Genomic DNA, 576,716 nt, shown 5'->3' on the forward strand with positions numbered 1-576,716 from the left:
ATCTTTTTGTTTTTATTTGTGCAGCAATTAGCCCAGTTGGGCATTGGCTGACAGCTACTACTGTAACAATACAGCAACTAGTCATTGTGTTTGTCTTACTTATTATGGCTGTTATTACAGGGACTGGTATTAAAGTAGGATTTAATTAAACAATGTACAATGACATCTGAAGCACCTCCATCATTTCCTGTTTTCTAAAATATCTCCTTCTCTATAAACCTCCGCCACTTTAGTTTTCAAAGAAGACACAGTTGTGAGCATACAGAAAAGCACAATAGTGCGCAGTGGAAGATACGCTATATGCAGAACAAATAACTTTAAACCCATGGAATTGAATGCTTATTATTCACATACTTTTTATGTTCTGTGCTCACCATTTGGCAACATTTATCATTAATGACCACACAAAGACATCTCAAAGCCTTTGTAATTTCCTTTGTAATTAAATTAAGGATGATGGAAAATTCAGAACCAGTATATATATTTATACTGTACATTCACATCACATAAATGTTCAGTATATAATGACAACTCCTGTTTGGAGATTTTGTATTTTGTTTTTGTTGTTGTTTGTGTTTTTTTTTCTCCCACTCCCCCCCCTTTTTTTCCTGCTTTCACCTCTTGGTTCTACCAATTCACTCTGTGCTTCAGCAGCCAGCAGTTATATTTGAATAAAATTGCCTTTCAAATGTATTACTTAAAATGTAGAAATTGAGCCTGGAAAGCTGAATAAAATATAATTTCCTGAAGGTATTCCAATATTTGCATTATGAATTGCTGACAAGGGCAAAATAAAGTAATATGTGGCATTTGTAGGTCAAGTATCATTTCAAAAAGAATCCAGTATGCTTTATTAATGTTCTTACTTCTCTTTTGTTTCCTTTCTCTTTTGTTCCTGTGTTTGTATGGGTGATATACATCATGTGTAAATACTGAGTGTGTAAAGTGTCTCTGTTTTTCTAAATGAGTAATTTTAATGCCTGGCAAAATATAATCCCTTTTGGTTTGGAATACAGCAGCCCTTCAACAAAGCAAAGTTACACAACAATTCTGAATGTTAAAAAATACAGGGAATAGGGCTTTTGATGAAGACATCCACAGTGACTTTTTTTGTAACCTGATTAAGATTTTTACATCTTAGTTTGTCATGCCAAGAAGCTTTATGTTCAAATTAATCAAAGTATCTAAATCACAGTGGCTGACATGGACTGTTTAATCTGTGACAGGAGGTTTTCTGCATCAAAATAGTATTATAATAATAGCACAGAGAAAATAATATGAGTGGCCCACCTGTACTGTTAAAAACTATAATCCCTTCAAAATGAAAAATCACCAAATCACAGAATTGTAGGGGTTGGAAGGGACCATGAGAGATCATTGGGTCCAATGCCCCTGCCAAAACAGGTTCCCTAGAGCAGGCTGCCCAGGTAGGCGTCCAGACGAGCCTTGAATATCTCCAGAGAAGGAGACTCCACAACCTGCCTGGGCAGCCTGTTCCAGTGCTCCATCACCCTCACTGTGAAGAAGTTCTTCCTCATGTTGGTGCGGAACTTCCTGTGCTCTATCTTGTGGCCATTGCCCCTTGTCCTGTCCCCACAAACCACTGAAAAGAGGTTGGCCAAATCCCTCTGTCTCCCACACCTCAGGTATTTATACACATTGATGAGTTCCCCTCTCAGTCTTCTCTTCTCAAGGCTGAACAGACCCAAGTCTCTCAGCCTTTCTTCATAGGGAAGATGCTCCAGACCCTGTATCATCTTTGTGGCCCTCCACTGGACTCTAACGGTCTTTGAAACAAAACCAATCTTTGTCATTTGCAAGATAGAATGTCTTAGGATAGAGAAATTGAATCACTTTTCATTGTTAGTTTCTCAAAGGTTTTCCTTCAGAAAGAAATCTTGCAGTTTTGAGAGCAGTATAAAGAACAGTTCCAAATGTTCCAATAATATATAAAATCCATTTATTTCCATTGTATTACTTCCCATGTATAGTGCTAGCAATGGATACGAGGGCTATAACAACATGTTATAAGCACCCACAAAAAGTGGGTAGAGAAATGCACAGTATCTGCTCTAAGAGACCAAGTTGTTCCAGTGAGGGATCCTGGTACGTACAGGCTGTGGGGGCACCAAGTTCCCCTCTTGGTTTTGGATTCAGGTTTTTCCTTAGTGAAGGGAAGGTCTTTTTGTCAACTAGAGAAAGGTAGTGGATTAAACAAACAAACAAAAAAAAGTGCATACAAAAACTGTAAAGGATGATAATCACAAAACTAAATTTCCTTTTTCTCCCTATCAGGCTGTTTATAGGATTCTCAAGGTAAGAAATGAATTTCCATTAGCTTTAGGTAGACCTACTCTGTGGAACAAACAGATGTATGTATTGCCTTCTGCCCTGGAAGGCAATGCCATTCTTGAGGAAAATGGCACCAAAAGTATAGAATTTGGTCTGTTTTGCTTATTGTAAGGATAGCTGCAAAGTGTTTTGATTAACGTATATATAGAATTTCAGAGGCAAAAATCTGGAGTATATGTGGGTTCCTAATCAGAGAGACAAGAGTAACAGTCAGAGAAATCCAGAACAGAAATGGAACACCCTTTTAATAATGAGAAGGGAAATGAAATGCACTAGGAAAAATAATAATAATAGTAAAAAGCTAAAGAGATGGTGGGCTTTTATCTTTTCATGGCTTTGAATTAAGTCTTAAAGACAGTTTCTGCAGCACGGGTTCAATGGTTGACATTATTTTCCTCAGAACACTGTACCTAGTATATAACAGCCTATTTAGTAAGTTTTAATGACATAGCTGTGTTATCACCTAAGGCAAAGGTGCTTTAGGTTGAATCCTAGAAAAAAGTAGTTAGTGGTATTGTGATCCACATCAGGAGTTTTCAGGACTCCTTACATTGAGAGCTTTTAGGATAAGCATAGGTGCTCACAGCATTTGTCATCCTTTCTGGAGATGAGATACTCCAAAAGTTCTTGAGAGCCTTTCTACTGTTGCTGGTGAGTTGCCAGCTCAACTCCTACATCATGGTTTTTATGTGTATTTCATTATAGCATGATGATAAGGTGAAGCATTTATTTTTCATTAAACGGACTTTGGCTTGGACTGGCCTATGCTACTTTTGCTTGCCTGGTTGTTTATGGACATTGCTCACCTTGTGCTCACTCTTTCCCTCACAGGTTTATTCCTGAGGCTTGGTCCTCCTGTAGTGTCACCTGTGGAGTGGGCAGCCAGGTGCGGCTTGTGAAATGTCAAGTGCTCCTGTCTTTCTCTCAGTCTGTCGCTGACTTGCCCATTGATGAATGTGAAGGTCCAAAACCTGTGTCTCAGAGAGCCTGTTACAGTGGCCCTTGCAGTGGAGAGGCAACTGAATATACCCCAGAGGAAACTGACCTGCTCTATGGCAGCTTGCAGGAATTTGATGAGCTCTATGACTGGGAATATGAGGGCTTTACAGAGTGCTCAGAGTCCTGTGGAGGAGGTAAGTGCAAAATGTTTCTGTGTTGCACGTGCTTTCCCTCTTTAAGTGCATGCTTTTCAGTGAGAACACCCATGGACTTGTTCCTTTGATACATCTATTTGAAAAGGCTTGGATGAAAACTGTAAAATGCCCAAGTGCATGACATGTTTTACACAGGACTTTGAGGCTCCATGGTCTGGCTGTCACCAAGAATGATCAATGTTTCATGTATTACTGTTTCCACGTATCTGCAGATCATTCAGAGTGCACTCACACAAAAATTGCTGAAGTGATCCTGTGATACAGGCAAGAATCATATGTCATTTTTAGTTTTTATCTCTTGACTTGTGCTGTGCAAATATAGACGTGGAAACAAATGGTCCTCCCATAGCAGATGCATTTGATTATTGATATTCTAAGGGCTCAGCTGGTTCTGTAACTCCTACCACTAAGTGCCACTAGTTCTGATCTCACTGCTAAGAAAGCATATGGTAAAAAAGTACTAATGGTGTAATTGCCTGAAGCTAGCAGACTTGATGCTTGGAGCTTCTCAGTGTTAATCAAGGTCACAGGATCCACATGTTAGGGAATACTAATGTGCAGTTCTCTGATATTCATTTTTCCCATCATTTTGTCTAGCTAGTTCTGAAAAATAAGCTCTCTCCATTATTTTTAAATTAAATCTTGATTTTGTTAGGTGCTCTCTTTTTACATGAGAAGTTTCAGGCTACATATACATAAATACAGAATGAATACTCTAGCACTGGAAACCACTCAATAACTCATGAATGCTTAAGAGTTTGATCTGCACAGATTTACCAGTAATATGTTGCAAACTTAAAAACAACAGTAATAATTAATGGAAAATAATGCAAGAGGTTTCTAAGCTTACTGTTATCTTGCTGATGGTAGTCAGTGTTTAGAGCAGTTCACAAAGAGTTGTCATATCATTGCCTCTATTGCCTTGATTCCTACATAAAAAATCTGACACTAATGTATGCTAAGTGGTGATGAACACTGACTTTACAGGAGTATCTGTCACATATTGAGTCTACTAGTGAGCACTAATGATTTGTCACATTTGCGCTGTGAATACTGAAACCTGAATATCTTCTAGAAAAGTCCTGTTGAAATGAAGTCATTTCTCTAAATACAGTGATTATGTGCATATTTTTCCAACATAGACTGAAATGACAGAGACATTTTGCTTTATAATTGTCAGCAAAAACCTTTAGGCAAGATTTCTTTTTGTCTGATGTCAGCTCCAAATTTTGCAGATTAGCAGATGCTAAGTCAGATACTTTTGCAGCCATAGGTGCAAGACAGGTCAAACTAATTTTATTGGTTTTGAAATCTCAAGAGAAGAAATTGGATAGATGCAGAAGTAACCTTTCACCTCCTAGAAGTAGCAACCAGAAGGAATTAGTTAGTCATTTAGTCTGCTGTTAGTGGCTGCATTTCCCAGAGCTGTCGTCAAATATCGTGTAACAATTATTCTATTCTGGTAGATATAAACATAGAAAATCTCATTTGATGGTATTTTGAAAGTTAACTTAAACTGCTTAGATTCATGTCCCACCCTTATACCGTTTTGTATTGCAATTTCCCACTCAGAACTGATTTCTTTTTTTCAGAGAAAGCAATTTTAAAGAGAACAGCTTTTGTTCTGGTAATATTGTCCATAATAGTGCTTAGAATTCACTTACGTGACAAGCAAATTTCTTGAAGTTCATACACTTTTTTTTAATGGTCTCCATACTGTGGAGCTTCTGACAGACAGTAGCTCTTTATATCCTCTAAAGGTACAGTGATCCCTCTGTTGATTTAAAGTTTGTAACCAATCGCCTCATTGACCTATCAAAAACAGAGGATAGATGTTATCAATATGCTGAAATGAATTCCATGCGAGATTCAAGGAGAAGCTGAAAAAAGTGATTTTGAGCACATTTGTTTGCTGCTAGAGCAAGTTAGATTTTTTTTTTAGTCATTGGCACATACTATTGTAGCCAGCAATCTCTGTCATTACCAGATCTAGGAACAACGGACTAGCTAAGTTCAGGAGGAGCCTTTTTCTTCAATACCCAGGCCATCAGACAGGATTAATAGTCGTACTGGAATCTTTATAAGGTAAAAATTTGCAAGAATTTCTGAATGGTAATCACAATGAGCAGAGTAGAATGCTGGTAGAATAGACTAAAATTGTTGGAAATACAATCAGAGATAATTTAGGTGACAGGAGGAAGCATGGGTAATAGAATCGTAGAATCAGAGTTGTAAGGGATCCACAAGGGTCAAGTTCAACTCCTGATGTGGTCCTAATGAGCACACTGTGGGGTTTGGGGACAGTTGTATAGTAAAAGCTGAAGAGCAGTAGTTTCAGAGCTTGACTCCATGAGCTTGATAAAGCCTTCCAACTCTGGATATTCTGTGATTCTATGATTCTATGAAATCATCTGGGTTGGGATGGAGAAATGGAGGAGAGGCTGAATTCAAGACCTCACAGTCAATCAGAGTTGGATAGTCAGCTCCGAACCGGGCAATGCAAAAGCGCTGAGGTAATTGATAATCGTTGGTCAACAGCTCATTAGTGACACACTTCAGAGAGGAGAAATTGAAACTGTGGAAATAATCTAGTTTACAAAATTCTGATCTGAAAAGCACATAACAGATGTGCTTAGCCTTATCCCTATCAAACAATGAAATTGTCAGTATGCAGAACTCAGTGGTTTCCTTCCACACAGTTAAGAGAAGTACTTTCCAACATCTCCCTTCCTCAGGGCTAGTGGTCCTTTTCCCCTGTGTTCATCGGTTTGGCCTTGGTATTTAGGCCTGCTCAAGTGATCAATGCAAAGTAGAGACCAGTAATTTCAACACAATGCCATTTCCCACCAGTTAGAGAACTGCTTCTGTTTTGCAGACAGGAGCAGTCTGTCCCGGGGGGAGTCCATGTGCCTCGTTTTGCAACATACTCAACAGAAAAACAATTGGGTTGGAAACATACTGAACAAGACAGGGCAGAGAACGTATTGTTTATGTATAAATGTGTTTTGGGAGATTACTTGAATAGAAAAATGGTTTGAAAGTATGTGGCCATCTTCTGAAGAATGAAACCCATAGCAATGTTGGCTGACTTAAGAGTCTTCAGTAATTTTGTTGTCGAAAAAATGTCCAAAGGTCCCAAAATGTCAAGTTTCTTTCTTCTTTTCAGCACCTGAGTACAGCAGGGATAATGCTTGGGGATAGGGTCACAGGCATGTCCTGAATAGGCTTGCACAAGCACATAGAAACCTATAAATTGTTCAGCATGCCACTTTGCTGTGGACCTCTCTTCAGCCTGTACTGAGAATGAGAGGAATGAATCTACGAATGATTTCAGGAGTGCAGAACCTATGATGAACTACAGTTCTTTGGTCCTGTAGAGCAATATGATGTCATTGTTTGCCTAATAACGTGTGTTCTGGCGTTAGAAATAGCAAAAAGCATTGATGATTCTGTTACACTGCTCTTGGAGCTGTTTGAACTTCCCACTTTTTTTCTTCCCCCCTCCCCGCACTGGTATCTTCAAAAGATTGTAAGATATTTTGAAAAACTAATTGCTGATTTTGAAAAGATGATGCAATTGTGAGTTCAGCTAACCTTTTCCCAACTCAGGAAGTTGGGATGAATGTAAAGAGCATACTTCTATCTTGCTTGAACCACTGTGGATTAGATTTTTAGGGAATTTAGGCAAATAACTATCCACACAACCCCCGGGGAAGAAGTAAATCCAGCAGACTTCTTTCACTAAGTAGTCTTTCCTATAACATGTAGCGCTGCAATGGTTGATTTTCTATCTTTCTAACCATGTGATCCAAAAAATTTTGATATGCCTATTTTACAGGAAAACTGAGACAGAGTAACTGGCGTGCATAAGAGTACATGACAAATTTGGTATCAACAAGCATTTTCCAAGTTGTAGCCTAATCATCCAATCTTCCAACTTCTCTCTTAGTCCTCACAGCTACTCCTCTTCTGTACCAGTTCTCAGACACACCTGGCAGTTTTGCATCTCCAGTGCAGGTGTTAGTTTGGACATAGAAAAATAGCTGAGACCTGACCTTGTTTTGCTTTACTTTTGTACTTAGAGCAATCTTAGTTTCTTAAAATATATCATGCCAACATCAAGGCTATCTTTACACCCTAACCTGCCTGGCTGACAAATAAACAGCATGACTGCACTTACTATGAATGGAGGCATCACTGGAGAGCACTGTACATTTTTCTGCCCAGGCAAGGTAAGTAGTGAACGAACCTACAGACTTCCCAATGCTGTTGAGACACATAGTGGGAATGAGAGCAAGGACAAGCCCAGCATCCCATGCAGAGTTTTGATTAGACCATCTCCCTGTCGGCTGGGAAACCAGACACATAAGGTGCACTAGGCAATGTGTGACTGTTACAGGAAAATTACAAGAGTTACAATTGAAGGCTTGTTCCCAACAGAGGAGAGAAAAGGAATTGCGGGGCTGTCTCTGCCCTTGGATGTCCCTCTGGGTACTGGGAGCTGGCAGTGACCATGCATTTTTGTGTGCAGGTGTCCAGGAGGCTGTGGTGACCTGCCTGAACAAGCAAACCAGGGAGACTGCAGATGAAACATTGTGCATAATGAGCCGCCGTCCTCCACAGCTGCTGAAAGCCTGTAGCCTGGATCCCTGTCCCCCAAGGTATGCATCTTGTATCTTATCACCAGGAGTATATGTTTTCAGGACATAGGAGAGGTGTGATCGTCAGTGAAGATGGCAAACTAATCAGAAAGCTCTTCATGAAGCTGAGGCAAGCAGGATCCATCTGGCTAGGATGCTTAGATGCTAGGTCTGGAAATTTTAATCTGGAAAAATTACTGAAAAACTGGAGCTTGCAAGCACAACATGTAGATAAGAGCCTGAGATGCTCCCTAGGTTGTAGAACCAAAGGCTGGTTTGTCTGGGCTCATCAGATGTGTTTCAAACCCCTTGGGATTCCCTGTAGTGAATGTGAAGTGAGAAAAAGTGATGAAAGTGAGAAAAATTGCATAATACAGTGCCTCAGAGAAGACAGTCCCCAGTGGCCCCCAAGGCTGCACAGTGCTGTTAGTGCAGGTGAGGATAGCCAGGTCAGGGGTCTTTGATCCTGTTTGGACCTCAGTAAGTGGATTTGAGGATTCCATGAGAAAAGTAAAACAGCTACACAAGTGTGAAGTGACTGTAGCCTGGTATGTTGCCCAGAGCCATTTAAACAATGCTAGCAGTATGAAAAAAAAAAAAAATGTAATTTTAAATAAGCCATGACCCCAGACCAAATAGCCTTTCAGTCTGGAAGTGTGCCCTGCCTCACACATGCTCTTTCTCAGATTACAGGGGTTTGCAGCCTCTTCAGGCCACAGTCGTCTTAACTGGGAAATGCAAAGCAGTGGTGAAACCAAAGGGCAGATTTCAGACTGCTTGCATATTCAGGTCCTGCAGCCAGATATTTTATGGATTAGCTTAACTTTACCCAGAGTCATGTAAAGTTTAGAGAGACTTCTAAAACTTCCACTTTCACAGAAGGCTTGCAGAACCTGTTCCTCCCTGATCCCAGATTGCTTCCACAATCCTGACACTAAAAATAGCAATTCTTGGTCTGTGGAGGTTCACATATGTACCTTCTACAACAGAAAATATCTGTCATGAGGTTCTCCTGGTTTATTTAAATAGACCTAGGCCTGTCAAGTCTTGAAGATTTACTGTATACATATTGTCTTTATTCCCAGCTGTACACAGGTGCATTTACTCTCATGTGGTAGTGCAGCAGATCTGAAAGAGACTTATTTATACCGTTGGACTGTTTAAAACATGCAATGTTGTCCAGGTGGTAGATTTTCCTCAGAGTGTGTATTGGTAGGTGTATGTATGCTTTATATGACAGCAGGCTATTCAGAGGTATATCTTTGTGTGTATTAGTATTGTGTGTATTATTATTTGTGTGTATTATTATTTTGTTACACAGAGAAAGTTGATGTTAAAAATCAAATATGGCCAGCATCCAAGAATGATAAAGACAAAAATAATTGTTTGATTGGATGATAAGGATTTTGAGTCTGACAAGCAGAGCCAAACAGGCTGACACATTTCACCAAAGCATTGCAAGACTTACTTATGCGAATATTACAACCCCAACTTTGTACAAGTGTCTATATTGCCGGTGCTAGAACAGAAATATGTTACTAATTTTTGAAAATAACTTTGTGGATGGAAGTCTCTCTGTAATTGACAGGCAACAGCATCACAGGAGCTGAGAGTGCATGGTGGGAGATTGACAGTCCGTCATTTCTGACACAGAAAATATTAGATGGTTTAAAAAAATTACATAGGGCAGTATTTATATGATTGCTGTTACAAAAGTTGTCTGAGAATTTTGATGAATGCTTGCTGAATTAGTCTGTGTGTTAATCCATACCACTGTGGTAATCTTGCTGCCAGCATGGAGCTGTTTTAAAGCTGCCCTGGGTATGTAGTTTACCCCCCAAACTACGAGGTGATCAATGTAGATGAGGATCAGGACATGGAGCAGTAGTTGGGGGGGAGGGGAACGAGTGAAATGGGCATAGATTAAGAACCTTTCATCCACTCCTAGGGTTGCAATTGAGAAAAGGGGAAATAGCTCCCTTCCCATTATACACAAATCCTGTCCTCTAGCCCCTTCAGTCTGGAGGAAATTGCCTGTCTACAGAGATTTAAGTGGCACAGGAGGAAGAACAGCATGTGTTCTGCAAAATGGTTCCTCTGGTAAGAGCAAGGAAGCTTAAAACTCAAGACTGCAGACAGCAAGCAGTCTGACTAATGGAAAAGGAGGCAAGAAGGGAAGTTGATGTGTCTCCCATATAGCTCCAGGCAGGCTGTGATAGGGTAGCCCTCATTTCCTGCAAGCTTATGAGGTGATACATATACTAGTGGCACTATATTAAATGCAAAGGTATATTAAAGTCATTAAAGTGATAGCATTGGGTATATAAAGATTATTGCTTTGTAAATATTAATTAAAACAATCTTAGGATTTTGAAATAGATTAATTGATAAGGAAAAAGATTTTAGGATTTTCTATGTTTTATGATTATTAAGAAGATGGTACAGGATTCTAATTCAAGAAATCTTGATCCAGGAATCAGATAGGTTAGAGTGAAATTCTGTTGTTATAAATGTTGAGGAAGGTTTTGCTTCTGACTGACAAGTCCAAAACTTGTGATGTAATACACTGTAGCTGTGAACTTAGATCCCTGTTACAGAAGTTCTCAAAATGTGATCTGTGAACCACTGATACTTCCCAGAGCTTTTGCTGACGGCTTATAGAAAAAGCTGCCTGGTCTCATAGTGTTGGCTTTTCTCTCTATTTTCCAGCTGCTAAAGTACATTAACAGAAGCTAAAAATATAAAAAACACTTTCCTAAAATGGCCTTGATGTGTAAGTGGCTGTTAAAGCATGTAGTTGTGGTGGGTAGAAGAGGCAGTATGTTGAAAAGGCAGCTGAGATGGTGACAAATGTCTCAGAAGACAAGGCAATGTTGTCCACACCATGAAAAAAAAAAGCTGAGAAATCTTGCCCAAGAGAATAAAAATTCCTTCCTGATATATTTAGAGAAATTACTCCAGTGACATTTCTTGAACCAGAACATCAGAACGTGCTTAGAATCTAATGTCTATGTCTAGAATTTAATACTGTTCAAGACCTTGTTTAGTTTAAGAGTGAGAACAGTTAAAAATTAGAACTTCCAATCTTAATGTTGCTTCTGCTGAAGGCACTTTTCATTACATGCAGCATTCTCCATAGCCTCTCAAAGTGTTAGTTGTGTATGCCTTTCAGTTGTGCATGCCTTTCCTGGTCAACAATTTCTTTAGTTAGTTTAATGCAGGTTAAAAAAAAAAAAAAAAAAAAGCATTGAACAGAATCTTGTCAGACTTTCTGAAGGGTCAGAATGCTCACACCTCGGGACAAATACCATAGGAGTAATCCATGAAGAGTAATTTCTTTCTCATTATGTTACATCATTCTTTTTGGACACTTAAGATAAATGATGCTAAGCAGATCTTCACTGTTGCTGTTCTTTTTGCTCCCTAATGAGAATAAAGGTGGGTAAACTAAAAGATTTCAGTATGTGCTTAATGCTTCACTTTGAAACTAGTCTGTGGTATCAATGTCTTTTTTAATTCCTAATTATTCTGGTCTCTCCTGGAACAAAATATGGTAAAAACTAGAACATACTGGCAATATTTCAGATTTATGAAAACACTGAAATGTGATGGTGCTGGTATAGTACCTGAGAGAGCTTTATAATTTCCACTGAAATTCTAGCTTAGTATCTTAGCACATTCCTATTCCAAGTCCATTGAAGAGAGGCAGAAAAACTAAACCACGGAAATCTGTCTTCAAATATTCACAGCTATATAGAGTCAGCAAAATCTCATGCTTTAAATTTTTATAGAAGTTTTTCAAAACCACAATGGGTTGCACACAAAAACTGGAAGATTTAATCCATATTCAAGCTCCAAAGCAGCTGAGTTTCCTGTGGTTTCAGACTTTGTTGAGAGGTTTTTGCTTATGACTTCAAGAACAATGGCAGAAAAAGAGCCCAGTCCCTTTTCTCCTGGAATATAGTATTACAAAATGTCCCATTGGACATTGAACTGAAAAATAGTGAAGAACTTTGGAATTGGTTCCTAAGTTGGAAGCTAATACCTGATTTTCAGCACAATACATACAGAGTAAAATTTCATATTAATTAATTGGAATAGACTTGTTTGCTTTTTCTAGAGTAAAATTTCATATTAATTAATTGGAATAGACTTGTTTGTTTTTTCTATAAAAAGGATATAGTCTGTTTTAATATACTGGGAGACCCAGCATGGTTTCTCCCAGAAAGAGAGGAATGAAGACTATGACTATTTCAATTCAGTCATAGAATCATAGAAACTTAGAATGGTTTGGGTTGGAAGGGACCTTAAAGACCATACAGTTCCAACCCCCCTGTCATGGGCAGGGACATTTTCCACTAGACCAGGTTGCTCAAAGCCCCATCCAACCTGGCCTTGAACAATTCCAGGGATGGGGCATCCACAGCTTCTCTAGGCAACCAGTTCCAGTGTCTCACCACTCATATAGTGAAGTCACTTAATTTGTGTCAAATAAGCTATATCGATTCCAGAATTATATAGCAGTACTTGAGCAGAGCAGTCTTCCCAGAATTAAATACAGAATAGATGTTCAATGTCTAGAAGTTTCTTCTCTCAGCTCTAAAATGAAAGGGCAGATCACTCAGTTTCACTAATTGCTATGTTTCCATTCTAAATTACTCCAAAAAGAGCCAGAGGGGAAAAATAAATAAAATAAAATAAAATAAAAATTAAAAATGTAATGTTGGTTTTACTGTTTTCAACAGCAAAATGACTCAAGTCCAAAGAGTCTCTTTTCCTCAGCATCCACTATCCAAAATACAGAGGCAGTTATCATTTAATCAGATATAATTGCTCTTGTTTATAACAGCAGCAGCATGAGCAGCTCTTGGTAAGGCAAAAAGATCTACCAAACGGGGGAATGAAAATGCTGTAACTGTGTTATTAATTATAACTGCTCAATAGCTTGGTCAATGCGTGTTGAAAGGATTTAGTAAACATGTATGGAGGATTGAGGAGAGAAGCAAAGCAATGAAAGCCAGATGGCTGAAAATGGAGGAAATTCCAGGCAATTTCTACAGCTTTGTTCTTGCATATTTTCAAATCTGAACTTTTATTCCTTTGCAACAAAGAACAGCTGAATGCTATAGAACCGATAAACAGTGAAGAAAAAGCAGACGGTTCTAGGAATAGCACAAGATTTCACCCCAGCACTCTCCCTCAACTTCTTCAAGTCTTTGTATTTAGCAAGAGAAGACTGGTAAACATCTGAGTGGTTCTGCTACCTGCCTGATGGATCAAAATAACTTAGGTTGTGCTCTAGCTCATTGCATGTTATCTTCTTTATCTTTTATTCTTTTTTTCCCTTGCATCTGCTTTTCTTGCGTGCTTAAGTAATAAATTACTAGTATTTCCCATCTGCAGTATTTCCCATCTGCTTTGTTCTATTTTGTTTCTCAGATGAAGTCAAACTATAAAGGAGAAAAAAATCAACATATTTTCTGGGCATTCAGGGATGGGAAGCATCAGGTTGCTGGTAGGTCAGATGTAGTGCAATCTGTGCTCCCATCTACAACCTGAAATGAATTCAATACGTGTAGAAGGGCTGGAGTATTCTCTAATCCATTAAAGGTGACTTCTGTACGGGAGTGTCATGGGTGGAAATGATATGCACTTCACTTGTGAGAGAGAAGCAGCAATGCATTTTGCTGATATAATATAGTGATCTAACAAAGCTTAATCATAAATAAAACAGCAACTCAACACGATTCAGGATGTCGATATACACTTGGATATCTACTGCATTGAGGACAGGGTCAGACAAACTGTCAGGAGATCCTTCCCTTGAGTCACAAGATTTGGAATGGACACCCTTGTGTTCTAAACTCCTTCTCAGAGAGCAGCCCAGGTGCACCTGGATCCAAACATAGTCCCAAACTTGGTGAACAGTTTATGTCTAAAGGTTGAGGAGATCCTCCCATTGAGTCATGAGGTACAGAGTGCACCCCCATCCTTTCTCAACTCCTTGAACTGAAGAAGTAAGGAGTCTAGGTGCATCTAAGGCTTTTGACACCATTTCCCACAGCATTCTCCTCAAGAAACTGGCTGCTCATGGCTTGGACTGGCATATGATTCATTGGGTTAAAAATTGGCTGGGTAGCTGGGCCCAAAGAGTTGTGGTGAATGGATTTAAATCCAGTAGGAGGCTGCTTACTAGTGGTGTCCCCCAGGGCTCAGTACCGGGGCCAGTTTTCTTTAATATCTTTATCGATGTTCTGGATGAGGGGATCGAGTGCACCCTCAGTAAGTTTGCAGACGACACCAAGTTAGGTGTGTGTGTCGATCTGCTCGAGGGTAGGAAGGCTCTGCAGGAGGATCTGGATAGGCTGGACCGATGGGCTGAGGCCAGCTGTATGAAGTTCAACAAGGCCAAGTGCCGGGTCCTGCACCTGGGGCACAACAACCCCAAGCAGAGCTACAGGCTGGGAGATGAGTGGTTAGAAAGCTGCCTGGCAGAGAAGGACCTGGGAGTATTGGTTGATAGTCAGATGAATGTGAGCCAGCAGTGTGCTCAGGTGGCCAAGAAGCCCAACAAAATCCTCGCTTGTATCAGAAATAACATGGCCAGCAGGGCTAGGGAAGTGATTGTCCCCCTTTACTCGGCTCTGGTGAGGCCACACCTCGAGTACCGTGTTCAGTTCTGGGCCCCTTGCTACAGGAAGGACATGGAGGTGCTGGAGCATGTCCAGAGAAGGGCAACAAAGCTGGTGAGGGGTCTGGAGAACAAGTCGTATGAGGAACGGCTGAGGGAGCTGGGGTTGTTTAACCTGGAGAAGAGGAGGCTCAGGGGCGACCTTACAGCACTCTGCAGGTAACTTAAAGGAGTCTGTAGCGAGGTGGGGGTTGGTCTCCCACGTATCTGGTGATAGGACGAGGGGGAATGGGCTAAAGTTGCGACAGGGGAGGTTTAGGTTGGATATTAGGAAGAACTTCTTTACTGAAAGGGTTGTTAGACATTGGAATGGGCTGCCCAGGAAAGTGGTTGAGTCACCATCTCTGGAGATCTTTAAAAGACGTTTAGATGTAGAGCTTAGTGATATGGTTTAGTGGAGGACTTGTTAGTGTTAGGTCAGAGGTTGGACTAGGTGATCTTGGAGGCCTCTTCCTACCTAAATGATTCTGTGATTCTGAATCCTCTCCTTGTCCCAGACTTGTTCAATGTTTTTTTCAGTCTTTAACAGACTCCAGCCTTTTTTTCCAGTGGAGTATGTTTAAGTCTATTCTGAACCAAAGTGCATTGAGAATGTCTTTCACAGCCTCTTAAGAAGTAGTCCAGAAAGCCTCCTAGGATCTGCAGTCCACAACTTGAACCATTGGCAAAGTAGGTTGAAGGATCAGATATTATAAGTAATGGTACGCCAGACTGGACAGATTCACCCCTATTTGAAGATGTAAGATCAAGAAACAGCCTAAACAAGAGTCAGTGGGAGAATCAAAATCACACTTTTTGTTTAGGTTTTCTTTACTAAAGACAGTGCTGTACAAAGACATCTAAACAGGCTGCCGTCCTGAGGTATCACTCTGTTATGCTATATTTGCATTACCTGTACACCTACTACAGCTACACTACTGCAATACTTCCCCAGATTTAAAAGGTATTAATGTGACCTAAAAGCATTTCTTTTTCTCTCCCTCCTGTTTTTAATCTCTCACTTGATACTCTTTTCAGTTGTTAAGGGATTGTCCAAGACGTGCCTGACAGCCTACTCTTCCCTGTTCTTGCTGGATGTGTTGACAATGGTGAAGTAACTGCATATTCCTTGGTATCTCTTTCTCAACAGCAGTTGCAATGGAGTCACCAAGCGGATCCATAGGGAGTGCTCCTTTTCAGTACCTCTTCAGCACATTTAAACATGAAGATTGGGGCAGCTTTCATGTTGCTATGGGGCAGCTTTCAGGTTGCTAGGATCAGTGGTTAGCTCTGGAGTCTCCATCTCAGTCACCGTCTTTAAATCCAGTTTAAAGTTTCAGGCCATTTTTCCTCAGCTATTTAATTTTCTAATAATATAAGAGTCCATTCATTAGACAGGATTTCATTCATAGACGTTTTCCTCCATTTTAGCTCATAAAACATTACAGTGCAACTGTAAATACATTTTTAGTAACATACCATATTTTCTTCTTACTTCAGACAATTATAGACCACACTTCTTATTTAGTGTCCTACATAGCTATGTAGATGATTTTCTTCTACACAAAGCTTGGGGTTATGGGTTTGCCAAGCTGGTACATCCTTAAGTTGAAACAGAATTTGATGATGGCCTACCACAGGCTTTTCATAGCCTGGTTTGTGATAACCATGAGCTTAAAGCTGTGGTAGGGACTGAGTTCTACTGTGGACTGTTTTTCCTCCTTTTTTTTTTCCTGACACTTAGTTTTCTGATTGTAGTCACCTTAATACAGTCCACTTCTCTGCACCTTTCTCTTCTCTAATGTGTGTATAAACTAAAACTTAATATTTGCTACCACTTGATTTTTTTCAATATTTTGAACAAATATGCTCTTACTTCTGCATTTCAGATATAATTTCTAATTCTTAGCTTGTTCTGTATGTATTCTTAGTTTTCTTGAGAGTATTAATTCACTGCCTCAATGGCAGGATTTCACTCTAGAGAGAAAGTTTTCCCAAGAATAATGATAAAGAGCATGCCTTTGTTCTTGAGCCAAATTCAGTGATAGGTCAAAAGTTTTGTGGCAAGATTAATTTCTTCACAGTAGCATTATCCTGTGAGATTAGCTACAGGGGCTTATAAATGGATTGTTTTACTATGCATCATCACTTTCTTTTAAAAAAGGGGGAAAAGAAAACAACCATTATATCTTCCATTTACAGTACTGTTGAAGTAACTTATTGTATCAGTTTAAAAGGAATGCCCAATACTTTTTAACTCATAAATATTGAATGATGAGAAGATGAGGTGTATAAAAGTTTATATATAAGTTTATGTATATAAGTTTAAAATGTGGCCTTAACAGCTGAAAATGTACTGTACAATTCTGTACAATACTTACACATCAGTAAAGATTCATACTTGAAATAAATTGAGGAGGTGTTTTCATTTACAGTTTGATTTGGAGTGAATTAACTACCTATAGAAGGAGTGAGACGGATTAAACAAAGTGTGCTGAATCTGCCAAGTAGGTCTGTCATATCTGCAGTAGCAGAGTAAGCTGTTCTATTTCTGACCATTAAAATTTCCATCTTCAATTAAGTGATCCATTCCTGATAACTTCCTAGTCTGTCTGCTAACGTTGTGAAGCATCCAAAATCTCACTGACAGAGGAGTTTGTGGTGTGCAATTACTTATTAGAAATGTAGCTAAGCTGACTTATTTCACAATGTCACCAGCTGTTTGTAGAGCTTACTCATTCACAGCCCTGGGAACAATTTGAAGCACTTATAGAGAGGTGAATGGCAATGTATTTAATTACTACCCAGCTTATCCACAGATTTGTATTGTTTTAACTATATTGGACAGAGGATTCGTTTTTGTTTTTAATTTAATGAGAATCATAGAATCATGGAATCATTTAGGTTGGAAAAGACATCTAAGATCATTAAGTCCAACCATTAACCTAGCACTGCCAAGTCTACCACAAGACCATGTCCTTAAGCTCTACATCTACAAATCTTCTGAAGACCTCCAGGGATGGTGACTCAACTACTTCACTGGGCAGCCTGTTCCAACGCCGCACAACCCTTTCAGAGAAGAAATTTTTCCTAATACCCAACTTAAACCTCCCCTGGTGCAACTTGAGGCTATTTCCTCTTGTTCTATCACTTGTTGCATAAGAGAATGTACAGACCCCCACCCCACTACAACCTGCTACAACCATTTATAGTAGTCACACTGTCACAGCTCCTGATCTAAACGAAGTTGTTCTTATATGTCAGACAAGTTTATTCCTCTTCCAATGAGGAAGCGGACTGTACTGTCTAAAGCTAAGATTTCCTCCAAGATCTAAGAAACAGTTTCTCATTCAGAGAAAGTTAGGGGAGAAGTGTATTAAACTGCCATTCTATAGACCCTGCATTGTGCCCACAGATCAGTATTGATACAGGTATTTGAGTCGAGATACAAAGTGTTTTATTAGAAATTTGATTTTATACATAGTAACCTCTCTGACACCATCATTTTAAATATAACTATAACCTTTCCTTTCATGTATTTTTGGGTTAGACTCAAATCTTGGTAGATTCTCCCATGAATCTAAAAACTTAACTATGTCTGTTTCATTTCGTTGTCAAATGAGTTTAGAACATTCTCACTCTGCATGAGAAGCTCCATTTTTTATTGCAGAAAAATGAGTAAGTTACTAAATAGATTATCAGTACAAGCATCAGGGTCTCAAAGGGGAAGTTAAAGAAACAATATTGGGTCTGGATGTGCCCTTGGAACAAGATTCTTGCATTGCCTAACTGTTGCAAAAACTGGGTGTTGCAAAAAGAACCGCAAAGAAAAAGAACACTCAAACATAAGCAGGCATTGGGAGTTTCTCAAGTTCAGCCACAGTACCATAAGTATATACATACATTCTCCTCCTGCTGAGAGAGAGAGAGAGAGAGAGAGAGAGAGATGCATGCCTGATTTTGAAAGACAGCCTGTTTGTACCTTTTGTACTGGCGGAATAGTTCAAGAACAGTTCATCCTAACAAAAATATTATCCCTGTAATACTGCCAGCCAGGTCAGCAAGAAGCTCATGTTATCTGCTGTTTCTGTGGCAGTACTGCTTACAAAACTTGGACTTGTTGAGAATTACTTAAGCCCACTCACTGTTGTCTGAACACTGCCTCATTCATGAATCTGCTTTCTTTGTCCATTCAGTCTAGTGACATCTCCTTCTCTTCTTTCCTGGACTGATCATTTCAGGAAAGGAATCTTTGGACTTGAGGAAAGTCCTATTGCTCAGTGGAACAAAACCATATGCTCATGAATTGATCTTACAGATAGGCAAGTCAGGTTTCTTGTATATTCTTTCCAAGCCATTTACATGTATTTCCAACAATCTCATTTTTAAAATGCTTCATTTTAGATATATTACAGATTACAAATGATCAGTTCATTGCCCATCCTTCTCACCTGCTGAGCTTTTTCTTTCTTTGTCTTCTGGTATCTGCAAGCTTGTTGATTTCTTCTTTAAGAACAGCTGTTTTTTAACATTTTCCATATGGCATAAACTTAGGCCTATGAAAAGGTGTTGGCTTACAAGACAGAGTCAAGCATGGAGTGCACCAGTGTGAACAGAGACAGGGAGCCTTGGACATAAAGCAGCTCTGGTCTGGGTAGCAGGGTTTGAACTTAAACTCTCCCTCTACTTCTTCAGAGAAGAAGTGTGTGAGAGTACTTCGTAAACTGGTAGGCACAATATATTTGACAAATCAGTGGTTCTTGTGTTTTTGCATTACTTTGGTGTAGGTTTAGGGCAAGGGATATTATCCTGCTCCACTGTAGTTTCCAAAATACGTGTTCCACCCTGCAGTCCTCATTCATGGCCTGCCATCTGCCATTACAACAAGTGCAATTTGTGCACTTTCTGTCTTATTCCTCAAACCTTCCTGTATTACCTCTTAACTAGATTTCCACCTTTACACTACATACTCTGCTTCACAACTGTTTACTATCTTCATTTTTGAAAGGGGTTACAGAAGACTTAGTTTCAATGTATTACACATGAAGCACTGAACAACATCCTTGTAAGAAGTTGATGCTTTGAGCATTAGCCCAAGTCTAAACTTGAGCCAAAAAACAACTCATTTGTTTATCATGCCTAGTCTGGTCTGTGCACCTATATCAAACACAGCCATTGCTACCATTTATCTCAGTGTCTCAATTATCACACAACGTAAAATTCTTCTGTGAGATACATTTCTGTATTCAGTATGCCTGCTAATCACTCAAAACAGTTCTCTGCCAAACAGATTCCCTTACCTGAAGTTGCCATTCATGTTGCCCCATATGCATTCTGCATCTGCTGTAGTCCCTTGAAAGACCCACTGGACAACCTCCAAATGTTGGCATAAAAACACAAACCCTCTTTTCTGACCTGATCTAATGGTTGATGAAATCTGCCTTCAGTTCAAGGAGCAGCAAGAGTTATTTACTGTAAGGAACCATATATTGCTTGAAGTATGTCAGAAAGTTACTCCAGCAACCAAAACTGCCATTTGTAGAGTTGTTGCATATTCCATTTACCCTCTGTTCTTCTTTGACCTCTGAGTTCCTCCTGTATTTTCCTCCATTTGGCTCTGTTATAAAAAAATTGGCTCTCTGCCACTTTCAGCTATAATGAGCTGCAATATTCACTGATACCAAGAAGCCTAGAGAGTGAATGCAGGCCACTTCTGTCATCTCCCAGAACACTCTCATTGAGCCTTTGATCTGCATGCATGTGTTGGCTGCATAGGCTTCTCTTTTAATGGATTACCTTCACTTGCAAGGAAGATGTTTTTTGAAGAAAAGATCCTTACTCTTCCTTGTGCGCAGCAACCCCATGAATCTTACCCTGCCTGTTGCACAGAGCAGTTCTGCTCCCTTGTCACATTAGAAATACTGAAAGTCAGGCTGTAAAATTTTGTCGGACTAGCACTGGACAACAACTAAGTATGTCTTATTTCTCTGTTGCTACTCTTAATTAAAAATAACTTTTCCTTTTAAGTTTTATTTCTTAGTGAAGTGTCAACTTTTTCAAATATTAGTTACGTCTCACTTTTCCTCTGGGATATATGCATACTTTTTGTGTATTTCTAATGTTATCTCTAATCTCTAACACAGACTGAGTCATGGAAGTAGGGAGATTACTTCCTAGAGACACGACTCAATGTTTTACCATCCATTCTTAGCTCTCACACTTCACTTCAAAGGAGTCTGATTTTACAGTGAATAATTTAACAGCTGAATGGAAAATTAGTTGTATTTAAATCATTACTTTTTATTCCCCTTTCTTTGAAACTAGTTCGGTTATAAAGCCAGGAACTGACCTTGGAGTCCTCATCTTAGTCCTGTAGCCTCACAGGAAACAATGCTTCCCATCCAGGATTAACACTAATTCTCTCTGCTGTCCAAAGTTGAAAATCACATTCTGAATGGTATTTAAGACCTGACACTGAAGATACTTACTCAACCCAAGAAAAATCTGCTAAAGAATTCTCATGAAAGCTTTTCTTACTAATAAAATAGGAAGATGTGCCACAAACACAGCTCCAGATCAGTAACAGAAAAGAAAGGGAGAAGTATGTGCTCCCATTAGACTTCTTCTCACTATGCAGCATCCAATGCAGGATGCACAGGCTGAGGACAGGAGGCAGCCAATATTAATGTAGTATGTGATTTAGTCCATTGCATGTGCATATGCACAGCTGCCACCCCTCCCTTGTGCACTGAGTAATGTTTCTATGCAGGCAGGTGTCAGATGTTAAGTAAGACGCTTCCAGGCAAACTTCTCTCCACACTGACGAATGTTTATTTTAGGGAAAAAAAAAAAAAAAAAAAGCTCTTTTGTATCACTTTCATATGGTTTAACCACATAAAAATGACAACAATTTCATTTTTTTAGAACTAGTTTGTGAGGTCTTTCTGTAGAAGGGTATTTACTTCTCCTGTGCAGTATTCAATTTTCTTGGCAGTGCTTAAAGGGATTCTGTCAGGACAAACATTGTGTATCTCTAGAAAATGTCCTTCACTTATGACACCTAACAGCTTAGAATGCTTTGTTTTTACCATATATACCATGCATACAGGGGCTGATCCAAAGCCATTCTCTCCATAGGGATGCTTTGGTTCAAGATTATATATATATTTTTAAGTTCTGCCTACATCGTTTACTTTTTCCAGGCTGACTATGGGGGTGCAAGAGTGTTTTGTTCTGAAAGGTAATGGCTCCACAGGGGCAGCTGCTCTGATTCTAGCAGCCTCTCCTGCCATGAGTAGCTGGTTAATAACTGGTGTCATTTTCTGGTCTAGCTAGCTAGCAGAATTATAATGTGGAGTCCAGTTTCTGTAGAAAAGAGAAGGAAGTTTCAAAACTGAGGCAACAGTACATTATTGTCCCTGTTGTTATTTGCAACACACTAATGCCTAGGGGCTCCGGTCTAGCTGGGAGTCCCATTGTGCTAGGCAGTAGATAAAGACAGAGAAAGAGATCATCCTTGCTGCAAAACTACAGACTAAGCAGACGGCATGGATGAAACCCAAGAGAAAAGAAAGTATTGTTACGCCTTTGCAAATCTGAAGTTGGGAAATGTGGGAGAAGAGCATGAAGCCCAGCACTTGAGTGTTCCCATTGTACTTAAAGGGGCTATTCACAAACTCACAGGCTAGCCTGTGTCTCAGCAGTGCTGGTTTCAGTCACCTCTGGAGTCCAGTGAAGAGCCAGGAGAAGGGTTCTGTTCATGCAGTCCCTCGGTTCTTCACCCGAACTGCTTAGCCACAATATAGCATTGCTACTTTTTGTCTTGTCACAAGAAAGAGGGAAAGTTCATTTATAAATAAAATTAGTTGGATAGAACTATTTAGAAGCTCACGTTCATGTTAAGTGTTAGGGGCTTTTTTGTTTTCCCTTTAAACAGCTTGACATTGGGTTCAAGTGTCCAGGCTATGTTCTATTGAATATGTGAGACCTCACAAAACTTGAAACTCCTTGAAGTATAACGTGTTAAAGTTGAATTTATCATTTGCAGGCAAGATTTCTGTTAAGTATGTCGAAAGAATTTTCTTTATAAGAAAATGGCATTATTAGCTATTTTTTAAAAGCACCTCTAATATTTTTAAACTAATGGCAAAGAGTAATTGTGTTGTGATATAAATAGAGATTTTCAGATCATTGGCCCCTTTTTCGGCAATTTGGAGCTTTGCAATTTTTCTCTTTCTTTAATTTAAAGGATCTGCAAATGCTCACGTTTTAAAAGATACTGAGCATGATGAATTGTGGAAAGTGCATGTTTACCTGAAATTAAGCACATGCATAAGCACTGCCCAGAGAAGCCTGACTCACTCAATAAGTATGTTCCAGAAAATTAGTTACTCCTTGACCTATAAAAATTACAATAGTTATTGATAAAATCACTATTTAATAACATATTACAGATTATAATTATAATTCATAATATGAACTGTTATATTTCCTAGCTGGGTGTTATCTTTTCCTAAAATATGACCATTATTAATTCACTTTTGTTATTTTATAGTTACTGGAGTTGCAAGAAATTTAGTGCTCAGGTTGGTCTGGCTTTTCACGGTCTTCTGTTGAGTTTTAGACCACACGCATAACATTGTGTATAAAAATTAATAAATAAAGGAAAACCACTGCTTTGAGCAATCAAATCAGGTTCACTAGTTCATTCAGACAAATGTATGTGTCCAAATCACCAATTCTAAAAAAAAAAATTAAAATAAATAAAAATAAATAAAAATTAAAAAATACTGAGGCATCGCAACAGCCTGCAAGAAGCAGAAGATTGTTCATCTGGAAAGTGCCAAGTTTCTATGATCAGTTTAGTGTTTTGAATTTGTGATGATACCTGAAATAATATGAGTTTTAAGACCATCCTCTGCTCACTACACTTTCCTTTTACCTGTTGAATTCTGTTGTTTGTTTTTTTTAATGAAATACAACAATTGAAATATTTTAAAGACTAGGTTGTGCTTAAATACATAACTGCTATTTAGGCATTTAGGAGATGGAAACAGAAAAGTGATGAAATCATAGACCCAGAGCTAGGACAAGCCAGGGGCTTGGGGGAACAGATACGCTGAAGTTCTGCTGTGAAAAAGGCTAAAAAGCTACTGCTTCTCTGTTGCTACATATTCATATAGGTTTGGGCACTAGTGGTGGAGAAAGAAGGAGGGATCAAAAGAATATTCCAGAACAAACCCATGCAATCCCTTCAATGGGCTTTGGTAAGCAATACAGGAAGTACCAAACCAATGACTTCAGCTGGACTATAAACTAGCAAGAATGCAAATTTTTCCTAAAGTCTACACCATAACAACAACCACAGTCAGCGTACAAAGATGCCAAACCCAATTGTGTGAGCTTTCCTTAGCTTGATCCTGTAACTACTTTATTTACCTTTTTAAGTGTAAGATTATCCTACTTGAATTTTAATTCTGGCATTATCAGTTGCATGAAGGATATCATGCCATTCTTCTCCTTTAAATTTATTTTTTTATTATTTTTTTGCAAGTCATACTAATTGGAAAAGTCAGTTCGGTGTGGCCAAATCATCAAAAATATAAAAAAATAAACAAATAAAAAGACAGAGGCATGTGCACATAAAGACCATATGAAATAAGAAACGGATTATTTGAGCTCACATTTCATAACACTCTACATTAAGGATAAAACTGTATTACTGCAGCAAGACAGTATTAAAAAAATAAAAAATAAAAAAAATTACTATCTCCAACAGAAGAAAGATAGGTTATAAACTACTTGTAGTAGTACTCTCCTACCTATTTTACAAAGTGGTGCAATCACCTCTAGCTATTATAAAATAATCCTACAGTCCTGTGATTCTATTCAATAAGGTTATCACTGATCTCTCTTTATTTGTGTAGGACTGTGAAATTCTGCCAATCATCTATATCATCTCTGATTTTGGTTACTTGCATATCCCTACTCTACTTTGCATATCCCTACTCTATTCTACATTCTTTGCTTTGTGTCTATGAAAGCCCAAAAAGTCAATGAAAACACAAGGGTAAGAGAGAATTTGACCTCATATTTCCTGAGCACCTCTGAGAACTCTCCTGTTTAGAGCAGCTGGAAGAATTTGTGAATAAAATTATATTATGGGTAGGGCAACAGATGCAACCTGCAACAGTAAATTCAAACATTAGGAAAAAAAAATCCTTTCTCTTTATTGAAATGCAACATTTCTTTCTGGAAGAAGAAATAGTCACCCTCTTCTGCAGAAGCCAAGATCTCCAAAGAGTTTATGTGGCCTGCTGGCCACTGAGATGTGAACTGCCAACAGAAACATTGTGCTCTTATACCAATAACAAACAATGAGTTGCTGGAGGCAACAGCTATTACCATCACTTGAATAAAAGCAACTTTGGCAACTAACCATGTATGAAAATAGATTCTGAAATAAGAAAATGCCTTCTTTTCACCACCTACTCAAACATCTCAGTTTAGATCGTGCCAAAAACTGAAGGGTAGCTGATATCCACATTAATTCTGACTGACAATTTTATGGGAAAATCTGGGAAGACCTATCCCCCAAGATCATTCATATGGAGAACATACTCCAGATTAGTTTAGCTGGCTGCCAGATGTCACTGCTAAATAGCTCCCGGTATCAGACTTAAGTGGCCTTCAGTGTATTACAGACTGGAAAGTGGCCATAGCAACTTCTTCCTCACTATGCAGGGTGTATTAATTTTTAGAAAGGGTTAAACACATTTTCCTGGTTGTTAATGGCAAAATGCAGAATAGAGCTGTGGCATTTAGAGAAGAGGAGGTGGATTTCACTACCAAGGCTGTTGTCTAAAAGCAAACTAGAGTGTCATTAATATTGCATACAGTGATGCTCAGGGCAAATCCTGTCCTACTATAAAATCAGACAAAGTAATCAGCAGATGGGGCACAGAAGGGGAGCAGAGTGGCGTTTTTGGCCTTTGCATTATCATCTACTGAGGAAAATATATTTCTTACCTACAATCTTTTAAATTTGTTTATGGATATTATTGAGAGAGAGGGAACAAATACACAGCACAACTTTATAAAATAAAAAGAGAAGTTAGAATAGTTCTGTGAGAGTAGGATGATTTTTTTTCCATAAAATGTTTACTAACGTGGTGCATTTTAAACATGCTGAGCTGTTTCCATTGACTGCTAATCCTAAACTATCAGAGTTTTTCCCCATAGCTCCTTCATAAATTCTGCTTCTTGTTGCTGACATGTTTCATAACTTTCCTTCATTGTCTGCCTCGGTCCTGTTGGAGCCAGAGGGTGTCTTTCATCATAATCACTCCTTTTAGTTTCTGCCTGGCTTTGCTTTCTCGAAGGGCAGGTTGTCTGAGCTTTCCTTGTCCTGAATGTTTAATTTACTCCCCTGACAATCAGTTTCAGTAACATCATGCAGGCAAGAAAGCTATTCTTCAGGATTAGAAAAAGTGTCAGCATCTGGCTTTTGTACTTTCATTTTGGATGTAGGAGTATGCTCATGTCAATCTAGTGTTTTGTCTGAAGTGGATGGGAAGACTATTCTCTTATATTCTCACTCTGAATACAAGACTTCTTTGTATATGTGTTTCTGTATATCACTGAATTGCCTTCTAGTAGAGTACAAGAGTGAGACTTGACATTTTAAGCAATTTTCTGTGTATTGCTGACAGAATTAGAGGGTGTTTTCAGTACGACAAACACCAGAAATCTGGTTTTCATGTGATAGACACTGAAATTGAGCCATGAAAAATCCTGTTGATTCAGAATTTACACAGCTAGCACAGAGAAAGGTTGGGTCAGTAGTAGTTGTTTACCCAGACAGTAAAGAGGGTCTTTCTGCTCTCCTGTTACATCTTTCAAGGCCATAGCACTCCCTACTCAACAACAAGGAAAAGCCTGCCAGGAACCCCAGGAACTCCCCTGGGTCTTCTGGAAGAAATTCCTACTCAGGAATTCATCGATGTATTCCTCTGATGAATATTGTTACTAGCTTTTTTTCTTTTGGTTAAAGACAGAAAAGAACCAGCTAATGAAGTCCATTCAGTCTTGAAATACATTATCTAGGCTCCTGCCCATCAAAAACTTTTAATGTAGAACACAAAACTTGTTCTTATGATATTGCAGGAGTCCAAGACACCTGAAGCCCAAGAGCTCCTAACAAGAACCAAAAATGCAGATGAACAGTTAATACTCTTCTTAACCTCATCCTGCAGCTAGAAGAAGGGTCACTTTGGTCAGAAAAGAAATCCCTTTCATTTACTGCTTCTTCACTCCGTCATTTTGAAAAGAGAAGGATTAAGGTTACTTCATATTGTGCTTAAGGTTTTCTCTCCTGACCCCTTCACAGATGGGAGATTGGGAAATGGAGCATCTGCAGTCTTACCTGTGGGGTTGGATTGCAGACACGAGATGTCTTCTGTTCTCACCTGTTATCAAGAGAAACTAATGAGACCGTGATCTTGGCAGATGAATTGTGCCATAAACCTAAGCCATCCCTCGTGCAAGCCTGTAATCGCTTTGACTGCCCACCCTCCTGGTATCCTACAGAATGGCAAGAGGTAAGAATGTATGAGTTAATCTCATTTTATGATTATTAATATAGTCATTACGTGCATGATCAGTGGATTGTTTTGAGTTAGCTTATTAACAGGATTCATTAATCCTTCTAATGAGCTATTAAAAAATGAAAAAGTGTGGCTTTTTGCTCCTTAGTGAAAATGAATCAGGATTTTCATAGGCAAATAATGGCTTTTGCTATTTCTAATGCAAGATTACTGAAAACTTTTGACGGCTGACCATAGGTTCCAAACAAAAAGATCTGTAATGTGATTGTCAGCTGGAGTCAGTGGATTCTAGTTAGCTGTGAATTTCTAGGTTTCTAGGAATACAAAGCTACAACAATCAGGGAGGAGAGGATCTCTGGAGCATGATGGGTATTCCTTCTATTCTCAAATAAGAATTTAGTTTAGGGCAAGAAACACTCCTCATCCTTCAAAGTCACAAATAAGTGTGAGGTACTTCACGAAATGCATGCCTTTTTAGACTAATATTGAAAATTTCAGTCTGCCCAATGGATCAGTACAAGGCTTTCTGTCTTTGGTAGGCTACCTGAAATAAGTTTATGTGCTGCCATCTGGTTGCTAATGAAAATATACAATTCAAAAGACTTAAAGGTGTTTATGTTGGATATGATACTGCAGAAGGAAGAAATTATACTGTTGGGCTGTTGAGAGGAATGGGAAAATTCACTGTACAGTGGAGGTGCAAGCAAAATGTCTATTTAAACCTTCAGTTCTGCTGGGTGTAAGGATTCATTCCATGTTATCAAAAAGCCATGAGCAGTTGGCACTGTGCTTACATATAACTCCCAGTCTCCCTCTATAAAATCTGCCTTTGACTTAACAGCCAAGGAGATGTTAATGTACTTACCTAATGAAGCTGTTAAATCTGTGAAGCCATACTTCATGGGAGACCTCTGGATTTGGGCAGCCTTCCCAGTAACCAAAATTTATGCCAGCCTGATGTTCTGTCAAAACTAGATAACTAGCCTATGGCATTAGTCCTTTGTTTAAAACAATTGAGTTATATTTCATGCTTTAACATTAATTTGTCTACTGATATTCACATACACATATTTGCTTAGTTGTACTTTTCAATATTGCTAGGCTGTATCCACACATGAATGCTATATTGGTAAATAGCTTTTTACTAACACATAATATAATAAAGTTAGCATATGCTATAAGATGTGCCTGTGGTAGTTAAAAAGCCTATAATTGGCCATAGTCCTTACAGAAAGTAATTTTCTGCAACTTTATTTGAACAGTCAGAAGAGACATTCATCATATGATACTCAATGTCTTCCTCAACAGTGTAATCACACACATTTTTGCCTGTCTAAAGTAATGTTTTAGGCATTTTTTATATCTGCACAGAGGCTCTCAATCTTGTTGAAAGATGAAACATCTTGGGGAGGATGGCGCTCAATTAAGTGTAAAGGCTTTAACAAGCATATCGATCAGGAATTAAATAAGACTGTCCAGGTTGCACCTCATGTGTTAACTGCTGCCTTCTCTGGACTAGGTGGAGACAGAGGATGTGTGCTGCATTTCACTGCTGTGGATTAACTAAGGTCCTCTACACTTTGCAGGAAGGACAGCTGTATATTCAGCTCCTCATTATGTGGCCACTGAATAGTTCTTGTGACTCCCTTTTACCAGGAGAAAATGACATAAACAATGCACTTCTCTACATGTAGTCATCTGCCTCTGTTGAGAACAGTATAGTGCAAGAAAAAATAAACTAATCCACTAAAATTGATTTCCATCCTCTCATTTTTTAAAGATGTCTGTCTTCCTTCTTTGCACCACCAACCTGTGTACATAAGAGGTCCACCCTGTAGCAAAGCCAGGCCTGGCAGTTCTGTCTCACACAGGTTTCCTGTGGATGACCTCCATGTGAAAACCTGCATCAACAGGCCAGTGCATTGCGCTTTGTCGTTATTACCACTGGTTGACTCCTGGGATGTGCAAGGGAAGAGACCATCTGGATGGGATGTTGCTAGCTGAGACTTCATCTGGAGGCGAGCTCCAGCCAGGAGCTGCTGGAGCAGGGCTGCCAAGTCAGGGGGTAGCCAGCATGGCTGCACATTGTTTCAGGGGGGGGTACCCAGCAGCCCAAATCCTGCAGGAGGCTTCTGGGAAGACAAACCTACAGACCTTACAGAGGTCTCCACATCACCCTGAGACCCTGAGAGGTGTTCCCACCTGTGGAGAGACAGAGGGCCATGCAGGAAGGTGCCTGTAAAGCATCGCAGGCAGTGGAGGGCAACATCTGCATCCCACGTGGCACCATTTGAAGCCATTTCTTTGGTCTCATCTATGAAGTTCATCATGCTTTTCCAAGCACTCTCTCAAAATAATTTTAAGCAAAGAAACAAACAAACAAAATTGTAATGCACAGCATTTTCTTTTCTAAGGCTCTTTATGCTTGTTAAGGGAGGATTCTCTGAATTAAATGCCTTTAAAAGACCCAGTGTTCCTGGCAGATAAACACGGGATAATTATCAGTGTTGTAACACTCCAAGCAATTTTTTTAAATAACTCTTTGCAGATTCAAGGCTATTTATTTTTAAACAGTTCTATTCCTTAGCTAAATCCATTAGGATGTTCATCTTGTTTTCAGTAGTGTGTTTCTGGAGGAAGATGGATATAAGCTTTCATTTTTACAAGCCACTATAAATATCAACTCTGCAGACCTCAAATAGGAGACATCCATTAATAAATCTTCGTCCTTCTTTGTTTTATTACAGAGTAAGTTATACTTACTTCTTTCCACAAGTGGAAACTTCTTTCCACAAGTTTGAGAAAGGACCAGCCTCCCTGACTCCCAAACAATGAAATTGGTGTTTTTGCCTGAATCCTGTGCAGTATATGCATGTGCGTGGATGTTCATAAGCATGTGCTGAGGCAGAGAGATGGTTGGCTTTCCCTCTCTGCTTTCAGTGGGGACCATCAATCCTTTGTATTAATTATTGTTTGCAGATTTTTGTATGAGCAGAAGAGATCAAAGTGATGACTGCAGTAGAAGAAGCCAAGGCCACAGTACCACCAGCAGTTTAGGACGGCATTTGCCAGCACTTCTACCAGAGGAGTCAATAGCTGCTGTGGAGCTGCTGTGGAGCTCTTTCTTGCCCTTATTTGTAGCACCCATTCCCTTGAATCTCCAGAGGTGCTGTGCAGTCACACAATCATCCTGGTTAAAGCTAGCCTGAAGTGTAATTAGGTTTAGCCTAGATTCATTTTGCACTCTGGCTCACTGTGCAAGTGCTCAAATACTTATGCCAGTATATGTGAAAAGCAGAAAAAAAAAAAAAAAAGAAAAAAAAAAAAACAATGACAATAACAACAACAAAACAAAACAAAACAAAAAAACAGGAATGAGTAAATGGCAGAATTGGGTGTATGGATTGTCTTTAGTATCAGTCTTGCCCTATGTTTCCTTAAGCTAATTGCTGAGCGAGGCATAATTAGGTAGCAATGTGGGGAGATGCATCTCTTTAAGTCAGTACTCTCACAAAGCCCTAGATCCCCTCTAAAGGGGTGCTGGGGGATATAGGAACTGGCTCTGCTCAGGAGCTGTGGGAGGCAGGAATGTCAGGAGACACAGTGCAAACACTTTGCATGCATGGGTGGGTGAGGTGAAACCATGGCACATCTCTCCTGCCTGTGACACAAGCACAATTCTGTGTTGTAACAGAGTTGTGAGACCTTTCTGAACACAGAGACAGCAAGCATATTATTCAGATGGGATGTGTCTAAATAAGATGTGTCTAAATGTGTCTAAAAATAATTCCTCTCAGAATTATTGCTTCATATTGTCTGTAAATCCAAGTGAACTTTGCTGCCATTGGTCTACCCCCTTCCTTCGAATAATGTGGGAGCTGGAAGGTTCCACTGGAGAAAAGTCAACAGAGATCCCAGACCAGTGAAATGGTTCCAGGGGTGAAGGACAGGTGCAGGCACAGCTCCGGTGCAGTAATACAGTATACTAGAAAAGTGTTCCTGCGGACAAGGAGGAATCTTGTTACTGTGTTTGGCTTTCTCTGGCATTTGTCGATAGCATTTGACACTGAGTAGCGAGTTATTTTTCATAAAACAAAGCTGTGTGAGTGACTGAAGGGCAAGAAGCAAGAAAAGATCTGTTTTGTCTTACTCTTTTATCTGGTCATGATGAGAGACTTCCTGGGATTTGTTTGACTGACAGCGGGAACATGCTTTTGTTGTGTTTATACAGTGCCTAACTCATTTTGGCTCTGGTATATGACTGCAGTCCTTAGGCAATCTTGAAATAATACTTTTAATCATATTTTTCTTGATTTACTCTCTCCTCAGGAATGAATTGTTCTCAAATGAAAGGCTGATAAATGTTTTCTTTTGCTGAAAACTAAAGTATTGTTTTACTTGCATAATTTTTTGGAAGCTTTTGAGCTTCATAACATTCTAATTGGGACAAAAACTATTTTTACTCATTAGAGAGCAAACCAAACAGAACATAAATACATCTTTCTTTACAGTGTTCAAGTCTGCACTTCCATTCTATCTTTCAAGAAAAATGTATATCCTAAAAAATGAGGCTCACATTAAAGTTTATGCATATCTCTCTCTAAGAGAGAAGGGCCTTTCATGTCTCCAAGATTTTATAAATAATTTTCTTTTTAACTGCCTTAGTATACGTTTTAATATTTCGTCATGTGGTTTACTAGTTCTCAGACATAATTCCTTGTTGCAAACTATAAGCAATTCCTGGTAATTTCAGCATAGCACAACCTCACCCTTCTTCTTTACTAGGCGAAGAGAGAAATGGAATTGAACTGTCTAGACTAAGCAGAAGAATTGGTAGCCACCTATCAGCCACCACAAAAAGATCTCAGAAATAGGGCAGAGACACCAAGCTTCCCAAAAAAATAAATTAAAAAAAAAATTAAAAACAATGCAGGAGACTGCATCTGCTTGTTCAAAATTTCCTGCCCTGCATGGGTAGAAAATAGATACAGAGGGGAATATTTACATTAAAGAGAGAGGGGAGGTGGGCTGTCTGGATATTAATCAGCCAGTTTTAGTTTGACTCAAATAAACCTTCCTCCTTACCTTTCGGAAAGGGCACACACTGCTGTCATGACAGCCATAAATACTGAAGGTTATTTAATGGGTTATTATACTAACCTTATAAACCAATTGTTGAGGCCAACAGCAGATTGCAGCTGTTATACAGCTTTCACATGAGTTAAAAATCAGTGGAATGCCATACTGCAAGAAGTCTTGAAGGACAGGAATTCAAGACTGAACAGTTAAGTTTTGAAATGCAGTAGGAGTAGACCTCATGCAGCTCAGAAAAGAGAAATATGAAAATTACAAAAGGAAGAAAAGGCAAAGCAATCGACTGGAGAAATTCTTATTTACCACACTCAAATTTCCACCATTTTTCTCACTAATACAAACTCTTTTTTAATAAGCTGAATTTGGATAAATATTTACATCATAGCTACTGTTATCTAATATGCATAATACTATCCTGTAAATGAAGATCTTGAATCAGTTTCTGCTGGTGAAGGCTTTTCCATACTGTCTGACACTGCCAGTAGCAGAAAGCTCAGGCAGACACTTAAAGCCTAAATCCTCCAAATCATGTGCAAGTGCCTCATTTTCCAGTTGTGGGGTATAGGAAAGGACAGCTTTTCAACCTCCGTACTGTAATTCTAAGTTGTTGCTTCCTTGTCTTTTGTATAAATTTCTGAAAACAAAATGTTTCAGAAGTGCTGAAGCAAGTTTGGTGGCTTTTTTTTTATTATCATCATCAAAATATGTTGCTTCTACTTCCCAAAATATTTTTGACATTTTTTAAAGTCTGCTGTGACATCTCTTTTTTTTTTTTTTTTTTTTTTTTTGTTATATTTTCTTCTTGGCTGAAACTAGACATTGATTTCTACCCAAATTCACAAGTAATTTTTGCCATCATTTGCCATGGTGGAAGTGTGATGCAAGTTGACTGACTCTCATCTCCCACAGTGTTCACAGACATGTGGAGGTGGTGTCCAGAAGCGAGATATGCTTTGCAAGCAGCACCTGGCAGATGGAAGCTTGTTAGAGCTGACAGAAACTTTCTGCTCCATGCCAAAGCCAGTTACCCTACAAGCCTGCAAAAATGAGGACTGTCCCAATGAGTGGCTTCTCTCTGACTGGTCACAGGTATGCTCTTTGTATGCATAAGTATTGATTGTGCTGTTCTGGGTGACAAAGTTTCTCAGTCACTTGAGATGAAGGAGTCAAATGTGCTCAGACTGCACAAAGCCTACTATGCTCAGTTTTGTCCTATTTATCTGTCCTTATCATCCTGGTAGGGGATGTGACCACTAGCTCAATGTGTGTCTCTGGAGATTGCCTCTACAAATGTGGTTTGCCATCCAGCCAAAGCATTAAGACCTTCCTTCTGGCATAAACACAACCCATGCTCAAAACAATAAACTCCTGCCTCTGTCCATGCACAGCCTTTGCTTCTGTTCATGCAAGGCATCCATGAGGAGTAATATTCGCTCCCTCAGGCTCAATGCTTTTTCTTCCCAAAGACTCGCATTGAGAAGGCAGTTCAGTTGTCAAGAGTCTTTTCCTGCTGGGGGCCACTCCAGCCTTTCCCTATGATGCAGAGAAGAGAAGGGAGGAATTACCCCAGTCTGCTGTAGGCATATCGTTACAGATGCCAGGCCTCTCTCACTCTAGGACACTGCTTTTGCAATGTTAGCTAGTTACTTCCTTCCTTCAATTTAAGAATGGCAAAACAAACTCATTCTGCTGAAGTCTCTAGCATTCCCCAGGCTCCCTTTCCAGTCCCACACGGCTTAAGAAAAAATTTCTTTACGTTTACGACAGCACTAATGAAAATACAATTTAATCATTTGATGCCAGTAAAAAGAAAACCATTCCCCTTCTTGCAATCTCTACCTCTGCTCTCCTGGTTCTCCTTCATGAAAGCAGGTAGAAAGTACCTTAATTGTAAACGAAACAGTGGTCACCTCATAGAGCTGTCTTACCTGCAGCCTTCTTGTGGTGATCCGTCCACATTTCACTCAAATAAATGGTTGTTCTCATTAAGTCTGCTGGCAGGAGACATGTCCATTCTGGCAGTGAAGGCGGCAATTCTATTCCTAATCTCTCTTCCTTCACAAGAAGTTGCTACATGGTTTATATTGACATACATACTACTCATATTTCTGCATTTTGGCACTTTTTAAAATCAAATCTGACTTCACTCTCCCCTCTTCATCTCACTTGAAGGCTGCCTTTTTGCCCTTTTCACCCTCAGTTTGTTTTCTCCCCCTCATGCCACCTCCAACCAACATGTGTGTTGCACTGTAGACATGGGATCTAGTGCAATGTGTGCATCTCTGTGCTGGTAAGCCTTACAATGATCAGCCTGCTTTCCAGCTCTTCTGCAGGCCACCACTGGTGTCCCAGTGCAATGGACCACATTCTCAATTACTGTGATTCTGTTTACATAAGTATGAAATAAAATATGCCTGCTTACTTCCCCCAAACAATATGCACCTGTGCATTGAGCACTGCAGTTTGGTATTAACGGGTTTGTACTCTTTTGCGTAGCCCATATCTGTTAACTACCAGAATTAAATAACTCAGTATCTGAAACATCCGTTTATAATTTCTGCTAGATCTGCAAGAGTGGCGCTCAGAGATTAAGCATAGGTCAAAGTGATTTTAGCAGAACGGAATTTCATCTGCGAGGTGCAACTCAACATGGTCTGCTCTTGGCTATGACCAGGAATTTTTCAACCCAACAGACACAAATAAATAGAAACAACATGCAAAGACAAGCTATGCAGTATAGCAGAGTACTGTTAAAAGAAGGGATATCACTGGATAGAAAAAAGGGGGGACAGTAAGATTCAAAACTGCAAAGGATAGAAATACTTGTTATTTCATCTCCCTACTGTGCCTGCATCATCTGTAGCTGAATGGCCAAGTGCTGTTCTGATTTCTTCCCCTGTAATATATTGAAAGTTGTAACTGACCCATATGGTGGTATGAGTATGCAAAGTGGGGTTGGAGGTAAGGGTGAGGGTGGTGGACAAGGAGCACTCCTTTACTTTTAATAAATTTTGTTCCTAATGTTTCTCATTCTGTTCCTAGTGTTCAGTGAGTTGTGGAGAGGGAACCCAGAGTCGAAACGCTATTTGCAGAAAGATGCTGAAAACTGGGGGTTCTGTCATCATCAATTCCTCACTGTGCCCACCTTTGCCATTCTCATCCTTGATCAGGCCTTGTGCACTAGCTACCTGTGCAAGTAAGTGAAAAAGACACTTAGGAGTGTCTGGGGGAAGCGGGTTTGAATATCCATCACTAAGAAATTCATGCTGTCACATGCTCCATAACCTTCTCTTGCACTAATGTTGCTCAGTATTGCAGAGTGGTGGCGGCTGCTCCTGCTGCTGCTGCTTGTCTCTGAGCAAGCATGCTCTGTTTAGGAATAAGACAAGTCAGTGGATAAAAGCTATAAATCTTACTGTGGAGCTGGTTCTGACCCAGTGTGCCAGAAGAGAGGTACTGGTTTCTGGAAGAAATGGCACAAAATTCTGATCCAAATCTAGATCTAAATTTCACAACTGGAACATAGAGACTTAGAGATACTGGACAGTGCCTGAGCTACAAACAAACACTCTGCTAAGATAGCTACAAAGAAAATGGTTGGTAAGGAATTTTGCGGAAGATCAACTTAAAAAGTATTTTTTTTTTTTCATTTTGTCACTTGGAACCCTCTGTGACTTGGGATTTGTAAGGAACCATGCAACATAAGTTGGATGTATTTTATGGTGGTATTTCATGCATTTTCTGCTGCCCTTCTCAAAAGCAGTAGTCTCCCTACTTGGCTTGCAGCAAGACAGCTGGATATGTGGAAGATTGAATGGCAGCCTAGCTTTAGCTTAGAGTAGATTATGAACTCTAAAACCTGTTAAATGTTGGGTATGTTGGGGAGAAAATAAGATGTGACATTCAGAACCAAAGCTAAGGCCAAATGTGGCATGGTATTCAGTAATAGTACACTTGTGCTGTTTTGTTTAGTGTTTTGTAACAAAGATATCGGTCATAGAGATCTGGAAACTGGAAGTTTCCACTTTAATAGTATATAACCTGTATTTTTAAGTCTATTCCAGACAGTTTTGTTCTGTTCAATGTTATTCCTTGAGTTGGTATCATTTTCACTCCTCCTTACTGCTGTGATCAGCAAGATCACATTGCATTTCAGGTTTGGGATGGAAAACACTTGTCTTTTTTATGTATTTATTAAGCAATAGTCTTCATTTAAATACTTTAGCAACAAGAACTACGTTTCCATTGGATTTTTCTCCCTCACATAAAGTTTATCTTCCTAGCACTTAGGTTCCTGCAGGTACCCTGGACAGGACGATTTTTGCATTCCTAACGTGTGCCTTGTTATTCCTTTTACTGTGATTGGTCCAGCTTAATGTTCAGTAACTGGTGGCCAGTTTCTCCCATTATCATCTAATGGGTCAAACGCTGCCAGCACCAAAGTAAACTGCTTGTTGTTTTTTTAATGGTACCACATACTAATAGTATTAATGATATTTCAGGGCACAACAGGCCAGCTCATAAGCAAAGTCCCCATATTGTGGCCGTAAAGAAAGTTTACATCCAGACAAGGAAGCAGAAGAAGCTACACTTTATTGTGGGTGGGTATGCCTACCTGCTACCCAAAACCTCCGTTATTCTCCGATGCCCCACGAGGAGGTTCCGGAAGTCAATGATCACTTGGGAGAAGGACGACAAGAGGCTCATCAGCTCAGCTCACATCACTATTGCACCCTACGGTTACATGAAAATCCATCGTTTGAAGCCTTCGGACACTGGGACATACACCTGCATAGCAGGGCCAGTCCGTGAACATTTTGTAATTAAACTAATAGGAAGCAACAAGAAGCTCATTCCTGGGCAGCCAGCTGTCATTAGGGAGGAAGAGTCCATGAGAAAGGCCAGCCTAAATGAAGCCTTGCGAACACAGGAGAAACATATCAATGGGATTCTCTTCAATGGAAGCAAGGCTGAAAAGCGAGGGCACATTGCTGACCCTAGCAGCTGGTATGATGATATTGTCTCAAGGCTGCTACAGCACAGGGGTTGGCCAGGGGAAAATCTGGAGTCCTGGGAAGCCCAGGAGTCCATGGAGAGAAACGTATCCTCAGAGGAAGACCAGAGCCGGGAACATAACCTGCCATTTGCTATGGTCACAGAGCAGAAACGCTTAGATGATATCATAAGGAATTTGTCTCAGCAACCTGAGGAGCTTAAAGATATCTACACTGAGCGGCTTGTTGTACAGCTGGCTCATGACGTTTTTAGGAGTCACTTGGAGCATCAGGAATCTGTCCTCAAAGCATCAAGGCGAAGAGTTGACTCAACTTCTGTGGAATACCCTTTCCACAGACGTGTTTCTGGATTTACTAGCTCCCTGAGGACATCATCTGCTGAAGCACTTCTTCCCACCTCCATGGACATGACAAACAGCTTGCGCAGACCTCATCAAAAGCCTGCCATCCTCCGAAAGATTTCAGCAGCACAACAGCTTTCTGCTTCAGAGGTTGTCACCCACCTGGGACAGACAGTGGTCCTAGCCAGTGGCACACTGAGCGTGCTGCTTCACTGCGAAGCAGTGGGAAACCCAAAGCCCACCATCAGCTGGGCTAAGAATGGAGAGGAGGTGAAATACAATGATAGGTAAAATAAATTACTTAACTTTTAAGAAAATAGTTAACATTTTGACTCTTCAGTTTCCATGCTTTAAGGCCAGTCAATCGTATGTGCCAAACCACATTTTGCTGTAGTCTGGTTTCATAGCAGAAAGTAGGGCTATCACATGTGAATTGGCAAACAAGGCACTATAACTCTTCAGAAAGGTCTGGATGCTGAATCAGTCTGGTGTGGCAAACAGAAGCTTTACTTTTATTTCAGTAAATGAAAAGAAGAGGTTGTAAAGTACTGAAATAGATAAGTACGTAAGGTAGTCAACAGACCACTCCGTGTCTGGAGCGCTGGGAGCTTCAGCGTATTTCCCTATTTGAAGGTGGAGGTTTCTGCTGTGAAGATTGGTTTTGATATACAAAGATTGAGTATATCTTCGGATTTCAAAGTTAATCCATTCAATGGGTAGGACTAGTCTGTGACTCTCTCTTTTATTGTTTTAGACTGGTTGCAAATTTAGAGGGATGTTCATGAAAGGAATTATGTCAATACACACTTTTGTGATTGATCACAGAGATACCAGAGAACAAACCTGAAATTTGGTTTGCTGTCAAGCAGTGTGCAGTATAGTTCCCTGGGGAAGAGTTCGTCCTTCTGCATGAGAAATGAGCTGCACTTCTCACAGTGCTCCATCAGAGTCTCTCCAATATGGTTATTGTATCAGAATGTGGAGGTATCCCTGTGTAAAACTGCCCCTGGGTAAAACTCAGTGGGCATTATAAACACCGTTCCCTGTGTATGTTCGGATAGAGGCTGGAAACCATGTTAAGAACATAAAAAGGACATAGAACTATTAGAGAGTGTCCAAAGGAGGGCAGTGAAGATGATGAAGGGTCTGGAGGGGAAGACATATGAGGAGCAGCGGAGGTCCCTTGGTTTGTCCATCCCAGAGCAGAGCAGGCTGAGGGGAGGCCTCATGGTGGCCTGCAGCTCCCTCACGAGGGGAGCGGAGGGGCAGGCGCTGAGCTCTGCTCTCTGGGGACAGCGACAGGACCCGAAGGAATGGCATGGAGCCATTGGAACAGGGGAGGGTCAGGCTGGGTGTTAGGGAAAGGTTCTGCACCCAGAGGGTGGTCAGGCACTGGGACAGGCTCCCCAGGGAGTGGTCAGAGCACTGAGCCTGCCAGAGTTCAAGAAGCATTTGAACAACGCTTTCAGACACATGGTTTAATTTTTAGGTAGTCCTGTGTGGAGCCATGAGTTGGACTTGATGATCCCTGATCCTTCCAATTCAGGATATCCTATCGTAAAGCTACAATAGGGAAACATCATTTGAATTTGAGGATGGTTACAGATAACCCAGTATTTTAACAAAGTTGTGTCTGTACTAAAGGACATAACATGAACTGGCTACTTTCATTTGAAAATGAATGCTGGTCATTTTAATGGTTATTACTGTGGAACCATACTCAATGGCTAATTGGAGCTATCACAGTCATCTCAACATACTGATGTTTAAGCATTAGTCGTCTAACATGAGTTGGTACATCCTCACTTGTACAAACTCTCTGCGTGGAGCTGTCTGCCCCTAAATGTAGCCTGAGAACTTGAGCAACAAAATACTTCTATCAATGTACCACAAAAATAATGACCTTTTTCCTGTGGATAGCCTTTATGTACAGATCATTCCATTTATATGTGTGCAAGAGTACACAAGAAGATTATTTCAATGCCAGTCATATACTTTACTGTGTTGATAACATACATCTTTTCTCATGTGTGTACTTCAGATTTTATGCTTTGGTCCTGTTCTGTGAGGAAGTGGTATATAAGAATAGGTTGTGGATGAAGCAGTCATGTTAACTGACGTGGTACAACAAAGCAGTCCAAGAATCTGCTAGCAGCTCTTTCTGCACAAGACAGTGACCTCAGTTAAGACATCTGACTGTAGTTAGCAGGTCAGCTTTGGAAATGAGAAGACACAGAGTCAAGGTAAAAATTAATTTCCAGTGTGGTGCCTGTGGACTGTCAGTGAAGTCTTGATTTGGTGAAGACACATTACTCTTTCTGCGTAGTTACACAATCAGCTGAACTCCTTTTTCACTTTGGCAACTGAACCATTCTGTAATCGTTGCTTTCTCTAATGTACCGAGTTTTTTGGTTCTTTTCTCTCTTTCTGTGTGTGATGGCAATTAAGTAGCATGGCATTCACATAAAAAGTGGAGACTTCTGCAGAGGGAGGGGAGACTAAGAGCACGAATGTATCTCTTGTGGAGATCTCATGCAGTCTTAATCAAGACTAGAGCCTATCATATCATTATTTGGCCATACTCCTGTGAAAATATCTTCTTGGCCCCCCAGAAGTTGCATATGCAGATTTTCATTGCCAGTGGTTACATCCTGTTGGAACTATGCCATTAAGTGATTAATTTTTTTCTCTGTTTAAAATGACTATGATTTCTGTAGCATCCTTGAAAGGGTAGTGAGGTTACATGAAGTCCACGTATGGTTAATGCTGGCCACTGTGCTCATGAGAAAATTACAAGTTTGACTCACACAAGCGGCCATGGTGTAACAGCAGACAGATACATTTAGTTGAGAATAAAACAGTCTTATGATTTCTGAAATTTTAGTTTATATTATATACATACATCTTTTACTTTACAATGGCTTTCAACTTTTCTTTTCCATTCAGTTTGGCCTTACTTCAGCCTTAAATGATATGCTGTATTTCTGAATTATCAGGCAACCGTGTTAGCTTAAATTTTCTGTCAGAAAAACCCAGGAAAGTACATTTTATTTGCTGATTAGTAGCATTAGTCATTGACACCTCTTCCTTAATGGCTGAAGCAATTTTCACTATATCAAATTCTTTCTGTATTCATCATTCATGCTTCCTCCAGGTTGGTGGGTAGGGAAGGAAATGAGCAGTGCTCTGATCTTCAGAGATGCTCAGAATCTGTAACTTTGGAGTTAATGGGAAGTTAAGAAATTATGGTGCATATAAAAATTGGTTTGTGAATGTTTTGCTGGGTTCTTGACAGCCATGTTCTGGCTTTGGCTCAAAATGCTTTTGCTGGTTGCCAATTAGCTGTGTAAATGAAAGCCACAGTGTAAGCAGTCTCCCAGTGTATTGCTGTAAACTGCAAGGTCATCTGTGTGTGGTACACTTGAGCTGTCTTTCAGCTCTGTAGTTTGTCTATTTTTTTACTTTACCATCCTTTGAATGAAGAAAAAATAAATTAAATTAAAAAAAAAAAAAAGAACCAGTTTTCCATGTGCCTTCGTCTCTACCAGTATGGTAGAGCAGTGCTTTCAATGAGAGGAGTCAAAGAGTCATGCTGCAGACCAACTCATGCCCTACCGAGTATACCAAAACTGGTTGTAGTTGTTTTGTATTGTGATTTTTAGAGTGTAAACTATTGGGTTTAGGTTGGATGATGGCTATCTGAATTGTCTATTACCAAATATTGGTATAAAGGCACTTTCACATATCTTTGCTGTGAGTGTTGTCTGGATGTTGTCATCGTGCCATGGACATCATAGAAAGGTGTCATAGAAATGAATGGATTTCTATCGCCTGTTTCCATGAGCAGTGCTATCCACCGAAAAGCATTTATGTCTACTGCTATGTAGATCTACTTGCAAAAAATGAATTTGTTTAGCCCCAGTCCGTGTACTGTTACAACAAAATGTAACACAGGCCTAACAAAAATGTTTGCTTTTAGTTATCAGTAGAATGAAATCAAATGATACAAAAAGCTGCAGAATTTGAAAATATCTGTGCAGTTCCAGTAAAAGATGCTTGACTTGAGTCTGCATGTTCAACCTGAATGCATATTTAACATGGATTTTCCTATTCTCTTCTAAAGTTAAAATGTTGGGTTGATACTAGCATGGATTCTGAGTGCAGTTTCAGAGCCTGCCAGTATCCATCCCAAAGTCTGGAGAATTCTATAAATGCTGGAAAACATTTCATTTAAAAATAAAATAAAATAAAATAAAATAAAATAAAATAAAATAAAATAAAATAAAATAAAATAAAACCTTCTTTAGGAAGAAATTTTAAACATGAAAATTTTTGAGGGATTTATGCTTTACTCATTAAGACTGTCAAGAAATATCTTTTTTTCCAAGTATGCTGTGACTTTCGTCAGTGGAAACCCTTCAGTACTTGATAACTCCAATGTATTTTCTAAGCAGACATGAAGCAGAATCTAAACAGTAGATGGTACAGAGGCTGTGGTAGGTGTTTACCACATGCCATCTGAATTAGTCACCGATCTAGGTCATGTAAAACATATTCGTGTCTTGGAGACAATGCAGTATGAAGCAACTGAGATGAGGCTGATTAAACATTAAGCTGTATTATTTTAAGTCCATAAATGAGATTCTGAAGACATGTTGGTGACAGAAAAAATTACTACAGCTGGTATTTTTTTCACTGCTGACAAGCGACTCAAAACCTAACAAAAATAGCAATCTATGAGCAAATAGGGAATCCAGCCAAAATCTTTCTATACAAAGGGGAATAACAAAGTATCTACTTTCAAGAAAAGCAGATATGCCAAATTGTGACACAAAAATAGTAGAATTATTGAGAAGAAGATTTTTGCTTTCTAGAGAAGGACATTAAAAGGTGAAATGAAAAGGTGAGATGATGGATCTAGGTTGGAATTTTTATTTTTAAAATTAGTTACCTATCCGGCCTATTTCTATTCCTAAAAAAAATAAAAAATAATTAAAAAAAAAATACTAGATTCTGTGGTGCCTTGGACTAGCAGAGAGAGATTCGCATCACCAGAGTTGATTAACAGCTAACAAATTATGATTTTTTTGTGTTTTACATGTTATAATATTAAGAAAGCTCTTTTCTCAACCTGAAGGTGACAGAAACATTTCTAAAAGCATTTTTTTAAATGTTTGTGCATATTCTATGTAGGACTGACTGATCAGCCCATATACTGTATTAGCGCACATGCAAGCAGTACACACATAGTTTTAACTATTATGTGCTGGTATAACTGCGACAAATTCTGAAGCTCTAATGAATTCCACGTAGAGACTGAGTAAGTCAGTGCTAAAACAAATTTATACATGATATTGATGCATGCTAAAAGAAGTTTTGTAAGTAAATAAATTTGCTGGACACTAGCATTGTTAGCAGTAGCTAACTAGAAATCTGCCCTGCTAAGTGGTAAAAATTAAAAGAACCTTGAAATCAGAAGTGCGGAAGAGATTCTTCTAACCACTGTTTTTGTGGTTGGTGGGTGGAGGTTTTTTGGTTTTCTTTTGTTTTTTGAGTGTGGGTTTTGGTTTTTGGTGTTTTTTGTTTGTTTGTTTGCTTTGGTTTGGTGGTTTTTTTTTGTTTTCTTTTTTGCTGTGCAAGCAAAGATGCAATTTAAAGATGATTAATGTTTGTTTTGTAAATATGCATTTTACTAGGCACTTGCAAAATTCCATTGACATAAGACAGCTCTCTCCTTTTATTATTAATTATTATTATTATTATTATTACTTTAAAAGGGTCAAAAAAGAATTTCAACTCAATCTTTTTCTATAATATATTTTGATGCGTGGCCCTAATGTGGTTTGTTTTAGACAGCTACCACCCACAGTGTTTTGAAAGAACTCTTCTACTGCTTTTTAGCCCATGAGACAACAGTTTTCAGTCAAGGGGATGAGGGAAAGGAACTCATCAGTTCCAGTATCTGAAAGCCGACTTTTTTAGCATGTGTTTGACAGGCATATCCCTCCCTTACTTTCACCCTTGAGGCCAATCACAGCCTCAGCTAAGAGTTTTACTTAGAACAGCTGCTGAAAGTTTCTGATGAGAAAAGTAATTTATCTTTAGGCTTTATCAACAGTTTCAGCTAAAAATTTAAGAGAAAGGAACAGTAATGATGAAATACACTGTGCAGAAACTGAGGGTACATGAACAAAAACTGATGGAGTTATGCCACCGTAAAAATGGATTATTTGTGAACAGAAACAATTCATATGAGTGTTAAGGCTGTATTTGTCCCATCTAACTGTGGGCAGTGCACTGAGATCACAGTCAGCTCTTCCTATTGGCAGAGACGGTTGACTCAGGCCAAGGAGGAGCTGAGTATTCCTTTCTGTCTTCACTGACAACTAGGGGAGCAACAAAACTACTAAGTTTCCACAAACTGCCTAGTAATCTAAGAATCTGGAGTCTATTTCAGATTCTGATACTCAGCCCATGAGACACTTCACTTCTTTCTGCCCAGCTTCACCAGGTTTTATGACTCTTACATGCAATATGTCTTTTTCTTTGCTGTTACTGCTCCTGCTTTGCAGAACTGGGAGGCAGGAGCTAGGCAAGTCATTTGACAACATCACATAGGAACTGACAAAGCAAAGGAATAGGTTTCACTTGCCACAGACAGATGTCCTAGATGCAGGGCAATCATTCTCTAATACACATAGCAACATTAGCAGAAGTGGGAATTAGATTAAAATATAGTTTAAATAATCACAGCTTACAGTCACAATATGAGACTTTGAACTTCTTAATAGACTTTTAAATTAACTTTAGGGCCTAAACTGTAAAAATAATAAATTAAAGATCACCTAAATCTGTAAAAATCCTAGTAAATATATTCATGCTCACACCAGCTAAGAGACCTCTATCTCCTTCTTTCTGCTTTACTCCAGGATGCTTCTTCAGCCTGATGACTCCTTGCAGATTCTAGCGCCTGTGGAGGCTGATGTGGGTTTCTATGCTTGCAATGCATCTAATGCTCTGGGATCCGACTCTGTGTCCATTGCTGTCACTCTAGCAGGTAATGGTTCACTGTCTGTGATCGCACAATGGTCACTGCCACTTGTGTGATTCTGGAGAGAAATAGTCTGCGGGATAACAGCCGGATCTGGAAGGTGGTTGGGGAAGGTGGCTCAACAGAGGTACAAGTCAGTGAAAATTCAGGGAATGTGTTTTGGAAAGCCCTGAGGCATAGTCCAGTTTTCACAGACAGTTCACGACATTTGTGTCTTTATGCAAATGATCAATACTTTTTCTCACTTGCTAAAACTGAAATGTACTCTCAAGAAACTGCATATTCTCGTTATTCTCACTTATGGGCAGTGCAGTTCAACCTCTCCAATTTGTATGTCTTGTTTTAAACCTATTGCTGGTCTTTTCTAGTCTGACAGACCGATCCAAGAACTTACTCAACTGAAAGTTAAAGAAGCCTACAAAATATCAGAGATGAAGAACTAGTCCCCTGTAGGACCAGGCTCTGTATTGTGTTTGATCCACTGTGGCACGTGCATAGCTGGCACTCTCAATCACTGTCAAACAGAGGTTCAGAATATATTAACTTCTATACTTATATTTCTCTAGTAACGGTTCAGTTCTACAGCAGACTAAATATCCTTTGTTAGTTTAGATTTCGATTACAAAGAAATCCCACCCAAATGCAACTCAAGGGAAATCCAGATGTGATGCTTGAATCCAGCTTCTTTAAAGTAGATTGATAGGCAGTGTCAGCAGGCTCTCAAACACATCTGGATTGGTAGGACAGGCACACAACAGCAAACACGAATGAGAGGCAATTGGGTAAAGACAAAGGAAGAGAAAAGAGTTACAGTTAAGGACTGTGACAAGACAGAGAGATTTTGGAGAAGCAGGATCCTATTTATCACGAAGCTAAAAGGAGACACACCTGGCACTTAGGGACATGGTTTAGTGGGTGACATTGGTAGTAGGGTGATGATTGGACCAGATGATCTTGAAGGTCCCTTCCAACCTTTATGATTCTATGATCAGGAATGCTAGAAAGCTTATTGACTGTTCAGATCTCTCCATTTCACTGTTCCAACTGAAGAATGTGAAAGCATTTGAATGCCTCCGATGTGCAGGCCATGACCATCACCTATCAATGTATCCATGTGCGTTTAGAGGGAGGAATAGCTGTTGATGAGCTTGATTTTTGTTGTTGTTTTTAGCAAATAGAGAATCTGGGGCTGGATGAGCATAAAGTAAATATAAGTATGCATCAATGGCCAGAAGCGAAGCTCTCATGATAAATATGCCAACAACAAGGAGGCCTTGTCTGTCCCATAGAAAGAGAACATCTGAATCTTGCAGGATAGAAAAGGAAGAGCTACTTACTACATGTAGACAACCAAGAAAATGCACTACTTTTTGCACTACTGTAGGTCGGGATATCTTTGCAGAAGCCAGAGCAGCAGGGCAATGGTGCTGCTGCTAAAGCACTGTAGTGTTTTACAAGGAGCAACTCCACAGTAAACTTCTTGTGTTGCACCAGCAAGAAACTGAACGTGAAGTTAAAAAATGGTCAGTCAAAACTGCTATCCTGTCCATGTTACTCTAGTCATTTTAAAAAATGTAGTCTTTGCACAAGGTAATTTGCACAGACAAGTTCATGTGAAGCTATAGAAAAATAAACTGGGCATTATGTATACATAGAATCGTAGAATCATAGAATGGTTTGGGTTGGAAGGGACCTTAAAGATCATCTAATTCCAACCCCCCTGCCATGGGCAGAGACACCTCCCACTAGACCAGGTTGCCCAAAGCCCCATCCAGCTTGGCCTTGAACAATTCCAGGGATGGGGCATCCACAGCTTCTCTGGGTAACCTGTGCCAGTGCAACACCACCCTCATAGGAAAAAATTTCCTCCTTACAACTAATCTAAATCTCCCCCCTCTTAGTTTAAAGCCATTCCCTGTTTTCCTATCATACCTCTCCCTGACAAAGAGTCCCTCTCCCACTTTCCTGTAGGCCCCCTTTAGGTACTGGCAGGCCACTATAAGGTCTCCCTGGAGCCTTCTCTTCTCCAGGCTGAACAACCCCAACTCCCTCAGCCTGTCTGCACAGGAGAGAGAGGTGCTCCAGTCCTCTGATCATCTTCATGACCCTCCTCTTGATTCATTGTAATAGATCCATGTCCTTCTTGTGCTGGGAGGCCCAGAGCTGAATGCAGGGCTCCAGGTGGGATATCAGAAGAGCAGAGCAGAGGGGGAGAATCACCTCCCTTGACCTGCTGGCCACACTGCTTTTGATTAAGCCCAGGACACAGTTGGCTGTCTGGGCTGCAGGCACACATTGCTGGCTCATGTTCAGCTTTTTGTAAACCAACTACCCCAGGGTGCCTTGACATTATTTCCAGGAGGATCTGTTCCATGACCTTTCCAGGCACAGAGGTGAGGCTCACTGGTCTGTAGTTCCCCAGGTCCTCCTTTCTGCCCTTTTTAAAAATGGAAGTGATATTTCCCTTTTTCCAGTCACTGGGGATTTCACCTGACTGCCATGACTTTTGAAATATGAGAGGCTTGGCAACTCCATCAGCCAGTTCCCTCAGGACCCAGGGATGCATGTCATCAGGCCCCATGGACTTGTACCTATTCAGTTTCATCAGGAGGTCTCGAACCTGCTCTTCACTTACAGTGGGAGGGACTCTGCTCCCCCAGCCCTCGCCTACAGGTTCAGGGAAACAAGAGATGTGCGAAGCCTGACCGCCAGTGATGACTTAAGCAAAGAAGTTGTTGAGCACCTCAGAGAGAGCTCCCTGCTCGTCTGTCAGAGGGCATACACTCTTCTTGGCCTTCTTTTCTGGTCAAAGCACCCAAAGAATCCCCTCTTGTTATTTTTTGTATCCCTTACAATGCTTAGTTCCATCTGTGCCTTGGCTTTCCTGGTCCCATCCCTGCACATCCGGACAGTATTTCTGTACTCTTCCCAGGCAACATGTCATTGCTTCAACTGCCCTTGCATTTCCTTCTTGCACCTCAGTTTGACAGGGTAACAGTCATTTGGCTGTACAAGGCTTGGTAGTCTTTTGGTAACATCCCTAATGCAAGCCCCTGGTAAGCAGCAGACTTCTCTCAAGAGCAGATTAGGTCGGCAAATGGTCAGATCCGTGCCTCTGTACCTCTCAGAAGAAAGACTCCTGCCACCATCACTCATCTTCTTTTCCTAGTTGCATTGGTTGTTACACGGGGAGCTCCACCCACCCAGCAATGGGTCTTCCCTTTCCAGTCTGCAGAGGGGTGAAGCAGTTCTGTAAGGGCATCTCAGGCTCTGGGGGAAACTCTTCCTCCTGCTGGTCCTTGCTGTTGCCAGCTTCTGCTCTCCAGCTTTATTGAGCCCCCTCCCTCCAGCGAGTGCAGGTGAGGGAGTTTCAGGCTGTTTTGCTGTGGGCTGCGGGTCTCCTGCAGACCGTGCTAGAATCCAGCTGTCTAACTCCTCCTCAGCCTCCCTGATTCTACACAGCCTTCTCACTGACTCCTGCAGCTGTGGCAGAGGAAGACCAATAGCTTTTCTATTATAATTGCCAAGGCTGTAATTTAACTTTCTTAGATGAATTAATATTCATGCATCCCAGACTTGAGCTGAACTCTGCTTAGGAGCTGCTATACATTTTCATCTCCCATCCAAGGTAAAGAGCTGAACCTCTTATAAAATTAGGCCATAAACATCAAAATGAGATACTGAGTAGTTTTTGGAACAAAACACATTTTGGCATAATGGGAATACTTTTTCAAAGAAAAATTGGAAAGCTGAGACCACCTTTAGATGAATCAGGACTGGGACTGAAACCTTAGTTCATTGAAGAATTTACTGATTAGTTTAGCACATGCATGGAAGAATGGCAGTGGACTGTGTTTCCATTTTTCTCAATAGTTTGATACTCTTTTATTGGTTAAGCAGCTAACAGACTTTTAATCTTTTGATGAGATTGTGGAACACAATCAGGAAAATAAAATGGCTGATGGATAACTGGAGAACAACTAGAGAATTTTTCTTCCTTTATGGTTTAGACATCAAAACTTTTGGAAATATTTCAGCAATAAAATGTAATATTTTACTTTACTATTCTTAATCATTAAAGGCACAGAAAGTAAAATATGCATATATATATACTGATATGACAGGAATTCCAAGTGAAAAACATCTTTTAAAAGTCCTGGAAATATGGCTCTATGGAAAAAAATAATAATACTTCAGGCTGAATTAAACTTTCAGGACACTGCATGATCTTAATGAAACCAAATTCTTTTCCTCACCTCCAGCTTTTCTTCCTTGCTTACCTCCAAATTAATGGACAAATGAAACCTGGGGGAGATATTAGCCTTAAACCTCCAACTTCCAGAGTCAAATGAAAACATTTGATCCTGTTTTGTATCTGATCATCTATTTAAAAGGGAGAAAAATGTGTTTCTAGATTTTTGGATAAAGATGAATTTGAAAATACAGCACTGAGACAAAAATAGCCCAGCCCTGCACAATTTAAAGCAATGTTGTCATGCTGTTCCCCTTCTGCCAACATCCTGCCTGCAAAGCATTTTGGCTGGGAGAGAGGGTTGCCTTAACACAAGTATGCCACCTCTGCTACTTCGTTCCCCTCTCTCAGAGCTAAGCCTGGGTATCTCTGAGTTTTGTGTCATATTGGCATGCCTTTACTGTACCCCTACAGTATAATCTGTAGAAGTCTCCTAGAGTCACTGAAGGCGAACAACTCCATAGCTAACCCCACGCAGACAGGCACAACAGCAGGGGAACACCTTGACCCACTTGTTCACAGTCACCAATGTTGGAAGCACACTGAAAACAATCTGAAATGTTTTTTGCAGGTGAAGCAGGTATCTTTGTTAGAGATATACAATGCATAAAACTATTACTACAGGGTTTAGATAGAGCAAACTCGTTATCTGATGGAGAAGATCTTGCTTGTCTTCTTATACCAGCCATTATGAGAAAACCTTTTGGGTACAGTCAAGTCTTCCCAGTGCCATTGGTTCCACCATAGGTTAAAGAAAACATGATTGATATATAGAAACAGTTTGGACATTGCTCCAAACATCCAGCACTGCTAATGTGCATGTAGCCATCACCCAGGCTTTTTTGTACTATGTTTGGACTTTGGCAAAGGGTGGTGTTTTGGTTGCAGTATTAGGCAAACATCTTGCTGCAGTTCCAATTGTACTGCTGTTTATTGATTCAGCTGGTTCTCATATGACTTTACATGACTTTATTATTAATATTTATTTTTTTACTCACATGACTTTAATGTTGTTCTGCCTCTGCACTAAGTATCCTTTCTTTTTTTTTTTTGTTACTTTCAAGACAGCTTTTCCCGTAGAATCCAGTGCCATTATAATATTATAAAGAGCAGGTGGTCACATACTTCTGTATTTTCACTTATCCACCTGTCCTATATAGCTACATTCATACAGAGTGTACGAGTCCAGCTGTCCTGTGTGAGTCTAGTGTGCTGGGTCTGATAAACTGTTGTGCTTCTTTTATACAGGAAAGCCACTAATAAAGGCATCAAGAGCTACTGTGATCAACACTGAGTTGCCTGATGTCACTGTTGATATTGGAAGCACAGTGAAAACAATCCAGAGAGCAAATGTTACCATTAACTGCCAGGTTGCAGGTGAGAAATGACTTGGTCTTCCATGCCACACTTTCAGCTATGAATTTCTGTGGAGTTGTTTGCTAAATCAGTGTCTCCAGGTACAGCAGCTGTGTGAAACCACAAGTTCTTCCTAGTCCTCAGACAAAATTCTTTGCTTTCATTAATTTTTAGCATAGAAATTGTCCTCCTTCTATCAATCCCACCAATAAAAGTGTAGGGTCTTAAGAAAATTGGTCTGAGATGGAATGACAAGTATCTTAGTTGGAGATACACAGTGTATTGATGATACAACAAAACTGATTTGAATTCCTACCTGTTGGTGGTGTAATGTAAGAATACAGGAGCATGATCTGACTCATTTCCTCAGTGATGGGACTCTCCAAGTACATTTCAGTTAGCTACTTCTTTTCTTGCCAAACTCCTTTTTTTTTTAAAGTGAAGGGCGTAATAGTATAGTCCTTTTCTGATTTTTTCTTTCATTTTGGAGTGCGAGAATTTAGAGTAATTCCACTGAAACAGGCTTTTCCCTGAAACTTTTTCCAACCAGAGACTGAATGCCCCTCACTCTTAGAATGGCAGTTTGCCTCTTTTCAATGGTGACCAAAAAAGATTGACCTTTCCTGTCTGTAGCTGTCTTGACCTGTTAGTGGTAATGGTATTTGTATGGGATGGGGAGGTTGAGAAAGAGAGAGAGATGGGAAATCTCTAAAGACCCAGGGTCAGATCTTTAATTCATTAAACTTTCATGCATAGTAGAGGGGGAAAAGGAGGGGAAGGGAGTGGCTTACAAAACCCAAAGTGAGCCATTTTAAATGTTACACAAATATCTGTGGAGGCTTGTAGGAAGTCTCTTGCTTTAGCTTCTTATCTCTAGCAGCTACTTCAGATGATTTCAAATAAGCATCTGCACTACAAACATACAAATGTCCCTCTTTCCTTAAACTTCCTGCTCACTTTAAACACAATGGTTGTGAGTTTTCCTTCTTCAAGTGCTGCCAGCCACACCCCTACCAAGTTTGGACTACTTGGTCGTCTCTCCTCTAGCAAAACGTGCACGATAGCTGTGCAAACACTAGGCTGGGATACCAATGTATTAATTACTCGCAGTGGCATTAATGAAAGAAAAGTACAGTATCTAGAGGTTCATGAAGGAGTAAGTGCAACAATCCTGTTGTCCTCTCCTCAGACTCTTATTGCAACCAGACTGATATTCAATGCTTTTCAAGGAAGAAGTAGATAAAAGTATTATGGTCATTAAGGCCATATATATTCCCATATATATATATAGTGGAAGAGGTCAGCTGGCTTCCTCAAAGTCAGGGTGTTCATGTCAAAGCTAAGAGTAGAACCCGTGTTTCCTGTCTTCCTGTTGTGTATCTAGTTTTGTAATGATTAACATAATTCCTGTTAAATAGTCATCAGTATGATTCATGATGATAGATTATAGCAAAGATCTTTTAGCCAGTCTTTTCTCTCTCATACCCAGGGACAGAGACCATGACAGAATGCAAGAGAACGGCACATAGGTGCGCCATGGGAGATTCAGACTGGACATTAGGAAAAATGTTTAACTGTGATGGTGTGTCTTTACTGGACCAGACTTCCTAGAGAGATAGTTGATGCCCTGTGCCTGTCAGTAGCCAAGAGGCAAATGTATTGAGGGTAATATTGAGGCAAATGTATTGAGGGTAATGCCCTCAATAGAATGATTTAACTTTTGGTTAGCCCTGAAGTGGTCAGGTAGTTGGACTTGACAATCTTTGTAGAACTACAGAGTCAGCAGGACAGCAGAATAAGTACTTATATGATAAATACTAAATGTAAGGATCAGTTACAACATTTTCTAAAGCTGCTGTTGTGGCTAAGGGACAGAAATATACACTTGCTGCCAACAGGTGTTGATAAGCCTGAAGAAGGTTCCTTAAAAAGAAGAGAGAATGAAATTACCAGACCCTAGGAAAGAATTTTATATTGCTATTTAACTTCTTATGAAAGGCATAAGTATTGTTAAAGTCTGTGTTCAGGACTGAAATATAAGGATGTTACTTGTAAGACAAGGGAAGGCAGAATCATCTGAGTATATTATGGTTTAATTGGCCTCTGATATGAATTATTTTGGAATTAAAGTCTTGAGGAAAAAGGTGCTGTGCTTTTCTTCAAGCTTGAAAAATCGGTCTCATTTAACTTGACATGACTTTGCCATTCTGTCTATGGAGGTGAAAGGATATTTTTAAAATACAGGAGATTATGGTCAAGCCCAGACTTCTCCAAAACAGAGCCTAAAGAAACTCCCATCCAGAATCACTTGGCAACTCTGCAGAGCCTATGACTTTCAGCTAGAGAATCTTCTTCAATTTTAAGAAAGCAAACAGAGTTTCTGGTGTGGGCAATTCAAATGCTCTAGGCACTTTCACTTCCAAATGAGGTGTGGGAGCAATTTGGATTACATGAGTAACACTAGGAAGCTTTTTGTTGACTTCAACATTTAAAGTATGGAGATATTCATTAGGATACCAGAAGATTTGATCAGCAAGGCCCAAGTTGTTATTGGCAAAGCAATTAGATGTGAAAGGAGGAATCTATATAAAAAATCTGATTCTTAGAGCATTTCTCCGTGGCATCCTTCAAGGCATAAAACTTCTAACAGAGGCACCTGTCTGCAAAGTGTCATGTACCGTTAACCACTGTTGAGTCAGAACAGATTTAAAAGAGTGACTTAAAATACATAACCACCCTTTCCTGTGTATTCTTCCCTGTGTATCCTTCTCCTTCCAATTTCAGATTTTTCAGCTCTCCTAAGCATTTCTTTCTTCTGTGTTTCATCTGTATGCTGGAGGCTGTACTTTTCTAGTTCTTGCCTTGCTTTGTGACCCATATTTGTTCCTCAGCTGTGCCAGATTCTGATATATGTCAGAATATTGTGGCACAGGAAACAAGTCATCACTGCTAGATCTTTGCATTGTTACGCTTCCTTTCCCAAAAAGCTCCTGTTTTAGCAAAATCATCTTGATTGGTGTGCACAGTTCTGCTTGTTGCATACAACCAAAGGTAGCTTTTGTTGTGCTAGACGCATGCACAGTGATGGAGGGGAAAGCTGAAGAAAAATAAATAGTGAGTAACTATTCACTGCCTAAAGTTTTGTCTGCCCAGCAAAGTGAGGTTTGTTTCCAGCTGGCACTTCTCAGAATTTCAGTCTCTGTGATTGTTTCTGCAAAATGAACACATTCAGCCTTCTGTCCTCTCTCGTTCACCATTATCCAACAAAACTGATTGAAATGCTCTTGCTACCCCTTGTGGCAATGCTGTGCAATAATGCATTTGCTCATGGGTGTGCTGTCTGCTTCCTATTTTTGTCTTGAAATACTTGAGGTCTGTATGTGTCAGTAAAGGTGGAAGCATAACAGAAAATGAGTCTGCTGCTCCCTGACACATACAACACTTCTTATCTTCCCTAAGCCAAGGGAAGTGCTGTAAGGTTTGGTTTCAAAACTTCTCATTTTAGTGTAGAAACTTCACATAAAAGGCAGAGGAAGAAATCCCTTTTTAAACTAGCAGTCAGAGAAATGGTTTTGTAGGGATGCTGGACATCTTGAAGGTATAATGCTTTCATAGACTGAACACAAATACAGTGAACCTTACCTTGCTGTAATAAACCAACAACAATTCCTTGTTGGTTCTTCTAGTGAAGTGAATACAAGAAGAATCTACCTTTCTGGACTAAGACTCTAAGAGCAGCTCTCTGCAACGAGCAAATTATTTTTTTGTCTGCCTGTCTGTATTTATTTACTTTAAGCCCCTATTCCTGGGAATTGAGATCATATGAGATCCTCAGTTTTCATTGCCCCTTCACCTCCTTCTTTACCTCTCTCAGCATTCCTCATCCCTCCTATTCTCGCACTGTTTCCACTGACCTTCCATTATTGTCAAAAAGAACTTGAAAGCTCTACCCATGTCTTCCAGTTCAAAGGAAAGAAAGAAGAGCCTTAGTGGGAATGGAAGAAATCTCAGTTTTATAATTTTATAAGCCTGTTATTTTTTACTTCTGAGGTACCTATTACTTCCATGCCTAAGTTTGACAATAGCCATAATATGAAAATCTGTGCACTGTAACTAGTTTAAACTGCAAGAAAGAGTTGATCATCCCTTGACTAGTGTGACACTGAGAGGAAAAGTGCTGGTATGTGTGTGTACCATCTCAGGGACTGCAGAACTGGAAGAATCTCCATTTTCTCTCGTCTCTCCAGAACTCACCTCTCAAACTTCCTTTCCTTGCAATGGAAACATAATAAATACACAGGCTTGAAAAACTTAAGGTTTGGGGTTGTTTGCTATCCTGTGGTTGTTGGAACTCCCTTGAGGACTCTGCCTGGATGCTCTGGAAAAAATCAGAGTGAGCTTTTAAGTGGTGGTCAGCCCACCCATGCCACACAGGTCAAAGAGTAGCAGCCAGATGGAGAGCTGTGTACTGGTCCTGTCCCAGCTGGGGGTTCAGAAACAGGCCAACAGCCCATACTTTAAAAAAAAAAAAAAAAGTTGAGTTATAGAAACATAAACAAGGGTAAGCATTTGGAAAACAGCATCACAGACAAAAACAATTGGTACTCTCAGTATGCCATGAAGGTTTCAGATTAGTATGTGTTATTAACTACCAAAGGTGAGAAAAATCCTACAGTCTTTTACAGCCTATTTCCTCCTAATTTCTCAATGTGGATGAGACTCTCTGCCATTACAGACCTTCCTGACTGCCAAACTCAGATGTACTCATTCCAGATGTCTTGGCAAAGTCAACAGGTAATTCTGGAAGAGGTGGAAAAAAGGCCAAAATACTTTGATGTGGAAGAATAGGGAAAACCCTTTCCCACTTCCATCTGCACATGCTTAGTGAGGAACCTGCAATCAACCAGTCACTATAAATAGAGATAAATGGGTGGTCATTCTTAGTGAGCACAGTCAGAGGTATTTCTAGTGCCAGGATCACAAAACAGACAAATAGAGTGGCTTTTCTTTTGTAATGTGGATACACAACTGATGACGTACTCACGGTGGGCAGAGAAACATGTTGCTGTGAAATAAGGCAGGGAAAGATTTAGGTGAGCAACATACGCTTAAGCATAGTTGCCCAAAAACATTCCTTTAGTCTACAATAAACACAATGGAACTGCACATTTATGCAAAAGTGGTTAACTGATTCCCACTTACAGAAGATACAGCAAATGGGATATCATACACTCCGTCAGTTACCAGGATTAAGGATGTACTGCTCTTTACAGTAGCACACAATAACTGTTTCTCCCAGGCACAACTCCACAGGTCTATCCCATCTATTAAAACTTCCAGTACTATTCACATAAACCAACGGTTTAGTAGTCAGTGACACTGAATTACCTGATATAGCATGCATTTAAATTGAACTAAATATCAGTATATCAAGGAAATGCTCTTTACTGCAAGAGCATCAGTCTTGATAGCTACAGATGAGAGCCTCTTTCTACAAGAGGGCACCAAATAGAGGGGGACCTTAGATCAAAGCACATGAAGAGAAGCAATTTTTCCTGTAGTGGGTTACGAATCTGTAACAACCTGTTGTCTGAAAGCTCCTGGCTAGATCAGTGAAACTGCTTTTCTGAGGATGTAAATGCCAATTGTTTGCCTACGTTCGAAAAAGAAGATTGGATTAATTCATAGAAAAGAAACCCATGGAGGCTTCCTAAATGCACAGAAACTACTTCTGGCTTAGGAAGTTCCTAAGCTGAACATGGGAGGATGCTGGGAGAGCGTTAGCAGGAAGCATTGCATATGCTTGTCCTTTTCTTACTCTTCCTGTGGCACCAGCTTATGGCTGCTGCTGGAGACAGCATACTAGGCTAGATTAAACTTCATTCTGATCCCATATAGACTAGCTTTTAAGAGTGATGAGTTCACTGTTAACTTGTACAACCTTAGTGTATAAAAAGGAAGACTTTAATTCTGTTTTAATTCTTCTGCCCTGTCTCAGAGGGATCTAAGAAATACAAGGTAGACAATGTGAAAGAGTTGACTTAACAGTTCTGAACTGCAAAAAGATGTTACTTGAAAATCATGTTAAAAGCTTGTTTTAGTTGTTCTGTCTTAAACATTTTGTCTGCAGTAACTGTGACACTGTTCAGCAACTACTATATCTTACTTGTGTTATGTGTTGTCAATGTTTTTCCAGGTGTTCCTGAAGCAGAAGTTACTTGGTTTAAAAATAAGGTCAAGCTGTCCTCTGCTCACCACCTGCATGATGGGTTGCTGCTAATTGCGAATGTTTCTCTGGCAGATCAGGGTTTATACTCCTGCAAGGCAGCCAATCTTCGTGGGGAGGTAACTGAAAGCTCCCTGCTGTTTGTTCTTGGTAAGTTCAGGGTATTTTGCATGCGAAGCTATAGGAATATGGCTGATGGCACAATTAGCCTTCAGAATTAATCAGAGAACATGGAGAGAGGGAACGACATACAGACAAAATGTTTGAACCCAGGGACAGCCCCTCCCAGCCTTGACATATCCAGTTTCAATCTTTCAGACCTACTGGCTAAGAAAAGCATTTATTAACAATTTCTTAAAGTGACTCCCTTGAGATGAGATTGATGCCACTTTTTTCCCTGTGAAGTGCTCTGCTTCTGGTTGGCAGTCTTTCTGGTACGTGGCTGTGTGGTACTGACCCATTTCGTATCAAACAGGTGCATAAACACAGTGCACTTTAAAAAAACACTTCCCACGTTCGGTGAAGGGTGAAGTTTACTTTTTCTTGGGTTTCCAAATAACAGGCAGAAAGCCTATCTGGGTGATTTGAAAAGACAATGTCAGCTGTGAAATATGGGTGGAAGTGTTACCTGGTGGTAACTGAATGTGTGGGAAAGGGCTTTCCTTTCCTAGCAGCTCACCTCTATTATTTCTCCCTGCCTGGAAGATGAATGATCCAATCAGACTATGTAAATGCTTTAGTACATTTGATAGTGAAGTGTCAAATTTTAAAACCTAGTCCATGTTATTGGTACAAAATCACTAAAACAGCCAGTACAGCTCTCATCTTTCATTACTGGAGTGAGCATAGGTCTTATGGATGATAGAGCTTCCAGAGGAAGTTTTAAAGTGAGATTTCTTATAGTTTCACAGATAACACTAAAGTCCCTCTAACAGCATTCACATGATTCCCTTATGAATCCAGACTGGCTCTAGAAACTGAGCTGAAAAAAAAACTACAATAAATATCAGCTGGGTTTCAGGCTATACATCAGAACTCCCACAAGATTTTTAAATCCTTTTCTGACCTCTAAAAATGGCTTATTTTTTAAAGGTTCAAAGTTACTGTGGGTTATGTAAGCTTTTGCTTTTAGGCAAATCACATTTTTAGTTTCTTGGTGGAAATAAATAGTTCAAGCATCCATGTACTTCTGGTGTTGAATATGCTGAGCAGCAGAAATATTGCTCGGTTTGTGCTGTGATCTTATTAAAAAGTGGTGAGGCCACCATTCACTTTAATCAAATATTCTATAATTTCCACAACAAAAAGAATTTGGAATGATAGGCAATGCAATCAATTTTTAAAATAGTGTTACTGTTACTAAAGGACTAAATCGTGCAGTTCTCAGTGTAGACTGATCCTCTTGAGCTCTTTGAGCTCTTAGTCCTTTGGAGCTCTGCCTAAGTATACCACAGGATTTGAGAGGGTTATAACCATATTTAATCAGGGCTTGATTCAGTCTGTAGCAGACATGAAAAGTTTTCCAGTGACTGCCATGGACATTTGATTAGGCTGCTATGCTGCATAAATTTGCCCTTTATTCCAAGCTGCTGTATCTCCTGATACCACATACTCTCATTACATATGAAAATGTTCAACCCAGAATGCCATGGTAGCCTTCAGACATAATTTCTTTTATTTGTAGTCATACTGATCTAGATGTTATTTTAATACTTTCTCTAGTGTCTTATCTAATATCAAATAAAGCACACCTTTAGTAATTTCCTGAAGTTGCTTAGAGTGCCCCTTTGAAATGATAATGTTGCAACATGACCAATAACGCACCCGTAGGTAGTGGTGTTTTTTTTTAAGTCCCTGAGGTATTTTCTGCTATAGTGTTGCTTATCACTTCAGTTTCCCAATCTGTTACTAGAGCCTCCACGACCCCTTCCTAACCTAGAAGACTTGACAGCAGTGCTTTTCAGCACTGGGACCAGACCTCCTTCAGTGTTGACCTCTCCTTCAGGAACAAAAATGGCCATCAGTCCAGGGAGCTCTGCTCTCATAGGTAAGTCAAGTGTTTTATGATTATTTTTTTTAGATTAAAGAGGGTTCTTTACATCACAGGTTTAGATTATCTAGACATGGAGCACTGGGACAGTCCTTTGGCAGTCATAATAATTGTTAAATTGTTTTCAGAACTTGAAAACTCTTTTTTATTCATTAAAAAAAAAAAAAAAAGACAGTCCTCTTATTAGTGTTATGCCCCAGTGCTGCATGCAGAGTAAGGTCTCCATTGTGCCACACTTCATAACACCCTGTAAGAAGCAATCTGTGACCTAAAAGGCTGGCAATGTTGTTCAACACAAGACATGGAAAACTAGCAAGTCAGTTGATCTAAGAGAAGAAATGCTTGTGGATCTGTTTTTCTGTTTCTTCTGCATTTGTGTACTAGTCTTCCCATATGTCTGCTACCCATATTGTATGTAATCCTTCTCCAGAACAGTTTCTAGAGTTTTCCCTATCCCTCTAGCCTTGGTTTTTCTCTTACAACCTTTCTTTTAATCCTGTTCGTTTCACTCTTCTTTGTTAAATCACACAACCAATGTGTGCAGAAAGCAATATAAGGAAATATCCCCAACAAAATGTTTTCCCTGTCTCACTATTTCTTTCTGCCCTCCATGTATCTTTCTCTTCTCTGCACTCCAAGTTCTGTTAGAGGCTGTAAACTCTTTTCATATCTGTGAATGTGATTTGTTTATAAAGAGAATCTTACCCTTTTCTAAAGTTCAGGGCATGTTTATTTTAAAATTAATTTTCTCACACTGATCTTCAGCCTCTAATTACTATCAGGCTCAGATAGGCAAACAGCTTCTCCAACAGGCTTGGTACTGTATATGGAGAAATTCTTCAAGTTTTGCAGTTTCAGAACAATCTTTTACCTTTTTAGAGGTAAGAATCTGAAACTTTCATCGAAGGGTCTGTAGCTGACTGGTTGTTTGAAGTCCTGGTCTCTGTACCTTCCATTATTTTTAACATTTAGTAGCAATTTTAGGATTTTCTTTTCACAATGGAGGCTTTCTATTTATGTTTTTAGTTTTGCACTGTTTACTTTACCCCAGTGCTAACATCTGTGTACATTTGCAATAGCTTTTAGCATGCAGCTCTGGATTACATTTCTGCTTGCACAAAAACTGCAGTAAAATAGTCCTTGTTGTGGGCAATATCTGAAGGTATTTATTAGTACCGAATAAATCATTTTGAGTAGGTTTTATTGTATTCACCATTGTTAAGACTGGGTCACGCTCCTGTTTCATCCATTTCCTCTCACTTTTCCAGAGAGAGATCTTTAAGTTGCAGGGATATTTGACTGTTTGAAAGCAGTAATCAAATGACAAAGGGTGTTCTTCCCTGCCTGTGTATAACCTCTAAACTAATTTTGTTTGGCCATGTTGCCCTGTACCTTGCCCTTCCACTTCAGGGGTAAAAATTTCCGTGAATCTTAACAGCAAAATAGCAAAGCAGATTCCTTCTTGAGGCAATTCCCTCAACTTCACGCAAGTTTTACTGACCTGAGTTTGAGGCCTGTATTACTAAAACCTAAGGAAAGCTCCTGAGAGATTTTTCCTAATGAAAAAATCAGCATGGGATGGGCTATCTAATCAATTAGTAAGCTACAGACCAGTGTGCTTTGTCAAGTAATATCATCAAAACAAATATGGAAAGTATATATACATTATCTGAATACGTTTTCTGTAGCTGTCCCAAAGAATCTGGTTTCATTCACAAAGAGAACAACCATTACTGAAAAAAAATAGGACTCAAGTCAGCTATTTTTTAATCTACACCTAGATTACAGTGTACTCATATCAGTATAAATCATAGTCACAGATTCTGTGTTTTCTCCCATACTTAGTCTCCCCACAGCCTTCCAGTATAGTGGGTGAGTTTATCACAGACTTCTGGAAATTGTTGTGGTGTAATCGTGCAAGCAGCTAAGGACCACACAGTTGTTCACCCACCCTCCCACTACAACAACGGGATGTGGGAGATAATCAGTTAAAAAAAATAAACTTGTAGTTGAGATAAAGGCAAATCAATAGCAAATGGAAAGGAAAAAGAAAAATGAAGGAAGGGAGGGAGGGAGGGAGGGTGGGAAGGAGAAAGAGAACAATACCCAATGCAAGTGATGCACAAAACAGTTGCCCGCCACCAGCAAACCAATACCTACACCTTCCTGAGCAACAGCACCCCTGCCTGGCCAGCTCCCCACAGCTCTTTTACTGAGCCTAACATCAGATGGTATGGAATATCCCTTTGGCCAGTTTGGGCCAGCTGTTCTGGTTCTGTCCCCTACCAACTCCTTGTGCACCCCCCGCCTCCTTGCTGGCAGGGCAGCATGAGAAACTGAAAAGTCCTTGTATAAGCAGTGCTCAGCAACAACTAAAGCATCACTATGTTGTCAACATTATTTTCATTGTAAATCCAAAACGTAGCACCTTATCTGCTACTGTGAAGAAAATAAATTCTATCCCAGTGGAAATCAGGAGAACCTGATCCTCAGAAATTGCAGGATAAGAGAATTTGTTGAATAGGGAATAAAATAGGACATGCATAAAGGAACAGACTGAAGCGTGAAGTAGTGTTAAGTGAGCTTTGGGAAAATATACATGTTAAAGGAGTGGAGAGACACCAGAGGTTAAAAATGAAGTTAGAAACCTGGATAAATTCAAATAAGGGTTTGTCAGGGCTTAGGAAAAATGGGAGTCAGAGCTTCTTTAAATATAGTTTTGTGCCTTGGGAAAAATAAAAATAAAAATAAAAAGAGAGAGAGAAAAAAATAGCAACAAGAAAAATGAAGTTACAACTGAGAACTTGCATGGAAATTAACAATGGTATAAAATACAACAATTGACAGGCTGAGCTAAAAGGAGAGGAAGAGAACCTCCAGACAATCATACATCCTATGCATTTTCTCTGACATGTAAGTAGAATTGTGCAATGCTTCCACCATCACGTCAGTCAGTTGAAATAGTGAACTTGCTCTCCAGGATCAATTTCTATGGGCTTCTTCTACATAAAGTTTAGCAGATAAGCAGGAGGGAAATATCAGGGCCATAACACAGAAGTCTGGTTTGTAGGTCTTCCTTGCTCATAGTTAAAGATCCTTCAGCAGTCACTTCTGTGCCTTTACAGTATAAACAGAAGAAAAAGTCTACTAAACATCCATGCTCTGCCCAATGGAGTCAGCAAAGCTCCCATTAAGATCTAATGTAAAATACCTTTTTTCATGAGCTGATAGGAACATTTCTGTATTGGTTACTTTATTTTTTACTTCTAAAGGGTTGAGATTTCAGGTAGTTTTCTAGGCTAAGCTCATCATAGTATCACAGAATCACAGAATGGTTTGGATTGGAAGGGACCTTAAAGACCATACAGTTCCAACCACCCTGCCATGGTTGGGGACACCTCCCACCAGACCAGGTTGCTCAAAGCCCCATCCAGCCTGGCCTTGAACACCTCCAGGGATGGGGCATCCACAGCTTCTCTGGGCAGCCTGTGCCAGTGCCTCACCACCCTCATAGGAAAGAATTTCCTCCTTACATCTAATCTAAATCTCCTCCCTCTTAGTTTAAAGCCATTCCCCCTTGTGCTATTACTCCATTCCCAGAGTGCCTCTCCCGCTTTCTTGTGGGCCCCCTTTAGGTACTGGCAGGCCACTATAAGGTCTCCCTGGAGCCTTCTCTTCTCCAGGCTGAACAACCCCAACTCCCTCAGCCTGTCTTCACAAGAGAGGTGCTCCAGCCCTCTGATCATCTTTGTGATCCTCTGCTGGACTCACTCTCACTGTAATGCATCCATGTCCTTCTTGTGCTGGGGGACCCAGAGCTGAATACAGGTGGGGTCTCACAAGAGCAAAGTAGAGGAGGAGGATCACCTCCCTTGACCCACTGGCCATGCTTGTTTTGATGCAGCCCAGGATACAGTTGGCTTTCTGGGCTGCAGGTGCCTATTGCTGGCTCATGTTGAGCTTCTCATCCACTAACACCCCCAGGTCCTTCTCCTCAGGGCTGCTTTCATTGCCCAGACTGTATTTGTGCTTAGGATTGTCCTCAACCGATGTCAGAGTCTTGCACTTGGCCTTGTTGAACTCCATGAGGTTCACACAGGCCCACCTCTCAAGCCTGTCCAGGCCCTTCTGGATAGCATCCCTTCCCTCCAGGATGTCAACCGCACCACACACCTTGGTGTCATTGGCAAACTTGGTGAGGGTGCACTCAATCCCACTGTCCATGTTGCCAGCAAAGATGTTAGACAGTGCTGGTCCCAATACCAGCCCCAGAGGAACACCACTTGTCACTTATCTCCAGCCGAACATCAAGCCATTGACCATAATTCTTTGAGTGCAATCATCCAGCCAATTCATTATATCATCTGGTTAGAAAGCATAGTGTAGACAGTGGCATAGACTGCTGCTTACACTGCTCTTTTGCAACTGTTGGAAGGATGTATATAGTTCTGCATTCCTCCCCAGACCTCAGGTTCATTGCCAGGTTGTATAATACCCACTTCTGTGTTACCTGCAGATCACAAATCTGAATGCCATGTCTTGCTTCAAAGCAGGAGCTAGAGCACCCATCAGCTCAGAAATATTTCTGGTTTTGACAGTAGTGGGAACTGACAGTCAGTGATGAGCAGCAGACAGTCACCTGCTTTCTAACATCCTCGGTTTATGGTAGGCACACACAGGCTTTATAACACACACACATAGAAACAGTAGTAAATTTTTGAAGTGACATTTCTTTGGAAAGCTTTCAGGTTAGATCTTAATCTTATGAAAGTTTCTGGGTTTGAGACTTCTTTTTTAATTTTCATTACAGTTTTCCTGAATGTTAATAGTGAAATAGCTATGGGAGACATAGCCCTTTTCCTCAGAAAATAAATAAATAACATATGTATATATATATCCTATGTTTGCTTCATAGTAATAATTTCTGTTTTTTAACAATATTCATTACCATTTGACTTTTATAAGGCCTGATTAATTCACGGAATTATCTTTTTGAACTCAAGGACATCCTAAATTCATGTATTTTCAGTAGATTTTCTTTATTTATGCTACCAGTATCAGTGAATTCTTTGACGCAACTCCCTGGACACATTTCCATGGGTCCTGAGCATTTTAAATGTTTATTTGGCAAAATCAAAATTGTATGACCCAGTGTTCATGACTTCTGACAGTTGTGCAGAAAAGGGTTTGGGGCTATAAAGAATTTTTGTTTTCATTTAGGTTCAAGCTTATGGTGTCCTGTATGTGAAAACATTCCAGTGAGAAACTGAAAATCTTACAAACTGGCAGGAATTCACTACAATTTCATAAATTTGATGTAACTTCATTGGAAACCTTTGTTGACTTATCAAAAGATGCAAAATATAACACAAAAATATTTCCTTATCTTAGCCCAGAAGAATACTACAATCATTGCAGTTATGTGGCATAGTGAAAACTGAAGCTTTATAAAGATGAATTACATTTAAGTGAAGAAAATTCCAGGAACATGGGAGGATAGGTCAGGAATTAATATTTCTAAGAATATAGAAATGTAGGAAAGGTCACAATGAAGGAAAAAACAAGAGGAAGGAGAGTGTATTTTGATTGCTTTTAGCGGCACATTGTTTCTTGGCATGTGCTGCTTTATTTAAATATTTTGTTGCAGATAAGCTGCATGGCTTGCACAGAAAATGGCTGTGAACACATTTGATAAATCATTCCCCAAAGCTTCAGGTTAATGCCCCACATGTTGATAAATATCATCAGAAATTTTTATCAAATGTGATGATGTTTGAAAATATAGTTTGCAACTGAGGAAATTGAAGGAGGGATTTTGCATAGTACCCTGTATATAATTAAATAAAGGTTTTTGTCTGTATTTATGAGGCATCCACAGGAAAAGATGCACCTTTATTTCAGAATGCAGGACAAGCTCATGAATTTAGAAAGAAAGTGAAGCATAAATATGTAAAAAAGCTAGGACGTGAAACGAAAAGTACATCTAACTTGGCACGGTGCAAGGCTTAAGTAATGTCTCTTAAAAAAAAAAAAAAGGCAACCCAGAAATATTAGATATTGTAGTAGTGGAAGCTAGGCTATCTGTTATGTATATCTGCAATGCATACTTTTAAGGCTTACTATACATTGATGAGATGTTCACATTTTGACCAAATATATATATATATACATAGATAACAGCTTTTTTATTTTTTAAATCAAAAAGGAAGATACCATCATTATGTAAATTCCTAGCCTTTATTCTGGTTTTATGCTTTGGATGAAATGAAGCTGGTGCAAGTCCTGGAGCACTATGGCTATTCTAGTGAATCTGGAGATGTGACTGACCCTATTAGAAAAAGTTATTTGAATTTGAATTAGCATTTATTTGAAAAATGGTTTTCATCCCCTTTTATTGCCTACTCTAGTCTCATTGGAATCTGAGCTGTGCTTTTGCACCTCTAAATAGGATAAACACCATTTCTCTACCTCACAGAGACATTATGAGGACAAAGACATGGAAAGATACTGATCCAGTCAGCTCTTCCAGTATCGCGACTGTGTAGTTATCATATTTTCCGTGTTGTCATCCCCAGCTTAGGACTCTGAATTTTCATCTTTCCAGGCTATGCTTACATCTGCGTCTATGTATTAATAAATAGCTTAATAAATAAATAAATCCATATAGGTAGGAAATACTAAAAATAACTGTAAAGTTAGATGACAAAGTGTATCATCAAAGTTTGATGACCAGAAAAGTACAGTCAACTGGAAAAAAAAAAAAAAAAAAGTAATATTGTTGTTCCATATCAAGTTTGCTCACTTCACAAATCAGAACACAGTTTTACTAACTGCCAGTCCTGAAAACACAGTCCTGGAAAGCAGGTTTCTTTCTGTCTTTATGTTATCCCCAGTGACGAGAGAGTTAGAGCAGCTTAGCTGCCAATTTCTCTGCTGTTTGAAAAGACAGAAAATGGCTGGACTACAAGTTCCTGTCCTGCAAACAGCTACACTACTTAATAGTGAAGCTATTCTTCAAGCAAAGCAACAATAACCTTTTGCTTAAAAGGTACAAAGGATTCAGTTATCAACAGCAGTATTTCCCTCTCATTTTCCTTTTACCAGCTATAGTATACTCCCCTTATTTTCCAGCAGAGCCACTTAAATGTCCAGAAGAGGCCTCAGAAAGCAGAGTGTGAAAGCATTTTTGTAGCCACCTTGCCTTCAATGGCCATATTTTTTGTGTCAATAAATTACTTACTCTGAAGGGGCAACTGCATTAGAACCAAGCCCTGAAGTTCAGGAGGGTTTTCAGTCTAGAGGACCCGTTCAAACCTGTGGCTAGTATTTGCCTCTCTGCATATTTGAGAGTCCTGTAGGTGTGGCACTGAACAGAAGAATTGACCTAAAACTTTTTAATATGTTCTGGGGTGCTTTGTTGTGAGTCAAGTGCTATGCAGCTGGCTACTTTAGGAGAAGAAGCAATTCAAACTAATACCATGATTACATCCAAACTTTCTAAGCAGAACAGAAAAAAAGTTAGTGCTGCAATTTGTTGCTATGTGTATTGCTCTTGACCCAGAATATTTGTAAACATAAGACTGTTATTTATTTAAAATCAGTATGAAAAGCAATAAATGAACCTGATGAACATGACTGAACCCACCAGCATGGATCTCTAGTCATGTTTCATGGTATGCTCAAGGAAGAATATCTGTTTGAAACATCAGAAATTTTCCTTTGTTCCCTTTTCCCCTTCCTCTCCCTACCATAAGCCTCTTCTAAATTTTCCTAGGTTCTGTGAATTAGTGCTACAGTTGGAAATGGGATGTAGAAATACCAAGTAATTTACAATCTGTGCAAAAAGTCAGTAAATATATAACTCATGAGTAATTATGATTAAACCAGTGTTTGTGCTCCCCTAAGAAATGAGGCAGCTGCAGAAATTGTGCAGTAAGAGTCAGATAAAGTCATGACTATCTATGAAGTTATTTTGCCACAACATCATTTTTCCCATCTCCTCTCACTCTGTAATAAATTGGACATCACGTTAGAAAAGTAGTTCTAATGCTAAAGAATGTTTTTGGGGGAAACTTTATATTATGCTAATAATATTTCCACTGTGTTGAGGATAAAGCACAAGGTGCATCCATGAGATAATCTGTCCGGTTAATTTTGTTTCCCATCCCCTTCCATCTTTGTCTCCATGGAAACACTGCCTCATCACACTTGGAGAATTCCCATGTAAGTTACATCTCTGTGAGGATAAGATTTAAAATGAATATCAAAAGTGTGCCATTATAATCATTTCTAGTTCCCCAGTCGGACACTCTCACATTATTTTCCATTCTAAAAGTTACGTAATGTTCAAATAGCATTGCAGTATCTTCCTTCTGCATCAGACTACACTACTAGCCTTTTGATGAAAAGTGTGGATTTTCATTTGAACATGACTACTGCGTGCAGTTCACAGTGTGTATGGTATGTAAAGCACGTTTGCCTGGTCAAACACTTTGACCACGCTGATATAGTGTTTGTTCTTCATGCAGTCAGGCTCTGGTCCTGCTGCTGCAGAGCTCTGAAAGCAGAGTTAAAAGAGCAAGGTCCTCAAGACAACCTGCTGCTTCAGTTTGGCACCATGAATGAGCCAATATGACAACCACTGATCCAGCAGTGGTCAAAAATGCTGCCACATAAAATAATATCTCTGGCTTCAGGGGCAATATCTGTATAATTCTGGTTTTGTGGTAAAAGCTGCAGCCCGTGAACTCATGCCTTTTCCAGGAGCAGTGGCCTAGATTCTGTTCTAAACTATCCACCAAGGCATATTCTGGTGAGAACTAGGGCGACGAGACTCGCCACAGGTATCCCAGTCTGACCTGTCAATCTGCCAACTCCTTCACATAAAACATTGTTGTGCTTTTTACAAAACTTAAGCTTTGCTCTAGAGTAAGTGTTAAGGGAGTTTCAAACACCATGGGATTCCTGACCTGTTGACTAAAGGGCTTATCCATTCTCAATTCTGAAACACCCTCTCCCTCCACGTTGGTTCTCAAGACCTCCCCTAAACTGCTAAAGCACTTTGTTAGTCAGACAGAAGTTACAGTCCCCTCTGGAGCAAGCAGCCCTGGCTGCCCTGCAGCTATCTGTCCCCCACCTCCTCTGCTCTGTGTTTGTTATTTTCCTTGCACCACAGAAGTTTCCTGAGTTGCTGAAGTCTCAGGATGCAGCAAGTTTATATCAGCTTAATAAATACAGAAAGGTTTCTATAGCAGCACTGGCCTTCGCAGCTTGGACTGCTAATCATGTTTTGTGCTAGCTCTTGCTCTGTCTCCTTGTCAGACTCCTAGTGCTGCACTGCTGCTCAGTGCATGCTCCACCTGACTGTTTTGAGTGCCGTTTTTCCTCCACAAATATATTTGTGCAGTTAACCTGGAGCAGTAGCATCAGTGGAGCAGAATGTTATTCTGAAGTATATTCATTTCTGTCTTTGCCATGCACTGAACAAGCCCATCAAAGTTATCTAAGCAGGCCACTTCAGCATTGTGTCCATTCTTGTAGGCACTGTTTTCATCATTTCTATTTATTTTCACCATTCCTGATTATTTTCATCCCAATCCTTAGTCGTACAAGATTATCAGTGTGTAGGATTCCAATTTTCAGAGTTCTTATTAGAAAACAAGCTCTTTTACTAAAGTTTGAAAACTCCCTTGCTTTTTTAATGGGCCCACTGTGTGGCCCATGTATATTTGGGAACATTTTTACAACTTCTCTGAGGCAGGGAACGGGCCTAACTCAGGTTTTGTTGAATATGGTGTAAATTTAAAATGCTATCTAAATGATATCAAGTAACATCAACATGTGTGGCATTGGGTAACTAGTTTAGGTGTTTTGAAAACAGTTTAAAAGCCATGTCATATATTTAATATAGTAAGTTTCAACTGCTCTTTGGAGCCTTAAATAGTTATTTAAAGTACCTAATACCTTTTTTTTTTTTTAATGCTACTGTCATCAGTTGAATTGACATATTTCGAGAATTCCTAAATACATGCCTTTCCTTGTCTAGCATAAACTCATGTTCATTTGGATTTCTTTAAGTTATTAAAAACAAAGGTTATACTTAGATTAACATTGATCCTTTCTTCTGGGGATTTCCAGGATCGCATTACCCTTTGTGAGTTTTATTTTATACACTGTATGAAAGCACTGAGAAGTATATTTCATAACAATTTTCATAACAACCTGAATTAACAATGTCAGTTTAAATTTACACTTTCTGCTTACTATATGAACAAATCTGTACTGTTTAAGAAGAACTGTAAAGGCTTGTCTCTTATTTTTTCCACTTCAGCAAACAGACTTTGCTTAGGGATTGTAAGACTTTCAGACATGATCTTACTTTACCTGCATTTGCTTAAAATTTCATAGAATCTTGCAATATCCCAAGTTGGAAGGGACCTACAAGGATTATTGAGTCCAACTCCTGGCTCCACACAGGACTACCTAAAAATTAAACCATATGTATGAGAGCGTTGTCCAAACACATCTTGAACTCTGGCAGACTCGGTGCCATGACCATTTCCCTGTGAAATATGTTCCAGTGCCCAACCACCCTCTCCATGAAGGACCTTTTCCAATACCTCCCATCAAATTTTGCCCTTCATGTTAGATACAGGAGGGAATTAAATTTCCCTCTTTTTCTCTAATTAAATTAGAGAACTATTTGTCAGACAAATGCAAATGCATGACAGCAATCTATGTTTAAAGAATAGCTATCATTTTGAAACACAGTTCTGTATTTTTTCCTTCTATTACAAACTGTGTTTAGGTTAGTTCATAACTCGTTTGACATTTTTGCCATTGCCTTCCGTGCAATTCTGCTGACTTAAGTTAGCAGCCTGCTAAAAGGAATCGAGTCTAGAGTCTAGAGTCAATAGCATTCACATTTCTTTGTCTCTGTCATTCAAGCCTGCGGGTGAGCAATGGGAGTATACATGCTACATGTTTTGTTCTTTGTGCAGTAGCCCAGAGTCTTTCTATGGCTACAGTCATACAGTGAATGTCACAAATATATAACAGGGACTTGAATTTCATCTGCACTGTACATTTGCTCTTTCCTCTCAAGAAATTATTAGTTGTGAAAAATTATTATTGTTGTGAAACATTGATCTTCCTTTTCCAAATACCCCCTTGTTATCCTTGAAATATTAACATCATTCCTACTAAAAGATGCAATTGGTATTAGGTTTTTGTTTGTTTGTCCAGCTTTTGAACATCTGTGACTCATTCTGGCTTTGAATGAGTTCAGAGTTGTGGCGGGCTTTGAAAGGGAGGCTGAAGGCAGTATTTTCTTTCTCTAGGTAAGAACTGAAGAAGGTCCCTCTCGTGCCACAACTTCTGCCACTCAGAACTAGTCCCAAAAAAAATTCTCCTCCCCATCTCCCTAGGTGTCTTGACATACTAACACTCTGCAATAGCTGGGCTGTTTGGAAGTACAGCCAGTTTTTCCTTCTCAAGCTGTTTGTTGCATTATACAGACAGATGTTGAGCTTTGGAAGGATAAAGCCATCAGTGTCCACAGGAATGGAAGGAAGTAGAGAATATGTGTTGTTAATCTGCATTAAATTGCATTTAAATTTTTCCAGGGAGATTAGAAATGGGTATTAATGGAAAAATTTTTTTTATTGTACTCTGTTTCTCACTTAATATGCATAAAACATTATCCCATAGTTTATGCGTCCATAAATGTGGGAAATGTAGAAAATGTCACTTGTGAAATGTGCGTGATTCTTGTTCTGCATAGACAAATAAGGAGTATCCATTACATACGAGTCTCTTAGGTGTTAGTAAAGTTTTATTGTTAAATGTGAAAAAATATAATAATTACTCACTGGTAAAACATACCGAGGGAACAGAATTTGTTTTTTTCCCCCCATATTATTGATTACTGGCTGATCCTTAAGCTAGTATTTTATTTACACATTTTGAAAGAAGAAATAGTATACGAGATCAGTGAAATAGTAACAGGAAGACTATATGGGTCTGCTTGGCAATAAAATTTTAAAAAGAAAAACAGGCATGAACTAGAACTAGTTGCACACTGAAATCAATTTCAGGTCCTCTGCACTTAATGTCAAACTGACCTTTCTGCTTTCTTCATTTATCCTGCTCAAACCGTTTGCAAATGCCAACAGTAAAACTGAATTCACAGCATGTCTTTGTCAGTTGTCATGGCTATATGCTGACCTGTGAAAACCCCTTCAGTTTTCTTACAAGTTGAGCAGTATTCTGTAGGGAAAAATAATACGGCCACTTACTGTTAAGTTTATCCATTTCCTGAGTATTCCTTTGTTTTCTATTGCTTTTAACTTACGCAACCTTAAACCATTTAGGCTGATACCTTTCACATCTCTCATTTAGTGGAGAATGAGTATCTCCTGGAAACTGGTAGAGTTGTTTCTCAGAACAAGAGAAGGAAAAAACATCAGTACTTAGAAAGGACAAAAGGTGTAAGGTAAAATGAAGCAAATGCAGTGGAAATGTAATGTTAGGAAGAGAGCTGCCAAGGATAAAACTACATTAGACTTTGCCAAGGAAATTAAAAGAAATAACAAAGACTCTTTACCCTTATAAATAAAAGGGGAACACAGGAAGAGAAGTGACCTCTGTGAGCAATGAGCAATCTCTCATTCTCCCTTTTTCAACTCTTTTTTTTCTTTATTTTTTTCTTTTTTTGAGATTTAGCTGTATTACCTAGACCTTTGCCAGTGAAACGTTACCATTGCAACTGCACAGGCTATTGTGTACCCTATGGGCCTTCTGCTGGGGAGTCCTTGCACTCACTAATATGTATTTCATAAAGAGTGAACCAGCCCTAAAGGGAAGTCTTGTCTAACCAACGCCTTGCCTCACAGAGGATGCAGGCAGGGCATGAGGAACAGAGTCAAGCCACATGTGGCTAGCGTACTGGTGAGAGGCCCACTGTTCATCCTCCTGAGTGGCAAACAGCCTGAGAAGTAGATGTAGGTACTGTGAAGACCCCCTTCCCAGTCCCTGGATCTGCCTCTCAGCATGTAATTGTCTGTGACATGCCATGGGTCAGTCACCACTGGCTTTTTCCACCTTGAATGAATTCTTCTCGTTTGTATGAGCAAGCAAACTTTGATTCTCATGTGCAAGGCAGCATCTTCTGCTACAGAGTTAGTGTAATTTGAGGTATGATTAGTGGCAAAAGGCAGATAAGTAAAGAATACAGCAACCCAATTCCTAGTGTTACTTTAGGGAAGTGACTAAAGTCAAAACAAGGTTAGAAAGGGTCCTCACTGCAGAGACAAAAAGACAAAAGTGATTCATTATACATAAGTATTAATTTAAACAGAACAGCATAAAGCTGCTGTACAACAAGCTAACAACCAGTGTAGACTGCACCCCTAGAAACTTAGCCAGACCTTTTATGTACCAGAGAGATGCTGGAGCTTCAGGTCCAGCCTAATTCACAAGCAGTCCAAATAATGTACAGGTTCCCTTCAGCATGGCTTTTCTGATTCCCCATCCCTGAAGTCGATGTGGATGGTTTGCATCATGGCAACTGTCCAGTTCTTTCTTTTTCCCCCAGGAAATATGCAAGGTAACTTATCTATCTGTCCTTTGATACACATCTATCTTTCCATTGATTATCAAGTCTCACAAAATTTCTGCTGTGTACAGTTCATCACTGAAGCCAGCAGTGTGCAGCTGGTAGGAGGACTACAGGAAACAATAACATACAGATACACCCCCTCCATTAGCTCAAAAGGCAAAGAATTCACCATGAACCTAAACCTCATTAGCTGATCTGATGATAAGTAGGCACTCCCAAATGATGCTACAGATTCACCAGTTTTCTTCAGTTGCTTGGTTTGGTTGGCTTAGATTGAAGAATTGCTCATCACTGAGCTAAACAACCTCTAAAAACTCAGTTCTATCTTTGTTTTTTCAACATTTTTTTATGCAATGAAAAATTTGTGATAACTTTTGTGTAAATAAAACTTCTAATGTTTAATACATTAAAATTAAAAAAAAAAAAAAAAAAAGAAAGAAATGAGAGAAAGGTGGTCCTGTGGCTAAAATAGAGGAGTTGGAGGACAAGTTCTGTTTGTACTGCTTGCTCAAAAATGTTTCTTGAGCTTATGCTAGGTGTGTAACTTCACTCTGCCACTTCCCTGAATACTGAAATGAGAATGATTTAAATTAATGGGAACCTTAGAATGCTTGATATAAATATTTCTGAACTGATCTGAGATTTTCATATGGCTGATTAGCTGGCTTTTTGGAGTTGTTTTTTTGTTTTGTTTTTTCCTTCAGCTGATGAGAAGGTACTCATTACTACGTTTGTATTTTTCATTATGAGAAAATTAGGAAAAAAATGAATGGAAGTGATTTTTTCCTTTAATTTTTGCCCACTTCAGAGCATGTAATTTTACAACAAGTTCAATACTCAGCAGGTTTATTTCATGTCCTTATTTTTGAGGTTGTGCTGTGGATGGCCATCCAACCCCAAACATCACCTGGCTTTACTCCGGCAAGCCTCTCAGTCTGAGGCATCACCTCCTGGCAGCAGGACGAGTTCTTCAGATATTCAACATTAGTGATGCTCCTGAAGGTGAATTCAGCTGTCTTGCTCAGAATGAGGCTGGCTCACTGATACAAAATACTTCTCTGACAATTCAAGGTAACTCTCTAGTTTCAGTCCTTCTCCCTCATGAAGCTCTTGGCATTGACTTCCATACATTGCCTTTCTTATCCTGTATTTCTTTTCTCTTAATCCAGGGCTATGAAGCACAGCAGGAAATAGGTGTTTTGATGTTTTACCACCGTAGATATAGATTTGCAGGCCTAGCAAATAACTTGCAATGTCTTAGGTTTCACTCACAGTGTCACTTTCCCAAAATGACATCTGATATTTCTGGCCTGCTGAGCATGTAGCACACCTTGATAATTCAAGCTATACTTACAGCTGCTGTGTCAACTAGAAATTTGAGACAGGGGTGCCACAGATCAAATCTTTAAAATTAGAAAACCCGCTGTTAATCTTCTCAAGTCAGTGTTACACAGTCTCTACTTGCTTGAAAACCCTTTGCTTGTAAAACTGCTGTCACTGTTATTTTTACCCTAGAAATAAACTGAAGGTGACAAAGTCACTGAACAGAGCAGGGTGGATGGGTTGGAGCAAAATATGCAGCTTTCATTTCCACAGTTGTCAGGGGTGGAGTGGAAAATAATTTAACTTTTCCTTAATTTTTGCAACAAAATTTAAAATGTGTTGCGACCCCTTCATTCACCTTCAGGATGGATGATCTCTGTAATCTACATGGTGAGAAATGTCCTTCACTAAATCATACCCCTTCGCAATTATAAATGGTTAAGAATGAGTATGTACACTGTGTTTTTGAATGCATAGCTCTGAATATGAAAGTGTACCTTTAAGATGTTAAAACAGATTATAAGCCCATTCCTTCCTTTCATTTTCCTACTTTGGGGTGATCCAAACTTTTCAATGAGAGGGTCTAATGGCTTTCCAGAAGATTCAGAAAGTCCTTCATGTGACAAGTGAAAACAGGATGGGTCTTTTTAATGCTTGGCAATACACTGAGCATGTGTCTTCAGTTCTATCTCAGTCTCAAAGCTCTCACAAAAGTGAAAGGCAAGGCCAAATTGTGTCTTCCTTGCAGACACCATGGTTTCCCACCACTATTTTGTTATCTGAGTTTAAAAGTTGGTTTAAAATATGTTTTAAGAGTAGATTTGCAAAGAAGAATATGAAATATTTACTGACCTCTGTAATTGCATCCACTGAATTGCATTGCAATAAATGTTCATGGTATGAAATCACTGGACAAAATCAACTGGAGTGAACGAACCAGGGGACTTCTTGGGAGTTAGTCAGGCTACACTACTTTGATAATTATCAAAGGTCTAGAACTCTGATCAAGCTTTATGAACTATCTAGGGACCTTAAAAAGGGAATTGGTAGCCTTCTGAAAAGTGAATAAAGGATGTATTGCCAGAAGGATTAACACGTTTTTCAGGAACCGATGCAAAAAAAAAATAAATAAATAAAATAAATCTGACAATATAATAGGAAGAAATCACTGGGAACTAAAAATATCATTTAAGGAAAAAAAATATGAAGAGGTTAATATCCTATGAAATCATTCTTATATTACTTTTAAGGGTGCTCCATACTTCTTTGTCACTGTAAAATTTCCTTTTTTGTATTTTTTCACAAGTGTTTGAAAAGGTAGTTATTTTCACACACATACTTCTTGCTTATCTTTTAAATTAGAGATATGTGTACCACACATACCAGCTGTGAGGCTTTCTGCAGTGTCATGTTTAGCTGCATACCAGGAGCTTACATGCTTGCCGTGGTACCTGCTGGTCTCATTCTCCCGATGGCCTTCTGAAGTTTCTGACTAATTTACAGACAGCTAACATACAAATAGGCTCAATGAATTACCCAACTAAGTTTGTATAAATGCAGGGATTTGTGATGCCCCACGTACCTGTCATTTGGCATCGCTGAACTGTACTACAGCGTCATTCAATTTCCATGTCTGATGCTTCTGAGCACAGAAAAAAAAAAAAAAGGGGGGGGGGGGGCGGGGAAGGAGGGACAACATTGTTGCAAAAGAGAGTTAGTCTCTTTTCTAAGAATCTCCTGCTGACAGTTTTTAAGTGTTAGTGTGTCTCTCCCATGCTTTTTGGCAGAATACCAGTGGTCAGTGGACAAGCTGATGGCTTGTTCCTCTTCCTGTGGCCACAAAGGGGTGCAGCTGCCCCAGCTCAGGTGCTTACTGGATGGGACTGAAGTCAACACATCCCACTGCAAAGAGAAGCCCAAGCCAGCCCTGCAGCCCATCGCATGCAACAGGAGAGACTGCCCTTCACGGTTTGTCCTTACCATGTTACTATGTCATATATGCTTTTAAAGTGTACTTGAAAAGTTTTTGGTGCTGGAGTGCATGTCATTGTAGCCTTGCCACTGCCTGTCTGGGGAAAAGTCATGGCTAAAGGGGAATTTATGAGTGCTTAACTTTGACAGTTGGGAATTAGTAGCAAGATTTGTGGAAAATGTTGACAGTAAATGGTACAGACAGTGTTTACTCCTTCAGTAGTTACGTTAGAAATGGATGGAAAAGTTACTGCTTACTCTTTATTAGCAAAGGTCACAGCTTCTTGGTACTTTTGAGTTCTTCCCTGACAGTGGGAATAGTCAGCATTTTTACAATGAGGTAGAAAACTGAATTTTCATTTCCATTTCAAGCCTCACCAGTTCTTTAAACTCGTAAACTTCACTGGGGGCTGACATTACATGGGGAGGGGGAGCACAGTGCTGTACTTCATGAAAGGAAAGATTTCACCCTAAATGGGGCCTTCAGACAGTACTTACTGTATGTTGAAACTGTAAAGTAAAAGAACTCAATGTACTTGTCTTCCTACCTCCGATTAATTACTAGCAGATTTTCAGACCCTTCAAGGCCAGATCCTCGTTAGAGAAAAAGCATTGACCTAGTATCTTTGTGGTTTATTAACATAAATTCAGTACTCTCCACATACAATAGCAATGACTGGAAAGTGAACAGAAGAAAGGAAGCCCCAGAAGTAACAATCTGGACCCTTGGAAACAAAGCTGTCCCAGTAACTGACTAGTTAGAAAAGATGCCTGCCCTAGAGCTTACATCAACTCACTCTGAAAAGACATCATGTTTTTCTCTGAGTTTTGTTTGTGATTAACAATATGATGGCTGATTTTTAAAAGATTAATAATAATAATAATAATAATATGTAAATCAAAGTTACAGAGAGGTCTAAGCTGCAAATTTCAAATCCGAACCCAGAGCCAAAGCTTCCCAGAAGATCAGTGCTTTTGAGTATCAACTTTCAGCATTGTTTCATAATTGATCAAAATACAGCACAAGAAATACGGTACATCAAGGCTGAAAAGTGTTTTCCAGACATTTACTGGTACTTGTCATTTTGGATGATGGAGAAACATCTTGAATGACAGGAAAACTTGTCCAATAAGTCTATCTTTTCTGCCTAAGAAGCCTACCTTTTCTGCTTTTCCCTTTATGACTCATTAATAATGCCCATCAAGGCCAAGTAGAATCACAGGCTTCCGTGGGCTGGCTGAGCTCAGGCCAGGCTGCTCAGGGCTTCACCTAGGCAGGGCACGAAACTTGAGGGAAACTCTCAGTAAGCCCAGGGGTGCAGCTGCCATCAGGGGGAGCTTGATAGAAGTGAGCCAACAAGAACATGAACAGGGACAAATGCTGAGCCCCATAAGGCCCTGTTTGTTAACAGCCTTTAGGCAGAGTAAAAACAATTCATCATCACCCTATGAGACTCATCGTCAAACCCATTTTTCACCCAAGCCATGTCAACCCATCCAGACTGCAGCTTGGATATTAGACTATTGATGGAGACAAGTAAATGGTTTCCATGGCCCTCACCTTGTTGTCAGATCTGGTCATTTTATCACAGAATTCAATCAGGTACGTCAGACATGACTTACCTTTGATCAGTCTGGGCTGACTGTTCACAGTCATCTTCTCCTTTTGCGCAGAAACATGAACCACAAGGACTAGCTTCTGGATTTTCCCAGGCACCCCAGTAAGGCTGACCAGTTCCCTATACGTCATCCCTACATCCTTTTTTGAAGATGGTGGCAATGCTTCTCTTTCTCCAATTGTCAGGGGCCTCCCCAGTATCCATAACCTTTCAACAATGATAGCAAGCAGCCTTGAGGGGACATGGGCAAGCTCTCTCAGCATCCTCACACATAGCCCATCTCATCTCATACATTTGTATGGGCTGAGTTTTCTTGGGTAATTCCAGCCTGTGTTGGTTGTAAATTTGGTGCCTATCCTGTACACAGCTCTGTACACACAGGAGTTTCATCACCCAAGAACTGCAGGGTCATATGTTTTTTGTATTCCACATGGCACCATAAGACTTGATTCCAACAGCAAAACAGACAAAGAAGCTAGACTTAGCAGCTACTTTGCAGTAGGTTTTGTTTCTTTGTTTGTTATCTGAGTTCCTGTGTTGCTTGAATGTCAAAAAATGCAGAAATGCAGCTGCAGATGTAAAGCTGAATTCCCTTCACAGAGTGGAAATGTCTTTTGTAAAATTAGCACATCCCATTGGACTTTGTGGGCATGAAGGGGGTCAGACAGAGGTCTGCCTCCTTTTACAGACTGTCTCAGTTTAAGTGCCCCTGTAATCCTTTGCTTTCTGTTACTGATAAACACAGTGGAGTCATGACAGCTTGAAAGACTTCTGACTACACTAAGGTCTTTCCCTTGTTCTGCTGCTTTCTCCCTGCAGAACACACTTTCCTCCTTTGCCACCCATTGGTCTAAAAAAGAATACATCCCAGTGTCTATCCAGAGAGTCAGATTAGTGTTATACTCTCTCCATATTAAAAATGCCCCTGTTCCCTAATCCAGTGGCTCCTTAGCTGAGATGTGTGTAAGTGCTTTTCTGTATTTTTCTGGATTTTTTATTCCCTCCACTCCCTTATGTCCATTGTGGACATGGTGTTCTTGAATAAGCAAACACAAGGTGGTCAGGATCTCAAGAGAAATTTAGTACAACTTCCCTCATTCAACAGAGTGATTTGGGACTGGCACTTATATTAAAAGAGTCTAATCTGATGCGAGGAGAGGTTCTAAGCAACCTGATGAGAACTAACCAGCCAGATTTACCACTATGGTTGTGTCTTGGGTAGATGGCAAGGTCCTGTTTAATTACCTTTTTTTAATATATTCTTACCCATTTTTGCAGGCAACTATTTTCTGAGTTGCCAGCGAGTCATAAGACGGAAACCAAAAGAGATGTGATGAAATATGAAACGCGCTCATTAACAGCAGTTTGCCTATGGTGATGGCCGTAAATTCCATGGGAATGGTTTATGTCTTTTTATCCCTTTCCTGAACAGTACCGCCACCCACACTCCTCTCTCAGGTCCTGAGAAACTGTTGAGATGTATGCTTGGAAAAAAAAGTTGATTGAAATGCAGGGCAGAGCTTTATGAGGGAGGGGTGGGAAAAACTTCAGTTCCAACCTCACCAAACTGCAAGAAAAAAAAAAAAAAAGAAAAAAAAAAGTAGTTGTGTCTTTGTTTTCTTTGTCAGGAGTGTGTCTGTTCATATACTTGTTTCTGTGACCTCAGGAATTAATCACCTGTAGCAACTGAGGAGCAGTAACAGATGCCTCTCCATGCGGCTCGAGAACACCTATTGCCTATTTTGCAAAGTAACCAGAAACACTGCCATTGAGGGATAAGATAGGCACTATTTTCCCCCCAATATCACACAGCTCCTGCTGTGTATTCTGAAACTTAATGAAGCAAACTGCTGACAACCATAAATCTCTTCAGGAAACTAATAATCAATTGTGTCCTTCCTGTTCCTACCAGTATCTTCTTCCCAAATGCAACTGTATGAGTGTTTCACCTAATCAACCTTAAATAGGCAAGATGTACTGTCCATCTTGGTAAGAGTTTGGACCTGGACAATTATTTTTTTGTTGTTACAGGTCTTTTATTAGTTATACTGGATGTTTTAAACCCCAGCACATATGGGATTAGACCATCAGCAGTTAAATGCACAGTCCAAGCTCAAGAGGAAAGAAAATATATGTTCTTTGTCCCTGTACTGTCCATTTACAAGCTCCATCCCTGAGCAACCATCACGCTTTACTATATTACCCCAGCTGTCAGGGAGGTAACAGAGCAGGCAGGGCCTGACACGCACCAGCAGATTCTTGGTTCCTCTGTCAGCAGCAAGTTCGAAGTGCCCTGAGAGCTACTCTATCAGCTTTATGAGGAGAGTTTTCTCTTCTGAGGAGTGAAAATTGGCTGCAGCCTGTGACTGTAACCTGTGATCAAGCCCTGTGACCCATTGCTGGGGCTGTTATTGTTGCCTGTGATTAAGGCTCCTGTGGCATAGTGGTGTGAGAGCAGCCATGTCCAACCCCTGTGACTGGGCTAGTAATATTTACTAGGCTTTTAAAAACAACCTTAAGGGCAAAACTAATATGAATTCTGGGCCCAAAGAACTGTCAGAGAGATACTTAAATAAAAAATATAATCTTTTCCCGGTGTTGTGGTTTAGCCCGGCTGGCAGTCAAACACCACACAGCCGTTCGCTCACCCTCCCCCCTCCCTCTCCGGGATGGGGGAGAGAAACGGGAAAGTGAAGCCTGTGAGTTGAGATAAAGACAGTTTATTAAGACAGGGAAAAGAATAACAACAATAATAATAATAATAATAATAGTATTAATAGTAATAATGTGTACGAAATAAGTGATGCACAATGCAATTGCTCACCACCCGTTGACCGATGCCCAGCCTATCCCCGAGCAGCCGGCCCCCCCTCCACCCCGGCTAGCCACCCCTATATATTGTTCAGCATGACGTCAGATGGTATGGAATACCCCTTTGGCCAGTTTGGGTCAGCTGTCCTGGGTCTGTCCCCTCCCAGCTCCTGCTGCATCCCTAGCCTGCTCGCTAGCAGGACAGAGAGAGGCTGAAAAGTCCTTGGTTTGGAGTAAGCACTGCTCTACAACAATTAAAACATCAGCATGTTATCAGCGCTCTTCTCATTCTAATCCAAAACATAGCACCCTGCCAGCTACTAGGAGGAAAATTAACTCTGTCCTAACTGAAACCAGGACACCCGGCTTCCATCCTTTGAGCAGTTTTCAGTGACTACTACAGGAGGCTGAGGCACTCAGCACTTTCCAGGGTCGTGGCCCAAATGAACCAAGCCATTCTTTGGACCAACACATAAACTCTGGTTGGCACTGATGATACCACAGGCAGCATGCTCAAAGCACGTATGTGCTCCCTGACTTCCTTGCCTTTCTCTGACAGATGGATGGTAACATCATGGTCTCCATGCACACGGAGCTGCGGTGGAGGCATCCAGATGCGGCGAGTGACATGTCAGCGGCTGACAGCAAAAGGCAGCTCTGTCCCGATGTCGAACGAGGCTTGTGTCCAGGTGTCCAAGCGCCCCGTGGACACTCAGAACTGTAACAGGCAACCCTGTGTCGAGTGGGTGGCCTCCTCCTGGGGCCAGGTAAGAAGCATGCCAGCAGTCTGAAAACAGCCTCATAGTGTGGGCTGGGGAGAGCTGACAGAATATGGGAGGCTATGGTCTGCAGGTTTTTGAGAAGGCGACTAATTTGCTCAGCTCTTTGAACTCCAGATTTGATGCACTGCATGGTTGGGTTTCTGTAGCTTCCTGCAGTCTCCAGAAGAACTGCTTGTGAACAGGACTTCCACTGCAGACCCCTATTTTGTCCCCAGTAGAAATATCTGCTATCTTCATTATAATGACAGGTTACAAGTCTGGGAAATAGCATTCTCTGTGTCTACAATTGCCCTTACCACCCATGGAATGTGTCTCAGTTTTGGCTGTCAGGAGTCAGGACTAATGGTCATGGTAGGTTTGGTGGGTTTTGTACAACAACACAGTTTTAAAATGTTTCTGATGTTGCCCGAGAACCTCATAAAGTACGAGTCTTCTTGATTAGCTTCACAATGAAATGCAGAATAGGAGGCTACAAGCATTTTCAGATTACTTCATGCTGTTTTTCAGATCTTCAAATTCTCTCCTTACAGCTTCATACAATGATCAGATGTTAAAAAGTTTCTTTCCATAAATACCAAATGTTCCAAGTATTTGGAGTTAAATCCCCTTATCGTGGGAATCCAGAGAAAAGTTTGCTTTGTCTTTTTTTTTTTTTTTTCTGTGAGCTGAGATTTCCTGAAAAGATACTCGCCAATACACATTCAATTATAACCTAGGACCAGTCATTACTATCCTCCCTTTTCTCTCCACTCCAGCATGTCTGAGCCGTATGTGAAGGCTGATGAATCCATGACAGTCCAGACTTAGGGGTAGAAACTTGAAACTTTTAAGTCCAAAGATCTCCAAAGTGGTGACTCATGTAGGGGTATACCATACCAGGATGAACGAGAGAGTTAAAATTACAGAAGACAATTTTTTTAAAAGTTAAAGGAGATACTAATATTGCTTTAACATCACTTTTGGTGGAATAAACATTTTGAAAGGAAAAAATAAAAGATAAGGAAGTGAGGCTTCTTACAATGCCAGAAGAGGTTAACAAAGTTACTAGAGTATTAACTACCAGTCTTGACATAGTTAGCTACGATGAAATACGTTGCATCTTTTCTAATCAGTGTGTGGTAAGCCAGTTTAAAAACAATGACAAATGCTATCTCATTGTTTTAGAGGTTAACGTAACATAGTAGTTTGTTATTTATAACCACATGCATTCTGTATTTGCTTAGAGTATCATGCACAATACAGCATGCCTCATCAGTTTTCTTATGATGTTAGAAGAAAAATCTTCGGAGACTAGAACTTATTTTTGTTCACTAGTTGAAAACATCTTCATTAAACTCTTGTGTATTTTGGAAATTTCCCTCATGAAAGAGGAGTGAGTTATTGTATTACATTTATGAGTAAGCAAGGAAATATCTTTCTTTATGAAGGAAACAAACTGTCCAATTTTCAGTCCCTGTGGAATTCCAGGTAAGGACTGGATTATCCTTTCAAAAAAAAAAAATTACCTCATTCTTGCTTTTAGATCATTATGGTTTATCCAGGTCTCCATGACATCATACTCAGCCAAGATGATCAAAGAGATCTGAATTCATTTGTTGCACCTGACCTCCGTGCATTATAATATAGTATTTCTCCTGCTTAAAAAAATGATGTCCCACATGGGGCTATACAGCTCAGTCTCTAAGCCAGAAGACTATTTGCTCTCTGATTACAGTTAGGAATGTACCACTGGCTCAGTGGCTCTGTGGCTCAATGACTGTCTGAGTAGTATCATGGGATATTCTAAAGAGGCCATCAGGTCCACATTCCCTAAGTGCAGTGACTAACTTTCCCAAAGAACAGAGAAAAACAAATGACTTACCCTCTCTGTGCCTCCAGAACTAATTCCTTTTCTTTCCCTTCCACCTCCCATTTAATATTAGTGGCATTTCATGGGCTGTTTGACCTGTGCTATGTATCACATAATGTTTTGAAAGCAGTCACTCAAGCTTGCTGATGATGAGGACTGCCAGTCCTACAGGTAACGCAGAAGTGCTCTACACGCTCCAATGAATGACATTTCCACCTACCTTGCTCAACAAGGGGCTTGACTGAGAGCATGGGAAACAGCACAGTCATTTTCTTCTCTCTTCCAATTATCAGAGAGGGAAGAAATAGAAGCAGGAAGTGAGCATTATGTGAGGAGTGCATGGTAATGTGAAATGGAGCTTCTAGTAGCAGTGGAGGAGGATAGAAGTGTGGAAGAGAGAGCAGCCCTCTCCTGCCAAAACTTCCTCCCTCTTCACATTAACAAACCCCCAGTCTGTTCTGGAATATAATTTCCAGATACTTAATAAACAATCTGCTTCCTAACATTTGATTTAATTTTAAAAGAACACAAACACATGCTACATACCAATATCTAATTGCAGTTTAATCAAAGGAGAGGATTAGAAGAGTTAAACAGCAAGTGTGCAGCTGAGACACTTGAATTGGTTAGGATAACTTCATTTTTGGAGCAAACTTGCAGATCTGCTGTGTTTGTCATGCTTGCAGCTTTCATTTCTTGTTCTGCAATACTTTTAAATTGTTATTTGTAGTAGAATATGTCCTTGGTTCATTATGTTCTTGGTTATTAACAATTTTCCCATAAATTGTGATGGTTCAAGCTGCAAAATACACAGTAAAATGAATGTATTGAGATTTCCTGTACGGATCATAGGCTCTTGGCTAACAATGTGAGAGTATTTTATTTGCCCTAACAGATGTATTTAAGAATGAACTATTGAAGAGGAGAGGGTAATAAATTTACAGAGCAGATACAGAAATACAGTTTTAATACTGCTGGACAAAAGATGACTGTGTGCTCAGCCTCCAAAGTGTGCAGAGCTGCAGGAAGTGCTTGCAAGCTTCACAGTCACTGCATGGCAGTATGCACTTTATTTCACCAGCAGTCTTATAAAAGGGGAATATTGCCTTTTACCTCCATTAAGTGTTTCTCTGTGTTTACAGTGTAATGGGCCTTGCATTGGACCACGACTGGCTGTACAGCACAGGCAGATACTTTGCCAGACCAAAGATGGGACTTCTGTGTCATCTGATCAATGCAGTGCCTTACCAAGGTAGGAGAGGAGTCTCTTACAACTGAAACCACTGTCTTTTGCATAGATTTTGAATGGACTAGTGATTTAACTGACATTTTTTGTGTTTTCTATATGTAACAAAAAGGTCATGGTACAACCTGTTTAATTATGTGGCATAAATCTCATCAGGCTTAAGCCCAGACTTCAGTATTGATTCATTTGAGGGAAAAAGAAAAAAAAAAAAAAAAAGAGAGAGCTATCTAACAACTGAATAGCCTTCTAGGCATGCCAAATCCTGACTGAAAGGCCATGCTATCTCTTCCTAGACCAAGGGCACATTTGTTACCTCAGTTCTGCTGGTAATGAAAGAACTCCCAAAGCTGCCATTCTCCTTATCTCTCAATTAGACATAAATGCTTATTGGATAGAACGGACTCCACAGCTTTTTTTTCCTACAGATAAGCTCCACTATTGACATTATAAAAACATATTTACTTTCCATAACATTTAGCCATGTAAATCAAGCCTAACTATGGCTGAAAATTACTATTAGAGGCTCTTTGGCACCCCAACATGTATTTTAATTGTCCTTGTGATGAAAAGAAGAGAACCAAGTGTTCTTCTGTAATCTTCTTCCCTTCTGAGACAGGGTTAAAGGGAAAAGGAGGGTTTCTAAGAACTGTTTTTGTTTCCCACTGATTACAGACATCAGCAAGTAACAAACCTCTGACGAGTTTTACTGGCTGCCACTTCTTTCATTACATCTTTTCAGTGGAGCTCTGGTTTGGCATTTAATGGCAAGTGGTATTTAGGCCAAACCCTCAAATAGTTCAAATGGTCATTTAACTCCAGTTGTGCTATACCAGCTGGCAACACTTGAGGGTCTGGTCCCTGAGTGTAGTTACAAGATTGCCTTTCAGTGCATGAGGCTTACCTGTGCTTGCCCCAAGTGAAGACTTGTTCCAAACAGTGCTCTGAACAAATTATATTTGGAACATGCAAGGCTTGCAGTCCCCAGAGCGTGCATGCTGCCCAGAGTGGCACTCACTTGCTTCTCGTGCAGCACAGTGAGTGACAGGGCCCCTTTTCCCTTCTGCTCATAGGCCTTTGAGCACTCAGAACTGCTGGACTGACATCTGCGGCGTGCACTGGAGGGTCAGCCTGTGGACCGTGTGTACAGCTACCTGCGGAAACTACGGCTTCCAGTCCCGGCGCGTGGACTGCGTGCACATTCGCACCAACAAGCCTGTGCTGGAGCACTACTGCTCCTGGAGACCACGGCCGGCCAACTGGCAGCGCTGCAACATCACGCCCTGTGAGAACAGTACGTTCCTGAGCAGAGGGGAAGAGTGGGATGGAGGAGGTAGGAGGAGGCCTTTGGGTCCTCCATATGGAGCCATCTCCCAGAACTGTGGTGCTGGGTATCACAGCTGGGCTTCCTGGGGACCCTCCAGCCTGAACAGATGCAAAATGCAGTGTCCAAAGCTCAGCATCCCAGCATGGGGGACAAGGTGCCCATTGCAGTTTGCTGGCAGTGGTGTCGAGTGGGGTTGACTCGCGTTGTATCCCCTTGCTAAGCATGTAAAATGGCCCAGCTGTCCATTAGTGGTACAGACATGAAGAAAAACACAGATGTTATTGCAGTGAGCTGTATAACTGCCCTGTGATGATCCCTTTTTCCAGCCTTGATATGGAAAGTGGGACTCCATCAGATAAAAAAATGCACACAAGGTCTGGCTGAGATACTGGACAGTTTTCCAACCTGCAACTCAAAAGCAGGAGGCTTCAGGCCTCAAAAGCTGTCCGAATGATACTAGGGACCAAAGTCCTACGGAACTTGAAATGTAGGTTAAAGTGTCTAAACATCTCCACCCTGGGCTGTGTTCTTTGGCACACGTGAAAAGCACAACGTAACATCTGGTCAGCTGTGAAGGCACTCCCACACACTTTTGAAATGCATGAGATTGGACAAAGTACCTTTGAGCTACTCTGTTAAAGAAGTTTCCCGTTTAATTTACTACTTCATCTTCGGTGTAACAGCTGTTAGGAAACTCTAGAGCTTCCCTAGAATGCCAGTAGATGACACAGGAGTGCTGGAGAAGCTTCAAAAGCTCTCCCAAAAGCTCTCCTCATGCTCTGAAAGCAATGGCTGCCCACCGTGTTCTCCTTTGAGCCTTTGGCTGCATGAAGTCCCCATTCAGCATCTGCAGCAAGTCAAGGTCATGCTCACTGTGAGGCCTCCCAGTACAAAGCTGTTTTGGTCCCCTCTTGGCCACACTATGACATGTTCTCAGTTAAAAAGTCCTTCTTTCATTGCCTCATCACCATTTCTCCTTTTCGTTTCTCCTTTGGCAGTGGAGTGCAGAGACACCACAAGGTACTGCGAGAAAGTGAAGCAACTCAAACTTTGCCAGCTCACCCAGTTCAAATCACGTTGCTGTGGGACTTGTGGAAAAGCTTGAAGACAAATGCAATGAAAATGGAGGAACAAGGGGATCACAGCCTTTGCTTCACCGAGGCAAGGACTTTTACAGAAAATATAAATGGAATGGATTTTTTTTTTCATTTTATTTATTTATTTCCCTTTAAAAGAAAAAAGGAAAAAGAAAGGAAAACGAAAACCTTTTAACAAATTGTTGTTGTAAAGGGACCTGACAAGTTTTCCCTCCTATAAATCTGGGAGACAGAATGCAGCAAAATAATCATGAGGTTAGATAACAAAAAGTCAAAGAATCCCATGCCACCAGCAAAGGGCCTGAGAGGAGTGGGACTGCCCCAAAATGTATGTACACACTTGGGGATACACCAATGGATAGATGGGAAAGCGGATCAAAACGTAAACCTAGCATCACATTGAACCACCACAACATGAATCAAAGAATCAAACAGCTTGACAGATCATAGGGTTTGCAGAAAACAAAACAAAACAAAGCAAAAAAAAAAATCAAAAAAAAAAAAATACTAAACTAAACATTCATCTGTGAAGTATACAGACCATTTATCTTAGACTAGTTTGGGAATATAAGCATATGATTTTGCTTTATAAACCTATTATTAGAACCAAGATTGGATTCCTTTTTTCCTTTCTATACCCCTCTCTCCTCCTCCCAGGCCTTCAAATGATCTCAGTGGGAGATAGCTGTTGATCTTTGAGGATCCGGAGTCATGTCTGAGAAAGTTGAACAATGTTGTGTAATGTGAATGAGTCTAGAAGACATCTGAAAATGTTCCCAGGGTGTATTTGTGAGGGAGGATCGGCACTGGGAGTGTTGCCTTCAGCACAGAGATGAGGTGGTGATGTTAGCTATTATCTAGGAGAAGGAAAGAAAGTATGATCTGCTACTAACAGGCTGTAACACAAACCTGCAAATGCTGTCCTGTGCATAACACAGGAAGGAAAAATATCATTTGTGGTAACAAGAGCTGCTTTGAGTACTACGTCCTACTAACACTTCATAGGAATAGATAGGAGTACTAGTTCCCAGAGTTCAGGTTCTTTCAGAGCTGAGGTTTGGGTAAGACATTTGAGGAAGTGGGTTTTCCTTTCCTGCTAACATGAATATTTTCTCTTCTGACAGCCAAGCCTTTCAGTCAAGTAGTAGAAAAAATTTCTGATATCTTTGGCTTTGTTCCTACTCAGTAGAAACAGAATAGATTCAGCATCAGTCCCAGAGGACTAATGTCAATAAATTTTAATAAATTTGCTCCTCTCTGGCTGCCTCCCACAACAAAATGGGTGCTACAAAGCAGCGTATTTTTTAAGCCTAACACCCTAAAAATATGATCTAAAAAGTGAACCTCAGACATCACACATTATGTGTCGTCTGTGAGTCTTTCTCCCTAGCCAATTGCAGTGACTATTCATCCATTGAAGTGCTTCATCCTTTTAGTTCCTGGGCAATTCCTGCTCTGCTCTGAATAGGGCTTTAAAATTAGAAGGGATTTGCAAAGCAGGAGGTTTGAGCATTATAAAAATTTAAAGGAGAGCTGTCTGGATCTGAGGCTTTGACTTGAGACCATCTCTAAATCAAAGGTTTGGCTGTGCTTTACCCACAGTGGGGCTCAGGCCTTATGGTACATTAATGAAAGGCTGTTCAAGTACTGCTGTGTTACAGCTTCCATAATGTGGATTTTTCAGCAAAACCAGGAATCTAATTCTGAGGTCAGTGTCAGATTCATGACATTAAACTGTCTTCAGTTTGGTTGCTTCAAAACACATTTGGCAGTGGATGCTCTCACTATGAATGGGTCTTCAAGAAATAGTGTTGCTAAGCTTCCGTGTAACTTTTTATTTAAAAAAAGAAGAATGTCTTTCTATGTATGTAAATGTATATCTTTTGTGTATATTTATTAGGATTTCTTGTATAAAAAGTGCAATATTAATAATTGTACATTATTTTGTCCAGATAAAACTATTTGTGTTTTTTTTTTTTAAATCTCCCCAGAATTTTGTTCCTCTAAAATCAATGGTAATACTGTATTTTTCACTTGCATTTAATTGAGGATCTGCTTCACTGTGCACAGAGTGCTTTATAAAATATGACATGAGGGAGGGGTGGCATTTTTAACTTGTGAAATGATAGTTATGCATGGAATGAAGGACAATTCCTTAATAATAATAATAATAACAATAATAACAGTAATAATAATGTGGTGGATATTTCTAGTACAGTAGTTAACAAAAAGCAGCACGGGGAAGTATTTACATTTGTTTGATAGATAAGTATATTCAGATGATCACGTGTTGAATGGTAGCTGTGTAACCGTGCTGAGGGTAAACAAAAAGGATCAGATCTGGAGGAGCCACTGTGTCATCTCTGCACAGTGTGAATCTAATTTCACATGTTTGTTCTGTGAATTGTGACTTGGCAGCATCTCAGTAAGATTTCTGAATATTTTACAAACGAACACTTTCCTTTTCTAAAAAGAAAACAAACAAGCAAACTTGTATTTATATATATTTTTTGTACAGGTAATGCAGGATACTTACTTAACTACTGCTGTCTGATGTGTTGTTTATTAATCTTAAAAAAAAGCCAATCAAAGTAGCAAAGCTTTTGGAGTACTCTGTCCTTATTCTGTATTACCATAGCAGCAAACAGCTGTTACATGAGATACACATGATCCACCAGCATCCTCTTTCCCCAAGACAGGATCTGCCCTGTCTTAATTTCTTTTTAAAAGTCTTCAGTCATTCAGATTTTGCGCCTTGTCTTGGAGATCTGTTTGAACTCTTCAATTGCCTTTCTTCGTTCTTTTTAGCCCCTGTTGTTCTTCTAGAGCTATAAGACCACTGCTGGTCCTAAGCTCATGGAAAGTATATAGGCTCATAAAAGTATATTCCTTTTTTCTACACAGAAACTCTCAAAAACACAACTCTCCTCAGCAACCCCTGGAGTGAAGCAATGCATACTACCCCTATTATTCAGTCTTTTCTTATATGTCCCCACTACTTTCATTAACAGAACTTGCAACTCCTTGAAGCATCAAGTGTATAGTTAGAAGGAATCCTAGTCATGAGCAGAATTACAAGGAAGAAAACATGAATAAACTATTTCTCTTAACAAAGACAAAATCAGGTTTTGAAAGCGAAGCTGGTTCTGCTGTTGCCCCTTTTCAGACAAATGTTATAATGCCTCTTCTAAAAGGGAGTGGTGATTTTGCTCTCATTTACTGACAGTTTCCCCAGTATGGTGTTCCTTCCACCACTTTTTAGACCCCTACACTGCAGGTAAATAATACCTCATATAAGCACATGCACACACAGATGCAGGCCAAAGACAATCCCTAGGACTTCCAAGCGACAGTACTGAAGGTAATGGGAATTCAGTCATTCATTTTGAGTAAAACAAATATAAAACCTGGCATTGATAATAAAACGAACAGCAGACCAGCTTAGGTTCTCCAGAGAATAATTATTCTTTTTTTTATGCATATGGCTTTAGTTACCAGTGAAGTCAAAAAGCCTTCAAAACCTTCAAAGCAAGCTTCCAGTTTTCTCCCTACTAATTTTCGCTGAGAAAGAAAAACAGTTGTGCAACAAGCAGACAAATGCGGTGCTGAAAGGTTCTCGACAGGAGACCCATTCCAGGCCCCTGTTCTGTGGCAAGGTAAGGTAAGCACAACTAAGCTACTCCAGACATGTATGTCTATGTGCATGCCTTTAAAGCCATAGAAACCCTAAGCTTTTATTAGCTGGATTTTTTTTTTCCTACTATATGGCTGTAATCATATGAACTGTAAATTAAGGTATTGGGTTGTTTTTTGTTGTTGTTTTTAAGCTAACATCTCTGTAGGTACAGTTAACACTTGTTCGTTGCTCTTTTTAGCTGACTTCTACCTATCAAAAGATCCCTTCTTTCACACCTGGCCAATACTTCCTCTTCCATCTTGTGGTCTATATGAACTCATTTTGCCAGCTTCTCTCCAAAATCTGACTCTAGTCTTCCCGTCCAATCTCTTTAGTTTATCTGCACCCTCTCTCATTTTGGGATTTTGTACTTGGGCACGTACTCCAATAGCTGGAAAACAGTCTTGAATGTTTTGCAGCCACACTTCAGATCAAGACTACTCCTGCTTCACATTTGGCTCAGTCACTTCATAGTCCAGTATAGCTGCTAACAAGACATACATCGTTTCTTGTACTGCATGTTGCTTTTCTCCATCTGGTGCCTGGAATTTGCACTCCTCTGTAGTAGGCATTGGATCTCTCACCCAGTCTATCAACATTAGCAAGACTTGAATCCCAGTTTTTGCCATTGGAAGTACTGTTAGATCACCAGCCTGGCGTAACCCACAGAGCTCTTCAGTATGGTCTTTTTTCCAGCTTTAAAGTACTGGAAATAGTAGAGGAAGTATAGTGGCCTCTGTGACATCAACATCTGAAACAGCTGCTGCAGCTTTTTAGAGACAGGTTTTCTGACCCCTACTGCACCAATTTGGCTAATGAAATACAGTCTAGTGGATGATGGCGTGCTTTAAGAATGATGCGTGTGACAGTGTCAACATTATTACCAAGGTCTATCTACTGCTTCCTTCTGACCCTCCTTGCAAGTTATCCTATTAAACGAAAAGGTAATGATCACCTTATCTGTTTTGTGCCCAAAGACTGACTCATAAATAAATTTGATTAATTCTTTGTCAGTGTAATCCGACACCTCAGTTTGTAGACAAAGGTGAACCAAGTGCTAACTCTCTTCCAGATTTTCAAGACCATTAAAGTCCTCCCAAGTTCTTAATGATAACTGTCAGTGAGTCACTAATTATTTCAGCCAGTTCATATAAAATTAATTTTAGTCATTCAGGTATCTAATTTTTAACATGGAAGCTTTCAAACTATTTTGAATGTCAGATTTTCACACACACTGCCAATGTATACAGATGGAAAGCTCAGAATTGCTAATGCTTACTATGGCCCTACATAACAGCTGCAGAACACAGTATGGAAATCATCAGTTTAACCTTTTTCTTCACCCTCTTGTTTAAAAGTATATGTAAATATACCAATGGTCTTATGCATTAAGTGTCTCAGTTTTTATTTGTGGATACTAAAACAATGTCTAGTACCTTCATTGGCAAAAGAATGGGGGAGGAGACAATTGGGTATCCTTTTTCTATTGATCTTACATATTTCTCACACTAAAAGCATCTTGGTTTATCATCATTTTCTACCTCATTGCTTTTCACCATCTCCACCGAACTGTTTCCAGTTGATCAAAATCAAATCTAAAACTTAGACACATACCTAGTTATTTTCATCACATTTTGCTGTAAGGTTCTTACTTTTTTAATATATATTTTGATATGAAGTTTGATAACATGCAACCTAAAATGTTATTTACCCCAATTTATAAGGGAAAAAGCAAAGTTACAGCATCTTCTCATTATATGTTTCAGCCTTCCCCTGCTTTTTCACTGAGATACAATTGAGTTGCTCCCATTCTCAATCCCACACAGAGACATCAACACAACAATAAATTTTATTCTGCTTCTGTCGCTCTGAGAAGCAAATGTGGTGCTCAGCCTTATCTTTCCTTCAGTTATTACTCATGAAGACTGAGACTAGAAATTTAATGAAACCACAGAGTCTAGCCCTTCTTTTTGGCCAGTATGGTTATGAAATCTGGAACAGCCTATACTAAGCCATCCAATTCATTTTGGATGCCGGAGGCAGCAAGGCTGAGAGTAGTGAGAGCACTGGAACACAAGTGCCTTAGTGTTAGAGAAGTATCACAGCAGGGTCCATCTGGAAGAGATTTTTTTTCAAATGAAAAAAAAAAAGACAAAATTGAGCACAAACTCATGAAATGTACTTTAAACAGACCATCAGCAGTGGCTCCTCACTGATCTGGGCTTGTGCACCAGCTCATGATCTTAAAGAGGTTTTATGCATGGAGAAACAAGGCTAACACAGCATAAAATGTTTTCTCATCAATTAAAACAAAAAAAATCCAAAATACCACAGGCAAACAATCAACTTGTAAGTACTATTGCTAGAAATGATGGCAAAGCGTATGTCCTCTCACTGATGTGGAAAGTATCTGACAGTGTAAAGTAATAAATAAAAGTTTGAAAGTTGAAATATTTGGTTCCAATGCCACCAAAAATAACCACAAAAACAATCAGATGCAATTCATTCACATGAGAGTCCTGCCAGTGCACTTCATTTCATTTTTATTGCAGGAAACTCACTGGAGCTGCTTCACCTTTCACACTTTCCAGCTTTGCACTGGTGCCTGCTTTTGGCACTGTGACTGATGAGCATGTGCAAGGAGACCTGCACAGACTGCTTCCACAGAGAAACAGGGGATTGCATGGGAATGCCTTTAATGCCTCCCTCTGAGTCTCTATCAATCTGTACCACATGCAAGTTATTCTGCCTGCTGGCTGCTCTGAATTACACTGTTGATCAGTCCATGAAGCGTGGCAGATGGGAAGGATCAACGCAGCATTGTGTCACCCATCACACATCCATTTCTCCTTGGCACCTCACTTTGCCAGTGACAAGAGCCTGTGGCCACTGCTGCCCCCTCAACTGCTTACATAGCTCCAAAGAGCTCTGCAGCTCTTTGGCCCTGACAAATGAGCAGTTCTGAGGGTCTGATTTAACGACTAAATGTCACTTCTTTGCAAGGAGAAGTTCTGTCCTATCATGGTCCACACTCCTTTCAAAATGTCTGCCGCTGTCAGCGAGACAAACAGCTCGTGAGGAAGTCGGACGTCGTGCTCCTAAAGGCCAGGCTCATCAGCACAAGATGTCAGTGCAGGTACTGCAGCATCAACACAAAGCTCATGTAACAGAAGCAGCCCCAGTACCACGCAATGCCTGTTCTTCTCCAGAAGAGCGCTTCCACAATTCCCCTGGCACACAAATTCCCATGTAGCAGCCAAAAGACCAGGCATCAGGATCAGTCCCTGAGGGTACAGGGGGGCAGTGGCACGGGTAGGACTGCAGAGAGCCCAGGCAGGAGACTCTTCTGTGCAGGCAGGGCAAGTGCTCTGCAACCAGGTAGGAGCAGGGAGGCGGTTCAGCTGGCTTGAGCACAGTATAAGGTCTATGAAACTGTGACAACTAAGTTTGTGCAAACCAAGATGACTTTGGTTTGTGCTTGCAAACCAGAACTATAAACACACTGTCTACCTCTTGTTCACACTGCAGTTCCCTATTCTTCCTACTAACACTGTGCTTGCCTCTTAGGAGAGGGGGAAAAAAGGAAAAACTAGAATTTTCCTTAAGCCTCTAAGCCCACCGCAAAGAAAAGCTTTAGATTTGTGTAGACATAAATAAAAAAGTACGCAGTTTTATGTGGCTAAAAGGGAAAGGGGTACTGGAGGGTTGTGCTCTGGCTACATATAAATACTGTTTGCTTAAGCAGGGGCAGGATGTGAGCAACTGCACGGTAAGCACTTAGTTATGCACACATGCTTAGGATGACATGGGCATGGGAAAACACTCCCTGCTACTACCCTCTTTAACACTATAAAGTAGTCGGCTGCTTCTAGGTCTCACATGAGGTCTGAGCCTACTTTGTTTACAAACTCCGCAGGGCAAAGCACAAAAATAAAACTTGAACCAGAAAGATCACACCAGACAGGCTGTGAACAGCCAGCTCTCCAAGTGAGGATCAGGGCAGGTTTCTTTTCTTTTAAGGAAATGTTTAATTGTTGGGCTGAGGAGTAATTTGAGTTGGGCAGCATGGAGAGTTCCCCCACTTTTCAACAGGCTGGGTTTCTTTGTTTGGTTGGTTGGTTGGTTTGGTTTGGTTTGGTTTTTTAAGCATAAATTATTGGTTTAAATAAATAGTCCATGAGGTTGGTGGATGCTTGTTAAAACACTTCACCTCCTGAAACACTGATGGAGTCAGTTTTCAACTAATAGCATACAATCTAGTGATTTTATTACCAAAAAAAAAAAAAAAAAAAAAAAGAAAAAATCTCACTGCTAACCCACTACATACAAATCCCAGCAAACGAAATACAGCTGTGCACTGGCAGGATCCCACAGGCACTTTTCTTCTTCAGCAGAGAGCAAAGCAGAGCATGGGCCTGCAGGCCGGGCAAAGCAGCTCCCTCAAGCCGACGTGGTGGCGTTTGGCCTTGCTGTTCAGGCCCTCCTCTGGTGCCTTGCTGAGGACAGCTCTCCGAGCCAGCAAACACAGCACTGGTGAGCTGGAGAAAGCCAGGAATGTAAAGACAAACACACTGTTGCCTCTCTAATAGTTACCCTTTTCCATCCATGCTGAATGCAGGCTAAAACATCTGTGGGACAGATACTCAGCCAGATGGAGAAGTGAAAATCAGGTTGCTCCAAAGCAACAGTTCCCCTCAAAAACAAGGAGAACAGCATAAGCCATCAAATTACTGTTTCCTGTGTGGGAAAGAGGCAGAGAATGGGGAGAAAGTGGGATTTGTAACAGGATCAGCCAAAAGCAAAGTCTGCTGATGGTACCTCAGAAAATTCTCTATGGTAGTTTTGCGTCGCAGTGAGCCCGCTCCGAAGTTCTCTGCCCAAATGGCTCTTTCCGGCTTAGACAGCATGGCTCCCTCAGGTAAGTTCTCTCCATGCCTCAGGAAGGTCATTTTTTTCCTTTCACAATGGAAACACATTAAGACCGGCTGCCTCCTATCTCTGGAGTACCATGCCCACGATCAATATTGCTTTTCTCTGTGCTATGAACATCCTCAGTCCTTGCTGAAGCATACCATTTATCTTTTGGCACTTTCTTCATAATTCTGAAATGTATGGGACACTGACAACTCATGTTCTGCCTCTGGCAATCTGTATAGCACTGGGTGAAGTCCTTCTCAGAGGTTATAAATGCATGGTGGTGTACTTCCATAGCCAGTACAACCAAGCTAAGCCTGGCCTCCCAGAGCCAGGTATTTCTTCCTGCACCGACCTCCTGCACCAACACTGGTAATTGTGCAACTGTGTGATGCATTGGTTCAGGAAAATTAATTAAATAAATATTAACCCCATTAAAACACTGGCTTGCTCTCAGCCAGGACGATCTCCTGGTCATGCACTCAGACAGTGCTAATGTTGCGAGAATAAGAGAGAGCAGGGGAAATATGCAACTGGATGTGAAACTGTAGCAGCCCAACCTTTAATCAGCTTTAATTTCTGTGGAACCACATCTTTCATCACTCAAGCGAACTCGTTTTGTTCCTCAGTGTTATCACATGATGGTTTTAATAAGTTTCTTATACACTTCAGCTACAAGTCAGAAAAAAAAAAAAAAGGGAAGTCTTGGAATTAAGTCAGTCCTGTCTACGTGACACTGCATTGAACTGGTGCACTATTTGCAAAATCAAGAATTCTGTTATTATGGTTCAAATTCCAGATATTACTGATGCTAAGTAACATATTACATTTCTGTTCATTTTGATAAGATTAGCTTCCACCCAGGGGAAAAACAAAAATAAATAAATAAATAAATAAATAAATAAATAAATAAGAACTGTGATAGACAAGACTCTCCTAGCTCCAGTCTCAAATCAAGGAGTTGAAAGAACAGTCAAGGAGCTTTCAGGCATAAAAGATCAATCTCTTTTGCAGTCACAGGCCTATCTGTTTCTTTTGGATAAACTTTGTTTCAGAACAGACAGAATTCAGGTTGATGAATGAAATCAGAAAAATTAGTGAATAAAGAGAGATAGGGAAGACAAAATATTTTCCTGTCAAAGCCTTACATTAAAGACAGGAAGGTTCAAGGCAGCTGCCAAGGCAGCAGAAGCTGAAAGAAATATGGAACATACCCTAGGTAATGACCTCAGTACAGGTGAGTGAATATTTTTTCAGAATCCTGAATTTCTGAAGGCCGTGTTTCTCTATCAGTGACTATGTAGCTTGGCCCCTTTTTATAGTGTAACTGGCAGAGATGTGCCTAGTTGCCCCTGTTGCAATCCCACAAGTTTTCATTGAACAAGCGCATATATTTAGAAAAAGCCTCCAGGACTGATTTAAAGACTTCAGGTGATGCAGAACCACTGTGTACCCTGGGTAATTGCTCCAGTGGCTTCCCACCCTCAGTGTTAAACATTCACATTCCTAGATGGAATTTGTTTGGCTTTAGCTTGCAAGCATTCATGGAAGACTTATATCCCAAAGGGTTTCAAAGCTTTTCAGAAGTTTTAAAATACATTTATACAGAAAACTGTCTTCCATTCCTCTCTAAATACAAACTCATTGAGTGGCAAAAGACGTGCCTTTTCTCCAGCATGCAACAATTTTCCCTAGCTCTTGAGCTAATGACTCAGAATACAGCCAGAGCTGGCTGGAGTAAGAGGGAAAAAGATTTAGGAAGGTAGATTGCACTAAAACCAGTAAGATTCATAGTGCTAATGTAACATTTGTAAGCCTAGGGAACGGCACCCGGGATGTGGAAAAGGAAAATTTCTGATCAGGAGTTTAACCTTGACCTTCTCCAAAAGATAATACAACTGCAGCTGCTGGCTGAACTGTGACAACATATGGCAATTTTATTCCTGTTACACTCACGGCACCCTCACTGCATCCTTCAGCAAAGAGCTCCTGACACCTATTCTAAGACTGAGCCAGGCTACCTTGCAAGTTGTAGGCTAAGGTGGTGTCTTTGGAATGACAACCTCATATCCAATAGCCTAGCTCTGGGCAGCATGGTGACACAATGAAGGTGCCACCTCCTGTAATCTTTATGTGATAGTTGTACCTGGCACTATGTCTTTTTGATGGAAGTGAAGATCACAGCCAGGTCTCAAACCCTGTTGTCCAGCTGTTATTTTCAGCTGTGAGTCCACAGCATGTAATTAAGCTGAAGAGGTGGTTATACCGCTGTCATCATGGAAGTGGCTGAACCCCTGTTAAAATAGCATATACCACTGTGAGATCTCTCTCTTAGTATCTCATGAGAGGGTTATCTCTCTCAATTAAAGAGCAGAAGGTAGGTGGGAACAAGAAAATAAAAATATAGAGAAACAAGGATTCAAACGTCTTGTCCTTGGGTCTTATGTTTTTTATTTATACAATTGGTCCAGAAAAAAACAATATTTGGGTACTAATTTTAAATTTTTTCCAAATATAAAATTAATGATTGGTTTTAAAGAAGGTTACCAAAAAAATCAAGCTGTCATTTTTAGCTCATTGAGGCCCTGCTCTTTGAATCCGTTCCCAAGAAGGCTACTTCCAGTCTCTTTTCTTCAGTGTCAACCTTTCCAGCATTCACCTTCAGAAGCGGGGATATAGAGTTTGTGACCATCAGCATTGGTTCCCTCAAAGATGTATCCCGGTGGGTCTTTGTAAGAAGCCAAGCATTTAACAATGCCCTTTGGTGTGTAGCTGGTAGCGTAGATGGTTTTAGCATCTAGCAGAGTGTGATGCCTAGGGCCTGACCAGGCAGGTTTGTAGCTCTTCGTAATTGTGAGAGGATGAGGCAGATAATGGGTCTGAAAGGTGCTCAAGCAATCCATTGGTTCGTCTGGAAAAGTCAGCTCTGGGGCATGAGTGATAGGCTTTACCCTCTTGCACGCCCAGGGCTTATAGTCTTCCTTCATTGTAGAAGAGCTATCAAATGGCTCAGTGTTTTTCTTAAGCTGGGCCAGAGATCGGCACATCTTGGCTGGCTTGCCATTTAGCTGCTTGTAGTGTAACTGAGTAGTGGTTTGAAGGTCCATTTTCTCTACCGGAGGTATATATTCAACGGGTTTTTTGGTGAATATAGGATGAAGTGGCCAAGCTTGGTATTTTTGCTGAAACTCAGTCGTAGAGGAAAATGGACAGTCATGGAGAGGCTTTGGCTGATATGGCTTTGCCAGCTTGGCTGGCTTAGCAGGCACCCCCTTGTAAGAAACTTTGTGAGTAGTGAGACCATCAAATGGGACTTCACTGGGCTTGTATTTCTCATACGGATGGATGTAACGTTTCTCCAGAGGGTGTGGCACGTAATTCACTCTGTAATTTGTCATATTCTCAAAGGGATCCTTGCTTTTCTGATTCAGATTCAGAGGTTTGCAGCTTTGAGTGGCAACCGGTCCCCTGTAGAGATAGTCATCTTGGACAACAGTTCTGTGGTCAAATTTTGCTTCTGATGGATGATACCCATCATCTGGTCTGATCATCTCTGTCTTTGGTTCATTCCACAGCACATAGTCATCTGAAACGTAAGAGGAATCCTATCTAAGTGTTCAGCTATAACAAGTATTTGCTGGTGTAACGTTGACAAATCCTGTTGGAAACCTATTGAAAGAGTCACAGTAGAAAACGCTGTACAACAGTGTGCTAACCCCTGGAAATATATAGCATCTACACAGAGGAGACAGCAAGTTTCATGAAAATAATGCTGTGCCCACGCCCTGCCTACAGAGATGTGAAATGCAATCTCAGAAAATCAGATAACATTCTAAGTCTTGCAGAAACATTTTCTGCAGGTAACTTGGTGAGTGCTGTCCTCATGCTCAGTCAACCTGAAATCACAAACATGGAGTATCATGGCAAGGGCTTTGAACGCTTTCCTTTAACTTTCTGCAGCTATGTTGTGGCTCGTCCAGAGCACAGACAGGTTATGCCTTTGCCTGCAGGAGGCCATAGAGTTGTCCCACCCAGTATCACCGGGTCAAGGAAAACCAGATGTCCACCACTCCACCCTGAAGGCCAAGCTGCAGAGCTGTCTTTCTTCTTCGCACCTTCTCATCTGAGGATGACCTGATTTCTTAAATGCACAGATGTGATGCTCCCTGCTGTTGTCTGAGTTCAGAGTTTTGCAGCTGATCTTAGTGTCAGCAAGCTGTGCTGTGTGGAAGTTCCTCCGCTCTTGGCCTTTCTCTGTATGGCACTCCTGCTCTCAGTACAAGCAGGAACCAAGAAGGAGCTTATCTCTCCATCTCCAATTCTCTGTTACTAGCAAAACTGTTAGAATTTGCAGGCCACATCTGCACTGATCTGAAGGATTGTGTCATATCACAGAGAGGGTTCCTACTCTAGAAATCTTGCTATCTAAATTGACAACTAAGAAAATTTCTAGGAGATGTTTTAGGGACACCAATATCTTCCTTCTTCATCAGGATACCAGGCAGAGCGAGGCAGTGAGACTTAAAAGATTTGCACTCATTCACACTAGAAATCTATTGCAAAGCTGCCTAGCTCTCAGACCCATGCAGCAGCCACAAGCCCTTCTTTTTTCCTCCCTAGTAATCTTGTGCAACTTCCCCTAGAGAGCATTATGGTTACTGGTAGGAAGTTGGAATGAAATAGTCTTGGAGCTAACCCAAGTCTCTTTTTTTTTTTTTTTTTTTCCCCAGTTTTCCCTCCTTTCAAACCACATTGAGAGTCATGAGGCAAATAAGCTTCCAGCTGACTCTGCACAGGAAGGAAGTCTGGATTTCAAAGTACTAGAGAGTAAATGATGCAATTAGGTATCAGGATATTCAAACTCTCCAATCCAAACAGAGTTATTCCTCCTGAATAGCAGCAGCCACAGTACTGCACAAACACAATTACACAAAGGATGTGTTCATTACAATGTGAAGTTTACCAAAAACAAAGTCTTTTTTTTTTTTTTTTTCCCCAATTAGATGTCCATTTAAAGTCCTTCTGGTTTAAATCAAGCTGCTCTGCTTTGCCACAGGAGAGCAAGGAGCAGCCACAGGCGCCGTGCTGCTCCCAGCCAGCAGCCTGGCCCCACTGCAGGGCACACATGGCTGCAGGGATGCCTGTGCAAGGCAGCAGAAAGGGAGATGAGGCCTGCAGCACAGGGGATTTCCTGCATGCCACATCCAAAATCCTTCCCCCATGGAAGCCCATGGAAAGTCTCCCCAGTCTGGTGGAGACAGGCATTTGAGTCCACAGGAAAAGGCCTGGTCCAATGGAAATGTGTGCACTTGGGTGCAGGGCTGCCCTCATGCAGCTAATTAGTGCAGAGAGCTATGACCATGGTGGTGTGTGCCAGCATAGATACTCATCTGCTGCTGTTGGTGCCACTGAAGTCCAGGCTCCATGCTCTGCTAGCCCAAGGAGTGTTCAAGCTCATGTTTCTGCTGGGGCAATAAGAGACAACCAGGCACTGCCCCTCTGGTGGGATCCTCACCTCGAGCCTCTGCCCAGGGCATATCATTGTCCTGGAGAGATGGTCCAGCAGGGTGAACCAAGAGCATATACAAACGTGTGACATTACAGGGGATGTATTAATACACTGATAAAAAATGACTGCTGATGAGACTCGGCCCATCTCTGCACAAGGGCTGGTTCAGAGATCTGACAGTTCAGGTGCCAGTCAAGAGCTACCAAAATCCTTTTAGGTTCCCCCATCATCCTTGCTGGAAAATATACAGTGCGTTTTGGATGTAAGCACAGCTTTTGCAAAATATTCAAAATATGACAAGCTAGCCCATCTGTCTTCGATTTTAAAAATTTACAAGCTCTACACATTCAGAGACCTCATAGGCATTATGAATTTATGTTACTTAGTGTAAGCCAGCAGTGCTACTACTCCTTCAAAATATGTTACAATTTTATTGTAACTCTAATTCTTCTCCCATAGATATTAATAGTTTCCCTTGTAGCACAATCTTGAAAACATTAGGGGGTACAGGAGGGAGTAGAGGATATGAACCATATGTTATTGGAGGGTTACACACATCCCACTACAAGTGAGACAACACTAAAATTAGATTACATACCTGCAAATGAATAGAAACAGCCATGCGTGTAGCTGAGAATAAATAAGAATCTTGAAACCTCAAGTTGCAAAGTCATCTGACATTAATTGTGATATGCAATATCAACATCTTAAACCTACAATGTTATTTGACCTGTGGTGCGTGTAGTGGGAAGAAATAGGACAATACAGTAGGAAAGGCAGTTTAATAACAAAGCAGCACTTGTACGTGTTTTATATGCTGCTTAAATATTTGAATTACAATAATTAATGGAATAGCATGTTACAAAATTTCATACTTGGAGTGTTGATAAGTAAAACGTAGGAGTGCTTAGAGAATAGCACAATGAAAACTGTTTTTGTGAACCTGGGCCTTTAAAAGTGAACAAATTCAGTATGCAATTTGATCTTTCAGGTGGTTTGGATGAAGATTTCTATTTGCAGTGTTCTCTGAAATACTGAAAATTATAACCAAATGTATATATGCTACATTTTATTAGAGTTCTGGAGTAACAGTTAAGGAATTGACCTAAATATTGATAAAAAACAAAGATATCTGTATCTGAACATCTGGTTCAGATACAGAGTAGTTACGGATATATAAATACAGAAGGAAAGATCCTCTGCTTGTGCAAAGCAACCTTCCGTTGTTGCACACAGTGAGGTTATCCCAATGAATACCATCTGGTTACATAGCCTATGCAAAACAAAGTGTTCAAAATTGTGTATATGTGGGTATTTTGCACTGTGGGTCATAGTCTTCACAAGGCAAGTCATTCTAAACGGACAGTATTTCCCGTATCCTGAATGTAAAAATTCCAGTTCCTGCCATTGCAAATACACAGCTGTATTTAAGTCCAACTTGCAGTCATTTCAGCTGGGTACTCTTAACACTGCGTTCACATACCTTTTGTTTCCTTACTTCCTTTATCATTTTGAGTTTTAAGAAAAATTTTTTTCTGTACAATTGGACAAATCTCAATGCCAGCACCAATCAAAAGCTTTCATATTTGTAAAGCACAATAAAAATAAGTCATTAAAAAATATTGTAAGAAATACAACAATACTAGCTATCTACCTAGCACCATTATGCAGCTGTGCAAAAGTGAGGCAACTCTAATTTTCTCTTTATGTCTTTCTACCAAAACCAATAGTTACTGTGACAGTGTAACTGAAAGCTTTCTTCCAGTGCATGCAGACAGAGAAGTAATGCTGGTGGAAAGGAAGGAACATGGTCCCACGAAGCCAAACCACCTACACCAACTTACTGCTACTTAAAAAATGAAGGCATAGTTAGGTGCACAGTTCACATGTTTTACCAGGAGGAGAGCTTGAGTGCTTTGGACATTTGCATGGAATTTCTGGATGTCCATAATTCTCTTACGTCTCTCGTATATCCACATATTAACTCTGCAGCACACACAAAACTGGTCCCAAGCTTCATGACCTGCTCAGACCTACTGAATTCTGCACATTTTAGATGTGTCTGATCCACTGACTGTGTGTGCCAACCATGCAGTACACCAAGAGTATAGTCAGTATAGCCTAAAGGTAATACTGCTGGAATAGTCCTGAAATGAGAACCAAGGGCACATACCTTTGTAAGTGGATTTTGTGTCCATCTTGGCACCAGAGATGTCTCTCGTCTCACGGGGGAGGCAAGGAAGTACTTGACAGATAGGGTGGGGGTTATAATCTTGTCTATAAATGGAGGTCAAATCCATGCTTTCATCACTCTTGACATGTTTTTCAGGTTCTTTAAGTTTCAGTGGCAACACTTCATGAGCTATGTAATCTCTCCTGTGAATAATAATTTCATTATGTCTTTTGTCTAAAGGACAAAATTATGCTCCTTCTGGACATACGCAGAAATTATTACTTCCCCTTACCTTCACAACCTAAGCAAGTTTGGATAGGATACAAGCATTTATGAAACACACTAGCCCTTCACTTTTGGAAATCCAGATTCTGAAAAAGGACCTTAGGCAGCTCTGGACAAACTCGGGCAGGACAGATTGCCCCTTGTCTCCACCCAGCAAGGTTAATGGCCTTCCTCAAAGCTATGTCTGTTATCCAGGAAAGTTATACCAGAAGACGTAACTTCTTTTATAAAGCCCAATAATTACAGCAGGCTATCTAGGCATGACAGAGGGAACAGCCTTCCCAGACAATGCATTGCACAGCCGTTTAGCCCCGGATGGAGAGAGAACAAAACATTTTTCCTGCTAGACACCAACTGAGGAATGAAACATCAGTATGGTCAGACAGGCAGCTTTTTCTCATGTACCATTGTAAAACAACTATGTTAAGATACTGGGGTAGTGTTACATAACAAAACATCACAGAAACAAGATGGAGAAGAAAATTACATCACCGTCTGACATTCACTGACCTGAACCTATGTCACCACACACATCCTCTTGTATAGGACAGACAGTCTGCTGCCTGGCACCAGAGAATTCAGTTTATAGTGTCAGAATAATATTTCAGTGGTATGCCGATTTCTTTACACCTTTGGCAGTTGGGCAGGAGAAACGGTCAGTACTGGAGCTATTCTAATATTAACATTACATTTTCTGAGGCTCTGAATTTAACGTATTAGTCACATAATTTAGGAAATAAACAAGATTCTCAAAAGACTATGTGGCAGAGGGAAGGAACATTCACACTGCAGATTTTTAAGTATAGGGGTAAAAACAGAAATGCAAAAGTAAATAATTCCAAGGGCATCTAGAATTCCTTATGCAGATGTCACGCAAGTTGTAGCCACTTGGTATCCTTTTTTAAGGGGCCAAGAGAAGGCAAGCAACAATAAAATAGGCATGCAGCAGCCTCAGTAGCAGGGAGGGTTCAATAACAGAGATGATCTTTCCCAAGCCACTCACAGAGCACAATAAAACCCAATTTTGAAGCAGCTGAGCCTGTACCAGGGGCATGTAACTGATCACAGGCAGGTGATTCTTCACCAGTGTGATCAAGCATTTCTTGGCAGCAAGAGCACTTTCTCTCACTCTGTCCATTGCATTGCAACAGAACCTGCAGTGGAGACAACAGCGGACAGATTGACGGGCTGGTAAGTCAGTGGCAACCTGCATCCAAGACACTGTGAAAAATGGTACTGCCTACAACTCCTGAACTTTGTCCAGGAGGCTTATTGCTTCCCTGCAACATCTGACGCTCAGCAGAGGGTTCACTGCATCAATTCACTCTGCCTGAGAGGAGTTTAATCACACAGAAGTAGAGATCCTAGCAGAAGTCTAACATATGGTGACACCTTTACACTAGGCCTTGGCACTTTCCAGGTGGATGTCTTTTCTTGTGAGTGCTGCCCAGAGGACAGCAAGATTTGCAATCCAATGGCTAGCAGCTCAAGCTCTGTATTCTGCTCTTACAAGGGTAGGTGAGTTTTAGTTGTTTGATAAAGTGCACACTCTGAAGAAACAAGTAGAATTAGTTTCTTCTTTTCAGAAACTTTTCACTAAACTTCAGGAGTAATAGTTATTATAGGAATCACCATCCTTGTCCAAGCAAGGGTAGTTTTTCTGGTTGACCAAGAAGTTTCTAGGACTCCTTGACAGAACCCACATAGTGGCTGCACCTCCTTACTGTCCTTAAGAGGACACAAATGAGCCCAGGATTTATGGGCAGACACATGGACATCTAGCTGCTTCGGCTCTAGGTGGGAGGCACACATAGAAGTGATGTGTGAGGATGTCTCATCAAAGCCCTCTCAGTCCCTGCTGAAACCTTTAACATAGAGAGAGGCATCCCTACTATGAGTGAAAGTCAGGCATTTTGGCCTTCAATGGCAGCATTTGTGTTTTAGTTTGACAACACTTAAAAAGGCATAGAGAGGGGAAGGAGTTCATAAAGCTTGTCAGGATAAGGACATACAGATGGTGTTAAGAGTTTATTAATAGCCATTGGCATCTCCTTGGTCTCTTACTCAGCTCAGCAAAGGCAAGTGTGAGGTTGTTTGTGACTGTGCATCTGAGCACAAAGAAAGCAAATATCAGGCAACAGTGCAAGCGTGAGGATTTCTGCTGAACACCAGCACTAGGCTGCAGCATAGCCGAGAAGAAAGACTGCCCAGCACTACACAGGGACTACCCTGAGGAGCACACCCACAACCCCCTTCCAGTCATCAAGCTTTACCATATTCATACCTCCTCACAAACCAGTCACTCGTGTTACAGTGTACAAAGTGCCACACAAAGCACAGAACAAAACAAAAATAATCCCCAAATATCATCCGTAGTTTCCCAGGCAATATTTCAGCTTCTTTCCCAGAAGCCTTCCCGAAACAGGAAGCGAGCAAACACCAGGGCCATAACCGTGCTGCTGTGGCCTGTGTTTTCTTCAATCAGATCACATCTCAGCCTCCTGGAAGTACAAGAAAAATAACTGCTTCCCTCCACTGCAACAACTGGCCTCAGACATCCATCACTCCTCACCAGTGCTTGTACAACCCCAGAGTTGTTTTCTTCAGGTTCCCCTTGTGGAAAGCAATCATTTTTTGTTTTTTCTATTGCCCATCTCTAAAACACACATTCTCTAAAACACAACCCTCATTCTCATTCACTCCTTTTCGTACTTTGCAGTTGAGATGCCTTCCATGGGTATCTGTGCCATCTTGTACTCATCCTTTGGTTTGAATGAGTCTCTGGGAAGTGTGCAGGGATAAAGGGGGTATTTCTCCATGTACTCCGATAGCACACATGGCTTCTCGCTCTTGTCATAGGGCCTGATGGGCAGATGTGGACAATGGTGACATCTGCAAGGGAAAAAAATAACAGGGGATTTAGTGCCTCACAGGTCATTTTAGATAGCTGACTGAAAATACCTTCTATAACCTGGCTGCAGGGTACAACTATAAAACAGTGGATAAGTGAGCATTGCAATGAATGCTATAGCTTTGATTATACCAAGTCCAAAATCACACCCTGCACGAAGAATGGGTTGTTTCTGTCTTATTCCATAGCCTGCAGTCACAAAAAGTCAGCAAAGCCAACAAAAACAGCCTAAGAAAAACATGTTCACCTGGATGAAGAAAATAAAAAATATAATCTGAAATACAGTCAAGTACTCCATATTGTACTGGACTGGAAACTCCATTTAATGTTCCTTTTGTTCCATTTCTCATTAATTTATTGTCCTACTTTGCACACTTACTGAGCTCACTTGAGTAGATAAGTGACAGTTTGGGAGTCTCTATTCACTCCTCCATGCACTCATACTTGGACAGCAGTGCTCTGGCTTTAAATGGCACACATGCAGGAAAATAGAGACATGAACCATAATGATCTTGATGTCCTCCTGCCATAACTAGCTGCACTTGTTCTGAGATCAGCAGGAACAATACCAAGGAAGTATCTCCTATGAAAGTCTGAGCATACATGCTGAGAGCAGATGTTTGTACCTTGATAAACAAATAGACACCTCCTATGATCAGGCTCCTGAAAACTTACAGAACAGCTCTAAAGATGAAAATAATGATGTGAATAATTTCATCACATTTTTGCTATTTGCTGTTCTTTCAGTACTTCACAGAATCCTTCCTTTTCTGAAAAAGCCACTTCTGTAGTAAGCCAGAGCCTTCAGATTAAAGTAGTTCCATCAGCTCCCGTAGATCAACAATGTGATGCACCGGCACAGGCCTTGCTGCTGGTGAGCGGGCACATCTGCAAGGAGAAGCTATACTGCGGCACATTTAAGGTGTCAGGGTGGGGGAATGAAGGCTGCCATGTGAACAAGAGAATCAACAGACGGGTGAACAGAACAATCCACCCTTTGGCTCTAGCGGAGATTTTCTGGAGGACAGCACCTAAAATGTGGAAAACATAATTTGTTACTTCCCAAAGCAGTTATGTAAGTTGTTGACTGCTGGTGCTGACTTTGAAGGCATCACTGTTTCTGCCAGCTGAAGCTTCTAAAACCTCTACATCACTGTAAGTATATTAGTTCTGGAGATAGTCTCATATGAAGCCAGGTGACCACTCCTAAAGCTGTGGTGCTTTCCAGTCTGTTTTCACTTATATAGCTGTATACACTAGACGTCACTGTATGCTCTCCCAGGAAAGGGTCAATTTCTACTGCTACTTGCAGTGGCACATAGAAGTACCATAACTCCTAGAGATCAGTGAAGCTACCCTGGAGTGACTTTTTCAAAACAACAAAAAACATGGCATCCTCCTACCTATCTATGGATTTGAGTCAATACAGGTCTATTGACATGGTAAACAATAAATTTCTCAATATGGAACCCTGAGGTAAAGTTACTTCTGAAGCTAAAAATTCTTAAAATTAGTGTTGATTAATATATGCTTACTCCCTTAAATTATACAAAACAAAATCAAAGTCACATGCATTCTATTTTTTTTCAATGAGAGTAAATCTTAGAAACATGGAAATCGTCTAAAACATATCACACTTATTTCAGGGGCTCACCAAATTTCTTAATTAATATTGCGTCTAAATCCAAAGCAGTTACCTATTTAGAAGTCTGTACTCTGTCTGGGCAACGCATTATTTACCAGGCTGCAGGTGTTTTACCAAAGTTGTGTTACTGAAAGAAATGGTAGGGAAGTGACATTTTTTGTTTTCTTCATGAATGAAAGAGGGCTGTGTATAAAACCAGTTTGTGTTTTTCATTATAGGATTGTTGCTAATTATCTTCAGTGTTTCTTGCATTGTTTTTTATACAAAATCCTTTAGGCCACGCAGAACTGTATAACATTAAAGCTGAGCTACTGTTGCGACTTCTAGCCTAGACATGACAAGGCCAGATTTGTTAAAACTCAGACACTTTTCAGAGACTTTGCAGAGCTGAAACTATGGAGTTATCATTTCTTGAAGCAGATTCAGTATTATTCTCTACCAATCACTACTATTACAGGTGTTCACAAGAGCAAAAATAAGTCCCATTACAGAATCAAGATCTCTCAATGCTGGATGCTTCTCCCACACATAACAACAACACCAACAAAAAGGCAGTCTAGCCATAACCGGGCTCAGTTGTGGCTTCAAGCAAAGGGTGAAACAGAAAGTATTTGTGTATCTGTAGACTGGCAATTAGTGCGACTTAATAGGAGCAAAAAAAGCTTTGAAGGCCCAGCATCCACCATACAGACACCTCAGGGTGGGTTTACCCTAGACGAGCTGTAGTCCAGTGCTCTGCCAGAGGAGCCAGAGATCATCTCTCTTTGTGAAAGGAGCTCAGACAAGGTACTGCAAGACTGCTCCATAATGTGCACCAAAATGAGGACAGTGAGGACTAGCCGATTTTCTGCAGAAACTCACTCCTGACTGGAACTAAAATACCAGCATGGATTATCCAGCACTGGTGACCTCCTTCTTTCCATGCTGTGGCCAGGCCAGAGCAGTGTAAGGAAGGCTTATCCTGTCAAAGACAGACTTTGGATCTCACCATGTGATTTCTTCCCAGAGACATAACAGTTTATGTCCCTTTCTGGTTTGATTTAAACCTGCTGGAGTCAATGTGAACTTTGCTGATTAAGGACTTTAGGAATAAGCCCATGGGACTCACAGTGAGAGGAGGCCTCTGGTTTTATGTCTCATACATCATTCCTGTCAAAGTCAGAGTGTTCCCGTCTGAATGTATGCTTTCCAGTGCTCCATCTAGTCCAGATTTGAGTTATTTATTTGAAAGAGCTTCTATACTTAGCAAAATCACTGTTAAATCAGATGTTGAGCAACCTAGGGTCAGCCAATGTCTGCTTACTCTTGCTTGTCCACATGACCTTCTTGAAATGCACTTTGTGACAAAAACCTTCCAAGCACAAGCTGCACTGACACTTTCTGGCCACACTTGTGGTCTTTTAGCATTCCTATGAATTATTCCTCATCCTCCAAGGGAAAATGATCTGCCTATTCTTTCTGCTTCAAATCTGTTGGCTTCACACTTCCCTTAAGTGCACTTTCTTCCCACTGCTGTCTTAAAAGTCTCTAACACAGCAAGCTAGTCTTAAGCTTGGCTTTGGAATGTGTTGATGAGGCCCTTATGTTAGCTTTTTATGACAGAATTCACTCAAACAGGGTGGGGGAAATAGCTATACCACCTCGTTCACCACAGCCCTGCAGTAGCACTTTGCAAATGAGGAATTAATGACACTTCATTAACATCATCAGGTAGTATCCCATTACAGCTCACCTGCACACACAGAGTGTGCAGGGTGTCTCTTCCAACACTAAGCTCCCAAAGTGTTCCAGAACAGAGCTTCTGTGCAGTCCCCTGCCTGTGTCAGACAGGCTCTCTGCCACAAGCACTTGGTCCTGTATCCTGACAGACGTACACAAGGCAGCGGCCTGTGCCTACCCAGTGGCCCTGTTGGGAGCAGGAGACATGAGGGGTCCTGCAGATCAGCATGGCAAGGGTGGGTAGCCCAGATGCCCCTCCAGAAGACCACACAGTAGTAGGAAGGGAACAACCAGTTTGCTGAACCTATGTTTTCCCCCTTGCAGGCATCTGGTTCTGTGAACACTAGGGGTCTTCTGAAGAGCCCAGGATGGGAAAAAAGGACAGGATCTCCTGCAGGCAGCAGAAGACCTAGTTTGCCAAGCAGTTTGCCTTGTGATGAAGCTAAGCCTACATCAGGGACCAGCAAGATCTGGCGGTGTTTTATACCTCAACTATTCACCCACTCTTCATGTGTACATTTCTCCTTTCTCTGTTTTCAGGCACAAAACAACAGAATGAGATTTTTCAGAGTTAGCTCTAGGGAAAAGCACTTTCCCAAAAATAAACCCCTCACAATTGGGCAGAAATGCAAATCTGAATCTTCTGTCTTCTATTATTTTGCACTAAATTGCAATGTGTGCCCACAGATATTAGATTAACACACGTTCTGTCAGACTACAAGCGAAATATGATCATCGTTGATAACTCACCACCAACATATGATACAATAAAAGCTTCACTTCTGCATCCAAAGAGATATTATTGAAAATATTTTACTGAAGACTAATGTAAATAACAGAGCAAGACTCTTAAATATAAGGAATGGAAGAACACTAGACCTTGCATTTTGCTACACTTTACTACTTCTGGCATGATAAATATTTATAAAAGAACTACATAATTCTCCAGTACTGAATTCACTGTTATGTGGCTGCAGCAAGATGGCACACTAATGTCAGAAGTAAACAGCTGAAGTCATGAATAAATTGTAGGTTACCTTACAGTTGCTATTGTTTTAGTACTGCATTTGTCAAACTGTACCTGATTTTCTAAATGCTGATGAGACCTAGATTTTGACATTTCTTAGGCTTGCCTGCTTAGGTGTTTGTGTTTTTCTTCTTCTTTTCTTTTTTTTTTTCTTTCTTTTTGGCTAATTCTACTCTGAGTTTCACTTGTCCAAACTATTCTTTACTTAATTGGGGTCTATCAAGTTAACCTGGCCAGTATTTGTAATCAAGCATGACAAGGAAATACATAGGTTTTTTAGGCCCACTAAGAATTATGGAAGAACACCAGACTCTTGGGGGGTCGAATGCTGGAGAATTTCCATTTTGAATCATTTAGATTTCTAGTAGCCCAGAAGCAGACAATGATATCTTGAAAGCAAATATTTCCCAACAAGGGAACCTACTCTGCTGAAGTTTTGGACTCATTCTGCAAACATTTTCCATTTGGCACAACTGAGCCTTCTGATTCCATGTAGCCATGTGCTGTCCATATTTCCAACTTAAAATTAGCAGTTATATACACTGTTGTATATGTAAATCAGCACATTAGTATAGAGGACATCAGTGTAGGAAAAAATGTGAGAAAATTCACATTCTGCAGTTTATACATTTGATGTGGAAAGTGACCATAGACCTCTTATTCCCAGGCTACACTCTCAACCACAAAAGCAACAGCTGTCTGAGATTTGGATTTTATGCTTTGTAGATGAATGTAGATAATGTGCTCTGTGTAGTTCACTTAATTCTCAACAGCACCACCGAACACAAACTTTACACCAGTTGACATCAGCTCTCATCAGAAGGCACTGTCTCTGAAGAAAAAAGAAACTACTGCATGTCAACATGTCCTGCTAGTCCACAATGAGAAAGCCAAGAATTCAAAACAGCGTTGGTAATAATTCACACTTGCTCAGCAATTTCATCCAAGCAAAGGATTCCAGATGTGCTGTCCACGTGAAAATAAGATGATCAGGACCTTGCCATTGTGGAGAAACACAGGGACAAAGACAGAAACATTCATATAGATGAAATACTGTATCATATGAAAATACCATGGGCATGTGTCCTTAAGGTTAAGCATCAGGGGGTTTTTTGACTAAAAAGAGCACTCTCAGCTTACAAATGGAGATGTAACTTGTATTCTGATTAAGCAGGTTGAGGTGCATCAGCAAGTGTATGCTGCTGCTGAAACTCAGCCCACTTGTTATAGACCATTTTTGATGTGCTTGTACCAAATTTGTTAAGTATGGGAAGAAAAAATATGTTCTGAAGCTATGTTAGCAGAATGTGGATAGCTAGGCAATAGCATGTAACTCACCTACCAGTCTGTGCAGTCAGAAGAAGATATTCTCAGCTCAACAAAAGTCTAATTGTTTATAGCCCTGGGGTCTTCAGTTCTACTGTTACCTGTTCCCTCCCTCATATCACGCCACATGTACACCTCTATGCCACATCCCATGTCTGCATTTTCAAGGCCTCTGCTATCACACCAGGCCTGTATTGCCTTGCATTGCATCACTATGGTGGAGTCATAAGCTTTGCATTCTGCACAGAATAACTACAGGTTACCACTAGCTATATAAAATTGTGGCAATAGAACATGATTGCGCAGAGACAAGCAGAACTAAAATAAATAAGGTGATGGCCACCTGGACATTAGAAGAATTGCTGTTAAGTTAGAATAAAACAAAGCCCCAGGCAAGCCAAGAGAAATTCAAATTCTAGTAAGTCCTGAGGTCTCATAGAGTTAATACAGAGCCTGCAGGTTGTTCTAGTGATGGGAATCCTGTATTTATTGGGCTTTGGGACTACACAAATAAAGGTATTATGGTCCCTCCTTAAATTTTATTTTGTCTCTAACACTATCCCCATGCCTAGCACAATGGAGGTTTTGAGGTCAGTTTCCTAGCAAAGGGCAGATACAATACTGATATCAATAATAGACATAATGTATGTATAACAATAAATAATATTTATTATTTAAGTTATATATGAGACCCCAAATAGATTTTGTGAAAGAGCATGGCAGATTTTTGTTTCTTCCCAAGTCAATAGTCAGCATCCAATTCCCTTCATCTCAGACAGCTCCATTGTTGGAAGACATTTTTAGCCACAGTTTTCCTGAACAAAAACTAACACCAACATAACCTCTGTATTCTCAAGAAAAAAGCAAGCCAAGAATTCAAAGTACATTAAAAAATACAATGATCACCTATAATCTGTGGTAAGTGTATTGGTTCTCCTAGCCCACTTCAGAAAAAGTATTTCAGATTTACAGCGGTTTCAAAGGCAGATAAAAGAATACATGCAAGTCTGGAGAAAGGATTGAGTAAAGAATCCCCCCAAAAATGGAACTATACATTAAAAAGACAAATAAAAAGAAACAAATCAAACATCATTGTTTACTCCACACAGCAAGCTGATCACAGGTTTGGTAAAAATCTGGAAAGCAAAATATTCAGAACTGAGAAGAAAAGTTCTTTCCACAAATGATGGTGTAACTTGTTGTCATGGGTCGGTGCATATTTTCAGGCTTCAGGCAGAAGGATATTTGCAGCTTTCCCCTTTAGCTGCTCACTCCACATTTAAGGAGATCAGATTAGATGGAGGACAAATCAGATCTTGAATGGTAATGCATATTTTTCTACAGACTCACAATGCATACAAACAGCATTCACTCGTGGCTCGCAAAGCAAGAATCTTCAGCTTAACCTGCTCATTCCTGTCTCATAAAATGCCCTCTGTTATGCAACATTTCCAGCTTCCATGGTGCAGCCAAGCAGTCAGCACGAAGTGCTGCATTGCAATCGGTTACACATGTTAATACAGGTTGAAAACAAGCATTTCTTGCAACATCTTACACAAGAGTGTTGTGCCCTCATGTGGGGGCATTAAGGTATGAACTATAGCTCTTCCCCTGTGTAAGCTGATCATGCTGAGAGCAGCACTCTTTTGTTTGATTAAATTGCATCTGTGTTGCTCAGAGTATCTCATAGTTAAAAGCAAGATGAAAATCAGATGAGAACACCTTTTGAAATCATTAAGAACTACAAACCAAACTTAAATCGTAAAATGAATGCAACTCCCCTGCCTTAAAGGGTCTTTGGTTCATCTAAACAGAAGTTAAGATGAAACACCTAAACAGTTTACCAGCTCATATTAAAAACATGTTTAAACCTAGAATGGTTAACTTGGAGCCACAGCCCAGGACCAGAATCCAGGGTGTTTGATTTCATTTTCTGTATTCTGTTATTCTATTATGTATTCTGAAGACCACAGTCTTCACAGTCAGCACAGCTCTCTGAGAGCTAAAGATAAAGTACAGCATTATTCAGAGAAGTAGGAGGAATCCTGTGAGGATTTCTCAAGATTTCAATGTTATAGAAATCTCTAGCTCAGGTAGAACTACAATAATGTCCAAGTAAAGACAGAAATGTGAAAATGCACCAGAGAAATGGGGCGTGCTCTATGTCAGGAACTGATGATTAACAGACAGGCTGCAAAGAAAATCACTGAAGCTGAGTCTTTATTTGTGCAAATCTTTTTTCTTCCAAGCAATGGAGGTGCAATCAGAGATCCAGCTACATGACTGGGTTACCAAAGGATAGACGATAGATTAGATGTCTGTGAAAGGAAGAGGAGCATCCAAGTGCAGAGTATCAAAGTATATTCCATATAAATATTGGATGTGGCAATAATATCAGGACAATGAAAACATTTTGGTGGGGCACATGGATGGTACAAGGTTCTGCTTTTAGATGGTAAGTGGTCTTGATACCAAAAGTAAATGTGCATAAAAGAAGAGATCGGTTGAGAGAAGTTAGAAATACTTGTGATCATAACAGTACAAAAAAAAAAAAAAAAAAAAAAAAAAAAAAAAAACTCAATTGAATTCCCACCCAGCTCAGGAGCTTTTTTCTTTGTGTCATATCAGAATGTTGAATTCTGGATGCAAAACTTCATTTCTTCTTTGGCACATAGACTCTTTCACCAAGCGCTGGAAAAGATGGATCAGTGATCACATCCAAATGAATAGAAGTGATAGTGGAGAAAGAGAGGTTTGACATATTTGCACACACATTGTCTTCACTGTGAAGTCAGGCAAAAGTTTAACAGAAGAGGAACACACATTTATAGATGTACAGTGCTTATCAGTGGGAAAAGAATGAAATGTGGTCAGCCAGCCCTCCGAATTCGCCCACATCAGAATGCCACCACTGGGAATCTGGAAGGAGGCCAATACGCTGGGGTTTGCTATTACATGTTGTTGTGGTTGTGTCCCTTTCAAAAGCTGCACACAGTCATCATGGTCATCCTTTTTAATGACCAAGTGAACTTCAAGCAAAGCCCCGTACTGAGCTCACTATATTTCACATAGCCACTCCTGTCTTTTTTCACATTTTTTATCTTGCTTTCTACATGTGCAACCAATAAACAAATTCTGTTACAATCTTCCTGCTAATCTCATCTCAAATACCCTCAATGAGTAAACATTCTACTGTCTCTTCAATACTCATCAATATGATTTTAGGTATTATCTGTACAGTTCGGAGGGCTTTGTTGACTTGCTGTATTTCAGCACCTAAAGGCTCACGTGATAATTTGCAGAAATAAATACAACTATCTTCCTATCTCCTTCAAACATGTTCTCTTTGAAATAACATAAGCAATTATTAAGAATATTGACTCGTTCAAAATAGAAAGTATAGCAAGTAGAAAGGAAGTCTTAAAAATCCTGATTGTCATTAATCTCCCCCTCCCCCCCAAAAAAAAAAAAATATATATATATATATATATATAAATCTGTGCAAATGCAGGCAATAGCATAGACTCAGTAACTATTGTGTTGTCGGAACTCACTCATCCTAGCCAGGCACAGGAAACAACAGAGAAACTGATGCCAAAATTCACTTTCGAAAGTTCCAGGATCTGTAATAGTGAGAGCACATGCAAAAAATATGTGGCTGCATTATTTTTGTCATCTGACACAAGACATTAGCAAAAGAAAGGTCCAAACAGTCCAATAGTTTTAATAAATTATTTGTGGAAACAGTATCCTTTAATACTGGAATGTGCTCTTGATAGTAAACAGGTAGATATCTATATCTAGGGATACTAAATTTGGTTGGTAATGGGTTTAACTTCACAAAATGAATACAACGATGTATCTATACCCTCCAACTGAGAACTAAGTTTTATACCCCTCTCCACCAAGACAGCAAAGAGTAATCAGACCTGTTATGAAGTATTATAAAGCCATCATTATTTCATGCATGAGAGCTCTCAGATTTCAGTACATTAACACAATCACTGCATATCACATTTTATACAAACTCATGATGACAGATTTTGTAACTTACTAAAGCAAGACCTAGTGAAGTTCTTCCCTGTATGTGCATACCCACTGCACCTAACCAGCAATGATGGAGCAAATACTTTTACATCTAAGATTGTATAGCACTGCCATAGATCAAGTAGAGGCATACACTCGGTATTTACTTGAGACAAGAGAGAGCAAGGAAAGTATTTCATATAAGCCAAAATCCAAGAGATTCACATATCAGACCTCAGAGAATTCATCTGTAATCCACAAAGATTGACCAGTTTAAGTAGACAATGTTGCTTCCTTACGTGAAGCAAGGTTAATGTCCAGCAAGGATGTTAATGTCCAGTGTTACTGTGAACAAGCTGTGCCCATACTTAGGATGCAGACCAGGTCAGTGAATCCTGTCTGGGGTGGCAGGAGCAGAGACAACAGAGGGACATCTGACCTACTCAAGTATCGAAGAGCTCAGCTGCATTTCAGGCTTGCAGGGATATTATAGCTTGTAAAATGGTATCTTTAAAACTGCTAGGGAGGTATTGAATGAGGGCAACTTAGGGAGGTATTGAATGAGGGCGACTTATCTTCTAGACTGATAACTGTCAAGAGCTTCTTGTACAGATGACAGGCATCCATTACGTTTTATGTTGTCTGCTTTATGTGTTCACACTATCAAGGAACAAAACTCATGGAAATAACTACATTAGAAGCTTGGAGAGATTCAAGAAAACTTCTAGCTTTAGATGCTTCCTAGGCTGCAAAACTGTTGGCCAAAAGAAAGAGTGCAATTAAGGGCATCAGAGAAAGGAATGAGGGAATGAATCAGGATTGAAGACATCATGGTGCATCTGGTGTGCCTGCTGAAATGGTAGGGAGTGGATTACATAGATTAATTGTGTCATCCTTCATCCTAGTGATCATATGATATCTCAGGTCTCAGTAATACAGTACATCTGGAGTGAAAAATGATTTAGTATGAAACAGTCATCAGCTTTGTCTGGACAGATGGCTACCAGTCCTTGAAAAGAAGGTAGAGGTTTGGAAAAGTCAAGTACACCCACATATACTGGGGTCAGAAATGGCAAATACTAACATGTATCTGAGGGAATTGACTGTCTTCTGGCTGCACCTGGGAAGCAAATGAAGGACCCTTTTCCCCTATTCCGGTAGACCCCAGCAATAACAGTGGCCTGCCCATGACCTGCTAGTTCAAAAGTCCAGTATGTGGAAATGCTATGCTGAAAATGGAAAACATGCCTCCTTCTGAAGGAACTGCTGAGCTAAAGGTCAGTACTCACAAACATGCAAGCTCTTAAATGGAAAGACTATTTCTCATTTATTTGTTTGTTTTAACGTGAAGCGAATCCCTCAATCTAAGCTCCACAATTCTGAACTACCATGGACTTTCTCTTTGGACACAGACTTCATGTTTGGCCTCTATGATAATAAGGAGCTGAAGCAAACTCTTGGCTATCATGAAGGTTCTTCAAAAATTTAGACTTCATTCAAATATTGATGACTTGCATTCTAAATAGAAATATGTTAGACTTTGACTCCTCTTATTCAAGCTCATTTTTTGTTGTATGTATTCAGAGGAAAGTACAGTCACACCAAGTGATGTAGAGAAAACGTAAGTGGAGAAATAATGCAGATAATTGAAACATCTGTGAAAACTGAAAGGAATCAAAGCTATCTAAACAAGTACACCAACATACGGATAATTAGGTCCAACACTTCTCTCCTTCACACCATTTCAAAGTGTGAGTAATTCCAGGAAGCCACCTGAGGCACAACAGCAGCATAGAAACTATCACAAACTGTACATAAATTGGGCCAACCACTTTCTCTGCTATATTGCATGCATTACAGAAACCAAATTTTCCACACATACTTTGACACCTGTATAGGACACATCCTACATGATTGAATGACTTTCCTTTCAGATGGCCTCTAGAGCAGAAAATGCTGTCAAGTCTGTCCTAAATCCAGTAACTCCTGTACTTCGGGAAATTAACCATCCATAAGTCATGACTGCAATGGAAACAAATATTACTGATTGTACACAAAATGTGGCCATGCAGACAGAAAGTGAAAAGCAAGAGAGGAGATAATGGAAACCCAGGCACATAAATCAATGAATTTAAGACTACTAAGAGAAGGGAATTCATTCAACAAGGTAGTTCTATTAACATCCGGGTTTTAACATAGAAGATAAGATGGTTTTGAGCCACTTATCTCAAGTGAATTAAATGACAATTGTAATGTAAGTAGTGCCCTTCATTCACCACAAATAAATGATGTGCCCAGAGTAAAACAAAGCAAATAGAAACCAACTCACAGGATGAGGTTGGCAGTGAAATCCGAGAACATTTCCATGTCCTATTTACACAATTAGGGGCACCTGCAAGGAGAATAGACTATTTTCTTTTCTAGTGAAATTAAAAATTGAAATTAAAAAGAGGCGGCTTGCCTCAGGATGGATGCTACCGCTTGCAGAGAATTTCTGAGACAATAGATTAGTGCTTCTAATATATGCAGCCTTGAATTCAATGTGCCCTTCAGATTGTGGTCCCTGCCCAAACAGTACTGTAGAAGACTACCACAGTACCAACTTTTTTCCACTAAGTGAATACAAGCAGAGTGATCCAAAAGCAGAAGCCAAGCTCAGTAACCCTTTGTTTAGTAGGCAAAGGATGCTAAGATGTGAACATCAGCAAGCTTGTGTTGTCATAGCCTCTGCAGGCAGAAGTGCTGTGCTCTCCTTCAAGCCAGAGGAGGTCACAGTCCAGTCATAAAAGTTGTGTGACCATTTCTATGGGAAGGATGCAATGCAAAAGCAAAAAAGGTCTAAACCAGAACACATCTTACCTACGCTTAATGTTAGGAATCTGCCTCAGGACAGAAACTTCTGCAAAATGAGAGGCAGGATTCTCAGTCAGGATTATCTATGAAACCCTAAGGCCTTGATTTCATTTTGAATATAGGACATTTTACACTGAGCCACACAGAGAAGAAAGAAAACACTTTTGAGCAAAAGATTGAATTTCCCTTGTCTGAAATAATAAGCTGTCTGCACTGAGTGGTATCATCAAGTGTTTGTTCATCATGAATACAAGCAGAAAACTGTGCAAAGAATGGAGACTTCTTTGATATCTATTTTAGAGCCCTTCAAGTCTAATGTGGGAAAGCTACTCTATATTTCACAAAGGTCTGCCAGTTGCTGCCACAACTGCTGGTACTGCTGCCACAGTAGAAGCCAACTTCCTCTGTGTCACAGTGAGTCCCTCCCCTCTGCTCGCACAACAGGCTCTTCCATCTCATCTCTCAGTGACAGTGTTCTTCAGAAAGGAGGAATTCTCTGCCCTGTCAACCCTGACCCCTCCCAGAATCTCATCCATTTTTTCAAGGCATATCTCAAAACCTGTGGGCCACATGCACATCTGCAATCCCAGCCTGGAGTCGGTGTAATTCCTTTACAAAGAGTGCAGATCCAGCCCCACAGTATGCTTTTTTCTGGTGCCTTTGCTTTTTCTTCAGCTGTGTTCCTGCTTCAGCATGTTCTGAAAACTTCGATGACACCTGATGTGGTGGTGGGATGCTTTGCAATCTGCGTACCTTCTGACCACAGCCTAGTGTCCTCAAATCTATGTAAGATTTAGAAAAAATGTTTTTAGAAAAATAATTACACAATTAATTTATTTATTATAATAAAGGGGAAATTAATTTCCTTTCATCTTTGGGAAAAAACAGTAATTATGGTAAAGAGGCAAATGGACTTTAAAAACTGTCTTAGATTCAGAGAAACTAGAGAAATACCCTAGCTAATTTCCTTTTACCCTAGTGAAACGAAGAGCTATTCCTCTGCACTCAGTAGATTTAAACCAATGTACAACAGCAGCACTTAAGAAGAAAATAAGGTCCTGTGTTCTTTTAAGAGGACTTGAGCTTGGTACCATAGTAAAAATGAATGCTGCTGCAAAACATATGCTAAAAGCATGCTTTCAACAAGTGTTCTAGTTTTCAGGAAGCATAAGAAGAGTGCTGATAAAACTTTGGCAGAAGGTCTCCAACATCTGCTTACTGTGATCCATGATTAGGATAGGATAGGATAGGATAGGATAGGATAGGATAGGATAGGATAGGATAGGATAGGATAGGATAGGATAGGATAGGATAGGATAGGATAGGATAGGAATGGAATGGAATGGAACGGAATTGAACAGAACAGAACAGAACAGAATAGTTCAGTTGGAAGGGACCTAAAAAGATCATCTGACCTCCTCAGGGCTGTCCAAAAGCCAAAGCGTGTTACTGAGGGCATTGTCCAAATGCCTCATGAATACCAAGAGGCACGGGGCACCAACCACATGGCTAGGAAGCCTGTCCCAGTGCCTGACCACCCTCACGGCACAGAAATGTTCCCTAACGCCCAGCCTGGCCCTCCCCTGGTGCAGCTCTGTGCCGTGCCCGTGCACCCTGCCATCGGTGACCAGAAGCAGAGAGCGGCACCTCCCTGCTGCTTCCCCTCCTCAGGGAGCTGCAGGGAGCCGTGGGGTCGCCTCTCGGCATCCTCTTCTCCAGGCCGGACAGCCCGAGTGTGCGCAGCCTCTCCTCTCGGGGCATGCCCTCCAGCCCTCCTGCCGGCCCTGCTGCCCTCCTATGGGTGCCTTCAAGTACCTGAACACCCTTGTTGTGCTGTGGGGCACAGACCTGCACACAACATGCAAGGCAAGGCTGCACAAACGCTAAATATAGCAGAGGAATCACCTCTATATGCTGTGCTGTGTTAATGCACCCCAAAATGCAGTTTGCCCTCCTGGGTGCCAGGGCACACAGCTGGCTCATGTTGAACTTGCTATCCACCAGCACCCCCAGGTCCCATTCTGCAGGGCTGCTCTCCAGCCACTGGTCTCCAAAACTGTGCCTGTGTCCAGCATTACTCCATACCATCTGCAGCACCTGGAATTTTCATTTGTTGAGCTTCATATGCCATTTCATGCCATTGCTAATCGCCCAGTGCGACATTCTATCCAGATCCCTCTGCAAGGCCTTTCATCGCTCCTGGGGGTTTTCTAATTCCTAAAACTTTCAAATATGCTCTGCATAAAGCAAACTAAGAAGGGAAGGGACAGGAGGAAAAAAGAGATTTACAAACAACTCCCTTGCTCCTACCTACATCAAATTTGTTTCTCCCTCTCTAAAAGGAAAGGCACTTTTTCACCATCTCTATTTTTCTGTTGAATTTACAACCTGAAGTGATATAGGAAAGCCTGGTTAGCAACATGACAATACAGTCTGACAAAATAATAAGTTTGGAAAGTGGAAACAGCTTGCGTATGCGTCCTTCTAGCTCAGAGAACTGCAGGCAAATTTTGGCTGTTAAAAGAAACAGTCACCTTGCCAGGATGGGAGTTCTTAAGCCATAAAAACATTTTGATATTAAAAAAAAAAAAATCAAACAAAGTAAGTTAAACACCACGAAAAATTAAGGTTTCCTGTTGGAAATAAATAAATAAATAAATAAATAATTTTTTTTTTTTTTTTTTTTTTCCCATTTCTTCCTATCTCTCCGTTTCTGAAACAGTCGTTTTTCACTACTGGTGGGTGATGGGCTTCCATATTTCCAGATTTGTAAAGTAAGAACACAATCAGTCTTTTTGGGGAGAGATTGATTTCCTAGTCTTTCCATCCTTCCCTTTATAAAATGGCTTTCATATTTTAATCTCTGTTTTGTCAGACTGTCAGACCTTCACAAGCTGTAAATTAGAACTGAATCCTGAATTATTGACAAGCTTTCTTGGACAACATTCTTTCATCTTAAAAAAAAAAAAAAAAAGGAAAAACAAGAGATGCACTGTCCATACCCCAGAGAGGTTTTGTTAACTTCGCTTCTGAAAAAGCCCACATTTCAGATGAAAACTCTGAGCAGTCTTACTTTCTGCAGACAGATACACATACTGCACATCAAACTGAACCTATTCATAGTGGGTTCATCATAGGGCCCTCAAAGCAACAGCCAAGCAACAGTAGCTACCATCACTTTTTATTTATTGACTATTTTTACAAGTATGGGAATGGCAAGAGAAAAAAAAATAGCAAAATAATAACTTGCATAGAAATATATAATTTGTTTTCTGCCATGATGCTTACACTGGAAATCTATATTATTGTTGTATTTGACTATTTATGCCCCCAGTGCTAAAGGTACACATAACAATTGGTAGTCATTGTTACTATGCTCTTTGTCATGAACAAAGGCTAAGGAAGTGCTGTTACTCACACTTTCCAGACGGAGAGCTATAGCACTGACAAATGCAGTAGGCTGTTGTCAGTGGAACAAAAACTAAAAACAATTTTGCTAGCTTTTCAGAAGCTCCAGATAGCATCATCTCCTTCTTACCTCCCCAGAGCACTTGGTTACCAGCACATTAGCACCAATGAAATGCTATAATGATAGCATGCTGGGCATCAGGAAAACTATTATCATCATGTATCAGCACCCCAAGAGAGTGTGTCCTGACTACCTCAAGCTGATTTTTATGTTACAAATAGGAAGGAGGAAAAATTTGGTCAATTGGAAATGTTTTTCACTGTTTCGTTTCTTGAACTTACGTTACCACATCAAAAGTAGTTCTATATATCCTCTCACTTTCAGCTTTTCTGATCAAATATATATATATATATATATATATATATATATATATATATATATATCAAAAGCATGAAGTCCCCTTTCATGGGGGACTTTGAAAATTATGGCCTTTCTATCCCTAAACATAAATATTTAATTACATCCCTGTCAAATCAAGCACAAAAAAACTCCTCAGGTCAAACCAAAACAATGTGTAAGGGAAACAACTTGGGTAGAAAGAATAATACAATGACATGAATATTTCCACAAGTCTCCACAAGATAGCTATTTAAATATTAATCAAATTTTGAACTGTGGTTCATGTGCCACAGTGAACAACCAGATTTTCAGAAATTCTTTGCATCAAGCAGATGTGGAAATGAATATGGAATTTAAGAAAATGTATTTCTTTCGGGAAGATACTTAGCTAGAAAACAGGCTACCATTTTAAAATTTCTTAGCAAGTGTAGAGTTCACAAAATATATTAAGACTACAAGTTCCTCTACAATTACAAATCATTATATTCAAGGCAAATGTTCCACAAAAGTCAACACATTATGAAAGTAGGTCACACTAAGTAGTCGTGTCCTGCAAGGCTTGGAAATTATTTACAAAACTATTAAGGGCCATAGTTACCTATCTTCTCTTTGAAGTATATTACCACAGATTATTTATTTCCAATATTTAGAAGCATTTTAAACAAAAGACAGGGCATTTCTTGGAGAGATGACAATGCAAAAACAAATTGGTTACAACCATTCAAAAGGGACACCAACCTCCAGAGTACACCTCCTTTGTTTTATTTCAGTACAATCAGTATACTCTGAGAACTTGTACCAGGCTGCAGCACATCAGACTATTTATTCATGAGGCAGTTGCTTGAACATTTAAATAAAGAGCAGTAAGAATTATGAAAGGATTGATAGCATTTCACACACAGAATCTGCCTGGAATACTTGTCCATGTACCCAAAATGGTATTAAATTAGTAAAACTATTTACTTAGTTACAAATTTCTGGCTTTGCCTTTGGCTAGCTCTTTCAGTGCATGATGGCTAAACTTTTCTATTCTATGCGCAAGAATTTATCAGCTTGTTTTCCTACATAACTTGTAATAATGATAAATTTTCACAGAGTGAATTCCAGATGCTTCTCAACAGCCATTTGTAATAATTTGGATGTTAGAGTCCTTTCAGCAGAAAAAAAAAAAAAGAAGAGGCCTTCACAGACTGTAAACAAAAATTTGTAACACTAAAAAAGAGAATTAATCTCTCATAAGCTTTAGGTAGGTTTCTAAATACCAGTGTTTACTACAATCAGATTAACTGAGATCCATTGTTAGGTTTCAACTGGGGAAATGCATTCTTTTAATTAAAACCAGTAATTTTTAATTAATTTTTTTTAATTAAATCCAGTACCTAAAGGGGGCCTACAGGAGAGCTGGGGTGGGACTCTTTGCCAGGGAGTGTAGTGACAGGACAAGGAGTAATGGGGCTTTGAGAGGTGTCCCTGCCCATGGCAGGGGGGTTGAAATGAGATGGTCCTAAAAGGTGCCTTCCAACCCATACCATTCTGTGATTCTATGAAAACTACCACAATATTTTCTGGGATTTCCTACCTGGAAGATACAACTTGTGTACTTCATAAAAGGCATAACCTTTTAAACTTTTTCATCAGGAAACCACATGCTCATGAGCACAATGTACCTAGAACATTGGCCAAAGCATTCCAGCCTTTCCAAACACCTGGAAAGAAGTGTCTAAATCACAGCAACACTCAGCACTGCATTCAGCTTTGGCTGGAATAGTTAGCAAACATCCCACAGCAGAGCAAGTTAAAACATAGGTGCAGGAGCACTACATATGCCTTTCAGGCCAGCCTCCTGTCCCCAGGGTTGTGTTGCCACCCTTTGGAGCCCACATGCGCAGCCAAAAAGAGCAAGGACAGGGACCAGCAGTGCTTGGTCACATCAGATCACTTTCCCTTCAGATCAATGCTTGTGCAGCGTCACGGGGCTCTCTGGGCTTCTCTCTTCCTTGCAAACGCTCTCCCCAGGACCTAGGCTGTACGATACTGAGGGTTTGAAGTATCTCTTACTCTGTATTCGGACAGGACATTATGGGTGTGACCAGGTTTCACGTCACATAAACAGTGAATAGATGAGGGCTGCACTTCCACACTGGCTATCTAGAGAAAAGGAAACCTAAGAAGCAGGGTCGCAAAAATCCACCAGAAGCCACGAGAAGCAACAGATTCCTGCATACCGTCATCTTACCGAGATTTGGAACCAAAACTTGCAGGGTCAGGCAATGCTAGGTTATGCCTGTTTGAAGCAGCAAAAAGAAACCTTCAGTGGAGATTCAAAGACATGTCAGGAGATGTGGGAGGAGACAATGCTCTTTTGTTTTATTTCCTTTACCACTTTGTCAAGTGATTCTACAGGTGGCAGAAGGAATAGGCACTGGAAATATTGCACATACTCAGCTTAAAGGCCTAGTCAAGCTGCAAAATACCTCAAATTCTGACCCTGGCCTTCAACAAAACAGGTGAGGCATCAGCTGGGTCCTGTACACCAGCTCCTGTCCCATTGCCAAGCACCAAGAACAGAAAAGCTGGAGGCTAAAGGCTACGAGTAGAGGATCTGAATTTTCTGCTCATCCTTTATGTTCTGCAGCCAGCAAGATCTGTGGGATGACCCTATTGTCTCTCCTCCCAATACAGATGTCAGCATCCAGGAAAAAACAAGGAGGGAGAAGTATCTGAAAGCAAAACTTTTCCCACGTGCCTGGTGAAAGAGTTGATGGAGTGCAGTTCAAGCAGCTGGAAATGCAAAGCACTTTCTATCTGAATTTAAAGAAAATTAATAGGAACAGATTGCCCACATTAAATCCAAGTTACTTTTTTCTTTGAAATTGAGTAGCCATTAATATAAACTCAAGTCTGGGTTGTTGTGTTCCTATGCTTGAAAAGTGGGAGAGGGCTGTGCTCTTGTAGACCTGCATTGCCCATATTTCCATCATGTGCTCCAAGAGACTGAATTTCTGAAAATGTTCCTAGGTTATTTAAGTTGGCTGTGAAGTAAGGTGGGTAAGCTGCCTTCTCAAAAAATGGTAGTACTCCAACCAGTAGCAAACTTAGACATGCTGTTGGAAACCCTAGTTCACTATGGCAGATCATTTCTTGGACAATATTTTTACAATGCAGATGTCACAAGGAAAATGAAGCCTACCCAGAAGTATTGTTCAAATAAATATTGACTACATCTAATGGCACTAACTAAATAGATCAAGCTAATATGAGCAGGAAAAAAAAAGCAAAGAACCAATAGATAAATTTTGTCATGCATCTGTCGCTAACCTCATACTTTTTGCCATGCATTTGGAGTGGGAGACCAGAAGGAGACAAATTGGAGAAGGAGACAGATACTATGCCTTGTTCATTCCCATCGAAAGCACAGCTCCTGCAGATTTCCTATCAGAAAAGGCTCTGCAGCAGTCAGATATGTGGAGGGAAAGAAGCTGCAAGCTGAGAGCAGATGCTCCCAAGTGCATAGAGATCGGAGAAATATGCTGGGGGTGGAAGGAGGAGAGGAAAACACTTGCTACTGAAATGAGCAAATGTGCTTAGGGGGAGGATGGGGATAAACAGTGCAGGAAGACAATTTCTGGACTTAGACAAGAGGACAGAGAATGTAGAGGGATGCTGATAGATTGGAGGGAAATACTGAGAGCCCTCAGAGGTAAAGAGAAACCCAAAGATTAAGTGGGAAGGAAGAAGTGTGGGAAAAGGCAGGAGAACAGGTGTCCAAGTGCTAGGAAGAACAGCTACTTTGGAAATTCGGATTTGCCTTCAGTGAATAATTATACTATTAGGTGATTTGGACTAGTTTTAGAAACACACTGGCAAAAACACACTGTCTTTGGCATGTTAAAGCCTCCTTACTCTGCTGCATTAAAGTGCAGCTACATGAACTCAGAAGAGCTCACTAGCGAGAGGTATTCAGTCCCTTTAAAAAAAGCAGATATAACAAGATTGAAAGTACACGTGTGGAGACTTTCAGTGCTAAGTAGACCACATATTAAGATTTTTAATAAGAAGTATGTGTGTGAATGGTTGAAATCTGACATCCTTCATTCCTGCCCTTTTGGCTTATGCAAAGCTGGTCATCAAAATGAGCCAGTTCACTGGTGCTCACTTCAAAAGTCAGTGCAAATCCTAAACTAATGGATTGTCACAAGTTAGAGAACTTCTGCCATCTTGCACATTGAAAGTATTATTTTGATAATGATTTATGTTGTGTTTTTTTTTTTTTCCATAAATATGTTTGGAAGGCTGCTCTCAAATTATGGAATGCAGTTTTCTGGAGTAATATACCTCTTAAGGAGTACTGCTCGGTTCTTATGAGAGTTAATAGAACCAATGGTGCAAAACAAAGCGTTCAGAAGCTAGGAAACATTGCAATTACAGCTGCTTGTGGAAGATCAGTCCAGACACATTGTCTCTGTGGAATATACTACAATTTAAATAACACAACCAAACAACGTCTCCACAGGAAAAGACTCATTGAAAGTCAGTTCAAAAATATTTTGGTCTTTTGTTTATTTGTTAGTTTGGGAGTGGCTAGCTTGTTTTGCTGTAACAGATCAGTAAAAATATCTGCTGGCGCATCAATGCTACAGATGTGAACTAGAAATCAGCATGTGGGAATCAACAAGTGTCCTCGTGGACTCAGTCCGTCGTTTGTCATTGTTAGCTGACAAGTGGGTCTTGGTAAGCCCAAGTGATCTCAGGCCAGGTAATTTCTTAGAATCGTAGAGTCATAGACTTATTAAGGTTGGGAAAGACCTCCAAGATCATCTGCTCCAACCATCCCCCTACCACCAATGTCACCCACTAAACCATGTCCCTAAGCACCACGTCCAACCTTTCCTTGAACACCCCTAGGGACGGTGACTCCACCACCTCTCTGGGCACCCTGTTCCAACACCTGACCGCTCTTTCTGAGATGAAATGTCTCCTCATTTCCAACCTGAACCTCCCCTAGCAGAACTTGAGGCCATTCCCTCTAGTCCTAACACTAGTTACCTGTGAGAAGAGGCTGACCCTCAGCTCCCCACACCTTCCTTTCAGGTAGCTGTAGAGAGCAATAAGGTCTCCCCTGAGCCTCCTCTTCTCCAGACTCAACTTATTCTTACGTGCCTTGCCATTTTGAATACCTCAGAGAAGCACAACCTAAGATACACATGGAAATCTGAAGATTTGACATTTTTATCAAAACCTAGTGCGATGGTAAGTGATCACACTGACTGGATTTGGTGTTTTACTTAAGAAATTACATTCTTCAGAAGGAGATTTTTCCCATTGGTAAAGTTATTCTGAGTTATCTGAACACTTGAAAATAGCCAATCCATACATGTATCTAGACTCTGACACTTCATGCTTGTTAATAACATGATAACTGAAATAACAATATGGCAAGCTGTAAGCAATCTGGGTGACTTCTGGAGTGCACTGAGGATAACATCTTGCTGCAGACAGCAGATAGCCCAATGAAAGAAATGTTACTGGACCTGATGCTCACCAACACAGATGAACTAATTAAAGAGGTCAAGACTGGAGACGGTCTGGGCTCCTGTGATCATGCCCTGGTAGAGTTTGTTATCTTGAGGGATATTGGCCTGGCAAAAGAGTCAGGACCCTGAATTTTAGAAGAGCAAAACGTTGTTTACAGATTTAATGGGTGAGATCCCTTGGAAAACTGTCCTTAGGGATAAAGGAACTGTTCAGGCTGGCAGGACTTTTCATAGAGCACAAGAGCTCTCAATTCCCATGCATAAAAAATCAAGCAGAGAAGACGGGAAACCGGCATGGCTTAACAAGGACCTGCTGATCCAAACTGAAGAGTAAGAAGGAGATGCACAGGCAGTGGATGCAGGGATGTGCGGCCTGGGAAGAGTACAGGGACACCACATGGACACGTACGGGTGAGATCAGGAAATCCAAGGCACAATTAGAGCTGAATGTAGCAAGGGTTGCAAAGAATAATAAGAAGCGATTCTACATGAACATTAGCCAGAAAAATCTAAAGAGAGTGTACCTCCTCTGATAAACAAAATGGGAGAAATGATGACAACAGACAGGGAGAAGGTCAAGGTACTCAACTTTTTTTTGTCTCAGCCTTCACTGGCAAATCACTCTTCCCACATCTTTAAAGTCCTTGAACCTTAAGGAAGGGACTGTCGGAGCAAAGTCCCTCCCACTGTAAGTGAAAATAGAGTTCAAGTCCACCTGATGAACCTGAACCTACATAATGCTGTGGGGCCCGATGACATGCATCCCAGGGGCCTGAGGGAACAGGCTGATGGAGTTGCCAAGCCATTCGCCGTCATATTTGAAAAGTCCTGGCAGTCAGACAAAGTCTCCAGTGTCTGGCAGAAAGGAAACATCATTCCCATTGTTAAAAGGGGTAGAAAGGAAGAACCTGGGAAGTACAGACCAGTGAACCTCACCTCTGTGCCTGGGGAGATCATGGAACAGATCCTCCTCAAAACCACATAAAGACATATGGAAGACAAGGAGGTGATTCAAGACAACCAACATGGCCTCATCAAGGACAAATCAATGCCTGACCAATCTAGTGGCCTTCTGTGATGGAATGACTACATCACTGGACAAGAGACAAGCAGCTGATGTCATCTACCTGGACTTCTGTAAGGCCTCTAATATGGTCCCATACAACACCCTTTTCTCTAAATCAGAGAGAGATGGATTTGAAGGGTAAACTATTTTATTAATAAGGAATTGGCTGGATTGACACATCCAAAGAGTTGTGGTCAATGGCTCATGTCCAGGTGGAGATCAGTGATGAGCAGTGTTCCTCAGGGGTCTGTATTGGGACTGGTGCTATTTAATGTCTTTATCAATGACATAGACAGTAAGATCGAGTGCACCCTCAGCAAGTTTGCAGACAACCCTAACCTTAGAGGTGCGGCTGAAAAAACAGAGGGAAGGGAATGCCATCCAGAGGAGCCTGGACAGGCTTGAGAAGTGAGCCCATATGAAGTTCAATAAGGCCAACTGCAAGGTGCTGCACCTGGGTCAGGCCAGTCCCAAACATCGGTACCAACTGGATTATGAATGGATTGAGAATAAGTCTGTACAGAAGAATTTGGGGGTAGTGCTGGATGGAAATTCAGACATGAGCTGGCAGTGTGTACATGCAGCCCAGAAAACCAACCGTATCCTGGGCTTCATCAAAAGCAGCGTGGCCAGCGGGTTGAGAGAGGTAATTTTCTCTCTCCCTCTGCTCTCATAAGACCCCACCTAGAGTCCTGTGTTCAGTGCTGGGGTCCCTAATATAAAAGGGTATGGAGCCATTAGAGTGGCTCCAGAGGAGGGTCATGAAGATGATCAGAGGGCTGAAGCACCTCTTCTTTGAGGACAGGCTGAGGGAGTTGGGGCTGTTCAGCCTAGAGAAGAAAATGCTCCAGGGAGACCTTATAATAGCCTTTCAATACTTAAAGAGGGCTTATAATAGAGATAGAGACTTTTTACAGGAGCATATAGTGATAGGACAAGGGATAACAGTTTTAAACTGAAAAAGGATATATTTAGATTAGATTTTAGGAAGAAGTTCTTTATTGTGAGGGTGGTGAGGCACTGGCAGAGGCTGGCCAGAGAAGCTGTGGATGCGCCATCCCTGGAGGTGTTCAAGGCCAGGCTGGATGGGGCTTTGAGCAACCTGGTCTGGTGGGAGGTGTCCCTGACCATGGCAGGGAGCTTAGACAAGATGGTCTTAAAAGTTTCTTCCAACCCAAACTATTTTATGATTTTATAAGTATTTACTACGATAAAGATTAATTTATGGCTACAGGGTAAAAAAAAAAATCTTTCTTTCTTTGGCTAACATAGCTTATTTTCCACTAAAGATACCACAAAACATCTGTCAGAGCTGCTGAACTCCACATTTTTTAATCAATATTTACATAGGCTTCTCAGTGCAAACAGGAATTAATTCTGCATCATACAATATCAGTTCCAGTTCTTTCTCCGATTTTGCTCTCTTTCTCACAGAAAATGTACATCCAGACTTAACTGAAGTTTATTGCCAGGCAAATTAATTCTAACAGAATGAAACATTTTCCTGAACTGAAAGGCAATATGCAATAAATACAAACTAATTTAAGCATCAACTCCACCTGCTTTGATTTTTCTTCCAAACTAAATGCTATTGAGATGCTGACAAGTGAAAGTCTGTCACTGATGTTTAGGAACAAAAGCCAAGACTTGAAGAAGACTGCAGGCCAGCAGACAGACAGACAGACCTACAAAGCCACAAAACTGCTTGACACACAGTGCTTTGCAATGTCCATGTTCACACTGTCAGCTATGGCAAACTATTCAGTTCCAAATATTTAGAACCGTATCACAAAATTTATCAAACAATAAGCGTCAGGAAAGTTTGTGACTAACATCAGCCTGCTGCCATCTACTGGTGAAAAATACCAGGACATTAATGAACCACCGGCAAAACCAATCAGTTCTCGCTTGTTCCCATTATCCTGGGCTTTTATCTTACAGTCAGCAGATGGTACACGACTCATGCAGTGATATAACTTTGAGAGAACAAGCTGATTAAAATTGTCTCTCGTGGGATCACAAAATAGTGATCTCACAGCGAGTAACGATCCTTTTCACAAACCCTCTTTCACTGACCCTTTACTGTACCTAGAGTAATAGGAACAGTTGTCCAGACGAATAAGGCAGCTTCAGCAGTAAGTAGTACTGCTGTTCTACCCGAAGAAATGCACCAATCCAACAACACTAAAATACACCTCAAATGCCATCTATTTACATGCACTGTAAATAGGAGAGACAAAATAATCTCCTATTGTTCTTTTAAAATTCTCTAATTCTCCTAAAATCAGGAAAGATGGAATTTGATACTAAACAGGTAAAGCGAGTTTTATGTTAACCAAGCCAGATCTGCAAGGGTATAAGCAGGTGCCACTCCACTGACATCTCCTACCACTTGGTCTTGATTCTTGCCTGTTCTTTTCGTCGAGTGTGTGCAGCTGTGAAATGTTCTTCACAGCATGAGGCATCCTGCAATTTGAGAAACCTGTATGTGGTGACTCCAAGGGGATTCACATCCCCAGGATTCCAGGATTCACATCCCCAGGTCACTTCTTTCCATACATGCAATGAAGAGCAGCAAATTCTTCACAATGTAACCAAACTGATGGAGAAGGAAGACAGAGGAGAAAGCTGTTTAAGGGGCACTGTGACATTAGCTGTGATGCTTGGGATGTCTAGCAGAAAGATGACAACTTGCAAACCTTTAGTCCTTTTATTCCAGCCACAACTAGCTCCTGAACTGAAGTTGTCTCACAAGTCAAACTATAATTTAGAGAGACACTATTTCAAATATATAGACCAACACACTTGAAGTTTACTCATCAGGCACTACTGCCATAGGTCAATTGAGTGTCAGCTATTGCTAGAGGCACAAAATGGAGGTCTGCAAACTATTCCGGCAGACCATGTAACAAAAAGGCATATGCACAATTTGCAGAAGACCACAAGGCTCACAAAAAAATACACTACTCATATACAGCACCACCACTATTTTCCTTACAAACTATTTTCCACTCACAAACAAGCTTCACCAGAGCCTGAAAAGCAAAGAAAGGATTCTAGCAAGGAAACTGAAAATGGATTGAAGGTCACAAGTGCCCTGCTGACTTCAGAAACACAACACATGTAGCAGTTCCTATCTTCAAAACCCCATCAAGAGCAGTTATCTGTGCTTTCATAACCCTGACCTAGTTTCAATAGAAAGACCCCATCAGTTTTGAACACTGTTTTCCATCAGAAGGTATAGTTAGCTGTTCAATGACCCATGAAAATACGTAGATTTTGAAGCAACATAATTAAGCTATTTTTTTTTGTTTCTTGTTAGTCTATCTTCATTTTAACCCATCTAATAGTTTGAGACTTTAATGTTTTATTGTTTTCCAGAATTGTATATTGCTATAATGCCATGTTGAGGCCTATGAAAGAAGATATCTCAGAATGCCTAACATCACAAAAACTCTTCTCTTCTGGATACATTTGCTTTATACCTATGTAAAAAGAATTTTTGAAATGACAAATATTAATTTTGCACTCAAAAAAAAAAGACAATACTGCCAAATTGATAAACGGTAAACCTTTGATAAAATCGTGATTTTATGATATTAGCACTTCCCATGTTCGTGAAACAGTGGCTATAGACATATGTTGAATAAACCTTACTCAGCTGAAAATACACTCTTGACTAAATCTTGAAAGTTAACTTGAAGAGACAACTACCAGCATTGCCACAGAGATTGTTCTTCCTACTGCAGAAAACCTGCTTGGAAAACCAGCATAGCTGGTCAAGCCCCAGGAAATGCCTCTTGCCTTGCACAAATTGTTTGCATTTTAGTTCAATATCAACAGCCTTGATTTCCTATAAATGGCTGTTGATACTCCCTGAATGCCTGTGTTAGACAGTGAGAGCGTGACTTCTGAATCTGTCTCAGCCTTGGTCTCTACTGGAGACCAGCCTTCAGCTGTCCCATGTCTGACATTAGCAGGTAAGTCCAGGGAAAGGAAGACTTACCTCTAGTGGAGGAGGATCACATTAAGAAACTTACACAAACTGGACACATCCAGATCCATAGGACCTGATGGAGCACCCAGTCCATGGAGCACCCACAAATGCTAGACAAGCTCACCCATATCATTTTGAGGACACTCTCAGATAATATTGAAAGGTTGTGGCAACCAGAATCACAGAATTGTAGAGGTTGGAAGGGACCTCAAGAGATCATCATGTCCAGCCCCCAAAGAAGAGGATCCTCAGGACTGGGGGGGAACAACTGTCATTCCCATCTTTAAGACCAAGAACAGGAAAAACAGGCCAGTCAGCCTCAACATCACCCTGCGTAGATGGCAGAGCAAACAATGCTGGAAAACCAATTCCAGGCAAGAAGGTAATTTGGAGAGGTCAGTATAGATTTATGAAGGGGAAATCAGTGTTAAACCAACCTGATAGCTTTCTGTAATGAGAAGACTGGCTTGGTGGATGAGAGGTAAGCAGTGGATGTTGCTTACCTCAACCTCAGTGAGGCTCAGTGAGGCTTTTAACATTGTCTCCCTTAATGTTCTCACAAACAAGCTGGTGAAGCATGGACTAGGTAAGCAGACAGGATGATGGACTGAATAATGGCTGAGCTGCCTGGATTCAGAACCTGAGATGATCTACACTGCAAAATTCACAATCAAGCACCTTTGATAGAAGTTACTACCAGGAATTTTGATTTAGTCCTTCCATTAAAATGAACTGACTGAGATCTAAACACTACTTCCATCTCATAAGAGCATGTAATGCAACATGGAACCAGAATAGCTATAAGCAAACCTGTTCCAAGGACAGGAGAAACAGACACTTCTCACAGTTTACCTACTGATCTTTGATTATCTGTACAGCACTGTTCCTGCATACATGTACAGCTTTCCATGTTATTCTGAATCACATTGGTAACACACAGCCCACTACTTCCTTTCTTTCTCACAGGCTACTTTAGCTACCATCTACTTTACTCGCAGCAGCTACCAGTTGTGTCCTGTCATTTCTTTTCATTCAACTATTACCTGCAGGAGCTACAGCATAGACATCATCAGTCCTATTTGGATTTAAAACATCTATCTTCCACACCTCTAATTAGGCTTCTTGCATTGAATTGTCTTCACCTAAAAGTTTCTTGGGACAAGGACTGTTCTTAGTCTATTTGTCTTTGCTCAGTTGTTTCACTTATTTATTTATGAAGGATACTGTGTAAATAAGCTCTTTAACCAATTAAAGATGTCCACACACAAACACAAATGATATAATTGTGTCCCTGGCTCCCGTGGTGCTTTCCATTAAACATGAAACTACTTTTTGCAGCTTTGCTTGCCTAGTTTTCATAATTGCTTACTGCTAAAATGCTTGCAGCTGGAAGAGACAGTCAAGTAGCCAGAAAGAACATGTATGAGTGATTATGGATTAGATCCACTTGTTGGGGATGTCTCTGCCTACATGTAAATGTATCAGAAACCACTGTTCATGACAAAGCAAAGCACCACCAGATGTGATACATGACTTAGAATTGTTGACGTACCCAGAATAGGAACAGAAAGATACTCTAACCCTCTGCATTTCTGCTTTATGCCAACTAAACAGAGTTCCCCAAGCCTACACACAATGCACCAGGCACAGCTGAACAGCCTCGCATAGACCGGACTGCAGGTAGGTAACACGGTCCAGAAGCTGCTCTCCATATTATATGGAAGAGCCACTTCCAAGTGGTACCACGTTTTTAACAAGTTAGCCCACCTGAAGTTGCGTAAGTGTTGCAGGTGGAAAGATAGAGCTCTGCTGCAAATCACTAGCAGAAACTGGATAGAGTAATTTTTTGGTGAAGTTTTTCCAAACAATGCAACCCACAACAGTGAACCAGAACTATCAAGCCATGAATGTAATTCAAGCCTGCTAAAGGACCACATGACTCATCTCAAACTGGAGTACTCACATTCTTTTAAATTCCTACTCATCTTCTTCCTCTCACCAATTAAAAAATAAAAGTAGCTAGCAAATATTTTATGTCATCTACCAGTTAAACTCTGAGAAACCTCTCCATAGTTACACTGAAGATGAACAAACTCTTCTCCATACAAAACAGTGAAAAGTGATGAGTTACTATGCAAAAGCATACAATCATTTCAACATACATACATATATATATACATAAAGAAAACTATAAATAAATGCTACACCACGTTACAGCACATAATTTTGTCCTGTTCTCTTACAGAATAGAACAGTGGTAGTTGGAAGGAGCCTACAAAGACCATCAGGTCCAATTGCTGGACCACTTCAGGGCTAACCAAAAGTTAAAGCATACTATTGAGGGCATTACCCAAAAGCCATTTGAACACTGACTGGCACGGGATATCAACCACCTCTCTAGGAAGCCTGTTCCAGTGTTTGACCACCCACCCTCACGGTAAAGAAATTTTTCCTAATGTCTTATCAAATACACTGAATAAAAATCTGCTTCGTTCTCACTGATCCCCATGAAACTGTTGAAAACTGCTCATCTCTTGAGCAAGGCATTACGATGACCTCAGCTGTGAGCTTATGGCCTATGGGCTCAGTATTACTTCCTTGTGCATAAACGTACCCAATATGCACCACCAAGGAAGGAAGGAAGCCTTGTTTGCAGTTGCTCTTGCCCATGTACATTCTTAATTTCAGAGATTTTAGTCAGCAGACACACAAATTGTTGGGATGGGAAAAAAGAAAACAGCTACAAACTCATTGTCTGAAACACCTCAGTGTTGCTGCTGCTACAAAAAGCCAGTTTGCGTGACTGCTCTCTAGTACAGAAGTCACAAAAACATCGCACGAAATTTTATCTGTAGCTGCTACGAACACACTGTTGTTCCCCCAACACCACCACCTCACTGCTCCACAAGGGAAGGATTTCATCCTAAATCTCAACATAATTATGATGTCATCCTAATATAAACCTAACCAAAATTTTAAAGTATTCACCACAAACCAGTAGGCAGGTGAACTATTACCTACAGCACAAAACCCGTAATTTTCTAGTTGCCTGTAATCAATTTAAAAAAAAAAAAAATTCCTAAAGCACACAGTTATTTTTTCTTTAATATATACTACTTGCAGTCAGAGGCCAGGTATTCACAGGAAACAAACAACATCCATGCTCAAAGTTCTTTGCTGTTACTTCTTAATCCAGAACTGTGAACATGGCAGCAATCCAAAATGCAGTTTAATTTTTCTTAAGGTAAGCCATAATCAAGGTATTATCTACATCTTTAATATTTAGCTATCCTAGCAGTTCATCTAGCTCCTTTGGGGACTCAATTGTCCCTGCGGGTCCCTTCCGACTCAGGATGCTGAGAGGCTCAAGGATGGGCCTATGTGGTACTTGGTCAAAACCAGAGGATCCCTTTCAACCCAGATCTGAGTGTTATAAATTTAGGTCCTTGATACCGTGGCCCCCTAACAGGATAATCAAATCACTTTTGTTCTCTCTCTCTTTAACACGTTCCAAAGTCAAATCTAAATAACAATCAAAAAAAGGAACAGTAAATACAGGATGAAGAATGGAAGGAGCAGTGGTGTTTGTATCTTATCAGTAAGACTTTGATAAAAAACACTTAAAACATACAGCTTAATAGTCTGGTAACATTTGTATTAGTTTTCTTTTTGGAGTACATGCATTTGTTACTCATGATGAATAAAAATAATGCATACGAGGCTGATGTGAACTCTGTGTGGGCATCTTCCTCTTTTTACTGTCTTCATAATTTAACAACTTTAAAGCAAACTAAGGCAAGAGTCAAAGATTATTTTTTCTACCTAATCATAATTTTACTTTTAACCTGCAAGTATGGGAGAACAGATCTTATGCCAGAAGGCCTAAAGTTCATTACTATTTTCAAGAAAAGAGCTTGCGTACACTCACAAGAATTACACTTAACAAAACTACTAATGCGTCCTGCTATTTTCAGTTGTCTCTTGTATGTGTAAAGCTCTCACCCTGCGTCTTTTCCAGAATTTGCATATTTACAAAGGAAGTATCACTTTGTACTAAATAAAACACTTACCAAAGACAGTAACACCTATTCAAAAGCAGGTTTGTGGGCAAAGTTTAAAGCTCTCCTAGAGGCAATCCGCTTACATAAGCCAAAATGGGATGTCTCTCTGACACGTTTACTCTTATGACAAAACCAAAAACCATAACATTCAATAGGCACTATGTGGAAGAAATCATTACTGTTTTAAAACTGCTCTAAAATACCTTTATTTCTAATTTTCCATATGCAACTTATAGCAGTCAAAAACATCTGCAGCCGTAAGGAGCAATGCAGCTTGCTATCCAAGGAACTACTACTCCAAACTCCTTCCCCCATCCTCTTTTACATACCCACAGGAGCACAGCTGACAAACGCATTTCTTCAAGGATGCAACCTTGTGGAAAGGCACAGGAGACGTGGGAGGCATGTTTGCTAAGAAAAACGGTTACAGATCAGGTAATGCTCTATAGTGGAAAAATCTCCTTAGCAGCAGCAGTCCCTGGAGACAGTGGTATCAGAAAAGAATCTGGGAACCTCCAGAAGCATCATTAGAGCACACAACGATGGTACAGACTGTACTGGCAGAGCACATCCCAGTTCATCAGCTCCTTTCCTGGCCTGGTGGTGTCCTGACCAGAGCTCTGTGGGTCCTGCTTTCAAGGCCCTCCTGATCAGGGCACCACTCCCTGGGACAGTCACCTGGGAAGCCTTTGTGAAGTCACCAGCGCCAGGCTGTAGAGCAAACAGTTCTGCAAGCAACACAGCTCTGTTTATTCCAGACAGTCCACAGATATTGTCTGAGCTTCCAATTCTGTCTCTGTTTGACCATGACAAGATCAACGTGCAAATGGAGTATTACGAAGCATTCCCCTCTTAGCTGTTCTGCTGCTAGTGCTTTGGTACAAGAACAAAGTTTCTTTAATGAGTTAGCAGTCAGCAGCCACCTTATAACTTCCACAACTGGCCACATAAATCTCTTTTCATTAAACCTGTCAAATTCTGCTTTAAAAGGAAAATGTCATATATAGGTTGAGATTCTTCTTAAAACCTTTCTCCAACTGTTTTGGAAGAAAAGATGAGAAAGATACACCAGAACTGAAAAACAAAATTGCTTTGAAATGCTTCAAAATACTGTAAACACATAATGTTAGGGGTCAGTACTCCTGCAGTACATAGTTTATCTGGCAGAATTTGAACTTTTACAATTTTTTCCCCTATTTTATATATTGTCAGTTAGCTACATCACAATGTCATAAACATGTATGTATACATAATAATATACATAGTTATAAAAATTTATTAGAGAATATCTACTATTCAGAAATAAAGTAGCATTAACACTATCACAAACCATAAATTTTTAAAACTTCATTTAAAAAATTTTATTCAGTAAGCTGTCTAAAAGAATATGCACTTTGGTGTCAGTTTTTTTAAAATAAAGCGGGGTCTTTATCAACCGGGAAAACTGATGGTAATACTTGACTAGAAGTCTCAAAAGGAGTGGAGAATCATACGAAGAGAGAGCACAAAATACACACGTTTTTTGGAAAAGGCAAGACAGATTTTGATAAGAAGTTCATTACTTCTCATTTGAGTCTTTGTTTTTCCATTTTCTAAAATTATGTCATGCCCACATCATCTGCTATTTTTTAAACTGTGTTTACAAAATACATTATTTTGTACATAGCTGATGGGCTGTTTGCAGAATACTGAAGTGGATTACATAGAATTGGAGGAACGAGGGAAGGCAACTGACGCTTGAACAAGCAGTCTGGAACATAGGCTCAGCAAGAAATAAAAGGAACACAGCTTCTTTCTCATCTGGGTAGTGTTTGGAGAAGATACTACACTCGTAAGTGCACCATAATTATAATACTATGGTTATGCTTATGCTCTACAAATTCTATCCTGATGATGGTTCCTTTGTGCCCAGCTTCTCATTCAACTGCTCTTCATCTGGAATAAAAAACATATTAGTTAACATCATGTAATATTCAATTAACTGACAGAAATACTGTTCCAGAAATATCCGCGTATATTAAAAGAAAACATATAAAACGTTACTTCTAATTTTTTCAGTTGTTTCCAGTCTGATAATATTATCTGCTACCAATACAGCCACAAATTTAAGCAAAAGCTAAGTTACTTTATTGCACCTGTACAGCAGAATTAAGAGGAAAATAGATAGCACGAGTGTTCATGTTCCATTTCAAGAGAATGCTTGGAAGCCTTGCTCAGGTTGCCTCCTATACTGGCAGTAGCTTAGTCCAAAATATCTTCTATTCTACCCTTTGATAAGGAAAATAAGAAAAAGGCACAGTCATTCTCACAATCAACTTCCATCACAGCCTCACCTGCTCTTTTCACAAAATAATACACTAAAACAACACTAATTAAGTGGTAAATTCTGTATTACAGCACTGGGGGAAAAGACTATGCGCCTTAGAAAGTCAAAGTTATTTTTCAGAGCTGTAACCAGCAGACTCACAGCAGCAGAATTTTATTTCTCTCACTCCAAGTGAGGTTACTGTAAAGCAGAACTAAGCAATCTAACCTAAACCACTTACAAGTAAATTTACAAATAACACGAGTCATGCATACAGTAAGCTTTCCTCCTCAAGCACTACTTGAAAAAGCATCACAAACTGTGTTTGATAATCCATAGCAAAACACAAATCTCACTCGTCCTTGAGACTAACCTGTTCTGCTAAACTCCTAGCATGCCACTAAAAATATATGTTTTGGTGAAACAACCTTCTGTATAGCTATTACTGGCTCATCTTCATTTATGTATACCAAAAGTCAACCTTGGACCTAATAAAGCACTGCAACAATGGTTAACCAAAGAGGACACTATACTGGAAGCACAGGGGACAGGCTGGAATTCAGGAGAGAACCATAGAATGGTTTGAGTTAGAAGGGACCTTAAAGATCACCTGATTCCCCCCCCCCACCATAAGCAGGGACACCTCCCACTAGACCAGGTTGCTCAAAGCCCCATCTAGCCTGGCCTTGAACACTTCCAGGGATGGGAATATTTCATAGTAAAAAGTGTACCAGTAAGTATTATAGACTATGAACACCTGACTGAAACCAAAAAAGTTCCAGTTACCTACAGTGCATTTCTAAATAGCCAAATTTGCTCAGAGTAAACATTATTTCATATCAACCTCATGAATTCTCAAAATTTAATTTCAGATTCAGCTGCAGATTTCCTTAGAAAGTCAAACAATAACTTTTCTCCTACTTGCAAGATGCCGATAAAACTAGAGAAAGGAAGCCTGTTTGCTTTGCTTTTGTCTCATCTTCCATAGGGAATAAGCATACAAATAATCTTTCATCCCACACTTCCCTATCAAGGTTCAGCTGTTCAGAGTAGGACACCTATGGCAGCATATCTGGAGTCAAAATGGACAACACCTTGTTACTTTATCACAAATACATGGACACTTACCCTTCAGTTTATGTATTAAGTCTAATGGGATTTTGTGTATCCTTGATGCCATTTCCTCCAGATCTTGAGAGAACACCAGCAAAGGTGACAGCGAATGACTTCCTTTGGGAAAAGATAATGGCGATGGTGTCTTGGTAAATTCTTCATCCAACCTGAACAGATCCAGAGCGCTGCTCAAATCATCTCTTTCTTTTTCTGCTCTAAGATTTAGGTCTGATATATAACTTACAGATTCATCTCCAGTATGTGTCTGATGCAGTTTCTCTCTATTTCCAGACGCATTATTTTTCAGCATTTCGTATCTGCTGAACAGAGACTGTACATCTAGATTTGATTTTTGAACACAGCCTTTAATTTTTGTACTACCTGGTACATCCTTGCTGTTCAATACATCAAAATCAGACTCCGAGCTTGTAGATTTATTAGGATCTATGCTATCAAATTCTTTTGGAAGAGTCTCATGCAGTATTCCTGCCTCGGCTACTTCACAGTTGTCAGAACTTAACACTGAAGGTGCATCCCACTGCAGAATTCTACCCACTAGAGAATCCCAAAGTTGGTTTGAGGGTACAGTATTTATTTTACTACTGCCTTCTGAAAAAATATCTGGAGTAGTTACACTGTTCTCTACATCTAGACAAGTAGATTCTTCTGTCTTTTGTAGAAAACTTCTGCTCAAAACAGTGTGCTCCAATTCCTGTTCTTTATCACTCTCATTCTCTTGCACTCCAGATGTTTCCCAAACTGGACATCCACTGACATTATTTATCCTCATCTGGTTCTGAGCTGTAAATTCTGTACAACTTAGTTGGGACTTTGTTTCTAACAAGGGAGAATCAAAGTCAGGTACAGGAGATGAAGAGGTAGACCAGACTAAAGTACGATCTGCTTTATTCTGCACTGAAGGACTAGCATCCATTGGAGCTTCTTCTGTCATGACTTCAGCTGGGGCCAGCTCTATGTCTGATGAGTTGTCAGTCTGAATAGCTTTTCTCCATGAGCTTCTGATTTCAGTAACTAAATGAAACAAACCCAGGTAAAATTTTAGTTCTTTCATACTCTCCATCAGTGTATTTCTCTTCTGTCACTTTAGTAACATAAACAATCCACAAAAGAGGATGTAATAACTGCTTTATACTGCTTACGCTAGTTTTCCCAGCCATTTGCCCCACAACAGAAAGGGGACTCCACACACAGGGCCCATCCACGTTAAAGCAAATTTACAGTGTGTTCATTAGTCATAGTACACTGTGTTACACAAAAAGGAGCCAGTTAGGATAACTTGCAGCTTCACTAAATGAATTACTCTTTTCTTCTTGTGTGGTATCTACAATGTCAATGAATTAATCACATTTCTAATCAGTGACAGAGTATTATAAAAGCAGAGTTTAGACTTACGCAGATTTTCAGGAGTTCGCGGAATTTGTTGCCTTGTCAAAAATGGGTTAAAAGTCAGTGAGCTAATGAGATCTTCTAATGTTATTCCTTCTCCTCCACTACTCTGAGGTGACTCAGATGTCACAGTTTTTGCAACCTGTAGGATGTTAGAAAAGCGCAAATTCTGATAAAACAAAATTGTAACTTCTTTGTTTCTGCCAGCCTATGGACCCAAGCAAACCCCATTCTCCAAATCATCTGAAGAATCTGGAACCTCTTGACTCGTCTGCAATTTACTGTTTGGGCTTAAAAATGAGCACAGTGACCTACAAACATAAAATTAAGATACAGGAGTGAAATCAGAATTTGATTTGAAGCTCCCTAGTCGTCTATGAATCCATCTTAAAAATAAGAAAATGGGCTCAGAAGATACTTGAGACACTGGTCAAGAATAGTACAAGAATGAAGATTAGGCTACATTTCCAACAACAGAACATCTCAGCAGATGACAACCAACTGCCCCCTTTCAGTGAAAGATGTAATTTACTTTGCAAATCAAGCTACAGTAAATTTAGTAAGTTTTCTAAAGGAATACCTCATTTAAATCTTAACTAAAATACTGGAAACAAAAAAGTTAAATCCTTGCCTAGAAACCCCAAGCCTGTTAAAAATTTAGCTCATAGAATTTCAGAAACAAAAAAGGACAGCTAAATTCTAAATATATGCAGTCATTTGTAGATTAAGATACGAAAGGTGGTAAAAATCATACCATGATTCTACTGAAAGCACTACTCGCTTCATGATGGCTGTACTGGGTCTGGCTGGGATGGAGTTAACTTTCCCTGCAGCAGCCCATACAGTGCTGGCACAGCATCAGGAATCCCTCTAACCCCACCAGAGCCAGCAGGCTGGGGGTGGGCAAAAGGTGAGGAAGGAACATCACCAGGGCAGCTGACCTAAAGCAGCCAAAGGAGTATTCCATACCATATGTCACATACAGCAATAAAAGGTGGAAAAAGGAAGAAGAGGGGAGGGGTGGGCTCCCATTGTAAAAACATCTGTTTTTACATGTGTGCTACGTGCGTTGAGGCCCTGCTTTAAGGACGTGGTCAAGCATCACTAGTTTGTGGGAAGTAGAGAGTAATTTCTTTCCTCTGCACTTCCACACAGCCTTTGCCTGTTATTTTTTTCCCCTCTTGCCCTTTCCCTTTTTTCCCTTTAGTTAAATTATTTAATTAATAATATTTTTTTCTTCAATTAAATTACCCTTATCTCAACCCACGAGTTGTTTCTTCCCTTTTCTTCTTCCCCTCCTCTTCTGAGGAGCGGGAAGTGAGAGAGCGGTTGTGGTGGAGTTCAGCTGCCTACCAAGGTAAAACCACCACAATGGCTTAAAAGTATAACTGCTCAAGCTCTATGCTTTCAGGTTTAGTTAACTGGGTGGTCACTCCTCAAATTTGGTGATTACTACTTAACGGAAAAAATCTGTTCATATAAACAGATTAGAAGAGGTATTTATGATAACATTGGCGATTTGTTCTCTGAACTTAACGACCATTTATGTAAAAAAAATTTTTTTTGAATCACAACTTTTCCTAACCTCTTCTGCCAGTTCCTCTCTGGCTTTCTTAAGAGGGTCTTCCTTTTGGACAGCAGACCCTGTCTGGATAACTGTATTCTCCAATGATTCTGAAACGGTGAGGTGCTCCTCTGCCTCCTCTGAGATCTTTGGAGTGACAGGTTTTGCTCTCCCATTGTAAGTTTCAATACGGAAGTCCTAGAGGAATACACAGGAATTAGTAGAAGTTTTAAATTCAAGTGTCCGAAAACTAGCATGAAGGAGCTGCTTCGCAAATTGAGAGCAATGGCTTCTGTGTTTATGTCAATGAAAATATCTCAAAGTCTTAAATTCTAACTAATCACAAACCATTTTGACACTCGTATTTTTAAAAAAGTAGGACATAAATAGTGGCTACAATAAACTATTGTACAGAACACATGACTCATCACCTGCAACTACCTTTAACACACTGCAGTGAACAATTGTACAATGGTCAACTGCACATCCAAGTTGCCTTTAGGCCCCATTATACCCCTTAATTTCACACACAGCTTAAAGGAACCAGCGTGACCATTGTTCATATCAAAAAAACTGTTTCAGCTGGCAGGGAATCTGTGACAAACAGTATGTCGTGCTAGAAGTCAGCAGCAAGTGCCTATATTTCTTCTTGTCCTTTCCTAGTGCTTACAGAAGTTTGTGGCAGTTAGCTTTCACTGTCTACTACTCATTCAGAAATGTAGTCATATGATTTAAAAAAAAAAAAAGCATGCTAGGTCTAGGCTTCAATCAATGCAAAAAAGCAAGTACTACAGAAGTTTAACTTCTTTGACATTTAGGACGATACTGAAGAATAACCTTTTCAATTAACATGTCACTGCTTTCAGATGCTTCTGTCAAGTCCAAAGATTCTGAAGAGATCCTAAAAAGAAAAAAGCCATTTTAGAAAAAAAATAAATAAGTGGCATGCAAGCCTTAGTAAAATGCCATCATATACTTGTGCACCCCGTATCTGTCCGTTACGATTTCTCTCAGTTCGTCCCGGTCATCAGAAGGCAACTTTACTATAGGGAGAACATGTGACAATTAGAGCAGATTCAGCCCTACTTGTGTATCAGTCTCCCAAACTTTATAATTATGAAATTCTTTTACCTGATTACCACATAGAAAAAGAAGGGTTTTTGCAATATTTTTTGCAAACAAGTCTTCTACATTCTGCTATCAAACATAACTGCAAAGTCTTCTGCAGACTTGATAATGTACTTTTCCCTAGATATTCTTCCTCCAAATCCCTCTGATATCCACAGATCTGTCTGAAAGCAAACTCATAAATATTTAAACACACATCATCTGGTTACCAAATACTCAAGTCTTATCAGTTCTGATGACTGTAGAGTTAACGGCAACACTCCACCATCTGATGTACAGCCCTCATTAGTTAAGAACGTTATCTAAATTAGTTAAGAATAATGGCAACTTTAACTTACTGGTGGCTGTCTTTACAATCACAAATAGACAAAAAAAACATGCTGTGTCAAGTCAGTGAGAGAAATACAGGATTTAACTCTTAACTACTTGGACAACTTTTGAGATTCATATGCAAATACAGCTGCTGATGACTAAGTATAGGACAGCCTCCTTTGCTAACTCCCTCTCTCTTCTATTAGGCAACTTGCAACTATCTGTAGGATTTCTATCCTGAAACAGCATTATTCAAAAGGACATTAAACTTTCCTGCACTTACAGAATAACAGGTCAAAACCTTTCATAATACTGTATATAATACTATAGTCTTGTGTTTTAATCTTTTGTTGGAACTGTAATAACAGAAGTGACAAAGTGATTTTAGAAGACTTGTGAGAAAAGCCCCATTCATAAAGCATTAGCACGATAGTTTTGCTCAAGTCTGGGATTTCCGTTTGATTTTGTTTGGAGTTTTCTTCTTGTTTTCTTTTGTTGTTGTTTTACTTTTTTCTTTAAACACAAAACCAGGGAACGTGTGAATATCTGTTCTCTTGGTCTCAGGCAATAACAACTATGTATTGCCTACCTCATCCCAGCCTGAGAAAGAGAGTTCTCCATTTTTTCCCCTCTGCCTCTTGAAACTTGAATGAATGTTGTTAAAAAGTTGCAGCTAAAAACTTGCAACTCCACTGCCCCACATTCTACCTGGCAGCAGCCAGTTGGTCCCTCTGTCTTCAGATGGAGAAAGCCACAGTTACTTTAGGACCATCTTGCCCAATTAGGTAGTTGTGACATGTAAGGAGTGGGCTAATGAAATATATTCCTTTGATGCTTACAAATAAGCTTCTCTGATTTCCCCTGCCTTTTTTTTTTCCAATCAATTTCTCATTGAAGTCATACCATCTTGTTGGTTGTAGTGTTGAATTATCCATCATACTTCCCGATGTCTCATCATCTTTCTCGTAATTTATATCACAAATGGAGTCACAAATATCTAGAAAATAAGTCAGAGTTTTAGTATTGCTTCTTTTGTTTTGCTATCATTCAGGCTTCCCAGGTGATAAAAGTGACTCAGACCACCTCTGTACAATATTCACAAGATGGAATTCATTAACACTTCAAGCAAATTCATAACCAGTGCAGGCAGATCTTAATATTTTTGCTTGGGAACCACCTGCAGCCACAGATGCCACTAACAGCCAGCACCTATTTGTGTTGTTCCTGAATGCATGTTCCAGAGACAGGATTCTATCTGCTCCCCTACACATATTGATGAAGACGAAAAAACGTTAGGCAATTGTGATGAGCATTCATTCAGAACCAGGTTATCAAAGACTGTCAAAGAGACTTGCAAACAAAAGTAGGAAGTCTTCCAGACTCAAAGGAACTTCTATCAATTGTGGTGGGAAGAGGGAAAAGAAGCTCCTCTGGTCCACATACCTGGAATTGATGTTGCAAGTTGACATGAGACTGTATCCTCATAAGCTTCTTCTGCAGTATGAAAAGAAGAGAGTGACATAGCTTGTAATAAATCAAGATCCTATCAAAAGAAAAAAAATACAAGCAAGCTGAGTAAAAGTGTATAACATCAGCAATTAACACATATTTACAACAGCTTTTCTTCAGAGCAGCACCCAGACTCAACATGAAACTTTTGCTGTCTCTGCTGTGTGCCTAGGCAAGGGTATAATCTTGAATCTCTGTAGAAATACGAGTGTCTGAATGAAACTGTTGGTCATATAACACCTTAAAGGGGAAAACCACAACTCTGCAGATGTTCAGTGACAGCACATGAAAGCTCTATTTCCAGAGCAGAGGGAAAAAAAAAAGTATTAACCCTTATTTATGCTGATCTACTGTCTTGACAAAGTAGCTCCACTCATCATCTCAAATGAAGACACCAGCTGTCTTTAAGTTAAGCGCATCTTCTTTGCAAAGAAGAAAAACTAGTTCATACAGCAATTTCTGCTACACTGTACTATCTAATCCACTAACCTTATATACAAAGCTTAACAGAGCTATATAGCATTCTATGGCAATAAAACACACCAACTTAGACGTATACCCCTCACATCTTCATTCTTTTTCTTCCCCAGAATCAGATAAACTGAACAGTACTTACTGGATCCTGACCTCTCTTTAAACAAACAGTACACCGGTCAAGAAAGCTTTTCCACTTCATTTCCAACTCCTTCTGTTTTCCAGAAATCGATTCTCTCAATGACATACAATGCTGCTCTTCTATTTTTTGCCTATAACATGAGCATGAAAAATGAACAGGAATACATTTGTTGTTGGAGATAAAAATTCTGCTTAAAAATGGAGCATATCACATGTTCCCCTCATGCTGCAAAACCTTTGATATGCAGGAACTTATTCATGCATTTGTTCTTGCACAAAAAACTAAATAAAATTCACAATCTAAAAATCAGCTGCTAGATTGTCCTTGTGCTTCTTTACAGTAGAATTAGAAAAACTATGCTAAAATACATACAAACCCTAAAACACAAGCTTAAACTTTCCCTAAGCTAGTTTCAGATCAAGTTTTAAAATCACAGAGCTAATTATGTAATAGGAAAAAGCAGATCATCTAACAAACCAGACCTCCAAGAACAAACTCTAAAATATCCATGAAGCAAGGGCAAGAGAATGAAGTTACCTAGTGAAGAATTACAAAGATTACTTAAATGGACAATCAAGACAAAGGTGAATTTGTCAGAGGCAGAGGGGAAAAAAAACAGAACTAACGTTCTCACTATAAACAATAATTTTAGAAAAGATTCTAAGACATAATCTTCAAACTAAAGAACAAGACAAAAATTCCAGACAATTACCTCACTGCTTTCAAATTCGATAGTATTTTATTTTGGAATTCACTCGTATTCTTGATGTCTTGGAAATGTTTTGATTTAAATTGACAACATTCATCTCTTAAGATCCTCAGGGCTTCATTTAATAACTGAATGACTGTTAAAAAATTCAGTTTTTCACCTTCATATAAATTTCCTGTACACACCTTGAAGTATTCCAAGAGAAAAAATGTATACGTGAACAATCACAACACATCAATATCAGAAAGTTATGTCTTCTATATTCAGCACAAGCACACAATGTTCCAGTCTGCAGTTTGATTCCATTCCTGTTTGTTAGATTTAAGCTTCAGGTTGGTTTTCCTGATTAGCATCATCTGCTTGAAGACAGGCTAAAAAGCTGAACGAACTAAGAATGCTTCAACTAATGGGGTATTCTTTTTAAAGACTGCCTCAAAAGATGGTGCAGGCCTAAACAGCACATATACCGCACACTAGAAACAAAATCCATTAGGAATGATAGTTCAAATGGCCAAGTTTTATAATGTCTGACCAATGAAAATTCAAGTGGTAATCAGACAGATTTGACAATGCAGTTACTTAAAAGTTCATAACTTAAGCACCACCAATACAGAACAGCAGCATAATCACAACAAACTTTTACATACATTTTTTTAGGACAAAAGGACAAAAATCACTTACTTCGTGCATTTCACTTTCAATTTTGTCAGCCAACAGCTGTGGAACATTGACATTAGTTCCAGCTAAAGTGTACTGATCAACATGCCCTTCAATTACAGAGTCTACGATTTCAGTTTCCTTTTTCAGAGATGTAAGAGTGTCCATTACAAATGTCCACATATTGCGGACCTTAATAGGCAAGAAGGAGAAAAATACTACATTAAAATGTTTGCTGAAATACTATAATGACACAATATCAAAACAGTGTAAGAGCAGATGAAAGGGCTAGCATAATCATAGGCAGACAATCAGAAATACCAATATCTGAGAGCAAGTGTTGTAAAAATGTTAGAAATACAGTAATCTGCCACAGATTAAGAATACTCACCTTTTGAATTCTCTCTGTTTTGTCATTTTTGTTTTGGTCATTGAGTTTCATCCTACATGCACATGCAAGACAGAAGTGGACTACAATGAAATTATAGTTCATAACATTTCTTAGAACTAAGAAATTCATTTTATATATGCTAACTTACTCCAAGGAAAAGTACTTACTTAAACAACTGTTGCTGGTGGTATGCATATTCAGATTTTATCTGTTTAATTTCTTTAATTAAAAACCTAAGGAAAAAAAATCAACAGTTATCACAGATTTTTTTTAATTTAGCTTTTCTCTGCTACTCTCAGAATTCCTTACAATCATTATGTGATTACACTTATTCTTTCCAAATCTGCATAGTGGAGCAGTTTTGGAACAATGCAAACATGGATACACAAGTTCCTTACCATGACACTGTAGAGAAAATGACATTGTACAGCCTGGAAAGCCACTAAGATATTTGTAAATTTAGCTGTAACTTATTCTATTGCAATGGCATGGCTTTTATTAGACCCAAGTACATTAATGAAGTTACTAGTTACTACTATACTCAGCATCATTCCTATTCAGCACACCCACTGACTGCATTACCAAGTCATCTTCAGTGCAGTCAAAAAGTTGCCCAGATTGCTCACACGACTGTATTGCTTTTCCAGCAAATATCAGGGTATGTTGAAGTCATCAGTAAGAATTAGGATCTGAAAGCCTAAAATGTTTGATTTGCTTTAAGAAGCAAACTTTCCCAGATCAAATTTTCATCAGCTTCCCCTGATTGAGGGGTATATAGCAGACACACATCACGTGTCTTAGCAGCAGTGCCTCTGATTTTTGATCCAAAGTCATGAAACAGACGGATCCCCTTCCATGCACTGAAACTGCGCTTTTACCTACACTGCATCCCCCCCTCCTTTTCTGCTCTTTCCCAAATAGCTTGCAACCGCCCGCTACAGTACCCCTGTCATGTGAAGTATCCTACCCAATTTCTGTAAATTCCAGTGATATATAACTATGTAACTGACCAGAGTTCCAGTTATTCTAGTTTCCCAAACTGCACGTGATTTTCATAAACAAGAATATAGAAAAAGCATAATGTTGGTGAAATAATTAAGGGCTATGCAAATAAGACGTGTCCCACACTGATAAAGCAAAGACCAAATATTTCATCCTGAGACAGTTTTAATCTACGATATGATCCTTAAAGTATTAAGAAATCATAGTGCTATACATGCGGAATTCCTGGATCATTTTTAGTGCCCAGGTAATCCTATCTTCCAGTATATAGCACCTCCTGACTGAAAAACTAATTTCTTCCAAACAGTAGAACAGTTAATTAAAGGAGGCAAAGGGGGAGAAAAATAGGACATTCAGCAAAACTCACAAGGAAAAATCAGATGCATTCTACTGAAATCCTTTTAAAAACGCATGCAAAAAAGTCAAGTTTTATGAAAATACTCGATTTCTTTAAATACATTACTTACTGTGATTTTTTGTTATATTCTCGAATAATAATATCCTCCTTTTGCAAAATTTGCAGGATTTTATTACATGCCACACTACATCTTACTTCTGCCTTGTACATACCCTCAGGCGTTAAGTTTACAGCTTCAGCAAAAGATGTATCGCTGCCTAAATGAAAGTTAGTAATTGAGTTATATCATTCACTTTTAGCAAATAGACAACTTCCTGTTCTACCTAGTTTTAATTACGAGAATCACAAACAAGGTTGCCCATTTTACCTGGACTGAAGTAGAGTATTCAGTATACTATCTTTTTTGCCAGTTCTTTCTATTGCATATGTTCTCCCTCCTTCACTCTCATCCACTTTCGCCACTCTTTATGTCACCAAAACAACATTAAATGCCTAGAACAGACAGTCCTGATCTTTCAGAATTGCTCATGTTGTGAAAAAGAGCACAGGCTAAAAAGAATACTTTTGAACTGAACCATTGCACGCGTGCACAGACAACCCACCTCCACATCACACAAACTTAGGAACAATATCTGTAAAACGACAGCAAGGAAAACAATCTGCATTGTTCTACCGGCAACAGCTTTATGCTAGTGCACAGCAACCCTGTTAAAAACTTTGAACTGAGCAACCAACACTGACCTAACTTAAAGCTCTTGGCATATGTTAAAGCACTTCACAGATTCACCATCAAACCGGACAAGTAAAATAATGTTATTATTCCGTTACAGCTTACCCACAGAGTTCTTTCTCAGGTTCTCAATCATTACATATCTTGCAAACCGATACATTAGGTGAATAAATTTATGACCAGCAGGAGAAAGAAATGAAGAAGTCGCAATTTGAGGAAGACAGCTTTTGCTTTCATTCTTGAACAAGTGAAATAGATTTTAAACACAAAATTAGACTAAGGAATAAAACCTAAACAACAGCCATTAAACACTCTGCTGAGTACAAAAACACTGCAGTCTACTTGTTAGCAAGTCCGATGCAAAGCTAATTTACCTTGCCACCATCGTTGATGCTTTTTCTAGTCCAAGGAAGAGACTGACACTTTTTGAACGTTCTACCACCACCCCTAGTTCCTTATACAAAAAACGGCTCTGAGGCAAAGACTGAAATCGGTGTTAGGTAAATACTAAAAACTTCTGCTCTCCTCACTCCTAAATGTAATCCCTTCCTTTTCATATTTTCTACTGAGGTCACTAATCAGTGTATTTTGTCACACTTTTATCTTGCTCAAAGATTTTGTATGGCTGGCTTTCACCTTGTCAAAAATAAAAGTGCTCCAGTACCTTAGAGATCTAGAAATCAGATCTTTATTAAAACAAATGCAGCATGAGAAGGCATAGTAATCAATGATTCCTGAAGCAAGCCATTTTGTCTCTTTCCATTTAGAAAGCCTGCCTTAAACTTTATTCTCTTTCCCCCACGAAGAAAGATTAACATTAAAAGTTTTTCGTGTATCTGAAACCACTTTTACAATAACAAATACTCTCTCATTTAATTTAAGCAAGTATCTCCCACGTTGAAGCAAATTATTCTCAACAATGGAAGGAATCTCACACAGACTTTAGATGATACTGGTAGGTACCTTCCAAATCAGTATACTCTACAATTCTATGACTTCTGTGTAATAAAATATTGTCATCCAAAAGCAATACACAACAGTTTTCTGATCCAAGATTAAGACTTTGCCACCTATGCTCTGCCAAACAATTTTTTTAAGAAGTCTATCATCAGCTGTGTGAAATAAGGCATGAGATAAAACCTATTTGTTTAGTAGAGCAACTTTATTTAAAACTCAAATATGTTCTCTCAAAACGAAAGAATGAGGTCACAGAAACCAGCAGCATATCAATTCCCACTCTTATAATACTTACTGTGATATCTTTTAGCCATGAACAACATTGCTTCCTAAATTCACTATCTCTGGTTATTTGTTCTGGTAACAAACAGTCCCTTTTCCATGCAAAAACATCAGAGGGGAGAAGAGAGGGAAAAAAAAGCAACTTCAAAACATACCCAAATACTCAGTTACATAATTAACCACTACAACATCTGAACTAAGATGAAGTTTTCTTAGTGATGTCTCCTGGAGAACTCAGAGAATATGGTAATATTGCCTATGAGAAGAATAGCTACAAGTCTGTTAAATAGCTAGGTCTTCTTGCCATAAAACGTTAATTACAGACTATTTCAGAGACAAATTTGTCTGCAGTTCTTTTTAACTCAGAAAAAGAAAGTGAAAAAGCAGCCTGAGAACTTAAAATTTTCTTAACAATGGTTCTGCTCCAGCCATTTCTTTAAAGTATACAGTAAAATAGTTCAGCTGTATGAGAATACATTAAGATAGGGTTCTCACAATGTTGAAGATTTTAGCAGGTATTCATAAAAGGGAGAAGTTACTTGATGTTTGGTCAGGGAAATGAATGGAAGAGATTAGATTATTTTTCAGCTAGGAAAAATTTTACCAAACTTGTCAAGTTACAGCTACTGTCAGAAACCATTTTAACTAGGGCAAGTTTTCTTATGCATTACAGACTGGTGATAAAAGGGAAATGAGTTCTGTGACAGCACGTTCTTTACCTACAGTACTCCTCGGGAGACCACTTTTTTACTTCAGCACCTGTGCAAACCACATGGTTCGTTATGTGCACGGCACGAACTGAGCAACCCAAAGGCTCACCTGAAAACTTCTTCTGCACGCATCTCATCCAACTTGGTGAACAAGAACTGGGCAACAATGTGGAAAGCACCTACGTTTGGTGTATCAAACATGGACCTAGCGAACAAACACACAGCTGCGTCAGGAACGGTTAGGCTAAGGAGTTTATAGAGCGTTTTTACCGGTCGCTCAGGATTAATGCGGGATACCATTTTATAACGCCATTCGGACACGTCCCCCCCACCACGCACCACAGAAGGCCCCCCCCCCAAACACACACACACCCCGCCAGCTTCCCCCCCCTCCCCGGCCGCCCCCGGGGCTCACACGCCCAGATCGAGCTCCCTGTCGAAGAACTCCGCGGCAGCACCCGGGTCGAAGCCGAGCGCCAGCAGGCAGAGCCAGAGGTGGGTTCGCTCCCAGTCGCTGCCCATGGCACCGGCTGTAACATCCGCCGCCCCCGCCGCCGCCTCCAGGCGCGGAGCTTCCGCCGCCATCTCCCCCTGCCTCTGCCCCTGCCCCTGCCCCTGCCCCTACACCTGCCCCCGCCGCCCCGCCGCCATTTTCCCCGTCCCGCCAAAACCGCGCTCCCGCCGGACGCCGCCACGCCACGCCGCGCAGCGCCGCGAGACGCCTCGCCGTGCCCTGATTGGCCGCGCTCGGCGCGCTGCCCGCTAGGAAGTGTAGTCCGGGAGGCGGTACTCCCTGTCCCGGGCACGGCCGCCATCTTGCGGCCGCCGCCTGGGCGGGGCCGGTCAGGCGCCTCCGCCCTTATTCCTTGCTAATCCCCTCACAGACGCGAGGCGGACACCAGGCTGCGCAGTTCAGTCTTTTATTTCAAGGCATTTCCGTGACTTGGAAGTTCTCGCAGCAGCCCGCCCGGCGGCCCCGTCACATCCCCAGCGTGCGGCCGCGGGCTCGGCCTGATCCCCACAGAGACGTGCGGCGGGCGCTGCTCGCCGGGTGCCCACCGCCCCCGCTGCTACAGGAAGCTAGCCCGGGTCCTCGTTAAAAAAAAGATTATCGCTGACACCGGAAATACCTCTACCTTCAGTTCCCTCTCTTGACCGTCATTATTATTTTTTTTAATTATTTTTCTGTTGTCCAAACCTGTTTCTGTCTCTTCCCTTTTCCCTCGCTCTTTCCAACGACTTCCCCTTTCATTTTTAGCTCCCGTCCTTCCTTCTGGAAGGAACATCCCTTTCTAAGCATTTACCCTCTTCTAGTCTCAGGTCCCATAACCAATACTATCAGGATGACCAAATTTTTTGCACGCAGAAGGCATGTAGAGAGAAAGGACATCCTTTCGTGCATAAAGCACCCTTGGATAAAGCACCCAAAGGGACCCTACTCTAATCTCTGTAGGCACAGTGCCTAACAAAAAAAAAAAAAAAAAAAAAAAACTGAGAGAATCTGAGACGGCCAAAGCCTCCCGTCCTTTCCAGCAGCAAAGAGGTAGATGCAGAAGAGCTTTCCATGTAGACTTCAAAGGGGAAACTTCGTGGGCAAATCCTCATCAACTCCTTTTGTTGGCAGCCCTTTATGCAAAGCACTGGCGTGTTCTCTTGGCTGTTGCCAACAGGAGAACAAACAGCTATACAAATATTTAACAAAGATTAGATCAGTTGGATGCACTGGCTAAGCTATACCTGGTTTATAGAGCAGGAGCGTGACACACAAGCTAATGAATTAACCTAGCGTGTAATCCTCAGGGGGTAATAATCAGTTTTGATGCAGCTAAGTGAAACAGCACTGATTTTAAAAAGTCCGAAGCTAGGTGGGATCAGCTTCAAAAAGGAGAAACATATGTTAAACATGGCAAAAATACATTGTATCAAAAAGATGTTTTTCTGCTTTTCTTCATTCAACTCTTTGCCCTGTGGTGTATGGGCCATTTGTGCGTGAAAAGTCTTGTTGATCTTCATCCAAATCCAAAATGTCTGGGATATCATCTGACTCTGAAGAGAGGTCTGTAATAGTGAAATCTGGAACCTGTATAGGAACAAAATTTCAATCAATTCAAAAGTAAAACTAAATAAATTTGTGCAGTATTCCTGACTGGAGTCAGGATGCTCAACATCTCTAGAAATCAGACCCAAAGTACTGAATAGGGAGTGAAATATGCTCAGTCACACATTAAACATAAATACAGCATTAAGACCAAATATTATGCAAGATGTAAATCAGTTGCTTAGAAGACAGGATTTGGTAGCAGAAGTGGAACAGAGCTAAACTCACTGAGTGCATTTAGTGAAAACAATGACTGGAAAATTAAAAATTGAAGATTTTAAACTTGTTTTGCCTTTCTTCTTTCCTTGGGATCAATGGATTATACAATGGAGAAGCCTAGAGAAGCTGGATATAGATTGCTTTGTACTGCTCTGCCTGCCTACCACATCAAACCTTTCCCAAGGACACAAATATCCGGAACTGCAAAAATATGCTGACCTCTATTTCAACTGCATATATTGTATTCTGTATTTTAAGCAGCTACTGGTTTCAGGAATAGTTAGACATTAGTGGACACATGGATGTTACACACTTCTAAAAACCTTGGCTAAGACACTTAGGAGCTTAAGTCCCATTAGCAGGACTTAAATTACTTTGTCTCTTCTGAAAAATGAGATAGAATTAAGCAATTTACTCATAACCAGAAGTTTTCTACCCCAAGTGAAAAATTCATATATGTACAATTTGATTCATGGTTAGGTTTAACATTGATAATATGATGAATACTTGAAGACAGACAGGATCATCACGTGCTTGCTCATGGGACTTTGGTTCTGTACGTCTGAAGAAGCAGTGACTTGAAGAGGCTTCTAGGCGTTTAGAATCACAGAATCCTGGAATGGTTTGGGTTGGAAGGGACCTTAAAGATCATCTGGTTCCAACCCCTCTGCCACGGGCAGGGACACCTTCCACAAGTTTTTAAACTTGTTTTGCCTTTCTTCTTTCCTTGGGATCAATGGGTTATACAAAGGAACCTGCCTAGAGATAAGGTTGCCCAAAGCCCCATCCAACCTGCCCTTGCACACTTCCAGGGATAGGACATCCACAGCTTCTCTGGGCAGGCTGTTCCAGTGCCTTGCTGCCAGTACTGGCTGGAGAAGCACTTTTAATTCATTCAGTAATGGCAAAACACCTTGCTTATGACCAATTTTTAGGAAAAACATAGGAAAGAGAAGTCTGTGCTTTGCCTTCCCTGAAGACATGCCAGAAGAACAGAGAACACACCAAAGGAGAAAGATTGCTACTGCAGCTATCAGGTTTTAGACAGCATTGAAGCACTGAATGTGAATTACTCAGTTCCTTGGAGAGTAGTTGACTGTAGGACACCAGGTACTTAGAAATATTAATTAAAATATTAATGAAAACTGAGCTTTGGAAGAATTTAAGCAGCATGCCATGTATCAGGCAATAGTATGAGTACAATGGAATGCCTACACCACTTTGAGAGCCTAAGCTTGCTCAAAATTAAATCAGTATTAAATCTTCTAAAACTCGAAAGGCACCAGGAATGTGGGAAACACATTCTTCAACCGGCAAGAATCACCCTGCATCTTTCTGCTTATTGCATTTACCTAAATCTCTAATTACTGTACTTAGAAAAACAATATATTTTGTCATCATCAGCAGATGACCCCATATCTCATATCATAGTACAAATGGAGATATGTAACAAGTCTAAGGCAAAGTAGCTCTTGGGAAATTTGGAGCTCGTTTGCAAATTCATTTAAAAATGTGCCCAAATAGATAGTTTAACCAACTGGTTTATCCCCAGCACAAATATAGGGGAGAGAATGAGTTGAGAGCAGCTCTGAGGAGAGGGACTCAGGGATGTTGGTGGATGAAAAACTCCGAATGAGCTGGCAACGTATTCTTGCAGCGCACAAAAGTCAACTGCATCCTGGGCTGCATCAAAAGAAGCCTAGCCAGCAGGTCAAAGAGGCGATTCTGCCTCTCTGCTCTTGTGAGACTCCAGCGTGAGTCCTTTGTTCTACCCTGGGGCTCCCAGCAGAAGAAGGACATGGACCTGTTAGATCAGGTCCAGAGGAGGGCCGAAAGGATGACCAAAGGGCTAGAGCACCTCTGCTACAAAGACAGGCTGAGGGAGTTGGGGTTGTTCAGCCTGCAGAAGAGACGTTCCGGGGAGATCTTGCAGGGGGCTTTGAGTACCTAAAAGTGGCCTACAGGAAAGCTGGGGAGGGACTCTTTGTCAGGGGGTGGAGTGATAGCACAAGGGGGAATGGCTTTAAACTAAAAGAGGGTAGATTTAGATCAGATATATGGAGGAAAACCTTCACTCAGAGAGTGGTGAGGCAGTGGCACAGGTTGCCCAGAGAAGCTGTGGATGCCCCATCCCTGGAGGTGCTCAAGGCCAGGCTGGATGAGGCTTTGGGCAACCTGATCTAGTGGGAGGTGTCCCTGCCATGGGAGGGGGTTGGAAATGGATGGCCTTTAAGGTCCCTTCCAACCCAACTCTGTGATTCTGTAATTCTGTATTTAGACTGAGCAGGGTACATAACCATGCTCAGTAACTATGTCTGACCAGTGGTAATTTTCACTAGAGCATAGGTACAAGTCACCTCTATTACTTATATTTATGTTTCTCCTACTGATAATAGGATAATCAACATTTCAAATTTACGTTTGTGCTCTTTACATCCTTAGTGCACACATAGAGGAGTCAAGTGTTTACTAACATACTAGTAAGATGTTCATAGCCATTAAATAATTTTAAATGGGAGTGTAGCTGTGCATGAGAGTAAAACAGCATTGGTGTCAGTATCATTTATCTCAGTTTTGAATATACTAAGTTGTTTTTTGTTTTAAAAACACACTGCCATCTGCACCAGTGTAAGTAAATCAACGCAAAGCCTCCACTGTTATGGGCTTGCTTAGGTAAAGGACTTTCACTTCTGTATCACCTTTGTGTTTAATTGTACTCTCATTTCATAGTTTCTAGGAAGTTAGGAAGTTGAAACAAAGTCATAAGACAATTCTTGCAAGAATAGGGCTAGATATGACCCTTCTTTGTACTTTTCCTCTGTAAGATAGTTAGATCTTCTGAAATGAAATAGCATAAAACTTGCAGAACCCTTGCATGGAATAGTGCAAAACATACTTCAGCATTTTTGCTGTCTTAGTGTCCAAATGTTAATATCAACACTAACTTAATTTTAAGCTCATCCATTTTTTTCTTGCTGAAGTTTTAGAGCTGAGCCAGTAGCAATTTGAGATTATTCTCGTTTTGCACTTTCAGAAGAAGCACTTATTTTTAGTCAGACTGTATATTATGCAAAAAAAATCAATTTTTCATTCATAATACAAAATGTAGTACATTCAACAAAACACTGTGCACAATAACACCAGCTAGCTTCTACAAGATTTTCCAATCATGCAAATAATGAACAGATTACACTTAAAAAGTAATAAAAGAAGGTTCCCTTTTCTCTTTTTAACCAACTGGCTTGGAGAAGTTTTTTTGTTCTTTGTTGTGGTTCTTTTGAGAGCTATTTATTTTTAAAACAGAAAAGATTTAACTTGTTCTGAAATCCTTTCACCTGTTTATTTTCACCTAGCTTACCTTACTAGCTACATAGCACTACCAGAAGTTATACAGTTTAGAAAAGATTCTACGGAACAAAGTCATCATCTTACGAAGTGGGAGAGATTTCAAAAACTTTCATTTCAAAAGCTTTCCGCATTTCTTTAGTTTTAGCAAACTAAAGAACTCCAGACCGTATACAAATCTTGTAATTTTGGCTTTACTGATATGTATACTGCTATAAATACATTTGTGAAGCTTTATTTATTTCACCTCCCATCATTTTCAATGCATCTGGTCTCATTTCACCTGGTTTCATTTTTTAAAAAAAATTCCCGAGAAACTTCATAGCTCTCAAAAACGCTTTTGAGGGTATTGCTTAGTCTTTTTTTTTTAAAGCAAGCAAGTTCATGTTGTGTAACTGTTTGATATACACAATTATACAGAAACAGGTAAAATTACAGGGACAATCTATGAGTAGGCTCTACTCTGTTAATATTTTAGGTTTTCTTCATTCCACGTGAGATTTTTCAGCAGTTATTAGAACGCATATCAGCTTCAGTCCACAGGTTCTGGAAGATGTCCAAGACATCCATGCCTCCAGTGGGCAATTTAATTGGCATTCTACCTGTGCTAGAAAAAGTTACTACGTTTCGTCTGAAGTCCCTTAATTGCAATAAAGACTAGAGACATGCTATACTAGATTACCAGCAAGAAGATATCCATGCCATAAAAACTACAGTTCAGTTCCAACACCCAGCGCTGTCCTCATTAAGATGATCCAATAATCTAAATGCAAGGACTTGTACTGGGTACAATAAACCAAGAACATACTAATTCACCATTATTTAGCCTTCTCTTCTTCCAATAAAGGGCTCCCCATTCCACTGGGAGTCAGAAACTTAATATTCTGTATACTTGGTTTCTATGTGGGGAAAAAAGTCACAGTACAAAAATGCAGGAGCTTTTGTAGTGTGTTGGTATAACAGGCTATCAGAACAAACACGTAAACACAACCAGGCATTGCTCTAGTTGTGACCACCAGTTGTACTTCAGCTCTAAACTGCCAGAGTAACTTAGAGTTACCCAGAGTTAGTGTTTTGATTCACACTGTTTAGCAACTTCTTTGAAGCTGAGACCAACATTGCTAAATTAAATGATTGCAATGCACAGTTGCCTAGGGTATGCATCAAGAACACAACTTACCTGGACAGCAATAAACCAAGAAAGCTTTTTTCCAAGTAACAGTAATTCTCATCAAGGGAAGGGAGTTATAAAAGTTACTAGGGAACAACTCCACCCAAGTAGATGAGTGTTAATTCACATTAGTCACTCAAGTTCAAAAGAGGGTACATAAAGTAAAAAAAGATTAAAGCTTGCGTTGACAATTGAAGAATACACACTCCTACCAAGTCAGCAGCCAAAGCAGGTAGCTGGGAGTTTCATACAGACAACACCTACTAGACGGGGAAGACTGATTTTTTTCCTATATCCTTTTTTCCTCACTGTAAGGCCATCCACCAGTTCACAGTCTGGACAGGTAACAGTAAGCACAAAAAAAGCAACAGTAAAGCAAAGACTGAATGGAAGGGAAGAAGGAAACACTGCAGCAATGTTATCTATACACACAAATAGATTTAGATTTTCAATGTGTCTACTTCATTTGCATCGCAAGCTTGCTTTCTCTTGGACCCAGATTAAAGGAGTCACAGAACAGCAAGTTACATGTTTTACACACCATACAAATGGAGACAGACTTTGGCTGCTGAAGCATTTATTACTAAGGTACAAAATGTATTACAAAAAGTTGGCTACAAAAAGCATACAACAGCAGGCACCTGAGTACAAACAGCATGAATCTTGTCTTTATACTGTCAAAAATATACTTTGATAATGATTTGGTCAGGTTACTGTGTAATACAATAGTAAGTTTATATCGTTAATATTAGCACTGTCACAGCATTCAACTCCAGCTGACTCAGTCAGAAACTCCACTTTCAGCTTTGGAATTCTGCCCTCACAGAATCCTCATGAATCATGTAACAGTTCAATTTGAGACAGTCATTAAAAAAATAATCAAATGCATGATCTGCAGCAAGTACAGAATTCAGGCATACCTCGCTAGAATGCAAGGCTTTTAAAGGCATTTCATAACATGTAAGGCTTTTATATTACTCTGGTAGAGATTAAGCAGCAGATCAAATGCTTTCAGCTGAGATAAGAATCATTTAGAGTAAGGATATTACTACCATTAATAAGCATAGTGAGGTTTCTCAACTGTACAAACAAGGCATCTTGACAACTGTAAGCTGCCAATATTTAGGCACTTCTGTTTGTTTTAGAGTGTTTTTACTACTCAGGACAATACAATGCATTTGTAGGAGTGTCCTCTCTAAATCACTTCCCCACTCGTAAGTTTTTTCCCCTAAAGCTTTTTGACAGCTACAGTTGTTAGTCACTTGTTTGGTCAGTCTGCAGAGTACATGCATGCTATGCAGTTTACTCAACAGGGTGTTCAAGCTGTTTGTCTTCCTGGCTGGAATTTTTCTCCCCTTCACCTTTGCTCTCAGCATGCTGAATGCCAGGCAGTTGTGGGTAAAAGGGACCTACCAGCCAGTTGAGCGGCGTGTTGTTAACAAGATAATCCATCACATCATCCAGAGACTCTTTCATTTTCTTCAGTTGTCCTTTGCTAGTAGCAAGAAAGCCATCTGATAGTTCTTGAAAAGAGGATGCTGACCGGAAGATCTGGTAGACATCACCTGCCATTGACCCAACACTGTAAACCTGGTCCTGCACATTCTGTGGCAGACCCTGTAGGCTTGAGACCAGTGTGAGGCAAGTGGTCTGAAGCTGCTGAGTGAGGCTCTGTGCAATAGCTAGAGTTCTCGACTCTATGTGCTGGAAACAAAAACATAATAATCGCCTGTCAGTATCTTTTTGTGACTGTAGCAGTTTTATTTAAGAGACAAGGAAGCAAAGTAAAAGGGGTGAAAGTAAGATACAGCAGATAACATAACAAGGATTAAGCAAGAAGGTAACAGACAACTTCAAAGTACTTGATTTCTCTAATGTTCAAGTACTTTGGAACAGAAGCATTGGTAGTATCTACCCAACAACAGATAAGGAAGCTCTTGTATCAACTCTGGATAGCAAGTTAAAGCACAGGAGTATTCTAGTGGATGAACCACTATTCAAAGCTATATAAGACTCGGTGAGTCTGTTCCTCAGGCTGCTTTATGCTGAGGAATTGCTATTTCCAGTTTGGCCATATGAGATAAGTGAATCCTAGCTGGTCTAGACAAGGTTAATATCCCAACAAGTTTGCAGAATGAGGATTCTCTTGAGAGGAGAATAACCCTTTAGTGTTTGCAGGAAGTAGGCTCATTTAAGAGTTAGGATGTCCTCTGCTTTTCATAAGAGTCACTGGCAGCTGCCTGAGCTTCATCATTTAGATTCTACTTTTGTATAGAAGCATTCTGTGCTGTTAAGATGAGATGCTGTGCACTTTGGGGACTGTTAGCTAGCCAGTGTTACCTCAACAGTATGCAGTCCGTTTATTTCCAGTTTACATTTACATCTATTTACCTCAGCACTATGCGACTCATCACCATCATTTTGACCTGTATATTTCTTCCATTCTGCCCAGGATTGATACAGTTTTTCCTGAGCATTAAGAAGTTTCTCATTGGCACTATTCATGTTCTTTCTGGCATACTCGATCTGAAATACAGCCAAACAAGGAAGTAAAGTAAGAGTCCAAACAGTTCTACAACGGCTACCCTAAAATACCAGCTTTGTAATTTTTTTTTTTAAAACACTTAAAGTTCAAATGAAAGGCTTTGGAGAACATAAGGATATGCTCCTTCTCCACAGAAAAAGCTAGAAGCAGGTTTCAAGATGTTATGTAGTCTACCCCTCTACACCTCAACTATTTCATCCTCCCCCACTGAACTCGTATACATGGAGCTGTAAGTATATAGGAGACCATAACTATTTATGTACAGTTTGTGCTGTACATAAAGGTGCATAGTTAGGATCAGATGACTGAAGCACTCAGGAATGCTCAGAGATACCCACAGCAAGAAGAGCAAGCCCATGAAGAATCCTACATTTTGTTAATATAAAGACTGAAGTAAAGCACTGAAGTGTTTCTAAACTGCAAGACACTTTCTTCAACGAATAAATGTGTCAGAACTGACCCTTTACAACAAAAACACCTTTTAAACATTACTTCTATTTATGCAGTGCTTAAAATTACAAGTAATTGGTGGTCTGTTTTACAGATCAGCTTGATTTAGGAGTTCTCCTGACTGTTGGTAAAAAGCTCCATTGGGAAGTGCTTTATATTTTGATAATGGATTTAGTCACAGCTATCTGATTTTTCCCTGTCTGTTCTCTACATTTGAAAACTATACCAACATTTGTTTTTTATACCTAGAGTGAGAACTTGAACTTACCAGATTAACAGTATGGTGGAGCTGAGAAATCGTCTCCTGGCTTTTCTGTTTAGCATCTCTAACTTTGTTTAAGGCTTGCTGGTAGGCACGTGCACGGACCTTTGATGACAGAGATCCTAGCCGAACATAGTAACTTGGCTTTTGAACTCCAAGTTCAAAACCTTCAACTTTTGCAGCTTCTTTTTCTAGAAAAGAGGAAAGGGAGCAGATTGACTAGTGGAACAAAACTTAAGAGGCCTGACGATATTTCATTTGCTTCATAATAACTGAATATTGGACTTGTTTAGTAGTCCTTTAACAGCAGGTTTGGTTGACAAGCACACATGTAACCCTTACTTAGGTTCATTCTGCTTGCCTGTCAAGAAAACACTATTACAACCAGGAAGGCCAAAGACAGTTTGGGAAGCACATGCTCCCTCCCTCTATGAGGTAATAAATGGATGACTGCTTGTTTCTCTCCAATACATGTATACCATCAAAATTAAACCTGAATTGTTCTTACCTAGTTCTGCTTCTGTGAGTGGGAGATACTGGTCTACTAGGGTCTCCGACTTAGTGAGAGCACTGTCCATTCCACTGCTCACCATCTGCACCACACAACTTCCCAAGACAGTGTTAATGCCACCATTAACAACGGACTTGGTCATTTCTACACTGTCTTGCATCGCTTCTTTAGTCTTGCCCACAACTCCAGTGATTGTGTGAGCAACAGTTTCCTTGGCACCAGTCACAGTGGTTGTTACAGCTTCTCTGGCTCCAACAACTACATCCTTAGCATTGGCAACAACCTGACAATGAAAATAGGTTAATTCACTAAAAATATTTAATAAAAAGAGCTACATAATCCAGGAAACAGAATTATATTAAGGCTCATACAAGTCTAATCTAGGAAGAACTTGCACTGAAAGCATATAGACAAAACAAAGATATGATTGTCATGCAGCCTTCAGCTCAACACTCTTCAGTGAATGTAAATCAGTTTGTTTTACAATGAGCAAGAAAAAGTTTTTACAGGATGCCCACCAGTGAACAGCAGCTACAGATATATCAAGTAGCAGGCTAATGTGAAAAAAAAAAAGAATGGCTCAGTGACCTTCCAAAAGCAAATGATTCTACAGAAATGCACTCCATCTCCTCACTACATCTAAGCTGTGAAGCATGTGCAGCTTACAGGAACTCCCCTCACTGCATTTTTCATATCAACAGCAAAGAGACAGGTATAGAGATCTTCTGCTCAGCATATGTACATGGAGAAGACCTACCTTGTCAGTGGGTTGATTCAGTATAGGCAGTCTCTCTTCAATTTTGTCTAGACCCATACATGCATAGTTGTTGGCAACTACAACTATAAAAGAAATTACAACAGTTCAACAGTTGATTTTAGGTTTTGTTTTGCCTTAGTATAAATAACTGCAATTGTTATTTGTTTTTGAAATGGAGCTCACACAGCAGCACATTTAAAGTAGCTTCTCCCCCCTTTTCAGAGGGATTTGAAGTAGCAAAGCCCCAGAAGAAGGCTGGTCTACAGTCCCTTAAGCAAGCTCACTTGCAGGCAGAGGAAGTCTGTTCATATACCTTACAAGCAACTGTTGTAACAGGTTGAAACACCTGGCCTACTGCCAGTTGAAGAAACTAAGGCTCCTGGTTACAACAGCCTTGTGACACAGTTGCCAAATTTAACCACAAGTTACTCTTTGAGAGAAAGTACAAAGCACTTGAAAGTAGGTGAAAGGTGAGGAAGGTGTTGCACAAGCGACTACACAATCACCTTGCAAATCAAGAGAAGCCAGTCAGTTCAGTATTATGAAAGCTGGAATCAGCTTTGGCTCTGGATTCCACCACTCCCCCAAGTCATACCTATCTGTAATAAGTTACTCAACAAGCAAGGCTTGTTGAGATGGTTGTCAGTTAGCTGAAATAGCACTCCAGACCAGCATGACTGTGCTCAACTGTAAGCACATATTAATATCTAAAGCAATCAGTTGAATTAAAGGTATCAACAGCTCCATCTTTGTCTTACTTTGTGGTTCCAGTTTCTGGATGATAGGCATAGCACTTGTCATGGCTACTGAAGTAATTGTCTTCACTCCTTTCTCTGCTATCTCACATACTGACTTCAGATACGGATGGTTATCCTTTGTGGTAACGTAGGCTGTCGACACCATATCATAGGTGGAGCTCACCAAAGGAAGGTTTGCTACCCTTGATACAATGTTCTGTTTAAAGAGAAGGAGGTTAATTGACTATTTTTCTGAACTATACATTAAAAACACTACTGGGCTATCTTAAACATACCTGTTGCGGATCAATTGCTGCTAATGCCATTTTTTCAGGTCTTCAGTCTTACACAGCCTATGAAAGAAGCATGTCAGAGTTAGGACATCCTTATATCCACTTCATTTAAACACCAGGCTTTCAAACCAACAATTGCTTTATAATCAACCCCACCAGATCAAGGGGATTAAGGATGTTTGTTCTTGCATATAGGAGATCCATTTTATTTTAACAATTTAGAACTCCAAAAGCTTTGTTTCCTAATGCTTTTCATTAGTTTAAGCAATACGAATATGCCAGATGCAAGAAACAGGCTTTGAAATACAGCAGTTCCCTACAGAATTACAACTTGAGTCATGTCTTTTTTTCTAGGAGAAATACATATACTTGGTCTCAACTGTTGAGCCAGGGTGAAGGAAACCTACCCAGCTGTTCTTAAGCTAAGAGTTTATTAAAACTCTCATTTAGGATTTCTAAAGGACAGATGAAGACTCTACCACTAGTATCTTTAACCAGATTAACATAAGGGAGTCGAGTTTGAAATGTGATTAGTTGTTGTTGTCCAAATATTGTGGACACTTGAAGACTGGGGTGAAATACTCATCTCAGTAACTTCAGATTATTTCTCACCCAAGTTACTCCACTAAACACAGTGGGCTCATTATCTCTGCTGCAGTGTCTGATGCCCACACAGGGTTTCCACTGCTCAGTTACTCAAGAGTTAGAATTCCTGTAGCATGCACAGTCAGAACTTTCCCACAACAGGAAATAACTTTCCTTTGTGCTAATTTAGGAATTACTACCAAGCCCACATTGAAACAGGCTGGGGAGAGCAGTTGTTCAGCAAGCCTACGCTACGCAATTATCTTCCAACGTGCACTCCCATGGAGAAAACAGTAATAGTTCTCCCCATACAAACCCTATAAAAGGGAGAGGGGAAAGAGATAATGCAGTACCACTTCAAGAGAACACACAGATATGAATACTCAGAAGTGCATTGTCGTTCTGTGAATGCACAGAAGCCAAACAAGATCTGCAAGCACTTTTTGCTTTGACAGCTCCATAGAGCACTTCAGTCCTGAAAGGACAGCAGTTCTGAAGGCTGCATTGCTAGGTGTGCCAGAAAGCCCAACAGCAGCTTTCCTTTTTACATATATGAAAATATCAAAACAGGATGCGTTAATTTTCTGCTTCGGGTCAAGTAAAAATTTCTCTTTCGTTACATAACGGGCAATGACAACAGCGTGCTGTTAACACTTTGCAGGCGCATTTGCACACACCAGGGCGCACACGTGCCAGAAGGCAACTCTGTAATGAGATTAACCGCTGTACACGAAGCGTGCAAGCAGGTAATAAACAAGGGCTACGAGAATAACAGAGGAGCCCCCACTCCCACCCACCCACCGAGCACTCCCACAACCACCACACGCCCCGCAGCCGCCCGCGCGGCGCCGCACGCCGGGTCGCGGCTGATGCCGGCCGGCAGGAGGAGGGGCCCTCTCCTGAGGGATTATTCGGGGCTGGCAGCGCGTCCCAAAAGGCCCGGCCGCAGGCGGCGAGGCCGCGTGTGGGGATTTCACTCGGCAAGAGGCGAGCTCTGGGCCGGCCGCACGGGTACTCGGAGCCTCCGGAGCTACCCCTGCGCCCAGCGGGGGCAGAGGGTCAGACCCGGAGGCGCAGCCCACGCTGTGAGGGCGCCTTTCGGAGGCCCCGTGCCGCCGGGTCGGGCCGGGGGCGGCTATGTGGCGGAGCCGCGCGGTACTCACCGGGGCTGGGAGCGAGGGAGAATGACGAGAAGCCGCCGCCGCCGCCGCCACGCACTGAGGCGGCTGCCCCACGTCCTGCGACTTATAGGCAGCGGCCGCCGACATCTCGCGAGAGCTGCGCGCGCGTCACGGCCGCGCCTCGTCACGGGGAGGGGGGGAGAAGAGAATTAGTTCCTAAAACAAAACGATAAAAAAAAAAACGCGGAGAAACTTTATTACAGGGAACTCTTGTTCAGCCTTTCTGTCAGAAGGTCCCGGTAGCTTTAATTGTTTAAAGGTCGGAAATGACAAGGAACCAGCGTACCTGTCAGCCTCAGAACACCGAGACTCCTTTCTGCCCTATTACTGCACCCTAAACAACAGTCATTCTGCAAATGCTGTTTTAACTTTTACTGCTCGACACACACAGACCTCCTCTTCTGATTATCACTGTGCCAGGACAGCAAATTCCTCTAATACAGAGCAGTACAGTAAAAAGTATCATTATCTGCCCAGGATGGGGACAGAAGGCATCTTGCAAAAGCTTGGTAGAAAAATACAAAAACCATCTCTCCCTCTTATCTGTTATTCCCTTGTTGCAATACCCTTTGTCTACTGCTATAGAGATTCTGACCCTTGCTCCCACAGGACACTATCTTCCTAATACAAAAGGGTAGATTTAGATTAGATATGAGGAGGAAATTCTTCACTGTGAGGGCGGTGAGGCACTGGCACAGGCTGCCCAGAGAAGCTGTGGATGCCCCATCCCTGGAGGTGCTCAAGGCCAGGCTGGATGAGGCGTTGGGCAACCTGGTCTGTGGGAGGTGTCCCTGCCCATGGGAGGGGGTTGGAGCTGGGTGGTCTGTAAGGTCCCTTCCAACCAAACCTTTCTGTGATTCTGTGATTCCTAGGCTTTGGGAAAGAGCATATGTTTGTTTGTTTTTCAGCTTGTTCAAAAAAGACCTTCCCAGAATGGTGTTTCAGTTTGTTTCTGCAAAGTAAAATCAGTTCACTCTTCTTGTTTCAGAGCAGAACAGATTGGAAAACTATTCTGGAACAAAATAGGGATTTTCACTTCTCTGAAGTGCTTTATCATGCCTCTGTTACGACCCATACCAAACACTTCACAGGCACAGGCACTCCACTTTTTCTGCTTGTAGTTGTCTGAGACCTCCATTAGTTTCTCATTCACAGTCATATGGCTTCTCAGGTGTAAAACATTCAGTTGTCAGATACCTCTTTTGTCAGAGATAGCTGTACTGGGAATTCCAGACTATTCCAGGCATTTTAGGTATGAATACGCATCACTGTTATTTGTAGTACAGGGACACCTGCAACTCTTGCAGTCCAGGGACATACTCTGCCAGAACACAGCTGGGGCACAGTCAGGATAGCTGACTCCAATTGACCAAAGGGACGTCCTGTGCCATGCATTATCATGATCGGCAACAAAACTGTGGGGAGAGAAGGGGGAAGGAGGGGCAGTTGGAGTGATGGCTCTTGTCTTCCCAAGAAACCATTATGTGTGATGAACCTGGCTTTCCAGAAAATGCTGAACATCTGCCTGCCAGTGGGAAGCTATGAGTGAATTCCTTATTTTGGTTTGGTTGCACAAGCAGCTTTCGGTTTACCTATTAAGCTGTCTCTATCTACCCACAAGTTTTCTCACTTTCACCCTTCTGATTCTCTTCCCCCATCCTGATGCAGAGGAAATGAAGGAGTGGCTGTGTGGAGCTCAGCTGCTTACTGGGGTTAAACCACAAGATATGCTGAGCCAGAGTCAACTGACAGATAGAAAGATAGTCTATTTGTAAGAACTCGTACAAAGACTTCCATTTGGCATCATGCCTAGTGGATGAAGAGGTATCATGGGGAGTCAAAAAGGAAGCAGTGAAGTCAATGTTTACTTCAGTATACATAGTCTGTGTTAACTTTCCGCCATACCTGGAGGTTCTGTTAGCCTCCAGAGGTACACATGGAAGTCAGGCAATGTGATGTATCATTTGTACTTCATATATAAACTGATATTATCTGCAGTACTGTTTAAACAAGATCATATGTGTCCACTGTAATTTACACGTACCATGTAGATGACATTTCAGACCCTTGCATCAACAGCTGCAACCGATCATCTTTGGAGTTACAATGCATCAAAATTATCTTCAGGTAACAGATTTTGCCACGATGGTGTCATTCATATCTCAGTATTTCTGTATCTCAGTGTCTGTAAACTTGCTTCAAATCCCTATCTTGTAAAGAAACATGCATGTACTTAGTTTCATGGAGATAACTGCCAATTTACAAAAATAGTTCACTACCTACTTTAGATTTGCACAGAGGTAATTGGATATGCCATTCGGTATTTGCTGAATAAGACTGTAAATAATTTCACTGATTTCATCAGACCTACTCATATGGTTGTATCCACTGAAGGATCAGTGTTGCAAAGTCCAAGTAGTTATTGAGATATATTACAAAGAAAATCAAAGCAATCAAATGGGAATGGGATTAGAAAGAGAAGAAGAATCTTTGATCAAGAATTCTAATTGCAGCCACATCCTTTGCCACACCACCCTCTGTAAGAAAGTTATTTATCTCTTAAGATTTTGATAATAGGCATTTAGAGTGCTTATTAATACAGTGAGCCCTCCTGTCCAGCTGCCTCCTGGCCATCCAGGGGCCTTGCGAACGTACTTCTAGGGTGTAATTTGTAGTTTACTAGGGCTGAAATCAGGCATACTGTTTGCAGCCAAAATACCACCTCGAACTGCTTTGGGGATTATGCCCTCCTCAGATTTGTTTGTGTAACAGCCTGTTGTTGCCTGTTTATAACTAAATGTTATCATACGTATTTGTAATGGTTATTTTTTTTCTAACACAGATCGTTTTAACCATGGTAGGAGAAACTCTCCATGATCTTGTCCTGCAAAACAGTGAGCACAGAAAGGTGGCCCTCTGGAGTAGTCAAGAATCATGTCCAACACCACAGCTTTAGGAAAGTGGCAGTCTTTAAAGAAGTGCCTCCGGTGACAGTTTGAGGTTGTTTGGAGTGAGCTAGAGGCACGAGACAACTGAGGCATACCTTCCGTGTGCCTCAGGTTCTTACACGTAACACTGGCACTGCATTGCTTCTCAGCAGTCAGGATTGCCCTAGGGACACTAAGAGAAAGAAATTATTCAAGGTCCTGAAAGATAGATGATTTTCAGCATCCATAACATATATAATCTAGTCAATTGATTATGATGGTTCCTCTCCTTTTAAATATTTCTAATGTTCAAAGCATGTATTTTTTTCTCAGTGTTTATAAAAGTTGCTTTGTCATGAGATACAAGTGAGTCCAAATGAACTGGGAAGCAGCATACTTGTCTTGGCCACCTTGAGGCTGTTGTCTGTGACCAAACATAACAATCAAAGTTATCTTCCCTCAGCTGTCTCTCACCGTTCTTCTTTACTTCCAATCCCACATTAATCCATTTCTAGGCTTTGCAGTCCTGCCTTGCACTGTTCTGTCTTTGGACCTGCAACTACCTCCTTATCCACTTAAGCTGTCTATCTACCTTACATGTTGGTTTTGGGGTTAAGTCCTTAGTATATTGCTGTATGAAAGCTTTCCCCTGGTCTTGGTTAATTATGTCAATAGCTTCTCTGCTGTGGCTTACTTGACTTTTTCTCTCCTAAGGAGGGGATATCAGATCTGTGAGGCATGATCCTCCTTTTCTAAGTACACATTAATTATCTTTATAAGAATAGCAACCTTATTCTGCTCTGCCCAGGAGCACAGCGCTCTTTTGATTCTGAGCAGCGTGATCTGCAGTTTTTCTCTATTACACGCTTCATTTCTAGAATGTATTTATCTTCTGATAGGTCATGTTTTTTCTTAGCTGTCCAAAGATCATTACCTCTTACCTCTTCAGCTGTGACTGTCAGCTGATATAAAAGAGAGGAATTGGATAGGAGGTAGCTCTGCTGTGGACTCTTGAAGAAAGGCAAGGGCAAGCAGAAGTATAGGCAAGCTGATACTGTTGCCCACGTCGTGAGTACAGTATCACCGCTGTAATAGATCTGAGATGTTTAATTAAGACAGAAGAGGAGGGGAACTCATCCTAGCTTGAGAGGGACAGGGAGTCAATTACACACTATACATACCTACATATTACACAGAGGTGTTTTTTTTGTTGTTGTTGTTTGTTTGTTTTTTGTTTTGTTTTGTTTTGTTTCATTTAGTTAGTGTTGTCTCTGCTCCTGCCAGATGTCTTTGGAAAGCTAAGCAGCAACACATTGTTACTGAAATATGCAGCACTTTCAGAAAGATCACAGAAAGCCTTCAAGTCTCATGTGACATACACGTCATAGCCCTGTAGCTTTCATGCTTTACATGCCGTAAAACACTGGATGAGGCCATGACAGAAGTTAACAGAAGTATTAACACCCAGAAAATATAGTTATCGGTAAGAATTTTGTTATGATAGATACAAGACAAGCACAGGAAAAAAATACCCAGGCCCTATTCTAGAATTAAGGAATGTATTTGTTATCACTAGGGGAAACAGGACAGAAAATGATAAGGATTTGAACTATTTTAATATCATATTCAGTGCAATGGAGAGAAGGGAGATGCAACCATAAGCCACCAACTGAGGTGTCCATGGACACTTATCTGGTGTCATAATTTATAACTGCCTAAAAGCTGCAAGAGAAACCATTCTGCTAACTAGAGGCCAGACAATTTTGCTCCTGAGCACTTCTGACAAGCATATGCACTTGCAGCACATGTCCTTAAGAAGAGGGCATAGAGTAAGGGAATTATGGTTACTACTTGTAACTCAGTGCTAAAAATAAAAATTAAAAATAAATTAAAATAAAATAAAAAAAATCCAGCTGTTCATTTTCAGACTGTTTTGCAGTTTTCTTAAGAAATCAACATTCCAAAAATATTTCAGTGTATTTATATAAAGTTATCATGGCTTATTCCTCTTTGAGAATGTCATGTTGTTTCATTGATGTTAATTACCAAGTCAGTACTGTAGTCAGTACTGTTCATGTTTATCTGCAGTGATAACAATGGCATTCAAGACTTCTCAGCATGCTGCACAGATAAAGTTCCTTGAACACAGTTCTTTCAATATTAGCTGGGTGAATCTCATGCAATTTCATTTTCACAGAATTTAGCCCTGGTTTTGGATTTATGGGTACTAGACATAAACCATAGATTCCTTGCTAGACAATAAAATTGTAATATATTTAGTTAGTTGCATAGAATAATAGTTATCATATGCATTTGACTGATGCAATGGGAGTATTGACTACAACACTTTAAATGGATTGTGCTATGAAGACATTATCAGTCTATAAAGCTACTCCAATACCTTTACTCATTTCTACTTCAATAACATGCTTTTCTTTTACTCTGTATGCTACGCCTATGAATGACATCATTGCTTATACATAAAACGATCTCAGAATTTATAACATAATCAGAGGACACTCTACTGGATGCTTTCAATGTAATCTAATATAGAAGCTATTTTTAAGAGTGCAATATTATTTCAGTCAGTGTGAGCGTGGGAAGGATAAGGGTTTGAATAATAATTTAATATTGGTAATTGCTCTGCTAGAGACGTATTGTCGCAACAAAGATCAGTACATTCTATACAATGGACAGATAAGAAAAATTTCTGTTTTTGTATGATGTTTTACTTGTCAACTGGTGGTCTGACAAAAAAAAAAAAAAAAAAAAAAAAAAAAAGTATAATAGTGGAATATAAGTAGCATAAAATGACCTTCATGTTCACTCAACAAATTTTATAAAACCCCTCATGATGATGAAGGCTGTATCAGTCAAACAGCAACACCAAGAAATTTTAATACATCAGAACAATAGTTTATTAGCAGTAGTTGCTGGTCTATCAGGATTTCGTTTTGGTTATGCTAGGATATCTCTAGGTTATGGCTTTAAATGTCAGGGATCAAAAAGTGCCTGGTCTTTAAGGCAAAAAAGCCATGAGTCAAGTGTGCCCCCAGCACAAGCAGTGCCCTCAGTGGCAGGGTACAGTCCCACAGGGTCTAAACAGGGTCCCCAAGCAGGGTCAGGGCCCATCAACAGTCTAGTAGCTATCAGGTAAGGCAAAATAATTAATCAGGCCCTAGGTCATTGGAATGGAGGACTACAAGCTTTACAGGAGAGACAGGCAGGGAAGGAAAGGTGGGGGCATTGCTCTTTGTGTTAAGAAATGGATAGATTGTGAAGACTTGCCTCTGAGAAACAGCCACGAGCAGGTTGAGAGCCTGTGGGTAAAAATTAAGAACCAGACCACCAAGGGCACCTTGTGGTTGGGGTCTACTACAGGCCGCCCAATCAAGGGGAGCCTATGGATGAGGCCTTCTTGCTCCAACTACAAGAAGCTCACAGGCTCTCATCCTCCTGGGATCACCCACATGTCTGCTGGGAAAGCCATGTGGCAAGCAGTAAGCAATCCAGGAGACTCCTGGAGTGCATTGAGGACAAATTCCTCGTCCAGTTATTAGACAAACCAATCAGAGGAGAAGAATTACTGGAGCTGGTGCTCACCTATGTGGAAGAGCTCATTAACGAGGTTAAGACTGGAGGCAGTCTGGGTTGCAGTGACAACACCCTGGCTGAGTTTGTGATCTCGAGGAATATGGGCCTGGCAAAGAAGAAAGTCAGGACCTTGAACTTCTGAAGAACAAACTTTGAGCTATTTAAAGACCTAGTGGACAAGATCCCATGGGACACTGTCCTTAGGAACAAAGAAGCTGAACAGAGCTGGCAACTCTTTAAGGTTGTTTTCTTAAAGCACAAGAACCCTCCGTGGCCATTTGTAAGAAAGCTAGCAGGAAAGGCAGAAAGCTGGGAAGAGTACAGAAACACTGTCCGGATGTACAGGGATGGCATCAGGAAAGCCAAGGTACTGACAGATATAAACTTGGTGAGGGATGCAAAGAATAACAAGAAGGGGTTCTACAGGTACACTGGCAGCAAAAGAAAGACTAGGAAGTGAGTAGTGCCTCTGATAAACGAAGACGAAGAACTGGTAATGGCAGACATGAAGGTACAGGCAGAGGTACTTATCAACTTCTTTGCCTCAGTCTTCACTGGTAGTCAGGCTTCCCACTTCTCTCGAGTCCCTGAATCTCTAGGCAGAGGCTGGGGGAGCAGAGTCCCTCCCACTGTAAGGAAAGAGCAAGCTCGAGACCACCTGATGAAACTGAGCAGGTACAAGTCTATGGGGCCTGATGACATGCATCCCAGGGTCCTGAGGGAATTGGCTGATGCAGTTGCCAAGCCTCTCTCCATCATATTTGAAAAGTCCTGGCAGTCAGGCAAAGTCCCTGGTGACTGGAAAAAGGGAAACATCACTCCCATTTTTAAAAAGGGTAGAAAGGAGGACCCAGGGAACTACAGACCTGTGAGCCTCACCTCTGTGCCTGGCAAGAATAGATCCTCCTGGAGGCAATGTCAAGGCACATGCAAGACACTGAGGCAATCCAAGACAGCCAGGATAGCTTCGCCAGAGGCAAATCATGCCTGACCAATCTGGTGGCCTTCTTTGATGGAATGACTGCATCAGTTGACACGGAAAGACTGACCAATGTCATCTATCTGGACTTCTGTAAGGCTTTTGACACAGTCCCACATGACATCCTGATCTCCAGACTGGAAAGATATGGATTTGAAGGGTGGACCACTGGTGGATAAGGAATTGGCTCTGTGGCCACACAGAGAATGATGGTCAATGGCTTTATGTCCAGGTGGAGGCTGGTGACAAGTGGTGTCCCTCAGAGGTCTGTCTTGGGACCGGTGTTATTTAATATCTTTATCAGTGACACAGACAGTGGGATCGAGTGCACCCTCAGCAAGTTTGCAGATGACACCAAGCCGAGTGGTGCAGTCAATACAACAGGAGGAAGGGAAGCCATCCAAAGGGACCTGGACAGGCTGGAGAAGTGGGCCCATGTGAACCTAATGAGATTCAACAAGTCCAAGTGCAAGGTGCTGCACCTGGGTCGGGGCAGTCCCAGACAGGAGCACAGACTGGGAGAAGAACTCACTGAGAGCAGCCCTGCAGAGAAGGACTTGGGGGTTCTGGTGGATGAAAGGCTCGACATGAGCCAGCAGTGCCTGCTTGCAGCCCAGAAGGCCAACTGTGTCCTGGGCTGTATCAGCAGAGGGGTGGGCAGCAGGTGGAGGGAGGTGACTGTGCCCCTCTGCTCTGCCCTTGTGAGGCTCCACCTGGAGTGCTGCATCCAGGTCTGGGGCCCCCAGCACAAGAAGGATGTGGGGCTGTTCGAGCAAGTCCAGAGTGCCACAAAGATGATCAGAGGGCTGGAGCACCTCTCCTATGACAAAAGAGCTGGGGCTCTCTCAGAACAGAACAGAAGGCTCCAGGGAGACCTCATTGTGATCTTTCAATACTTAAATGGGTCTTATAAAAAGTATGGAAAGGGACTCTTTACTAGGATGGATAATGACAGGACAAGGGGGAATGAAGAGGAGGCTCAGGGGTGACCTTATCGCTCTTTACAGGTACCTTAAAGGAGGCTGTAGCGAGGTGGGGGTTGGTCTATTCTCCCATGTGCCTGGTGACAGGACGAGGGGAATGGGCTAAAGTTGCACCAGGGGAGGTTCAGGTTGGATATTAGGAAGAACTTCTTTACTGAAAGGGTTGTTAGGCATTGGAATGGGCTGCCCAGGGAAGTGGTTGAGTCACCATCCCTGGAGGTCTTTAAAAGATGTTTAGATGTAGAGCTTAGTGATATGCTTTAGTGGAGGACTTGTTAATGTTAGGTCAGAGGTTGGACTCGGTGATCTTGGAGGTCTCTTCCAACCTAGATGATTCTGTGATTCTGTAAACTAAAAGAGGATAGATTTAGAATGGATGTTAGGAAGAAATTCTTCACTGTAAGGGAGGTGAGGCACTGGCACAGGTTGCCCAGAGAAGCTGTGGATGCGTCATCCCTGGAGGTGTTCAAGGTCAGGCTGGACAGGGCCTTGGCCAATCCGATCTAGTGGTTGTCATCCCTGCTTGTGGCAGGGGGGTTGGAAATAAATGATCTTTAAGTTTCCTTCCAACACAAGTCATTCTATGATTCTGTGATTCTAGGTGAAGCCAGGAAATAAAAACAACAATTTAGGAGCAGTAGAAAGCAGGAATGGAGAAAGGTATACAGCTCAGGCCTAAACTTAAATGGTGTGCCTGGGCCATGAGCAGAGGGTCTGTGGGTGATGGTGCTCAGTGAGACCAGTCACAGCAATTAAGGTTTTTATAAGTGCACTCAGAGCTCTGACATAAAGTTGCAATTAAAGCCCTTAAGAAGTCCTATGGATGCAGAGGTTCTTACATTTTCCTTCACCTGCTTATCTAGGTGATACTAATGACTCTATCAGCTGATGGGATGTCAGTTATCCTAGAAAAGAGAGGGCTGGGACACATTGTAAGAGATCATTATTTCACTCCCTTGTCTAAAATAGTATTTGTCATTTCTGGCAGGAATCTGTTAAACCTGTTTTTAAGACCCTCTGACAATGAAAGTTTCATAACCAATCCAGGCAATCTGAATCCTACCATTTATAATGGTTACACTGAGTGACTCCCAGTGCATTTCAAGGACTTTGGTGGCTCTTCTGTGCTCTGCAAAAATAGAGATCAGGTACTATTCTTCTTTTCTTTAGGCTGAAGGGCTCTATTTCATTCAGCCCTTCTTTGGCCATGTTTGTTAGCCTGATGATCCTCATTCTTCTTCTGAAGTAGAAACTGTGTTCTTACATTGAAACACTTCTGGTCAATCCATATTACCAGGATCTCACTATGATATTGACCTTTATCCCAGTTTTAAAGCAATGGTTAGAGCTAGGCTGTAATCTGTTATGATCCTCAGAGTCTTCCCTGAAGAACGACCTCACAAATGGTTCATTATCCAGTGCCTGTGCAGACATCTTGACATCAAGCAACATTTTGCATTCAACTTCAGTGAATTTCATCCTTTATCCTCATTTAGACAGTATCTCCATTTTCTCTAATAAGCCAAGTTAATTTCAAAAGCTTTCCTACATATTTCAAGTTATTTATTGTGGTGTGTATTTCCACGTTTCAGAAGGATGAATGCCAGTGTAACACAATACTACAGACGGCCAGAGTAACATTCAGATGCCCTTCATAAGTGTGCAATAAGTTACTGAAGTTTTCTGAAAGACCTGTTACCATTCATCAGATAACTCCTAACCTTTGCAATGTGATAAGGTGTGACTGAGATTACTCGTGACATTACTTAGACTATTTCCTTGAAGAAAATTAATGTTTTGTTGTTGCTGTTGTTATTCAGTAACACTGCAAAAATCTAACTACATTCTAGGCCCATAGAGCTAAACAAAGAGCAAACCTAAGTAATACAACACACAGTGGGGCAGGATGCTGGAATGAAAGAGGTTGCTATAGTTGTTCATGAGAGATATGGAAAGCTAGAAGTGACTTACCTGAAGTCATATAACAGATCATTGGCAGTACTGAAAGGAGAACTGAATGAGTCAGCTATCTCAAACTGAAAAATCACCAGAAGTTCTTTGTTTCTGTGCCTTCCTCTGCAGCCTCTTCCAGTTCAACAAAAGATTGAACATTTTCAAAAAAATTGTATTTAGCACCCAACAATGCCTGCAGGAGTTTATATTAGGCACTATTAGAAATTTTCACTTTTGGAAAGCATTTCAGATTATTATTGTTTTTTTAATTAAATATTTAACTTGACCACACAAAGCATAGTTTGTATTAGTGTCACTTACTTAGCTTTCTAGAATATATCTACCCCATGCAGCACAAGGGAATACAGCATAAATAAGTTTCTTACAGGCAATCGTAAAAAGATAAGCCAATCTCTGTGGTTGTAGCATAGAATATCCTATCCTTTTAGTTTGATTTTCCTTATTTATCATCTTTGTACAGTCTGTTTTTTTACATTATGATGAAAAGCTTTTACTATAGTCAGAACCGGGTCCCATATTACTGTGCTGAATGCTGAATGCTGATTGTGGATTCCAAAGCAAACAACGATTCAAGATCAGGTTCTCTGTCTTGATACTGATACAGATGGGATTTGGCCACTTCTGACCCATTCACCTGCAAACCCCATACACTTGTAAAGGAAAGATCTGTAAGGAAAGATGAATTGATTGTTGGCTGGTACCCTATGTGAACAGTATTGTATTTTCTTTTGACAGCTTTCTATCTTTCTTTCAATAATGAAGAATACTATTCTATCCTGTTTTCCCTATGACAAAAGAAATTTGCCAGAGATCTCTAACACCTAAAGGATTAAATTCTAAATAAAACATTAACTTCACAAAGACAGTATTTTTAAAGAAAATGCTTAAACAATGTCTTTAAGTTCTAGGAGAAAGCTGTTCAACAGAAAATTAATGAGCTACACATCCTCAAAGATAAAGGAACAGCATTCCTTTTCAGAGGAGCAGTTTCCCCCTTCTCTCATAAGCTCTCATGTAGACTCCCCCACCACAAAAGCTAAGATACGTCCTATAATTCACCTAAACCACCTTTTCTTTCTTCCTTTTCTTTTCTATTATTTTTTTTTTTTAGCTACTTATTATTAGTTAACTGCTACTTTTTCATCTGTGATTGAGAATTTCTTTTATTAAGCTCAAAGAGCTGCCTTACTGGAAGAAGATTAATTTTAATACATTTCACAGAAAACTAAAAGGAGTTTCAAGCTTTCTCTGCTTATGTTTCCTTATACTTGACAGAGAAAGAGAAAACAAGGCCAGCCAGTCAGCTACTATAAATTATTTCAGCATTACTGATTTCAGTGGATCTGTGCTGACTCAGCACCAAAAGATCTTGCTGTAAAAGCTTTTGGAGACAGAATCAAGTCTAGGGTCTCACTGCATGGGAAATGTTCTTCTGCTGGAATTCAAAGAGGCTTCCACTGCAGCCTTGCTCCTCCTCCTTCACGTGTCCTTCCCTGCTACTTTGAGGTTTTCACAAACTCCCCACCTCTACGGCTTTTTTCTTAAACATGGCTAAATAGGTTTCTCTTCTAAAGCATGTTGGTGTTGTTGGAGCACACTGGACAGTGTCCTTTTGACAAGATAGTGGCCTTGAATATGAGTTACTGGTGTGTAACTCGTGCACAGTAACATTAACAAACTCTGGTTAAACTCCACTTGGCTGCTTTGACACCATCTATAAACAATGATTCATCTTTTGCTGTAGCACATAGTTCACAAACCTGCTAAATCAAACACTGCTATTAAAACTGACTATTACATGCTTGCTGAACTGTATTCCACGGAGCTGGTCTGAGATTCCAGAATTATTCCACGTGTACACAAGATGATGTATTCTGGTCAGTGATGCAGGGGAGTGAGAATCAGCAGATCAAGGTTCAAAATTCACTGGTAACGAAGAGGGTCTCCCCTAGACTTCATACTGGCTAAATATAAAACTAGTGATTTAGAAGTTCTGGCACATTGTTAACATGGCATTCCTCTCACACTCGTTAGCTGCATTGAGAGGCAGAGCTTATAAGCTTGGGTGTCCCATTTCATTCAGTTGCATGGCTTCCAGACTGCAGATGCTCGTCTCCCAGTGAGACTGGAGCATAAAACCATTGAGCTGGTGTCCACCTGTGTTGATCTATCCTAACCTACAGAGTTTGGGACTAGTTACTTTGTTTTTTCCATGGTAGTTAAATGCTCCACATGGATGTTGTGACATTTAATAGCTTGTTTACTTCTGAATGTTTTCCTGATGCTCAGAAATACAGCCCCTCACCCACAGTGCTCAAAATCAGCAGTAAAGCGAACCCATAATGCTAATGTAACTGTTTTAAATGAATATCCTACTGTGTTTTATAATGTAGAATTTTCCTTTAAGAAATGGGAAAACCTGGGCAGGGAGATAACATTACTTTGCACAGGAACAAACTCTTCCTCAGCTCCAGGTAGAGATCCTGGATACTCAACGTTTCTGAAAGTCATGCCCAAATTGGACATTCATTATCAGAGGCTATCAGAGTAGTTGAGTTCTAGCTTCGGTGTTTTTATCTTCCCAACTGTAAAACAAAAATGTTGAGTTCACTTTGTTATTAACATATAAATATGAGATGCCCTCAATGAGCTTCAGCCTCTGCGGAAGTTTTAATCTGCAGTCCTGAATAGCTATGTGTGTTCAACAAGTTCTTGACAGAGGCTCAGGAATGTCAAGAAGCCAGAGAAGAAATGGTTTTATAAACCAGATCCTGGTCTCTGATAACATCTCAGATGAAACAGGAATGACTGAAAGGAGGAGTAAAGGAACAGATGACAGTCAAAAGCACTGAACCTTTGGTTTACCAACCATAGACAACCAGTCAATGATTTCTGCTGGCTAAAGTAACAGGACTCAACCAAGAATGATCCACACTTAATGAAAACTGGTCTGTTTAAACATCGTGAGGCTCACTCATGTTGATTCCCTTTTCTTCCATGGCATTTCCTGGCTATGTGCATTGGGGGTAATAGGTTTGCTTAAAGAATAAAGCACAGAGACTGTCAAGGTATATAAGCACAGCTGGAACGCAAGCTCAGGGCTGCCTGCAATATCTGTTAGGAATACTGGGCTTTCTGTAATCTGATTGTTAAGAAAATGTTTTTCGTAAGTCATCTGATTTGTTAAGGGACAGTAAACAACGGCTGTTTTGGCAATGATTGTGAATTCCACTTTGATATTTTAATCCATGTTTTAATGGTCCCCAAGTTCTAAATTTCTTTTTGACTGAAGTCTTCCCAAAGAATACAATCCAAACATCTGTGCTGTGCTTTCCTGGAGTTGAGATGGGCTAGAGAACTGCAGAAGAGCTGCTTTGGAGTGGCTGTTTTATCTCTAACCTTGATTAATGTACTGTTCCACTTCGTTTCTACCACAAAAGGCCTGTGAGTCAGGCTGCCATGGGCATTTACAAAAGCTTCCATGTGCAAAGACATTCATGAGTATCCCTCAAGCAGGGATAACACGTACTATTAATAGTACATGTATATGCTCTGAAATGTTGCTATTCTGGGCATTAGAACTATATTGATTCTGTAGTGAAGGATTTCTATACTGGTAGGTAGGGAGTTACAGAGCACATTATAAATCATGCACAGCATTGATTTCTGTATTAGTCATTCCTGTCTTCACATTTTTGGTTTGTTAATATTGCACAAGGGACTTTATTTCATCAGTACCAAACATCTGGATAACTCCTTGCTTAGGAGTTAAATCAATGTCTACTGAAATCAGTGGAAAAGCTCCTATTAGTTTAGAGGCATCTGTATCTAAACTAGCACTCTTTTAGCTTTGTCTTTTTTACAGGAGCAGGAAGTTTTCTTAATCTGAGCAACAAAATATTCTTCCTCTGAACTAACTCTGTCAGAATGAATCATAATGAAGGAAAGGTTCGTAGATTTTCTAGAAGTGAGAGACTTTGAAAAGCTTAGTTTTTAACCCGTTAGTTTGTGTGAATCTTACATCTTCACTGATTTTACATTCAGTAGGCTAATTTAAGAGTACTTTCTTTGTTTTTGAGAGAAGGCTAAGAGACCGTAGTTGCCATCCTTCTTTTCCTTTGCAAGTTGAAGAGGTTATTTTCCCTAGCTGTTTGTCTTCCTTTGGCTCTATGAAGTCACTTAGTATGAAGTCCTTAGATTTACTGGGAAAGGACTCCCTGGGAGTATTACTTAATTCAGTTTTGGCAAGATCAGTTAAACTAGCTTAGGCAGGTTCAAGGCAGACAACAAGCAACTCAGGCTGTGGGAGGATGTTTCTCAATGTTCTATCCCCTGAAGTTCAGGGAAAGCTAGTAAAACGGACAGACACTGAAGGATGTTCCTTGCCAGCTCTTGCTTCCACTTAACACAACAGGAGTACAGACATCAGGAAGTCCATGGCAGTCCAGGAGTGTAACAGCAACTGTAATGGAGCCCGGCAGAAAAAAATGCACTTACAGCAGAATAAAAATAAATGGTATCTCCACAAGTTTAGTTGAATTTCTGAAAGTGGAGAAGTTCTGCTGAGAAGATAATTTTGTGGAGTGCATTCTAAAGGTTTAAAGGACCTGGTCTTCCTTCCTGCACACCTTACTATTATTCCGTCATCTAGCTGTCTATAACATAAGTGCAAAACTCCTTCTGTCATCATCTTTTATTAAACTATTTTGATAGCTTAGTAATTATCCATCATAATGTATCCACTTGTGTCAGCTTCACACATAATTAATGGATCAACTGTATTAATACCCTTTTTGTTTTGGAGGAGAGCAACTACGTCTGTTTTAGGATATTATGACCCAGCATTCTGAAACCTGTAAAAAAAAAAAAAAGCTGAATGGCATTTTTGTCAACAAATCCACCAAGTTCATATTTCTCTTATTCCCCAGTCAGACAAATTTCAAAGACAACATGATACAAAGCAATGGACAAAAACTGCTACCCTATCTTGTTCCCATCTATTTACTGTTCCTTGCCATGTCAGATAAAAATAACCCTCTCAGATCTGCCCAGTGAGCCAATTGTGTAATACTCCCCAGTCCAGGTCCATCAAAATAAAGTAGGCTGTTTCAGACTGCTTAAATATCTTTGTTAACTCATGTGGGTTAGTGAATGAATATTCATACATGCAGCTCAACTGCTAGATCTGAAACTGTGGTAACCTTCAGTAAGGGTTACAATCTCTTGCATCAGCACTGGTGAAATGAAAGGAGATTGTGTCTTTCCCACCCAAAACTGTAATCATGCAGTAAGATCATCACGGAACAAAACTTGGTAGAATCACATTCTCACTAAAGTAAAATTTCATGATTAGTGATTAGCTGTTCCTAGGATTTCATTTTTAAATTTATTTCAGATCAAAACTTTGAATGAGGTCTTTGCCCTTGCTCTATTTGTAAAGCTCTCTTGTGTAACCAAATGAACAATAGATGCTGACTTGTACCTATGAAAAACTGTACAGGAAGCCTGTGCACTGAGCTCATAAGAGATTTCAGATCAAAGGTAAAAGCAGATTGAATTACAAGGGTAGAAAAAGAACAAAGCACGTTTGTTGGAACTGCATATTCCAGTCCTCCAGTAGATCATGTAAGTAACAGCAGTTTGACTATAAAAAGGAAAGATGTAATGGAAAACTCAGGATTACCAGTAACTTTGGGGGAGTGAGTGCATTGCCCTCAGCTGATACTGGAGTGGAATTCTGCATGCAGATAAACTCCTAAAGATATGTTTGTCATTTTGAAAATCTGGTGTATTTGTTACAGCCTGGCATAGTTCCATTCCCCTTTGTGCTCAGCAGTTTGCTGTAAGCAGACTTAATTTTGGTTTTTAAGCTCCTAATTCCCTGGGTTTGGACATTCACTGTTTATTGTTCTGATGCTGTTATGCTGTTTACAGGCACAATTTTCTTCCAGGATGCCAAACAGTCTGACTGCTTTAAACACCAAAAGAAATGCCCAAACCTCTACATGTGTATGTATACTAACATAAAAATTAGCAAAAACTCTATTTAATCTTACATCCCATAAAGCAAGATGTTAGGAAAGTAATAGCCCTCAGTGAGTGTAAGCACTGTGAGAGCATCCCTTCTCCTGGAGGTTTGGCTATCTGTGCTCAGGACTGAAGAAGGCCTGAGCTAACCATCACCATGCAGCACGGGCCGGCTGCTCTCTAGGGGAGGGGGGCTGGGAGCTGAGGGAGATCCCAACAGCTTGCAAGCTGCAGAACTGTCTCACAACCCTGAGCAAGGTGAGTAGGGCATGGCCAGGGATGGCAGCCAGAGTCAGCTCAGAGCCCATCACATCAGGCAGGTTCAAGGTGAAGGCCAAGGTCAAGCCAGGAATGCAAGTCAGCAAATTAGGGTCACGATCAGGCTCTGTGAGGGTCACCAGGCAGGTCCACAGTGATGAGGAAGGTCCAGTATAAGGCCGGGGTGTCAGCGTGTCAGTCAGCATCTGGGCCTGGATCAGTGGGCCCATGGCCAGGCATAGGCAGGGCTGCAATGCAGTGGCAGCTGTAGCTCAGCGGGGAGCCAAGCACTAGAAGGTCAGCTTAAATCAGCTCCCATGGGAAGCCTCAGCTTCCCTGCAGTGCTGTCTGGGAGGAATCTCTCCAGAGACACCAGAGGGAGGGGACAGGTGTCAGCTGCACTGTCTCTGCATTGGCCCTGAGCCCAGGCAGCCAAAGCCCCAGGAAGAGAGGTGCTCTCTAGGCCCTTACAGAAAATACATTTCATAGCCACAGTAGGCAATGGCTGCAGAGAGGATTAAAGAGAAACAAAACAAAACCTCACTAACTCAAGACCTGAGAACCCTTTTCATGCTCTGGCAAGCCAACTTCTTGCTCCTTCCAGCCTCCTTTGTCTCTTTCCTGCTTCAGCTGGATACTTAAAGTTTCTATAATTAAGCTCAAAAGAAAAAGCATGATACAAAAGGGAAGGAGAGGGGACTTGTCTAAATTACCACATACCAGCTATAAAGACGTAACAGGATGTCTCTTTTTTCCTCAGAGAAGTTGGGCCAATAGATTGAGAAATTCATCCCAGTTTAGTTGCTTGGTAAGTAAATAACATTGTGACTGGTCTTTCAAATAAGAACTAGGGCAGTTGTCTAGTAACAATGACGGAATTGTTGCAAGTGCTTATAAAATCACGTAAGAACAAACACAAAGAATCCTCTGAGGGTGATTTTTTTTTCGTCCAAATCCCAGCAAGCACACACTGAGCCCAAGATGCACACAGATCCGTTTGAATATCCCTGTCCTTCCTGCCTCAGCAAAGGGGAGGATCGCAGCAGGCTTATTTTCTGAAGACATTTTGTGAACATCTGCAAAATACTCTGTGGGCAGCGTCTTCCCTTGTTATCTCAAGCAGGTGGAACCCACCTTAGTCATTATCTATAAAGGTATCACTAATATTTCTTTCTGTTACCTAACAAAATCCCAGGCTTCCCCACCTTTTCTTATTTTTCTTACAATCTGGTTTTATTGCAGGTATTTTTTTTACCTCAGTTGATATTGTTCTTCTAGCTAAACAGACATTTAAAAACAAAACAAAACAAAACAAAACACTGTATGTCATGTAAAGTTAAAACCCATTTTCTTCCTATTGCTTACACTTACAATGAAACCTGATTTTTCCTTGATTTTCCTCAACTACTCAGCTAATTCTAAAGTCCTCTTTTTGTAAGGATCCACTTTTTCTGTCTGTGAAGGAACAGTGAGTCATTGAGTCAGCAGATAGCAGGCTTCCTGAGTGAGTCAACAGACCCTATCCCCTCCTATTCTGCGGCATTAGTATTCTGTAACACAGTATGATGTGTCGACGAGCACTGCCAGACTGCTATATATTTACCAGGACTGCCTCATACTTCATCCTTGACCTTTCCCCTAGTTTCTTTTTCCTTTTTATCTTTTTGTACTTTCCCAGTCTTTTGTGTCAAAACTAATGCCCTTATGGTTAAAAAAAAAAAAAAAAAAAAAAAAAAAAAAAAAAAAAAAAGGAAAGGAAACAGGTTCACAAATTAGGGTGATCTTTCCCCCAGTTCTTTGTTACTTGATCAGCCCTCTGATCAGTAACTGCATTTACACAAATACTGAAGGCGAAACTAGCCACATAGCAGAGATAAAATAATTTCTTCTACTAAATTATTAATGTCAGCACCCCGATATTTTTTTCTAAATCTCTTCAGTGGAGCCTACTTATAAAGCTGTCTTTTTGATAAAGCTGGAAGATCACAGAGCCTCTAGCAGAAACAAACATCATGTCTTCATTTAAAGGCATGTAATATTTCTCGGAACAGCTGCAACTAAGAAAAGCAAAACAAAACAAACACACACACACACAAAAGAATAACTGCATGTTAGTATTTCATACGAACTTCTAAATTTTGGACCCACAATCAGTCACATTTGTAAATGTCATTCTGAAGAAAAAAACATTAACTTTTCAAAAGCACAAGGGTGACAAGTGATCTGTCCACCAACCCTCAAGAAGCAGACAAATTCTAACATGTATTGCATGAATCTCTCAGGATTTAGAGGCCATTCTTGTTCTATGACAGTTATTCTGGGGAAAAAGGTTGTATTTTCTTGGGTTATTGGCAGATAATGATTCATTTAGATATGAATCAAACCAAAAATAAAGCATTGTGCTGTAAGATGGCTGGTATTCATAAGCTGAGACACTACACTAAACAATGAAAGCACATGTAATTTAATAGTTTTGATGCAAAGGGTCTGCTACCCTAGGTGAAACAGTCTCACTTAGTCTTGAGCTCACTTTTTAGAATGACTTAACTTTCATGCTCACTTTCACATCACTTTTTCAAAAGACCGCACTTATGAAGTTATTCAAATTCCTTAAGTCTACTGGCTTCCAGCAAACCCTAGTGCAGATTGTATTTGAATAAAAAATGAGTAGACCTGACCTATGGACTGCTACAGTAGATAAATATATAATGCATAAGACCACTAATCTTTCTCCTTGTCAGCAACTATGGCTTTAGCAGCTTTTCAGCATTTTTTTTAAGATGCTTTTAACCCAGCACTTACCTTTCTAGGTTTTCTCACAAAGCTTCAAACAATATATGTAAATAATTTAAAATGAGTGTGCATTTCTTTCCTTGATCTTTGATGTGGATTACTGGGCAGGGGGGGAATCTATTTCATTTGTTTCATAATACTGTCTAAGTATTAGCTCCACCCATGTTACTAAAATTATTTGCGTATATACATAATGCTTTTCAGTACCAGTGAAGTACAGGAACTTCTGCAGCTGCATCATAGATAGATGACATTTAATATTTCAGAGTGAAATGAACTAAAGTTAACTATTAAAAACTCCTGAAATTTATTACAAAACTAATGTTTGTTTTTATGTAGAAAGAAAGGTATAATATTATGAACAGTAAACAATTTTGAGATTGTCACCTACTTCTTACAATGATAGGTATTTCATACAAGCTCTCTTCCGTGCTTTACTTGCTCCTACAAGCTCCTGGAAGTTCTTTTGTTACTATAGTACTGCTTTGAATCCTCCTGTAAAAGTTATTTCTGCACAACTGTATGATATTAAGAATAATTTTGATAATCTATTCAGGAAAGACTCACTTCTTATTTCTGTTTACTGACATACGTACGTAGTATCACACTAATCTTTTGGTATTTTCTAAATATTGAGATACCATTTTGATATCCTGCAACACTTACATGATTTTGTAACAACATGAAAAATAACTCATTTTGATCATATGGTCTTACTGATATTTTCTCTCCTTATACAGAACCTATGGAAGTTACAAGAATTTATGACATTTTTTGTTCATAACAGATCCCATTAATTATTAATTGTGAATTATTAATTATATTAATAATATATAATTAATTATGTGTATAATTGTATTTATATATTATATTAAAATATATAAATATATAATTATATATAATTGATATATAATTATATTATGTTAATTATAATAATTATTAACTATATTATTAATTATTAATTATTAATTAATAACTAACATTAATAAAAAGTTTACTGCAGATATCAACTAGAAAAAATTTTTAAGGAAAAAAGTGAATGAAGACATGGTAGTGAAAATATGTCTGACCTTCTTGCTAATATTTGCATGTTGGCTACTAAATGAAAGCTCATTCTGAATACCTCATTTGTTTCCTCGTATGTTACTAAGCTATGTGGCACATTATCTGTACTTGAAAAGAGTACTGCACATTCTGGTCATGCCTATCCCCGTAAATAACAATTAGAAATACAACAGGCAATATGATTTTTCTGACAATACTAATTCTGTACCTAATGACTTTTTTCTTTCCAGCATTCCAGTTCACAGAATTACAGAATTACTGAGTCTTGAAGACACTACGGGAAGCCTCTAGTCCAACTCCATGCTCAGAGCAGGGTCAGCTGCAACAGGTTGCCAGGGATTGAGTGCAGTTTAGTTCTGAGTATCTCCAAGGATGGACTGTTCACAACTCATCTTGGCAATCTGGTCCAGTGTTTGGCCACCATCACAATAAAACTCCAGAGCATGCACGCTGGAGTTCCAAAGGGACATGAAAAGGACCTGAGTTGGCATGACTGTTAAATGAGATGATGCTATCTTCCCCCTGCCATTGAATCCTTGCCCAGTTTGTGCTCATTGTCTCCTGTGCCATCACTGGACACCACTGAGAAGTCTGGTTCCATCTTCTCTTCTCATGTTCAGAACAGCGCCAGCTACAACAGGTTTCCAACATCTGTGTACAGTTGAGTTCTGAATATCTCCAAAGATGGACAGTCCACAACTCTTCTGGACAATCTGGTCCAGTGTTTAACCACCATAACAATAAAAAAAGGTGTACTTTTTTTTTTTTTCCCTTATTTTTGAGTGGAATTTCCAGTATTTCAGTTTGTGCTCATTGCCTTCTGTCCTGTCAGTGGGCACTACTGAGAGGTCTGGTGCCATCTTCCCTACTGACACCCCTCAATAGGTATTTGTGCATGCTGGTAATATATACCTGACACTTCCCCATGCTAAACAGTCCCAGCTCTCTCAGCTTTTCCCGATAGGAGAGATGCTCCAGTATCTTGATCATTCTTGTGGTCCTTTGTTGGAACGTCTCCAGTAGCTACCTGTCTCTCTTGTACTGGGGAGCCCAGACTTGGACAAAGAACACAGATGTGCCTCACCAGCACCAAATACAGGGGAAGGATCACCTCCTTCAACCCTCTGGCAATACTCTGCCTACTGCATAGGACACTATTGTCCTCTTCTGCTGCAAGGGCACACTGATGGCTCATCAACAGCTTGGTATCCAGCTGTACCCCAAGAGCCTTTTCTGCTGAGCAGCTCTTCAGCTGGTCAGTTCCCAGCATGTGAGAGCACACAAGGCAATTCCACTACAGATGCAGAGCTTAGAAGTTCTCTTTATTGAACTTCATGAGGTTCCCATCAGCCCATTTCTCCAGGCAGTTGAGATCTCTATAGCAGCACAGTCTTGATGTGTACATTTAAGAGCATGCTCTCCAAGGTTCCAAAAGGCCATGAAAATGAGCTGGGTTAGCATAATTGTTAAAAGAGATGACCTTCTCTTCCCCCACCATTGATTTCTTGTTTTTGCCTCTACATCTGCATTAGCCTGCTCTTTTACACTAGCAAAATTATCTGGGCAGCTGCTTAGTTAATTAGTTTGCAGAATTAATTATTGTAATTTTAAATTAAACATTTCTCTGAGGTTAAAATCACCACAACCTATATGAACACCTCTGCTGATACTATGGATCATGCCAGTTGGAACAGAAGCAAGCACTAGGGAACAAATATAGTGATATCCACCTTTTACCATGGCAGTAATAGTCTGATTCAGCTTGCAGCACTATAATACTTGCATTTAAAATTTTAAGTGAACAAATCACACAAGCTCAAAACAGCCTGTATATCCAGTTCAGCAAAGCTCTTGGGGAGTGGAGTCAACAGCCTAACTCATGCTTTAGTTGAAGTGCAGTATTTAGGTCTATATAAAACAGATATATTACACACAAGGAGAATGTTGGTACTGTACACAGAGTTACGGAACAGGGGCAATGATTTCATCTTGCTGCAACAATTTATTGATTAGTGGCAGGACCGGTATATATGCATATGAAATACATGTCAGGCCCCTGAGTGCACTAACAGGCTCTAATTGCACTGACCAGCCCTGTAACTATCTTTCTGTGTAATTTTCTTATGCAGCTGCTTTCAGCACTGAGCTATCAGATTTGTTGTCTTTGTTTCAGAGCTGCTCTAATCAGTGCCACTGTGCAGCACTGGACAAGACTAATGTGAAAACAGCTGTGTTGAGTCTGCTGTCAACCAGTATCCCCATATCTCTTTCTGCTCTCCTGCCACTTGCCTCCCAATCTGTACCTGTGTCTGGCATTACTCCATCCTAGATGCAGAATCTGACATTTGTTCTTGTTAAATTTCATGCCATTGCTATTGGCCCAATGCTTCGACCTATGTAGATCCCTCTGCAAAGGCTCCCATTCCTTAACAGAGTCAATATCACCTTCCAGTTTAGAATTACCAGCAAGTTTACTAAGGATGCATTCAACTCCCACATCCAGATCATTGATAAAAATGTTGTCCAGAACTGGAACCAAGACTGAGCCTTGGGGAATGCTTCTAGTGACAGGTCACTGGCCTGATGCACTCCCATTCACTACAACCTTTTAAGCTCTACCATTCAGCCAGTTCTTCACCCGGTACATCATGTACCTGTTCATCTCACAGTTGGACAATTTCTCCAGAAGGATACTGTGAGGGGCAGTATCAAAAACTTTGTTAAAATCCAGAAAAACTATATCCACTGCCTTTCCTTCAACCACTAAGTGGATTATCTTCTCATGGAAAGATGTTGAATTAGTGAGACAGGACTTTTCCTTTGTGAACCCATGTTTGTTGGGCCTGATGACAACATTATCCTTTAAGTGCCTTTCAGTAGCACCCAGGATAATCTTCTCCTTAATTTTTCCAGACACTGAAGTTAAAATTATAGGTCTGTACTTTCTGAGGTTTTCTCTTATGCCCTTCTTTTAAACTGGGATAATACTGGCTAGTTTCCAGTCAATGGGGACCTCCCCAGACCTTTTGTAGACAATTGAGAAGGGTTCTGCTATACCATCTGCTAACTCCCTCGGTACCCAGGGATGAATCGCATCAGATTTACACACATTCAGATGATACAACTGATTCCTTATAATGGCAATGGCAACAAATGTGGACTGCAGCTCTGTAGTCTTCCTGTGTGGCCTGATCTTGCTTAGAGAGATCATATGCTTTCTTTTTCTGTTTGAGTTCCATCAAGAGTCCCTGTTCAGCCAAGCAGGTCTTCTGCCCTACTTACTCAACTTACAATGCAGTGGGATTGCCTGTTTTTAAAAGGTCATTCTTAAAAAGTAACCAGCTCCTTTGGACCCCAAAGGTCTGAAAAGCAGATTCTCAGGGAACCCTGCTAACTCCTTAAGTTAGTGTATATTCCTATCTTTTTTAAATTGTATTTTTGAGGGAATTTTTGATTGAAAAATGCTTTTCTAAGTCACTTCTGATATTGTGCTATGACACAGCTGACCTTACCAGTAATTCTAGCACATTGTCCTTTGGTTAGAGTCTACAGAAGATACACAGCATAAAGTCTGTCACTATCATGAGACTGATCAAAGTTTCATACGAAAGTAACAGTTCTGTTGTGCAATTCCATATACATCAGCATAAAAGCATAAAATCTGCAGAAGAGGAAGAAGAGGAAAACAATGGTTCAAGAGGAAGTGATTCAGGAGTAAGCATACCATGTTCTATAAAATACATATGAAACCCTTAACCTTACTAGCGGGATAGCTGAACGTTTCTGTTCAGCACAGAAATAATCACTGGAGTAAAAAAAATCATTCCTGTTATATTAATATGGATATGGATGTACTGGACAGTAGGAGTAACTAATCACACTAAGTCTAAAAAAAAATCTGTCATTCCTTGTCTACCGATTTACTTGTTTTCTTCTAAGAATCTTTGTTAATCCTACAAAATGTTAACAAATGGTCCACCCTAGTCACATGGCTGTTGTGACTACCAGTTATCAGAGGGCAAGCAACACCATCCCAAAACACATGAAATTCCTCCTGACTTCTGAAGCTTCCTCAGCAAACCAGAATTCACTGTGCAAAGGGGCAGGAATTAATTATTTTCTAGAGGGGAAAAGCCTTCAATAGATTGAGACAACTAATTAGGATTATTTAACTTGAGAACAAAATAGTCTCTGAACCAGATTCCAAAATAGTGACAACCAGTGGAGGTGGTAATTATCATTTCGGTCAAAACAGCATTATGCAGTACTGCAGCAGATTATGGTTTCCAATTTCTGTCCTCAAATACCATAAGATAATGAGTTATCTGACATCTTTTTTTTTTTTTTTTTTCTTCCCTAGGTGCAACTTTCTTCTCAATAAAAACAGTTGGATTGGATGATTTGCTTTTGCCTTTCAGGTGTCATCTACCCAATTCAATAATATTCTACAGCTTACAGTTTATAGGCTTTTTTAAACAAAAGACATAAATTAAACATATTAAAAGAATGTTAACTTCTACATTTGTATGACACATATGTAAAGAAGCATGTGTCATGACAGGAAGGAAAGTTTAAACAATTATGTAAAATTAGAAATATCTCCTTATGAATGCTGCAGACATTACTAAAAAATGCAGAATCCTTACAAAAGGCTATAGTATGAAGGATGGTGGGAGGGAACAGCCAAGAATTCTTCAAATAATCTCTGTGGAATATTAACAAATCACAAACTTAAACAGTGGCTTTTTCTATGTATAATTCGTAACCACAAACATATTTACAGGGTTTTGGAAGGTGTAGCTAGAATTTGAAATATTTTCCTTTTTTTTTCTACAAAAGTAACACTATTGTTAACACTTTTAGAACTACCAGGCTTCCTCAACACCACATGGAAGAATAAATCCTATAAACCACAAATCTTCCCCTTTCTTCCCTCTTTCAATACTTCTGTATATTCTGTAGATTGTAAATAACGTAAGACACTCACATTTGAAATTACAGCCTGCTATTCTAACTGAAGCTTTGTTCACTAACACTGTCCACACAAAGTCCACGTAACATCAACAGGACCCAATACATTTAAATTCACTTGCAGTGTCAAGACGTTCCACATTATCAATTTTAGCCTGCTTTTACAATAGAAAGTCTACATCAGGTAGTTAGGTAAGTATTAAGGTCCATGTGAAAAGCAGGCTTAACTCAATATATTAGTGCACCAATTCTGACATGAGGAATACGTGAGATCCAATCTAGTAAGGTGATTAAATATTCATTTAACTTAAATAATATTGCTGCACATACTGATTTAGGGGGTTTCACAACCACATAAAATCGTAGAATCACAGAATACCCTGAGCTGGAAGAGACCGACAAGGATCATCGAGTCCAACTCCTGGCACCACACAGGACCACCCAAAAATCAGACCCCATATCGAAGAGCATTACCCAAAGGCTTCTTGAACTCCAGCAGGCTCGGTGCAGTGACCACTCCCTGGGGAGCCTGTCCCAGTGCCCGACCACCCTCTGGGTGCAGAACCTTTCCCTAACACCCAGCCTGACCCTCCCCTGTCCCAGCTCCATGCGGTTGCCTGGGGTCCTGTTGCTGTCCCCAGAGAGCAGAGCTCAGCGCCTGCCCCTCTGCTCCCTCATGAGGGAGCTGTAGGCCGCCATGAGGCCTCCCCTCAGCCTGCTCTGCTCTGGGCTGAGCATACCAAAGAACCTCAGCTGATCCTCATACGTCTTGCCCTCTAGAGCCTTCACCATCTTTGTTGTCCTCCTTTGGATGCTCTCTAATGGTTTTGTTCTTGTATTCTTCTTATATTGTGGTGCCCAAATCTGTACACAGTATTCAAGGTAAGGCCACACCAATGCCTTGAACATAGACATATCCTTAAATCCTCTCTGACCCTGCATTTCTCCTTCTAGAAAACAACGTGTCTGTAAGGATTCAGTATGGATTAGCATGAAGCATTTTAGAATCATGGAATCATTAAAGTTGGAAAATACCTCCAAGATCATCTGGTCCAACCATCCCCCTACCACCAATGTCACCCACTAAACCATGTCCCTAAGCACCACGTCCAACCTTTCCTTGAACACCCCCAGGGACGGTGACTCCACCACCTCCCTGGGCAACCCATTCCAATGCCTGACTGCTCTTTCTGAGAAGAAATGTCTCCTAATTTCCAACCTAAACCTCCCCTGGCACAACTTGAGGCCATTCCCTCTAGTCCTATCTCTAGTTACCTGTGAGAAGAGGCTGGCCCCCAGCTCCCCACGGCTTCCTTTCAGGCAGTTGTAGAGAGCAATGATGTCTCCCCTGAGCCTCCTCTACTCCAGACTAAACAATCCCAGTTCCCTCAGCCGCTCCTCACAGGACTTGTGTTCCAGGCCCTTCACCAGCTTCATTGCCCTTCTCTGGACACGCTCCAGGGCCTCAATGTCTTTCTTGTAGTGAGGGGCCCAAAGCTAAAAACAGTACTTGAGGTGTGACCTCACCAGAGCTGAGTACAGGGGGACGATCACCTCCCTGGTCCTGCTGGCTGCACTATTCCTGATAGAGGCCAGGATGCCATTGGCCTTCTTGGCCACCTGGGCATACTGCCAGCTCACGTTCAGGCAAGCATCAACCAGCACCCCAGATCCTTTTCCTCTGCACAGCTTTCCAGCCACTCTGCCCCAGGCCTGTAGCATTACATGGGGTCATTGTGGCCAAAGTGCAGGACCCGGCACTTAGCCATGTTGAACCTCATCCCATTGACCTCTGCCCATTGACCCATCCTGCCCAGGTCCCTCTGCAGGGCCTTCTTTCCCTCCGGCAGATCAACACTTCCCCCCAATTTGGTGTCATCTGCAAACTTACTGAGGGAGCACTCAATTCTGTCATCCAAGTCATCAATAAAGATGTTAAAGAGGATGGACCCCAACATTGACCACTGGAGAACACCACTGGTGACCGGTCGCCAGCTGGATTTTACTCCATTCACCAATCTCTGGGCCCAGCCATCCAGACAGTTTTTAACCCAGCATAAACAACAACAGAAATATTTAACACTATGATAAACATTTCACACTCTGTAGAAAGTACAGCTTGAAAATGAAGTCTTCACTCTTAAGATTCTTATTGCTGGACTTTTGAAAATTATTACAGAAACTGAAGTCAGAAGTTTTCTGAGAAAGCCTACATAAAAAGGCCATACTCTACCATGGAAAACTGAAAGCACATCAAAACCAAATAGAGGTGGGGATAATTTGATGGAAAGTAATGAGATCAACGTTTCAATTTGCAGGATTTGTAGCTCCACCTAATGGTCAGAATGGAAAAGATTTTCCTATCCACCTTACATTTTCTGTGTAATTGCTATTCAAAGACGTGACTCCCTAGGGTACAAATAAAGCAACAGACATCATTATATCAAAACAACACTAAGAGTGGCACTTATAGCAGCAACAGTGAAGAAGCACCAGTAGCCTTCATATAATCAACAGCTCATGAACATTTGCTGTCATTGGAGCTATGTCAATATTTAGCATGGCTGTTTCCAAAGAACAGGACATTCTGTTACCCTATTCATACTTTAAATAATACAAAAGATTCTTAGTAGGCAAAGATTGGCAGTGTTTGAGGGAACTACATGAATTTACATTGATGCAGATCTGATCATTATGTTCTGCTTTATTTGCTGAAGCTTTGTTCTATATTGTGTTAGTTACTTGTGTAACATGCTTTCTTTGGATAAAAAGAAAGTCTTTCATGCATGCCACTCAAAGATCTATGCACTAATTCATTAGGTATTTACAGTTTCTTTGTTTTTTTCCAACCAGGCATGAACTTGGAACACAGAACATCAAGCAAAGTCAGTGACATGCTGTGGATAATTATTATTTTTTTTGGTAGATATGTACAAATTCTGTATTTACTCCAGTGCACGTAATGAAAAGCATTCTTCTTATAATTTTTGGGAATGACAATGGGAAGGTACATATGGTAGCATAAACTGGATTCTTATTGTAAGTAATTCAGTTTGAATATTCTTGTGAACATAGTAATATGTAAGCTAAAATATATTATCCCACAGTGCCATAAATTACTAAGGTTTGAAATATTTTGTCCTCTTCCAAAAAATAATGCTGTTCTCACACATATATAGCTGAATCCCTATACCCTGCATTTACACTATGACAGACAGAATACCTTCAGTAGTGATAGATCTCTACGAAATGTTTTTTAGTACTACAATAGCTTTTATGTTGTGGTGTTTCTCAGGGTCTAGGTGCTAAGCCACCAAAGAATGGGCATCAGATTCAGGCTGAGTTACTAATTGTCTATGAAGGACAAGAATATATATATATATATATATGATAATATATATATATATATATGATAATATGATATATATAATGTATATATATATATCATATATATATATTATGATACTGACTTGCTTAGTTGTTTGCTCCAGAGAAGGGTAATTTTCTCCTAGTCTGTGTGTGAAAGCAGATAACCTTTCCATGCTTCCCTGATGGTAATTCATTGTCAGATGAACATTGTGGCATAAGTGCTCTGCAATCTAGTAAGAGTGTATCAACAGCAACCAATAACATACCACAAGATACTTCAAAAAGCATTTTATTCACTATTCTTTGAATAAAATTATTCTTTAATAGGATTACAGCTCAATGTACATTCTAGTTGCCAATATCACCATTTTCTTTCCTTGTGACTTTTTTTTTCTACTTAGAAAAAAGCCAAAAGGAGAAAACCAGAACTAGATAGACATGGGTAATGATAAGACCCTAGTAAGAGATTATCATGCGCTAATACAAATACTTGTAACAGTAAGGAAAAGTATAGAAAATAATGTTTTTAAATACTTAGTTTGATCAAATTTGAGAAGAAAGTGTTTGCTAAACCTAAACTGCACTTTCCCTAAGTAACTTTTTATTAGAATGCATTGTCATTAATACTGCTGTAACGATAGGCAGTTCTGAAAAATTTCCTAAGTGTTTAAAGTAAAAACAGTAAACTTATAACAGGAATCACTGAACCATAGAATATCCATACTTGGAAGGGACCCATGAGGATCATTGAGTTCAACTCCTGACTCTCCACAGTGCAACCGAAGAGTTAAACTATATATCTAAGAGAACGTTATCCAAACACTTCTTGAACACTGGCAGACCTAATGACATAATCACTGCCCTGGGGAGCCTGTCCCAGTGCCCGACCACCCTCTGGGTGCAGAACCTTTCCCTAACACCCAGCCTGACCCTCCCCTGTCCCAGCTCCATGCCGTTCCCTCGGGTCCTGTCGCTGTCCCCAGAGAGCAGAGCTCAGCGCCTGCCCCTCCGCTCCCCTCATGAGGGAGCTGCAGGCCGCCATGAGGCCTCCCCTCAGCCTGCTCTGCTCTGGGCTGAACAAACCAAGGGACCTCAGACACTACTCATACGTTTTCCTCTCTAAATCTCTCACCATCTTTGTTGCCCTTCTTTCAATACACTCTAGTGTCAAAATACATGACACTATGGAACATACAATACTAGTCTCTCACCAAGGTACATAGTGATCCAGTTTCTAATCACACAAAAGCTCCTTCATGTCTTTTTTAGCACTGTCTAGAGCCTTTCTATTTCTACAGTTTTGCAAATTAGAACACTTGTTATTCTGGAAATGTGGGAATTATGATTACATAAATTTAGATTTCCAGCTACAGTACAGTGCTATTTTGAAATTGATTTAGATCACTATATATGTGTTAAATTGTTCATATATGCTTATAATATAAAACACCAAAAGTAAGCTTTTGGTGATGTATAACATCTGATTCTGAATATTCAAAGATCTCCATCAAATATTAATCATTCAGTCATTTTAAACATCCATATATTCAAAATAAAAAAAAATGTACAGTTAATAGCTTCCATGTTTTGGATATGACAAAGAATACTAGAATGTATACAAAGCTTGAACTGTCTCATCATACACATACATTAAAAAGAACATCCAAGCATCACTGCACTGCAACAAATACCTTAGAAGTTATACTTCTACAGACTGTCATAGAGTACATGACATTAGTCCATGCTTTCAGTTAAATCTAGCTACTCTAAGTCTGTCGTGCTTGGGAAACATACAAGCAAGGCTGACTACTTTACCAGGCAAACATGAGCTATTTCTGAACTAATTCATATCAGTGTCTTTCACTCAGTGCTAACCACAGATTTATTCATGCTTTTACGTATTTGTAAGACAACATTTACTTTTGGACAATTGAAGGAAAATCTGTTGTTTGTGTGTGTTTGACTTACCTCAGATTGAAATAAGTCTTAGCAGGGGTTTGCAGTGTTTCATGTATAAACCCACATAATAGTTCAATGAAGTCTGAAACCATTGTTATAGCAGAAATATATTCCTACTTGAGTCCTGAGTTTTCTTGTTAGTCAATAATAATGAACAATTACAGTACTTTGTTGTGTTTTCATCCCGAAATCTCCCCATATGTTAGAGAAAATATTATTTATACAATATTATAATCAGCATAGAGAGATTAAGGGATTCATAGAAACACAGAATTATAGAATATACCAAGCTGAAAGGGACCCACATGGATCATCGAGCCCTGGCTCCACACAGGATCACTCAAAAATCAAGCCATTTGTCCGAGAGCATTGTCCAAATGCTTCTTGAACTCCATTAGCACTGAGCTGTGACCACTCCCTGGGGAGCCTGTCCCAGTGCCCGACCACCCTCTGGGTGCAGAACCTTTCCCTAACACCCAGCCTGACCCTCCCCTGCCCCAGCTCCATGCCGTTCCCTCGGGTCCTGTCGCTGTCCCCAGAGAGCAGAGCTCAGCGCCTGCCCCTCTGCTCCCTTTGTACAAGCTAGTTTGAAACAGTTGGGGAGAGGTAGAAATACAATGTCTGTTTCCTGAAAAGATACGCATGACCAATATGCATATCAAGCATATCTGAACATTTCATAACCAAATAATACTGAAAGTATCATATATCCATGCTGTCTCTTGGTCATGTGATTTGTAATGAAATCCGGAGAGAAGTGGAAACCTTTAACAAAGGTTTAGCAAAGAAGCAGAATGAATAGTTACCCTGAAAATAGTTACCCTGGGAAAAAAAAAAAAAAAATAGAGAGATTGCAAAGAACTCTATTTATTTACTTTGGAAAGATGAAAGGCTGAGTCACTCCTGAGTCAGTGACATAAACCTTGGGTAAGGAGATATTCTACCTCATTCCTCACTCATCTGGTGCCAGAAATATGTTACAAGGTCATTTCCCCTAACTTTCTCAAGCAGGAGATATAAAACTTGAACAGAGAGGTCTCTGGGAAGGCTGCAGTCTTTTGTGTTCAGATGAAAACACCATTACCTGAGAAAACAAAACGGCTGGGCAGCATTCAACTAGCTGTTTACCTGTGGAGCCCTGAAAGAGAAGCACTTCTGTAGTTGAATGGTCTCCCACAGGGTCAAATATTTTATGTCTACATACAAACCAGCCTCTGTACTCAGCCTATTCCTTTCACATCTGACCTCCCACCCTTTTTCCTGTAAATCACCTTAGTAAATTGAAAAGGAACTATGAAGGGGAAAATAAAACCATAACACACCCATTTGATGTATTTACGTATGCTCTGGAATGTAAGGCCAAACTCCATTATTTTCACTGACTGATTATTTCTTCCCTTGAGGGAAAGGTCTCAGGTAGGTACTTCTGGACTAAAATTGCAATGGTGGACTAGTTCATTTATACAACATACTGCAAAGGTAAGTTAATTTTTTTACAGAAGCCTGAACTGTGTGAATAAGGCAGATCTACCTCATGTCCCACACTTTGAACAGTGCTTGTCTGCTTCCACAGTAACTAGACCTGCTATGAGTATGTAGACACTTTTTCAGAGGCTGTTTTTGAAGGACTCCTTAGTCTGACCAACTAACTTGGGAAAGGAATGCTTCTGCCCTTGCCGATGCCTTTTTTTTGCTAGCAAAAGCATTTGTGAAGCCACAAGAAAACTGAACTTAGTCTCTTTTTAAAAATAAATAAATATATATATATACACACATTAGTTGTCTGGCTTTATTCACTGCACAAGTATGTGAACTGTTTTGACTGCATAAAGGAGGCAATAAGAAAACTGTGAAATGCAACTGGGTCGTGATGGAGTCCCCCCTCCTTTGGCTTAAAGATTTTTTGGAATCACAGAGTTAATGCATCTCAGACTGCATTAAGACATCTGTCTCTGCAGACATATTAAATCTAGTCTCTATTAGTAAGTAGCCAACCATCCTAGTGTGGGAACTTCTTTCTAGGAAGCTTTCCCCCACATAAATATCCTCACAGATTGGGAAGGCTGAGGCTACCTGGCTGTGATTGAAATTATATAAGATGTATCAGGGAAGAAGTGGCTAGAGGAAATGTAGAGTCAGATGATAGGAAAGCTGTCAGAAATCTACAGTCAAGCAGCAGAGATCTGTGTTTAACGCTCAGGGAGAAAATCTCCCACTCCCAGTAAGGAATAACCAACGCAGTGCCAACTCCCAGATGCCTGGGTTCACAGCAGAACACCCTTACAACAGCTCCAGCCCCAGCCACCTCCATGCTCCCTTCTCATAAAGCATTCTGCACTTTCTTAGTATAAGAATTGTTAATCCTCTAATTCTTAAATGAAAACAGCATTTATTGGTTTTACTTGGCAAGGTTTTGGAGCAGGGGGTCTGTAGAGGTGGCCTCCGTAAGCAGAGCCCAGCAGCTGCCCCATGTCAAACCAGAGTCAGCTTCAGCTGGCTCCAAAAGGGACCCACTGCTGGCCAGAGCCAAGACAATGAGAGAGACTGGTTGGCGCTCTGGGAGAGCAGATTTAAGAAGGGAAAAAAAAATACAAAAAACAAAACAAACAAACAAAAAACAAACAAACAAACAAACAAAAAACCATCCCCATTCCCCTGATCTGCTTGGGAGGAGGAGGTAGAAGAAGATGGATAGAGGGAAGGTTTTTCTAGTTTGCTTTTAGATCTCACTGCTCTAGGCTGTTATTAGTTGGCAATAAGATACATTAATCTTCCCTATGCTGAGTCTGTTTTGCCTGTGATGGTAACCAGAGAGCAATCTCCCTGCCTTTATCTCAATCCATGAGGTTTTTCTCTGTATTTTTCTCCTCCTGTTCTGTTGAGGAGGCAGAGTGAGAGAGCAGCTGTGTGGGGTTTAGCTGCCCATCAGTGCTAAACTACCACACAGAATATAAATGGTAATGCTTTTGTTTACATGCTCCCATGTCATTTTCTGTTTTGTTCAGTTTTCTAGGAGTATGCCCATTTCCAACAGAATCCGTGAGACTTAACAAGGAACAAGCTATTAATATTTACAAAGCCTTCCACACATACCCTCCATCTTTCTGTTAAGGATAAATAAAATAACAAATGGATATTGCTTTGTGTTATGCAATTCCAGTCAGTCCTCACCAGACCAACAAAAAGGCTAGTTGGGCAGGCTCTATTTCAAAATAATCGAGCTGAATGTTGGTAGCTAACGATAGATGCTAAAGCCAAAAAAAAAATAAAAAAAAAATTAGCTCATATCGCTTTCTTTAGACTACAGAAGTAAACAATGCTTTCCAGAGAAGCATCCAGAAAGGAAATATCTATCATTTCAGTTGGTTCTATTGGTTGTTTTTATTACACAGCAAGGAAATATGTCTTATTTGTCAAATATGTCTTATTTGTCAGCTGAATTTTTATGCCATTATATTCTAGCCGTTATTTCTTGTTATTAAAATTAAATTTTAAAAGCCCTGTTTAGTCTTTGTGAAGGTACTTATTTATTCTAATCAAGTCAACCCAGATCATATGATAAACCGTGCAAGTTAAGATCATTTAGTCTGGATGTCAGACATCTGCAGATATTTTCTACAAACTCTGCTGAAATTATAACATCTCTAAACTAACCTATACATCCATTTTCTTTAACACTGCCCTTTTCAGTACTAAGTACCAATAGATATCTTCACAAAACAGTATCCCCCAGTGATTGATAACCTTTTCTGCCACAGACTATCAACATTCTCTGTTTAATATGAATCACTAGAATACTCTTCTTACTTGGTTATTTTTTGTACCTGTATCATACAGTATATAATGTGATTGTGAGTGCAAGAGAATCAAATCAAGTTCACGGTCTTCTAGTTCAACTGTCTTTGCTGTCCTCATTTTATAGCAAACATTCAAATAGAACAAGAATAGTTGTCCTCGATGGCTATTCTGACAAACACAATGAAGACTTTAGGTTATGATTATTTCAGGGTCTATGGTACTCAACTGATTCCAGGAAAAGAGTTTTCTCGGAAACGAAATTCAAAATGAGGTTATATTACTAACCATGGTCAATAAGACCTCAGTAAGCACCTAGAGGTTAAACAGGCAAGAGACACGATGAATCAGCATAAACCAACCCAATATTTAAAACAAAATTTATGTCCAAAGATATTTCTAGTAGTATAGGATTGATTACCTGAGCAACTAATGATAGATTAAAAGTAATGTAATCATAAATCTAAGAGTACTTACAAAACCAGTGCATTTTCACTACCTGAATCTGAATGGTTAGGCTCAGCGTGCAGCACCGTATGGAACATTCAGCTGAGTAGAGAGAAGTGACTATAGTGTAACAGCTTATCCAGGAGTATGCTAAAAAAAAAAAAAAAAAAAAAAAAAAAAAAAGCTAACAGTGAAGACCAGACAATGGAGATTGCTAGAAACAGACATGAGAAGAATCTTGTGCTTATTTTAAAACCTGTTTCCCATGGGTTGCCAAAACCAAGAGGTTCTATCCTCTGTACTTCTTAGCAGCAGTAATCTCTTTTTTTCAGTTACTGAGGACCCATATAAGAAATAATACAATGGAATCACGTGCATTTTGAAAACAAGTCTAAGACCTACTATCTTCTAGGCTAGACGAAGAGAGACATTAACTGAAAGCTTTTAGAGGGAAAAGGAACATAGTATTTCAAAAAAAGAAATAAAGAGAGAAAGACTTAGGAAGACAAAAAAATCAACAAATCCTGCCACGTTTTATGCAGAAAAGACCAAGATAACTTGATTTTTTTTAAATGTACAGTTTTAAAATATTCCTGAATTTAGACCAGTATTTTAAGCAGCATCTGTTAATTCTTCAAAGACCATATAAAGAAAGGGATCTGTCAGCTCCACCACTGGTATTTATGAAGACCTCTCTAACAAGACAATCCTGTCTAACTAGGTTTTTGATCTTGCAACAGAGTGACAGCTAGAAGAATTCTGACATTTTCCTGCAAAATGGTGGCTTTCAGATAGATGGAGTTGCTGAAATGGAGTTCTCAATTACAGTTACATTTTTAATTGCCGTGAATCAGATACATGTTTTAAGCTGGATCTATGTACGACAATAATTGTACGTTTGTCCTGTCTCTGTATGTCACTGATTAAATGATTAAAGCCAGAAAGAGCATGTGAATCTTCAGCTCCTACCCCCTATCACACAATCTCAGCAATACGTTGTGAAACCATGACCAGCTGTACAATAAGATGAGACACATGGACTCATAGCTTTCTGTTTTAAACAGCTCTTCAAAAGTTAAACAATGATTAGGATCTTCCACATACTACAGTGACAGCATTGCTTCAAGCATTCTTTGAACAGATCTCAGCTAGCACAACTGCTTGGGACATTTGTTTCATTTTTCTTATCCACTTTCTGGACAAAACTTCTACTCCAGAGGACAGTTGCAAAGGCCAGAGATCAAGTATTCACTGATGTCATTGCCATAATTCATATGACTGTGGAGGCAACTACAGGATTAAAGAATGAAAACTTCCAGCAGGTATGAAATGAAGAAATTATCAAGTGCTTAGTCAGGAATCTGTAAAGAGAAGGTATTTTTATTTCCAAGGACTCTGAGTAAGCTTATCACAGACTCAATCTGCATAAATCCCTATCTATGCATGTCAGAGGCAGATAGAGTAAATGTATTATCTGCTCTAATAAGACTAAAAAAATCAGGTCTTCCTGAAGCTGTAGATTTGACAATTGGTGGCAAATTAAAGTAATTTCATTGAAATGACTTGAAAATTATCTGGACCTTCCTTGAACAGGGAATTTTGTGCTACTTGTAAATGAAAATGAATCATTTGCAATAACGTAAGATTCTTAAATTACAGGCTTTCAGCATAAGTCAGCAGCTGTCTGGCACATGCATGCTACTAGGTATTATTTCTTGAACAAAAAGACCATTGATTCTTAGATTATGTGCTAAATCCTGCTAAAGGATAGTAAGGATGAATCAAGAAACTCATAATATTCCAGAAAAATTCTTTAAGCTACAAGGAGCAGAGCTTACCTCTCTGGGCTGAAGAGGTATAAAAAGACATAAATTACCTGTCTCTGTCTTGGCCTCATTCCCTTCTTTGAGTGGGTGGAATTTAACGATGACTCGAACAATACAGTGGCTCACTGCTACCAAAAGGATGGTCATCTTATTTTTCATGCTGGTTCTGCTGCCCAGTGACTTGTTTGGGGACCACATTCAACCCACTAACCCAGCAAAAAAGCCTTCTGAGTTTCCTATTCTGTCAGTGAATTGAACTGGCTTACTGCAAGTTCTGGTGATTGTCAGAGCTGGTGTGAGGTCGTGGAAATGTGCAGCCAGAAGGGATAAGGGAATCAGGGAATCCTTATGTCTCTTGTAATTCCCTCAAACTCTCAAATGTTGAGACACTCATCAAAGGTGGATAGTTTTTTAAGGGAAACTCAGTGCCCACCCATTTTTTCAGAGACGAGTAATGCTACTGATGTGAAATTACTCCACGTTTAGAGTGGTTGAAGTCTCTTCAAGACTATGGATGAGCAAGTCTTACAGTATTACACCTTACTCCTCCATCAGCATAGTGGATTTTGCAGTACATTTGGCACTGCAATGTTGCAAAGTAATAATTACAAGACAAGGCTTAGCCCTTAACTCAAAAGACATAACCTTAGACAGAAAACTGTGAAATGAATGCTTTTAAATTCTAGTACTACTCCTCTTGGATTATTTAGAATATAATTGAAATGTCAGCACAAAAAAACTGTTAAAGCTAGAAAAGTGCACTGAGTGTAAGTAGTCAGTGTACATCTGCGGTATTCAGCACCAATATTCAAGCAACAACACTCTAGTTTGTGTGTTTTCTTAGATTTTTAGTATCTGTTGGGAAATAACAGCATGGATAATACTATAATGAATGCAAAGTCTGCTCAGGTATGTTGTTGCATACTGTAAGACTTGTAAAGTCCTAATCTTCAAGAGCCTACCTACCCTGCAAGGTTTCATAAATAGGAAATCAAGAAAACTTACTGAAATGTTCATGACTTTATAGCTCGTATGATTTACCCTTCTTTGTGTTGGATGCAAATATAAATCTTTCCTCTGCATCTTTAAATCAGAGTTAGCAGGCTGCATCTTAGTTCAAATACAGCCCAAACACTTCCAACACAGGTATGATCTGGAGTTAAAAAAAGTCTGCCTTTCAAGTCTCATCTTTTATGCATAATACAGCCCTTGGCTTGTTATGTGAGGTGGGAAAATTCTGATTTATCTTGTCAGGAGAGCCGACTGCGGGTTCGAAACCAGCCCCAGAGGGAGACCCTGGCGTATGAACTCCCCTCCCAAGCTCCCCGGGCCCGGCCGGGTGGCCTGGCCGCCGGCTGTGAGGGGGCCCGCGCCCCCCTCCTTGCGAGGCCCGGGCGGGCGGCGGCCGGACCCAGGGGCTCGGGGCTCCGGGCTCGGGCGCCCCCTGGCCGCAGCAGCGGCTCCGGGCGAGCCCCGTGCCCGCTCCCCTGTCCCGGCCGCCGCCACCGCCTCCTTTCGGGGCGGGCCCTGGAGCCGCCTGTAGGCGTTTGCGGGGGAGAAAGTAACATGGTGGCCGCTTCCTCCCCGGGCGGGAGCGGCGGCGGCGGGTCCGGCTGCTCCTGAGCCGGCAGGAGCGGGGCGAGGCTCCGCGACCCTCCGGGCGGCTGTGGGCAGGTGAGCGGCCGCGGGCGGCAGGGCCGGGCAGCGGGGCAGGAGGCAGGCAGGGGGCCTGACAGGCGGGGAGACGGAGCGGCACCGGACCCGGCGCCGTGTCCGCCTTCCACCGCCCGCTCCGCGGGGCGCGGCAGGAAGCCGGCACCGCAGCGGGGAGCGCCTCTTCCTGGCCCCGGCGCTGCAGCCCCTTCCCTCGCCCCTTTCTCTTAAGTTTTCCTCCTCGGCGGAGGGGAAGGAGGCGCGGAGCCTTCCCCCGGTCCCGGCGAGGGCTCGCCTCCCTCCTCCTGCCCCGGCAGCGCTTCTGCGCCGCGGCGAGCCATTGCACCGCGCAGGGTGGGGAGGGCGGGGGCGTGTTCTCGGCTTTCTCTCTCTCTTTTCTTTTTTTTTTTCCTTTTAAATCCCTCGCTATTATCCTTAATTCCCGTGCTCCCCCTCGGACGGACGGCCGTCCCTCGGGGCCGTGCCCGGCCCTCGCCCCGGGGGGGCGGTGGCGCCGCGGTGAGGGCGCAGGTGGCCGTGCGCCGCAGGTGAGCCGCCCGCGGACACCTCCCGCCCTCCCTTTTCCCCATTTTTTTTCCCTGTTGCCGGCCGAGGCCCCTTCCCCGGGGAGCCTCCAGCTCTGTGCGAAGGGCCGAGCTGGAAGGAGGGCAGGGCAGCGGCGCGGGGGCTGCCCAGCGCCCCGTGTCCGGGCTGTGCCGCCCGACCTGCGCCGAAATGGAGACGGGCGGCGCCATGGCTGTCAGAAGGGCACGCGTAATGGCGGTAACGGGCTGCGGCCGCCGTGTCCGGGTGGTCTGCCGGGGCAGCGGGGCTGCGCTGTACCTCAGCGCCTTCCTGGGGCAGCGGGGGAAGGCTGTCCGCAAAGGTGTCCGCAGGTTTAAACGTGATCCAGTCTCCTGTCAGTGCCAAGCGTCACCTCCCGAAATGTTCAAGCACCGCTTCGCATACTGTTGATGCGTCCGTCTCAGAAAGGGTTCAAAACCCGAACAGAATTACATTAACGCACACCGGGTGTTGGAACTAGGTGATCTTCAAGGTCCCTGCCAAACCAAGCCACTCTGTGATTAAATGCCTGGTCTGTGGGGATCTGCTGTTCTTTTGGCGCTATGGTCAAGCGTATCCCAGCGCGGGCCGTTGTGCTGACTCCAAACTTGACGCCCCTGGCTAGACTTTTCGACCTGCTACACGAGGGCTTAGCTTGTAAACAAACAGCATGTTTGATTTGATCGTCTTTCTGTTTTTCCCTCTAAGCAGCATCAGTGTGACTTTTGAGGGACTAGTATTTTCCTGTACTTGTAGTATTTTTTTGGCTTATTGTGGAGTATTTGACCAGCCTAAATTTGAGCCTGCAGATGTTGGTAAAAAGAAAACTATTTGCTTTTAATTACTTTTGATAGCTCTTTTCTTGTGTTTACCGAAATCAAGGTTAGTAAAAGTTTTTGCATCACTCTTTTTAATGTAGTATGCCAGAAGCTAAGGGAGTAAGCATTCTCTGTGTTTTAGGGGAGAAATAAAGATGGAATGCAAATTACTTCGTACCTGTTTGGAAAATGACAATTTGGACTTTTTGTGAAGGCCACTATAACCAAAATTAAGTGACTAACGAGACTAGCAAATATATTTCAAATGCTTGTCTCAAAGAACACAATCCAGAAAAAAAAATTTCAAAAAAAAACCTGTTAGATAGCATATACTTTTATTATGTATGATGACTGTAAGTCTTTTTTAATAAGTTCTTCAATAGTTGGCTGGCTGGCTGTTTTTTACCATTCCAGTGGATCTGAAATGCTAATAATGCGTTCTGTCTTGAGTAGTGCAGTGGAAGAATTCAGGAGAGAAACCAATATACAAGACTTCAGATTTCTGTGTTAAAATGCTTACTAGGATACATAGCAGTAATAGCTGTAAAAATAACAAAAATTACATTTTCTTTTAATTGGCTTATAAATTAAGATGAAAATTTTCTTAAATACATATGGATAAGGATAACATTACATTTGGCTGTTTCTTCTTAGGTTAAGGTTGGTTAAAGTAACTGTAATGAGATCTTCTTGGGCTGTGCACATTTGTTTTCTTGTTTGAGTGTTTGAATAATCAAAGATTGTGTATTGGATTTCTTTCTGATTAACTGTTGCAATCTCATATGAGTAAAGATGTTTCCTTCTGTGCTAACCATCTAACTTGAGTAAAATTGGGATATCCAAATAATGGTATGGATAGCATCCCTCTGATTCAACATGTATGAATTCTCATAGGGAGTAGCAGTGCCACGTATTGTTGAAATACAGTGCTTGGAACAGAATCTGTATAAATATGGTTCTTTCTTTGGTCTGTCTTTGACCAGTGGAGAAGTGTGTTTGGAGTTCAACCTTGGTATGCTTTAAGGACAAATAAGTTCCAGAAGTAGCTTTGATGTGCAGATCTGTGTTTGTTTAAATATAAAGAAGGAATAAAGTCTTAGCAGAATGAGGTGGGAAAGGTATAATTGCCAAACATGCAAGAGGAAGTTAAGGTAGTCTTTTGACTGTCATGTAAAAGATCGCATCTCTTATTCGTTGAGCTTACAGATAAATTTCAGAGGCAGCTACAAGCATAGAGCAGTCAGTATGTGTGAAGACTGTTTAATGTCTTTGGTAGTCTATATATTGTTCTCATGTTGCAGGGCCTCCTTTCCTGATGCAGTCTTCTGAGTGGAAAAAGGCAGCAAAAAGCATCTGTAACCTATAATTTGGCTTCTTTTTTTGTTTAGAGGTAACTTGCGCTGTAGAAATTTGGCTGGTGGAACTTTTTTATGTTAATGTGTTTGCTTGTCAACCCGAAGCATGTCACTTTCTTGAATGATATTCAAGATACTCAAGGTCTTGGTGTGGGCAAGCTCTAAAAATGGGGTTCACAATCATGTTATTAAATTGCCTCCCATGCGAATTGCCAAGTAGTTGTCCATTACTGCTTATTCATATTTGTAAAATGAGAATCACTTTGCTACACTGCAGCACGAGACCTGCTTTCCTCATATAGTGCTTCTGTGAGACTGTAAACTGAAGTCTTTGGACGTTGATCTACTTCTTAGCTTCCATCTTGCTACAAAAATCATCCCTCTCACAAACTCTGATACTCAAAATTCTTGTCCTTGGTTATATAAAAATGTGATGCTGCTTCTTTCCTGTGGGATAAAGAATTACTGTTGCTGGAAATAATCCATTTGTATGATGATAATGACCATGCTTTGTTTTTGCAAATTCGTGGAGCTAAAGGCTGACCTTGGCTTCTGTGCAAACGGTTGTTAGAACCTAAGAAGGTGAATTCAAGACAGTTTCTGGACTGCGAAATAGGTCCTGGTGGAGTGTGACTGCTTGTTGTTTAGTTATTCTTGTGACTACCTCTATCATAAAATATGTGCATGCAAGCGTATTCTCAAGTGTTAGGAATACAGTTATACTGGGCTATGCGTTCCAAAGTGGAATAGAGCAGAAGGCTGAGGCTCGGTTAATATCTTGCTGTACTCCTGTGTTTCGCTTACAGGTTTTTCAAGGGTGTAACTGGGGTCCTGATGCTTACTGTTGGCTTTGGCATACAGGAAACTTGAAGATGGTTTTCAGAGTACCAAAGATTATAATGCTATTCTCTGCTTATGCATGTGACTCGGTTTTCTTTTTTTTTTTTTTTGGAAGAGTGAAGAGTAACAGTCTCAAGGTTGTTGATACAGAGAACAAGAAAAATATACCTACAATTTAATGAATAAAGTTGGCTTGCATCTCATGAAACATTCCATTTACTTTGTTTCAGTTAAATATATTGAGGCAATTCTGCCGGATTCTTCTTTCCTCTGTCTTCATTTTGTGACATTACAGTTCCTTTCCTTTACTCTCAAAAACATCTCTAAAGAGACTTGATGCTTTTCAAACATCAACCAAAAGCCTGTGCTTTTCTGTTTAAAAGATGTTACAAATAGTGTAAATCAGGGATTGACTTGCAAATTAAGCTGTTCAACTCTGGCAGCAAAAGTTGAGTTTACAATTACAAGTCTCCAAAGTAGTTGAAGCTTTCTACCTCTTGAAATGAAAGAGTTTTCCAGTTCTGAACGAATTGCAGCTCTACTACAAAAATTAGCTATTTTTCACTAGGGAGGCAAAGAACCCCATGTTTTTTGCTTTCTCCCCAGACTTACTCATTTCAGTGATAGCTTTTGCCTTTCTAATTAATTATAGTCTTTGATCAGTAACGCTTAAGCTGAAGTCCAGTCACTGATGCATTCGTCAGTGCTCCTTTTCCCCTTTGCGAGTCTTTCATGTTGGGGCATTGTGTTACTGGTGAAAGCAAAACTTCCCCCCTAACCCAGCGATGCTATTCCTGGTGTCACATAGCATGACTCTAGCCCTTCTTTTTTGTTCTTTGGGGAAGAAACTAGATTCTCACCCAGATAAGAAACCTGCTGTAGGTTGCAATCTTGCAAGTAAGGTGTCTTCCTGCCTTGTCTCTGTAATGTAGAAACTCTCTTTCTGCTTTAAGATGATGTAAAAATGTGGTTGAATGTAGGAGAGGGTACAACAACTAGAGAGCAGTTAGCCAGGAGCAGCATATGATGAAAAAGACATTCAAGAACTTAATGTTTCAGGAAAAGCAAGAAATCGAGGCAAACTATAGCTAGATATTTAAGCTTTGGAATTTCTACAGGATATCTGTCTCAGTCTAATAGAAAGTTGTAGAAAGGAAACATAAGGCAAACTGCTGAGTCACAGCGACAGGTAATTCAGTCAGTTACTCTAATCATTGAATGGGACTATTGCAAAATCTGCGAACAGGTGTGGCCAGTTTTTTCAATAGTTGATCAACCAGCCATCCTTGGAAGTAACTGCAGCAGCTTGACTAGATCAGGGAATAATTTAGACCAATGTCTTTGTTTTCTTTACATTTTGAGTTCTTCCAGTTACATTTTGAGTAGTGAATGACCCTAATGAGAATATAAACTGACGGGTATCTGGATGTAAGTGGCAGAAAATTGTTGTGCTTGAAGGTAATGTGAACCCAGCTATACTGAGTTTTGTGTGTGTGTGTTTTGCTTTCTTTTTGAAAGCACAGATGATATCTTTTCCAAGATTCCTAAAGTGATTAAAAATATGCTGTGTGTTTACCAGATGAAATCCCTACAAGGGTATGGATAGCCTGAGAAACGTTTAATGCACATGAAGGATGTATCTTACAACTGTTAAGTTTTTGAAGACACTGAGGATGTGACTAAAGAGAGGAATATTTAAAGACGTGTATTTTAGCTTAGGGAGACCCATCTTTCTTGGCTCCATTCTTTCTCTGCTGTTCACAGCTTACTTCTTAGGGAGCAATTTCCAGTAAAAGCCTCACTGTAGCTGCTCTGAATTATCCTTTGAAGCTTCTCTTTCCAGGTCCTGTAGAAGGAACTTTGGAAAGCTAACCATTTGAGGTCAGGTTTTCTTTTCTGAACAGGTCCCAGAAACATCTACAAATTAAAATTTGGATCTAGCAGGAGGAGGAAGAATAAAGTCACCTTCTTGTAAGCTTTCTAAATCATGAACCACTGTGATGCACAGATGTGGTTTGTTAATGAACTGAGTAGAACTTTAAAATGTTTTACTGGTACATTATGCCTCATCCAGGTTTGTTTGCAGTTCTGAATATTAGAGGGTAAGCAGGACATAAAAGGGAGAACTTCCTAGCTGCATAAGTATATGACTGTTTTCTCAGAGTTCTGATTAAACCAGATAAAGTCATACATACAACATTAATTTGACTCCTGAAGTTGATTCTTGCAGTTAGACTCATCAGCGAAAGACTAGACTTTTTTCTGACCTTAAAATTACGCATAACCTTGGGGATGCATTCTTACTTAACTCTTTATTTTTATTTTTTTACTTCCCCTCTTGGTTTTGTCTTAGGCTTGAAGGAGTCATTCTCACTATCTTTTTTTTGGTTTGTTCCCTGGATAAAATAGGAGAAGAGCATCACTAATGTTTTCTATACTAATAAACTACATAAGCAAACTGGAAGCCTCACTGGTATAAGAAAATCACAAGTCATAAACAGAAACAAGCTTTGCAAACAAAAAATTGGTTTTGCTGATGGTGGTGTACCTGCTCGGGGGCTTATACCATAATACCTGTATGTCTCTGAAAAGACTTCTTTTTTTTTCACTCCTGGCTATGCTGGTACAACTCTTCTAGGGAAAAACTAAGCCATTAACATTGTGCTTAGTAAACGAAGGAGAAAGTTGTGCAGGAATAGGTAAACCAAAGAGAGAGTTTCTGTTTCAAAAAACATGTAGTGTGTGTCTCTTGCTTTCTTTAAAAAGGCAGTGTCTTTTTCAAACTCTGGTATATATACTTCATTGCCTTTCTGTTTCTAACTTTTGCTGTAGATGTCATCATGTAAGATAATTACATGTGAAGGCCTTAAGTTCCTTTGGATTATGATGACTCATTCACCATGAATGTAATGACTAATATGACATTTCAGTTTAATTTAAAGAAAACAGAACAAATGCTGCACATAGAGAAGAAAGGATAAAAACTATAAAAATGACTGAGATTCACAGTACACATACATTGTTTGCACTGTTAACCTCAAAACCTTTGCTTCTTAACATCTCTGAACTAACTGATTCTGGTTGGAGGAAAAAAAAATCTATAAATAAGTTGTTCCTCTAACTTTAGACTGCTTTCCTAGCTGTATAACCAGATGATGAACAAATCCGAGAAGGGAAATTGTGCTTTGAGCCTCAAATGCCTTTTGTCTCTTGAACCTTTTAAAAAATCTCATCCTTAACTGGTATGCTTGCTTGACAGAAGTGAAAATTCTTTTTTGGCATTGGAGGTATTTCACCTGTGCTACAAATGCCCCAAAGCTTGAAACGTGGTCTACAATATTTCAGACAAACTTGGCGGATCATACTGCTGGTGATCTATCTATCTGTATATTTATTTATTTTTTCCCTTCACTTTTTTTTTTAAAAAAAGCTATGGTGTTATTGTTATTGACTTTGTAATGAACAGAAAGCTCTTCTGAGTTGCAGAAGAAAACATTTTTCAGGTTTTGTTGTGAACATTTAGTCATCCTACCCAGCTTTTTTAATCCTTGAAGAGTTTTCACATCTCTATTCTATGTGTTGACTTTCCTCTAAGTGAAGAACACTGGATTGAACATCTGCATTAAAGTACCTCGCTTTTGAGTTGTCCAGGTTGGTAAGTTCAAAGTTACTGCAGATGACTCTATTTGTGTTCCTAGTCTTTTTGTCAGTGCTCAATGTTGGTGCTGCCCTCACCCTGTCAACAAATGACACAGTGAGAAAAAAAAATCTCAGAATTGAAGGCATAGTAACAGTGTTACAGACGTCTGTGTGATTTCCTTTCTTTTGAGCGGGGACTGAAATGCTCTCACTATGTAACTGTTGGCCAACCCGCGTCGTACTGCAGACAGTAATATGTTAGGTAACTGCATGGTGGAGCAGTATCAGTGGAGGAGAAAGAGCATGTTCCACTGCTGTATACAGTTGTATACAACAGGGAATGGGTTGTGACAGCTGGCATAATTTTTTTTTTTTTTTCAAAGTGAGAAATTTTGAATTTCAGTCCACCCTGAATGTAGCCTCATACTTGCGTGTATGCCACTGCAACTAGGCATTGGCTGTAGTGATGGGTCTGTGCTGTTGTGTAGGTTGTGCGGGGAAACAAATCTTGGGAAAGGTTGTCTGTTTGAATTTTTTAACAGCCTTGAGAAAAACAAGAAAGAGATCAGTCCTCTAAATTGAATTTGACCCTTCCTAGATGATTTAGTTAGAAATAGAAATGCTAGCAATAGTAAATTACATCCACAATTGCCATAGCCTTCTTTAAGGAACAAAACAGATTTTTTTTCTAAGGGGACATACTTCCTTTCTTTTTAATGAGTTACTAAAGCAGTTACTAACTACATAAAAACATGCATGAACAACATTTTAAATAGGAGTGCATATGTTAACATAAGCACTTTAAAGACAAGTTCATATGTTAAACTTTGACAGAAATAGCTATTTCAAATAGGGTAATAACAATAGTATGAGGGGCACAACAGGATTAAACAGTAAATCCACGCTGTGCACAATAGAGTATGATTTAATACTCAACTTTGCTTTCAGAATGCTTTCAGAATCCTGTCGTATGTAACTTCTAGGTTCTCTGAATGGGTATTTTCCATATTTTTAGGCAGATACGTTGGATACTGCTTGTAATGTTCGCTGATTTTTTTAAAGATAAACTTTTCTTCCCTGATTTTCGTGTGTGTTGGTATGTTCTTTGTAAGATCAGACTTAAGCAATCTTACTTTTTTAAAGTCTGTATAAAATCACTTTCCTGTAGATGTCTTGCCTGAGAACTCCACCACTGAGTAATACAGCATAGATATTTTGAGTGTTAGATGATAATATTATAAGGAAAGTCAAAATATGTGTAATCAACCTACACATTTACTTGCCATTTGGTGAATGATAGGATTTAATGACAGAAAGAATCTCAGGTTTGCTGTTCTTCAACAGCTTTTTTTTTAATTGCTTGAGGAAAGTATTTACTGATACATTCATCTGTGCAAGTAGTAGTATCTTTCTAATATATAATCTTTCATGACTGTTTTCTTCAGGAGTTCGTATAATAAACAATGTCATTTCAATACTGTAATAGTCTCGCATTTGCCATACACTCAGGCTTTAAAGGATTCAAATACTCAGTTCTCCTGAGTATATGTTCAGGAATATAAGTGAGCACAACAAGAAACAAGGATTGGTAACTAAGGGCTTTCAAGAGATGGAAGGGTAAGTTTATTAAAATATATTGTGGAATTCAGAAAGGGGGAAAAGATTTTTTTGGTTTCGTGATGAGTTTGTGGTAAAAATGAGATGTTTTGGTTGCCTCATGAGTGACTGATCATTTTAGCATAAAAAAATGAGAAAATATACGTTGGATTTTCCATAGAATAACTTTATTGCCTGTGAATCAAAATTACTTTTGTCAGAACAAACTTTGGCAATATTTTCACGTTTATTCTGGGGGAAGAGTTATAGTCATAATGAAGAGTTTGAGTCACTTCTAATGTATGCTTTGAAGGTACACATTTTACTTGATGACTTATTTGTAAACATTTTTCTATTTCCACACTTTTAATATCGAGATCCCTTTCATATCTGCTGGGTGGTTTTGGCTCCCTTTCGTCTGGCCTTTGGAGTTTTGGAGTGCGGGTGCATGGGTCTTCTTGTGAATATCCTTTAAGTTAGAAAAAGCATGGGAGGCAATTCTTGACTGTTACTGTACGTCCTGAGATTGCTGTGATCCGTTTTTTTATTATCATTTATCTAGGAATGGGAAGAACATGTTAAATATTAAACAAAGGGCTTATCTTCAGAAGGTTTTGCTGTAACATTTGACAATGCAGGAAGCAGTTCTGAAAACTGAAGGCACACAATTTCAGGCATTACGCGCCTGCCTAAGCTTTTTACGCTTGATTTGTGTTTGTAGTAACTTCATTACCTCAGCCACTTCACAGGTCGCCTTGCAGAAGAGTTACTCTGAGGCCTAGCTCATACTCTTTCCGCGTTTGCTGCAGATGTGCTAGTGCAAACCCTTGCTGCAAAACCGTGCTGCAGATCAAGATTGTGATATGGCTGGTGCTGCATGAAGAACAAAAAGACACTTCCTCCACTAGGCTCCTTACTGCTGAAACACAAAACAAAAGACACAAATATTCTAACTTCTATCAAGCATGTGGTTTGGGCCTTTTCAAGCCATGTTGGCAAAAGAGTGTTCCTTAATGAGGAATTGGCAAGAGGATTAAAAGACAGACTTTCTGAAGTGTTAATAAACTCCTGCCAAGCTTGAAAAGCAGCAAAGAATGAAAATGCTGACATGAAACTGAGTGATTTGAGGCTGCTGTCATAGGCCAAATAGAAATGCGAGTCATCCTCTTGATAACTGGGGGTGTTTAGTGGGGTGGGGATAGGCTCCGAAGCTCTGGAAGTGTGGACGAAGGAGCTTGTGTTTGATGCGATAAAGATGTCAGAGGAGAGATCTGGAGAGAAGAATGACAATCTGCAGCCTCCTGCACCATTTTTTCCCCAAAAGATAAAAATGAGGAAATCGGTGTTCCTTCAAAGCCAGTGAAAGAGATACTGTAGGTCTGTGGAGCCCTGCTTACGGAGATTTCAAGAAGCATTTGGTTTATTGTGTTGTGGACCATTAACAGAAATGAAACTGAAGGATGATTCTGTGATCTCTTTAGATTCTGGCAAAATAGTTTCAATGCTAATACTTAACTTTCAAGTGCCTGGTAAACAGAACTTGTGGGTGACCTCTGAAGTGCATTTGAAACAGAACATCTTTTCTCTCTCCTTTCGATTTCTCAAAAACAAAACGCAGTCCAGCCCTGCCCACTCAAAAAAAAAAAAAAAGGGCCCAAGAAGCTACCAAAAAAACAGTCTAGGAGATTTTGGGCTCCCAGAGGGCACTTAACCACTGGACTATTGTCTCTTGACTTTTTCTTTACTGTTTTATTTTTGTTTCAGGCTACTATATTTGGCTTTGCTCCAACAGAGTTTCCAATTACAGAAAGCCTTCTCTAACAAAGAATGTTTCCAGGGCTGCAGATGTTTCAGTCATTACATAATACTGAGCATGGCTAACCTTTAAAGCTTGCAGCTGGGCAGTAAGTACATTTTATAATGTACTTTTCTTGCTCTGGGAATTAGTATTGTTATCTTTCTTATTAATCTTCTTATAATATTTTTATTATTCATTTTTTCTTTTGGACTCTTTCTGCCCAGTGTCTGGAGTAGTTATCTTCTGTTACATGAAAGAACAGTTTGGATACAACACTGATAAAACAAGATGAGACTGGTTTATTAAATGAGTATAGCTGAACTGCTTGCTGATTATCATTCTTCCCTTCTCACATCTTTTCCATTTCTGCTTTCTGTCCTTGGCAATAGAACGTCATTTACTGGTACCAAACTTGCGTTCATTGATTCCAGCTGTTTCTCTACCAGTCCCTGTAGGTCACTTCAGAATTTGTGTTTTGGCCTCGCAGTCTGTAACCACTCCAATTTTTATACCACTGGACAACTTGGAATTACTATGCAATAGAAAAAATGAACTATAGAGTATGGCAGAGAGAGACTGGAGTAGGTTTTATTTCTTACTGCCCCAATCCTCCCCTTCAAAGTAAGATTTTTCTGAGTGGCATTTTCACGCTCATGACCATCCTGGATCACAGGGTCTGTTAACCGAGTGTCATTTTTAGTCAGTTGTAGTTCATAAATAGCTGTTCAAGCTGTTACTGCACAACTTCACTTCTGAAAGCATTGCTGTGTTTGACACAAGCTTATATATCATAATATCATTGGCTCACAGTTTTGCAGCAACAGTAACTGGTTTTGCTGGCAATCTCAAAAAAAAATCTGTGCTCAAAAGCACAGTTAAAAAAATGTGATGTTTTCATTTCAAATATGATGTTTTCAGTAATTTATTTGTCTTGACAGAATAATTCCAATTTATTAAAGCTGAAAATTTGTGACTAGTTTCCTCTCTTGCTTTGATTATTTTTGTTCAAGCAATCCACGGAATTGCACAGAGGACAGGAAAATAAAAATCCAAGGAAAATTCAGGGTAATGAAGAACAATAATATATTTTGTTCAAGGGTAAAATTATTTTTAAATGGCTTCTATTTATTCCTAGAACAGGCCAGAAAAGCTGTTAGACTTCTCAATAATAAATTTGATGCTTAAATGGCAGTGTGTGTGTGTGTGTGTGTGTGTATATATATATATATATATATATATGTATATGTATATATATATATATATATATATGCCTCGCAAAATTAGTGAGTTAGATAATTATCACTTATTACAATAGTGGATTTACAAAACTAAGTTCATTTCCTCACCATCCCTTCTTCATATGAAGCCCACTGTTCTGTCATTTCAAGCTGAGCTTGAAGCTGAAAAGGAAAACTGCATTGGAAGAGTAGAGGCACCTGTTTCCCATTATACAAGTGGTGTATGTGTTAGTGGTGCTCATGAAAACATCAATAATAGCCAGAGATACCAAGTGTCTGCCCTAGTGAAGTTTTAAAGAATTCTTGATGTCTATAGCCATCTTAAATGATACGAAAACTAAAAGTGTGGAAAAACAAAAAGATACTATTTTCCCCACCTGTGGTGTTTTATCCTTTGGTCTTTGGATTTTAAGTATGTCTGCTAATTTGGTGCTGGGTTTTTGTGTTTCATCAAGTTGTAAAATGCAGTTTATTTTCTAGTATTTCAGAAGCTTAACACAAAAGGGGTTTTGTTCTCAAACATCCACAGTTCGCAGAACTATGTTGCTTAACTGTTTCTTCTACAAGTGAGGGTGGGGAGGGATGGCAAGTTTGATCTAATTGTTTCTAGGCTTGGTGCCTTTGTTTGCATAGGAGTTTTTTACAAGAGGTGGTTTGATGTGATTTTTCTGTTATCTTCCTAGTGTAATGCCCTAATCTACTTTGAAGGCTTTAGAAAACTTCCCTGCCAAGTTCATTGCGTTCATTTTGTGCCTGACTTTTATGCATGGAAAGCAATCAGGTACACAACCAGCTAGTACAGAGCTAACTTTTATTCTCCTTTGAATATGTGCAAATTTCCAACAATCTAGCATAAAAAGTCATTTTTTTTATTATTTGCAGTACCAGGCCTTGACCCAACTTGTTTTCTGGATGAAGTTCATTACCTGACAAAAGGCCATGCCATAAGAATAATTCATTAAATAGACAAGCCTTTTGTTTTTCACCTTGTCCTTAAATTAGCTTTTCATTGTAGTATAGACTTCTATGAGATAATCAGCTTGTAGCTTGTAAGGTCCTTCAGTTGTGCAACCATTGCATTCTCAAATGTTTACTTGAAAACTGTTATGAAGGAATGGTCGTCTATTTGCATATGTGCATGTTCAGACCCAGTCTCGGGTGACATGCAGCCATTCTTGTTCCACAGCTGGTTCTGTTAAGACAGGTAGAAAGTGGGGCATTGCATGTCTATGAAGTTATTTTTGCAACTCTGGATTTTTAAATGATCTTGTGGTTTAATCAAGAGACTGTAACTGCTGTTACGTTTCATGATTTATGACAATGTATTATGCATTCCAAAAAAAGAGTCTTTAAATGCACATCTAGGAATTATTTTTCTTCTGTTGCAGATTGTATGCAGCTAATAAACAGCGGACTACATTTTTTTTGTTTTAGTCCTGGTCAGTATTAAAGATATGCTACATTACCTTTTGTTGTTAATAGACGTGGTGTGTTCTTAACAAGTAGTAAAGTGTGCTTCGAAGAACTAATATAGACATGTCTATGAGATTTCCCTGTGTGTTACTAATGACACTTAAGTGTTTGATAACTGCGTCATTTAGGATGAACTAGTTCAACATTGTTGAATATTCCAATTTATAATGTTTTGCTTTGTAGTAGTTTTAAATCATCATCTGTGATGCATGTGTAAGGCCTGATTTATGTTGTTACACTTGTAACAAACTTGGATGTATGGGCTGGAGTTGTATGCTTGTCCGAGTACAAATGGGCTTGCTTGGAAGGGCAATGTATGGAAAAGCATGCTGATGTGAGTGATACTAGTGAAGATATGTTGGGATGGACAAACAGCTGGAGTGCAAACTCTTCCGGAACTTGTGTATACTCCAGTACGTTCTGGTTCTTAAACTGCAGCATTGGTGACTATTTGCTTACGCTTAGGGCTTATGTGGGTACATCCATGTGCTAGAATCACATCTGTATTTTGTGTTTAAAAAAAAAAAAAAAATCTCAAACAGGTTTTGATTGCCAAGTATAGTCCATGATTACATTCCTGGTTGCTTTTCGAAGTGACTTCGATTATTAACTTCTACCTCTTAAAATCAAGTTAAAGAAAGACTAAATCTGAGGCACATAAAACAAAAGCAATCATTCTCTTTTCTTGAATACAGTTAACAATAAGAACTACATTCACTGTGTGCTTCCTGGGGGTATGAAATACAACTAGGAAATAATTCAAAAAAATGAAGAAAGCAGTACTGTTGGTGCAATATTGTATTGTCAATGCAATATTGTTGATGCAATTCCACCTCTGTCGTCAAGTTCTAAAAAAAAAAAAAAAAAAATTGTATTTATAGTATTAGTACAAACTTTATAAGCAATAGTAGTTTCAGTCCTTTCACAACTGTATTGCAATTTTTTTATTTTTACTTTTTTAAATAAATGGCCCTAGAAATAAAACTCTTAGGTGTCCAAATCCACACTGGCAGTCAAACTTGCTAAGTTCAGGCCCTAAGGTTCTACCTTCTCCTGTCCAAAGTAGCTTCTTCACACAAACATTGTCAAGCCTTTGTCTTCACAGCTGCTGTGAAATATTACTTAAAGACTTTGGCATTTGAAGTGGAAGGGCGGGGGCAAGCTGAAGGGTTAGTGTATCCTAGCTGTACTTCTTTGCTGGGTATGACAGTGATTTAGCTTCTTCAAAGACATTTATAAATCTTATTTTAACTTATTTCCATTTTCAGTTTTAGAGTAGCTGTTGCCACTTTATCTCAAGAAGAATGGTTGTCTTGCTGATTACATATTTAAACTCCCTAATGTGTGTTTGTTGTGTAATGCTTTTAATGTGAATCAGAGACATTACCAAAGTGACTCTTTAAAAGAAATTCTGGAGTAGTTGCTGTGGTGTAAAGCTGAAATTTAAGAAGCATCAGTGAAGATTCTTTTATACAAAATGGAAACAAATTGTTCTTCCTGTTTCATAACAACTAACATCATTTACTCTCAGCACAACGTAAATGTCTGTGTGAGTAAAGAAGAATAACCAGATCTCTCCCCCTTCTGTACTACGGCAAGGAACGTTTCTTTTTGAATGTTCATAAAGGTAAATAAACTTCCCATGTCTTTTCTCCCTACTGATTAATTCATTGGAAATAATGGAGAAATTACAAGAATAAAGACTTGGTTACATAGCTTAAGTTCTATAATGGGGAATTGATTGTTTATGGTAGTCTTTGTGTGGTCTATGAAGTTTTGCCTAGCACAGTGGTTGAAAAAGCATACTAAATTTTCTCTGTTACTTGGATTGTAGCCAGCAAATTTTCCAAGTGTTGCAGATGACCTCCTGACACACTGCCTTGTATCCAACCACTAGAGTCTCTGTCTTTTGAATTGGTTTAGTGAATCCAGTATCTTTCCTGATCTTCAAGCCAGCTCATTTTAGGAATAAATCCAGAGGATAGAATGCGTGTACATTTTTCTTCTAACTTGTTTACTGCCAATAGCCAAGTATAATTCATTTACAAGACAGAGCATTGTGTAGAAGTCGTGAGTTGTGTTTAACATGTATGCTTAAAAATCTTAATCGTGTAGGCTGGTTGCCTCCAAAATCTATCTTTCAACCACAGTCCACAAAAAATGCTGAAGTTATTCTTGAGTCTGGAATGAAACTTATTTCCTTTGCAGTCTTGTTACAAAAATATTCTCTGTTTTGAGGAAACTATGCCATCTTTTATAAGTTCTTCAGTCATTTACAATTGAGTAAATTGTAAATAGTAAGCAGTTTCCACTCTTTGTGGTTCTTTGATACTGTTAGCATCTGAAAGAGGATAGAAGTAAATTTAAAAGATTGCAAAGTCATGCGTTAGTCATTAGTCATTTATCACTTGCAGAAATACCTTTAAACTTTCAATTCTTTGACCATCGGTTCATCAGTATTTTCATTTAATTACATTTCTGGACTTTGATTATATTGAAAATAGGCTGAAAAGCTGTCGTTTTATTTTTGTGATTTAGAATCATAGAAGACACTGAGTCGGAAGGGATCCACAGGGATCTTTGAGTCCAACTCCTGGCTTCACACAGGATCACCCCAAAATCAGACCATGTGTCAAAGCGTTGTCCAGTCGCTTGTTGAACGCCGGCAGGCTCAGTGCTGTGACCTCTGTCCATTGGGAGCCTGTCCCAGTGCCTGACCACCCTCTCAGTGCAGAACCTTTCCCTAACACCTGTCTGAATGTCCCCTGATGCAGCTTCATGCTGTTTAGGGTCAAGAATATCACAGTTATGACTCTTCATGTGGGTGGCGAAAGGAAAGGTGGTAGGTTTTGGGAAAGATTTGGTCTATCTTACAAGTCTTCAGCTTTTTCAAGGACGTATTGTATAACATAATATAATTACGCTGCATTAGTAAGCAGTGAATTGAATTTTTTGGTTGCTGGAAGATTTGCAAATGCTTTTTCTCTAAAACTAAGTGTTTTCTCTCAGATGTTAGGCTATTACTAATCTGATTTCATTTATTCCTAGGGGACAATTGCTTTGAATTTTGAAACTGAGTTTTATAAAACAAAGTACAACTTAATTTCACAGGCTTTTTACTGAGTACAAAATAAACTTTGGAAGAACTTTTAAAATTCAATTTGTGTTTATTATACATAGTAATTTTTCTAGGGAGGTAATAGTGTTCTCAGAAAAGAGTAAATAAGGGGCTTTTAACACCACCTTGTTTTTTCCATGTAAAGTTCTAGTTGGCCTACTGAGTCTTACACTTTTTTTTTTTTTAGATCACTTCAGAACAAACTTTTTGTATCCACACACTCTTGGCATAACTTCATTTTAGTCTTTGTGTGTGTTGAGATACCAACATTTGTGCCACTTATAAATAAACTGGAGGGAACAGACAATCACTGAAGGATTTGCCTGCACATAAGCAGAGGACAACTACCTCTGAACCCACTTCAGGAGTGGATATTCTTACTCTAAAGTGAGTGCATACACATAGGTTTCCAAGAATAGCTTCTCCTTAGTAGTGTCAGGTATAAGTATTGTATTTGTATGTAAATTATCAGATTTGTCCTTCTGACAAACATTTTTTTCCCTTGTTGCTGCTGTTTGCAGCTTTATATAGCTTGATTCCTCTTCTTTAAGTAGTCTTGACAAAAAGCTTTACTGGCTTTCCAGTCAAAGTTTAGAGGATAATTCAGTACTAACATTTTAGGGTGAGGGTAGACCTGTACTAAGAATTCTGGACTTATGTCATTTTTATTTCAAAGGCAGATCTTGTAAGTTATAAGTTGTGTCACTTTTTAGGAATGAAAAAATGCAAAAGTGACCTCTTGTCTCTGCTAAGATGAAGGTTTCTGGAAAGTGGAGGACAATGTTTCACTTTTTCCACCACTTTTTTGAGCAGGTCTAAACTGTGCATTAGAGGTTGGCTTATAAACGCCCAGGTTTTTTGATTCTACACAATAGGCTCATGTGGCGTCAGGGCAGTGTGGTGGAGTAATAACAGTTTAATCCTGAAAATAAGATATCTGCAAAAGTTCTGTTCATAGATCAAAAAGCACACCTTAGCTGGAGTGCAGTTAGTCTTGCATGGTTGTGTTGCTTCTTGTTCCTGAATTGACACTGTATCTGCCTGGCACAATGCTAATTGGTATAAACTTGGGAGTTTGTTGTGTGGTTGTCCAAAGTGTATTTTAAATGCTTTGTGAAATACTTTGTAAACTTTTGGGACAATAAGTGTGTCTCTGCCAGATGCACCTCCTGGCATCGTTACAAAGAACATTTTAACAGTATGTTGTTTTCAAAAATAAATGAGGTGGCCGAAACTTTGGGCAAAGTTAATGGATCTTACATCTCTGATACTGTTTTCAGGAGGAATTTTACTTTCTATAAGTGTTATCTTAAAATGAAACAAGGAAATAAAGGTTGAACTTGTAGTTTCTGAGTTTGCAAATAGATTTTAAAATGTTTGCACAAGTGTTGTTATTTTCTTTAGCAACTTTTTGACATGTAATAGAAAATAAATGAAAATTTCTAGGAAATATTTTTTTTTGTATACTAAGTTTGCTGGTATTCCTTTTTACTCTGTTTCCTCACTTAAGATGAGCAGACATGCATTTGTCTGTAATCCCATGCTTGAGAAATTAAGTAGTGCTGACAGTGCTTATTTATGTGGAATTTTAAGTCCGCTACTTATAGTCAACTAATCTTTGCACAGTGGTAAAGCAAATGATGTCATTAATGAGTTTATCCAAAGCAGTATTGGGAAAACAGTTGTGGATCCAACAGTGTTAAGGTAAATATTTGCTGTTACTGATATTATGACGGGTAGCTGAAGCAGCCTTCCACAAATCAATAGTTGTTAGAGAATTCTCTGTTTTCCATGTTTTTCAGGTAATACAGAATAAAACTTGAATATTTAAGAATTGGAGTCCTCAGCTGTGGTGATCTCTTTAAAAGAAGATTGAGAACTTTTCAATTCCAAATGGAGATATGATTTAAAGCTTATTAAGTGTATGGTAAAAGCTATGAAATAGAATACATATGCAATACTTTTTTCGTCTTCATTTCCTCATGGCTGCGTGTAATAGGCTCTCACAAATTTTTGTCTTCACAAGAACAACACTTCTTCTTGTGGTTCTAGCTACCTGTAAATAAAGGGAGTTGCCAATGAGTTATATTGAAAGAAAAATTCTAATTGATGTTAGACCATGGGGCAGTCAATAAACACCGAAGCAGTTTCTAATAATTTAGTAATTTTTTCATAATTGTTTGTGTTTTAGTGATCATTAGAATGGAAACTTTTCTCCAAAGGCAATTTCACTTTGAAATCTGTCTTTAAGAAAAGGGTTATGACCTGTTGAAGCTGATAGCTGAGTTTTTGTATTTTTGATAGAACATTATAGAAGTGCCACGAAAGTTACGTTGCAGTTGTTAGAAAGACTTCTGTCTTTTTAGAAAGCTCAACCTTAAATGTACTGTGGGAGAAGAAGACCAGATCACTTTGCCATATTTCTGCTTTTTAGTAGTGAAAAGAAGTGAATTTTTCACTCTGTTTTTTTGCTGAGTAGAAGTCTTGACTTACATGGGGCTTATTAAGTGCCTTTAAATGTCTGTGCAGGCTGGTATTGTTACTCAACTACAAAAACTACAAAACCTACTACTTCCAGTAGGAATTCCTTTAGGAGAAGCATGTGAATTTTAAAAGTAAATCTTCTATTATTAAGCCTTCTTATTTTCTTTTATGTAAAAATAAATTTTTGATCCTGAACTGTTCATAGCAAACTTTCCTGTTGTGGCCAATGAATGAATTGGGAAACTAACTTCACTTAAACCATTTCTCTGTAGTCCTTATGGAGCTATGCAGATACCGAGTTTTGTAATTCCTCAGACAGCATTGCTCACGCTCTTAAAACAGAATTCCCAATTTTAATTTTAAAAATGTTTAATAGAACTATATATATTTTAAATATTTTATATTGAAACTGGTGTCTCTTTGAACCGTAAGTATTTGTGTCCAGTTGACACCTCACAGGTTTCGTTCTTAGTGGCAGTTGGCTTTTGTTTCAATATTACCTGCACTTTCATCATCCAACACCAAGATATAACCAAGGTATCAGTTTTTCCTTTTAGATTTTTTTGTGGTATTTAGGTATTATTTTGTGGAGGAATGGGATGTTAGAATAAAAATGACTAGATTTTCTGGGTTACAAGTTTTCCTATCGGTCTTGTATGAGTAAGTTTCTGTACATCACAGTACTGATAGTGGACAGCATCTTTTGAAATTTCAGTGGGGAAAAGTTGTAATGATTCTACAAAATTTATGATAAAAGGTCCTTTGCAAGTATGTTTGTTTCCTTGTCAATTGAGAGTAGTGTTCCTGCTAATTCTTGTGTGAAGTATTACAAAAATACTGGAAAATAGCAGTGAATTCATCTTGCTGCCCTACAAGTCACACTTTTTTTCTTTTTCCTGCAGTTCTGAAAGCAAAATATTCTCAGACTAACTGAAGCCTGCTGAAGATCTGTTTTTATTTGTTTTGGTGGCTATCTGGTAATTTGTAGCTTAGCGTGTATTTACATTTATACAATCTTGCATTTAAGAAGATGGCCATGGCTTAATTAAGAGCTATATATTCAAGGTCTCTTTTGAGAGATCTGTTGCTTTAAATCTCTCTGAAATAGGAGAATATGTTCTCGAAGAGCTGTGTTGTGGTGATTACTTGAAACCTTACTTATCCTCGTGGAAAAGGAAGGGAACTGCTGTGAGCGTCTCAGAACATTATGACAAACTCCCCAAGTGTTGTGCTGACAGACGAGGCTTGTGTGCCAAGTTTCTGAGCCGAATTGTCTGGTGACTGACTTCTACCTGCCACATGTTACAGAGAGTTTCTATGAACTAAAACATAACTATGGCTAAGAGAAAAATATAAAATCGTACTGAGCTGTGTGACCTTGGAGTGGGTAGTAAAAGACTGGATCATTTTAACAACAATTTTGTTTTTAGTAAAACCCTTTAGATGATGCCAACCATTTTGCTATTTTTAGCATCATGTTCCAGTAATTTGGTATCACTTATGTCAAGTGCAACCAGTACTTTCCACAATATGAGATGTTCTGGCATGGGACTTGCCCTTCTTTTAAAGGGAGCAGGGAGAGGTTGGTTTATTTCCTTATTTATTTTTATAAATCTGTGAACAAGTCCAGGCATCTGAGAGGTAAACTGAAATATCTTAGACTGTGCAGTTTTATGATTAATCCAGTGCAAGTCAGTGCTGCTGCTGAAAGGGGCATTACGCTGCTGTTTGTGTTGACACAGTGAATCACTGGAGAACTGCTTTGGTTGAACCCTAAGCAGTCTTTGCCAGGTTAGTGTTCAGCCAGAGTAGTTCTTGTTCCAGTTCATTTTTGGTTGCACAAACTCTGGTTCTGGTCGAAAGTAAAGGTGGGAGTGAGCAGTAGCAATATAAGGAGAGATTTTTTTTTTTAATGGAAGCACTAATTTATATGAGATTAAACTGAAACCATTAATCCCCACATTTCATGATGATTTACTTACCTGTAAAGAGCTTTTTCATTAATTTAATGTTGTTTATGTTGGCAAGAAGGATAAACTGTTCAAAGTTGTGCAGTTGAAAGTCATTCAGAAGCTTAACAAGTAATTATGGCTTTTGAGTCATTTTATTGTCCTTCAGGAGACCCAGGCACAGAACAGTTGATGAGATTGAATACACTACATTGTTCCTGTTGATCAGGCATGCATATATTATATATGCATATGTGTCTATATATTTATTTATTTATTGACCAGAAAACTCAGTCATGTTAGTGCTGTACCATGGCTTTCCCATTTTCAGGGCAGTCAAACACTTTTGTGTCTCTTCCCAGGATCTGTGTTTATGGATTATCCTGTAAAAGCTGTTAACCAAAGTGTTTAGAGAACATTCAGTCAATGTTGTGAAAATTACTGCGGGAAAATATTACAGAAGAGAAGTCTTCTAAGGGGTGTAGGCTTTCTTCTTCCAGATGGATTTGAAAAGTTGTAATTTCAATGTTAGAAAGCCAAAAATTGAGTTATTTACAGTATAGATGTACTTCAAATTTGCATGAATATGAATGTCTTATCCCCCCCCCCCCCCCCTTCATCTTCTTGTTCTACAGCACCTTGCGATATAGTGGTTGGTGCCTTAGTTGTGTATTCTTATGGTACCATTTGTTAGTAACCATGCAGGGTGAATAACTCATTGTGTTGCTTTTGTTTGTTTTGTTTTTTTCTTCAGCTGTCCAATCAATGTTTTTGATAACCAGCTTTAGAAATCTTGTAAATTGTAAAGAGGGAAAATACCTTTCCTGGACAACTTCAGTAAGAACAGAGTTAAGAACTGGAGGAGAAGGCATGTTGCAGAGAATAGGTTTATACTCTTTTCCTCAGACCACCTTTCTGCTAATGGAGGCTAGTGTTTCTGCAATTATCAGGGCAGTAAGCATATTTTGAATGAGACACTTCTCATTTTTAATGCACTTAATGAGTAATGCTCATGGACCACAACTCCTTGGCAGCTAGGACCTTGGAGTTGTGGCAGACTTGTTTTCAAAGATGGAAGCCAAGACTTCTGGTCTTGTTTACCTATATAGATGGGATCCCCAGAAATCTGGTGACAGAAATAGGGGCATCTAAAAGAAGGTGTCCCCTGCCTCACTGAAGGGGTATGACATTATTCAGGTTTTTGCTTGGTAGCTGTTTAAATAATTCTCAATTGACTTTTAAAAGGATAGTTATTTCATGAAATCCAATACTTGTAATTGTATTTGTGAAATTTAAATATAGTCTGTCAGCCACTTTTGCTGTTAAGAGAAAATTGCATTGCGTATTTTAAAATCAGATGCTTAGTGAACATCACTGGGTGTTGGGAGAACAACTCTTTCCAGATTTGGAATGTGCAGCTGAGCAATGATGTGTACAGCTTGATCAGCTGATGAAATGTGGGTTTGGATGTGTGATTTCTGTAAATGATTTCCAGATGTTATACTTGCCAGCTGAATGTCTCAAGACTGTGCTGTTAGGTCTAAATTATGAAGCAAAATGGATGAAATGTGTAGATGATAAACTAGTGAGCATGTACTTTGAATTGTTCTGTATTCTGAAGGGGAGGAAAAAAAAGGCAAGATTCTGTAGTCAAATTACTCACAAAGTAATGCCAGAAAAATAGAGATGCTTTTAGTTAGGGGTACCTGAATTAATTTAAGACATGTGAAGAGCTTGAATGGTCTAATAGGTAATGCTAAGCAATTTTCTGTGTAGCTTCTGTGTTAGGAACTTTGAAGGGAGAAACTTAGGAATTTAATGTTATTCGTGCCAAAACATGTCTATTATGGCACTAGAACTGGAATCTAATAAATTACAAAGTTATCTTTTTGAGCAGCATAAAGTAAAGTTTGTTTCGGATTTCCCTAGAATTTTCTTGAAATCTCTAAAGCCTACATGGAATTTTTTGATTTGCTGAACCTTCTTCAAATGTTTCAAATTCTGATACATGTTTAGGGAAGGGATTTATCTTGAAAGCAGACTGTTTGATTTCTTTCTCTTTATTTTCTCCAGGAAGTACTAACATAACCATGATAGAAGACAAAGGTCCACGAGTGGCTGACTATTTTGTAGTGGCAGGACTCACTGATACAGATACTGCAACCCTCCTGGACCAAGAAATAAGCCGCCAGGAAACAAAGTCAACTGGTCCAAAGGCTCCAATTACTGACATTGCTGTGATCATTAAATCAGCTGGTGAAACTGTCCCAGAGGGATACACCTGTGTTGAAGCTACCCCTACAGCCCTTCAAGCCAACCTAAACTATGGAAGTCTTAAGAGTCCTGAACTTTTTCTCTGCTACAAGAGAGGCCGAGACAAACCACCTCTTACTGACATTGGGTGAGACTTTTGTAACTATACTTCAATAATATAACTACTCCTTCAGTAATGATCAAATCTTACTCTTCACAGACGATGCTGAAAACAGATGTGAGAAAGCTTCTGAAAGCATATGCACTTTGAATATATACTGTTTATTGTGTTTATATCCATGTAGCATTTTCATTTTGAAATAAGTTCAAAAAACATGTCAGTCTTCTAGTGAACTTGCCTTTTTAGAAGGAATTACAATGTTTTAGATTAAAATTATATGATATTGTTTTAGCTTAAAAAGATATTATGGAGCAAATCAAATCTGAGAAATTCTCTGCTGCAGTTTTATGAAAGGTAAGAAAACAGTACAAAATTGATGTATAGAAATGGTATAGTTCAAAACCCAAACTGTAATGTTTCATCTGGAAATGATGACTTGAGAAGACAACTAAAATGCTATTATGTGAAATTCACTTCAAGATAGATACCACTTAAAAATGGTAGAACACTGAAATAAAGATCTAAAAATAATCCATTTACCAAGGATCTTGTAGCCTGCATTACTGTCAGATTGCAGTATTTTTGAGGTTGCTTACAAGTTCTGACATGGTTGTCTGCAAACACTTGATTGATTATGTAGTCTCTTGACAACTCTAATCAGACTTGTATTCCAAAAAACACACTTTTTTTTTGTCTGATGCATAAGTTTCTGAAGAGTTACTAGTACTGTATTTGAAAACCTGAAGTATATTTTACTGTATTGCAACAACATGTCTATGGTATTTATAAATTCCATGAAATTACCTAAAATTTTCTTGTGATTACCTGCAATAATTCGTAATGATTATACTCTCATAACCAATAAATCAAAACCTTTTTGTTCTTCTCCAGAAATGTGAACATTTTTTTCCATGAAGTCTAAACCAGAACTTATGGTTTAATTTGGTAAACTTTCAGTGTGGACTTTCAGAGTGGAGAAATCTGTTTGTTACTTACCTCCAAAACTTCTTTAATTCTGAAATTGCAGTCTTTTATGCCCATTTCTAGAGTGTCTGAGACTGCTTTTTGCAACTTACAAAAGCTGAAGAAATGATTTTTTTTTTTAAGATTCAGTCTTTACAGTATAAAGCTATTTTTTTTCCTATGGAATTTGGTAACTCTTAGCTCTGAAATCAGTACTAGCAGTAGAGCTGATCTGAATATCAGTTTTCTGTCTCTTGTTTTCCTGAGACGTCAACAATTTTCTGTATTATCTTACATGTGTGCTTGGCTGCAAGTTGCTGCTGCAGTTGCTTTTGGCAAAGTAAGTTTGGGAACATCTGTGTCTCTGTAAATAGTTTTGGAGGTATATAGTTTAATAAACTTAAACATTTGTTGAAGTCAGATGAATATACTTGAGGTTTTATCAAATTAATATATCTGTATAGTTTCTCTATTGAAAAAAAGTGAGAATTTAGACTGGTAAGCTGTAGAGAAGAAAAAAAGCAGAGTGGACATGACTGAGTGGTGTGGTTGGTCATTAAGAGTACTGGAAGTTTGGTGCCTAATAAATGACGGAGGACAGTGAAGCTCTGAACTAATTTTATTACTTACAGAATACTAGGTTAAGTATAAATATTCAGGAGCAAGATCAAAAAAGTCCCCCAAAGTCTTGAGGTGCTGAAGATTATACTTTGTGATACTAGCATCTTGAGGTAATTCTCCATCTATAATAACTCATGAAGCACTGCAGTATTGTCTGACCTGCTTATATAGAACCATTACTTCTCTGGGTTGGATAAGGATGATGTAGAATTGCTGGATAAAAAGAAAACAGAAGATGGGGGAGGGAGGGATCATGACTGCTACAGTTGTGGTAAACTAAGAAAGGTGTGTGGTTTTCCTTATTAAATAAGCACTGAAAAATAAAGTAAAGAATGTGTCTGTACCAAACGTGTAAGTTTAGTTAATTTCATTTGTAAGTTCAAGCATGTCAAGCACAACACCTATGTGCTCTGCTTTTGACCTCCGGTATATGAGTGCCAGCTGAGAAGCAGAGTCCAGTCTGGAAAAAACTAGTAGTGAAATCTTAGTAATGAAATAAGTTATGTGACAAGATCTGTGGTCTAAGGATCGTAGTTCAAGTTGTATAATTAACCTCATATATTTCCAATTTTATTTCATGTTGGCTATCTAAGCTGTGTTCTAATACTCTTCAGTGAAACAGTGATTTTAAAATAGTTGTTTTCCATGTGTGTGACTGAAACTGCAAGATAACTGTTATAATGAGATTTGAACGCGTAGAGTTTCAGCATGCTATTACGAACTTTGTCATATAATTCAAAGTTTTAGCAAGAGGAAAAATTAGTAGAGGGGATAATTCCTAAAAGTGATATTTAAACCGGTAATCTCCAGCATATGCCTTTATGGAAGGGACTCTCCTAGTACACGTGTATTTTCATGTCCCCCTTAACTTTACAATGGATGCTGGAATTGGTTTCACAGGGAATATCTGATAAGCAAAACAGGGAAATAGTTGACTGACTATGAGCTTCCTGGGCAGATACTCTGTTTTAAATGATGGGTGGAAAACTATTGTGTTTGGCGAGCATTTATTCTATATTTTGTTTTACACAGATCTAGTTAGGGTGTTATAACTAACAAGTAATGGCAGGCTTTTCTCTCTGAGCAGTGATGCATATGAATGTTTTCCCCTTGCTGCTCCTGCTGTTCTGCAACTACGTTCAAGAGATGGTTAGAGCAAACTTTTTTTGTAAATTTCAGTATGTTCAAATAAATGTGGAGTTTGGGCAAGAGAGGTAGTATAAGCAAGTCAAATGTACGGTCTGAAGGCTAATTTCTTCTGTTCTCTAATATATTTTTTTAATAAAAAAAAATGTGTGAAATAATGTTTTAGCATTGAGCCTCAAGTATCTGTTAATTCAGCTGACGTTCTGAGTGGATATAGTAAGTAGAGGAAGATTATATCCCTTAAAAGGGTCAAATCCATAGTTGGATGCTGTTTATATATATACATATATCATAGAATGGTTTGGATTCAAAGGGACCTTAGTGAAGCCATGTTGGCTGTCACCAATCACCTCCTTATTTTCCATGTGCCTTTGCAGAGTTTCCAGGAGGATCTGCTCCATGATTTTGCCAGGCACAGAGGTGAGACTGACTGGCCTATATATGTATATATACAAACAACTTCTATGTAAATGTTACATATACTACTTTAATACAACTGCTTATAAAATAACATAAATATAAAATAAATGTAAATACATTAAATCTACAGTTATGGTGTTATATAGCAAATATACAATTTAGAGTTGTAAATAAATGTGTTTATAGGTTAATATATATCTTTAAAGCAGAGTTATCATGCAGTTTGAGTATACAAATAATTATTGATAAATGTATGTATATATATTTTTTTCAGGGCTATTTTTAGGGAAACAGGTTAAACAAATGCTGTTTAGAGGAAGGGGGGAGATGAGGGTGTTCTCCACTGATTCTGTGTCATTTTCCTTGTGTTCTGTGTTTCAGTGCCTTCTACCCTCTTTCACTCCTATCCCCAGACCTTCCAATTCTTCTACTGGCTCTTAAGCTGAAGGATCTGTAAGCTGGTAGTGAGTTCCTGTTGCAGCTGCTCACTTGCACACAGTTAAACCATTTACCATTCCTCTGAATGTTGCATTTGCTGCGGTTGTTTTTAGTTGGAAGAATAAAGGTTTGATCCTAGAATAATGATCCCTAAGATCCTTTTCATATATATAGCTCTAAAATTCAGTATTTTAAGTTTATATGACTGTAAATAATTCAGCTGCTAGTCATTCTGTTACTTTCTTTCCAAATAATTGTTGCCTCCTCTGGAATGTCAGGAAAAATGAGATTTGAGATTTGCTTGAGTATAAGTGCTGTGGGATTTTGCAACAAGATCTCTCTTCATTGAGTGTCAGTTGTTAGGAATGGGTGAGAGTTCCAGAACTTGTCTCTTAAATGGAAGAAAACTTGACAGAAAAATGCTTTAAAAAGTCTAAGTAATTTTGCCGTTGTAACACTTACTGTGGAAGAGACTAAGGAGAGAGTCTTAGATTTGTCTAATGCAGAGGTTCTTCTCTTACTGAGTAAGGTTAAAGTTAGGTAACTTCCACTGTGTAAATTAAGAAATACTAAATTTCTTAATTAAGTAGTTAGTGGTTCTGTGCCATGGATGCGTCTCATTCTGTGTAACTGTTTTCTGAAAGTGTTTACAGTAATATTGATTGAGCAAATGCTTTTCTTCACTAGAGATATATTTTAGAAACAAAAGTGAACCTGAAGTTCAGGGAGCATAAGAGAAAACGGAGGATGTTCTCAACAGCCATCATCTTCCATTGTTCCTTAAAACTCACTCATGTTGCAACTGCAGTAGGGCATTTGGAACAGCCTAGGATAATAAAGAGGAAACTAATCACTTGTATGTTAAGATAAATAATAATAGTGGTGGCAGTAGGAATAGAAAATAGAACTCAATCTTTTTCCTCTGCTTGATCCAGCCTCTGACACTCCTACTGCCTAGTGTATTCGTTTTAGCTCCTTTATTATCTAACATTAGTGCACTGCCTTCTCTTAAATGAGATAAGAAGAGTTGTTGTAAAGAGTTATAGAGCGTAAGGAATCTAAAAGGCAGAAATGTAGTTAGAACTCAAGGAGGAGTCAAGCTGAAGAGCAGGCCCACACTATGCAATTTTGCAACAGTGGGCGTATTTTTGAAATGGTTTTCCAGAAGCCCGGTTTCTGTGGATTATGGCTTTTACTGATCTGCAAGAAGGTCTTATCTAAGCATTGTTACCTGATACCAGGTGACAATACTTTAAATCAGCAAAACTGGTCAGAGAGAGAACTTAGGCTTGCAACATTACACACACAGCCTTACAAACAGATAACAGAGTTCTTGGTCTTACTTAGAAATAAAAGACCTAACATCTAGAGGAAACTGTAGGTGACATTTTGCTTGGAATGGAACTTTACTGATAGAGTATGTTGTAGGATAGAAGTTGATGAAATAATGTAGTAAGTAAGGTGCACTTAGGATGAGGGCAAAAGCTGAAACAGGAAACAAATCTTATCCCGATTAATACTAATTAACCCGAAGGCAGACATTGGGAAGCTGAAACAAGTAGATGCAAACTTATTCTTGTATTGAGGACTTTGTATGTATAGGGTGTCATGTTAAATATTTCATGCATCACTTTGAATGTTTTGATCTGAATCATTAAAAACATTGTTTATTTTGAATGATCCATGGGTGTTGGGTTTGTTCTGTTTGTTTTTCTTAAACTCCCTACTATGTGTGAGGTCAGGAAATGGTATGTTATTAATACTTCTGTTGGTGTATGTGTAGAGATGAGGGCTGCTTTTTTTTTTCTTCTTGCTTTTGAGAGGAGGTGATTCCACTGTTGCAGCCTTTAAAACTGGTCAGCCCCCTTAGCTTTTAGAAGTATTTGCACAAATGAAACTCTACAGTCTTTAAATATCTCTCTGAGAGTACTTGTAAACCTTTTAAACTGAACTGCTGGAATTGTCTAATTAATATGATGTTCCTTCTCAAAAGCTGTCAGTTTACAAATGGTTCTGGAATAGCTTTAAATTACTGAGTTTTAATTCAGTTTTATTTAGACTTAATGTGTTTTAACTGAAGCTGACATTGGAGACTGGTCTGTTAATATCCTTTCGTCATTAATGTGAGGCAGTGATGTGAAGAGATTACGTAAACTCTTTATGCAGACACCTGAATGAAGGTGACTTGACAGCTGCACGTGGGTTTGTTTCTTTGTTTTTTGTTTATCTTGCTAAAGTAGGCAGCCCAATAAGAAAAGCAAAATACATCTTTTTCCAGATAAATATGTGGCTTGGAAGTCATTTGGATAACATGTACTTTCTGTAAATGTATCGCAAACCAGTGGAGTAGTGTATTAAAACTAATGTTGTAACTCAGGAACACTTAACTCAGGTTCAAAAAGATCATACTGTTTACACATTGTTTTAAATGTAGCAAAAATGTTTGGAGAAGAATCTACAACTGAAAAAATTGTTAAAGGTGAAGGATATTGTCCCGCATGAACTAGCTGACCAAATTTATATGGCAGCCTGATAGGTACCAACCTATGTGATTCCTTTTGCTTTATTAAAGAATTCTAGGGCTGTAGTCAATGTATGTCCTCAATACTATGACAAGATACATGTTTGTTCTGTGGAATCATGTTTTTATATTCTAGTTTAAAGATGGTCAATAATCTTCAAGGGGTTTTTAAAAACTTTGTGGTATATTACTTTGAAAATTCTGAGAACTGCTGGATCTGTATAAGCTAAAAAGGTTTTTTTGATTAAACATGATAGGACAAGGGGTTATGGCTTTAAACCAAAAGAGGGGAGATTTAAATTAGATGTTAGGAAGAAATCCTTCACTATGGGGGTGGTGAGCCACTAGCACAAGCTGCCCAGAGAAGCTGTGGGTGCCCCATACCTCAAATATAGAGATCTAATCTAGTGATCTGGCCAAAATAGTCCAGATTACATGTAAATGGTGCAGTATGGACATGTATCATGTATTCTGGTTTCCAGGAATACAGGAATAACTGTAGTTATTATTTCTTTCTTTTCTATAGTCCAAAATATTATTTTTTGTCTGTTTTTTTTTTAATTTATTTTTTGTTACAGACTAAGAAATGTTAGCCAAACTATGAACGTAAATCCTTACTGGTTTTCCTTTTCCCTGGTTAGTTTAGTTTAAAATTGATGTGGGAAGCAGACTTTTATATTTTGTTGTTATTTTTCTTTAATTTTATTATTGTTGTTGCCTTTTTAATTTTTTTTTTAAGTGATGGAAATAATTTCTAAGAAGTGCTCAGATCTGTTGTGCTAGGCAATTGCCACCGAGTGGACTATTTCTGTACATTTGCCTAAGTAATTTCATATGTACCTGAACGTGTGTAATATTTTGCTTCCTTCCTGTCTGCAGAGTTCTGTATGAAGGCAAGGAACGTATCATTTCAGGCTGTGAGGTGATTCAAGCTACTCCTTATGGTCGTTGTGCTAATGTTAACAATAGTTCAACGTCTTCTCAGAGGATCTTTATCACATATCGAAGGGCTCCTCCAATACGACCTCAAAATTCATTGGCAGTGACAGATATCTGTGTTATTGTTACCAGCAAAGGAGAAACCCCTCCTCATACATTCTGCAAAGTTGATAAGAATTTAAATTGTGGTATGGTGAGTATTCAAGTTTAAGTATTTTTACCTTTTTTTTTTAATTGCAAACAAGCAAACAAACAAAAGAGGAGGCGGAGCACTTTGAACTTTTCCCAGCACTGTTAAGATGGTGTTCTATGGCTGCATCATAATTGTTTCATTCTATATACCTCTCATGAGACTTCAATTTTGTATTGTGTTACACTGATTTTTTCCTTTTGTGTTAGGAATTTCCTTCAAAAGTGATTACTACTTTAGTTTGCATATTCATGTCTGGGTACTCTTTTTAGGATTTTTGTTTGTTTGGTGATGCTGATACTCATAGGATGAAACAAATTTTTTTTCTTGGTTATTATTAAGACCATGTTACAAAGATGTGTAAGAATGATAATTACTGCTTACACTTTTTTTTTTAAATGTTTGCTTGTATTTAGTCTGGTTTGTGTTCAGTTCTCTTGGGCTGAAGTATATGATTTTTTTCAAATGGTAGGCAAACTGCAAAAAGACTATGCAAATAGGCAGTTTATGGAAGTATGTTAAAGGCTTCAGGTGAATTAATTAATTAATTAAACACTGGAGGTGTTTAGAATTTCACTACCCATGAGTGTCTTATTTTGTATAACCGAGCAAATGTAATGTGTGAAAGCTGCAAATAATCTGCTTCACTTTTCCCTGTTCTTACGTGGAAATAAGTCAAAGAACAGTGTGGTGGTATGATTATTTTATGTAAATCTGTAATCTCTAAGAATGCGGAAAGGGTGAATCCTACATTCCTTGAGTTAAATGCACTCAGCAGCCAAACAGTAATTTTATTCTGTAACACGTTTTAGTTAAATTTCTTCTCTGTTTGTAAGTGGGAGTATATTCAAATGCTTATACTTGATTTCTGTGGTGCCTGTTGTTGTCTTTGTTTGCTGCAAGATGAAATTTGTGTCTTCCAGTGGGGTTCCAGTGTATACCTTTGTTATAAGAAGTCTGTGCCAGCTTCTAACTCCATAGCGTATAAAGCTGGTAAGTAATTTTAGAAGCAGACCGTCTAAGCATGTTAACATAAAGATTCAGATACCTTCTTGAATTCAAATAAAAATTTTAAAAGGTAAGTGTTGTCTGTCAAAATTCTTTTCATAGAGCATGTCAATTGAAATTGAAATTTTGCTTTCCTCACTTTTTTCCAGGAAAAACAAACAAACAAACAAAAAGCTTTAATAGAAACAGCATTGTTTTATATTAACTCAGTGTGTATCATGACAGGTTAGGTGGCTTAGGAGTTTAAATGAAAAGTCTAGCAGGCATTTCATATGTAACAAATGACTTCATAGTTTGTGTCTTGTGTTGGTGGTGAAGGAGAAGGAAGAGTAATTGAAAATTCCAATCAACCTTATTCATATTTCCTTCCATGCCTCACAGTTAATGCAATGTCTTTAATTGGAAATTTAAATGTGTTCATTTATTTCAGCTCCAGAGCTATTCACTCGTTTCTTATTAAAGGGATGTGAAAATACTTTGAGCAATAAATGAGAAAGACTTAAAAGAAAAGAAAGATTTTCTGTCTTTTTAAAAAAAATTTAATGCATTGCCACAGATTTTTTTCCTCCAGAAGTCAAGAAAAACTTCCAAAAGTTTCTACTGAGCGTTAAATGCAATAAGTTCCTTTTAGAGTAAACTATTAAGTAGAAACGAAACACATAGAATAACAAAGTCAGTGTACCATTAAAAAAGTTGGATGAACAGCAAAAGTAAACTGATGATTGCAGACTCATTTTCTACAAGGAAGATTTAAATATACTTCTGAAAATGGGGCAACAATTTGTTTAGATTGAACACATTAACTCAGCAGAAAATACAGACCTAATTCATCCTCTTTTCAGTGGAGATACTTGTACTGCTATCCCAATAGATAATTAGCTCTTTCTTCATAGGAATTTCTTTGTAATAAAATCTGTTTCAATGGCACATTTAAATAGCACAAGTTCCTGCCTGATTTAAAGTCAAAATCTTCAGTAATAAGCTTTAACTATGTACTGGTAATTGAGCTGTTATTGAAAGGAAATATTAAGTATTCACGTACAATTTCTAAATGATTGTTACATGGATGATTTAGTCTCACTGTTAAATTAGAGACTTTCTTCTTCTGTGGATGCTATCTTAAGTTAGTAAGTCCAGATAAGCAACAGACGTATCTCTGTATTGTGGAAAATATATAGCTTACATTATTTAGGGCTTCCAGAGCAAATTCACTAACTTTTACTTCTCCCATAACAAAGGCTTAATTTTCAGATACCCTCAAGAGAACTATGAGTCATTCCCATTGTCAGAATCTGTACCTCTCTTCTGCCTTCCTATGGGAGCTACTATTGAATGCTGGGACCCTCAAACCAAATATCCACTACCAGTGTTCTCAACGTTTGTACTGACCTGTTCTTCTGCAGAAAAGGTATGGCTGCACATTGTGACTGTTCTTTGCTTTTAATTTAAATGTCTGATAAGGAGATACAATAGGCATCATCTCTTCTGTATTTGATAAATAGTACTAAAGAAATTGTTAAATATTTCACTTATAAAACTGTATGTCTTAAGTGTTCTTATGAGGCAGAGGTAAACCAAAACAGGAAATAGATGGAAGAGTTTGTGCTGTTTAGACCCATATAAGCAGAACTATATGCTTAGCAAACCTAAAATCACAAGGCATGGATTTCTCTGTTCTTTCAAGAAAACTTTCCAGCAGCAGAAATGTAGCCTACACGTGAAGGTGATATTCACTTACCATGTGTTAGAAATGTTGAAGTAGTTGTGCTTTTCCCATGATTACATCAAAAGCTGGTTCTGTGTGAATTTGTATGAATTGGCTGTGCAGGTGTCTGTGTGTATGGGCAGGAAGATGGTTATCAGAAAACAACAGAAGAGCAGAAATCTACATGCTGAGAGGCAGTATGTGAAAGGTGGTCAAGAACTGGTGATCTCCTGCAACTAATGATGCTGTCAGAATTCACATGAACTGATAAACTTAGAACACCAACAGTCCGTGGAATCTTTACAAAGCCCAGCAGCACCCACAGGCAACAAAAATGTGCTGCATGACTCAGCCCACGTGTAAGAAGTTAGTGTCTGCTATATGCAGACAAAGACTACAGGATTAGCACTACCTGATAAAAACAAGGGAGTGCTTTTTGGAGGTTGATCTCTCAGCTGTTGCTTCAGCTTGCCAACTGCACTTGTGTGTGAACTACAAAAGGGAGTAAGTGACTGTAATACGTGGTTAGCTGTCTGTGACTAATAAACAATAGTTTGGCCCCATTAATGATGACAGCTTAACTTTCACTCTCTGTCCCCCATCAGAGAAGTTTATATACTTCTCTATGGCCAAACAAGAAAAAGTGTTTCTCCAAGGTACTAATAATTCATTTGCAAGGGTGAATACAGTAGCTGCCAGTATTTGTCACAGAAATAACATATGCTCTGGTATCCATCTCTCTCTGCTCTCCTTTTGCTGAACTTGCTAGAATAATTCAGTCAGTTATGAAACTTATGCAAGTAAGAAAAGAACATTAGAAACGATTGGTCCCTGTTTAGTTTGATTAAAATAAAGTCAAAACTAAAATAATTTTTATCGTTTAGCGTGGTAAAGATAAGAGAATGTTACGGCATACAGTCATTTTGTGAAGTGATTTTTTTGACCAGTAACAGTTAATAGGTAGGGTTTTGTTATGGAATGCAGTTTGGTTCCTTCCCTTTCATTTTACTGAGTATAAATACTTTGAGTAAGGTGCCATGACAAAAAGGAAGAGAGGCACAAGAGTCCAAAATATTTAACATTTCCTTTATAAGGATGCTTAATGTATGTTATATAAATGAAAAATAGTTTTCACAAGCTACTAAGAAAACCACTGTACTATGTGTGCAAACACCAATGACTTATGAATAGTTAAAAAATTGTAACCCAAACTGCTGTTGAATACTGAGTCTGCTCAGTTGTGTTTCTTCATCTTTTAGGTTTATGGTGCTGCTATTCAGTTTTATGAGCCTTATCCCCGGGAGCTGCTAACAGAAAAGCAACAATTGCAGCTGGGTCTCTTGACAGCTGTAGAGAGGAAAGTGGTTACTTCCAAGTCCATCAATTCTAATAAATGTATCTGCCTTCTCTCACATTGGCCTTTCTTTGAAGCATTTCGAAAATTCCTTATGTTCATCTACAAACTGTCTGTCTCTGGACCTCATCCTCTTCCCATTGAAAAGTACGTAAAACATTTTTCAAGCTAACATGTAAAGATGGTAATATCAGCTCAAGTGGTCATCTGATATATATGTCACACTTTCATAAGTGCTGCATTTCCACCATTATCTTGGTTGCCCTGTACAGCTTACATTGTTACTGATTGCACTGAGAGAAATCGTAGTTTCTTCTGTTTAATGAATAGCTTTTGCAGATTTTTACCATTGCTTTTTTGTTAAAATTTTTCAAGCCTGTGTAATTTTCTTTTATACTTGTCAGACACAAACAATGGTTGAGCTATAAGAGACATGCCAGTACTTGCAGTCCTGTATTTTAGGTTATTAAATGTAAGCTCAGGGACTCTTTGCATTAGCAGTGTGTATGTGTCCATATTGAAGCTCTGCAACTACTGCAGATGAATTCTGTTTCTCTCCCTCTTCCTTCTGCTCCCTTACCCCTTTCCCCTCCCTGCTCCCCCACCCCATATATATGTATGTATAAAAATATGAAACTTTATAGAGGATGCTTTTCATTGTATGGGATTCAAAAACAAAAAACAAACACAAAAATTCACTGAAAACTTGTTATCTTCAAAATTGCATTGGCTTCTGGTAGTGAAGCATATACTTTCTCGTGGGTAAGCCTGATGAGAAACTCTGTAACATGAAGAGATTTTTACAGAGATTTTTACAGTCTACCAGAGATTTTTACGTGGTTTGCCTAAAGGCCAGTGTGTTCTTAACTTTTGCATGCACATATGAAGCTGCCACTTAATTTTCACTCATGAAATGTGAGTGAGTGAGGCTTCTTTCTTTCAGTTTGTGTAAATAGGCTCCTAAACTTATCAAAACAGTAAGTAAATTGTAACTGTACTTCTATAACATATGGTACATACAAAATCCAATATGTGACATTGTTTTCAGTCCCTGTTTAGTCCTCAATGCTGGTTTTCTAACATCTTATCTTCTGTTCAGGCACATATCCCATTTTATGCACAATATACCTTTCCCTTCACCACAAAGGCCAAGAATTCTTGTGCAGGTAGGCAAAACATTTACTTTCATTTTTAATTATCATAATACTCCATTTTGCCTTTGAAAGTCTGGATTCTTCTTTTAGGCTTTTTACTCAGCTTTGAATATCCAACTGCTAGAAGGGAGATGGGATGAGATGGGTGAAATAGCCTTCTCTTACATTGTTATAAACCTGGGGTAACCTAGCAAAGTAAGCTATTTCAGATTTTGTGTGGTACAGACTGCAGCAGCGTCCTAGTTGCATTTTTGAAATTTCTGCCATATATTGGTCTTTCATTTTATAGACATCATTCGCACTGTGCCATTGGGGGTTGTTTGTTTTCTATCTTTCTTTCACTTGTCCACTAAGTACTGTGGTTCATATGTTAGTCCCCTGGGGCGCTCTCTCTTGTGATCTCTGCTTAATCACCTAGCAGTAGCTACATGTTCAACAATGAGTCATAAACTGTTTCTTGTAACTTCTGAGAATTATTTTGGTGACTAATACAAGCTCTGTTGACTTAGTGAACAAAAGCTCCAAACGTTTTTGATTCACATTTCTTGCACGACATTGTGACTCTGTCTGCCAGGCATTTTATTATATTATGGATAGGTAGTTACACTGGAATATTTTACTTCACTAACTTTGGAATTGTTCTTGCCAATCATGAACTATTTTGTGTTTCAGCTTTCTGCCCATGATGCATTAATATTGTCTCAGCCAGTTTCTACACCATTACCACTAAGGTACCACTATCAATGTTTTAAACGTATTGTACTTGAGCCATCCCAAGGCAAATAGAAATGAAGCATAGAAGAATGCCAAACACTATTTCAATATTATTAGATCTTATAAACAGAAAGCTCAATATGTATTTGAAATATTAGACAGTGTTGTTTTAATGACATAGACCTGTCCCTTATGAAAGAATAGTGTTACTGATTATCCTGAAGAAAGAGGCTGTAAGGAAATAATACATGTATTTAAGTATCTTACATCTTTAGAATATAAGTAGTAAACACTTTTTTTAAAATACCATAGATAGACTTTTTGTTATCTTGATCTATTTATCCCTTTTTGGTTCCAAGGGAGACATATATGTTAAGCAATTATGTGAAATCAATAAATGCCCGAGTGCACAAACATTTTGAAAATTCAAAATTATAACTTAATATTTGTGATTGAGGCTTGATGCAATCTCTGTGGATAACACCTTCAGGGCTAGAGTTCCCTATGAATATGACATGATTTTTTTGTTTGGTTTTGTTTTTAATTAAAAAAAAAAAAAGAAAATTCACCCTTTTTTACATTTTTTTTCCTTAAATGTTATATATAATATTGTATATGCAGAAGGTTCCCATGTTTAAATCACAGCTGTTACACAGCCACTTAAGGGAAAAATTGCAGCTAGCCACCAAATTGCAAAGTAACATGTAATTACTTTTTTAAGGACAGATTTTACACCCCTCTACTACTCTTACAGATGTCATTAAAGTTCCTAAATGCCTGTATAGTGTCCAAAGAAATGAAATGGAGATTAAACTGTAGAAACTAAATGCATGTTGGTATGAGAATGCTGGATTTAATTATTTATATATAAATTTACATGTATTATACTTGACTAGTATTAGAATTTAATATAGTGATACTAAGATTAGATACTGTAATTCATTATTCTTGCTTGAAGTAACTCATCCTATGAAACTAATAGTATTGTTTTGTGCTTGGATTAGCTGATAACTAGTTAGATCTGTGTTACTGTTAGGAAGACAAGGTACCCGTGCATATATGAGAGAGCCATAAACCACACAGTTAGCAGTAGCATATTATGGCATATGTTTCTGTAACAGTAATTTTGAATTTAGGTTTTTCTGTTGCGCAGTACAAGTCTCCTACTGAGGTAGTAGCTATTAAATACTATTATTACCACACATAAAATATCTAAGAATTATTCAACTTTTTGAATTTAATCTAAGAATTATTCAACAAGTGCCTCACTCTCACTTTTAATATTTAAATCCTGTAACATTCTTTCCCCCTCCCTCCTTTCCACCCGCACCTTAGTGGAGCAGACTTCAGTACTCTACTCATGAATCTTGGACCAGAAAACTGTGCCACCCTGCTACTCTTTGTATTATTAGAAGGCAAGATTCTCCTTCATTCTCTTAGACCAGCTGTATTGACAGGAGTTGCTGAAGCTGTAGTAGCTGTAAGTACAAAGGGTTCTGTACAGCAGCAAGGGACATTGTTGGAAACGCCATAATTACTATGAGGCTTTTGTAAGTTAAAATGATTGATGCATTAAATGATCATTTTTTCCTAGCAATAGCATTTAGTTAAATCACTCTAGTATGTCTAATTATTGTAATTGTTGAAATGATCAATGCTTTTGCATAGATAAGCAAGAAATGCACTGTAAAAGTGATCAAAGTTGAAGACACTTTTTTGACAGTAACAAGGTTCCTAGCAATTTAATTTCAACATGCTGCATGTAACAAATTCACCTGTTTCATACTGTACAAGGTCTGTCCTGTTTTAATGAGTTGATTTCATTTCATTTTTCCTTCAGATGATATTTCCATTTCAGTGGCAATGTCCATATATCCCCCTATGTCCTTTGTCTCTGGCCACCGTACTCAGTGCACCTGTTCCATTTATTGTTGGAGTTGATTCACGGTATTTTGATCTGTATGATCCACCACAGGACATTGTGTGCATTGACTTAGACACAAACATGGTGTACATGTAAGTTCTATGGGGTTTTTACATCTATCTATAGATGGAGAAATTGCTGAACTATTTGAGAGAGAGCAAACTTTATTTAAAAACTGTTTTGTTGAATATGACTTTGTTTCTGCCTATCCTCTGTTCTTCATCTTGCTTCTAATGCTTCATAGAGACTTGAAATTTACTAAGTCAAGGGTCAGCATTTGGGGCTGCCAATAAAATTAAAAAATAAATAATGTGCTGCAGATGTTGCTTGAAATGATAATGCGTGTTTGTTTTCTTTTTCCTTCACTTCTCATACTGATTATTAGGGAAATGGGACAAAAGCTAGAATAGAGGAAGAACGGTTTATTTTTATTGTCCCACCATTTTATGCATTTTCACCTTGCTCCACCACTTCAGAATTTGATTTGCCTGTGTTCACTGAATATTGTGTTGGAACATGAGAGTTTCAGGACCCTTCATGAAGCTTTTGAAGCTGTATTAAATTCAGGACATTTTTTGTCAGTGTAATGAAATAAAAAATAATTTCATAAGTTACAAGATCTGACTTGTCAGTGAGATCAAGCAAGCAAAACATTTTGTGCTGCCTATATTTGTTTTAAAATATTTTCACTTAATTATGTTTTGAATGCTTGTCTTAAATAAAGAGTGTTGTAGGAAGGGTTTCTTTACAACTTCTGTAGGAGAGGCTAATCTAGAATAAATTTCTTCTGAAATAAATCTAAATGGGATTGTAAATACCTGATTTGAAAATGATTTATTAAATTCATAAATTATCTTTTCCTTTTAGAGTAATTAGATCAAAATTAGAGGGATGTAAGCTATATGAGGGTGAACATCACTAAATAATGTGTGTCTTTTCTGTGTGAAAACATATTCTTACATCATCTCATGTCACTTTAACTCTTGATTTTCATTTTCACTAGCTTGAATCAAAATAAGTCATTTGATCTATGGGTCAGTTGAAAGCTTTCATGCTTTTCATTGCATAAGAAGGACCCTTCCTGTGATGCTCTGCTGAAACGCTTCCTTTAAGTTATTGAAATGCATTGTGTTATTAATAGCATCAAAGAAAAGAGTAAACAACAGAGTAGATTGTATTCATATTTTTTGTCTTTTTTCTTCTCCTGGGTCCCCAATAAAAACACTGCAAAAAACATTTTCATCATTGTATATAAATATATTATGCCATCAAATGAATAATTATAACAGATGTGAAAGAAATGCAAGGAAGATAACTTGTTTATGTGAAGATACCCTTTGCAGTGAAAAATCTTTTTTTTTTTCATAAGAAGAATGGAAATTGATGTCTGGGTTTAAAAAAAAAAAAACGAAGTAGATAAACAGTACATTTAGTAGAGAGAGAAGACTGTAAAGATTCTGTTGGAATGAGTCATAGAAAGATAAAGTTGGATACTAGTTACTGAACTAAAAATCTACCAGTGGCTGATGTCTTATTTGTCTACAACTGAAAAGATTCTGGCACCTTTTCCTTTAGTGTCTTTTAAGTCCTCTTCTTTTTCAGTGGCTAACTGATCTTTTTGTCTTTTGCTGTCCATTTTGGATGCATTTCATTTATACTACTTACTTGACTTTAAGAGGAATTGAACATCTTTAACATTTGACTTCAAGTAAATGAGATATGTTGATACCTGCATTATAAAACTTCTTTTAACCTGGAAATGAGGATATTTCTCCATTTTGGAGATATGTAGGTAAAATCAAATCTCCATAAAGCAATTTGTGTTGAAGATCATATAGAATATTAATCTTTACTAATAATGTAGTATTTTAGAATTCTGTTTTATTTATGCAAAGCTATTTTTGCCCTTCTTTATTTCTATGGCAATGTTGCATTTTTAAGGTGTTAAAGCATTTAATAGCACTGTTGCTGACTGTGAAAGACTGCATAGTACAAGAATAATGTTTGAAAAAATCAGTGTTTTCTAGTACGTCAGTCTGTCTGACTGGCGTCTTTCTAGGGCAAGTTTGCTGGTATCTCCCTTATGATAGACTGAAACTTCATTTACTGCCAGAACTACTGAATGTCTTTTATTCATTCGTCATCTTCCTTAAAGTCTTTTCTTAGATGTTTTCACCCATCTCTGTGAAAGTAACATCAAAAGCTGATTAAGGAAAGTAGCCTTTTTGGGTCCAAATTTGAGAGGTGGTTTTATTTTTATAATAGTTTGCTTCTTGCATTTTTGGAACAGTACTGCTTATATTGTTTATAGGCATGCCGTTGTTGTGGGAAAAAAAAGGAGATGACATCTGCAAGCATGCATTTTTTTTTAAATTATTATTTTTAATTCATTAATTCATTTTATTTTTTAATACGTTAAATGTATACTTCCTCCTTAAGAAAACTACGTGTCTGCCAACTGAGCAAACAGTTCCACTGATGCTAAGTGCAATGTGACAGTGACAGCATCAGCTCAAATAGTAATAACTGATTAGGTCTTGTGGCATCAAAGTTTGCTGTACACCATATTAGGGAATTTCTGTTCCACTTTCTGTCTCCCACAAAGAAGCTTAGGAGTTCTTGTGATTCTCTCCCTTCTGTCTCTATATTCATCTGTTAAATGAGGTCTGGCAGTGTATATTTTGTTCCTCTGACAAAGATGAGCATCCCTTCAGACCAATTTATCCCATTGCTTAATCAACCACATAATTTCCAAATTGTAAACTGAATTTCCAATCTTTCTAGTCCCTGGTAGCCTTTGATTGAAGCTGGAATTGGGAACTTAATTGTCATAGACATGTGACAGTGACTATAAAGCATATGAGCATAAAGCTACCTGACTGGTCTTCCAGCATTTTACAGGAATTTAAGTTCATGTGGTATTCCAAACTGCCTTTATTTGTGTCAGTAGCAGTACAACAAGCTTACAATAGTATAAACTAGTAATCATATACAGATTAGTCTGCTCAGATTATATTATTGAGACTGGTACAGATTCTGAAAGGAAAGACAGCAACGTGAAACTTCAACCAAAAAGTCTAAATTAGATCTCAATACAGGTCCTCCTTCCAGATTGGAGAAAACTACCCACAACTCAATTTATACTGCTCTTTTCTGAGGAAATGAAGTGCTGAGTTAATGTCACTCCATTTTATTATTTTTATTATTTCTGACAAATAAGGACAGTGACAAGATTTCTTTTCAAAATGATTTTCTTTTTCTGAAAATGAATTAACTTAGGCCAGTGGAAGCTATTCTTTTCTATATGGTCTGTATTTTATATATCCTTTTATCCTCCCCTGTGTTTTAGATCAGATGATAAGAAGAGCACAAACTGGAAGCAGTTTCCTAAGAAGCCATGTAAAAGTCTGCTCAGCACCTTAAAGAAACTGCACCCACAGCTGGCAGCAGGTGAAATATCTAAAATAAATGGGAAGGGATAAGAACAGAAACTGCCTAAAGCAGGGAAAGTAAATATTAAAAGAAAACTACTAAATTTTCTGATACACATCTACAGGTCTTAAATTATAAGTAGCATATAAATGTAAGGACTTCTTTGTAACGTGGTGTAGATCTTTTTAGACTTTATTTGTTGTCACTTCCTCAAATTTGGGAATTTTCAGCCTTTAGTAATGATTAAGTTATATTTAAACAAAGACTCAACAGAAACACGTTTGGATCTCAGCATAAACAATGTTCATAGTTCTGGTCAAAAATAGTAAAGGAAATGAGTGTTTGACTAAGATACTGCACAATACTTCAGGTATCGTGCAGATACAGTTGAATATCTCAGATACTGACTTTTCTACAAAAATAATCAAGTAGCAAAATGTTGAAAGTATTTTTTTCAAAAGGAAGAGGAAAAACTGACCATCATACTAATGACTTGGAAAGGTAAGAACAAAGTTGTAACTAAATTATTCTGCAGGTATATCTTCTATCTGTCTGTAGACAGGATCTTTAAGACAATGTTGTTCAGAGTATGTTCAGTTGTGTTGTTGTAGAGAAGACAATGATAGCTTCATGGGTATACAACAGATATTAAAAAAAAAAGTTGGTAAACTATGAAAACAAAAAATGTATTAATTAGGAGTTGGGCTTTCTTGCCTCAATTTCCTTTCTTTCTTTCTTACTTTTTTTTTTCTCCAGATTGCCTTTACTTAGTCTGTTAGAAAACCTCAACTTTTGTTTTGTTTTGTTTTTTGGTTTTATCAGCTGGGCATGATACTCTACTTCATATGTAAATGCTGCAGACTGAATTCCAATTTTAACTGTATTATTTTATATTATTATTTACATTTATATTATAATAAAAATCTGGAACTATGTGTTCAAAGGTGAAGCAGTACCTGATAGGTTTTTTTTGTTGTTGTTTTTTAAGAGTTCAAGAATAAACTCTTTATGTCATCTGCTTCTTTCCATCCTTTGGTATACAAAAATGTTAAAATTTTCACTGGAAAAATAATTTAAAGCACTGTTTTTTCCTTGATGTGCAATCTTAGGTAATCAGCAGAACAGGGAAAACAGAATCCTTTGTTTGTGTTGATGTGTTACTGAAAGACAACGTTTAGTTGGGAATGTGATAGCAGAATCTCAGTTAAGTTAATGCTCATTTTCTCAGGTCACAGAGGCCTTGATAAGTTAGAAAAACACATAAGCAACCCCTGAAATAACTACCCTTTATATGGGCCAGATCAACTGGAAAGTAATAACAGGACAAGAAGAGAACTTATTTACAGTGTTAGTAATTTCTAAATATGGGAAATAAAAAAGAAAAAAAATCATATTCAACATCTTGCAAATGTTGTCTATCCAAATAAGCTGCATTTTAATACAGGATTGTATATGTTGCTGTTTGCTAGTTCACAAGAAAACTCCAGAAGGCTCAGCCGTGGAGATGACTCCTATCGAGGCAGATTTCTCCTGGCAGAAGAAGATGACAGAACTCGAGATGGAGATCCAGGAAGCTTTCCTACGTTTCATGGCATCTATTTTAAAGGGTTACAGAACGTTCCTCAAACCAATCACCCAGGCACCTTCAAATAAAGCAACTGCTGCTGATTCCTTGTTTGATCATCAAGGTGAGGTTGAGACAAATAAACTGCTGATAGCATTGGAGTTAACCCAAATTTTCCTTTGGTTATGCAACTCTTGGCAATATTTGGAATTGCAGTTGTATAAAATCAAGCAGTTTGAAGTTGATTAATATTGATACACACAAATAGAATCCCGTTTTGCAACAACTGTGATATTAGAAAAGTTGCCTTTCAATAGGGGGATGTCCTCTTTTCTTGTCACATTCTGTAAGGGCACCTCTTGGGAATTAAAGAATATTTCTCAATTTGTATGGAGCAAAAATGCCAGAAGCCCATTGAAGAAGAGCAAAGTAATGTTTTTGATATACATGGGAAAATAAAAGAGTACTGGGCAGAGTTCAGAAACATAACAAAACAGTAGTTGGCAAAGGTCATCTTATTTTTTTCACCTTATCACTCACCATATCACCTTGACTCTTTCATATCTGTTCATCAGTTGAGTGCCAGATAGAATGTCACTGGTGGCTTGTCGTCTTTTCTTTTTGTCTATTTGATTGTCTGTTTGCTTTTTTCTTTTTTGTGGGTGGGTGTTTTTTTGTGTTTTTTTTTTTGGGGGGGGGGAGAGGTTTGTTTTTGGTGGTGGTGTTTTTTTGGTTTTGTTTTAAATTAGCTAGAAGAGAGATTTGAGATGGGATTCTTATTTCAACACTTGGAAGTCATAAATGTTTACCTCCTAGGATAGTGGAAGGGGATTTTTTTTATTACTGTCTAAAATGCTTCTGCTTTTGGATGAGGTCACATTCTCCTTTTCTGTGCATAAAAAGTTAACAAATCAGCAAACAGATTATGTGATGACATGGGGGTGACTGCATGCCATGTATTGTTAACTGTGTGGAAGAAATCTTATACAAAATAGTTATTTTAATCTTCTGAATGCAAGTGATGATAAGTAGTTGTTTATACTAATAAAGCCAATATTTTATATATTATGTTAACACTTTATATTTTAGTTTCTTATGGAACTTGTGACTAGTATTTACTTCTGTGTTTCTTTTTCTAACCAGGATTTTTAAAAAGTAGAGACCGTGCCTATACGAAGTTCTACACGCATCTCACCAAAACGCAGATATTCAGCAGCTTTATTGAAGAGTGCAGTTTTGTGAGTGACAAGGATACTGGCTTGGCATTTTTTGATGACTGCATAGAAAAGGTGAAAAACATACTAAATTAAATCATGCTTCTATTTGTTTTGTTTTTTTATTATTGTCCTGCCTTTTACTCGTAAAGGCAGGTACCCTCTGTTAGAAGTGTGAGAGACGGGAATTCTTGGTTATTATTGCTGAATCATTTTCTTCCTTTGTCTTCTTGCGTGGTCATCATTTTCTGTGTTAATATAGGAGTCTGTCATTAAAGCCCTATAGGATGTCAGGCTGTAAGAGAATGTGAGAAGTACCAGTTCATGACACTTTAACACAATGTCATTTAAACGGTAATCTGCCTCACTCTAATTTAGAATTATCTACCACTGCCATCTCACAGAATCACAGAATCATCTAGGTTGGAAGGGACCTCCAAGATCACTGGGTCTAGCCTCTGACCTAACACTAACCAGTACTCCACTAAACCATATCACTAAGCTCTACATCTAAACGTCTTTTAAAGACCTCCAGGGATGGTGACTCAACCACTTCCCTGGGCAGCCCATTCCAATGCCTAACAACCCTTTCAGTAAAGAAGTTCTTCCTAATATCCAACCTGAACCTCCCCTGGTGCAACTTTAGCCCATTCCCCCTCGTCCTGTCACCAGGCACATGGGAGAATAGACCAACCCCCACCTCGCTACAGCCTCCTTTAAGGTACCTCTAGAGAGCGATAAGGTCACCCCTGAGCCTCCTCTTTTCCAGATTGAACAATCCCAGCTCTCCCAGCCGCTCCTCATAAGACTTGTTCTCCAGACCCCTCACCAGCTTCGTTGCCCTTCTCTGGACTCTCTCCAGCACCTCCATGTCCTTCTTGTAGCGAGGGGCCCAAAACTGAACACAGTACTCGAGGTGTGGCCTTACCAGAGCTGAGTACAGGGGGACAATCACTTCCCTAGCCCTGCTGGCCACACTGTTTCTTATGCAAGCCAGGATGCTGCTGGCCTTCTTGGCCACCTGAGCACACTGCTGGCTCATATTCATCTGACTATCAACCAGTACTCCCAGGTCCTTCTCTGCCAGGCAGCTTTCCAATCACTCATCTCCCAGCCTGTAGTGCTGCTTGGGGTTGTTGCACCCCAGGTGCAGGACCCGGCACTTGGCCTTGTTGTACTTCATACAGTTGGCCTCAGCCCATCGGTCCAGCCTATCCAGATCCTCCTGCAGAGCCTTCCTACCCTCGAGCAGATCGACACAGGCACGTAACTTGGTGTTGTCATGACAAACTTTAAGCATAAAAACATACCTAGTGCTCAGGCTTGTGGTCAAAACTGATTTATAAAGATAAGACCTCATTTCATTGTGTGTATTTTATATGAGAAAGATTGCTGTAATCCATTCATGTTTTTTTGAAGCCAAGTCTCTTCAGCATGTTTCTAGGCTACATAGGTTATTAGGTTTATAACTTCATCTGAAAAATGACAGGTTCACAAGATAAAATTTAGGAGCTAGAGGTTTTCATATACTTTTTATGTGCATATGTACGGTGCCTTCTGGACAGAACATTGATTTTTGCACTAAGCTGTTATTAGAATGACTCGTTGATTCAGTATCATTTCCAATCAAAATACCGCTTAAAACATATCACAAAAAAAAAAATGTTTCAAAGTATCCTTGCCTTTATTTTTCTTTCTGCCTAGTAGGGGGTGTGCATCTCCAGTATGTGTCTAGACTATGCTCTGTTTAGTAATGTTGATAACTTAATATAATTGCAAGTTATTAATGTGTTGTATACTTAAATTGTCGTAGTGAAAATATCTGCAAAAAGCAGTTTCTTTCAATTAGGCTAGGTTAAAGCTTCTTTAATAGATTTAAAGTTTTGTATTTAGTCCATAATGTCAACAGATTGAAAGCATTCTGGTAACTACCTCTTCTTGCTTTCAGCAAGGTAAGTATTTACTCTGGAAGTACTTTCTCTCTTTTTTTAATGTGAAAACTTGGTATTACTCATTTAATACTTCAGTAAAACCCATGGCTGTAATAGAATTATTTAGGATCTTTTTCTGTTGAGAATAAACTCTGATGCCTTTTTTTCTCTTTTCCTAGCTCTTTCCAGATAAAGGAACAGAAAAAGGAGACAAGGTACTTCGACCCTCAATATGTTCAGAGATAATTTACAGTGTAATAAAAGTGAAGAGACCGGGCCATAAAACTGATATTTGAGCATTGATAACAAATACAATACATTTTATATATTGTGATTATGCATAATGTATAAAATCAAGAACAGAAACAGTATATTTTTACACGTATTTTAATATAACTAATATTAAAATGTACATTTTATCCCAAAGCTAAACTCAGGACTCAGATTACAAACTCTGTTTTCAGGTTGACGTAGATTCTGTTGAAGATGCACGGTTGATTGAGCTTGATGAGTCACAAAAAAGTGAACACACAGTGTTTATAATGCCACCAGAACCTCCCCCTGATGATGGACAAGACCGAGCACCAAAATACAGGTACAGTTCAATCAACTAATGTAGAGAAACTGGAGTACTTGAACACTTATGATGTTGAGCAGGGCAGATATTTCAGCTTGGCACAAGACTTACCTTAATAAAAGGTAAGGACATCTTTAAAAAGATGTGATCTGCCTGGACTCCAGTAAGTTTCTGAAGGCCTGGAAGTATTTTGTGTGGGCATGTTTGAGGGCAAGTAGCTTTTGGTTGTAATTTTTAGTAACTACTTGCCAACTTCGTAGTTATGCTTTGCTACATGTATTTAATGTCTATCTTTCTTTGAGCCATTTATGTGGATTTTGTAGGAACTGTAGTACAGTCTTTGTTCCAGTGTGGGAATGACAGGGGGTGGGTAATGGATTTGCCCAGTACTATTGATCTGCAACTGGTGAACCAAAAGAAAAAAACAACCTTTCCACTTTTCAGACTTATTCCATTCAGTGTTTTTCAGCCCTATGCAGGAAGTGTGGAGTTGCACGCACTGTGGTTATGCTTATTCCTCCTCTTTCTTGGAGGCAAAGAAGGTTCTGTTTCCAGCTGTTGTTGTTAGTAATTATCATCAGTGCTTCCCAGACCTACGTGGTGTGGATGGTGGTGTGGTTCTTATATCCATGGTCTACTGAGATTTAATGTCCAAGGCATCTTCTTTTTTGTGATATCTTTGTGAACAGAATTAAAAGGATCTTGTTATAAACATACATATAAATCCCCTGGTTCCTTTATTTTCCTGTTTATCAGTTCTTTGCATGCAAGTTGCCTTTGTAAGGCTTTCCTGGTATCAGCAGATATATAAAAAGCTTTTTCCTTTTTTTTTTTTTTTTAAACTATCTATATAGCTATAAAAACTTTCCACGACTAGATTTCAAGCTCTTTGACAGGCCTCAGGAACTCACGCTCTCCTTCAGCAGACACCCAGCTGGAAGCAGCATTTCAAATAGTCCGGCACTCATGGCAAAGAGGACAAAACAGGTCAGATAAGTCTTACCATAATCACTGTGTGAACACTGAAAGATATTAAGCTTCTTTGATAAAATTACTGCTGCCTATTTATACTACAAATTACTTTGTTGGAGACTAGGTTTATGTGTAACTATTGGGAAGCAAAACTTGCCAGGAAAAGAAATGGAAAGCAACAAATTAGCATCTGAGATAAAAGTTTATTGTCAAACTAGTCATTAAGCTTTAGGCCATGATATAAAACAAAACTAAATTAAAATGAATGCTTAAAATGAGGGGAAGGTGGGAGGGATTAATTCAGATCCTATTTTTTGTTTGTGGAGAACCTTCAAAAGAAGGTGCTAAGAATAGAATGGCAGTTTAGTGTTTGTCCATTGTTATTAAATGCCTACTTTTAATAGCTTAGTATCTGAGTTAGTAATGTTTTCTAGGCTCTGGTTGTTCCATCTTCGTCTTCTTTGTTTTTTCTCACCCTTACAGGAAATAAAAACAGCCCATAAGTTAGCCAAGAAGTATTATGTAAGCCCCCCACAGTGGGCTAAATGTCTCTACAGTCACAGTTACAGCTTATGGTTTATTTGTCTGCCAGCCTACATCAGAGTTGCACATCCCAAGGTCAAAGCACTGCAGCAGGCATATGATGTTCTAATTAAAATGAGGAAAACTGATGTGGAACCACTAGATGAGGCAAGTCTGAATAAAGTATCATTATCATGAGCACAGAGCAGAAGACGAAGTGCAAATATAGTGTGTTTCACCACCAACAGCAGGTTAAGCATTCTCACAGTTTGACCTGTTTTAAAGCTACATCAAAATGGTCTTACAGAAGTCTGCTTAACTAGGACAACTAGAAACGTTTCTTTTTTTATCATTGATATAGCATCAGCTTAATCATGTAATCCAACTTAGTGTTGCTCATCTTCTTCCAGACTTCTTCCAGAAGGCAGTTCTTGAATATCTCTGTTTTTAAAATGTGCTTTGAATTAATGCTCTGCAATCATACTGAAGTGAAGGAAGGGATAATGGATTTGTGTGCAGCATTCCATTCTTGCAGTAGTATACGCAGACACAAAGAAGCAAGTTATCCCACTTTTTTGCGTGGGTGTTTCCTTCCCTCCTTTATTTTGCAAACAGAAAAGCCAAGTGGGGAAAAAAAAAATAAGCACTTGTCTTTGACTCCTGATGTTATTTCAGCTTGTGTAATTTCCTGTTTAATTTTTGCTCCCTCTTCTGGCTGTTGGTTGAGTAGCTGCTTTCACATGGCTTTCTCTTTTACTTGTGTGAAATTCGGGAAGAGCTTAAGCTGTTTCAAAATCCTTGTCATCTGTTAATCTATGGACTTCTGTATCTTGTCAGGTGTGCTACAGAGTTGTGATGCAACTCTGTGGACTGTGGGGTCAGCCTGTTCAGGCCGTGAGAGTCCTCTTCGAAATGAAAAATGCTGGAATACAGCCAAATGCTATTACTTATGGCTATTACAATAAGGTAGGAGAAATTTTGGCAAAGGATACTGGACCAATGTCTCCCTTGCCTTTTTATTCCCTTTGTCCTATGGCATGATGTGAAGACTGTTTATTACAGCTCTTCACTTGAATTTGCTGTTTCTGTTGGGCAAGCCAGCAGTTCAGACAAGTTTCCACTTGACTTGGTCTACAGCATATGGTTTTACATTTTTTACTTTTACATTCCTGTGCTGTTTGTCTAACCAACAATTCTGTTGAAATACATTTATAGTGTTTCCATTTCCAAGGTTTGAAACCTGTCTAGTTACTTCCATGTCACAGCCATCTCTTCCTAGTTGTATCCTTTAAGGTCGCAGGATCCATGACTGATGAAGATTGGGATTAGGTTAGTTGAAGTGGCTGCCTCATGCTTTCCTTGCTTCCATGTTTCTGTAATTTTCTAATGGAAATTCATAGTAAACTATGCAAAGTAATTGCAGAAGAGTCTCTACTATGGTCTTTTGTTCCTACCATACACTAAACGTATGAATAAGATCTGTCTTGTTTAATTAAGGAAAACTTGATCCATAGTCAGTTGCCACTCAGCCAGTATATCCACAGCTGTAGGATAAAAGGGAACAGCTAAAACTCTAATATTTGTCCTTCTTCACACTGTTGGCAGGAAATGTTCTTTGCTGAGTATGGAAAGAGAAGCTTCTCACTGTATTGTGTTTCTTAGTGTAAATTTGTTACTGTGTTGTTATTGCAATGTCTCTCTCTGTAGGCAGTCTTAGAGTCTCCTTGGCCTAGCAGTAACCGCAGTGGCATATTTCTGTGGACAAAGGTACGAAATGTAGTTCGTGGTACAGCACAATTTAGGCAGTGCCTAAAGAAAGCAACGCAGAGCCCACGAGTACCTGTGATCTCAGGTAATAAGTTAGGTGAAATGAATTTTTCTGCTGAATGAGAGCATGACTTGCTTTCTGAAGGACTGCACCTAACATTCTGTCTTTTACAAGTAGAACATCTTTCCTAAATGTATAAAAATTGATAATAGTCAATTTGATGCTTGATGCTTAGACTGTTTGTCTTACAATGTCTTTCCTACACTGAAGAATGAATTGTCTAAGTTCTGTTGCTAGAATTTCATATTCTCATTTTATATGTGCAAGCAAAGGTATTTACTGTTGTCTGAAGAGGCTAGATGTATTTGAAAATCTGAAATTTTAAATCCTCTCTTACTAACCAGCTCTCATTCATGTCTTTAGCTCTGCGGAATACCACGGGTGGAAGTGATGGGGACATGGTGAGCCATGGTAGCGTGGATAGTTCTAATGATGCTAACAGTGGGGAGCACACTCTCTTCGTCAGTGACTTAGTCAGGCTTGATTCCAATGATAATCACTCTAGCACAGGTACTAGATTCTGCTGGGTTTCACTACTAACAGTCCCCCAAAAGGCAAAATTTTCTGTTTTCCTGTTGATTTCCCCTCCACTGCCACCATGTTCCCCTCTTGAGGCTGTAGAGAATGAAGCATGGAGTTGATCTATGTGAAGAAATACAGTCTCTACTTTACCACAGTTCATGCAGCTTCTGTAATTTAGAGTGAACTGTAGCAGAAGTACTCTTAAGCTAAATGTCTTGCTGTGGTCTCATGAACTTTACTTTTTGTGCTAATCATTATAAAAGGCATAAAGCCTCTGACATAAGTCTTTGATTTCTGCATATGATTATTTATTCATAGAAATGAATAGTCTGTGTGAGTAAAACCTTCATCAGCAGTAAAGGAAAAGAGTGAAAGTTGCTGAGGTGATTAGAAGCTAATGTTTTGAAATGTTGCTTTTTGTTGATCATCCTTTGATCCAGGATGGTCTAATTTGCGTTTCTAGAATTAGTATGTTACATTCGGTCATAGTAAACCATGCTTTTAAAAGCCATATTCAGGCTTCTCACCAGTGTTTGTCTGATTTGAGAATAAATACAAAAATCATCAGAACCACATATAAGGCACCCTGTACGAATGGAAAGACAGTTGATAAGCTGGGGAAAAACTGAATGTGGCATGTACTCTTCTAGGCCAAACTGGAGTGAAAAGAGCGCACAGAAAGTTAAACTACTTGAGATAGCAATACAAAATTCATGGTTCTTAGTGTCTGCCTTAGTACTGATTACATATTACCTGTGCACAGTCTCAACTAAGCTTCCTTTCTGTTTACCTCAACACTTACTGTACAAATGGTTCTTACACGATCTTCATGATATTTAATATCTCAAGTCCTCCTTTAAAGATAACTTTGAGTCTGATTCCTGTTCTTCATCTGATATGCCTGCCTAGATTACTGAACTTTCCTTCTTTCTGCTCTTTGTTGCTCTGCTTTTTGCTCTTTGCCGTCTCTCGGGTGCTGCATTTGTCCTTGACTATCATGGTGTGGGGTGCAGACTTTACATGGTGTGAAGCCTTGGATGCACGTGTGCATTAATTCTACCCTTGAATGTTACTTCTGCAGGTAATTTGCCCATTTATTGATAGGGTATTTTCACTTCAGTGCAAACCACAGAGACTAACATCACTGAATTGATGATAGGGAGAAAATAAGGACCAAAGAATGTCAAAGTGAATTCTGTGTATAAAAGGTTATCCTACACAGTAGACAAATTCGTTAATTGATGACTGCTTAGACTTTTTAATTTAATTTTTCTATGTTTGCTCTACATTGGTAAAAAAAAAAAAAAAAAAAGTAGTAATACATACTATAGATAAATAATGTCTGTCTTTCAAGTTTTATGGAGCCTTCTAATACTTTTCATATAATACTCAGTAACTTACACTTTGATCTTTTTAAATACTGTCAGGTGTTGTAATAGGTACTCTGAGGCATGTTTTAACATCCTGCTGTGGGATATGTCCCGTATAGTAGTTGTGTATTTTTGCATGTACAGCATCACTTATGATAAAAGTTAACAAAAAAGTGAGTGGTTTTTGATTGTTTTCTTTGGTAGATTTTTTTTGTTAAAAAAAAAAAGTTATTTACTTTTTAAAAGAATGTGTTATAGCTATCAAATGTAAATGCTGTCATGGAGGAACGCCTTTTTTAAAATATAGATTTTTGCTTTTTTTCTGTTACATTGTATAGTTTGTACCTTAGCACAAAGACGTAGTACAATTTATAGTAGAATAATTTTCATGGATGTATTCATTGTTAGAAGCTGACTTGATTACTGTTGTATATGTGTAACTTTCTTTTGTAGATCATGTGAGAATTTAGCTTGCACAGCAATGAAATATTTGATGTTGATGAAAGGGGAAAGGAATGAAGGAAGATACACTGCAGGAAAATTAATTAGTCACTGTACTATTCTGGGGGGGATAACACATCACAATAATTTAATGTGTATTTAAAAAGTAAGTTTGCATTGAAAACTAATTACCTCTGCTGTCAACATCACCAAGTAGATCTGTACGCAGATGAGACGTTTTGGTGATTCTTACTCTGAACTTTTGTGGCAAAACAGAATGAAAGAAATGAATTTCAGTAGAAATAAAAGAACTTATTTTCTTATTGAAAAATAACAAATTTAGAAAGGAAGTTGGAGGCAAGTGTTTGTATTCCTTTGAACAGGTGGTCAGTCGGACCAGGGCTATGGATCCAAGGATGAACTTTTAAAGGATGACGGAGATAGTCTTCTTGCAACTGAAACACAAATGGAGCAAGACATTTCTTCTAAAGCTGAAGACCTAATAGGAGGTTAAGTATGCATGTTTATATTGACGAAGACTTGTAAAATAAATTTACTTCATCCATTAGGCTACCACAAATAACAATGTTGTCAAGGTCAAAATTCAACGTGATAGAATCTGCTGGACTTCTGCTGTACGCTAGATAATAACAGTGGAACATATCTAGATAAAAATAGTTTTTTATTTGACCAACTTCATATAGATCAAAAAAATTGGAGATGCGCTAGGGCATACAGTATTTTATATTCCATTTGTATATTTAAACACCTGAACATTTTTAAAGTTGTACCAGTTAGCCTAATAAGAGGCACTACTTATTCCTACAAGCTCTTCCCCACTGTAGAAAATATGATCATCTCCTGTCTTCTTTCAAGATTTTGTCCTTAGTTCTTCTGTATTTTGTATTTCATTACTGACTCTGTTTCATATCTTTGTTACTAGGCCCTTAATGTCAATTAGGGCCTCTGATGCTATCATTAAACAAATAGCCCTGAATAAAAAAAAAAAAGAGAACTGCTGTTACTGCTCTACTTTGCTTAGCTAAAAATATACCAAAGGATGAAGCTGGCACACACTGTAACCTTGTGAACAGCTATGCACTCTTTCTGTAATACTAATTACTGTCATCTCCCGAGATACTACTTCCAGGAAATGCTGGAAGTACTTTGTAGGACTGATTCTTTAGGTTGTAACTGGGTAAGGGAACAGTGTTTGATTATTTGTTTTCCATAACAGTGTAAATATAGTTATTTAGTTAAATTAACTGAAGTTCACATTTTCTTTATTTTAGACATTTGCATTGAGGAATCTGATGAAAATAAACAGCTGAATATAGAGACACATAGTCCAACAGACACACCTGCCTGGGGTAACAGTATCGTCAAAGTTCCATCTGGCATTTTTGATAGCATTGGAAGGAAAAACAGTGGTGGTGAGTCACTGGGTGAAGCAGAACTTCCTGAAGCCTTGAGCTTGTGCTATAATGTTTTGTAACCTCTTGGATTCTATTTAATGAAAAAAAACCCACTTCTGTCAGAGGTGCAAATGTCTTACAAAACATGTGCTTTCCACCATTACCCTTCTTTTTTTTTTTCCCCCACCATTATCATTTTTAGGTGACTTAAAAAGTACCTGTGGATTCTAAGGTTGAAAATTAGTAGTGTTGAGTAGATTGAAATCAAGACTTTCCTTGTCCCATACTGAGTGTATTTCGGTAATATACTAGAAAAACAGGAGAATTAGGGTCTCTACTCTTGACTTCTGGTCACCTAAACCTCACTGATCTTGGACAAGTCATATATGTCTATGATTCTATTATTCATCCAGTGGCCTTTGCTGCCAACGTATAATCTGGGAACAGTACACATCTTCTTCGTGACAGATGAAATTTATTTACATCTCTGGATCTTTATGTTGAGGAAGACAAGGATATATGAGATCCAAATATTGGGGCACATATTTTTTTTCCCTACCTTTGTGCCTGTCCTTGACTAAGGTAATGTAGTCCAGCTTCAGTGATTAGGGACAAAACAGCAGGGACTTTTTCTTTTAAGAGGGCAGTTGGCATGTACTTTGATGGCAAGGCATTGAGTCTCTGACAAGAACTTGCTCAGAACCTTTCTGACCATTATGAAAACTAATGACTCGTCAAGAAGCAGCATCAATACTAGATTCAAACATTCTCAAGCAGTGGATATGGTGCATCTGGTCCTCTGTTGGCATCCTCATATAATAGTAGAATTACCTTCCTTACAGAGATAAAGTCAGCATTTTTGCCTGGATAACACAGTTTTCTAGGCATATATTGCCCCAGGGAAATGGGAACATTTATAGCATTAGTTAAATTCAGCATATGTAAGATATGTTCTTTCACATATGTATATGTCATAAGCAAAACTACGCTTCTGTGTTGTGCAGACACACATGATACTTATGTTCAGAACCAGAATGAACTATGAAGTTTGATGTATACATCTGTGAATGTAGCTCTGGGAGAGAGAAAAAATAAAGTATATCTTTAATTATAATTGTACTTTCTCTTAATTTATGGATGTAGTACCTACTTTCTGCTCTGAGGTGGCATGTGGAAGGGAAGTAGAAGACAGAAAACTTTGCATTCAGGGAGTCAAAAAGAGTAGATGACTTTTGATCTGCTGAATGCCTTTGCACCCAGTAAAATAACTTGATAATATCAGTGTTAAACTTTTTAATGGATACGTTGAGATTTGTGGCGCCCCCAATCTTCTCAGTGATAAGGAGGCCACATAACTTCAGAAAAGAAACAGTCTTGATGGCTATGTACACCATATGTAATGCCTTTTCTCTTCTAGAAACTGGTTCAAGCCCGCTGTTCATAACTCAGGATTCAGTTGAAGATGTGGTCTTTGGTGACGTTTCTCCAAAGAAAATAAGTGAAAAAGGACAGAAGAGGCAGAAGCTGTTTTCAGAGAGAAGCTGCAGTTTCAGCAGTGAAAGCAGGGCAGGAATGCTGCTGAAAAAAGGGAGCTTGGACTTGCATTCCAGAGAAATAGCGATAATGATGGGAGCAGATGCCAAGATTTTAACAGCAGCTTTATCTGGGGCCAAAACTTCACCTTGTGATATGAATAAATCCCATAGTTTTGATAGTGCTGTTGACCAGCAGGTCTCTGGCAAAGGTGGCTCTTGGAGTCGTGTGACTGATAGTGATTGGGAATTGGAGCACAGAACTTCACCAGTGCTGGAAGAACCTGGGGAAGGGCAGGAGCATTTTGAGAACGGAAGAGATGAAAATGCATCCAACGTGGAAGAAATGAACATTGAACAGTTAGCTGAGTCCAAAAACCAGAAAATGGAATCCAAAGATGCAGCTCCTAAAAGGAATAGCTTTTATGGAGTGGTTAAACCTATCGAAAGGGAAGATGTTGAAGTGGGCTTGGATCCTTTATCTTTGCTGGCTACTGACAGCATCCAACCAAGACTCCCTGAACCAGAGGAAAAGCTGGTGTCACCAGTTGCAGCACGCAATTTGGCAGATGAAATAGAGAGCTATATGAATCTCAAGAACCCACTGGGCAGTAAGTTTCCCAGCATGGAACTGCACAAGCCAGGTAGGGAAGCAGAAGCCCCTGGTTCACCTGCTCACTCCCAGGAACGGAGGTCAAGCCTGCCTTTGGATTCCATCCCACCATCGTCTGAGTCCTATGAAAATCGCAGAAGTCCTTCTGTCTCCAGATCCAAAACATTTACTGGGCGACCAAAACAACAAATGCATCCACGGATTCAAAAGGAGCGTTCTTCATCTTTGACAGGACTGGGTCGTTCTTCTCCACATGGCTCCTTAGGATCAGTTGTAACGACTTTATCCAATCTGAAGTTAGACAATATACTGTCTGGACCAAAAATGGATGTTCTGAAATCAGGCATGAAACAGGCTGCCAATGTGGCCAGTAAGATGTGGGGAGTTGTAACTTCAGTGTATAACTACTCAGATGATGAGGCAAGTATTTTTAAATACAAAAAATTAAGGTAGGCAAAGTTAGAGTGCTACTAACTAAGTAGTATTAAAGCTGAAAGAAGTAAAGGACAGCATGAGCTCTAGAAAATAGTCTTCAGGTATTTGGAAATAAAATGTTGCAGTTCATGTGTAAGCACACTTGATGTGTGTGTTTGTTGTTTGTTTTTTTTTAATCTGGATCTGAAAGTCCTTAAAAACAAACAAATGTTTTTAGTATAAAACACTTTAGAGTATAGTGACATAAATGCAAGAGGAGATAAATGTCATAACTTTTACGGAAAGTCAATACATCTTGTTATTGTGCCTTCAAATTTACTTTTCTCTCTTTAGAAAGGCCTTTGATCTGATTAACCCCTTTATCTGGTGTTTTGCTCTCTAAGGGTTTGTCTTCTCTCTTCAGGCTGTTTAGACAGCTTCTTGTTTCCTTTTTCAAATTCTTCCTATTTTCCCTATCTCCATAAGAGGTGAGAAGAGATGAAACAGCTGTTTAGCTTTGTTTCTACTTTAAACAGATTTAACTGATGTTACTAATACTATCTTTTCTAGTAAATATAGAAAAGATTTTTCTTCCTTTTTTTTTTTGCTTATGACAATGAAAACTCATTGTAGTGTAATGGTGTACTTTCTTTAATTATTTTTTTTCCCCATGAGCTAGGTTTTCCTGGATATCTTTGTTATATTGATCTGTTCCTTAGAATTTTTTTTAAGGGCTCATCATAATCCCCTTAATTTATTTTTTTAAACTTTTATTAATTTATTTTTTCTTTCTTACCCATTTCCACAACCTCCTGTTTTTTTTTAATGTCTTCATTGTTATATTTTATAGCTTCCTGTGTGTCTTAGTGACTGTGTCACTGTTGGATCATTCCTATATTTCATTTCTATCTTAAGATCTTTCCTCAGAATTGAACTCAGACCTTTATTCTTTTCCTGATAATTTCTCTTCTTTTGTGAAGTGCCAGTCTTTCATATCACAATTTATGCATCATTCCCTTGTTTCTCCAGTCATGAAGAAGAAAATACATTTGTCACTGAATTTGATCATCAGCTGAGTATTCTAACTGTCAAAACCTTTTTCCAATATCCTTCTGTTTTGTCCAATATCTGCTCTTTTGGGGGTATTGCCTAAATGTATCTTATATGTAAAAAAAAAATCTTTACATCAAGATTTTGTCTTAATCTGCTGCTTTAATTTTTAATTATTAGAGTAAAGATGAAAGTAAAATAATGGATCTAGAAGTACTAAAAAAAAAAAAAGCTATTTTTCTTCTTGTGTTAAAGGAAGAAAACAGTCGACCAGACTTTAACTTCCCTGCTGGTTTTGAAGATAATATTTTAGGAGATAATCTGTCATCAAGATCTGGAGTCCCAGGACTAATTGCAAATGAACTTGGCCAAAGCACTACTAGTCTTGGCAGTAGCAGTAGCAGTGGAGATGCAGGAAGACAGCATTACAGTGCAGGTGAGATTATTTTTTTTCCTTTGTTTTTAGTTTATAATGTAACAAACAGGTAAAATTGTTATGTCTAGAAAACATTCAATACAGTGGAAGGTGTGGTAATCTGAAATTACTTCAAGCCCTTAAGTATAATATTTTTATTTCTATTTTATAAATACTTTTCCAGTAGCAAATAGCTAATGCATCTCTTTGTTCAATGTATAAAAAGTTGATAAAAACTACAGGCATTTAACTGTAAAATACTTCCTCTGTGTTCAAGAACTGCAAATAGTTGTGTAAGTAATGGAGGTAGAACCAAAACTCCAAAAACAGCACATCAGCATTAATGTGGAATAAGAGTTACTGGATGCATACTTGATTTGAATTGATGAATGTAAACAAATGATGAATATGTGACTGTATGCCAAACTGTCATCTATGTTCCCAGCACTAAAACAGGTTGAAGCAGATCTATCATTTCCAGTGAGATTTGATCCGTAATTTGAGAAAAATGTGTTGCAGGACCACCTTGAGTTTTGGTTTAACTGTCTTTGTAGCACTCTAACGATAGAACTATCATGAAGAAGCAAAAGAACTTTCTTCATGACAGGAGGACTCTGTCAGTGAGTTTGAACAGTAAAGTTTGACTGTGATTGTCAGAGGAAGTAATGCTGATAGTTTTGCTTCCTGAAGCAGATTCTAACCATTTCCTTCTGGTATTCAAACTGTTTTTCCTCTTCTCCTGTGCAAAACTCATAACCCTAAATACCAGCCCTACAAAAGATAAGTTATTTATTTTATGGCAACATAAGCCAGAGAATACTTAATCACAGTAATGGTACATGTGGTACTGTGTGCCTTGCTCAGTGTTATCTTTGTTTGTTATTTACATATGGATACATCATTCAAGAAATCTTGAACAGCTTTTCTAGAGTATATATATTGAGCAATCTTACTGCTCTTTGCTGTTCTTTGTTCTTTCTTTGTATTTTCAGATTTTATTCACTGGTGCTTTTTTCCTTTTACCAGTCTGTTGCATGCTTTAGACAAAAATAGATTTGGAATGTTAATCGCAAAAATGATATCTTTATATTATGTAATATCAATGAAGTTAAAGAGCTACATATGTCTCTTGAGATCTTCTGGTACTGTTTTCTGTCTTGATTGAAAAAAAAAAAATAAATCTGTTATTTTGGACTTCTTTTGGAATGTTCCTTCCTTGAATGAAGACCTGAACTACTCTTTTCAATACAGGTGAAGCTTCATTCCCAAGAAGTATGAAAGTTCCAGATTCTGAGAAGTCAGAGCTCAGCTCGTCTCATAATACTAGTTTATCCAGCATTTTCCAGAACTATGCAATGGAGGTAAGATTAATAAATTCATAAGTGAAATATATAATTACTTGATTTGTCTGTGTGGACTAATTATGTTTAGTTGGACTGTGGTTTGATTTTTCATAATAAAAATTTTACATTTTTCTGCTGCAGAGAGGCTTGATACTTTTATCCGCAGGTGTGACAGTAGCTGTAAAAAAGAGTGTTTCAAATGTTTTTATGTATCTCAGAGACCAGACAATTTAGGGAAAGCTTAAAACTTAAGGTGCAGCAGAAGTTGAGGAGAAAACAAGATTTTTCTCCTTTCAAGATTTTTTTTCCCCTTAGGAAAATTATGTATTGTTACTAGATAACTTGGTAGATTGACCCCACATACTAGCTAAGTTCCCCACCATGTTATTCACTAATTCCACCTTACCAGGATAGAGGAGAGAAATGGAAGGGCAGAGGCAAGGAAAAAAGCTTGAGAGTCAAGATGAAGACAATTTAATAAGTAATACTATTTCTCAAATGAATTGAGGAGAGGAAAAAAGAAAAACAAAACAAAAAACAAGTAATACAAACTCAGTTACTCACCATCAGCAGATGGTGAGTGCTCCCTAGGCTACAGCTGCTTGGAAAAACTACCCACTCCATCCCACCCAGTTTTTATTGGTGATCATGACATTATACAGGCTGGAAAGTCTCCTGCTCTGTCCCCTCTGAACCTCTTGCCTACTTGCTGGGGTGGCAGAGTAAGGGGATGGGGAATGCCTTGGTGTTTTTTTGAGCACTTGTCAGCAACAGTTAAAATGTTGTTGCGTTAACAACATTATGTTGTTCACCAGTATAAAACAGTACCATAAAGGCTGCTATGAAAGAGAACAATTCTATACCAGTCAAACACAGTACAATGATTGTCAGTATAACAACTCTGTTTCAGTTGTTGCTTGTAGATGCTTTCAAACTTAGAAAAAAACAAAGGGGATGGTCACTTAATTTGCTTTGATCACTCTCCATAGTGTTATTTTGGTTATGTCCCATGTAATTTTATTTTATGTTTAATATGCAGATTTAGACTTGTCAGACTTCTGCACTACCTTATATAAGGGATATCGGATTGTAAAAGGAGTGTTGCTGTTGGTCTAAAACATTGCCATTGTATTTTTTTTGTGGTGCTTTTTGTTGTTTACTATGAGAATGAAACAATGAAGTAAAAGAAAGTTTAAAGATAGATAATAAACCATTTCTCAGCTACTACAGTATTATTTCAGAGCGCCTTTTCTCTAGTTCTTAATCTAGTTTAGTAATGAGACTTTTACTAGGTAAGAACTAACTTTCTCTCTTTTCCACTATTAAAGCTTTCTTTTTAACGTCTTTTGCAGAAAAGTAGACAGTCATTTACTTAAACAATTTCTGTATGCTGCACGCTTCACAGCACCAAGCAATTGCAAGCGGTAAATTCTTCTTCCAGCTCTCAGAACACCTAACCAAAAAACATTAGTGTTAGCCTTTCATAGTGAAAGTTATGAGCAAAAGGTAACTCTTGAGTATGATGAGTAAGCAGTGATAAATTCACATCTCCAGACTGGCATTCTGATACTCAACCTTTTAAACTCCTGTAGATATTAAGCCTGTAAAGCCAGTTTTAAAGGAATCCTAAAACAAGACTGATAGCATTCATTGTTTGCTGGTTTTAGGTATTGATGTCAAGCTGCTCTCAATGTAGAGCTTGTGGTGCTTTGGTTTATGATGAAGAAATCATGGCTGGATGGACACCAGATGATTCAAACTTGAACACTACCTGTCCTTTCTGTAAAAGTACCTTCCTACCTTTACTTAATGTTGAATTTAAAGACCTACGTGGCTCTGCAAGGTTAGTGGGTTTTGCAGATCTTCTCTCTCAACCTTCGCATTTGTACATGGTTGTATTCTTTCAAGAATTTCAAGACAGTACAGTCTTTTCTTTATTCTTAGTTATATATCCCAGTATTTTTGTCCGGATGTTCTTAAGATTGTAACTGTGCAACACTTGTGATTACACTGAAAGAAATTATAAATAGGGTAAACTGTTGAGTTTCATAATAAAATAGCCAAAAGACAACAGTGGTTGCATTTTTTTACCACTCTTTTCATATTTTCTTTGTTAAGCATTACTGCACAGAAGGTATTAAGTCTGTTTTCTTTTTGTTTCTTTAATGCTGAAACAGAACATCAGTAGTGTGTGTACTTACGTAAAAACAAACAAAAAACTCGCAAAACAAGATATGTTCCTGTTTTTTGTGTCAGTAATAGTCTTTAGTCTCTGTTACAATATAGATATTGATATATTGTTACTGATTGGGAACCATTACAATCCAAGTTCCCTTGTAACTACATACCTCCAAAGTGGGTGTCCTTATTTTGTGGAACCAATCTCTGTATGTGTTCATTTACTGTCCCTATGTAGGTTGCCATGGAGAGAATATGATGAAGTTTGTGTTCTGTTTTCAAGCTTTTAAATGCTGTGTTCCTTTATTTTTTCTGCTTTTTGAAAGTAACCGTAGAAAATACTAAATTAAATGAATCTATGCCTACATCTTAACCTACTTCCCCTCCTCTCCCATGCATGTTGTAACTTAGCTTCTTCCTGAAGCAAAGTACCTCAGGAGATAGTTTACAGAGTGGTAATACTCCATTAACCACGGATCCTCTGGAACAGAAATTGTTGTCCGGTCCAGCTGTTGCTGATTTGATCAGTTTTTCCGATCACCCACAGTCCAGCCATGCCATAGCTGAAGAAAACAGCCCTGCATCTGAGCAGAGGTAGGTAAAACAGGATTGTTAATTCTGTCAGAAATGTATCAACACTTTTAATATTTCTACTCTAGTCTAGAGTGATGGTTGGCTTAAGCACTAAATATGTTGGAGAAATCCAGTTGTAACTTGATGATTGTCTGTTTCCTCTCTCTTTTTTGCCCATGTGACCATGCTATTATCAATTTCATGTAAGTTGAGTACATTTCCTGTGAGTACATTTTAAGGATACAACTAACTGCAGAAATAAAGATCTTGAATTTTCCTATCAGTCTGCTATTAATAGGTAAAACTTCTACTCAGTGCTGTTAAAAGCACTTTTAAAGACACGATGAAATTCCAGCATTACCCCTCCTTTTTTTGTGTTTAGAATCTACCACAACAGGACACTGCATAATAGGGAAAATAAATACATTTGCTGCAACACTTGTCTCTGAGAGACAGCCTTTGGAGTGATCAACACTTGCATTGTGCAAGTTCTATGGCAAATAATACTGATAAAAAATTAAAATTCAGAAAAACAGTAAGTATTTTTGAACAGTTTAAGGAAAGAAGCATTGAGGAGAAGGTGTTTTGTTGGAAAAGAACTGAAATATTGCTGCTGTGAATTGTGAAGCTTTTGCTGGGACTTGCTGACATTTTGTTGGAAGAGGTTTTTTTTTTTTTTTCCATCATTGTTCAGTTTGGAAGTCTTGAGTATCTCTAGGTAAGGCTTGTGTCAGACTATTAAAACTTCAAACAATGTAACAGCTGTTGCTCTTAATACTCTAAAATGAAAGGTAAACTTGCCATATGTTAACCTCTTAACTCTGGTGTTGTATATATCTATATCTATATATTTTTTTAACAAAAACCAGACTAACTTCAGGCAATCCAGGAGACTCCTGGAGTGCATTGAGGATAACTTCCTGGTCCAGGTATTAGACAAACCAACCAGAGGAGAAGCGTTTTTTGACCTGGTGTTCACCAATGCAGATGAATTCTTAATGAGGAGAAAATTGGAGGCAGTCAGGAATGCAGTGACCATGCCCAGGCTGAGTTTTTGATCTGGAGAAATATGGGCCTGACAAAGAGCAAAGTCAGGACCCTGAATTTCTGAAGAGCAAAATTCTAGCTGTTGCACAAAATAACAAGGGATTCTGTAGGTACATTGTCCAGAAAAGAAGGGCCAAGGAGAGTGTACCCCCCTCTGACAGATGAGAAGGGAAGACTGGTAATGACAGACGTGGAGGAGGTAAAAGGCTGAGGTACTTAACTTTTTTGCCTCAGGTTTCCCATGTCTTTCATTTCCTTGAACCTGTAGGTTGGCTGGGACAGCAAAGTCCCTCCCACTGTAAGAGAAGAGCAGGTTCAAGCCCACCTGATGAAACTGAACAGGTACAAGTCCATGGGGCCTGATGACACGCATCCCAGGGTCCTGAGGGAACTGCCTGGTGCAGTTAATAAGTCTCTCTTCATCATGTTTGAAAATTCATGAATGAAAGTCAGGCAAAATCCCCAGTGAATGGAAAAGGGAAACATCACTCCCTTTTTTAAAAAGGGTAGAAAGGAAGACCTAGGGAACTACAGACCAGTGAGCCTCACCTCTGTGCCTGGCAAGATCATGGAACAGATTTTCCTGGAAGCAATGTGAAGGCACTTGTCAAGGAGGTGATTTGAGACAGCCAGCATGGTTTCACAAAGGGCAAATTGTACCTGACCATATCAGTCAACAAGGGAGGACCAACTGATGCCATCTGCTTGGACTTCTACTTGGATGTGGTCCCACATGACGTCCTAATTTCTGAATTGGACATGGATATGGATTTGAAAGGTGGACCATCTGGTGGATAAGGAATTGGTTTGATGGCTCACCCAGAGAGTTGTGGTCTGTGGTTCTGTGACCAGGTGAAGGCTGGTGACGAGTGATGTCCCTCAGGGGTCTTAGGACTGATGTTGTTTAATATCTTTATCAATGACATAGACAGTAGGATTGAGTGCACCCTCAGCAAGTGCAGACCCAAGTGCAGCTGATACCAAAGAAGGAAGAAATGTCTTTTGAAGGGATCTGGACAAGCTAGATAAGTGGGACCATGTGAACCTAATGAGGTTCAACAAGCCCAATTGTGAGGTGCTGCACCTGGATTGGGGCAATCCCATACACGAGGACAGACTGGGAGAACTCATTGAGAGCAGCCCTGCAGAGAAGGGCTTGGGGGTTCTGGTGGATGAAAAGCTCGACATGAGCCAACAGTGCACACTTGCAGCCCAGAAGGCCAACTGCATCCTGGGCTGCATCAACAGAGGTGTGGCCAGCTGGTGGAGGGAGGTGACTGTGCCCCTCTACTCTGCCTTTGTGAGGCCTCACTTTGATTGCTGTGTCCAGCTCTGGGGCCCCCAGCGGAAGAAAGATGTGGGTCTGTTAGAACAGGTCAAGAGGAGGGGCCATGAAGATGATCGGAGGGCTGGAGCACCTCTCTTATGAAGACAGGCTGAGAGAGTTGGGGATGTTCAGTCTGAAGAAGAGAAGGCTCTGGGGTTACCTCACTACGGCTTCTCAATACTTAAAGGCGGCTTATAAAAAAGATGAGTAACTTTTTATTAAGGCAGATAATGATAGGACAAGGGATAATGGTTTTACACTAAAAGAGCGGAGATTCAGATTAGAGGTTAGGAGGAAATTCGTCACTGTGAGGGTGGTGAGGCACTGGCACAGGTTGCCCAGAGAAGCTGTGGATGCCCTGTCCCTGGAGGTGCTCAAGGCCAGGTTGGATGGGGCTTTGACCAACTTGGTGTAGAGGGAGATGTCCCTGTCCATGGAAGGGGGTTGGAACTGGGTGATCTTTAAGCTCCTTTCCAACCCAAACCATTCTGTGGTTCTATGAAACTTAACAAGCCACACTTAATCTCTTGTGTCTCTGCAGATTATTTGGAAGCAGACACCTTTTGTTTCTCTTGATTTTTTTCTTCTGTATTTTAGTTAATTTTTTTTTATGCACTGTTTCAGTTATGAGTGGCACAAAATGAACATTCTGCAGGTAGTTGGTTTGTATTGATGAAATTTGACAAGCCAGTAATAGGAGTTTGCTTAAATTACTCTTTTGGAGGAGTTTGACAATGACAATTTTCTTTTTCTTTTATTTTGACTAACAAGTTATATCATCTCCTATAGCATCTTTGCTCTGTTAGTAACATTCAGAGAAAATAAATACAAAGGAAAGAATGAGGTAAAAATAAACGCAGTCAGAACGGGATGATATTTGTGTATTAACAAATATCTACATTGCTATTTTTCTAAGCACGATAAGGCTATAGCAGAGAAATTGTGCCTATATATATTACTGCAGGTTTTTCAGACTGATGTCTTAAGTTATACCCAGCTGCTTTTTTGGTGTGAGGGCCATGTTGATCTGAGAGGCATTTTGTTTTGTTTTCCCTAAACTGTGGAGCTAACTGAGCAAATACAATTCCTTGTTGATAGAGAAACGTGCTTTGGTGTAGTTCTTTGGCAGCTGTTGTCTGCTTCCTTCCTGTTGCTGAAGGAATGCTGAATAGTTTCATACTAGCATATTCTTTTCTAAAATCCAAACAGTGATGTGGCAGAAGAACAGAGCAAAGATCCCAGAACGATGAAGACATCTACCAGTAATCCACCAAAAAGGGGAGTGTCTTTAACTCGGAGCCACAGTGTTGGAGGTCCACTGCAAAACATTGATCTTTCCCAGAGACCGTCTCATGGCATTTCAACAGTTAGTCTTCCAAATAGTTTGCAAGAAGTTGTGGTAAGTTTGCACACTCAGTTGACAGCAAAATATTGAATACAATGAATAAAGTTCTTCTGCTAGCTTTGTCCCATGTTTTGGGGACAGAAATGGTCAAGCCTAATTTTCAGATTCTTACAACAAAGAAATCTTGGGTGTCTTCTGGGTTCCTTTTGTCTAAAAGAGTTTCAAAGACTGCTTCTTTAGTACATGGTACAAACATAGCTGCTTAATCTTAAGCATTCTCTGTGGCAGAACTGAGCTATTCTTTGTCTTCTTCTAAACTGGAAGTTTGTTTTAAAAACAACGCAATTTCTACAGCAGACTAAACACCAAATAGTGCAGACAACAGACTGGTTCAATGAGTGAAAGGTTGTTCCTTTTTCACATGTTTACTTATAGTTCTCCTCTATATTTTAATAGTTTACCTGTTGGGTTGGATGGGAGAAAGTAAGAGGACATATTGAGAATATTGCGTTATTCATGCAAGTGAAACGGAGGTCCTCTTTTCTCTTAGAGCTTTTTATTGGCAAGAGGCTCTCTTAATATATCATGTACTTGTGATTCAGTTCATAGATAATGTAACTGGATACTTTTTTGCTATATCTGTTGCTCCTGGCTTAGTATGGGTTTAGGTAGCTTCAAACTGTGTAGTCGGGGACAAGTTGCATTTTCTCTTTTTCACCTAAGAGAGTGTTAGGTGAGCTTAGGTGATTGTTCTGTAAAGTTAAGAAACACCTCAGCAGTCAAAACCGCTGATGCTGTTAAAATTAATGTGTATTCAGTAGTACCAGAGGCTTATTCCAAATTTCAAAGAAATAGTGCAGTGGGGCATTTTCAAGAAGAATCTTTGATTTTGGAAAATAACATTTTTTTGTGTGTGTGTGTTTTTTGTTTATTTTTTTTAGGATCCTTTAATAAAAAGACCTAACCCTCTGCCTGTATCTGTACCCTATTTGAGCCCTTTGGTACTGCGTAAGGAGCTTGAATCACTACTGGAAAATGAGGGAGAGCAAGTAATTCATACATCCAAATTCATTAATCAGCATCCCATAATTTTCTGGAACCTAGTCTGGTATTTTCGACGGTTGGACCTACCTAGCAACTTACCTGGACTCATTCTGACATCTGAACATTGTAATGATGGAGTGCAGGTTAGTGACATTTTTGTATTAGAAGTGAACATATTACAGTAAGCTAAATTTGAGGGTTTGGATTTAAAAAAAAATAGGTAAATGCCTTCTGAACAGCTTGGATTAAATAAGAAATGGTGTGTTGCTGTTTTTTTAATATATTACTAGCAGATAAGCTTGTTTTCCATGAAGAATCTCGAAAGATAGTGAAAACAGCACTCAAATTCTAGTCAAGCTATTCTTTAAAAAACAAAACAAAACAAAAAAGCCAGAGAAGATTCATTGAAGGAAACAAGATGTGTTTGTGGAGATTTAACAGATTGCAAGATATTGTAATACACATGTTGTGGACTCCATACTTTGTTACATAAAATTTTCAAGTTCTTGGGCAAGATTCTTTGTTCTTTTCTGCGATTCAGGCTCCACTGAGATCCACTGCTATATAAATAGAATAAAATAATTAATGCTATCTTTTCATTATTTTGCCTTTCCTATTTTAAGGAACAGACGTTTTTCACATACCTATATGAATTGTGTATGTAAATCCCAAATTTCTTAAGTATTTATATTTGTCTCACGTGATAAGTAATTTCCTATCTACTTATAAACACTAATTTTAAAATTGCCACTCAATTTACAAAACAAAACAAATCAAAAAACTACTGTGGAGTGTCGCATAGAATTTTCTAAGAAATGTGGCTGAAAACTAATACTGATAAAATCTAAAGCACATGGAAAAATACAACGCATTAGCAGGGAAAATACAAGATGGGACGTGAAATTGTGATTACTACTTTAAATTCATACACAACTGGTATATTTTACTTGTCCACTGATTCTTATTGTATAAGTGATTCCAGTGGCACTTAACTTTATAAAATATAATTATTTAATATTTTTATAAAAAATGGAGCTATTGTTTTGAGTGACAGATATTTTATAATGGAAATAATGGTTCATATTAGTATGCAAATACAGCTTCTGTTTCAGCTGTTGGAAAGATGAGCACTTATTTATGCATACCAAGTCTCACTCAAATCAGAAGACTCTAAGATAGACTGTAATAAGTAGTACAAATTGAGCAGTATGTTTAGTGCACAAAAAATGGTTCAGGATACATAATCAAATACTTTCTGCAGATATACATAGAAAACTGAGCAGTCTTCATACGTCAAGTTAAACTAGAAGAGCTTATTAAATGTTGCAGTGCATGTGACTGCTCCTGACAAATGCAGTTTCCATTTAGAAGACATCAATTGTTCTTATTTGTTGTATTCAATATAAGTGAAGTAAAGCTATTTTTTTTTGTTTTCAAAATGAGTATAAGAAAAGTTTTTTGAACAATAAGGATGTACTGATGTTCTTAAAACTTCTTCCCTTTCCTCACGCTTTTAGCTTCCTTTGACATCTCTCGCTCAAGATAGCAAGCTAGTATACATTCATCTTCTGTGGGACAACATCAACCTCCACCAAGAGCCTGGGGAGCCTCTGTATATATCTTGGAGAAATCTCAGTAAGTAAAATAAGTGTTACAGATAAACAGAGTGAAGAGGTTATAGAAAGAAACTGCTTTTTTGTAGTGTCTGAAGGTACACCACCCACCTAGCTGGAAAGCTTTTTTAGTGTGTGAAGCATCTACAATCTCTTAGGTACTTAACGTTGTTTCAATGTCAAATTATTATGATATTTTCCTGATCTGTGTGAAAAGATATATAACCTGTTCTTTGTATGCCATACACTTATAAACAGGTTGGAAGCATTTGTTCTAGATTTGTTGTTAAAAAATCTTCACTCAGTTTGATTGTTTCACTGCAATATCTGAATGTATCTGTACAGACAGAAAGAAAAAGACTGTACTACAAAAGAGTATCATGTATTTTTATAAATGAATGAAAGGTTACAAGTCCCATTAATAAGTACATTTGACAGCCTACTTGGCTGTCATAAAATAATATCCAAGAAAGCCTTTGCCTAGTGTAGTTTGGTTTGGAAGGATGAAGAAGCATCATGTGGCAGACTGGTTCTGAGAACTTTTGAGAACTTTAAGATTCCTTTGCTTCTGATCAGCTAAAAGCACACAAACAAAAACAAACAAACGACCTTTGACATAACTTCTCGGTTTGCATATTAACTTTTAAAGTCAAGGCTAAAAATTAGTTCTTGCTCTAAGGAATTAAAAAAAGGGTTGTCCAAAGTGTCCTAAAAGTAAGCAGGCTGATCAGAAAATTACTCAAGAGCACAGAATAAGAAGTATTTTCCTCAACTTCTGTAGAAGCATATTAATTTGAGTATAATATATGAAAAGCTTCCCCAAAGCACTTAGACTTGAAAATGCATAAATATATGCATTTATATACATAGAGGAGCAAAAGGCCTGTTTTAAATGTTGTGCTGGGGAAAAAAAAAAGGCAGTAGCATTGCAGAGGGGCTCTACAGAAAGCATTTGGAAAACCATAATGAATGACAATTTTATGAAACTCTCAAGTCAGCATGATTAGGGTCCTGGCTATCTCATCTTCATGAGCCATTGTTTTCTTAAAAAAAAAAAAAAAAAAAAAAAGTATTATTCTAGAACTAGGAATGCAAGCAACAAATCATAATGGTAAATGTTCCGATAATTTTCTTTCCCATTTGATGCAGCTGTATTTTATTTCAATATGTAGGCCAAAGTTATCAATGAATTTGCAAGTGTCTTTTAGGAAAGGTTTTGATAAGAAATGTGCAAATGTTTGCTTTTTCCTTTTCTACTTTGTGTAAAAATTAATTAATTAATTAAAAGTTCATTCTAAGAAGGCTAAGTACAGTAATATATTTGAGCTAATAAACTATGACAGGCAACATCCAAAGCTGGAGTCTCTTCAGTCTCTTGTACTTCTGTGTCATGTGGGAGTACTTGATGCAGTCTGTCACTTTTGTGGTGAAGTAAAGCAGACAAAGCCTTTCTGTGGTAACACGTTTCTATAGATTAGAGGTTCTATATATATCTCATTTTCTGAAATGCCTTCTGCTTGTTGAAGTGAATTTATGTTTGCTGATTTAAAAATCTAAACTTCTGTATTTACCAGATTCTTCTGAAAAGAGACTGTCCACAGTGGCAGAAGATCAGCAGGCAGTGAACACTTTGTTGGAGAACATCAAACTAAGTATTCAACACAACGATGTTGTTAAGCCAATCCACCTCCTTCTACAGAACGTTAAACCAGATGTGAAAAGACAAAGGTAAAGGGACAATCTCTTTTTTCTTGCTTCCCACTCAAAGTTAAATAAGATCAGACCATAATTCCGTAAGGATCTCTGAGGAATATTCAGTTTCTTCTGCGTCTACCAAATAATGTGTTTATTTGTAAATATTTCTACTCCCCATGTTTACAAAAAAAAAAAATGCATTCTGTAGACAGATGCAAAATTCATCCAAATCAAATGGATAAATATGATCATTTAATCACCATGAGCATTTTAAAAAATAATTTAAAAAACATGGATACTGATTACGTAGACTTGGGTGTTGTTTCCACACCTAGCAGATTAAGTCCAAGTGTGCAGCATCCTGTTGCAGTACCTGGAATGTTCTCCAAACAACCTAAATACAGCTATGGAGTACTAGCTAATAAAAGTGGATACAACATGATCCACAAGCAAAGTGAGATTTGTAAATGATGCTGTACATTTTGCCATCTTCACAGTAATTCAAAAAGGTTTTCATACAAGAGCACGTAGTCTGGATTAAATTACTGTAGATGCAAAGTTTGTTCAAGAGTCTATCATGTAAAGTTAATCTTTGCTTCTGTGGTTTGTAGGTACTAAAAACAAAAAAAGGACTAATCTGCATAAAGAAGAATCTTTACCAGTTCCACAAGGAAAGGTTTAATATCCAGTTGTTTAGTAGTACCAATTCTGAGATAGATCTTGACTTTCTGAAACAAATAACAAAGTATGGCTGATCTCCGAAATAATCCTGCTCTCTGTCCTTAACCCTCAGGCAGGAATTAGTTAATAAATGTGCTTAAAAAGTTTAAAAAGTGCTGTATTTTACATTTCTTGTTTTTCTGGAGGCTTTGTGGTGTATTTGGCAGGGAGATTTCATAGTCATTGTAACTGCTGGGAGTTGGGTTTAATATAACTTCACATGTTATGGAAAATATTCAGGCATGAAAAAACTTTAAGCTACTGATCATGTAGATCAATTGCTTTCTCCACAAGCAAGATTAACAGTACAGTTAGAGAAAGAGCATAACAGATGGTCAACCTCTTGAACAGTGACTTTCTAAACTGAGAATAGTTATGTTTTCACTGATTTATCCTTCACAATATTTCCTAGGAGTTTTTACAGAGAAATCCTTTTCCTATCTCTGGTTTCTCTTGGAAGAGAGAACATTGACATTGGTAAGTAAAAATAATAATAAAAAAAATTATAATATATGTGGTATGTGTACAAAATGTGTATACTTTGTATGAAAACTAGTGAAGAAATTCAGCACTTGATCCACGAGTAACTGTTCAATTGCTGCGTTTTTAGAGAAGACATCCATGCTGTCATACGTTTTGCTTTTCTGAAAATCTAGTCCAGATGGGGACATTAATTTTCGATTTGAAAGAAGTAATTATTTTAAACAAAGATTAAAAGCTTTAGGCTTTTAAAGCTTTGCCTTATGTCTGAAAACTTGCTCCCATTCTTGCCTATCTTTCCCTGACCCACGTACCCTGTAGTATTGTTCTGTGTCTTCTAGACACCTGCTTGCCACTGCTTCCTGCTGTCCCCTACTCTAACGTTTATTTGGCACTATGCAAACAAGGGAGACTCCCTTGTGGCATCTGATAGGAAGTATTCTGAAGGCAGGCAAGCTGCACAGTGCAGTTTGGGCCTCCACTGCAATGCTTTTTGACATTACAGCCTGAAAATGCTTTTCAAGTTTCCTGAGAGGTTGTATTTTTGGTGAAAAAAGCAAAACAAATTAGTACCTAGTTTAGTTAACTTAAGATAATCATTTTTTATTACATAAAAATCACCAAAAGTATTTTAATTAGTAACAGCAGTGTGCTCTGTACATGGTTTCTTAAATGACTTCAACAATGCTCTTTCTATTTCAGAGGTCTTTGATAGTGAATACAGACTTGCACATAAAAATCTACCAAAGGATGATCTTGAAAAGATGCAGAAAATAGATGCTCCACCAAGCAGTAGAGTTGAGTATTGCAGGAAGTACTTCGGAGCACCTTTTATATAAAAAAAGAGGAAAGCACTTGCTAAACTTCTGCAAGACAAAAGTAGGTGAACAAACAAGGAGTATGGGGATATATATATATACTTTTGAATCCTAGAAGGTGATAACTGAGCAATTTGTCAGTGATTTCATCGATCTACAGCATATAACCTTGTCTTTCATCTCATGAGACAGTGTAAAGGATTTTAAAATGTTTTTAAAATATATTAATAGGATGAGTTGGTTTCAATGATTTATCTGCAATTTCTTTCCTGCATATATTTTTCCTTTTCTTTCCTCAAATCTTTCCTCCACAATCTCAAGTTGTTCAGAAAGGCAATAATTAAATAGGAGCCTATAGTTGGTGACTTTCTTAAGGGCCTTCAATATTTGTGTATTTTAATACAAGACCTTTCCTGCTGCAGAATGCTTAGGTTCTTTAGGTACGTCAGTACTTCTTTAGAATGACCTTTTGCATTGTTGTGCAGTATATATGTATGAATGTAAATATTTGAGTCCTTGTTTTGGAAATTGCAATGAAGTTGCCTTTTTCAGATCACAGTACCTAAAATTTCTACCCTTCTCCTGACCCTTGTCCCACTTAGTATTCAAAATGATCTTTGACTTGACTTTTTCATAATGTGTGTCTACACTCATAAAATCTAGAAACTTGCATTCAGATTTCCTATATTTTCTACCTGACAAATTGAAGATCCTGTGAACATACTGCTGTTTTCTGCAAGAGAATTATAGGTTTCTCCAATTAGCCACTTGGAAATGGATGGCTTTCTACAAGTTAGATAGGAAGCTTAGATAACATTAGGATTCAGAGGTTTGTCAAACAGATGCTGTCTGAAAACATTATGCTTTATACTGTATGCATGTATGCTTTGAAAATGTCTTTTCCTTGATTTCTTTATGGCCCTCCCCCATGGTTTCATGCTAGCCTGTGGGTTAATTGTTTTGCACTGATAGTCCAAATTTAATATTTCAATTAAAATGTATTTATAATTGTGGTCGTCAAGGTGTGACTTCACACAAATGAAGTGCTTGAATGAATGATCTGAAGAGATGATAAATCCATCTTTAGCTTGCATCTTGTAAATTAGATACTTCCTCACCTCACATATTTAGCTTACAACAGTAGTTGTATCCTTGGCAAGAAGAGCCTGGACATGGGTCTACAGTTTAAATGTTTCTGTTACTTGAGAAGTATGACAAGATTTATTCCAGTTTTTTTTTTTTTGCTGAAATTTAACTGAGTGGTTTTTCTGATGGAGTGATTCTTGGAGAAAGAAGAGAAAGATTTGTAGCGTGGTGAAGGAGCATAGCTCAAACTGTAATCCCATCTGAGTATGAATGTATTTACTTCATACTAGCCTTTCTTAAAGATTTTTATTCTTGAAAATGATGAGGGATGAAGATCTGTCTGAAACAGCTTCCAGCTAAAACATCAAAAGCATCTTTTTTTTATAACAATAAAACAAAGGATTTGCACTATTTGTGACAAAACATGTTTGCATAATAGACTAATTCCTTGCATTCGTCTAAAAGTGCTGATCCTAAGTCAATATTGGGGATATTGCCTGGACAGATTCTTTCCTGATGAAAATATTGTGCTGTCTCAACAATTAAAGGCAAAGAACACAATGACTTTTTTTGTTCTTTATTCTTTGGGGTTTATGTGCATGGTTCCTTGCAGATATCAGACCTATATCACAATGGAAGGGTTGAGCCTGATTCTTCATATTTAATCTTCTTCTCCTATTATATAATTTACACGCACAGTTAACATGCTTTTAAACAAAAAGTTTCTCTGAAGCATTCTTCCTATTTAATACCTCTACAAAGAAAAAGGGGCAAATTTCACTCTATAACCATATACTGATATTAAATGTACAGCCATACAAGAATAATTTTGAGTGTTGAATGGATAAACAACTATATGATTGTGACTCAACTTACAAGGAATCAAGTTTTAGTGATCCTTAATTCTCCCAGCTCATTAAAAAGAAAAATATGTACAGCAAATCCTGTTCTACATAACTGGTGATATTCAGACTGCTTTTACACCATGGTAAGTAACATAGAAATAAATAATAGAAATAAACCTTCATTTTAAAACAACCTTCTCACTTGTTGATGAAAATACTGATTAATTGGGCAGTAGTATGGTAGAAACAGTCAGAGTAGATTGTGTCACATCATCTAGTGCTAAATGTCAGGCTTTCCGTATGTATGTACTGTAAACTAGGAAAAAAAAAAACAATATTACCTGAGGAAAAAGGATACCTGCATGATTTCAGGTCATCTTTGCAGATGGTTGGACTTGCTTTGATTTGCTCCTGCGTATTGATGTTTCTGTACACTACAAATTAACTTCTATTCCTGTTGTACGTACCTCAATTTTAGAGTGGTAGAAGTCCTGCATGGAATTATTTGAAATCATGAAATGCCTACTGAAATTAACTCTTTTAATATAGAGGTAAAGGCAAAAGTGAGCACTTAGTCTTTTTAATTTCGATTGTTAATGCATAGTTTTCAATAGCTTACCATTCAGCTGGCTCTTGAATGAAATCCATAATTCAAGCAAAAAAAGAGAATTCTGAAAATGGTTTATTTAGGTATCTTTCAGATAAGGAGATTCTTTTTAAGAAAACAAAACAACAAAAACAAGACATTCACAAAAATTTGAAAGGAATGGGAACCAACTGTTTACTTCTTAAGTTGCTTTCTCTCCTTCCAAGTGCGTGATGGCAGTTCCTATTCCTCCATCTGACTCTTAGGTCTCGTACAAACAGGTGGAGACTGCAGGTTTTCCTAGACAGATTTCTGAGATGCAGACTTTCCTAATTCAAATGCTAAAAGGACTATGATCATGCCTAAGAAAAGTGCTGATCATGGCTCAATACCCATACACTCTAAAATCTGCTAAAACTAGAGGGGAAAAGCATCCAAAAGCTTCATATGAGTTCATTGCAAACACTTCTGTCTTTCTGAAAAATGGGGCAGTAAAGGCCTAATACATTGTTCTCTGCAGTTAGTGACAGCATAAACTTTTGGGGCTTCGCAGGAATGATTTAGTTGCCTACAGATGTTCCTGATCCTGGTAATCCAAGTCTTAGTTATCTGAATCCGTAATGCATAAATGAGTTGGACTAGGGTACTGGGGAGGATGGAGGTGGATAAACTTTGTCTTGATTCTGTTTTCCTCTTAACTGAAGCAGAAGTAGCATTTTGCTCACTTAGAAAATCCTTGCCTCCAAATATTCTATAGCTATTTAGCAGCTAGTGTTCAAGGAGGAGATGAGTTTTTGAACATGTTTTATAAACTTGAAGAAAATGGTCACAGATCAATATTTCATTCAAAACCTGTGATGTTTGCACAAAATGAGGGTGCAAACCAAACTGTTTACATATGTGGGAGCAAACTCTTAATGAATTTTCAAGTAAGCCCAAGAAGTCAGAAGGTTTGTATTGGAATAACTGATATCACAGAGAAGCTTCCTTGAATTGTTCCCTAAGAAAGTTCAATTGCAGTCAGTTGTGCTGAGAAGATAATTATCTTGCGCCTTTCCCCCAGCAATAAAACAGTTGTATACAACTTGTGTGCTTATATCAAACTACCTATTTTTTTTGTAGAATTAACACGAAAGAAAATAGGAGTCGTAAAAGTTTTAAAATCAGGATTCTGAAAGATTCTTTATTATTAATATATTCTGGCACATTACCAACATATAATAACTTTGAAACCCCAGTGTGCATGGGGGACTGATATGGCTGCAGTATTGGCAAAGTAACAGGTACCAGCTTTCACATGTTAATAGAAATGTCTGTATGTTATTTATAGTCATATCCTGTCTTCACATTTTATATAATTCAAGGTTAGAAAATGAAAGTTTGATGGAAAATATTGAAATCAGCATGTGTGCTTTAAACTCAGTTTGGTTTGCAAACAACTTAGTACTAGTGGAATTTCACATTGGTTAAGCTCAAGCTACATTGCACTTATTAATGAGTAATTTTAATTTTTAATTTTTAATTCCACTGTAACTGTGAATTAATGGCTTTTTGTATTGCTGCAGTTAGAAAAATACACCTTCCTTTGAATTTACTGCTTTCCTTAAATAACTGCAACGTAGGTGCATATTTTCAAAGTGTATATTAAATTAGATCATAGAAATTGTATTTTTTAAACAAATTATTAAATACAAGTAACTGAAGAATCCACACATTTTCTCCTTTTGAAGTTACTTCAGTGCAGATAACTTTATTTCATTAAATGGTAAGCTGGACACGTTGCAGAACTATAATACCTTTTCTTTCTTCTAACTAATAACTTCACAGTGCCTTCTATGTTTCAGCTTTTCTTCATGGACCTTTAAAAAAAATATAAATGAAACACCCTTGTAACTTCTAAATCTTGAAACTCAACTTTTGAATTGGACTGTAGTTCTGTTTCCTACTGTGCTGTATATCATTATGCATATGATAAAAGAAATGGATTGTTTTACCTTTTTTGTTTTTCAGTCTGCATCAATCAGTGGTGCAAATTAAAGGGATTGTTTGATGTTTTTAGAAGCACATTAAACTCCTCCTAGGAGTTTAAAATAAACTGTAATGTAATGAGGATGAAAGGATGTGGTGTGAATAAACTATGAATTTATGGAGTTGGGGAATTTTCTATAATGCAATAAAATTTGCACTGGTTTAGAGGCTGTTTTGAGTTGTTGAAAAACGGCATCCATTTACTGTGCTTTGATTAACGAGTGTTTCTGTAATGATTTTGTACATGTGACAAATGTTGCTTGAGATTAAAAGGGCACTCTGCATATTCTGAATTTTGTATAGATATTCTAGAGGAAGAAACTTTTTTTATTGTATTTCACAAAATAAAGTATGTACAAATCCTTTGTGAAATTTCGTTTGTTCAGCTTCTTTTACCATTTGACCTTACCTGCTTGACAGAATTTAGTCTTAAATGCAAATTCAGCTTGTAGTTGGGCAAAACCAGAGACTTCCAACTGCCTCATTGGATTTTTTTGCAGAGCATCTCAGTAAATTTGTAATGGTGGGAAAGAGCTGGAGCAGTTGAGGCAGGGTGGGGGAAAGACAAAAAGCAGGACTCTCCTGGGCAGATTTTGTTCGTGGGGGAGATTGGCTCTGAGGCACTGTAAGTGAGCCATACGTACATAGCAAGGCCAATAAAGGCAGAGAAAAATGAAAAACGGTCTGATGGAGGCAGAAACCTTGTCTGCAGGGAAGTCAAGGGCTCTGGCTTCCTACTGATAGAGCTGCTGCTCTCTGCTGGCCAGGAAAGGCATCCCTGATCAGGTGGGTGGGAGCAGGTTTGTGGCTGTATGTTGCTTAACACCTGCTGGGAATTCTGTTTTTGTTTCAGTGATTTTGCAGTGGAGGAAATAGAGTTGTGCTTTCACAGTGATGGACCCTCGCAGATTGCAAGAGATGCTGGTGCACCTCCTGCCTCAAAACATATTTGTACATTTTGGTTCTAAACGAAAGTAAACACATTTCAGGCTGAGAGGAAATTTAAGCAGTAGAAAGTGCCAGTTAACTGGCCAAGTGCTTCAGGCCTTCCTTCACAATTGAGTATCTTTCAGACTCCCTCCTCTATGGCAATCACTTCATTAATCTCTTAGTAAAAATAAGAATACTAGACCCCTAAAGACCTTTCTGTTTGAAGAAACAAATGTATAACAGAAGTGGCTTGTGGAGATGATTCATAATAATCTTATCTTTTAAGGTCTATTTCTAGTTAGGAGTTGCAGGAATAGTTTGTCTTTCGGACAGTTCTTTTATAATCTTGTTAATACCACCGTGACTTTGCTTGTTTTGCTCTGTTATGCTTCGTTGTTTCTGTTTCCTCACAGGTCCTTTGCTGTCTCTTTAATAATGCTGCCTGCTAAATGTATTACACCTCCTTCCTACCATGCTGCCTTTAATTTGGCCTAGTGAAAGGAGGCTGAAGGAGGCCTTAAACAAGAACTGAACTGAGACAGTTGCATTAATGGCAGGAATAAGTTTGTATTTGAGGAATTCCTGAAGCAGCATGGACACAGGCTTTGCATTTGAAGCTACAGTGAGGAAGGACCTGTTTCCTCCTATGCCACAGTCAGATGGGAACCCTGAAGGACTGTGATGGTAGAAGGCAATTGCAGACAGAGCCAACTTCAGGGAGCTTTGAGCCTTCCTTTGCTCCGAGCCACCATCAGAAAGCTCAAGAGTCGTCATTCTCCCTGGCAGGAGTTTGTCTCTACAAACTTCTTGCATCTACACTGATGATTACAGAAAATCAGATGGCATCTGAGGGGAAACAACAGCACAGACTGGGAGTGGACCTCCTGGAGAGAGGCTTGGCAGGAAAGGGCCTAGGGTTCCAGGGGGATGCTGGCATGACCACAACTCAACTTATAGCAAAAAAAAAAAAAAAAAAGTGTCCTGGGTTGAACTAGGTAGAACATGGCAAGCACATGGATTGGGGGGGGTGGTCTTTCCCCACTACTCAGTGCTGGTGAGATGTGTCTGGGTGCTGTGTCCCAGTCCCCAGTACAAGGAAGAGCAGGACATAGTAGAACAAGTCCAGTGATGGGCCACACAGATGAAGGGCTTGAAATACGTCACGCAAGGGGAGGCTGAGAGCTAGACAGCTCAGGCTGGAGAAGATTAAGGGGGCCGGAGGGGGAAGATCTCATCTTTGGGTTTAAACAGCTAATGAGACAGCAAGGGAGTAGGAGACAGAGCCAAACTCTTCTTAAAAGTGCTCTGTTGTGGTTTCACAATGATAGTCAGCAAAGCTCCATCACACTACTCTCTCACTCCCCCTCCTCAAAAGGACATAGGAAGAAACTATGAAAGAAGGCTCATGGGTTGAGAGGAGGAGCAGTTTAATTACAGGGGAAAGAAGAAAACAAATAGCAGCGAAGGCCATGCACACTCAGTGAGAAAGCAATTACTCTCTACTTCCCATCAGCAGGCAACATGCAGCCACATCTTGAGAAGCAAGGCTTCACCATGTGTAGCAGTTGCTCAGGACAGATGCTTTCATTGTGCCCCCCTTCCTCTTTCTCAACTTTTCTTGTTGAGCATGGTACCACACAGCACAGCGCACCCCTTTGGTCAGCTTAGGTCAGCTGCCCCAGCTGCTTCCCCTTCCCACCTCTTGCCCACCCCAGCCTGCTGACTTTTAGAGGATATTGTAGGGCCACCCTTGGTGCTGCGCCCGCACAGCTCAGCAGTAACCCAAACGCTGGTGTGGCGTCTGGGCTGCTTGAGCTGCACATGCAGGGCAGGGGCTGCTGGGGGGGAAAGCGAGCACCACCCCAGTGAGAGCCAGTGCACCTGTGTGAGGGCAAGAAGCAACCAGCACGAAGTGAACTGCAGGGCAACCCACTCACTGAAGAAAACATTTTAACTGCAGGAGTGCTCCAACACTGCAACAGGTTGCCTGTAAAGGTTGCGGGGTCCATCCTCTACCAAACGCTCATACCTGACTGGGCTGAACATCCAGGGTTGCCTGCCAGCCTCAGTGGCTCTGACAGGATAGGTGGCAGCCCATCCCTCCACCTGGTTACCAGAGCAATACTCCTCCACACTTGTTCAAGTTTCCTTGGGCACTTTTTTTTATATTTTATTTTGTAGGGTAATACTATCTGAACCTAGACTGTATCAGTTATAAATGATTACGTACTTTGATGCTCTGCCTCCCATGATTGCAGAGAGTTGAAGCAGCAACAGCTGAGGTTGTGCCAAGCCCATTACTTGCCCTGCAGCTTCAGGTGCCTGATTTTGCAGCCCGTTGAGCTTCACCCTTTCTGTAGAACTTTGGCCTTGTACAGTTGAAATCCTGCCAAAACTGCAACTAGGGTCAAGGGAAAGCTGCTGCTACCAGACAGCACTTCCTCTTTGTCATCTGTGTTTTGTATCATCACAGCTTTTGAACTGATGCTATGATGTTAGAAGACACCCACAGCTGCTGGCCTTGGAGAGTTTTAGTGCAGATCCCACTGTAGCAGAGTGGTCAAGTGCACGCAGATAGCATTCTATCTCATTAACCTTTGAGCTGGTGATGGCCTGAAGAATGGTGCCTCTGCTTCTGCATTACAGGACTGGAATTTCCTGGCTCTGACAAGGTTATGAATTCTCAAGGACAGTTTGACAAAGACAACCAGTATCCCACCACCTTTTTTCAGCCACTAACACAACTGGGGCACCAGTTGCTCTGGTTCACAAGACCAAGAAGTAAATGACCCTTCCAACATGGCCTCCATAACAAAAAAAAAAAAAAAAAAGAACACTGAAGTTACCTGCTTCATTTTACATAAAATGGTAACTTCTAAGAACTTCACTTCACGAAACTAGCCAACATTCTTATTTAATTTACGCTTTAAACACTATTGTTAACCCTATTTACTTTGCATTTTCTACTTATATTTTTCAAATTGCAAATCAACTATAGTCCATACAATTCTTCCACCTGAGCAGTCAAGCTGTCAAAGTTTGACTGGCAGCTGGGATTAACTGCTTTCTGCAATTTCCTTGGTCTGAGACTTCAGTCACATGCATCTGTTTCATAGCAAATTTTACCCTCATCCAAGATTAGCAATTCTCATTTCACAGAGTCCAGATTCCACATTCAAGGTATTCAAAAATTGTTTCCAGTCAGGCGAGGTGCTAACTTAAATATCCTTGCTGTGCACACAGAAAAACTTAAGTTTCTTAACTTCTATAGTGGAAATAGAAGCATGAATTTATATGAACAAAGAACTGAGGTGGATCCTGATTACTATTTTAAGAGCACCTAGGAATCTATTTAGACACAGCTTAATCCATCGCCAATACTTTATATATTCCTAAATCACAGAATTCCCACCAGACTAATAAATCTCCACAAAATGGGTTCTAAATACGTACAGGTTACTAGCATTTATCCTTGAGTGAAACTACTACGTCAAACCTTTTAGTAAATGGCTTACTGGTTCTCTGTATTCAGTATTAACTTCAGAATGGTAAAATACTTGCACTTAACTCTGCTATGAATCCCCAGAAGGCTTTAGACTTTTACCATCACATGCTCAGTACCAAAAATCTTCCTTCCTCATCTGGAAACACTGCCCTGTACTTAAGACTGAAAAAAAATGAACCACTACTCAACCACAACACAGGATATTGCTGTTGCAGGTAAATTCTGCTTCTAAGAATCAGGATGCATGTACAAAGTTATTACAAACTGGAATTTTTCATAAAAAGCATGAATAGGCATTCCAAGTTCTCAAAAGAGAACAGATTCAAGACTAAGGATCGTGGTTCCATTTAGGTCTGGGTGATGCAGTTAGTCTGGACTATTATTCCTTCTAAGATACAGCCGGGAACAACATGCACATGACTCTCACAGTTAAATTCAACCACAAAAAGGGTTTATTTTTAGTATCACATATATCTTTACTTCTGACTTGACTCAGATTTAGATGTAGAAGCTCTCAATGAAGAAAGCCGGCGCCTCTTAGCAATCTGCTCCTGGCGCTTTTCCTTGGCCTCCTGAAAAGCAAAGCAGCATGAAGTAAGTAATCTTGGTGTCAGATGCTATCAAACACTTACTCTTACAGTCATTAAAGCAGACTCCAGCATCCCTTCTTCCCAGACCAAAGGAATTCTACAAGTACCCAAACCCACAGAGACACGTGTCTCTAACTAATACAGATCGGTGTCCAAAAGTGCAGTGAAAAAACACGAATGCAGAGCTCAGAACATACAGGAGTTCTGTCTACCTTCCATTACAGTCCGGAAGTCACAAAACATTCAAGTACTGTGCTAAACATTGTAACAGTATTGCTTCTACAGTCACTGCTGCTTTAGGTACAAGTGCAAACTCATCCAAGCAACTTCTTGCCAAGTTACCTTCCATCCAGGCCAGCTACTGGATCCAATTCCTCTACGCAATCACTCAAATGCTTGCACACCCTAGTTAACCTAGAATTAATTTGAACTAAAATTGCTACCACACAAACGTTATCATTGTCAAAAGGCCGTAACTGTCCATTATTTTCTTCAAAATCAGCTCTCACAAACAGACCAGACCTATTAATTCAGCTCTTCCAGGACTGGCAGAAATGAAAAGCAACTCTTAATAGATACTTGACCAGGAACATTTACATTCACATTCAGGTATTCCTAGTCAAAATCAGCTAAGTACAGTACCATTATAAGTGTACTGTCAGGTTTATCAAATCCCTTTCGTTTCCATAGTGCAAGATACTCTAAACAGCGAAGTTACAAGGGGTGCACGTACCTTCATCCTCTTTGCCAAGAGCTTGGCATATTCTGCTGCCTCCTCCTTGTTCTTCTGAGTGCGTTGCTTCTTCAGCGCAATACGTCTGCGCTTATGTTGCAGAACTCGAGGAGTCACCAGTCGCTGGATCTTAGGAGCCTTGGTCCTAGGTTTCTTGCCTGAAACAGAATTATGAGTCAGTAGAATCACAGAATGGCTCAGGTTGGAACCCAAAGATCATCCAGTTGGATGAGACCCCAAAACCCACCCAGTTCCAACCCCCCTGCCATGGGCAGGGACACCTCCCACCAGACCAGGCTGCCCAAGGCCCCATCCAGCCTGGCCTTGAGCACCTCCAGGGATGGGGCATCCACAGCTTCTCTGTTCCACTGCCTCACCACCTTCACAGTGAAGAATTTCCTCCTAACATCTAATCTACATCTCCCCTCTTTTAGTTCAAAACCATTACCCCTTGTCCTATCACTATCTGCCTGAAAAAAAAAAAAGAAAAAATTACTCATCTTCTTAATACACCCCCTTTAAATATTGAAAGGCTGCACCGAAGTCTTTCAGTAGAAAGGTAGAAGTGACAAACTTCCTCCCAAAGAGGCCTTAAGCCTCCTCCCCTATCTACCTTGAAAGAGAACATTACAGTACCAGCAAGTGGATCCTAACTTAGCAAGCATACTACGTACACTGTAACTTAAACAGAGCTCAGCAGGAACAGGTTTTGCAAGAAATGATTTAGTTACTGTCAGACATTAAAACTGTTTTGTTAATGCTATGTAACTGATTATCATTAATGAAACGTTAAGTAATGCATTTGTAACTCCCTCCAGTTTTGTGAAGATTCCCTGCTTCTCAGCAGGTCTGTCTTAAATCATTTCCCGTAGTCCTAAAATATTTAATGAATGTGGAAAGTCATCACTTAGCTTTCAGACCAAGCCACTGCATTTTCAGATTTAAAAAGCTCTTTAGAGTTCTACATAGACTTTCAAGTTTCATCTCCAGAAAACAAATCCACAAAGTCCTTAACAACCAAACAAGAATGCACACATCTATATAACTTCACTACTCAAGTGACAAGCAACTGTCTCCACCAGTCCACCAGGACCGCGTTCTTTAGTGGACAGTATAGTTCCTAGGATGGAGAAAATTTCACTTTGCAGTCTTTCACCCAATAACCTTCCTTAGTGCCTGCATTTCACCACGATCTTTCTTTTCAAAATCCTCACCATTCATGTTGTTTGATCAAATGCAACAGAACCAGACACTAAACACCGCAAGAAACATGTAGATAGCACAACACTGACCTCCCAAGAAAAGCTCATTTTGCAGACTGTCATAAAAGCATGGGGGAAAAGTCTTACCTATATCTGCTCTGTATTTTGTTTTCTATCTCCGCCTGATATAAATCTTTCAGTCAGGAGAAGAGGAGGCTCAGGGGAGCCCTTATTGCTCTCTACAGCTACCTGAAAGAAAGGTGTGGGGAGCTGGGGGTCGGCCTCTTCTCACAGATAACTAGAGATAGGACTGGAGGGAATGGCCTCAAGTTGTGCCAGGGGAGGTTCAGGTTGGAAGTGAGGAGACATTTCTTCTTAGGAAGAGCAGTCAGGCATTGGAATGGGTTGCCCAGGGAGGTGGTGGCATCACCGTCCCTGGGGGTGTTCAAGGAAAGGTTGGACATGGTGCTTAGGGACATGGTTTAGTGGGTGACATTGGTGGTAGGGGGATGGTTGGACCAGATGATCTTGGAGGTCTTTTCCAACCTTAATGATTCCATGATTCTATGAAACATTTCAAAAACATTCTATTCCTGATTTATCCTCACTTTATTAGAATTATTTATCGATTTTTCTTAGAACCAGCAATAACATCGGAGTATATAAAATACTTAAAAATAAATTGTGCCAAGAGATTTAGAGTCAAATGGAGGGGGATGGAAACACGCAAAACACAGAAGTGTCAACTTCTTATCCACAAATGACAGCTGTCAAAGCTTTAATACCAGGACAGTCAACTCTTTCATCTACTACAACAGCATAAAACACACACAGCACAGTGATAGTATAAAATGCAGGAAACCTGATACCCCTCTGCTGAGAAGTGCCCGAAAGCAAGGCAAAAGTTACAAAACCTGAGTTCTTACCCTCTTTGTTCAGAGGCTTCCTCACAACATACTGGCGGACATCATCCTCCTTAGAGAGATTGAACAGCTTGCGGATTCTGCTAGCCCTCTTGGGACCAAGACGACGAGGCACGGTTGTGTCTGTCAGCCCAGGAATATCCTTTTCACCTTTGAGAGAATGAGTTTAAACATGCTAATTAATCCTGCATCTATTAACCACCTGTTAAATTCGTGAGCAGTCCTAAGTTTAAAATGCGTAAGAAACAAAATACTAGATAATCCTTGGGGTACACCTGCCAGTAGTGACAACCCTGACTACGCTTTGATGATTTAATGCAACAGTATTGCTGGCAGCAATGGAAATATTTCAAGTTACAATATAACACTCAGAAGGAATTTCAAGATGCGTTTTCACTCTAAGACCGTGACAACATTTTCATTCTACAGAACTCTGCAGCCACCAGCAAACCGGCTCTCTCCTGGTGCCTATTTCTAGGTTTTGATTGCCTCACCCAGGCTCTTACCCTTTTTCACAATGACCAAGTTCAGAACACTCAAGTTGGCATCAACAATGCAGCCCCGGACGGATTTGCGTTTTCTTTCTCCAGTTCTCCTGGGGCGGTAGCAGGAGTGGCCCTTGCTGAGCAGAAGGCGGACACGTCCATGAGTGAGGACACCCTGCTTCATGGGGAAGCCTTGCTTGTCATTGCCACCACTGATTCGGACAACATAGCCCTGTGAAAACAGAGAAATACACCTCTTAGTTGCTCGTGTCTCTATTACTTCCAAAAGCCGTAGAGATGACAACATACTGCTCAGGACAGCTGCTGTACCAGTGGTTCAGAAGTCACTGCTACTGCAGACACGAAGAGCTTCTTTAACCAACACCCCACCAACAGTTCAAGATTTTTGTTTAATACAGACATGAAACATATCTTTGCAAGCCATGACCTATATTTACTCTACTTCTCTTCAAACCCATATCCAAAAACGGAATTCTTATTTATTACAAGTTTTGTGCAAGATCCATTGGACTAAGTTTTGTCCATCACTGTCTTTTCTTCTTCTTAACACTAAACCTAACCAAAGCCTGTAAGCATCATGAACTAGAAATCTACATTCAACACAAGAGCTTGGGTTACGAATACACATGTAAAAAGAGCAAAATAGCTTTTATTTCTTCTTCTGAGGAGACAACATCAGCAAAGATTAACTTATTAAGAAGAGTGCTAGCCTAATTACCGAATTCAGTATGTATTTTAAAAGAAGCTTTCAATAAACCCATCAGATCAGTCCCATGCAAATACCCTAAAACGTTACAACTGCACACTGTGAATAGCTCTGTACCTTAAGCAACTTGGCTACGGCTGGCACACCTTTCTGATCCTTACCTTCCACTCCTCACCAAGAGAATCAGCTGCGACCTCCGTCGCCATCCGTTTCTCATAGAATGTTCTCAGCTTGCGCTCATCGTCCACTTCAATAAGCTTCTGGCAGCCAGTGGCTGGGAAAGAGATGTTCAGCTAACAGAAGGGAAAACACAATAAATAACGTCCAGTTGAAAGGTCTCATATAACATATTTCATACAAGTTTAGCCACAGGTACTCATTTTACCTTAGCATTTAAAATCTAAAAGCAGCTACGCGTTTATTAGTGTTAGCTTATTAATGTTTTGCTCAGAGAGCCACACAGATCCATGCTCAATCAGATCAGCATGGCAGCAGCTCAGTAACCATTCAGAAAACTGCCTTTACCGCAGCAGGAGCACCATCACCTCTGAGAGAGCTGCTGCCCAAAGCAGCAGGAAGCTCTGCCCCCCTCCTAACACACACAACGCTAAACCAAACACTTCAGCCCTCCGAGGCAGGGACACTAACCCCAGGCTAACACCCGAGCTTCCTATGATCCGCAGCGGAGCCCCGAGCCCGGGGACCCCCCAGCACCCTCCCGGAGCCCAGCCCCGCTGCCCAGCCGGCGCCGTGTCCCCATGGCGGCCGCCATCCCCATCCCATCCCCACCCGCCCCGCCGGCAATCCGCCGCCATCCGGCCCCCGGCAGCGCCCCGCGCCCGCCGCCGCAGCCCATCGCGCCGTGCCCGCGTCCCGCCGAGCTGCGCCGAGCCCCTTTGCGTCGCGGTGCCGTGCGGGCCCGTCGCGCCCCGCCGCGCGGCCTTGCCTTCATCCTGCACCCGCCGCGCCGCCGCCGGAAAAGGCCGCACTTCCGCTCGCCGCCCGCACATAACCCGCCAAGCCTCGCGAGAGCGCCGCGCGTCGCCGCGGGGAGCCAATGGCGAGCGGGGGTTCGCCCTCAAGGGGGCGGGGCAAAGAGGAGCTGGCAGCGCAGGAGGCAGCTTCCGGCCTGTCTGTGCCTCCTGGCGGACCCGCGCTCGGTGGTGCCGCTGGGTCGAGGCCAATGTGGGCGTCGCAAGCCGTGTGCCCAGGCACCAGGTCCAACCTCTCCTTGAACACCCCCAGGGACGGCGACTCCACCACCTCCCTGGGCAGCCCGTCCCAATGCCTGGCTGCTCTTCCTGAGAGGAAATGTCTCCTCATTTCCAACCTGGACCTCCCCTGGTGCAACTTGGGGCCATTCCCTCCAGTCCTATCGCTGGTTACCCGTGAGAAGAGGCCAGCCCCCAGCTCCTCACGCTGTGTGAGGAACCTGGGAAGTGTTCTAATAAATCGTCAGAGGAAAATCCTGCCTGCATCTATGTCATATGATTAGCTTGGGGATCGGGGTTAAAGTTTGCACAAAGTTTCTCAAAAGCTTTGCACCGACTCTTTTGTAAGGCTGTTCCTTCCAGTTTTACTTGAAGTAAGAAAAATTGCCTCTTTCACTTAAGGACAAACAATGGCGTTGTAGAGACTCCTGGCTATATATCCATGCTAGAACTGAACGTATCTGCAGTTGACATTGTTGAAGCACAAAGTGCCAGTATTGTTTGCACTCGCGTTGTTCCACAGTTCCGGAGGAGAAGAGCAGGTGTTTCTGTAAATCGAGTAGCTTCCACTCAGGTAAACTTTCCTCGAATGACAACAGAGGTCTTGGTAAATGTTGCCCTGGTTCCAGGAGTCTTTGCATGGTGGGACTTGGGGCTTTCAATGGCAGCAATTGGTAGCAGAGGTTTGTTCTCTTCTGCTGTGCTGTCCGTAACTGCTGGGAGAACAGAGGGACGGACAGACGGTCAGCTGGAAGTGTGCCTCCATCAGCCACCTCCGTGTGTGAGGTGTTTCACCTCCTGCGTAAGTAAAGAATGCAGACTACCTGGAAGTGACCTTTCTCAGGAAGGTGATTGGTGAAGTAAAAATATAACCTGAGCCTTTATACCTAAGCCTTTATATTTCACGGAGGATGAAATGCGCACCCAGCTGGCTCCCTCTTCAATACACCTGTTTATAGCTCGTGTAAAAGTCAGTACACGTGCAAAGCGGGGTGAACGCAGCACCCTGCCCCCTGCGTTGCCTGTACAGGGGAACACGAGGAGCCGCCAGCTATTTCCGAACACGTTTTCAGTGCATACGAAGGAAGGAGGGGTGAGAGCAGGAAGGCAGGCGGTCGGGCGGGCTACATACACTGAGGAACAGGCTCCTCGGAGCCGGCGAGGAAGCAGGACAGAATCGCTCCCGGAGCCTCGTGGGGGCAGGCAGCCCGGCCCCTGCCCGGAGAGCCGACCCCAGGGGCAGGCGGCGGGGCGGGGGGGACGCGGCCCGGCCAAACCTCACGCAAGCCCGGGGCGCCGCCGGCCCCGCAGGCCGCGGAGGCGGGGGGGGGTGCGGCCGGGGAAGCGGGTCAGGAGGAGGAGCAGATAGAGGAGGAGGAGGCGATAGAGCAGGAGGAGGAGGAGGAGGTGGAGGAGCCGCCTCGCCGTGCCGCGGCGGGGAGCCATGGGCACGCTGTTGTGGTGGGACCAGCTGCGGGCCGGCAGCTCGGAGGTGGACTGGTGCGAGGACAACTACACCATCGTGCCCGCCATCGCCGAGTTCTACAACACGGTGCGCGGCCGGGGGGGGCTCCGGGGACCGAGGGGCAGCGTGTGGGTCCGGCACGCAGCCGGCTCTCCTCCTCACGCCGCGCCGCCCTGCCGGGTGCCGGCGGCTGGTACCGCCTTTGCAGGGATGTGGGTCGCTCGGCAGTGGCGGGTCAGGGGCAGTAATGTAATTAGTGCTGCTTCTAATGAGCCGCGGTGCACCCCCGAACCCTCTCCTCCCAGCCCAGGATTGCAGGAGCTTATCCCCCGCAGCGGAGCCAGGCTGCCCTGTGGCGAGCGTCTTGGAGGGGAGCGCCGCTCCTTGCGCCTTGTTTGTTTATCCCAGAGTTTGGCAAATAGATCCGCCAGGGAGTGAGATCATGCACCGGGCTTTCTGGGAGCTTGCCTTTCCGCGACCGGCAGATCAACAGGAGGGAACCCTGCAAATGACGTGTCGGCATTGTTGCTCCGGGTTTTCTGTTCTGTGGTGGCTGGTGGGTGCACGGGTCGGGAGCTGGGGCTTCTGCTTTGTCTGACTTTTCTATCAAAATGGTCTTTGAGGTTGTTGTTTGTTTGCTTGTTTGTTTGTTTTTCCAAATTTCATCTTTGTCTCAGCTCTCCTTCCCTTTCAAGCTGTTTCCGTGACCGCTCACATCAGATGATAGTGCTGCGCTACAGCGAAGGAAAGAAAGAGATGCCTGGAGTGTGGCTCACGGGGAGTGCTGTGTGCTTAGAACAAGTAATTCCACTGTGCACGGTGCACATTGCTAACCTGTTGTTTCTTCTCATATTTCTGTGCCAAAGTCATCGGGGTGGCGTCTGGTCTGTGCTGCTGGAGGAGTTGGAGGGTGTGGGGGGAAACTGTCTGCTTTCTTTGTTTCTGATGTCACCATGCAAGAACCAAAAACAAAGGGAGGAAAAAGGTCAGGGTAAACAAGAAGTTTCTTGAAGAAAGTGACGCATTTCGGAGACCAGCTATGCAGGAGGATGGATATCCTTCTGACTGTGCGGAGCTGATTAGCTGTGGCAAAGAAGCTTACAACATGCTAGGAGCTGCAGGCATGTCCAGGTGAATAACTGAGCTTCCAGACAGATTAGCAGAGACACATACTGAAAAGTTTGCCCTGAAGCCCCTCGTATTGCAGCAGCTGTGTACAAACCAGCAAGCTGTACACCGAAGGGGTGTGGTGGAAAGGCTGTGTTGAGGGTAAACATATTTCACTTCTCTTCAGTAGTGAAGTCACTGTGATGGACTGACTTCTGTGTTTGCAGATTCTGAAAATTAAGACCGTTGGATTCGCAGTGGATTAATGGGCTTGGGTGAGTGCATTCTGAAAAGACAGATGCTGGCAGGGGAGTAGGGAAGATTTCTCCTGCTCTGACAGGCACCATAAGGGGAGCCTGAATTTTATTCCTTCTGAGATGGCTCAGTTCTGACCCAAAACCTTTTTAAGTTTCAGGTCGGACTCTTCAGCAGACCTGAATCTGGTATCTGTGTCTTCAAGCTGTAGATTAAAACCTTGCTAATCCACATTTTAAATTGTCACAGCTAAGGTCAGAGTTGTAGTTGTGGTCTCATGCAGTATACATGTAAGCACAGAACTGGAACAGCTTATTTGGAACGTATTTAGGAAGATCAATTTAATTATTCTTCTGGGTCCCAGTCTTAACATTTTGCGTAAATTTAACGTGATCTAGTTAAAAAGCAAATCAAAATGCTCATCAGGATTAAATCAGTGGGAGAATAGCTGTTTGGAGGTTTTTTACAAATTGATCATACCAATTTTTTAACACATACAGTAGTCTGATGTGATTTTATGTTACACGCTCTAAGTGAAGAGACCAGGAAATATTTCATAACTCAAAAAAATAGTTATAGGAAGACCTGCTTTTTTTTTTTATTAATTTCAGAAAAAAAAATCCTTATGAAATGTAACCCTACTCTAAAACATGAACAATTGCCTCCATATGCTCAAAAGAAGCTACCACTTGTGGGGATATTACAAAAAAAAAAAAAAAAGTATCATTTGTGTTTTAAACACCTGAAAACTGTAACATTTTTCTGTTACCAGTGAAACTCATACTTTGCAGTTCAGTTTGTTGTGTTCAGTTGTGCATATTATACATATTTCTTGCCAAATTTCCATTTTAAGAGAAAATTTCCAGTGTTCTTATTCCTCTTCTGTTCCCTGCTAGTAAGGAGATAAATGTTTTTTCAAAAAAATACTGAACTGTCTTAGGAGCGTGAAAGCATTTTTATATTCTGGCGGCATTTTTTTACTACAGAAGTCTTTTAGCACTTGTGAGTGGCATGCTCATGAGAAGCTGAAGATGCAAAGCCTCTAATCTCACTGCAGATTTGCTTTGTCTGTTTTTGCTTCCCTCTCGCAGAGAGGTAGTGCTACACGTTACCTTAGTGGCCGAATGATGCAGCTACTGGCTGGGAGTCTTACCAAATAGTAAATAATCTTTGGTAGGACTGCAGAAAACATCACGAGTCAGGACTGTGTCCAGATGTGAGCAAAGTTATGTGGTCACGATCTGAGCTGGGCTCTGGCATTCCATCTGTGACCTGTGTCCTATATTCCTTTCATACAAGTAGATAGCTGAAAATTAAAACTGAAGGTCCAGAATTGTATAAAGCCAGAGGATGGACTTTTATTGATGGGCTACTTACCCTTTTTCCAGAACTGTAATTTTGAATTGTTGCCTTGTGCAGATCCCAAAGGAAATTGGCAGTACTCCTGTTCTTAGATTATCAAATAATCAAATTATCTTAGATTTTCAAATCATACAGGCCAATCATGTGTTAGGTCAGAAATTTCATATGCAAAATACTTTCTGAAACCAGAGACCAATGGATAAGTGCCTCACTTGCTTGGGAAGGATGGTGTTAATAGTTGTATTATATCTAGGGGTGTAGTTCTTGTAGGGAGCTGAGCTGATACCAGGGAATGAAAACCAGCAGGTCAGTTCTGATGTTGACCTATTTGGTTCTGAACTTAAGCTATATATTTCAGAAGTGTTCCAGAGCTCTGATTTGAATATAACTTGTGGAAATTACTACATGTGGAATATAAGAAACAGAACTAAGCTATTACATGAAAGAGAGACATGAGTATCATGGTTTTTTGTAAACTTATTAGGAAAGAGTTTCAGTTCCAGAATTATTTCATCTTTTACAACGATAGGAAATATTCCTGGTGGCCGCTGTAATGAATATAAATCATGGCGAAGTTCCAGATTGGTGGGGTCTTCCTGGATTTGCAGGCAGTACTTTAGCATGAACAGGAGGAATTCAGTGCCAGAAGAGCATTGCTGTAGGGCAGAAGCATTCCTTTGTTATCTACTCAGTGATGTAAACCTGCGTTGTTACAGATGTGGCAAGTAGTTGTATTTCCTTTGTTATCTTGTTTCTAGGCAGAATAAGGACTTTCTAGCCTAACTTTTATATGCTGTGATTACCTAAGCTGATTTATTTCACTGGTTAGTTTGAGCTGGAGAGATGAAAAGTGTTTCTTTCACACTCCTTACTTTGTAACTATCTTTTTATTTTTAATTTAATTTTTTTTTCTCTCGTTGATACCTCTCATTGACCTAACTGTGGCTAAAATCTGAAAATGTATAGAGCACTCTGAGGTCCCCAGAGGACTTGCTCGTATTATATCATCCCTGCTACCAGTCATTGTATATGTTTCCCACTTTTTAGGGAGTAAGGAGAGCCCTCCCACTCCATGCTTGTAAAAGCAGGTAAAACACCAGAATTCTGGTCTATGACTGTGTTCCAGATGTTGCTATAGGTCTCTGCTGCAAAAAGGTGGGTAGTTTTTACGTGAATAGAAGATGCTTTGACTAAGCCTGATCAGTTGAATGTGTAGGTTTTACGTGACTTAAGCAGATTCATCCACCTCTTAAAATCTGCTTTAGAACATTTCTCTATAAATAACTCTTTGCTCTTTACCTTGTCTCCTCAGGGATATAGTGTGTCCTGCACTCTGGCATTGCCAGGTGCCTCCCACCTGGCAATTTGTTCACTTTAATTTGTGAACCACGAAGGCAGAAATTGCCACCTTGGTGGCTGAAGGATTTCTGTCAGAGGAGTCCTCTTATTGCTGCTGGGGAGGTGCTTGGTCTGTGGCGCTGCTCATCAGTCAGTGCCCCGGCAGCTTTTTCCCGTCTGGTTTGTGAGGTTGATTTCCTGCTTCTTCAGCTGTCGGAAAGGGAGAGAGGATTCATCAGAGGACAGTTTGTGAAGGAGCTTGAAAGAAAGTGGTAGGGCTCTGGCCTTCCCGGCAGCAGCGGGCAGCGTTTACCACAGGCTAGAGAAGTCGGAGAGGCAGGCGGACTAAGCCAGCTGTCCGAAGCTGAGCAGTGTGAATGCCCTCTGTGAAAATGTGTGGGTCTGTGAGGGGCCCCGTCTGTGACAAAACAAGCCGTAGGAGCTGGTAACTGGCAGAAGGATTTCGCCTTTCCCTGCACTGGTTTAGAAGGGCAGCCCAGTGGCCACTGGTGTTTTCCTCGGCTGACTGGCAGCCCACCTGCAGGGAGCGTGGTGGCTTCTCCTCTTTGTGGCAGGCCTCATGCCTGTTGCCTAGAAAAGCATCCAATATCTTTCTGTCCTCTTTCTGGCCATCCCCTGCCTTCTCTTGCCCTCGCCACCAGCTGCCAGGCAACCAGGTGCTTGTAGCAGTGGAATTACCTGTGCACTTAATGCAGCATTAGGACACACGCTGCTGTGGATGAGATTTTGTTGAAATGTCAAAAGAACAAGACGGTGGTTTCTGTTGACAGGAAAATTTCTCCCTGCTGTTTTTCTGGTGGCTTCTCTAGCTTTATTTTATGTAGAGAAGATGTAGGATTTTACAGCTCTAAACTGAGCATGATAGATGTTTCCAAGTATTTCATATTTCACTCGAATGAGATCTAGCCAAGAATTTTGAAGGAAATGCAGCTTGTCTATGAGGAGGTGTCTTTAGCGTGAGGGAAGGTGTCATGCATGAAGTAGGCAGTGCTGAGAAACTGCTCCCGTAGTTACTGTCATTTTGAGTGCCAGCTAGGAGTATGATTTGATGAGTCTCACAAATGTTAAATGAGACGTGTTGGTCTTAATCATTGCAGCCTCTGCTCTCATGCTGGCAGAGACAGTGTTGAGTGGTGGACAGTAGCTGAATGAACAAATGCCTTCTTTGTATGCCATTCATGAATGCTTTTCCATTAGATTTTTGTTAGTGTCAGTAAAAGTCTGAAAGTCTCTGAGAAAAGGGGATCTGTCCCAAAGGAGCGCTGTTATCCCAGGGTTGTATTACATGCCCATTTTAGGGGAATATTGCTGGGAACAATTTTGTCTTGTGCCTGGGATAGTTGTGGGGAATGTGAGGAAACCAAGGTTTGGGAGCTCATCCTTGTCTCCCTGTTCCATTGTGAGGCAGCAGTACAGTCTTTCCATAGCTGCTTGGTTAAACTTGGGCCATGGCTGGCCCTCAGCACAGGCAGCCCTTTACCAAGAGAGCCACGTGATACTGCAGTGACAGCTCCTGGTAATCGCAGGTAGAGTATTTTCTAACTAAAGAACAGTGCTTTGGATTGTTGGTAAGCAAGAGGAAATATGTCTTTGTTCCAGTCTTACATATTAAATTTAAAAACAGTCAGCAGTGGTCTGAATTACCTTTTCACTTTCCTATAACTTGTTTTCAGTCATATTCAATTGTTTATGTAATGGAGAACCAAGAGGAAAAAACGAACTGTAAAAACATTTACAACTTCAGGCTTGCTTTACCCTACAAAATGAAGGTTCTAACTCTTTTAGCTTAACTTGGTATTTCAGACCTGCCAGACCATAGCTATTGTTCAGTGACTAGACTTCAATAAAACTTACTACCCCCTTTTTTGCATGCTGAATTTGACAACTGTTGAGAGGAGTGTTCACTTGCTAGAGTTCCCTGTTTACTGTTGTAGGCTTCATGAATTGCAACAGTCCAAGTATTTGTATATTCTCACTAAAATTGCCCTGGGAATAGACTGGAAAGGTGATTTAAAGTAGTGACTAACCACACTTTACATCGCTTGTGGTTTTTATGCTATTTTTAGTTGAATGAAATTAAACAAAGTGTATTGATGCTTTGCAAAAACAGTTCACCTTTGACAGAAACTGAGGGCCATAATTTGTTGAGCTGGGGCATCATTGGATGACAGTATTTTTGTGGATGTATTAGTCTGTAGATATTAAATATTTGCTAATTTTCTGTCTTTGTGGTACTTTTTTATTTTCCCAGATAAGCAACGTGTTGTTTTTTGTTTTACCACCCATATGTATGTGCTTATTCCGTCAATATGCAACCTGCTTCAACAGTGGAATATATTTAATATGGACTCTGCTAGTTGTGGTCGGTAAGTTGATTAGTCTCTGTTTGTCTGCGTGTGCACGAACTGAGAGGAAATTAGTTTTTCCTGCTTGCGCATGATTGTTGCTGCAAAACAAAGCAGTACTGACGTCTGCAGAGGAGTTCGCTTGTACTTGCTTGAAGCTAGGGCACATGTAGTTTCTGAAAGGAAAATGCTTTTTGTAGTTTGACATTGGAGGGTTCTTTGACCTTAGTTCTGTTCCCTTCCTGTCTTTCCTTTGCACAACTTCTTTTACTTGTATCTGGGCTTACTCTAGAGCAGTGCTGACCTTTCATTCTCTGATGCTGTTGAATAAAAGATTAATGAGAGTGCTCATCAAAACTGGAGAGGATAAAAGATCTTGCTATGTATCGAGACATTTTAATAGTAGACCCAAAGGTTTACCCATTTTGTATATGGGAAATTCTTAGGCCTTTTCAGTTGTAAAGGCACTGGGAACTTGTAAAGGGATACTCAAAGCCCTGTGGGGAAGTTTGCTACTTTCCACATGTAAACTTGTATCACAGAGTAGTCATCACATGCTGCTTTCCACATTTGTGATATCCTTTCTTGTGCTATTGAGAAAATTCAGAAAAAGCATTTGAATTTATTATTTCTTTCTTTGTTTTTGCATTTAACTTTACTACCTTTTTTTTTTTTTTTTTTTTGCATGCATTTACTTTTCTAGCAGGGATATGGCATTTTTAGCTTCTGCTTTTGTAATGCGTTTGTTTTGTAATTATTATGAGGTGCTGATGATTTGGATTGCTTTTCTAGGAAAGCTGGTGATTTTTTCTTTCCTTTTCTAGACCAAATGGTATCAACCATTTGCTATGCAGTCCTGATCATGAGCAGTGGCTTTCGTTCTATACAGCACTGTAACTATTGATTGTAATTTTTGCCTGACTTTTCCAGGAATTGGATCCGTTTACTTTCATGCCACCCTCAGTTTCCTGGGCCAGATGCTGGATGAGCTGGCTATTCTCTGGGTGCTGATGTGTGCTCTTGCCATGTGGTTCCCTAGGAGATACCTACCAAGAGTTTTTCGGAATGACAGGTAATCATGTAATGTGGTACATATTCCTATCTCTTGAAATATTTCACATAGTCCTCCGTGCCATGACACTGAGAGATCATCCAACCTTACCACTGCTGCCATTATCTTTTCTCACTCAATTTTCCTCCAGTTGCTTATAGCTCATCTTATTTTGTTCTTTGGAAGTCCTGAGTCTATAGTTCTTGATGGTGGGTTTTATGCCCTGTAACTTCAGATTCTGGAGTCCAGTGCCTCTGGAAGTGCCTGTCCTTTTAATTCTAGAAAGACACATTTGTATGATTAGTTTGTTATACTATTAGTTTGTTGCAGCTGAAAAATAAAGTAACAGAAACCCGCTTTCTCTCTTCCTTTCATATAGCCTAGAGTGTACATATGAGTGAACCTATGGAATTCAGCTTAATTTTCATCTGAACTTCTCAGCCAGTGGTTAAAAGTAGTTTTTAAGTAAAGGCTGCACGTGGTGTTTGTTTAGAAGTCTATTGTTGCTGCAAAGGGTTTTTTTCTTTATTGCAGAGTTAAAATAAAAAGCATTATAGGCAGTTTAAAGAATCTGTTTACAATTTGTTCCCCCCAAAAATGTATACTGTAACCTTTGTACATATTGCTTTTCTATGCATAAAGTAATTGAGGTAATGGAGAGGTTTGAATCACGTCACCAATATCCTGCTCTCTGAAGACTGCTAAGGCATAAGGCTTCTACCTCTAGCATTCTCATACGATTGTTGTCTTCTTCTTTTTTTTCTTTCCCTTCTCTTTTTCCTTGACATATACCCAGTTAGAAGTTGTTGGGGTCACGGGTCAGTAGGGAAGGTTGGTGCCTGTATTGACTATTCTTTAAAATAACTTGCGGTGAGAAAAGTATATGTCGAATTACAGTGCATAGACTATAGTCTAATGGTTTTGTCAAGTTAGTGTGAATTTAGCACTTCTGCATATTGCTATTTTAATGGTGTACAGTGCTATTACAGGACCCCCTCAGCTTAAGAGGCAAACAAGTTTTACTGGGGTTATTTGGTAGATAAAATATCTTTTACTTCAAATACTTCAAATAAAGGACAGTTCTGTCTCTTGCAGACTTTTTCAGACTGCATGTAAATTATTCCTCAAAAGCCTAAAGGAATTCTTGTATGTAATCTATCACTACCTTCTGCTAGTCTGCTTAGTAGATTTGTAGTATTGCCCACAAAGTTAAACTGTATTCTTTTTAAAAAAGGAATAGTAGCATTTCTGGGGTGAAATCCTGTTTCTGTTGAACTTGTTGGTAAAACTGTAAATAATAATCTGCCAGGTTATAACAGACCCATAAAAATACTGAGGTGCGATGAAGGATGTCTCTCATCCTAAATTTCTCAGAATAGTTCCTACCTAGAGTCTGCCAGGGAGGTTACTTGTTAAGGTCTTGATTCCTTTCTGAAGTGTACAGAGGAAAGATTTTATTGGGGGGCAAAAAAGCCTAACCCAGAACAGGTCTGATTTATACACACACACACACGCACGCATATACGTATGCACACATTTATGTATTTTTATATGTTTTGCTTTGCCTAACTTATTCTTCTAGAATGATACCTCTATTCTTCTATAAATATACCAGTTCTCTGCTGTGGTCTTTACATTCTTCATCCTCATCGCACTCAGATTTTTAATATTGAAAATGTTACCATCTACCACAACTGATTTGTGGTGTCTTCAGTCATTAAGGCACTTACATCAGATAAAAACTTCCTACTTAAGTAACTTTTTGCCTTCCAGTAAAAAGAAAATCTTTAAAGCAAAATGTACATGTAATGAGCTTGGTGAACATGAGGGTGATGACACTGGTGGCCAGGGAATGGTGCTGTACAAATATGCTGAGACCCTGCTTGAAACTTAGAACTAAGGAGAGAAGAGCCATCCTTCAAATCAACTAGTTTGATACAGCTGTGGGGCTGTAGTTCAGGGGCAGCATGATGAACCTCTATCTGCCATAGTCCTGCCACAGTCTAGAAATGGGTTGTTTAAATTCCAAATTTGAAGTTTAAGCAATTAATATATGTTTAATTTCAAAGTTGTCAGGCTGTCTATACGTGGCCCAACTGTGATTTCGTTTATGCTAAGAATATACCAAACGGACTGCAACCTGTCTCTAGAAGCTGGGACATTAGTAATAATAATAATAAAAAATAATCCTAAAAATCAATGTTGAAAGCATGAAGAAGGATAACACAAGACTGCTTTGAGGAAGTACCGTGCTGGTGCAGAGACTGTCTTGTTCTTGACTTCTTGTGTGAGAGGGAAAATGGAAGTGGGACCTTAGTATTTTGAAACCAGTGATTAATGTGAGTCTCTGTGCGTGCATGTGTGTGTATACATGTACATGGCTGCTTCAAAAGACTAGTCAGGAAAAGGTTTATCTATATCATTAACGCTGTATGCATACAAGCCAGTGCAGGATCCACATGCACCGTATGCACAGTCATTGCACTTTCTGAACACACCTAACGAAACCTAAGTTTTGTTACACTGCTAGAGTCATACTAAGATTTCTAGTTTTACTAATTAAAAGCTTGGAATTAAAAACACTTTCTCTCCCCCACCCCCCCAAAAAAAAACCTCTTCAGGAGCAGGTTTAAAGCTGCTGTGGGTGTCCTGTCTGGAGTTACTACCTGCCTTGCCTTCATTAAGCCTGCCATCAACAACATCTCACTAATGACTCTGGGTGTTCCCTGCACAGCTTTGCTCATTGCTGAGCTGAAGAGGTGAGTATGTTTCTCCTGACTAAAGTTTTGTCTTCAGAGATCCTTAGGCCACCATATGATGATAGAGTAGATCTGGCTTTGGTGCTTATTAGAGCAGAGCAGAAATGCTTCTCCCTCATAGAGATCTGGTATAAGCTTGCTCTGCCAGTTCAGACATTTTTGGCAAGGATTTTTTTTTCTGTAGGTGAATATACTGGGTCGGATATTGTCTGTCTTCTTGCAGCATATCTCTTCCTTTGACCTGTTCTAACTTGAGTTTGTTTATTTATTGTGGAATCGTGGCAAGAGTTTTGCTCCAGTGACAGCTTTTCTGCTGTAAAGTCTGCATAGGGATGAGATAATCACAGTCTGGGTACTGGAGGGAACAGGGTTTGAGGCTCAAGCATGCATGGAAGATGTGCCAGCTCTCAAAGCTTATTGTGAGTCTTCACTACTTTGTTTTCTAACACAGGTAATATGATGGTGTCAGGCCAACAAAGATAAAGTTAATCACTAGGTTGCAGAGGATAGCTACCTGTCAGGGCTTTAGACATTATGAAACCAGAATGCAAATTGAGAAGAACCTGAGATTGGTCTTAAGGTTTGAAAGAGTCCTACGTACCATGATAACAGCACCAGGAGCTGCATGTTTTTTGCATCTTCTGACCTGCTGCAAAAAGGACAAAGCAAAGATCAGTATATGAACTCCTCCTTTCCCACTCTTCTCCAGTCTGAGAAGGATTGCACAACTTAGGTTGGCTCTTAGATAGACATACAGCTAGACAAATATGTATTGTTGTAGGTGAACAATTGCCTTATGGGTCAGGCTAAAAGGGTTATAGTAAATGGGGTGACATCAGGCTGGCAGCCAGTCATTGGTGGTATTCTGCAGGGCTCCATTATGGGGTCAGTTCTCTTCAATGTTTTCATAAATGACTTGGATGTAGGAATTGAAAGTACACTAAGTTTGCAGATGACATTAAATAGGGAAGAACTATTGATTCCCCCAGGGTAGGGAGGCCTTTCAGAGAGATCTTTACAAATTAGGGGGCTGCGCAGTCAACAACAATATAAAGTTTAACAACAGCAAGTGCTGAATTCTGTACCTGGGACAGGGCAAGCCTGGTTGTGTGTACAGACTGGGGAACAAGAGACTGGAGAGCAGCCCCACAGAAAGGGACCCGGAGTTCTTGTTGGTGGCAAGTTGAACATGAGCCAGCAGTGTGCTGGGGCAGCCAGGAGGGCCAACTGTGCCCTGGGGTGCATCAGGCATGGCATTGCTAGCTGGTCGAGGGAAGGGACTGTCCTGCTCTGCTCTGCACTGCTGAAGCCTCACCTTGAGTACTGCGTGCAGTTTTGCGTGCCACAGTGTAAGAAGGGCATAAAAGTATTAGAGAGTGTTCAAAGCAGTGCTGTGAAGATGGTGAAGGGTCTAGAGGGGAAGATGTGGGGAGCAGCTGAGGTCCCTTGGTTTGTTCATCCCAGAGCAGAGGAGGCTGAGGGGGAGGCCTCATGGTGGCCTGCAGCTTCCTCAAAAGAGGAGTTGAGGGACAGGTGCTGAGCTCTGCTCTCTGGGGACAGCGACAGGACCCTGTATTGGGTTTATCTGTCAGGGTTTTGGTAGCAGGGGGCTGCAGGGGTGGCCTCTGTGAGAAAAATCCAGCGGCTGCCCCATGTTAGATGAGGGCCGGTTTCAGGTGGCTCCAAAAGGGACCTGCCACTGGCCAGAGCCAAGACAAGAAGCGATGTTGTTTGCACCTCTGTGAGAGCAGATTGAAGAAAAGGAAAATAACCTGCTGCACAAAAGCAGCTGGGAGAGAGGAGTGAGAGCCAGCCCTGCAGCCCCCCAGGTCAGTGCAGCAGGAGGGCAGGAGGTGCTCCAGGCACACAGCAGCAGTTCCCCTGCGGCCTGTGGAGAGGCCCCTGGTGGAGCAGGCTGTCCCCCTGCAGCCTATGGTTCCCACATGGAGCAGATCTCCACGCTGCAGCCCATGGAGGAGCCCCCGGTGGAGCAGGTGGATGTGGCCTGGAGGAGGCTGCGGCCCATGGAGAGCCCCCGCAGGAGCAGGCCCCGGGCCGGAGCTGCAGCCCGTGGAGAGGAGCCCACGCAGGAGCAGGGGTCTGCGGGGAGCTGCCGCCCACCCGTGGGGGACCCGTGCTGGAGCAGTTTGCTCCTGGGGGATGGACCCCGTGGTACGGAGCCATGTGGGAGCGGTTCTTGAAGAGCTGCTGCCTGTGGGCAGCCCCCACAGGTTCAGTTCGGGAAGGACGGCATCCCGTAGGAGGGACTCCACGGGGAGCAGGGGCAGAGAGGGACCGTGAAGGAGCGGCGGAGGCGAAGTGTCAGGGACTGACCGCAGCCACCATTCCGCTGTGCTGCTCAAGGAGGGCGTAGGAGAGGGTAGATCTGGGAGGAAGGTGGTTTTTTTTTTTTTTTTTTTTTTTTTTTTTTTTGAGTCACTACTCTAGTTTGTTAGTAATAGGTAATAAATTACGTTAATCTAGCTTATGCTGAGTCTGTTTTGCCCCTGACAATAACTGTTGAGTGATCTTCCTGTCCTTATCTGAACCCTTGAGCCCTTTCAATCGTATATGGGATATACCCTTTCCCTTTGAGGAGGTGGAGTGAGAGAGTGGCCGTGGTAGAGCATAGCTGCTCAGCTGAGTAAAAGTATCACAGACCTGAGGGAATGGCATGGAGCTGGGACAGGGGAGGGTCAGGCTGGGTGTTAGGAAAAGGTTCTGCACCCAAAGGGTGGTCGGGCACTGGGACAGGCTCCCCAGGAAGGTGATCATGGCACTGAGCCTGTTGGAGTTCAGGAAGCATTTGGATGATGCTCAGACATATGGTCTGATTTTTGAGTGGTCCTGTGTGGATCCAGGAGTTGGACTTGATGATCCTTGTGCTTCCTGTAGGTCCCTTCCAACTTGGGATATTCTCTTACATGCTGCATCTGTAAATGTCCATCAAAATAAATGAGTGAGACAAAATGCCTGCATTTTAACTGCTTCTGTTAGAACAGGGAACTTTTCCTGTTTCCCACCTTTCCCTGTTCTGCCACTACTTCCCCATAGAGTGGAAGCCTCTGCTAGTAATGCTTTTTTGAAGTGTTCTTGAGTCTTTTCTTGTTAGATGTCCTGCTAAGCAGCAGCTATTTCTGTTGTCAGAGAAACTTGGGAAACAGCACAGAAGTTAGCTGTGGAGATGAAGAATTCTAGTGGAGGCGTCTCATTTTGATGAAAGCACCAGGAAACCACTGGCAGAGCAATAGGAGATTTGATTGTGTCAGTGAGCAATCTGTGTGACCTCTCTACAGTCCAGTTTTTGAGGCGCGAGCTCCTGAGTAACTTGAGAGGATGAATGGTTAGTGTCTTATGGATTTAAATACTATTGGATTATATCTGGGAATTCACATGGCTACATGTACTTGCTTTTTGAAACTCTGTTGTTGAAACTCACTGACCTTGTGAAAGGTCATTATTCATTAAAATGTGTGGAGTTTACCTGTTTTTTTGAGAATTATGGACACAATCAAACCTTCTTCTGAAATGATGATTCAAAAGGGACCTAGAGTGATGTATGGCCAATTGTGTGTCAAGACGATGTAATACCTATGATGTTTCTTGATGAATTCCTAAATGTAAAAGGCAAATAATTGTACGTTTGACTGAGAACAGCCATGCTGTTCACTGGGAAATTTAAATGAGATAAATTCTTGTAAACCCAGAGGGATTGACTCATCTCTTTTTCAGAAGAAAAAGATAGCATAAGTATTATGTAAAATGCCTGTGATTCTCCTATTCTCCACTACCATAGTAGATGGTAGGGGGCTGCATACATGAATCCTGCAGACTACAGTGGATCTTAGTCTGTGAAACAGGTATTCTGGGAAGGAAGGAGAAGAGCCTTTAAAGTAGTTTCTTCTGTTCCATGCTGAAGTTGGTGTTTTGCTCTAATATGTTGTGGTGTTCTCTTTCTAGGCTGCTGTAAATCTTGTACAGAATTTTGGTGAATCAAAAACACTTTATTTTCAAATGAGAATTTTCTGCCTCTCATTCATCCTTGGTGAGGAGAGACTGTTGTCACTAAAGAGCATTATGCTCTTAAATGCAGAACTAGTAGGTTTGACACACTGCTTGGAAGTACTGTGGGTGTGAGATGATGAAAACAGCAAAAGGTGGTTAAATGCGTACTTGCTCCTGAAAAACAAGGAAATCGTAAAACTTAATTCTTATTTCTGTCCAAAGCAATCCCTTCATGTGCTTCACAGAAAAAGATTGAGCTCTCTTAGGGGATGGGATAATGGAGAAAGCAGATGAGGATCCTGTTGTTTGCAGTTCCAAGCCAAGAACAATGGAGATTATAGTAATCATTAAATGAGTATGATTTAGTGGGTCATCGTCACTATCTCCCTGAGCAGATAGATGGTAAGGTGTTGTTGCTCAGCTGACATCTGAATCTTGAGCAGTGAAGGCTCACCCTACCTTCAAGCCTGTCTGCTCATATTTGATTCTCCTACTAGATATCTAGATGTGGGGGAACCCTACTTCATTGTCACAGCTTGCTCTAAGTTATCTTTTTCCCTTGATTAAAAGGTTAAACTTGTTAAAAGTTTAAAACACTTATTAGGGTGTAAAGGGAGATATCTGTGTCAAAATCAAGTTGTTAATCAACATCCAGCAACTGCACTGGTGTGAAGAAAAGCTGTTATGTTTTGTTGGGGATGCAATGACTTTGGAAGGTAATGCTGTTGGAAGTGTGTACCAGCACAGTCCCTCAAATAGCAAATGCCTGGGGTACACCAGTGTTTGAAGAGGCTCCTGTATTAAAATAGTGGCTGGTTGTGTTAAAACAGAGAACACCGTGCATTGCGTAGGCAAAAGGGACTAACGAAAATGCAAGCTTTTGTGGTCTAGTTTCTTTTAGACTGAGCTAGGGTATGAGCATGTCACATCAGGATGAACAGCACTTTTAGACCCCTAGCTGACAGTTTCCATTTCAGTGCTTCTTTTAATGGTCAGTGAAAGTGTCTATACAGAAGTAAAAGTGACTGGTTTTTGTCTTGCCAGTGTCCAGGTAGTGTTTGCAGTGCCTTTCTTCACTATGGTAAAAACAGTGGCAGGTATGTAGCTTTGCAGTTCTCTTGTTGCCTTAGCATGCATTTCCTCAGCACATAGGAAGTATGATTACAGCAGGAGCTGAAGAATCTACGATGGGTGATCACAGAAAACCCAGCAGTGTTGCACAGATTAACAGTCTGTGCTCAGCTAATTGTGATTGACTTTTTCTGCCTCAGAGTAGTGTTTTGCAGCACACCCTGCAGCGTCTAGTCTTAAGGTTATAAAAATAAACTGCAATTCCTGATGGTGGTACTAACCTGTCATTACAGTCTGTACCATTTCTATAGCTGATCTCGTGATAGGAAAGTTTCTTTCAATAAGCTTTCATTTTTCCTTTGCAACCTTGAACTCTTTGAACCATGCAGGTTACTTGTTCTCTCTTCCTGGTATTCAAACTACTCAAATGTTGGCAGGCATGGTCACTGACTAAATGAGCTGTCTATTTGAGGTCAAGCCTCTTATCTTAAATGGGATGCAAGTGCACATGTTTGTTTATATCCTTCAGACAGGTCCAGGAAAGTCTACATATTCTCAGTACACATACCCTTTGCTCTGTCAGAATGCAGAAATGCCCAGAGTAGCAGTCTAGTTTTACTTTTTGAAAGGGAGGAAGATTAGTAAACCAGTATAATTTTACTTACAAAACTGTGCCAAATCGTGGGTATGTTTCTTAGTGGGTTGTCTTGCAAGAGGAAGAATTCTTGTATCTATGCCCTGGAACTTGATACGCAACTCAAAAATCTCCTTATCCTTTTCTTCATGCTCTTTATAGCCTTTATAGCCTATTAAAGACACTATTTCAGAGGAGGGAGAAAGATACCTTTTTTACTGTTTTCAGCACAGGCCATCTTGAAGCTATCGTGGGCCAGCCCTGTCTCCTCTAACGGTGTGGTTTTAGTTGTCAAATGGATTGCAGAATTCAGTTCCAAGAAAAACGTCACTTTGGTTTATATGCTATGTGAAATACTGTTTTTTCTTTTTTTTTTTTATGGAAGTCATGTAGGTGTCTTTGTCATGGAAACAACTATTGTAATATCTATTTCTGGAGGAGATTAGAGTTTAGACAGTAGTTGAAGCTGTTTTTTTGCTTTTTTCTAATAAATAAAGATAGGTGTGATGATTTTGAATGTGTCATTATTTATAGATGGCTTAAGAAGGTAATGCCAGACCTTGAAGCCAGCTTGTGCAAAAGAAGAAAATTAGCTTGTCAACATTACTAAGTAGCAGGTAGCTTTTTTGTTATTAGTCCGATACCTAAAAAGGAGCCTCCCACTCACCCGTAGGAGTTTCTTAATCCCTAAGCCTGTTAAAATGTCAACTGAAACAGCATTTTGAGAGTGAAAAATATCCAATGGATTTGTGGGAAAAGCTGAAGATTTATTTTAGCTTGCAATACATCATAGCCATGTAGACTGCTGTACCGGCAGTGTATGTTCGTACACATACACTTCGTGTATGTTTCTGATTTTCCTGAATGCCTAGCTAGACTTCGTTAGCAAAGCCGTGGCAGCAGTTGCAGTTCTGCTTTTCCACCACAGAGAGGCAGGAGGTATTATATATCGGTATCCTTGTTGCTGGTTGATACTAAGTAATTAAGAGATCATCTCACACCTGAGGAAGGATGTAATGAAAAATTTTGTCTTGGGGACACAGTTGGCATTACTACTTCACTGACAGTGAGTATAGCCTGTAGCTTGTAAGCTGCATGCAGCCGTGGAGACAATTAGCTGCTAATGTTGGAAAAAACAGAACTCTGTAAATGTATCAAACTAGAACAACAGATTTCAGACTGCCAAATATTTGGTGTGGAAGAAAGAAGAACCAAAGAGCATTTTGGTTTGTGCTGCACTGTGTTATGGGAAGACTGTATTATTCATTTGTCAAGGACAGTTGCATATAAAGATGATCAGGGACCATAAATAGCACGGCAGTGCACAGGATAAAGAAGTGCTTTCATATTCCTACTCACTCCTCCAGAGGTACACATTTTGATTGTGATTGCTTCTGAGTGTCACGAGGTGAAGTGTTCCTTCAATTTGCCAGGCTTCACTCATCTCCCACATGAGGTAAATCAGCATGGGAGAAGAAAGGTGATTTGGTGTCAAGTCTACTGGGGTGGCAGGATTGAAGTCTACAGAGCAGAGAGGAAGGCTGACTGTTGATCTGCTGAGGGGGAAAAAGCGTGGAAACATTCTCAATAACTTTTTGGAAGAGGTGTAAGAAGATGGGTGTAGATAAGAGGAGCCCCTCTTGAGGACCTTGGGACAGAGGATGGTGCTGTGGGGCACCTGGCATTGACTTATTTTCCTGTTAGGATGTAGAACAAGGCAGGGGCTTGTAACCCCCAATGAAGGCTGAATTTTCCTTATTGTTCTGTCTGGACAATTGGCTTGACTCTTGATATGTAGCTCAGGCAAGTAACTTTAGACAAATTACTTGGGTGGGGCTCGGGTGAGAGACTTCGCTAAGAAAGTCAAGCGCCTGGTACGGCCCACCAACTACTACCCACTACTGGTCTTTCAGGCTGGTAATGATGAGGTAGCAACGAGAAGTCCGAGAGCGATCAAAAGGGACTTTAGGGCTTTGGGGCGACTACTTAAAGGATCAGGGGCACAGGTTGTGTTTGCCCCTGTCCTTCCGATAGGGGGGATTGATGCTGACAAACAGACTCATCACATTAACACGTGGCTTCGGAACTGGTACAACCGGCAGAGTTTCAGGTTTTTCGATCACGGGAAGGTCTACGTAACGCCAGGCCTGCTGGCAGCAGATGGGATGCGCCTCTCTCAGAGAGGGGTGTGAGGATTTTTGCTCAGGAGTTGGCAGGGCTGGTAGGTAGGGCTTTAAACTAGAGTCGAAGGGGGAAGGGGATAAAACCAGGCCCGCTGGTGATGAACTAAGGGATGGTGTGCTAGAATCAGAGGGACTGTGTGCTAGTGAGGCCCTTCGGTTGGCTACATAAGGTGCTGTGTGTAGGGAGGCGCATTTGAAGTGCTTCTACACAAATGCAAGCAGTATGAGGAATAAAATGGATGAGCTAGGAGTCTTGGCCCAGTCCCGCAGCTACGACATCATCAGCATAAGCGAAACCTGGTGGGATGAGTCCTGTGGCTGGTGTGCTGCAACAGATGGTTACAGGCTCTTCAGGAGGGACAGGCAGGGTAGGCGAGGTGGTGGGGTGGCGATGTGTGTGAAGCACGGGCTGGATTGTGTGGAACTTCAAGTTGGCGATGGCAAAATTGAGAGCCTCTGGGTAAGGGTTAAGGGACGAACAAATAAATGGAATGTCGTTGTGGGAGTCTATTACAGACCACCTGGCCAGGATGACAACGCCGATAAATTATTCTTTGCAGAACTAAGAGATGCCTCGAGATCAACTCCCCTTGTCCTAATGGGGGTTTTCAACTTGCCAGACGTCAACTGGGATCACCACACGGCTGACACGAGCAAGTCCAGGAGGTTCATAAAGCACCTAGATGATAACTTCTTGGTGCAGGTGCTAAGTGAGCCAACTAGGAAAGGTTCCCTCCTCGATCTGTTGCTGGAGAACAGAGAGGGTCTTGTGGGAGATGTGGCAATTGGCAGCCATCTCGGTCATAGTGACCATGAAGTGGTTGAGTTTAGAATTTATGGTGACAGAAGGAAAACTGCCACCAAAACTTCAGCCCTGGATATGGGGAAAGCAAATTTCAGGCTGCTCAGGGAACTAGTCAGCAAGGTCCCCTGGGAAACTGCTTTTGAAGGCATTGGCGTCCATCAGTGCTGGTCAATCTTTAAGCACTGCCTCCTAAAAGCACAAGATCAGGCGATTCCAAAATATCGGAAGTCAGGCAAGTGGGGCAGAAGGCCAGCCTGGCTGACCAGGGAACTTCTACTGGAGCTTAGGTGAAAAAACAAAGTGTACGGCTGCTGGAAGGAGGGTCAGGCAATAAGGAAGGAATACAGGGATGCTGTTCATGTTTATAGGGAGAAAATTCGTGTGGCCAAAGCCCAATTAGAGTTGAAGCTGTCCAGGTCTGTGGGAGACAATAAAAAAGGTTTTTTTAGATATGTGAACAGAAAAAGGAGAACCAAAGAAAACATAGGTCTGCTACTAGATGGGGAGGGTCTCCTCACAGACAATGACATAGGCAAAGCAGAGATGTTCAACGCCTTCTTCGCCTCTGTCTTCAACACTGATGATGGGCTTTGGGACCCAGGGTACCCTGAGCTGGAGGACCATGATAGTGGGAATGACAAACTCCCAACCGACCCTGAACGTGTGCGGGAATTGCTGCTCCACCTGGATCCATACAAGTCCATGGGTCTGGATGGGATTCAACCCAGGGTGCTTAAAGAGCTGGCAGATGTCATTGCAGGACCTCTCTCAATTATTTTTCAATGATCTTGCGAATCTGGAGAGGTCCCATTGGACTGGAAGCTGGCAAATGTTGTCCCAATTTTCAAGAAGAGTAAGAAAGAAGACCCTAGCAATTACAGGCCTGTCAGTCTCACGTCAGTGCCTGGTAAAATTATGGAGAGGATGATCCTTGAAGTTATTGAAGCGCACCTGGGGGACAATGCAGTCATTGGTCCCAGCCAACATGGGTTCATGAGGGGTAGGTCCTGCCTAACAAATTTGATTTCCTTTTATGATAAGATCACCCATCTAGTCGATCAAGGGAAACCAGCTGATGTGATCTTTTTGGACTTCAGCAAAGCTTTTGACACGGTTTCCCATAGGATCCTACTGGACAAAATGTCCAGCATACAGCTAAACAAAAACATCTCATGATGGGTGAGCAATTGGCTGAAGGGCAGGGCTCAAAGGGTTGTGGTAAATGGGGCCACATCTGGCTGGCGGATGGTCACTAGTGGGGTCCCTCAAGGCTCCATTTTAGGGCCAGTCCTCTTCAATGTTTTTATAAATGATTTGGATGTAGGACTAGAAGGTGTTTTGAGCAAATTTGCCAACGGCACCAAACTTGGAGGAGTTGTGGACTCGGATGAGGGTGGAAAGGCCTTGCAGAGACATCTGGACAGATTGGAGAGCCGGGCAATCACCAACCACATGAAGTTTAACAAGAGCAAGTGCCGGGTCCTGCACCTGGGACAGGGCAACCCTGGCAATAAGTACAGACTGGGTGACGAGACGCTGGAGAGGAGCCCCGCAGAGAGGGATCTGGGGGTTTTGGTTGACAGCAAGTTGAATATGAGCCAGCAGTGTGCCCTGGCAGCCAGGAGGGCCAACCGTATCCTGGGATGTATCAAGCACAACATTGCTAGTCGGTCGAGGGAAGTGATCGTCCCGCTCTACTCTGCGCTGGTGCGGCCTCGCCTCAAGTACTGTGTGCAGTTCTGGGCACCACAGTACAAAAAGGACGTTAAACTGTTGGAGAGTGTCCAGAGGAGGGCGACGAAGATGGTGAAGGGCCTAGAGGGGAAGACATATGAGGAGCGGCTGAGGTCACTGGGCCTGCTCAGCCTGGAGAAGAGGAGGCTGAGGGGAGATCTCATTGCAGTCTACTACTTCCTCTCGAGGGGGAGTGGAGAGGCAGGTGACTTATTCTCCGTTATCATCAGTGATAGGACCTGTGGGAACGGTGTCAAGCTGAGGCATGGGAAGTTTAGGCTGGACATCAGGAAGAGGTTCTTCACCGAGAGGGTGCTCGCACACTGGAACAGGCTCCCCAGTGAAGTAGTCACTGCACCAAGCCTGTCTGAATTTAAGAAGCGATTGGACTGTGCACTTAGTCACATGGTCTAAACTTTCGGGCAGACCTGTGCGGTGCCAGGAGTTGGACTTGATGATCCTTATGAGTCCCTTCCAACTCAGGATATTCTATGATTCTATACTCTGTCATCCGATTACTAGTAGGTTTGGGAGTGCTTATTGTATACATCACTGACATGAGAAGGGCAGTTCATTGAAGCACAAATTGTCTAGTAGCACTGGAAGGATCACAGATCCCTGGGAAAATCACTGAGAGCTTAACAATTAACTAAAATCAACCAACCAACCAAACAAAAAGCATGGGGAAAAATCCCAAATCACAGCTTTGTTCTTGCAGAAGGCAGGGAAGCTGAGCTGTGCCTTCCACAGCCACATAGTGCTTGTCACGTCCCAGTCTAGCTTTGCATTATAGATTTCAGTAACAGCAGAGCTGCATCTAGTGGCACCAAGAGGCCTAACCTCAAAATAGCAAGTGTAGGCAGAGAGCAGATTATTGACTTCAGTAGCATTTTGGAACTGGAAGATTATATGTATGCCTCCGTTTTCTTCTCGTTTGATTTTTGCTATTTGAGCAAAGCTGCACAGCTCTTAGGATAGTTCCAAGACGTGGGAAAGAACAAAGCATCATATTGAGGAATTAAACTAAGTTTTTGCATAGACCTGCAACACAGATACTGCTGTGCAAGCAGCCTTGCATCTGTTTTATTCAGTGATGGTCAACAGCAGACCATGCTGTTTGTGACCACAGCAAGTGTCTGTGGTCTTTGTCTCTGTAGTGTGCCTCTGTGTGAACGGGTATGGTTTCTTGTGGAGGGAGAGCACTTCAGCTTAGGCAGTGTGAGGAATTCTGTGTGAGTTGTGGATGCTGGCACCATCTGATGAAGCATGCTTGTTTGGGTCCTCTGGGAAGAGGTTCCTATGCCATAGTTCTCTGGAACTGCTGCATAGTAGGGGGAAAAATTCAACAAACCAATTAAAAAAACCACCACCAACGAAACAAAAATTCATCCAGTTCCTTTATATTACCAATCTTATATAGTAAAAGTTCAATAGAAGATAGAACATGAACAAATCTGAGCACTTGCTGAGTAGCTGTTTGTTACCAGGCAGGATGTGTAACTAATCACTTGTCCTCTTACATTATCCTCTTAGTATGGGAATGCTTCAGTGTTTCCCCACCATTTGCCCATTGGCATTTAAGACAACGCCCAAAACAGTTACTGATTAAAATGTTTTTGTGACCTCACCAGTGCCTTGTATCAGAGTCATATTTATTGCAAGTAAAGCAGCTCTCTTCAGGACGTTTTTAGTGGAGCCATTTTAAAGGGGTGTGAGGCTTTATAAATCCCGTTTCTGAAATGCATACAGCCAAACAGCATCAGGCAAACTTTGTTTTGTTTTACAACAGCTTCTTTGCATTTTTCTCCTCAGGTGTGAAAACCTGCGTGTGTACAAACTGGGTCTGTTTTCAGGTCTTTGGTGGATGCTAGCACTTTTCTGCTGGATCAGTGACAAAGCTTTTTGTGAGATCTGGTCCTCATTTAACTTCCCCTATTTACACTGTGTATGGTAAGTGTTGTGCATAAACTCCACAGTTTGATTCATACGTGACAGGTCCTCAGCACTGCACCATTCTGTGCTGTGTGCGTAGGCTGCTGCTGGCTATTTCTGGTTAGCGCTAAACAGATTTACTGATAAAATTGTAAGCCAGGAGCAAGTCTCACGCTATCCAGGGTGGCAGATTTAGGAAGCTCTTTGGCCTGATCAGATTCTTCAGGCACTAAGTTGATTAATTGCGACTGAACTTCTTGCTGTATGGGTTGCTAAAAATCCCACAGCACTGCTCAGCTGGAGCAGAGACTATAAAAGCTCAAACATCCACTGTTAGCAGCTGGATATGAAGTGGGAGCAGTGAACAGCTTTGATGCCTTTTCTCTTTTACCACCCAGCAAATTGTGGTCTCTTATCCAAAGTGCTGTATCTCAGCATTTCTAGCCAACTCTGTAAGGTGGAAAGAGACCAAAAAGCTGCAGTCAGTTTAGACTGAGGATAAGCTATGGTTTTGTAGTTTTCCTTATTCTCTGTATTCTTTGCCTGCAGGCAAAGGGTATACAGCAGCCCTGTGGGAGACTTGGGGAAGAAAGTGAAGGACAGACTGATTTTAAAGTTTACTGATGTGTTTGATAGCTTCACTGAAGTCATGTTACTGAACTTTTCTTTTTTTCTGTGGGGGGGTGTCTATTTCCAGGCACATTTTGATTTGTCTTGCGGCTTACCTAGGCTGTGTCTGTTTCGCTTACTTTGACGCTGCCTCCGAGATCCCCGAGCAGGGCCCTGTCATAAAGTTCTGGCCCAGTGAGAGATGGGCATTCATCGGCATTCCCTACGTCACCCTCCTCTGTGCACACAAGAAGTCACCTGTGAAGATCACATGAAGTTAGCCACGGAATGGGATGGATTTTCAACTTACATTCCAGCACAGACAGTATCTAAATAATGATAAATGAATAGGGTTGTATTTTATCCTCTTCTTCAGATATGCAGCACTTCCAGGTGTCATAGAAACACGTGGCAAGTGTGTTCTTTCCCCTCTTTCTGGAGAGGAGGGAGACAGCAGGAAGTTGGAGGCTCTTGAACACTAAAGTAACAACTGTCTTCTCTGGTTGACTCTATTTTGCACTTTGCTTTCAATGTAGCATTTCACTTGACAAAAGTTATTTCCAAATATCAGGGTCAAGAAATGATGTTTCAATGTTTCTGCAGTAGGTCACTTCCGGTGCTTGATTTACTTTTGTTAACTCTTGGCTTGAGGCCTTCCTTGTAAAAGAAGTTTGTCAAAGATGCCTACATGCAATCTTTGTATCGTTCTCAGCTCTCATTTGGTTGTACTTGCACACGACCACAAGAGTGTGCTCAGAGCACATGTTCCTCCCAGCCAGGAGGGTAAGACAGGGAGGCTGGATGTGCATCAATTTGAATCACAGAGCGTGTGGTTGTTTCCCTAAGTACAGCAGGAGACCTGTGCAAAGTGATTATCACTGGATATCTGGATCAGTGCAGCTAGGCAGTGTAAAAGTGGAAATAGCTGACAGAATATTCAGTCCCTAAAACTAAATGGGAATTCAGGGGGTTTTAAAGTTTCTGTATTTCCACTGATCTGTGGACATTTGTATACCGCATATTTTCTTCTTACAGGAATGTTATGGAAATCCCTTTCTACCTCTGCAGACACGTTTGGTCTTCAATTTGTTGTTGAAGCTCACACAGAAGTGTGAGGATTAACTTCAGTCAGAGCACAGGTCAGCAAGGACTGACAGTGTGGTTAAATTACTAAGATTCCTACGTGCCTAGCTATATGTCTAATTTGAGAGTTAACTTCTCACCAAAGTTTTGCAAAGTGACATGAACATAGTCCAGTGCTCTGCTAGTTATATTTAGGGAAAAGTAGGTAACGTAGATAACTTCTTAAAAACAAAGATAAAAATTAGATTTGAATAGTTGAAGAAATGTGACATTCAGTCTTGCATTCCTACAAAGGAATAGTAGATTCAGGTTTTCTGTTTGTTTTCAGCTTGTTTTGTAAGGATAAGGATGTTTAGATCCAGTTTTAAGATTGTACTTTGGGACTGAGGTTCAGGAATTGCTATGGTTCTTGCAAGCTATTAACGCTAGGTCTGATAACAAAATGATGCAAAGTGAAGGCATGTTTTTTTTTTTTTTTTTTTAATCTTAGGAGTTGTAGCTGTAACAGCTGCAGTCTTGGAGAACATGGGGTCTGCTTACATTCCACCAGATATCAGAACTGTAAGCAGGTTAAGGATTTGGATGTACATCTTTACTAAAGTGCTATTTCTTTTTTGAGTACTAGACCAGGAAATAATATTTCCTCTGTGCTTTGCTAGTAAGTTTTATGTTGTACTTATATTTTTCTCAGTGTGAAAACATACTGTATACAGTATCATCTTTAGGAAAATGGCTTTTAACAAGAACTTTGGGGTCAATTAGCCTTTCAAGCATTGTGAAAACTTTCAGATAACTTTTGTATTCAAATTTATGCACAGAAAACAAAAGCTGAGGTGTATGCTCTTACACTTAAAGCCAAGTTCTTAGTAAGAGATGACTTCTTGAGAACTTCGAAGCGGGTAAGTAGCCTACTCTCAGATTGATTAACGGATCACAAACACAGTCAAATCTGTTTACTTCACTGGAACAATGAACATTTATACCACTTGCTAGTAGATTTGTCTGGGAGAAATGTGTTTTTTGAACACACATTTTTTTGTATGAAACAAACTTTGTAACAATTCACACAGTAATGTTTGCTACTCATTGAAAGACAGCTGCTTTTTTCCTTTTTTCTTCCTCTTTCCGTAAATATGAAATGCTCAGTTTCAAACACTTCTCAGGTATTAATCTTATGATGAGAACCTTATACAGATAGGCTTACTGGCTGGAACCCAGTTAAGGTTGCTGTTGCCTGACATGGCCCTACTTTGAGTAAGATTTCTGCAATATTGTTTATTAAATTATTATGTTACGATAAATAAGTTATTTTCAGTATTGTTTGGGGAATTAGTAACTGCATATTTATGTACTGTTCAAAATGACTGGAGCCTTCCTACTTAATATTTTATCTGAAGGAAAACTGATTTAAAGGGTTCTAATCCACCTGCAAACAACTGCTGTTTTCTGCCCTTTAGAGTCTTACTGCTCACAAAGAAGTGATTTTCTAACTTAAAAAATGGCAGTAGTGCATTCAGCTACTGCAGAAGTGAATGTATGCAGGTACAGGCCAAGAATCATCTCCTGCATATTTATTGACTAATCTCTAACCTGCATATTGTTCATAGAGATTCAGTTAACAAGCACCTCTATCTGTCATAGAGAACTCCACTGTAGAACTGATTGGGAGTATTCCTCTTGTAACAGCAGTCCAGCATTTTTAGATACAGTTGTCGCACTTTACCTTAAGTTAATATTAACTTAAATGTTCTGGCAAAAGCCACCTTTATTTCCAAAAAGAAAAAAACATGCAGTTTTTACCAGATTCATAGCTTTACAGATTATATTTTGGACTAAGGCTCCAATTCAGGATAACATCAGTATGTGTATATAAGTGTATACACATAAGTATATAAGTATGTGATTGGCACACTAAGGGTTTGTGCACTGTCCTGATCATACAGATGAATAGACAAGCGCACAAGTAGCCGTATTATGCTGGAGTAATAAGAGATGTATATGCACCCTCGGCTTTTAAAATCCTGGAATGCTTTCTTCTGTTGCTGGCAGGAAGTGACTGGGTTCCTGGATCATAGGTTCAGTTAGTATTTTAGTTTAACTCGTGGGATGCAGTAATGTGTTGGGCATAATGTAGGTTGTTTATATTGGTGCGTGATATCCATCATTCCTTGAATGTTAAGCTTTAAGAGTATTTAAGAAAGTGTGTTAAGCTCTCAGTGATGGCAAACACTTGCCCAATTCACAGTTACTAAAAATACAGTAAATAGTATGTAAGGGGTTGTTTTATTTTGTTTTGTTTTCCGTCTCAGTTGAAGTCTATATACTGAATATTTGTGGAAAGCATGTAATACTTTGCAACATTAAATCGTAGTCAGAACAAATGCTGTTTGCCTCTTCATATATCACGTTTGTGGAGAGGAATGCAGTGGCCAATATAATACTTCGAAGCAGGACGGCTGATAGTGAGGGTAACTTCTCCCTCACAAAGGTAAGAACAGTTTAGAGGAGGAGAAACACTGGATGAAAAACCTCCAATGAGATAGATGAAAAAAAAAAAATCAGTTTGTCCAGGAAAGTAATCTCTAAGCAGAACAAGTACGTGATTCACTTCCAAGCACTTGCAGCTGGGATGAGTAGCAAGAAACGGCTAAAAGTGAGTGGCCTGTATTACCACAAATCAGGAAAACTGTGCCTGAATGAGTATGTCTGAGAGAACGAAGTGCAAATCTCCAGCATTCGTTACCGAAGATAGTGCTCCCAACTTAAGGAAACAATGCTCCTTCCACCTACCTCTCCCTTCTTGCTTCCCTTTTACCAAAGTTCATCCAGCTCCACAGAAAATACCTTCTTTGAAACATTTGCGGATCCCCATAAGCCACTGTTGGGCTTGAAACTGTTGTGAAAGTGTAGCTGTAATTCCAGAACATTACACACGCGGTTAATGTTTGTAGTTGGCAAGATGTCACGAACAGCTGGTGGATTGGCTCATACATTGTTCTGTCACTCAGCCTGCTCTGTCTGGAGACTATTGATGTTGTTTCCTGTGGAAAGAAGGGGAACACTGCATTTATCTGATAAATTCAGAGCTCCTGGCATATTTTGACCAAATCTGACAGGGAGAAGAGCTGTAGAGATAATTTCCTATGGGCCATGTAAAAAAAAATAGTCACATAGAGAAGCCAGGCCTGTGAGACAAGCTGTCCCATGAACCTTGTTATTAAAAAACAGAAACCTACCCAGGGAGGAAACCAGACTGATGTTCAGGTTCTGGATGGGCTTTAATTGCAGCTCATATCAGTTTACAGCATTTCTAACCGGTTACACATGGGCAAGGGCTGTAGGAAGGAGTTTCACAGGCTGGTGTTCCAGAGATGGCAGAACTACTTCTTTGTAACATGCAGGAATCTGCTGTTTTCTCCAGACTTAAAAGGATCTTTAAGCATCTTCAGATGCTTCCCAAAAAGGGACAATTGAAAGTCTTAGATCACCATACACCCTTCTGGCTTTCAGTTAAACACAGTGCCAGCTGAGCAAGATAGAAATGTAAAGGCCTTCTGTGCCTGTAAACTCAGGAACAATGAAAAAAAAAAAAAAAAGAAAAAAAAAAGCTGTTTGCAAACTCCCAGCATATAGCAAGGAGGTGAGTAGGAGTTTGTCAAGAGCAAATTGTGTCTGCCTAATTTAGTTTTCTTCTGCAAAAGGGTATTTGCAGTCCCTGTGACTATGGAAGAAAACGGTATTACGTTAGATTTTTGACACTGATAAGATTTCTAGCATTGTTTGACAGGACGTTATTATAAAAGTGCTAGAAAACCTGAGTTTGATGAAAATTCTGTGGATTAGTGTGAAACTGTTCCAATAGCTGCTTCTGGGCTGTTCTCAGCAGTCTATTATCAAGCCAGAAAAAGGTGTCAAGTGAAGTTCAGCAGGATCTTCTGGGTCAGTTTCCCTTTACTCGTTGAGTAATAGCCACGTGGAAGGTATTGGTAAACTGAAGTCTGGGAAGGTCCATGAACACCTTAAAAAATAGGTCTGAAATCCAAAGGCAGCCTGCTGAATTGTAGAAAATAGAACAAAATTGAGTAATAGTGAAGTATTACACATATATAGGCATCATCAACAATGCTGGTTGTAGAAAAACTAGGGAAGGAGTAGTTCTTGCAAGAAACTGAAGGATTAGTGAATCAGAAGCCAAATATAATACAATGTGACATCACTGCATTAAAAAGGAAAAAAAAGACTATAATTGAGAGAAAATCAGACCTGTAAAACAGGCAGAAATCCTTTCCCTCTGCCTGGTGTTAGTTTTTTACAATGTGACTGGGGAGCTGGACTACTCACAGACACCAAACTTCAAAAGGAAGCAGGAAATGGCTGAGGAGTATCTGGAAAAGGATATCAATGAGAATTAGTTGGAGGAACCTGGCCTGTATGGAGAAATAGGCTCAGTCAGCCTTAAAAGACAGTGTGAGGTGGACTTTTACAGGTTGTAAGTATGCAGAAGGGAGCTTGCAAAAGTTCAGACCAGGTGTTAGGAGAAATGAGGTGAAGAAGGCACTGGGGTAGACTGACTGGAAGCTCAGAGCCTCTATCTCTGGTTGGAGATAGATGTTTAAGGAGCAGTTGGAGAAGCAGTCTTGTAGGTCATAGGTATAGGGGCTGATCCTGCCCTGGGACAAGAAGGGTCCCAGAGGTGGTTGGTGGCAGTCTGGTGAATCGGACATCTACATTTTTTCCCACTCGTTTCTGTGCTTATGCACATTGGCTGGACACAAAATGAGTTGTGGACAGAGCTGTAGATTAGGACTTTGCCTGATTGCCCTGCAGAGACTTACCAACTGTAAATAAGAGCATCTGTGTTCTCTAGAGAGACCGGGCTTTGTAAATTATCACTGCTTCTACCTGTTTCCCATAAGCACAGCCATGGCTACTAGACCTCCATGTGCCTGAACTCTCCTAACTTAGTCTACATACTTTCCCATACTGCAGGAGACCTGATGCAGTTCTCCATTCATTATTGTAATTATTTTAGGGAGTCTCAAGTGTTCCCCCCCCCGGATCACAATTTAATTTGGAAGAGGGTGCCCCAAGTGACTAAGTGGGAGAAAACATGCTGTATGGCATAACTTCTTGTTGACCATGACACACTTGACTGCCAACTTAGAAACTAGATTGTATCTGTCACATTATCACGTGTTAATTGGCTCAATCTGTGACATAACAGCATGTCTTTCTGAATTACTCAGTGTCAGCTTTTAAAGTGTCAAAAACAGACTCCTTTTTAAAGCATACAACCTACTTCTCTGCATTGTCTTTAGAATTCTAAAAGGAGCTCTGAAATCTGCAATTTTTCTACATAACTTAGTAGCTAACCATGTCTCTTGCTTATATGCTTGACTAGCATTCTTTGAATTCATTAGTTTTTATGCCTACTTCTGCCAGAGTCTGAAATTGTCTACTTAAATCATCTCAATTATCTTCCAAAAGTTACCAGAGGAGTTACTCTGAGTCCTCTCCATAGCATCTTACAAAATATTGAGAAGTACTATGGTTCTGTCTCTCTTCCCATTATCCCAAATCTTTGTTTATGTCAGGATTCCTCCCTCAATGCCAAAGTAAGTATAGTCCTCTTAATTTTGTTAATTCATTTTGATGTTGTGAATTCAGCTAACCCTGCAAAATTTTTTCTTTATTTATCACATGGAGTATATGAAACATATTCGTATGATTACAAATTAATCAGCTTAATACATATTAAAAGAGAAGGAAAATATCTGCAACTCACAGAAGCAAGAATAAAATCCTAAAAATGTTGTATTAGTTAGCACTCATGTTTCGTGTAACGTTCATACAAGCAGGGAACCTGGAGAATTCAAGGAATTCAAAGAGTCTATTAGTGCTTTATGAATGACTTGAACGGGACTGGATAAAACATAAAACATTTTGGTCAAGAAAAAACAACGCAATACAGACAGGGCATAGCAAATTCTCGTGATAAAGGATACATAATCAGTAAATGTTTTAAGGACAAATGAAAACAAATGTATGAAGAAAAATTAGGCATTTAATGTAAAAAGATAAAAGCAGATAGGGAGACAGTATTTTCTGTCTGAATAGGTTATAAAAACAGATGAACGTCACAGAGCAGACTTGAGAGATTTGGAAAGTACAAGTTCAAGGCTGGAGGAATGCCATTTGTGCAAAAACCGTGTTTTATTACTTCAATGACTATTAATAAAGCTCTCTTAATCTGTGTAAGACAATTGGATATGGTAATATTAAGTAAGGTAATTAAACATGAGGTTTAAAGCTTTTTCTCCTGGCATCTCACTGTTTTTTCTGACATTGTCCTATCTTCTTTACCTTGTGTCTCTGGCATTACCCAGTATCTGATTGGCCTGATTATTACTGAACAGTTTAAAAAAAAAATAGAAAAAATCCTGCCTGTATGGTTTTGCTGAACTAACAATCAAATTCTCATTCTGTTATACCTCCAGTTGTTATTTCATTTCATGTCCTGTATCATCCTCTGCTAAATGTGGCAATTGCCCTGTGATCCTAGATCTCCATTATTTCTAGCAAGTGTATGGAAAGAGGTCATCTCCACCTGGTTTGTTCAAGTTGTGAACAAACTGTGTGTAGAAAACAAAGGCACCAGTCTAAAGGGCAGGAGGAGTGGACACGAGCAGGAGAAACCCAGAGGCATGGGCAGCCAGCTTGAGTGAAGCTGGGTTCTGGATGCTAGCATCCAGAAGAATATCTTATTCTATGGGAGAGCGTTTGGAGGTGCTCTCCACATTAACTGGTGGTTTTCCTCTTCATTGAGCTCCCACCTGCTGATGTCCCAAATGGCTGGTAGCCAGAGCCCACCCCACTGCAGCTTGTTCTGTCTCAGGACCTCCTGCCTGCTGCCCAGGCAGGGCCCTGCCAAGGCAAGAGGAAAATTCACACCCTCTTTTACAGGGTGCCAGAAGGAGCCTCCTAGCCCTTAAAGAGCCCATAAGGAGCTGAAAGACACCCCTATGTCTTTTTATTTATATATATATATATATATATATATATTTAAATACATTTCATTTTCAATTATTATTATTATTTTAATAAAAAGAGAGGGCTGTGGAGGAAATGACTGCCAGCTCAGGGAAAATGTTCCACTGACAATGAGAAACTAAGTTGCTTATGAGAGAAATAGGAATCAAGCCATGAATGGCAGCCTTACTGGTAGGTAAGAGGTAAGTCGTAAGCGGACAGCTGCTTAGAGACAGACTGTGAAGGGAAAAACCTCAAAGGAAAAGTGAGAATTGTAAGGACTGTGGGGAAGGAATATGACCTATTTTATTGAAGAAACCCAACCAGCACTGCACTGCGATTCTCCACACGAGCGTGTTGGAGTGATGCACTCATTATGCTTCTGTCTACAGGGATGTGGTCGGCTTACCTGACAGCATGCTGAGCAGTGATCACAGAGTGCTCAGCAAACAGATAACCAGATTCAGTATCACACCATCGCAGCTGCACACAGTGTCTCTGCACAGGAGTGGTGCGGTCTGTCTTGCTGACTGAGGTACCTGGGCTATCTTTGCTAATTGCTTTGCTAAGTCTTTGCTGATCTTGTTTGCTAAAAGGAGTGTGGTTGACTGAGACAGCAAAGTATAAAGTCTGCTTTCAAGAAGTTATAGAAAAATAGGGCTGGGAGGGTTCTTCATAAGTCACCTAAACCACCACCAGCTCAAAAGCAGGGTCAGCTCTTCAAAGTATCCCAGGAAGATACCCGTCTAGCTTGTTCTTCAAAACTTGCTGTGCTCCAAGTACCCACATCTGCTCTTGGTTCCAGCCACAGAACAGGAGGGACCACTGGACGAGCAGGATGCAAGTGTCTCACTATCAGCACATTTATATTGTACAAGTAAGAAGGCTGCAGTACGGGAAGGCCTCTCTGCTGGTCCTGCTCTCACACTTCTGGTTGTGCCAGAGCTTTAACAGCACCAAAGCACTCTGGTTAAAATGCCAGCTAATTTTCCACTTGTGCAAACTATAGTAAAAGGCATGATTCAGGGAAAGACTGGGAAGATTCCAGTTTAGTATTATCTTCTAAGTTAAGCCATTAAAGAAAAAAATAATAATAGAAGAAAAAGAAAAAAAATCACAAAAGATATTCACTAAATTATGTGATGCTTATTACATCATCCTGTAAAAACAAATGTGCAGGGATAACATGAGTTTAACTAAATCCATGTTTGCAGTCCAAATAAAACCTGACCCAGAAAAACGGAGCATGCAATAGCAGCTACCTCCGAAGTCTCATTATAGTATTTGGAAAAAGTCAATGCAAGAGGTAGCAATGCAAACAATAGACTATTTCATCACTTGGGCTGAAGCAATCTGTTTCTGGAACATGCCCTTTACAGTTTTACAAAATAGGATGTTTTATCTTGGTTTCTGTAAACGCTTGGCTTTCATCAGGGGCATCGGAAGAATGAAATGTTAAACCCATGAGCAAGACCTGTCCTGGCCTACTCCTTGCCCCTCAGTACATGCCCTGGATTTAATGCTTCTGAATTTTGTCAGAAATCTTCAGTTTTGTAGGTTGCCATGCTAGTACAATGCATCCCGAGCTCTCCATCTCTAAATGCCACAGCTGTTGGTTTTCCTGGCATTTACTTACCTGGGCAACCTGCTCTAGGGAACCTGCTTTGGCAGGGAGGTTGGACCTGTTGATCTCTTGAGGTTCCTTCCAACCCCTACAATTCAGTGATTCTGTGATAGAGCTGCTGATTTTTTTATCTATTTATTTTATTTTATTTTATTATTTTATTTTATTTTATTTTATTTTATTTTATTTTATTCTAATTTAATTTATTTTAATTTATTTTTAATTTATTTTATTATTTTTTTTGTGGCCATGTTAAGGTACTGTCCCACTTTTGAAAGGTGGCATGAGGCAGAGGGTTCCAGTGCCTTGAAAAACAACTGACCAATGGGACTGGTGTCTCATATTCATGTGTATGTTTGTGTGAACCCTGTCAACATCCATTGTAAACATACCTGTACCTCTGTGGTCTTGCTGGTACGCTGCCCTCTAACAGGGCTCTGGCTCACTGCTCACAGGTGGGTAGGGAAATCCCAATCAAATGCAATGATGCTCTCCTGTGCATTAGAAATCTGAGGATCAGGTATGAAGGCAAGACAGGCAGGCTCCACGTATGTTATTGTGAGTCTTTCATCAAGATTTGGAAAGAATAAAATGATTGTGTTGGAATGCTGCATCACAGTAAACTGTAGGGAAATGATTTCCTTCTGGTGTTGGCTCACACACATACACGGACAGGATGTTTCAGGCTCTCAGACACTCACACCAGACCACTATGAATGTCTCTGTTCCTTACACTGAAACCCAGGTTACACCACCTCTGAGCCAGAATTCAACTGCCTGGAATATTTGTATGGATCCAGATCCCACAATCCATGCACAGAACTCAGACAGATCATCGAGGAGTGTGAGTGTCCCTTCACTCACTCAGAATTAAGTCCTTTCCATCTCTTGTGTCCCAGTTCTAAATTACAGCATTATATCAATTCCCAGAGAGTGCATGTTTCTTTTAGAGCTGCAGGGATGTGCCCTTGTAAAAACGAGGTGCACACATCAGAGGTTTAGAGGTAAAGAAACCTGCACCAGGGTTCCACCACAGGGTGTCTTTACTCAGCTGAGTTCATGAGCAGCAGACTGGGAAAGAAGCAGTCTTCCCCACAGGCACAAGCGAGAGGAACAGAGATAATGACAGGGAGCAATGCCTCACAGGGCATGAAGCAAGGCACCCAGGAAAGGGGCAGCTACATCTGTTACATCTGTCAAACAAATGCTCAATGCTTACTTCACGTTCCGTGTTCATTTCGTGTCATTGCCCAAATTGTGATGGACAGCACTATGTATTTCCACTGAGGGAAAGGGATAATTAGTCTGGGGAGTGGAAGCATGCCAGAGAAGAATGGTGATGGTTTTTAGCTTGTCTGTGCAAAGGGAGAAAAGCAGTACAGAGGAAAACATACAGGAAGCTAAAAAGAAGACAGCATTGTAATTGATGATGGTGAGAGTGTTCATAGTGATTTACAGAGACTGTGGGACCCAGCAGCCTTGTCCTTTGGCCTCACTCTTCAGTGCTTTTTCCTCCAATCTTACCATGCTGTTTTGCTTGTTACCCTGATATGTCGTTGTCCAATCCAACATTTCTTTGAACTTCTCTTTTCCAATCTCTCTTTCTCCCTGCAGCAAATAAAACTGCTGCGTCCTGGCTTCTAAGGCAGTATCTGTGGCAGTAGCTATTTGATCTTTAATTCTCTGCCTGTCCAGTGGCTACTTTACAGTGACTGTGGAACTGAAAAAAAACTAATACAGAGAGGATATGCACAATACTTTCTAACGTGTTGTTACTGGTGGCAGTTTGTAGCTGTAGTGCTCAGAAGCATGATAATACCTATATAGCCTAATAGCCAGTTGTGATTGCAGTGGAGCTGGGGCTGTGCCTAACAGGGCACTGCAATTAGCGGTAAGGCACAGAGGTGCTGCAGAGCCCAGGGCTATGAGACCCACCACAGGATGAGTCAGACGCTGGCTATTCCTGAGCCTTGCACAGAGTGTAAAAGCAGTAGAAATTTTATTGTAAACTGTAATGTAAAAACCTATTAACAAGGAGTGATCACCCTGAGCCTAAAGAGAAAGAGGAAGGTGTTCCCCCCCCCTTTTTTTTTGAGTGCTAAATCTTTTGATTTTTATATTGGGGGGGAAATCAGTAATAAATCTAAATATGTCTGTCCTCAGACTCTATAAAATGTTGTTTTATAGCTGATAATTACCAACAATAAAGGAGAGTAACTAACATAATTTATAAGTGTATATTTTAGCTGGTCAGTAATTAGATGCAAGGACTAGGTTTTACTATGGTGTTCAATTACTCTTTTTTTTTTTTTAATAAAGCTGAGCATTTAGATAAGCAAGTAATTCTTACAATTTTAATTAACCACTGCTTGTTTCTTGCTTATCTAGCACTAGAGATGTGCATTATCTGCTGATTTCTTTCCAGAAGCTTAGTTATGGTGTTTACAATGCAATTCATTGTCTGTGTAACTCACTGGTAACTGCAGTAATTTAAGCTATAGCATAGGCAGGACAATGACAAATGTTACAGAGTGGAGGACAGGCTGGGGAAGATCACAGAAGTCTTTCCACCTAGCATCTCTGACTAGCATTTGTGGCAGTTCAAATGTTTGTATCACAGAAAAGGCCCCACATGCTGCATTATTTATGTTATTTATTGGACCTACACATGCTTCAGAGGTATTTGCAACCTTGGGAATTTCAGCCCTTTTAGTGCCTTAGCTGGATTCAAAAATGAAGGGGACAGAAATGCAGTAAGAACTGTCACTTTTTGCTATCATTTACCTTGAATCACTGGGTTATAGCATTATGATACTGTGAAAAAAATATACTGAAAAAATCCCTGGACTGTGGAAGTAGCTTTGAAATTAGCCACCATGCCAGGTAAGGTATTCAGTGGGAGCCTACCTCAGGCTCTCCCTGTGCAGAACTGTGTTCCCTGTGTTCTTTTTATTTTATGCAGAAGTGGCATAATGGAATATGTGATTGATGCTTAAGCTGTACCTAGCAATAACCACATTATCTGGAAAGGACAGACATCTTAACTGAAAAATCTGAAATAATCAGCAAGTTTTACTCTGTAACCATTGCTCCTCCATTCTTTGACTCCAAATGTTATAGGAGTAGGATGACTCACACAGCTGAAAACTGTGGTGAATGTAGGCATGTATGGAATTTGTGATGGTACAAATGGGCTTCTTAAAAGGTTGACCTTGCTTTAAAAACAGAAAGATCTAATAGGTCTTACAAGTTCAAAGCACAAATGAATGGATGAGACGTTGCTTTCTAAATGTACCACAGTACAAAGGATGTATAATAGCTGATAGAAAAGATGAAACTGCTGTGTGTATCATGTAGCATAGACACTTCCTTTTTTCTTATGGAACAGGATTGTGTCTTTTTTCAGATCTGGAAGATGTTCCACTCCTGTTACATATGGAAATGTTATAGTTTTGGTGCTTCTCATCACTCATCTAGTGAAAGCAGCAGCTATGATATGGAGGACGCAGACATTCAAAAATATTTTTCTCACATCTCACCTTACAGACTCTATAGGAAGCGTGGGGTGTTGTTCATTTTGTTTAGCTTTGTGGTGAGGAAAAGGGAAGGGCAGAGGGTGGAGGAATCATAGCTGCTAACTGCTGTTGGGTCTGAGCACCTCACAAATAGTTCAGTCACTCCATCTGACCTTCCAAAACCTTTGGTGTGGTCTGTGTGGTCCCCCTAGAACAGCTCCAGGGGAAATGACTTGCTCTCTGAGGCTGTGATTTTGCAGGTGTTGCTCCCACACCATGAAACATCACTGTGGGGAATGGACAAACCTGGGAACTTGACCTTTCATGTGATGAATAAAACAGGTTGTGGGGGCTGTAATGATTTTTGTTCCTGGCTAAATAAATGACCAGTGGAGGGTTAAATCCAAGCAGCAAAATATTCACCATTTGCTTTTGCCTTTACTTTAGCACCACCTGTAAGTTTACCCGCACTAGATTTATCATCAATCATATGACTGATATCTGGCTGCTGCTGTTTTTCAGATAGCAAGAAGGACGATGGATGATGCAAAGCCTGACAGACATTTTAGTTCCAACTAAGTCATACAAATATTCTGTCATTTGAGTCTCTGTTGTCTTCACGTGAAACTTATCAGCACCAAATAGGACCTGCAAAAACAATCTTTTCTCTTTATTCCTTCATTGGATAGGCATTTTAAAATGAAGCAATAGCTGACAACAATTATTTTTCTTTCATGGTCTTTTTGGTACAGTTTGCAAGTGACTCAAATGTATTTGTCTTTCAGGACAGTAGAATCTGACATTTTTATTTCCTGAAAACCATAAATAGACCTAGCAGTATGAATATCTCTACAGGATATTTGTGGTAACTGGCTGTAAGGGGTACTTCAGAAAGATCTCATTGGGCTTGCTTCTAGATAAAGAATGGTAAACAACTAAGATACAGTTTGTGAGGTTAGCTGGGTCTAGCAATAATTTTTTGAGCACTACTGAGAGCACTTTGTTGGTTTAGGTGGTGGTAATTTTCATTTGTTGAGGATGTCTGCTTTTAAGTGTTAGTAGTGTTCTTTCCTTCATCACTGGGATGTACCCGTGGCATCAAATCTGCAATTAGAAGAGTCATGGGGAAGCATCTGGCAATTCTCTTAGGCTCTTCAAGGGCAAGATAGGAAATAGAAGTCTGTTTATTGGAGCTAAATTTGGTGTGCTGCTACTGTTGTCAAAATGAGTTTTGTTGAAAACATACAGGACTGCTTCTAATCTGCGAGCTAGATTATTCATTCCTCACTGCAAGAGGTGCTGGGCTTTAAAATAAAATAAAAACTCAGTTGGTGAGGGTTTATGATGCAAACACATGAAGCCATTACTGAGTGACTGGCGGAGGAAGACTTGTTGCAAGGATCCTCCTACATTCAATCAGCCTCAGGCTGTGATAAACATCTGTTGAGTCTAACCCTTTTCCCACTAGGTATCCATAAGAAAACCAATGAGACTGGCAGATAACCACACATTTCCATTGAAGTTAATCGCTAGGGAGAGAGCTCATCTTTTTTCTCCCTCAAAATATGCTTGGCTCTACTTTAATCAGAGGGCTGCCATTTAATCCAGTAGGCAACCTTCCAAAATGGATGACTTTACAGATATGTCATCATCCGTCCAATTCAGATACACAGGTCATCTTTCTGCATGTATCATTTCAGATATTTTCAATAAGAGAAATCAAGTGTTAAATTTCCTTCATAACATAATCCCTATGGTCTTTTAAATAAAAGGTTAGGGAATGCTTCCTAACATATCAGAAGTTTCTCCGTCAACTTCAGCTGAAGAAACCTGTTGAGTAAATAAAGGTCTCTGACTAACAATAGCCTTTGATGGTACTTTAAAAACCCACAGTATGTTCACCCCCACTTTTGTGGGTTCACCCACCCACGTTCATACCACATCCCAGATGTATGTGGTATAATACCAGCAGAGGGGTGGGCTGAAAGTTACCCATTACAATGGAGCATGATATGCAAGCTGGTTTTTTTCCTCTTGTTGAGGAGTTCTTACATTTCTTGCTGCTGTGAAGGCTGATTTTATTCCCAGCACTGCCAAACCACCTGGGATATCTATCAGGCCTCCTCCCCATGCTACCCGCCCATGGCTGGCGCACCTCTGGGGTGGTGCCTGCCCCAGCCTCCAGCCTGTGGGATCTGGGCAGGAGCTTGTAGCAGACATCCCATGTGTTCAAACCCATAGCCTCTGATGCTTCAGTGTCCCTCCCTAGCCCCATATATTACTTGCAGGACTGCTGCTACAGGAGAGGCTTTAGTCACTGTACAAGCCAGCCAGACAACCAAGGACAGCGAATGGAGCTCTGTGAACTGATAAGGTCAGATGTCCTATAGTTCTGTGTCTTACACACATAATGAGAGACTTTGTGTTGATAAGGTATTTATAAGGTCGCTTATTATCCCTCCCTTGACTCCTCCATGTCTCATAGTTTTCACCTCATTTTAAGAAGAGGCATGTGATAACAACCATTTCCTCTGCTCTCAGGTGGCTGCTTCCATGAAGCTCATGGGAACTGAATTGTCTTCGATACCTTCACCCTTCTGTCAAATCTGAGTGAAACTAGTCAATGAGTAAAATACTAGAAAAAAATCCTGATGGGAAGAGGCACAGAGACAGGCATCCCACCTTGTTTCCTTAAGAAATCATTTAACTTTTTAAAAGGAAACAGAGAAGACTGAGAGATTTGGGTAATGTATTTGCTATTGATCCCCTAGTACTTTGACTGAAGTGGACTTCACACTGTCAGGATATTTCTTCATTACACCTTGCAAGGATGAAATAATTGTATAAAATGAGCAATATCGTAATATCATACCACAGGATGCATTTTTTTCCCCTACAGCAATGTAATGAATTTGAACTCAATGTACTATCTCCCTAGTCTTTTGGTACATTAAGAAGCACTGCACAGACAAATTGTACTCATCTGTGGATGTTTTTAATCTTTTGTCTTCACTAATGGATTAATCTTGTTTTCATCTCTCTTCTGTAGGAACAAAAATGTTGTTTTTTGCATCAGGATTGGTAACATAAGCACAGGAAGTGCCAGGCATGCTGCTTCCTGGGATTGCACAATGTATGGAGGGAAACAAGTACTAGATTGATATTCAAAGGAAAAGCACTGACCGGGTGTATGTGACCAAAAGGCTAAAATGCCATTAAAAGCAGTAAGAAGGTTGCAAAAGGTAAGAAAAACAAAGGGAGGAAATAAAGGTTGATAATATTTGTATGAAACTAGTGATCAGCATCAGACAGTGTGTGAACCTGTAGTACTCAGCCAATGGGGAACCAGGGGAGAGAGTGAGCATTGGGAAACAGAGCATAAAAGGTGTGAAAATTGCATCCACAAGCGCTCTCCTGCTTGCCTGTCACTGCAATCAAGAATAAAATGTTACTTCACCAAGACCCTTTCCTGAGCCTGTGTTATTGGCTAACGAGTGTTTGTCACACTTGGTACAACCTCTGAAAGCAGCAGTCCAACTAGAGGTGACTCCGAGATGCAAAGTGACTCCTTTAGACTCACTCGTGGTGCATCTTCTACATCACACACTGTGAAGCCAGTGGGGGTTTTGCTGAGAGCACCACCAGGCCCACAGAGACTGTTTGAGCTGGGAAACAAGCCAGCTTGGTAGTTCACTCAGGCTGCACTACAAAGTTAAAGAGAATACAGGCTCTGGTCATTCAGACCTGTTAAAAGGGGTTAAGAATTACAGATCTGAAGAAACAAGATGAGATACTGTCTTGCAGAAATGGAAATGTCCCCTCCTCTCTTGCCTTCTCTGTCTTGTATCTCTCTCCCTGCTATATTCTCCCCCAACCCCTTCTGTCTGTGACGACAGGGTGATCATCACACATGTGGCAGAGCTGTGCTCTCTGCAGCTCTAAGCTGATCACCGAGTTCTCCCTCCTGAACTTTCCCTATTGTTCTTTGGACAAAGGCACTGAAGGTAAAGTGGATAGATGGTTCTCCAGAGCTATTCAAGGGGCATTCTGCTCCTCACCTCCCCCCCTCGCTGTGAATCCCACGATTCCCAGTATTGCCCTTGACCCAGATAACATCCCACAGTCAGGGGAACACAAAGCCTTTTTCCAGCCTCAAGGTCGGAACATTTTTAAACCCCAAAACAGAAGCACCTTCCTTAGGACACAGTAATGTAAAAAGAAGTAATTATGGAAATGCACGATGTGTTTCTTTGGATAAGTGTCTCAGGGACAAGAGATAATCATTTATCATGGATTTTCACCAGCTGCCATGAAAAGGAAGATTAAATGCACAAGAGTGTATGGTATCAGGTTAAAGAGACACTGGTAGCAGGAATGCTATATTTGAGAGATGCCATCAACCTCAAACCTGTTTTAGCAGAGGGTGTCCTGCCATTTAGCATATGTTGCACTGGTTTCTAGCAGTATTTGATTTTTAAAGTGTAAAAACTATCTCAGCCTAATAAAGCAGATGGAAAATACATGTGTTTTGCCTGTTACATTTTCATCCTGCATTAGCTTTTACAGCTCAGTTAACAGGGTAGAAAGATGATAATGGGTCCAGCCAATGCAAGGGAACCAAGATTTCCTGTCCCATTGGCTTATATGACCCTTCTTGCTGTAGCTAAGAGAAAGGTGCTACCTTATGGCAGAGGAGGCTCTTGCACTAAAGCAGAAATGCTCACAACTCACAAAGATGAGTGACTTCGCAGGAGGTTTTAGTACAAAAAAGCAAGTGATCAAACGTTTAAATGGCTGGAGCATAAATGCAGATGAGAGGAGCTGTGATGTCAAGAACTCACTGTGCTACAACTCACAGGCTAAATAATATAGGTAAGCTTGACAGTTATACCAGGAAAATATTTAGACCTTCAGCAGTCTGATGGATGTAATACACAGGAAGCGACGTATAAACACTGAATGCCTGAAAATTCCAGCATGACATAGGAACAGCAGCGTATGTGAAACAAGTTGCCAGAAATTTTTTTCATTTACATCACTGGAGATGGGGTGTGTGTCTGTGAATAAACAAGACACCGCTACCTGAGGGCAAGGTTTACTCCAGCTAAAGGACATTAAATACAATAAAGCGCAGAAATATTTTAATACCTATTTTGTAATGCTGGTGGAAACAAATATGCATTTGTACTATTTAAAATATCCCAAACAGATGATATTCTATGCACTGGTTGGGTTTGCAATTTCAGTATCACAAAGTGGATTGCATTTACCTTATCCCACGGCGTATATCTCCACATCAGCATGTAGACTACCTTTCTAGCAATAAATTCATATACCCAGATGGTGACTCCTAATTCTGTGAAATTTCATTTCAAAAATTCTCACTCAATTTCTCCTATTTCTGGTTAGACAGGCTTTCCTGGAGCCAGGTAAAGGTACTTGCTCTTCAGAGTAATTCTGTCCACTGTAAATGAAAAGTCCAGGGAAAAGAAGAAACAAACAAACAAACAAACAAACAACAACAACAACAAAAAACACGTGAAAGTCTGGCTAAAAAAACAACTTGCCCTATCTTAACTTGGCTTTACTGGTTGCTAATTCATTCAAATTAGCTGCATTTTAACTTGCATTAAAACACAACTCTAACTTAGGGAAAAGAGATTCACTGAGGCCTTTACTGTTTCAATTTCTCTGTAGGGTGTAAAGGATGACACAGTTCCCTGTCCTTTCTTCTCAAAGACAGCAAAGCCCTTTTGACTCTGCTTCTGACTCACTAGAGGTCCATGGGGAAAAATCAGCATGACCTGCACCTCCAGATGCAACTGGCTCAGACAAATTACACTGTGCTTCCTGCTGGCAGATTGTGGGTTGCATTTGGGGAGTTCATGCAGCTTTGGATGCTGCGTATGTTTTCACTCAGGGCCCTCCTGCAGGTGTATAGTGACCTTCACTGTGTGATGCTGAGGAAGTGATGGAATATGCTGCGTTATGTGACGTGCATTCAGGGAAACTGTGGTCAGGAAAAGAAAGTAATTGTAGAAGGAAAACACTAAGCACAGATCCTCACAGGTGTATGTTAGGGCTGAGGTTTGCTCTCTACAATGGAAACCTGGAGGAACCCAGAACTTTGATTAGGCACCTGCACTTTGCTGGCAGGTGTAGTCAGCACTTAATACTCAATCAGTTCCCTCTGTCATTGCCCTTACTCTGCAATATTCAGAACTGAAACAGCCCAGAGCCCAGACAATGTTTTGGTTTCAAGGAAGGCCAGCAGGAATTTTGGCTGGGGAGGAGAACAGCTGCTGCAACACTAAGGTATGTGTATATTTGGAACAAGGACACACAGACATGTACCATCCTGCTTATTGTATTTGCCTTAGCTTCACATTGCTCTCTCCTGAGTTAGAGGTTTTATTATTATCTCTGTCAGCAGGGATGATTGCCTGAAAGTGTCCTCAAACACACCTGCTACAGGACACTTTATCGTCAATGTAATTCCAAGGAAATAAGGGCTTCAGCAGCCATGCTGATACCAGTTATTAATCCAGATAAACCAGCTTGCGTATACTGAGGACATGACCTGCTTGTGCTACAATCCACCTACTTGCCTTGGCACTTCCTAAGACTAGTGCCTCTCTGTGAGATCAACATGCCAGACTCTTCCTGTTGCAGTTTGTGGTAGAGATGATGGCGGACAGATTTTTTGTTTGTTTTCGTTTTCCCCTTCTTAGATTCCTCTGCTTACAAGGTATGTATCTTGGGCTCTGTGACTGCAGCTGCTCTAGCAAAGCTAGAGCAGATGCCGGAGCGAGGTTGCACCAATACAATTTTTTCTGTTTCTTTTCTCTAAGACAGGAGTGGTAGAGTTCACCAGAGCAGGTGAAAAGGTGAGTGGATGTAAGTAGTGTCACCTTGCTATTGTTATCCAGACATTGGCACAAACCCACTGTGAAATGTATGAGGACACCAAGAGAACAACACTTACACCAGTTGATATCTTTTCCTACCATGATGCCTGGTGGTGTTTGCAGACCTTACCTCTGTACTTACAGCTGTGAAAAGGTGCCAAAGACAGCTAAAAGTATCATCAATTATGCTGCTAGCTGGGGCAAACTGGCCTTGTCCTGGAGGACAGCAGTGCTTGCAATGCACCTGAAGGAGTATTGTGTTGGCATCAGTCCCTTACTCTGCTCTTTCCTGTAAGCAAAACTACACTTCTTCCAGAAGTTTGATAGATTACAAAAGCACAGGTGGCCTGAGATGCTAATTAAGCTGAAAAAGTCTGAAACTTCCAGCTTTAAATAACACAAAACTTCAAGCTCAGAATCTGAGTTACACTAAGACTATTTCATGCCCATTTGGCCAGGGCTCTGGGTTTAGTTTTCTAGGTGAGGGCCCTTCCCACTGCCTGAACCTTAAAATAGGTAAACAAGATCTAAGCCCTTCATGCTCTGAGTATGCCTGCCTTTGTCTGTGGGGCACCCCCATGTAACAACATTTCTATTATGCTGGGCAGTGTGGGGAGCTGAGATGACAGTGGTGTGGAGGGGCATAGGGCAGTTAGAAATGGGGCCAAGGACAGAGCAGGTTTGGCTTCATTGTGTTTGTTCCTGCATTGGCTATAAAACATAATGGAAAATGTGTTTACTGATGCTTTTGACAGAGCCACAAATGCTGAAACATACAGCATATTAGCCTAAAAAGGAGCCAATATTTCCAATACTGAAACTAATTCCTCTGAGGAGTCCTGCATGTTGTGAGGTCTGTAAGTCAAGTTCTTTAGATTTAGCTTTGGCTAGCAGTGTCTGCTAGCTACAAAGGATCAACCCCTGAGTAAAGAAAATGCACATACCAAATTGAAGAGATCTGGTCATTGCCATGGGAGGCAAATTCTAACCAGCAACATGGCATGGTAACAATTTATGGCAAGTAGGCCGTAAATGATAACAAGAGTCAATCTAGATGTTCAAAGGCAGTTAGAAAATTCTGGGATTAGTTTTTCTTTCCCTTCAACCTAGTTAAAAACCAAGAATAGGAAATAACCATGTAGGGTCAGTGTTTTTGCTGTCACCAAATTGAAAACCAAACTGCATATTACAATACAATTAAACAAGGCTGCAGGGAGACAGGACGGAAAGCAGTCTATGAAGTGGGATTTTAGAAATAAATTATAACTGATAATTTTCATATCAGTTTTCCTCATATTTACCTCCCACGCTGCTCTATTCCTGCAACTCAGCATGAAACTGAAAGTCCAGTGAAGTGGCCTGGCAACACAGTGTACAGGGAGAAAACCTCACACCCACCTCCTCCACCTCAGATTGCAGGCCAGACCCCCTCCTAGGCCCTGACCTAGCTCCTCTGCAGGCACCCATCTATTACAGAGGAACAAGCACGTCCGATTTCATATGTTTATGGCAGCAGTTTGGGGGGAGCTGTAATGGGGGGCTGTTACTTGCTCATCATTGCTTGTGGACAAGTGAAACATGGCTGCAGGTACCCCGAAGCCACCAAGCTCTGGGGATGCCTCTGGCTCACCAAGAGACCCTTCTTGGTTTGTTGCTTAAGCGCCTGACTTGGTGCTGTTCAAATGGGAACTTCTCTGCCTGTGACCCTCGTATTTAGCGTGCAAGAAGTTTGGTTTGAGTTTGAGGCCTCAGAGGCAAAACTGTAAATTTATGGCCTGATAACGGGCATCTCATCATCTGGCCCCAAAAAACCCTTGCCCACAACAAAGGAATATTATACAAACTGTGATAAGGAAATTTGTATAAATGGGAGATGACAGGATGATTAAAACATCTCTTTAGGGCAATAATCTACAGCCTGTATTCTTTACAAGAGTTTGGCACAAATATTTATTTCTCTGAGAGAGGTGTTGACAGGAAGGGAATTCCCTGTTTTAAAGAGAAGCTCTGAAGTCTTTCCAGAGTGGAGATCAAGTAGTTAGTTTTACAACACACATCACTTTTCACTTTGTCAAATAAAAGTCCTTCTAAACGAAAAAGCAATTGTGAATGAACAGAGTTTGTTTTGTTTTGTTTTGCTTTGTTTCAGACATGACAGACAAGGCAGTGAAGTACTTGCTTGCAGAAGAGGAAACACAAGGCAAAGAAACTCTCCACCATTCCCCTAGGGGGGACCGAGGAGGTGAATTAACATATTTTTCTCCCTCCCCTGCTCCCACCAGCCCTATGCCATCAAGGCCTGCTGTGTAATGGAGGATTTCAAACCCTTTGCCTCCTTCCAGAAGTGGCTACAGCTGAAGCAGGGATCAAACACTAACAAGCAGTGGGGTGCAACAGCACGGGCACATACTGTAAACACTCGCATGCTGGCCACTCAGGTTGTAGACACCAACCACATCAGCCACATCAACACATCACATGGCAAGAGGCAGTGAGTGCTGCTTTAACACTAATGACTAAGAGTAGCCATGTAGAACCTCATTCAGCCCAGAGATGCAGTTAAAGACTATTTTCAGAGCCATAGCAAGCCCACAACAATGAAGACAGAAAATACTGAACAAAATAACAGACTGTCAAGTCTTTTTGTTATTGTTTATTGTTGTTATTGTTATCTACACTTAGACAACTTAATTACTTAGAGTGATTTATATCAAGAGCTCTGTATTAGTATTATAAGGTTCATACATTTATGTGAAAAAGTGTACACAACATAGTGAAACATTCTGTAGATAGAGTGAAGTAGGACCTTTGATAGAAGGGATTATTTCCGAGAGCCTATGTACAAATAAATATAATCTCCATACTATGTACAAACCTATACGCACAGAGAATACACTGATTTAGAGAAAAGAGTTTCATATAGTGAGTGATGATCCATAAGCACAAACACATGAGAAAAACTGGAATTTTCTGGGGGCTGTTTGGACCAGCTTCCACAGTAATAGATTTTTTTTTTAAGTTTGAAATGAATAAGATGGGGGACTTCAGATTTTTCTCACAATAAGTTGAAAATGAGAGATGGAAGAGTATGAAAACTACAAAGTGAAACAATCAAGCTAAGAAAACTTTATTACAAAAATAGCATCTGATTGTCAGTTATAGCATGCTTCTATTATTTTCACAAGACAATACAGAGGCTTGATCTTGCCATCTTTATGACAGAAAAAATTTCCGCTCACATGAGTCAATTCCCCAGAGTCAGGACTGCAAAATTAGGACTGTGTAACAGAGATCTTGGTAATGGAAATGAACACAAAACCAAGCAAAATCCCTTTGGCATTACTTGATTTTGACAGGGGATTAAAAGAACTGCCTGATTAGTATCGTATAGCCTGACCCTAAAATACTTAACTTCTTTGTAAAAAAGATGTGACAGAAATAACTCAACTTTTGTAAACTCACTAAAGTACAAGGGATTTCCTCTACAGTGATCTTGGTGGGAGGAAGTATTAGATTAACAGGAGGATTTAATTCTATCATTGGGCCTGACTCTGAACACTGTATTCCTTCTTCTGGGGTGAACAAGGATGGCAGGACTGAGCTCCTGCTGCAAAGGCAGTGTGCAGCATTTTGTACAGTCTCACAGGGAATCTCAAGAGTATGAGCAAACTCCCTCTGATTTACTCACAGCTTCACTAAGGCAAAACCAGATCCTGCTTTACTGTACATTTTTTTTGATAGTATTTTACATCATACCTTAAACAGAGATGTGAAATGGATGCTTCATTTTAAAATTAATTATCCCCTTATTTAGAAACCCAAAGCTAGTCTTCTGGGTTTTTATGGCTTCTTGTTGCATTAAGACAACTATGTGACATAAAATAAAAGTAAAAAAAGTAGTAAAGTGCAAGATCTTTAAAAACGCATACAAATCTCATAGTTTAGATTGATTTTGTGTTTGATGAGGGGTGAATTCACAATAAATCTACATGAATGTAAAGTTCATTTACCATTCTCAATTCACATCATTTCTTACTCAGTCTTGTCCTGGGCTGCTAATGGCTTGTTTGGGACAGATGTGGCCAGCTGTGCATTTGGTCTACCCAAGTTGTTACATGGCTTCTAGGCTGGGGCTGACTTAGATCTGGCTGGCTGGGAGCACGGCTCAGCACCATGCTCAGGTGGTTACATGGCTTCTGGAGAAGAGATGGCTTATGTCCAGCCATGCTGGAGCTCGAGCAAGGTGGGCGTACAAGCTGCCTGCACTCACCCAGGCAGACAAGTCCTGAGATGCCGTACACTGACAATTGGCAACACACAGCAGATCCACATGACTTGTCTGGACTACAGGGCTGTGATCCAGACATGACTTCTGTATCTGATGGTGCAATAAATTGTATAACTTCAGTCTGGAAGTTACTCTCCCCAGTCCCAAAGGAAATGACTGGTATCTCAGCAATGATATTCCCATAACTGCTGGCAAGAGAGCCAAGAAGGAACATTTCTAACATCAGCCAGGAGCCCTTTTGGAGGGCTGCAGCAGGACTCTGCACCATTCAGTGCAAACTATCACATTTGCTAATCTGGAAATCACCTTCTGCAGATATGTCTTCACCTACAAGTTCTCACATCAAACTTCTCAGGAACGGCCGGAAAACAAGACTCACCTGCTCAAAGGAGCTAACCATGCCTCTTTCTCAGTTAGCTGTGTCATTGTTATTTACAAGAGGTAAAATGGTTTCCAAGAATACAAGTGAATGCAATTTTTCTCCTTGAACATAGCTCCCAGGACAATTCTGTGTGTTACATGAGAGCATTTATGAAATATAGGATCTTAGGATAAAAATCCGTATCTTGTCCAAGTAAATGGCAGAAAGCTTCTGGATTTCAGTGTGCCAGTTGTTGGAGAAGGGATTATTTCTTTGTTATAAATTAAATAAATCTATTTGATCCAGACTCATATTTGATTTAGAACCCAAGATGGAACACAAGTTGCTATCTTAAGGAATTACTGCTGAAAGGAGAATCATTAAAAAAATGTATTTCCCCTATTTCTCTAATTATGTAATGAAATAAAAGACAACCAGAGAAATAATCCCTTAAAAAACGCCCAAACATTAAAAATATTTCTAAGCATCTATTTCTTATAGTATAGATTAACCACATGTTTAATCTACCTCTTTATGGACCTTCATATCCACACACAACAGTACCATGAGTGACAGTTACCATAAACTACTTCAGAGTAGCATATATGGGAATTACATAGCAGGTTCATTGCCAGTACAAACATCAAATGACATTTAGATAAGTTTCTTTGTCTCCCACTGAGCTTTATGGTTCATGAGGATTATGCGGACATCAACATCTATTGAATAAATAAGCATAGGCATACCGGCACAGAAAGCCTGTTTGCACTACACAAAAGCACTAACTCTCAGTAGAATAGATAATTTAAAAATGCCCAGAAATTTGCTGAAAGATTTTCCCATGTCTACATGTAGTTCTTGAAGAGACCATCTTCACATTGCACTTCTATAGCACCTACCCTACAGATTCCACCCCGGTGGCTTATGCAAGAGGAAGCTGGCTTTTGTATGGTTTGGATTGGTGTGGTTTTGTTTAAAACAGCAAATTCTTGCAGGACTTCAGTGGTATTTTGCAGGTGGGGCCCATTCTCTTCTTTAGTTCCAATGAAGACAGTGCCAAAAATGTTTACAACAGGTTATAATCTGATCCATAATCATGCTCAAATGTTACTGGAATCCCTTCCAAAAAAACATATCCAACACTGGCTCTGTTCAGGTGTGGTGCTATGGAGAGGTGTCTACTTAAACTGAAGCCTTATCCTGTACTCTTACCTTACTACAGGTGTTGCCAACATGGGGTTGGCCAGAAAATGCTAAGCAACAAACAGGATTTTTACTGTAACACCAATTTCTATATTATAAATTTATGCTTCATGAGGGTTATGCAGACATCAACTGAATAAATAAGAACCGGCATACAGATACATGAACAGACTTCCATGCTGATTAATGCACAGCAGAATTCAGGCAGATTGCAGGACCAGTTTCCTAATGAAGTCATTCGAAACTTTGCCTGTCTAAAACAGAAATTTAATTTTGATTTCCAGGTGTACAATTCTGAGAAATGGTCACAGATCCAACAGTGAAAAAGTTATGAACAATGGGAAACACCTTATACTGGAAAAACAGTCAGTGAATTCTAAGAGAGAAAGCCAAAGTGATATTACTGTTAAAGCATGGCAATTCAACAATTGCTAAATTTGCTGTCAGTGTGAAATAGGAGTGTCCTAGCAAGTGGTGTGCCTTATGGTGGCGCTGAGCTGGGACAGACTATGAGCATCCAGTCACTGGGTTGCAGCAGCTGCCAGCTGTCCTTCCAGCTCTCCAGCTGATGATTTTCAAATTCCTCCTGCACGGGATAAAAGGTTTCCCTTCTCTCATTCCTCTCTTTCCTCTATCAGCACAGCTGTTGTCTTAAAACCAAAGAACACACACTTTTGCAAGGATCCTGAAACAGCTTACTCCAGCAATTATGCAAACGACTGTCTTTCTTGTGCAGCATAACCAGCTTTCACAAACAGCCTCCTCCAGATGCACCACAGACCTGAAATCTCCCCCATTACCTCTGCAGCTGAGCTGCCACCCATAGCAGAGTTATTCAGCCATTTGAATAATGATCTGCCCAGCAGAGGCAAGGCAGTGGGAGCTGTGAGCTGTCTCATTCCTCAGGGGTAGAAAATTACTTCTAATACCTTCCAAGATAAATACATTGATAGGGGTAAGCAGACACAGCCAACATCCTCCAGGAAATAAATGAATCAGATATTTTAAGACAGTGTATGAATGCCGTTACAGGATATGAGCCTTAGCCCTACACATAAAAGTCTTCCTTCAAGTTGTTCACGCCAGCTTTGGACTGAAATACTCACCGTGTGTAGGGCTTTCAATCAGCTACTCCTTTCTCCCCACCTGCCTGTTGTCTCTGCTGTTGCTGCCCATGCCTTGCTGTACACACCAGTGTGCTCTTACAACTCCCCAGGTCATGCAGGGCTTTTTTCTTTTCATTGCAGGAATTACAATGTGGTGTATATGAAGCCAGAAGAAAAAAAGCAGGAGTAATGCACTGAACAGAGATCAGGCTCTTGTCCTTCCTTGTTTTCTTGATTTGAAAGGTAGACCAGTGAGTCTGAGAATCTTTGATTATTGTTAAGTCGCCATATACACAGACCTATCGCAACCCTGCACATGGTCTTTTAGATCACGCTGCCTTATTCTGCTCACCTGCAAAAGAATCGCTTGGGTCATACTGAAAGCCTGTTCTGAGCACTGTCATCAGCAACAGAAAGCATTTGGTGAATCTTCTGGGACAGATTATACTGTAGAGTCAGCTCTGTATTTTGGGACACCTGCTTCATTTGAGCTCACAATGTGGGTCACAGATTATCTTTTGCAGGATTGCTATTCTTTTCAGCAGAGGGCACTGTATGTATGTACATCTTACCTTTGAGTGCACCCATAGAAACAAATGTTACGAGACTGAAAGCACTATAGTTAATACAAGTAAGGATTCTGGAGCAATGAAGGATCTTAAATACATCACTGACGATTTTGTGCTCCCGACGAGAGAGGCGTGTGAAGGAGCAAGAGCTGTTGTAAGTGCATGGTTAAGATCAAATAGTGTTTCTGAATGTAATTCTTTATATAGGACTTAATACTTTAGGATAAGACATGAGCAGTAGACATTGTGACTCCTAGTTTTCTTGCTTTTTACTCAGTAGTATCTCGTATTTTAAATAATATCTCACAATCTTAATATTTCAATAATTTTTAATATGTATTTCTTATGGTTTTCTCTACTGCTGTTTTCTGTCAAGTCCTTATTCTCTAGCTGGCTACTGTTATATATACAAACACAGATAATAGGAATACAGTAGACCACAAAGGGGATGAGTGAAAAGCAAACAGCATGGAACACAGGCAGGAAAGCATGGTGACAGCATCAGAAAAACAGACAAGACAAAATGTGCTGAGCCTTCTGTTGCACAGCTGTGAGCATTGCATTGCCATTGTGAGCACAATACAAATACAGAACAATGCTGAAACAGGTCATAGATATATGCTGAAATTTCATGAACTCTAACTGCAAAGAAAGACTTGAAGAAACAAACACCAATTATCTGGAATAATTTCTTAACACCTGTTCCAGTTCTCCCATTTTTTAAAATCATACACTCTACAGGAAATACGAGCACTGCATTGCTTTCTCTCTTTCTTTCTCTCTCTCTCTCTTTGTTCTCAGTTTGGACCTCCTCATCCTGTCAGGATTTCAGTAAGATATTGCATCTTCACTCTTTCCCAGACTTCTTTAGACATTCACTCTTCCAGCAAAAATGAAAATTTTCATGTAGGTTTCCTGCAGCTCCACTATATTTAAACTGTTAGTTTCTCCTACCTAGTCTCAAGATTTATATAAGCGATTAGAACTGCCTCAGCTTTGTATACCAGCTGGGTATTTTTTGCAATAATGTCTATATGTAGCTGTGAAGGTCCTTACACTTCAAGTAATGGACAAAGATAGCTTGTAAAATATATATCCACTTCAGCATTTAGGCTGCCACTTGACAACTACCTCTATTTTCTGTATGAAATACTATGCATAAGCAAATAAGCCTTTCTTTTCTGGCATCAAAAGGCAAATTTATAATGGTAACAGCATCTGAAAGCCATTGGTGCTGTTGTTAGTATTGCTGCATTAGAAAAAATGTTGTGTTCACATAGTAGTTGTATCATCTCTTTGCATGCTGCATTGGTATTAGAGTAAAGAGCAAATCCCCAGACAGGCTTTGCCTGTGAATAGAGTGAAAATCTGCATCAGTCACAAAATGGCCAGCCAACATTGTCCCTTCAGTGCTAGAGCTGGAATTTCAGCAGTCTGAAGCGTTTTGCAAGATGTAGTAAATCATCAGTAACATCCTGCCAATGGCCTTTATAGCACTGTGATGCAGAAGATCATACACTGATAACTCCCCAGCTCTGCTGAAATCACATCATATAAGTCCACCTAAATGAAGAGACATGCAGGATCTTCCCTGTCTGTGACTCATGCACTCAGTGAATGCTTTCCATTCAGCAGCATCAGCAGATCATCAGATAAATCCCATGCCGAGGTGTGTGTGGGAGGGTGGTCCCTCCCCAAGTCAATATTAGCATTCCCCTTTAGAAGATTATAGCTTCAAGAAATGAATACTCTGTGTGTCTGTGTATACTACTACAGAGAAAAAGTAGTCTGTGGATATGTACCGTAGGCATAGAAGAAAGAATAGCTTTCACCATCTCAGTGTGTGTGCAGCATCCCCAGTACTGAGGGACGAGGTTGTTCTGCAGCAAACAAAGAAAACGTTGGCGCAGCTGGCCTCAGCCCTTCGTATGCATCCGCACTGTCCAGCAGCAATCAGTCTTCACTCCGAGTTCCTCCCTTTGTATCTTTTTCTTTCTCTTTTAAAGCCGAGGAATAGGAGATTTACAAATCTTTCCATTGTTTTTGTTTGCTTGTTTTGTTTTTGTTTTGTTTTTGCTGTTTCATTTTGATATATAGATATATTTTGAATAAATAAACATCTATCTTTTTTCTTTTTTCTTTTTTTTTTTTTTCTTTTTTTTTTTTTTTTTTCCTCAGGAAACAGCATTTCCACTAGATGGAGACAGGGCACTGGATCACTTTGTCCTCCAGGAGGACGCTGACAATCAGGAACACAAAATAAAGCCCAAACATGAGAAAGCCCAGAATTTTATTCATCCTCCACTTGCAGAAAGCGATGGAGAGAATGACAAAGAGCAGCATGATGAAGAGAAGGACAATCGCACAGAATAGACCATTGCTGCTGACTGTCACTGGGGCAAAGTTGTTAATCATAGCATACAGGAGCCATGGAAGAGGCAGGCTGTTGAAAAAAGAAAAAAAAAAAAAAGAAAGAGAGAAATTGGAAATACATAAGAGATCCAGAAAGGAACACTAGAAAGTATCTGGAGGCACTTCGTAATGCAACCAGAGGCTTCCTGTATAAAATGAAGCATGAAAATCTTCTACTTTGTGCATAAACCTAATTTGTCAATATGCTTGTGGTACTAAGGGAGAACACATGGGATTTAGGCTCCCGGTTCCTCTTCCATCAGTTACATTGGTGGAACATGTTCCCCTTAGCTGACAGAAATCACTGGACATCCTGTCTGTGAGCAGGGAGACCCTGTCATTCGTTTCTGCATTGAACACCATATGCAGACAAACCTACTTCCAGCCCTTCCCCGAGAGCCTGCCAGGCAGGAGAGGTGGGTCACCTAATGACATGCCCTTCCCCATCCATCCCATCCATTCCTATGTCCATCCCCACAATGACCCAAGGCACTGCCCCCAACATTTGGCCCTTCAAAGTCTTGATCCCCATTTACTTTATAAACCTGTGTTAAAATGTGAACTTCAGCTGAACCTTAGCTTAATTTCTATTTCTGTACTTGCTTGCTGTCATTACTTTTCTCATCTCTGATGCTACAGAATGAGGCAACATCCCTCAGGAAGATGTCAAGCTGAAATAAATATTTAAGCCACTGACTGGTGCTTAGCAGGCTTAGGATGCATGAAGAGAGCTGTCACAAGCTCACAACATTCAAGCTTTGAATAAGCAGCTCAAGAAAGAATAATTCACTATAGCCTCAGTACTAACTAAACCTAACTACAGCTAAACAGTGCCATTTCTGTTGTAAATATGCTAAGCCCAGCAGACTGTGCTACAGGACAACAGCATTTCCATTGGCAGGAGGATTAAAAATATGTTAGAAAAATGAAATACTGCAAAAGAAAAAAGTTTTATAATGAACCTTACATGCTCTAGGTTGAAACATTTTGTAATGAATAATGCTTTCATACATTTTGTGGGTCTGTTGCTTATAGATTTTATTTCAAACACTTCTGGGTTAACAGAAAGCTTCTGGGTTAATAGAAAAAAAGGTGGCCCAGTTTTTCTGCAGTGTCTGAAGGTACTGCCATTAGCTAAGAGATGGAGCCATTTGCTATCCACTCTAACTTTGGGATCCAGTTTTGTACCAGTGCAGTTGGTGGTGTATTTTCAGCAGCTAACACTACGATCTGTTCTACAGATGCTTCTGACTGGACTACGACTATGATGAGACCTGTTCTTCTGCATGTGTGATAGCAAGGAACAATGAAAGATGGAGAAACAAAGAGTGGGGATAAAGACAGAGTTTGCTTGTACACTTCCTGCACATTTTTGAAATACTGAGGCATAGATTACAACATTGCTGGATCAGGTCTAGCTTGATCTCAGCGGGTCCAATAGGAACTTGTATTCCAACTGCTTGCCACTTACCCTTACCCTAGAGCTGCTATGAAGCAGTAAAGTGTAAATAGCACACTGCTTCACATAGTTAGTGCTTTACAAAAGACTTTTGCGTTAATAGAGAATTGGTTTGTAATTTGGAATTTGTGAGCTATATAAAAAAAATAATGTCAACAACTATATAAAAGAGTCATGTCAACAACATACTATGAGAGCTACATAAGACATTAACATGTTTGTTTCTAGCAACAAACACACTGAATAACTCAGGGAAAATGAATTATTCCTTGATTAGTGGTTGTAAAGAAAGTCCTGGTATAAGCCCAGTAAGTAGTAATGTAAATGAAAAACAGAAACTTGACAAAAGCATAAAAGCTTCAAAAACTCCTACTTGGAACATTTTTATTTATTTTTTTTAAGTGCAATTTACTTGCCTGGGCAGCTCTTCAATGTATGAAACAGAGAATTAGGTAATGAGTTGGTAAGTAGTCTGCTATAAAAATGTCTATAAACTTCTGAACATTTGAAATGTTAACATCCATTGTATATTTACATTACTGTCTTTTTCAAACATCAATGTCAGAAAATTGGGGTAGGCAACACCTTGGCAAAACCAAGCCAACAATGCCAAGAACAAAAGACTTGTTAAAACAGACACACTTTTCTTGCTGTAGGACTTACCCCACTGTGATGTCAAATATGTTGCTTCCAACAGAACTGGATACTGCCATGTCCCCCAGACCTTTGCGTGCTACAATAACACTGGTAATAAGGTCAGGAATGGATGTGCCAGCAGCTAAAATAGTCAATCCCATGATTTCTTCACTAATACCAATGGTTTCTCCAACCTAAAAAGATTTGAGCAAACACACAAAAAAAAAAAAAAAAAAAAAAAAAAAGAGTTGCAGTCCTGTGGTGGACAAATGCTTTCTGCTGTAAACCTGCTTAACCAGGAATATTATCCTGGAGCTTCATGACCATCTTTGAGAATACAGTCAAGATTGGAGAATTACTGTTTTCACAGACTTCCACATTTCAGGAGAAATATAAGATTGTCAAAGAGAGTAGCCAGTAGGCATTGAATTGACAAGCAGCTGCTGATGGCTCAGATGTTACCAGAATGATTATATTCTGTGGTCAGGGCAACCACAGCTCTCTGAACTACTTTCCATTTACTGAATAGCAATTTACTTCATCCATCGTTGCAGCTCCTGAATAGAGTGCTACTCAGCATGAGATACATGATGGACTCTGATTCTAAATGGTTTCTCACAGTGCAAAACACAAGGCAGGGCTTGTATTTCGTACCAGCATCACCTTCTTACCTGATGTGCCCACCAGACCATTAAGTAAGAAAAAAATGCAATCCAACTGATTGAGCCAAAAAATGTGATAGGGAAAAATTTTCTTGACCTCTGAAAAAGAAACAAAGAGAAGTAGTGAGCACCTATGTTGAAGTCTGCTTTGTTCTATTCTCATTCGTTCTTTAAGTGACCTCTCACTTCTTCTGATCACCTGTTCTGACCACCAGATGACCAAGATAAAAGTCAAGAGTGCTAAAAGACTGACTTTCCACACTGGTATATGCTTAGCTGGGCCTCGTTCTTGTATTGGCTTTGGCTGTAAATGAACCTATAACAAGATTCACCTCCTAACAACAGCTTTCTTAACGAATGGCAGTTTTTCTGTTGTTTATTTGTATCATATGCTGTTATGTTGCAGTTTGCATATGTGTTGAGTTGAATGAATATTTGGAATCTAAATTTATTAATAAATTCATGCCTAATCAGAAGGTAAGTTTTCAAATTGTTACATTTTATTCACATATCAATAACTTTCTATAACATCATTCACATTCACTATAACAAAGGCTATCACAGGATAGACTTAAAAAAATACATATTCAGATTTTATTAGGTAATTGGGTTTGCTTAGGAAAATGACCAATTTTTTCAATTAGAACAGAATAAACATTAAGAACATATTTGCAGTGTCTTTTTTTTTTTTTTTTTGTAGAGAAGTTTGTTCAAAAAAAAAAAAAGTTAAAACACCCTAAGGCCCTAAGCTTTGGATAGATGGTATTATTGCAGCCAATGAATGGGTTACATTCAGATTAATGATTTATATATATATATATATATATATACACACACATATATTTGGTTTTGTCTCTTTCTAGTCTTTTGCATCATTCATATTTCCTATTGGCTTGCTACTTGTATGTAACAAAAAGTGACTGTTAACTACTAAAGGAAGGAAGCATGACTGCAGTACAGTACTGGGTAATCACTGTCTGAATCAAATTATTGATTAAAAAGAAATTTGTACTGTGAATGAATGCTATCAATCCTGAATGAAACCAGTTCCTTATGGGCATCCACCTGCTGAAGAAAATCCTCACCCCTGATGGAAAAAAGGTAAAGTCAGCAATGGTACTTGTACACACTCATCTACAGGAAGGAACAATTTAAACATCCATATCAGCCTCAGCAGCGGGTGTGCTTATGGGTTGTGCTACAGGATGTGTGGGCACTTTGCATAATGCTAAATTTTGTCCTAAAAACTGGGCTTGCAAACATTGACTAGCACGACCTATACAACCCTGTAATTGAATATTCATAGCAGTACACATTAAAGATGGAAAAGATTTAACAGTGCTCCCAAAACCCATGTAGAAATACTCATATATAAATAACTAGCTGAACTTCTTGGAGCAAGAAAATCATTCCAGTAAGCTGTTTTAAATGAGTTATATTTAAGAATAGGGATAGTCACAATTGCACCTGAAAATTACTTTTTTTTCCTATAAGTTCCACTCCTGTCACAAGCACTGTTTCTAGAACTGCCTAAGCAACTTTAGTTGATCTGCTTCTTAACTTTATGGAGCAAGCAGTGACTTTTCAAAACAGAGTTCTGAACATTTATTAATTTAGAAAATCTAGCAATGAACTTCCAATGCCTAAACTTATTCAGAAATCAGATGCACCTTTTATTTTAAAATCACAACTTTAAATGTACTGGAGGACAGAAGACCTCAGTCTGAAAAGGAATAAAATTTAAAAGGAACACAAGGATGGCTGTTAAACATTGATGTGACACCAGTGGAGCAAATTGAGTCCAGAAGGGATAAATTAATCAAAACAGCAATTTCATTTTTGTTTTTAACTAAAAAACTAGCACTTCTTTTCCAGCATTTTTAGCAGCCACATATTTCAACTTTCAACATTTTTTGTCTTCTGCATAAAAAGGATTTTCTTGCAACACCTATGGTGAATGAGATGATGAAGTGATAATCTTGTTGCAGCTGGTCAGAAAATACAAAGAAGAGCACATCATAGCAGTAGAACTTGAGTAATCAATATACGACACTCAAGAAATAAGCATACATTGGCTTACGCAAATCCAATATAGCAATAGCTGTACTGGCCAGTAATAGCTGTCTGACTAATGAAAATACAGGATTATATATACTGAACAGTTCTTGTAAAATAACTGGGCATTGCTTATCTGTGTCAGATACCCACAGAACGTGGAGAATTGGATGTTTAAGGACTATCAGTCAGTAACTTTGCAGTGGGTCTAAACCCAGCCTGTTTTACCCAATCCCCCTCCAGAAAAACTGATAGGCAGCCATTTGAGATTATGAGCGCTTTAATAGACTTAACAGTTTAATTACTAATTTTAAAAGGAGGAACACTTAAAAAGGGCAAAATTCAAAGCTTGTGCTCTGCACAAGCTTTGAACTCTTACAGGTTATGAAATCAAGAAGGGACTCCATAGATGCTGCTGTATAATTTGCATACAGATAAAATTTTTAAAAAGGAACAGTGACAGTACTGTTTTTGCTGTTGTTTTTCCCGATGCTGGATTTTATTTCCAGAGTAAAATAATAATCATGCCTATTTTGTAACTGTTGACAGCATTCTTTTGAGATTTATCTCTTTGTAGCTCTTTACTTCTTGGGAATATACAGAGCTGCTAATTCCAAGCATTTTCCTAAAATAGTTAGTCAGAGACAACAGAGAGCAATTCTTATCTCCACCTTTTCTGGTAGCTGTTGTGATGGTTGCCTTACAAAGAGAGAGAGTCCAGTTTATTACCAGTTGGTTCTGTTGTGGTCATGGTAACAGGCAAAGGAGAAAAGCCATGGTTCGTTCAGTTTCTATGCTATTTTCTTTTAACAAAAGGGAAAGAATTTTGTAGCTTTGCTGTACTTTTGGTTGTACTGGTTGGTTTAGTACTTTTCCTGTCTATCAGTAACCTTAAGGACACTTTTCTTGGTACATTTCTGTATTGAATCATGTCAGCATCTGAAAAACAGGACTTGAAAACAAGTAGCAAGAACGATCAAAGTATGTTGAAAAGTGAAGGTTTTTCTTCTAAGAGTCTGATCCTGAAAGATAGTGAGTACGTAATGATTTGTAAGGTACCTGTCTTAATTTTAGCTGCTTTTATTACTATCTTTTTTTTTTCCCTTTAACCTGAATGAATCATATGTTTGTCTCATGCATAAATTTATCTGTATTGTAAACTTTGATTTTCCTTCCATACTTGACAGTGCTTAAATCTGATTACTCAGAACCTGTTCCTGTAACTGGATCTGTGAAGGAACATCTTGTCCTTGTCCCCTTGGTAACAGTGCATCTCTGTGTGGCAAGGAGAGATCATGTAAGTTCTTGCTGGTAATGGGAATTTGCAGAGATGCAATGAACTGCCCCATATGGGTCCAGTCATAACAGGATTGGACTGCTGATAGCCATTTTTCTGGCCTGTAATACAAAGGGATGGACAGTGCAATATGACTATAACAAATGAGTTGGTGTTTCATGTCCGCCACGGGCCCCCTGGGTCACCTTAGTCATGTCGTTTTCCCTTCAACGTTTCAATATCCCTAACTGTAAAAAGTGGATGGTTGTGCTTATGACCTTTGTAGAATCACTGGGAAAATGTGCTCTATTAGTATGGGAAAAAAATATTTATATTGTTCAAAACACCTGAACAAAAAGTCAACCACAAAATTCCACGGGGCACACCTGCTTCTGCTGTACTGCCAGTAACATTGTTGATGTTATGGTAAGGATTTTCAAATACACTTGTTTTATGTGAGCAGGTATAGTTAAGGCAATAAACACACATTAAAACATGTCTGCTATTGAATCAGCTGAGGAGTTAGTTGACCTACTCCATAATCTACTGTAGGTATATATATAAACCTGCATATCTGTGCACCAGAGCATAATAAGGCAGCAAGGATTTTGCAAATTTCATAACCGGAGTCCTTGTATATGAAATAATTTTGCTAGAGTTTCTGGGTCTCAAGGAGCTAGGTATAGCTTGGTCTAGTACTAGTAAAGGCAGTCAAACCTTCTCCAATAAGTGGAGGTAAAATATATTTTAGAAAACAAACTCTAGGAGGGAAGGAGAACTCATTTTTGAAAAGTGGATACCCACAGAGGATGTCAAAGGCTCCATATGGCCTCTCAAATCGGTATTTAGCACACCAGTGTTCATTTTATATACCCACATGCTAATCTGAGCATCCTGATGGAGAATTTGGGTTTATAACTAAAATTACCACACTTGAAAATCAAGCCCCTGACAGTAGGCCTACCTACAAAAGCTATTTAAATATTGTTTTAGTGTTTTAACTTTTGCCTCACAGATTTCATGGAAACTTGTTTTCTGATGCACATGCTGAGCTGTGAAATTATGTTTTCTTTTTGTTAGGAAGGGAAGAGAGGGGATGGCACACAGGCATAAGTGAGAATATTTTAGAGACAAACACTCTAATGAAGTGTCCTTGAAAAGTTAGACAGCTGGGCACAGAGAGTTGATGCAACCATCTGGTTAATTCTTTGACAGTAATGTTCAAAGTAAGCAGCTTGTCATACTGATACAGCCTGTTGCCTCTGCTGTTATTATTACATGTAATTACAAACTGCATTGCTTTTGCTTTTGTGTAAAAAAATATGTATACCTTTCATTGAATGATATTTTAAAACTTAAAAAATATTCACACACATTACACAGTTGCATATCAAGAGATATTCACTTTTCCAAAGCCACTGTTGTAACAACTATTCTCCTTTGTACAGTACAGAACAATGGGCAAGTCTTTATGTTCAACGGAAAGAAACAAAATTCAAAATAATGAACATCCTTATTTCTTAGCATCTGAGTACTTACTCCTTTTGGCTCAAATCATGAAAAAAAGTGTAGGGATGGTTTTGCATAGTAAGGGGTGGGGGGAGGGGAGGAAGCATAAATAAAAAAACAAACAATCTGGAAATTCATGTAGTGTGTTTTTCTGTGTTACCAAACAAAAATGTTTACCAGAGTTGTTTGAAAACTAAAAGAAAATAAAGCTTGAAAACTGGAAGGCAAAATGTCAGTTTATGTCCTTTGAGAAACCTTAATCTAAAAACAAATCAGAGGTCTTATTTTAGCTCGTTTCTTGCACTGAATTGCAGTTTTTGGGTGTGTGGGATGGGAAATGTGATAAGGAAGAAAAAAGAATTCAGGGCGTTGGTTTATAACCTTTTAAGCCATGCATCCCTCTCTTGCAGCAGTTTTAAGTCTATTTTTGATCCAGAAAGGAAAAGAGATTAAAACACTACTAAAGGATTTTTCCATCTATTGCACCTATTGACTCCTTTTTTAATGTTCTTTTACTTTCCATGAACCTTCCCAGTCAGGATTATATGGATATGTGAATGTAAATGTGGTAACACTTGACAGCTTGTCATTTTATATAATTTCTATTAAGAAGCAGTCTTACAAGACTTCAAGCCAAGTTGGGGATAAAAATTAAGAAGTGTTTTACACATGGAATGATTTCTGAATTTTGTTCTAGTATGAAATTTAAAGATGGTGAGTAGAAAGCAGAGGTCTAGTAGAAAATGCATATCATTATTTTTGAACCACTGAGAAAGTCTAGACAGTCGAATATTCTTTCCAGTCTCACCCTTTAGGGCACTGAAAATGGGCAGACTTCCTCAGCACTTATGTGATGTTCAGTGGAGATCTAGAAATACAGATGTGAAGTCCCCAAAGAAATTTTAAGAGTTTTCAATTTGCGTCACAAAATATTAATGAATATGAATGGCAATTTTTATAGATTTATTACCAACCAGTTGTCCACAAGCACCCATTTGAAGATTTGAAGATTAATGATGTGGTCTCCTCAAAGGAGAAACTTATAAACATAAATAATTAATTCTATTTTTACATATATTCACTGCAGTCTCTTTCTCGATGTTGGCATTTAGCTAGAGAATCCCCAGCTGTGTAGAACACGTGGACTTGTAACGCCAGTTACTCACGGGATTTCTGACATCCGGGAGTGAAGCCCACAGTGGAAACACAATGGGTAACACAACAAGGTAGGTGAGCTGCTTGCGTGGGGTGTCAGGCCAGGCCAGGCTGAGTGGCTGGTCCTCATCCTCTTCATTCTGTAAGAAAAACTGCAGTGAGCAGTGTATTGAAGTGGATAAATGGGGCTAGGGATTGTTTAAATTGCGGTCCTTAGGACTGCACTGTATTTTGGTAAGGATCCATGGGGTCTGAAAACATCACATTGGCACCACACCTTCCTAGCAACATTAGCTAGCACAGTCAGATGGTTTTGGCGAGGCTATGTGGTACCTTTCCAGCACAGGCTGCCTGAAGGTGTCTGACTGCAGCTGTGCTGACAGTGATGCTGGTCCCTCGGGATGCATGGAGCAGTGTCACACCTTCTCCCTGGAGGGAACAACACTCTCCTTGTGCCTCTGATATGTTATTTCACCTTCCTACAGGCTCTCTGTTGGGATATAGGCTTATCTAATCAGAGATCAAAACTGGTCTGGACTGCCCCAAGCCTGACCAAATAGATTGAGATTTGTATAAATATATGTGTGGTGGTACACATGCACAGATACACTCATATATGCATACAAACTATATATATGTGAATATATACATGTATACATATATATAACTTTTCAAGCTCTTGTGAGTAACTTTAAACATTACTTTTTGAGATACATATATGCATGTATTCCCTTGTTGAAAGGACCATGGGACAATTCAGGCTGGCAGGGACCTGGGGAGCAACGCTGCTCAGGCTGCTCAGACCTTTGCCTAGCTGGGATTTGAACCCCCACCCCAGAGGTGAAATTGCTTGATATTTCTGGGCTCTGGCTCCACAGCTGAGCTGTTCAGGTGAGGAAAAGTCTTCTCATCTCCACCCTGAGCCTCTTGTGTTTAGACCTGCCACAACACTGCCGTCTTCTTCACAGCTTGGTGATAAAATTAAAAGGAAAGTCATTCCTCTCCTATTTGAGTAGCTGATTTTAACGTCAATCTTTAATATCCTTTTATATGTAAGATCTTCACCTGTCGACTCTATTACAGAGTTGATGTATAGGGACCTTTTCCCCTGACAGAAAACATTCCAGCTGCCACACACTTCTCTTTCTCTAGCTTGCCTCTGCCAACAAAATGGAGCCCTTTAGACTGCCACAGAAAGAAAGCGAAGTAAGCATGTTTCAGTCTTTTGGGTCTGTGTATAAAAACAACCTTTTAGCTTTTATCACAGGTAGGCAGTGTCTCCAGAATTGCACATGGATCTAACATATCATAGAATAAGGCAAAAGTAAAAAAAAAGTGACCTAAATGGGTCTGTCAGACAGATGTGTATAACGCAAATCCTATTCAGCCTGTGGAAAGATTTTCCTAAAGAGCTCTATGAAAGGTAAAGAAGCACCCACCAAAAAAAAAAAAAAAAAAAAAAAAAAAGAAATGAAAGAGTAGCATGGGGAATAAGTAAGAGTAGTTAGAGATTTGGGCACACTTACTGGGCTACGATCTCATTGGCATCATGGAGATGTGGTGGGACAGCTCCCATGACTGGAGTGTTGGAATGGAGGGATACAGGCTCCTTAGGAAGGACAGGCAGGGGAGATGAGGAGCAGCTGGAGTGCATGGAGCTCTGCCTGGGGATGAATGAGGAGCTGACAGAGCTTGTGGGTCAGGATTAAAGGGAGGGCAGGGACAGGTGACATTATAGCGGGGGTCTGCTACAGGCCACCTGATCAGGAAGACCAGGCAGGTGAGGCCCTCTACAGGAAGGGAGAAGCAGCCTCACGTTCACAAGACCTGGTCCTCATGGGGGACTTCAACCACCCTGATATCTGTTGGAGGGACAGCACAGCAGAGCACAGGCAACCCAGGAGGTTCCGGGAATGCATTGATGATAAATTCTTTCTCCAAGTGATAGAGTATCCAACAAAGAGAGGTGCTATGCTGGACCTTGTTCTCACCAACAAGGAGGGGCTGGTGGGGAATGCAAAACTCAAGGGCAGCCTTGGCTACAGTGACCATGAAATGGTGGAGTTCAAGGTCCCGAGGACAGAGAGCAGGGTGCACAACAACCTCACTACCCTGGATTTAAAAAAGCAGACTTGGTTTCTTCAAGGATCTACCTGGTGGAGTACGATAGGATAAAGCTGTGGAAGGAAAGGGAGCCCAAGAAAGGTAGTTAATATTCAAGGATCACCTCCTCCAAGCTCAGGAGCAATGCATCACAATGAAGAGGAAGTCAGGCAAAAATGCCAGGAGGCGTGCATTGATGGACAATAAGCTCCTGGCCAACCTCAAACGGAGGCCTACAGAGAGTGGAATCAAGGACAGATAGCCTGAGAGGAACACAGAGAAATCATATGAGCAGCCAGGGATCAGGTTAGGAAAGCTAAAGCCCTGATAGAATTATATATGGCCAGGAACACCAAGAACAACAAGAAAAGCTTCTACAGGTATGTCAGTAATAAAAAGGAAGGCTAGAGAAAATGTGTACCCTCTCTGGAAGGAAATAGGAGATCTGGTCACCTGGGATATGGGAAAGGCTGAGGTACTCAGTGACTTTTTGCCTCAGTCTTCAATGGCAAGTGCTGTAGCCACACAGCCCAAGTCACAGAAGGCAAAGGCAGGGACTGGGAGAATAAAGAACTGCCCACTGTAGGAGATCACATCATCTACCTGGACTTGTGAAAAGCATTTGACACTGTCCTGCACAACATCCTTGTCTCTTAATTGCAGAAACATGGATTTGATGAATGGACTACTTGGTGGTTAAGCCTGAATGGTTGCACTCAAAGAGTTGCAGTCAGTGGCTCAATGTCCAAGTGGAGACCAGTGAAAACTGGTGTTCTGAAGGGGTTTGTAGTGAGACTAACACTGTTTAACATCTTTGTTGGTGACGTGGACAGTGCAATTCTGTGCATCCTCAGCAAGTTTGCTGATGACACCATACTGTGCCACTGGTGGTGACACCAGCAGTTGACATGCTGTCAGGAAGGCATGCCATCCAGAGGGACCTTGACAGGCTTGAGAGGTGCGCCTAGGCAAACCTCATTAAGTTCAAGGCCAGGTGCAAGGTCATGTACATAGGTCTGGGCAATCCCAAGCACAAATATGGGCTGGGCAGAGAATGTATTGGTAACAGCCCTGAGGAGAAGGACTTGGGGGTGTTGGTTGATGAGAAGCTCAACATGAGCCAGCAATGTGCGCTTGCAACCCAGAAAGCCAACCTTATCCTGGGCTGCATCAAAAGAAACATGGCCAGTGGGTCAAGGGAGGTGATTCTTCTCCTCTGCTCTGCTTCATGAGACCCCACCTGGAATATTGTTCTGTGGTCCCCAGCACAAGAAGAACATGGACCTGTTGGAGCGAGCCCAGAGGAGAGTCATGAGGATGATCAGAGGGCTGGATCATCCTCCTGTGAAGACACATTGTGAGGGCTGGGGTTGTTCAGTCTGAGAAGAGAAGGCTCAGGCGAGACCTTAGAGCAGCCTTCCAGTACCTAAAAGGGGCCTACAAAAAGCCGGGGGGGGACTCTTTGTTAGGGATTGGAGTGATAGGGCAAGGAGTAATGGCTTTAAACTGAAAGAGGGTAGATTTAGATTAGATGTTAGGAAAAAATTCTTCACTCAGAGGGCAGTGAGGCACTGGGACAGGTTGCCCAGAGAAGCTGTGGATGCCCCATCCATGGAAGTGTTCAAGGCCAGGCTGGATGGGGCTTTGGGCAGCCTGGTCTAGTTTGTGGTGTTCCTGCCTGAGAAATCAGTCCTTTCTGCAATGGACCTGTTACTCCTGCCATAGATTGTGAGATATTGCCCTATTTTAACATTGCTTACATAAGCCTTATGACAAATGCTATAAAAAGCAGTCATTTAAACGACCACACCAGTTACTTTTATGAGCAAAAGAATTGTTGATGAAATGTCACCATATGTTGGTATTGTTCATAACATTTTCTACTTATTGCTTATTTTGGTTGAAGATCCAGTCTTAATTATTCAACAGTTAATTGTTGAATATTGTTCAACTCCTCGATTGCCATGAAGTGATCAGAACCTAGACAAGCAAGCCCAGCTCTTACCTTAGGCTCTCCTGCCATGGAGATGTATGACTATGTCACCTGACACAGGTGTACTGAAGTAAGCACCTGTTTTCCTCTTGACACATTGACAGACTATAGCTACTTTGGGGATTATATGTTGTTGTCGACAGAATACTGGGTTTTGTTAACCCCTATACATTGTGTAACTCTCAACTTTTGTGATTCTAAGATGGCAGTAAAGTGTCTAGGTCATAATTGCTATTGTTGTTAAAAAAAACACATGTAGACATACATATGTGTTAAAAAACACATATGTAGACACAATTCGTCACACTCCACACAGCACTTACGAGGCTCCTGAGCAGCTAAGAGGCTAGCCTTTGCCTTTAGCTTTCAGCTCTGTACCAAAACAGGCAGATGATCTGTACCTCATAGCTATAACCTATTGAATCCTGACTTTTGGGGGACTATGTTGGTGCAGTAGTTTGTGTGGTTACTTCCTAAAATACAAAGCCATGCCTTTTCCATTTTGGTAGATGCTCTTGCAGTGGGAAAACCAAACTGAGCTGGATGCTCAGCTTTGAAATGTGATGATTGAGGTAAAATTTGAGCACAAAAGGACCAATTGAAGGGTTGCCTAGGTAACTTTTTCAGAGTGGCCTGTGTATAATTCAAGCAGCAGACTCAGCAGGAACAAAGCTCCATAAACGACTGCTTCATAAAGAGTACTGAACGACAACGTATTTTCTGAAATTGTCATCTTTAGATATTAGCCATGATTAACAACCATATTTAATTATTACAAAATCTTTACGATAGTCTAAGTTTGCACATGAGTATGTACAATGTTTGTGCAATACTGGTGAACACATTATTTCAGCACTGGTCCTCATTCTGGTCTTGTGCCTGTGTCAAACAGCATTGCTGTAGCATGAGCACAAAGGCAATATGAATGGCAGTAGCAAAGCAGCACAAAGAATTACATCTGGAGGTCTGCCAGATGTGTCCTGGGGAATCTAGTGCCATCTGTCTGAGACCTTTTCACCTTCAGGTTGTACTGCCTCATCCATCTCCCTGTGATAACTACACTCAAAATATATACCCAAACTCGAGCTCACAGTGCAGTAGGGCAAAACCATTTTCCTTGCTACTGTAACTCCAGGATGCATGAAAGATGCTACAGAGTGGATCTCCACTTGTTATTTCATAAATCAGAATCAGCATCTGATTTTCAAATGCTGACTTTCCAAAAATCAGTAGAAGTAGGGATGTTAAACACAGTTGTAAATCTAGCTTGCACAAATTTCAAAGCAATGTTGAACCTCTTCACTGAGGTTGAAGAAATGAAAAGGAAAGAATTTTCACAGCTATAAAACCACATTACTGTGGGTGTTGTGCTCTGGACCAAGCTGAGATACAAAATGACTTAGCACAGATTTATGGCGGAGATTGCGTGCACTGTCTGTGGTTTCAGCCTCTCTGCAATGTACATACTCAGTATGCATACTTGCCGTTTGTAGGAACTGATACTGAAAAAATATTTTTGATTTCTTTTAATCTGTGTGATGAACAACACTTGCAAGGTTATGTACAATTCTATTCTACAATGCCAAGAAGAAATACTTAATGATATACATGGTTGAGTTCAACTACCTACAAATAGACAAGTTGGTGCCATTTTAGGCACCTTCTGGCATCTCACTTGACCTCGTGGTACATTATCAGAAATGCAGAATATTCTGCTGATTTCTAACATACCTGCCACTACACTGATAATAAGTGATTTGGGGTAGGTGGGAGAGGATCAAGTAGTGTAAAATCTCTACAGTTTTCTGTAATACGGCAAGATTGACTGGGCCAAGAGGATAGAAACAGCCACACTAAGTCATACACAGAGACTATTTAGATCAGTATCTTGCTTCTGGCAATAGCCAGACATGGGTACTCACAGAAGAAACATTGGAATGTGTCATATGTTTTCATCTTCCTCAAAATAAAGGTTTAGCCCGAAGCTGCATTAGATCTTCATTTGTAATAGCCATTAAGTGTTTCCATGAAATTCTCATTAGCTTCCATAATTATTTACACTCTTTATTTACTGTATACTATTTTATTTTTTCTTGGTTGTGCTTGGGACCGTCTTTCTGTTACATATACCTTTGTAATGCTGAATATCATATATATACTCGTGTCTAGGTGGGATAGATGCACTACTCTAATGCATATTAATCAATAACAACCAAATTAATTTTCTAATAGGCAAATGATATCCTTGCATGTCCTACTAGGGCTAGTAGAGTACATCTATAAATAACAAAAAATATAGTTTTGATTATTTTGAAGAAATTAGACAAGAACTGTCATTTTGTTGTGTTGTCTTTCATATATCTGTAACAAATATTCTTTCAATATTTTCTTTTAAATGAACGTACATATATGCAGAATCTTATTCTTGCTACTTCCATTTTTGTTCTATGTAACTGTCCTGGTTTCAGGTAGGACAGAGTTAATTTTCCTCCTAGTAGCTGGCAGGGTGCTATGTTTTGGATTAGGATGAGAAGAGCGCTGATAACATGCTGATGTTTTAATTGTTGTAGAGCAGTGCTTACACCAAGCCAAGGACTTTTCAGCTTCTCGCTCTGTCCTGCTAGCGAGCAGGCTAGGGATGCAGCAGGAGCTGGGAGGGGACAGACCCAGGACAGCTGACCCAAACTGGCCAAAGGGGTATTCCATACCATCTGACGTCATGCTGAACAATATATAGGGGTGGCTAGCTGGGATGGGGGGGCCGGCTGCTCGGGGATAGGCTGGGCATAGGTCAGCGGGTGGTGAGCAATTGCATTGTGCATCACTTATTTCGTACACATTATTACTATTATTATTATTATTATTATTATTATTATTATTATTGTTATTGTTATTGTTATTGTTATTATTTTCCCTGTCTTAATAAACTGTCTTTATCTCAACTCACAGACTTCACTTTCCCGTTTCTCTCCCCCATCCCGGAGAGGGAGGGGGGAGGGTGAGCGAACAGCTGTGTGGTGTTTAGCTGCCAGCCGGGCTAAACCACAACAGTAACTCATGACAAACAATGAAGAGCATACCAAATCTCCTGAGTTTGCATCTTTCACACATCCTTCACCCAAGAATATCTATCCAATTACTTGTTTGTAATCCAACATACAAAATCTCTTACCAGTTTGCTCAGGACTGATCTGATGACTTCTCCTAATCTCTCAGGAAAATCCTTCCAGAGTCAGGAAGATACAGTGTGTTTCACTTTATATAAACAGCATCAACGTATGGTGACCTTTCATCAATAACTATTTTTTGTATAAACAACAACTTATAGCAAACTCCATCTGCCAAAGTCAGAGTGTAGTCACCGCTTTTAGCAAACATCAGAAAATTATTGTTTCCTTGGATGCTCACACTCAAAATATATTATCTTAGTAAAAAGAGTTGCTTATTTGGCACAATATCAGATGACTGCAACTTTACATTTTTTTTAACTGATATTAGTAAAACATGGAAAACAAGTACAATGAACCACCTCAAAATTTTCTGAAGTACTGAAACTGCCACCATTTACCAAGTAGTCCATATCTTATAAAAAATAGAGCATATGAATTGCAAATATTATAATCTGATAATTATTCTGTTAGCCCAACAGAACTGCAGAGCTGAGCTGTACATTCGCATGATTGTACATTTCATGTGTATTTTGACTTATGATGTTGTTAATCAACAAAAAAATAGCATCAGGACTCCAGTAGAAAGCAAACTGCAGACAGGCACTGTTTACAGTTCAATTTCCTCATGCTGAAATATAGATATTGTACCACCTATAAAAATGCAATTTATTTCTTTGCCTGGTAGTGCTGCAAAAGGCTGTTGAACTTTTTTTTTCTTGGGAGTGAGGAGTTTTGTACAACCGAACTCCTTACAATGAGTGAACCAACAAAAAAATGTGAAGAAGTCTCAAAATGTTACCTATCTTAGATGCAAGTACTGATTTTCAGTACTGAAATTGATTTTTTTTTTTTTAATTTTCCTTAGCATAGCAAACCTCATACTCATTTGCTTCAATAGACAGGCAGAAGACAAAGGCTACTGTGAATTGTGGAACAGCCTCAAGTCTCTGCTTCAAGATTCCTGTGTTTTGATTGGATTGATCATTTATCTTCTGTTACATCTTATTTGGAAAAATATGGGAAAAAATGTGAGATATTTAAGCTAGAATGGCAGTATGCAGTTTCTGAGGAGCAGCTAAGACAGAAAACAATGTCTTTCCTTCCCCATTCTGGAGTAAAATTCAAGTAGGGAGCAAAATTAAATCCCCAAGCTTTTCAAATGTGTTCGGTATATATGGACCCTCATTTTAGTGCAGGTAACTTTTATTAATCCTCTCTGCACTGTGAACTTACTGAAAATAACTACCCTTTGAGTGGAGGCTGTGGGAAGGAGCAAGGCACAGGTAGGTATTTGCTCCAGATTCTGTTATTGCTGCCTGTGTCCTCCTGGGCTCTTGTGCAAATAGCTGAAAGCACAGTTCCCAGAGACTATGTGCATTTTTTTATGTCCATGCTACTTCATCTCTTAGGGGAATTGAAAAGAAATAGACTATTTGTAGTAGCCAAAAGTCAGCCCAGCAGTTGAAGTAACAGCTACGGTGCTATGGAGATGTAGCTGAAGAATAAGTCTTTGTCATCAAGCCATTTTTCCCTGTCCTGGTTTTCAAGTCAAAATGTCATAGAGCAAAAAACCATGGAATACACAACTAAGTAACCTAAGGAAAACAAAGAACAATCTGTTTTGATGGCAGCACAATTTTCATTAAGTTACAAAAAGCTATATTGGCAAATGACATGCAGGCGTTTATTTTAGGCTCAGTGTGGCAAATGAAAAGAGCTTTATGCATTGGAAAAACATATTTTTAATTATGAGACAAATTACCAGGCATGCTGGAATATATCACTGTCTTCCAACTAAGGCTGCTCTCATCTTCTCTCCCCTCTCGCTCCAAAATGGAAACATTTTATATAGCCCAAGAATGATAGCCTATGACAGAGAATGCACGGCTACTAGATTCAAATCATGTTAATTTGATGCAAAGGGAATGAGGACTCCATGGCAGGGGAGTGCTGCCTCTGCCAGAGGCTCTGTCCTGAAATGCTCTGCACTATTCTGCTGCTCTTTGCTGGGGAAAGCAAAATACACTTTACCCCACAGTTTCTCAGGTAAGCAGTTTAGATACAATAAAAACAATAAATCAGTCATGGCATTTTCTTATTACATGCTGGTTGCCCTATCTTTTCATGGAAAAGTTGTCTCTTACCATGGTAGCATGTAAACATTTTCCAGAGAGGTTTCCATGGAAACAGGTAAAAGTGTGCGCATATGTACATGTGTGCGTGTGTATGTGCGTAGGTGGGAGGAAAAGGAGTTATCTTCAGCCTGGGAGCTATTTTTAGGAAAGCCACAGGTTTAAATGACTGTGTCTGAGCACACTTAATCAAATGCTTGTTAAGAAGGTGGCAGTGGGTGGAGGGGAGGTAATGGGACTTCTCAAAAGGATCATTTCTCTGAAGGACACCCTATAAAACATTTAATGAGATACTGTCAGTGTCCTTTTAGTCTTCTTTCATTTTGTCACATGCGCTCAGTATCACTCTATGAAGTTTCATATAACAGAGTTTTCTCTTTTGTGGCAGCCTGCTAAAGGTTAAAAGAAAGAATGCAGCAAGTAGAACAAAATCCCCAAGGAAGATGGAATATCCAGCAGGCGGGAAGGCAATTTCTGGCTGCAATTGAAGCAGGAATGTCTTGCAGACTGTATGATGGAAGGAGGTATTGTTCCCTGCTGTGCTGGTTAGGGCTGGGAAGGAGACCATAGACGTCTGTCTTTCTCAGGGGCTGATCCTTTTTTATCAAAGTGTAGGAGATCTGTGGCTGTTTCCAATGAGAGTAGTATTATATGAGTATTGGTTTCTGGGACAAATGACTGTATTTCTGGGGACATTTTCTGGAAAGCCTTTCTAAATTTCTGCAGCTACAGCACAACGGAGTTCACCTTGTTGAGCAAAGACTTGGGCTCTCAAGAGGAGAATTAAGGTTCCTGGATAGGAGTGAAATAGGAGGAATGGAATTAAGGGCCTGGGGAAAAGGGACAAGCAAGACTGTGGAGTTCGGAAGAGACAAATGAAACAACAACAACAAAAAAGGTGATAAAGTAAAATTCATTTTGGTGCAGGAAAGTTTGTGAAAATCATTTTTTTGACTCTCTTGACGCCCTTGACTCTCTTTTGTGGAGTATTTCAGTCTTGTGCAATGAAAAAAGAAGGAAAGGAGGAAAGAATAACAATCAAGAAAAAATCTGAAGATGAAAAAAGAAGCCCTAAGGAAACCAGTAAAGAGACAGGTAAAAGTAATTAGTGGAACTTGGAGAGATATGTATTTTTAAAGAGCTGTTCAATTTACAAATATATGAACATTAAATAAAGCATAAAATCAACTTTTCCCTTTTCTTGCAGTTTTAGCCTGAGACCTTCCCTACATAAGGGTCCTCTGCTCAACATCATGCTTTTAGAAGAATAGTTTTATACATAAGATGGATCTATTTGCATATTCTCTTTGTAGTAGTAGAATGTATGATTTTTAATGAACTTTAAATCAATTTGGAGGTGTCCTATTGGATGTGCTTGAGCTCCCAGCCTTCGTACAAAGAAGAGCAAAGAAGCACAGTGAGGATCACAGCATGGTGGTAAAAACTGTGCCTGTGCGAACTCTTGGTAAAAACAGGTGACACCAGCAGGCTGATGATCTCCCAGCATGAACCCTGTCCAGCGGATCCTGCATCCCTGCTTGTGTGTGTCCACTTGGGTGCCTCTGATGGGGTGTTGCTTTGGGGATCTCCCAGTTAGTGAGGTAATGAGAATAAATCTACTCTTTGCATTTTAGCTGCAAGTCTGTGGTTATTCCCGCTACCTGCCTGTGCTGACTCACACACCTGCTATGTGAAAACACCCATATCCCAGAACACAATTTTCAGGACAATATTTTTTCCCCAAAGGCATATTTGCAGCTTGATTCTTCAAGATGGACAGAGTCTCTGATCTCTTCAGTTCTAAATTAACATCACTGGGACATGGAGTTACTAATGTTATTATTTTAAGGAATTTATGAGTCTTTCTAAACAAACTTATGGATCATGAAACCATATCTTTGGACATATAAAATTGAAAAATTGGAGAGAAGCAAATTTTATACTGTATTTACAAATTCAGACACCACAGAACTTCCTTTTGCATCAGGATAGGGAAAAATCACCAAAAACTCAAGCCACTAGATTGCATTCTACTCCCAGACCAGAAGCAAATACCATTCTCAGGCTGAAATGGTGATTACTTGTTCACAAAAGGATCAAAATTCAAGAGCATTTGTAGGTCAGGACTGAGCTGTAATGAGAGAGTTTTTGTGGAGGTATGAGAAGGAGAAACTATTGTGGAGGTCTAGCAGGCATATTATCCTGTGCCTTCAGTATTGCTTCCCTGAACAAAGCTGCTCTTAGAACGGATACCATTGTCTTGAAGATACAGTGGTTCCCAGGCATACAGTCTCCGTATAAAGTTTGGAGAAGCTAGAAAAAAAGCTCAGGAGGGCAATGACCAGTTTCCCCTCCTCTAATTCTAATCTTCATCAAAGAAGAAAGTCTTGTGAATGCTGTTTACGTGATTCTGCTGTTGCCTACACTTCTATAATCAGGGTTAATCCTATTAGTGTCCATGAGGTCAATATACAAAGCAGAAAGAAACTGAAGAGTGTTGAATTTGTCCTTCTCTGTATTTTTCTCCTTCCTGCTTACTGGGGCGATGAACAGCAACAAAAACAGCCAGAGAATTAAACATGTTAGAAACAGGCAGACTTCACCTTCCAGCAAACTTTGGTTGAAAGTTTTCTACGCGCATTTTCCTTGGATGTCAGTAGATGGGGGTCTTGTTTTATTTTGCTTTCATCCCTCTTGACCTTTACTCCTTCTGTTATCTGAATCTTTTTTATTTTACTTTTCTCCCTTTCTTTCTGTTCTTAAATTGCTTGCCTATGATCCGTTGTGCTTTGTTAACTTTGAGTATCTCAGAGAAGTCAGTGTTAGCTCCAGGGTGATGCCACAGCTTGGGAAGGTGTACCAGGAAGCTGTGCACAAAAAGCTAGGCAATAGATCGAGGAAGGTTCTCTGTACAGAAGAGAACTGGCAGAGAATCTCACAGAGAAGTACGGTCCTAAATATCACAGAGACCTATTTATTCGTTACATACATATCATGGATGAGTAGACTATTTTTATTACAACTTTTCAAAAATACCGTTATATATTTTTAAATTACCAAATAGCCTCCAGCATATCAATAACTGAAACAGTCTGAGGTAGCAACAACTGTCAGGTTATCACTAGAAGAGGACAAAATTAGAAAGGCCACTGGAGAGGAGCCAGCATGAGCCATCTCAAAATATTATTAAGGGATTGCTATTTTTTGTTGTGACAGCAGACACCTAAAATCCTTTCTTTCAGATTGATGGACCTAAAACTGCAGAATCACTCCTCCATCAGTTGCAAGCCTCCCTGCTTGCTCCATCTTGTCATTTTGACAATGATAGACAAAGTATCTCTCTTCCAATACAGCACAGCACATTTTCAGAATGTCCTAATACTTTCTTAAATTAACATAAAAATTTGAAACCTTCCCTCACTGAAAGTTTAAAATGTCTAAATGGAGATGGGAGGAACAGGAGGAAGACATTAATGAATAATGTACTCCTACAATAATTTTCCTTTCTTATCCTGAAGTTGTTTGAGATTGAAAATATTGTCTTGAATGATGAGGCTGCTTGACCTTGCAGATTTCTGAACAAGCTCAGAAACAACTTCATTACAATGCAAAATGTAATATATGCCATATAGCATATGGTCATTGCTGTAAAATATGATTGCTTAAGATTACTCTTCCTTCTTTGTTTTCACCAAACAATCTCAGTGAAAAAAATGTGGCAGAGCAAGACCTGTTTCTTCTTAAGCTACTGAGTGCTATTAGAGTCTATTAGAGTTATCGTACATCCCACAGACTGATTTATGTAAACACTAGCAGGTTACACCTGGCTGTGCTATCCTTTATTGAACTTTGAGAACAGAAGTCATAAAACTACACTGCTTTGGATTTTGTTACTTATTTTGCTGAAGCAAAAGCATTTTCCTTACATTAAAATGATGAGTATTAAAGTGAAATGTATTTGGAGTGTTGAGATTTTTTATTTGGTAGATTTTACTCATCTCATTTATTTAAGGATAATGTTTTGTTGGTCTAATAAGGATCCTGTAAGTGGCTTGTCAGTCTGGACAGCTTATATTATTAACAGAAAACGTGATTTAATGTCCTACTATGCTCTCCTCTTCTGTCAGACTCATTATCATTATTTGATTATTCTGGATATCAGAAACTAACCGTCTCTTTTGATGGATCTTGACTCTCCATTTCTATTCCCAGGGACAAAAATTAACTGCAAACAGTGAAGAATTAAAGCTATCTCCCCTTATCTGCTGTACTAACACCAGCTGGCCATAATTGTCTTGTCACTTCTCCACCTCTACCTTTGTAAAACACTTTCACAAAGACTCATCCTACTATGCACCACAATGTTCTTTATCAGTCTTGGAGACAGAGGCACAAAATTGGACAACATATCCCTGGTATAAATATGTTCCAGTCAAATTATACTCCTTGCGACGGATGATAGTGTTTAAGAAAGAGCTAACAGAAGTAAATAAACAGTGCTACTTGTACACCAGTTTGATTTTTTTTCTATGGCTTGCATAACCTTTAAAGGAAAGAATTTTACCTACAATGATGTTGCTCAAGTCATGAACAAGGCAAGATTATCTCTGATGTGGACTAACAATTTTGTTAAATGAAAAGCAAGTGAAAACAACAGAAATATTGAATACTAAGCCAGGGACAATTCAAAACAAAACACAAGCATTGCCTTTTTTGCATGATTTTGCTGTATGCAAATGCAAGACAGCTCATCCCATTTTTAATAAGAGGAAGCTCATGTTATGGTATAAGCCTCTTTTCAGCCATCTCTTGCAGCAACTTTCTTGTGTCAGCATAGCCTTAAGACAACTGTACAAACAAAAGCATTATACAAGCTCCCATGTCAAGGACTATTTTTAACAAGACTTTCTTTAAGTGGGTTTTGCTGCCCCAGTCTAAAAAAGCAGTGCCAAAGTTTAGCTAAATCAACTCACCATCATTTTCCCACTTGTCTGCCTGCTGGGCATGTAGGTTGGATTAATAACATTTAAAAAATATTAACAGTCATTAAAAAGGGGCCGGGAAGGACCTAATTTTGCAGTCAGCTATACTTGAAAATTACAGCTTATTTATGAAAGAATCTATTTCATATGTATAGCTATTTCTGTAGCCATGCAGGTAAAATATACACAGTTATACAGTTACCTGATTATTATGTACAAAATATATATGCTAAAATAAGTCAATTTAAGAGTATAATTTCTTCTTCTGTAGATTTTAGCTGTATGAAAGAGAGTCAGAGAAATACTAGTATGTGCTATCTGTTGAACTTAATTTGTAATGTCTCAAGATAAGAGAAGGGAGAGTGGAAAAGTTTGTGTACAGCTCCTGTTTTGCAGCTCCTTTTTGCAACTATACCATGAAGCTCAACCTGACAGGCTACCCTCTCAAGAGAACAGGCTCTGTGCAGTGTGATGTTAATCAGACAAGCAATTTCCATTAGTCTTATTTAGGGCTGTTAGGCATTTTATCTGACAAGCAAAAATACATTTCCTAAAAGAATACATTCCAGACTACTGTAATGTATCTTATGTTACATTGAAGTGCAAGGGTCACAGGGGATATATGCGCAAATAGACCTCCTTTTTTTTTTTTTAATTTTTAATATATATATATGTGGCAAACCTCATTCTCATATATGGGTTCAGTAGTAAACGAAGATTAAATGTATTGTAGATGGGTCCTATTAGCAAATTCTTGCAATTAAGACACATACTTTCAGTGAAAAGTACAATCAAGCACGCAAAATATTTGTCAATTTAAAAATAAAAAAGACACTAACCTCTTCTTCAACATTATGGGCGATTCCATTCTGCACTGGTCCTGAATCACTTGGTGGTGTTATTTCAACTTCTACTTTTGCACTTTTTTCTGTGGTATTATCCACAAATAAGAACAAGAAAACAACAGAGCAGAATATTAAACAACAAAAATGTATTAGTGAAACTAGTGTATTTAGTCCGTGTAAATAATCAAAAACTGATGGTGGACCAACACCTGCCTTAAAGAGAGACTAAAATTCTGGCTTCCATTTGGCCCACACACATTTTGAATAAATTCTTATGAGTGGTGAGCTGGTGATTGAAGAAACTATTCTACTGGCAGTTCTGTTCTAAAAAAAATTGCATCCCTGGCAATACTGCATGCTCTTTATTTACGCTAAACTTACTGAACATAACACTTCAGGTAAAATGTGATGCATAGTGTTCTACCCAGACATTAATGAATGCAGATGAGGGGATATATTCAGTAAGAGATAACTTTTATAACTCACTATACTCTGCAATTCATAAAGTTACATCTGAACTATAATAATGTTCTTTCTTCTGCAAAAACGTGGGAAAAGAATAAACAGAATCCTATCGCCCTTGAGCAAAAGTCTTACAGGGATTGAAGGGATAAAACCGAACCTTCAGTTTATGGCACTGAATTTATTCAAATTTATTCTTACTTTTTCTATCTTAGAATTCTCTAAACAGCAATCATCTCTTTTGGCACGTACTAGATAAAAATGTCAATGGCCAAAAATCCCTGGGACAATTTGAAGTTAAGAGGAATAGCAATAAGAAATGTCTGACTCAAGTTCAGTGTTCCTTATGGTATGCTCTTATGCACATAAGTAAATACAGCTGTCAAGTTACATTACTGCTATCCTGAGATTCTTCTAAATTAAAAATCTGAGATCACAGCCACAGCAGAGTGCCAGACTATTTGTAATTATTTCAGTGCTTGTGCATTGTCCCTTAACCCCATACCCAGCATTGCAGCTTATTAGCAGAATGTCCCACTCAACTGCTTGATTCTGGAAGTAACTTTTATCTAAATATAGCACAAGGTCAGAAAAAGTATCAGCTGAGAAAATGATTCAGCTTTTATCAGACACATTTGGATTTTGTTTTCTAATGCAGACAATATGCCAAGGTAAAGTAGAGAAAAGAGGTCATAATATGGACTTCTTTTTGGAATAGAAACTTTTGAAGTAAAAGACAAATACTTACCCTTAATGGCAAGCCATACTAAACTAATTTTGTGCAGTTAACATAGATGGGCTTAAACAAATTTCAACAAATAGTAGATTCACAAATCAAATATTAAATATGAAATTTGTTTCGTTTTGTGACAAGGGTAATACTACATAGAATATATATGATCCTAGAGCAGTGGTTCTTGATTTCTGAATAATCTGAGATCCCATCTATCTATAATATAGAAGCTATTCGTATGAAATTTCTGAAGCTTTTCATTTACCCAGTAGAAAACTTATAGGGTTCCATGAGCTGTGAAGTGGTGAATGCTACTTCTTTAAGATAGGTAAAATATGCATGCATGGCATGAATGTATGCATTCAGTACGTAGAAGGATTGGGCAAAGCACCATCAGGTAATGAGCTGGTAATGCTAAAAATCAGCTGTGGCTACCTCAAGCAATTTGTTTGGATTGTGGGGATGGTGTTTATCTTGCAGAACTGCTGAACAAACTGGATTTTGTTTAACAACATTGCACCAGGGCTGAACTAACTCAATTACTAACTCAATGTTGTTGTTCTCTGCTTATATAAGAATTTCAGTAATGTGGCCAGAGAGAAAGTACAGAGTGTAATCCTGCATGTCAGTGGTCTGTTTAGACCTATGGGTTGAACAGGTATATTACAGGGAAATACTACAGCACGTTATGCCCCTGCATCAACCTTTCAAAAGTCAGAAAATTTACTAAATTTTCACAGGCAAACTGCAAATGCATTTTGCCTCTTTATTTCTGTCAGTTCAGCACTTGTCAAAAATCAGCATTGTATTTATCTCTGCAGTAAATCTGGGAGGCTTTCTGGATGTCTTATCAGACCTTCTCATCTTGCAATTAACTCCTGTCCTGTCCTTGGGTTTCATACTCTTTTCTGAGGGGAATCAGAATATGTTTAGTAAGACAATAAAAATGAAGTAGAAGGAGAAATTCACTTCTACGGATTTTCAAGCAAAATTTAATAGTGAAAAAGGCCCGCAGGAGCAAGTGATAAATCTACATGGCTGCACTCACCGTGATTAGCAGCTCCATTCTGTCTTTCACTGTCTTCCACCTGGCACTTCTTTTTGGCAATCTTATGTAGAATTGAGGCCCTTTCCTTGAATTTTCCTAAAAGGAAGGATTGTCATTATTCAAATGCAGACATTTTGAGAGGCAAAGATGTTTGCCACAGCTTAGGGTTCATAAATCAGTGCCAGTAATCCATTCCCATTCCTCCCCAAACAGCAAACATGTTATGAAACACTATCTTATTAATACTTTTTTTCCTTCCAGTGGAAATAAGAATTACTTTTTTTTTTTTTTTTTTTTTTTTTCCTGTTCTGAGAACTCTGCAAGAAAGAAGAAATGGAAAACAAAAAACTATTTTTCTTTTGAAGAAGCAGTCAGTAAAGTTCCTGTTACCAAAGTACTTCTGTATGACCTGAGCCTAAACAGAAGATTATTACAGATGAATAAAGATATTAACAACAAATACAGCTTCAGGTCTCAGTCAGTAGTACAGTGTCACAGAATTTCAGATGAACCAATATATTGCATCATGGTGACCTTTGTTAGCTTTGTCAATTTCTACTCATTCATGTCACTATAATTTCAACAGGTACTTCAGATGGGGAGGAAAAAGTCTTCATAATAAATGATTTCCATTCTAGCTTCTCAGAGGAAATTTTTCTTCTCACCCTTCCAGGTGGTTTTTGTTTCCCATGAGGTTAACCATGAAACTTATCATCTAGACCATCTCCAGGGCAACTCATTACCCCTTAAGAGAAGTCCCTGGTCACTCTTTGTTGACCACTGAGTCCAAACACCACATTCAAATTAGGCAATGTCAAAGCTGGCAAATATTAAGCGAAACTGATTCATCCCTTCCTCTACTTTGGTTGATCTTTCTACGTAAGCCGTCTTTGGGTGGTTTATGACAGTCTATGTGTTGTAGAAAGACACTGTATGTGTCCTGGTGTCCTGCAGCAAAAAGAGTCCAGGCTTAAGACCGAAAGATATTTCAACAGAATCACATGATTGATTAACAATGGGAAGTACAGAGAAGTCATGAATGAACTCAGGTAGCTGGGTAGATTCACTGCTTCTAGATTAAAATTAAAGACATGCACGAAAAAAAATAGTTGGCCAAGAAAGAAATTCTCTCTTCCCTTCTCACAAATGGAAGCTTATCAGAAACAATACCATCACAAGAAAATGCCTCAAATCCTTGTACCAATGCTTTCATATGTGCAGAAATGTATGCACAGGGACTTGCAGATACTACTCATGTGGAAGTAGAGTTAATATGTCAACAGCAAATCACTTGGAAAGTAATAAAAATATCACAAAGATTTAATAAGCAGTATTGTCCCTGCAGTAGCCCCTATCATTTCACAAGCACATCATGCTCATAAATAAATAAAAAAAAAATAAATTAGTCATTTACAACATATTGCAAAAGTTATCTTATTTGGTACATGGTACCTAAAGTAAAATTGCCTGCAGAAGAGTACTGAAGAGTAGTACACAATGCTAAATAGTAAGCCACTTAATTATTTCAGTGTGCAGGGTCAACGGCAGAGATTTTAATTAGATGGGGAATAAGAAACAAAGAGTTAAAGAAAAAAAGAGAGAAAGAGAAATGAAGTTTATTGGGATATGAGAAGACACAAAGAAAAAAAGATAGAAATAAAAGGAAAACCATATTTTTAAATATTTTAATATGAAATGCTGTCAAGCCAGCTCTTAACTTCATTTGAAACACAAGGACCATTTAAGAAGTGCTTCTCCAGATGCACGCATAGATTCTGAGAGGTGCCTGCATAATTTTCATACAACACATATGTCAGTTTGCTACAGGATTTCTTGAGGTGTCAGACTCCAACTCATCTTCATATATCTGAAAATTTGGTCTGTGATACCCAAATACCCAAATGTATTTTTTGCAAGCAATGAAAATGATGGAACTGAGATTTTTTCTGAGAAACATCTGTGGAAATGTCTATGTTTTTCATCTACTCTAGGACTGTTTTAATTTAAAACTCAAATTTTAAACAGTATATTAAAGTGATGCAGACTTTGATGAGGATACTGCAGTTTTTTGTCTAAGATTGTTTGAAATAGTTTAGATTTTTTTGTTTGTTTCTTTGTATGTTTTCTTTTTCTTTTCTGAGAGAGAAACTTGAACTGAAAAGATCTCCACAGCTATTCACACTGTTTTAGACCAACTTAATCGAAGTTGTCCTTTTTATTTTTTTCTTCACATCATCAATTGTCTCTCATCTTTAGGAAGAATTGCCTACATTGACATTTGTAAGTCACACATCCACCAGTTCATTCAGGAGGCTGTTCCACAGTCATATGTCACTGTCATGGAAATTAACCTCATCATTTGAAATGGAAAGTGTTTTTTTGCTTATCTTTATTTCTCAGTATACGCAAGCTTCAGCTTATATTGTTTTACATCATTACCTGCTGTTTGATTCATGCAGTGTAAGTAATAAAACAGTGTGAGGAAATGATTAAAGGACTTAAAATCAACTATCAAAACTGCCATTGCAGGAAAGCAGTAATACTAGACTGCCTGAAGGCAGTGAGATGTAAAAGACAGCAGAGCTATGTCTCCTCCTTCCTTTTCCCTGCCCTTTTTGTCTACCAGGTCCAAACAAACCAATCAGATCTTCTTCAGCAAAGGGGAATCACAGACCCACCAAGAACCAAGAATCAAGATATTTCTAAGTTATTCAAATTTACAGAAAACCTCAAAGATTTCATCTTAGGCATACATGCTCTCTTGTGCCTTTTTTCTCATCTTTTAGTGGCATTACTAAATGAACCCATAGGAATTTTATGCTACTCTTCTTAATTCTTGGAGAAGCTAGAAGCTTTTGTTTCCTCTTTAACAGTCCTAGGTGCTATGGGTTTTACTACCTAAGCATAATTTTCACAACCGGTGCCAAAGAGTGTAGATCAATGACAATGTTTGACTTCATAGATAAAAATAGGATAATAAAAATAGGATAATAGCTATAGAAAATTCTTAATTAATCTAGATTTTCTGAACTCGGACAGACATTGCAGTTCTTTTAAATTTAAAAAGCATGACCCAGAAGGAACATGAGATCAAGGCTGGGTGATCAGGAAAGAAGGTAGCTTAAAGTTAAATTTCTTATATTTGAATGTATGCAAACAAATCGGTATTGTGTAATAAACATACACCTTGATCTGCATGAGTATATCCAGCTGGCATCATCCAGCCAAGATTCCCTTCCTGATCACGGACATATTAAAAATGCAATCACTTGACTACGATCTAAATTATGGGCTACAGTTTCCCAGGGTCAGAATCCTCTGATTTTACAGAAAAGTAATTTATCTTCAGAAATCTACTGGTTTAAAAAATGTAAGACTTTATCATTTGTCTACTTCTCAGTCTCAGATCAAATGCAAATTACCACACATACGCACCATCAGCGCTATAGCTGAGCTTTCATATAATGCCAAATCTGTGGCTGTTGAGCAGTCTGAACCATTCCTACCAGTCCGTCTGGTGGCCAGCTGTGGAACTCAACCGGGGGGCTGCAAATGATCAATTTTAGAGATTTGCTTCATGCACTTTCTGCTTAAACTGTAAAATGGTGCAGAAGTGCTACATGAAAATATGTGCAGTTTTGTCATGTAGTAGGCTGTTGGTGGAGGCTACTTGACACAGGATTAATGTGAGGGTCTTTTCCCATCTGCTAGGGTATATTTTCTCTCTGAGTTGGACCTGATTAATAAGCAATTAATCTAAAACAATTTGGGAGGATGAAAATGATTTGTTTGCTGATTAATCAACAATTAATCTAAAGTCAGTTTCTAAGACCTGGAGCACAAAGGCCCCCAGTGGCCTTTAGGCTGTATCTGGTATTGTCACCCAACTGTCACATTTTGTCTCTGCTTATGCTGATGCAGCAGCAAAAATATATGTGCCTGTGCTTCTCCATCAAAGGAATGAAAGATCTGCTGGCTACCTCCATTCAGGGTATGGGTGGCAGCCCAAGGATAAGGATGTACAGCATTAGAAAAAAAAATCAGGAATTTGTAACTGGATTTGCATGTTACTGTGGCTAACTGGCTAACTTACTGTAAAAGATGTATAGAAAGCTCAGTCAAAAAAAAAAAAAAAGGAGAGAAAGGGATAACGAAAATAAATGAATAAGTGTAATGTGGAGTGATAAGGATTATACTTTTGAATATCCAAATAGAGAGTTGAAAATATAGCACACTTTGATCTAAATATAGCTTCTGGGATACACTATTCATTATTGCTTTATGAAATACATATGAAAATGATTATGAAAATTGTATTCGAGAAGCTATACTGTATTGTAGACCTGTCAGTGTTAATACTCCTAAAGACAAAGAATTTCCTTCCTTCTTTTTGTTACTGGAAAATTTCTACTACTAGATTTTAGCTACTGCTACAGTATGGCCTTTGATTATTTATTCATGAGGAGTGTTTTCTGAGGTGACATTGAATATTAATAGCATTATTTCAGCATAGGCGCAGTGATAATATGTGCATACATTGTACATAGCATACTTGCATGGATATTTTCCCATGAATAGCTATTTTTAACTACCATTACAATATTTATAAAAACCTGAAGACTACTAATGCAGCAATTGCTTTTGAAATGGTAGGTTTTACACTTTGGAATAAAATATAAGAACCTTAACATATCCAGCTCTGAGGCTAGAATGAGAAATGACATTTGCAGCTTGAATGTAAAAAACACTGAGATGAGATGTGCTGCAAAAGCTTTAGCTCTGGTAGCCTTATCTGAATCGGCTTGGTTAATGACTCATTTCAGGTGCTTCAGAAGTGTATTTAAACAACACATACACCAAGGTTTGCCAGGTAAAATCTCATCTCAAGCACCTTCTCTTATATTAGTACCACTTCTGTGAGTCAGACAATGAATCTGGTGGTGCTCCCAGGCTGCCCTACAAGCTAGTGGTCATGCTTGCTCCAGAAGAAAACATCGTCTTCCAATATCAGGCACAAAGGTGGAAGGAGCCATCTCCAATAGCTGGCCCCAGAATAGCAGTTATATGTGATTATAAGCAACACAAATAAAAAATGAGAAAGAGTCAGAAGTTATGTTTTTTTTGCTTGTTTTTGCTTGTTTGTTGGTTGGTTGGTTGATTGGTTTTCCAGGAGAAATGGCCAGAAGGCATATAATGAAGGTTTTATTAAAACCTTTTCAACAAGATCAGTCTAAACAATAATCTAGAGCATGTCTGTGTTTATACATACAGAGAATATAAGCTATTCACCTTATATTTCCAGAATTAAAAGTAAGTAGGAATGGGCAGTTAAACTACAGACCTCAAGCTTATCTCCATAGTCAAGCACACCAGTGAGTGCTAAACTGAGCACTCATGAAAACATCTGTCTAGCACTGTAGTCAGACAGCTGGACAACAAGCCTTGATCTTATAGATATTCAGGTCTCAGGACTGGGAAACTTCTGAATTACAGAAGTGCTGGCTTTACTTGGACTGAAAATGTGGTGGAAATTAAGTAATGCTTTTGAATCAGCAGAAAAGTTCCCTGAGATACTGAGCCCTGATTCAGGCCCTAATCACTTCCTTCTTGTATTGTTAGAACCAGGATTTTAAATTGAATAGTAATTGCAATTAAGCATACAATTAATACTCCATGAACAGTCATGCCTAGTTTTTAAAATTCATTCCTTATTTTTGAATAATGCAGCAAACTAAAGTCACTTAATAATTGTTCTCAAGCTGAGTGATTTGAACATCCATAAATTACCTTCTTGAATGCATTGTAAAACATGACATAAAATAAGTATTCACAATCTACGTTATATTGTGCTGTATAAATTATGTGTGGTTTTGCATGTATATTCTTCTTTAATAAAAACATTCTGTTCTATTTCCTTATCTGAAAGTAGCAAAGGTGAAATGTTGAAAATAAAAACCTGAAAAAAGAGCCATAACTGATCACACTGCCAATGAAGTCATGCAAAAAGGAGTCATTCCATAATGGACAAATTGAAAATAGGAAAAAAACAAACAAACAAATGAACAAAAAACAGAAAAGACACTTAAAGAAAGGCTTTGAAAAAAGCCGATACAAACAATTCTAAAATATTTCTTACCTTCTTCAGTCATTGTGTCATAATATTTTAGGTTTCCATATGATCCAAGCTCTACAACATCACAGTAAAAGACACAAAGATAAGGAACCAGAAGACATTCAAGAAATGTACACGTTTTTGCATGTGCTTCATAAACTTCAACAGGGATGCAAAAAATTTTGCAGGACAGTGAAACATGGAGTACAGAAATGGAAGTGCCTTTCCCCCCCACCAGAAATTTCACAAGTCACTTCCTTTAGATGAGTAACTTGCTAGACTGAGATTTAGGAGAAGCACCGAAATCTACTATTCAGCCTTTTCAAGGTGATTACCAATTTGGTGTCTCCTTATTTGGTAATAACATAACAAACCTTGACAGGACTTGAGCAGCAGGAGCTTTGGAAACTGAGCTTTTTATACATGTCTCAGGACATACAATCAAATACTTACACATCCAAAACATAATAAATTAAAAACATATAATCTCAGGAATTGTGTATGACACTGTCTCACATACATTGTTCTGGCATCACTGCAGATGCTGACTTGCTGTAGAGGGTTACTCAATTTAACCACTCCTGCCATTTATAAAATGAGAAGAGATATGCTTACTAGCTTTACTGGGGGCTATGAGACCTAAATTCATTAACACTAAATAGATCTCAATATGATTATAGTCTATCAGGTCAGAGAAAAGAATGGAATGCAGAGATCTCCAGCTCTTTAGGGCTATGCTTATTTTTCTGTGTGATACAAACTTATACATTTTTTTTTCTCCAGTTGTTGCTTTACACCTCATTTTTGTGTGAAAATATATTTTTTTTCTTTAAAAAAAATGCATATATTCATATATATTTGCATCTGTAAAAATACAATATATTAATACTGGTCTCAACATTCTACATAACAGAACAGAGGAAAAATAAGAACAAGGAACAATTTGTAAACGATTTGTTGAGGAATTTGTGGATGATTTCACTTGTTATTTTTTATGTAAAATGTTACAATTGAGCTTCTGATCATCCAACCTTTGACAGAGTGTAATCATATAAAATGGATACTTAACAGTTCGATAGTGGTGTTTTCTTTGGAAATATTCTCTCTTCATGTTTATGAATCTGTTTAAGCAATTAACTATACAAATGCTGGCCAATTATTTTGCTTTTAGCTGATGCACCTCATGATCTTTCAATGTTTTTCCACATAAGTGAATTTTAGTGCAGGTTTGGCCATTAGTTCTTAACTGTAAAATGCTGATATTACATAAAACATATGCTTTAAAAGGCCTTAGTTTTTAATCTGTTTGATGATACCTAAATCTGCCAAATGAACATTTCTGCAATGCAGAGACAAAGAAAGCTTTATACTGTGTAACTAAAAAATACATGCTATTATCAGTGTTAACTTTATAAATGAACAGTGATTGATTGTAAATATTCTTTCATGGTCTTGTTTTAACAAAACCAATTACAAATATTGGCATACTCCTGCTTGTACAATGTAGTCTCTTATTTGCACATAAGTAAACCCATTAGCATATGACATTATTCTAAGTCTCTGTTAAAGCAAAGAAAGATGTCATTTAAAGAGAGAAATTTACGTATCGTTACATAATGATATATAATGAATATACTGTTTTCTAAAAAAAAATAATATACTTACTGTTGTAGCATAATCTTTGTAGCTACTTTTACACAAACGAAGCTGTCCAAAAATCTTTGTTTTAGCCCTAAAGATTTGAATTCCTTATACTGTGAGAGCTCCCTATAACTTCAATGTGCATATTGAACCATTTGGGACCACATGTGCTGTTTAATTCAGGCACCATGTCCACAAACTAAAGGGCCAGCAACTTTGTTTAAATTTATTCTCATTGATCATTGTCTTGACATTTCTATGGTCAGATTTGCTAGAACCTGGGCTAAAGTGTCCACTGGAGGAGGATGATGGTATTGGAAGACAGATGCCAAAAGGAACCCAACAGTAATCACAGAAACAGGAGAACACACAGGAGATGACACTGCCAGAGAGGTACTGTTTAAACTCATGGAAAGAAAAGAGTGCAGGAGCACAGGTGAAGATGGACAAAGTTGAGAAGAAGGTTATACCATGACAACAAAAAGAAAAATGAACAAAATCGATCTGAGGCATGAGGCCTCCGATTTAATGGCTGAAACAGAAGAGGTTTCAGAGGAAGCCAACAGCAATGGTGAATTAAGCTGCATCTCCAGAAGGAATAAAAGCAGCAGCAGAAAGGCAGGGCACTTGACATACTGACAATCTGTTTTAGGCCTGTTTGCTTCCCACCTGAAATGAGAGATACAAGGCAAACAGGAGAGAAAAAAAGGAGGCTGATGTTATGGAAAAAGAGAAAAGAAACAAACAGATATGCATGACAGTGCATGATGCTGACAATAGTTATGCTCCAGGCAATGTTCAACACACCAAGGATTAAACTAGGTTAATTCCTGCAGTTAGCAAAATTATTTCGAGGAAAAAAAAATAATCTTGCTGGTGAGATTATGCTACTCAAAGCTTCTGTAGTCTTATATACAGAGAAGAACATTTTATACAGTCAACAGGCCACTGGCTGCAATGCACAGCTATGATGCTGGAAACTGTCAGCTGCACATATTCGCATGAATTATTTTGTGGATTTCAATATTACTTGGGTCAGTGCTGTTCAGCAATACCTGACATCTGCCTCTATACAGTCTGCCTCTAATGTACTGGCTTCTGTTATAAAATTTCAGGTTATAATAGGATTCTGCTCAATATGACTGTAAGTAAACTCAAACTCAATCGAAGTACTTTAAAAAAAAATTTGGATTGGAAAAATTTGTCAGCTTTTAAAATAAACTGATTTTAAATGGCCTTGGAAATCTGAAATACTGTGATAGAGTGTGCTTGAAAAGATAAAAAAAAATCCAACATTATTAAAATTTGATAAGTCCAGTTTTGTCGACATGGTATGTGGTTCCCACACAGAGGTCACAGCAGACAGACTGGCTGCCAGCCAGTACCAGCATCCCCGCTGGTCGCAGAAACAAAAAGGATGCCATGATGCAGCTTAACAGCTGATCCTCAACAGTGACAGAGACAATGAATTAATTTGTTGCCTTCTGCATATTTTTTACACTAGAAGAGAGCAGAGGGTTCCTGTTAATCCTGTCTGAGATTCCTGAAGGATTACGACAAATTTGCCTTATTACCTACTGTTCTCTATTACCTATGCAGTTGCCACAGAATATCAAAGTAAACAGAAAAAAGAATATTGTTACTCAACAGTGCCACATGGATTGCAATTTCAAACAATATACCTAATTACTCACTTTATTTTCAATGCTCATAGGTACTGTCTGTGGTGAAATGCTAATTTCTGCCATAGACTCTCATGGAAGGAAAGTGCAGCCATTATTTCCAGAGCTCTTTGATCTCTTGCTACCAACATCTCAGATACTCACTGCAGGTGTCCCTAGTAATGTAAGGAATGAACCTGGCCCAGAGATTCTCACAATACTCATAAGACAAACACCTGCTTTAAGGCAACCACCTAGAAGTGTGTACCCATGAAAAATGTGGTTTTCAGACTCTCAAAACAAAGTAATGCATTGTGGGTATCTTAGACAAGCACAAGATTTTCATTTGGCATAAAAATACATATTTGCATGAAAATGAGTCTCACACTTCTTCACAGTAACTAAAAAGCTTCTGAGTTGACATTTATTTTATTCAAAACAGAAGTGATAAGGAGAGGTCACTGAAGGTAACACCTGAATTTTTAGTGTAGCTCCACTGTTGTGTGTGACTTCCAAAGTCATGAAGGCATCAAAGCATAATACTTAATCAGCATCAGTGGCAGCTTGAAGGAATTGTTAAGCACTCTGGAATGAATACACAGAGAGCACAGATTTTTCCTGAATTTTCAAACCAAAGACCATAGATTCAACCTATCAAAAGATTGAATATATAAGACAGTAGCGAGAAGTGAAACAAGAAAGTAAAGGCTCAAAACTGATAATGAAATTGAGAATGAGCTTGTAGTCAAGAACTGCAAATTCAAAGCAATCAAATAATTATTAAAAACATTGTAAACATGAAACGTATTGGAGACATATTGGAGAAAAAAGGGAATTTTGTGGAAGAGGTTGCACGTATGATTCTGAAGGTCAGCTGCTTCTTGACAGCCTTCAGAAGAAGTAACAAAGACTTTAGTATGGTCATGCACTCTCACTCTTCAGTGGCCTATTGCATACAAGTGGGCACATGGAAAAGGCAAAAAGTGTATGAAATCAATATGTCACCAGTTTGAGGAGGCCACATCTTTTTATTTTAAGCAATGAAAATACAAAAAATTTCAGTAGGATACATAGTTTATGTCTGTTAAGACACAAACAAACAACAACAACAACAAAAACAGCAAAGTTTTGATGATCTCCTTCATGAAGACTTAAACCTGATGAGGATTCTCTTCTCTTTCAGAGTGGGTCAGAATGGGCATAAGAGAAAATCAAGGAAACAGTGTCCCAGTGAGAGAAACTACAGGGGACCCACAACTAGTGATTAATGCTCCCTGTGTGCTACAGAACTGCAGGATCTGAATGCTATTCACTGATGAGCTTCATAGGCTTGTGGTGGGGTAGCTATGACACCACAGTAGATGTTCTCCAGCAGATCCTGCTGCCACTGTTGGAAATACGTGGACATCACTCCCCAGCACAGCTGGGGACACTACTCCTATGTCCCCAGCAGGTTTAAACCACAGAGTTGGGCTAACACAGACTTTATCCACTTAGTTTTATAAGTTGACCTACTCATTCTTGCTGAGTTGATATGGAAAGCTCTCCTACAAGCTATCAGAAGGAAAAGAGCTGTGGCACTTGGCAGAGAAAGGATGATGACTGCAATAAGCTCATTGGCTGGCTGGATCTAAAACAGGCTGTCTGTCTATTGCCAGCTGCAAATGGAGGAAATGAAGGCTGGGTTTATGACAATAGAGTTTTCCACTGAAGGCTGTACGTTTACATTAGTGCTACTTAAATCAAAATATATTACTACATATTTTGTGGGACAACAGCAAGAACAGAGGTCAAGACTGGGGGAGAAAAGGCATGGAAGAAGTCAGAGTGAAAGTTCCTAATAGCAGTGTAGTTAATTATTCCTCTTTGATTATGCTGTTTCACGGTAAATAGAAACTTTGAATGAAGAAATTAGCAGCTTAATAGAAAGCCTACAGCTTTGGAGATAAATATGTTTTGTTTACTTTTTTATCCTCCAAGATAAGAATCAAGATAATTTTTGCTAATTCCATGTTTAGAAGTGATTTTAAGGGTGTCTTTTTTTCTGACTGGACTATATTTTTTATCAAGTATTTTGCATTTATCATAATGACTTTCTAATTATTTATGTTCTGGGTGGATCTTCTAAATAGCCTCCTACAATAGACAACAGTCTGGCTGGCATGGAATTAACTTTCCCGGCAGCAGCCCATATAGTGTGGCAAGAAGTGGGGAGGGGTCATTACCAGGGTAGATGTCCTAAACCAACAAAAGAGATATTCTATACCATATGAGGTCACACTCAGCAACAAATGCTGGGCAAGGGGAAGTGTATTGGGTTTATGTGGCAAGGGTTTGGTAGAGGGGGGGCTACGTAAGCAGCCTCTGTAAGCAGAGCCCAGCAGCTGCCCCACGTCAGGTCAGAGCCAGCTCCTGCCAGCTCCAAAGGGAACTGCTGCTCGCCAGAGCCAAGCCAGGAAGTGACGCTGATTGAGCCTCTGAGAGAGCAGATTGAAGAAAGGGAAAAAAAATGCTGCACAACAGCAGTTGGGAGAGAGAGGAGTGAGAACCAGCCCTGCAGACCCCAGGGTCAGTGCAGAAGGAGGGCAGGAGGTACTCCTGGCACTCAGCAGCAGTTCCCCTGTGGCCTGTGGAGAGGCCCCTGGTGGAGCAGGCTGTCCCCCTGCAGCCCATGGCTCCCACATGGAGCGGATCTCCACGCTGCAGCCCGTGGAGGAGTCCCCGGTGGAGCAGGTGGATGTGGCCTGGAGGAGGCTGCGGCCCATGGAGAGCCCCCGCAGGAGCAGGCCCCGGGCCGGAGCTGCAGCCCGTGGAGAGGAGCCCACGCAGGAGCAGGGGTCTGGGGGGAGCTGCCGCCCACCCGTGGGGGACCCGTGCTGGAGCAGTTTGCTCCTGGGGGAGGGATGGACCCCCTGGTACGGAGCCATGTGAGAGCAGTTCTTGAAGAGCTGCTGCCTGTGGGCAGCCCCCACAGGCTCAGTTCAGGAAGGACGGCATCCCGTGGGAGGGAACCCATGGGGAACAGGGGCAGAGAGGGACCATGAGGGAGTGGCGGAGACAAAGCGACAGGGACTCACCGCAACCTCCATTCCCCTGCCCTGCTCGGGGGTAGGACATAGAAGACAGTGGATGGAGGAAGGTGTTTTTAGTTTGCTTTTAGCTCTCACTGCTCTGGTCTGCTAGCGATAGGCAATAAATTATATTAATCTCCCTTATGTTGAGCCTGTTTTTCCCATGAAATAATCGTTGAACCATCTCCCTATCCCTATCTCAAACCTTGAGCCCTTTCCACTGTATTTTCTTCCTTTTTTTCTTTGAGGACGTGGAGTGAGATAGCAGTTGTGGTGGAGTTCAGCTGTCCAGCTGGGTAAAGCTGAACAAGAAGGAGAGGGGCGGCTCTCATCATGAAGATGTCTATCCTCCCAAACAACCACTACACTCATTGAGGCCCTGCTTCCCAGAACATTGCCAAGCATCGCTTGTTGATGAGAAGTAGAAAATAATTTTATTTCCCCTCTTTGCTTCTGCACAGCCTTTGCTTGTCTCTTCCCTCTTTCTTTTCCCTGTAATGAAATTATCCTTATCTCAACCTTTGAGCCTTTTTCTTTCCATTATACTTCTCCCCTCTTCTTTTGAGGAGGAGGAGTGAAAGAGAGGTTGTGGTGGAGGAGTCTAGCTGCCCAGCAGGGTAAGACCACCACAGAGATTTCCTATTGGAAGGATTTTCTTCCCCCTTTAAATCTTTCTGATATGGTTTCTGATTTGTGTTTACTTTCATCATCATGTCTTACAGCATCTCCTTTCAATATTCACTTTTTTTTTTTTTTTTTTTTTTTTTTTTTTAAGAAGGCTGGATAGTTAGGCCAGGGGACTTAGAGAAATTCATATTATGGCATCAAGAAGTATTTTTTCCCTAACTTTTCCTAACTTTTTCTAGCTCTCACAGTCTAGAGAAAATTCAATTAGATAATCAGAGACCCAGCCACAAACACAGAAAGAAGGCCAATTCAAAAATTGTGCTAGATAAACTGTAGTGGCTATCCAACCTAAAGTTGAATCAACACTTGATTTGGTTTCATCAGCAGTGGTACATTAGGATCAAAGAAATCTCAACACTAAAAGCATGTGAAAGATCTGGTGGAGATTAACGTTGCAGGTGTATAACGAGAGTCCTAACCTTTGGCAGACCTATAACAAAAAATAATGCCTTTGTACATAGACTGTTTGAGGTAAAATGTACAGATCCCACCAATTAAAGGATATCAGACATTGTAAATTTTAAAAAGGAAGAATTCTTTTGAAAAAAAAATATTTTCACTGAAACTCAGCTTAAATTTGACTCCCATTTTTTGTGTACTCTATGTACCTCTTAAGTTTCTCATAGACTACTTATATCCCATGTAGGACAAACTGGGACTGCTGTAGGAGTTAGTGTGTATTATCACTGCAGCAGGCAGAGTAGAAAAAACAGATGTTTCAAAAAGCAAAAACATTTTTCTCCTACTGCCTCTAGATAATCTAAACTATGTAATTTATAAGTCAGTGTTGTAGCCTACTTTTTTACCTGTGGGCTTTCAAGTTGCCAGTTCTTGAAAAATGGAAGCCTTGCAATTGAGCTGGTGCAGTGGTAAATAAAAAGGGATCTCTTTTCGATCCAAGTAATACATTAAATAATAATAACTGCACATATTTTAGAATTCTGTCTTTCTGGATTATGCTAATACCGGTGTTCCTTTATTAACACACCTAAGCAAATAAAGGAAATCATTTAAACGAAAATTATAAGGCAGAAACTCATGTTGATGCTTATAGTTGACAGTTTATTGACCAGTAGGCAGAACATTGGGTAATAACTAAATTATCTGATGCTTTGTATCTCTGGGCTCTACAACAAAATGTGGTTGACTTCCATCTTGTCTCTAAATTGTAAGCCTCTGTTCCTGTTCTTTCTCCTTATGTGTCCTTACCCTGTTGTTTACTGTAGGTGTTTTTGCCCTGATAATAATCTTATTAAACTTGTCTGGTTTTATTATAATTAGTTTATCATAACTTTATCTAATTGCAGTGTGAACAGAAACATAATTAAAAATGTATACAATCATACTCATAGAGTTCTGGGCAGTTCAGGACAGTAACAACACCCCAAAGCACGATCTGCTTATTTCTTTGCTCTTAGTGCACCACTTAAAATGAAGATTGAAAACACCCATTTCTTACAGACCATACTGTCTAGCAAATCTTATGGTACCAAAAGATTGTCGGAGATGTCAGAGGATCCATGGGTTTTTAACTGATATATGTTAAAGGGCAATTATTTTTAAGGAGGTGACTAACACATAAGTAACAGAAACAAAAGTCATGTAAATGCATATTATGTGTCAGACCCTGCTTTTGATATTTTTAAGTGACTATTTTTTCATTTAAGAAAAGTATGAAGTATCTTATTCCTGATGATTTTGCTTCCTTTTCCATCTTCTTTTATTCTAATGATATCTTTGTGGCACCTGCCAGCAAACTCACCAAGACATGTGCTATGCATTCTCTAGGACATAGAAACATCAAAGGACAACTGATAAATTGACAGAATTGACCCTGTCTGGGTCAAAGACAGTTCCCACTTTGAAGGGGGTATTCCCTTCCAAAGAATTTTCTAATATTAATGCAAATGGGAATTCTAAAATGTTGACATGAAGACTGCATTCTCCCAGTGACATTGGGAACTTTACCACTAATTCTGATGGTGACAGGATTTTACCCAGCAGCTGTGTGTACGGGCTCTAGCTGGGATGGAGTTACCTCTCCCCGCACCGTTCCATATAATTCTGTGTGTTGTACTTGTAGCTAGAACAGCACTGGTATCACACCAGTGCTGTGTCTGTTGCTGAGCAGTGCTGGCACAGCACCAAGACTCCCTCCAAACCCCCCAAGAGCCAGCAGGCTGGGGCTGGGCAAGAGATGAGGAAGGAACATCACCAGGGCAGCTGACCTAAACCCACCAAAGGGATATTCCATACCATGTGGTGTCACACTCAGCAATAAAAGGTGGGGGAGGGGAAGGAGAGGGGAGGCTCTCATTACAAAGATGTCTGTCCTCCCAGATAACCACTACATGTATTGAGGCCCTGCTTCCAAGGACATGGCCAAGCATCACTTGTTGACGGGAAGTAGAGAATATGTATTTTTTTCATTCTTTGCTTCCGCGCAGCCTTTGCTTGATTTTTCCCTCTTTCTTTTCCCTTTAATTAAATTATCCTTATTAATTTAATTAAATTATCCTTATCTCAAACTTTGAGCCTTTTTCTTTCCATCATACTTTCTTCTCCCCCTCTTCTTTTGAGGAGGAAGAGTGAAAGAGAGGTTGTGGTGGAGTTTAGCTGCCCAGCAGGTAAAACCACTACACTGTGAGACCTGGCACTCTGGGGTGCTGGACACATACAACTCCAGATGCAATGAATTGCCACTCCAGTTTTCAGCATGTCTGAGGAAAATAATGGAAGAGCAGTGTTTGCTTCCCTCACAATCCCGTCAGAATGTCCAATCAACCTGTTGAGGAGGAAGTAATCTACCAAGTGCAAACCACCAAAGGAAGGTTTTCACTTCCCACCTCAATAGAAAGCCCCTCATAACCACTGTCATACCCTTATCTATACAGGCTTATCAACTATTCATGTTCTTTATTGTTAATATTTTTTTAACAAGGAAATTCAGAGTTAGGAAGAAACTTAGAATAAAACCAATGCCATTAAGCATGGAATTGCATAGTCAGGACAGCTGTACCCTGCTCTGGGATAACACTTGCATTTAAATATTCATGCCTTCCTTTCATACTCTGTAGGGAATCCCAGGAAGAAAATGCTTTCTGAAGAACAGAGCATCAGTGGAAAATATCATGGGATGTGAGACAAGAATTTTGCCTGCAGCGAGCAGCTTGAGTAGATTCTAGTTAAAAGAATAAAACATGGCATATAGAAATAAATTGTTGAGAAAACTAACGTTTACCACAAAACAAACACAAGGGATACATTTCAGATTTTAGAAAATAAATTAGAAAAGGCACCAGAAAATTTCTGTTATTTAAACTTTGCTACCTACACAGAAGAATACTGATTTAAATGGTGACCTATGCTGCTTATCTTAGAAATTCAGGCTGCTTATATGATTAGAGTGTTTTACCAGTGTGGAAATAGTGACTTAATAAAAGTAGGGAAAACTTAGTTAATAAAAAGGAAAGGGAGACCAGTTCTTCAATTTTTAAGTAGCTTGAAATTCTGTCAGTTAAACTAGTACAGAGTGCCGCCTTGCTGCCCTCTCCTGTTTGTATTTTGAGACAGTTGAAGTTAAGAAGACCTGTCATTTATTGGTGTAGAGTTTGAAAGGCACACAACAAGCAGCTACATTTTGTCATTGAATTGCCCATTCTGAGAGAAATTTGTACGGGTTTCTTTGTACCTTAAGTTATGTATAATAAAAGCACATCCAATTTTTGATGCACACTGCTAGCTACAGACACATTCTGTGGAAAGGATAAACGTTTCAAACCTGCTCACCCTATTGTCACTGAAAGTGCAGCTATTGTCTTTAGGAAAAGCAAGACCAACATTCCCAAAATATGACAAGAATAAATTGCATGTATGCTAAATGAACCCACTCACTCAAACAATTCAGACTTAAAAATTCCACTAGTTTAGTTGTAGCTAATGATTCAAAATGAACATTTAGATAAATCAGCTGAAACATAGCTTCATAATAAAATTTGCTTTTTCAGCCTAAGATACTGTTTTCTCTATGCCAAAAGCCCATGTCTTTGTAGACAACTCAAGTTACACAGCTGTTACAGTGAGATTTATATCTTATGTGTGCTACATGGAAGTTTGTAATTTCAGCTATCCATTTTTGGCTTGTAAATCTGAAGTAATATTTTGTGATTCCCTAGGGAAAACAGTTATTTCTCTCTCAACTTTCCAAGATATATTAACAGAGCTATCTAAGATAACATCTCTGTCTATTCAAATAGATCTGCCTTTAGCTGAATATAATTCATGATTTCTACCTTACTTATACTTTACCTTATGTTTGGGGAGTTCAGTTTGATGTTGGAAATATCTGTAAAAATACTCATCTTATCTACATTAACCATGCAACTTCAGGTGCCTAAATTAGGAACAGAACTTCTGTGGTCTCTACGTAGCTGAAAAGTAAAGAAAAGGGAAAGGAGGCCTCACTGGAGAGTTCTGGTTCCTCAGTGCTAATGACTGAGCTGAGAAGCATGCCACTGAAAGCCAATCCATCAACATGCTATTGCAGCAAAGAAGGCCAACAGCATGCTGGGCTGTATTTAGTAGACCATTGTAGCATGTTGAGAGAGGTCATCCTTCTCCTCCCCTCAGCACGTGCAAGACACATCTGGGTGCCACTACCAGAATGAGTAACTTGGCTACAAAAATGATGAAAGGTTTGGAGCATCTCTCATACAAGGAGATGCTGGGAGAGCTTGGGCTGCTTAGCCTGGAGGAGACAAGGCTCAGAGAGAACTTATCCATGTTATATCCAGGTACATCCATATAAACCTGATGGGAGAGATGAAGGAGCATGAACCAGACTCTTCTTGGAAGCACCCATTGATAGTGTAAGAGCTAATTAGCACAGATTAAAAATAAGAACATTCCATTTTTATTTACTTATTTGTTTTACTATGATGGTGGTCAAACTAACAGGTAGCCCAGAAAGACTGCAGAGTCTTCACCTGTGGAGATATTCAAAATGAATGGATTTGGTCCTGGGCAACCTGCTCTAGCTGATCTTGTTTGAGCAGGGTGCTGGCCTAGAGGAATTCAGGAGGTCCCCTCCAAATAAAATGAAATAAAAAAAGATTCTGTGAAAGGTAGCTATATAAAGGGTATGAGTATCTGCCTTTGTAAGACAGGATGCTCTTTATCTTCATATCAGACTGAGGCTCTACATGATGGAGAGAAAGGCAAGACACTAGATTATAACTAACAACTATTAATTTGTTTGTGAGCCTGGCAGGGAGCCCCCATCGTCTCTGGCAGATGTCCCTTGCAAACGTTTCAGCCTTCAGCAGAAGAGAAAGCCAGAAAGCTCATGTTTTTCTGCTCAGAGGGCTGTTTCTCTGTGGCATGCCAGAAGAGGAAGTAAGAACATTTCCAAGCTGAGTAAGAACAAGTGTGAAAGGATCTAGAATAGAGAATGATACGTAGTCATTTTTTCCAGATTTGCATTATTTTTCATGATAAATAAAATGCTGTTGTGGTTAGAATCCACAAAAATTTAATTCTTTCATCTCTGGCACAGTGCTAAGAAGTGCACTGCAGTCCTGCAGAGTCCACGTGCTGGAAGTGAGGAGATTGGAAGTGCTCAGGTTACTTCAGCAATGCAAAAGCTGAGCACAGCCCATGAGTTAGTGATATCTTAGTGATATGGTTTAGCGGAGGACTTGTTAGTGTTAGGTCAGAGGTTGGACTAGGTGATCTTGGAGGTCTCTTCCAACCTAGATGATTCTGTGATTCTGTGATTCTGAGTTGGTGGGAGCTGTGCTGCCTGGCCTTTTTTCTCTGACGATGTTAACAAATAAACAGCTTCAGCCAAAAAAGAGGTACCCAGTTGGGGTGAGGTGTTGCAGATTACCTAGGCCAAGGGAAGTACTAGAGCACAAGGTTTTTGCAAAATGAGACCAAAACTGAGAGCCTGCTAAGTGACCAGTCAAGTGAAAGTTACCCAACCTTTGACAGTTGTCTTTGGGGTAAACTGACATTTTATAAGACATCTTAGAAAAGGACACAGGTAGCAGCAGCAAAATAAGCAAAATAGCTTGAGGTGAATAGAAAAGCTGAGAAATTCTTAACATCAATACCTAGGAACACAACAGGATGTAGAGAGTAATTGTAAATAATTCATTACGGTGTCAAAAACTTTGAGAATCACATTCTTTATTTTCCTGAGAAGTGTGAATGCAGGTTTCTGCTTTTCATTTGTCAGAGCAGAAAGTGACAATAGTATGTTTTTCTGTATTCAGTGAAGGAAGTGGCAGAATTGTCAGCTCAGCTTTATGTAACAGAAGGTTACTTCTCTCACCAATAGTATGCACCATACTTATGTTTTCACAAAAAAAAAAAAAAGTAAAGCATATAAGATAAACAAGAACTATTCCTGCAGAAGTACATTCTGTAGTTTTTCATTTTGGAAATACAGTTAGAGAAGGGAATAGGAAAGAATTGTCAAAGATATGCATCTCTGACTGGGGACTGAGCTGTGACACAGATTTATATCTTGCTCATTTTCATGCAGAGAATGCCATTTGCATATGAGTTATATCCTTGTCATACAGGAGCAAGGGAGTCAACATCTAGCTAAATCCTTCCTTGCCAAGGAAGATGTTTTGTTGGCCTGTGGCCGCCTATCAGCAGACAGAAAAGTGGTGGTGTGATAAGGAAAAGGTCTCATCCTTCCCATCCCCTGCTAAAGCTGTGCAAGAAAAATTATGTAGCCTCAGGTTGCACTGACACTCTGAATCCCTACTTCACCACCCATATCTTTCCTTTTTAACAGACTACCTCTAGGAGCTTCCATGATCCTGAAGGTATAGCTCTTTAAAGCAACAGCAGTAAGAGCCAGAGGTCCCACAAACGCAGACAGAGCCCAACCTTCCCCAGACCTCTCTGTGGTGGACAGGCTGTGTGTAAGCTGGAAGGGGGAAGGTAGGCTTTCTATTCATGGCAGAATAACATAGCAGACAGTTTTACAGAAAATACTCCCCATGATTTTCCTTCCTGTAAAACAACAGCACTTTACTATTAAAAGAGAGAGAGAGGGTGAAAGAGAGAGAGAGAGAGAGAGAGAGAGAGATATTTTTGTAAATCCTATCCTTTGATAACTGAGGAATGTCCATTTCAAAACCAGGACTCAGACAAAGGTATCTCAGAAATAGGACTCAAAAAAAAAAAAAAAAAAAAAAAAAAAAAAAAAAAAAAGGACTGCCATGATTTATGTTTAAGTTGCTTGGATTTTGGATTGGGGCCTGACCAACACAGCAGGTCTGATGATGCAATCCTTATTCATATGCATAATGCTGTTATGAACAGTCCAGCTTGCTACTGGATGAATAAAGGACTGCCAGACCAGCACTTAAGCAGAAGCAAATTTGGCACAGGATTTCCTGGGGATTAATGACTGGCTGGGAGTAGATGATACACTGATGCACAGGCAATCATTAATCTTAATCCCCAGGAAATGATCTGTACCAAGGTCATTATATCTGTAACAAGATAAAAGCAAACAAAAACTAATGTCATATGGATATTTATATTTTTAATGAACAATGAGGTTTCAGCTGTAAAGTTTCCATCCAGCTAACGAATATCCTAGACGTTCACCCACTAGAGCAGCTGAACTCCTATCTTCTTTGAAGCCTTAAGTCGAAATCAAAATTTCAAGAGAAGCCTTTCTTGTCTTAGGCTGTTAAATACACAGCATGTCTACACATCTGTCTGAATGCAAAGTGCCAAACATCCAGTGACTCCCACTGATCTCAGATGTTGCTCATCTGTCAGAGATGGGCTGAACACTTTGCAAGCTCACTGCTCTCCAAGATTTAATAAGCTGGCTTTCACAAGACAGGCACAAGCCATGGTAAAAACTTTAAAACTTCCACACTTGAGGGTAAGAGGAAAAGGAAAAGCAGATTCTAAAGTGTGGAATTTTACATCCTGATTAATTAATTATTTAGAAGTAAATAACATGAGCTGTTTTTCTATAAATACATGTTAATATAAAAATAAGTGTATAGGTCAAGCTGATCTTTAATAGTCATGCAGACTGTTTATACATTCTATAATACTTACGCTACCCCTAAGAGGGTTTAGGTGGGAATTCTGCTCTGTCAAGCTTGCAAAAGCTACACAAGTCCAAATGACAAAACAGTGTGTCAAAGGTTTTGGTAGCAGGGGGCTGCAGGAGTGGCCTCTGTGAGAAAAACCCAGAAGCTGCCCCACATTAGATAAGGGCCATTTTCAGTCATCTCCAAAGATGTGATCCAAGTGATCTCCATCACTGGCCATATCTGAGCCAATAACCAATGCCGGTTGGGCCTCTGGGAGAGCAGACTGAAGAAAGAGGAAAAAAAAAAAAAGAAAAAAAACAAAACTTGCTGTGCAACAGCAGCGGGGAGAGAAGAGTGAGAGCCAGCCCTGCAGACCCCAAGGTCAGTGCAGAAGGAGGGCAGGAGGTGCTCCAGGCACTCAGCAGCAGTTCCCCTGTGGCCTGTGGAGAGGCCCCTGGAGGAGCAGCCTGTCCCCCTGCAGCCCATGGCTCCCACACGGAGCAGATCTCCACGCTGCAGCCCGTGGAGGAGTCCCCGGTGGAGCAGGTGGATGAGGCCTGGAGGAGGCTGCGGCCCATGGAGAGCCCCCGGAGGAGCAGGCCCCGGGCCGGAGCTGCAGCCCGTGGAGAGGAGCCCACGCAGGAGCAGGGGTCTGGGGGGAGCTGCCGCCCACCCGTGGGGGACCCGTGCTGGAGCAGTTTGCTCCTGGGGGATGGACCCCGTGGTACGGATCCATGTGGGAGCAGTTCTTGAAGAGCTGCTGCCTGTGGGCAGCCCCCACACGCTCAGTTCGGGAAGGATGGCATCCGGTGGGAGGGATCCCACGGGGAGCAGGGGCAGAGAGGGACCGTGAGGGAGCGGCGGAGACGAAGCGACAGGGACTGACCGCAGCCACCATTCCTCATTCCCCTGCCCTGCTCAGGGGTAGGGCATAGAAAAGTGTGGATGGGGGAAAGGTGTTTTTAGTTTGTTTGTTTTGTTTTGTTTTGTTTCTTACTGCTCTAGTTTGTTAGTAATAGGTAATAAATTATATTGATCTTCCTATGCTGACTCTGTTTTGCCTGTGACAATAATTGTTGAGTGATCTACCTGTCTTTACCTGAACCCCTGAATCCTTTACATTCCATTTTCTCCCCCTTTCCCTTTGAGGAGGGGGAGTAAGTGAGTGGTTGTGGTGGAGCTCAGCTGCCCACCTGAGTAAAACCACCACACACAGCAGGCCAGAAGGAATGCAAGTGCTGAGGAAGCCATCCTCCAGGAGGGTGAAAGGAAGCAGGGGCACGTGAGAGAGATGCAGTATAAGGAAAAAAAGAGCAAAGCAAAGGAAGCAAATGGTAGCAAAATGGGGAAAGAGCAAGCATGGAAGAAAAAAGGATTAATAATGAATGGCAGAAGAAATTAGACAGAAAGGAGTACAGAAGGAGTACACGCAAGTGCAGGGGGTGCCAGAGTTCTTGTGTATGTCTGTGCTTTGATTTAAATCTTTCACACTCTTTTCCTCTGAGAATGGTTTTTTAAATTTATTTTTTTTTCCTGCAAATCCAAAAATATGGCCAATGATATATTGACCTTTTGACCCATTAATCTAAGCCATGATCTAGCAGAAATATTGAGGATACGCAAGATGGCTAATATATGGCCAAAAAATGCTCAGAATTTCTTCCTGCTATTCCTTTGAGTCTGATCCGTACTGACCTTAAATGACTTGGAAGAAATCCTTTGGCCTCAGAGGCTGTACACAAGACCCATCATCTTTCATTATGAGTGCAACAGAGCTTGTTTTCTGTAGCTTACACAAAACTCAAAACTAACATGAACTGCATGTTCATTTCTTCATTATGTACTGTTTTCTGTTGTAAGAAAGGGCATATGAAGTGGAGAGAGTAGTACGGGCCAAAGAAAGTACCAGGTAATCCTTTACACTTCTATATCCCCTCAAAAGATCGGATTTTATAATAAAAGATTGTACGTCTCAGGCAGTTCCGGTAAATATTACCCCTTCTTTTAATTTCTAACAAGGAAATGCTATCAGCTTCAAAAATCACTTAGCTAGCATGGTACAGGGCTATTAAAGTAAACATGATGTGCCAGTTTATTGTTTTGTGTTTTTTTATACACAGGAAGATTAAAACAGGAGAACATGGAGCAAGTTTGGTGGGTTAAACTGATACCAAGCCAAATAGGTAATTGATAGAGCATACGGCAGCTACCCTTAACAGTTATCACATATATTTTTGAATTGAATACAAGATTCAAGTGCAACATTATCTATATTTACTGACTAGTATTAACTACATGGGATAGTCACAGTATTTACACCAATAATCAAACTAAAATACCTTTTCTGTTTTGGATGTTTGCAGAATTATCTGACTATGTAGTAATGAATTTGGCCACTGAGAAACACAAAATCTCATGAAAATTTATGAGCATTCAGTGGAGACATGCAATAATCATAGAATCATAGATTCATAGAATTATTTGTGTTGGAAGGGACCACTAAAGTTCATCTACTTCCAACCTTCATGTCATGGGCAGGGACACCTTCTATTAGACCAGGTTGCTCAAAGGCCCATCCAGCCTGGCCTTGAACACTTTCAGGGACGGGGCTTCCACAGCTTCTCTGGGCAACCTATTCCACAGCCTCATCACCCTCATAGTGAAGAATTTCGTCTGAATGTTTAATTTAAATCTACCTTCTTTTAGTTTAAAATCACTACCCCTTGTCCTATCACATAAAAAAGTCCCTCTCTTGCTTTCTTGTAGGCTCTCTCTAGGTACTGGAAGGCTGCTATAAGGTCTCCTCAGAGTCTTCTCTTTTCCAGGCTGAACAACCCCAACTCCCTCAGCCTGTGTTCATAGGGGCAGTACTCCACCACTCATCACTGGTCTCCACCTGGACATTGAGCCATTGACCAGAACTCTTTGGATGCGGTCCAATTCCTTATCCACCAAACAGTCCACCCATGAAATCCATGCCCCTCCAATTTGGTGATAAGGATCTTGTGCAGGACTGTATCAAAGGCTCTGCACAAATCAAGGTAGATAACAGTTGCTCTTCCTGTGTCCACCAATGCTGTCCACTCTAACTAACTGTCTAACTACCTGTCACCAAGTTAGTCAGGCATGATCTGTGCTTTGTGAACCCATGTTGGCTGTCTCCAATCATCTCCCTGTCTTCTGTATGCCTTGACATGGTTTCCAGGAGGATCTGCTCCATGATCTTACCAGCCAGAGAGGAGACGCTGATAAATGAGTGTCTACATTCCAAACAGAGTGCAGTGCTAAAGATCTTGAAAACCAAGTCTGCTTACAAAGGAGGTGGTGGCTCAGTTGAGGTTAATGACCATAAAGTGTGGCAGAACACAGTGTTTAATACATTAGTAAAAAAATAAAAGCAAAGTTGCACATGTAAAAATATTTATGGAATTGCACTCCTTTAGCAATACATTTCTGCTTTCATTAATTAAAATTTTAATTTTGTGTAGTCAGTGGAAACTTGATATCAATTCTAACATAGATGTCTTCACACCATTTTCCACTGCGTTTTTGGACATTTCTTTATGAAAATTCTGCATTAAAATGCAATATTTACTGCAAAGGTAGGTAGATATGTTTTGCCTTTGTAAATTTTAACTCAGCAAGTCAGTTTTAATGAAACGTACAGGTTTCATATTAGTGCCTTGTACTCAGAGTACAAGACCTTTGGATTCTGATTTTTGAAGAACATGAATTCCGGGAGAAATATAAGCATTTGGATAGAAACAAAAATAAAACTAGGAAACAGTGAGGTATTATGAGCAAGCAAACCATAAAAAAATATTTTTTGTAGTTATTTAAATAAGTTGTAGCCCTTGCAACTATCTCTATCAATCCACATTGATTTCAAGAGTTTTACTGAAATAATGAGTAATTGCACTGAGTTACCTGATATACTTAACTACAAAATCTAATTTTCAAAAGAGATGGGCTTCTGTGACTCCCTAGACAGATTTCATATTTTGAAACCCTTTTCTTCCTGTGTTTTCACAGAGGGAGAATAATTTGGGTCACACTATATGGTGCATGCTTGCCATGGGTGAAAAGCGGTAGGAAAAAGTCTGAATGCTGAATAATCTATGTCTGGGAAACAAGTGAAATAAGCCTGAGCAATGGAGAAATACATAGTAACTGAGAGCTGATCTTATTGCTGAACCTTTGTCAAGTCAAAATTGAACTCCAATAAATGTTTCTAGCTTTCCTGTGCTCTTCAATCTGCCCTTTTTTTTTTTTTTTTTTCTCTCTCTGCTAGCAGGTTCTTCCCAACCTGCTTCTGTTTTCTCTTATTTTAAAAAATGATTTGATGAAGTCTATTTACTGCTTCAGTTTGGAATTTTTGTTTGTATTAGCACTTAGAGACATCACATGTATCTGCAGCCCAAGACCTTTGATTGCATGGAAAAGAGGAGTGCAAGGGATTGTCATGAAAAATTATATATATATATATATATATGCATATTTGCAAGTTGAGACTGGAAGTCTGTTCTTCTAGCAAAGCAAAAAGCTTGGCTATCAGGTGGGTAAAGATCAGACTTAAAAGGAATGGGTGCAGCAGTAAGAAATCCCACTCACCTACCACAGTGATACAAACAAAGGAAGCCAAATGTGTAACTCCAATAAATTTCTTAGTCCTTTTTCAGCATTCATGGGGATAGAGAGCACAGTCTGCTGATAAGTCCAAGCTAACAGGCAACAAACTTTGATAGCAAATAGTGCAGCACCAACGAAAGAGAGAAACAAGTACTCGATTTTCTTGTGGCAGTGGATCATGATCAGAGTAGAAATAATGGTGTGGAGAATGCAAGAGTTAAAATTGCCCTTGTGTTGACAACATGAACATTGCCTTCATCTTTTGATGAGGAGACTGGACAAGTAGATTTGCCTTGTCCAAGAGATACAGAGCAATTTAAAGAGCTGTGTACAATACTGCAATAAGAAACATAAAAGGAACTCAAATGAAAGACAGTGCTACATGTACTTCATGATCACCAATGTTTGGAATTTCTCACTGCCAGTTATATGTTTCTTTAGTCTCTCACACTATTTCCTCAAGTGCTACTTCTCAAGACAATTATTACCACAGCAAGAAGTCTTGCAGACGCACACACACCAAATAAACACCTGGTCTTGATTTTTTTTTTTTTAAATGTCTACAAAAGGTTAAATTCAAAGCATCCCAAAACTGCAAAGCAGTTATGTTTTTTCTGCCACCTTCTCAGACCAAAGCAATCATGATCTTCTTGCTAACTTCTCAAGGAACAAAAGTTACAACAAACATGGACAAAGCAAGCAAACTGTTAACATGCAGGTAACACAGAGGGATGCTTGTTGTATTTTCTTTAACCTCAGTGTTAATCCACCCAAAACCAAACCAGGAGAGCCTCATCCTTTTCTATAATTACATGTGACAAATTACCCACAGTTTTTTTTTTTTTTTCCCTTATATACTGAAGTCAAGACTAGGAAAAAAGCAAAAACAAACAAAACACTCTACAAAAGTAAAAGATGATTGAATTTTTGTAACTTACTGCTGAAACCAGAGGCAGAGAAAAACAGTAATTATGTATCAACCAAGTGATCAGTTTTGGTTAGAACCACAATGAACACATTTCCTAAATTGCAAGTCTTGGTGGGAGTACATAGTCATGCCATAAGAAATCTCAGAAAATTCAGATACGTTCAGAAAACACTGGTGAAAGCAACAGAAATACAAAAGATAGTTTCATGGGGAGAAGATAAAAGAAAAAAATAAATAATAGGCATACCTTCAGCGAGTGGGTCAAGTGTGTGAATCATGAGCTGGAAGATACTGTTCCTCATTAGACTGTTGTGGAGAGATGCAGAGCTTCCTCCCCGTTGGAGACGTGGCTTGGTCTATGTCGAAAATAAGGGACAGAAATTAGATTTTTTTTGTTTTTTTGTGTAGAAATAGGTCTGAAACACTATAAATTAATCTCACATCTCACCACACAGTGAAATATTTTCAAACATCACCTATAGGAGATTATATTAAACTATACACTGTATTAAACATTGTTATATGTATAGCCAATTTCTCTGGAGGGGATGGATCATCAAATTAGCCACTAGTCTCACAGGGCAAAAGAAAAGAGCAGGGGAAAATAACCCTTCTCTGTGAAAACTCTTAAAATGTTAAGAAAATTAAAACCTCATACTGACATAAGGAAGAATTCATAATATGTTTCTTTGAAGAACCTTGTGGTTGAATCACAAAATTGTCCTAATTTTAAATGCCTCTATTACATTGCAAATAAGCAGACTATCCAAATGATGGAGAAAAGGGGCAGAGAGTACCCCCTTTTAACAGTAAAATCCTAGAGTTCAGTCAGAGTGAAATATATTCATTTTGGTTCGATCCATTAAATACTGTTTACAAAAACAGATTGTGAGAGTGGTAAGGCAGTACACTTACAACAATGAAGCTAATATACAATTATCTTTTACATGGTTTTAAAGAACTTTTAAATGTATTCTGAGGTTCTTTTCCCCATGCCATTGTCTAGTACAATAACATATGTATTTAATAGACCCAATTGAGTAAGACTGCTTTGAGGATGGCAGTCTGCTCATTTGGATAAAGAGGATAACCAGAGCCAGCAGATTGCTGACTGACTGCTGAAAACCAGTTATAGGGAAAACAAAAACAAAACAAAACAAAACAAAACAAAAAAAAAAAAAGAAAAAAAGGTATGGAATTTTTTGTAACAAAAACAAGGTGCATGCATTAATTTTTGGTGTCGTACAAACACCAAATGAAAAATGATAGAAGCTGAACAATGGAATTAATTCACTGTTTTGTCATTGGAAATTAAGATTTAAATTCTATAGCACCATAGGAGGGGAGAAAGAAAACCCAGTAATTTAGAACAATGCTGATGTGTACCAAACCAAAGCAAGTCTTTTCTCATTACCCTCTTGAGAAATAAATACTCAGACACATACTAATTGCTGCCTACCGTCAGTGTTTGGTCATCCTTGTCGCCAGCAGTAGGTGACTGCATGAATGGGAAAAAGAACAAAAAGAAGTGTCAGATGCAGCATGCATAGAGTGGAAAGGCAGTAAAACACCACAGATGTCTGATTCTCCCAACCCTGTTGTGATAGGTTTTTGAACCGCTTGAGTTAAAGCATCCTAGCAGTCAAGTAAATCATGGTAAGTTCATGCTGCAGTCTTGTAGGAGTCTTTCATTCTTGTCAGTTACTTGGACAGGATCTGTCATAGTTTCAGGGCCTGGCACACAGCAGCTGGGCTACTGATCGTTGTGTTTATATAAAATACACTGAGACGCAAACTCCCAGTACGCCAACCAGGTTTTGAGAGTGAGGACTGAAAAACTAAATTCATTAAGAAACTCAGAGCTGACCAACTGTTCAGTATAACCCTAAAAAGGAATAACATTACCTTGATATTTTGCAGGAAGAGACTCATGCAAGGAAATGAAAAGTAAGTTGTCTCACTCTCTAACTCCCAGCAGATGGCCATGTATCCCAGACTGGCAGCAACAGTTAAGGACAGACAAGATGGCACACGCTGCTCTGTCTTAAAGTCAAAGGAGAACATGGATGGATTTTAAAGGCAGCGAATGCTTTCATGCAATTGATGTATCACGGAGATGATTTGTGATTCCTATGTTCTAACCCTAGGACAATAGCAGCAGAGCACAAAAGTCTCCAGGAGACAGTTCTGAGGAAGAACACAATTTGCACTGAAAAAAACATAAACACAAAATTTAAAATCTGAATTGTAGTCATGACTTTTGCTTGTATCTTCAATAAAATTAACTCCATTATTTTTGGGAACCCAGAACTTTCATCACGGATTTATATTTCCATAACACCTTGTGACAAAGTCATGTCATTCCTCTAGCCATTCTAAGCCCTTAAGGAAAGTCAATGCCAGGGCACATGAAGCACGAACTCCAGTTGTCAAGTACTAATTAAAATTGGACACAATACAAACTTCAGCTGCCTCACATTCATCCCTATTTGATTGTAACCCCTTCCCAACCAGCTGGCATATAAATCATTTCCTCCATATCAAGGCTTCTGTTTGGAGTCCACACAGAAAACAGATTATTTTGCAATAATTCTGTGTTGCACTCCCTCGTGCAGTGAAACCCAGTTTTTGGTACACGTGAACTTTAACTGTCAGAACATGCCTTTTGAGGTAGTGAGTTAACCTTAAAGGATAAGCAATTATATGCAAACACTGATAACAGAACAGGTCCCTTCTGTTCCATAATAAGGAAGAGAATAATGCAAACTGAACTCTTTGTGTCAAAAACATTCACCCAGCTGTGAATATTAACTTGGAGATGAAAAGCGATCTTTGTTCTGGTAAAGGAACTACCCGTCATCTCTGAAATTAGACTGCCTTGTTGTGAGAAATGGTTAGAAAAAAAATATATGTTTTATGCATCCATTTAAGACAAGCACCATAGAATGAACTTTTAGTGGAGTAGGAAGAAAGGGAAAGAAAAGGAAAATATAAAATCTGTGCTTTATAATGTCACTAAAAAAAGTGAATGCACCTTAGAATTTTTTGGCATAATGTACATAAATACACATGCTCTTTCAGATACAAATCAACACACGCACTTGCAAATACATGTTTTCCTTGTGCATACTTTGAGGGACTTTCATGGGAGGCAAAAGTTATCCTGCAATAAAATTTGCAAAAAAGCAAAAAGAATAAGCCAGGATGAGTACCTCTTGTCTCCAAATAAGAGATTTTGGCCTCAAGTCAAGTTCTAAAGATCAGTAGGTATAGTTAAACAAGTAAAGCTTCTGAGATGTCGAATGTTGAGAACTGGAACTATAATAAAACTATAAAAATTATTTGGAACCTTGAATTTTTGGACATAGGAAATTTGTTTCTTAATTTTAATATGAAAAACATGAGAATATATTCCTGATAAATCTGAGTCATTTGTTGGATTCCACCTAACAAAAGGCTGAAAGGCCAAAAGATGTTGAGAATGTTCAGCATTCCTCAAAAATTTTGAGCACACTAGGCTTATAATGAAGGCATTCCTTAAAAAACATATATTTATATTAAAAGGAACACTGTCACTTACTTGAAAGGGAACTGGAAGAAGCTGCATGAGCTTATAAAAACTAAATGAGAATTTGCACCGTATAATTTAATTTGTATAAGATAATTATGTGATAAAGAGAAAGAATAATGGAATACATTTTGCATGTACACATTAAGGAAACAAACAAGTGAAAATACATCTGAAATAATTCTTTCTCGCAGTACAGAATGGGATATAATACTGTAAAACAGATTGTTTTTTATTTTTTTTTCCACATTATTAGTAATAAAATTGTTTCTGAGATTAAGTTGCCGGTCAAGTTACATCCTTGAAGAAACGTTCAAGATTAGAATATAAACAGAATTTTAAGGCAGAGATGTCTCCACAGTTTTAAAAAGAGGAACATAAACAATGGTTAGACATTTCAGTGATACTAAATATTAATAATGTCTGAATTATCTCCTGGATTAACAATAACAACACCTTAAAATAGTGATTTAAATTATTTAACAACTTCACTATTTAAAAATTCAAAAATTCAGTCATGGTTTTGCTGTTTAAATGATGTATTTGATGGCATTTTTGTCCCTGTTAAGAGAGCAAATTAGGCTATTTGCATATTGTTTATGGCGATTTTTGCACTTACATATTCAGTGCTATTTAATTTGATGTCACACATTGCATGGCAAAGTATTCTGAAGTACCATTTTCCCCTTGTAGAAACATCTAGTATTCAGACATTTTATTCAAATTTTTCATTTAAGCCAACATTTAAAAACTTATCCAAGGTTAAAATGGCTATATTATACTTAGAGTAAATAATATATTTTTGGATATATTGGAGAGTGACTCTAGAAAAAAAGATGCATGACAACCATTGCACATTAGTTCCTTCAGGAACAGGAAGAGATGGAAATTCAGTGTCTTCTGTGCATTACATGTATTTCTGAAGGGATTAATAACAGTAAAAATATCTTTCACAATTTCATGTTATAATTTCTGCAAAACCATCAATTTATTATAGCTATGCAAAATAAAAACAATACATTCTAGTATGCTTTCTTTTTCAAAGGTATCTGAAGCACAACCCCTTGTTATGCTTTTATGAGAATTATAAAAAATTAATCATGAGAGAGCTTGCTTATTTTTTAAAGAAAACCAAAACATTTGTTGGTTCTCCTGTATGTCATGGTAGCACTTAAGAATTCATCCATCTTCCTACCTAATTCCGTGATCAAGTCTTCTTCACTCCACCTGTGCTAAAAGCTTTAAAAAATTTTGTTTGAGGAAAAATCCAGAAAATGTCTACTTGCTATGAAGAAATGGGCTTTGGTGTCCTTGTCACACGTCTCTTTTTCTCACTGACATAAGTCTATTATTGATTAAACCTGACATCTTTCTTGCCAATGCTTTTATCTTCTGACCTCTAAAAAGCTAAATACAATTGCATGAAAGTGCTATAAATATCTCTAATGTGTTACAATGCTCAACAATGTCTGATATGACAATGCTCACTTGACCATTTGTGAGTGCAACATATCAGAATTGTTCAGATGACTACATCTCATCACACAATGGTGACACCAAAGAAATTGGTTCACATTAAATGAGTAAGTAACATTCCCACAGAAATGGAAAATTATGTTCTTCCTACAGGTAAACAGAAATAAGATCCTATATTAACATCAAAGTCCATGCAATTCATTACAGTCTTTTTCTTAATGGTTACAAGCATAAGAAATATGTTTTTCTTTTTCTTTTTCTTTTTCTTTTTCTTCTAACAGAGTCATTATTTCTCCATGAGTCATACGATGACCTCCAATTTATGAAATAAATAGCTTGTGTTATACATGAACAAGATATTTCTTTTCCCCTGAAAATTTCCAGGGCCAAAGTTTTTAAGAATGCTAAGAAAAGAAACAGCTACATCTCTTTAAGACAAATGCAACTGTAGAAAAGTTACACAAGAGATAATTAAATTATCATATCATCAGGACCTCAATAGTTCTGTCTGATCTTAGAGAGCTTTTTAATGTTTAGTAATGGTTTCAGAATTCATGTCCTTGAGAAACATGGTCCTAATGTAATTCATGCAAGAAATGATGCCTCAGTATGTGAAAGATCTCCTCATGCTTTCCTTTTAAATAAAGGGCTTCTTGACAGACAAATCAGGAGCAGAGCCTATAAAAAGTTTTAAATATTTGACACAGAATATTCTTGCTAATAAAAGATGGCTAGCAATTTCAACCATCTATTAGACTGTGCCACCTGGTATTCCAAAATCAAAATCAGAGAGCTCACTACCTGCAGCTCTAGGAGTTGATGCTCTGGTTAAACAATTTCAATTTCATTGGTTCAATAGCAAATTAGCAAAGGCAATTAACAAACCTTAATGCCCACCCCCTCCTCCTAGCATGACAAAGCATGACTTCAGTTCCACCAGCATCAGAAGAGAGTGCAACAGTAGGTAAAAATATAAATAGACTTCAGCACCCTATCTACAGTGTGGGATGATGTCTCTTTTTTGCTTGTTAAATCTTTTCCAACTATAATATGTAAAGATTTTTTTTTTTTTTAATCAGCTTTTATGGGAATAATGACAGTTCATGATGTTCAGTGGCTGGCAGACTGGGGTGCTGAATGCAATATGGTTTCTTTAATTATTGTAGAATATAAACTCAGATAGGGTTTTGTTAAAATATCTCAAGCGTGTTTTATAGAGAAGGATGTCTGCTAACATCTCTTATGCCTGTTTTCAAAAGCAGAATCTGGACTCTGCAATTTTGTACCTATCGGTGAGGCACTGCTTGCCAGTCCTGAAGTAAATTACAGGTGATAGTTTTCTTTGTGCACAGGGCTCCCTAATCTTTGTTAGACACTATGGTTTAAAGACGTCTGTATTTTTTTTGTTAGGCTGAACTGCAGAGGCATGAAATGCATTTCAAAGGGAGTCACTCAAGTCAATCCAGTTGACTTAATGGGACCCAGATTGTTTTTAAAAATCAGTATCCTACAGAGTGCTAGTAATGTACTTGGAATAGAATGTTAAGCATTTATTGGAAAATATATGATAAGATAGACTAATGCATAAGTAGAATCCAAAGCAACAAACTCAGACAGATTTCAGAATTAAGCCTACTGGGCTTTGTGAAGAAAAAACAACCAAACAACAACAACAAAAGAAGGAAGCTATTTGTTTATCTAGTTCTCTTAGCATGCACATCTTTGGGTTTTACCTAATTAACATTCCTTAGACATCCTTTCTAAGAATATCCCAACACAGTTCTGTTATAACCCTTGCCAGCACAATGGTTAGGATTTATTTGGCTGGTGGGAAACTGAAAAGTGCAACTCCTAGTTGTCACAGTATATTTAAACTAAGTCTTCTAGACATCCATGGAAATAAAATTTAACCATAACCACCACAGTCTATGGAAGCTTTATCAGGTGCTGTGATGGTGACAGTACAGCTAACTCACTAAAGGTGATGCATCTCTTTACCCCACTCCCTTGTTCCTTAAGTAGAAAGGCTGTGAGTAGCTATACATCAATATTTCCATATATAATTATGGTAAAATGATGGCAGGGATTTTAGTTTACTTACTACTGCTTAGTAGATCATCACCTGAATGCAGCCTGTAACCTAACACTGGGTACAGAACCTTAGATCTTATTTAAAACAGATTAGGAAAAAGTTTAGTAAGTACACTGTAGAAAAATAAAAGATCCTTTTCACTATGCCTGCCTTCTTCTTTACTTTAACCTTTCTCTTTCTTAAAAGTAAAGTAAAAGAATTCTACATTGTTGAATAAAATTAATATGATTCACAAGAACCATATCAAAAACTAAACTGAGGTTGTAAGCTTGTTCTGTTAATTAAAATGAAGAATTTGTTGAATTAAGCTTGAACTTTCAGACATTGAGATGGACTATCAAATTGAGATACCTGGATACTTTAACAACTGCTTGTTTAATAACACCTACTGTGAAAGGTGTAGCCTTGAGCAAAGCAGAATGGTTTCCTTCATTCAGATCAGTTGCCTTATTTATGCCAGTCTGTTCATACAATTACCCAATGTGCATACAGACAGTGAATCCTCAGAAATGTTCAGAAGAGATGCATCTTAGCCAATTCAAGCAGTGACAAATGAATGGTTGAAGGAATCATTTGTAAAATCACTTGCTAATAGTAGGTCAGCTGATTTAAGTCTGGATTTTTATGCATACTATTATAAGGAAAAACACCTAACTCTTACAGTCAGCCAGTAGGACCAATAATAGGTTAGTTATTCGATATGTATAAGAAAGTCAGAGTCTGCACTGTGTCTCTTAGCTTCTCTGAACTTACTTAAAATCAGGTATCTTTGGCTTAGGATGGCAGTGGAATAGCTCAAGCTTAAAGACTTGATGAGTTTTTAATCACCTTAGTGTCAGAAGTAATCATGCGGTTTTAAGTCGTCCTCTTATCCACATTTCAAGATTTGACAATGAAGTCACCTTTTCCTATTTTTCTTTTAATTATATAAATTAACACGATAGTTCTCTATGTCTATGTAACATTCAGGAGAGACGAGAATATTTTTGAAAAAAAAAAACACAACTAAAATTAGGTGCATACTGTAGTAATTAGATACTCAAAACATTTGCTCAAAAGTGACAGTTTAAGTTCATCAGTATGGATTTATATGGCTAGATTTAAAATACCTGGATTTAGTCTTTAATATGCTGATACTTCATCAGCGATATTACATGGGAAAGCCTTAGTAAATGTTCCAAGATTTAATTCTCAAAATTTAGAAAATGCCTGAATTAAAATCACCCATGAAACAAAATGCAAATCTGGGGCCACTAACAGGAGATGCCAGCACTTCATTCCTTACAACTCAAACTTGAATGGCTTAGGAAGAAGACAGCAGAAAAACATTTCCTAGGACTCCTGCTTACCCAAATATACAAAGGACCTGCTACAGATTACAGATGTTTTAGAGTTTGCACTAAAAATAGAGAAGATAATTCTCAGGGAGGAAAGTGTTTGACAAATCTTGGTGCTTATTGCTACTATGATGATTTGCAACAATTATGCAACAACTGGATAAATCTCATTGCTGTAAGTGGGTTACACATGGCAGAGGATTCGCCACAGGGATGGCAGGGCTGCAGTTTCACTGCATTTCCTCCTCTAACCCCCTGGAGACCCTGCAGGAAATGAGTAGCTCCAGCTGCAGAGGAGAACCCGACCTGCACAGCCTGCAGAGGGGAAATGCTGAATTAGTTCATCCTCAGCTGGCCTGGTCGCAACCCCTTTCCACCAGTTCTGCTGACTTTTCTGTTTTATTTCACAGCTACCTTTTCCCCTCAAGGGACTTTTTATCACTGGGATCTTTGCCGACTCTATCAGCTGGCAGAAATGCATGCCAGATCTAGCTCTCAGAGTAGTGACTGCATGAAGAATGTAACCAAGTGCAAGATGGGCATATAAAATGATGAATGATATTAAGAAAGCAGCTGAGCATCGCTAATAGCTAACATTTGCCATACTGCCAGAAGGGGACAGAGAACAGAAGGCAGAATGCCGGCACTTCAGAAGAGACACAGGAAAACCTTGGCATGCTCTCTGTGGTATGTTCTGCGGGACTACCTTTTCCATGAAACACTAATAACATTTTTAAAGTGTTCTGCCTCACACATTTTAAAAAAGAGGGAGCAAGGACAAACAAAAGCATCATCAAAACAGGAAGTTCCTTTTGATATAAATGTTTCAAATAACAGTCCTTGAAAAAGTGAAATTTTAATTCATTGGGAACACACCTCCAGTTCTGCTGTGCAGTACTCTGGGTGTCAGTTTTGTACTAGCCTATTAGACAAAATCCAGCAGATGGTTTTGCTTCTGCTTCTCCATTTCCCCATCTGTAAACCAGGGACAGAGACACCGTCTGTAAAGGACTTTGTTCTGATAGAAATGGCTGGTTGTACCACGGGCAGGTTACTGGTTAAGACTGCCTTCTCTTCAGCAATTAATTATGCTCTTTTTTCCCTTCTTTGGGCTTTGCATTTTATACTTAGCACAACAGAAATGTACATTTTAATAAGCCACAAAACACCACTTCTCTGAGAGTAGCATCTCCAATAGCTATACATAAAACACCAAAATGTAACTCTTGCAGTGCTTTATTACTTACCAAATATCAAAGATCTTTTATTTTTGGACTATTCATGTTTCTAACAGCTCTGAGATTGCTGGTTTACAGGATTATATGACAATCAATGCAATCAAAGCATATAAAACACTTTTTATGTCCAGTGGGATGTTAGGCACATTCTTCAACATTGTAAAAGAAAAACAGATGAAAAAATATATATATATTTATTTAAGTCACCCACTAGCTGAATTCTATTACACTTTCACCATTTTGAAACAGGAAACTAGACATTAAATCTGAGGCAAAACAAAGTATTGCTGAAAGTAAATAATTTTGCATATTTGATTCAACAGTATTTCAGTCTCACTGTCTATATAACTGACATTGAATACCATCTGCCTCAATACTTGTCCTTCAGAAAAACATTTTCAGCTATTTTCACTGCTCTCTTCTTGGCCTTTCTGATCACCTGAAGCATGAAAATGCCTTCCAAGGGTTTCTCTTGTACCTGGTGAAGGTGTAAGAAATGGTAAGGAAAAAAAAACATTGACAAGAAATAGAAAAAATTTTTTACAGAAAACCTCTAGATAAGACACCAGCACTTTACTTCCAACAAACCTGATAGAGCTGTGGACAAAAAAACAAGTCAAAATTTCCTAATTTTATCTGCAACCACACAGCCAAACAAATTAGCATTTTCTTCACACTAAGTAATGAAAAATGGAGGACATCAGCTTCTGCCTTACTCTGATTCCTTCTGCCTTTTAACAGCATTCTGCTTTGCATTAAGATGAAACAGATGTATTTCTATGAAATCAGGAACATCCATGTTAGCTGGGCTTCTGGAGACCACCAGGCATGTGTTATGGAGAATTTACAGCATGCACATGCTAAGTTACTTTCAACTTGCTTGGAAATGAAACTGAGGCAGAAATGAGCTGAATGGCACTTTTTCTAAATTCAGAAGTACAACATTAAGATCTTACGTCGGACCTCCCGCATTCTGGGTGATAGTGTTCTGGACACCTCAGTCAGGGAATTATGTCTGGTGTGACATAGCAAAGGACAGAAAACAAATCTCTTTGTGCTTACCTTCCCTTACCAATCTGCTATGCTATACTGCCTGTTATGCTATTGATTTGTCTCTGCACCTATGAACCAGATGCCTGCAGGCAACCCATTGAGACATAACCAAGCAGCAATGACTTTGTTGCTCTCCATTATGAACTGCAAATCCTGGTGTTGCCAAAACAACTTTCTAATATTACCTAACCTGCAGCTGCAAGCACTATTCCTGTTGTGACTGAAGAGAGTAAGGCATTAGGGGTAACATGCTCAGAAGTTAGGGAAAGGCTTAATCATGGCAGGGCATAGCAGGAGACCACAACTGCAAGAAAGTGTGAGGGGGTTCATGATAAAGAAGTGAGGGTGGTAGCCTAAGCAGGTAGCATCCCTATCTCAGGCTGAGGTCTGTCTTCCAGCTTTCTTTCCCACTTCCAGCTTCAGGGCAAAAACATGTCTTTTCCTCCAAACTGCCAGGTGAGCCTCATTGCAAATCATGAGATTTCTTAGAGACTTTTGCTGAGCAATGTTATTTTGGACACCAGCCAAAATTACAGTCTGCAAGGTCTTTCAATTAGAAAAAAAACTCCTGGTAACCCCATACATCTTTTATGTAATCCTATTCTATCACACAAAACCTTAAAGTCTGGTTTCTCTAAGGACTGCAGGAGTCACAAGCAGGAGACAGTGACATTACACCCAGCTGTAAGCCTACTTTCAGCCAGAAGTTGCTCCCCAAATGCTCAGCTTGTCTCTACTTTTTCTCTTATGGTATATATATATATTTTTTTCTCACAGACCCTGTCCTTCTTTGTCACCTCTTGAAATTTCTTACTGCCCTTTCTCCTCCTGTCTCATTGGGAGACATGTCACACAATGCCAATGGAAACCCGGCCCACCATGCACAGCTTTCTTCCAGGGGCTGGGACACTTCTTTATCTGAGATGGGCAATCCTATTGTTTCAGCTATCTGCTTCCATAAAGAAGAACAATCACATTTACCAACAAGAAGGCTGTTACACCCCGCTGTTGTCCATATGATACAACTCCGTACAAGATGTTTTCAGTGTAAGAAATGAAAAGAGGAAAAAATTAAAAATGGAAGAGTTTAACACAAACTATGCCCTTGCATTAAGTGAAGCCATCATGATGAACAGGACATGAAAACAAGACATGGACTTTTGAAATTTACTAGGTGTAAATTAAATTAAAACAAAAGAGAAGACTTTCTGGACCTCAGTATAAAAATACAAACTGTTTGCTGATGCTTTAATAGCTGATCCCAGACCCTGTGGCTAGGTTCCAGGTGGCATGTCATTGGCTTTAATGACATTCTAATGCAAATCTGTGTTTCCATGTAATGCATTTATTCCCAGATCTACAAAAATCTGGCTGTTCCAAGAGGGAAGAACGTAGTTACTTAGGATGCACCTCTAATACAACTAAATTAACTATATAAAGAAAACTGTAAGGTAAGTAGTGAGAAATCATTGTGCTCTATGCAGTCTTAAGCAGTCTGGAAGTAATCCATAAACTGTTTTTACATTCTATGGAAAATTCCCATTGTCATGAATTCTCAGATTTCTATTTCTATGTGTCTGCAATCATTCTACAAGCATGTAAAAACTTCAGTTAAAAAAAAATGTTGCTTTTCATGATATTCTCTTAAGCTTTGGAAGACTGAAGTCTTTGTCAAGCTAAATTGTAAGGAAACATGGTTCTCTCATGTTAGAGTTTGAGGCTCCCATCAAGATTTGATGAATTCAAACCACTTTTTATTACGCAGTGCTTACCATACAAGTTCTTTTATGTTAACTAGCTTTTGTCCTTAGAACACTGATCAAGGGACTCAAAGAGAACAAATGGATTCTTGGAATCACATTATCTTTCCACTTGTAAAACAGTATGCAGCTAGAATGAGAGGAAAAGCAGATCAAATCTCTCTTAGTCTGCCTCATATTTGTTCTAGTGGCAGTTTTACTGGAGATCTCTGTGCATGTATGTTTTTAAAATGCTTCAAAGATAGTTGTCCTGCAGTCCTGCTGTGGATATCTATGGAAATACCTGAAGGGTGCTATTTATACTAATTCTTTTTCTTTCAATCCAATTTTTGCTTACTGAACTGGAAAGAATCATTTGGACTGTTATTGAACAATTCCTATTAATTTTGCTCCATTTACAAACTGAATTAGCTTATATGCAATAATAGAAATCTCATCTCAAAACCATCCACATTTTTCAATATTCCAGTTAACTCTAGATTGTCAAAAACTTTTCATTCTGGTTCACAAAGTTTTATCAATTACCTGGAAAAAAAATAAAAATAAGAGGTCAGATAAAATCAAGATCTTGAAACAAGTGAAGAAATAATAAATACAAAAAAAGTGTAAAAGTTTAGTCACATATCCCAGCCACGCAACACTGGGAAAAACAGAGGTGAGAAGACTGGGGGCTCTAGATTTGGCTGCTTACTCTGACAAGCCAGATCACACTGGGTGGTGGATTGGAAGTCAACTGCTCTAACAAGAATGATTGCCAGAATATTTTTGGAAAAACTAACTTTGTGTTCCATCTGTGTTAGTCAGCTCTTACAGCAATAACCATTAAAAATAATAATAATAACACACATTTAAAATGGCTTTCTTAATGTTATAGTAACTTATGGTGAGTTGGGTCTCTGTTTCTCCCAGCAAAGGGACTGCCCAGCCATTCTGGTTAACAGCACCATGAGCAGCCGTGTACAATGCCGGGGAAGTCACATTGTGGCTCAGCCTTCTCCACCCCTGGCTGCTTTCACTGCTGGCCTCCGCCCCTGTCAGAGTCACAGGCAAGTAAGGACAGCATTATAAACTACTCCCTGAACTCATTAAGGGATGGCAAAGCAGGAGCTATAACAGGATGCAAACCCTTTCACGTTTCACTTCTAGCTGAAAGCTCATACGGGTTGGTGATAAACAAGAGCTGCTCCTGTCTGCTGGATTAATAGTGCCATCTGTGAAACAAGGACTGCAGAATTGATCTGGGTGATAGCATATTTCTGTACATTCACTAAATCTATTGCAGTATTGTCAATGCCTGGCAATCTTCTGGGCATGTCCAAAGAAAAGCAATGTAGAGATTTGTGTGCCTCTGGAAAAAGTGCTTTCCAGACTCTATCTGTCCTGTGGAAGAGTCCCATATATGCACTCCTCTGATGGAAATAAGTTAATACGAATGCCTAAGTCTTATGTACAATTGTGTTAATATGGAAAAGGCTCATCCTCTGGTTTAGTCCATAGAGAACGACCAGAAATGCTGGCTGAAAACAAGTCAAAAGATATAAAAATAAAAAAGAAAAAATCTACAAAACACAGGAAGTATACATTTCTGTGAGCATAGGGAAAGTAAATGTTCTACCCACAGGACCAGAGGTGCTTTTCTTTTATCTATTGTCTGGCCAAATCAGGACATAAACTGCTGACAGCCTGAAGATTCTGTCTTACAAAGTTTTTCTTTTCTGCCCAAGAATAAACCGTGGACAATCAAATTCTAACCATGATATTTTTGGGGATGGAGTTGGGGGGAGTGGGGTGGGGGAGTCACCAAATTTGTATTTTATAGCTCTTTGAAACATGAGACAGAAATCTGCCAGAGAAATGTAGATGTATTGGCTAAATATTTTCGGCCATGACTCCTGGTATTTGAGACTACATATTTTTGTGTGAAATTCAGTGATCATGAAATATTTGTGGAGCATGTTAACTATGCCTTCCTTGACCATGAAAGAATACTCAAGAAATGGGCCTTCATACCTCTTTACGAGGAAAGTGCTGTGAAAAAGACTAACAAAAAGAAAGTCAGTGCACCTCCTATATCTAAAGACAGTACAGTAAATCATTACAACAAAGAACTGTGAGTAGCAATGTCCCTGCAAAACAACACTGATTCACTTGTGTTGCAATGATCCATTCTGCCAAAAAAAGTTGGGTTACACACAGAGTTGCGAAAGTTTCTGATGTGGCAATTTAGATTCTGCTTGCATAAACTTTATTTAGAAGGACAAATTTCTCCACTATCAACACTGCCCTATGAATATCCTATAATAATACACTGCTTGCTATTGAATGGAAACAGTGATTTAAAGACTTTGCAGCAAATTTTTCATTATCAATTTTCATTTAATTCATCCTACTGGAAATTGCAGCACTATTTTGTTTAATTATTTCAGTCAATTTATCTCTCATACTGTGAACTTCTAAACAGAAAGGAGAATTAGTATTGTCTCTGCACTTTGTTTTCTGTCACCTAGGACCTTAGAATTCATTGTGATGTGTGCATGCTTGACTTCTTTAGAAAAAAAGATTCATTTTTTCTTAACTCATTTCCTAATTTCTTTGATTAGTTGAAGAAAAATCCATCTCTGGGATCTGAAGTTGCTCTTTGCTGATGACAAAAGGTATTTAATCCAGTAGGTCATTATCTCCTCTAAATTTGAACTTACCTAAACTAATGCCTGGTGTGTGATATCTACAAATTCTTCTGATTCCAAGAGGAAACTGAAACTGTATTTATCTCAGTTTCATTTATAAGATTATATTTCTGCTACTTTACGCTTGTGAACATAGCCTTGTAAACATAGATTGACATAAACTACTCACTGGGATTAAGCAAGTCAATTCTTCCAGTTTCGTTTCTTCATTGAAAGGCTGAGGTAGGTAGTATGGTCACTTGCAAAAGTTAGTCTAGCATACAGTGAGAAGTAAACCTTATTTTATTTTATTATTTTATTTTATTTTATTTTATTTTATTTTAATCGTATTTTGTATTGTCTCTTGGAAGAAAATTCTTCCCTAATAATTTATCTTCCCTCAGGTATCCGAAAAAAAATTCAGCAATGACTGCACCAAGATCAAGGGTTCCTTTAAAAATAAGTCAAATGTATAGGTATCAGATTCTTGATAGCATCTATTTCTTACATTCTTCTCAGTGAAATTTCAGCTTTAAGCAGCAGGTGTCTTGCTCTTGCAAATGAGTTCTGAACAACAAAAAATAATTTTTAGAAGTTTTTTTTAACTATTTACAGTTTTAGGATGTTAAACAGAAATGAACCTATTCCACACCTTTTATGACTGAGGTTTCAGAATCTCCTGCAGAAAATGTTTGATGCGGGATTCTTAGTCTGCTTCCAGTCTGATCTTCAGACTGACATTCTCAGGAGGACCATTTGATTTTCCTTTTCTTTTTTTTTTTTTTCATTTTCTGTTTTTCCCAACACTTTCTGAATCAGACTTTCTGTTTTGTTTTGTTTTGCTTTGCTTTTCCTTTGTTAAGGTCTACACCATTAGCATAGTAACTGTTTTGTCTTGCCTTTTTCTTTAAAATTGCCAATATTCCTGTAAGGTCTGTCAATGACTTCAGGACTAAAGGTTACATATGACCTTTACTGTGGTGAGAAATATCCAACAGAATTTATAATATTGAATGGAAAATGCCATGCAGTGCAAATCTCACTTCTTCATAAGAAATCGACAGAAAAAGAAAAAGAAAAAAAGAAAGAAAAAAGAAAAAAGATAGCAATGAATTTATTTGCTGCAAATGAAACAGACTCAGTTTTGATTAAGTATCATGTTAAGATGCAATTATGATTCCTGTCTATTCACTCCAAATGTACACATTTATGCCACTTGAGCCAGAAAAGCTTGCAGCAATATTTGGTCATTTCTCCTTCCCTGGACTACACCACTGAAGGCTAGAAACTTCAGGAGAAAAAACCTGTAGAAATATCCAAATGACTGATAGTCATCAGTGTTAAAAAACAAAAACAAAGAAACAACAACAACAAAAAACCCACAGCTTTTCAACTGGAGAGCCAGAGACCATAAGGAATCACCAGGTTGTGTATTGTTTGCATAAGTAACTCTTCATTATATCTTTGCAAGTAACTTCATAGATGTTTTCAGGGCTGCAGGTATGGTAGTTTCAGCCAGAAATGTAGTCAAAAGGCAAACCTCCCATCAGCGTCAATTCTGGTCAATGGATGAAGAAGCTTAAAATTCGTAATGACCAGCTTTATGGTCAAGGAGACTTGGTCTACTATGCAAAAGACATCATCACGAAGCATAACAACAAGCAAGGTTGGAAAACTTGTGATATCCAAAGGGATGTGCATGCAGCAGTTTAGGGGAGAGGGGCAGTTTAATTTGATCCTTAGGAAAGCCATAGCAAACTTGATAGGGGTTGTATTAGTGTGGATTCATGCCTGCTCTTGAGGGGCTGGTTTTATGATTTCAAATGTAGCTGAACACACCTTATAGCCCAACACCCGTCTGAGAACTAACTCTGAGCTGCACCTGCTCTAGGTGAGGACTCCTCTTTATCTTCAAGGTTGCCCATAACCAGGGTTTTTAAATAAATATAATTTTGATTAACACTCAATCCTTTTGCTTTTTGGTTAACTACAACATGAATATTAGGGCAAATATCCTTGGGAAGAGACTGACTGGAGTGGGACAAGGTAGTTCTATAGAGTAATTGGCTCCTCGGGAATTCCTTGCACTTTCCTGTTCTCTGCAGTGTTTTGTAAGCACATGATAGTGATCGTGCAGACCCTTAGTGTTCAATGGCATTAAATCAAGCAATTCACTGAAGGGCTCATGGAAGTAAGAGTTTTTGGGACTGAGCTCATAATTTCTAAGAGCAAATACATTAGGATTTTATAAGCTCAAAGAGACTTGTGAGACTAATAATCCTAAAAGCCTATTAAGCTGTTAAGGTAACCAAATAAAGAATCTGCATTTTGATCTGTCTCCAATCTAAATGCTTGGCATGAAGCTTCTTTAGTGATATAAAGAAGGATGAAGAAATCATTCTCTATAAGGCAATTTTGTATATTTTAGAGTCTGTTACAAAATAATATAAATTCCAGAAACTTTTCCACTTTTACAACATCCTATATCAGTGTTATGCTTTCAATATTTTACAGTATCTTCTATGTCTTCTCTGTTGAAATGATTTCTCATTCCTTAAGACAAAGGATAAAATACAGTGGTTTCTCGAACCTGTTTATATTTTTACCCATTTTCACTGTTTTACCTGCTGCAAAATGTGCCTCAGCAGGACTTAAATTTCTGAAGTTACCACACTACTCCTCTGGGCAGTCCTGTTTCACTTACTGTTCATTACCACTGCTCCATACTATTGGGTAGATGTTTACAAAAGCATTTGTGTTTTTTTTTTTGTTTGTTTGTTTGTTTTGTTTTGTTTTTTCATTCCTTTCACTTTCACTCAGAATCTGCTTAAAGATAAATGTTTTTGCTAACCATAACAAGCAAGTTTCTAATCTAACAAAACTAAGGTAAACTTTTAGCTAATGTTCATTGAAAGTTGCCATTTTGCATTCTAATCTGTTTTTAGTTTGGGCACTAAAGTCCTTAGACTTTATACCATTTTGATATATCTGTGTCTCACACAGGACCAAGCACACAACCATAGAGATCTTATATTAAATTGTTGAGAACTTTTTTTGTCATATGATAACAACACGGAAACAATAGTCCTAAGCTTTTCCGCTGTAAGCAAATAGGTGCACACTTGCACCCTCAGCAGCTGTCAAGTTTATGTCATAAAACAAGCTCTTACACTGCAGCTAGAAAGTGGTTTACAATATCGATCTTATAGTTATGATGCTGTACTCTCAGACATGAGATTTCATATTCATACCTTGAAATAATCATAATGAAATGTGAGCAAACAAGGTAATGCATCACAGAATCACAGAATGGTTAAGGTGGGAAGTGACCTCTAGAGGCCATCTGGTCCAAGCACCCTGCTCAAGCAGGGACACCTACAGCTAGTCATCCAGGACCATGTCTAGGTGACTTCTGAAGATCTCCAAGAAGGGAGACTCCATAACCTCTCTGGCCAGCCTATTCCAGTGATTCATTTTTTACCCTCACAATAAAGAAGTGCTTCCTATGTTCAGATGAAACCTGCTGTGTTGCAGTTTGTGCCCATGGCCTCTTGTCTGAGCACTGTGCACCATTGAAAAGAGCCTGGCTCTCCTCTTTGCACTCTCCCTTCAGGTATTTATAGGCATTGATAAGATTCCCCTGAGCCTTCTCTTCTCAAGGCTGAACATTCCCAGCTCTCTCATCCTCTCTTCAGAGGAGACGTGCTCCTGTCCATCATCATGATGCCCCTCCACTGGACTCTATTCAGTAGCTCCATGTTCCTCTTGTACTGAGGGGCCCAAAACTGGACACAGCACTCCAGGTGCAGCCTTACCAATGCTGACTAGAGGGGAAGGATCCCCTTTCTTGACCTGCTGGCCATACTATGCAGCCAAGAATATCATTAGCCTTCTTAGAAGCAAGGGCACATTGCTGGCTCATGTTCAACTTGCTGTTCACCAGAGTCCTAGGTCCTTTTCTGCAGAGCTGTTTTGCAGCTGGGTTTGTTCCTTCCCAGGTGCACATCCAATGCATCTATCATGCAACAGCATTTCCCAGTTCATTTAATATTAGTTGGAGAAGTATTTTTGGTATTTCTCACCTCCAAAAATTTACTATTTCAGAGTCAAAGAGATGTTATTCTTGCGTCTTTCTGGTAAATGTAGTTAGACTGAAGCCTCTCAATTATAAGAGAATGTACTGTCCTGCTCTTAACTGCAAACTTCCTGTTTTGTAAACTATGTCTTTATATTTTCTTTAACTCTTCTTCCTTTTCCAGTCCTGGAGAAGTTTTACTTCCAGGACTATCTGCAGTTATAATTAAAGACAGGCAGATAGGCTTTACAGATTAGCTAACCAAATTATACTGATTATGATAGGAGATAAAAAGATGAGTCTGTTCTCACAGTAAAATGTAATTACTATGGAGATATGGCCACTTCTGCAATGAAGAGAACCTGCTAAGAAGATATCTTCTGCCTAAGGGCAATACTAGGCTAGATCTGATCTTCTTCAGTAATGTTAATTTTATTATTTTCCACCCTTTCCTTTCTTCACATGCCAGGTGATATTTAATTACCACACACCATGTCAAATGAAGATACGTGTGAAGAAATCTTGGATGATAAAACTAGTGAAAATTTTATTTGGTTCAAAAAGTTTATTTGGATGATGAATTGAGAAGACACAGAAATATTCCCTTCTTAATGTTTATCATTTTTACTCTCATGGAACAGTGTTAACCATGTAAATGGTTAAATACTAATCAAAATGAGTGAACATGGCAAGTTTGGATTTCTAGAGAATATATTGTAAGTACTTTTTAAAGGTATAATTACACATTTTTTCATGTTTTTTCCTCCACTGTATTCAGGTATAGATCCTGCAGATTTATTCTCAATAACACAAAATTAATAATAAGATTTTTACAGTACAAGCTAAAAAGCATACTCTTATCCCAACACCAAGCCCTTTCTTTCTTTGAAATTTCAGTTATTTCATATACTCTAAGGTTCATTTAATAACTATTATGATTGTGCAATTATTTTAAAAAGAATTTTTTAAAAAGTAAAAGTAGATCAAAAACCACTATGCCTGCTCCTGAAGTGTTAAAAACAAACTTCAACTGATTTTAATACCTGAAGTTCTGTCAGTCCATCAAAAAAAATCACTTCACCATTGAAACGTTTCTGGCTGAAAGACAGCTGCAATTCACTGTAAAACTACAAAATAATTTGAGATAGTGGGAGGCCAAGCAAGCACTTGCGAAAACTGGGTGACAGACGTTATGTCTTTTGTATTAAATACTTATTGAATGGTCTAATACTTTTCTTAATTTCTTTTTATACTGATACACTCATCCACAGTGCGTTGCTGCATAGCTGTTGTGTTCTACCCTGAAGTAGAAGCATTTTGCACATGTGTCAAGTGACTCTTGAAGTACTCTATTTGTATTTCACAGTATTCCTCATCCAGTGTCTTTTTCTGGGTAATATGCGACAGCAGCTGCTTCTTCAAAAGTTTTATTATTAGATGACTTTTTATATAAATCCCAGAAAAGTTAGCCATATCTAAATGATGGACCAATAGTTTCCCACTGTGATTAGAGAGATTTCTTTCTTCGCGGTGCTCTTCTTTTCTGCACAGCTACCCACATCCAAAGGCAGGGATCCCATCAATCCTGGGGGTTTCTCGTTTTCTCCTATCCCATGTCTTAATATGATGAAAGATTATACAAGTCAGCAGATTGGATTAATATATTAGAAATTTTGCTTGGGCACATGTACTGAAGTTGGCTATAAACCACTGGAGTGAGCACAAGGGCAGTGCATTACCCTGGGTGGGTGATAAGCACTGAAATGGGACGACAACGGAAGACTGCATTCCCTCCATTCCTGTGAAGGATCCAGAGAAACAATGATGAAAATTCACTTCCATCTGCATTTGGAACTTGGTGCATCAGACAAGTCAGATAAATAAGTTCTAAGTTATGTTGCATAAATATCTTCACTTCAAATGGAATAAAATTAGTAGCGGACATAAGTTGCACTTAAACATAAGATCATTAGGCTATCCAAATCGCTCTTACTAGAGGTGCTTTACAGTCTGCTTAGAGCAGCTGTGCTGTTCCTATGCAAATGGAAAAGATAAGCAGGATGTGGCATTTGATCAGACTATTTTGTGACATCTCATTCTTCCCTCTAAGCTGTTGCAATACAGCTGGGACAACTTTCTCTGGCAGGAGAGAGGCAACAAGATCGTACTAGCTTTCCCTTTACAAGAACGAGCCTTTACAAGAACGAGCCTTTCATTCATCACTGGACACTTCTTGCTTGCACTAATGTACCCTTCTGGATATATCAATTTTCTCCCAAAAGCCTCAGAAATCGTTTATGTACTCTTTTTAAGAAGAAAAGTTATTCCCACACTATATATGAGAGTATCCATTTGTTCCAGCCTGATGGATCTAGATTTCTGCACTGATGGAATGTAACAGAGCCTACTCCTAGCTTCGCAGTAAGAAAGGTCTCTTTCCCTCAATACATACACACCTTTTGTTTAAGCAGTTTATTTATTATCTATAAATAAACTGGGTGGAGAGCTGGGTGATCACCAACCACATGAAGTTTAACAAAAGCAAGTGCCAGGTCCTGCACCTGGGATGGGACAACCCTTGCTATACGTACAGACTGGGCGACGAGACGCTGGAGAGCAGCCCCGCAGAGAGGGATCTGGGGGTTGTGGTTGACAGCAAGTTGAATATGAGCCAGCACTGTGCCCTGGCAGCCAGGAGGGCCAACCGCATCCTGGGGTGCATCAAGCACGGCATTGCTAGTCGATCGAGGGAAGTGATTGTCCCGCTCTACTCCGCGCTGGTGCAGCCTTACCTCGAGTACTGTGTGCAGTTCTGGGCACCACAGTACAAAAAGGACATTGAACTGTTGGAGAGTGTCCAGAGGAGGGCGACGACAATGGTGAAGGGCCTAGAGGGGAAGACATATGAGGAGCGGCTGAGGTCACTGAGCCTATTCAGCCTGGAGAAGAGGAGGCTGAGGGGGGATCTCATTGCAGTCTACAACTTCCTCTCGAGGGGGAGTGGAGAGGCAGGTGACCTATTCTCCGTTATCATCAGTGATAGGACCTGTGGGAACGGTGTCAAGCTGAGGCAGGGGAAGTTTAGGCTGGACATCAGGAAGAGGTTCTTCACCGAGAGGGTGGTCGCACACTGAAACAGGCTCCCCAGGGAAGTAGTCACTGCACCAAGCCTGTCTGAATTTAAGAAGCGATTGGACTGTGCACTTAGTCACATGGTCTAAAATTTTGGGTAGACCTGTGCAGTGCCAGGAGTTGGACTTGATGATCCTTATGGGTCCCTACCAACTCAGGATATTCTATGATTCTATGATTCTATTTACTAATAGAGTTTTATTGTTTATTTAGACAGATAAAGCTTGGACGACATTAATAGTCCTAGCAGAGGCAGAAGAGGAAAGAGTTCAAAGACACCTACAAGAACTTCTTGTGCTATATCTAGCAAAAGCCCATAAACATTAAGATTGAGGAAACATTGGTAATGTGAGTTGAAGCTAAGAGCAAATCCACTTCATGCAGGTAACTGGCATATTCTTTTCTGTCTCTGCAGGCTCTACATCCATGCAAAATGCTTGCATTTCCAAATGCTGAAAACTGCAGGTTCTATTTTGAAATTGAAAATCTGATTAAATGTATCTTTGATCCCACTAAAACGTGTGCTTAAGAATCTTTGTAAAGCAGGTCCTTAGTGAGTACTGTGGGTTTTTGATCAGACTTACAAAATATGAAAGAGCAAGAGCAACCTGCCAAGACTTAAATTTCTATTTTCTATGGTAAACTCCCTTCCAAAACAGGGCTGCACCATTGCTGTACATTTAGGACAAGCTACAGAGTTTTGGAATCCTAAAAATAAACACTATTTTCTCACACCAAACAATCAAAAGACTAAGATATATTTTTCATTCCCCCTTTGACGTACTGTATCTCCGTTTGCTTCCCCATCTGCAAAATTTAGATAATGATACAGACTTTTTGTGAAGTGCTTTGACAGTTACACATGGAAAATGCAATGAATGAGCTAAATATTTGGTTCAATCATCCAGTACCTACACTATTCCCCTGTCAATTGATATTTCTATTTCCATCTGCTTCTAGTTAAATCCCTTGCAACTTGGGCAATGATTTTGGTCGATGATGAAAACAAACACTTGAAGAGTTACACTTTCTAGCAGATGCTCAGAATGCTTTTTGTTGTAGAAGTGCCTATATAATTTCAAACATGAGATTCAGAGTACATTTTAGTCTAACCCTAAATCCTATGTAACAGAAATTTTTGCTTTTGATTCTAAGAAATTTACAAAACAAAACAACTTTTCAATAGTGTACCAAAAGTATGCCTAGCAATAAGCATGTATCAGCAGGTTAAGCCATTATCTGAAAGGACCTAATGGGTGTCACCAGAATCCTTGGCAGAGCAGTGAAATAAATGTGTGAAGCCTTTCATTTATATTCTCTGGGGTTCTACTGTTACGTCTGATAAACTTTGTGAAGCAAGTCCTTAGTGTTCCATCAAGAGATGAGCAAGCTCTTCCAGTCAAAATGAAAACATGAACTTGTTTTCTCTTAAATCAATAGTAAAACATCTTCCAATTGCAACAGGAGACCACCCACAGAGTAGATGTGTCTCTGTAACCTTTTGAGAATTCTGTGGAAGAGCAAGATCCTGCCCTTTGGCTACGCACTTTCTGGTGCTGTTTCAGGGGTCTTGTAATCAAAGAAAAACAAACTCCAAATTAAATCTGGCCAACAAACCATAACCAGGAGTTCTGAATTTAAACTGATTGGGAGGACCAATGTAGCATTTTTAAAGTTTTGTAAATCTCAAATTTAGTAGATGTCTCACATTGATTTCTTTAGAATTTTTGGTCTACAGTCTTATCCAGTTACTGATAATAAGTAAAATGAGGCCACAATAAATGCAGAATCATAGAATCACATAATGGTTTGAGTTGGAAGGGACCTTAAAGATCATTTAATTCCAACCCCCCTGCCATGGGCAGGGACACCTCCCACCAGACCAGGTTGCCCAAAGCCCCATCCAACCTGGCCTTGAACACCCCCAGGGATGGGGCATCCACAGCTTCTCTGGGCAACCTGTGCCAGTGCCTCACTGCCCTCTGAGTAATGAGTTTCCTCCTTATATCTAATCTAAACCTACCCTCTTTTAGTTTAAAGCCATTCCCCCTTGTCCTATCACTACAATCCCTGACAAAGAGTCCTCCCCCAGCATTCCTGTAGGCCCCCTTTAGGTGTCGGATGGCTGCTATAAGGTCTCCCCACAGCCTTCTCTTCTCCAGGCTGAACAACCCCAACTCACTCAGCCTGTCTTCACAAGAGAGGTGCTCCAGCCCTCTGATCATCTTTGTGTCCCTCGTCTGGACTCATTCTAATAGGTCCATGTCCTTGTGCTGGGGGCTCCAGCACTGAACGCAGTGCTCCAGGTGGGGCCTCACAAGAGCAGAGTAGACGGGGAGAATCACCTCCCCAGCCCTGCTGGCCACACTGCTTTTGATTCAGCCCAGGACACAGTTGGCTTTTTGGGCTGCAAGCACACGTTGCTGGCTCACGTTGAGCTTCTCATCACCAAGCTTTATCCTAGCTTTATCCTAGCTTTATTCTGTTACCACAGTTTTTCACCGTGGTCATCACTGAAAGTGTGTGACATCAACAGACTTCTAATAATGCACTGCTTTAGGGTACCTCTAGTCTTGCAACGATAGTGTAACAAACACATAAGCAGTTCTTGTATAGACCCATATTTTCACAAAGGTTGCAGGCATTATGAAATATGAGGTAGGGATGTTAACACTGCATTAACCTTGGCATGGATAGCATAATTTTTCTTGTAAATTTATGGGCCAGACCATTAAAGGAGCAGGTCCTATCAATCTCAGTTCAGATCTGTCCTGCTCTTGATTTAATTAAATATTCCTCCTAGATCTTATGTTGCTCTAACAGATTTTTTAATGTTTGGTATTAAATGATTAAAATGCAGGTGCATTGCTGCAGATGCTTCTTGCTCTGCAGAAAATGGCTATACTTACAGGTGCGTACATAGTGAAACTTCTGACTGTTCAAGTAATTCTTGGCTTTATTTATTTCTCTAAAGAGGCTCAAATATACGGTGCAAGGAAAAAAATGAAACTTTAATATACATACTCCCCAATTTTTCCTATTCCTATTAAATCTACAGGGAAAGATTTGTTCAAAAGGGTCATTTTTGTGTCATTTTTATATAGGCTTCCCACCCATTGTTTTTCTCCTTGGTTCCAGTCCCACTTGGTGGAATTTTAATTGATGCTTTTTTTTTTTGTATTTAAATGAGTAATAATGGGAGGTGGGGAGTGTTGATTTTTTGTTTGTTTTGTTTTATTTTATTTGTGTACATATTTTCTGCTTTCTCCTCTAGTAGTATAAGACAAGCTGGTTTTCTGCTTTTTCACTTGTCTCCTGTCATCTGCTGGTTTGCTGGATTTAATGAAGAATGCTGAGGCTTAAATGCTGCATTTGGCAATATCAGTCGTTTGACTGCGGAATTCTTTGTACAAACAAGGTGCTGGAAATCAGCCTACGTCCTTCTCTGCATGTGTCATAATATGGCTTACTGTGCGGATAAGGCAGCCAGGCTGACAACACTGACTGCAGTCTGTTCTTGTTTGATGAAAACAGTGCAGATGTTCCCTGTTGGACATGAAAAGGTCAAAGAAAGAAACTGAATGTCACCTTAAAAGAGACGTAATCAGGTATTAGCATCTTTCACTTGAATTATTTTGTGACATAAAGAAAAAGGGAGTGAATGAGTTAACGGGTTCAGCTGTTTTTTTCTTCTCATTTTTAAAGATTTTGAAGTATTTCACAGGTTCTAATGTACAATTTTACAAAAAGTACTTGCTTGTGAGAAATGCACATCAGCAACAGCCTATGAGAAGACAATGGAAAAAAAATCTATCATTTTGTGTATGTCATGTGCCCTTAGACACTTACCAGGGCAGAAAGCTGCAAATCAAAGCATATTGTCCCTGTCTCACTTCCTAAGCATTTTTACTCCCTTCCTTTCAGTACTGATGAAGTCAAACATGATGGCTATTCAAATTTGTGATCTCAGCATACTTATTTTACTAAAACATAATTCAAATTTAAGAAAAAGATAATGGAATTCTGTAGCATGATTTCTAATGAGTTTCTGGTGCATGGATGAACTTCATTGCTTTTACCAGCTTGCTGTTAAAAGAACATCCATCTACTTTCAGAGGTCACCTTCCATAACATAACAGTGAAAATCACTGAAACTACATTGTGCAATAGATTATAGCATGTATATTTCGAATGGGTCTCTACAATTAAGTCCATATATAGGGAAAGGCATTTTATAAAGACATTCTATTACCTGCATGACACGGAATTGGTCAAAACCTAGAGAATCACATTTCTTTAAGTAATAATATAACTGTTCGTAAGTTTCTTCTACCAGCAAAGAGTTTATCAGTAAGAAATGATGGAAAAAGAGAAAGGTCATATTCAGTCCCAGGAGGATGATGAGCCATCTACATGTTTTCACTGTGGAAAAGCTAAATGCTAGGGTATGAAAAGTATTTCCAATAGAGATTGGCAGTCATTTTAAAAGGCACTGACAAAGGATCAACAGCTCTAGGCATTTGCCAAGAGGAAATATGGGTTCTGACTAGCACAGGTGCCGGGAAGGACACACAGGTGAAGAGGAGATGAGAGGAGACTGCAGAGCTTGATTGCTCTCTATAGTAAAAATGTCAGAGAAGGAACACAAAGGCATTTTTAAAAAATATCAGTGGAATGAGGACAGAACAAAAGGATATAAACTCTTCATGGAAATGATTAGCCTAGAAATAGAAAGGGTTTCCATATGTGGGAATGGTGGAATTCTGAGCACCAGCACTTCAATCTGCTTTTGTCTCAGAACAATGAAAAGTGTATATGAAGGATGATATAATGTGAGTTTCTCTGATTACAAATGACAAAGACACAGAAGTCCAGCCCAATACTGTGTTGTCAGGTTTTGCAGCGAGTACTTGTGGCATATCCTGGAGAAAAAAAGGCAATTCAAATTTTACTAGAATTCTCAAAAGAGCTTTTCATCCATTCAGTTATTATGCATAAGGAAACAAATTCTTCTTCATTATAAAATGGAGAGTTCAACATACATACACACTCCCATGAAAATACTCTACATTACAGTGAAGGAGAATTTGTTTTTATTTACATAGTTATTTTATTTTAATAAACAAAATCTACTATTTTTTTCTGAATTGGCTTCAGGCCAGCGTGACTCACTGGTGATTCATCACTTCAGCAGTTGTTGATAGACTTCTGCAGAGTCATGGTAGGACAGGATCTCATCAGCTCTACTTCCCACTTAAAACGTGGGATTGTCTTCATGGCAGAGAAGACTAAATATCTGCACTAAATGCTTCCCGAGGAAGGAACTCTGGGCAGAAGGATGCTGTGAAGTTTTTTATACTCATCTACAAAACTAAATCTCAACTACAGAAAGTGAGCAAATGTTTGTACTTCAATGATATCTGTGAGTCACTTTGGGAAATCTGCTTATTTTCAGGATGGAATAGCAAGAAGGTTCATCCTATTGCTTTCTCTTTGTACACTAAATTCAAATTTTGAAACACGTGTGCCCCAAAGCAGGCTTTGACCACAGTCAGAACTATTGCAAGAGAACTAGAGCTGCACATGGATTGACAATCACAGCTAATTCAAGTTTGTAAGCAATTCCATCACTATACAAAATTCTTGTTCATTCTTCTAGTTCCTAGATGAGATACTTTATGCATTAACCATGAAAGACAGCAGCTACCTTCAAGGACTCACCAAGGAACTGTTTTTAAATCACTGCCTTTTGAATTCTCCCATCCTACATATTGTGAAAGTCCACCTTTACTGCTTTATAACTGCACTTAAAACAAAATTAAGGGCAATATATATGTTCCTAGATGCAACACTATTAATTCTCTTGGCAATCATGTTGACTAAGTTCAGGATGTAAATGTAATAGTATATTTAATTTGTCAGTACCTATACCCATTAAAGTGCTTAGCCATATTAATAAAATATTACAAAATCACATGAAGAATTAAAAGAAAAATCTGCTTTACTTTAAAATGATTCTTTGACAATATAGTACTGAATTATTCTGCTCACATAATAAACCCCTTCTGTACACTTTAGCAAATAATCCCATGTCGTAGAAATAAAAGTTATATGACAGGAAGTAAGAATAAATGTTACTCTAATAATGTTTTTATTTAAAGCCAGGCTATTTAATTTGAATTTCATAAAGGAATTTAGTTCTTGTAAAACTTAATAGGAATGCAGCTATTCATATGGATGCAAAATAACAATATTAATATGAAGTAACAACCTGCAGTTGCAAATCAAAAATAAAACATTTGATTAAAACAACAGGAAAGGACATACCCATATTTGCATGGGGATATTTAGGTAATCGTTCCAAGTGCTGGAAATCTGATGTAGCATCCCATTTCCCCTCCTATGGCCACACACACATAATGCAGTTGAACACAAACACACACCAACATCCATGAATGCACACACTGTGCACACATGGCTTTGAAACAAGATATTAAAGCCAAAAAACAAACAAACAAGAACAACAACAACAAAAAAAAACAAACACCACCATTTAGTCCTGGTAAGTTGATTTTCTTAGATTTTATGAAGGATCTTACAAAAACAGTAATGCTTAAGTATGTAAGAACCTCCTTATGCTTAATTAATCATAAGGTGCTTACATTGAGTCAGAGAGACACTGAGAAAAGAGACCTTAAAACAGTTCTAAAAAATAGAGCTGTCATAATTTCGTTAATTCCTCCTTTAATACAAGAACTAACCTCCCCACCTGGATTTCCTATTTCAAAGCAAGCATTGAGTGCACCATTCTGAGTCATACCACAAGGGTCTGACCAGCATCAAGCTCAGGAAAACAGATGACATTTTAAACGTCAAACAGGGTTTGGGTTCCTCTAGGAGCCAGGGAGCCTAGTACCCATTGTACTGTGGCATTTTGCCATGGGCTACAGACATCTTAAACTCCTCCATAGACACTTATGCAGTCTAATTCAAGGGGGCACATGATTTAAGACTTCGACAGGCTAGGAAACTGGTTTAGAAACCCTCCTATCTCCCCCCACAAACTCCTTCAAGTTCCACTCAAACTTCTTATAAGTTTAAACCTTTAGAAGTGGCATCTATGAAAGGTCAAACAGATGTAGTTTTGGGAAGAACTGAACATGTAATATTAAATTGCAGAAAAGAATATTCCCTTCTTCACTGGCCAAATGTTCTTTTCTCCTATTTTTCCCCAGTTGTTTTCTTCAGAGGCTGTCCTCTTAGGTCTTATCTCTCAGACAAAAAAAAAAAAAAAGAAAAAAAAAGATCAGGAAAGCCTTTATATAACACTGATTTTTTCCTTTTTTCTCTTTTTTCCTCTCCCCCATCTCCCTCCCTGGAAGGGAGGAAAAGTTCAACCCCTGCAGTTGAGAGATTAGGTGATGCAAGGCTTGACTGTGTAGCACTGTCTATCACTTTTCTTCCAATTTTTTGGCAGTTTTTCAAATGAAGGGGCTACTTGCTAGTGAAATAGCTTTTTCAGATGCTGGAATCTACTCATTTGTTCACAGCATTCCTATGGAGTTATTTCAATGTATTATTCATTCCTTTTTAATCTTTGTCTGGAAATTAAGCAGAATAAGGGCTAAATCTCTGCTCAAAATTTACACATTACTGTCTTGGGAAAGAAGCATAGCCAATTTACTTCTTAGACTACTTCTGTCTTGGGATTCTTTTGCCAGCAGTAACATTGCAATGTGATAATGTGACATGGTGCTATGATAACTAAAGTAAATTTTCGGCTAAGCCAGAAACATGTACTGTGACCTTCACTTCCATCATTCAAAATGACAAAAACAATCACGCTTTGGCATTATCGAAGCTATTATAGAGATGGAAAAAAGCTAGAACAGCCTCTCTGTGGTAGTGAATATTCCTGCCTCTGGAGCAAGGGGCAGGAAGGAATTAAATCCTCTAGGCAGAAATCATGGCCCATGAATGTTTCTTTATGAATGGTTTAGAGTGTCCATTTTTCTTTTTCAAAAACTGAAGGAAAAGCTCCTGATTTTACATTTTGTGAGTTTTACAATGGGCTTTAGGTACAACTACATCTAGCCACTGTGCAATGGCAGCTTTCTGATCATGTCTGCTCTGCTGCCTTCCAAAGGATGTCTGCTCCATGGTCCTTTCAAGGGATCAGGCAAAGAGCCATTTTGTTGACTCAATCCCATCTGTAGCGACCTCCTAATACTGTTATTCTGTAGAAACCATTAGAATGTTTCATCACTGGAACAAATTGTTCATTAGTGTTACTTCACAAAAGGCATATAACATGCACTAATGAAACCTTTTGCATATTGCTGAATCTGAGCATAAGAAAGCATTAATTGAGTTAAAATATGGTCATTTTGAAGCACTACCTGCCACTGCACAGACCAGCTTAGTCACATGGGAAATCGTTTCTATTCCTGTGCTCCTACATGAATGGCACCAGTATTTTACTGTAAAGCCTAAGGCTTCAAGTAATCCTCAGCATGAATGCCTGAGTGCTAAAAAGATACACAATGTGAGCCAAAAGTAGAAAGATCATTTCATGTGTATCCTCAAAATTTCTTTCAGCTCATTGGCAAAAACTCACATTTCTGTAAGTAAAAGTGAATCAGTGCATGAGGAGAGCAGCTAACAGTGAGTTCTGTGGAGAACAGCAGCTCACTGTCCACTGGTCACACAGCAGCCCCACAGAGAAATCCAGCACAAGGGGATACACCCTGTCAGGCCATGCTGTCCCCATGGGACGGTACCACTCCCTTTGCCAAATGGCCCTGTGCAGCTGCAGAGAATTATTTGCCTAGCAGTACGACTAGGTAAGTTAAACTCAGAAGAATAAAGCATTTCAAAATGTACTTTTCTCACTTGACAACTGCAGCATAATGTTAATTATTTATGGTAACATCTCAGAAAGCACCAATTCTATGTATCAGACATTGTAAACAATAATGGCTTAGGAAACCTGGCTACAGCAATCTGCTGTTAACTCTTTTCTGGGAAGAGGGGAGACTGACAGTGTTTTGTGTGGATTAGCAGTGTGTGGATTATTGTGGGTCTGCTATATTCTCTTTTTTAAGTCATCTTATAAATTTTAATTCTTTTTAAATTAATCCCCCTGCTAAACAGTTAATTTAGAAGAAAAGATCATAAATTCATTTTCAAAAATTAAATAGCTTACACAATGTGAGCAGCTGACTCATTTAGAATCATTTTTCTGTTATGACATTAACATACTTCATTAAGAATGTTGTTTATAAAAGAAGTGAAGCACTAATCAGCTGTATTGTTGCAGCCTATTGTCTAGTATAATAGACTGTAATCTTATTAATAGAAGAATATTTTATGGAAAGTGTTTCAATAGCAGGACTAAATTCATTACTTGCTTAAAACTATTAGAGACAATGAATGTAAATTGGGAAATTGAGTAAGACACATTCTCTGCGTCTTATTAAGGCAAAGTGATTTTTACCTTGAATAAACTATTTTACTTAGCACCTACAATATTCTGTAGATAAAAATTGTATATATCCACAATAACATTAGATAAATGAAAACTTTTCATTTGCACTTTTGTTTCATGAATGACAGGTGGCAATTTAAAGATCAAGGAAATAAAATAAAAACCATTAAGAAAAAAAAGATAAATTTTAACAACAAATGCAATAGAAGCACAACTTTGTTCCTGTTCTACAATGAATTCTGCTTATAATTTTGACACTGAGAAATTAATTATTAATGCACATACTGATAATTCTTTTTGTAGTTTGGGAAATCCCCAGTTAAAAAAAATAGCCCACTGAGACACAAACTTCTGGAGTTAACCATGTTGTCTGGCTCTTTTCATGGAACAGGAATATTAATTAAAGCTAATTGGTGCTGAACTTATTTGCCAGCATCTGTGTGGCAGAAAATACCACTGTGAGTTATGCGAGGCACAATCCAACCATTCTATTTGAATTTAATGAGGAATCAAAAAAAATTGTTCATTTGGCTCCTCCTCTGCCTGTTTATTAGCCACAGAAAGTGATATCACCTGGTAACCTCTGTTTCTACATCTTCTCTTGCCATCACATCAGCGAGACAATTGTTTGCCTGTGTATGAATACAGCAAAGGAGCTGTGTTCCAATATATGCTGAGCAAAAATGTAGCAGAGAGTGCATGCACTTGGGGACAGATCCAAGAAAAGTTTTCATGCCAGTGAATGCATTTTAGATACCTGAGCCTGGAGGAAAAAATTGTAAGGCTTCCCCTTCAGTGCATCAGTGTCTCAAAATGGCCCCAATAGTTTAAGCCTACAGCCTGATGGTTACACTGCTCTCCCGGAAGCTGAGAGAGATGACTTTGATCTTCCACAGGCTGAAGAGAAGTTAGATCTTCAGCTTGCTTCTTTTGCAGGCAAAGGTGTTACAGAGCCACCTGGGGTGGGAGGGACCTGAGGAGGTCTCTAGACCAATCCCATGCTTGGAGCAAGAGCAACCCTGAATTCAGCCCCAGGTGCTCAGGTAGTGTCCAGTCAGATCTTCAAAAACCTCTGAGGTACTTCATTTTGTGAGGTTACTTGTGTGCTTGTGTTAGCTGACCCAAAAGGGTCACCCATACTGAGGTGCCTCAAGCACTATGTCACAGGATGGCTGAGTTTCTGCACCATATCTAAGCATATGCCCTAGCTGCTTAGACATCAAAACAGTACCAACAGAGAGCAGACTATACAGATCCACGGCTCAGTAACACTGCTTTTAGGTACTTCCAAGATTAGTGAATGTTTTAAAAATTACCAGAATGCTAGTCTTAGGCACCTAAACCCCATCCAATGGTGTGCAGCCATTTCTACCTAAATAGTTCTCCTAACAACAGACACTATTATTCAAAAATTCATTCTTGTCTAACGTCACTGACCTAAAAATGACTGGAAAGATCAACTCATTAATATAAAGGAATTGTTATGCCCCTGTTGTCTTACAGCTCAAAGTATCTGCTGGCTAAACTCACTGTGGGGCTGAAATGAGATACTGACAATTTCAACTGTAACGGAGTATTGCAACAATTAAAAATTTCATCCTTTCTATTGAGAGGCTCAGCGGTAATTTAACAGTCAGTTGACTTTGTCCAAGAATCACCTTTGCAATTAATAGTGCTGCCAAGTATAGACTTTGATTTAAAACCAAGCAGCTGCTCCTTATGGGGCAACAACTCAATTCCCAGCTACAATGACACAGTGCTGTCACTGTGAGCAGTCAGTCACCAGAAAACGTGGCTGCGAGTCGTGTAACCAAGCTCCACTTGACTAAAAGGGTATAATATCTTTTACGTAAATGCACTACCAAGTGCTGTCAATGTAAGATCATGACCATTGCCTAATGTAGGAGAGTAAAAAATATTATACTAAAGTATTTCTGTTTCCTTCTGGTTTGCTGGGAGAAATGGTGTTTCTACAAAAAGATACGGACTTCTGTTAAAAGCCGGCTTTGACCTGAATCACCAGGACCTGCTGACCTGCATAGAATTGAGCATTTTGAAAAATATGATTTCCTCTCCTTTTACAGTGCTGAATTGTTTTTTTAACCAGCAGGTACCAGATAGATATGTGGATACCTGCTGGTTAATAAAACAATTCAGCTCTACATTTCTAGCTGTCATGCAGACATTCAGTTAGAGTAATTACTAGGCTTTCTAAGCTTTTAATGTGACAGAAGAAGCATTATCACTGGTGGATAGCTCCCTTAAAATTAATTATATGATGTGAACCACAGTTTCATAATTTTTTTTCCATAGAATAAGATGATATTAAGTCTGAGGACTGATGAAAACTTGTGTAGCTGGGCTGAGTCCACAGATTTTGAGCAAAAGCACTATGGAACCACACTCCATTAGGTAAATCCTGTTGTTCAGAAAAGTATCTTTGAATCAGGCCTAGGTTTACTCCACTTCTTCCTTGTTTCAAGGGATGCATAGAATACAAGTGCAATTTGCAGTACTGTTGATAAGTTCAAAGGTTGCAGCTCCCTTGTCTAGCTTTGTTTCTCCAAACACAGCCTTAGTGACCTGCTTTTCAGAAGAATGTCTGCAAATGACAATTCTCCAAGCTCCTACTCCTAACTGGCATTCTGGGAAATCTTCTGTTTTGCTAATATGTAAGGGAATTTCAACTTTGTTTATTTTGTTTACTACAAAGTGTGACTCTGAAGAAATGCATGGGCTCCATGCCCTGGCTACTTATTCACTCTTGATTTCAGGATTCAAATACATTCTCTCTGAAAAAAATTGTTTTCTTGTACCAAGAGAGGAGGATTCTGTATGAACCTTGAAAAATAAGGTTGGCTTTGCTGTTATACTTTCTCCATGCTGAGCGTTAGTTATCATATTCAAGTCTTAATAGCTTACAGTAAGAACCTGAAAAGATTAAAATCTATGACGGACAGTAATAGGGCCATAAATGAAATGTTTTGTAGTATTGCTTTGAATTTCTGTGTTTTTGTATCAGCTCTCTGTATACAGGATGAAAGACCACTCCCTGCCTGTGAGGACAGAAAGATCATCCTCCACGCAAAGAGCCATCAAATAGTCAGTGGAATTTACAAGCACCTTCTTCACAGATTTTTTGAATGCTTTCATGAAAGAAGATATAAACCCCTGATACAGCTCTTTTAAGTTCTTGTCCAAGAACACATTTTCCCCAAACATTTTCAGTCAGATATCATTCAGACTTAGCTCACTTTTTGCATCAGCCTTTACTGTTGTTTTACAGTGAGAGACAAAAACAAAATGCCAAAGCATCCTCAGAAGCACACTGCTCTTGCACAGGCTTCTACAGCAAAAATGATTCAGTTTAACTATGTGACTCTACACTGCCTATCAGTACAAAGCAACCTGCCTTCAGCTGTACAAGTGAGTGAGGCAGAAAGGATTGGTCTTACAAATATCAAGCAGGCCTAGTTGCAAAGTGCTCTTGCTCCACAGACTGTATTATGTTAAACCAGATATGTTTCTGCTACTCTTATTAAATAACAATTTTGCACAGCCCTACTTAGTTCCACCACAATTTATGCAGAGTGCCTAGTTATTTGCCATTCACTAAGGACTCCAATGCATATAAATCTCCTCACAAGTAAAATAAATATCTCACCACCTTTGAACTAGACAACCACTTAAAAATTGCCCCTCGATTATTGAATGCAAAGAATACTGCAATGCCAGAGCAGCTCCTGCAGATAACTAAAGCCACTACAGCATCCTGTATGTTGGTGTGACAGACATTAGGGGAAAAAAAAAAAAAAAAAAAAAGCTTTCACTGCCCTCTGCACCACATCTTAACGGTGAGAGAGTTTATTGTGATCCCTAAGGAATTTTAAGTGTTGGTGTATCTTAAGAGGATTTATCACAAATACTTCTATGTTTAGCACATGAGCATAAAGCAATCAGTAGAAAAAGCTGAAATAAGTAAACTGTTGTGTGTTTACTTCAGTCAAGCCCACAGCAGCCACTGCTTGTTTCTGCCTATTTCTATGCAACCCATTGAAAACTGCAATTAACCCTTTTGCTTGGCAACAACCATTCATCCTGTTTAACTCTTTGGCAAAAAACTCTTATTTTTATAAAGATTTAGAACGTTGTCTGGTCATTGTAGATAGAAAACTGCAGTGCCACATTGCCTGACAGCTGATTTTTCTACTCCCTCTTCCTCCTCTTTTTATCATTTACAGTGCACTTGGCAGTCACTCATTACAATTCAGTTGTTTTAATCCCTTCTACTCCTCCTGATCTGGTGATGTGCTTTCTGCTGGAGGACAGAGGGAGTGGTAGGTGGTAATCACAGTGTTTGTGACTCTGAGAATTGCATACCTAAGGTATTCACCATTTTCTGAAATTCAGCCTGCTCTAATACTTCATAGCAATGCCCTCCTCATACCTGCCATGTGCGAGGGAGAAAACCATGTTGTACCTATCTGACCTGCTTGCTAGCTAAAGGTTCCCAGACAGTGGTCAATCCCATATTAGTAACCTTGATCATTCTTCTGAGGACTATTTGTACTGCAGTATGTGAAAAGTCTTGCTGAGAATAATGAACAAAGTGGACCCGAAAAAGGTGGCTTGCAGCATTCTACTGCACTTCACCTCAGCTCACCTCCTCTGTCATGTACCTGGTCAGCTATTTGTCTCTTTTTAAAAGATCTTCATGTTTACGAACTAAGCCAGACATTGCCTAATAATTGAAAGGAAAACAGCTGATGCTAGGGCTGCTTAACTGATTACTTTGGTTTAGCCAATAAATCTAACCAAAATTTTTGGAATTAGAAATGTTTTCCTGGTGAATTTGCTCTGAGATTAGCAGAAATTGGCTGAAAACTCATTCTTTACAGTAAGTAAAAAATTTCAAAAACCTTTGATCAGATCACAGAGATGGAGTGCATCTGTCCAAACAAAGCAATCTGCCTCTGATATAGTTCTACAGTTTTCTCCTGCAAACAATGAAGGAATAAAAATATTTCTGGGGTGAAAAGCAGAAAATTTTATCTTAGACATCCACAGTAAAAACACCTACTTCTCTCCGTGGCCTACATAGATGACAATACCCATACTGTAGGAGACTTAGGCCAGACAAATCTCACCTCACTGTAATTGCAAACATGCAGATGTGACCTTTCCAGCATTTCATTGCCTGCCCAGCACACCCTTGCTGGGTGGTTGCAGCTGCTGCTGTAACTATAGGCAAATGTAAGGGTGTTTTGGAAGAGTTTTATTTTTTTTAATTATTATTATTGTTATTATTCTGAGAAGAAAAAACGTCAAAAATATGTGAGCCATGCAGGATAGATGTGTTGAGGAAGAAACAGTTGGCAAAGGTGGTAATAAACTCATTTTCATTTCATGAGAAAAAAAAAACAAACAGTTGCTCAGAAACAGGCTCTGTTAATAGCAATTTCAGCAAAAATAAAAATAAAAATGGGGGAGACAACTGAATTTTAACGCTGTTGAGAGTTGCTTGAAAATCTAAGTTTACAGTGACATGTCACTCCTGTGGCAAACATATTCATTCAGATATTTCTACTTAATACTTTGGAGATCGCTCACAGAAAAGGCTTTTGACTTCCATGGCAACAAGTTAGTGTTTTCATTTTATAATGGGAATCTAAAGCAATCAAAAATTAATTTTCACTTTCTTTATGTTGTGCCTGAATAACAGTTCAGCAGAGATTGGTATGTTCCTCTATATGTTTTCAGAGTGGGAAAAAGAATTGGTGAAAATAATTCCTGGAATGTTATCGCGTCACTGTTCCATCTGTTTTCTCCTATAGATGGCCAGGTGATAAGGTACCTTTCCACAAGCAAGATATTAACTGTTTGCATTGGATATAAATATTTCCCATGTGGTTCTAAGTTTATTATCATTAAATCTGTATTTCCTTAAGCTTCATTGGAATAATCAATTTACTTTATACTTACATACAAATGCTACATGGTTTGCTTTTACCTTGCACATGAGAGGTTTCATAGGAATCAAGCAACAACAAAATTAATGTGCCAAATCTACATGTGTCTGCTGCAAAAAGCAGGTTCTTACCAGAGAACAGGTGACTGAGTACAGCTGTCTGCTTCTGCTGGCAGATTACAAAGCTCTTACTGTGATGAACAATGCACCTGTCCTGCTAAGTAATAGCTACCAAAACTTCTCAAAAATCTTTCTACTTGTGTCAATAGCCATTAGAAACTGAGTCTATAATTAAGAAAGAAAAAAAATCAAAAATGTTGCCTGGTTTTAGACACAATTGCACATAAAATAGAAGTAGCTTTTGTCCTCATTAACCTTGTTTCTTCATAATCCCAAGGACACTTCATACCAGGTTCATGCACCAACAGAAATCACAGATTAAAGGATTTCTATAATGTACGCCACCTCCCCAGAACCAGGCATTAGTGGTGCTTAAGGACACCTTGCTTGCTGCTCTTTTGGACCAAATCTTTCCTGGCAGCTCTGGACTACTCAGAGTTTCTCCAGCAAGACGAAGCCACAGTGCTTTCCTGTGCAACACAGCCAAACTGAGCTGTAGGATCTTTTTTACTCTGTTAAAAAGTTTTCAATAAACATCCTTTATTTTGCAGCCCCTTAAGAAAAGTTCCCTATTCTAAACTCATTTCGTATGAACCTCTCATTTCATATGCACCAGAAGTAGACTTTGTTCTCCTCTGGCTTATGTCATGCTCCTCATGGACATCAGTAAATTAGTTCTTTTGTCTCCTCTCCATATGGCTTTTTTTGTGTATGTTTTCTCTAAGGTATTGTAAGTAGGCAGCTGGGACTCTAGGAGACCAATGTTAAAGCAATTCTACATGTAATTTCCTCAGATCTAGTGCTGTACAGATCAAGATTTCTCTTTATGAACAGCTATTTAAGCTGAAATACATCAGGGGGAATTTAATCTGCAAAATCCAAAACATTCTTCTGGGACAAGAGCACTGGTAACATTTAATATGCAGCAAACAAATACACATTGCCCATTCTTACTGAAAAACACAGATCTTTAGTCTGAGGTTACTAACATGAATTTTGGCTGACATATTTAGCTACCTTGACTCAGAGACTGTATGTGTGACTCAGTTTAATTTCATTTCCTGATTCCTTTTCATCTGATGAATGAATTATATGTGATAGCTCTTTAATCAGTCCCTACCAACAGTCACAGGACAGACAATGAGGATCTGTATAAAATTAATATTAATATGAGCTGAGTTCTCAGCTCACAGAAAACCAAGAATCCGATATGAAAAAGTCTCCAATAATGACCTAACATATCAACATTTTTCAGTCTCAGGAAAGAGTGTGAATTCCTGAATTGGTCCAGAGGAAAATAAATAAATAAATATGCCCATTTACCATTTTAGGTGTTCAGGGTAGCATACAGACCAAAACATCAGTCGTCTGGTCAGCCTGGAGGAGAGAAAGCTCAGGGAGACCTCATGATTTTACTTAAGTACCTGACAGGAGGGTGTAACAGGGCCAGGCTTTTCTCTGTGGTGCCCAGGAAAAGGACGGGAAGCAAAAGCACAGATTGAAATACCAGGAATTTCTTCTTAACCTTAGGACTTTTTATTTTATTTATTAATTTTCTAGCTGTGAGGATGGTCAGACACTGGAATACTGTGAAGTCTCCCTCCTTTGGAGATACTTGAATCCCATCAGACATATGGTAGATGACCCTGACTGAGGCACAGTCTCAAGACTGGACAATAGTCAGAGGTGCTGAATGACACAGCATGACTCTAAATGCAGAGCCTCATTAGAGGTACTTCAATTAAAGCTGCTTGTTTAAGTAAGGTTGATTTTGTTGTCCATACTCAGAGGGGCAATATAAATGATGAAGACCATTTGATACAAAAGAAAGCTAAAGACTGAAATTATAAGTCTTGTCTTTCATGCTCCCAAAATATAACTCAAGTGCCTGACTTTCAGAATTTAAGATCTTGAAGTTCAAAATACTGTTACAAGTGTATGCCTGCACTACTTTTTTTTTTTTTTTTTTTTTTTTTCACTACAGCTGGAAACTAAAATCATAATATTTGTGAATAGAGTCTGCCTGATAAAATTACTAATTTATTTGTGTATTTGTGTTTGTATCTGCAACTTTGGCAACTTACTGAAAATCATCCCACATACATCTGGATCTTTGCATCAACTTATTTGTTATACATGATGTACAAGATGACGGGTCTCTGCTGGCATTTATTGCCTTCTGGACTATAGTCTGGATAACTAATTAGCTGCATGGCCAGGTGAAGTAATTATATTTACTTGTTACAAATGGATATAATTACTAGGGAGGAAATGTGATGCCATATTTTTTCCTAACTACTGTGTACATACACTAATTTTCTGTTACTTCGGTCTTAACCAAAACAACCATACCTCTTTTTCCTCCTCTCTAAAAATGAGACGGTAGAGAAAGTGGGAAACTTATCTGGAGAAAATATTTAAGGTCTTTGTTTATCTCCTCTGCTGTTGATGAAGACACATTAGCAGGTTTCTCCTCTGTCCTTTGAGTAGGCTTAGCCAGGACACAGACAGACTTCCAAACCCTTCTCGTGCAAGCCTAGGTGCCTGGATTTGCATTTTACTGCTGATCTTTTCAGCAGAGAAGTTGAACAGGATCTTAAGCCCTATTAGATAAGGATCAAGCAAGCCTGATGAATGTTTTCAGTTTTCAGTTCTTAGCTGAAAAGCCACATATGCCTATCAGGGTATGTAAAAATTGTTCTGTTCTTTCAAAAGTCAGTATCACCACAGAACCAAACACCCTCCAGCATTTTATACCAGCATTGGAAGAGCATACCCTCAGCTAATGAATACCATTTCTTAATAGTCCAGAAACTTTGAGGGAGTGAGGGAGCTTGGATCTAAAAAAAAAAAAAAAAAAAAAAAAAAAAAGGAAAAAAATAGTTTAAAAAGGCTTTTTGTGTATCTAAGTGAAGTGTCTAAGTTGAATCATGCATTTTTACTCCATGTTCTGAAAGAAGGTCACCAGATGGCACTATTACACATTGTCTTTCTGATTTCAGTCTCTTAATACACACTAAAAGTTTTTAATCATGGAAGAACTGGTAGTACGGTTGCTGGTGTAGTATTACATTTATCTGGAGGCAAGTGTGATGAATGGCATATCTGTTTTAGTCTCCCTAACCCTATCAAATTCTTCTAGATGAGTTGTTCTCTGAGAACCAGATGCTCTTTCATAGAATGAAACACACATTACAAAAAAAAAAAAAAAAAAAAAAAAAAAAGGAGAGAGAGAGAAGGGATTGTTCTGCTGTTCTGTTATTTATGGCTCTTTCTGCTCAAGTACTACTGTGCACCTGTAATGGGAACACATCACAGCAGGAATGCACACACATTTGGCTATGCTGATTTCTCTTTTTTGGTAAGTAGAAACCCTCTGCTGTCATTACACACAGAGCAAATGCTCTAGGTGTACTGCAAATATGTCCTTTTCTCAGCTTCTGAGAGAGACCCAGCATATCCAAACTGCATCTTGGACCCAATTAAAATGCATCTCTACACCTATCAGCAAATCACTGCATATGTCAAAGGTGGTATTTGAATTTCTCTCTTGACTATCCTCAGCTCTTCTTTTAACAACATGAGCAGAAATATAAACCTCACTTCTCCTAAATGACATAACACTTACAAATGGTCTGAGCTCTTGATGCATATATTTTATAATATCAGACCATCACTCATTTCTGTGGCTACTGATTTGTGATCCACTGATAAGTGAGTCACCATTAATTCCATAAAGTCTTAGAAGAGGAATTTAGAATACTAATTTAGATTTTCTAATGCTTTAAGGCTGTAGTGTTGATTTTTTTTCTCTGTTTACATATGATTTTTTTGAAACCTTATACAGAGAAATAAACTCAGCAAACTATTATTTAGCTTTCTACATATCCCTGTATACCCATTTTCTGTGAGCTATATTTTGTACTCCAGCAAACTCAGAAGTGGTGAAAACAGGAAAATCAGTCCACAAACATTTAAGAATGTGTCAACTGCCACAAGAATCCCCAAATGGATGATTGGAAGTGCCTCCAACAAATCATAACCACTCCTAAATCATGACCGGCATTTACATGAAAGCAGCATTATTAGAAGTTTACTTTATGAAAAATATATCATCGGCATACTGGCTGCACTGGAGATGCTAACTACCTCTTCAAAGAAAAAGATTGGAAAGCATCCGAAAGATGCCTGTTTCTGCTGATAAGGAAGCCTAAGTTTTCAGTATTGCGTCTAATCTTACTTTCTGATCTCAATAAAACTATTTTTTCCTTGACTACAGTTTGGAGACTTCATGCTGCCCTGGATTTACAATGCCCAAGTGGAACTAACTAGAGCCACTAGGACGGCACTGCCAGCAATCGCCACACAATGCCATCACATGACAAACATTTCTCCTATATTTCTTTTTTTATGTTTTTACACATTTTGCAATGAATAAATTCACCCACTGGACATACAACTTCGTCTGTGCTAGCACCATATTTTGGATGCATACTGAATGAGACAGCAGAATTTTTCCACATTAAATAGTGCTACTTTTACCAGAAATAAAATTCATAAACACAGATATATTCTGCATATATTTCTGCTCACAGAACTGAGCAATTCTGCTCAACACAGAGCTTCGTATTCACCTGATTTAGCTTCATAAACTCAAGTAAGCTGAGGAATTGTGTGCACCCTCAGCGAGTTTGCCGATGACACTGAGCTGTGTGGTGCAGTCGACACCCTGGAAGGAAGGGATGCCATCCAGAGGGACCTGGACAGGCTTGAGAGGTGGGCCTGTGTGAACCTCATGAGGTTCAACAAGGCCAAATGCAAGATCCTGCATCTGGGCTGGGGCAATCCCAAGCACAAATACAGTCTGGGCAGAGAATGGATTGAGAGCAGCCCTGAGGAGAAGGATCTGGAGGTACTGGTTGATGCAATGCTCAATATGAGCCAACAATGTGCACTTGCAGCCCAGAAAGCCAACTGTGTCCTGTACTTAATCAAAGGAATCATGGCCAGCACCTCGAGGGAAGTGATTCTCCCCCTCTTCTCATGAGACCCCACCTGGAGTCCTGTGTTCAGCTCTGGGGCCTCCAGCACAAGAAGGACATGGACCTGTTAGAATGAGTCCAGACGAGGGCCACAAAGCTGATAAAAGGTCTGGAGCACTTCTCTTGTGAAGACAGGCTGAGGAAGTCGGGGTTGTTCAGCCTGGAGGCTTCAGGATGACCTTATAGTGGCCTTCCAGTACCTAAAGGGGGCCTACAGGAATGCTGGGGAAGGACTCTTTGTCAGGGATTGTAGTGATAGGACAAGGGGGAATGGCTTTAAACTAAAAGAGGGTAGGTTTAGATCATATATGAGGAATAAATTCTTTACCATAAGGGTGGTGGGGCACTGAAACAAGTTGCCAAGAAAAATTGTGGATGCCCCATCACCGGAGGTGTTCAAGGCCAGGCTGGATGGGGCTTTGGGCAACCTGGTCTGGTGGGAGGTGTCCCTGCCCATGGCAGGGGGGGTGGAACTGGGTGGGCTTTAAGGTCCCTTCCAACCCAAACAATTCTGTGATTCTATGATTCTAAGATTCTTATGTTAGGAGCATGGTCCACATCCTACAGTAATAATTCTGTTGGCAGGTCTAGGGAAAACAAAAACAAAACAAAACAAAAATTTCTAGCAGAGTTCTTTTTGCTATATGGGGTAATATAGCTTCCTTCCAATACAGGAAGTCAGCAAGGTACAGGATACTATCAAAAGCAATAAAATCCTGCTTCTCTTTTCACAATGTTCACCGCCAGAAAAAAATCTTAATGCTCATCATTTTCTGCACAGAGAATGCTGTGATTATATAAAGTTCTTCTAGCATTCTGAATCTATCCAACACCCATTAAAACCAATGGTGGTATCAAACTATTGCAAACTGAAAGCCAGCCCCATGCAGTTGGTCAGCTCTGTGCAATGTGCAATCCCTGTATGATGTTTGGAGGTGAAAGAGCACATTTTTCTCCTGCTCTTGGCATCAGGAAGTGATTTTCTGTGTTATATTTTACAGGCTGCCAGAATGTGTTTCTTGGCCTATATCTTGGCAAAGAGTGACACAGCAATCTCTACTGCTGACAGCAGCTGGCAAACCTGACACATCAGAACTTAAACAGTAAAATGTTGGGAAAACAGGTAAGTCACAACTCCTAGCCCATAACCTACTGTTTTCCCTTTTTCTCCTTTTGGGTCAGGGATTTGATGCACAAATTGCAGCCTGCAATGGCCCTAAAAGAGGTGAGAGAGCACCATCTGACGCTTGGCATTCACTGTTCCTCTGCACCCCACCCCACCAACTTAGAAAGACCATTCATATCTCAGCTGGGTGCTCAGTAAAGGACAGACAGTAAATTTCATGGCAAATGGATGGTGGTATCACAGAATCACAGAATGGTTGAGGTTGGAAGGGACCTCTAGAGATCATCTAGTCCAACCCCCCTGCTCAAGCAGGGTCACCTAGAGTACGTATGGTACAAAATCTATAGTTACTATGAAACAGCACATGCATAAGAATGAGTTATGGCATCAAATCCTTTATGTAGAAGGAGGAACACTACCTTTTGAAAATACCATTGACTCATTACTTACTTCCTGTCCTTATGCCTTACTCTTACATCGCCATATTGAAACATGATGACATGACAATCAACATCTTGACAGTTCAATGATGGTGTAAAAAAAAAAAAAAAAAAGGCTGGTAGTCAGAACACTGCAACAGGGACAGACAATGCTATACATTTCATGGGGGAAATGCCATTGTTTTCTTGCTACATACAGGTATTGTAACACTGATGATTTTAATGGGTGTTACTAGCAAGGACATTCAGGTGTTTTTTCCAGAAACAAAGATGGCAGGTGTACCATTTTACAAATCTAAGTGAATCTGAGCCATAGAAAATTAAATTATTTCCCCAAATTCAACCATCAAGTCTGAATGAGCCCTGACTGCAATGTGCTTTCCTTTTGTTAAGGGACTATGTGTACATATGCTTTTTCACGGGGCTCTATTCCCTCACTGTACTGTAAAATATTTGAAAACAGCAATTAACAATTAATTGTAAAGAACAAACTTCCAAAGGCAATGCTAAGCAGATGGAGTAAGGACAATGTAATCTGAATTTTCATAATTAACTACTCATTTTTCTTTTGGAGGCTGGAGTTGCAGAATTCTGCTAGCAAGGATTTCCTTGTTATTTTAGGAGTTGTATACAAGTTAATTAATTCATTGTAAATGTTCAGTCATCTGCATTAAAGGCTAATGCAATGAACCAAACTGTTAATTCAACCAATACTGTAATACTCTGGAAGCTAAAATTAATCTCATCAGATGATCCTGAAAAATCTGCTATGAACCATACAAGTTAACAGTCTCTTGTGGCTGCTGTGCCAGTGACTTTTTCTGTAAGTAAAAGATTCACTTAATAGCTTATTTGCCACTTGCACCTCTTTGGAACCGCATGTGATATTTACGTACTGACCAGAGTACTAAGGGAGAAAATGGAACATTCACAGAACAGATTAACACCTGAACAAGCATTTCATTTTGCTTAGTGGCAGAGAAAAGCAAGAATTCTGCATCAAACCTTTCCTGAAGGTAACCCTATGAAAAAGACATCAGGCTGTCACCCTCATCACAAACAGGTGCAATTTCAGGTGGTACGAAAGGGAACAACACCGTGGTATGTATTCAGGCTATCGCAATAAAATCACAGGAGATGGCTTTTCAGACTTCACCAACCTACTGCTGTAGGCGATGCTGAAGATTAATTTTGCCTAATTTCAGGTCAGCAGAGAGGTAATCCTAATAATTAAGATCCAAATCACAGTTTTAAAATGCCCAATACTCTGGACTGATGAAAGAAATAACTTGAGAAGACTATTTATGTAAATCAGGCAGCACAGCTAAGCAGGATGAACCTGAGACCAAGAGCTAGATTCCACAATTGTCTGGTGTCTTGAACTTATCAGCAATTTTGGATGCAGGTCAACTAAATCTGAAAATTAGCCTGCACTTTCATTTCTTGCATACTATCTTTCCATAGGAAGACCAGGTAATTTAGAGGTCCCTCCCAATGTACAACTCACAAAAATGTGCCTCTATGTGTAACAATTAGCTAATTGTAGAGCAGAAAGTTTTTGTTCATTCCAGAAAGTAATTAACTGACTTGACACATATCTAGTCTTCTTTCTAAAAAGATGGACTTCTAGAAATGATGATGGCCATGGTTGTTTCTAGACCTGAGGTGTCTGAGAAAAGACAACACATAGGCACATCTGAACTGCTGAGAGTGTTTCAGATGCAGAGCCTTGCAAGCCCCAAATTTGACTTTCTGTTCAAACTTTCTGTTCAGATACTCATGTAAAAGAAAAGTTAATCTTTCTCTAATAACATGGATTTATCAAGAAATCACCACAGTATCTGTACATTGGCAACTACTGTTATGAGATTTCATTTTTAAGATTAAGACCTACCACTAGACAGGCATTCACATTAAAACATTATTCAAAAATGTACATATTTGAAGCTAAATATTAATAGTAATTAACTCAGAGTACATAGGATTCAAAATACCATCTAGAGATGAAATACAAAACTGATTTTTCTTTAATATTTTACACCTTTAGCATCATGATAGCAATCTACAATATAAGGCAGAAAAATTGTAAGAAGCCCATTCCTCATCCAAGAAACTACATCTAACTGCATCTAGAATTAGAAAGTTAGTTTTCCCATCATTATTCTAGAAAACAAGTGTGTAACTTCTTCTTACGTTGTATACAGAAGATGTGCACATTCACTTTATCAGTTTCAATTATGCATCATTTTAAAGGCAAATCTTTGGGAAATAATGGTTCTTCTTAACAATATTTTATTTCTCAAAATATATCTTCATCTTTCAGAATACCATTCTTGGCTGCTAATAAATATATGCTTTAAAAATTTGCTGTTTAGTGCTGTGTTTTCCTCACGCTTTAAAATAAATGCAGGAGAATAAGATGAAGAAAACAGCTCCAAATCTTAAGGTATTGCCACTTACCAACTAGACTATTATGGGCCCAGCAACAATATAATAATTACTCTGAAATCTATCAATAATCCAAAACCCATCCACATGACTGGACAGATCAGGCTGTGAAACACTGTATGTCCTTTTCCAGTTTAAGTCTAAGGGCATAGAAAGCTGATATAGCCTGTTTTGCTTGTTCTGAGCCTGAAGGACGTTTGTTTGTTAGAGGTGATTTAATATTGAAGGAAAGCAGCTCAGAGGCTTGGAATTATGCAGTGACACAGAGGGATCAGAGAAGCAGCAAGATCATAGTTCTCTGTGTCCTGACTTTTGGGCTTAATTTTACATCCATCAAAATCATCAGCAAAACTTGCCATCAACTTCAAATGTACCTTGTATGCAGCATAGACCTTTCCCTCACAAACAAACAAGCAAAAAATCCCCACACTTTGTGATCATAAAGGTCTATGCTAACAAGTTCATTCAAGTGTAACTTCACTTTTTGCCATAATATTTCCCTAACGTTTTTGAAGGGAGACAGTAATGTTAACAATAAGAATTCTTCAGCAGGAAATCTATTAGCATTTAAATTTTTGGCAAAAATGGCTGCTATAAAGCTTATTGATGCTTAAAAAATAGCGTGCCATTAAAGAAGTACCTAATATATGATATCCAGTTTGTTTGCTAGTTTCCACCAAGCCTCATCACTGCCTTGTTTACCACCTTTCTCTCAGATGACACATGTTCTGCCTTGCATCAAGACCATTTTGCATTCAATATGTTGACCATTATTTTTCTTGTACACAGTAATCCAATCAAGCAAGCAGAATTCCTACAGCTCTCTGTAAAATGTTCTGCAAGGCTTGAAAGTCACAGGTTTCTAAAAAGATTAAATGAAAGAGAGAACCACATCTCAACACTTAGAGCCAAAGCTAAAGCATGAGTTTGCAATTCATGCCTGTTACTGGGCCTACTGCTGTTACTCCAAGATAGAGTTTGTATTTCTTTATGTTCATGTGGGAAATCAACATTTTTTTCTCATAGCCCTTAATGTGAAAGAAGAGGTTGCGTGTTTTTGGAGGCTAAAAAATATAATCAGTAAAATTACTAATAAATTTGCAATATGTGTTCTCACATATTGGTAATTCCCGAAGTAGTCTGTCTACTTTTCAATTACTTTGCTTTAAAAGATTTATGCTTTCTGGGTAGATAGTTTAAGTTGACAAAGTAATACTTTAAATTCATGTTCCAACTTACTGCATAATCTTGCTATATACATATAGCAAATTTTAGATATGGTAATTCCAGCTGTGGTTATTTCCTGTGGATAAAAAGTGGCCTTTTCTCTGTATGAAATGTCACGTAGTAAAGAATAGTGCCCTCAGCCATTCCCGTGCTAGAATCAAGTCCTGATTACCTCACTGGAAAGTAAAAAATCATCTCTCTTCAGTGATGCAAGCCTCCTGTTTTTATCCCTATAGAGGCACAAGATAGCAGGAATTACTAATATGATATATTAAGCTAGAATAAAATATGTTGATAGTTCAGTATGTCACATCTTCAGCCTCAAACAGGAGTGATTTGCTGCTTGGAAGGAGTCCAAATTTAAGGAGAAAATGCAGACATATTTCTATAGACAGCTAGTCTGGGGAAAAGTGAGAAATGTGCTCCTCGGAAATTTTAAATATTTGAGTAAGACTTATGGAAATGGATTACTAGGCAGTTGACTGCTGAAAGGATGTAGAAAGCATGCAAAATACCATCCTTCAAATCTGCAATGTATCTCATTGACCTTTGATATGGTCTACATGGCACTTTTCAGACACGATTATGTGTGCAAACATGCATGTGTGTCTGCACACGTACATATGCACAGTCGATGGTTCCAGCACAGACTGGGAAAGCAACAATTAAAAGTTTACAAAATCACTTCATTATCACATTTAGAAGTAGGATTGTGTGAGGCAGCAAGTAGTAATTTCATCCTGGAAACTGAACAGAAAACAATGGCAAAATTCCTCTAATTTAGTATATAATCATTTTCTGACTAAATTTCAGAGGAATTTTGCCGTTGATTTTGAGTGGGAGGAGACTTAGGTATTTTGTCTGTAATTTCTGCAAAGAAACTGGCTGTGTGTGTTTCAAAGGTGCATGTGTCAAAAATTCATCCTGAACAGAATTCAATACAGATTCAACGTATTCAAGGTATGTACAGATACAACGTATTCAATACAGAGAGTATTTTCATAACTATTTGCATCACTGTGACATTTAAACATCCATCCAAGATGAAGCCTTCCAAAAGGATGTGCCTCCATCCAGAAACATTCTAAATTAATACAAGAGTATAACAGATAAATAAGATGAATACTCAGAATGAAGCAGAAAAAGAGGAATATTTAAATAGCAATAAAATTATACAAAAACAAACATTGGCTGCTATATAGAAGGATGCTTTTAAATTACTTCAGGTGACTGGTTTAAAAATGTGTAAGTAAAAATAATATGAACTATTTCTAACTTTTTTTCCCTACTCATGGACAAAGCAGTTTCTGGAGTTTTGAATTATTTTTTTCTATTCAAACATATTTTTGTTATAAAATTTTAACTAGGAAATGGCTTGGTGACTGTGCCAGTACCAACCTGGTAGAAACAAAAAGGATTTGATTGGCAATTTGATAAGAGCTTGCACCACAAATTAATTAAATAACAAAATTAACACTTCATTAATCCCAAAAGAGGTGCTCATCCTCTATCCTTACAAACCCCACAGACTTCATCCTTGTCCCTCAGGCAAAAGCCTATGTAAGTGGACAGGTCTCAAACCATTCCCCAGAGGTCATCGAGCACAGGCTGTGACAGCAGACATGCCTCCTTCTTAGTGCTCTATATCCGCTAGAGCAGTTTTACAGCAATGTGAGAGGGTGAAAAGTTAACACTAGCTGGTTACGCAATAAATGTCACTGGTAATACCATTGACTTCAGACTCGACTCCCAGCAGTAAGCAGTTAAGAGGTGATAAAGCAGGATTAATCCCTGAGCAAAATTTATGATCTTCAGTGGAGAGTGCAGTATGAATACCCTGGTATCTTTATTCTTCCTTGAACAAGAAATAGTTTTGCACTAACCTGTTTTTTTTCCTTAAGCGTAGCACTTCAAAGGGGTGTTAATACAATCACATATACAGCTTTAAGCCTGTTCTCACACACTCATCCTAAAATAAACCTTCAATGGTATCGAGGATGGTAGAATAGTAATGGAATAATGCAAAGTACAGTAACTGATCAGTAGCTATTCTTTGAGCTGCCCTAATAAAATTGCCTCTGACAGGGACAGGAAGATTGCCCAAAGTGAGCCACTGCTGACAAAGACAGAGAAGTAGTTACGCAGCCAGGTAAAGCTACTTTGGAGACAATGTGAGCTCTGAGTCCTTCACCTGCTGTTGAAACAAGTACATGATCACATCTTAAAACTTTCATTGCCCTCCCAGGTACATGGGGTTCAACCCTACTACCAGTAAGGCAATAGCTGTTTTTCCAAGATTACATTCTTTCATTTCCTCTTTTCAGATAGAAACACATGTAGACCAAGAAAAAATCACCAGTGACGGCAAATAGTGACTGTATTTCCTCAAAGTAACAGAGACTGTGTATGAAATAATGAAATATGTGGTAATGTACTATGATTTATTTTTTTTTTCTGTGAAATGTAATATTTGCCAAAAGTATCCCCTAATGCTGCTCTAACTAGGATTTTCAATTTGCTAGTAACAATGACCTGCACTTAGCAATACAATTGCAAGCATTTAACACAGAGAAGTTCACCATAAAAACAAGCTTAACCAAAACTGTCTAGTCTGTCTGTTTTCCCAAATAGGAAAATAGAGCACCAAGCCTACAGTTTTGACTTAGGTCCTACTGTACAATGATGTTCCTTTCTGTTGGATACACTACCAACTGGTATTTGCTCAGATCTAATGCTAGATCATATAAAGTAATAAATTATTTCTTTAAATTTTCTTGGACATGTATGTGGAATAAATAATCAGCAACTCAGTGAAAGCTTGGATGGTTGGAAAAGGACTGACAGTATGCTAATTATATAGAACGGTAAGCATATATCAATGTACATAAAATTATGTACATGATGAATCATATGCCTCTTCCCAGGCACTTTGAATGGCATTTATCTTTTTCCACCATGAGCTACTGAGGAGAGGAACTGTGATTTCATAGAGTCGTCTAAGCACCCAGTGTGATGGAGACCAGATTATCATCTCAGTACTTTGATAACCAATTCAATAGCAGTTAAAATATTTTGTGTCTGCATTAGAACAATGTAGAATCAAGAGTTCTGTAAGAAGAGGTCTAAGCTAAGCATTACTAATTTTGTCCTGATAAAGGAGGCTAGTAATTTCAAAGGGAAGAATTAAATGAGACCAGCTCTCACCCTGCGACACATAACAGCTGATCTGTGCACAATCAATTTATGACAGTTATCTGATTTTGCTTTATTTTCCCATTTTAGGTTCTAAAAAGCTGCCAGTCCCAAGAAAGAGTTTGAATCTCAAGATTCTGCTGCATAGCTTAATGGATGCAGACATAAAGTTAAACAATAAAAAGTGATACTTAAGTAAGAACTGATTCAAATGCAATGGAATAAGGCTAGTCTAGTTAAGGAAACACCGCTCTTTATTCTACAGAATTACTAACACCACACTAGTGCATAGTTTGCAGTTTAGGCAAAACACAGTAGATGACTGGGGAGAAATTTAAGTCTTATTCCTTACATTTAATTTTCTTTTATAAATAACAACAAAGGTCTCTAAATAGATAAGAGATGCTTTAATAATTGTTACAGCTATTGTAGCTGTAACTTTCATACTCATCTCTAACACATCCTCCCATCTGTGATATACAAATGTACATCTGTATATCTCTTGTATAAAACACTGCCAATATGCATTGGGCTTGAATAGTCTTAAAGTGTAAGCTTTCAGACTTCCTTTGTCTGCTCTCCTGACTAAAATTAGATTTTGGATTTCTGAAAAGACTGTGGAAAGCTTTTCTGAAGTTGTTCAGGTTTTGAATTTTGAAACAACAGTACAGTTGTACAATCAGAAAGCACTCACTGTGCTTTTTACTTTTTTTGCTTGTACCAAAGAGGTAATCATTTAGTAAAGGTCCAAATCCCACATTGCCTTACACCATCTTCATAAAATATTCAAATGTCCAACCTGAAGTAACAGAGAACAGGAACCCAGACTGTTCACTTTTGGTTTAATGCTGTCAAAAGCTTTCTGCACAGAAGGTCCTTAATTTTTATGGTTAAGCCTGGCTTTTAACAAATACCAGACAAGTGGGACACATAACTTACTTTTAAGAACCCACCTGATCATTACTTTTCTCTACTTCCACATCATTTTTGTTATGGGGCTTTCTTCAAGACAAACATACTATGTATACAGTAACAAATTCAAATTAGGTATAATCTTATTCTACTGTTACAGAAGCAAAATGGCTCAGTTCTTGGAAGCAATTTCAGAAAGAGAAAGAATTCAAAAAGGGGTTGTTCCCATACATTTACGGTTAGTACTGGAATACTAACTCGTGCTAAAAAATGCAACAAAAACTCAGAATATTAGCAGCACAGAAGCACTTCATCAATTTTTGGCATCACCTACTTTTTTGGCACCCAGGCCACATACTACTGACTACCTTGGGAGTATTACCATTCAGAAGAACTAAGGCCACTCTAAAGTGTGTTGTGCCCAAAAACTCACCCTATGCTGGCAACCTCAGTCTTGCAACAACCACTGCCCTTGAGGCACCTTCCACCTCACATAGTTTAGAAAAGACAGGATTCCCCTCTAAAAATATGGTGCTCGATATTGCTTTTTCATAGAATCATCTAGGTTGGAAAAGACCTTCAAGATCATCAAGTCCAAACATCATCCTGACCTACCAAGTCCCATGTGTAAACCATATCCCTCAGAGACACATCCACGGGTCTCTTAAATACCTCCAGGGATGGGGACTTGACCACTTCCCTATGCAGCCCGATCCAATGCTTGACCATGCTCTCTGTGAATAAATTCTTTGTAATACCCAATATAAGGTGCTGATCTCTTCTCTCTGATAACCAGTGATAGGACTCAATGGCATGAATCCACATCAGTGCAAGTTCATATTGGATACTAGGAAAAACTTCTTCACCAAGAGGGTGGTCGGCCACTGAAGCAGGCTCCCCAGGGAAGCGGCCGCAGCACCAAGCCTGCCAGAGTTCAAGAAGTGTTCAGACAGTGCTCTTAGATGTATGATTTAATTTTTTGGTGGTCATGTGCAGAGCCTGGAGTTGGACTCAATGATCCTTGTATGTCCCTTCCCACTCTAGATATTCAATGATTCTATGAATCTAAACCTCCCTGGACACAACTTGAGACCACTTCCTCCTGTCTTAGCACTTGTCACTGGAGAAAAGGGACCATCACCCTCCTTGCTGCAGCCTCCTTTTAGGTAGTTGGAGAGAGTGGTGAAGTCTCCCCTCAGACTTCTCTTCTCCAGACTAAACAACCCCTCTGCTGCTGCTTATAAGTCTTGTTTTCTACTCTCTTCTCCAGCTTCGTTGCTCTTCTTTGCATGTGCTTGAGCAACTCAATACCCTTCTTGTAGTGAGAGGCCCAAAACCAAACACTACATTTGAGGTAAATTCCCACCAGGGCCACATACAAGGAGACAATCACTTTCCTAGTCCTGCTGGTCACACTGTTTCTGATGCAGGCCAGGAAGACATAGGCCTTCATGGTTACCTGGACACACTGGTTAAAATAGGGCCAGAAAAAGTAGGAAAGTCAGATGTGCCTAGCCACCCAACTTTTATACAGTGAGCAGAGCACTCACTACATAAGGTGAGTAGTGAACAGGGGAGATCTGCACATAATTGAATAAAAATTGAGCACTCTCGCCACCAGAGCCTGAAGAGTTTGTAAAAAAAAAAATAAAAATACTAAATTTAAAGCTTTAAATCTTAGCCTGGGAGGTAAATCTGGAGAACCAGCTCAGGCAAAATAAGTAGAGGAATGTGGGTTATATGGAAAAGCAGTACCATAGTGCTCCATCTGGGTCTGATATTTCTGAGCAAGAACAGAAGCAAACCTACAGCATCAGAATATCTTTGTTGAAAAGTGAAGCTCCTTCAGAGTTTAAATATCATAAAGAATGCAGACATTTTGAGGACCAGTATTCTGATATTGGGGTTGAAATTCCACCTACAGTCTCCCACATCCTCTTGAGGATCTGGACCAAAGTAATCAAGACTGAGATGACAGAAGGAAAAGCACTTATATGCTTCCCAGACTTTGAGAGAGCATTTTTTTTTTCTTTTATTACACTTTCTAGCACAGAGGATTCAATCACATCTGGAGTTCTAAAAGACTGCATGGTGAAAATTTGTCAACACAGCTGGTTTTATGCAGCCTCTAAGAAGTATTGCCTGACTTCTTTTTAATTACACATGCTTTTTATTTTAAACTGCATTGATAGATATGTTTTCCCCTTGCTGTTAAAGATGGCAGGATTTTACTCTTCCTTTTCCTAGCTTAATCAACAAAGGTTGCTTAATCAATCTTAATGGATGGCCATAATTTAAGAGCATTTAACCTGTTTGGCATTTCCATGCTGTCATTTTCTGCTCTTTACCAGGACAAATACATACAAAACCAAGAAATTCAAATGGTGGAAATCACTGTAATCATTGATTTGTCCTCAATAAATTACTGATAGGTGCTAAAATAAACTGAAAATTGTATCAGTTTCACTGTAGTAATGGTTGCATATATAATGTGTAAGGCTTTAGGTATGTTAGTGATAACCCTAATTTGCATCAACAGCTCTAATGCTCAAGGCAAATTAAATAACATTTACTGCTAGTGGACTAACATCCACAGAAGTAACTTGGAAGTTTTTAAGATAAGAAATAACAAATAAAATATAGTACAAAAATAGGCTTTTATCAAAACAAAACGTACAAGAATTGTGATGATGTACAAGTTCTAAATAAGTACATGTCACAATTCATCCATCCTTTATATATTAGAATGAAGGATCCAGATACTCATAGCTCTATATTTACATATGTGCTTGCAGGAGCAGACCAACTGAGAAATGTCTGTAGAATAAAGCTCCAAACTTTCTATGAAATACGAAACACCACTTTAAAAAAAAAAAAAAAAGTATTTTGTTGGTGGTTAGAGAAGAAAGGGTATTCTATAGATAGAGCTGCAGCTACCAGGTCTGCGGATTCAGCAAGAAGCCCTGAAAAGGAACTGTTCAGCAGTTCAAAACAACTACAATGAACTCAGACCTCTTGCAAATTCCAGCTTTTCGTTAATGTACGCATGTGGCACTAATAAAGCCAGCAAGTAGAGAACTACCTAAAAATAGTGCTAACAGTCTTTCCTTTAGAATGCAAATACTGCCATTAAATACAATGTCGCAACACTTGGGATCGGTATGGATTTTAAAATAACACACACAAGCTATTCAGGTTTCTTAAGATAACAAAATTGGCAATAAAATAATGTCAAACTATGTCTTGTTGGTAAAAATATCTTGTTTTCTGAATGCAGTCTTCTGTAAATGTGAAATAAAAAAAAATAATAAAACAAAACATAACTGGCTTGTACATACCATAAGTTATTTAATTAAACAGTAATCTCAGTGAAACAGATGTCATTGCACAATATCCTTGTTCCACTCTCATTCTGTTCTCCTAGCTGCCAAACAGAACTGTTTTGAGCTATTTACTGAGTGATCAGATTCAAGTATTTTTGTGATGATCTCCATGCTACATTAAAGGAAAAAGTACTTAAAAAATGAAATCTCACATAATGTTTTATTGTGATTTAATTTACTCAACATGCTTTTGCCATTAGAGACTACCAAGATAAGACTGAGGCTTTTACCAGAAAGTCAGAAAAAGCCTTATTTTTAACTACTTAACTTTGTACTTCAGTTCTCTCAGTTTTCTTCTTCCTGTCCCTCATACAGTTTCAACATTCTGTTTTTAAACACCTTCACACATCTGAGGAGGACATAGAATTATCACCAAAGTTTCCTTCCCAGATCCCAAAATTCATCTGTTCTTGTAGCTCAGGTTGGAAGGGACTTTTGGAGGGCATAGTACAACATAGATTGGAACGGACTTTTGGAGTATCTGGTGGTGGGATTGCACCACCTATTGTAGGGCAAGTTCAGGTCAGTCCACAGAGCTCAGTGACACTTGTCAAGGATCCACATTGGACTGCATGTACTACCCTATGTTGTAGAACTTGGCTGTCTGTTTTTTATCCTGTCCTTTCATAGTATCTTGCTTCTTCATCCTTCCTTCTTCTTTTTTCCACCCTTGTCACATCGATCTCTGGAGTTCATTAGTATCAAACTGCTATTAGACTTCCTTAGGAGTGGGGTAGGGCAGGAGATTAGCCACAGTTCAAACAAAACCATGCAGCAAGACCAAACCAACTATAAATGTAAAAAAACAACCAACCAAACAAACAAACGTACTCTGATCTCATTAGTGTCATCAAACTGTTGCCAAAAATCCAGTTACCAGCTTTTTCTCAACTTGTACTCTTTTAAGAATCTAAACAGTACTTGATTGAAAGCTTGTGCAGGAAAATAGTGAGCACAATGAAATGCACATTGAGCATTCAATATGCATTCACATTTGTACAAGTAACTGATGCACAAAATGAAATAACTTTAGAAAAAGTAGGCAAGTTTGAATACATGCGGAATTTAATTAAAAAAAAAAAAAAACAACCTTTAATTCTCAAATATGGGAGAGAAAGGAATCTAAAAAACATCTAGAGATATGTACGCATTCTGGCAAGCCCGTGAATACATATACAACACATGATGGCTAAGATGAAAAATCATTTCTTATTTAAGACCTTTTCTCATGGAAAATATTTTGCTGACTGTGAATCTTCCTTCAACCTTTCAAGAAAAAATATAATAAAAGTACTGAAATTAATATCAAAATGCATTTTAATATCCCCAAAGGTTTTTCACCTGCTCAGATTTTTGCTCTTCAATACTAGTTTGCCAGTGAGCCACCTAACCCTTCAACTCTCCAGCATTATGTTGCCTTATTTAGACCTCTCAGCTTTGTTGAGCTGCTTTCAGATTACAATACAACATCTTAAAGATAGATACGGCAATAATGTTTTTAGCAGACCACTTGCCTCTTTAGCAACAGCAGAATCAATAATGGATAGGCAAAAGTAGTACGGGTTAGACAAAAGAACAGAATTTTCTATACATTCTCGAAATTAAGTTCTTTCAAGGCAACCTAACCCACAGATTCCAGATCTGCCTAGCAAATCTCTGTCCTAACAGGGTGTAAAAATGTGAAAATGTTTCTGTTAGAAATAATTGAGACTGGAAAGTTTGCATTTGAAATACTAATTTGATTATACACGATTTGATTCTGCATGGATATAGCACATTCTTGATGACTGAGAGCAATCTAGGTTAACACTGCAGAAAACACAGTCCAAAAGCCAAGACTATCACTTCTGCAGTGGTTCTAATTCCCACTAGTTATGAAATAGGACATGCTGCATTCACTACTAGGCTCCAAATCTCAAACTACAGAAATGTTTTATTCTTTGCTTTAGGCAACAACTTTAAAGCTGAACATCCTACGCATTTCATCATAACATTTTTGTGTTTGTTTGTTTTTCAGAATACAGAGCTTTAGGGAGATTGTTTCCAAAGAACATCATCCGTGACATCCTTGCTATCAGAAAATTAGTTCATTCATCCTACTAAATTCTGTTCAACTGAATACTCATTCATAATAAGTTATAATTCAGAATGTTAGCCAAGTATTCAAAAATATGTCTTTACAGTATGGCTTATTAAAAGAAATACATAGTCCGATACCTTCAGAAGCTACTTTTCAGCAGGAGGCAGAAAATACATGTTAGGTAAATTGTAATAAAATTAGAGCAATTCTTTCACCGCCCTCTACTACTCAGTGATTTACAAATAAATGATTTTATTATTTTAATTAACTTGAGATCAACTCATGAAAGATATCTTCATGGAACACAAGACACAAGTCTTGAGTTTTTAACAAAAGTATACAGTTTTCAGATTTTCCATCCCCAGCTGATTGTGCACCTGTAACAGGAATACGTGCACCTATAACAGGAATAAACTCTAAGTAATTAACATATCAAACAATAAATGAGTTTTCCAAAAGTGAACGGACTTGACTTTTTTAAAGTCAAAGTACTTAAAGCATTTATTCAATGTGAAAATATCCTATGTTCAATTTGACTTACAAATACTTTATTCTTCTGTTCGTTTGAAAACAATTGAACGTTTACCATAGTATGTAGCTATTTTACTCAGCTCCATAGCCTAGCAAGCCCAACACAGTTGATTTGCATATTGACTATTGTTTAAGATCAGTTATAAATTCACACGTCCTGCAAATCCAGTTGCTGTACAGATGATAGTAGATTAATTGATTACTGTTGTTTCATAAACCATTGTCTCTTCCTATTATTACACACCTTTAGCACAAAATGTGGAAGTACAACGCACCATGAAATACTGCATTATTCAGCACCCAACTAATGCAGTTAAAGAAGCATTTCATTCATTAGGGCAAATAGTTTGTTGGTGTTCACTCTTCATTTTCTTTCAAAATCCCAATTACACACTTTGAGAAAGATAAAGATGAGCATGCTGATTTTCAAAGAAGAATGGGACAAAAAGGAAAATATGAAAGTAGAAGAAAGTATACCAAATGTGTGTCAAATTTGGTTAGAAACTTTTTTTTTTTTTAATTATTATTATTATTTTTAAAGGGAGAGAGAGGAAATGTTATGTCTTTATTTTGATGGTTTTTTTCAGTGGTTTCAGTCCTAACACTGAAAGCACCTGTCTGTACTGTTAAAATATCAATACCTGTCTTCAAAGTTCTTCATATAGGCAGAATCATCAGTATTCTGTAAGTCACAGGCAGGTAGCCTCTCTCTTGTGTTATAGGAGCTCAGTCTCTCTGTCCTTCCGTTCATATGTCTGTATGCTTATGCCACCAGATTGTCTCTTCTGAAGCACTGATACGGGGATGTTAAAAGAAAGAAACCAGAGTGAACTGTTCCCTGATACTCTGAGCAATTACCAGATTAAACAAAACAAAACAAAACAAACGAACAAAAACACTTACCTGACGAATAACCCTATTGTCATATAAAACAAGGCATTTTGATTTCAGTATTAAACTTTCAATTAACAGTGTCTGCAAACATAAGTATTTATGGGTTCCACTTCAAGTGTCCTTTAAATATAGCCTCTTTTAAGAAGGGATCTGTTTAAGAGACGGTAACTGCTGAAGACCCACTGAGCCCCACTGCGCACAAATTCCCTTCTTTACTCATGGCCAAGTATGGGGCCAAAAATTAGTTTGCTTAGTTGCAAATACTATGAAAGGAAAACCATCCCAATTAAACAGCCGACTCTGCCATTATGATCACTGTTTTTCCAGAGATATTTTTTCACATAATTGCCACTAATTACAACTGGAAGTTAGTATTTTATATCAACATCGGTAGATTAAAAAAATAACTTTATATATTGCTCCAAGTGCATTTGCTTTTTTGAGGAAGAAAGTGCATTAACAGCCTTTAAAAAGCCAGATTTAGTCCTGAGATACACCACAGCTATTGCTACTGCTGAATCCAAAAGCTTGGGGAAAACAAAAACTGTTTTATCTCGGACCTCATCAATGTGGCAAAATGCTGAATATAGGTTTATGTCTTTTGCTGGCATTTTGTCTTGCCCTGTGTGCAATTCAGATCACTCTGAAGTTAAAAGCTATTGATTTACTAGAAAGCTACCTCATGTTTTATATTTTCGATCTTATTGGACTGATTAAACAAAAAGACCTTTTAGCAAAGCACAGAACTTCTTATATTGCTTATTGTACTGTATTTGGGTACTTTACAACAAAGAAGGACTCAGCATTTATAAGAGCACTATTACATATATGCTCATTAAAAATTGACCAACCTTTCCTTCAGCATCTGCTGCTGTAACCTTCTCAACCTTGTTCCTGTTCAAAAATTTTTTCACCAATTCTTCTACTTGAACGTTGAACTTCATGAAAGTCACATAGCAAAAATATGCTGTCAGGAGCGTTAAGCTTTCCCACCACATGATTAAGTTATCCAGAAAAAAAATGATTAGCAAGATCAAGTCAACAATGTAAAACGACACATCTCGAAAGAGTGGCCACCAAGTAAGGTTCAAGATCTCTCTAGAAAATAAAGCACACATTCCAATAACAAACAGGATATTGAACACGGCAGATCCCACTATTGTCCCAATGCCAACATTGCTGTGGGATATAAACACTCCTATTAAAGAAGTGAAGAGTTCTGGGGCCGAGCCACCAGCAGCCATAAAGGTTGCCCCTGCCACATCATCAGATATACTCAGCTTTTCAGTGATGACAGTCAAGGAAGGAACGAAGAACTCATCACAGACTATGGCTAAGGCTATGAACATATAAATCATTCCAATCACATGGAGGATCACTGCACCCTTTCTTCTTTCTTCAAGAGAGAATAGGTCCTCTGGGTACTCTCCCTTGGCATGATCTGTTGCATTGCCATGCTCGGCTTCATATTTCATGGAAGTAGGTGGATCTGGAGCACTGTCTTCATTCTGTTCCTTGAAATCCAACAGAGTTCTTTGGTGACCATGCGCCTGCTTTTGGCTATCTAGGCTACTGGCCAACACCTTGCTATGTAGTTCCGTCTTGAAAAAGGCACTAATTGAAAGAGAGAAAGTACTAATGGCCACTACACTCACAAGAAGCCCTATTATTCTTATCAGTCTTAGTTTTTTCCTAACGTTCTGGTGCTGTTTGCAACCAAACAGTGGTTCCTTCAAACACCACTCCTCCAAGATACTAACAACAGTTTTTTTGTAATGAGCCATTGTGTGTTCTTTGTGAGATGCTCAGGGAATCAGATGGAGTGTTTCTTCATACTTTTCTCCAGCTTTGAAGGTAAAGGTGTTTTAAAGGTTCTCCCACCATCAAGTATTTTTATTCTTCAGAGGAAGTATTTTCTTCATTCATGCTAAAAAGGACAAGCAGGTATCATTAACATTAGTAAAACAGCATGCAGTTAGAAGCTTCTAAAAAAGTAATTTACAGACTTGGTTAAATTTAGAATTTAAAGCAGAATGTTACTGGCTGTAACATAATACCCTGGCTCATCCCATCAGACACAGCAACAGCATGTTTGTTTCAGCAGCAACCTGGTGGATAAAAGTCTATCAATACTCAGATCACTTTATGCCTCTCAAAAGCCACTGCTCAGCATTAGGTCTCGGCTGATGACAAAAAGTCCTAGTGGAAAGTAAAAACTGTCCCCAGATGTTGTGTAAAAAAATGAAAAAACTGCTATTCTACCGGCTACAACAAAGATTATCACCTTCTGCAATTACTTTCTACTATGACCATGTAACATTCAAATCCCAAATGCAGGGGCAGTAATGTATGAAAAAGCAATCAAAGTGTTACAAGCATCTCATCAGACCTCTATGCACCTGAAGCAGTATTAACTGAAATGTTATGTGTGCATAGAGCCGGTCATTGATGTGTGGGTAAGACACTAAACTGTTGGAACAGGATCAAAATGAAGATCTAACACAACCGCAGCTTCTTTAATTTCCCCTGCAAAATCTACCCAAGTTTACAGAAGGAATTCAATTTCCTTAGATCAGACCTAGGACACTAGCTCGGACTGGCTAACACAAATTTTTCATTCAACTCTGTTTTTGTTTTGATTTATGCCACATATTCTGTTACAAAAGTAGGAAGTTACAAAGAATACTCCTGTGGTTAAGTATCTTTTAACAGCGCCCGTCTTACAGATCGTGTTACAGAAAATACTTTAAGTTTACACAAGATTTGACCCTGAAATTTTGAGAATGAAACTGTGGGAGGACTACTCATGTACACCAGAGCTATTAGCATGACATTACTTCTAATACAGGAAAAAGCTGATGCATGATAACAGGTGCCTTGATTACTTAATTTGAAAAATATAATGCAGAAATCAGTTATACATGCATTATGCATAGTAAGTTGCATTTCTTAGGATGCAAAATATAAAATAATTTATAAATAAAATTGATTATCAGTAGTATGTATTATTCTGCAAAAATACTTTGTTACACCACTTATTCAAGGCATTTGCAGTAAAAGCTGAATACTGAAGAATATTCAAGATACTGATTTTGTATTCTCAGATAGAGAATTGCAACTATTATACACAGTTACCTACACAAAAGTTACGCAGTCACCTGCAGCTTTTCCTGTTTTTTTTACGCACAGCTCCCATGCTAAGATGTCATAGAGACATACTTCATCTGCAAGGCGCAGCACCGCAGCTTTTTATTTTCCACCTGAGAGTTACCGCTCACGAGCCTGCCGTAAAAACACTGAACAGGGTGGGCAGCGCACCCTTGGCGGCGGAGGGGCCGACCCCCCGGCATCCCGATAAATCACGACAGGGGGCAGCTCGCCCCGGAGGGCGCACGGCGGCTCCCAGCCGGGGGGCTCCCCGCGCCCCCTGCCCTGCCGCAGCGCCTCGCCTCACTTAACCCAACTTCGCACCGCTCCGCGCCCCAAAAACTTTTCTCCTCCCCAAAGCGGGGAGCCTGCCTAGCCCAGGAAGCATCCCCCCAAGGGCTCCAGTGCCGGCGAGCAGCGGCGCTGCCCCCTCCCGTCCCCTCTGCGGCCGAGCATCACCCCCAGGGGCGCCCGTCCGGGAAGCGGGGACCCCGCGCCTCCCGCAGCCGCAGCCCCGGCCCCGGCCCGAGCACGGCGGCGCTCACCCCAAGGTGCGCTGCGCTCCGCACCGCCACCAGCCCCGGCTCCGTCTCGGGCATCGGCGGCCCCTCGCCGCGCTGTCTGCGGCGGGCGGCGGCCGCGGGACCCGCCCCGCCCCGCCCCGCCCCGCCCCGCACAGGCGGGGCAGGCAGCGGACCGCCCCCGCCCCGGGATGCTGGGGGTGTCTGGGTGCCCCCCCGCGACCCCCGGCCGGGGGCAGTTTGGGGTGGCGGCAGGGGAAGGGTGGGGAGGGCGCCGTGCCCCCCCCGCGGCTGGGTTAGGCGGGGGTGAATAACGCTGAGCCTTAAGGAGAGGGGTGGGTTTATAAAGGCAGCGTCTCCTCATCAGCGCGCCCCTTGTTCCCAATGTTGTGCGGAGGGAGGTCAGGAAATGAGGGAAAAGCACGCTGCATTTTGGTCCTGGTGCTGAGGAAGGAGACGTGTCCACTGGTATTTAGTAATCGTTGGTGATGTACTCGGGGACAGAAATGTCCTTAAACTGCATTTCAAAGTTGGCTCAGAGGAAAACAAAGAGGCACCAAACACCCAAGAAAACAGGGGAAGTTTGGATCCAGAACTTTCCTTTCTGTTTTGGCCCTCATCTCATCAGCCATATCCCCCATAAATTGTGGTTTGCTAATTGATTCAAGATTCAAACACAGTGGAAGTGCTGCAATGCCTCTGTATCACAGCTGGTTCCTGGTGCTACGTGCTGTAGATCCACTAGGGTGTAGGGGTGCTGCTCTGCTGAAATACCATCTGCACTCCGACTTTATGCCTTTGTTGCAAGAAGTCGCACAGAGACCTGCAGGCACCCTGGAGTAATCTAATGTAGGCAGGTCAGCACCGCAGGAAGATGTTCACTGAGCCAGGGGAGCCAGGAAAGACCTTCATGTGCAAATCCTTGAAAAATGCAGAGACCAGGCAAGAGCAAGGAGATTCAGCCTGGTTGAATGGGGGTGGAGAGCACAGCCGTGCGGTTGGGATCTGGGAAGTGTTTGGTAACAGCTCACTAGCAATATGTTACTTTCAGTGATACCCTCTTCAGTTTCTGAAGTCTGCTGCAAACAGCAAACAGGCATCACCAGCAAAGTCCAATTGCTTTGAACTAGAGAATAATCTATATTTTTCCAGCTTCTGCTGCCTTCATTTCTGGACTCTGATTTCACCGGATGGCAAATAAAATGACAGTTACTCCTTGCTTCATAAAAAATACAAAGATGTAAGAGTTTTGATTAAGTGAAAAAAAATATGGACATTTAAAGTATCTTCAAAGATATTATTGGGATATCACATGAAATATAATGGTGGCCTGGGTAGGCCTGGAACAAACACATAGTTGTTTGTATATCTCCCTACCATCAGTTCTCAATACCTGAGCCTTTTGGGTTGCCTTGGCAATGATTGGAAAGCCATAAATTCTTTCAAAGAGTTATGAGATGGCAAAAGCATATGCATGAAAACTCAACAGGCATCTTAGAGGCTATATGGACATATAAGAGGTACAAAAGATTCACAGAATATTTCCAAATTTTCAGCAGTTTCCAGTGAGAGCCATGACTGACTCACACGCACAAAGTGTCCTTCAAAGCCTGAGTTTGCACAGGTGGTGTATGTTTATTTCATATTACACATTGGGCGGTTCTCATTAGTGGCTGACAGCTAATAGCAGACGCCTGATGGTTATCCGGGCTGGTATTATTCAGGCTCAGGATGGTGCAAAGACACATGTGGAGATTGCTTTGACCATCCGTTTAAAGCCACCACATACACAAGAATTAATTAAAATGAAGGTTTATGTTCTGTATCCACATATGCAAGACACAGATGAAATAGCTGCATCTCAAATATCCAACTGTGCCTGCTACTCAGCAGTGCCAAGGGTTAAAGGTAAGCACGCTCATAGGAGTTCCTGTGACTGCTGTATCGTGGCTTTGCAGTGTGTGAAACAATGGCCTTGAAAAGTCTTGAAAATGATATCTGAAAGATGTTTTTGCAGCTTCACAGATGGCCAGAGGCAGGCTGGGATGTATGTGCGGTGTCCTGACATCTATCAATTTCTGAAATAAAAGTGGAAGCAGGTGAGTTTTGTAAATGACAACAGGGAGGAAACATAGAAGGTCCCCCATAATGACGCTATATATTAACCAAAAGGCCATGTATCTGAATTGCAGTATCCATTTGTTTTTCTGTACTTGTAGCAGTTTTGTTCCCTACAATAAACATATATTGCAGGCCAAGGAAAATAAAAGCCACAACAAGAATAAAGTGTCTCCAAGATAGGTATCTCTGCCAATAACTGGTGTTTTGAATCAGCTGACCTGTTCTCACCTACATGTTGCATAATAATGATGACAGAAACAAAAAAGCACTGCTAAAATAGTATTAAGAGGATAACTAACAGTAAAATAAATTCCATACTTTTCTCACAAAATTAAATGTCAGAGCATATCCTGGCTAAATGCAGAATGATTAGATTACTTGAATGAATCTATCTTTGGCTACATCTGGCTCAATGTTTCTGTTAAGTGAGAAAAGACATCTGCTAAGTAAATAGATTCTGCACCTACACATTTGTGTAGATGGCTTTCATTTTTACGTAAGTAGAATAAGTAAATATTTTTTAATTTAATAGACCGTATGTAGTTCACTACACTACGTGTGATGCACTCTCTGAAACCATAAGCCATTCTTCATCACTACTTCCTATTTCCAGGAAGCTCCATGAAGTAGAACTTTATTTTTTATTTTTTTGCAGTATTTCTATTCTGGATCTTTTCTTGATGTTATATACCTTACATTTGGCCCAAGCAAGCCCAGAGTGTCTTTTGTGCAGAAGAGGAAAGGAAGAGGGAGCCAGATGAAAAATCCTGAATGACAACATCTCCAAGTACCACAGCAGTACCTTCTAAAGCTGGAAGATAAAGCTGATGAGAGGGTTACCATGACTACAGAAGCGGCATATTTGAATGAAAATTGATGTTAAGCTTTTAAATGCTAATTGCGGCTGGAAACAGGTGACAACTGAAATATCCTTTTTTTTTTTTTCTTTTTTTTTTTTTTTTGTTTCAACACTTTGCGATCTATAATGAGTAAAAGAAGAGGATGAAAAAGATGACAACATGGAGTTAAATTAAAACACTATTATCTTCTTCATCATTAAATTATGTCACATCATTTACTTGTTCATAGCCATAGGCAAACACATTAGAGATAACTGACAGTCCTGATGGGTGGAAACTATGTATATAACGTGAGTAATACATTTTGGAGAAATATATTGAGTAAAATTAAACAGTCTTCTTTAACTACCATAAAAATAGTTTCCAGCTGCTCATAATGAAGAGGCTATTAAAACTTAATATTCAAAAGCTATTTTAAATTCCCAGTGATGAGTAAATCTCACAAAAGTCTGAGATTAAGAGCATTTCTTATTCCCACCCATATATTAGAAAATAAAAGGTGAATATGTACACAGTGGTAGAGTCTTACTAGAGTTAAAACTGTACGCAAAGATGATATGTAGGCCCATATCACTGTGTAACTACTGCAATTTGCTGTTGCACCAATGTCTGACCAGACTTGGGCTTTACTTGAAAAAGATGTAGAAGGTGTGCTTTACCTGTAACTGTAAGCACTATTTTAATATTGTCTCAAAGATCATCTAATATTTCTGTTTCACTTGCAATGTGTTAAATTCTACTTGTTAACACTTGCTTTTTGAAGCACTTTTGATACTCTCACTGTATAAGTCATGACCAATTGTAATGCAAATTTACATTTTGTATTAAATAATTGGTTTGAAATCCTTTGAGGGTTTAAGGGAATTATTTTGGATTTTTTTTTCTTCTTAATATACAAGATGAGAAACCTAAGGATTTTATCTGTGTTCTGCTTAATGAACACTGTAACCACCTTTGTTAAGAAGGCTAAGTTTTTTATTATGTTTTCTTTTAACAAGCACAGTAAAAGAAAAATAAAAATTGAGAATGCCTTTAAATGCCTTAAGTCTTTTTCTGCCATGTTTGCAGAATACTAAATTTTTTTAATGTAAAGTTTAAAATACTGACTAGCCATACAGCAATCATAAAAGTTGTCATCAGAACATGCCAGTCTCCTTAAAGGACAGCCTTCTTCAGTGAAAATACAAACCTTCCTCCCCTTTACCTAGACTTGAGATGTCCATATCAGAGCAGAACTACCACATCCTGACATCTAGTAATATGACAGAAACAAACAAACAAACGAACAAACAAACAAACAAACAAAGAACCACCGTATCATTACTGAAATCCACTTAATCTGGGTATGTTATATCAAGGAGATTATTTTTACTTGTGAGTTAAAAGAAATTTGTAATGAACAGGGTGATGGAGCAACATGACTCTCCTTCAGATGACGTTCTGTTTCAGATGTGATAATTTACTCCCATGATATTCTACGTATGTAAGTGTCATAATTTCACCTGAGTGAGCTGCCCTGAGGTCAAGGAGAACACTTATTTCATTATAATCTGTGACCTACCAGGCTCATTTATAAGGACCCCTGCAAGCTGGCAAGTCAGCAGCCTTAAGAAAAATTGCTGGTTTGGTGAATGAGCTCCAACATTCTTGCCAATTTCCCAGCAGTTTCACTCGTCATGTTGCTTGGAGCCTCAGCTTGAAACCCTCTGCTCCTGTGTTTTGCACTTAGGAGTGCCTCAGAGACAGAGGTCAAACCTGATATGAGCTACAACTCAGATTTCTTACACAATTTCTGACTAGGCCATCGTCCAGGTAGAGCTGGAGGCAAATGTCTCCCACTGACCATACCATTCTCACAAATTAAACTACTTTCACTGCTATACCATCATGCAGTAATTACCTTTTTGTTCCTTTTCTCTGTTCATATATTCAGCTTTCTCATATTCCTTGCACTTGATGAATTATGAGCTATTTATCTTCATCTGTGCAGTAATGTAGTTTTCAAGTAATCTCCTTCACCTTTGTGGAATGTTTCAGAGAAATAAATATAAGGTAAAAATTGCCCTCAGATAGTGAGATGTGAAATGATGGAAAATTATGAAATAAGCATTACACTCCACTGATTAACTAATTACGCACAGAGGTAGTGTGCAAAAAAAAAAAAAAAAAAGGCAGAATGAAAGCGAAAAGGACAACAAAAGCATCTTAGGACTGAAGTCAATGTTAACTTGAGAGGAGAGGAGAGGAGAGGAGAGGAGAGGAGAGGAGAGGAGAGGAGAGGAGAGGAGAGGAGAGGAGAGGAGAGGAGAGGAGAGGAGAGGAGAGGAGAGGAGAGGAGAGGAGTCATTTCCATTTTACACTGAAAGGTTCTTGTGTGCATAGTACCAATTAGTACTGCTCAGTTAAACAGTCCTGCACGTGTGCACTGGAAGTGCTTATGCCACAAAATAAAACATTCCTGGGCCAATAGAACAGAGACCCCATCTGTCAGTGGAGTTTCAAAAACTTTTATAGTTTTGATAGAAAAAAAAATCAAAGAATAAATGACATATTATGCTTTGTATTTGGTAGTGGTCACAGCACTGAGTCATGCTGTATAGAATTTTAGAGTCAGATCAAAAGAGTGGTTTAAAGCAGTACTATAAAATTAGTCCCATCAACTGAAAAAAAAAAAAAGGAAACAAACAAAAAAAAAAAACCACAACAGACCTTTCAAACTAATAAGAGAATCTGGAATCAGAACATAAAAGGAAAGTTGGAACTGAAGTAAATGGATACTCTGAGAAGCTTTCAGAAGACAAGCTACCCACTGTTTTTTAAGTGGAAGACTCTATCCTAGGCTAACTAAATAATTCAAATATGTAGAATTTTTCTACATTCATTAGAGCTTTTTGTGGACATTCAGCTCAAAATCTAGCCATATTTCCAAGCTTACAAACTTCTATCCTGTAGGATAATTCTGATCACAAATAAAATGTAATGATATTTTTGAAGCACTGCAGAAGTTTTTATTAAAAAAAAAAAAAAAGAATCAGGCAAACAAAACATTCAAACATAGTAGTTCTACAGAAGCAACAAAGAATTGCTTCTACAATTGAAATTCAAGATAAAATACAATAATAGGATCTGGAATTAACCATACTTTTGTTTTTAAGCTTAATGGGTTTAAAGAAAAAAAATCTATAGTTTAATGTAGAGGCTAAGATAGGAATAGACAAACACGAGATAATTTGGAAGGTGGCTTAAATATTCAAAAAGCTCAAATGCATTGCCCATTAGATATTCTAGAGGTCACTGTAACATGTTCATTACATTAAGGACAATTTAAGAAGACAGAATACAGTTACTCGATCTGGGGTTTGTCCAGATATGTGATCCTTAATGATGAGAAGAACCTCTGCTCTATGTCAGATCTGAAAGACGTTGACTTTTTGCAGCTGCCTCCAGCTGGACCACCAGCATCACTTCCTGCAGAATCTGAGAGGCTCTCTCAAAGTGGCAAGTGCCATTTAGGATGCAATCTCCAGTGATCAATATTTGATACCAGATAAACTGGGAAGGTGCTGCCCATGTTATTTCAGATGTACCAGTGCAAAAATGTTTGGGACTGGCACTGACATTGTTTATCAAAAGCTATGTCTTACTCAAGTCACATTTTGGAGAGGAATGCAACATGTGGGAAGTGAGCTTGTACTGGACACATACAGGGCTGAAAGTCACTTGGGTCAGTGTAGGCGTTCAAACAGTAAATCAAGTTTGTTTTTTAGGTGCCTACAGCAGGGACACAGCTCCACTAAAGTGGTTTGTGTGGGCTTGCAAAGCATAAAAGCCAAATCTACTTTGGCAAAATTGTTCCCTGTATGAATGATTTCTACTACCTCCTAGAAAGCACAGGAGATGTGTGTTATTTTATTTAATCTGTGGCTTGCTTAGTCCAAGAGTTCAAATTGGATGAATTAGTCAGAGGATTTACCTGAATTGCTAAGATTTTGTATGGTGTCTAAAATCCTGCCAACCTAGTTGTAACTCAGCTTTTTCACAGCTTCATATTTTATTTTGTGGGGGTGAGAGGGAGAAGTTGGCTACTTGTGATGCTGCTTTCAAAACAGAGAACTTCGTTGGCAAGAGAAGCTGGAATTGTAATTACTGATTAGTTTTATTTTCACATCAGACTTGTTCTATCACTAATTGTCTTAACTGCTGATTAATACATTTTAAAAATCTAAATTAAATATGCAGGTATGTTATATTCATATTCGTGTAGGTATCCTACACTCATCTTAAAATTTACTAGCTGAAACTTGACTAGGGGCAGGAAGTAATGCTTTATTTTGATAAATCAACACACTTCAATACCAAACAGCCTCTCTCTGCTCTCCAACAAATGTAGATTTCCTATAAATAAGCAGAGTGCATGAGACCATGAGATTCATATGGGAGTCAAAGAAGAAAATATACTAGTGGGAGTGCAAGAAGAGGGGAACTGACCAGGGTGCTTCCCCTTCCACAAGCAACACATGCATTTTATAACATGCATTGTCAAATGCATGTAGTTAGTCAAATTATTAAGCTTTCCATCCCTTTTCATCTGATCTCTATCTCATATCGTTGCTGGGACTTTCAGAAGGTAGTGATTTTTTTTTCCCCTACAGCAGGTGATGTCCTGGTCTACCTTGACGTGAGTGTAGCCAAATTTGAATATCACCCATGCTATGGCATTCTTCATATCTCTTCTATCTCTTCCTTCTGAGATCAAAGGTATCAACTATTCTTTTTTTTTTTTTTTTTATGTGACACACATCCCTACAGCCCCATGATTTCCATCACCATTCATTTCCATCCTAAATATATAAGCATATTGCAGCTCCTGAAATAATGGCAAAATGTTTGTTGTTGTTGTTGTTTTGTTTGTTTGTTTTGTTTTTGTTTTTGTTTTTGTTTGGTGGTGGTGATTTTGTTTTTGTTTTCGTTTTTTTTTTTCCTTGGGAGCAGCTCCGTACGTTTCTCATAATTCTAAAAACCATGACATTTCACCCCTCAGTTTAACAACATTCCTATTTTCAAATTGTTGTCAACAAAAGCCTCTGTAGTGGCAAACCACAACTTAGTGATGCCACCTTACCATTTAACAATGCTGACTATTATTAAACTCTGATATCAAATACCTTTTTTAGATGACTGCTTTATTATTTTTTATTACTTTCTACTGACCTACTGAATCGGTTTCAGTAATGTATGTCAATTGCAAAATCTACTTTCCATAAAAGTTCCTAAACTGAAGCCTATTATGCAATTTCCCAGTGTAAGACATTAGTATAAAGACTTTGATATACAAACAGGTAACTCTGTGGGATTTTTTTTTTCTCCTAGCAAATTAGTCTCTGAGATACAACAATTCCCAGTCAACAAAATCTAAGTTCTGTGAAAAGGCTAGGTTTTGTTTGTTTGTTTGTTTGATTGATATTTGATGTAAATGTTTTTGGTGTTGGCTTGGCATGTATTTCTGATACACAAGACAAGTTTTAATGTATTTATTGGAAGCATAGAGATAGTGGATGAGACCTTTCACTTTGAAAGACCTTTCACTTTGGAAGTAGTTATGCAACATCAGCTATGTGTCAACCCAGGGGGAAAAAAAGAAAAGAAAAAAAAAAGAAAAAGCATATTTTCTAACTAAGAAGAGCAGGAATTTTATTTTTAACTCCTGACCAACAAAACTGCATTACTCTATACAGAATTTGGGAATGAACAAATGAATGGAAACAACATTTAGAAAATAATTTCACAGATGAAGTCCAGCACATCTTCAGCTCCTGATCATAATGGTGATTGCTGCTTTGACTCTTTTAACAAGTGTTTTCCCAGCAAGCATGTGTTGGTCCAATGCTCATGTGCTCTTCTGGCCTCATGATTAGGAAAGCAGATGCGTGCTTATATGAGAAGCACAGACAACAGGAAGAAGGTGACTCTGGGTTTTCCTACCATACATGCTATCATATGCATTTAAAGGAAAAATATACAAGAAAATGACAGTATTTGTCAAGAATCTCATGAAAGCTGTGATATGAATTGGGTAATATGAAAGTTTAGGAACAAAATTGCCTTAACAAGTTACTGTCCCATTTTCAGCCATTAAGATGAATCAAGAACCAATCATTCTACTAAGCAATTTAGGACCCAAAGTAATGTATTATTACATTAAATTACGGACAGGCAGAAATTGGAATATGTTAGATATGTATCCTGCAAATCATGTTTTACAAAATGAGCATAGTTGGGCAGCATGACCTAAAATGTTGTTTGTTATTCAGTAAGTAGATTTTCCATTATCATACTAACCATAACAGTTGAATGATTCCAACCTGATGGAGTAAGTGAATATTTCTGAATAGTGGTAATTCCCTTCTATAATGACATGGTGAACAAAGTAACTTTGCAGGTTCTTTTGACCTTTCAAAACCAGTGAAAAACAAATGTCTACATTATTTACCATGCTAAAACTTCAGAATAGTGCACTATAGTTAGAAAGAAAAGAACCAATCATGCTGTCAGGCAAGGAGGGTAACTTCTGAGAGAGTGATGGGAAACAATTATAATGTGCTGATAACTGCAATAACTTTTTTTCATCTTCATGCATTCACACAGTAGTGTACTCTATTTATGATGATAAATGATGATCTTGTTAATAGAAGGGAAAACAAACAAACAAACAACACCACATATTGAGAACTGATGTCGATATCTTCTCAAGTTCTCCTCTGGTGAGATAGTTGATGCTTTCAATGGATATGTTGCCTCTACAGGTAAAACTGTGTGGTAGCTGATCCCATATGGTTAAGAAAATTTAATTGTCCATGTTACTGAAAGTATCTTCTAAGGCTTACACTGAATTCGTTTTTAAGAACTCGGTCAACACTTTAGCTGGTACGCTCTTCTTTCAAAAGGGGAAACCTTTGCTTAAACAGAACCAAAGATAAACCCTAACTGCTAAAGAAAGTAAGGATCATCTTGATTGCCAGATGATTCCAAGACTTCTGTTAGGAAGTAATATTACCTAAAAGATAACCCCCTGCATGAGTGGAGTGAAATGGCCAAGGATCACCCCAAGCTGAGAAATACTGAAGGCTTCCTGCAGTGCAATCTGCTGCAAGATTACTGACCATTGGTCAGCATGGTCAGTGCTGGAACCAGGACAAAACCCCTGGTTTTCTTCTCTGTCATTCGAGTTCTGCACCTTGGTGCAGTTTCTCCAGGTTTATACTGAGCTGGCGAGATTGACTTTGTTAATTACTTTAGCCATAGCCACAGTGTGACCTCATCTTGAGCAGGCTGAAATCCAGGACATCTGCCAAGAAGCCTGTCTGTGCAAAAATAGCACTTTCAGAACACTCTCCATATTGAATTTTTTACTCTGGTTTACTAGTGATATTTTACATCACCCTCATCATTGACAGTTGTAATTATTTTTGGATTTCATAGAATCTGGATAATGAGAACACATTGATCAAATAACTTTGTTCATTTTACTTCCACTTTTAGCCTCACATTACATTTTTATGCTTTAATGTAAAAATAATGTGTTGAGATTGAAAATACTACAGAAAATGGCCGTACTCAAATACTGGGAAAAAAAACAAATACAGAAGACTACCATTACTTCACTTTTTTTTTTTTTTTTTTTTTTTTTTTTTTTTTTGGCAATCCTTTTGCTTGGCTTCATTACAAACCAAGTTTGAGGCATATCATTCGGATCATGTAGACATGCTTGTTTCTGGAATATCTGCAATGTAGATATTGAACCAAGATGATTTAATAATGTCTTTGTTCAGCATAGTCCACACTCATGTTTAAAGAAGAAAAAATAAATAAATAAATAAATAAAAGAAATCTTAGTAAGAAAGCAGAAGAAATTGTAAACACTTTATTAAACGTATAGCTTGACAGCTTCCAAATATTTAAATTTACTTTAGTCTTATTGCTGTAGTAAATTTCAAATACATGGAGATGAATGAGGAAACAACAACAACAACAACAACAAACCACTGATATCCCTATCCATGTATTCCATATATAGGGTAATGATTTGGATTTGGTTTCAGGAAATAGTATACTCAAAGACTGCTTTCAAAACTGTCAAGAGGACCAAAAAATCAACAAACACTGTATGTGTACTGATGTACAGGGCCCAGGGCCACTGCAAGACTTCATTTCCACCTAGTGGTGTTTGCAAGAGGATGATATAAGGGTTCATCTGAAGATGATGTTCTCCCCACCAGATGAGCTCTAATCCCATTTTAATCTCAGTGGGCTATATTAAACAAAAGCAGAAGGTCTGGATTTTAGAACAGATTAGCCTTGACCTCACAGAGATCAGACTGACTAAGTAATCAGGTGTGCTTAAATTGCCACCAACCAGGACTTCTAACAATGCATTCTGGCTAGCAAATACAGAAAGAAAACAAAACTTCTTTGTACTACAAAACAAGATAAAAAAGTACATCAGCCACTGCATGGCTAAGTTGTACTGAAGTGCGTATAGTCTACAGTAAGGCCCCCAGTCCCTATCAGATATTTTATGGCTTTTCAAGGAAGAAAAATCTGTTTCTGCAGGTATTAGGAAAGGATGAGAAAAAATGTTCTAGGTGGGAGCTACAGATGACAAAGTGTTTACTTTGAGAAAGCTTTTCAATACCATCAGTAAGACACAAACATGTTACATAAGGGATAATAATTTTTAAAACCTCACTGGGCTGAACGTGATATTCAGTGCAAACGCTCCCAACCCACCACCCATAATCTGGTTATCATTTATATCTCTTTATTGCTGCAAAACCTTCTACCTATGACTGGGAATTATCTCTAGTGTTGCAGAGCACAATATCCAGCTATATCACCTAATTTTGGCATGTTGCATTGTACTACAGGCTTCCAGAAATTTCTATTCACAGGACTTCTACCAGATTTTCTTTGTCTGAAAAACAGGATACTTCAGGTACTCTGTTAAACGAAGACAACATGTTTTCATTCCATTTACTTTCTACAGCTGGTTTGTGATTTGTCCCACTTGCCTCCAAGTTTTTAACTATTCTTCAAAATTTGCTCTGAAAACTTAATGTGATATTAAGGTTACGTTATGGAGTCGTCACGGTAGAGCAAATCCAGTTTCAGAGGATCAAATAAAAGTTTAAAACCTCCATGTAATGCAAAGCACTAGACTGGTATTATAGCTCTCTGGCAGTTCAATTTATATATTTATTTATTTGTGAGGGAGGGAGCTTGACAGATTTTATTATAGATCAAGTATTATCTGTCTTCCTGCAGCTAGGGTAAACCTGACATAAGCACTGTATCATGGGCTGTCTAATTCAACAGATACGGTAATTATACATTCCCTCTGGTCCAGTTCAGCTTTCTACCACCACATGATCTGCTACTGTGCAAATGTAAACTTAATCATCGTGTAACCATAGCCTAGTGGCTGGATCTTCTTTTTGCTTTTCTTCAGTACAGGTACTATAGATACTACTTTCTAGGAGCATAGAAATAAACTCAAAAAGGTTTATTTTAAATCCTCTGCATTTAGCCCTAATCTTGCTACTAAGGCTCTGATTTCTCCTTCTATACTGTTATCCTCATTAGCCAATCCATCTCTGTTTCTGTGTTCAACAATATCATCATTACCAAAACTCTAGTCAAAATACTTATTTTATTTTTGTACATATGTAGATTCACCTTAACATTTACATCAGCCTCCCACAGAGCAGTAGTCCTGTCTCTGTTATTTTCTTTCTGTGGGTAGCACTGGTAACTGCAAACTTTAATTTCCTTCAGGAGTTTAAACTTATCTTGAATTTTGGCAATTCTAATTTTATTCCTAACAGCACATGCATAAATTCCTTGGCTGGCAGATCCCTCTTCCTCTCCTTGCATGGTCTCTGCTACTCTTTTTAAGACTTTTCTCTGAGTTTATTTTTTCTATGATTTTATTTTTTCTATGAGTTTATTTGTTCAGTAAGGTCCCAAGCCCTTTCCTAGAGGTTTAGACATAAGAAATGATCAGACCTGTTCTGTGTTCAAGTCCTTCAGTGTTGCTGACTTCACTAACCAGTCCCTTCTACTTACTGTGCTAAGAATGTCTCTGCACACAAATGTATTAGCCAGTGTTTACAGCGATTACAGCTTTGAGAACTGTATTACTTCCTAAAAAAGCAAGAGAGACAGAAAAAGAAGGGTGACTAAACTGAGCTGAAACGAAGTTAACTTTGATACTTTTGTACCAGAATATGGTTTTCCATTTGCCACGTCACCTAGTACATGACAATAATTGTTTTCTCATCCTCCTGTTTCTGAAGACACTCACCCAAGGAATATACTGTTTTATCATCTCATCTACTTGTCTGCCCAACTATTTGTCTGACCTCTTCTTCTTTCTTGCCAGCTTGATTCAGAAAATGGCAGAAGAGTTGCAGCAGTTTTAACAAGGCAATCAGCTATAGAAAGGGAGCAGAACCAGGATTTGGGTTCAGAAAACAGCAGTGACAGGCACAGCGGTTTTGTGTAGGAAACTTCTAATTAGTACCTGGAACATTTTCAGATTCATTTTTTTTCTTGTTACGTAGGTATTAGTGAAATTATGTATGGAGAGATGTACGTGTATGGAAGAAGAATATGCTACAATGCGCCAGCATGCTTTACCTTGGGTTATCTATTAAGGAATAGCATGAGATTCAGAGGGTGAACACGAATTTCTGTAGCTACCCTCCTTTACTCTGAGATAACCCTATTTCCATTGTCATCTCTGGAAATGGTGTCTTCCAGCTCTCCTCGTAATGTTTAGCAGAAGCCTCAGGAGAGGGCTCCCAGTTTTCTTTCTATTTGTTCAAAGCTTCTGGCAGCAAATGGGGAAAAAATACCCTGATAGACTAGGTAGTTGCTGATACCTAGCCAGGAGGTATCAGCAACTACTTTGTGGAGGGTGCACCATGAAGCACTCACTGAAATGCTCCTTGCACTGGAGGTGCTTTTTTGTGCTTACCCTCCTCCTCAGACAGATTTTGCTTCATTTGTGACTACAGGAAGCTCTGCATATAGCAGCATAGAAACCTTCCTCCTGAAGAGTGTCTAATATAGGAACTGTAGCTCACCACTCATGCGTACCAGAGAGGGTCGTAAGATGCCTGACGAAGTGGAAATGGGAATGGGAACCTGTAACTCTCTTCTTTTCAAAAGGGAGCAATGACTGCACAACCTGCAGGAGCCCTGCAGACACAATGCTTTTGAGGGTTTTCCTTTGCCTGTTGAGAGCTCTTGCCTAAAAGTTGGTTTATTCAAGCTTGACACAAGACCTAGGATTTGGTCCTTCAGGAAAATTTTTAAGAGTCACAGGCAAAACTGCCAGCTGATTTTATGTGGTGGTTTTTTTTTGTTTATTTGTTTGTTTTCAGGGAAGCCTGCCAATGCTCTCCTGCATGGCACCTGTCCCTGCCTGAACTGTGCTGTAGACAGCACTTCACTCTCCTTCAGGAAGAGGAGGCTTGTGTAACTTCTCCTCACTGATTGCACAGATGCATTCAAAAAGCCCTGTATAATTCACTCATCCTTTCTTATGCATAGCTCAGCACAGACACCACATAACATTTCTGCAAGTGCCGTGAAAGTTGCCGTGCGTTAACTGTCTCGGTGGTCAGGCTGGATTTTGTGCCGCCACCATCTCTCATGCAGTTCTAAACCCGCACGTGCAGCCAGCAGCATGAAGCGGCTATGCTTCATAATGACCTTCTCCACTATTTCATTGCTCTTTTAACTGCCTTTTTTTGCATGATACACACTTGGAAAGATGTCCACAACATCCATTTGGATCACTTTCAAAACAGATTAACTCTTCTTGGAGATTTGACCTTTATACACTTGATCCATTGGTGTAATAATGGGTGCCTCTCATGCCCCACCACTTCCCACTGTTCCCCATGGAGCTCCCTGGGCTGCTCAGGCAGTCACGCAGTGGGCAGAGTGGGCAGGAGGGAGGGCAGGGCAAATGCCAATCTGCAGCTGCTGTGGCACTCGCTGTACCATGCTGAGCTATGAAATTGTTAGCACACTGTGTAGCACAGTTTTTGGTCTATTTTCCCTTCTCTTAGCCCAAAATGACTTAAGGTCACTAGTTCACTAATACTGCTGTTGATACTCTACATCACTAACACTGCTAGTGATACTGTACACAGGGGTGTTTTTCTAGTTTATGTATCTTATGTACATTTACTAAATGTCTTGCAGAACACTGGCCACAGAATTATGGAGGCTTCAGCTCCTGGGTACCCACTAAGTGCATTTTACTCTGCTCTATCTATACTGCTTTACAAGCGAGGCAGATACTTCTGTGAACAGCAGTCACGCCTTGGATCTGCAGTGCAGACATACCTCCACTGTGAGAGGCATCAGAGTTATTAGCATTTCCATGCACTGCATGAATTAACATTACATTCTAGAAGATCCTCTTAGGATAAAGAGGGAAAGAGCTTATAAAAAAGAAATTGACTTTCATGCTGTATGCCATCTCCATAAAGATTCTGCCTGTACTCAGAAATGAATCCTCACAAGAAGAAAAAGCTCTTATTTTTGAAACAACAATCTAACTTTCCACCTGAGAAAAAGAAAGAAAAAAAAAAAAACGAAGAAGAAGAAGAAGAAAAGTCAGAAGGAAGTGCTTCTTCCCTTTTCTGAAAACTGAATAACTATACTGTTCTTTTATATGCACAAGTCTTTTTCTTAACCATATTTTCTGTTTTTTAATGGCCTGGTATGGAGTATGTTCAATAATTTAAGACTGAGCTAAAAATGGGGTTGGTCTACTTTCTTAGAATATCCTCTAGGAATAAGCAAAAGAGAATGGGAGAAGCACTAATTTACCTCCCACATGTGTCTGTGTAACTGCTTGCTTTTTCATAAAAGTGACATCTTGCACTCTCACAGCTGAGGTACTGGAGAAATCTGGGGCACTTAAAAGCATCAGTGAGTCCTTGGATGTAGTTAGCACAGCAGCCTTAAACTCATCTTCTTCATGCCAAGCAGTTCTTTGTGGGGAACATTTGTGATGAAAATGCTCAACACTCAGCTTTCAACATACACCATCATCTATTTCCTCAGGTTTTGATTAAAATTTTAACTGACAAATTGACGATGGCCCTGCCCATACCTTCTCTTTTGACCCAGTGTGCGTGAAGGTAAATCGGGCTGAAACCAGACTAGCCTGGTGTTCATTTTTATTCTGAAGGATCAAAGACTGCTATATGATTTCATGGTTTCTGCAGCATATTGATACAATCTGAAGAAAGCATAGGCATTGTTACAATTGACTACTTCCAGCTGATCTGTTTTCCAGCTGTCATGATGTCATCTGGGGAACCAATAAATGAATTAGATCATTTTTTGCCTCCTCAGCACCAGTCTTTTCCTTCACCCTGATATGGGCTATCTCAGCAGAAATGACTGAGCAAAATTCTAGCAGTACAAACAAGACGCAAGGTGAAGAGTGCAAAAGGCAATGGATGAAGAAGGTACTGCTATACTGATGTGTACCTTGCATGTGCATACATCATGAAAGTCAATTTCCTTTTATAAGCTTTCTCTCTTCATCTCTTTTAGAATGTAATATTAATTCATGCAGTACATGGAAATGTTAATAACTCTGGTGCCTCTCACACTAGAGGTACATTTGCACTGCAGATACGAGAGCATCCTTGACAAGGCCTGGGCTAGCATTTCAGCTCTTCACGTCTAAACACCAGGACAGGAGAAAAGAAAGCTCTGCTCTCCTACGCAGCTGTGCACAGCTGCAGGAAGACACTTAATGAGTACATGTACTGAAAACAAAATTGTAGGGCATTGGAGCCCATGACAGGGTACTCTGAGGTCCTGACTCCTCTAGGACCTATATTTTCAGCGCAGAATAAATTCATGTCAGTGCCATCTAAAGAACAATGTCAGACCAGCACAACTCTCTTGAAGCCTCTACAGCTAACAGCACTTGCATATACAACATGTTTAAGGCAGCCAGCACCGCACAGTGCAAGAAATAGGTAGAATAGATCCAGTGCAAGGAGATGACCTTTGACAATGTGATCACTATGCAGAATTTTAAGGTAGCAAACCAAAATAAACTAAGATCTTCAAAATTCTAACGTTAAGTGAATGCAGAAAAATGTAGAGACTTTTTAGTATTTTTTCTCCCCAAGTCACCTTCAGCTTGCATTGGCTCACAAGCTCTTTATAGAAATACAAGTGGGCGAAATATTTGCAGGTGGAAAGGTGATGTTTACAGCCTGTGTCTCTTCTAAACTTTCCAGCAAAGCACTGTCAGGAAAACCATTTTGCATTTCTAATGCAGCCCGTTAAATTCTCTCCCCTTGCCGGCAATGTAATACTTAAAATTTGCCTATTACTTTTTAATGTTCATTGTTAATTAGTAATACTGCAAAGACATGATTGCAGGTGGCATACACTGCATCTGAGCTTTTAAATTATTATGAATGCTACAGAGACTCCATCTCCTATATCTTATTCAGCACCTTTGGTTTGCCTGGTGAAGCATCATCCTATTTAGTCTCAGTCTTGTGCTACTCTTTCAAGCTTTGACCACCACAGCATGAAAGAAGAGAGATTCACTGAGCCCAGCAGCTGTCTGAGGCAGCTGAAGGAAGAACAAGCTCACTGCATTTCCCTAGTATGCTCTCCCAGAGGTGATTGGAGCTCAAGGACTTAAACACAGGTGTGTTCTTTTTTCTTCCTGTTTAAGAGCCTCACTGGATTTATTTTCCATACGCTTGTGCAGTCTTCCCTTACACCTATTAAAAAACAAGCAAACAAACAAAACAAAAACAAAAACAACTAGGCTGTGAGCTCCAGTTTTCTTAATGAGATGTGAAAAAACTACTAAGTGGGGTGTCAGTCTTATGCCTCCTCTTTCACTGCTCCTTCTGATAGAAGAGAGATTCCTGCCTCTTCATATCAGCCACAATGATATGGGCTCGGTCATAGTGTACCCACTCCTCTCTTTCTCAGGCTGAAACACAGGATATGCCCCAGTCCTTCCATAGCCTATCAGAGCAAAAACTGCTCTCTATCCAACAAGAGGATAAAATTGAAAATGCTGGACAAATGTGTCTGGAGTACCTCCTTGGTTTTGTTTCAAAAGGACAAACTCCAGAAGCCAGACTGCAGTTTCTTTCCTATAAAGCTTTAGCTAAACAGTGCCAGATGGGATTGCACTTCCTGAGGTGCAGCAAGGACATGGTCTGTCCTCTCAGCTAGCAAAGGCCCCATGGTGCTTCTGGACTGCAATGATTCAGTCTGTACTATTGATCTGGAAGTGTCAGTTACCACACTGGGGCAAGCTGTTTTACCCTAGAGATATAAATAACAGTGAGCATATGGGGAGGAGAATGCTCTTGATCTAGAACCAGATTCTTCTTTACAAGTTTAATCTTTAACATCTTGTCCAGCTCACAGGGACCTGCAGTATATCCTGACACTTAGATATTGTTCCTTCTTATGTTCTTCTTCAGTCTTGTGACACTTAGCTGCTGTAGTGTTCAGCTTTGATCTTGTATTCTCACCTAAGGCAATGGCCAGTCTTGTGCTGATGCAAAGTGCCTTCTAGAAAACACACACCTTAGCTAACTTAGTTGTAGTACTAAACTACCTTGAGAAAACACAGAACAAGTTTGGCCTCTGGGCTCAACTGAGCTTATAAATGTGGTCAATTAGAAGTGTTTCTTTGTCAAATAAATTATCAGCTGCAAGCCAGGAAATGAAATGGGCTAGCAACAAAACTTGACACCAGCATTCAGCTTCCCCACAGAGAGACGCAGAGGGAATAAACTGGGGGCTTGTGAAAGTCCACAACTGAAAGTGCAAAATTTCAGACACAAACTGCACAGTGCACTCCGCAGAACCTTTAGTAAAAGTACTTTATGTCTTGTGAGAAAATGTAGCTGAAATTTTAGTGTTGACTCAACGTATCCACTGTGTTTTCTCACTGTGTCTGCACATCTACTTGCAGTGTGCTTCTAAATTTACTATTTCTTTGGACGCAAGGTAAATTTTAAAGCATGAAGCAGTATTGCTGATGTACTTTTTTGGCTTGATCCATTTGTACTTGGGTGTGTGCATTATTACAAGAATGTTACTCGCACTCCAGTTCCTACTGAACAACCCATTTCTTGGCTTAGTACAAAAGTTTACATTCCCAGGGAGATCTCAAAAATCCAGGAGGATGAAAATTTGGGTATTAGCTGAGAGAGTATAAAATGAAAATATCTTTTACACATCTTTAAAGCTTAATGTTTTGGTTAATGTTGCTGAGAAAATCCCATTGTGTCAAGAGAAGTACAGACTAGATCATAATTGTAACAGTGTGAGCTAGATCTAAGTAATTCTGGATCTAAAATTCTCAAGGAATTTTGTTCATATCACCATTTTCAGGTGATATCAAACTAGAATGAGTTAGACTAAAACTGTGCATTTGAATAATTGTTATGTATCATACATTATGCTTTACCAAATTCTTTGATGATACAGATGGGTGAAGGTATGCTCCTCTGACAGAGCGCATCTCAAATGCTGCACCATTTCTGTACGTGCACAGGCTACCCAGATGTGTCTGTCTCCTTTGGATGCAGGATGGCAGTGCATTTAGCCCTTGGTGTGACCAGGGGTGTCTTTTCTTTCCACTTTTCTTTCCAGGTGGTGGGTATGCATGTTTTGGGGTAAGGGATGGGAATGCAAGCAGTGGCAATCTCAAATGCCTTCTGTGCTCCTCATTTTCTAGCTTTGCTTTGTTTTAGAAAGTTGCAACGAATGTGCATGTGTCCAGAAAGTGTCCACCATGGGGGTCTCTCCGGATACAGAGTGGACAGCTACTGTAGATATCAGGGCCCTTCGGTCATCAGGGAGATAAACAGATGCAGGGCGTTACTGCAAGCTGGAAAGACGTACTGACCCTTTAAGATTTATGAAGCCTGAATCTGTTTTATGAAGCCTGAGAAGCTCACAAGCAGAAAACCTGGACAGACACACCTTGACTTGATACGGGGATGCGGCAGAAATCCTGTGTTTTACCACCACCCAGTGGGGAGCACCGGAAAAGCCCAGAATCGGCGGCCGCTAAAAGCATTCCTCCAAGCTCCTATCCCATAGCCATAGGGGTCGATTCACCCCTCCAAAGGTGTGTAAAACTCGTGTTAATGCTGATAGCACATACAGACTTGCACCCAGAAAATAATGGGGCTCATATATAAAAATAAGTTGCCCACAAATTGTTTCCGTGATCAGTAACTGATTGTGCAAGTTTTCACAGAATCACAGAATGTCTGAGGCTGGAAGGGACCTGTGAAGATCATCTAGTCCAACCCCGCTGCCAAGCAGGATCACCCAGAGCACATCGTGCAGGGTGGCATCCAGGTGGGTTTTGAATATCTCCAGAAAAGGAAACTCCACAGTCTCTCTGGGCAACCTGTTCCAGTGCTCCGACACCCTCACAGTAAAGAAGTTCCCTCTCATATTCATCCGGAACCTCCTGTGTTTCAGTTTGGGCCTGTTGCCTCTTGTCCTGTCACTGGGCACAACTGAAAAGACTGACTCCATCTTCTCGACACCCTCCCCTCAGATATTTATAGACATTAATGAGGTCTCCCCTCAATCTTCTCTTTTCCAGGCTAAACAGGCCTAGCTCTCTCAGCCTGTCCTCATAAGACAGGTGTTCCAGTCCTCTAGTCATCTTCGTAGCCCTCCACTGAACTCGCTCCGGTGGTTACATGTCCCTCTTGTACTGGGGAGCCCAGAACTGGACACAATACTCCAGGTGTGGCCTCACCAGGACTGAGTAGAGGGGGAGGATCACCTCCCTTGACCTGCTGGCAACACTCTTCTGAACACACCCCAGCATACCGTTGGCCTTCTTGGCCACAAGGGCACATTGCTGGCTCATGGTCAGCCTGCTGTCCACCAGGACTCCCAGGTCTCTCTCTGCAGAGATGCTCTCCAGCAGGTCAGCCCCCAGCCTGTGGTGGTGTTAGGGGTTATTCCTCCCTAGGTGCAGCACCCTGTACTTGCCCCGATGAACTTCACGAGATTCCTCTCCGCCCAACCCTCCAGCCTGTCGAGGTCCCTCTGAAAGGCAGCACAGCCCTCTGGCATATCAGCCACTCCTCTGAGCTTTGTGTCGTCAGCAAACCTGCTGAGAGTGCACTGCATTCCATCATCCAAATCATTGAGGAATAAGTTGAACAAGACTGGACCCAGTACTGACCCCTGGGGGACACCACTAGCTACAGGCCTCCAAAAATGGCTTGGATTGGAAGGGACCTTTAAAGATAATCTAATGCCAACCCCCGTGCCATAGGCAGGGATGCCACTCACTAGATCAGGTTGGCCAAGGCCCCATCCAGCCTGGCCTTGAACACCTCCAGGGATGGGGCATCCACAGCTTCTCCTGGCAACCTGTTCCAGTACTGAGCCCTTAGGGACACTACTAGCTACCAGCCTCCAACTAGATTCTGCACCACTAAGCACAGCCCTCTGAGCTCTGTCATCCAGCCAATTATCAATCCACCTCACTGTCCACTCATCTAGGCTGCACTTGCTGAGCTCAGCTAGTCCAGATAGACCATGTCCACCGCTCTCCCCTCATCTACCCAACTGGTCATCTCATCAGAGAAGGACAGAGATTGGTCAGACCTGACTTCCCCTTGGTGAATCCTTCCTACTACTCCTGATCACCTTCTTATCCTCCACATGCTTGGAGATGACCTCCAGGATGAGCTGTTCTAACACCTTTCCAGGGATGGAGGTGAGGCTGACTGGCCAGTACTTGTCTGGGTCCTCCTTCTTGCCCTTTTTGAAGACTGGAGTGAAAATGGCTTTTTTTTAAGTTCTCATGCATCTCTCCTGTTTTCCATGACTTTTCAAAGATGATGGAGAGTGGCCTAGCAATAACATCAGCCAGCTTCTTCAGCACCCATGGGTGCATTCCATCAGGGCCCATGGATTTCTGGATGTCACGTTTGCTTAGATGATCTCTGACCCAATGCTCTTTGACCAAGGGAAAGTCCTCCTTTCTCAGGACTCCCTTTCTTGTCTCCAGGGTCTGAGATTCCTGACGGCTGATCTCAGGCGTAAAGACTGAAGCAAAAAAAGCATTCAGCAACTCTGCCTGCTCCATATCCTTTGTTACCAGGGAACCCACCCTATTCAGCAGCGGGCTGACATTTTCCTCAGTCTTCCTTTTTCTACTGATGTATTTAAAGAAGCCCTTCTTGTTGTTCTTGACACTCCTTGCCAGGTCTAATTTTAAATTGGACTTGGCCTTCCTTGTCGAATCCCTGCATAAATTGACAGCTTACCTATATTCCTCCCAAGTGGTCTGACCCTTTTTCCGCATGATGTAAACTTCCTTCTTCTGTCTAAGCTTTGCCAGGAGCTCCCTGCCTATCCATGCAGTTCTCCTCCCCGCTTTTCTTGCCTTCTTACTCATAGGGTTGCACCAATCTTGAGCTTGGAGGAAGTGATGCTTGAATACCGATCAGCTGTGTTGGAACCCCCTTCCTTCCAGGGCCCTAACTTATGGAATTCTTCCAAGTAGATCCCTGAAGAGGCCAAAGTATGCTCTCCTGAAGTCCAGTGTCACAATCCTACTTTATGCCCTGCTTCCTCCTCGCAAGATCCTGAACTCCACCATATCATGGTCCAAAGTTTCCCCCAACCCTCACATCTAGAACTAGTCCTTTCTCATTCGTTAATACAAGGTCCTGCAGCACACCTCTTCTTGTTGGCCTCTCCACCACCTGTGTCAAAAAGCTGTCATCAATGCACCGTAGGAACCTCCTAGACAGTTTGTGCCTAGGTATGTGGTCATTCCAGCAGATATCAGGGTGGTTGAAATCCCGCATGAGAACCACGGTTTGTGACTGGGAAGCTACTTCGAGCTGTTTTGATTGATTGTGGTTCTTTTATTGTTTGTTCTGTTTTCTTTTTAATGTGTTTATTCATAGAAAATATAACTGACCTTTAGAATTTCTCATGGCAGATTGACCAGATTTCTGAAATTTTCAGTTGTTTGGCACTGAATTCTGCTAATGATTGTTCATTCTCTAGCCAGTGGCTGAGGTAATCAGTAAAAATGGGAAAGTGCCTCAACTGTCCCACCTGGAAGCCACGTGTAATGAATGCAAATACAGTATTGTACTTTATTAGTGGTTGGAATCCTTTTTTGGTGGTGAAGGCATTGCTCCCACTCACAACATCTAGGTGGCTGTCCACTTGCCCTACCAAATAGTGAAAAGCCATGAGGAGCTTGGGACATCCTGCATACAGCTCCCACAGCACTCTATCTGCATCTGCTTCCACTGAAGCACCTCCACTCCAATAGAATAAGCAAGAAGTGTACTGCCTTGCAAAAAGCTGCATCAAAAACAATGCACTGTTTTTTACGTAAAGCCTGGTAGCCTTGGTAATAAAAACAATATATTAGCCAGATTTTTCCTGGCTTCCTAAAATGAATCTAGCAGATACCCAACTGACCAGATGTTCTGGCAGCATATGGGGACCGTAAGGAAAATAAGAATGGCCATATCACTTTAGATCAAAGGTCTATCCAGTTTTGTAATTCTGTTTCCAACTTTAACCAATAGCAGATGTCTCAAGAAGAATATAATAAAGCAAGCACATAACACAACTTTTCCAGATTGCTCACTCATACTTCACAGATTTGGGGCTTACCAACCTCTGAACTTGATGGGGCATATTGGCATTTCAAAGCCTTCTGTGCTTTAGCTTCTCTTCCCTACCATGAATAAATTTTTAATTTCCATTACAGTCTGAGGAAGGGAGTTTATTTGATTGTATGTTGTTTTCTTAAGCCATTATTTCCTATTCTCTTTTGATACTCCCTGTCAGAAGAGACATTAAACAAGCTCCTTCACCATCCATAAATGATACAGTTTTCTTTTATACTTCCCTTTTTCTCTCCTTTTATATTCCCTTCAACACCCTTTATAGAGTGAAGCACTGTAATGCTTTCCCTAATGGGAAAACCTACTTTCCCATGTGTGAAAACCATCATACCTAGGACACCTAGGACCAACCCTGCTACACCTTGTTTTACTTTTCTTAGTTCTACTGTACCATTTTGAGATGGGGGACCAGGCCACACCAGAAATTTCATTAGGATTGTGTCTGAATGAAAAAATGAAACAAACAAACAAAAAAAACTGTATGAAACAAATGACATTAATCCCTTTAAGGAAAGATATGTTGGTCTAGGAAAAAATAGCGAGAGGCAGAGCCGGGGGGGGGGGGGGGGGGGGGGGGGGGGCGGGATGCGCATCAAATGCTTGAGACATTGAAACACTGTCTAAAAGAGATAAAATGTGGAAGGAGCAAAAACAGCTTAAAACTTTTAAAACTTTCATTTCACAAGTAAGTGTAGGAGAAACATAGAATACAGACGTAGAATACAGGTGGGCTTTTCGCAGTCATAGATGATATAATTATAGAATGGTTTGGGTTGGAAGGGACCTTGAAGATCACCTAATTTCACTCCTTTTGCCAATGGTTTCTATGTTGAAATATGAAGAAAAAAACATACAAAAGAGCTATTTTATGGGATAATACTTTTATGATTTGAACCTCCATTATAACATCACTCCAGGTGTAGCAGTGTACAAAGCCTACATTATACGCACAGGCTCACCATGTCTGGCAGAAAATTTTTACGCATGGTGAAGTACACAGGAGTTATTTGTTATACTACTGTTATACAAAGCTTCTTTCTAGTTATGGCAATTTTTTGTCTTTAAATTGAACACCATGGTTCTGAGAGAAGTTTTTTTGGGCCTGAATTGAAACCATTTCCCTGTAAGCAGTGGCCACTTCCAGGGATGGTCCTTTGTCTTCTTGGCAAGGACCAAGGCACCTGGCAACATTACACTTTGAAACCTGAAACTACTGAGGTAGTTTCATTTACATTCACTCATTTACTTCCTTTTATTTACTAAAAGAAACATAATCTATAACAGTAATTCTCTGTTCCAAAAACAAACAAACAAAAAACAGACCTCTAAAACTCGGGGGGGGGGGGGGGGAGGGGGGGGAGGAGACGATGACACATTTCCTTGAACTGTAACTCAAAAGAAGCAAGTTATACATCTTACTTTTAACTTCAGTAACCTGTTTAAGTCAAAGTATAAGTTCTGAACAATAATTAAGATTTTTCAAAACAATTTAACATCCAGAGCCTGTTGCTAACTGCAAGGGAAACATCTCATTCCTACAGTTATATGTGCAAAATTGGGGATTTTAAAGAAGGCCATTATAACAATATCCAAACAGCAAGACCTGCCCTCCTCTACTCTTCCTTGAGAAACATTTGATACTGGAAAATATTAGCTTCCTCTTTTAAATCATATGGAATTATTCCCTAGTTTCATTAGAGGTGCCACTCAGAAAGGAGATGACTTCACATGTCATATCTAGGGTCATAATTTCAACTACCAGTAAATTCACAACAATGATAATAAATTTTCAGTATTTTCATCTTGCAGTAGACCCAAAGAAATTTTAAAAAAATTAAAAAAAAAAAAAAGCTAAGGGGTGGAGGAGTGGGAGGAAGGGATCTTTCTTGCCCAAACAAATACAGTAATAAAAAAGACAGAGATATGAATGAAGAAGTGATAACACTTCCTGTGTATCTTCAGCTCACAGTCTTTTCACTGAATTCCCTTGAGTGAAATAAGTTTATCTGAAGGAGACCATGCTGCCAAAGAGCTGTGAGCCCTAATGTAGCCAAGGAAGCACAAGCACTGAACATAAGGCACACGCTGTGAGTGGAGTACCAGAAGGTGGTACTTCTGCGGGAGTTTGTAACATTTGTGATCTGCATCTGGCCTGGGAATGGAAAAAATTGTTTTGCAGGTTCCATGGGTACAGAGAGAAATTAGGGAGTTGAAACTGATCTCTTCTGAAATTAAAACTTAATCCCTTATGCCCAGGATCAGACTTCCAAACTCCAAAATGTGTTTGTCTTAGTCATGCAAAATAGAGGGAGAATTAATAAAGTAAAAATGATGTAATATTTATACAGCAATGAATTACACATAGGTAGTCAAACCTGCGAGGTGTCATAACTCTGGCCCTCACTCCATTACCTATGCAAATGCACTTAATCCAATTGATAAATAAGTTAAATATATTTAGGGTAATATCAATTGCATGCTTAATCCAATAACTGTCTGCACTGAATAATGATCGTCAAAGAATTAAACATCTTATGCCAAAATGGACTGCTCTGTATAAAGATAACACCAGTACAGGCAAGGTATATAGTTCACTGTTTTGAAATCAGAGTGAACGATGTTAAGAGACTGTTATTTCTCAAGCTCTGGATTAAAAGAATGTCAAGACTATCCCAGGTATCAGAGCAATTGTTGTATGTGACTTTCCTGCTCCATGTCTTATCCTCTGTTTAAAGAAGACTCAGCACATTTGAGGGGGGAGTAGAAAGGAAAGGGAAGGAGCATTTATGTTGTATGAGAGTCTATAGCCAAACAAACGTACATCCCGACTGATTTAAAAGGTAATTTAGTTCAGAGCTTTTCACTCAGCACCTGGCAAAAGATAAAGCAGAAACAGACATTAAAGAAAGTTTACTACAAGCACTTCAAAACTCTCCTCCCTTCTCCATGCTGTCGTCCTCCAGGAATTTTTGTCTAATAGATGTCTTCCCCTTCAAGGGGCTCCAGAAATGTGATTCTGCACATCTAAGACACATACACAAAAAAAATCTCCAGGTGTGTGTGAATGGCAGGCTAAACTTCCAGAGTTGCTACATGGAGGTTAAGAAATTAACTCCACTGTAAGCCAAGGACTCAGTCTTACAGGTGTGCTAACACTGTTTTTTTCACTGAGACACAAGCTAGTGCATAGCACACATATGCAGCGGCAGAGTGCAGGTGCACGCTGGCGTCTCAGTACCACAGACTGCCCTGGGATTATGCAGATCTGTACTGAATTCCTCTCCTAGTGCAAGAGATGTTTACCAACCTTGGTCTTGATAGCACAGAAGCAGCATATCAGAAGCAGAGGGCGTGATACTCATGCTGGTCACGTTTCTCAGTGCACCCTGCTAGGAAGCATGCTTATAGCATAGCACAGTGGAGACACACAAAGAGGTACAGGAGCCCTGTGTTTCTGCTGCCAGCTCTGCAGGACAGTCAGCAGCAGAGCAGGCTATTCTGGACGAAAGGAGAAGGCAGGATAAGAAGCTGAGCTGTTAATGCCAGCTAAGACGCTCCAGCGCCACGTTTGCTGCGTGAGAAGGGAGCAAGGCAGAGGTATGTGCCTCAAACACGCCTGTCACCAAAATAGCTGGGTGCCGTGGCTGCCGTTAGCATGTCTGTGCCTTCTCCTCCCACAGAGCTCGAGGCACGCAGGCACACCAATTACAACGTGCCGCCTTTGGAAAGGCTCATAAAGCAGGTCTGGGCTACCCAGAGGTATGCAGACCAGGCTAGACTAAAGTGCAAAGGTTAACGGCTTTGCCGATTAGAGCAGCTGTAATCAAGTTAAGGACCACGCTTGTTATGCACTTAAGGCTGTGCTTGACTTGAATCAGATGCTAGGTATTGTGTGGCTCTCCCCTTATCTCTGCTGGAGGAAGGGTAAAAAGCTTCTGTTACCTTACAAGCACTTGTGAATATCCTCCTGTTGTGAGCCATCTGAGTGCTGTAAGGCCACCAGACTCTGTCTGCCAGAGCCCCTTCAGGTAACTCTCCTTAGATGTCTGCAGGGAAAGTGTCAAGGCTAACACAAACTCACATAAAACGGGCTTTCACAGGAGATGTGTGATCCAGCAGTTGAAGTGGGAAGCAGCCAGGGTGGCTGGAGAGTGGGCTGTTAAAAAGTCTAACGAGCAATGGCTTCTCCAGGAAAGAGGAAGAGGGAAAAACTTGCAGGCAGCTGCACAATCCCTCGATGCATTTATAGACACGAACCTGAAACGATGGGATGGAAGTAACAAAAGGAGGTATAACGTACCACGCTCATTGTGCCCACCTCTGTCAGTTCATGCACGTCTTGCCGTTTATGCAGCTGGGACCACAAAGACAGATTTACCTTATTGCTGATATGATTACTAATAATGCTGTCAACTTTGTAAATAAAAAAGAGCAAAAAATATTCTACATTTTCTTCTAAATCTCCACTACTTTGCTATCAACATGACTGTGACAGTAACTGGAAAATTATGTTCTTTAAACAGAACTAGTTTTTTGTTTGTTTGTTTGTGATTTTACCACTGTATCATCCATCAGCTATCATTCTATGTCTGGTTATTCTTTATGCATAAAGAGAAGTAATTAAGCCTCCTTTATCTTCCTTTTATTACATAAATACAGAGATCCCTAAAAGTATTGAAAAGCAGGGTCTGACTCTCTCCCACCTCTTTTAGGATGTTGCAAAACCAGAGATTTAAGAGAGATTTTGGAATGAAATGATAATGAAAACAGGCATTTATATGCATGTACATGAGTACAGAAATACGTGCACACACATCTGTTCAAATATACATATTACGTGTTAACAAGATTAACATGTGTGTATTTCACATTACTTGAAAATTATTGTCATGTTAATAATGATTCCGCAGCTCCAGAACTTTAAACTATTCTCACCTTCATCCTTGAAAATTTGCTATGACAGTGCAAATATTTGCATGATTTATTGTTGGTTTGTTGTTGTTGTTGCTTTCTTGCTTTTGTGCACTTTTAAATTATTATTTTCACTATTTTAAATTTTGCTTTGGCATTAAGACACACAACGTAGCCAGCTATCTGTTATATTAGCAAATAAATTCTTAAAAGATATTTTTTCCCACAAATCTTAAAAGTAATATATTCATTGATAACTTTCTTCCATTCCTTTATGCTGATTGCTTAGAACTACCAGCATGCATATCACTAGCCTATCCATGTTGTTTTCTCTTCTCAGCTGTACTGATTTCGTAAATGTAAGCTGAAACTGACTGAGAGCTGCTCCTTGAAGTCACCAGGTGATGACAGTTCTGTCCAATCTGAAGGATGTGTGTGAATCCTTGGGAAAGGGAACGTGGAAGCTGCCTGGTGACATGTTATCTGGTGGTCCTGAAAAGGTAGTATTACATGCAAGGCTCCATCTATTTCAAACTTGTTTTAGAAAACCTGCACAGCAAAACTTGCCTTGAAAAGGGCTTTTTGGGTGATCTGCATGTTACTGCTGCCTATAATATGGTTTTATGATATGCTTCTTGAAGAGTACTGTTCAGTGTAGTAATATGCAAGTAACCTACACTTCAAATGGTATTATTTAAGCAGATCTTCAAGAAAACAATGACCATTTAATCAAGTAGTTCAAAGTGCAGTGCTCCTTTATGAGCATATTGATCCCTTACGTTATCTTTTTGCAAAGCCCAGTAAGGGAAACTGGGAAAGTAGCTCCAGGTTTTATTGATGTCCTGGTCATTCTAAGAGTAACTTCCTTCTCTTTCAGGGATATAAAGAAGCATAGATTATATGGGGAGAAGATTCTGTGTTCTGGTCAATAACACAGGCCACAGAGGTCAATGGCATTCAGGCAAGCCTGCCTGAAACCCCTATAAATTTTCAAAGGTAAGGGAGGGAAGACTTAGAAACTGGATGTGTTCTGCCTGTGCAGGAGGAAAGATAAAATGCCAGTCTTGTAAATGGGAACAGAATATTAAGTCTCATAAAAACCTAAGGAGACTATAATGTTTCCTCAATGGAGGAAGAATTTTGCCCACCCAGGTTTTATTTTACTGGAGGGACACATAAAAGGGTGCTTGAAATTAATGCTTACACCACAACCGATCCACCAAGGCAAAAGCTAAAGCTTTCTTTTAGCCTTCTCTTCTGCCCCAATTCCTCTTTTGTCACCATCTATTTTGATGTAGCACCTTCAGAAGAGGCAGTTTGTCACCAACACAGTGATGAAAACTCCCACCAACCCTCCTCTCCAGATGTTTCTTGCTCTCCACTTGCAAGCCAAAGTTGGGCACAGGCCCAGATAAATATTCATATTCTAACTCTGCTTAGGAATAGATGTACTCTTTTATGAGTTATGTAATCCAGCTTAAGTCATTCTCTACACTTCATAAAGACTATTCCTGTCATAAAACTCTCTGTGACTCTCTTTTAGGGTTTTGGTGTCTGTAACAATACAGTAAGACGGACCATGAAAATCAGTATCAGAGCTGGGTATAGAAGGAATAAATTATCCCTCTCTTTTCCTATATATGAAATATTACTGTATATGTCAAATCAGTTTATACATGTAATAATAGACATATTGAAACAGTGCAGTGAAAAACACAAATGATTTGCATGCCTGGAGAAGGATAGCCTCGTTTTGACTTTTTTGACTGTGCTTTGGAGTGTGCGCTTTCATTCATATATCCTGAGGTACTAGCTGTCAAAACAGTTTAGTTTCCATTCTTCACAGTGAAACTGAGCCTGAGAGAGAAATCAAGAGATGTTCTGAAAGCTGACTCAAGCCATGCGCAGAAAAGGAAATTGAACTCAGAATGGCTCACATTCCCAAACAATTTAATCCTGCCAGACATGGCCCTGTATTTTGATAGCTATAGATTTCCTTTGATCCCTGTGATGTCCTTAAAGAACATCTAAGTCAGTACCTACTCTTGAGCCAGTCCTGCAATCCTATGCAAAAACATCTTTCTAATCAGTACCAGCCAAAGAAGCATCCAGCAAATCTTGAGACCTGCTCAGGATCTTTTCCAGGATCTATCCTTAGCATTAAAATAAATAATAATAATAATAATAATAATTGCTGCATTGATCTATGTTTATCTGTATACATCAACTTTTTTTTTTTTTTTTTTTTTTTTTATGGAATCGGGTATGGTAAGTGTTAAGTTTCCATCACTTCAGCAATAACAGGAGCATGTTCTTACAAAGAAGCATTCAGTCCTTTTTAAATTCGCTGAATATATTAACTTATAATTTTTCCTTTGCTTCTTTTGGTTATTTCTCAACACATAGAGGGACCAGTACTTACTGCTTCCTGATCAGTCACACAATGGTATAAACTGCTTGTGACAAGGTGAAATATGGGCTGTTGAGATGCAACAAGAATGAGGGAATAATTAGCGAGAAAGGGTAAACCACAGATGGAATACTTGCAACATTTTAAAAAATCTGTAGTTTTCAGGATCTTGTTGGGAGACAAAACTAAGGAGTTTTGAAGCAAAAGGAAGTTGCATATGCACATGGTGATCATTTGGCTAAGATAGTTCCGATAGGCTTTTTGTGGGTAAAATCAGGACCATTTGAAGATGGCTGATATTTTCTTTTCTCCTGACACTGGGGCTATGTGCAACACATAGGTGTGTGACTATTTGGACACCACTGGCTCCAAGTACAACTTTGAGCCTACTTTTGAAGCACTGAGGGAAGGAAGCTACATCAAAACTAAAAGAGTTTGCTGACTAATCAAACTTCTTTTCAGAGAGACAAGTAGGGATGTTCTTGTCTTCTCCAAGAGAAGGCTTTCCTCCAACACCATGGAATACTGGTTAATTTACATGTATTTATCTAGACTAAATAACCCACAAGATCATTTTCTGTTGACAGGTCATTATGTCTTTGAAAGGAGATGTGAGCAGGGAGTTGCAAGCAAGAAAAAAATAAAATATATAATCAGGGTCAGAGGGAACAGCAGTGTAAGCAATACACAAATAGCTGTTCACATTTGTAGCATCTTATGAATAAAATATTTTAGAATGATAAATGTCCTAGACACAAATATATGTATTACAGAGAAACTACAAGCAGAATGACACAGCATATCTTGGTCTAGGTTCCCATCAGCTTTTGCAATATCATTTACAGTTGTGAAATTATGATCAATACTTATGATATAACAAAGAACCATATTTTGTGAAAAGTCAGTCCTACAGTTCAATACCCTTTCCTCCAGGTATTCTTCTTTGACTTAAAGAATCACAACAACACCAGATAAACCTTTTGTTAAGTAGAGTGTACATTTGCTAGTAAATTGCAAAGCAAGGTCAGAAGAGCTTTGCTTCCAATTTCTCTCAATAGGTGACAGAATATTTTTCCTTTTGTACAAGAAAAGATGGAAGGAAGCTTTTCTTCAAGAATAAAGATACAGACAATGAGGCACAGCAGTAAGTCTGTGAGGATGTTTTGACCAAAATATTTCATTATGTCCCATTCATAATGCTCTTCAGAGTGTTGAAATATCTGCATGAATTTCAATTAAAGGGACTGTGTTCTGGGAATATTCTTAGTTCTCTGTCTTCAAGACATTTACACTTTCCTTCTGTTCCCTTCAACTTGTAGATGATAGTAACCTAGTTTCCCTGGGTTGGATTAATTTAACCAAACATACACATTTATATGGCAGACATCTCCATTTGAAACACTCAGCTGCAGCTACCTGAGTTGAAAGGTAGATAGAAAGAAGCACTCTTGCAGACAGTGCACCTCATTTATTTTTAATTGTTTATTCTGATAGGAGATAGATGATGCCTTAATGCCACCTATTTTTCTCAAGACTATGAATTGACTGCGGTGTGTCAAACTAGAAAGCAGACATCCAAGACGGGAAAACCTAAATCTGAGATCTGTGTAACAAAATTTGTTCTATCCAGACTTGGACCCTCATATACCATGCCATGGTGTCATTAAGCAATTTTAGGACAGTCTTGCTAACACAGAGTTAGCACACAATTTGTACTGTTAAGGCTTCATAAATGTTAAGTTCTTTCAGGATCCTATCATCTGTTTATGAGATTTCTCAAATGTTCTCATCTCAAGGATTATGCTTCTTGTAAAGGGAGTTGAAGCTTGTGTTGGGATAATCAACAGCGTTGGTGTGTCATTTTAGCTTGTGCCATCCCTGATATAGAATCCATCTGTGAATTTAAAATGAGAAACCCACTATCTCCAGTGATCTTCCCATAAAAAATGTTTTGTCACACATCTTTGACTCTAAATTGTTTCTGTCCCTACCAAGAATAATCCTGATGCTAAAGAATTCAATGTAAAAGGGCTTTTGGCTTCAAGATGCATCTTTCAAATGTTGCCACATAACAAATTGAAAAATGCTGTCAGCACAATTATGTCAGGATTTGAAGCTTGGAGATTGGTACATCTTTTTAGGAAGTAACTTCTGAACACTGGAAAAATCATCGAGAAATGAACAGTTCACCGACTCTCTGGGAATGACAGTAACCAGACAGAATGCAGTTTAATGATCTACTGTAACATATACATATTTAAAGTGTCCCACATTGCATTTTGTTGTTGTTTCTCTGTCACCACAGTTCAGCATAACTTTAATTTCAGAACAGTGTTTTGCACTCAAGGATAGAAACAGCTAAGTACAAGTTCCAATGCAAATGTAGAATGAAAAGAATTTAACATTGTCAAAGTCTGTTTGCATCTACCTGTGACTGCAACCCAAGATCTCTATAAAGCATGGGCATTTTTCCACAACCAATGTAGATTCATATGTTGTAAGATGTATTTTCAGCCTGAACAATACTACTAATTAGGATTTTTTTTTTTTTTCTGCAAACATAAGGAAGAGATACAATAAAAATCTCACAGCTCTACATAGTCCTGATGTGTACAAAGCTTGTCCAGCCACCTCATACTGCATCACAAGATCTGAATGTTCCATAATTTATCTTTGATAAGTTATCTCCTGAAACTGGGTATAGATTATTTTTTTTTTCTCCAATATAATAGTGCTATTTCTGAATACTGTGATCGTGGATGTTAAACAATGCCCTAGCTTTATATTTTTAATGAACTATTTTTTATTTTTCTGCTTTAAAAAAAAATCCATGAGGCTACATTTCCAAATACACAATTATGATGCTGTATGCACACCATACAACCATGCAATTACATGTGACAGCTACTTTGTTGATAGATACATAAAGACTAATACAGTCAGTGTTTTTTTTAATTTTTTTTCTGCCAAAATAAGCCCAAGGAAGTACTTGTCTCCTGCTGTTATTTAACAGATGAGAAACTCCAGCCTCGCTGACGTGGACAGTTGAGGAAATAAAATCATTATATGTGGATTTGAGAGACCAATTCATGCCTTGAGATAGAAAATAACAAAAACCAGTATCTCACCCAGCTGTGCACCAGGACAGCATTACAGATTTGCATTTGCCCAGCTGATTTCCACAATGGTTCAGCTTAGGGAGAAATATTAACAAAGAAAAGACAAGCACAAGTTATTTTGTATCACAAGAGCAGACATTAGGTATCTCAAAAACCCCTTCTGACTTTAAACAATGCAAGCACATATGCAAAAGAAACAAAGCACAAAAACAAGCTACTGATTGCATGCTACACAGAGGTAACTCTTATTGTGTCTACTCTGATACAAATACTATCTCCCATATCATCGCTTTTGGATATTTATCTCTTCTCTCCCCCTGCACCCCACCCCCCCCCCCCCCCCCACCCCACTTGTTGCTTGCATTTTCTTTCAAAAATCAGCTATGAAAAGCTATTCTATTCAGCTACCTCAGCGTAAGCTTATGTAGACACTACTAGTAACAGGGGAAATGAGTTTCCTGCTCTTCATTGCATTGTGTTGTGTAAAAAAATATATATATATATATATATATATATATATATTGCCTTCTTTTACCAGCAGAGGACGGTACCTCATCTGCTTAAAGGAGACCAGATGCGCTGGCAATCACTAACGTTTCTATTGCAAACCAAGTGATACTTGCTGTACTTTCTAGAGGTGCCGGAGAAAGACAATCCGACATCAACTCCGATGCGTTCATTCGCGAACAATGTGGATGTCAGATAGCTGCTTGTTTGCCCATCACCTCGATACTTAGAGCCCCCCAGATTGCCCACGGTGCATGGATGAGATTAAATATGCTGATTTTGACCCGTAATCTTTATGCAGTTTACAGGGTTTTATTTAGTCCATGGAAGACTTTCCCTTTTGAATTTAGTGTATTAAGGGACCCTAGGCAGTCGGAGACTGATCTCTCCCCTTGCATAAGCATTGTGGTATGTACCACAATGTCTGTGACTTATGGTCCAGTTCTGTAGGAAACACTTGCATACATTACTGTGGGAGCTGGGATCCCAAGAGCAATGAATAGTTATTGGACATTGTTTCATGCTGTGCACAAGCACATCACTTTGTCCAATATCTTTGCACTTAGGTGTCATTCTCCACCTACCATAGCTATGTGGCTCATTTTTGTATATTTGACATGTTTCTTAGCACATATGAGTGATCAAAGCACTCTTATTCTCAGCTGGGAGCTGACTCAGACAGAACTAAAGGTAGGATTCACTCACCTCAGCTGTTCAAAATTTAGATAGTCCTACTTCAATGAAAGAGGCACAGGCATTTTTGGGTAGCAATTCATCCAAAGGATGGGAGGCTTTTGTACTGTAGAAGTGCTTCTCACTCATACAACTGAGTGAGCTCAGACAGCTCACTCAGACCAGATATTTCAAGTTCAAACAAATCAGAAAGGCAGCATGAATCCCACCATAACTGCTTCATCGAGTATCTCACACAAAGTCTTATCATGCAGCAAGCCATCAGCCTGAGGTTTCTTGAGTCCCAGCACAGAGGTTTAATCCCTGAACTATCTTAAAGCTTTCTTTAGTTATTGTGTAACATATACAAGTTATCTTAGACAATCAAGCCAAATGATGTAGCATGGGAATGTATTACAAATCATGTGCAAGCAAAGCTACTGGGTTTGGTACATTTAAAATAATTTCACAGATTCAGACCTCTTCAGAATTCTTTCTTTCCTCATTGCAAAGATGAAGCTCAGATAGATATTACTAAGATTTCTAAATATTTCTGAAATATAATTTTCTGAATAAGGAATGAAGAACGGGCTTCTGCCATAGCAAAAAACGAAAATCATGTTTTCCTCCCATTTGTATATAGTTTCAGCAGGTTTATAAAAGCTTTTCAATTTATAGGCTCAGCATTTACCTTTACCAATGCACCAAATACAAACAGAAATGGCTTTGTTTCCACAGTTTTAATTCACTTTAATACTGGTCTGGAGAGAACATTTAAGTCCATTCAGAGTCTGTTCAGACTCCTGAAGCTACTAACAAAGCACCAATTAGTGGAAATTGTACTGTTCTTTGTGATAAACATATTTGTCCACCGGGAATGGGACTGAGATCAAACAGCTTTCGTGTAGGGAATTTTATAGGCATCAAAAGACAGCAACTTTTCTAGGGTGGATTCAAACCTAGAAATATAAATCTCTGTGTCAGTATTGCCTATCTTCTTAGCTATGCAATTTCCTCTAAAACACAGTTCATCATTAAACCCCATCACAGTTTTATTTGAGGTTTATATTTTTAAATATAACTGTCAAAAACAGAGCTGTAAAATGTGTGAGATTTGACAATTGGTATTGCAATTCTTAAACAAAGAAGCTATCTTAATAAGCACATTTTAAATAATATTAAGTTAGATACTCATCAGCTTTGTGGCCAAATATTAGCAGATTCCTTTCTATGGGTTGTCTAACACTCACTGTAAAGCCTTAAAGAGACATTTTATAATTGCTCCCTCTCTGAAATAAAAACAAATGAAAACAGTTATGGATAGATTCTAAGGATGAAAATTCATACTCACAACACAGGGAAACTGAAGGATGATCGAGAGAGGAAGTAGAAGTTCTCTCACACACTCGAAGAATCTGATGTGCCCCATGGATAGTGATGCAGTAAAAAGTATGGCACCTTGCCAGTCATTATCGTTTGAGGACAGGAACAAAAAAGTTCAATATTTCTCATACTAGGAGTTTTCAACAATTTAGCAGATAAATAATAAAAAAATGAATCCAGCCCTAACTGAGCTGTCAATTATAGCTGATCTTTATTTGTGAAATACAGTTCTCCTTCCTGAATTCCAGTTAGTATTGCTAGCAGAGATGCAGTGGGACCTGTAGTCAGCTTGATTAATAGCTGTCAATTAGAAGGTGAAGGGCAAAATTATATGGTTGATTAGAAAAACAACAACAACAACAACAACAACAACAACTCTTCTGTAAAACTATCTGAAATACGATGTTTATAGGTTGGTAGTTAAGAAACTGGAATACTACAGATACTCCATTATAGTGACATAAGATATAATGAATTTTGTTGTTACCAGAAGAAAAGCTGGGGCCTTCCTGTCATGGAAAAGGGAAAGGAGGGAAGGGTAGAGCAAAGGAACAAAAAAAAGATGCTAGCTTTGTGGTTTTGGGATGACTGGCCTGGTGCTTGGGGCAAACCTAAACCTCTAACAGACATTTATACAAGAACCTACTTCTTGCTACAAACAGCTTTCCTATTGCTGTTCTGTCACAAAGGAAGAACATTATCTAAGTAAAATCCAGAAATAGCTATCACATTTACAATGTCTTCAAGGTCTTCCTATTTTAATTATAGCTCTGTTTCGTGATCCTAAACCAACTAGCATCAAATGGAATATTTGACCATCTCACAAAAAACAAAATTCATAAACCTGTAAGTTTTAAAACTCTGAAGTGTTTCTGAGCCTGGTGAGTTTGAATGGTTTTCATAGCTAATCTCAAAGAGCAGAGATGCCCTTTGGTGCATTTTTTGTTTGTTTGTTTATCTGTTTATCTGTTTTCCATAAGGTTCCAATAACTGGACCTTTTCTGCTCCTGTGTGCTCTCATCTGAAATTTCTCCATCTTCAGTTTTGTAACAGGGTAAGTTCAGCATTCATGTAGTTAAAGCTAAGATAAAGCCATGAAATAATCTTTGAGCTTCAATGGCCTGACATCGCACAACATTTACTTTTATGTTTTATGCAATAAAGCTGCGTACTCACATGGAAAATACCAATCCTCAGATCCCCCATACTATAGTTTTACGTACTTTATAGAATATATATTTAGTCTCCTTAACCAAGTAACTTTCTTATTTAGTAATAATGTTACCACAAGAAAAAGCACTGCCTTTTTTTTTTTCTTTCTTCCATTTTTGGAGTATATTGAGCCATTTTCTCTCTGCCAGCAAAGGTTCTTTTTCAAAATGAAATTTCTGAGTGAGGTAGCTATCAGCAAACAGATGACATTTAGACATTTCAAGTCATGAAATTTCCTCTCCTTGATTGGAAAAAGTCGGTAGGGCTAACATGATAAAATGAAGAAAATTCACTTGGGAAATAAAAATTGGCACAACTTGAAACAAATTTTTTAAAATGCCATTGACAGCTATATCTATAATTTGTGTGTAGGGAAAGATATTCACTTAAAGAGACATTTAATGTTGGATTTTACCAAGTAATCAGACTTCAGCAATGTTAGCTACAGAAGCCAAAATTCTGATTCTTTTTGTGTTTACCATGATAACCTTTCTGACAAAATCTAGTGAAGAGCCCTGGTCAACATGTTGATGTCATTTAAAAAAAAAAAAAAAAAAAAGATGTTGAAAGAGGAACAAGGGCCTCAAAAATGCATAGTCTACCCTTTAGTACACCAACTCATAACAATTTAGTTTTGCTACAGGTCACCAGTTTCTTGATATCCAGGTGTGCAAGGAAAGCATTTTTCTGTTGGGCAGCTTGCCAGTCAGCAGGCTTACCTGGCATGATCTGACCTGCCATACACACCTGGGAAGCGCTGGTGGGATACACATTGGAGGAGCTCAGGAGGAAGCAAGCTGTCTCTTCTCTGACTGAGCTTTCTAAACAGATCAGTTCCTCTACTCAGAGATGGCCATCTTTCCCCATCCCAAGGGCATTTCTCTCCACTCCATGCTGTGCAGTGTGACTCTGCTCTCAGCCTGACACAAAGAACCTGTGAGTTCCCTTCCCTGCTAACCAATTTGCGTGAAGAACGATTTTCTTTTAAACCCTGCAGGCACATTGCTGATGCCAACACTTTATGAAAACTCGTCTAATTATTCTGGCTGGTAATTGTACTTGAGGATAGATGAGCTCGCTTTGTTTAATTTTGAAAAGCTACATACAAACCAGACATAGGAAAGACAGACTTAGATTCAAATGTTTCTGAGTTCCTACTCTCCTTGGGTTGAATTGCAGTAAAAAAGGACAAAGAGAAGGAAGGAAAGAAAAATTAGGGTGAAACACAGAGCAGGCAGCGTGAAAATACCAAGAGGGTACAGTAAAAACTGGAAAAGAGATAGAGGGAGCAGATTTTTGTAAACATAGAATGGTAAAACCAGGGAAGGATTTTCCATCAATACTGAGAGGATGAAAACCAGACCTAAGCAGTACTGTTGTTGCTACTACCACCAATATGCCTCCTTGCCATGAGGCAGATGTCACCTCTGTTGATACATAGGTAAGTGGAGGAGAGTGGGAGGGAGAAGAGGGGTGAAGAAGGGGAATCCAAACTACTATACTAAATTACCACAGCCCATCATTTACAAACCTATTTATAGTTAAGATAAACATTGTAGTCCTAAGCAAGGATGAATATCTTCAAGAACATTGACAACTTGCAGCCTCTGAGCCTACACTTGATATAGTCAAGGTATGTCTGTCCTTTAAGTATTACAAAAGAGAGCTACACCTGTTGCTGGCATCTCCTACTCTCACCAAACTAGCTTCTCCTCTTGGTTCTGCTTTCAAAGGCTGTGTCTGCACGCTGGGCCTCCTCCTGCACTGCTTCACAAAATGCTAACTACCCATTTGTCCTCTGGCATTCACACCTTCTATAACAAAATACCATTTTTCTCGCTATGTTTGTGTTGTGAATGCATTATTCATCAAGAAACAATTTATAGGTATGAAACCTTATCTAGACTTCTGTGTGTTATAGAAGTCTGCTACATTCATGAAAGAGGAACTCAAACTTGGAAATGTTCAGAGAAGGCTCTAGTAGAATGAGGCAAGAATATCAGAGCAAGGCTGGGAGTGATGAAACTGTTCTACACTTTGAGAGGGAGTAGAAGAGTTATTTCTAGAGAATAGCATTAGCCCAGGGAAAAGAAATGTTATGAACTAGTCATGAATAAATGTAGTCTGGGAATTACAATATTCCTAATCATCAGATTAACAAGCCCTAAGAACAATCTTCCCATTAGAGCTGTGGGGACCAAAACCCTAACTAATCTTCATCTGAAGCTTGACAGATTTATCCAGAGAAAAGAGTAAGAAACAGCAGTTGCAGGGATTAATTGACTTAATGGCAGTAAACTTTATATTATCAGTAGGTATTTTTTTAAAATCTACCTAAAGTATTATATTTCTTTGGCATAGCTCTATTTTGATAAAAGTCTTGTGTCAGATAATGAGACATTTCTTCTCAGAAAGAGCAGTCAGGCATTGGAACAGGTTGCCCAGAGAAGTGGTTGAGTCACTGTCCCTGGGAGTGTTCAAGGAAAGGTTGGATGTGGTGCTTAGGGACATGGTTTAGTGGGTGACATTGGTGGTAGGGGGATGGTTGGACCAGATGATCTTGGAGGTTTTTTCCAACCTGAATGATTCTATGATTCTATGGCCTTGTGTATACATTAAATCAAGGTTACTTTTGTAACCAAAAATGCACTTCCAAACAGACTTTTGAGTTTGCCTGCTTTTCTTAAAATCATTTATTTGACAGCAGTAATTGCAGAACTTGGGAGTTAATTATTGGCAGGGTCCTGTGCGAGTTTTTCATCAGTATGCCCAGAACTTTAAAAACCTATTTTACATAATGGTACAACGTTGTCTTTTTCCTTTGTACACTCAGAAACTTCCCTCATGACTGAAGATACACTGCCTTGCAACTTCAATGGATTAGACAGCTCCTCAGCAAACTTCCTTTGAAAACCATGGGAGTAAACTGGTTAGTTCCTGCAGGCATTAAATGTTTAGCTTCAGAAGTTGCTGTTGAATATCCTCTTGGATTAGTGCTGGAAATGGAAGGATTTCATTGTCTCTTGAAGAAGCAAATACATTGTACAGCTGCTTTACAAATGTAGAACACGGAATTCCACATGGACTGAAACTTGAGTGTCTCAGTCAACCCATCCTGTGAGTCTGCCATCAACTCACAGCCATGATAAACACCAGACCAGAAATCTAAGAAAATCCTGATGATCTTAAATGACTACCTTCATCCAAGTTTTAAGGTTTGCCAGGAGTTTGCAGATTGATATTGACCTCAGTGTTTTTCCACTACTTCCTGTGTTTTTCTTCCTCCTAATATCATGGCCATTGAGAAGTGCTTTAAAATACAGCAGTAATTAGAAAGGTGCACTCACCATTAAAGGGAATATTTGTTTACTGGTAGGAGTTTAGTTCCGTAAGTGTCCTCCTTTTCCACTATCTTCAAACCTATACACATCATTTCCTCTGTTCAATGAAGTTCATTGGAAAACAGTTCCTGGCAAAGTTATTCTTTCTCTAATTTAATTACTTTTCCCTGTTTTTCTGTTTTGTCTTTGTAGTTTATGTAGTGCCACACAGTGTCCCAGATGGTCAGTCTGAGAAGCAGACTTTTTCAAAGAGACAATGTTGATTCCCCTTAGACCCAGAATGACATCCTCCTTCCACTTCCCTCATCCCCACTCATTCACAGATCTTAATTCTCAATAAAGACAATGTTTAGACGTGTGAAGAAAAGTGGATGACAACTTTAAACCAACAAAGCTTACACAGGGAACTATGGCTGGCATTGGCAAAATATCATTAAGCAGAGTCTGGTACCATTGTTTGCAGCAAGGATAAAACCAGCTGGCCATGCTACGGTTGACTGAGATCTAGACAAGGGAGGGAGAATCACATATGAATAGGAAGTGTTATGAGAGGAGATAAAAAGAAGAAAGCTGATGTTCTCAAGGCAAGGTCTGAAAAGAGAAAAAATGGCAAAAACCTTCTGAGACATTTAAATCCAAGACAGTAAAACTGTTAGACTTTCTCACCTTGCACAAGATACACAGATAGAAAAGGAAAGTTTGGGTATAAAATTACCACAGGGGAAATGCAGGTACTCTAGACCATGAAGTTCTAATTTGCCTTACAGTAGATACCACTGTCTTACAGATGCTTTTTCTAGAACCAGATATGTAACAGTAGGAAGCTCACCTGCATTATTTTGTCTCTCATCCTGACTTGATAACTTTAGTACTACATAAACAAATCTGTATCTATTTAATTTACACTCCTGAAGCTGAGAAAAGTGGAAGGAAGAGAGAAACAAGCTCAAAAACAGGTATTTTACAACATTTTCAGAACTGTAGTATAAGTTCTGAAGTGTAGTTAATTTTCCATAATTTCTACTGACTTCTTCCCACCACAGGTCAAAAGGAACATGGTGTGTACTCTTTGAAATTCTTTGATCCCTTACAGAAGAGAATTACTAAATGACTGCACCCAAGGGCTGGAATCATTTGTAATGATACTACAGAATTATAGATAACACTATTTTTTCTAGTACCATATTGAAAAGTTTCATCTCGTTTCACACAGGAGCTTTTCACCGTATATATGGTGCCAAATAGTAAATTCTTCTCATTACCTAACTGTCAGTATTTATTTTCTCTGCTGCAAGGAGTGTGGGGGGAAAATCATAATCTGGGGGGGAAAGGGGGGGAGGCGACAGGTGTTTAACAGAAATGGAGTATTTTACAACACCCTTTTCCACATTAAAACAGGTAATGAGTGTTTAGAAAAAATAGAATGCACCAGAATTTTTGGATGTGAAAGTTAGTAGTAATTATGAAATAGCAGTAAAACCATTGGTGTTACTTAATTTTTTTACGTGATTTGAGTTATATACATATATATGTATCTTCTAAGGATACAAAATTAGGGTGTAGTACCAGGGAATCTATCTAAGGCTTGGTATACACTTAACATCACTTAATATTCTGTTGCTGTGAAATATCCTTTTTCAACCACGTTTTCTTCAAAAATTAGGTATATACAGTCACGTTTTCTTCCCCTTATGAGTCCATTGGCCCATGTTATTGAGGGATAAGAATTTTCAGGAATATGAATTATTTACTAATATCATGAAGATCAGCAGCTGGAAAAATGAGAAAGAGATTACTTAGTGCGTTCACTGAGGGAAAAGCTGAAGTGCTGTTGCACTGGCCAAGCCTGTCAGTACACGTTAACTCAGCATTCAACACATAGTACAAGAGCAAAGGAACTGGGTGTAATGGGAGAAGCAGGAACTGTGAGGTCTAAGGAAGCCTGCAAAGGAGATAAACTTACTGTAAGAAACATGGAATAAGGAGATAGGGCTGAAATCCATTGAAAATTGTGGTTTATTAGTTCCAACTTGCTTTGACTAGCACAGTTGTACCCAGACAATCCCTACTGAAAATTAAGTTATACCAGAAAAAATGATGACATACAGTGCAACAATTAAACTTTTTCTTTTATCAGATACATTGCATCATTCCAGGCTTTTTTGTATCGCTAATATGGTGATAGCACATGGAGGGAGACAGGCAAATAGTTCTGCTCTGTATGCAGAAAAACTCTCAGGAATTTCCCTCAGTCAATGGGATATCTGTTGCACTAATATATATCACAAAAGATTTCCATGCCTCAGTGTGTTTTAATATGGTCCTTAACAAAGGTATTTGGCAAGCTTTTTGGTATAACAAACTCCTTTGAACTCCAAATACATTCACTTTTTCTTTAGTGTTTCACCCTGTTTGAATGGAACCATAACTGCTCCACCAACTTCTGTGCACAGCAGATATTATATGTATATCACACATATATGTCAACTGTACATACATGTACATCAACCCTGTTTCAGCATCTTCCTCCTCAGATATCAGGCATGACTTTTCCAAAACTAGTGAGCTCATCTGAAAAGTTCTAAAAAACTTTGCAGGCTTTTAGGTTGCATAGCAGAAACAGACACTCAAAGGTGGTAGCTGTATTCTACATACTCTGCAGAAGCAGGACCAGAACAAGGGCATCTGTCTGGGTACAGCAGAGGCAGGGGCAACTGCCAGTAAAAAGCTTCTGTTTTCAGACAGAGGGGTCAGCTTCCACAGATGTGAAGATGTTGCTGCAGCAATTGCAGACAGCCAATTAGTAGCTCAAAAAAACAATACCCTTCCTCACTAGGTTCCATGGTAGATCTGGAGCTCCTATCTTTCTTTCTATAACTCTTGGCCATGATGAGCTCTTGCCTCTTTCTCCGCAATCCAAGGAGAGTTTTTTTGAATTTTAAATTCAACTTCAGTTCTAGTTCAGTCCACGGCAGCAATCTGTAATGGAGGTTTAATTGGTTATTTAGTGAATGCAAAGGAGTAAGGAATACAGTGAAGAATGTTTTGAAGATGCCTAAAAACCCTTAAGTTTTCTCTAAAGATGAACCCAAGATAAATTCTTCAAGTGACCCCTCACTCCCAGAACTCTGGCAATGAATAAAAATAAGATTGGCTACCTTTCCTAACCCTAATTTTCAGAAAGCTTTGATCACCATCACAGGCAAAATTAAAATCTTGGCTCTTCTGCACTCCAAACTGTGGATTATGCCAGGCACACAGATGGGTGTGGGCTACATCTTACTCAGGACTGGTACCTGAGGTGGGGAGAAGAGTTATGGAAAGAAGGGTATAATGGTAGTAGCTACCATAAATGTTCCTGCGAATAATTTTTTCCAGGGCTAAGGATACTCCTCTTAATGCAGATAATTGAAAGATTCTGTGCTAAAATATGGGAGAAATAGTAGTAATAATAAATAACCCATCTTATTGTGATTGTCTGGCAAAAAGTACTAACATTTTACTGAGACAACCAAACACATTTAACTAGGCATCAGCAGAACTAATCAAAGTTATCCACAGACTCATTGAAAGATAAATTTTGGGTATTTTAATAAAGGCTGAAATAAATTCCTTTTTGCAAGAAAAGCAACTAAGACACTTTTTGGACTAAACTATAGAACATAACAGAAGCATTTTCTGATATTAGTACTTTGTAGCTGTGCCTATCCTGAAAGAAAGCCATCAGTTATATTTGGAGATAAGGGACCATATTCTCTGCTACTAGGACTTAACAATTTTGCTAAAGTTCTCTGAATTCAGCTATTGGCACCTCATCATAATTTTGAGAAATCTCTCCTTAAGTTCAGCAATTAAATTGAATCACAGCAAGACTATACACTGAATTGCATTATGCAAGGGGTGTGGAGAGACTAGAGCTCGGATCTGAGGAAGAGGGCATGTGAGTCCCATTGAAACCCACAAATGAGCTCTGATGACATTTTCTGCATATAAGGTTTTGACTGAGCATGGAGCAGGAGTAGAGCCCTCACCAATGCCACAGTCACTCTATCAACCCTCTCTGCTCCTAGAAGGCTCAGAGTATACAATTATCAGGGATATCAACTTTGCTAGCAGTCTCCAGCCCTTCTAACAGACTTGGGCCTGAGGGAAAGCCATCTGGAACAGTCAGTATCTGTAAACCCACTAGAGCCCCAATGTTCTTCTAGTTAGTCAAGTTGTCCTGGTTTTCTGGTCTAAGTTTGAATCTCTGCGTACTAAATTTCCTATTGAAAAAAAATGTTCAGTAAAGACTTTTTATTTTGTACACCTGTTTTCCAAGACATTACTCAGAAAATCATTACAGGAAGTTGATACAAATGTAAAATAAAATGATGTTTTCTAATTGCTCTCCAGGTTCATCTTAGCTCTTAAAGGCATTGAAGATAGAAATATTAAGCTTATACTGAGTGGTAGTTTTTCTTTCCCTTGAACTTAGGGTAAAATTCCTGTCAACTTCAGTGGTTGCTAGCTAATGCACTGCCTTTTCACATTCCAAATTATCCAGCCTTTAGGATTTTCCATTGGCATGCAGAGAATGTGATATCCTGCCTATCTGCCTGGCTGGTACACCAAAACTAACATGAGTTAGGTTATTTTAAAACTACCTAATCATGGACCATCTTTCTTGATGTTTTGAAAATTACATAGCAAGATATATCATGCGAGACCAGTTGTTGTGAATCAGATTATATAGCCTATGCTATAACACAATTAAAAACACTTGTGCTTTATTTAGAACACAATTTATATTAATTTCGTTATTACCACTCTTAATTTTCAAGCAGAAGGAAAAACCTCAACCCCTCAGGTCTTTTCCAGTTACTTTCTAACTGGGAATTCATATTCTATATTCTTGATCTTTGTTGGTGTCAGGCAGGAAACCTGTGCTTTTAAACAGTGCTCTTCTACCACTTTTGTTTAACAGTAATGGCACTGCTCTTCCATGACCTCAGAAATTATGTTTATAACATATAACCAGACCTGTAATCTACTGCCAGCAACAGAGGGATTCAATTAGCTGCAGTAGGGATTTCAATGAGATTAGAGGTAGACTTCTAATCTAGAGGTAGATAGCTGAAGGCAAGATTAGATGGTAATATCAACAACAACAACAACAATAGTAATAATAATATGTAAGAACTGAATTACCTGACCTCCAGTCCTAAATCAGGATGCAGCTACCCTCACCATCTTTAGATATCAAGCTGCCATTTGGTGCAACCAGAGCTCTTAGGAACCACTCTAACTGTGGTTATATCTGTAACCTGAGAATCAGATCAGATCAGGGAGTGATTTTTATTTGAAATGCCATGGTCAGTCTTTCATCTGTTGACTGTGGTCTGCCTGTGGTCTTCTTAGGGATGTTTTTTTTTCCATGTTAAATACACGGGCAAGAGAATTCTGTAGTAATTACATTCTTAGAAAATTGATATGTCTTTTTAGGGCAGTTCAAAGAATAATATTTGCTCTGGGAGCTGTGTAGTAACAATTTGATATATAGTGAGTAACCCACAGTGACTAATGCTGTATAATAAACACTTCAGAGAACAAAAGTCAGGGTAAAGTACATATTTCATTTTACTGGCAGTGAGATACAAAAGGTTAAATCAACTGGTGGTCATATATGGGAAGGATGTAATCTAAACAGATGTGTATGTCTGGGGAATTCCTCCTTGCAGGAGGGTTCTTAGCTGTCATTGCATCCTATGCACAATGATAAACCATAAATTTACTATATTGGCTATATTACAGTACATTAATATTACTGTATTGACTGACCAATGTCTGCTTCATAAAAGCTTCCAAACTAGGAAAGAATAAACATGGATTCCCGCACAAAATTTATCCTAACTTGTAGAGATCATTTATGAGATGCTTTCTTCAGACTTCTTAATACAAGAACAAAGCTTGGTCATGTCTTGACAAGTAGAGGATCTATTAGCGTACAGCTGTCCTGAACAGACCCCTCTGTTGATCCAGTTACACTGGCAGACATCTCCATGGTGCAGGCCTGATGTTCCAAGAGTGGTGCCAGGATATTTTCATGTCCAATACTTTACTAGAGAAAATAAAAATTTCCAAGCATATTTTTGGCATGCTTGTCTTGTTGTACTAATGCCATCTGATGCAAAGAGGTTTCTCCTTCAAAGGTCTAATCCTGAAGACATTAGTCACATATAGCTCACAGACAGACTGAGTAAAGCTCACAGGAGTCAGAGATAAGCCACTCTCAGCTGGAGCCTCTCAGCTCCAGAGAGATAAATAGAATCAAGTTAAACTGAGCCAGAACAGATCCTATAGGGAGAATACGGCTACTTGTGCGCTTTTTCAGAACTATACTTCTACTTAAAGTCCACAAGTTAAAAGGTAGAGTAGGGAGAAAATCTGAGCTGCCAACAACTGCTGTTTCAGAAGTGAAGAGAGTGAGTGAGAAGCCCACATGAATTCAGCCCTTTGGTTGGCATTCCAATATTACAAGGGAGACTTGACCTGACAATACAATAACTGGGGGAGTGAAGGTCTCCACCTCCTCCACCTAGTGGTACTGGAAAACAATCTTCTTCCTAACTTTGACCTGAGGCTTATTGTTTAACACTTAGAAATTACTCAGCTCTCAAATTCGTCCTTACTTGGTTCGTCACACATCCTCTTGTCGTCTGCCTCCACGCATGCGTTCATTACAAGCTATTCTTGTCATGGTCACATTTGCACCATCCTCACCTCTATTACATTTTACATTCATCTCCTTCCTCAGTCCCCTCTGCCTCAATTTCTTCTTTCACTATATCACTGTGGGGAACTGCACAACACTTACCCTCAAACTGCACACAAAGCAATCTCCTGTAATTGTGTCTCTTCTCTAGAGACTTGGGTTTATTGGGCTGTGATTCTGTCTCAGTTGTCATATCTGCTATGTGATTTCCTGAAAGGAACTTGTCTGCGTCTGAGATGAACTGCAAGCTTTGCCTGTTTAATTTAGCCACAATTAGCATAGTTATAGTGCTAAATAACAAAGCTTTCATAGCACTTCATCTTATTCATTTTACTAGGGCCATAGTTCTTTTTTACTTCTCATGTTAAACATAATAGAGGACTACATTTTTTGTCTACTCTCCTATATACAATTTTTGATTGCAGTTGACAGTGGCTATCCTGGAGGGAGATAGAAATCACTTTGGAGCATGATGTGTTCATGGGTAACATTTTCTTCTAACATTTGTCAATGAAAGCAGGGGGATTACTATCTCTCTCTTAACACACACATATACATACATGTATTTCCTATCTTCTGGAAATGGAGGCTTTCTCATTATCCACTGAAACCTTTAATCCTCTTCTGGTATCCTACCAAAGTGCCTAGTCCCAGTGATATCTTTCCGCAGCAAGTAACACCAGCTAATTATACCTTATCAGAATGTGTGTGGTGGGGTGCCCTCCTTTTTCAAGGATTAAATTGTAATATCAGCACAGGCATTGCTAAAATACCTGCCTCTTTCACAAGCACAGGAAAGACGATAGAAGACATTTTGAACTCTGTTTTGTCTCTGCTACTGTCTTGTACATGTACAGGTGTAACAGGAATACTGTGACAGTTTAACAACAGCCAGGAACTCTCTCACACTTAGATGAATTCAGTCCTTTGACTACAGTGAAAATGAATTTGGTGTCCCAGGCTTTAATTAAACTCAGTCACAATTTGTCACCACTGAACAAGAGCAATGATCTTAATTTCTTGAGACAGTATTCCACAAAGATGAATTATTTTGTCTCTGCAAACTCAGGAGAAAGACTTCAATACAAAGCTTAAATCAACTGCCTGTTGTAAATCCTATGGGGACATAAAATAAGTCGTGCTCAGCTACCTGTACTCCATCCAGTATAAAAGCAATGGAAAACCATAGGGTTTGAATTAGCCATCAGATAGTGCCCACTTCATTCTCAGCGTGGAATAAAAAGATTTATACTGACATAGAAAAATAAACATTGCTGTAGTGTTGATACTATCTGTCAGAAGCAAACCCCACTCTCCAATACAACCTGTCTTTCCTGATGAAATGAGCTACAGCTGCACATATGGTAGGTTCCTTTTGCCTGCTCTGACTTGTTCAAAGGCCCTTGAAATCAATGGGAGGCTTCTCCATCAATTTCCAGGTGCATTGGGATCAGACCTACACTGAAGCACAGAGTGGAGTGGGAGTCTCTGTCCAAAGCAAATTGAATGTACATAACATATTCGTTCTAGAATAAGATGCAGGAGATATGGTCATCTTCACGGACAGTGAAATGGGTTACATCTTTGCCAGAGTTTTCATTTTTGACTGGAAATCGCTGTCTTGCATGGTGATGTGCTTTGTCACAAGTAAGTAGGGAAGTCTCTTTAGGCATGAACTTTAATCAGCATTAGCCTGGTGAGTTCAAGCAGAAAGATAATCTGCTACAGTTAAAGGATGGCTCATATGCTGTTGCAGTCCGTGCCTGTGCTGGGGGAAGTAGACACAAATCTGGTCTCACATTATTATTCAGGGAGGAAATGTGCTGAGGAACCCAACATGAATATAGGTCTGAGGGATCTTTGGATGATCCTTGAACTGGTTTCATGTGGTTCAACAGCAGCTCCAGAGGAGATGGGAATATCAGAACTGGTCCCTGCCTTCAACCACTCAGGATCTGGGGACAGAACTGCCCTAAAACCTTTCGTGCTCCAAACCCTGTTTGGCTCACCATACTTTTGGGTAATCCACTTAATGAAAGACTGGATAAGGATGGGTCTTCACAGAAGGCTGTGGAAAGATGGACTGCTGTGGATCATCACAACAACAAAGCAGCACCGCAGTCCAGTGGTTTTGATCACTAGTTAGAGGCAGGAGTAGGTAGAAACAAGGCCACAGAGAGTGAGGGATGGCAGGCTTTTATTATGAGGGAAATGTTTGCACATGATTATTTAATCATTGTAATTGCCTTAACCAGTTTCTAAAAAGCATGAGCAAGACTATTAAGAAGAAAAAACTGGGCCAGAGCCAACACGTGGCTAAAAACAAGGTCTGTAGCTATACATGGACAGACAGGAACAGAAGACCTGGAGACGATACTGTATAGAAAAATATAATTTCGGCCAACATCTTGACATATTCAGCACACCTCTCCTAATCTGATGTTTTGTCTTTCTTAGCTTCTGCTCCCTTTGTTCCTTAAGCCCCAGTACATCTCCTCACCAACAGTCACAGGCATTTTTGGGTAACCTGGGAATGTAACTGTCCTGAAATGTTCCTCTTAGGCAAGGCAGCAGTCACAGGAATGGCAAATGAAGCACTGGCAAATGTGGATGAGAAATGCAGTGCTGGGAGATTCCTGGTGCAAAAAGACAGACTATCAGTACCTACCTGGATCTGGACTGATGCAGCTGCCCATGAGCAAGCAATTCTTTGTCAAAAACTGGTGGAGCTGCCTTCTGAGGTCAGTTGCTGAGCCATGCTTTGTATTCCTTAACCACAATTGCAGATCATATCTAGTAGTGTCCTAGGAGGTCACTATGAAGTATTTCTTTATTTGTGAATATATATTTAAAAACACTTTGTTTAATCTCCTTGTTGAAATGTTTGTTTCCCTTTCATCTTACTTTCTGCCAAGAGCAACCTAACAAAAGTTCTAGGCATCCGAAGAAACACTTGCAAAGCATATGCTGGAGTTCCTTGGCATGGTCTTCCTCTGAGTGAAGTCAGTCGTAAACAGCTCCAGTACAATCCTAGCTCTGGTCAGTAGATGTTCTAACTACATTCTTCTCTCTTGATTGCAACAAAAGTAGGATTGAGTCCAATGCTTGTCTGAGCCATCACAGGTTGCAAGTAAGGAGGCTCTTCAGAGAAAACACTAACAAAAACCAGTATTGTATGAGATTCTCTTATAACAGCAACTATGACAAAAATTGGGTGAATTCAGCTTCCCACTGAAAACACTCATGCAATCTTAAATAAGGAAAATATGTGTCAAAAGGAGCAAAGCACGCTGTATGGCATTTTTACCTGATGCAAGTCAAAACGTCACAGTGTACCTGATTCTCAAATTCTGAGAAGGAAGGCGCACCACATGTAAAACAAAGATTCGTGGGTCATAAATCAAATCATTTGATAACTTTGGTAGTGCTACAGGAAAAAAAAAAAAAGTCAAATTAGATAGCACAGGCAAATCCTTAAAGCATAGTTTTCTCTGGTTTTAATTTTTCCCTTTACCATTTCTCTTAATTCTTTCACTACTCTAGAGGATGTTACTAGAGGAGCGGAAGGCTAATGAGGTGGGATGGGGGTGAATAGTAATAGTCACAAAGCATAAAAATTATCAGCTTTTGTTATTCCAAATTATAATTACCTGGTTACTCTTCAGTCATTTTCTCTGTCAGGAAAGGATAGTAAGGCTGTTCTTGTTCACTTTATATAAAAGCACTTGTGAGGTTATAACTAACAGATATTATGTATATAAAAAATAATGCATATATAATATAGCTAACAGTACAGATCTGCAAAGTCAGAAGCACCGAGACCAAACAGTTGTCTTAATCTGTAACTGAGTTAAAATATTAGTCACTGGAAAAAATATAACAACAGCAATGTCGAACAGTGCTAGTCTTCATGAAACGCCACAGGTGATAGCACACTGAAAAACATAACATAGACCTGTTTTACTGTTAGATTCAAAAGAAGCATTGAGAAGATATCAACAGAAAATTAGCATGATGAATCAAATAAGAGATGAAGGTAAAGTAATTAAGTGACAAGATTTCCACTGGTTATTTGATATAGTGCATCTGCTTGGTTTTATTTTTTTTCTTAAAAATTTCTATTGCTTTTCTATTTTTTGCTATTTTTTCTATATGCACTTTCCTTTTTCTATTTTTTCTTCTTTTTCTTTTTCTTTTTCTTTTTCTTTTTCTTTTTCTTTTTCTTTTTCTTTCTCTTTTTCTTTCTCTTTTTCTTTTTCTTTTTCTTTCTCTTTTTCTTTCTCTTTTTCTTTCTCTTTTTCTCTTTCTCTTTCTCTTTTTCTTTTTCTTTTTTTCTTTCTTTTTTTCTTTTTCTCTTTCTCTTTCTCTTTCTCTTTCTCTTTCTCTTTCTCTTTCTCTTTCTCCTTCTCCTTCTCCTTCTCCTTTCCCTTTCCCTTTCCCTTTCCCTTTCCCTTTCCCTTTCCCTTTCCCTTTCCCTTTCCCTTTCCCTTTCCTTTTCCCTTTCCCTTTCCCTTTCCCTTTCCCTTTCCCTTTCCTTTTCCTTTTCCTTTTCCTTTTCCTTTTCCTTTTCCTTTTCCTTTTCCTTTTCCTTTTCCTTTTCCTTTTCTTTTTCCTTTTCCAGCCACTTAGTCTGTCTGAGGGAGCCATCAGGGCTTGGAGGTTGTTGTTGTTGTTGCTGTTGTTTTGTTTTGTTTTGTTTCTTGATTTACTTCACTAAACTGCTTTCACACTGTTCATTTTGTCAGAAAAGCAGTGACACATCATACTTGCACTTCACATAGGCCTGCATGGAGAACAAAGGCAGTGCATATTTCTCTAACTGGCTGGCAAATTTGTGCCTTCTGTCTGAGCCAGTGGAAAGGGAAAAGAATGTGCAGTGGCAGAAGCTGAAAAGACAAATTAAGGATGGCAGGGATTGTATATAAATATACCAACCCTGAACTCTGTTTCTTTATGGTATAAATTTGTCTATTTCTTACAATTAACATAGACATTCTACACAAGAACAAAGAGCAGCAAACAGACTGGCCACTTTAGCTCCTGCAAATGGCATTACTGACTTAACATAATGTTACACTATTTGTGCCTAGGATCCAGCCAGTGATGAATTATCCTGATGGCATTTGCTGTAACATGTGCTGGGAGTTTCCCTGCAACCTTGGCAAACCACACTATGCAATTATCACTGCTTGCTTTTACTGCCCGTTTTTGAACATTCCCATTTAAAATACATCTCAGACAGCTCCAACACATAAGGTAGACACTTTTCTTTCAGCAATTCAGAGCATGTGTTTGTAAGATTTACTTCTAATGACTTGGGAACACAGTCCCTGTTGATAGTAACATCTGAAATGCCACGTCTTCTCATATTTCACTATTCACAAATGAATTTAGACATCCACAAAGAAAAGCTTCTATTTATCTCTTGATTTTAACTACCTGTGGTAGACCAATGACCAACTCTGAACTCTTCCATATTCTCAAAAAACATGAAACAGTGCAGACAGGCTCTAAAGGCACTGCCTTTCTGCAATGTCACCCCATTGCCAGACACTTGTCTTTCTTGGGCAAAATCATTAAAATAATGTTTGTAACAACTCTCCATCACATTCAAATTTCATCATCGTCCTAGATAATTCTGGGGTCAGAATTTAGAGTAACTGATGCAACACATATTGTCAATGGTCAATGGTATGTTTGCACCCATGTAAATCAGAAAATATATGTATTGACTTACTAGGTTAATCAGCTATCACTATGACAGTTACACAAAGCAAGCTGTGATCCAGTCAGCCTCTTCTACAAAGGATAAGTGGGACAGTGATGCAAATCACTCGTCTCCCTGCTGCTTATTATTCTTTACCAAAAGCATTTCAACATAGATATTCACAGAGGTCAGTGCTTTCCTGTTCAACATTTCCACTAAAAAGCTGGTCTAAGATCATGGTGAGCTGTTTGCAGATGTATATTAAACAGACTTCAATTAAAAATTTGATAAAGGTGTATTGGAAGACAGAAAAAATGCTGAGGATTGGCAGCAGCCCAGTGGTTTAAAACACTTTGAAACATCTGTTCTAGTGAAACAAAGAAAGTCTATGGTGTCGAGTCTGAACAAAGCTGTAGTGTATTGTGTTTCACTCTCAGGAAAAGATAGCATTGCCATTACCAAAGAGATGTGGCAATAGACAAGAATCTGTATGAAAATCTTCTCACTATTTTCATTGAAGCTATTTGTTCATTGTCTGGAGCTGGAAGTCAATGTCACTTTTCTTTTCAAAGCATGTCTTTCTATGCTCCCAGGCCCCCAGCAACCCACCTGGTGGGCTATGTCTGAGAAGAGGTTGACAGGACTTCTGAGATCACTGAATCCTGACACCCTGCAAGTAAGAAAATGGGTTGCAGGCTCTAGTTTTCTGATTTGCCACTCTGTCGGTTGCTGGGGACCCCAGGAAAGTTGAAACAGAAAATCAACAGGGAATCCCAATATGGTTCTTCTAAAAGGGAAAGTTTCTTTCTTAAAGAACATCTTAAAGATTTTAAAGATAAAACATCTTTCATGGGAAAGACTCATATATCTATCTGAATTTTCACCCTTCCAATTCAGAATACCAATTAAGAGAAGAGATAAAAAGAGGTGGGAAAATACAAAAGCTTCCTCATTTCCCGAAAGGCTTCTGGTGTGGCCTGATTCCTTGGCACACATTAAAAGCCAGCTCTCTACCTCCAAAATACTTGCTTCATTAGATGCAGCTTTACCCCATTTCACTTTGTGCTTCAGCTGGTAAATTACAGTCCTGTGTGTCACCCATTATATGCCATTTTCCAGTACCTGGCATGGTGCAAAGCAACTCTCACGTGGTAACTGCAACTGTATATAAGAGGATATGGGTGACGTTGGCTGCACAGCCACAACTTGCTCCTGCACTGGACCCAAGCACGGTTAGTGGGATTAGGATAAAAGCTCTGCAGGTAATGACTGACTGCTTTCCAGACACTTTGCACTGCATGGTTGGCAGAACACAATAGAATACCTGGCTTTACAAAAGGTGAGGTAAACAGAAACAGAAAAACTTGACAGAGAACAATGTGATTCAATTAAAATTCTGTGAATAATTGTAGTCTTTGGATTTCATTAACTTTTGGGCACTGGACAGGAGTTTAAGGACTTTTTATTTTTTTTCTTACTGTGGGAGAAAGTTTGCCATTATTTTCCCACCTCTGAAACAACAAGAGCAGAAAGAGACATACAACTTTCTGATTGTAGTGAACTTGCATCGCCGAAGTGAAAGCTGAATTGTTTATTGAATAAAGCATATGAACATATAAGGAGTCCTTCCTTCTTTCCTCCAGAATCAGTAGGAAATAAATCCCAGATTCAGGAAGAAAAATCTTGTCTTAAATAAACAGTCAAAAAGATTGAAAACTAGAAGATTCATGAGTGGGAGAAGATAAGGGAAAACAGTAATTTTTTCTTCCAATTTTAGCACCTACAGAGTGATATCCTGTTGCTGAATATTGACATAACCATATGATTAATGAACAACCGAGAGAAAAATAGCTGTTTATCCTTACACAGCTCTCTTTGCAATTTCGCAGCCCATGTTATTACAAATATTCAGCCCAATTATTAATTAGCTCAAAACCAAAAACAAATGGGAAAAAAAGAAAAAAAAAAGAATGAAAGAAAAAGAGTGAAATTTAGTTGCTTGATCTTCAGAAGAAGAAGGAATGCATAATGGAAAACCAAGAGATAAATGTTTTTCTGATTAGGTGAGACTGGAAGAAGAAAAAGATGATCCCATTCCCCCCTCAGTTTGTTGTTGCAGTTCCAAAAGGTGGGAATTGACCTCCCTGCACTTGGCATTGGGACAGTATCTTGCCCAGACCTAAGCTGAGGCTGACCTCCTCACAGTTCTTTTGCAGGTAGGCACAGGCTCAACTGCTTGCAGGAGACAGAACATACAAATACCATGAGTGAATGTGCAAGAGCAAACTTAAATGCTGTTTGTTTGTTTGTTTTTTCATTGTTGCTGCAGCTTTGTTTTTTGAGCGATCTTTTTCTACTGTTATTTTTACTGTTATGTTTACTGTTTTTTATTTTTATTTTTTCTTTTACTGTCTTCACATTCAGAATCCTTTAATGGTCTCATTTTTTTCTTACAAAATTGTGGATTGGCTAGTTGAAACATGCTTACATGCACCTCTGCAAGAAGTTCACGTATGCTTTCCATATTAAAAAATGCAAATAAAATATTGTTCTGTTGAAAACCAAGAAGAGAGTTCTTTCTTCCTGCAGTCATGCTGTCTGTGTCTGGACACCAGAAAATTAGCCCTTTCTGATCCCACTGTCTTTCTCCTGCTTGTCTCTCAGGTGACAAGGACATTATTGTTAATTCTAATGTGCACATGACCACATCTTTAGCGAATACCCTGGAGAATTGTGCAAGTATGAGTTGTGCCTTAAAATATCCATCTGAGATTAGTAAGTGTGTTCCCCCCAACACAGACATAGGAGACAGGCACAAGGAGTTAGAGCAAGAGAGCACCAGCTCTGCTTTCCTATATGGCTGTGTAAAACACACATTACTGCTGAAGTAAGCAAGGGTAAACCACTCTGTAAATTAATTGTACCTGAAATCTGTACTCAGTTTTAAAACAGTTTTGAGGACATGTAGGCTCTGCAATGCACACTGCAGCAACCACAAGTGGAGATCAATTTGACGTGCACAAATGTGGGCATTTTCTGTCCAGTGTACATTGGCTGAGAATAATACAGCAAGTGAACTGAAAGTCAACATTCACAGTTATTCCTCACAGCCTTTTTCCAAGCTCTCTGAGGCCATTTCTGTGGATTTCAGATGTTGGGTCCAGATGTGCAAAAAAAAAATAATATCTGTTGTTCTGTACTGTCCTTGTCATCTCTCTCGCCATTAAAATAAATAAATAAATAAATAAATAAATAAACAAACTAAAATTGAAAAGGAAGGAACAAGACAGTTTCAAGGACTGAGTAAACGTTCACCCTCTCCTCTTTTACTATCATCACTTAAGCATGTAGCAAGCATACATAGCGTGTTTGGAGAAAGTTCTGAAGGTTATCAGTGAATTCTCTATTTCTGTTTAAAGGTTTAAAGTCATAAAGTAACCTGCAAACCTTCCTCCACTTTCCTGTAACCTGAAAAGTTAGCAATTAATTACTGTCCTAGAAGCCATAAAGCAGACCTACAGGAGCCAGGCAATGGTGTATAATCCGTCATATATACATACAGCAAAAGTGAAAGGAAAAGAGACACGAAGTCAAAATTGGCCTAAAGCTATTTTTTTTCCCTGTTGACTCAATGGCTATCTCCCGGCATGTTAATACATTATTTCTTTCTTGCAGTGGGGTTACACCAATTTCTAACAAAATGTTAAAACTTAAGAATTAGTCTTTGTTCCAAAAATATGTCTGGCCCATGGCAGGAAAGCAAGGAATTTTTTAAGAGCTTCAGATGTTTTATTTTCTTTCTAGTATAAACCTAGTTAAGTGTATAAGACTGGGAGATGTGAAGTGCTGGTTTTGGTACTGTTTATATTTAGTAATAACTACACCTAATTACAGTGTTTCAAGACTTAAACAGTACTGTGGCAGATGTTACACAAAGCAAGAGAATAAACACTTGATTTTGTACTGTAGTTGTAGTTCTTCTGACTTTATCACTGTCATCTCTGGCATCCTCCAAAGTCAGCAAGAGAATAATCACATGCAGAGAGCTCCAGCTAATTTACTAGTATAATAACAGAAAGGACAAAAAAAAAAAAAAAAAAAGTGTTTTTGATGTCTAGTGGTGAAAAAATTAAAATTTAGAAATATAAGAAATAGTTGAGCCTTGCCACAGGAAAAATTTAGTTTAAAGTTCAATTGTTCTTAGTCATGCATGTCTTCTCAATATCAATTTGAAATACATACTTATTCCCCATGCTTATTTTAACTGGGGGAAATACAATGTGTGGAAGAACCAGTGCAATACCATTGGATTGGAATTGAGACCCACTGAGAGAGGCGTTAACTATAGGCTCTTCTCAGATGCAGAACTGTGTTGCTGTGCTCTTGAAAGAGCAGCCTTTGAAGAAGATAGCCTAGCACAGTGCTACGCCAGCGTGAGCACTTGGGTGACCGATACATTCTGTGCTCTATCAAGATGTTTTCATGCTGTTCCAACAAACACACTCCTGTCAGGTCTTGAAAGCAGATGCAGGGTGGTATAGATATGCCTAGAATTGTTTGTGCATGTGTGATGGTATGTGCTTTTGTGTATGTGAACATGCACACACACAGACTTCACAAGAATGCTTCTTGTCCCTAATATGAAGTGTATCCTTCCAAAACCATTTCCTAGAGTGGATTGTGACCCTCTCAAGGAAATGATAACAGAAGACTTTCACAGGTAAGTCTGCATACTTTTAAAATACACAGAGCTTCACACATAGGGACACTGTAGAAAAAAAATCCAGTGTACTACTTGTTAGAACAGGTTGTACGGAAAGGTGTAATGACAGTCATTTCGGACACCTTTGCTTTCTGCCTTGTTCCATTTGTTTCAAGTGCAGTGCATACTGAAGACTAGAAAACTGGTGCAAATCCCTGAATCCCTATCTGAGTGATTTACTTTTTCATCAGAGTATGTCTCAGCACCAATCTTACCTATGTCCTATTTTGAGGCTAGTTTGTCCCTTAGTTCACGCAGGTTCAGGAATCCTTGTGTATTCTTCCCTAAGAAAATTATTCCTGCAGAAAGACAAGACATAAAATATCCTGATATTGCCAAAATACTGAGGACTTAGGTAAATCTTTCCAAACAAATGATGGAAACCTATTTTTTCATTGATTTAAGGACCACACAGATTGTGTATCTCAGGCTTTAATTAAAAGCCACAATTATCTCTCATCAATTTAAGATCACAATGCATTGTACCTCAAGGGTACCAGACTGGTCATGACAGAAAATAAGAAAATCTAAAGCTCCAACCAGATCTGAGATGAGTTCATCCAACCAAGCCATAAGTTCTTTCATAAATCTGTCTCTGCGTATCACTCAGCTCTCATCTGACCTGTGCAATATTTATGACAAATTGGAGCAACTCTTCAACATCTGGAAGTGGCAGAGATGGTGGAAGTAGGGAACAGGGACAAGTCTGCTCTGTGACTTCCAGTCTCTTTCTCCACCAAATCACAGAAACCCAGCATATGTGTATGACAGCTCAGCCTGACTATCTGTCGTAAATTGGTTGATGAATGTATGCAGAACAAAGATCCTTCTGCAGATTAACACATTACCCCCAGGAGACCAGAAGGAGAAGGAAAAGCAATATCTCACTACAGGCAGTCGTGACAACAGTGACTGCTATGTCTTTTGAGACTGCTACAGGCACTAGAAAGTGAACTTTCAGTGTCTCTCAGGCTGATGTTCCCAGCTGGGTGAAACTGCAAACGAACATGAGGGAGGAAAAAACACAGGGCATGCCTCCTGTAAGAAAAGGGGAATAAAAAAAACTGTGTACAGTAAGAGATAAGGCGTGAGTTACAGGTGGACAGAGTGTTGTCCTGAGGAGGAATAAAGGTTAGAAGACATGGCCAACTTTCCCCAACCAAGTTTAAAACAAACAAGATAATTCAACGTTAAATTGTTTCTTGGCTTCCAGGAGTGTTTCCATTGTTATTTTCCTTGGATCTCTCAACTCTTGTTTTGGAACTGCAGGTGCTGGCAGTTCTAAAAATAAAAATAATAATAAAAAATAAAAATAATAAAAAAATCTACTTTCTAGTGCACCTTTATAAAAAAAAAGGTTTTTTTCTAGGGAGTGAATAAGAAGTTTTGTAAGATGAGAAGGAAAGAGAACATAAAAGGGGGAAAAAGCAAATCAAAAAGTTTGTTTAAAGTGCTTACATATTTCTTCTGAAGTATTCAACTGCCAAACAACTGGCAGACTTGCTATGACACTTGACCTGCCAACTGTTCTCTCTACAATCACATACTTTAGAAAAGCACAGTTTGAGGAAATTCTGTCAACCTATGTATATTTTCCTTCCTTCTCAGAAAAAGAGGTATCACTGGTGCCTCTACTAATATTTCAAAAACAGTTAGCTCTTGGCTTTTGAATAAATATTTTTGAGAGTGCCAGAGTTTATAACTCCATGAAGTGAGGTTAAATAAAATTCACAAAAGTCTGTGTGCTTTCTCAAGAACACACACACCCCTCACAGAAATGCGTACTACAGGACACACACACACACACACACACACACACAAGCTAAAAGAGTTGTATTCAATCCAAAAAAAAACAACCCTTAAATATAGAAAAAGAAAACTTGTTGGATTTGTTCCTACAAAGCTGGGTCTTATGCAACAATACAACCTATGTCCCAGGGAATTACATCTCTGGTTAGTATACGATGCCAGAATATAAGATATCAGCCTGTGTCTAAGTGATATGGGATGCAACAGAAGAGAAAGATAGTTCTCAAATTCTTATAGGCCTGGTAACAGAAAGGGCACAAACATCTTTATACATAACTCACACCATAATTTGGGAAAGGATTTCCCACCAAACCCATGTTTAAAAAGAGCAGCACTTACTCCAAGGACTTTAGCTTTCTTCAAAAACATCATCATGGTAATTAATTCAATATAGTACTGGGAGACTTGCAGAAAAGATTTGCAAATGCCATCCCCCTACTGAGGACCCAGACCCACAAACCTTTATTCATGTGGTTAGTTTATATTCATTAATGGTGTACTTCTGAAGTCAATACCATGCTCACATGATGCTCACAGCATAAGGAAAGCAGGATTCCTAAGGAGAGATACTGTTTTTCCTGAGGCCTGTTGATGGTTGATGAGTCTGGTATTCCAACATTTGGATGCAGATGTCATTTTTTTTTATATATGTTCAAGCAGAAAAAACATTCACAAGACAATATTATAATCAAGTGTCAGATAACTTCAACAGGGTTAATAACCATTGACAATAATCAGACCAAGAATTCACAATATGAGTTTTAGAATGCCATAAAAAATAGTTTGGAAGTTAGGAGACATTTCTTCTCAGAAGGAGCAGTCAGGCATTGGAATGGGTTGCCCATCCCTGGGGGTGTTCAAGGAAAGTTTGAACCTGGTGCTTAGGGACATGGTTTAGTGGGTGACATTGGTGGTAGGGTGATAGTTGGACCAGATGATCTTGGAGGTCATTTCCAACCATAATGATGCTATGTTTCTATGATTCTAAATCACTTCAGAAATTTAAGAACCATAAATAGCTTCTATGCCTGCATCTGGAAAGTAAACATTTGATTTCCTTCTTTGTTAAGCAAGTTTCTTGGAGAAGCAGAGAAGAAAGGTTTTCAGATGCAAACAATATAAGTGAGAACAAAGGGATGAACAGGATGAAGATTTTGTTCATTCTTTCGAGGAATATAAGGTTACAGTGATCCAATTTTAAGCTGCATTGTCTTGGTTCACCTGAGTATTCTTTAAATAAAGTGATCATATTTACGTGCCAGAAATAGTAGAATGATTTTTATTCTTTTCTTTTGGCAACAAGTCCCTTACTAAGTGACTTCACCAAATAAATTTTGAGTATTTTTTAGAATGATCTAATTGAATTTGCTTTGACTAAGCATCTCACATAATACGATACTGAAAGAAATCAACATGACTGCAGAAAAGCTCCAGATGGATTGAGTCATGAAAAAGGAGCTGTGAGTTTTAGTGAGAATAGACAACATTTCTGTGTGGAGTTCAACTAATACAATACTTTACCTAAGCTAGAGTTGCACGATTTTGTAGGCATATAGATAGTGACGTGAAAATACTCAGAACAGTAGTGATGTCCAGATAAACCAGATTTGACCATCACACAGATTTAATTACTTATTTGGGATGTCAGATGACAGCAATATTTCAGTATGTGCATGCTGATCCTCATAAGAGCATTTACATGTGCTAGGACCTAATATTCTTCTTGTTCGTATTCTAGAAAACACTCACACTGTGCCTTTAAAGGGTACTTCCTCTGTTTAACAGCTGCAAACAGAAATGACATCTTCAGAAGGCTCTACACTTGGAGGCTTTGCACCGCCCTTGGAGGAGTTTGATTTTACATAAATGCAAAAGCATACACCATCCTACCAAACTATATATAATTTTTATATATCTGTATCTATATGCAGACCAGCACTGTGTCCAACTCCTACATTTGCTTTCTTCAAGGAAAACCAGTGTGAGATGCTTAAAAAAGTACAATATAAAACTAAGAACAATATAAAACTAGGTAAGAATGATAACGTGGACAAACTTTTAAGGAGATATGCAGATGAGAAATCACAGAAGTGCCATAAACCATCACAGAAACACACACAAGCATGTAATTTATGTAATTTAATTATTACGTTGTACAGTCTTTGATGATGTGGGGACTTTAGGTTTTACCCTACTCTTTCAACAAGAACCAAAAAATAAAAAATAAAAGAACTTCATACTGTCAGATAATGACAGCACTAGAGGTGATCGTGCCTGAACTGAAATCTCTTTACAACCTCCTGTTCTTGTTTTTTTGTGACCTCTGACTTGTCAGCTCCGCAATATATTCGACAATATGGTGTTAAGGACTTAATTGAAGTCTCAGCTTGGATGATGGGCTGCATGTGTAAACCAATCTCTTTTGTTTAAGCCAGCCTCTGCAATGGGAAGCACTTTCCACCCTGGGAGGACAGGCTTGTGTTCAAAAGAGTGTGCAGCCTTTTAGATTTCTGCCCCAGTTACTTTGTCCTGAAAGAATCCATCCCACCAAATGACTGCTGCTGCTTCATCAGTCTGCTGCATTACGCTTCCACTGACTCAGGCTTTGAGTAGTGCATCCAGCAGCTCAGATCAGGGCAGGTGGGATATTCTAGCTCAGTATTTTATTTAAAAATGTTATTGAGTGCAGTGTGGTATAGCATTACTAATTAACTTAATACACTTACTACAATTTCTCGCTGTATCACAAAAAAAACAGTACATTAAATATTAACACTGACAGACTGAAGCCTTAGTGTTTAATCACTAATGACAATAAACCTCAGTGACAGTTTTGTAGTAGCCCTAATGATATAAAGAAACATGCAAAACAAGGTTTTAAGGTTTTTAGGTCAGTGTTTTGTTAGACTAACTGGTATGACTAAATAAATAAATAAATAAATAAAAGAAGCCTTTTTCCAGCTTGTGGGCCTCAAAACCCAAAATCTTCCCTCAGATTGTGGCCCTACAGCTGCCTTCTTTTTTATCTCATGACCATGGATGTTATTTATTTTAATGAAACTTATTCCCACCACCCACAAAATTTGTCTTGCAAAAAGTTTTGTGCAATATTCTTACTTGTGAGACTCCCTTGATTCTTCAAAGCACTCTAACACAACATAGGTCACTGGAATCCATTCTGAATGTTTTCTAAAATAACATACTCTCTCTTGGAGAGGCATGGTTTACAGACAAAATATAGCAACTTTTATTAGACCAACTGAAATAGCTAAAGAACAATACCAGCTACAGAGCTTTTTGCACATAGAAGCTGGTCAAGGTGCCTATCTTGATAAATGAGATATAACATGATTCTTACACTTAGGAAAATTATTCCGAATTCAAAATCATAACCACTGTGACTTTATTTAGCTGTCAACTTTGACTGACAGCATCAATGAATCAACATGTCGTTGTTGCTTTGGTACTTACTCTCAAAGGAAATTTTGTTCATAATCCATATTTCCATAATATTGTACTGGCACACCATTTACATTTAATTTGTATGCACACTCAAACTTCATTCTGAGTATCTCACAGAGATTTTCCTTAAGTCAATCCAAAAATCAGGGAAGTATTTTTAGTATTCTCCTAATCACAGAAGTGGAGACGGAGGGATTCAGTAACATGCCCCAAATCACAGCACCAACCTGTGACAGAGCTGAAAATAAAACTTAGGTTCTCATGTGGCTCTCCAAGTACTAGAGACACAACTTTAAGGCTGCTTTGCCAAAAAAAAAAAAAAAAAAAAGTATGACTAAAGAAGAAATAGAAGCACACTGTTTTACATTAATCTGGTTAAGATGTCTAGGAACAACACAGCAAAGGCAAAGCAAGTCATCTATAGACTATGAGTGGTTGTTTATTCTTCTAGCTTTCACTGTCGTCTCTGGTGTTTTGCTATCCATGCCTCTTACAGAAAAAGAAGCAAAGTTAGGCTTATAAGGACCGAAGTTGTCCCTCTGACTTCTCTGTAGACATAGGTGTGGTCCAACCCTATGTGTTTGATGTGTATCTTACAAATCGAGCTTAAGCAGAACTCACCCCAAGACTTCTTTTACATTCACCTCACACAGGAAGAAAACTGAATCCATAAAGTAGCTTATGTTTTGTAAGTTTTTCAGGCACTCTTTTCCTGTCATGTCCTATCAGCAGTACTGCAACTAACTAGTTTATTACAGGAGAGCTGTGAATGGCTGTTGCTTAAAATCAGGTGAACTGTATGGCAAATCCACTTTGTGAGGTACTATTTGTCATATGGTTTGAGAATGTACCAATTGTGTTGCAATTTATCTTGGCATCATTGCATATATGTAGCAGCTATACAGGACACAGATGGATTGACCAACAGACAGGGAATACCCATATGGAGACACCCCTGAGCAGGAAAGAAAGTCACTCATGGTAGTCACAAGCAAGAAAAGTCAAACTGACCAGAACTGAATGAACTGGACTTGCTCACCTCTCTGCCAGTGTTCACTTGCATCTACATAGGCGTTTTCTCAGTGAGGTTTCCCCAAAGCTGCAGCTGAGTGCTGGAGCCAAGCCACATTCCAGGCAAAAGTCTGCAGGCTTCTTTCTGTCAGCAGTGAAAGCTCCGCTTGACAACATAATTCAGGTTTCAGTGCATATCCTTCCCTTGCCTTGCACTTCACTCTTCTTCAGGAAGTATAACCCAGGAAAGAGAATGGGTGTTCGAGACATGTTCCCTTCACATATTCATCCATATACAACTTTAAACCCTTTAATGGATAGCCACTTAGAGCTGGATGGCTTTCTCTTTGAACTATCTGCTGGGATGACAAAGGGTTTGTTAGGTGTTTAGGTGATTTAGAGTGGTTCTAAGGACACACATTCCCTCCAGGAAAAAAAAAAAAAAAAAAAAAAAAAGCTACTTTTCATTGGAATACAAGTGTTCAACCTCTGTAGCTTCTTAAATGCTCCTGGTATGTACAGATAGGAAAGGAAGAAAGGAGAAAGAGGGTGGGAGGGAGTGGCAGAAGGAGGCCAGGACCAAGAGTTGAATCTATTTCCATTTTGTCCTCCTGGTCATCTTTTACCTTTCTGATGTTCTGTCAGTGTAAAAGCAAATGTTGGGTGGGAGTCATCATTAGTAGGCCAAGTCCGCAAGAATGTCTGAAGTCAGAGCAAGTTTGCTAATGTTAGTGAAACTGTCGTTAAGTTTGAGGAGATTTGAGTACAGGCAAGAATGCCCTAAAAAGCAGTGTATTCCTGGTTTCACAGTTTTCAACCAATGCCATCATTAACCCTGTACCCACCAATTCCTTCATGTGTCACCCTTAGCATCAAGCTAGCAGGCCCAGTTAATACAATGTGACCATGCAGAACTGCAGCTAATGACTGGTAACCAAAAGAAGAAAGTTTATAAAGGGAGTAAGTGAGAGGCTGCCACCAAACAACTACTGTCAATTCACTTACAAATAAGAATTGCAGTAGGGGCATACAGAGCAGAAAACATGACACTTCTGGGAAATGACAGCAGAAAGAACAGGATGGAAACTTACTTTTTCTTAACAGAAGACTTTACAGAGCTTTAGGCTTCTCTTAACAGTATTCTTTCTCTAATGTAGGATTATAGATGCATTAACAGCAAAATTGTAATTCATTCAAGTCTAGGAATCATTTTAAGTGTAATTTGGGAATATGTTGACGGCTTTATGATAGTATGGTACCCATCCAGATGATTATTGAACTCATACTTGCAGAGACTTGTGAAGAAAGGAGATTAATCTTCCACAAAAGATGATGCTTGTGATTGTTACTTTAGTAATTATTCTTTTAGCAGCATCTTGCTGTGCATTAAGGCATCAAATAAATTGGTGCTCACTAATTTGGACTCTATTGAGAACTGAGCATTGAGTAGCTCAGACTGTCATTATCTCCCCTTTGATTGGGAAGGTTTTTGTTCACACACAGTAATGGGTGGTTGTATTCCTTAAGGAGAGGGACATTATTCAAATATCTTCTGTGATGCAGAAGTAATTTCTTTTCTTTCTTGGTTACCTGTTAACCCTGTTACAATGAACCTCCAGCCTGATTTTCTTGATAATGAGTATCCAATCATCCCTCTGGCAGAAATGGTGTTACAATGGGAAGCAAAACTCAGCTTTATTAAACTGTCGGAGCTATACAAAAGCAACTCTCATGGTGTATGGGGTCCCAAATCTATCTGTATAAATGTCACTGCCAAGTCCCACACTGGAGGACTTCAGGCTGGGCCGTGGCAATTCCCCATTGCATCACAGAGGATTTTTATAGAGTGTTTTTCTTCTCTTCACCAGCCAGTGGCATGGATGTGAACCAGGTTTCATTTGTCATTGGCATCCCAAGACATTGCTGGTATATGCTCTGGGAGTGCATGCTGAGCACTCACAGGGCTGATGGTTATGCCCAGGCACCTGAGTGCTGTAAGCAAGAGTCTCAGGCATATGGATCACTTTGGTTAAGGAGGAGCTGTGCTATGCGTGCCTCTCCTCCAATGGATTTTTTCTCTGAATCTCTGATATCATGATCTTTTTGCAGGAGTCAGGGATGAAAAGCAATTTCTGCACAGACGCAGTGGTCTGGCCACCACCCCTCCTTTCCACCCCTACCCCATCCCTCCCAAGCGGTGAAGAGTAAGGGCAAGGAGGGGGCTGCATGAGCCACATTTGGCTGAGGCAGACTTGTGCTGGTCCCCAGAGTGAAGTACAGCACCCAGCAGTGTCTGCAGCTCTGTCACCAGCTTTCTCCATCCAGCCCATGTGTCCGATATGTCCTCCCTGAAACAAAGCTGAACATTTCTCCCTTTCATCCCCAAGTATTACCAACAAAACTGTCTGCCCATGCAGCCTGGAATCTGCTGAATTCACAAACTTGTGTCCTGGATACCTGTTAGAGCTAGCGTTCATATTCTCCACCTCTGTCCTCACATCCCTCCTTCGAATGCAACCCCTAAGGTCACTCAGAGCCTGAGCACCCTGTCTGAAATGTGTTGGTCCCTACACAGCATCATAAACACTGAAGTAGACTGAAGAAGAGCATGGACCATTCTTGGGGAGTTTCGATTCTTACTGCTCTGAGGCTATTTGCTGCACAGTACATAAGGGATTTTCTCAACAAGCTTTCTTTTAGTCTGTAGGCCACAGATAGGCAGGGTGAGGCACATGGGAAGCAAACCTCCCTCTCCAAATACCCCTGGTTACAGATCTGAGTTTGTTCCAAACAGTAGCTCATCTTTGTGTTATTACTTTTAAGGTCCCTCCCTCCATATGGATCTATGAATACCGTGGTTACACTTTCCAGTGCAGGCTGTTTCACTGGCAAATGAAAATCATCTTGTGATTTCTAGACCCTACACAAATGGATTTAATTACAGCTATTATAATCTGTTGTTAGTAAGAGGCCTCAGCAAAACAAAGCAAACAAACAAACAAACAAACAACAAAAAAAAACCTGACACTTCCTTAAACTCCACTCCAACAGCAAAGCAGCTCTGCTCTTCTAAGCCAACACAGGAAAACACAGGAAACAAATTTCACGTCTAGACTGCACTAGCACTGCACTAGACTGCACTGTTCAAAAATTTCACATGTGGAGATCACCTTAATTCCAATACTCATCAACAGTGCAGTAAACTAGATTTGAAGTATGGTTCAGACCAAGTAACATTGTCCAAAAATTGAGACTGGAAATGCAATCACTGAAACTGATCAGAGAAGAAGCATTTACATGTTAATAGAAAAATTTGGTGAGGAATGCACCACTAATATTTTCACCCGTACTCTGTGTTCAGCAAAATCAGATAATGAAGGTTCTAGGTAGCAGCTGTGCTGTATAAAGCATCATCCTCACTGGTGGTAGTATACACAAAATTTGAGCTATATTTACTATTTCAAGCACTTGAGAAGATTTGTGAAATCCCAGGTGCTTCAGCCAGTCAAGGTTACACTTAGGCATCAAAAAAAGTGATCTGATTTTTAAAGGTGCTGAGCAGAGCACCTCCAACTGCAGCCAATTAATGGCATATATAATTTCAAAGCACATCCTGACCACACACGAACATAAAAATGCAGTTGGCCAGATTGTCAGCTAGCACATAAGCTTTATACCAGTTGAGAGCCCACCCTGATATTTCAAGAGATTTTGCTTTATCTATGTGTAGTTTTAGGAGAATCTCAAACCCTGCTTGCATTTTATGTCCTGTTTCAACACAGGAGGAGTCCATTATTCACAAGAGCTACTTGTCCATTTTCATGCCCTGACTTTGTTTTTTTAGACTTTGGACATAAATTTTTCAAGCCTTCAGCTACCCTGAACATAAGCTGATAATAGTGTTTTCATGCATGGGGTGTAAGTGCTGTCCTGCAGTAAACACTAAAGAAAAAAAATAAGAAAGAGAGAAAAAGAAAGAGAAAGAGAGAGAAAGAGAGAAAGAGAGAAAGAGAGAAAGAGAGAGAGAGAGAGAGAGAAAGAAAGAAAGAAAGAAAGAAAGAAAGAAAGAAAGAAAGAAAGAAAGAAAGAAAGAGAAAGAGAGAAAGAGAGAAAGAGAGAAAGAGAGAAAGAAAGAAAGAGAGAGAGAGAAAGAAAGAAAGAAAGAAAGAAAGAAAGAAAGAAAGAAAGAAAGAAAGAAAGAAAGAAAGAAAAAGGATTTTTGCACAATCTGAAACACCATGGTTTGTACAGAACCTACAGTGGATATTCCAGAAACACAGGCAAATATCACTTCTCATCATTTTTGCTCAGTTCAAGTGTATATTCCATGGAACAGGACCCTTCAGAGAAATTAGTTCATCAGTGATAGTAACAGGAACACCACAGACCTCTTCCTGAAACAAGTCTCTGAATGTGCCCTTTTATTGCTTCATCTGCATAATGGAGACATGAACAAATTTCAGGTACATTATTTTAGTAGGCACTTTTGCAAAACAGTTTCTGAAAGTAGAATGAAACATATAGTTGTGAAAATATGTTTGAATATGAATAACCAAGGTGGAAAAACTCTACATTTTTTTCTCCCTCCAGAAACTTCCAGTGAAGAAAAGCCCTTGCTATCCAAACCATTTTTGGCAAATCATAGTATATCCTGCATTTCAAAGTCCTTTTCAGTAGTTTCAGCCTTGTAACAGGCTACAAAAGAGAGAAACTATTTCACTTACATTGTTTCTGCATCCCCATGTAGCCATGCACCTGCACCACATAAAGCAAAGAAGATTCAGAGAATGTCTATCTACTCTGCAGATTGTCTTAGCTGAAAACTCCTGGCAGATTTTCCTTCCTAGCATTTTAATGAAAAATCAGAAGGCAAAGCCACTATCTATCTCACAGTACCATCTTTTCTTCAAATGCCAAATGTAAACCATATGGCTCCTATTGCTTCCTCTTCCTTTGCATTCTTTACAGATGTTGCATCTTTAGAAATACTCCTCTCAATGTAGGCACTCTGGTATGATTTTTTTTTTCCCCAGAAATCTGTTTTTAATTTTTATCTCATTTTACTGGTATTTAAAGAGAAGCATTAAAGTAGACCTAACATAACATGACTGTATGTTTTGTAAACATATACAGAGAAAGGAAGAACTGTTGGCAAATAACAATGCAGTCTTGAACACAAATAAAAGTAATCTTGAAACGAGTACAAAAATACAGTTACCAGCTTCAGAGAAAAGCAACCAGGTTTAAAACCAAATTCTCTTCAGGCACTTAAAATATTGTGGTGTTTATTACAATACTATCCTCAGACTCTTAACTGATCTGCTTCATAAGCACAGCAGAAATTCATTTCCAAACATTCTCAGTCATGTTGAACTCTGACTCTTCAAGTACAGATAAAGTTGAAGAAAATGGAATTACTGGAAGAAATGTGGAAAAGGTAATGCTGACTGTCAGAATCTGGGCCAGGGTATAAGACAGGACTGTTTTACAGAGAAGAGCTCCCATTCCAGATTATCAAGACAGACTAAGTGGGATAAAATACCATTTTAAGAATGTTTTAGAGGATGATAATTTTGTTCTGATGACTCACCAAGTTTCAAAAGCTTAATTGGCATAAAAGTAAAATCTTTCAAAATATTTTGTGAAATACAGGGGTAAAGAAAGCTGCATTTTCAGACAGAAAATATCAAGTGTTTGATTCAGGTCCCTCTGCCTATTATTCTCTCATCAGAAAGAACTGATGAAACCAGCACCTCAGAAAGCTTTCTGGTGAACATTTGATCTTAAACGATCTAATTGTACTTTGAGAAAAAAAAAAAAAAAAAAAAGTCTTTTAGAAAACAGTAATACACTTTTGTCAAGAATACAGTCTGCAAGCCGTCTACAGAATGGAAGTGAGGAAAGGAGGAGGCAAGTGGTTTCTCAAGGTCACAGAGAAAGTCCTTTGAACCCATATCTCCAAACAACACAGCACTTCAGTTACAAGAACAAACTTGTTCCTTTCACTGTCCCCAAAACAGATGATGGGGCTGCAAGCACACATCATTTTTCTAAAAAGTTGCCAACTAATGTAAGAATTATCACTTGCTGTTAAAGTGTTTCAGATCTCTTCTTAAGAAATGTATTATTTATACTCTACAAGGAAATTTTTTGCTAACAAGTGGGTCAGCACCAAACCTTTGCACAATCAAAATGCCCCTGTGAGTGTCAGGAAAGATTTCTCCACATATATTTCTTGAGGGTGCAAGGACATAAAGGTAGAACTTGACCTCAGCAGTGATAACAGATAGGAAACCTGAAACACAAACATTTCATTACCAGGCTGTCTAATGACAAATATCTTGCTGAGACAGTGTGATTTTAAAGTAGGCTGACTTCTTAGGATGTCAGGTACAAAGTGTCCCAGATACAGATATCTTTAACTCATCATTTGCCTGGCTCTTGAGGCAAATCCTAGAAAGGTTTTTCCTGAGAAGAATAAACAGGAATATTTTGAGCCAGCCAACCCAGATTTCTTCTGTCTCATGTGAAGATGATGGACTTCCCCCAGTTGGCATAGTGAAGACGAACCCTCAGATGAGGGCTGTATTTCAATCCTATGTGGGCCTTCACTATGATATGCACATCCCTACTTGCTGACAGCAGGGAGAGAGCAATAAGCCAGAGAACTAGCAGCCCTTATGGCTGAGGATTCACTGTAAGAGACAGAGAGAGATTCTCTGTGGGCAGAATGGCCCTTCTCCACTTATGGCAATAGATGTAGCAATCCCAGGACCGCAACTGCCCTTTGCCAGCTAACGAAATGGAGTTTCTCTGAATTTGCATATGCTTATGCATTACGCATCACAATCCGAGACTCTTGTAAGCTCACACTCAAATCAAGTATTTGTTAACTGACAGAATTTCCCAAACTGCAAAAGAAGTCCCAGATTCTCAGTGCTAGTTCCTTCCTTTCTGCTTCCCAGCTGGGGTTACTTTCCCCCGCCCATTCCAAGCCATGTAGGTTTAGCACTAGTTTTCTAGAGCAAAGACATTGCCAATCAAACTTCCTTTCTAGAGGTTTGCTAAGTGGCAAGGTCTCCTTCCTTGTCCCTAAGAGACCACCCTTTTTTCAAAGGGCAAACAAGAGATTCCCCAGTCATCCACAGGAGACATATTAAATAATTTCAGCACAGATTAGAGCCAATACTGTTGAAATACTGGCAGCACATCGGTCCCTGATACTAACGGAAGCTCTGTTTCCCATCTTAACCGTGTATTTGGTCAACCCTTTAAGATGTAAGTCTGATTTTGACAGCTTCAGGCTCAATACATTACACTAATTTTAATTGCCTACCATATCTAATGATGTCTCCTCCTTCTGTGTATTGTAACTTACCTGAATATAATTCTAGCCCAGACCAACAAGCATGTGTGAAAGGAAGAATAACTGATTGTAACAGTGCCATCCATTATGCTTTCCACTGTTAGCCCACCATGAGGCCAGTGCACAGCTATTTTTCCTAACTTATAAAGAACTCTTCCATTCCAAATCTTGGGATTTCCAGTCACATTTACCACTGAAAACATGGTTGTGTTGATTGAACAAAGGTTATGGAGTTTGACCTGGGTTTATAAAACTCAGTTTTCCTGAAAAAGGAAATTTACATTTTTCTCTCAAGTAAGTATCACAGTGCTTTTGTGCGTTACACTACAATGTTAATATTGCATTATGCTATTCTCCATATCACAGAATCACAGAATCATCTAGGTTGGAAGAGACCTCCAAGATCACTGAGTCTAACCTCTAACCTAACACTAACAAGTCCTCCCCTAAACCGTATCACTAAGCTCTACATCTAAACGTCTTTTAAAGACCTCCGGGGATGGTAACTGAACCACTTCCCTGGGCAGTCCATTCCAATGCCTAAGAACCCTTTCAGTAAAGAAGTTCTTCCTAATATCCAACCTAAACCTCCCCTGGTGCAACTTTAGCCCATTCCCCCTCGTCCTGTTACCAGGCATGTGGGAGAATAGACCAACCCCCACCTCGCTACAGCCTCCTTTAAGTACCTGTAGAGTGTGATAAGGTCACCCCTGAGCCTCCTCTTTTCCAGATTGAACAATCCCAGCTCTCCCAGCCGCTCCTCATAAGACTTGTTCTCCAGACCTGTCACCAGCTTCGTTGCCCTTCTCTGGACTTGCTCGAGCACCTCCATGTCCTTCTTGTAGCGAGGGGCCCAATTCTTGTAGCGAGGGGCCCAAAACTGAACACAGTACTCAAGGGGCAGCCTCGCCAGAGCTGAGTACAGGGGGACAATCACTTCCCTAGCCCTGCTGGCCACACTGTTTCTTATGCAAGCCAGGATGCTGCTGGCCTTCTTGGCCACCTGAGCACACTGCTGGCTCATATTCATCTGACTATCAACCAATACTCCCAGGTCCTTCTCTGCCAGGCAGCTTTCCAACCACTCATCTCCCAGCCTGTAGTGCTGCTTGGGGTTGTTGCACCCCAGGTGCAGGACCCGGCACTTGGCCTTGTTGAACTTCATACAGTTGACCTCAGCCCATCGGTCCAGCCTATCCAGATCCTCCTGCAGAGCCTTCCTACCCTCGAGCAGATTGACGCACGCACCTAACTTGGTGTTGTCAGCAAACTTACTGAGGGTGCACTCAATCCCCTCATCCAGGTCATCGACAAAGATATTAAAGAGAACTGGCCCCAGTACTGAGCCCTGGGGGACTCCACTAGTGACCGGCCTCCAACTGGATTTAACTGCATTCACCACGACTCTTTGGGCCCGGCTACCCAGCCAGTTTCTAACCCAACGAAGTGTACGCCAGTCCAAGCCATGATTAGCCAGTTTCTTGAGGAGAATGTTGTGGGAAACAGTGTCAAAAGCCTTACTGAAGTCAATGTAGACCACATCCACAGCCTTTCCCTCATCCACTAAGCGCGTCACTTTGTCATAGAAGGAGATCAGGTTAGTCAAGCAGGACCTGCCTTTCATAAACCCATGCTGACTGGGCCTGATCACCTGCTTGCCCTGCAAGTGCCGCGTGATGACACTCAAGATAATCTGCTCCATGAGCTTCCCTGGCACTGAGGTCAAACTAACAGGCCTATAGCTTCCTGGGTCTACCTTCTGGCCCTTCTTGTAGATGGGCATCACATTTGCTAGCCGCCAGTTGACTGGGACCTCCCCTGTTAGCCAGGACTGCTGATAAATGATGGAAAGCGGCTTGGCCAGCTCTTCCGCCAGTTCTCACAGTACCCTTGGGTGGATCCCATCCGGCCCCATTGACTTGCGTACATCTAAGTTCTGTAGCAGGTCACCAACCATTTCCTTGTGGATTGTGAGAGCCACATCCTGCTCCACATGCCCCTCCACCAGCTCAGGGTACTGGGTATCTAGAGAACAACTGGTCTTGCCGCTAAAGACTGAGGCAAAGAAGGCATTAAGCACCTCAGCCTTTTCCTCATCTCTCATCACTAAGTTTCCCTCCGCATCCAGTAAAGGATGGAGATTCTCCTTAGTCCTGCTTTTCATGTTAATGTATTTATGAAAACATTTTCTGTTATCTTTAATAGCAGTAGCCAGATTGAGCTCCAGATGAGCTTTGGTCTTTCTAATTTTGTCCCTACACATCCTTACAACATCCTTACAATCCTTCTGAGTGGCCTGCCCTCTTTTCCAAAGATCATAAACCCTCTTTTTTTTCCTAAGCTCTAGCCACAACTCTCTGTTCAGCGAGGCTGGTCTTCTTCCATGCTGGCTCGTCTTTGGGCACATGGGGATGGACCGCTCCTGAGCCATTAAGATTTCCTTCTTGAGGAGTGCCCAGCCTTCCTGGACCCCTCTGCCCTTCAGAACTGTCTCCCAAGGGACTCTGCCAACCAGTGTCCTGAACAGATCAAAGCCTGCCCTCCGGAAGTCTAAGACAGCAGTTTTACTGGTCCCCCTCCTGACCACCAAGAATAGAGAACTCTACCATTTTGTTGTCACTCTGCCCAAGACAGCTCCTGACCACCACATATCCCACCAGTCCTTCTCTGTTTGTGAACAGAAGGTCCAGCGGGGCACCTCCCCTGCTAGGCTCACTAACCAGCTGCAATGTATCAGACAAAATGTGTCCTGACGTAAGGCTGTCTGCAGAGAAGTCTTTTTTTTTTTTTTTTTTTTTTTTTTATACAGCTACTAAAATGGGTTTTAAAGACTCTGGGATAGTGTTTTGTTTTGTTTTGTTTTTTTTCCAAAAGTGGTGTTGCACTTTCTTGCAAGTAGTTTTTTTTTTTTTTTTTCCCGCCTGAATTGCATGTAATAAAATAGAGGCAATTATGCTTTTGAGACAAACCATAAACAAAGTTAATACAAGCAACTACTCCTTTGAAATTCCTGTTTCTTAGTAGACAGACAGATATTTTTGCTGAGTGTTATGTCAATACAAAGAATCTGAAGTATTTCCAAGAGATGATCTAAAAGAGTCATTAAAGCATGGTGATGAGTACAATGATACTCCTCATGCATTTGACATGATCAAGTGAGCCCCAGTAATTCTGAACCTGTAGTGGAATGTTAGTGATGTGCTACAGCAAAAGAGACAGTTCCATTTTTTTCTCCTTTTCTTTTAACATTGAAGGGCTCATTATTACCGTTGCATCAATTTGTAACAACTATATGCATCTGCAAAAAAAAAAAAAAAAACCAAAAAAAAAAAAAAAAAAAAAAAAAAAAAAAAAAAACGGAAACACAAACAATTATCACTACATCAAGGTGCCCATCTTCAGAAGGGATCTCAAGCCACAGAAATTTAAAGGTGACTAAATGGCCCCATCTGATGCTGTCATGGCAAAGCAAAATACAGTACACTGTGGACAACATATAGTTAGCATGACATTTTGCTAATGTCATGGATGTTTTAATGTTGCATCAGATGTTGTCAGTCAGTAACACATAAAGTGACAAATGCTCATTTAGCAATCTGAAATTAATAAAAAATACATTATTGCTTGCCAGTATGTGAAATACAACTGAATAACTGAATACACTGGGGGGTGGGGTGGTGGGGTGGCGGTGGGGGGGGCGGGGAAGAAAGAAAGAAACTGAGAGGTAAGCTCTTGTAAAAGTGATTTTTAGCTAGTTTCCTTTGTCATGTTTGTGAAATTTAATGACATTGATGCTGCATAAAAACTGTCTGTAAAGAAGTGTGCCACCAACCATTCATATCACTCTAATCTTGTTTTTATTTTATTTGACAGAAAATAGTCTAGTGTAATCCAGTTGCATTTATCCCTTTCATTTTATTTAAATTTTGATTTCATTCTTGTTTTAATGTTGTGGCAAGTACATATGCAAGATACTTCATGTACTGTTTTTATTTTCAATGAAACATAGAATCCTAGAATCATAGAATATCCCAAGTTGGAAGTGATCCACAAGGATCATCGAGTGCAACTCCTCACTCCACACAGGTCTACCCAAAAATCAGAATTCAGACCATATGACTGAGAGCATAGTCCAAATGCTTCTTAAAGTCCAACAGACATGGTGCCATGACTATGTCCCTGGGGAGCCTTTTCCAGTGCGCAACAACCCTCTCGGTGAAGAACCTCTTCCTTATATCCATCCTGAACCTGCCCTGTCACAGCTTGACTTGGGTCCTGTCATTGGTCACCAGAGAGAAGAAAGAGATCAGTGCCTGCCCCTCCACTCCCCCTTGTGAGGAAGCTGTAGACCGTGATGAGGTCTCCTCCCCTCAGCCTCCTCTTTTCCAGGCTGAGCAGAGCAAGTGACCTCAGCCACTCCTCATATGTCTTCCCCTAGGCCCTTTACCATCTTTGTAGCCCTTCTCTTGAAGTGCTTCTCTGGAAGCCCTTCTCTCCAACAGTTTAATGTCCTTTTTGTACTGTGGTGCCCAAAACTGCACACAGTACTCGAGGTGAGGCTGCACCAGTGTAGAGTAGAGCAGGACGATCCCTTCCCTCAATTGACTAGCAATGCTGTGCTTGATGCACCGCAGGATGTGGTTGGCCCTCCTGGCTGCCAAGGCACACTGCTGGCTCATATTTAGCTTGCTATCAACCAAAACCCCCAGATCCCTCTCTGTGGGGCTGCTCTCCAGCATATCATCCCCCAGTCTGTACGTATAGCCAGGGTTGCCCCTTCCAAGGTGCAGGACCCAGCACTTGCTCTTGTTAAAGGTCATGTGGTTGGTGATTGCCCAGCTCTCCAATCTGTCCAGATCTCTCTGCAAAGCCTTTCCACCCTCAACGGAGTCAACACTTCCTCCCAGTTTAGTATCAGCAGCAAATTTACTCAAAACACCTTCTAGTCCTACATCCAAATCATCTATGAAACCGTTGAAAAGAACTGGCCCTAAAATGGAGCCCTGAAGGACCCCACTGGATACTGGCCAACAGTCTGATGTGGCCCCTTTTACCATAACCCTTTGAGCCCTACTCATCAGCCAATTTTTCACTCATCGTATGATGTTTTTATCTAGGTGTATAATGGACATTTTGTCCAGTAGGATCGTATGAGAAATCATATCAAAAGCTTTACTGAAATCTGAAAAGATTACATCAACTGGCTTCCCTTGATCATTTAGATGGGTGATATTATCACAAAAGGAAATTAAAATTGTTAAGCAGGACCCACCCCTCATGAACCCATGCTGGCTGTGACCTGTGACTGCATTGTCCCCCAGGTGTGTTTCAATAACTCCCAGGATAATCTTCTCCATAATTTTACCAGGCACTGACATGAGACTGACAGGCCTGTAGTTCCCAGGGTCTTCTTTCTTGCCCTTCTTGAAATTTGGCATAACATTTGCCAGTTTTCAGTCAACTGGGAGCTCTCCAGATTCCCAAGACCATTGAAAAATAATTGAGAGAGGTCCCACAATAACATCAGCCAGCTCTCTGAGCACCCAGGGATGAATCCCATCTGGACCCATAGATTTGTATGGATCCAGGTGGAGCAGCAAATACTGCGCAAGTTTGGGGTTAGCTGGGGTTATCATTCCCACCATGACGGTCCTCCTGTTCAGGGCAATCAGGGTCCTTGAGCCCATCATCAGTGTTGAAGACAGAGGCAAAGAAGGCATTAAAAGTCTCTGCTTTGCCTATGTCCTTGTTTGTGAGACGACCTTTACTATCAAGGAGTAGACCTATGTTTTGTCTGGTACTCCTTTTTTTGTTCACATACTTCACGCAAGGCATCAAGCAAAGCTGCTTTTTTTTTTTTTTTTTTTTAAATTCTGCACCAGAACACATACAAAAATAATAACAATCTGTTTTTAATTTATTTTTATTAAGGATTAATTTTCACTTCACACTTGGACTTCCTAACTTAAGATCAACTCACAATATGAAGTAGTAAGGATTCATAGTAAGGACTTGTTGAATATTTCTGTTCAAAAGGTCTGTTATGTTGAGAGAGTAATACAGAGTTTGCCTTTGCATTTAAATGCTAACATTATCCTGATTTTATTCAGTGTTTAAGAATAGATTTTGGTTATTCAAAGGTAATGACTGGGTCTGTCTTCATTTTTAAAAGGATTTGGTTTTATTCAGGAAAGGTCATTCATATGAGTATGGCTATCCACCCTCAGGATTATAGTTAGGACACTGATTTCTTCTATACATGTCACATCAGCAGAATCAGGCCCAATGTTCTGGGATTGTTTCTTGAGCCATCAACTACATTTTTTTTTTCCCAGTAGATTCACCAGTAGATTTGGAGGACAGCTATCAGGCAGATGTTTTTTTTTTTTTTGAGTTGTCCTTTTTCTAATTATATGTGGTCTTTTCTCCTTTAGGGAGAGCAAAAAAAAATAAAGGGAGAAAAATAACCTCTCTTGGTGCTTCCGCCTGCAAGGTAGAGCATGTTTTTAGAATTTAGGATAAGAGAAGGCATTCTGGATTGATTCCAGTTATTTGAGTTATAGAGGGAATATCCTTCCCCAAAATAGCTTTCATGGTTGTTACTTACCAGCAGATGTAAATTAAGAGCAGATAGGTTTTCTTGTTTTCTCACGTCTCTAATTTCATATTCCTGCCATAGCTTCCTCATTTTATTCTCCACATCCCTCACTTCCTTCAACAGCACTATAAAAAAAAGCATTTTCTTCCTTCTGTGCTCAGAATCTTGATTTAGAAGCTTGAATATGACAAATGGAAAATAATGTTTACAAATTTAATTGAGTGAAGAAAGATTTGGAAAGGGTTTGCAGTTTGTGTGCTTATGTTTGTTTTGGTGTGGCTGTGTGTGATTCTTAGGGAAGACAGCTAAGCGTATGGAAAAGAAAAAATTTAGCTTTCTGTAGCTTTCTGTTTACTAAGAAAAAAATGGGTTTAACCCCATCAGAATATTCACAACAAACAGCAATCATGAAAAAGAAAAAAGAAAACACTCAATAAACCTACAAATTTTTTTTTTTTTTTTTTAGACAGAGCTAGGTGAAAATAACATAATTCAGAGTATGAGGACTTGTTTTTTAACATCAGGTGACAGGTCTGGAAATAAAAGTGGTTTTGTTCCATATTCCCTGCTATAGAAATTAATAAAAATTCAGCTCATCACTTTGATGTCTGCTTGATCTCACATGCCAGGAGGCCTTCCTCTTCATTGCTTGCATCCTGGCAATCAGGGAGGTATGTGGACTGTAAGAGGACATGTAGAAGTAACACATGAAGAGAAGTTCAGGATGGGCAATGTGAGAGGATAAAGAAGCCATTGTAATCATGCAGGTGTTACTTAATACTACTTAAAAGCAACTGCTCTTGCTCTGTACCAGAGCATCTTTCACTCCAAGTTAACTAGGTTTCCAGTGTGGGGACAGAACAAGGAACACATAAACCAGATCTTGTCCTACTGCATCTCTGAAAGTCTTGTACACACTGCTGAGCAACAGCTTGAAAAGGAACAGCCTACCTCATTTATTTCCTTACCATTTAACAGTTTAAACAAAATTATATATTTTGCTTAATTAATATTAATTAATGTAATAAGATTTGTAACCTTCAGTGGTAAGACACTTCAGGCCTATTTCTGTTGATGGGAAATTTCAAAGGATGCTGAAATCACATATATGTAATAAAATAATTACATCAGGGTAATGATCAGTTTTTTCTAAATATGTTGTTAAAAGTACAGGACGTGATGGTGAACATTGTGGGCCTGCACTAAACAACAGTGAAAACAAGTTCAAACTGAGTTTCAAACTGAGACTTAGCAAACCATTTTGGAATGGTTTTAAATGGTTTGGAACTGTTTAGGAATGGTTAAGAATGGTTTGGAACTATTTAGGAATGGATACTACACACATCAGAAGTCACTGTTGGATTTTGGGAGGCAGCTATAATGTCAAGAGTCTTCTCTAAAGAAGCCCACAGCAGGTTTATAACCATGACCAGACATGGGCTGGTTATAACAGGCGATTGGTTACAGCTTAGTGTGACAAGCATACTTTTGTCTCTAGATGAAGCCGCCAAATTCTTCCATTTTATTTTCCTGATTACAATTGATAAAGAAATAAGAGAAGAATTAAAATGCAAAGGGACAAGCTACAATTGCCATGCCCACATCATGCTTGGTTGAAATCCCTCACTGGACTGTCTTTCACAACATGAAAGATATCTGCATGAGCCTGGAGAGTCATTTACTTCATATTCCTTTATGTAAATGAATGCTGTTTTTTGGTTTGTGACCAGCATGCTGTTTGTTTTTATGGTTGTTCACAGGATGAGACAGTGGTTATGTTTAGAAATATGCAGTCTGATACAGTCTGAACAGGAATATTCTCTGGAGCTATGTCCACATTGATAATGCTTACATGAGGAAGAAGCAGAAAAAAAAAAAAAAAAAAAAAAAAAAAAAGCAGCTCAAGCCCTTTTTGACAGACGATGGGTAGAGCAGGGACAATTTTGTGCCAGAAAAGCCCAGAAAAGCAGTTTCAGACCTACTTGGGTCTATTTATATTATCATTCAGTCTTTGATGAGCACTTCCTTGGAAAACTGCCCTAGCTCTGCATATTAATTAAGTATTTTGCTTATCTGGTCTCCTTATTAAAGGAAAAACAACCGATCATGCCCAAGAGTTGCATTACAGCTATTCAATTCCCTCCTCTCCTGTTAAGTATTCCCAGGCCACGAGGTTTGTGGTTAAGTGACATCACCATAAATTTTCCAGGGGAAAGTCTGCAGCACAAACAGGCTCCTGGAGAGAAAGAAAGGTGTCCTATCTAATGGCTTTACCTACAGACCAAGTCCTGCGGGTCCTTCCACTCAGGGAATTTCACCAGGTCCTACGCACTTGTGTGCACAAAGACCAGTCCTGAGGTCATAGAGGAATCTGCAAAGCAAGTTCCATGACATTTTTTGGTTGAGTTAGATAGTGCTGGGGGAAGAAGGGGTAATGTAAGACATACAAAACAATAGATCTAAAATTACTGAACAACACTGGGAAAAAAATATACCTGTTTTCTCATGTATTTGTGCAACTTGCTGATGGGACTGTATGCTAACAAGTCCTTCTCAGAGCTAGTCACCAGAGGCAGTGGACCTGTCACAGTCTCAGGCAGAGCACTTTAGACTCAAAGTAGACTCATAAAATAGCTCAGCCTATCCTGTCTGCCTCTGGTATAATAACCAAATTTTACCTCAGTGTGTCCCCTTTCTCAGGTAGAAAAGGAGATTTTTTTTTCTTGTGCCTGTATCTGCTTTCAATAATGTCTTTCTCTGTGTACTACTGATGAGCAGCATTGAGCAGACACCATCCAGCTCCAGCAGCAGAAACCACATAAACCTACCCTTGCAACACTGAGCTGAGCTAATCAGCAGCAGGGCTAACAAGCCCTGGTGAAGCCCCACACTATCTCAGTTACCACACTGTTAGGAGTCAGGAAAGCACAGCTCCCTCCCAGCACCAAGTGCTGTGCTCTGCTGCAGAAGACCCACACATCCTCCCAGGACATGCTCCATCTCACCAATGTGCTGTAAGCTGCTGGAGGCATGAGGGGCCCTTTTTCCTTTGTGTCCCTGTGGAATTGAGTTTAGAGCCCTTAAAATCTTTGGTGGGTGGTGTCTGATGGTATTACAGTACTGATTAATGGTATAATAAGGAACACACCTCTGTCACAGAGGCATTTTTTTCTGCTTGCAGAAAGTTTTTGTAAAGCAAACTGTGAAAATAAAAGGATGCATTTTTATGAAAAATCTAATGCAAAAGTTATAGTTATGCTGTCTACCAAGGAACAGATACACATATACAATTAATTAATCAGAATTAAAGCTTTTCCCTCTCCCCCTTCATTCAAGTTCAATAATTCTTTAAAGAGTTTCAAACAATTTTGAGGCTCACTTGTGGGAGGGAGAGAGAGGAGAAAGGGAACAGCAGTTATTTTATTTTTCCAAACTCTTTGTCATGGAGAAGCTTGAGCTCCAAAATTCCCAGATGAGTTTTCCCTGTGATGGAGAGTTGTGCATATCTGATGGCTGTGCTGGGGCAGCTCCCCTGGCAAGCCAGTCCGTCCCAGAGCATCACACAGGGGCAGCTGTATCTGTTACAGCAGCGGCCAGGGACAGCATGTGGACCCACATAACACATCTGTAATGTTCAAGTTTGGCTCTGCTCCCTCTGGGTTGTCACTGTTGGTATGACATTGACCAAAATAGGTGTTGCTCACACATAATGAGCTCCCAAAGGACCTGCAACCCAGGTAAACAGCGGGTGAGAGACAGAGAGTAGTTGTTGTTTTAAGGGGGAAAGGGTTTTTTCTGAAGACATGTGGGCAAGAAACTGGGTGTGAAGCTGGCAACAACAGGCTGCGTAGGGCTGTTACCCCGAAAGGTGTATGACTTTCACAGATGCTTCAGTGGTGAGTTCGTGAGGACCAGACAGGGCAGACAGCAAAACATACAGGGGGAGGGAGGGGGGAACAAACACAGGTTTAGATTTGTGGAGAGTCCTTGAATTTCTTGAAGCAACATGAAGTTTTGCTGCCTGACTATCCTACCTGCAGAAATATGTGCCTCTTCATACAGGCATCTGCTTATTACAAATAAAGCTTAAAAATCCCTAAATTTCAGCTTCTTGGGGTTACAAACACAAAGCTTTCTTGTGCACATAATCAAAAACAATAGTCTGCCCAGAACAGAAAAGCAGGTAAGCTCACATAGTGATATTCCTGATGTGTACAGTAGAAAGAAACTGAGAAGATGTACACACTAAACATGGGCAATTTCTGTTCTTGTCCTCCATCATACTAATGACACTATACCAGAAGTTTACTATATTAAAACAAATTTCAAAAAGAAAGAAAAAAAAGTGAAAGCAATCATGCTAGATGAATGCCAGAACAGAGTGTTATAGAAGTGCAAAACCAGTTTCTACAGCTTCATTCCTTCCTACATTTAGACTCCCTGGCACTGCTGGGAGCTCTGTTCATAGCATGCTTTCTACTTCACTCACGGGGATTTTCTGTGTGTATGTTACTAATGGTAAGAGGTTAGGAAATATGTAAATCATTGCACATCAAGATAATACAGAAGAGTACCCACTGCGGTATTATAAATCTTTAAAATTGATTCTTAAACTAGCTGAAATGTAGTCTAGGGCTGCTTGTTCAGGCTTAATTGGACTTACCAGCTATGATGGCATCTGTATTTGAGAGAAATGGCTGCATTTTCAGCTACTAAAGCTGACTTGAGCACTTTATAAAAGAGGCCAGATGAATCAACACAGATACAATCTCTTTCATATTCATTAACAGCAGTAAAAAAAGTTCTAAAGCAAACAAATGAAACAAAACCAAGAAATAACAGTAGTGTAGCATTTCAGTGAGTGGAAAATGTTCGATTTTGAAAGCAATAAGACCCTTCCCCACTCTAGTGACAGCAAGATTTCCTAACCAGGAGCACAGATGGCAAATGGGCTCCTGGAGGTCCCCTACAGGAAAACGCTGTTGCTTATACCTGTGAGCTGCTCCTGGCTGCCTGGACCTCCTGTCGTGCAGGCTGGGAGCCCACCAAAGCCCATCACTGGCTCCGAGAGCCCACCAAAGCCCACCACTGGCTCCTAATGCTTGGCCCCCTCAGAGGAGGCAGTGCAACACAGGATGCCATCCTGCTCACAGGGCCATCGTGTTGCAATGGGGAGCAACCACTTCCCACTTGTCTGACCACATGAGGGAGCAGGAGCAGAAGCATACTAGTGACTTCTCGCAAGACAGGCCTAATTCTCAGCTCGACCATTAGACTCTGCTGGGCACAGCTTGTTTTACTTCAGACCGGGGATTTTTAGGAAAAAAAATATCTAGCTTGAGATTTCCAGAAAGAACTGCTCTTTCAACTGTTTGCATGTGACTGAAAGTTACATACTGGTATCCCTCAGAGAGCACAACAGAAATCCAGGCCCAGGAGAGAGAATTTGATCTGCTGACCTTTTGGTCTTCCACCGCTGGAGACAGGGAGTCTCTGAGCTGGAGTGTTGTACACTTCATTTCCTGAGGCTAGCTCTGCCCCAGGGGGCTGTACATCACAGTCACAGGGGATGCCTTGCAGGATTTTCTGCAGAGCCACAGCCCAAGATGGAACTGGCCTTGCAGTCCTCTGTTCAGCAGGATGGAGGGGTGACCACCTTAGGGACTCGCAGGTGCTTTTCCTCCAAACATGAGATCTGTCACAAGCTTAATTTAAGATTATTGAGTCAATTAATTTTATTGTTGTCTCCAGCCCATTGTATGCTCACCAAAACTAAACACAGCATGCAAAAGAGAATCAAGTTTAAATTATACCTGAATACAGGCTTGGGAACCACAGAAACTTGGAAAGCTCTGAGGAAAGAGGTCCTCTTTATCACTGTACTCCAACCTCTTTATCACTACTTTTGCCTGTGCTGAAGGGAGATGGGGGAGATTGACTCCCTCTGGGATTGCTGGGCTAAGCCCTCCAGGTAGCTACCTGGCCAGTTCTCAAAGCTCTGACTGCAGTGCTGACTTTATGGGACAAACAACCTGAATCCACTTCTTCATAAAAGGTTCCAGAATAATGCAGTCAACCTCTGTCAACCTTTAATATTTTTATGTCTTTCATTATGTGGAAGAGAAGCCCAAAACAGTGAAGTACCAAAACAAGACAAGTAAGGCCTTCTGTTCATGTGAGCTGGAACAGGAAGAAGTCTTCTGTACTACGAATGTCATGTAAGTGTAACTGCATAGGCTAAAACCTGGTTCCTTTGCACTTCTTTCCTCTCGCGGTGGTTATCTGGCCTACTTAAAAACCTTACTAAGTGTCAATTTTTGTGTCTTTTTTTTTTTTTTTTTTTTTTTCCTTCTAAATAGGACAGGCAGAAATCTTTCTCTGACGACAATATGGATAATAGAGCAGGATGGTGCCACAAACAGAAGTGTGTGTTTGCAGTTTGGAGACCTGAGAGGGTGTAGTTTCCACTTTTAGTCACAGGGCCTGACAGGAATTATATGAAGCATGCTAGCAAAGCCAGGCAAGGTCTTTATTGAACATTTTATTTCAGTATCCTCATTTTGATGAGGCACAGGGGAGAATCCTTATTTTGCAAACCTGGCATGCTATTTGGCTTACAATACAAGACACATACCCAACTTTTAAACTCAGCTAAGCACTGGAGACTGACAAGAGAACGGAATCTAAATACACTGCTCAGCTGGAAACCTAGAATTTCTAATAAAGAAAAATTAAGTGTTTATGTATTACATTTGGTTCATATAACACAGAACAGCATTATAAAGGAAATGAGAATGAAGAATTGTAGCTTGGTTTACATTGGCAATGTACTTTCCATACAGACACTCCAACTAAAGAGTCTTGTGAGCTAATACCTACTCCAGTAAAAACTGATTTCTAGTAACATCTGTGAAAGCTACTCCATATAAATTAAAAATAGGTGAATATAAGTGCACAAGTAATTGGAAAGTGGAATGGTAATGATAACTAATGTATTGTTGAGGTGGAAAAGCACATAGGGAGAAGGCTGAGTGTCAGGCAGAGGTCTCCCTTCACTGCTCCTTGACCACATGTCAGGGTGGCTTAAGTCCTTCATGAGGACCAGGACCTCTGAATGTGAGGCTTCTTGCAATTGTCTGAAGAAGGCTTCAGCTACTACACTTCCTGGCCAGCTGGTGAGTAAAAGCCACCCACCACAGAGTAGCTCAGATGTTGGTGGGTTCGTGAATTCTGACAAGCTCTCAGCTGCTTCATTGCTGGCCCCAAGGCAGAGCCTATCCATTCCTGTTGCTGTTTCACATAAAGGGTTTGTATGACCTCCTCTTCCTGGCTTCTTTTTCTTAAAAGCCTGTGTTCCTCCATTGCAGCACTCCAGTCATGTAGGCTATCCCATCACAGCTCTCCGATCCCAACGAGCAGACAGACTTTTCCTTCTAAATGCTTGTTCTCCAGGCTGTGGTTATTAGAGTATGGGCACTTCAGATAGGCACACAGTCATTTGATTTACCAGAAAGGTTATGGTAGCTTTCCCCATAATGCTGTGGTATTTAGACTAACCACTAACATACAAGGGTTTACTGATATAACTCAGCATGCAGGCAATCATGTGAATCAGACTATTCATGTTTTCTGTTGTAGTAATGGACTATTACTATTGACCTCTCTAGCAAACACACACATATATGCACATACTTATAAAAACAAACAAACAAAATAAAATCACACATGAGCCTGAAACAACAGTTCCTAGGAGTGACAGACAGCATGCTAAGGAAGAGCTAAGTTGGATACCTCTTGTACAATGCAGTATGTCTGTCTGAACATAGAAATATTGTTGCTTCAGTGGGTGTTTGTGAGAAACATGATGCCATTTATTCCCCACATGTAATAATTTTGGGCATTCATTATGGTTTCATGTTATGAGATTGGCTGTTCAGAATACCTTAATGAGATATCTTACAAATCCCTGGTGAAATCAATGGTGTAGACTACTCTTGTGTTTCCATCACATCTACTCTTGTGTTTCCACCAGGAATCATTTCATTTGGTTTGTTGTTGTTTTTTAATCTTTTCCTCCCCAGGCACCTATTTTCCTGCTGTTTTGGACATCCAGAATTCAGAAGGAAGTATTTAAAATGCAGGGAACATTCCTCAGCTTCACATCAGGCTTATCAGAAATATATTTACTTCATTTTTCATTAATGAAAAATGCTGAAAAGAGAGCCCATATTTCAATGCATTTGAAGACAACCAATGATCATTTATACAATAAATGTAACATGCAGAACTGTGTGAAGTTACTGCAAAGCAACACAGGTCCATTAAGTTCAGAATAGTCTGAAAATTTGTATCAGCTAACATTCTGACCCAAACATTACCACCGAAGAGTTGACGCTATTCTAACGAATGTGAACCAGCCACCTGTAGTATGTAAAATTCTGCACAATGGGGAAATAAAGGAACTAGTTGGGACATTACAGTGCCTCAGGTGGTGCCTTTAAACTTCAAGCATCAGATTTTCAAAGGTCAAAATATTCTGACAAATTCCAATAATATATTTTGATGGATTTCTGTAGATAATTCACGCAGAGTGACTATGTATTCAGACTGCTTTCATTTATAAGTTAGATAGTATTAAACAGTTATATAGTATTAAAAAAGAGAAAGAGAACAAAGACCCATATTTAGATAGTTGATCCAAGAACCAATGAAAAATCTTATGTGTCTTACTTTCCTGCAGATTGGTGGACTTTGTGCACAAGGATGCTTCTGTAACTCTTACTACAGTTTTATCCTTCTATTTTGAACTCTCCCTAACTGGGGTCATTGGTGTTACTTTAAATGAAATCATAGCTTTTTGTGAGCTTAAACAGACTTCACACAATCCCTGCAGTTGATTTTGTGAAGGATCCCAGATGGAAGGACTGAGATCCCAGATGAACCAACTGAAGTAAATGTTCCAAACTAAAACTGGTGTGAACTTTCCCCATTTATCTTAAAGTACAGTTAACCTCAAAGCATGGTCATGACCATCCAAATCCTAAAACTACCGAACTAGCTAAAACAGAAGTACTCATTAAAGAAATGTCATCATGAGAAAAGGCAACTGAGTCAAGTTTTGCTCCAGAATCTGGCCAGGAAAATAAATTCATAGAACAAACCTGGACGTTGGTTGTCAGAGAAGGTTACTGTAAAAGTAGGACTACTAGATCACTTTATTTTACTGTCAGGGCACACTTTAATAGGCATATGGATATGTTTTTGATTTTGACAACCATTTTATGTAACGGGTCTCCCCTCTCCTGACACAACAAGGGATGATATCTGTACACAGTTCAGGTAATATAGTGATTTAATTGTCTGACTCTGCCTGCAGATCAGGCATCTGATACAATGGGGCCTGTTGATGCACTTACACTGCACCTGCACCTATTTGCTTTGGCAGCTTTCCAGCATACAACTAATAATAATAACAGTAATAATCCAGTTTCTAAAAGCTATCTGTAAAAGAAATACAGAATGATTAGAGAAGGGTCGCAGAAAACTACTTCTGCTGGACCTCCAGAACATGAAAAACAGAATTTTCATTCACCAGCCACCTACACAATATTCAAAGAATGGGAGACAGAAAAAATCCAGACTTCTGTAATTTGTAGTTATGTTCAGGAAGGTTTTCTACAAAAGTAAGAACACAGCCTGTTTAAATGACTCTGGATTTTTCTGTCAAGCCTAACTCATCTTACTGATACATCTCATAATTCACTGTGGGTACACAAGTTTTAGCAATTATTAGAAACTTAAACAAAAGTGTCCATTACATGAAGAATCTGAAAAGTAAGAAATTATCTATATGGATAGAAAAACCCCTTCTATTATCTAAATTCCCCTTTCAGAACATGGAAAACTTTCAATTTTTAAAGTATGTTACCAAAAACTTTTATATTGAAAAGGAAGGTTTGATTAGGTAAAGATATGGCTGCACATTTCAGGAGAGGTTTCAGTAATTGTTATTGTTATAGGCAGTAAATAGTTTGATGACAACACAATAAAAATGATGCAAAGAAAGAAGAAATATTAAAACACTGATTTTTTTTTTTTTTAAATAAAAAACAACCATCTACACACTCTTTGCTGCTGGATGACTATAAATAGGCATATTAAAAATAGGTACATTAGCTGTATTAAAAATGCTTTTTATGTCATGAAAATGAAAAGGATACTCATATTGCTGTGGTTGCAAAATAAAGAACAAAAACTAAAGGTATGCTGTCATTTTCACTCCTTAATAGTACACTTGAATGCTTTTTTTTATTTTTCTGTTGTTTTTCTGGGCCATCACCAAGTACGGATAGCTACATTGAGGCAATGCAAGAAGTGCTTAGTCCTGAAGTAATAAAATAGGAAAAATGAAGACTGAAAAAGCTGTAATTTGTAGGAAGACATAGAGAAGATAAAAAATTATCTAAAAAAATAAGTAATTATTAGCAAGTTATTTATCAGTTAAAACACTATCCTCATGTTACTGACAGTAGGTATAATGTGACATCATTCTGTAAGACAGTGAAAGGCAGCTCAGTTAAAGTCACAAAATATATGCTGTTATTCAGAGTTCCTGTATGATATGTTTAAAGATTGTGTTGTACTGCTTTCTAGAAAACTGGTTGAAGAGATGAATATGCAGCTTTTACAATATAAGAGAAGCTTTTTTCCTCTAATATAAAAATGTTTGGTCCTCATGTGTATACAAAAAATGGAAAGAGCTCAATAGACAAACTATTACATCAAAAGCATAGAGCATAGGATTAGGATTTCACAGATCTATTCTCTGTCTCACATGCATTTCTTTTCAGGGAAGATTTAACAAAAGTTTTTTTTTTTGACCCTACTAACCTCATCCTTCAGTTAGCACACTTGAGTTTTGCCAGTATAAAGGCCTGAGGAGGCTTCCTGTAAACTGGTCTTGCTACTATGTCCATGTAAAGACCCCAGGCAGGGAGCAGAAGTCAAATATTGGTGCTTACAGAATTCCAAGCACAGCCAGCTAAAAACTATCCTGTCTTGCAGAGACAAGTTGTTCTCTGGGGAAGTCCCTTCCTCTTGAGAATGAAAAGTGATTAGAAGAAAAGTGATAAGTAAGTGTCATTAAAACTGCTTAAGAAGATAAGTTTAGATAACCATCCTCATTTTATTTACACAATAAAGGGACCCAATAACTTAGCTCCACTGCCTATAAGTCTTCTGAAGAGAAATTCTGGAACAATGACTCAAGACATCCTGCAGAAAATTAACTTTGAATTTGGGATTCTGCCCAGTGTCCACTCACATATTGAATCCCCACAGAAAGATTCCCAACAGGTGCTCCATGTTGGATTTGGCTGTGGTGGCCCTAGTGTATGAGACACAAGGTGTGAGATGACACTATTCTCTTTACAGGAATTTCATCCTCAAGATAAAATACACTTATTTTACAGCCTGGAAATCTTTGGAGGGGAGAATTCAACTGCCTTTCTCTTCATCATGTTATCTAGAACAGGACAGCACAGTAAAAGTTCAGGAACTTGTTATAATAATATATAACTACCCCTACATGCTTTCACTAATTTTCACAAAACTAACTACATTTTTTTCAGTTCCTGTCATCTTCAGGTGCTTTCATGGACACCATTTCTGTATGCTTCTCTGATCTCTCTCTTGCTTCCTGCAATCCTTGAATACCAAAGGACTTTTTGTTTTCCGCTGTAGTCTCCAGGCTGCACTGAGACTGCTGCAGACTAATGTTTCCTATTACCAGAAAGGTGTCTGAATGCCTTTCTTCTCTGCTGCCAGCTGCCTGAATGTTTCCTTTGGACTCTAAAATAGTCAAAACTTTTTCTTATCCAGCTGAAATTTTCCACTTCAATGAAAACTTGAAAATATGTCAAAAACTTTCAAATAATCCTTGTGTGTTTATATCAGTGAAAAGAACATTCTTATTGCAAATATCTAGGCAAGGACTTCAGCAAATTCTTGAGGACAAGTTGGTAACCAATTTGCTATGGACAAACTTCTCTGTTTAGCCTAGCTAATTAGTGTTTGTACAACATAAATACTCCTCTTCCCTCATTTATCCTATGCACTTGGGATCCAAGGATTTAGTTAAGCTGGACAAGGCTTCACTTGACTTTTAATGGCCTGGTTTTCAAGCCATTGGGAGATCAGCTACTGTTTCTGGTGAGCTCATCACAAGGCTCCCAGCATCTCCTCTAACTGTTCTACTCCTAGCACTTAGAAAGTGTTTAAACAGACAAGCTGTAAACTCAATGCAATTTTTTAATTCTTATTCACACAGGTTTACCTGTGCAAACTTATAAGCGTCTCTCTTACCCTGGACAGCATCATCTTTCTTTTTGAGGGTTAGTTAAATGGACTGCAGCCTCGTGAAAGTCTGAAGATTCATGGCATCAAAGGAATACCTCTCATTACTTGTACAGCAGTAAACAGGCCCTTTCAGTAAAGATGAACAACGGTTGATTTGCCAAGAACTACCTGAAGATAAATCAGAAAGCTTTTCAAGAATATACAGATTTCAAGACCCACTCCACTGGAAAGTGGCTATGCCTGCCTTGACAAGGCAACTATTCTTTTCATTCAGAAGACAAGAATAATGTCACTGAGTCTGGATTTAGTCCTGCAGTTTGGATTTGATCAAATATGTGAAATTACTGAATAATCTCCTAAATGATGATCAAAATTAATAATCAGACCTTTATGAACATCTGACTACCGCTTGGAAAAAACAGGGGATTTCCTGTGACAGCAGTGATGTAACTGTTCTTACATAGCAGAGATCTGCTTGGAGCAGAGATCTGTCATAAGCCATTTGTCAAACGAACCAGCATCCACCTGAATGCAGGCTTTGCACACCGATGCTATTGGCACTGCAGCCTTGTTCTCCCTTAGACATCCCTTTTTGTCTGAATGGCGTGGAACGTAAGTCAAACTTCCGAGTGCTGAGAAAAATCTCCTCTTCACATACAGAGAAGTTGAAAAACATCTGAGAGATCTATTCCTCCACTAAAATCAGCAAACTGAGATGCTTGCTGCCATGTTTTTAGAGGAAATGCAGAGCTGTCACTGGAACTTACAGTGTTCTGCATGTGTCCGACTACATATACAATTTTGAGCAGCCTAACACTAAAGGTGATATTGTAACACACAATTCCATATGGGCTTGCTGGACAAAACCATAATTATTGGAAAAAATAAAGCTCTGCTCAGGCATATTTTTCAAATTATCAGTAATTACACAGTGGGAATAGCTTGAGAAGACAAACATCCTCATCTAGCAAATCAAGCCCATTTCTTTTGCCTTCAGCTGAAATTTCTGACCTTTAGCTGTGTAATTAAATAAGAAGGAGAACTGAGAGCAGAAAAAAAAATGTATAGTTTAGAAAAATTGCACCTGTTGATCAAGCTTTTGAAGATTCAAGAATAGACAGGAAAACCTAAAAACTGTGTCTGTAAGGTTCTTAAACTAGATGATTTTGCAATGTATAGCCCACTTATTCTGAATTTTAAAGTTAATTTATTTAAAAATATATATCATTATTTGGGACTTACTTATACTTTTAAATACAATCCTTATATTTTCAGGCCCTAGTTATTATGTGAAGATTGAAACTCTCATAGAAAAAATGAAGATATCATCAATTGTTATGAAGAAAATGAACAGTTTCAGGCTTCAGAGTCTTGGCAACAAAGCCAGTCAGTCATAGAAATCCAGGGAAAAAAAGCCTAAGGAAAAAGTTTCTGAAAAAAATAGTCATTTCTATAAGAAAAAAAAAAAAAAAAAAAAAGAAAGAAAAAAAAAAGAAAAAGAAAAAAGAAAAGATAAAAATATAAAAGTCAGTGGCCTCCCATGAGAATTTCAGAAATTTTCATTAGTGTTGGTTTATGGAGGAACTTTAAAAAGCAATGTTAGATCTATCTCTACCATGAAATTCATTTGACATTATGATTCTTATGGACTGTTTGAGATATCCATTTTGAAAGATCTCATAAAAAAGAAAAGCATTTAAAGGTTTTATATTTAGCATAGCACAGTACTTCCTTTGGATAGCTAACAAAGAGCTTAACCAGAGTTCTAAAGCATTTGAATACTACATAGTTTCCTTAGCACCCAAAGCTAAAACCTCTTTTATCTCCCCAAGTAAAGCCGCTGCAGAATTTAGCTTTCAATGCAAGTGATGTGTTCCTAAACACTATTATTCAGCTTCTGATGCAAGTGCATGCTTCTAAACAATCAGTTTTCCCATAAATTTGTGTCCCCAAAACAATTGATTGGCCAGGGAAAAGAGAAAGTGTTCAGTTCTCTAAAACACTATCAAAATGGGCAGTCCTACCAGCAGAGTTTGTGTGCGTCTGGAGAGGGTTAAGGTCAGAAGAGCTACAGCTTAGAATTAGTGATGGTTGCAAAAGGAGAACTATAAAACTATCTGGGAGGAATTACAGCTTAATCACAGGCACTGCTGTGCAGCAGTGATACAGGTTAATTCATTTCACAGTCATGCAGCTTCCTGTGAGATCTTCTGACGGATCGCAGCTGTGCTGAACCACAGTATATGCAGCACCAGATCTCGTGCAGAGAATGAAATTAACTTACGTGTCACCAGTCATCACTTTGGGAACATCATCTTACACGGCTTTAACTCCAACATCTTTCAGTGTTGTTACTCCACTATACACCATTGGAGAAGCTTGAGAAGTGGGCCCATGTGAACCTGATGAGGTTCAACAAGTCTAAGTGCCAGGTGCTGCACCTGGGGCAGGGCAATCCCAACCATGAGCACAGACTGGGAGAAGAACTCACTGAAAGCAGCCCTGCAGAGAAGGACTTGGGGGTTCTGGTGGACAAAAATCTCAACATGAGCCAGCACTGTGCACTTGCAGCCCAGAAGGCCAACTGCATCCTGGGCTGCATCAACAGAGAAATTTTCTGCCTGTGAAGAGAAGGATAGGACAAGGGGGAATGTTTTTAAAGTAAAAGAGCAGACATTTAGATTAGATGTTAGGAGGGAATTCTTCACTGTGAGGGTGGCTAGAGCACATAAGGGTGTACCCAGATCAAAGGGGTGCACCCTGCAAGTTCTACAATTCTTCTGACTAGGTCATAAGCTAGAATGAGAGGGGTTGAAATATATTTTTACTGCTGTGGGAGGAAACCAATCAAACAAAAGGTTTTCCAGCAGTGTATGTACTTGTCATTGCTAGTCCAGACAGACAACCCACACTGCAGTGTCCAAATGCAGTGTGCTACCATCTTCTGTCTCCCTAGCCTCCTGAGCATCTCCATTGACAGATAAAATGCAATTACCTGGTAGCATACAAGAACTGGTGAACTTGTGGAAGGATAAAGAAAAATTGAATTTATGTGTCTTGATAAACAGAAGAATAAACAAAAATAAATAAATATGGTGATAATACATATCCAGGCAGGAACTCAGAGACTTCTTTCAGAAACAAAATGTAATTTGCTGTCTTGTGATTTAGGGAACTTGTATGAGATCACACTCCATTGCATTGCCTACTAGACTCTCAGTTTGTTTCACTTTGAACCAAAGCTACGTTTCAAGGAAGAATATAGCACAATCTATTTCAAAAGTCATCCCTAAATCTGTGGACTTGACTCATAAATTCAAAGGACAGAAAATAATATTTATAGAACATTTTGTCAAATCACGACAGCACTGAGGTATGACACACCATGTGGGAAGAGCAGTCCTTTGGTCTTTTGAACAAATCACCATCATTAATATAATTTTCAAATTTCAATGAATAGTTGCCCTTAATAAACCAGCCTTTAAATTTGGGTTTGAAGTTGGAAACTAGACTATGATATATCACGACCTGGTAATATGTAGTTCTATATATATGTTTCTGGTTGCTCTTTGCAGAATGTTGTCTTCTTGGCAGGGCTGGCATTGAGAGAGATTTCCCATACACCTGATTGACACTGTATTTTCTCTGTCAGGCCAGGATAACATAGGCCACACTTCCAGTAAATTCCAGTAAAAAAATCCAGTAAAAAATTCCAGTAGATTCCAGTAAAAAATTCAGTAAGGAGGAAATATTGTGGTTCACATATGAACTTTCTGTTCATTCTTAGGAGATGAAACAAAATCTGCATCCTTTCCCATCTAAAGAAATAAAAAGATCTGGGTTTTGCATTTTCCATCTCACATCAGCTCATAACTTGCTCACAGCTGTCTCAGTTTGTGACGAGGCACACATCTGCAGATGGTCTTTGAGACTCATCTGTTCCTCCTAGAAAACAGAGCTCCTGTGGTATACATTTCCAATACTGAACCTAAAATCGTAGCTCAAAATCAATAGACACACCAGAAAGCAGGTTCTTTGTGGCAATGTTATGAGGACAAAGGGACATCAGGGGCAGAATGACATTTCAACTGAGGCACTGTTGGCAAGAATCACTTGGACAAAAGTGAATCCCATCATTCTTGATAAACAAATTAAGCTTCTTTGTATGTTTTAAACACAAATCTCTATAAGCACACATTTCTAATGCAAGCTAGTCATTTTCACCTTAAAGAAACTTAAACTGAGCTCTTGGTCCTAGAACCAATGAAAAAAAAATCCTCTTCGACAAAGCTATGAGAGATTTTTAGGTAAAGCTGTGAGAGAAAATGGTAGGTGTCATTAGTACAGATTTCACAATATCAGTGCATTCTTTCCCGAGAACATATGCATGTACTGAACTAATTCAAAGCTAAGTAGTTCTTACATTATTGAAAAAAGGTCATGTTAGCTACAGCACAGACAGCATAGATAACATATTGCTTGTTATGGTGAGAAGCAGCTGCTATTTTCCCCCTGCTTAAAATATGTCTAGAAAATTCTAAAAGTTTAAGGCAAAACAGGGAAAATCTCCTACAGAATTTTCTACAGTGTAGACACTTCTAGAGTCAGTTCTGTTCTGCTGATATCAACTGCAAAAATATACCAAAGCTATTTGTCATATAGGCTAACATATTACATCATTTAAGTACAGATAGATAATTTATAAATAATTCAGGAACAGATGATGGTTCCCTCCTCATTGATTTTTTCTTTATACGAGGTGTCTACTTTTCCTCTTGTGGTTGTAATATCTAAAAATTGGCAAGATTAAGAGAAATTGATTCCAGAATTAAATGTCTTGCCTTTGGGCCAAACTCTGCTTTCAATTGCATTCATGAATTCAGCACTCCCTTTCCCTCCTGACCTCAGTGCATTAGTTCCATTTGTGGAGAGCAGTGAAATAGTCTCACAGACAATGGAAAGCCCTTCAAGTATACCCACAGGGACCTGCTGATGTCCAAACAGAAGGCTGTCAGCAAAACTGCAACCCAGAAGCTTAGAGATGATCAGTACCTACATTTCACAGAATCACGGGATCACAGAACAGTTGAGGTTGGAAGGGACCTCTGGAAGTCAACTGGTCCCACCCCCCTGCTCAGCTAGGGTCACCTACAGCAGGCTGTCAAGGACCATGCCCAGCTGTTTTTTGAAGATCTCCAAGCACAGAGACTCCCCCATTCGCTTAAACAGGAGTAGCTATGAGAGATTTGAGGGTTGTGGCTGTATGTTTTCCTGTCTCTGTGTTCTCAAAGTTCTATCAGACAGCCTAAAATACTGGAGAATTGAGAGAAAATAATTTCTTCCATGAGCAAAAAGCAATGTGACCTTTTTCAGCCATTCTGTTTTTACATTATGCTGTGGAATTGTAGAATCAAGAGAGGAAAGAAATGCAAACAAATCAAGAACTGCTGTACCCCGTCCTCACAAACTGAAGACTCCTTTTCTACGTAAACTGGCAGCATTTTGAGATTAGGGAACCATAGAGTTATTGGCTGCCCTCCCTTCAATTTGCTCTATATTTTACCTTGCTTATTTTTTATCCCGCTAATCATTCATCTGAGATATATGAAACCCAGACCTTTGGAAAGACAAGAGCAGAGAAATGGGTGGCGTTCACAGATAAATACACTAACTATTGTAATAATGTTTAAAAGCTCATTTGCAAAGCAAATTCCCAAGTTTGAACTTCTCTGGAACACAGCAGCACATTTCCCAAAGCAGATGGAGAATCAAAGCACAAGAGTGTTTTCCATTCTTAAGCCTCTGCCACAGCTCCGTATCTGCCAGTTTTATCTATTCCTGTATATTTTGGAGTCAATTTTTACTCCTTCACTTTGCATGAGTCTCAGGTCTGACCTTGTCAGCTGTTTACATAGGGAGTGATTTTCCAGAATAGTCCATATTGTTACAGATTTCTGTTCCTTAAGCGCTGCCTCTGAATCAATTTTCATACACTATAAAAAATAAGAACTTAACAGGTAGCTGTCGTGAATCATGCCATCTAGCTGCATGTTAGCAAGAAACAGCACAAAAGCAGTTTATGAATTCCCAACATGGCTTCTCACTTTCCCTCTCATTCCTTATTTCCCCTGTCTGTCACTACGCTTTGATTCAGCAAAGCACCAAAGCTTGCAACTAGCTTTAAACTGTGGTTTTAATCCTCACTCAAGTGGCCTCCTCCCCACCCGGATACACATGTGAGTGCACAGAGAAACGTGTTTTGCTGAACTTGGGCTTGCACTGGAAGTTATTTCAGGAGGCACCACTCTTCCACTTATTTGCCATGTCCTTAGCACCATGACCCAAGCCTGTATGTGCACCTTGAGGTACTACTCAGTGAACAGCAGTCAGAGTGACATCAATTGCCAACTTTCACAGTTCAGCAGTTGCATGAATCTGAATGGAAACACAACGATGTCTATATACACTGAATAAGTTCACTGAAGTGTCAAGAAAGACTCATATGACATATTTGAATACAGACTGGTATAAGGTAGAGACAAGACCCCCTGAAGCCTGCCACATTCGTACCACCAGAGGTTCTGTGGCCTCAGCTCATTCCAAGCATCTGCAGTGTCCTGTCTGGGGAGTACACAGACACTGCAAACTGGAGTACACTGGTGGATCTGAAAAATTGTCTCCAAAGGATGCAACGGGTCACATTTCTGAGATACGCAGAGACAGCAGTGTTATAAAGTATCTGGATGCTCTACCAAGACCCTTCAACCATCTTTAATAGGAGAGATGAGGTCAGTAGAGATGTCAAGCTCCCCTTGTTAACTGAGAAACTCCTTAACACTGTGGCAAAGTGTGGGAATCATACAAGTATTTAAAGCTGAGATGGTCACAACTTGTCCCCAGTAAAATTTGCCTAATGAGGCAATAGTTCCTGAAGGATCTATGTTATATCTCCCTCTGTATGTAGTTCCCACTAAGTTAATAGATTTGCATGTGCTGGCTGATATGAGCGAAAACTGAGGTTCATTTTTAAGCCCCTCATTGTGGAGGAAGCATGCTCCAGATGTTTCCTATCCTAGGTACAAATACACAGATAGCACCAGATGTGGTCCATTGGACAGAGGGAAGCTTAGCCTCAAGTAGACAGCTGTAGCTGATGAGGTCATCAATACAGTTTAGAGATGGAAAGAGTTCACTGGAAAAAAACGTGTCACTTTTTCTTTTTCTCTTGTTTGAAGTCACTGAGCTTCAGGGTTCAGGGGAATTGTTGCTTTGACTTTATTCTTCTGTAGGCGGGTGGCTGCTTGCCAGTGGCAGCTGCATATGGGATCATTTGCATTGCATGCAGAGTCTCTTGTTTAAAGGGAAGCTCTTCCTTCCCTTAGATCATCTGCTTCTTTAGAGTCAGGACCACTGTTTCACACAGATTGTATTCTGCCTTTAATCTTTTTTCCCTGCTTTCTCTCTACTCTTTAACAAGTATCCCAAAGCCAGGTCTAGTAGACTCATCTGGGATAGCTGAAAAAGGCATTCTGTGGACAAAGAGGGAATTATTTGATATGGCTGTGGTTACATACTTGTATGAGAGGATTTTTGCAGTGCACATATGCTCTCTTACATCACCATGCTACAAGCAGGAGTCAAAAAAACTGTCATTCGCTGCACGCAGGGCACAGAGTGGATATTAAATCTGTCTTGGGAATGGTGTTCTGCATTTGTGTCTCATGCAGACAGTGGGGTAACCCTCTCAGAGCCCCACATTAAACAACTGCACTACTTTCATCTCCAGGAGCAATGCAACTCCTTTCTTTTGCACCTGACAAATCAGGGACAATCAACTATTTTAATGGGTTTTGTAGGGGGAGTACAGAGTGAGGGAGAGAGGAAAAAAAAAAAAAAAAGAGTTCCCCTAAAATGACCTTATACAAGCTGTGACTAACACATTAGCAATTTGGCTTCATATGCTGCACACAGGAGAGTGCCTAAAAGTAAAATAAGATGAAGTGACTATGATATAGCTCAGGTGCTCAAGTCCATACTTGCTGGATGGTTGCCTCTTTCAGAGCTGAGGCTCATTCTGTAAACTCTCTCCTTCTGTTCCTATTCCACAGTTAGGGTATAAGTTATAAGTTATCACTCTATCCCCTTCCCCTTCCACCCCCAACCTGCACCCCCACCTTCCTGGACTGTTCAACACACAGGAGTAGGCGCTTTCCTGTTTTCCGAAATAAGTTTAAGACTTGTTGTGCATGGTCTCTCTAGTTATAGACAGCCAGCAAGACCTGCACACAAGTAGTGGTTGACTCTAAATCCTGGTCTGTAAACTACCTTTTCTTTCAGAAGAGAAGAATCTCACAAACTATTAAAAAAAAAAAAAAAAAAAAAAAAGTGGACAAACCTAATTAAAGTGCAATGACATTTTAATACATGGCATCTCATAAAGTAGAGCAGACATGGTTTTAATAAGTTCTTTTTTATTTTAATTTGCTGAATATATGAGTAAAAGAGGGGGAAAATAGACTTATAAAAATCTTGTTAACCTCGCCTCTATTTTTAAACTCCTTTGCACCCTCCCAAAAGGGAAAAAAAGGAAAAAAAGCAAAAGACAACAAGTATGAGAACATGCAAGTTCACTGTGTCTTTGCTGGAGATGCACACATCAGTGAACGACTAGAAAGGAAAGGAAAAAAAAAAAAACAACACAGCAAAAGAAAGCATGTCGAGGCGTCTAATCTATGGGAAGCTAGCCAGACTTCATTTATAGGCAGCCAATTCAGATTTGCCAGCTGAGACTCTCTTCTTCTCTGTGTGTCTAAGCTGGTCCAGACATGGTGTGTCAGGGAGTCGCAGTGAATTGCTGCAGAATACCAGGCAGAACAAAGTGCTGTTAGCTGTAGTTTCGGCCCAAACGCATATCAAAGAGCTACTTTTTTAACGTGATTTGTTCTAAAAGCAATTCTATGTATCACAGAAAGAAAGAAGAGAGGGTCTGATTACTACTTGTTTTGTAGGTGGTTTCTTTCTTTTTTCTTTTTTTTTTCCTTTTTTCCTTTTTTTTTTTTTTTTTTTTTTAACACAGGCTCTGTTAAACCCCTGGTGTATAGTAACTGTAGATTCTGCTTGGTTCATTCCCTTTGAAGTCAGTTTGCTTTTGTTCTTTACCTAACTTGATGCCATTTTCCACAAGCTAATTTGTATGCAACCCTGGTCAAGAGCCGCCACCCAGAATTCTGTACGGGAGTTTATCGGCAGGGAGAATGAGTTTACTGTAGGGATAGAGGTGGATTTTGTCAGCTTGTGTGGTTGGGAAGCTGGGGGGAAAGGAAAGATTGAAAAGCACACATGAATGAAAGAAAGGGGAAAAAAAAAAAAAAAAAAAAAAAGTAGGTTGTCAGCTTTGCCGAGCTATTGCAGACACAAATAAATATGGAAGAGCTGAATGTATCTGAAGAAAGCATGCTGCCTGACAATAACATACCACTAAAGTGCTGGCAGGGCAAAGAAAGGGAGGAAAATAAAAATGAAGAATGACCAAAAATCACCTTTTCATTACATAATCTGTAGTTTTCACATTGGCAGAATGGCACCAAATTAGTCTGTAAATAAAAAAAAATAAATAAAGATACAACACACACACACAAAAATAAAAGCAAACAAACAATCCATCAAACAGAAAACTAACAAGCCTTGAAGAACCCTGACACATTCAGAAGTTTGGAAAAGAAAACAGCAAAGAAATCAGCTATACATTGAGAGCAGAAAAAAAAAAAAAACAGGACCCAGAAATACATCTGCATTATGGTGTTAGCAAAACTTGTCTTCCCTATTATGCTAGCTATTGTTCCTTCTATGTCAAAGGCACCTATGTGATTTTGGAAAAAATAAAAATTAAAAAAAAGTACAAAACTTAAAAGAAATTGCTTCTAGGATAATGACTGTGAATTTTGTTTTGGAATCAGCTAGAAAAACTCTACTTTATCCTCAAACAGAAGAATGGGCATTTATAAAGAAACATTAACAGTGAGAGTTATAATCAATGGAAACTATTTGGCAAGAGATATTAAAACATATTTTAGGGCTTAAGCCAATATTTAATAAGGGCCAAAATGAGACCTAATACAGTGGCAGGGAAGGAACAGAGCAGCTTAGTCCATATCTGCTTGCTGTTATTTTCCACCACCGTCTTTGTTTCACTCTCTCAATATGAGCGAGGGGAGGCTGGAATAGAGGGACCTGTAGTATGATTTGTTCAAACAATGCTTGTGTTTTATGAGGGTTATTTTGTTTAGCTGCAGCACAGTTTCTGGCACTATACCGTTCCTGAATGCAGAGGGCCCTGACTAAGCTGTATCATGAAGCTGAACTGATGCTGATGGAAAGCAAAGTACTTTGCAGATCTCATCATTTCTCATGTAGTGCCATGAAAGCACCTGGTCTCAGCTGGCCCAGCAGCTCATGATTCATATGGTCTCATCACAGCTTCTCCAAGCAAGAAATACCTTTCCCAAGACTACTCTTGAGAACATATTACCCCTACTTCTGGGATTTTAACTGTTCATCCCTGACAAAAAAGATGTTAGGCAATGTCAGAATTGGTTGCTTCATTTCCCCATAAGTAGGTCAAAAAGGGTTTAGGTGATGGTAAGGTTCCTGCTCTGCAGTATGGACAATGCACTGTAGCTCACCTTCCCTCACCAACTCAAATTCAATGCTCAGAGACTTGCACAGAAACAGCCGAATTACCCAGCAGACCCTCTTTATCCTGCACCACCCATAATGGCTGCACTGCATATGCAGACACAACTTGTGTCCAGCCTTATTGAGACTTCCATGCATGTGGTTAAGCTGTCAAAATCAGCCTGTGGCACCCCGTCACTCAGGCGTGGACAATGTCTGGAGCCTGAGAAGAGAGTAACGCACAAGTCCAACCTGCAACAGGAGTAAGAATGGGAGTTCAAACTGGGGTGGCTTCATCACACCTAATATTTGCAGCCCCTTGCGCTGAGAGGGTAGCCATGTCCTTGTTCACAAAAACAGGCCAGAGATGGTGGTGATCCTCCTTCTGTTTTGCCTCAGCCTCCGCTGCTTAAGGACTTTCACAAGGCCCAACTTTGGCTCAGCCATCTGTGCTTTTCAGAAAGGCAACAGTGACAGAGACACTTCCTTCAAGTTGCATTGTGATAAATGCAGATGAGGACTTTGTATGCCATGATTATGTCAATATTGCCTTCAAACGGCTGCTACAGAGTGTCTGTAGTTTTTCAGCTACTAGAGGCCAGGACACTCCTCCATTCCTCCCTTCACTTTTTTCATGGAGTGATTTCACTAAACCTTTAATTCAGGACTCCTAAAAAGCACCACAGGGGTAGTAACTTGCTGGAAATACAGCGCTCCCTTCTAGGAAATGGCCATGTTATTAGATGAGGGAATATCCTATTTATTACACATGAAAGAAAATATTTGCTCAGACTGAATTTTCAAGGGTTTGTCATCAAATCATCTGGCTGGCCTGCCACTCTTCTTTAGGGCAGCCTATAAACTTCAGCTTCTTTAGCTGAAATGAAGTGCAAGAAGCAATGTGTAATAAAGTCTCAAACTTAAAAAAGACAACTACAAATATAAACCACATACTGTCACATTAAAGATCATGATTTTCCCATTTTATGCTTTATCCAAGTATAGTAGCTGGCTTTACAGGCCAGACTTTTCTCCCTCAAAGATAAGCGTTTAACTTTTCATTTGTTTAAGCTAGGGAAAGAGCAGTACCTAAACTGTCACGAGCATTATTCAAGCTCTTGATTGCATTTCAGAACTTGTTATTCAGCAAATCATGTGATAAGCATTTCTGATCATGAACACATTTGTTTCTTACTAGATCTACAGTTTACTTTTTTTTTTTTTTTTTTTTTTTTTTAACTGATTTACCTTATTCCAGCAACATTTAGAGCATTAGGAGCTCAAGTGAAAACAAATCACTTTCTGCAACTGGCTTTATTTATTTCAATCATAGGAAATATAACACACACAACAAAATATCTTGTTGAACCCTTTTATTTATCAGATATTAAAACACTCAGAATAGGCAGCATGAGTGAGCTCTCAATGTTACTACTATTGACACACTATCCTGACCTGACTGAGCGGGAGAACTATAACTATTTTAAAACAGTGTTTGTTTCCCAGGACAGTAGGTACTGTGGACTATGTTGCATGCTCAAAACTTCTAATTATATCTTCTGTACACCCAATAGCATCTCTTAAGCTACCATGCCTCTCCAGCATTGATGGTGACGCTCTATCTAGTGAAGGGTATTTTTGAAAAAAAAAAAAATATCTTTGGCAATATTTACGGCATTCTCTCCCAAGAAGGGATGCTTCAGATTCAGCATCTGCAGGGATCTCTCAGCAGGGCCCAGGATGTAGTGAGAACACCACGCTGTAAGACTAGTGCTTTTTTTTTAGGTCAGGGTTTGTCCCAAACAAGAAGCAAAATGCTGTGTGCACTGAGTGCAGCAGGAGAGGGCAGGGAAGTGTTTACTTGCACTGCACTTCAGGCGGTCTCTGTCTGCTGCTACGTAAGGCTCTGAAAAGGTTGCTGGTATGCCAACACATGATGCTGACACGCCAGGCATGTGGAAGTAGCACCATAAGTCATTCCCATTTTCTTCAGTTAAAGCCATGAAGCATGTTTGCAAACCTGTAAATCATGATGAAATGACCGCTGCTGCGCACAGAATTTATTACAAGCATATTGCAGCATAGCTTACCTAAACGAGGTCACATACTGCCCAATATTTTTGGAATTGAGTTGGTGTTAAGTTTCGCATTGGCAGTATCAAAGCTGAAGAGTTATTTCAAGAGTTATTTCAAGGCACCGCACAGTGTGTACCATGCCACAGCCTCGATGTATAATAGTATGGCTATTTCTGGCCATTTTCTACACCTGCAATAAACCAAAGTGTCTAATGCATAGTAATATTAATTCAGTCTCTCCCCATTTTGAACTGTCATCTATAAGATAACAGTTTCCCCACTGTAATTGTTCTGTGATGTTATTTTAATAATTTGCACATAAATGCAGAGCTTTGAGCTGCAGCCCATATGCAAGTGGTTTGTTTCACACACTTAAAGATCTGTCTTGAGAGTGCATTTGTAGGCCATACAGCACCCATTCCAGTCTGAACAGCATAGCTCTTGATATCTGCATACTCACACAAAGTGTGTTACACAACTGAATTCAGCAGAGAGGGCTATGTTGGTGGTGGGTCCAACCACTTACCTCATGCACCATGCCAGGAAAGGTGGTCCTGCAGCAGCACACACCTGGCTGAGATGGGCTTATGTGGAAGACCGAAGAAATATTCCTGAAATTGTTTTGCAATTTCTCCAAGTGATTCATCCTCAGAGTTGTGGCTTTGCTCAAATGGTTTGCACATGGGGGCTCAACAGTGTGGTTTGGAGTACACCACAGGCTTACTGCAGTAGCATGAGGTAGACACTAATGCAGTGATGCTTATGGCTGCTGCTCTGCTGGAGCAATTCATCCCACCCTAGCAACATCCTCCAGCTCCTCATTTCAAGTGACTGCATTTGATGGTGATGTTATGTTTCTCCTTCAAGCTTTCAAACAGTTGTGCACTGGGAAGCATGCAGGTATCCTGTAACGTGAAGGGCACCAGTGTCTGGGCGGGTCCTGAGCATGTCCATGATGACTAGAGAGATGTTCACAGATGTCTGGGCAGAAAACCAAACACAAGAGATCAAAGCTGGAAGAAATACCGTCTTGGAATCAATTCAGTTTTTATATAAAGATCTGCCAAGTGCGTACCTGACCCATATTTGCTCTTTGATAGACCACTGTTACTGTCGAGCATCTGATGACCAAGAAGTAGTGAAGGACTATGTGAAGATTATTTATTCAGTCTACTTCAGATTTTATTCCCCTAGGGCAAAGCTTAATGCTAGAGGTAGCTCACAGCAATAGCTGATGGATGATCTGACAAATTGCTCAAGAGATAATAACCCACTGTGCCATGCCTCCTGAAGCCTGTAAACCTGGGCTGCTCTCAAGCCAGCTGCTCTGAAACACCACCATTAATCTCTCTCTCCAGAGGCCATGAGGAAGCAGTGCTCCTGTGTCTTTCATACCAGAAATCACCCTTTCCTAGATGTTTCTGCATCCAGCTGGCCACTGTAATTGTAAATTTAATAGCTCATTTGTTCTCTTAGAAAAGATAATGGCTTGGACACATTAATTATGGTCCACCTGAAGACACAATGCCTGTTGCTGTGAGGAATCCAGTGTCCTTCTGGAGACACTCTAAATAAGGCAGTGAAGCTACAGATGATGCTGTGTTTGTCAGCCCTGCAGGTTCCTACCATGTTAGTTGTGCTCATTGTACCAAATACTGGCATTTGTCTTCTTGATAACTAATAAGAAATAATTCATGCCAATGTAAAGATAATTACAAGGCAAAGTAATTACATTGTGTAGGTAAAATATATCTAAACCAAATGAAAGCTCTGTCATCACTGTGAGAGCAGTAAGTGCAATTCAGCCATCAATAGCCTTCTGGTTGTATCCTTTAGGGATGAATAGTTACCAAACAAGATAACAGCTCTCTGTGCCGGGTGCTCACAGATCTGGATCAGTTCACGGGGATCAGATTTTTAATTCATACGCATGACCTTACAGGACATCTGGAAACATCTAGGCACATGAAGATGTTATTTCCTTGGACAACAGGGACATATACATGTACTTCGGCACCCTGGTCTAGCACATAGTAGTTCTTTGTGTTATACGCTACAGTCTTATTAAGGATGTCCCCAGACATCTCCCTCTGAAGCTCACCATTTGATGCAATGTAGTAGGTTTCAGAGCTAAATCCAGCCTCAGTTTACTTGTGATATGACTTTAGAGGTCCTTAGAAAAGAAACCACTTGTAAAAGACCTAGAAGCTGAGTGAACTCAGGGGGACAGCACTGATCTCATCCTCAGGAAACTCTTGTGGTATTGTTGATGTTCTGCCATCAACCTGTCAAGAGGCCTTGGATAAAATGTTTTCACATCTCTGTGCCTCAGCTTCTTGAATTTTCACGTGGCGATAGTGGCAGCTGAAGACAAAAAGCACAACACAAAACTGGAAAGATAGCTGGAGAAACAGGTATTGGGAAACATTTCCCAGTGCTGCACTGCTTTGTCATGTTAGAAGAAGATGGCAATGCTTTGAACAGAAAAACTTGATAGCTAAAAGCATCTGTAACAAATAATGACATCAGAAGTTGCTTTTCTTTGAAGAACAAACAGAAGCAATGAAAGTTTAGCACTGAAGTGGGAGCTTCCAGTACACAGGCAAAAGAAAAGAGAAATCATGTTTTTTCCTCTCCACCTATGACACAAGGCAGAAAGGAGGTATTCAGCAATGGACTATAAGGAGGTATTCAATAATAGACTACAGGTAGCTCTTGGAAAACAAACCATGTTTAACACAATAAGAGAAAAGAGACTGGGTCATAGCTAAATGAACACACTTAGATGTGAAAGAAATACTTTTTGAGTATGAAAGAGAGATGAACTTTTTGAAGAAGTACATGCATTTTACACATTTTTTTTTTCTGAAGAAGCAGCAGCTTCACTAATCACAGGCAGAGCTGTGGGACAAAGAGAAGAGAAATAGCATTTGTGTACTGAAGGGTAGGAACTATTCCAGATAAACAGGGCTAAAATCAATCCATAATAATCTTTTCACTTTTTTTTTTTTTTTTCCTCCTTAGTGGCTTTTTAAGCAGAAGTGGCTAGAAACAAGCCATAAGAAAAACAAAACAAAACAAAACAACAAAAAAAAAAAAAAAAAAAAAAAAAAAAAAAACAAGCAAGCAAAATGGAGATTTAACACATAATGACAAATACTTTTGCATAAGACAGCTATTACTGGCACATATCAGTGCCCAGGCAGAATGGCAGCAGTCAATCTCACATGAATGAGTCTTAGAGTCACTGAGATACATTAGAAAGAAGAAAGCCTTGCTGTTACATACTGAAAGTAGAGATACTGCTCCTCCCCAAAGAGTCCTTACAGTCACGCACTCAGTCGTCACTTTGAGCAGTGCTGGGATATATAAACTATGTCATGAAGTGTTCAGGGAAACCTGCAGGGTCTGTTTGGATCCAGAATCCCAGGCTCAGCTTTCTCAGCCAGCAGGTTCTTTTGAACATAGATATAGTTTTTGTTTGTTTGGGGGTTATTTTGGGGGTGTGGGAGGTGTAGGGGGGTGTTTGTTTGTTTGTTTGCTTTTGTTTTGTTTTTTTGGGGGGGTTGTTTGCTTGTTTTTTTGTTTATTTGTTTTGTTTTTTAAAAGTTTCATAAATCCTTAAGCAGACACACTGGACAGAAATTTTAAAACAGGCACAACAGGAAAGCCTTCTGTGTCTTTTTCGTTTTGTCATCTTACTTCCATCTCCAACAAAAATGCCACAACAAATGTACCCTGTCTTCCTTCCCCTGTCCGTTTTTCTACTGCCTGGGAGCCCTTGCCCTTGTTGGTCCTTCCAGTGCTGACTCAAGGGAGCACAAGAGCAGAATGAAAAGGACCTGAGAAAGGTTCAACATATGGCCTTGGAGAGCAGTGGAGACAGAGGGAAAATTCCTCTGACTCACCCTAACACAGTCTAAGGAAGGTTAGGGATTGAAGAAACAGGGCAAGCCAAGGAAAAAACAGCTGCAGCATGGGGAAGAGCAAACATAAACTCAGCAGTCTTCTGCTTCCTACCAGACGGAAAGGCTGGGCAGCTATAGCCTTCTCCTCCCCCATCTCGACCACTGCCCTTTACATTCATTTCATGTTGCTCCAGCTAATGTATAATATCCTACTTCAATCTTTCTAAACTGCCCAGCAAGAGCATTTGGGTTGCTGGTATTAGAACCAGGATATTTTCAAGCCCCTTTGAGGTTTAAGGGCTAACAAAGTTCTTCGGAAAAGCAGGACAGCACAGAACAAACCAAGCAAGGTTGTTTCACATGGGGAAAATATTAGGCCTCAGAAATGGAAACATTTTGTGGACATGCCTTGGTTCTTAAAAACTTTCCAGTTGAAGACATTCACAGGCCAAGACAGATGTTTGGGTAGAAGCTTGTGGAACAGCTTTAAGAGGATAGTCTGACTACATAAAGCCCTGTCTGTGGTTAGCACACTGAACACTGGTCTTCATACTGCAAACATGCCCTTAGCCCTTAAGCCTTCTCTTTTTCATTTCTTCCAGAAGAATCTCACTATGATTTGGGCGATATTTTTCACCAGTGCTTTCTCTTTTTCAGTGTTCAGGGTACAGAACTTACAAATTCTCATCTGGACATGCAAGTTTCCCACCAGGTAGGCCTGTTGCTCATCATTGCTGGGAGGAAAAAGGAGGCCAGTACAGGGACTACTGCTCTGATCAGAAGAAAATGAGGGGCTTAGAAGTCTGCTAGCTTAGCCTAAATACAGTTGCGAGAAAAACGTGTACCGTTCCTCAGTCTCCTGTCTGTTCTCTCTTGTTGCTCTGCAAGGAGACTACAATTGTCATGCTGACTTCAGGCTCGACTGTGGATTGCCTCTCTTCATTTGCTTGACTAACTGCAGGTACATTTGCTGCTTTGCCAGAAGCTACACTAGACTATCATGATTTCTGCACCAAAACTTTTTCTGAAGTCCTGAAGACAGGGGAAGTGAAAGTAGCCAAAAGTGTCCAACAGTTTGGTGTTAACAGATGTTGATGGCAACTATGGAGATTTTGCAAGGAGGCTGCATCCAGCCACCTTAATCAACATGTGCAAAAGTCAGTGGCATTTGACTAGATTAGATACCATCAGTTCCTGTACAGTTCTGAGCACACATGCTACATAGCCTATTTTGGATACACTTCATGCTACATCTTTTCATATTGACAGTGCTGAAACTTAGATAGTTGCTGTGGGAAACACCTTATATCACTGTACCTAAAGGTAAATGCCCAGAGTCCACTCTCTTTGTGGGCATCTCTTTTGTTGGTCCACAGAGAGTCAGATCTGCTGAGGCAACACAAAGGATATGAGGTGTATTTTGAGGCAAAACGCTCTGTAAATATCTCTTCTGGCTGATAAATCTGCAGAAGAACTGCTTCCTTAAAAGCCAGCTGTGTACCAGAGTTTCAGCAGAACCACTCTCCAGCTACAACTCAGGTCAACAGGCTCTGTAGGACTGCCACATTTTGGAAAACATGTTTTGGAAAAAAAGTGTTCTGCAAGAACACTTGCCTGCAAGAAATGCTAACTCTCTGCTTCTTTATACAAACTCATGTCCACATAACTTGCACACATATTTCTTTTAAAAGACAACAGCCTTATTTCTCCTATGTTTTATGGACTAAACACTTTACAACATCCAGAAAAATATACATATATATATACAAAATGACTTCAGGTAGCGAGGAACCATTTCAAAAGTTGGCACTGAGAGTGACAAGGGGAGTTCTTTAAAACCCCAACTGCAGTCACTCACACAATGACCACCTTTGCTGCCCAGAAGCCCCATGTGCATAGCACACCAGCAGTTGGTTAAATTTGAGTGGTTAGGGGAAAAAAGAAGTGTGGGTGGCGAGCTGGGTGTCCATTATACACTCATCTAAATACATTTTCATGCATATGGAGCACATTCAGCTAATGAATTTGCATAAGCTGTATTTTGACAGATTTAATTAGGAAAAAAATTATTACTAAATCACTTATATGAAGGGTTGTGAGTGGGTGGAAGGGAACAAGAAGCACAGAGAGCTGATCTAAGATATATCTCTGGAAGTGCAAAGAAAATAATTCAATAAAAATACAGTACAACCAAATATGTTATTGTGTTTCAAATGGCTCAGCCCAGCACTGCCCCTTACCTTAAGCTAAGGTCTTTTTTGGACCCAGTAAGCAAACACGTTAAATCCACAGATTTCCCACAGAGGCAAGTCAAATTTAGGTTGCAAAGTACCAATTTCTGTGTAAAATCACATCAACAGTGAAAAATGAGTTACAACAGCCAGTGACTGCTAGAGGCATTTTAGGCGCACACCTGCAGTTGGCAGCTATGGCTTTCCCTTCATGTGGGAAGCCCCCCTCTCTCCCATCCTTCAGGCACTGCAAGAGAAGCACAGACCCTCTCAAAAAGGCCAGGTTTTTGCTGCACTGAGCGCTTTTTCCTCATCTGTTCCAAACACTTACCAGACTGTCAAAAGCAATGTGGCTGTGCCAGCTAGGCGAAAGCTTACTCTCAGAGGGTATTTTTAGACCTACTACAATACTTTTGATCAGTTGCATCCCTAGTTACTTCCCCTCCCCCAAAACTTTTCCTTTTTGGGCCATATGTTGGGAAATGTCTCAGGTTGCATCTTTCCCCCACAGTGCCAAGTACTGACAAGTGAGCAGCCACCAGAAGTGCTGTGCTGTATCAAAGGAGCTGTCCCAAAGCTGCACTCCAAATGGCTACATACGAAATATCCTGGCGCTAATTAAAAGCAGTGTTTAGGAAAAGGAAAAGCAAACATTATCTAACATCTCTCTCCATCATCTGCCAAAACATTCACTACTTGCTTCATTAATTTTGCTAATTAGGCCCCCACTGTTGATCCATTACTATCATCTAGGCCATTTATTGTTACAATATATGTGCAAGTCACTTATTTTGCTGAGATGAGTAGATGCTATTTTACTTTTCTTTTGATCCACACTTCACACAAAACATTGTGGTTTTTGGTCAATTTTTTCTTTGTTGCCTAAAATGACAGAGGTCCAACATTGTGTGCAGGTTTTAATACATCTTTTTTTAATCTCATGAGATGAAATCCTATTTATAATATGATCCCTTCTAATTTCCCAGTGTACAAACATTTTATTTATTTACAGCTCAACAGTACTTCTCCCAAAATATTGACATTCCCCTGAATTAAAAAAATAATAATAAAAAAAAGAAAAGAACAGGCTGTCTGCTAGAACACCTCAGCCTAACTCCACTCTCTTCTGTGCAGTGACATCAGTTGCTCCAGCAGGGATCCAGCCCTTGAGTTAAAAAAAAAATGCCATTGCACCCCCTTCCCATTGTATTCCAAATAAGAACAAATAAAGCATTCTGCTACCATAAGGCTATCATCGCAAAGACACTTACAAGACTTACACTGCTTACAAAACTTTTCCTTTCACTCTGCAAGAAACGTACAGTCTAGTCATTGTTTATTTTTGTTTGTTAAATAAGGAAGTCAGTTTTGAGAAAAAGTTGTTAAAAAATACAACCTAAACAACGGAGCAGCAGCACTGGGAAGATAGAAATGAGCAGGTCTGGACCTTCATTACAGCCTGGAGGACAGTTTTGTATTTAATTCATTCTTTGGGGAATTAAAAAAATATTAATAAAGAATAAATAAATGGAAACAGAGAAGGGAAGGAAGAACAAGGGAAAAAAAAAAAAAAAAAAGAGAGAGAGAGAGAGGGAAAAGAAAGAAAGGAAGAGAAGCCAGACAAATGTGAGCATTACTATGGTGGCAGTCTGATGGCTGCTTTCCTGCCCCCCCCAGCCACCCAAGGCCGGCTCCCGCTGTTCCCCACTGGCTTTGTTTGAGCAGAGACGAGGAGGGGGCCGCGGGGACAGTTTCCAAGCTGACACCAGTGTCCATGCTGGCATCCTGGCCTGTGAAAGGCTCTGCCTCATCACCTGCACCAGCAAGGCAAGGTGGCTGAAGTTAATGTGGTGAGACTGGACTGCAGACTTCTCCTGTGGCTGCTGCTCCACCTTGGAGGCTGGGAAGACCTCCGAGGGATGCTGCCCTTGCAGGCAGCGCTGAGCAGGTGGCTCCTGTGGGTAGTAGGACAAGTAGAGACTGCTGTGTTAAAATATGACTGAAAATACATATTCCCACAGGCAGAGCTCTCCAAACCCATTGCGATTTGACCCCACAGAGTTACACAAAAAGTGCTGGCATGGGTACACAGAATCGCACACGCAGAGTTCCCAATCAAATAGCTCTCAAATTCAGGTTCTAAGGATTTATAGTGTCTTGTGCAGCAAATGCCTTGTCAGCAGGTTAAATATCAAATAAGATTTAGTTTATCAGAATTAAGCTCAGCATATACTGTTTTTGAACAGTACCACCTCCAAAAACAGTATGGGCATTATGCAGGAACAGCAGTTACTAAGTGTATTTGTGTTGCCTGTTGCTTTTATTAGAAAGAGCAAAGAGCAGAATATTGCATTAAAAAAAATAAAAAATAATAAAAAATACAGTATTCTCAAGCTTTTACACATCTTTACAGAAAGCTTTTTCAAATAAATATGCAATATATATTTTTTCTATTAATCCTACTGATATAAAGATTTGATATAAGCAACAGCTAGGTAAATTACTAGGTAAATTACTGCATCTCTCTTTGTTATGAATAAGCTTTTTTGCTGTTTCTATCAGCAATTGTTTGTGAACATAGTGTAACATTTTACAGTTCACTTTTGTTTAACCAGGCTGCATTATTATATTATATTATTATTTAATGCTCACAGACTATAAACCATTTATCCTCACAGTTCCTCAGCTCTTCTCGCTTCCTTCCCCAACAGAGCAGTACTACACCAAGCACAATGAGTCCATCAACAAAAACAGTGATGAGCACCAGCCTTCCTCAGTCTCAAATCAACAGCAGTGTCCTGCCCTCAACTATTCTGTAAATGTACCCTGACAACAGCAACATGGCAAAGTCAGCGCATGATATTAAAACAGGTCAGGAATGCCTCTCCCGTAGCCCACAGTAATGCCTCCAAATTTTTGTGGCAGAAATAATCATCATGCAGTCAATCAGTTATTTTTACACTGGACTGCAAGTACAACATCTGAGTGTCAAACTCCAGAAGGAAAACGGCACTCTTGCTGAAGACTTCATCAAAATAAATGAGTGCTACCTTTTTTCCTACTTTGCCAAATGGATTTCATGCTGGCTACTACAGGGAAGAGAAAAATAGATGCACAATTTGTATTTCTGCATTGTAGAAATAGTTGAAGAAACCTAAAACATAAATAAATGTAGAATTCTCAAAAGAAAAAAAGAACAAAACTAAAAGAAAAAAGTGAGGGTAAGGTAAGCTTAGGATTGACCTTTTTAACCTTATATCGTGGAGTGTTTAAG

The 576,716-nt window shown here is 39.5% G+C and overlaps 7 protein-coding genes and 1 non-coding gene across 26 annotated transcripts in view; 3 read left to right on the forward strand and 5 right to left on the reverse strand.

The window, feature by feature from the left end:
* Window positions 1-89,040, forward strand: part of ADAMTSL1 (ADAMTS like 1) — a 476,605-nt gene extending 387,565 nt beyond the window's left edge. For all 5 annotated transcript variants that reach the window (XM_040540933.1, XM_040540934.1, XM_040540938.1 and 2 more), the window contains 16 exons: window positions 3,184-3,485; window positions 8,038-8,167; window positions 27,205-27,415; window positions 33,425-33,604; window positions 35,558-35,711; window positions 37,018-38,158; window positions 44,801-44,928; window positions 50,423-50,551; window positions 56,727-56,906; window positions 58,669-58,803; window positions 73,295-73,495; window positions 75,535-75,715; window positions 80,708-80,915; window positions 83,922-84,031; window positions 85,096-85,316; window positions 86,348-89,040. In XM_040540933.1, coding sequence (XP_040396867.1) covers window positions 3,184-3,485; window positions 8,038-8,167; window positions 27,205-27,415; window positions 33,425-33,604; window positions 35,558-35,711; window positions 37,018-38,158; window positions 44,801-44,928; window positions 50,423-50,551; window positions 56,727-56,906; window positions 58,669-58,803; window positions 73,295-73,495; window positions 75,535-75,715; window positions 80,708-80,915; window positions 83,922-84,031; window positions 85,096-85,316; window positions 86,348-86,454 — 3,718 coding nt within the window. In that variant the 3' untranslated portion in view covers window positions 86,455-89,040. The remainder of the gene's footprint in view (window positions 1-3,183; window positions 3,486-8,037; window positions 8,168-27,204; window positions 27,416-33,424; window positions 33,605-35,557; window positions 35,712-37,017; window positions 38,159-44,800; window positions 44,929-50,422; window positions 50,552-56,726; window positions 56,907-58,668; window positions 58,804-73,294; window positions 73,496-75,534; window positions 75,716-80,707; window positions 80,916-83,921; window positions 84,032-85,095; window positions 85,317-86,347) is intronic.
* An 8,447-nt stretch (window positions 89,041-97,487) lies between these two features.
* SAXO1 (stabilizer of axonemal microtubules 1) lies at window positions 97,488-153,416 on the reverse strand. Of its 9 annotated transcripts, XM_040540105.1 has the most exons (17): window positions 153,142-153,416; window positions 152,836-152,931; window positions 152,030-152,108; window positions 150,883-151,015; window positions 150,157-150,304; window positions 148,855-148,920; window positions 148,688-148,739; window positions 148,321-148,488; window positions 147,643-147,824; window positions 146,931-147,060; window positions 146,249-146,348; window positions 145,709-145,802; window positions 144,203-144,266; window positions 143,387-143,563; window positions 141,808-141,943; window positions 140,410-141,426; window positions 137,167-138,911 (listed from the first exon to the last, which is right to left on the reverse strand). In XM_040540105.1, exons 1-17 carry the CDS (start codon window positions 153,309-153,311, stop codon window positions 138,859-138,861), a joined length of 2,865 nt encoding a protein of 954 aa, XP_040396039.1. In that variant the 5' UTR covers window positions 153,312-153,416; the 3' UTR covers window positions 137,167-138,858. The 9 variants fall into 9 exon arrangements, 8 of the variants coding, with proteins under 8 accessions (XP_040396046.1, XP_040396039.1, XP_040396040.1 ...); XM_040540106.1 differs by lacking the exons at window positions 150,883-151,015; window positions 153,142-153,416 and having other exon boundaries at window positions 152,836-152,878; XM_040540110.1 differs by lacking the exons at window positions 137,167-138,911; window positions 140,410-141,426; window positions 141,808-141,943 and having other exon boundaries at window positions 143,533-143,563; window positions 145,645-145,802; window positions 153,142-153,394.
* LOC121062399 lies at window positions 144,340-144,469 on the reverse strand. Its single transcript, XR_005815535.1, has one exon.
* A 214-nt stretch (window positions 153,417-153,630) lies between the features above and the next one.
* PLIN2 (perilipin 2) lies at window positions 153,631-167,031 on the reverse strand. Of its 3 annotated transcripts, XM_040540114.1 has the most exons (9): window positions 166,863-166,982; window positions 165,118-165,174; window positions 164,843-165,038; window positions 164,085-164,167; window positions 163,325-163,610; window positions 162,823-163,007; window positions 161,951-162,085; window positions 160,973-161,263; window positions 153,631-154,806 (listed from the first exon to the last, which is right to left on the reverse strand). In XM_040540114.1, the coding sequence occupies exons 2-9, from the start codon at window positions 165,145-165,147 to the stop codon at window positions 154,675-154,677; spliced, it is 1,338 nt and encodes a 445-aa protein (XP_040396048.1). In that variant the 5' UTR covers window positions 165,148-165,174; window positions 166,863-166,982; the 3' UTR covers window positions 153,631-154,674. The 3 variants fall into 3 exon arrangements, with proteins under 3 accessions (XP_040396048.1, XP_040396050.1, XP_040396049.1); XM_040540116.1 differs by lacking the exon at window positions 161,951-162,085 and having other exon boundaries at window positions 166,863-166,993; XM_040540115.1 differs by lacking the exon at window positions 153,631-154,806 and having other exon boundaries at window positions 160,120-161,263; window positions 166,863-167,031.
* A 38,336-nt stretch (window positions 167,032-205,367) lies between these two features.
* On the forward strand, window positions 205,368-282,755 carry DENND4C (DENN domain containing 4C). Of its 2 annotated transcripts, XM_040542051.1 has the most exons (33): window positions 205,368-205,521; window positions 228,446-228,773; window positions 235,735-235,987; window positions 236,908-236,977; window positions 238,231-238,400; window positions 239,957-240,198; window positions 241,151-241,217; window positions 241,878-241,936; window positions 243,255-243,399; window positions 243,760-243,935; window positions 247,193-247,293; window positions 248,745-248,963; window positions 249,983-250,128; window positions 252,164-252,199; window positions 252,449-252,579; window positions 253,416-253,548; window positions 254,017-254,223; window positions 254,893-255,021; window positions 255,763-255,907; window positions 256,247-256,393; window positions 258,600-258,725; window positions 259,509-259,649; window positions 261,049-262,196; window positions 263,496-263,676; window positions 264,907-265,016; window positions 266,666-266,841; window positions 267,588-267,770; window positions 271,333-271,522; window positions 272,410-272,655; window positions 274,030-274,147; window positions 275,700-275,853; window positions 276,953-277,017; window positions 277,723-282,755. In XM_040542051.1, exons 2-33 carry the CDS (start codon window positions 228,463-228,465, stop codon window positions 277,857-277,859), a joined length of 5,862 nt encoding a protein of 1,953 aa, XP_040397985.1. In that variant the 5' UTR covers window positions 205,368-205,521; window positions 228,446-228,462; the 3' UTR covers window positions 277,860-282,755. The 2 variants fall into 2 exon arrangements, with proteins under 2 accessions (XP_040397985.1, XP_040397986.1); XM_040542052.1 differs by lacking the exon at window positions 256,247-256,393.
* A 4,492-nt stretch (window positions 282,756-287,247) lies between these two features.
* Window positions 287,248-292,548, reverse strand: RPS6 (ribosomal protein S6). The gene is made up of 6 exons (XM_040542053.1): window positions 292,425-292,548; window positions 291,640-291,771; window positions 290,773-290,983; window positions 290,270-290,416; window positions 288,142-288,299; window positions 287,248-287,390 (listed from the first exon to the last, which is right to left on the reverse strand). Exons 1-6 carry the CDS (start codon window positions 292,428-292,430, stop codon window positions 287,295-287,297), a joined length of 750 nt encoding a protein of 249 aa, XP_040397987.1. The 5' UTR covers window positions 292,431-292,548; the 3' UTR covers window positions 287,248-287,294.
* A 1,497-nt stretch (window positions 292,549-294,045) lies between these two features.
* On the forward strand, window positions 294,046-320,829 carry ACER2 (alkaline ceramidase 2). The gene is made up of 6 exons (XM_040542059.1): window positions 294,046-294,241; window positions 300,489-300,603; window positions 301,513-301,654; window positions 304,255-304,392; window positions 316,637-316,774; window positions 317,454-320,829. Exons 1-6 carry the CDS (start codon window positions 294,134-294,136, stop codon window positions 317,638-317,640), a joined length of 828 nt encoding a protein of 275 aa, XP_040397993.1. The 5' UTR covers window positions 294,046-294,133; the 3' UTR covers window positions 317,641-320,829.
* Window positions 318,786-463,530, reverse strand: SLC24A2 (solute carrier family 24 member 2). 4 transcript variants are annotated; one of them, XM_040542058.1, is made up of 11 exons: window positions 463,430-463,530; window positions 460,589-461,664; window positions 401,950-401,988; window positions 400,738-400,846; window positions 379,820-379,870; window positions 373,684-373,779; window positions 371,435-371,523; window positions 356,227-356,355; window positions 350,230-350,319; window positions 349,586-349,752; window positions 318,786-321,489 (listed from the first exon to the last, which is right to left on the reverse strand). In XM_040542058.1, the coding sequence occupies exons 2-11, from the start codon at window positions 461,519-461,521 to the stop codon at window positions 321,474-321,476; spliced, it is 1,719 nt and encodes a 572-aa protein (XP_040397992.1). In that variant the 5' UTR covers window positions 461,522-461,664; window positions 463,430-463,530; the 3' UTR covers window positions 318,786-321,473. The 4 variants fall into 4 exon arrangements, with proteins under 4 accessions (XP_040397992.1, XP_040397988.1, XP_040397989.1 ...); XM_040542054.1 differs by lacking the exon at window positions 318,786-321,489 and adding an exon at window positions 343,187-347,494; XM_040542055.1 differs by lacking the exons at window positions 318,786-321,489; window positions 401,950-401,988 and adding an exon at window positions 343,187-347,494.
* Window positions 463,531-576,716: the final 113,186 nt, after the last annotated feature.

Source organism: Cygnus olor, chromosome Z (assembly GCF_009769625.2).
Source record: "Cygnus olor isolate bCygOlo1 chromosome Z, bCygOlo1.pri.v2, whole genome shotgun sequence".
Classification (NCBI taxonomy): Eukaryota; Metazoa; Chordata; class Aves; order Anseriformes; family Anatidae; genus Cygnus; species Cygnus olor.

Excerpts from the sequence above, each read along its gene's own strand:
- PLIN2 (XM_040540114.1), bottom strand. The coding sequence starts at position 165,147 with ATGGCATTAGCAGCAATTGATCCGCAACAG. Across the intron at positions 163,611-164,084 it reads TGAATCAACCCACTGACAAG|GTTGTTGCCAATGCTAAGGA; the intron begins GTAGGTCTTCTC and ends TTTCATTGTCAG. Across the intron at positions 162,086-162,822 it reads TCCACCATACTGTTAATCTG|ATCGAGTATGCCAGAAAGAA; the intron begins GTAAGTTCAAGT and ends GCTGTATTTCAG.
- RPS6 (XM_040542053.1), bottom strand. Across the intron at positions 290,984-291,639 it reads CTCTTGGTGAGGAGTGGAAG|GGCTATGTTGTCCGAATCAG; the intron begins GTAAGGATCAGA and ends CTGTTTTCACAG. Across the intron at positions 290,417-290,772 it reads CTTGGTCATTGTGAAAAAGG|GTGAAAAGGATATTCCTGGG; the intron begins GTAAGAGCCTGG and ends ATTCTCTCAAAG.
- DENND4C (XM_040542051.1), top strand. The coding sequence starts at position 228,463 with ATGATAGAAGACAAAGGTCCACGAGTGGCTGACTATTTTGTAGTGGCA. Across the intron at positions 241,937-243,254 it reads TCTACACCATTACCACTAAG|TGGAGCAGACTTCAGTACTC; the intron begins GTACCACTATCA and ends CCCGCACCTTAG. Across the intron at positions 274,148-275,699 it reads TATATCTTGGAGAAATCTCA|ATTCTTCTGAAAAGAGACTG; the intron begins GTAAGTAAAATA and ends TGTATTTACCAG.
- SLC24A2 (XM_040542054.1), bottom strand. The coding sequence starts at position 461,521 with ATGGCTCATTACAAAAAAACTGTTGTTAGTATCTTGGAGGAGTGGTGT. Across the intron at positions 401,989-460,588 it reads CAGCAGATGCTGAAGGAAAG|TCACCTACTGCTGGCGACAA; the intron begins GTTGGTCAATTT and ends CCATTCATGCAG. Across the intron at positions 349,753-350,229 it reads TGGTCTGGTGGGCACATCAG|GTTGGAGAAACCATTGGTAT; the intron begins GTAAGAAGGTGA and ends AAATCTTTTTAG.
- SAXO1 (XM_040540105.1), bottom strand. The coding sequence starts at position 153,311 with ATGGCGGCGGAAGCTCCGCGCCTGGAGGCGGCGGCGGGGGCGGCGGAT. Across the intron at positions 147,825-148,320 it reads TTGAAAGTGAAATGCACGAA|GTGTGTACAGGAAATTTATA; the intron begins GTAAGTGATTTT and ends GAATACTTCAAG. Across the intron at positions 146,349-146,930 it reads TAAAGAGAGGTCAGGATCCA|GATCTTGATTTATTACAAGC; the intron begins GTAAGTACTGTT and ends TTCTTTTGATAG.
- ACER2 (XM_040542059.1), top strand. The coding sequence starts at position 294,134 with ATGGGCACGCTGTTGTGGTGGGACCAGCTGCGGGCCGGCAGCTCGGAG. Across the intron at positions 294,242-300,488 it reads TCGCCGAGTTCTACAACACG|ATAAGCAACGTGTTGTTTTT; the intron begins GTGCGCGGCCGG and ends TTATTTTCCCAG. Across the intron at positions 300,604-301,512 it reads GACTCTGCTAGTTGTGGTCG|GAATTGGATCCGTTTACTTT; the intron begins GTAAGTTGATTA and ends TGACTTTTCCAG.